Source organism: Macrotis lagotis, chromosome 5 (assembly GCF_037893015.1).
Source record: "Macrotis lagotis isolate mMagLag1 chromosome 5, bilby.v1.9.chrom.fasta, whole genome shotgun sequence".
Classification (NCBI taxonomy): domain Eukaryota; kingdom Metazoa; phylum Chordata; class Mammalia; order Peramelemorphia; family Peramelidae; genus Macrotis; species Macrotis lagotis.
In genome coordinates, this window is record NC_133662.1 from 147,085,099 (window position 1) to 147,622,432 (window position 537,334).

At 35.4% G+C, this 537,334-nt stretch overlaps 3 protein-coding genes and 1 long non-coding RNA gene across 5 annotated transcripts; 2 read left to right on the plus strand and 2 right to left on the minus strand.

Moving 5' to 3' along the window:
- Positions 1 to 1,557: 1,557 nt before the first annotated feature.
- MAP3K5 (mitogen-activated protein kinase kinase kinase 5) lies at positions 1,558 to 282,159 on the minus strand. Of its 2 annotated transcripts, XM_074187670.1 has the most exons (31): positions 281,691 to 282,159; positions 189,298 to 189,437; positions 174,224 to 174,247; positions 154,198 to 154,391; positions 152,035 to 152,203; positions 150,201 to 150,307; positions 145,647 to 145,817; positions 124,692 to 124,804; positions 121,272 to 121,431; positions 118,790 to 118,943; positions 107,450 to 107,557; positions 106,225 to 106,257; positions 96,890 to 96,939; positions 93,016 to 93,111; positions 89,519 to 89,600; positions 73,560 to 73,693; positions 68,685 to 68,812; positions 64,642 to 64,778; positions 63,074 to 63,179; positions 55,784 to 55,941; positions 51,718 to 51,895; positions 44,545 to 44,565; positions 41,618 to 41,795; positions 41,200 to 41,368; positions 33,013 to 33,198; positions 29,822 to 29,927; positions 12,286 to 12,532; positions 8,966 to 9,078; positions 6,549 to 6,661; positions 5,024 to 5,100; positions 1,558 to 3,790 (listed from the first exon to the last, which is right to left on the minus strand). In XM_074187670.1, exons 1-31 carry the CDS (start codon positions 282,142 to 282,144, stop codon positions 3,730 to 3,732), a joined length of 4,167 nt encoding a protein of 1,388 aa, XP_074043771.1. In that variant the 5' UTR covers positions 282,145 to 282,159; the 3' UTR covers positions 1,558 to 3,729. The 2 variants fall into 2 exon arrangements, with proteins under 2 accessions (XP_074043771.1, XP_074043772.1); XM_074187671.1 differs by lacking the exon at positions 106,225 to 106,257 and having other exon boundaries at positions 1,559 to 3,790.
- Positions 282,160 to 311,341: 29,182 nt separating this feature from the next.
- Positions 311,342 to 323,571, minus strand: LOC141488008 (uncharacterized). The gene is made up of 3 exons (XR_012468565.1): positions 323,518 to 323,571; positions 316,688 to 316,826; positions 311,342 to 315,249 (listed from the first exon to the last, which is right to left on the minus strand). It is a non-coding gene; the product is annotated as an uncharacterized LOC141488008 (long non-coding RNA).
- PEX7 (peroxisomal biogenesis factor 7) lies at positions 322,588 to 418,837 on the plus strand. The gene is made up of 10 exons (XM_074187673.1): positions 322,588 to 322,769; positions 326,435 to 326,492; positions 327,137 to 327,287; positions 339,164 to 339,241; positions 340,027 to 340,135; positions 363,904 to 364,010; positions 367,003 to 367,116; positions 368,914 to 368,969; positions 411,589 to 411,688; positions 418,705 to 418,837. Exons 1-10 carry the CDS (start codon positions 322,640 to 322,642, stop codon positions 418,771 to 418,773), a joined length of 972 nt encoding a protein of 323 aa, XP_074043774.1. The 5' UTR covers positions 322,588 to 322,639; the 3' UTR covers positions 418,774 to 418,837.
- A 9,297-nt stretch (positions 418,838 to 428,134) lies between these two features.
- Positions 428,135 to 433,191, plus strand: SLC35D3 (solute carrier family 35 member D3). The gene is made up of 2 exons (XM_074190271.1): positions 428,135 to 429,341; positions 431,096 to 433,191. Exons 1-2 carry the CDS (start codon positions 428,906 to 428,908, stop codon positions 431,914 to 431,916), a joined length of 1,257 nt encoding a protein of 418 aa, XP_074046372.1. The 5' UTR covers positions 428,135 to 428,905; the 3' UTR covers positions 431,917 to 433,191.
- The last annotated feature ends 104,143 nt before the right edge of the window (positions 433,192 to 537,334 follow it).

The window sequence follows — 537,334 nt, forward strand, 5'->3', positions numbered from 1 at the left end:
ATGACATATTTTTAAAGAAATTTACAAATTTTAAAGTTCTTTATAAATTTATAAATATTATTATGAAAAATTAATTATATTGGAGATTTTTGAGTAGTTGAAAAAAGAAATTATATTGGAAGTTTTGTGTGTATACAAACACACATATGTGATATTTTTGTTCAGTTGTATCTGAATCTGACTCCACTTCGAGTTTTTTTGGCAAAGATATACTGTAGTATTTTCTTCTTCAGTTCATTTTACAGATGAAGAAACTGAGGCAACCAGGGTTAAATGACTTGTCCAGGGACGCTTAACCAGTAAATGTCTGAGGCTGGATTTGAATTCTGGAAGCTGAATCTTCCTGACTTCAGGGCAGCATTTTATCAGCGCCACTTAGCTTCCCCAAAATGTTCTACACACACATCAGATGTAGCATATGCTACAGATACTAAGATTTCATATAGTACATTCTACATATTGTATACTGCTATCATATAATACATTCTTTACATTGTATACATTGCATACTGCAGGTATATAGTACATTCTATACATTGTATACTGCTGATATCATATAATACATTTGCATGGCATATATACACATATATTATATTTAAATATTATATGTGAGATTAGTATACACTCCATAGAAAATTTGTGTGTGTGTGTGTGTGTGTGTGTGTGTGTGTATATATATATATGTATATATATATTGTCATTTTGATATCATTTGGTATCAGAAGAATGAAGGCTAACCACCCACCCAACCACCCAACCAGTACATTTATAGTATGATACATAGAATAAAATATATGGAATATATCCAGTGAATACATAGAAACTAAATATCTGTATATGTCTATTGAACAGTATAAATATATTTGGTAAATAAGTGCTAAAAATGCCCATGTGCATATGACATATATAACAAACATGTACATGTCACCTAAAGTATTTGCTCTATATGTAATTTTATACAAGATTAGCCTATACTCATAATTTATATGCCACACAAGTATTATGTTTTTATATGCTCCATATAGTAAACATGCTACTGAAGTACTAGGGGATACATACATCTAAAATATTTTTTAAAAAGCATTGTAATAGGGGGCAGCTAAGTGAGGCAGTGGATAGAGCATAGGCCCTGGAGTCAGGGGACCTGAGTTCAAATTCAACCTCAGATACTTAATAACTGCCTAGCACATAATACATTCTATACATATACCTAATATATATTACCCTTCTATAAGGACTCATAGATACATTTAGCACATACACATATTAAATAAAATGTACATGTGCCATTAGAATAGAAAGATATTACTGATTATTTCATCTTAAGTCATGTTTTTGAGACAATATTCTCCATCTCTATTAGATGGAGAATTAGATGCTGGTCTGACCCTGGGCAACTCATTTTAATCTCTGTTTGCCTCAGTTTCCCCACAGATAATAACAGTTCTTACCTTACAGGATTGAAATGAAGATCAAATGAGATAATAAGGTGCCTGCTATCAGGTCTCATTCACAGTAGATGCTTAATAAATTCATTGACACTCCCTCCCACCTCCCTCATGGCATCTTATATAGCGTTAGCTGGTTGCACAATATTGTTGACTCCTTTAGACTTTGGCTTTTTAGGTTGTCCCTGTAGATTTCATTCCCTGCCTCTGTGATTTTTCTCAAGTAGTCTAGATTTTGAGTTCCTTAACATTTAGTCCTTCTGGTTTTGTCTTTATATATGCTCAATGCTTAGAAGCACAATGTAGGTCATTCCACTCTCCATGTGCTACTCTGCAAGACATTCCTCCCAGGAGAAGCAGTGGCAGCTAATGAAGTTTGGCATGATACTTGTAGGATATATTATGTCTGGTCTATGTTTACTGTAGATTAGGGCAGCTAGGAGCTAGGTGTGTTTTTTGTCTTTCATTCTGAAAGAAGAGTGTGACATCAGGGAGGTGATCTCATGACAAGCATGTGAATTGGATTTGAGTGAGGAGGTGCTGTTCTAGTCACCAGCCTCACTTTCTCCTCTGGAGTCATCTAGGTTCAGTAACCAGATATGAATCAGGATGACTGGAGATGGCCCTGGATGTGAAATAATCAGAGTTAAGTGACTGGCCCATGGTCACACAGTAGGTATGTGGTAAATTTCTGAGGTGGGATTTGAATTCCCATCCTCTAGACTCCAATGTCTGTGCCCTAGGGCAGCTTGGTGGTGCCTTGATGGATAGAGCACTGATCCTGGAATCAGAAAGACGCCTCTTCCATAGTTCAAATCTGGGCCCAGCCACTTCTAGCTATGTGATCCTGGGGAAGTCGCTTCAACCCGTTTGTCTTTGTTTCCTCATCTGTCAAATGAGTTGAAGAAGAAAATAGCAAACTAATCCAGCACTCAAGAAAACTCCAAATGGAGTCATGAAAAGTCAAACACCACTCGACAACAATAACCACACCTCATTTTCATGCTTCTAATTCAGCCTTGAATACTGGTTTCCTTCCCACCTTCCTCAGCCTCCTCTCTCCTCTGATTGGATGGCTGGAGCACTAAGTTCCTCCCAGTTTTCCTTTATAGAGACAAGTATGGAACTTCCCACTCATTCCACCTGACGTTTTCAGCTCAGCTTCACAGCCCCCCTTATTCCATATCTCACCCCATGGTCCAGCTTCCATTTGTGTGCTATCTTCCCCATTATACTGTAGACTCCCCAAGGCAAAAGACTGCTTTCTTTTTCTTATTTGTATCTCCAGCCCAGGATCTGGCACAAAGTAGCCCCCAGATAAATGTTTATTGAGTTGAAAATAAATGTTAGCCATTATTGCGGTTGTTGACTTCTGCCTCCAGATCCAGTGATCATTCTGTTAAACCACAGCTTGTCTTTATCTTTTCCTGAGGGGGGTGCTGGAGAGTCGGTCATTTTGTGATCTATGTAGAACCGAACTCTATTATTTGTTATAGGTGAGCATACTGGCTAAGAATTTTACCCAATAGTTAATCTGATGTCACAAAATGAAATAAAAACTTCAGTCAGATTTATCAAAAGCTATGTTTTGATTCTTTTTACTTTTAAGAATGTGTCACAATAGATAGCTTTAGAACAAGCTAACATTACTATGATTCAGGCATATACAACTGGTACAGTTCAGTAGTACATAAACAACTCTAAAACAAATGTACCATAGACCAGAAACTTAAGTTACAAAAAACTATACAATATTATAATTAACATAAACTAGTAAGTAAAAACAACTCCTCACAGATTTTGCACACTTAAAAATAAGCTTTACACAATAATTGAAATTATGAATTACTACTACTGATTATTAGAATATGTTACAAACGTAAACCTAAAAAAAATTATGGTCACATTTTGCTTTTGTTCCAGTGATGCACAATTATATGAAATGTTACATCTCTTTTGTGTGAATTAACATTTGCTTCTTTAAAGGTTCATAGCTGCTAGGATAAAAATACGTCCCTGTGTAAAAAATGTTTAGATTAAACATTCCTTAAAGAGAGTCCATATGAATTGTAGAAATTTAAGCAGTTAGGAAGCTGCAGTGTTGTTTTTAGCACTGGTAAACAAATACTGTATTAAAGTGCAGGGTCTTTCTTCTCCTTCACCTCTTCCAATTCTCCCTCCCTACCCCACCCTCACCACCCATCCTTCCTCAAAGCTTCAGTCCTGTGCTGGGTGAATTTTCAGAATCTCCACTGAGAAATGTTGAGTCACACATACACAGTCAAGGTTGTTTTTCTCGAAAGTCAGTGATAGCTTTCCACAGCGTACACAGCATCCCTCCCCTGGGTAAAAACACATAATAAACAGGTTGCGTATAATATTTCATTTCCACAGTGGCCTCAATTCTTTATAACATATGGGTTTCCTAACACTGATTTGTTATGATCAGAAAAGATCTGAATTTAACTTCCTAATCTACACTGTGTATCTTTTTTTGACCCTTGTAACCCCCCAAATCTATCCTCACCCTACTTCTTACCTCCTTTTCCTCCTCTAATCCACATAATCTCAAGAAAACAAAATGACTGAAAATTTGAAATATGACATCTTAAGAATCAGCCACTCTTGGGAAAGGATTTTTTACATGCTCAATCTAAATAAAGAACTATTGATCATCAACTAAATCAGATATAAACTTGAAAAATTATTTAGGAGCCATCCTCTCCAAATAGGCAACTGGGTGGTGTGGTGGATGGAGCACTTGGCCTGGAATCAGGAAGACTCATCTTCCTGAGTTCAAATCTGGCCTCAGACACTTGCCTGCTGTGTGACCTTGAGCTTATCACTAACCCCTGCTTGCCTCAGGTTCCTCATGGCAAATAAGCTGGAGAAGGAAATGGCAAATTACTCTAGTATTTTTGTTAAAAAAAAATAAACAAAACCCAAATGGGGTCATGAAAAGTCAGAATGAAATGAATGAACAACAAAAATCTTTTCCAAAGGATCCTCATTCTCATAAAGTATGGTATATCCATGAATAGAATGACTCTTGGAATTTTTAGATTGTCAATTAAACACCAAAAAGTCTAAAAGAATATTAGTTGATCTAGTGCATTTCAAGAAATTCTGCCAATTTGTCTTTGCAAAAAAATTAGAATTGTAGGACTAGTATGGAACTTGATCAACCCTCTTCTGGTACAGGTGAGGAAACTCAGGCCAAGTTCACAGGGCTTTTGATAGCAGAGGCAGCAGCACACTAGGACTTTGTGATGCCTATCATATTGTTCTTTTCTTGTTATTCAGTCATTTTTTTCAATCATATTAGTCATATCTTCATGATCCCATTTGTGGTTTTATTGACAAAGATAATGGAGTAGTTTGTCATTTCCTTCTCTATCTCATTTGACAGATGAGGCAAGCTGAAGCAATGAGGGTGAAGAGACTGGCTCAGGGTCACAGGCCAGATTTGAACTAAAGAGTATCAGTCTTCCTGACTCCAGGCCCAGCAACTCTACTTACTCAATTGAGCTTCTCCCACCGTATGTTTAAAACAACAATAAAAACAGTATAGTTACCTCAACCGCAGGCATTTCAAATCATCCCGAGTAACATAGCAGAGAATATCATCAAGAGTATAATCTTCAGCCAAAAACTAAGGGGAAAATAAAACAGAATCAAAGTAAGACTTTTAAGGCTTGTAATAAAGTCTATAATTTTAGACTTATGGCAATAATTTTAAATAAAATGAAATTTAAATAATTTCATTTCTGTGGAATCACTGAGGGAATATCTATTTTTAATTGATTAAAAGGCTGAATTATAGATTTTTTTTTTGTAAGGCAAATGGGGTTAAGTGGCTTGCCCAAGGCCACACAGCTAGGTAATTATTAAGTTTGTGAGACCGGATTTGAACCCAGGTACTCCTGACTCCAGGGCCGGTGCTTTATCCACTGTGCCACCTAGCTACCCCTGTAGAATATTTTTAATGAACTACACCATCATCTATTTCTTCTAAGTATATTCAATATAATAGGAAGTAAAGACTACCAAGGTGTGGCTGTCTAGGAGTCTCAGGGGAATTGTCTGCATACAAATGTGTGCTCTTCAGTTGATTTTAAAGTATTTACTGTGTTCTCTTTGTGCTTGAGCTAACCGGCTAACCATTATCATCATTTCAATTCTGTCAATATTGTTTGATTAGCAGACATCTTTCACATAGAGTATTATTTCATCCTTGCCTGTATCCAAGTGACTACAAACTTCACAGAAATAATGTCTAAAGTAATAATGTGTCTAATTTCCAATACAGCTTCTGCTTTAACATGGGTTTGCTGTAGATAGTCCATGATCATTGATGCTTCATTGTGAAGAGCAGTGTCAATTTGGGTCTTGATTGGGGGCATGAAAATTTTTTAAAGCATTGAAAGAAATGCTATATATCTTATAGGTGGGATATATTTTTCCAGTCATTTTTCAATAACACGAGAAATTATAGTTTTCTAGAGCTGATCTAAGTTTTATCTGGACACTGAATAATTTTCACTTGGAAGGAGTTGGGGAAGGTGCAACAACTGATCTCTGATAATTTTATCTTAAATAAAAAACTGGGATCTTGACAAGACATTCTTGTAAGAATACTGAGCCTGCACAAAAGAAGCAACAAACATATATATAAACATTTAAGCAATTACATTTATGTTAATAATTTCTAACCCAGAAAAACTGTACAGTGAGATTAGATTACACAATTAGATATACTATCTTATTTGACCATAAGGAATTGCACGTGCCTTTATTAGGGTCAACAATTCCATCAATGCAACAAATAATCATTACTCAAAAATTTCTAAAGTTACAAAGAAATGACATAATAGTCTCTTGAAATCTCTTGTGTCTATCAAAATTTTTCTGAAGTTGTGGGAATGAATTAGATAGAAAAATAAATACTTCTTGTTCTTCTCAGATCTACTTAACCATTCTGACTTTTCAATCTTTTTCTAATCTGATACTGGGAACAAGATAGAAAATTTTCTCCCCTTCAACCCTTTGGCTCCCAGAAAATGAATAATTATCTCATAGATTCCTAACAACTTTTTTTACCCTGCTTATAGTGTCCTCATCAGCTCCATTGTCTCTCAGCCAGTCGATAAGTGCAGAGTCTTCAGTTCCTATGCCAGGAGAATTTAGGTGACAAACATACAGTCCAGGAATATCTAGGGAAGATGAAGTTTGTAAATGTTTTATTACTATACCTTGTATGCTTCATATATTTCAATATTTGAGAGCCCCGACCTTCCAGTGATAAGAATTCGAATGGACATTTTCATAGGTTTTCACTCTGTCATTGAAAAATATAATTGGCAGAGTCTTTCTGGAGAGCAATTTGGGATTATGCCTAAAGGGCAACAAAAATGTACATACCCTTTGACCCAGCAATACTACTACTGCTGAATCTACACCCTGAAGAGATTATGAAAAAGGGTAAAAACATCACTTGTACAAAAATATTCATAGCAGCCCTGTTTGTGGAGGCAAAAAATTGGAAATTAAGTGAATGTCCTGCAATTGGGCAATGGCTTAACAAACTGTGGTATATGTATGTCATGGAACACTATTGTGTTCCACTATATAAACCAGGAGGAGTGGGAATTCAGGGAAGCCTGGAAATATCTGCATGAACTGATGCTGAGTGAGATAAACAGAACCAGAAAAACACTGTACACCCTAACAGCAACATGGGGCTGATGATGAACCTTGATGGCCTTGCTCATACCTTCAGTGCAACAACCAGGGACAATTTTGGGCTATACACAATGGAGAATGCCATCTGTTTCCAGAGAAAGACTTATGGACTTTGAATAAAGACCAAAGACTATTATAGTCAAATTAGGAAAAAAAAAGTGTTATATTATTATGTAATTTTACTATCTCATACTTTGTTTTTCTTCCTTAAGGATACAATTTCTCCATCATCACATTCAACTGAGATCAATGTAGAACATGGAATCAATATAAAGACTAACAGAATGCTTTCTGTGGGGGGTGGGGGGAGGGAAGCAAGAATGGGGGGAAAACTATAAAACTCAAAGTAAATAAAATCTTTCTTTAAAAAAATATAGTTGATAGAAACAAAAACTAGTTGGATAGGTGTACATATTATATATATATACACATATATATACACATATACATATACACACATATACATATACCCACATAGATATTTGCTATCTATCAATATACACAAACACATGTGTAGATATTGTATGTGTATTTGCATGTAAATAACTATGTATGTATATATAGGTATATGTTTATATATATACACACACACACACTTATGCATATCAGGGTACATATCATACAGATAAAAATCTTATGGAGTAAAAGATCAGTTTTGTAACTGACTTGAAAATGATAGAATGATCCTCACATTTTGCTTTTTTATCCATTCAACTAGCTTGTTGAACTTCCAAAATTTATGCCATCTGAATGGTGTTTATCTTTTCACTTGACATAATAAAGACATAACTTGGCTATATTCTCATATTTAATCATCTCTAGTCTTTGAAGTAACCAAACAGCTGAACACACTAAGAGTAACCTCCATGAAAGCCCTATTGTGATGCCTCACCCAAGGTTGACAAAGATGACAAGGTGAGACCAGCAAAATAATTTCCAGCTGATCTTACAGCAAACTGGGAAGAATTCTCCTATGTGGTGATGAACCATGTCTCTTGTCACTTTGTATGTCTCTTGTCCTCAAACTAGCCTGGGAAAAGTTTATCACCCAAAGTTTGCTTACCAGATGATATCTCTTAGGGGCTGAAGTAATTCATGAAAACGATTTATTAAAACACAGAGGGGTTGAATTTATGTGAATGGAGATAAACACCCACACTGTGAGAATCAATGAAGCTTCTGAAGGATGACCATTGACCTCTCTTTTTTGTCCCCTCTAAGCCAGCTAGATAATGACTTCTCTTTTCTACTCCCATAAGGCACGCGTAGGTCAACCCTGTTAGCACTAAAGTGTTGCCCTTTAATATAAGTAAGCCTTTAGCTTCTTTGGTCTTCAAATTCTAAATACAGTAGAGGAAAGCACAATGAAATCATGGCAGTGTAGTAAGATACAGACTTAAAGAGAAATGGAGAAAAAAGAAAGGGGAGTAGCCTCCTATTTCAATAACATTATCCTAGAATATAAATGTACATATTTTTTAAAAAACTACCCTACATTTTCTTGATTTACTTCTTTTTTGTATTCCTAGCATAGTACCTGATACACAGTAGGAACTTAATACATGTTTATTGATTGATTGTTTGCTACTGTTAGTGATAAACTCTCCCCATTCCCCAGAGCAATGACTGCTAATAGGTATGATTCAAGTGAACCATGGTGATTTTGTGTGCAGGAAATAAAAATATCTTTTTTACCCCTCTATTTTTGCTGTTGTTGCTGTTGTTGCTGTTGCAGCCCCTTTGAAAAACAATCCTTAAGAATGTCTATCATTTACCTATTGGTTGTGACTTAAGCTTCAGGTGTTTAATTTCTTGATCTTTTTCTTCAATTGCTTGATGAAGGAGTGCTTGGAATTCTCTCTCCTTCCGAACTAATTCTTCTAGCAATCTATAGGGAGAAAAATTCATATTGAACAATATGACTGAATTTTGTTAGAGATAAAAATCATTAAGAAATCTTCCAATCTAACCTTTCTTTGTCTTTAGAAAGGATTTGAAATGACTTACCCTAGAAATGTAATTTCTAACCAAAATCATTTTTTGGGGGGGGGCTTTAACAAACATCATACAAAATCTAGTTCTCTACCAAAAAACCCAGAGTAATATGCTTATGCAAAGAATAAAATTTCCTTTTCTCCTTTCAAGTTAATACAATTTGAGAAAGTATTCCATGACTATGATTGTGGCATGAAAATTTTTTTTTAAAAAAAGCAACATTTGAGACATAAATAATATATTTATAGACATCACTTACATATGAACTGTTCCTATACTGGTCACAAGGGGACTTTCCTCTTACTGATGCAGTTTCAGAGGAAGGAAAAAGATGACATGCTCTCAGTGATGAGGCGAATAAATGAATCTAAGCTAAGAATAACTACTGGGATGTGGGCAAGGATACCCTTCTCAATTATTAAGGATGAATCCTTTGGATTTAATGCCAGTATCAAAAAAGATTTGTTATTTATGTAACCTTCTGAGACAAAGGAATAGAAGTATTAGGACAGGGCTAACCAAGACAGCATGAAGAGTTAAGGGAAAAGGTGGAAAGGTTAATGGATATGGTGCAGTGGATAGAGCACAGGCCCTGGAGTCAGGAGGACCTGAGTTCAAATCCAGCTTCAAATACTTAATACTTAACTTAGCTGTGTGACCTTGGGCAAGTCTTATATTGCCTTGCCAAAAGAATAACTGTAAAAATTAATCTTCCCCATAATAAGAGTTATCCCTTGATGGAATGGACTGCTTGTCTCAAGAGGTTATGTATTCCTTCTAAGCAGAGCTCTTCAAGCAAAGGTTATATTATCACTTCAAGTAAATGGTACATATCATGCATGTGCTGGATTTTTACAAGTGATTGAAGAACTCAAAGAATGGTCATATAGGAGGAGGGGAGTGAAGCTGAATTCAAAAACAAGAAAGTTCTCTTACCCAGAGAGTTGTGATTTTTGGTATATAAAGAATTTGATATCAGGGTTTGAAATGACAACCCCAACCCCAGCATACTCTCCCTTCTACCATTTTATAACAAGTCTATGCAAGAGAAACTCCTCATCAAACCAAAGAAGATTGAGATTTTTTTAACTCTGAAAAACCAATATATATATATTGGTTTTTCAGAGTTATATATATATATATAAATTACTAAATATAAAATATATATAAATAAATTACTAAATATAAAATATATATAAATAAATTACTAAATATGCAATGAGTTCCACATTTTTCAGACTTGCTTTTTAAAACCTAAATGAATCACTGAAAAGTAATTTTATTGAAATATCCAGAGACTAATAGAACATTTTTCCTAAGTAGAAATAATACAGGTCTTTTTTCCTTTAATAATACACCTAGTAATGAAACTTGAGGTTTTATAAGAAGACCTTGAGCTGTTGAATTTTTTTTTTTCTGGTTCACTAAAAAACAAAAGAAACCCCATCTTATTGCACAACCACAGGTGAAAAACCAACTGCCACATTGCCAATCCTTTGTTATTTCAGGAAGCTGTAAATTATAAAGATTTAGGTTTTGTGCTATCTCAAATGTTGGGGAAAAAAAGAGGAAATACTAACAGGCAGCTTGTCACCTTCATATTAGGCAGTTTCTCTATGCTACCAATGTCTCATGAAGACAAATGAAGCTTAATAGATTTGGTATTTTTGGTCAAATGAACCCTGACTTAGTAACTATTTGCTAATGTTCACCCTTTAATTAGAACAAAAACAAACCCTTTAGCAACATTAACTTTATCCTCCCTCCCCCCGAAAGGACTCCATATTTCCATCCATGGATTTTCAAGAATGTATACTTTCTATTCTTTGTTTAACTATCTGTCAGAAGGAATATATTGCTCTGGAGTCTATTTCCTAGGCAATCTATGAGATGCTACAACCAAGTTATTCTAGAAAATCTAGAGATTAAACTCCAAAGAATGAATTGACATCTATGTAAACTGAAGCAAATAATGGTTTTCAATCAAACTAGCTAAGCTAAAGCATTCTGTTTGATAAAGAGGTCTTCCAAAGATAGCAGAAGTAAAAACAGAGGGTCTCTTTTGCCACTGAACTGATCTGCTATAGACGATCTGTAGGGAACTACAAATAAAAATTACACAGGTCAGGAAGGAACAGAAGATATGATTTTTGTTGGGGGAAAGGAGACCTAAACTGATGAAATCACGAATCCATAATATTACTTTATAAAAAAATAGGTGAAATCATGTTAAAATGAAAACTACAGTACTGAATTATAGTTGAGTTTTCATATCTATCAAAGTAGATAGAAAAAAAGAGAATTTTATAAAACTAAAAAACATCAAGTAAAGATGGCAAAATCAATATTGGAGAGGCTTGGGAAGATAGGTAGGTCCTCCTGTGAACCGGTATACCCAATTTGAAATCATTCAAGAAAAGTGAATAAATATTCATATCCTTTAATCCAGTGATCCTTCTATTGGACCTACATCTGAAGATAGTCAAAAGCACACAAAAAATTTATATATATGTATATATATATATATATATATATACATATATATAAAATACAGTATTCATAGAGGTGCTCTTTTGTGGTAGTAAAAACTTGGAAACAAAGTAGGTTCTCATAGATTGGAGAATGGCTGAAAACTGCAGTATAAGTTCATTATGGATTATTATTAATCAGCAAGAAATTACAAATACAAGGAATTCTGAGAAACATGGGAAATATATATGAACTGATGCATGGTAAAATATGTGGAACCAAAAATGGTATTCATAGTTACCATAACAATATAAATGAAAATGTCACTAAAAGGAAGTCAAACTGGCAAGTGAAAAATCAATAATGGTGCCAGAGAACAGAAAATGAAACATACCTTCTTCCTTTCAGCCAAGAGGCAGGAGATTAGTAGGATAAAAATGTTGCATATGGTATCAAATATAAATATTGTACCAATTGTTTTTAACTGTTCTTTTTTATAGGGAGGGTTAAATTCCTTGAATTATAGAAAAATGGAGATGTAAAACTTTTTTTTTTTTAAAAAAACTATTCAATAAAGCTATTTTTTTTAAAAAAAGAAGAAATACTCAGAATTCACAAAACAAACACTTACCTGTTTGTCTCTATTTTCATTCTCCCAAGCTGAACGTTCAGAGACCTGTGAGCAGCACCCTGGGAATCGTGAGATACTGTGGAACTGAGTGTGCTCACCCCAGAGGTGGCCACAGCGTCTTCAATGACTGCCTGAGGTCTTCGATTCGTTTGAGTGGGAGGCTGCTCCTCATGGTCATCTTCAACGTCCAGATCATCCTGATCAGCTGTATCACTTTCAGATGCAAGACTAAAATGTGGCCTCAGTTCTAAGAGGAATAGCATTAACAACAGCTTAGTTTGGCTGTAATGCTGAATATGTGAAAAGAGAACTATGAAATAAGATTGGAAAGCTAAGGAGGGAGCCCAATTATGGAAAGCTTTAAATGGCTAAGCTAAGATATTTGTTTTATCAAACAAGAGGCAAAGGTGGGGGGGATTATTGAAGGATTTTCAAATGGTGGACAAATAGAGTCAGAATTGGGGCTTTCAGGAATATGAACCTAGTGGCTAGGCAGAAAATGGATTAGAGTTGGGAGACTGGAAGGAAGGTGATTAAAATCATTTTTAATAATGGTTCTAGAAAGTGTAATCATTTAGAATACTATTCTCTTTGGGAAAGTACAATCTGAGGTCTAGGGAGCACTGGGAATATATCTTTCCTCTTAGCATATGAGTGGAAATATATTCTTCCATTCTGTCCATCCACTTCCACTCCCACCATACTCTGACTACCACCCTCCCCCCAAACACAAGAGAGTACTTAAAGTTCTAGACACTATGGGATGAGGGATGGAAGTGCAATGTAAAAGTTGTAGCATAAAGGAGACAGAATGTACGGGCTGGGGAGCATCCAATGGAGGAAACGATAAAGGAAAAGACTACATCAGGCTCTAGTGCCTGAAGGAGTCAGGAGTGATGATTCTCATACCAATGGTGGTGGGACGGGGGGAAGAGAAGGGAAGAAGCAGAGCATCACTGTCCATTCACAAGTCAAATGATATCTATAAGCTCGGTTCTGGCTCCTTGAATTTGGTGATGAATATGCAATGTATTGGACCCAGTTAAATAGATTCATTTATATTATCTGGTTATAACTAAAGTAACTATCATTAGTAACTAAACTAATCCCTAAACTTACACCTGGAGGTGTATCTATGGCTAATGAATGTTATTTCATGGAGAATCTTTCATTCAGCAAAGATCTTAACACCACATTAGACACTAATGAGATGCATGCAGATGAATTCATGGTCTCTGTCCTTTTGGAACATACAGTCTAGCAGTGTAGATAAGATATAAACTACAATCAACTCCAATCCAAAGTATATAGGCTTTGGTGGTTAGAGAAGTCAGAGAAATAGCTATGGAAGTTTAAATAGGAGGAATTCCAGCTTTGAGAGCAAGGTTTTGTAGAAGAGGTAACCTTTGAGCAGGACCTTCCTTCAGGAATGGGTAGGATTTAGAGGCACGATTATAGGACTGTGGTGGTGGGGAAGACATCCAGAAGAGGGAATGAACATTGTGGGCACAGGTGGGAAAGGACAGGACAGAGTAGAAAATGGTGAATAGACCAATGGGATTGGAATAAAGTAACAGGCAGAAGAGATAGCAGTGGGAGGTAAGATTTGAAGGGTAGTTTGGAGTCCACTTGTTAAGGATATAGATGTCTTGCTAGGGAGTTTGTACTTTATCCTATAAACAATGGGAAATAATAAAAGCTTTTGAGTTGGGAAGTATCCCAAGAAGTCTTTAGGAAGAATAATCAGAGAAGCTGGGATGAACAGAATAAAATAGAGAAGAATTTGGAGGTAGAGGAATCAATTAGGAAGTTGTTAAAAATAGTTTAGGCTAGTGATTTTCAAAGTGGGGTAGGCATATCCTAGGGGGTGTGTAAGATGGCATTTTGAGATAAAAGTAGAAAATACTAGAGACTTTGTTGTTGAGTTGTTTCAGTTGTGTCTGACTCTTCATGACCCCATTTGGGGTTTTCTTGGCAAAGTTACTAGAACAGTTATCCATTTCCTTCTCTAGTTCATTTTACAGATGGGAAAAATAAATAAAACAGGATTAAAAGACTTGATCAGGATCACACAGCTAGTAAATGTCTGAGGAAGGATTTGAACCCAGGTCTTCCTGACTCCAAGACCATTTTTACATCCACATGCCATACTGCCTCTTATTTTTTTATCTAACATTAGAAAGAAATGATCCCCTTATATAAACTGTATGTCATATATGATACAGGGAATATCCTGAAGTGAGAGTTCTAGTTTGGAGGAAATGACAGTGTTATCCTCACTCATTTGCTTTGATCATACTTCCATGTATTGCAGTTTATCTATGCTCAGTTAAGCAAAGTTGTGGAAATTACTTGGTTGTCACTAAACTAACTCTCATAAAATGGTCAAATATTTGAGTAAAACCAAACCAAACCAAAGAACCATTTTAAATACAATATTAACCACACAAATACAGGTGAACAACAGGAAAAAGACAGGGCTGATACTTTTCCTACTCCATGGCTAGCTGCTTTTCATTTAGCCATATGGTACAATAAAAACATATATATGAATTAATCAGATCTGACAGGACATCCTGTCAGATGGATAGTGATCATGAAAATCACTGGGACCATTCAGAAGTTCCCTGTTGAAAAGAATGGCTGAGATTCAAGATGAGTTTCATATTTATTTTTCTTTTACAAAAAAAAGATTAGTGTTCCAAGTCTGTTGACTTTTTCTATGGTAATAAAAACTGTTAGGAGTATGTTACCTGGAAGACATTTTTAAAAAAATAAAACATAAAATCTATCCTTTCAAGGTAAAGGTGATTTTCAAATAATGAGTGCTAAAGTAACTGCTTTTTAAAAAACTACTCATGCTGTGGAAAGAACATCTTGAACAAGGGAATTTGGAAATGTTTCCATTGTTGTATATTTTGTTGCCAAAAAATGATGAAAATATGACACACCTACTAAAATTCTCATATTTCTACACTTAATATCTCCCCACAAATTTCTGTTTAAAATTCTTCCAAAGAGTATTCATCCATAGATTTTGAACAATTTGTTAAACACAGAAACATGCAAAGTTTTCTGGTTTGTTTGCAAAATAAAACTTTACAGGATATGAAAATTTACTAACTGATATTCAATAAAACCATTTGTATGCTAAGATGGAGTGTGTGGAAAAGTTAAAATCATGACTAAGCCAGTAACCGTCCTCGATATGCTTCATTCACCTGAATCTATCTGTCCTTGTGATATTCTCTACCTATTCTAGCCATTAAAACTATGTGTTAAAATAAACTGAACTTAGAAGCTACTCTTTAACTCCTTATACCACTAAGCCAAGATTGTAAAATATAATGATGCATGTTCAATTACATTTCTGTCACTTTCATAAAAGCAAAAAATAAAGTTTTCTGTATGGTAATATTTTTTTAAATACCATATATTTAATCATTATCTCATTTAAAAAAAAATTCCTGTTTTTAGGAGCAGCTAGGTGGCATAGTGGATAAAGCACCGGCCCTGGAGTCAGGAGTACCTGGGTTCAAATCGGGTCTCAGACACTTAATAATTACCTAGCTGTGTGGCCTTGGGCAAGCCACTTAACCCCGTTTGCCTTGCAAAAAAACCTGAAAAAAAAATTCCTGTTTTTGTCTATCATGATTGTGCAAAAAGACTTACATATTGCTTTGCTTTATTTGGCTGTTATTTATTATAAGAAAGTGGTCTAAAGGTGGAGGAGGAAATACATATCATTAGAAAATGGCAGCAATAGAAGAAGAGCATCAATAAAATATTTTTAATAAGGAGAAAAGGAGAAGGAGAAAGAGAGAGAGAGAGAGAGAGAGAGAGGAAACCTGATTCTATGTTGCTGAGGAAGAAGAAGGTAAATAGCTAAGGAGAAGTGGTAATAAATATATATGCTATTCTTGAAAATTTCAGTGATGAAAGGAAGAAGAGATATGAGAGGATAACATAAGGGTATAGAAGGGTCTGATGCATGATTTTTTTTTAGGAGAAGGGAGGAGAGAGACAGAGATACATATACACACATGTGTATATGTGTGTGTGTGTATATATAAATATATATATATATATATATATATATATATATATATATATATATAGAGAGAGAGAGAGAGAGAGAGAGAGAAATTGATGAAGCAAGGCAGGGAAGTCATAAGTGGAGGATTTAATTTAATTTTGAAAATTTTGAAAAGGAAAAGCAACATTATTCCCTCATAGATAACCAGAAATGAAGAGAAGAGACTGAAAATACAGACAAAATAATGAAGTTGAGAACAGGACAATTGAGAAGCCCATGGCTGAGGAACCTCAGACATCACCAGCCTAGGATAAGGGAAATTGGTATAAGGTTGAGATCTCATGAAAAATGTAAAAGTTTGCAAAAATTGCTTGGAGTGTCAATCAAGGAGTCAATTTGAGATCAATTTAAAAAAAAGGATTTTTTGAGCACTTAGTTGAGAGGTGAAGATGCATTTTTAGTGAAATAAGTTGGCATACTTTTATAACCATCTCCATTCATATCTGGCAAACCTATATTGCAGTTAAGTTAATATCATTTGGTCAACCTGTGAAAGCAATTATGATCCAAATAAAAATTATTTTAAACTTAATAAACACCAAATAAAATGTACATCTCCATAACACAGAACAGAAAAGTATGGTTTAATGTTAAGGGGAAAGAAGAATCATCATGGGCCAAAGAGTCTGTATGGAGTCCAGGTTGGGAAGGAAAATAAAAAGACACAGGAAAGGGCTAATAAAACAGATGAATACAGAGGGGTCAGAAGATGACTCTATTTGGATAAGGGTAAAAGACAACTGAGGGAATGAACATAGGCAAAGAGGAAACAAAATGATCACTTCTGTATATGATACGGTAATTTATTTATTTTTTATTTTTTGCAAGGCAATGGGATTAAGTGGCTTGCCCAAGGTCACACACAGTGATATGGTAATTTATTTAGAAAACCTTTAAGAACCAAAATTAAACAGTAAATTCAGTAAAACTGAAGGACATAAAATACATCTACAATAAATCCAGTACAAATATATGGAAAGAGAAATTACAATCAAAATAGCTAGAGAAGACAAAAAATATTTGGGAGCCTACCTAGGAAGACATACCTAGGAACTATTAAAATCCAATTACAAACACTCTGTAAAGAGTAATTACTCAACATTAGGTCAATAGTACCTCAATTAACTTATTTATTCAGTGCCAAATTATCAAATGTCATTTTATAGAATCAGACTATAATAATGAAATTCACATGGGAGAGGTAAAGATCAAAACTCTCAGGGGTAATTATTAAAAAGTGAGAAAAAAGTGAGCCTATCAGTAGTAAATCTCAAACTACTATAAAGTAGCAATGATTAAAATAATTTGATACTAGTTAAAAAAATAGAAAGTAAAAAAAATAGGTATACCTCATACATAAACAAACAGTAGAACCAAAGACTCCAATTACTGGAATAAGGACTCATTATTTTTCTGTTGGGAAAACTGTAAAGCAGTTTGACAGAAATTAGGTATAGGGTAGCATTTCACACCACAAGACTGAGTAAGCTCCAAATTATTACTTTACCCACTGCTCTACCTAGGTTCCCAATAATGCTTAGAGGATGAGGCTATTACACCCTGAATTTTAGCAATTTAGTGAAAGTGACTTTTCATGTTGTACTATGTTCTGGAGGCCACTGCCCCTAGATTGATTAAGAGTAATTTGATTAGATAATATTTCAAAATTTTTTAAATTAAGACTCTAACTAAATTTGTGAGAGACAGAACCCACAGAAAGATCCAGTGAGGCAATTCTCCAGACCAAGTTAACCTGGAAAATAGTGAAAGGCTCCGCTCCACAGGATTAGAGGGGCAGCCTGCCAGAGTGAAGAAACTTCAGCCTCCAAGAGGTAGCCCCAGGGCACCTGGGAGCTGTTGATCATGGTAGCAGGGCAGTTTCCTGACCTACAGCCTGGGGAGAACTGGGCACAAATTGGAGGATCAGCTGAAGGGACCTCTGCCAGAGCAAGCACATGAAGCCCAGACCCTCAAGGCAGTTATGGCAGTCAGCATGGTCAGCTCAGCAGCCGTGGCCCCACAGCAGCCCCACGACAGCCCAGATCCAGGAAACAGAAGCAGGTGGAGCCAGTAGGCAGGATCCCCCAGGCAACTGAGCCTTGAGTGCTCAGCCCCCCAAAGGTAGGGGAGTGGAGAAGAGACTTCCAAGGTCTCTCCTCTATATCTGGAATAGGACTCTGGGGCTCTGACCACATTCAGATACCGATCACAGTCTAGGCCTCCCACAGAACAGCCCCCCCCCATCAGCCCCATAGCAGAGGGGTGCTCGTGTGGTCATTCACAGACCAGGAGGGAAGTCAGAGCTTCACACCAGAGATCCTTGTGGGGGGTGGGTGTCCCAATAATACTCAAAAGTTCAGGAAGCACCCCAAAACCAGGCACAGGCTGGGGAAATGAGTAAACAGAGAAAAAAGAGGAACACCATTGAGAAATACATTGTTTATAATCCCAAGAAGCATCAAAATACTCAATCTGAAGATGAAGAAGTACAAGCTCCTGTATCTAAAGACTCCAAGAAAAATGGAAATTGGACTCAGGCTATGATAGAGCTCAAAAAAGATTTTGAAAATCAAGTAAGGTAGATAGAAGAAAAATTGGGAAAAGAAATGAGAGAGATGAAGAAAAAACATGAAAATGAAGTCAGCAGCTCAGTCAAGGAGATTCAAAAAAATGCTAAACAAAATAACATGTTAAAAACCAGCATAGGTCAAATGGATAAAATAGTTCAAAAAGTTAACTGAGGAGAAGAATGCTTTTATTTTTAAATTTTTTGAATTTTGAATTTTTTAGATTTTTGCAAGGCAAATGGGGTTAAGTGGCTCACCCAAGGCCACACTAGGTAATTAGAAAGCATCTGAGGACAGATTTGAACTCAGGTACTCCTGATTTCAGGGCCGGCGCTCTATCCACTGCGCCACCTTGCTGCCCAAGAATGCTTTTAAAAAGCAGAATTGGCCAGATGGAAAAAGAGATAAGAAAGCTTTCTGAGGAAAACAAACCCTTCAGATCTAGAATAGAGCTGAAGGAAGCTGTTGACTTTATGAGAAGTCAAGACATAATACTTCAACACCAAAAGAATGAAAAATTAGAAGAAAATGTGAAACATCTCATTAAAAAAACAACTGATCTGGAAAACAGATTCAGGAAAGATAATTTAAAAATTATTTGGATACCTGAAAGTCATGATCAGGAAAAGAGCCTTGACCTCATTTTAAAAAAAATTCCTACAGGAAAATTGCCCAGATATCCTAGAAGCATTAAGCAAAATAGAAACTGAGAGAATCCACAGATCTTCCCCAGAAAGAGATCCAAAAAAAAATCACCCTCAGGAATATTATAGCCAAGTTCCAGAACTCCCAAGTCAAAGGGAAAATATTACAAGCAGCCAGAAGAACACAATTCAAATATTGTGGAGCTGCAGTCAGGATCACACAGGACTTAGCAGCAACTACATTGAGGGCTCATAGGGCTTGGAATATAATATCCTGGAAGGCAAAAGAGCTCGGAATGCAATCGAGAATCAACTACCCAGCAAAACTGAATATCCTCTTCTAGGGGAAAAGATGGACTTTCAATGAACCAAGGGAATTTCAATTGTTTCTGTTGAAACAACCAGAACTGAATAGAGTTTGACCTTCAGATACAGGACTCATGTGAAGCATAGAGAGTGGAGGAGAAGGGTAAAATGTGAGAGACTTAATGATGATGAACTGCATGTATTCCTGCACAGAAAAATGATACTGATAATACTTATAAGAAACTTCTCATTTAAGAGAGCTGGTAGAAGGAGCTTTTATAGATGAAGCACAGGAAAGAGCTGAATTTGAAGATATAATATATTGTAAAAATGGAGTCAGTGGCTAAAAAATGTAATGGGAATAAGAGAAAGGAGAGGTGGAATAGGCTAAGATATTTCATATAATAAGATTTTTTTTTATGACAGTGAGCTACTGCAATGATATGGAAGGGGGGGAGGTGAGGAGGAATGAGGGAAACTTATTAGCTGTGTAATCCTGGGGCAAGATGCTCTCATCAGAGGTGGCTCAGAGAGGAAACAGCATATACACTCAATGGGGTATAAACATCTAGAAGGGGGACAGGGGGAAGGGTGGGGATGTGAGTGATGGAGGAGAGGGTGGATCATGGGGGAGAGTGGTCAGATATAACACATTTTCTTTTTTACTTTTTGCAAGGGGCTGGGATTGGGTGGCCTGTCTAGGACCACAGGGACGGCTGGTTGCTGAGCCTTAGGAGTGGTATGTGGGCTTGGGGACTCTTGGCCCCAGGGCTGGTGATCAGTCACTCAGATACCCTGCTGATTTTAGAAGAGGGACAGGGTGAAAGGAGAGAGAAAATATAGTATATGGTATTGGGGAGGTATGAATGGAGGGAGCTGCAATCAACAACAGCAACAATGCAAAAATATGGAAGTAGCTTTTATGATGAACTTATCATAAAGAATGTGATCCACGCGAGACAGCCCGAGACAGAGCTGGTGGCGTTGGAACACAGACTGAAGCACATTTTTTTTCTCTTCCCTTTACTTTATTTCTCATGAGGGTCTATATTCTTTGGGGGAAGGGGTATTGTGTTTATTCTTAAACAAGAATATTTTAGTAATTATGAAAAACAACATCATCTGCACAAAAATAAAAATAAATTAAAAAAGATTGATTTGATTAACAATGTATACTATGGAAACAATGTAAAAATTGGCAAATTGCCTTCTGTGGGGGGTGGGGAGAGGGAAGTAAGATTAGGGGAAAAATTGTGAAACTAAAAAATAAATAAAATCCTTTTAATTAAAAAAAAGATTGATTTGATTAAGATTATAACGATCAAGGGGCGGCTAGGTGGTGCAGTGGATAAAGCACCGGCCCTGGAGTCAGGAGTACCTGGGTTCAAATCCGGTCTCAGACACTTAATAATTACCTAGCTGTGTGGTCTTGGGCAAGCCACTTAACCCCATTTGCCTTGCAAAAAAACTTTAAAAAAAGATTATAATGATCAGTGCTGTGGTCAGGCATCAAGGGCTAGGAGTATTAACTGATATAAAAATTTTATTATTATATTCTTACATTCCAGTCCTTCTAATTTAAAATCGATTTCTATTATTTATAGCAAAAATTATCCCCAATTTTTCCTTCTCATTTTACTTGACTAATACCTTTATGAATGTTATTTGACAGCAGCTTTTTCTGTCTTGAGTTACTTAATGTTGATTCATATATAAGAGTTCAAATCTGGCCTGGGCACCTTAGGCAAGTCAGTTAACCCTCTTTGCCTCAGATTACTTATTGGTCAAATGAGCTGGAGAAGGAAATGGTAAACCACTCCAGTATCTTTACCAAGAAAACCCCAAATTGGGTCACAAAGAGTAGGGCATGACTGAAACAACAGAGCAACAACAAAACAAAAGATATGCCTTCCATCTCATTATATCCTAAATTGTCTTATATTTAATTACAAAACAGCTTGAAAATGAAGTTGTAACACTTTAGTAGTTCCAAAACATTTGAATTTTATTTCCTAGTTGAGTGAGTACTCTCCAGAAGGAAGCATTCAATGGCTTTTTAGTTTGTTGTTGTTTCCATCAAACTTTGAATCCAATTTTATATATATAATGGGATCTTAAAGAGGTTTGTACTGTGGAATACTGGATGGAATCAAGAACTGGATTCAAATTCTGACTTCCATATTTAATACCTATATGACCCTGTGCAAGGCAAAGGCTCTCTATCCCTCAGATACTTCATCTATGAAAATGGGTTGATAATGACCACACTACCTACCTCACAAGGTTACTGTGAGATTCAAATGAGATTAAAGTGTGCGAATTGCTTTAATGCACCTTATTATTATTATTATTGCTATTAAATGAACTCTCTGTGTCTTAGTTACATGATGTTTTCATTGTAACCTTACAGAGATTTTTTCATTTGACTTTCTAGATCCAAGCTTTCTAGGCTTATATGATTTATACATTATTCATTTCAAATAATTATAACTGCTCCTATTTTAAAAAGAATCAAGAAAAACACTATTTTTTTTCAGTATAATTCTCCACATTCTTCCTCTCCAGAGGCATTGCTCTCACTCCAATATCCCCTTCCTGTTTTGAAACAGCAGCCAAAACAGTCAGCAGAGGCTGCTAGGGGATCTTAAACCACATTAGTTTTGCAGATGAAGGCAGAATGATTTCCTTACAGAACACCCTTTCCACAAAACCTCATGTGCTTTGTTTTGATTAGGTCAGCAAAAGTTTTCCTTTTTGCTTACCACCTGTAAGTAATTGGGTGCAGGGAAAATGAGGACCAGGGCTCTTTTTTCCCCCATTTTTCTCTTTCTCATCCTCTTCTATAGGTAGATGCATCAAACTCAACATTTGATTTAGAACTAGAAGGAACCCAGAAGTCATTTAGTTCAATTCTCTCATTTTTATAGTTGAGGGACATTAAGTCACACTGGGAATAAGTAGTAGAGTCAGGATCTGAACCCAGGTCTTCTGACCAGAACCAGTGCTCCTTCTTCAACTGTACAGAATGAGTTGCTCATTTTTGGATCCCTGGTCTGTGGATAAATTTCTGAGGAGCAATGAAGGTGGAAGGGAAAACAATCAGATTTTTACTTCAAAAATAACTGGCTTTCTCCTTATTCTTTGTATTTTGTTTTTAATTTTTTTTTGGGGGGGGAGTAACAATTACAGTTAAGTGACTTGCTCCAGGATTACACAGCTAATAAATATTTGAGGCTGAATGTGAACTCAAGTCCCCTGGATTTCAGGCTGGTGCACTCTAGCAAACTACTGTGCCACCTACCTGCCCTATTTAATGCATTTAAAAATATTTTGAGGGCAGCTAGGTGGCGTAGTGGATAAAGCACCGGCCCTGGAGTCAGGAGCACCTGGGTTCAAATCGGGTCTCAGACACTTAATAATTACCTAGCTGTGTGGCCTTGGGCAAGCCACTGAACCCCGTTTGCCTTGCAAAAAAAAACCTAAAAAAAATATTTTGAGACTAGGCCTACAAATATCTTTTCTTTTTTTTTTTTTGCAAGGCAATGGGGTTCAGTGGCTTGTCCAAGGCCACACAACTAGGTAATTATTAAGTGTCTGAGACCCCGCTTTGAACTCAGGTACTCCTGACTACAGGGCCGGTGCTTTATCCATTATGTCACCTAGCCACCCCTACAAATTTCAATAGATTTACAAAGGGATTCAGAATCCACAAAAAAAGGTTAGAGACCTTTGTTTTAGGAGACACTAGAGCAACAAGATCAAGAGATAGTGCCTGGCTAGTTGACCTTTCCTCTTCTCAACCAAGTACACCCTAAACTTGAAGGAAGAGTGAAAAGGAAATAGTAAATACTACCTTCACGATCAATTTTTAAATTATTCCCCTTGACTTGTAGAAGTCAAGGTGAGAGTGAATTATAGCAGTAGCTGCTTGGAGGAGAAAGAAGTCAATGAGGTAGGGAAAAAAAAATAAGAAAATGTATTAAACCATGATAGAAGCCACCTAAAATGCAGAGAGTAGCACAATTTCCCCTTTTGTATTATCAAGTTAACTGATTAATTATATGTACAAGTATGTCTAAAAGTGTAAACTGAAGATATTTTAATTTGGTATAAGATAGCAAAAAGAAGTAATTAAAATTGGGAAAGCAGTATTCCAGATGAGAAAAGCAGATACAATTGAGTAATTGTAATGACATTTTTTGACAATCATTCAGGTAGAATCAAATATATTATTAAGTCTGCCAATCCACTTCGCTTTAATTAGGCAATGTTACAGAAAATTCTTCGGACTAAAAGTATCTTCTCTAAGGCAGTATTCATCCACCCACAAAACTGTGTAAATATTAAACGCAGTAAAAAAAAATTATGAGCTAAATTGCGGCAGATGGAGACAAATAATAAAAACATTATCTTTACCAAGGTAGAAGGAAAAATCTCTTCCCTTAAGCTTTCAAGTTTCAGTGTTTTGATAGAATGGTAACTACTTATTCAAATGGTTGAAAGTGTAAATCCTCCTATGGACTCTCATCCATGTGCCCTTCTTGTCCATGCCACTGGGGTAAGGGGGTGTGTGGCATGAGGGAAAGGCAGGCATTTTAAGTGATCTTGGCTTTTTTTTTTCTTTCTGATTCCTTTTCTAGATGTCCTAAACATCCTTTTAACAATACAGTTTAGGGGCGGCTAGGTGGTGCAGTGGATAAAGCCCTGGAGTCAGGAGTACCTGGGTTCAAATCTGGTCTCAGACACCTAATAATGATTTAGCTGTGTGGCCTTGGGCAAGACACTTAACCTCATTTGCCTTGCAAAAACCTAAAAAAACAAACAAACAATACAGCTTAAAATTTTGCCAGGAGACAAAGGTTACTGACCACTAGTTTGCAGTCTCCATTGTTTTCTCTTTCTGGAAAACTGAGGCATTTCCTCTTCTCTAACTGTAAGGTTACCTTTCTTATTTTCCATAGTCAAATATCACTGCAACAATATCTATTAGTTCTTTCATTTGAATCCAGAGATTTGAAGGCATGAAGAGCATTTGGAGATTTTAAAAAGCAAAATAGGAGATCCTTAGAGAGACAATGGCATTAATTGTTTAGGGAGGAGATGAGGTTAGACCTCTATTTAAGGAATGCTTAAGGAATTCTCTAGTTGGATACCACAGGTAGGATTAATTAGAGAAGGGAGAGACTTGAGGCAGGAAGACCAAGTCGGAAGGTCATCCTATAGTTCAGAGTGATATAGACTGGTGGTTATGAGGTAGACAGAGTTGTTGTATAGGTAGACATAAAAATTTTAAGAAATTCTGTAGGTATGTGTGATTGAAGGAGAGTAAGGGTTAAGGATAACACCCAAGTTGCAAATCCAAATTACTGTAAATGGGGGGGGGGGGGTCTTTGATAGAAGTAGGAAAGTTAAGAAAAGGAGTGAATTTTGAGAGAAAGATAATGAATTCCTATTTGAGTCTGAGTTGGAGCAGTTAATTTGAGAAATACAAGAGGCACTTGGAGATGCATAATTCAAGCTCAAGAATGAGACCAGAGATAAGGATTTGGGAGTCATCTGTATTAGAGATGATAATCAAACCCATGGGAGATTATGAGGTCACTGAGAATGAAGAGTGTGATGATAGGTTCAATACAAGATGACAAAATGATCAATGAAACGGCATTTTTTGTCATTGGGGGCAAGTTAATATGAATTCAAACATTTCTTTTTGTGTTTGTCCTAGGAGAACCTGGGAGTCAATGTTTCATTAGCTACAACCACCTCCCTTTGAATCCTGAATTCATTTTGAGGGAGAATGTCAAGAATGATGCAATTCAGTTTGTTCTGCTATCTGTCCACAAGATGATCACTAGATAAGGATCTTTAGATTAAGAGTGGCAGTAGCCAAGGAAAACAGATTCTGGTATGAACCTCAGTCATCTCAACCTCCCTTTCTGCTATTCTTCCTCGGAAAGAGCAAGAGGCTACACAGGACTGAGGATCATCTTATTTTGTTTCCTTGGTTGCTTCCATCAAAGAATTCATATGCCACAGTCACTGCATTAATGATCAGGTAGAATGGTCCTTAGTAAGCAATCTGATGCCTAGATTGTGTTTTATGTCTTTTCTAAAAGACATGAATTAGCAGAGCAATGTGAAGTTAAAATAGCTAGCTAACAATCTAAACACATAAACATATATATACATATATATATATACAAATTTATATATATTTGTGCATATATTTGCATTCATACATATAAATAAAATATATATTTCAATATTTTTATTTAAATTCAAATAAGAGATGGGAATAAGGAATGGAATGATGAACTCAGAGTTAAGAATATATCTGAGTTCAAATACCATTTCAAACATTTAGTAGCTTATGTCCCTGGAGCAAGTTAATTAACTTCTCAACCTCAGTTTCTTCAACTGTAAAAATGGAGATGATGATGATGATAATAATAATAATAATAATAATACATCTTTCACTGACTTATATGAGGATTAATTGAGATAATAGAAAGAAATTGTATTCCTTAAAACATTTCATTAATGTTAGATAGCATTATTATTAGCCATTAAATGTTTCTTTTTTATTAAACATGGTCTTTTCTCTGATACTTTTACTTTCTGGGCATAACAAAAACATTTAAAGGGGCTACTTAATAGGAACAATATCATATTGTTATCCTTTCTGCTAATCCTAAATATGCCTTTTGAATTAGATGAATGTTGCCTCTTGATCTGGCAAATCCATGATTTTATTCCATCTTATAATAGTAGAACATACCAGCTCTAGAAGCATCATAGCTTCAATGGCTATGAGCAGGTGGATCTATGAATTCTTTAATAATTTGTAGGAATATATTTCTGTATTTATTTTTCTCAGTTTGAAAATTGCAAGTCATAATGTAGCTATAACTTTGTGAGCAAAAAGATGAGAAAGTGAGAGCTGGGGATGAAGGAGGTGTTGGTTATTATAACTTTGCCTCAAAATGTTTCTGGATCTCAAAAATAGAAGACATGGAGGTAGTACTCTGGAAATGCAAAATACCTAGGATTAACTTGGAAATTTTTCTCTCCCTAGCTTAAGAGAATGCTAAAGGAGGAGAAAACAGCGACAGTTGCCTAAATGGACTTTTTGAGAATCCAGTTTTCTTACAGAGAAATTGGTAATTCAAGTATCTTGGACATTTAAAAATCTTGCCCGTATTCAGTCTGATTGTAGTGGGATAGAAAGAAGGTATAAGATGCTGTCTTACAGTCCCCAAGTCACCACTACCACCTTCAGAAAAGTGACAAGTGGAATTTGCTCCAATCTTCCCTTAGCCCAGTTACTGAACACTTTCAATTCTTTATATGGACCCCAGGAGGAGAAAATAGAGACGTGTTGGGGCAGCTAGATGGTGCAGTGGATAGAGCATCAGCCCTGGAGTCAGGAGTACCTGACTTCAAATCTGACCTCAGACACTTAATAATTACCTAGCCCTGTGGCCTTGGGCAAGCCACTTAACCCCATTGCCTTGCAAAAAAAAAAAAAAAAAAAAAGAGAGAGAGACAAGTGTCTTTGATTGTTATAATTTTAGCCTGCTGAACTGTTATCAACCATCACATTTGTATAAAGCACAGAATGACTCCAAGTAACTGTAATATAGCTTAAAATCATTTGACTTTTGATTTTGTGGTCTATTTATTCTGATTCTATATACTCGTATACCCTTGACCGATGAACGGTATGCTTCTATCAGGGAAGGTTGTCCTCTTAGACCGAGCGCACTGCTTCAGGAGGGACACACATGGAGCAGTGAGGGAGGAAGGGGACACCTGCCTAGCCAGCCAGATCAGCCGAATCAACCCTGGCAATCAATGGGGTGACAGATGTCGCAGCCAGATTGCCCCCCATTCTGATTCTATATAAACTTAGATTTTAGCATATCAAGGATCTGTGTTTTCATTGGTATGGATATTCTCAACCAGGTGGGTATTTTTAAGATATTGTGGCTGAAAGAAATCATCCCCCTTTTGGTTAATCTTTGTTGACATCTATTGACTAGCTTCAAATTTTGCTTCATTCTTGAATAGAAGACACACATTCTATTATAAATGAGGGAAGGTTTAAAAAAAGGCACAGAGATGGAGGATGCAATGTTGTGAATTGTGAGTGAGAACAGCAAGTATTACATTTTGGCTACAGCAAAGAATATGCCAGCTTAGAAAGATAGGCTAGAGCCATATTATGGAGGACTTTAAATGCTAAAACGAAGAGTTAGTTTCTTTTAGAGGTAATAAGAAGACACTTGATAAACAAAATGATAACATTTGGCCCTGAAGAAGAGATGAAATGATGTACTTCCCTCCTTTCTTTGTAAGAGATTAAGAATTTGGAACACAGTGTACTTTTTGACAAATTCAGTTGATATCTTCTTTAGTTTTGCTGAATTGTTCTCCCCTTTTTATTCTTCAATAGAGATGATGGCTCTGAGTATGTGTGGGTATGGGTATGTGTGGATGTGTGTATAAGCACATGCTAAGGTAGAGTTATATATTTGGAAATTAAGATAATATTAAAAATGAATAATATAAATTTTTAATAGAGCGAAGCCACTAGAACTTTTTGAGCAGAGAAGCAACAGAATCAAAAATATTTTGATAGTTCTGGGCAAGTTGTTTTGGAGAAGGCAGAGATTTGAAGCAGGGAAACCAATTCAGAGAAAATAGTCCAGGAAAGAGATGATAAAGTCCTAGATTAGCTTGGTGGTTCTGTAAGTAAAGAGAGAGGATGGATGTAAGAATAGTTGTGGAGATAAAACTTGGTAAGTGACTGGAGGCAGAGGAATGAGGAGAGTGAAAAGTCTAAGGTAACTCTGGGACTCTGGACACAATCAGGGCAGTTAGGAAGAGGAGTGGATTTTGAGGGGAAAAGATAATTTTTGTTTATGATTTACTGAGTTTGAGATGCCTAAAGAACTTAAAAGTATGAAATTTCCAATAGGCAGGTAAGAATAGAACTTAGGAAGGATCCTATAATTAGATTTACAAATAGTGTATCCATCTGCATAAGATATTAGTGGAACCCCTTAAAGTCAGTGAGATACCCATGAGGAAAAGATGTATATAAAGAAAAAGACATCGACTAAGCTTTCTACATCATATAATTATTTACCATCCTTCAGAAGTGAAATAGATCATTTACTTTTTTTTTTAGGTTTTTGCAAGGCAATGGTGTTAAGTGACTTGCCCAAGGCCACAGTGCTAGGTAATTAAGTGTCTGAGGCCGGATTTGAACTCAGATACTCCTGACTCCAGGGCCAGTGCCGTATCCACTGTGCCACCTAGCCAACCCTGATCATTTACTTTTCATAATAAATTTCCTCCCAACTAAATCCTTTATCTTCCTCTATGATATAGTTGCATATATCCATCTATTTATATGTGTAAATAATGGTGTATTTAAATATATACTAATTTTCATCAGCACTGTATATGCCCTATCTTAAGTTTTTTGAAGGAGTGGGAGGGACCAGGTTTTCCTTATATTCTAGAAATAGACATAATGCTTGATATGTTACTAGTAAACATTTAGGCAACTATGTGACCCAGAATACTGGGTCTGGAGACAGGAAGACCACTTCTAATCCCTCTTCAGACACTTATCAGCTGAATGACCCTGGGCTGTTTGTAACATTTTTCCTTACCTGTAAATGAGGACACTAAGGGCACTTAGCTTACCATTACCATTCTCAAGTGAGATAATATATGTAAAGTGCTTAAAACAGGACCTAGCACTTATTTCTGACCCAAATGTCCCAGCTACATATTAACTGGGATGATATTGGCTTTTTTTCTACATTCTTCAATGCACCTACCTATGGGCCATTAGGAGCAATGGATCTACAGTTATAGCAATATTTTCAGAGTAATGAAATGTGCTTTACCTGGAACTAGAGTGGTAATGGCTGTTTGGACTGCTTTTCGAATGATGCTGTCTAAGGCAAACATCCAATGAGGCTTGATGTTGTGATTCCGAAGGACTTTATTGACCTAGAGAAAGAAAATGACATGAAGAAAATTTGTCATTTCATCCTCAATATGCTGAGGCAGTATGGTGGTCCATCCCCAGCACCAGACTGCCTCTTAGCCTTGGGAGATATGCCAGTGACTCTTTAGTACTTTAAATTGTTTAAAAGGTGCCCATCTGCACTGGGGGGGCGGGAATTCTTCACTGGCAATTTGTTCTACTAATGAAATCAGAGGTTTAGATAAAAAAAATACTAGTAGGTCTCTTTAAATGAAGCTTTTTCCTTGCTTCTTTTCAGTTTATAAAGGCATTTCTTCACAATAATCTATTGAGAAAAGTAATGAAAATATTATTGTTCCTTTTATGCAGATGAAAAAACTGAGGCAGAGTTTAAGTGACTTTCTAGGCACAAAATTAAGTGGCAATGCTAGGAACTTGAACTGACCAGATTTTTGAGGTATTATACTCTTTTAAAAAAAAAGTCTATTTTATTTATTTAAGGCAATGGGGCTAAGAGTAACTTGCCCAAAATCTCAAAGCTAGATAATTATTAAGTGCCTGAGGCTGGATTTGAACTCAGGTCCTCCTGACTCCAGGACCCATGTTCTATCCACTGCTCCACCTAGCTGCCCTAAGTGCTATACACTTTCCACTAAAGCAGAAATGTAAAATGCACAAGTCTGTGGTCCATAAATATCCCACCATGGTCTGAACCACATTACAATAACATTAGGAAATATTTAACAAAATAAAAAAATAAAGTACAATAAAGATGATACTACATTTAGCTAGATAGATACAGCCTGGAGTCAGGAAGACCTGAGTTCAAATTTGATCTCAGACATTTTCTAACTAAGTGATCTTGAGCAAATCATTTAACCCTGTTTGCCTCAGTTTCTTCATCTGCAAAATGAGCTGAAGAAGAAACGGCAAATCACTCCCATGTGGGATCGTGAAGAAACACAACTGAAACAACTCAACAACAACAACAACATCATTATTACATTCTAAAACTAAGTCAACATGTGGCCCTCAGGGATCTTTACATCTAGTGGCCCCCATTTCTATCTGCATTTGACAAATGCAGTATAGATAGTTAGGAGTCATGGTGAAGAGAGTCAGGGATATCTGGACCCGGAATCAGCAATATCTGAGTTTCAAATCTGGCTTCAGAGACTTAACTATAATCGTGATTCTGGTCAGGTCACTTCCCCTCTCTCAGCCTCAGTTGTCTCCTCTGTAAAATAGGGTTACCCTCCAAGGTCGTTGTGAGGATCAAATCAAATGAAATAATAATTATAAGGTGCTTATCAATGTAGCTAGTATACAGTAGGGGCTTAATAAATGCTTGCTATTATAATAATAATCCAGGTTGCCATATCAGTAAAGAATGATTTTGAGTTTGTTTTTTTTTTTTAAAGCTTGTAATAGGGATGATACGCCACTTCTTGATTCAAACAAAAGTCCTCCAGCACAGCCTAGTGGACTGAGAGGAAAGAAAAGGAACACTTCTCTACTGTTTCTATCTACTGGCTGGACATCCTGGGGTTTCGCTAACATTCTCAGCTCTAGCATTGCTCTAAGTGGGGAAATAACTAATATCTGTAAAACTGCCAAACTAGTCCTTTTTAAAAATCTATGGGGCCATAGTTAAGTGCAAAGTACATTCTGACTATTTTTTTATGTGGGGGGAAAAGGCATTAAATTATAACTGACACATTAAGAGAGAGAATGGCAGTAATGGCAAGTTTAATTCTTGAAAATTTAAAGAAAGCTTTGTAAAGACCATGGGTCTACAAACCACTTTTGCCAACACCCCAAAGCCCCCTCTTCTCCTGATCTCCTAGACAATGTAAGGGCATCTTGGATTATGGAAGCAAAACACAGAATCTGCAGTAAACAGCTAAGAAAGACTACACCATCCATCTTATTTTTGAATAATGGCTCTATCAGGACTATTAAATCAAAAGGAAAGTTATTCTGTGGCAATGTACTTTTTTCTTTTTTTAAGGTTTTTGCAAGTCAATGAGGTTAAGTGGCTTGCCCAAGGCCATAGAGCAAGGTAATTATTAAGTGTCTGAGGTCAAATTTGAACTCAGGTCCTCCTTACTCCAGGGCCAGTGCTCTATCCACTGTACCACCTAGCTGCCCCTCGGCAATGTACTTTTAGAGAGAAAAATAACAAACTCTCTTGCTGTAGCAAGTAGTATTTTTCTGACTCAGTCTTGGACAGACGCTTGGGGTATGCTACCAGCCAAGGAATCAAAGACATTCCTAAAATGGGACAGATTTAGGAAAAACAAACAAACAAACAAACAAACAAACATTAGGATAGAAGCCAAAAGAACACTGCCAGAAATTTCTGGTTTCATGGAGCAGGGACCAGCTCCATCTCCACAATTTTTGGAGTTCCTATTCCCAATGGCCGCCAGATGTCGCCCTCCTGCACAAAGAAAGCGCTGGGCAGAAGAATGTTATGTGGCTGCTAAAGACATCAAAATAAATATGATGACCTGGTGCATGATTTCATAAGCACAAAGTTCAGCTCCGGGAGATGTTTGTCAATTTAGCTGTTTTCCACGGTGATTAGATTTGATGCAAGGGAACACAAATACATAATACATGAGTAGTATTTTTAAAATTAAAAATAAAACCCACCTAGCTTTTCTTTACTTGCTTATATAACTGAAGCACTTTAAAGTTCACAAAATTATATATGTGTACATTTAAAGTCAAATATATATTTGTTCACACATATATATATATATATATATATATATATATATATATATATATACCTCAAATACTATACAAACATATATGGTATAATATTTGAGAAGAGTTATATGAGGTTTTCTTGGTTCTACAATTCCCATCCCCCTCAAAAAAAAAATCTGAAAATACAGCCTTTTATTTTTTTAGAAGTATGATTGTAAGGAGGCAGATGCTGCATCATTAAAAACTCTGTTTTTTAAAGAATAACAGGAAAATATTAAGAATATTAATAAGAAATTAAGAAAAATAAGAAAAAATTGAAGAAGACAATTCTGTTTCTATCCCAAGTTGCTAAAGGCTTTTTAAGAAGGTTGGAAGGGGGCCTGGACTTACGGCATCCTGGAACCCGAATAGAACCACTTGGACTTGACTGATGCCATGGCTGTCGAAGTCCAGCTCCAGCTTTAACTTGGACAGGGTGGTGGCTATGATCTTCCGATCTGTTGACCTCACAAATTCCCGGAGGCTCGCAACTAAAGTTGTGATGTGCTCCCATCTTAGTTTAGGTGCCTCTGCTCCCTGGTGAAGAAATCAACTTGTAAACAGTTCATCCCTGAAACTTTTTTCTTCATCCCCACTGCCCCCAGTGATTTTAATCAGTGATGGAAGCAAAGATACTTTAAATAAAGCATAAGGTTTTTTGAAAAATTTTCTCTCAACTTCATTTTCTTTGCTCTGAGTGAGAAATATTATTCCCATGAAATGTATTCCTCTCGTTTATCCTTTTGTATTTTTGACAAGCAAAAACACTAGAAAAGAAACAGCCATTCAATATCAAAAAATAAGCTGAACCTTTGGCTTAATTCATAGACTTTGAGAGTTAGATGGGACCCCCAGCTGTGTATGGTAACACACTGAAAAGACATCATTTTTTATTAAATACCTAAGTTGTTCAAAACACTATGTTAGGTTCCTAGGAGAGACAAAGATGAGAACCAATGTGTTGCCTATCTTCTATTTATTTAGGGAGAGAAAGAAAGAAGCATTTATTTATTGGGGATAATGGGGGTTAAGTGACTTGCTCTAGGTCACCTAGTTAGTGTTTGAGGTAGGATTAAAATGTAGGTCTTCCTGACTTCAGGCCAAGCCCCAGAAATCCATCCACTAAGCACCTGACTTGTATGATGCGCACAGACAAGGACATTACAAGGTAGAGAATGAGAGGTAAAGGACAAAAGCTAGACAGAATCTTCTAAGAACATTTGAAGAGGGAGAAAATACTTGTGGGGATTAGAGATGATGAGCATCTCATTTCATTCAAAGGTACACATTCATTACAATAAATCTAAAATTCATTGGTCATTTAGACATTTTCTTAAACTAGATTCTACAGTTGTTAACTTATGAGGGGTTACAGATGTATATTTGGGTCTATCCTTTGTTTTCTTTAAAATACCTAGGATACCTGCATTATATGCTTACATTTTACATGCAAAGTTTTACTCAAAGAATATTTTGAATTTGGCATTATACCCAAAGGACAATTAAACTGTGCATACCCTTTGATCCAGCAATACCACTACTAAGTCTGTATCTCAAAGAGATCATAAAAAAGGGTAAAAAAACCCCACAAAAATATACATAGCAGCTCTTTGTGTAGTGGCAAAGATTTGGAAATTGAGGGGATGTCCATCAATTGGGGAATGGCTGAATAAATTGTGGTATATGTATGTGATGGAACACTATTGTTCTAGAAGAAATCATGAGACAGACCTTGAGAATAGCCTGGAAAGACTCACATGAAACGATGCGGAGTGAAGTGTGCAGGAACAATAGAATATCTTAGACACTAACAACAACATGAGGTGATCATCAACCATGATGGACCTGCATATTTCAGCAGTCCAATAATCGAAGACAATTCTAAAGGACTGTGATGGAAAATACCATCCACATGAAGAGAAGGAAGTGTGGAGTTTAAATGAACATCAAAGCTGAACATATTCAATTTTTAAAAGTTGTCTTATATATTATGTTTTTTTCCTATTTTAATTTGATTCTTCTTTCACAAAATAATTAATATGAATCAACATTATGGATTAATATGGTTATACTTGCATATCCTATATTAGATTGCTTTCTGTCAGGGAGAAGAAAGAGGAAAAGGAGAAAAAATGTGAAACTCAAAACCTTGCAAAAAATACTGTTGAAAACTACAGTTGCATGTAGCTGGAAAAATAAATAAATGATTTTTTTTAAAAAGAATACTTGCTGTTTAGTCATGTCTAACTCTTCATGATCCCATTTGGGGTTTTCCTGACATAGTTACTTGAGAGGTCTGCCATTTCCTTCTTTTCATTCCTCATACATAAGGAAACTGAGGTCACCAGTGACTTGTCCAGGGTCATACAGCCAGTAAGCAGTTGAAGTCAGATTTGAATGAAGGAAGAAGAATTTTTCTGACTTCATGCCCAGCCTTCTATCATCCACTTCACCACCTAGCAGCCTATAAGAATACTTGTAGCTATCATTAAAATACTTTTTCTTTCTTTTGCCCAATTTGTAGACAACAAAAGCTAGAAAAACATATTTTCCTCTGAAAAATGTTTTATTGATATTTTGAGGTAATTTTGCTATATCATCTACATTTTCCAATGTATCAATTCGTTTCCCAGAGAATAAAGTTATTTTTTTCTGAATTAATACTAAATTTCAATTGGGGTAGAAAAATAAACAAAATCATAGTGATGCAAAAAAAAGCAGTAAAAGAGAAACCAGGCTAGCTATTTAGATATTTTATCTTCCCAAAAAATCTGCCTGTTTGTGTAAAAAAAGTTTAGATAGCAAACTTTTTGGCATTAGCTTTGTTTTTATAAAAGGAAAACATGTTGCTTCTTGTCCTTGTACCAATGTCCTAAGAAGGAACATTTAGTGCTTTATTTTTTCTCTATATGCTATCCTTTTAGGGTTTTTTTTTTTGCAAGGCAAATGGGGTTAAAGTGGCTTGCCCAAGGCCACACAGCTGGGTAATTATTAAGTGTCTGAGACTGGATTTGAACCCAGGTACTCCTGACTCCAGGGCTGGTGCTTTATCCACTGTGCCACCTAGCCGCCCCTATGCTATCCTTTTAGATCTCATTTATCTGGCTTATATAATATTGGCCCAATTCACCTATCTCTTTGTACATTCCTTACAGAGTCTTGAAAAGAGACCTGGCTTATACCAGAAAATAACTCTATTAAGGGGAGAACCTGATGCAATGAAAATGCTATTTCACAGAATCAATAGTTGGCATTTAATAAGAAAACACAATGTTCTTATATAATGTTCTTCATATCATTTGGCATTTTAGAACAAGAAATTACAATACTCCAAGGAGCAGAAAGAGAAAAATATAACAGAGAATTTACTAAGGATCTATTAGTCTTTCACTGTGGTAGGTGCTGGGAAAAAATAGCCAAATTCAAAGAAAAACTATATTTTAATTCTTAAAAAAGTTAAAAACTATGAGATGGCAGCATTAGCTTTTTCCTAGGTATCTACAAGGAATGAATAGGTGGTACAGTGGATAGAGGACAGGGCTCAGAGTGGGAAGATCTGAATTCAAATTCAGTGTCAGACATTTACTGCTTTTTTGACCCTGGCCAAGTCACCTAATTCTTATTTATCTCCTCTTCTCATCTGTAAAATGGGAACACATTGTAGAAGGAAATGGCAAACCACTTCAGTTATCTTTGCCAAGAAAACCCCATGGACAATGTCCATAGGATCACATAGAGTTGGATATGACTGAACAATTGAACATCAGGCATCTAGAGTCCTGGATTCTCTTTCCTGATGACTACTAAATCACTGTGTAGTAGTCACATAACTTCATCCTTCTCTATTTTATTATTTATAAAAATGCAATTTTAACAATATTTGATTTGCAGGATCACAGATTTAAAGCTGGGAGGGAACTTGAAAGACACTCAGTCCTGCCCTTCATTTCACAGATAAGGAAAGTGAGCTGAGAACGATTCAATGACTTACTCGGCATCACGCCACTACTAAGAGTGGGTTGAAGTAAAATCTGAACCTAGGATTTCCTGACTTCATGGCTAGCATTTTTTTTCCTCCTTTGCCTCTCATACCAAATCCAATAGTCAAAATTTAAACTCTTATAACTTCAAACAAAACTTGGTAAGTAAATATGCCTCCTGAATTAGAAAAGTACACTATGATTATTAATAGAGGATGCTTCAAAGGTCTTGGTACAGTTTTATTATTTGATAGCTTAAATGTTCAATGTCCTCCAAACTTTGGACCATTCAGAATACACAAAGTACCTAATTCATGTACATTCTACATGTATGTACCTCTTGCACAGGAAGAGTTGCCATAGACTTCAGATGAAGTTATAATTATAGAACAAGGAGGATCCAAGTAAGAAGACATCTATCTGCCCTCTAAGTCATTAGTTTTTCTCTCTCTTGATATGATTCTGAATACATTTAATACTTCTTTATCCATACATATTTTAATAGGATATAAGCTCCTTGAGGACTTCAGACTAGAAGAACCGCCCTTTCCTCCCTTATTTCTTTCATCTTGCTGCCACAAATCCATCATTTGTCCACTTCCTCTCCAGCCTTCCCACCCAAATTTGGTCTCCACTGCTTTATTTGACTTCAGACTCAGTAGAGGGCAGATGAAGAAAAATGGGGAAATGAACCAAAAAAAAAATTCCCCACAAACCAAACAAAATTGAGGAGAAAGGTGGATAAAGATGAATCTATGCTATGGTTCCTCCCTCCTCCCTTAAAATATATTGCCCATGGCAGGGTCCATCCTTCTAAATGACCATTCTCAGAAGCTCTAACTTGTACTTCTTACTGCCAGAGCTTCTTTCTCAGTTCTTCTGGTGACATATACAAGATGGTCTACCCTCTTTCCAAAGGAAGAACAGAGTCTGTGTTTTCCTCTGAAATGTGGATGTATATTAATTCAATTGTCTGCATGCCCCCAAAACTTCCATTAATACCTGAGAGGTATTTAGTTTTGATTATATGTGATAAAGAAAGAAGGAAAAATGAAGGAAGGAGGAAAAGAGTGGAAGGAGGGAGAAATTCTTTATTGAAGGAACTGGAAGTTAAGCTCCAGCCTTCAGATTAAAAGGGTTCTATTACATTGAAATGGACCCTCCAGAAGTAAGAGGAAGTAAAATTATAGAGCAAGGAGGATCCAAAGAAGATGATGCTCATCTTCCCTCCAACTCAGCTATTAGCTCTTTCCTCTCTTGATATAATTCTGAAAACATTTTATACTTCTTTATCTGTATACATTTCAACAAGAGGTAAGGTCCTTGAGAAGAGGAAATAATTGGTTTTTATCTTTATTGCCCCAGAGACCTGCAAAGGGTCTGCTAGACAGTAGACACCAAAAAATGCAGACTGAACAACTGAATGGAGCCTAGTTCTACTTCTATTCTGGTAAATACACCAAACACATTTCAGGGTGAGATTTTTTTTTTTTTTTTAGGTTTTTGCCAGGCAAACGGGGTTAAGTGGTTTGCCCAAGGCCACACGGCTAGGCAATTATTAAGTGTCTGAGACTGGATTTGAACCCAGGTACTCCTGACTCCAGGGCCGGTGCTTTATCCACTGCACCACCTAGCCGCCCCCAGGGTGATATTTTTAAAGATTTCCTGAAATTTTATGTCTAATTTTATTTTTGACCCTCTCATGTGCTATTATTACCAAGTCCCTAGAGAGGCTTATGAGGGTTTTTTTTAAATCTTGGCTTTAAGGACAGAAATCTACAAGAATCTGTGAGAATGGATCAGAGGAAGAGTCAAGTCCACTAACATTTTATTAAGGGTTTACTATACATCAGGTTTTAAGCTAAGCACCAAGGATACATAAAAATGGCAAAAACAAAACAAGAAATTCATAGTCTAACAAGGAAGACAGCATATTAAGGAACCATATTCAAATAAGATATTTGTAGGATAAACTGGAAATAATCTTAGAGAAAAAGCATGAAGATTTAAGAAGCTGGGAAAGAATTGTAGCTTTTTTTTAAAGGGAATAGTTGAAACTTGAGAAGGAAGCTAGGGAAGTCAAGAGATGAGAAAGGAGAGAATGACAGCCTTTGGGGTGAGATCAGAGAAAATAGCTAGAATCAGAAGATGGATTGTTATGTGTGAGGAATTTGAGATGCTATAAAGGGTTTTTGTTTTTTCTTTTTGCGAGACAATGGGATTAAGTGACTCATTCAAGGTCACACAACTAAGTAAATATTAAGTGTCTGAGGTTACATTTGAACTCAGGTCCTCCTGACTCCAGGGTCAGTACTCTGTTCACCACTGTGCCACCTAGCTACCCCTACAAAGGAATTTTTAAGGCAAATACTAGTTATTATGAAGTCAGTCAGTGTAGTTGAATCTCATAGTATGTGGAGAACAAAATGTAAGACAATGGAAAGGTATAGGCTATAAAGCTTTAAATGTCAAAACAGAAATTCATAGTGATCCTGGAGGGAAAGGGAGTCCCTGGAACTCTCTGAGAAGGGGATGACATAGTCAGACTTTTATTTTAGGAAGATCTCCTTGGTAGCTGAGTGAGGGATGGGGCTGGAGTGAAGTGGGGAGAGACCTGAGACAGGGAGACCAGTCAGAGGTGATAGTGGCAGGCCAGATAAAAGGTGACAAGGACCTGAATTAATATTGTGTCTGTATGACTGGAGGAAAGCGGACAAATACAACAGATGTTGTGAAGGGAGAAATGGCAAGATTTGTCAGTGGAAAGGAAATATATATATCTGAGGTCAGTCAGAGAGGGGGGTTGAGAATAATTATAATATCTACCATTTATATAGTATTGCTTTAAACATTTTACATGTTATTTCATTTGATCTTCCCAATAACCTTGAGAGGATGACCCTGAAGTAGGAAGCCTAGGAAGAATGAGTAACTTGGAACGTAGTGGTGTCCTATATTGTAATGGGCAAATTTCTGTTCTAGGGAAAGAAATGATGAGTTCTGTTTTGAGATGCCTCTGGGATATCCTGGATATGCCCTAGAAGCAGTTGGAAATTAGTAATTATAGCTCAAGAGAGAAACTAGGGCTGGATACATCCATCTATCTATCTATCTATCTATCTATCTATCTATCTGTCTGTCTGTCTGTCTGTCTGTCTGTCTGTCTATCTATACCTATGGGCAGCTAGGCGGCACAGTGGATACAGTGCCATGTCTGGACTCAGCAAGACATGTATTCAAATCTGGCCTCAGGCACTTACTAGCTGTGGGATCCTGGGCAAGTCATTTAACCCTGTTTGCCTCAGTTTCTTTATCTGTCAAATGAGGTGAAGGAAATGATAAGCTATTTCAATATCTCTACCAAGAAAACTCCAAATGGGCCCATGAAGAGTTGGACACATCTGAAACAACTGAACAACAACAACAACAAATATAGATCTGGGAATCAGTTGCAGAAAGAATATAGACAAACCTATGAAGACATTACCAAGTGATGTAGGTCAGAGCCAAAAAGCGAAGAGGATCTAGGGCAGATGCCCAAGCTGGGATGTTTTAGGTTTAAATTAGCTTTGTAGGTTGAGAGATGCCATTTCCATGAAGAATACTGTTTCTATGGAAGAATATTTTTGAAATTCTACAACTGACTCTTAAACACATAGAACAAAAGAACAGAGACTGGTTGATTAATACTGGGCTCAAGTGTAAGTCAGAATGATGCTGGACCTGGAATCAGGAAGGTCTGAGTTCAAGTCCTAGCTCTGAAATCCTGGGGCATGTTACTTAACACCTTTTGTCCTTACTCCTTTATATGTAAAGTGAAGATAGCCTCCAATGCTCCCTACAACTTTAAATCTATGATCCCAAAATCTTTACTTTTTTTTTTTTTTAAATATCTTGCCTAGGATCAGTTAGTAAGTATCTGAGGTGTTGAACAGATTCTAGGACCAGAGCTCCATCCACTGCACCACCTCCCACCTGCTTTAATTATTAGTAAAGCTCTATACACATATGATCTCATCTGTCTCTCAAAACAAACCTGTGAGGTAGCTACTATTATGTTAGTTATTATTATGATCCCCATTTTTAGAAAGGAGGAAACACAGCCTTCCACAATCCCAGTTCTGCCCTTTCTTCACCAGTTGTTTCTCAATCTCTGACCTCTCAAAGTAGCCTTTGAATTTGGTTCAAATCCTTGGGCTCAGGCACTTCCTAACTGGGTGACTTCTTATTACCTTGTCTCTGCTTACTCATCAGTAAAACAAGAGGGCAGCACTTGGCAGACTCTGAGCTCTCTCTTCACTTCAAATTAATGATCTTGTAATGCTATTTTTATTTATCTGAATTTGTTGTCTAACATTTCAAAATTTTTTCAAAAAGTTATTTTTAGGGGAGGCTAGGTGGCATAGTGGATAAAGCATCGGCCTTGAAGTCATGAGTACCTGGGTTCAAATCTGGTCTCAGACACTTAATAATTACCTAGATGTGTGGCCTTGGGCAAGCCACTTGACCCCATTTGCCTTGCAAAAAAAAACCCCTAAAAAAAAAAAGTGATTTTTACTTGAGCCAATGATTCCATTAGGTTTCTAGCAACTTCATCCTGGTCTTCAGTCAATATCCTATGTAGAGTGGCTCTTCGTTCACTGTCTTTTCTCAGCATAAAGAATCCAGAATCTTTTTCTTCTGGGGAAGGGGGAGCACTGTGATCTTCAAAATTTTCATCTGGAATACTATAAAAATATGTGCACTAAAATCATTATTTCATTTCATTTATGAAACAAACACAAATTTATTCTCTCTCTCCATATCTCCTCTCTCCCTTTTCTTTTTCTTCATTCCTCCCCTTTAGCTTTCTCTCTCAATCTTTCCCTGTCTCTCTCTCCTGCTTCTCCTCCCTCTTCTGTTCTCTCTCTCTCCCTCCTTTTCCCTCCCCCCCTCTCCCTCTCCCCCAATTCACTCAAACCAAGCTAGGTCTTTACCCCAAAAAGAGCGTCCGTATTCCTTTCCCATCTTTTTCTCCACAGGATTTGGCTCTTGTTTTGAAAGAGAAGGGATCTACTTTTAAATCGGTGTCAGGTGAAACGGAGCCATACTCGCTGCTGCTGCTTGTGTCTTCCACTAACACAGGGACAGGCAAGGATATGCTCCTAAGATATTCTGTTCATTAGGGAAGAGGGGGAAAACATGATAGATTTAAAAAAAAAACGATCACAGGAGGCAATAAATCTATGAAATGTTGACAATAGGAAGATTCTTTTTTAAGATTAAGAACCTTAACTTTTAATCCTGTTACATTCATCAGGCAGTTATAGATTACATGGATATATATATATATATATATATATATATATATATATATATGCATATATGTATGTATGTATATATATATGTATATATGTTACAAATCCAACTTTAAAGATATATTTTCAGTTAGTTTAAAGGTCACTAGTCCAATAGTCACCTAAATTCTATCAGCATTTGCTGAGTTTTGTTAGTTTAGTTATTTTTTAGTCAAGTCTGATTCTTCATGATCTCTTTTTGGTCTTTTCTTGGCAAAGATCCTGGAGAGCTCATTTTACAGATGAGGAAACTGAGACAATCAGGGTTAATTGATTTGCCCAGGGTCACACCTAATAAGTGTCTGAGGTAAGATTTGAACTTGGGAAGATGAGTCTTCCTGACTACAGGCCTAGTTCTCTATCTACTGCCCCACCTAGCTAGTGGACAAAATTCCAGGTCCATTCCAAAAGAAATAGCTCACAATTACACAGCACTAATTTGCTGTGAGCTCCCCAAGGGAAGAGACTATATTTTGCCTCTTTATGAAGAAAGGATGAAACTCGAAAATGGATAAATAACACACCCATGATCATACTGCTAGTGAACGGTAGGCTAGAGAGTTTAAACTGCCAAATCCAAGCCCACTTTCCAATTCAATTCACCATGCTTCATCCCTCTCCAGGCTGCATGGCTAACTCATCTTCACAATTCTTTCTCTCCTGCCTCAACTCCACATCTCCTTTCTTTCAGCTACCCTCTTTCTTCAACCTGCTTTCCAGTTTTTTTTTTGACTTCCTTCATTACAAAGCAGGATTTTTGAGGGTAGGGGTTGTCTTTCAGCTTCTATTTGTATTTGAATTATTAAGCACAGATAATAGTATTAGCTAGCATTACATAGTGTCCCCTACATTTTAGACACTGTGTTAATAAGCTCTTTATAAAAATTGTCTCATTTGAACTTCATGATAATTCCTAGAGGTAGGTGCTATGATTATTCATAGAGCCCTGGGAATCAGCAAGACTCATATGTAAAATGAATTGGATAAAGAAATGGCAAACTACTCCAGTATCTTTGTGAAGAAAACTCAAGCAGGGTCCTGAAGAATTAGACACAAATGAAATGATGGAACAATAATTATTATTCCTATTTTATAGGCTGAGTACTCTGAGGCAAACAATGACTACTTGTCCAAAGATCACACAGCTAGTTAAGTGGCTGAAGTAGAATTTGAACTGAGGCCTTCATGATTCCAAGCTCACTGCTCTAATCACTGTACCACCTTGCTGCTAAATAACAAACACTTAATAAATGAATGTCAACTGAATTATTTATCTAAATGCAACTCTTTCCCCAAATGGAATCTTTTAATACACTTGATTTTTCTTGGCATTAGGATGGCTCATCAATAGCATGGGTCTCAGTGGAGAAAGAGGTGGTTGGATATGGTGGATAAAAGACTGAGTTTGGATCCAGATGAATTGCTTTTTCATTTTCTAACACGATCTCTGGCAAGTCATATCTCTCTGGGTCTTGCTTTCTTATTAAGAAAATGAGATTAGTCGGGATAATCTCTATGGTCCATTCCTATTCTAACTCCTGTGATAATAATAATAAAAGATACATTAAGTAATGGACAACTGATACTGCTTTATGCTGATTTTATTGTGCTTTATACACAGTGCTTATATATCAAGTGAAGCATAGACTATTTAACTCAGATGTATTACTTCTGCTCACTCCTAAAATTTATAAAAATGAGAATAGCAGATTGTTTTTTTTTCTAGAAATCATTAAGAAGTTTTATTTTTTACAATTACTCTTAGATTTTTAGATCTATAAAGGAGTCTCAGGGACATTTGGTCCATTTTACAAATAAGGAAACTGAGGTAAAGTGATATACTAATGCCACTCAGACAGTTAATGGTGGAGGTGGGTCTGCATCTAACTCTTCTGACTCTCCTTTCAACCTTCAGAAATAACACTCTCAGAAATAAGAGGAAGGATATTTGATTAGGCCTCATAAAAAGTCACTTTCACCTATTTACTCACATAATATAATGATTCAGTGGATAGGAGCAAACATGGGCTAATCCAAGGCATGGATAATTTAAAAATTGTTCTCATTTGGCTGTGCACTGTCACTTTAGAGCATATTAGCCTTCCTCATAATGATTTCCTTAGGCTAATGTTGAAAATTCATTTGTACTCTCTGAGCTCCCACCAGCTGCCAGTTGTTTTCAGTCCAAGGTGACAATATAAAATTTTTAGTCTGAAAATTTGCCTCAGAAAATTTACAAAGTGGTTAGTGAATACCAAAAGAAACAAAACAAAACACACTGAGAAAGCTAACTGTATTCAAAGCCAAATTTTCAAAGAATATAGTTACCAGTTCACCACCAGGAAATAATGATCAAAGACTAGTTAAGGCAGAAAAGTTAAACAGAGTATGTAATCTGGTTTACTGTTGCTTTAGTTATTAGCACTGGCACATAACACATAATTTAAGCTAATTGATGAAGGAGTCTAGATTCAGTACATAACACACCAGGCTTTGTTTCCCTGAGGGGTGAATATTTTAAAAAATTAGTTTTATAAATGGGTAAAGGTTAAAAAAAATGGGCTCACCATTTGATCCAGCTGAAAGAGCTATGGAAGGAAATGCAAGCAGAGTTAGTATTTTCTCATAATATCAAAATCTGGGGCAAAGAATAGATTCCTCTCAAAATATTTTATATATATATATATATATATATATATATATATATTATATATGGACAAGAAATTATAGAATTTTATTTATGTGTATGAAATGTTACATATTTTAATATAGTATCTATTTTATTATGTTATTTGTTTTCAGGTAATATATGTTATATAATATAATTTTTAGATGACATATATCACCTGAAAAATACAGAATAAAATAATAAATAAATATAATATTTAATATATTAATAATAAATAAAATGAAAAACATAATGTAGCTTGAGAAGTCATTTCAGAAAAAAACTATAAAACATACACACACAAAGACATAGACATTCAAACATATATCTTTTGAAATGAGTTTTTAATATTTTTGTTAACAATTTTAAACAATTCATCTCAGGAGGAAAAAAATAGGAGAATGAACCAGATTTTTTTGTCCTGCCTCAGAGGTCCTTATGATTCATTCCTAAATGTCTCATGAAAAGACTGATGTTCCTCTCCACCCCTGCCTCAATTACCTTTTCCCAGTTCTGGAACTAAAATCGAATCAATACTGCCATTACCACTGGAAAGGTATATCAATCCAGTCTCCTATGACTCTACTCATCATCTCTATAATCTTCTAAATCAAAACAGATCCTTCCAAGATCACTCCTCCCCTATATGTTCTCTTCCCCAATAAAATCATAAGTCTCTGTTTTGTATTTGCATCCCTATTAGGTAGAGCACAGTCCTTAGAACATAATACATGCTTTTCAATTCATTTATTCATCACAGGACCTCTGTGGCCACTGAGTCCAATCTGATCATTTTTCTTATGAGGAAACTAAAGCCTAAGGGATGTTAAGTGACCTGTCTAAATTTACAAAAGTCTACTAGCCCTCAGGGTCCTCCCCTGGCCTTCTCTGAATCCCTAGCCATTCTCTTAATCTCTGGCTTTATGTTTATTCCTTTTACTCCTCCCCCACCCCACCCAACCAGTCTAGAGGGGGATTCAGAATACTCCCACATCACTTTTTTTTTCCACAGTCACTTCTCAACTCTCCTTTAACTACCAACTGATATTTAGCAATGTCTGCTCCTTTGAAGTTCTCGCTAATTAAAAATCTTTACCCAATCTGGGTTCTCCAACATCATTATGAGAGAGATTACACCCATTTTATTTACCTCCTTCTCCTCCCCAACTTTTGCCTTTGTTCTAGGGAACATCAGTATTGATGTTCCCATAACCTTCTTAACTGCTCCATTCCTCAGGCTTAAATATCCCACATCAGCTATGCACAGAAATGGTTGTCATGGATTTTACCAAGTTCCCTTCTTAATGTGACATTCTCTATCTGAAAACAACCTCCTTTGCCTCATCCCTCCTAAACTCATTCTCCCTTGTTGAGGACCTTCAATACCTTTTCCCCACAGTTCTTTTTTAGGTCAGTATTTCTGCATTTGACTTCCTTTACAACCTCGATCCTATTGCTAGCCATTTATCCACTACTCACAAATCTCTAGTCCCCTTGTCCTATCATTGCTAAATTTCAGCTCTGGCAGATTCCCATCATCTTCACTTTTTACTCCTATTCACATACACCTAAACAGACCTAGAGGAAGTACCAGAACCATACTGACTGGGTGCACTAAAAACTGCTCATCTAACCTCAAATGGACACTCACTCAGACCAACTCACTGCAATAAGGCAATCCTTTTTCATTCATTTCACATCTCACTTCACACAGAAGCTCTTCCAATCTATTCTCTCCTCAAGGCTCTTACCACTTGACCTTCCCTTCCTCCTCTCAGCTAAGGAATTAATCTCATAATAGTTCATAAGAAAATAGGGCCATTTGACATGAGCCTCCCCTTTTCAAAACTTCTTACTTATATCCCCTCTCTCCTCCTTTCTTCTAGTTTTGACAGTGAGGCGGTCCTTCTCTTTGCCAAGATCAAATCTATACATGTCCTTGATTCCAAACTCTCATTTTTCTCCTGCAGTTTGAAACCTCAATCATCTTTAGTCCTCTTAATTGTCAATATATTCTTGTTTGGTTTTTTTGTTTTTTAGGTTTTTGCAAGGCAAATGGGGTTAAGTGGCTTGCCCAAGGCCACACAGTTAGGTAATTATTAAGTGTCTGAGACTGGATTTAAACCCAGGTACTCCTGACTCCAAGGCTGGTGCTTTATCCACTATGCCACCTAGCTGCCCCAATATATTCTTAATTTACTAATTCATTCTCCACCACCGTCAAACATTCCCAAATTTCCCCCATCCTTAAAAAATATCTTGACTAGACCATATCATCTCATCAAGCTACTATCCCATCTCTCTTTTTCTCTTCTTTTTTTTTTTTTAAACAAGGCAAGGGGGTTAAGTGACTTGCCCAAGCTCAAACAGTTAAGTAAATATTAAGTGTCTGAGGCCAGATTTGAAATCATGTTCTCCTAAATCCAAGGCCAGTGTTCTATACACTGGGTCACCTGGCTGCCACTTTTTCTTTCTTTCTCAATCAAATTCCTAAAAAAAGTTCGGTGCCTTTTCTCTCTTCTCACTCATTCAACTCTTTGCAATCCAACTTTGGACATCTTCACTCACCTGAAATGTCCTCCCAAAGTTATCAACAATCAACAGATCTGAATTTTTTTCTTGATTCTCATCCTTCTCCCTTATACTAATAAGGAGCACATTCTCCTTCTGGATACTCTTTTCTCTCTTCCAGTTTACCTACATTTCCTTTTCAGTCTCTTTTGATGTCTCATCTTCATATCTCATCCCCTAACTTTGGAGACTTCCATAGGTCTATATGGAACACACCTCAGGAACCTTCTCAGCACTCCTTGGCTTTATCATCTTTCTGAAAATGACCCTAGATGTCTCTAATCCAGTTTTTATCTTTCTTTTGAGCCTCATCAACAATTACCTGTGGGGCATTTCAAAATGGATGTCCCAGAGAAATCTCAAACTCAATACATCCAGAAAAGTGTTCATTATTTTTTTCTTAACACCAATTCTTCCTCCAAACTCTCCGATTTCTATCAAAGGCATCACAAGTCTTCCAGTCAGTCTCCCAAACTTGTAATCATGGTAATATCCTGATCCCTTTACTTTTTGCTCACTCCACATAATTTCTCAGTTGTCATTCTATCCTTTTACCTCCGCCTCCAGTACATCTCTTACCCCTTCCTTCTACTTGTGACTCATCTCCTTAATTCAAGATACTTATCACCTCTTTCACAAATTAGCACAATAGCCTCCACACTGATCTTCCTGCCTAAAGTCTCTACTTAACCAGGTCTATCCTATACATTGCTGTCAAAATGAGTTTCCTTAAGTGCAGATCTATGTTATTCCTCTATTCAATAAACTCCAATGGATCCCTATTAATTCTAGTTTAAATGAAAATGTCTCTGTTTTAACATTTAAAGTCTTCCACAATTTGTTTCCAAATGATCTTTTCAGTCTCACTGTACAGTTCCCCTTTCCCACACCAAAACTGCAATGCAAAACTGGTCTTCTTGGTTTCTCACCAAAAAAAATACTCCATTTTCTCTCTTTGCAATGGCCATCTTTAGAATACATGTCCTCCTTTCCTCCTCCTAGAATCACATTCTTGCTTCAAGATTGATTCCCTAACTAATGATACCCACCTTTCCAAATTACTTGTATTTAATAACCACTTTCTATTTATTCTCCTCATATTTGGGGATATATGCTTTTATCTGTACTTGTTATTTACTCCTTTAGAATGAAACTTCCTTGGGAGTAGGAATTTTTTCATTTTTCTTTTTGTGTGTTTGTGCTTAATAAATGTTTGAAAAAAATGATTGACTAACTGAAGTGTCAAAGGAGGAACTTGAATCTCTGTTGTCTGACTCCAAGGCCAAATTAGCCAGTTGTTTAATTTATTTGAATACCACCACTGCTCAGAACTCACTTCCCTAACTAGCTTTCAGACTCCTTGGGGAATACTTAGAAATTCATTTTCTTATTTCTTAAGAATTTTAAAAACAGGGGCGGCTAGGGTTGCATGGTGGATAGAACAACTGGCCCTGGAAAGCCAAGCTCAAATCCAGCCTCAGACACTTAATAATTAACTAGCTGTGTGCCCGTGGGCAAGTCCCTTAACCCCATTACCTTGCAAAAACAACACAAAAAGAAGGGAGAATTTTAAAAATCTTTTGTTTTAACACTACTTTATTTTAAAAAAATTCTTTTTTGCATGGCACTGGTGTTAAGGAACTTGTCCAAGGTCAGACAGCTAGGTAATTATGTCTGAGAACATTGCTTTTATTTACAAAAAATTCCTTCCCTTCACTCTTAACCCAGAAAACACCTCTTAACAAAGGAGAAAACAATGATGCTGTTAACCAGCAAGTTCAATATTGTATCCAGTTTTCCATACCCATAGCCCCCCCCCCCCCACTTCCAGAAAGAAGAGAGGGAGGTGTGGAATCAAATCTTTAGAAGTTGTATTTTATTAATATTATTATCATCATCAATAGAAAAGATATACTTTCAGTTAAACTAGACTTAAAGATCATTTTAAGTTTTTTGCAAGACCTAAATTCTCTATATAAGGTGATTTTTTTTCTTCTCTAGGAGTGATAGCTTGGAATAATGATTAGATAGCTGGTTTTGGAAGCAGGGAGATTTGGCTGCAAGTCCCATCTCTGACACACACACCGGCTCTGTGACCTGGGTAAATCTCTTACTATCTTAGTGCCATGGTCACCTCTTTGAGACTCTAAGTTGTAAAGTTGTAAGGTTCTGACCTGTCCTGATAGAGGGAATGTCCTCATCCTGGAATTCCTTACTGATATAAGGAATGAAATTCAAAGTCCAATCCCTATCCTTAGCATATCTCTTTAAGCTTTAGGTATGAGAAAATACCTGCTGCACCTTCAAGAACATCGATTATTGAGGTCAAAGGATATGCAAAGGCAATTTACAGATGAGGAAATCAAAGCAATCCATAGTCATATGAAAAATTGCTCTAAATCATTACTTATTAGAGAAATGCAAATTAAAGCATCCCTGAGGTACCACCTCACACCTCTCAGACTGGCCAATATGACCAGAAAGGACAAAGATTAATGTTGGAAGGATGTGGGAAATATGGGGCACTAATACATTGTGGGTATAGTTGTGAACTCATCCAACATTTCTGGAGAGCAGTTTGAAACTATGCCCAAAGGGCAACAAAAATGTGCATACCCTTTGATCCAGCAATACCACTACTGGGTCTATACCCTGAAAAGATGATGAAAAAGGGTATAAAACATCACTTGTACAAAAATATTCATAGCAGCCCTGTTTGTGGTGGCAAAGAACTGGAAATCAAGTAAATGTCCTTCAGTTGAGGAATGGCTTAACAAACTGTGGTATATGTATGTCACGGAACAATATTGTTCTATTGGAAAACAGGAGGGATGGGAATTCAGGGAAGCCTGGAGGGATTTGCATGAACTGATGCTGAGTAAGATGAGCAGAATCAGAAAAATACTGTACACCCTAACAGCAACATGGGAGTGATGTTCAACCTTGAAGGACTTGCTTATTCCATTAGTGCAACAATCAGGGACAATTTGGGGCGGTCTGCAATGGAGAATACCATCTGTATCCAGAGAAACAACTGTGAAGTTTGAACAAAGACCAAAGACTATTACCTTTAATTTAGGAAAAAAAAACTGATATCTTATTATGTAATCTTGCTATCTCTTATACTTTATTTTTCTTCCTTAAGGATATTATTTCTCTCTCATCACATTCAATTTGGATCAATGTATACCATAGAAACAATGTAAAGAAAGGCAAATTGCCTTCTGTGGGGGGGGAAGAAGTAAGAATATGGAAAAAATTGTAAAACTCAAAATGAATAAAACATTTAAAATTAAAAAAACATCGATCACTGAATAAAAATGGATGAAAAACAGGCTTTCTGTTATACAACTTTTTTTTTAAAAAATAGTATAATGAAAGAATATTCTTTTAAAGCAGTTTTTTCCCCCAGAAGGCATCTTGCTTCCTCCATTTAAGAAGTGGCTGACCATGAAGGAGAGAGGAAAAAGGAATAAATTCCCTGAAAAAAAGACTGATTTAAAGAGATATATTTCATTTTACTTTTTAAAGAAATTGTTTATCTGAAAGCCTATTTTTCATCTATTTTTATTCAATAATAGAGTTGTTCTTGAAAACATAGCAAGCATTTTCTCATACTTAAAGAGGCATGTCATTTAGAGTACTCAACAACTGCAAGAGTATTTAAAAGTTCTTTTAGTAACTGGGTATCAGTTACAAAAATTTTCACAGTAACAATTGCAACAATAACAATTGAATCATATATTTTAACAAGACTTGTAGTGATAAGATATTCAAGACATAGTCCCATCATTTTTGAAGTTTAAAACTAGAACTCAAACTTCATACTATGACACTACAACATTTCGGTTTTAAAGAACAGACTTTCTGACTTTTTAGATGGTCATCCCTAATTTTGAGTAATAACTGGGAACCGGTGAAGGCTATTCATTTATTTTTATTCAATAGTTTTAGTCATGTTTGTTTCTTCATGACTCCATTAGAGTTGTTTTTGGGAAAATGCTAGATTAGCTTGCCACTTCCTTCTCCAACTCATCTGAAACTTAGGCAAAAAGGATTAAGTAACTTGCCCAGGGTCACATAGTAGTAAATGGCAATTCATCACAAGGATGAAGCTTCTTGATTTCAGACTCAGTACTCTAACCACTGTGCGACCTAAATTTATAATCTACCTGAAGACTTAAATTCAGCAAGGACTCAGAAATTTAGAGTCATCTCCATTTCTTTTTTCTTTTGTTATTTTTTTAAAGTCCCATTAGTCCCACTTTGATCAGATTGGGAATTCTGATCTGTTTCATTCGTATGTGGGCCTGTTCAGACATCCTTAAGCAACCTCACCATGTTCTTGCCAAACAGTACAGCTCCCCAATTAGCTTTGCCTTCTATAGCTCAGAACTCCTTATCTCAAGGGATCCATCAGTCATAGCCTTCAAGGTATTTGGGATTCAGGTATGTGCCACCATACCTACTGACTCATTCCTCTTTCAATGCAGGTACATACCTGAAAGTTTAGGTTGTGTTTTCTTCTTTTTGCAGGAAACTTTTAAGAATTCATCAACAAGCAAATCATTAGCACAGGCCCTTTTATCTGGATCTGGTTCAAAACAGTGCAATATGAAAGCCTTGGCCTCTGATGACATGGACTCAGGGATCTCTGGATGGATCTTGAACATCCCCACCTAAAAGAAATAGAAAATAAAACCAGAAGCTTTACCCCCACATGGGATGATGATTTCTTATCTACTTGCATATATCGTATTCATTAAATACCTTAACCAAAGAAAATCCTACTTTTATTTGACCAAAGATTCATAGAATATTTAGTGAAACTGGTAACAAAGAGACCAACACATTTCAGTCATAAGTCAGTGTTCTGCTCACCAGAATTTATTGTGAACATCCCTAGATTGCAGCAAGACTCACAAATGAAACAGTTAAGATGGAAGAATTTGTTAATATTGATTAAGAATTGATAAATATTTTATGAACCTCATCTATTTTAAAAGAGAAATTTGTCTATTTTATGCTAATTTGAAAATTTCATAATACTTTTATTATAAGCTTTGCTCTTTTTCATTTATTGTTTTTCTCATACGTTTGATTCAAGATAAACTATTTCTAAGGTAATATTATTTGAGTTACAAATGAATTGCACTTCTCTCCTCAATGATATATTAAAAAAACACCAAAAACAACAGTCTGGGATGCTAGGATTATGAGAACCGAATCAGAACATGGAGTTTATAAAGAAGATAATGCACTAAAACTGTATGTCAACAAATTTTATTATTAATAGCAAGAGACATTAAAAATAAACATTTGCTAGTTCCTTTATTACCTATCATTATAATTACTTAATGGCAAATTATATAGAGAATAAGTAATTTGTGAAAAGACAGGAAGGTTTTCAACAAAGGTGTGTGTATATGAATAGATAGATCTATGTATATATGTATACATCTATATTATATGTAGAGAGAGACTGAAACAAAGGCTTTATGTAATATGTATATAAAGGCATATATATATATATTATATATATATATATATATATATGTATGTATGTAAATATCTTGGTTGTCACAGGATGGTCTTACCCGTAAAATATCAATGTTTTAGGCTAAAAAACTAGATTCCAATCTTAGTTCTAATTAACTTGCTTTGTATAAATCACCATTCCTTTTGGGACTAGTTTTTTCATCTATAAAATGTGGGTATTATGATTTCAGTAATTTAAATAAAAACACTACAATACTGATATATGCAGATGAGTTGAAATGACTAATCATGGTCCCAGAAAAAAGAGGAGAAAACATTTATATCCATTTGGCTGACAAATACAAGACAATAGGTGTGGAATGATGAATATAGTGTCAGATATGGAGACTTTGTTGGTTGGGTTAAAGTTTTTTCTCTGATAAGAAGGATTCAAAGGTAAGAAGGGCAGAGGTAAGTGCATATTGGGAAATAACTGGAACAAATAAATAAAAGTTAAAGGGAGGAGGGGAATAGGAGCATTTTTAACTAAAGAATCTCTAAGATCTTTTCTAGTTCCTACTGTCTATGAATATAAATATAAATTTCCATAAGACAGCCTCTTTGTTTGGAAAATTTCAAAGATTACTAAAAGTCACCATTAGATCAGATTATGCCCCATTAATTATGAACCAGAGTTAGAAGTCATATGACATGTGGAAAAATACACATGAAGATTTTCCCAAATGGGATAAATTTCCTAGTGGGGAAAAAAAAGCACAACTATCAAAATCCCATTTCTTTGAGATGGAATAATAACACAAGTTTTTGTTTTATTTAAATATAATTATTTTCCTTTGTAATCTCATGTATTTATCTTATGCATTTAAAAACATTCTGAGAAGGGGTGTTTAGGTTCACTAGACTATCACCACAAGACAAAAAAGGTTAAGAATTACTGACATGGTGGAGGAAGTATTAGCCAGGGAGATGAGAAATCCTGGGTTGGTGTCTTGCTTCTGACTCAAGCCATTTAACAGCTCAGTGTCCCTGATAATGCTCTTGAGACTATAGAAGAATTATATAGACTATAGATGAAATACATTATAATATAGAAGAAAGTTTCCACCCTGAGAGTTCTCTCATAGTAATGAAATTACAGGTCCCATCCAAATCTACTTTTGTAAAAGAAAAGCACAGAAGACATAGTGGAACTTTAAGGCTATGGAATCCCCCACCCCTATTTATTTTAGCTGGAAAGCTGAAGAACACAGGAAGAGCTCCTCCTTTGGCACATTAATTTCCAAAAATGGGGTAGTATTTGTTAAAACTGAACTAATAAGGCCTCTTCTTTCATGGGGAGAGGGACAAAGGAAATTTTGTGGGTCCACTGTTTTGCTACTATAGTGATGAGTTCTTTCTTTATTTCCCCGTGTTACTACTGGGTCTTCTATGTGAGGTAGGATGTCAAAGTAGGGATAAAGGAACAACAATTAAGGTTTCTTGTATTACTATAATAATAATATCATGATGATGATGATGATGATGATACTTAAAACAACTCTGTGGAGACTACTGGTCAAGAAAAATGATGATTTAAGTAGGCAAGTAGGAAAATCTATTGATTTTATAATTTCCCAAAGGTGGTGAAATAGTTTTGTAGGCTAGTAAGTTCTCTAGGCTTTCAAGGTTCATATATACATATATATATGTATATATATATATGTATATATATATGTATGTATTTAATCACATTTCAGAATAACTAAGATATTATAATAATACCAAATTTATAGAGTGCTTTCAAATTTATAATGGACCTCTTTTTTACAGCAACTCCATGAAGAAGGTAATAAAATTATGATTATGCCCAGTTTACAGAAAAGGTGATTAAGGTTCATAAAATTTAAATCATTTTTCCTTTTTTCTTTTTTTTGCAAGGCAATGGGATTAAGTGGCTTGCCCAAGGCCACACAGCTAGGTAATTATTAAGTGTCTGAGGCTGGATTTGAATTCAGGTAGTCTTGATTCCAGGGCCAGTATTCTATCCACTGTGCTACCTTGCCACCCCCAAAATCATTTTTCAATGTGACATGCACAGCATGCTGTGGAGACAGGATTCAAAATCATCTTCAGATTCCAAAAAGAGCATTAAGTCTTTTGTCTCTAAGAGAGTGGTACACTTTCTAAAAATTTACACTATCTCTGAAATGCTTCATACAGAGTCTTGTTTAAGGAATATGTACTGATACCAGCAGAAGGAATTATAATTTTAAGATTTGTATTACACACACACACACACACACACACACACACACACACACCCACACCATCTATTTGCTAGGTCACAAACAACGATGATTTCAAATGAATTTTCTCCAAAATATTAATTGAATGATGAGAATGCTCTCTCCAGGTTTTAGTTTAGAACAAGTGAAAAAACTGCTTACTCCTGATATCTGAACATTCTGATTATCCAGATAATTTTATAGGAAGAGTGAAAAAGATGTTGAATTGGGATATGAATCCTGACCCTAACAGTCACTAGCATTATAATCTAGGGTAGTCATCTAATCTCTCTGAAGTTCATTGTCCCAAGATGACACAGTAAATTGTAGAGTTGTACTCAGAAGGAGGAGGATCACACCTCCCAAATGGGTACCTCTTAATTATTTGGCAGCAACCATTCTAACATTTTTTGGCAAAGTCTGGTTAATGAAATCCTAATTTAAATGAATTCCTTTTTTTTTTGTTTTTGGAAGATATGATTTATCTATACTAACATGAACTCTCATATCACACATGCTAGTAAGTTATCTACAAAAACATCCTTCCCCCAAAATGTATTAATATGTTATCATACTAAGACTGCATTATTTAAATCCAATTTTACCTCATCCAAAGAGATCTTGAAATATATAATTTCAAAACTGCAAATATTTCCAAAATAGGTCTATATAATGCTTATATACATACTCACCCACACATATATTTATACACACACACACACACACACACACACCATACATTTTTTGCATTTAATAATTTAAATAGGACATTATATGAAATATGGCATCAAAGAAAAATCTGACCTTGAACATAGCTGCTTGAGGCTCTCCCAATTCATAAAATGGTGGTTTTCCTGTGGCCATTTCAATTATTGTACAACCCAAAGACCATATGTCTGCTGCTTTTCCATATCCTCTTGGTCCTTTATCTATTATTTCTGGTGCCATATATTGAAGAGTACCTAGAAATGATTCAAATAGAATACTTATTGATTTTTTGATATTTATTGATTTTATTTTTTCATTAATTTATTTAATTTTTTTTCCCAACTACATGAAAGGATAGTTTTCAAAAATTTTTTTTGTAATATTTTGAGTTTTATAGTTTTCCCCTCTTTCCCTTCCCTCCCCCAACAGAAAGCAATCTAATATAGGCTATACATGCATAACTATGCTAATTAAAAGTCCATATTAATATATTGTGAAGTAAAATCAATCAAAAACAGGAAAAACATAATACATAAGTCAACTTTTAAAACCTAAGAGGGTAAGCTTTGGTCTACACTTAAATTCCACAGTTTCTTCTCTGAATATGAATGTTATTTTCCATTACAAGTCTTTTAGAACTGTCTTTGATTATTATATTGCTTAAGTGAACAAGTCTTTCATAATTGGCCATACCCAATACTGCTAATAGTGTTTTTCTGGTTCTGCCCACTTCACTCAGCATCAGTTCATGCAAGTCTTTTCAGGCTATTCTGAAGTCCTGTCCCTAATGATTTCTTACAGAACAATAGTGTTCTAAACACATTCATTTACCACAATTTGTTCAATCATTTCCCAATTGATGGGCATCCTCTCAATTTCCAATTCTTTTTGTACTTGTGGGCTTTTTACCCTTTTATTTTGTGTGTGATTTCTTTGGAATACAGACCTAGTAGAAATGTTGCTGGATCAAAGAGTACGCAGAGCTTTATTACTCTTTGGGCAGAATTCCAAATTGCTCTCCAAAGAGATTGGAGCACTTCACATTTACCAATAATGCATTAGTGTCCCATTTTTCCCACATCCCCTCCAACTTGATCATTTTCCTTTTTAGTCATATTGGCCAATATAATAGGTGTGAGGTGGTACCTCAGTTATTTTAGTTTGTATTTCTTAGAAAGCTCTAATTTCTTCATCTGAGAATTTCCTTTTCACATCCTTTGACATTTTATCAACTGGGGAATAACTTGTTTTCTTATTGATTTCTAATAAGTTTATTTCTATAGTGATAAAATAATTTGGAAAATGTACTTTGAGTTTTAGATTTCATCTTTGTTGGTCTCCATCTTCTACGGGGAAAGCAAGGTCTCACAAAAGTACTTTTTTAAAAAAAGTTCTATATTTAAGGGAATAAAAATGGATGATCAATATTATTTGGTGGCGATGACATGCTCTCCCATTTACTTAACAGTGCCAAGTGGAGACTAACATATTTATGGTTTTTCCCAAAGCCCAACAATTTGTCAAAAGTACAATAAAGAACAGAACTTGTTTTTTCTTTCTTTCCTCCTCCTCCTCCTCCTCCTCCTCCTCCTCTTCTTTTTAAGGTTTTTGCAAGGCAAATGGGGTTAAGTGGCTTGCCCAAGGCCACACAGTTAGGTAATTATTAAGTGTCTGAGGTCAGATTTGAACTCAGGTACTCCTGACTCCAGGGGTGGTGCTCTATCCACTGTGCCACCTAGCTACCCCCCTACTGTACCACCTAGCTGCCCCTTCTTTCTTCTTTTTGCCATGCTTAATTAACTTCAAGTTCTGAGCTTTCTGCTATGCATGCTATTTCAAAATATTCTGTTTCTTGATCAAAAATGAAAGACTTTTCCACAGTCTGAACAGCTATGATTAATATCTTTTTTGAATCATGTACTCTCACTCATTCATGTAAAAAATCAACTGCAAGGAATTAAATGTTTTAAGTTTACACTTTCAAGATCCATGAATTAAATATTAACAAAGCTAACAGCTTCATAAAACAATCAAAGCTCAATTACTACTACAAGTATCAATTAGCATTTTCAACAATACTTGTCATGAACTTGTCTTTTCTTAATTTAAATTAGCAAAAAAATTAAGGAAAGAATTTGTATGATCTTTGACCCAATGGAGAGTCCTGACTTTTCCCAAAGAGTGACATAAATTTAATAGATAACAGCCAAAATTAGTTTTTTCTTTCATTTCTAAAAAAATAAAAGAACCTGAGTGATAGCCTTATCTAGGTCTCTATATTTAACCAGGGTGTTCTGGGAGACCAGTGGTTGCTGCTTGCATCTCCCTTTCATTTTTTATGAATCCAAGACAGAATGAAACAGCTGGTTTTAAACTATATTAATGTTGAGCAATTATTGAATTTGTTAGTCAGTAAACATTTATTAATTGCTTATTAGGTTCAAAGCATTGAGTTAAGCAAGAGGGATACATACAATGATAGCTAAAACAGTTTTTGCTTTCAAGGAATGTGCAGTCTAGTGGGGGAGATAATATGTAAAAAATGTACAAATAAAATATAGACAGAATGAACTGCAGATGATCAAGAGATGGAACACGCTGGGATTAAGGGGAATTAGGAAAGGCTTCCTAGAGATGATGAAATTTTACTTGAGACTTGAAAGAAGTTAGGATAGCCAGGAGGAAGAGATAAGAGGGGAGAGCCCCATAGGACTGGGGGACAACCAGTGGAATCAAGAGATGGGAGTGTTTTTGTTTGAGGAACAACAAGGATGTCACTGGATTGGGGTTGGAAAGTAAGATACACTGGAACTGGAAGTAAAGAACACCGGAAAAATGAGGGATGGGGAGTGAGCTACAAAGGGTTTTGAACATCAGACAGAAGATTTTTATATTTGATCCTGGAAGTGATATGACTACCCAGCATGGAGATCCTGTCTCAAAGAAGGTTCTGTGCTCTATGAACAAAGCAGAATTCAGTAGTTCCAAAGAAAGGGGGATGTGCACACTTAGAGACACCTTCACCTGAAATGTTCATGTGGACTATTTATGCCTTATCTATTGTAGAGCTTTCAGAACTGATATTGGTCTGATCAGTCACAGGCAGGCACTCTGTACCTTGACTCCAACTTAGCGATTCATTTAGGTCTTCTTTGAGATTTAAAGGCAACAACCAACCAACAAGAAATAGTACGGAGATGAAGAGATGAGAGCCTGAAACAGGGTGGTGGCAATGTCAGAGAAGAGAAGGATGAATATAAAAGATATGATATGAAGAAAATTGATGGAACTTGGCAACAAATTGAATGGAAGTGGAGGGAAGTGAGAGAGTGTTAGAAATCAAGAATGCTAGGGAGGTTTCAAACTTGGGTGGATGGTGGCACCCTAAACAGTAATAAGAAGTTATGGAAGGGGAAGAATTTTTGGGAAAGATAATGAGTTCAGTTTTGAACAGTTGAGTTTAAGATACAGAAAGAGACAAAAGACAGTCCTTTTCCTACAACATGAAAATGAATATATATAAAGCACTCAGAAGATATGATTTAACTGGGTCCATCATGAAACTTTTGGTAATGTTTTTCTCTCTCTATGACTTCTTGCTCTCTTGTGATATGACTCTGTTCATAATATTCCACCATCCTTCTGTGTTAGTCATCTTATGATAACTAAAATTGTCTGCCATTTCCTGTTGAATTTAACAAGGAGAGAAAAAAAAGGCTAGTTGTCTGATGGTAGGTTAGGCCTTTGTATCTTATGGACAACCTGGACTCTGGACATCATCTTTACATTTTCAAAAATTTAGATATTTACTTAAGAGTGAGTGAGCAGACTCTAAGAAAGAAGATTCATGTCAACTATACCCAACAAGAACAGATGCCAGAAGCTAATATAGTCATTTAAAACTGACAAAAAAGTCATTGCAGTGATTAGAACACTTGTGTTCACTATTTAAGACACCCTGTTCCCTGTATCAGGATTTGGAGAACTGTTCTGAGGTTTTCTTGGAGAACATGGAAAATCTGAGCAAACTGAGTTGGATAATGTTACAAGATATGTCATTTAGGCTTTAATAGAGCCTAAAAATTTATGATTGCACCATTGTATTTTTTCCTAGGGTACAGAATGTTACTGTCAGCCTGGCACAGTGAGAATATCTCTAATTTTAACACTATATAAACTCTGGCCTATTTAAAACTCTGCTTCTTTTTCTTTTCCTCTTTAGATTTTTTCAGATTACCCTATTGCTTCTTTGTCATTCATTCAATAACCAGTGTATTGGAAAGTACTGGATTTGGATTCAGATTTGAATTTGGGTTTGAATTCTGGTTAGCATTACTTATTATCCATTTGATGTTGGATTAGTTCCCCTTTTGGGGACTAAGTTTCCTCTTCTATAATAAGAAGTTGACAAAGACTGCTTGTAGTTCTAAATCCTAGGCTTTATTAGGCACTTAATATGTATAAAGCCCTAATTTTTATGAATTCCGTTTTTGCTCACTTTCGCCCCGTCTAGCTGACTATATTAAAGTATATTTCTTGGTAGTCTTTAGCAACTAGCATGTTATCTGTGTTAGACCAGTAAGATAGCTTCTTTTTTAGAGGCTTTCTAATATTTAAAAAAAAATCATGCTCCCGGATGTGCTAGTAACAAGTGTGCTCAAGATGGTTTCTGCTCTACAAATTAGTTTACTAAGTGTTTTTAAGATTTAAAATATCTGATGCCAAGATATGGGTATATAGAAATAAAGAAGAAAGAAACTGCAAACTTTTAAAACCTTAAATTATTACCATTGAACCCTATATTACAGATGAAATCTTTCTCTTTGCTCTTGAACAAAGACTACTCTGATTTGGAAGAAGAGCATGAATAAAACTTTGAAAATAATGTTATTTTTATTGTTGGGTCACTTTTTAGTCATGTATGACTCTTTTTGATCCCATTTGGAATTTTCTTGGTAACAAGATGGAAGAGTTTACCATTTCCTTATTTAGCTCATTTTACAGATGAGGAACTAAGGCAAAGAGGGTTAAATGATTTTCTCAAGGTCACACAGCTAATTCAAGATTAGATGTGAACTCACAAAGATGAATTTTCCCAACTTCAGGTCAGACACTATATTCACTGTGCTACCTAGTTGCCCAATATTACACATTATAGTAAAATCAATTAAAGTAATAATACATTTTCTATTCTATTACTATTTTGCTATATAATATTAATTAATGCTAATTATTATATTATTATAATATCTAATATTACTTACAGGCTTTATCTTTCTCACTTCATATATACTCTATACACACATATATATATGTATATATGTTTATATTCTAATAGAATGTGGTAATGCAGTGCAGAAGAATTTGTTAGTATTTTGGTTTGGTTTGTTTATAAAATTTGGGAAAAATGTGATTTTTAAAGAAAACATACTCTTTAGCCCTGCATCACTAAATTTTATTAGTAAGAAAGTACCTTTAAAAAAAATGGAAATTCCTTTCAAGAGCCAGAAATAAGTCTCTTTCCTGACCTTCGTAATCATCCAAATCTCTGAAGGATTGGAAGTTCTGAATAACTGGGGCTAAATTTTTATAAGTTCATCTTTAAGAAAAAAATCCATCCAACATTAATGAATCACTGCTTCATTGTCTAGTGAAAGTGATTTTTTTTTTTACTGCAATGTAAGTGTAAAGATCAAGTAACTAGAAGGAATTTTTAACCAATTAACTAACCATCATATCCAGGAAGGATATCAATTTTTTATTAATCCATTTGCATTCATATCATGAGGGGAGTTTAAAGCTCTCATTGGTCTAATAAGTTATATCTGAGTATAGTACTGGTGATTTAATTGCATGCCTTTTGTCTAAGGATCAACTTAACAAAATTATAAAAGGCTCATTCTATATACATATCACATGCTAAGTCTTCCTTCCTTTTTGGTCAGAGGTACTCACAAGGACCCCTATTTTGGCAAAGAGGGGCTGCTCCCTGCATCCATGAGAGTTGTGTTCATACCAATGAAAACATGTATTTCTGATATATTGAGATAAAAATGTGTTAAGATCTATGATGTGAAAAATGAGATAATTTTCTTTTTTGGTTCTTAAAAATTACACTGTTTTAAAGGTACCTGTGCATAATTGAAACAACACCCCACCCAACCATTGTGCTTCACATAGACTATAGCAAGTTTGTTCTTAATAGCCTTGGGCTCTAGCATTCTGTCTACTATATGGTTAGCTCTCAATAAATATATGTTGAATTTTGCCCATGAGTGCAAGTTTGCATGTTAGTTAAGTTGTCTTTTAACATGAAAGACAATCTATTATTCCATGGGTGTACTTTCTCTTTCCAAATTCCATTCAAAATTGATTGTAGACCACAATTTCTCCTGTTTGTTTTTTTAAAATTTCTCACCTGTTCATTCTGCTTTTGAAGGTTTTATTCTTCTCTCCTGTCTTCTATGACTAAGTTAGAGATGGCTCCTTTCCCTGCATTGCCTCATCTCAGGAAAGCTCCCCTCCTATACCCAGCCCAATACCTTCCTCCTCTATCTCTTTTTGAACTTGTGAGTCATTTCCTCTTTTTGAATTAATGGCAGACAGAGTTATTTGTGTGGTGGGATAGAGAATGAGAGCCACAGGGAGTAAACAAAACAATGAAAAAAGGCAACCGTAATAATAAAAATGGGAAGTGATTAATGCATGAGTAAGAAGCTTAGCAGAGGGGCAGGGCTAAGGAAAAGAACCTTTTGGCAACTTTAAAAGTGGTTATAGGTGGAATGAAAGGATTTCCAGAAAAGAAATGAGATTAGCAAAGATGACAACAGGTTTTGACCTTGGGAGCACAGGGCTAAGTCACTGGAATAGAGAACAAGGAGAGAGCTTCTTTTTTCTTAGGGAATTCAATAATGGCTTGTTCAGTTTCTTTTTCTGATAGGATTACAGAGGTATTCTAGTTCCTCTTCTGTTGATCTGGGCAACTGATATTTTTGTAAATATTTAGCTATTGTACTTAGATGATCAGTCTTACTGGAATATAATTGGACAAAATAGCTCCTAATAATTGCTTTAATTTCACTCTATGAATTTCTGAAACCAGTAAATTGTTTTCTTTTTTTTTAAATCAAAATAACCAATGGTTTATCTGTTTTATTGCTCTTTTCATAATACTAGCTCCTAGTTTTATTTATTGGAAAAACTGCTTTTGATAGAAGCAACAAATTCTTTATAAATGAATATTTTACAAATCCATCTTGGAAGCTGCCAAATGTAAAACATATATATAGATTCATGAATACAATTTATGAAATCTGTAGTATGCTTATAGTCAATCTTTTCTTCCAAATATCTGTACCCTAAATTATAAAAAAACCCCCAACATACCAGTGAAAGTTTCAGTACATGGATTTATGCCAGCAAGCCTCTTTGATGTGCCGAAATCAGAGATCTTTAGAACACCGCTATACGTATTGATCAACACATTGTCACCCTGCAGAACAGAAGATTTTCATTCAACATTAGGTTATAAAGTAAAGATGCCCATATAATTCTATAGTAAGTGCTGTAAAAAATGGGGCCTTGGGTTGATAATACAGAAGTAGTCAGATACTTGCACTTTTTAAAAATGTTAAGAGGTGAAAGAGTAATGGGTAGAATACTAGATTTGTAGTTAGGAAGATATAGGACAAAATCTTGTCTCCAACACATACAAGCTCATTGATTATGAAAATATAACTTTTAACCTCTCCATGCCTGAGATAAGAATACTTATAGTACCTACTTGGTAGGATTATTATGAGAACCAAATGATACAATGTATGTAAAAGGCTATGTAGACCTTAAATTGGTACAAATATGCAGGTGTTGTTACCAAATATTAGATCTGATAGTTAATAAATCTGATTATATATATGTATATACACATACATATATATTTTTACATACATATATATGGTTTTACACACACACATATAAATAAGCAGGATTACTTCTGCTATTTTATCCTTGTATATTGTTTAATTTCTTTTCTATCTCTGGCTACCATCTGAGAGAGAAAAGGGTTTTCTTTTCTGTTAATCTGAATTCAAAGACAATCCTTTATAGTTTTAAGATCTCTGATCAATGCAATCTTAGCAATGCAATGATAAACCCCCAATCCAGAGAAATAAAGATGAAATAGACTGCTCATTTATCTTCTGCCAGAGAAGTGATGGACTTAAAATGCAGAATGAGTCAGAGACTTTTGGATGTGGGCAATACAGGGATTTGTTTTCGTGGACAATATCTATTTGTTGTGAGGATTTAAAAAACTGTTCACAGGGGATGCAGTGAGAGGGAGAGATAATAAATACTCACAAAAATAAATGGTTAGATAAGAAAAAAAGACAGCCATTCACTAAAGTTCTCTCTTAATGTCTAAATAAATACTCACAAAAATAAATGGTTAGATAAGAAAAAAAGACAGCCATTCACTAAAGTTCTCTCTTAATGTCTCCCTGTGGTGTGATGGGCAGATGGCCCTGGTTTCTCAAAGTCTATGTCACTGAAACATAAATTATAGTACTTCAAACCCAGTAGCAAATGCTTGACAATAAGACTGCATTTGGGACATTCAAGGACTAATCAAGTGAAGTTCAGGGAGATATCTCCAAGTTTGCTACAGTGTGACTAAACGTTTGGACCTGGAAACTCCTGAAGACCAAGTACTTCAGTTGTTATAATGTAGCATTCTTGAAACTACAGACACTGAAGATATTATATCTTTTGTTATATTATATGTATGTTTATTTACAATATAAATGGCAATACTATTATATATTCTATATATAATATAAAACAAATATAAATTATTATAAGTTTTATTCTTTAACTTCATACTTTAAGGTTGACCACAAAAAAGATCACAAAGAATTATCCAAACAGTTGTGGGAAATAAAACAGAAAAATCTTACCTTTATATCTCGATGAACAATCTGATTGTCATGGAGATATTTTAATCCTTCAAGAATTTGTTTTGTATAAAAGCCAATAGTTTGTTCATTATCTTTTAAGGGACCCCATTTTGACCGAAGAAGAGCAGAAAGGCTTCCTGGAGCATGAATGGGAGGAAAAGTTCATGAAAAAAATATTTAATAAGTTTCCTTCCAAGTTCAATAGGAATATCATTCAGGTCAAAAGATGGTAAATTGTCTATTGTGGATATTATCATTGTAATTTCTGCTACAAATTTAAAAAAGACATAATCCTTGCTCTCATGTAACTCATCTTTTACTAGGACCATGATTCTAAAGCTGGAAGGCACCTCAAAGAACTAAACCAATTTCTTCATTTTTAGACATGAAAAAACTGAAGCCTGGCTATTACACAGATAGCAATTATCAAAGGTGGAATTTTAACCATGATTTGTCTGATTTCATAGTCACCAAATATTCCACAGAACTAAGTATCATTGTTATCTAAGTCTTGATTGGGGGAGTAGAGGAAAAGTGGGAGACAGTGATGAGGAGGGCTGTGGTATTTTCAGATCTCAACTTTAGGAATATTAATTTCATAGTCACATAGAGGCCAAATTGGAGCTGGGAGAGAGTTAAGACAGGGAGACTAATAAAAAGTTGAATGCAATTAATACAGAAAAGATATGGTGAAGACTTGGACTTGGATGATTGCATAATGCAAATGGAGACAAGGGGATATATGCAAGAGATATTTTAAAAAGAAAATTATGATTTGGCCATGGATTGGATATGGGAAGCAAGAGAGAGTCAAGAGACCAATATGATTCTGAGGTTGCAAATCTGGTTGTTTATAAGGAAGGTGGTGCTCTCACAAATACAGGAAAGTTAGAAAGGCAGTAGCTTGGTGGAGAAAGAGAATTATTTTGGATATATAATGGTTGAGAAGTCAATAGGAATACCCAGTTGGAAATGTTGATGATGTGAGACTGTTCAAGAGAGAGAGAGAGGCATATATGAAAGAATGACAGTTATCTGAATGTTTTTAAGGTTAGGGAAGATCTAAGGATACTTGTAGGCAGTGAGAAAGTAATTAATAAATCTTGACAAGGTAAAAGTGAAAGGAATTATTCTGAAAAAAAGTCAAGCTCCCAAAGAATATGGGGAACAATGGGATCAAGTGTACACATAGAGAATATGGCCTTGGCAAGAAGGGTCACCTCTTCCTCAGAGACTAAAACAAAAGAATAGAGCAGAGATGTAGACAATATGGAGGGCCATCCAGTCCAATCCCTTTATTTTACAGTTGAAGAAAATAAAACTCTTGGCGGGAGGGGAAAGACTGTCACATTACCAAGGTCATCTAGAGTCTGAGCTAGAATTTGAACTCCAGTTTTTCTGACTCTAAATCCAGTGCTCTTTCTACTTCACTAATTTTAGGGTAAGAGGGGGTGGAGATGCAGGCATTCATGAAAGATGGATTTCATCCTTTTAGTGAAACAATAATCAGAGGTATCTTTTGAGAGAAAAAGTATAGAGGACTTCAGAGGGTTTATTGTAAGGAATATGATGGTCAAAACAGGAAAAAATTTAAAGATGGAAGTACAGCAGTGATAACCCAGCTGATGTGGGATACTTCATTTTGTGGTGAATACAGTCAACCTCTATGATATGCAACAGCTAAGAAGCTGGAATGGGACAGAGTAGGGAGACTTGGCACAAGTGGCAGTAGAACAAGGAGGAAAGGCATCCAAGGGTACAGAATGGGATATAATTAAAATCGTTAATTATAGGGTCAAGATTAAAGAGATGAGACCACAGTAGGAGTCTGAGAAAACTGGGAGAAATGGAGGGATTGGGGATCATAATAACAACAAAGAATAGGTTTGGAATGAGTGAGGCAAAGGGAGAGTTAAACGGACAATAGCTTATCATCAAATTGGGGAAATTTGGTGTACAAGATCATGGATTTAACATAGTTACAGATGATGGTGAGATTGAAAGTATGAACTTGGTTATCTTGGTTATCTGATGAAATTATTAATAATAATACTAATAACTAACTGATGAAATCACTAAAAGGTGTTTGTGTGTGTGTGTGTGTGTATAGAGTGAGGACAGGAGCAAGCTCAAAGAACAAAGCCTTGGTGAATATGCAGACAGGCATACCTGGGAACAGGACAACTCATCTTCTGGAGTTCAAGTCTGGTCTTAGACACTGACTAATTATGTAAACCTGGGCAAATCACTTAACCCCCATTTGCCTCAGTTCCTCATCTGTAAAATGGGAACACAGTGAAAAAGGAAATGGCAAACTACTCCAATATCTTTGCCAAGAAAACCCCAAATGGATTATATAACTAGATATAGCTGGATATAACTAAAAATGACTGACCACCACCACTACTACCACCACCACCAACAGATATACAGGGGTAAAAAGAGTGATGAATATGAACTAATATGATAACTGTAACAGAAATGTAGATATTTAGAGGAAGAAAGAAATTGGGGCAGGGAGGATAAGTTGCATTTTTGAGATACCAATGGGTCATCTAGATGACCATCTCCTCTTCCTGAATGCTCCCCTTTCTTGATTACCCTACTGCCTTTTAAATTTTTTAAAATTATTTTTACTTAAGGCAATGGGGTTAAGTGACTTGCCCAAGGTCACACAGCTAGGCAATTATTAAGTGCCTGAGTCCGGATTTGAACTCAGGTCCTCCTGATTCCAGAGCTGGTGCTCTATTCATTGCACCACCTAGCTTCCCCCCCCCCCATTGCCTTTCTTTTGGTTATCTTCCTATCTTCGACTGCTCTTTTTTGACCATTATCCATCTAACTTTCATACATAGGTGTGTCCTCCAAGACTATCCTGGACCTTCTTCTCTTCTTTCTAGATACTCCCTCCTACTCTCTCCAATTTCATTGTTGGTAAATTAAGTGGGGTGAAAATGAAGGGCATGGGAGTTAAGGAAGATGATTACCTATGAATCCAGGTGAAGACACATCAACATGTACAATGAAGACCTTAAGCGAGAAGGCAGGAATAGAGCAGGAGAAGAGCATTATAAGCCAGGTACCTAGTTCCTTCAGAAAAGAGACTGACCTGTAGCCTAATAGATTATAGGAATAAAGATATGGACCAAGTGATTTTGATGAATGAAGAATATTTCAAAAGAGAGGTTTCTGAATGACAGGGGTTGAGGGAAGTTCTATGGTGCCATTGTCTGCTAACTTCTCCTGGACCAATATATCAGGGAGACACAGAAGGAAGTACAGTCTGCACTATAGAAGGTAGTTAGGGATTACATTTCTTCTCAGGATGGCTAAATAAACTTCATACAATCTTCACAGTGTCATTTTTTTTTGCAAGGTCATGGGGTTAAGTGATTTGCCTCGGGTCACATAGCTAGTTAAGTATTAAGTGTCCCAGACTAGATTTGAACTTGGGTCCCCTTGACTCCAGGGTCAGTGCTTTATCCACTATGCCACCTAGATGCCCACACAGTAAAATTTGTCTCTGAATGGGAGAATATATTCCTCTATTATTCCAAGTTTTGGTGATTCTTCATATTTGTTGGCACTCTTATTTACTATGTGCTTTCCAAAGGGCTGTTTTGTATGAAATTCTATCCATCTAAAGAAGACCCAATTGTTTCTAAAATCAAGGTTAACAACAGAAATGAGTGAACACCAAAGAATAAGTGATAATTTGAGATGAAAGTATCTCTGATGACATTAATAACAGGCTTTTTTCAAAAAATTAAAATAGGGGTTCAAGATAGTCCAATGGAAAGGGTAGAGAAGAAAAGTAGACTTTTTTCTTGCAGGAATTAAAGAAAAACCTCCTTAATTTGTGATGACAATTATATTTAGAATAATTATCAAATTAAAAAGTTCAAACTTATTTTACACTATTTAATCAATCAGTTTATTTTCCCCAATCAATCAGTTTATTTTCCCCTTCAAAGTTCTAAAAACTTTTTATTACTATTCTTCTTCAAGGACATAAAATGAAGATAGGAGGAAAAAGTTCTTACCTCCTGGAACTTGTTCCATGAAAATTTTAATGAAGCCATTCTCACTGAATGAGCCCAGATATTGGACAATATTTTTGTGTTTCAGGTGTTTATGCAATGCTATTTCCTCATGTAAAGGCTGGGAATACCTGGAAGTAATCAACAGATAAACAGATAAATTCAACAAAACGAATTTACTGAGAAATCTATGGATATTTTTTTTGGGGGGGGGATTTTGCAAGAAAATAGGATTAAGTGATTTGCCCAAAATTACACAGCTACGTAACAATTGTTTGATGCTGAATTTGAACTTAGATCCTCCTGACTCCAGGACCAGTACTCTATTCACTGGGCCACCTAGTCTATGGACTTTTTAAAAAATTTTTTTTTTAGGTTTTTTTGCAAGGCAAATGGGGTTAAGTCGCTTGCCCAAGGCCACATAGCTAGGTAATTATTAAGTGTCTAAGGCCAGATTTGAACTCAGGTACTCCTAACTCCAGGGCCAGTTGTCTATCCACTGCGCCACCTAGCCACCCCCATAGTCTATGAATTTTGAATGCTAACTAAATCTATAAATCAAAGAACTAAATCCCAATATGTTCAAATGAAGCATGGGGTTCTATCCACTGTACCCCCTAGGTACCTCTTCTTCATGTGTCAGCACAATTTTTTATATTTCTCCAGAATTATCATTTAAATTAGTGATATGCAGCTGGAAATGCTGACTGGCACTATAATTCATCAAGGACAGTAGACGGTGAGAGCTTGATAAATCACTAATAACTGAAGTAGTGACCCTCAACTGCCATGCTACATTTAAGATTGAATGCTACAAATGTTGAACAAGAATGCTATTTTATATTTATATTTAGACAGTGCTTATCTCCATGGAGACACTTAACTGGGGCTATTTTATTGATTCACCTAATATCTTTTTAAGATAGCTCAGTGACAACCAAGAAGCTGAGTAGGAGATGTAGCAAATGTTGGAACAAGTACACAGGACATTTCTGATGTGATTATCTTTTTTTTTAGATTTTTTTCAAGGCAGTGGGGTTAAGTGACTTGCCCAAGGTCTCATAGCCAGGTAATTAAGTGTCTGAGGCCACATTTGCACTCAGATACTCCTGACTCCAGGGCCAGTGCTCTATTCACTGCACCACCTAGTTGTCCCCAAATTAATTCTGTTCTTTTCTTTTTTTGAGGCAAACTGGGTTAAGTGATTTGTCCAGGTTCACACTGCTAGTAAGTATCTGAGGATGAATTTGAACTCAGGTTCTCCTGACTTTGAGGCTGCTGCTCTATTCAGTGCACCTCCCATCTGCCCCATAATATATTAATTAAATTCCAAGTTCTAGAAATGATAAAAAGACAGTGTCTACTCACCATACAAAAACATTCCTGAAAGCCAGAAAAGAGTCCTGTTCTTACATAAATTTCTAAGAAATATTCAAAACATTCTGCAAACCAGGAATCCTCTCTTTTAATCATTTATCTTTATAAGAACCAATAGACCATCACTCTTCATTCTGTCTGATCAGATGTTGGGCATCAAAGTGATGGATATTTAATTTTATGATCTTGTGGACACAGATTTTTTTTAGTCATTTAAGGCAAAGAAATTGGATGTTTGTAAACAAAAGAATATTATGGACAAATGATCTTAAACTCCTTCCCACCCCTAAAAGAGGCAATAGAGCACAGACAAAAGAACTTTGTGAGTTAAGAAATCTGACTTAGTTATATCTTATTCCTGCAACTCTTGTGTGACCTTAGCTAAATTGCTTCTTCTTTCTTTACCACATTTTTCCATCTGAAAATCATGGGTTTAGATTTCCAGATTTTATTTCAGTTTGAACATTCTATGATTTTACAATGCATTAGCTACTGAACAAAAGACAAAATCAGAGTCTGTGAGCAGAGATATGAGAACACTGAATGTAATCATCTCTCAATTATACATTCAAAACAAAACTGTAGGTAATCCAGAATAGTAATTTCCATTTGGTTTTGGAATTCAGTTTAATCATTAATAATACACAATTATTTGTTGTATAATCATTATATATAATTATAATAATAATGGTTATTTGTTGTGAATTTAATGTCAACCATTCACTGCATTAGAAGCTAACTGAATGGACATTCTGTACCTTTTTAGTTTTTATTGAAGATAAAACTCAAAATAACCTTGCCTAAGAACAAAGCCCAATAAAGTACTTAAGGAGTGAATTGGGTATTCCAGGGAAGCCGACCAGCTATGAAATTGTGGTTATGGTTCATCTATGTTTATACAATGGAGGCTAGAGAACAATAGTTGTCAAGGTCTCTTTAATATAGGAAGAGAACTCAGATGGTATCTATTGTATCTATTTTCCCTCAATCATTTTTGAAAAGATAATATCTTTTGACTACCTATGCAAAGCCAAAGCATTATATTTCTTAGTAATTATAACTCTCTTTGATGGAACTATGAAGTCTGAATGTTGACCAAAGCATATTATTTTTAATTTTTAAAATTTATTTTCTTTTTTCCTCTCATGATTTTTTTCTTTTTGTTCTAATTTTTGTTTCACAACATGATTAACATGTAAATATGTTTAATATAGTTATTCATGTATAACCTATATTAGATTTCTCTTGTCTTGGGGAGGGAGAAAAATGTGGAACTCAAAACCTTACCAAAAAAATTTTTTTAAACTATTTTTTACATGTAGTTGGAAAAACAAATAAATGGATTAAAAAGTATAACTCTTTTTAAACATATGAAACCTCTTTATAGCACATAAATAAATATATTTCTGAACTATATAACATGGTAATATGATAGTAAGTTTCTCTATACTCTCCCAGAAACTATGATATAGCATGCATAGTATGGTATAGTATGGCATGATATGGTATAGTATAGTATAATATAATATATTCTCTTAGTATAATACAGAAAACGTAAGAAAGTGTAAGAAATTTCCTGCACCAATTAATTCTTCTTGCTCTTAGTTTTAATAGTGAAGTGTTGCAAACAATTCCTTTCTAGCATATTCTACTAGGAAGAATACTATTTAAGATAGGGTTAAATTATGATTTTGTTGACATTCTCTGTTTATTTTAACTAAGCAGTAGCACATTCTTGGGTAGCACTGTTGATTTAGGAAGCATTTCTTTCTACATAATTGCAAAGTTTGGGCAGTGCTGATTTCTTTAAGTATTACCTTCTAGTTATTAGCCAATGTCATGGGAAATGTAGTGATATTGTGTTTCAAGAATTTAGCACACATTTTCCCTCTTCCCTAAATATATATATACAAATGTGATGACAAATTTTTAGACATCTTTGTTCTAGACTTATTATTTCTATTGTAAAGGGAACTCAGAGAGAATTGCCTGGGGCACTGTGGTCAGTCCACCTAGTCAGTCTGTGTCAGAAAAAGAACTTTAACCTTGGTCTTCCTGACTCTAGGGCAACTTTCTATAACTATTCTAAATTATTGTTTCTCTAAGCAATCACTTTTTTTTTGGTGAGGCAATGGGGTTAAGTGACTTGCCCAAAGTCACATAACTAGCAAGAAACAAATCTAAGCCTGGATTTGAATTCAGGTCCTCTAACTCCAGAGCCAGTGTTTTATCTACTGCACTACAATAATCACTTCTTATTCAATTAAGAATTGCATCACTCACACATAATAATACTTTTTTACTTTGCCAAAAATAAACACATTATTTCATATTTAAAGAAAACAGAAAATGTGAAACATCACCATAAAAAATAAAAATAGTATAAATAATCACAATATGGCAATATCATACTGACCCAAATAGAGGCTTTACTTTTTTCCCCCCAGGTTTTTGCAAGGCAATGGGGTTAAGTGGCATGCCCAAGGCCACACAGCTAGGTAATTATTAAGTGTCTGAGGCCGGATTTGAACTCAGGTACTCCTGACTCCAGGGCCAATGCTCTATCCACTCCACTGCGCCACCTAGCTGCCCCTGAGGCTTTACTTCTAAAATGAAATTTATTTATATAGAAAAATATCATTGTTGTTCAGTCATTTCAGTTTTTTATGACTCTTCATGACCCCATTTGGAATTTTCTTGGCAAAGATACTGGAATGGTTTGTTATCTCCTTCTCCAGTTCATTTGACAGATTAAGAAACTGAGGCATAGAGGGCTAAGTGACAGGGCTAGCAAGTGTCTGAAGTCAGATTTGAACTCCAGTAGATGAGTCTTCTTTACTGCAGGCCCAATATTTTGTCAGTTGTGGCACCTAGCTAAATAGAGATAATTTTACAAAATTGCTATATATAAAGTATATTTAATGTAAAAGAATTTTTACATTTCTTTCAACTCAAGTAATGAAGGTATGTTGATTTTTATTGTCTGTTACTTTCTTTTTTTTTTTTTAGGTTTTTTTCAAGGCAATGGGGTTAAGTGGCTTGCCCCAAGGCCACACAGCTAGGTAATTATTAAGTGTCTGAGGCCAGATTTGAACTCAGGTACTCCTGACTCCAGGGCCGGTGCTCTTATCCACTGAGTCACCTACCCACCCCGTGTCTGTTATTTTCAGTTTCATAATCTTCTCAATTTCTTCAAAATATGCATACCTGTATCACACACACACACACACACACACACACACACACACACACACACACACTCTCTCTCTCTCTCTCTCTCTCTCTCACACACAGGATATATAAGACAGTTTAAGGAAGGGGTAAAAATTGGTGGGTTATATTTGTGTAAAGACAGTACATCCAAGGCAGTCAATTCAAACAGCAGAATTTTCAGAAAAACCTTTGTTAATCATACTGCCCAGCTAGTTTTTTTTTTAAAAACTTGATTAAAAGTCTCAGATTCTTTAGACAACAGAGCTGATTAACCATAATGACATTTACCTGCTATCTCGTTCAGGGATTTCTTTAATAGCAATTCTGACTTGATTGCTCAGGTCACGTCCAGCATAAACTATACCATAAGTGCCCTTCCCTAAAATGACTCTGTCACCATTTTCATCATATTCATAGTCATACTAAAAAGAGAAAAAGAGAAGATTTAGTGTAGTATTATTAAATATTTCAACATCACTTTTAAATGAACTTTCAAACGTGCATTGCAAAATAGTATTAGCAAGAGAAACAGGTCAAAGAGAGATTGTCAAGACCACTTCCAAGACAAAATCTGCGGATTCTAGTAATGGAATAACAATTGGCACACAAATACAAACACACACAGATACATTTACATACACACATATATATGCTCTCAAAAAACAGGGATATTTTAATAGAGGAGAAAAATGAGAATTAGAGAACTACATTGTGTTTCCTGACAAAAGACAATTCAATCCATTCAGAAATTTAAAAGCCTATTGTAACTGATTTCCACCCCAGAGGCTCACTTTGAATTTCCTTTTACAAATTCTCTGTTATTATGAATTCTCTTCCTAAATCTGAACTTTGGGGACTCTAAGTAACTGATTTTCTGTCAGGCTAATCTGTACTTAAAAACCTCCACAGAAAAGTTTTGCATGAATAGAGAATTCTGAAAAATAGATTTGAAAAAGAAAAAATTAGAAAATGTTCTCAAATGGAAACTTATCAACAAAGAAAATAAAAAATACAATTTGCCACTCTACTTACTCGAACATATAATGTATAATTCCACCTGATTAGGATTAGCATGGCAGTTGGGAGCACTATATTCAGATCATTTATTTCTAGGAATGTCTTGAGAAGTTAGCTACTCTTAGGATAGAATGTGATGACTCTTGTTCCTCCTAAGGGCAACTTGGGATTCTAGACTATTTGCCTCTGGGTTCCCATATATAAAAGAAATTACTTGAAAACAATTTGTATGATCTAGAAATTAAGGTATAATCTCTTGGGCAAATGTATTAGAAAATACAACTCGAGTAAGATGAAACCATTTAAAAGGGAACAAAGTTGGACAATATGATCCTCTCTCTGGTTCAGGACTATGGTATATTGTATAAAAGAAACAAATATGCTTTTCTTAAGGAAGATATGGAGAACAGAACAGAGTTAAGACCCAGGAGTAGAATAGTCAAGGGGACTCCTTTTTTGGTAGTTTAATTTAAAAGCAATGAATTTGCTGGGAGAGAGTATATAACTATCTAGGTTAGCTAAGGAAATTACAGGTCTTCCTAGAAACATCAAACAATGACAATGAAAATGGCATGTTGGAGAAGTCAGAAGCCTAACAATTTCCTCAGAATAATCAATCAACCAATAAATAAACACATTCTATCAAGATGATCACATATGCAGACATATGCACACACAGACAAAAACCAGTTATTAGATTGTTAGCTTCTTGAGAACAAGAACTGACTTTGTCTCTTTTTCAGATTTCTGGAAGTTTAATAGTGTTGGACACATAGTCAGAGCCTGATGAAAGTTGATTGATTGATTCTTCTCAGACTCTTAAATTTGTCATTTTTCTGAGCCAAAGACTTTATAACATTTAGCAAAGCTTTGTAGTCTCCTAATGTATCTATGGGAAATTGCCTCTATTATCATTATGAAGCATAAATTCTGCCTACACATGAGGTGTGGGAAGAGTCTGTTTCTAGAAAAGTAGAATGGAGAGTCCTTGTCTCCTATGTTTCAAAGCAATAAGGTAGCTTGGTCTGCTGCCAACTTACTTGGATGATTTGGTAAGTTTCCTTTTGGAAAAGTGATGATATGTAATACAGGAGGCCTTCCTTTGACAACCGGGGCTCATTGTACTTTTAAATGTACACACACACACTCCTTTTCTCATATGACATTCATTTTTCAATATGCTTGTTTTCTTTTCACAAGCCATCCAATGAATATTCCTATATGAACAAATATATATGCACATATTTTTCTCTCTATACACATGCAATTTGCACATTTATAGGTACTGCATGTGTATAGGTGTTTAGCTGTGTAGGCAAATATGTGTGTATGGAAAGGTTCACTGAATGGAGTTGGAAAGGCAGACAACCGTATTTGGAAATGAATTCAATACAAAAAATAAAGGTATCCAAAAAAGGAGCCACCTCAGTTTACCATTATAGCTTAGAGTATGTCCCCTTCCTTATACCTAACCCACCACATAAAAGTACATAGGGAGTAACTGAAGAATATACAAACTCTGAACAATGGACTGCAATTTAGTGGTCCTTAGGAACTCAAAATAACAAAAGTATAATTTTATAAGGGACAGAAACTTACTCAATCTGAATAAAATGGAGAAGAATAATTAATAAAGAATTTTTCATAAGCTAGGTAGAAATAAATCTATCAATCACCACAGATACCAGACTCTTGCTTTTGCTAGCTTCTATCTTTTCATATTATTCCCCAAAAAATCTTTATTGTAAGAGGGAGTAAAAGGAGAATAAAAAAGTTGTCCTGGCTGAAAAGGGTAGAGGGAAACTGTAGAATAACAACAACAAAAACATGGCAAAAGGCATATGAGTGAACAAACAGACAAATGAGAAGTGAGGATAAAAAGCAGGCAGTGAAAGAAGCAATAAGAGATGGAACATGGAACAAATTTTGTTTGTATAGTCGTAGGTTAGCAAATAATGTGGGTACCAAGTCTGTCTGGGATTACATATTGCAACAGAAAGTCGAAAGAGGGAAAGGAATCCATTTGTTTATTTGCCTTCTCAATATAGGTACTCTATAAATGTTATATATTATTTTTATTATTACTAGGAGTAATTGTTATATATTTAATTGATATATATCAATTATATATTATTATTAGAAGTAGGGCAGCTAGGTGGCCCAGCTAGGAAAGAGCACCATCTCTGGAGTCAGAAGAACCTGAGGAGTTCAAATCTGGTCTCAGACATTTGACATTTAAGCTCAAATCCAATTCATTGGCATATCATGCCATCACCTCTGTGATATTGCTGTCTTCTTCGAGAATGAAGGACAAACATCATCACTATGAATAGTGGCAGTGGTAGTAGTAGTAGTACCGATACTGCTAGTATTATTAATAGTGTTGGTAGTAATAGTAGGAGTTGTAGTGTTATTAGTGTTGTGATTGGTGGTGGTGGTAGTAGTGGCAATAGTAGTAGCAGTAATAGAAGTTGTAGTAGTAGTGGTGTTGGAAATTAGACAAGGATATGGAACCAGGAAAGGGTCAGAGCCAAGATTTAGACCTTGCTCCTTGGGAGTCAATATTCCTTTCACTGACTGCCCCATGCTTGGGTCAAGAGAAGTTTGTATTCCTTATTGACCAAAAAAATCCCCCAAAAAACAAGTAAGCCAGATTAACAAAAGGGCAGCACTTTTGAAATAAGTTACTGTTCTTTTGTTTTGCTTGGGCTTATGATTTCATTGGTGTAAGGAAGCCTTTGATATGAACATGAACCACTTAAAGATGGTCTCAGGTAGAATAACAAGAATTTCTATAGGACTTGGAAGGTTTGTAAAATGTTTTACAAATATAACAATAACAACAATAATAATTAACATTTATATAATCAAGTGCTAAGTGCCCTTTATAATTATTAATTAATTCCATTTGATCCTTACAACAACTTAGGAAGGTAATTTTATAAATGAAGAAGTAAGGTAACCTGGGATGAAGTGACTTTCCCAGGGTCACCCAGATGGTAAATGTCTGAGGCTGGATTTTGAAGGTCTTTTTTGGAGGTCTTTGTGAACAGTATTCTAGGCATACCACTACCCAGTTGCCTTAAAAGCTTGAAGCCAGGTCTTGGCAAGAAGGCCGGGCCTTTAGCCATTAATACAAATTGCTTAAAAAAAAAAAGAAAAGAAAGAAAGAAAACTCACAAATCTTAGTAGCAAATGGGAAAAATGACTTCCTTCTTGTCCTCTACCCTGAGCAGCAAATTCTGCTTAGAAATGTGCAGGTTGGCAGAAGGCTGTGCACAAACCTGCCCAACAGACCTTCTGTTAGCTACTAAAGCTGGCTTCCAACCAAATGCATGCTCAGTAGGAGGGGAAGCAATATATAAAAAAGGGAAGAGATTATCTCCTTCCTACATGGCAAAGAGAAATAACAACCTTTCTTGTTGGTCATACCCAGGGAGAGACTTAGACCACGAGTTGCTGTCTGCCTTCAAGATGCAATGAGAAGACAGGAAGAAACTTCTTTTCTTTCCATAGAAAAAGAATTGGCAAAAGAAAAAGTAGTTGTTTTAGGCACAGAAATGAGAAAAATTACCAACCCTTTGTGTCCATATAAGGCAAAAATTCATCAAGACAAAACTTGTGCCTGACAGGAGTAGAGAAGAAGAGAGAAGAAATGAAGATCACCAGTTATCACAGAGCTCAAGAGGAGCCCATCTGATCCCATTTAAATAATGGCATATGGGACTAGCAAGGCCTATCAAATGCTCCATAACAACAAATGGTGGTTTTACGTTCAAGTGGCAGTGGGAAATTTACATTATTGCTTTAAATGTACTCTAAAATATTTCACAGAGAAGACACTAAGAAATCTGGAGGAAGGAAGAGTAGGATAGCTGGGGGAAAGGAGATAAGGGAAAGATGGTGACAAAAATGTAAAGGATTTCCACTGAAGACCATGTTGACTCATGCAGAACCCCTGATGACATTTGCTAAAACAAGATCAGGCAAATCCCAATTCTACTATGTCCAGACAAAAAGCAATGGCTTAATAAGTGCTTTTTAATCTATTTATTTATTCATTTATGCAGTTTCAAAGTCAAATTATCTCTTATTTTCCACTGAGTAATAAAATAAAAGGACACCCTCACAATATTCCTCAAAGCAGAGATAGAAAAAAACTGGGTCCTCTCTGAAGAGAAGGTTTAAAAGGGTTATGATTAGTCTACTGTGTGGTAGTGGGACAGAATGATGTGCAAAGTGTTTACAAAGCTTAGATGCAATTTTCAGTTTTAGGTATGAAACAGATGTTTTAAAGGGCATTTATAGAAATGGGACACAAGGGAGAGTTGTTGCTAGGAGAATAGGGTGTTTGTGAAAAATAAATTATAGAGAAATTATCTGCTCTAAAGAACAACATGTCTGTGAGTTGTTCAGTTTTTGCTTTCCATTTTTTAGGACATGTGCATATACACACAACTGTGAATATGGAAACATGTGTTTCCAACTGAGGCACATGTCTGATAAGAATGCATAATTCTTCCTTGGTAGAAAAAGTCTTCACTGCCTGCTCTGATAAGGATCCATCAAGTGGAAACATAGCTTCATCTAAAAACATTCATTTAGAAGACTAGACAGTTGGAACAGTTCCCATTCTTGGAGCTAGTTCTATTCCTATAACATCTTAAAGAATCTCCTGAAAAGTCAGAAAAGAAGCCTTAAGCTATAATAGATACACCTGCTCAGGCCTTAGGAAGAAATGGTAGTGATAATCACTTAGGTCTCAAATTGTTTTCCAGATTTGCTGTTTTCACTTCACTCACAAGTAGAAAAGCAAAGACACAAAATTTAATAAAAATTAAAACTACTAGGGAACAGAAGCTTTGACTAATACCCATACTAAGAACTATATCATTTGAATAATGAAACCATACTGATCAAACCCAGTTTTAGAGTCAAAACATCATCCTCTTTTATCAGGGATTTGAATGAACTGAGTATATATTAATAAGCAGATTTCTTAGGTCATGCTCAGGTTAAATGTTAAATTCCTGGGTTAAAAAATATATCACTAATCCACAAGAAGTCTATGCCTCTTGAAGGAAGGAAACTTTTTTTGGGGGGGGGGGGTTGGATTGTATCCTAGCATAGAGTTTTATATATAGTAGGTGACAATTTTCTTGAAAATTGAAATGAATTTAAAAGGCAACTAAGTAGCACTTCCCCACCCATTCTGGAAAACCATTTGGGTAGATGCTCAAAAGGGATATAAAAACTGTGTGTATACTCGGGCCCAGAAATACCCTATTCTAGGTCTGTATCCCAAAGACATCAAAGAAAAGGGAAAAGAAACTCTCTGTACAACAATAATGATAACAGTTTTTTGGTGGAAAAGAACTGGAAATTGAGAGAATGTCTTTCGACTGGGGAATGACTGAACAAGTTGTGGTATTTTCGATTGGGATGGAATACTACTGTGCTATAGGAAATGATGAGCAGAGGGGCAGCTAGGCGGCACAGTGGATAGAGCCTTAGCTCTGGAGTCAAGAGGACCTGAGTTCAAATCTGACCTCAGACACTTAATAATAATTACCTAGCTGTTTCATCTTGGGCAAGTCACTTAGCCACATTGCCTTGCAAAAAAAAAATGATGACCAGAGTGCTTTCAGAAAAGCCTGGGAACACTTTACAAGAACTGATGCAAAGAAAAATAAGTAGAACAAGAAGAATACTATATATTGTAATAGCAACAATGTAAGGATGATCAGCTGTGAAAGAATTAACCACTCTATTCTAGAAGATTCCAAAGGAGATACGATAGAAAATGCTATCCACCTTCAAAGGGAGAGAACTTATAAATTCTGAATACAAATTAAGTATATTTGCTGTCATTTTCTTTTTTCTTTTGGTCTGTGTTTTCTTATGTAGTATGGTTAAAAGGGAAATTTTTAAAATTAGGAAAACGTTGTTAGATTTGCAGTCATAATGACCTGATGTCAAGCTCATCTCAGACACTGTGAGACCCTGGGGAAGTCACTAATCCTGTCTCAGTTTCTTCATCTATAAAATGAAAAACAGCACCTAATCCCTCCCAGGCTTGCTGTGAAGATCATATGAGATAATATTTGAAAAGTGCCTTGTAATCCTTATAGTGCTAAATAAATGGGAACAATTCTTTTAGACAAGAGGACATTGAGTTATATTAGAAATGCCCTGGTTCACTCTGTACCAATTCTTATCTATAAAACTATATGCTTTACTGCTTCAAAGAAGCCTAAAAATTAAAAGCAAGAAGAAATATAGACTTTAACCTGTGCTTTCCAATATAAATGTTTTACAAGTTGCAAACAAGCTTCAAAACATATATTTTATAGAGCTACTTTAGTTAATCTTTGCTGACGGTTGACCATATCCTAGGTGATCAAATGAAAACCGAAGACATACTTCCTGACCAACTATTCAATTCAAATCTTTTATTTGTCCTTAAAGCTCCTAAAAGGCTACAGACATCAATGCCAAAAGCCCTGGAACTTATACCATCTTCAAAAGAATTTTGTTATCATAGGTTTTTTTATCCTGTGATTTTCAAGAAAAACTGTGCAAAGAATATTCTTAAGTTAATTACGTTTATCACGTGAAGTGTGATAGGTTGGAAGTACTGTTTTGGATGAAGTATTCACAGTCTTAAGTGCCATTTCCACTTTAAAATATATGATAGTGAAAATAAAGACTGTTTAGTCTGCCAAAAAAGGGGATCAAGACAGGATCTAGGATTTCACTGATATATGGAACAATTTCCAAATGATTTCCACCAATAAAGGTTGGCTCCTCTGTGTTACAGACTTAGGAGAATTATCTAGGGAAGTTAATTCTTCTGGTTCCCACAGCCAGGATGTATCAAGAATCAGTATTTGAATCTTTACCTTTTTCATTTTGAGGATGGCTTTTTATCCACTATTTTATGCCATCTCTCATAATGTCAATATAAACTCAGGATAATTTTAAAAATTCTAGAGAGCTAAATTATAAAAATGGTGGTTACTAGAATTAAGGCAAGCAATATTTGGACAGATACACAGTCTCACAGAGTGCAAATCCCATTCCTCTCTTCTACCCCTTTTCATCATGGATTTCTTCTTCATGGTTTCCCCATGAATCCTACATAGCTGAATAATAGTCATCTTAACTTTTCTCCTAGCACCAGACTTCAATGACTCAGGAGGTTGCATACTTTGTACTATTTTGCCTTACTTAAATCCCAATGAGGTCACCAATCCATTTTGAAAATGACGGAAAAAAAAATAACGACCTGATAGTCTGCAAGTCTGAGGTTCAACTCAATTCAATATACATTTATTAAGTTGCTGCCCTCTGGATGATTATCTTCTATTGGAATAGGATAAGTTTAAGAAGACAGAAAACAAATAGAAATTATAACCTTATGGAAGAAGAAAAAAAGGACTGTTTTTCCTTCCTCTATTCTCTAGGAATCAATATGATACTTAGGTTGTTCATTAGTTATCTGTCATATGTATTAGGTATATCTTGCTTCATTTTCTGGTCATGCTTTTTCTTACTCATAAATCATCATTAATAATCTACTAAAGTCTGCATATAAAGTGTCAATGATGTGCCAGACACTACTTTAAGTGCTTTACAACAGTATAAGATAGGTACTATTATTATTCCTACTTTATAGATGAGGAAACTAAGGCACAGAAAGATTAAGTGACTTACCCAGGACCACACAGCTAGTCAGTATGTAAGGGGGGTATTTAAGTTTCGGTCTTCCTTATTCCTTATCCACTGAGATACCTAGCTGCACATTCTTGGGTAAGTCATAATTTCAGAGAGCCTTAGTTTTCTCTGTAAAATGCTAATATCTGTACAATGTCACTTGTAAAGTGAGTATAGTAATACTTAATAACTTCATAGTGTACTTGTAAGGAAAGTGCTATTTTAAACTACAAAAAGTTATATAAACAAGCTATCATTAATTAACTGTTTAAAAAATCACAATCACAATTCACATATAAGATGAGGCTGCTCAAATCTCTTTAGAATCAATAAGTCTTGGGAGAGGAACTCAATCCACCAATGAAGAAGGGAAACATTGAGTCCAATGCCATGGGAAGTTTCATAATCCTTACCATCCCTGCCATCTTTTAAAGTGTCACTTTCATTCAATACTTTTCCATAGAGTACTGAAGTAACAGAATCTAAACATGGAGATTCTACTATCATAGCCAATAAGAAAAGATAACTGTCCTTTTTTAAAAAGATAACTATAATATATATACATATATGTAAAAAACCACAATCCTAAAAGTCAATATTGATACACTCAATTAAATTTATTTTAAAATTGTTTACATTCATACTAATTTCAACATATCAGAAATCAGATAAACTTGTCAGTCACTTCTTTTAAACTTCTCTAAGATGTTTGAGTTAATTCTCATTTACTTTTTGTGTTATGCCTGCAATTAATATTTTCTCTATTCTAATTGTGCTTATTTCAATTTGCATTATTTTATAAAAGTCCTTACATATCTCTTGAATTATTCATATTTGTCTCTTAATTAGGACTTCAAACTGATACAACATAATGTGTTTAGCTATTTCCCTATTGCTGGAACACTTAGAATGTTTTCAGAATTTTTCTTATTATTAAAATAATGCTGTTGTAACAAGCTTTTAAAAATAGCTCCTTTATTTTGAATAACCTCAAGGTATAGTCCTGGATCATTGGAATTACTGAATCACAGGGATAATTATATTGCAACTTTTGTTGTTTATGGCTAGATATATTAAAGATAGAATTAAAGCTCTTTGGAGGAGACAGCTTTTATTGTCTATCCCCTATACCTAGCCACTATGCTTGTAGTACTTAATAAATGTTTATTCAACTGAATTCCAAAAAAAAGAGATTCTATTACTTTGTAAGGCCACCAGCAAAGAATATGTATCTGTTTCTCCAAAACTTCTAACACTGAGTTAACAGCATTTAAATTTTTTAAAATAATTTAATAGAAGTGAAGGGGTACCTCAATGTCATTTAAATTTACAACTCTTTTGCTATTAGTAAATTTGGGCATTTATTCAAAGAGTTATTAACAATACTTGTTTCTTCCTTTAAAAACTATTTTTTCTTCTCATAGGTCCATTTATTCATTAGGACTGGGTCTGGATGTTAACTGTAAATTTTTAACAATTTTCACATTCTTTATATGTTAAATTTTTGCTTGCATTGTAATGATCTTTTCAGGATTCTACTTGCTATAAGCAAGTGTTCCATGAAATGATTTCTTGATTATATACATGAAGTATAAAATTTCACACAATAAAACCAACTCTATCTCTCAACACCCCTCTGAGAAAAACCTAGGAGGCAGCCTTCTACTTGTCCGTGTGTGCTTTATGTCTTCTGGTTTTATTTATAGCAACACTGACCATATGGATGTAGTTTAGTTTCATCAAATTGTTGAACTAAAACATTCAGGGAAAGGATGAGTCTGTTGGGTCATAGTGTTTCAATTGTTTTACAAAGCACCTCAAAAGTCTTTTCCCATTGTAAATCTATGCTTTCTGACCATCACTTTCAATCCTTGGTGTCTACACCCTGGCCATCATCCCCACTTAACCTCTCACTCAAATCTGCCCCTGGATCTACTCTGCACTTTTAGAGATGAGCTCTTCATCTTTTCCTGCCTGTCACCAGGCAGACATATCACCTCCCAGCCATCATTCCAGAAACCACTGTGACTCCCCAGCCCTTTCTGGCTTCTCTTTATAAGCTTCTTCTCCACTTCTGGAATGTGGGCTCCTACCTACCTATATCAATAGCCATAATGTACTGTCACACAGCATGCATTATAAATAAACACACTCTTTCTTCCCCCTGCTTTTTTTCTTTTTTGTTTCCCTCTTCTTCCTTATTTTCCACTCCTTCATCTCTCTTCTCCTGCTCCTTCTCCCCTCTCGCCACATAACACTATTTGCTATTATCTGTCCTTCATTCTTGAAGAAGACCATGACATCAGGGAGGTGATGTCTGTGAAAAAGTATATAAATTGGATCTGAGTGAGGGGAAACTGGATTAATTTGCCAGCCTCACTTTCTTCTCCAGAGTCGTCTGGATCTAATAGCCAGATTTGAATCGGGACAACTGGGGATGGTCCTGGATGCAAGGCAATTGGGGTTTGGTGACTTGTACAGGGTCACGTATCTAGAAAGTGATAAGTATCTGAGGCCAGATTTGAATTCAGGGCCTTCTGATTCACTTCACCACCTAACTGCTCCATCAATGTATTATTCCCAACTGAAAATACTATAAATACAGGATATCCCTAAAATCTTTCTGTACTTCAAGCTTTAGTAAGCTTAAACCTAACATGAGTCTTTTAGAAGATCCTGTATGAGTTCATATACCATCTAATCTACCCACCTGTCTGTCTTTCAAATATTTTCTAGTTAAAGGAAAAGGCAAAAGCTTAAGAAAATCATGTTCAACTTTAAAGAGAAGATAAACATTTATAAATTTTTAGAATATAAATATAGGATAAACTAAGAGAATCAGTACACATAGAGTATAAAGATACATATAGCTATATATATATTTATATAGACACATACACTTAAGACAGATGTATATGTGTGTGTATATACATAGAGTATAAAATTTCATATTATATTTCAGCAGAAGGGAACAGAGAAAGGGTAAGCAGCATTCACAGTAGCAACATGATAAGCTAAGCCCTTTTTAAGAAAGCACTATGACCAGTACAATATTATATCCACAAGCAGTGGAAGAGAAATAGACATTCTATAGAAACCATTCTATTACATGGATTTCAAATATCCGCTAAAGAAAAATGCAAAGGTTTAAGAAAATCATATCCTTTAAAGAGAAAATGAATATCTGTAAATTTTTAGAAAACAAACAAAGGGATAAACTAGGAGGATCAGTGCAAATCTGATTCATCTATATTACAGGATTGCTTAATTAAGCAATTTTCTCTCAGTTCTTTTATTTTCCCAGAGGGTAATCTTTTAATCTTGTCAGCCTGACTAGCTTCTCTTTTAGTTTTACTAAAGTTGTCCTTTTCCAGAGCTTTCCTTCCAAATGCCATCCTACTACTTATAGTAACTTAGTAATTTCAATCAAGTTATGAGGGTCCAGAGAATTCAGGACTTGGGTGTATCTCTGCCCCAAATCTCTCCTAACATTAGGGGTAGAGAAAGAATATAGAAATGTTAATATTCAGACTCTGAAAACGCTAAAGTTTAAATTCTTTATAGAGTCTAAATGACTCAGAGCTTAAGAACTCCAACATGTCATTTACAGGTCTAAATTGGAAAAGCCAAACTAGTTATACCCAACTCGTGAAATAAAATCCATCGGTCAATCACAAAATCTACACAGGACAATTGTGGTCATGAAACCAAACCCTCCTCCCCATGGCTATTTCCAGTAAGGATTGAGAGCAGAAGGATGACTGGAATCTGTTGCAAGAATCCTCTCTCTGAAGCTTGTGAACCAACATCTTCTCCAACCTTCGGAAAATCTTAGGGTTTGTGGGGGAAAAAAAGGTAGTTTATGAGGTCCTTCCTATTGTAAAGGTGGGGGACTCAAGACATAAATTATCACGGAAATGAAATGATTTTCTTAGGAACTGTCTGATTCTTGCTAAGATATCTATGAGTTCAACATCTATTGTTTCAAGTTTTGTGCATTATCCCAAGGGTAGCCATACCAGTTCAAACAAAGACATAATCATCATAGAAGGATGGGAAAATAGTAAGTCATGAAGTTTCAGAAGAATTCTGTGACATTTTAAAGAAACTAATTTTTGAACCTGCTTATTATTCTTTGAAAAGTTTTATTATGCTGATTAAAAACTGATGACTTAGTTTGGTGGTGCTTGCCAGTTTCTATCCTAGTAGGCTTCAGGGAATCAAATACCTTGAGGAATTTGCAAATCAAGTTTAAGCAAAAAAAAAGGTCTGGCAGGTCAACTGTTCTACTATGTACAAATACTGCTGGTTCTCAGGAAAGAAATTCTTCAGTTATTGAAATATTTATTCACTTTAAGAGATTTCAAATGTAGACTGCTTATAGAACTCAAGGTAATGCATGGATGGTTGAAAAAAATTTTGTTTTGTTTTGCTTTTTTTGCCTAAACTCATCATCTTTTTGTACTTTTGCATTTGAAAAGTCTTGGATTACTTGGGGAAAGCAAAGCTATTCCATTGTTAGACATCAAATAAAATTCACCCAAGGGAATAAAACCTTCTGATGGATATTACCACTGTATAGAAGATAGAATTTCATAATGGAAAAAGTACTAGGCTTGAAGCTGGAAGACCTGATTTCAAATCCTGGCTCTGTTACTTCTTGACCCCAGGTAAACATTACTACTTCTTTTGGCCTCAATTTCTTACCGTATAAGATGAGGATAATATTACTATTTGTGGAATTACTGTAGGAGAAAAAACTTTATTGACCTTGAGGCACTAATAAATTGACTTATTATTATGGTTTTACTTGCCAGTGTTTATTGAGTCAATATATTTAGCTAGGTAATAGTCATAATAAGAAATTTCATGAGAATTGATTGGTCACGCAGGTCCTACATAAGAATTTCAACCCCATTTCACGAAAGGTGCAATTTGTCAATATTTCCAGTGCCTATAATTCTGTTCAAAGTCAAACATTAGCCTAGTATTCCGAAAATAGAAATGCTATCTTCTTCTTGACAATGTAGCAGGTATCAATTACTTTGGGACACAGTTTTCTCCTTTGCAGTATGACTTCCCTAAAATATTCCAACTCATTCTTGACATGTAAGGGGTAGTCAGGATTGTTGTGAAATTCCAATGAGTTAACTAATATAAAGCACTCTGTAAAGCTTAAACATTATATAAATCCCTATTATTCTTATTAGCCTTTAGTCATCAGGTCACCAATCTACTGATGACATTCTTTGAAACTTTCTTCCTGAGTGCAAGGCCTTGGTGGTAAATGCTTAATAATCACATTCTTCAGAAAGCAAAAAGTATGCACATGCTTTTCAGTCTACATTATGATCATCTTCTCAAGTCTAGACAATCAACAAAAAGAAATAAACTGAGGCCTGATATGTAGCCAAGATCTCTGAAGTGGAAATGTGCACACCGAAAATTTAACCATTTGGCAATAGGAAGGACTGGTCCTGTATTTCTCTGCGCGTATTCTTCCATCATACCCCATCAACAGTAAAGCAAAGACAGAAGAAACAGACAGTGTAAATTAACAAGGGAATGCCTTAGGTTCACTGCTCTCATGATGGAAGAAAAAAAAATACAACTGGGAAACTTAAAAGCCAATATAACAACAGCGAAAGCAGTTCTCTTTTTCTGGAGGGCAAGAAAATCAGTGTGGTTTAGAAAATCAAATGAGAAAAAGCTGCTTAGCCTCTGAGTCAATAATTCATCATACAGCAAAGAAACTCAGTTACTCTCCCTAGGAGATCACACAGCTGACTTGCCATTCATTCCATCTTTATGAGCAAGAAGCAAATGACCATCATCTGTAATTCTCCATCAGCTATGATGTTGTGTAAAACATTCCTTATCTGGGAAGGACTTTGATGACTCCAGAAACTCTTTCCAACTCTAAAAGGCTGGCCTCCTAGGATTCCTCTATTCCCCCTTGGCTTCCCCTACCCTCCCAAAAAAAGTTGATTTGAAGACCTTCCTCAAATGATGCAGTTCTAACATCCATTCTAGGACCAATGTCCATTTTCTCCAATATTATTTTGTATCAACAGTTCAGAAAAAAATAGGTTTAGTGATAGAAGGCACTCATTGCATAATCAAGTCCTTTCATTTAATAGATGAGGAAATTAATGGCATCCAGAATGATTACGGAATTTGCTTAAAGACATACAGCTGGTTAGTGGCATTGCCAGCCCTGAAACACAGATGACCTGATCCCAGTACAATGCTGAGGTTTAGGGGGGAAAAAATCCACTAACATTTCCACAAAATCACTAAAATTTCCACTAAACCACATTTGTGTGTGTGTGTGTGTGTGTGTATGTGTGGTAACTCTCAGGCATAATGATAAACTTGGGTCACCACCTACTCTCCTACTTTACTCTCCCTGAAAACATGGTTTTCAAAAAGGTCCAGGAACTATAATAATAATAATACATTTAAAAAATATCCACCTATAAATTGTTGAAAATTTGTAAAGTTTCATACTTATCAGTAATATTATTCTTTAATCTGAAAGACCTGCTCATTCAAAATACTTTAACCTCCCCCACCAAAAAAAATGGCAAATAATTTAAAATTCCTCATGTTAGGTTTTCAAAAGAGCTGAACTTACAGTGGGACATGGCTCCCAACACAGGGAACTCAGAAGACTTTTCAGTAGTACAATATATGTTTCCATTCACTATATATGAATTCCACTATGGAAAACTAATTGGGATAAAACTTAGAGGAGCTAAACCCTCTTCTGTGTATGTGTTTTTGTGTGTGTGTGTGTGTGTGTGTGTGTGTGTGTGTGTGTGTATGCATTTGCACATGTGGGTCACTGACAATGGATGATTACTGCTGCTATGGAAGAAGTGGGTAATAAGTATTCTCCAATGAACCATTCTCCAATTTCATATCAGATGAGAATCAATCAACAATTGTTTGTTAAACATTTACTATGAGGTAGGCACTTTCTATTTTGGGCAATTTATTATTTTGGGCAATAAGATATAAACACAATCAATGACAAAATTCTTATTTGTGAGAAGCTTACATTCAACTATAGTTCAGGAATCCAATATAAAATTAAACTAAAATAACAGAAAAGGTTGATCTAGATGGTCACCATGTTTGTCCTGTCTTTTGAATTTTCTGAAGAAGAAAGAGTAGCAAATTTTAAACTTGTAAGGGAGAAATATTTGCCAAAATCAGTTTTTTGGTTTTCTTTTTTTTCCCTTTCCATTTCCTTCTTTCTTCTTTTTTTTTTGAGGTAATCAGGGTTAAGTGATTCACCCAAGGTCATTACTGGTCTAAGACTAAATTTGAAATCTGGTCCTCCTGACCCCAGTGCCTGTGGTCTATCCACTGTTCCACCTAGCTGTCCATTTTTGTTTTTTGAAAGATTTATTTTTCCCTTCCAGTTTAATTGAGATTTAAATGATCAACTTTACAAATATAAATTTTTGAAAAGCTTCAGTTAACAACTAAATAAATTTAAATATTACCTCCAAAGAATCACTATCACATTCCCCTTCTTCTGTACTTTTCCCCTTTTCTTCAGTAATAGTATTCACCATTTCAAAAAACCTGAAGTGAAAATGAAGACATAAAAATATTTAATATTAAATTAGAAGCCAATAAAGTTTAATTTGATATCAGTACACAGAAAATACACATATTGTGCCGAACAAGGTAACAGAAAGAAAAATGTGATTTTCAAAAAGTTAACAGTTCCTTCTACATTGTAGGATTTTCCCTGAAACTTCTCATATTACTGCCTTATTTCAAAGTATTTTATAATACACTAAAGATAGGATATAACACAAATAATCATTTTCTAGGGATCTTTGCTGGTCCTTTCCTCATGCTTCAAAGAAGGCATAGACTGAGAGATGAAAAAATGAATATAGGAGAGGGCAGCTAGTTGGTGCAGCAGACAGAGCACCAGCTGGAGATAGGAGGAATTAAATTCAAATCCAATCTCAGACACTTGATTCTTATTAGCTGCGTGACCTTGGTCAAGTCACTTAGCCTCATTGTCTTGCAAAAATAAAAAAATGAATATAGGAAAATTGGTATGTAAGTAGTTCTAGATGAACAAAGAAATCATTTCTCATTCTAAAAGAAGCAAGCTTTGCTTAGTAACTTCTCTGAAAGAGACTACTGAGGACAGCATGGTCCACTATATAAAAGAAATACAATTCAGAAAAATAATGACCAATTAAGTTAAAATTAATAATTTGCTTTGAGTAGTAGATGTAGCTAGTAAGAACTATTTAATCACTTGAGCTATTAAGAAGAGAGAAAGAAGATTATCAATCTGGAAAGAGTTGTTTAAATCAGGGAGGTGGAAACCCACAGGTTTAATTACATCTGGAGCACTTGATTTGATTTCATCTGGTCATCTATATTTTTTACTGTCTGTTGCATGTCTTCATAGGCTGCTGAAATTTTCTCATTAAGAAGGAATATTTAAAGAGCTAAAGATCCAAGATCAGTTGAAAAGCTGTGAACATACTCAGAAGTTTTACCTCACAAACAGTGAATTCTAAAGATGGCAACAGATGGGCAGACTCAATGTTGGAAGACTGTTAGAAAGAGGCACAGAGATGCAATGATAGTGGAGTTGGGGATTGGTCCAATCATCATAGAAAGCTATTTAGAATTATGCTAATAAAGTGACTATAAAGCCTATATCTTTGAAACCCAAGAGTGCAAAGTTAACTAATACCTCAAGGAGAAGACAAAGACTTCCACGTAAAGAGAGATTCATATACTCCAAAAGATTTATAGTACAAACCCATGGATTAGCAATGAAGAATACAGAAGTGCAAAAAGACTTATCTGAACATATTCAAAGTGAGATAGGCAGAAGCAGGACACCAATATAGAAATTGCAGTCAGTCAAAAGATTTGACCATGCAATAGACACTGTGCCAAGTTTCAGGGATACAAAGAAAGGCAAATATATGTCCTCCCCCCCACCCAAGGAAATCAATTATAACAGCAGAACAAGAAGTAAACAAATAGGTATGGACAAAATACATAAACAGAGCAGATGGAAGGTAATTTCAGAGTCGAAGGCACTAACAACAATAGCAAGGAGGATGAACGACATCCAGAGAAGGTGGTAATGAAGGGATGTGATATGGATGATTCAGGAATGGAGACTGAAGAGTGGTCAGACAGATATGGGAACCAGGGAAGAGCGATGTCACGAAAATAAAGGGAAGAGTAGATATTCAGGAAGAGAAGGTGCTCAGCAATGTCAGATTCATTAGAGAGGTCAAGTAGTAAGATGACAGAAAAAAAGACCATTGAACTTGGAAATGAAGAGATCATTGGTACCTATGGAGTGGGTACTTTCAGTTGAATGATTCAGTTGAATCAGAAGTCAGATTGTAGAGTTCAGAAGAGGCTGAAGAAAGGAAGTAGACACATCTAGCATACATGATTTTCACAGAGTTTAGCTAAAAAGGGGAGAACTCTACCATGATAACTAGTGATATGGTCAAATCATGCAACAGACTTTTTTGTTGTTTTTTAACAAATGAGGGAGACTGGGACATTTTCATAGGCATTGGAGAGATAATGAAGATGACTACAGTTTGACTATATAGGAACAAACTACTGAAGAAGATGGGAGGGAATGAGATCAAAGGCATGTCGTTCATTTGTTTTAAGCTAACTGAAGACTGTTGTTGTCCAGTTGTTTTTCAGGTAGAGTTCCTTCCCCATAGGTCTGTTTAGGATCTGCAAACTATTATTTTATCAAAGTACTGATGTTAACAAAGTATTCTGGTAGAAGTTATATGTCAAAGAAGAAGGAAAATAGAAAAGAAAGAGCATTTAATCAAGATTAAGAAGAGAATGAACATATTAAGGCTTAACTGAGGTTGGTTTTAAAATTAATTATGTCATGGTTGTTACATGAGATAATCATGTAACATTTTACATGCGTATGGATATGTCATTCAAGCCAAATAACTTCACAGGAGTCAACAACAATCAACACATGCATTTTTACTGACCATACTGCTATTTTAAAATTGTCTAATCAAAGGGTTTCTGCCTTAATCATGACTATTAGCAAATGAAAAAGTATCTAATTTAACAAGTTTTATATTTCCCTTCTTTTGCTTTAGACATATAATTAGACTTTATAATTGAAATATAAACAGAAATATAGTTAAATTTATTGATTTCTTACAAATAAATATATTTTAATATGTTAGGAAATTTATAAAATTTCCAACAAATAAATGCTACAAATTAATAAAAATATAAGTTTGTTAAAATTTCTATAAATTCTATAGCTATATATAAGACTAAAGATAATGCTACACTTAAGAATCATGATTACATAGCATATATACTATACATACACACAAGTTAATATAATTGCAACTATACCCTGTGAAGTCAAATCTTGATAACCTAAAATATGAGTTATTCACACCCAATTTTTAAGTCAGTTGGTCTCTACTATCCAGCTTCTATTCCTAACACACTTGCAGCCACTATATATTCAGGGAAAAGATACTATTTTAATTAGCTGCTAAGCAAAACACATTTTAGGAGGGTAAATCTGCTGGGAAAAATTGTATACTGTTTTTTATACTATTAAAGAGAAATGATTTTTAAAAAAATAGCTGCATTAGTGCTCTGTCTCATTAATGTGGGAAAATGAGTGCTGATACTTACAAAGGAATTTAGGTAATTAAAAATTACAGTGTTCACATTTAAAATGAAATAAAACCTGTAAACTAACCAATGAAGCTCAAATTACTATTATCCCTTTGGGAAGAATTATGCTTGCACATAAAGTCTGATCTATTAATGAGCACCAAAAATTAAATGAGTGATTGAAAAAAGAACATAATTAGATAATAATAACTTATATGAAGAATATACACAGTTAGGAACAGAGACTTCATGTTCATTCATTAAAAGAAAATAATGATCATTTTTTCCCCCTTTCAAGATGATGACTAATACGTACTTTTTACAGTGAAGTTCTGTACAGAAATAGATTTGAAAATCATCCGAGTTGTGAAGCACATATAAAAAGCAGCATCGTTCCTCAAACTTTGAAATACTGAAATAAGAAAAGGAGTTGTTAGCTAAGGAAATACAACCTAGCAGATACCGAGAGACTCAGAATAGAAATAAATATAATTATACCAAAATGTAATACAGTGACTTTAAACAAAACTCATAGATCCTGTGGAAGTTTTTAAGGTGATATTTCCTGTGTTGCAGTAATAAAAGTGTTTCACACACGGGGTCCTATCCTAAGACTTCATGTATGGGTTGTGAAGTTGCTATAAACCGATACTTTCACTGTCTGGCAGAAGGGGAGAAATAGTGCTCAGTATTGGTGACTGCCTGGTGATGCTATCGGAGTTTTGCTAGAAAGAAGTGATCAAATGGTTTGTGGCAGCTGGCAAAATGATCTTAAAAAAACAAAACAAAACAAAGCCCTCAAGAGCTTCGCTTAGGAAAAAAACATGTGGAAATAAATGAGATGAGCTATGGGTTGATAGGGGAAGCAAAGATGATCTGGTTGAGCTCTCCAACAGGAGTTCAAGTCATATTATCTGTTTTATAGGTAAGTATATAACTATCCCAGAGTTAGAGTTGACAGAAGAACTGAAACTAAAATTCAAGTCTCCTAAGTTATCACCTAGTGCAGAGATTCAGGAAAATTCTAGTTGACATAAATCACAATGGATGCTTTGAAATTAGCAATACCTACTAAACTTGGTGTGACACAGTGGATAGAAACTGGGCCTGGAGTCAGAAAGAAATGAGTTCAAATCTGTCCTCAGAAAATTACTAGCTGTGTGATTCTGGGCAAATCACTAACCCGTTTGCCTTGGTTTTCTCCTTTGTAAAATGATCTGGGGAAGGAATTGCTAAACCACTCCTGTATCTATGCATAGAAAACCCAAATGGGGTCCTGAAGAATCAGAGACAACTGAAATGACTGAACAATAACAATTAATTAGCACCCAATGGTTGAGGAAGATTGCTAAGACTATAAATTTGAGAAAAGATGCCTATACATATTGGTAGAGGCAACTTTTTCACCTGGGAATTCCATATAACCATGAAATTGCAGATCTAATACTATCCCCATTTCTTACAGTTTTGGGACCTGTCAGAAGAGTTTTTAGTAGAACAGATATATGAATTCAACACTCATTTATTAGGCATCAGATATATGTAAGGCATACTATCTAAGAGATGATATAATATAATCTCTACCCTTGGAATTTATATTTGCTAGAGAGAGTAGGAAAATAAGGCAAATATATAAAAATGTAGACTCATGAGGATAAAAGAGAGATTGAGATAGTTTCTACATCCAAAAAGGTACCAAAATCTGTTTTTTCAGTCCTTAGAAGACGTGTGTGTGTGTGTGTGTGTATACATATATATATATAAATATATATATAAATATATATATATATATATATATGGAGAGGGGAGGCATGCATATATGCATATTACATGTGTGTGTGTATATTCACAGACACATAAATATTAAAATACTTATATTTATTTATATAATATAAACATATTATATACAAATATAAAAAAAGTTTATATATATATGATTTGTAAATTCACATTCCTTTTCAGAACAACCCAAGCCATTAAAATTGATAAAAGCTTATTGATTATAAATTTAAATAAAGTAAGAATCAATCAAACTCACAGTGGATCTTGACTCCAAACAATAATCTTGTGCTTTTCACAGAAATTTGGCCTGGATCTCTCTGGTTTCATTAGTATGGGGAATTAAACTTTTTTACATTAAATATTTTAATTCATTCAGTTCTTCCTTTTAGCTTTAATTCTAGAAGCCTAAGTCACAGTTTTTGTCAGTCTTCTTTTTTCTTCATTTCTTTTTTTCTTTTTCCAACTGTATGTAGCAGTAGTTTTCAACAATCATTTTTTTTGCAAGGCAAATGGGGTTAAGTGGCTTGCCCAAGGCCACACAGAACAATCATTTTTTAAAAAATTTTTCTCCCTCCCTTGCTTCTTTTACCCCTAACAGAAAGCAAAGTAATATAGGTTCTACATCTATAGCTATACTTAACATAGCTTCATATTATTCATGTTGTGAAAGAAGGATCACATCCAAACACAAGACAAAAAAAAATCAGAGAGAGAAAAAAGACATAATTTTTTAGACAATCCTTTTTTTTTTTTTTAAATTGAAGATAGTAAACTTTTGTCTCCTTTTAAACTCCACAGTTCTTTCTCTGGATGTCAATGGTATTTTCCATTACAAGTCTTTTAATATTATTTTTGATTATTGTACTACAGAAATGATCAAAATCCATCATAGTTGATCATCACCGGTATGGGGAATTCTGTATGGAAACTTGCTCCCTTTATGTACACTATCAATGTATATATAGTGAACAGCTGCCTGGGATGCTGAGAAGACAAATGACTACTTCACTTAACGGCACAAAGGCAGAAGTATCAGAGGCAAGGCTTGAGTCCAGATTTTCTAGACTCCAAGGTTAGGCTTTCCAATAACTACTAGATGCTACTTACACTTAAGAGGTTAGCTAACTAAAATCATTTAGTGTTCTGACTGTCTTCATTCTAACAGCATGGTTGTTGGCTATAGGATAAATGTAACCCTGAGTGGAGGGGGTGGGGCAAAGAAGAGATAAATATTGATGCATGAAAGCACCAAAAGGACTTCATAAGACCCATAGAACTAGAACTGGAAAACATCTAGTCCATCACCTACATTTCCCAGATGACCAAACTAAATTCCAGAGATTCTCACCTACCAGAGGTCAGAAATAATAACAGGGGTAAGATTTGAACCCAAACCCTAGGCCTTTAAAATTAGTGGTCATTCTACTATACCAAATTACCTCCTAAAAAGCAGGTGGTTGTATCTACAAGCAGAGATCCAAAGAGTCATCTTAATATTGATAATAAAGAACATTTTTATAGTCCTTTAAGATTTACCAGGGACTTTACAAATATCTCATTTGAGCCTTACAACAGCCCTAGGAAGTCAGTGCTCTTCTTATCTCCATTTATAGATAAATAAAGTAAAGGTCAAATGACTTGTAGAGGTCTCATACTCAATCTCTGAGGATAAATCTGAACTCAGATCTTCCTGATAGCAGGTCTAATATTCTATCCACTGTACTACTTAAGCTGTCTCTTTAAAGTCTTACATGGATGGTGCAGGGTCACACAGCTAATATGTGTTAAAAACAGAAGTTGAATTCAGGTCTTCCTGTTTTAAGGCTAGCTCTCTATTTACTACAGTTAGGCTGCTAGGTGAAAAATGTTGATAGATTTATTAAAATCAGTTTGCCATTTAATATTTTTTTATTTTCTCTCCACTCCCCATTGCCTTATTTTTGATATGTGACCCATTCTGAATAATAATGATAATTGCTAACATTTATTTATACTTATTTATTTACTTAATAACATATTGTGTGCTAGGCTATGTATTGTGCTTTATAAATATAATCTCATTTGATCCTCACAGCAACCCAGGGAGGTTAGAGCTATTACTACCCTCATTTTACAGATAAAAAAACTGAGGTAAACAGAAGTTGAGTGACTTGCCCAAGATCACATAGCTAGAAAGTAGCTTTGAACTCAGGTATTCCTGACTCCAGACAGCATTCTATCTACTTTGTCCATAAGCTGTTCCAATCATCTTCAAAATTAAGATATTAAGACTGAACAGGGATGGTCAACTTCCATGACCCAAAAACTGAGTGAAGTTCTTTGCATTTATTGTCATGACTGTCCCCCATCAAGACATGCCAGAAACACATTTCTTATTAAGTTTAACAAAACATATCAAAAGAACTTACCTCACTCCCCTGACAGAAGAAGCACTAAAATTCCACTCGTGAATACCTTTCTAAAATATATATAGAAAGATCCAAAAAAAGAAAGAAAATAGTTAAAAAAAGAAAATAACAAATCTAAAACACAAAAGAAACATAAAGCAAAACATGTTGGTTGTCTTTTGTAGGATATACACAATTATGATAAATATCAAGGTGAAATCTTTTGAGACTGGGACAAATTGATGGAGAGATGATGACAGGGCTGAGTGGGATCATGTTCTGTTTTCACCCAAATGCTAGATATTGCCATCCAAGTTGCTGCCGCCAATACTATTTAGGGTCCTCATATGCATAAATAATTCTCCAGGAATAAATTTCTGGATGGACTCTGAATGGACTATTTCAGGACACTGGAGGTATAGCTGCTGTGCTATATACAATTATTGGGTGGCCTGAGAGCTGTAGCAGTTTTAAAAGTCCTTGGGACAATCAGTTTCCTAAAATTCTAACTCAATTTTCAAATATTTAAACATAAAAAAATTTGAAGGGAAAAAGAAACCATCTAATCCTCTGGAAAATTAAAAGAAACTAAACATGAAAGGCAAGGACATTTGCTTTTGAGAAGCAAGGCTCTCATTTGAATGTTGTCTTTAATGATTTTTAAAGTACTGAGTCATCATCCTTTGAGGATGCACTTTCTCAGTCTACAAAAATGATATTTTTAACCCTTTAAAACAAAATCTCTTAAAAATAAAAACAAAAACCAAAGCAAAAATGAGAAGTCTGCCCAATGCTCTAATTAAATCAACACCCAAAGATTAAAAAGATATAAAATTAAATTTTCTAATATGATTTGAAACCTTAGGAAACAAATATATATAGGAATATATAGGAAACAAATAAGTTCCTAAGGTTTCAAATATATGAGTTAATTCCATATATACATATATATTTGATTATAAAAGAAATACAAAATCCATTCATGCCTCAATGAAATTTACTAGACTTGTTCACTTTTGTTATAATATTTAGCCTTTACATTATTTCTTTTTTGAGATACATCCATACATGCTTCAGTAAAATTTACAAAACTATTCACTTTTGTTATATATAGCCTTTATATTCTTTTTGAGAAACAAAATCCACACACATGCCTCAGTGAAATTTATAAGACTGTTCACATATGTTATAATAAAATATAGCCAGAGTGACAACAGCACTGAAAGTAGGACTGCAGTAGAAAGAGATTTAAATTGGATCCAAGAAATTAGTGTTCTAAACTTGTCTCAAGCTGGGTAAATCACTAACTTTTTCAACCTAAGTTACCTCTCCTCTGTAAAAATGGGAACAATTATATTCAATCTGCCTATGAGCTGTAAAATAGGAATAAAAATACATGCTTTGCCCATGAAACAAGGATGTTATCAGGAAAGCAATTTACAGATTTTATAGTATTATTTATGGAAATTGGTATTTTTAATATATTCTCACATACACGAACTGATTGGTGCTTATGTCAAATACAATTTAAAAGCAATTTCAATCCTAATATAACCCTGACTTAGAAACTTTAAAGTAAACAGGGAAATAAACTTGGGCTCATCCTGGATAACAAGATTCAATGACCAGGCAGGTGATTGCTTTTCTAGTCAAATAGTGGGTAGGGGAGGACTGGAGTCTAGACTGACTTAGAACTATTTTCTTTACCTCAGTAATCAAATAGTCAGAATAGTACTTCATACTATTCAGTTCAATTTTACAGCTATTTATTAAGCCCCCTGAACGAAGAGAGTATTGTGTTAAATGTTGGGGAATATAAAAATGAATAAGAACTAATGTTTTGTACATAAAATCCTCTAAAGGAGAAAAGACAGGCATACAAATTATTGAATAAAATAAGAGAATAGAAATCCCTAGATGGATAGGCCATGAAAGATTCTGAGATCTACAGAATCTTAAAGTCATAGATATACAAGTTCTCTCTCTCTCTCTCTGTATACATACATACATACACACACACACACACACACACACACATATATGGAAAAAATTAGGGGGTTTATTGTTTTTATATATGTGTGGATATATATATATATATATGTATGCAAAAAATCAACCCCCTAATTTTTCTAATGAGAATAATGATGCAGCGAAGGATTAAGGGGGGTCACAAAGTCAGTAAGCAGTAGTGGGACAGACCTGTCAATGTTCTTTCCATTTCTCTATGTGGCTTTTAAAACTCTGAATTTTAAAGTTTAGTGAGTAATTTTTTCTAATAATTATTACTATTTCTTTCATTTTTTAAATTAAAGTTCTTTTGTTTTTATTTTTTCACTTTTTTGTTACATTGTTGAAAATAAAAATATTTCCTTGCAATCTCTGACCCCAGGATTTCATAGAGAAACAAATTTAAATTTAGTTTTACAATAGCTCCATAACAACACAGTATCCATTGTACTTTCTAAAAGGAATGCCTGAATAATTCTTCAATTTCTAGGTTTATGAATCTCCCCTTAAGATTTGTGATTATACCTTACCAGCAGTATGGGGCATGGCATTCAGTAATAAATGTCTATGTTATTGAATTAAGGTGCTTTTTCACTCTTCTTCAACCATTATGTATAATCAGATAAATTTCATTAGAATCTTGACTATACAATAATGATGGGGATTGTTTGGGGGATTTTAGTGAGATCATTAGTGCTTGAGAACACCCCTTTACCAATGCAAGCTGGTACATTCCCTGCAATTTATAGTCTTAGAAAGTTGCCTAGGGCACTAAGATGTTAGGTGATTTGCCCAGGGTCACAAGGGTTATATGTCAGAAATCAGACTTGAACTTGGATTTTTCTGGCTATGGCACCAACTCCCTATTCATCATACTTGTGATAAATGATTTTAATACAATTCCTATAAAATTAATAGTGTACACACACATACACACATATGTATATATCTATCTCCTTACAAAATCAAAATAAATGTGCAATCATCTTTGAGAAAGTTTGTAGCTTTCTTTTCAAAAGGATTGAGTACATTTTCAAATGAGGAAACTGAAAATGAAGGGTAGCTAGATTTTGGCCACAGTCACATAAGTTGGGTATTCACCTGGGTGCATGGAATTCTTAATGCAGGGCATTCTCTAGTATCCCACACCTCACCCTGTTTCTTCAGGTAAGCATGAAAAAAGAATTGAGTAAAGGTGTGTAATGAAGAGACTATTTCCTTGGCTAGCCACAATACTTAGTTTTGGAAAAACCAAAGTCAAAAGACCCTCAAAAAGCCCTTCATGAAGAGCTCTTATGAAGCTTTCCCCATGATTTATTGAACCCACTATTGGTGAAATATCTCCAAGCAAGTCAAATAGAAAGGTCCAACAAATAATAAGGCATTCATAACAATGTTCTTTATTGTAGCAAATAAAAAAAGTAGGTGCTTATAAGTTAGGGAACAGCTGAAAAAAACCCCACAACTATGATGTGTATGTAATGAAGTCTTATTGTATGATAAGAAATTATAAGTATGAGAATTCTGAGAAATATGGAAAGATGTTTTATAAACTAAAACAGAACAAATTAACCAGAATCTAGAGAACAACATACTCAGAGATAACAATGTAAAGGAAAAGATCATTCTAGAGGAGTAGATATGTGAGTGAAAGAAATACTAGCGAAATATATTTGAGAACAGATAAGGTGACACATTGCCCCTTACAAGAAAAGGGAGGATGACCGGGACAGGATACTGTATACATGGTCAGTTGCCATCACTGTATTAAATGTTTTTGCTTAATTGTTTTGTTTTGGGTTTTTTTTTTGGGGGGGGAGAAAGAAAGGGTTAGAAATTATAAGTATGAGAATTCTGAGAAATATGGAAAGATGTTTTATAAACTAAAACAGAACAAATTAACCAGAATCTAGAGAACAACATACTCAGAGATAACAATGTAAAGGAAAAGATCATTCTAGAGGAGTAGATATGTGAGTGAAAGAAATACTAGCGAAATATATTTGAGAACAGATAAGGTGACACATTGCCCCTTACAAGAAAAGGGAGGATGACCGGGACAGGATACTGTATACATGGTCAGTTGCCATCACTGTATTAAATGTTTTTGCTTAATTGTTTTGTTTTGGGTTTTTTTTTTGGGGGGGGAGAAAGAAAGGGTTCAATTAGTATAGGATGTAAAGGTTTGAAATGATTGTGATACATATATAACCTTTAAATATTCTTTGTACCTTTGGGAGGGGAAAGAGGAGGAAAAAAATTTGGAATTTAAAAATTTTTCAAAAGTTGAGTATTGAAAATTGCCTTTATATGTAACTGTAAAAAACAAAATATTATTAAATGGAAAAAAGAAAAGAAAAAAGGGAAAAATGATTGTAATATACAAAGACATTAATAAGATATAAAATTAAAAAAATCATTGCACAATGTCCCTTCTTTTTCAGCTTAATTCAAACTTATTTCTTTCCATAATTCTTTTTATAGTTTTTTTCTCCATTGTTTTGAAACATTCCTTTCTCTACCTCTCTAATGAAGTAGGACTAGCAAGTTCCTTATCACTAGCTAGAGCAGTACTGAGAGAAAGCTAGTCTGATATTCACCTTTCCACCATGGTCCAAATACTTCTTATGATACCTCTTTGTAGACTTTGGTCCCTACCTACTCCCCTTAGACTGAGAACATAAAGGCCCTTGGAGCTCCAACAGAATCAATTCCCTTGGGATATGTGGTGAACTGTGTCACAATAGTTATAAGAAGAATTTTTGGACCAACAGTACTTAAATCCCAAACTCAAATTTGAAAATCCCAAATATAAACTGTTTCTTGTTTCACAGAGAGAGACATACAACTTCACTTAACGTAGTTATTCATTTTAAGCATAAGGAAATACTAAAGGAAGAAATATTTAGAGATCTGGATTTCTATTAACTTTGCCACTGACCACTGTATGTGTAACTCTGGATGGATGAGTCAATTGTTTTATAAATATAGATGAGACTCTCAAAGGCTGAAATTTCTGAGAAAAGTATTACGTTAGGACCCAAATGCTCAGATAATTTTTAATCTCATGTTTTAAAAAAAGAAAAAAGGGAGAAATGATTTAATATGTGAGTAAATATGGTATATCAAAAGTTGTACTTCTTCAGGGTTTAGTTAATTTTCAGATAAATTACAAAAAAGGAATATTCTGCCTTGATTTAGAAAAGAATGCCATTTCATTATTACCAAAAGATAAATAAAACCCAATAAAGAAATATATACTATCTTTTTACTTAAATCAGAGAGCAGTTAAAATAGTAATGAATTAGTCCAGATTTGTTTATAGTTCGATGACCATTGTTGATAGTCAGATCTTACAGCCTAAGAATAATTGATTTTCATTTTTTTAGTTTTTAGTTATGTCCAATTTTTTGTGACCTCACTTAGGATTTTCTTGGTAAAGATACTGCCATGCTCTGCCACTCCCTTTTCTAGTTCATTTTATACATGAGGAAACTGAGGTCACCGGAATGAAGTGACTTGCCCAGGGTCACACAGTGGGTAAATGCCTAAGGCCAGATTTGAACTCAGAAAGATGAGTCTTCCTGATTCCAAGCCCACTGCTTTATCCACTCTGCCACTTAGCTGCCGAATCCCTGTAACTTCTCCAAAACCTAAGAAAAATGACAGATTTCACAAATGTAGAGATAATAATTTATATAGTGTTCAAATATCATTTAATTTGGGGAGGGGAGGCTATTGGGGATAAATGGCTTGCCAGGGCCACACAGGTAGCAAAGAATCTGAAGTCAAATTTCAACTCAGATCCTCCTCAGCCCAGGGCCAATGCTCTCTCCATTGTACTATGCTGCTGTCTCTACAATATGCTTTTCACAAACTCATAGGATTTAGAACTTGAAGGGACCTTCAAAATCAAATCCAACTGGTATGACCCCATCATTTTGTAGGAAACAAGTCCAGAGAAATTAAACAATTTGCTCCCAAACACAAAGGTAGAAGGTAGCATAGGTGAAATTCAAATTCATATTCTGGACTAAATTCAATACTCTTTCCACTCTACCCCAAAGGACTACTTCTATAAGGGGAACTAGCAGCACAAATATTATTTTGCCAGTTTACTAATGAAGAAACAGGTTTAAGAGGAAGATATACCTTGTCCAAAGTCAAGAACCAGATACAAATAGAATGGATATTTTCATGAGAAGTTTTTAATATTTAAAATAAGTACAGTCACTGTAAAAAGAAGTAGCTATAAGCCTACAATTTTTTTTTTAGGTTTTTTTTGCAAGGCAAACGGGGTTAAGTGGCTTGCCCAAGGCCACACAGCTAGGTAATTATTAAGCGTCTGAGACCGGATTTCCTGACTCCAGGGCTGGTGCTCTATCTACTGCACCACCTAGCCACCCCTGCAATTCTCTTAAGAAAGAAGAATCAAGAAAATGTGAGATTCAGTCTAAATTCCTAAAACTGTTTTAGGGATTGGGACTGGAGTTGTGAGCTCCTTAATCTGGGGAACTCTGAGATAAGGAAATTTCCTCTACTAATTCAGGTGAGCAATTTTCCTGTAACTCAGAATCTTAGAAAGTTACTCAGAGCAATTAGTAGTTAAGCAACTTGCCAAAGGCCACAGAGCTAGTGTTTTTAAGAATTAGGACTAGGACCCAGGTCTTCCTCCTCCAAGGCCAGCTTTCTAGCCATGTCAGAAGGAGCTATCTATGTTTCTGAATTCTAACAATGTAACATATAATTATATCTATCTATCTATCTATCTATCTATCTATTAGCATAGACAAATACTTTTTTAAGTACAAAAAGATAAATGAATTAAAAATGTTGCAATTCTAATCCAAAGAATCTCCAGGCAAGAGAGATGAAAAAAAAAATTGCTCACAAGTAGCTGGAAATGATACTCGTTTTCCAAATACTCTGGCTTACTTTCTTTTCCTTTTCTTCCTTCCAATTATCCCTGGCTACTTTCTCTCATTCTCCTGGCTTTGCTTCATCTCCAGACTCTCTCACCCCATTTTCTGCTTCCAAGTGTCCTTGGATAACTTTTCTCTTTCCATGCAGACTTCCCGAAATCTCTTCCCTTAGCTTACAATTTTCTATTTCTATCATTTCTCTCTGTTTTTTTTTTGTTTATAGCTTAGATAAACTGTCTTTTTAGGAATGAAAGTTTTTGTGTGTATACAAACAGCATACCACTCCCTATCCTTATACTTACATGTGTAATATTTTAAAAATAAAATTATGACTATCTCATTCACATATATAAATTTACTTTTGTCACCTTAAATATTAAACATTGATGGAATTTTTCCAGCTTCCATGGTCAATTCAAAATTAACATGTCAGAAGCCAAATTCATCTTTTCTCCAAATGACATACCCTGCAATATTTCTGGGTTTTTGTCCCAACACCATCATTTTCCCAATCACTCATATTTAAAAATTTGAAGCAAATCTTTGACATCTCTGCTCATGATACAGTTAGTCTCCAAAGACTACTCAATTTTTCTTCAAAATGTCTCATGCATCCACTCATTTCCTGATTCCTACTGCCTCCATTCTGGTTCAAGCTTTTAAATCCCTCAAGTAGAAATTACTACAAGAGGTTCCTGGACTACCTTCTTGATTCCAGATTCTAACTTAGTTTACCATATAGGTTTCTGCCAGACCTTTGTTGTTACTGAGCTTTCCAACTTTCACTGACCGCCCCTTTGGGGTTTTCTTAGAAAAGATACTGAAGTAGTTTGCTATTTCCTTCTCCAGCTCAGTGACTGATCCTGGGTCACACAACTGGTAAGTGTCTGAGGCTAGATTTGAACTCAGGTCTTCCTAATTTGGGGTCTGATGATGTATCCACCTAGCTATCCAAAGTCGACCAGACTAATCTTCCTCAAATTCTACTTTCATCAATCCGCTCCCCTATTCAAACAATCTGACCCCATTAAGTTTGATCAGACTTTCAAGTCCCAACACCATCTGGGCTCACTAAACAATCCAACCTAGGTTTAGTGTATTCCCCAAATACATTCCCTCCTTTCCTGCGAGGCTAACATCCTCACTGTAGCATACACTTCTTCCTGCTTTTGAGCCTTTCCTAGAGTTCAGCATGTCTTCCTTTAGTTGCATCATCTATGCTCCCTTCTGAGAGCCTAATTAAATATTTCCTACCAGTCAAGGCTCAACTCAAGTCCCACCAGCTCTCAGATACCTTCTTTGATCCATTCAATTCTTAGACTTTCCCTTTTTCAGATATACCTGGGTACTTCAAATCTCTTCCACATAAGTTAGCACTTAATTACTTATTGAATTCGTATGCTTATTATGATCCAACGTATGTTAGCCCTTTTCTCTCCACCTTGAGAGTGAATTTTGAGGAAGTAGGGACCATGCCTTCCATTTCCTCTGGAGTCTTCACAAAACACAAGCACAATAAAATGACAGCAAACCATATATCAGGATATTATTTAATGTTCATTGTGGGACAGAGATTCTAAGTGCTTTAGGAGGACAGAGGAAAAAAGAAATTGGTAAAGATTTGGATTAGTCATGGGAAAGGTGGATCTTGAATTAAACTTTAATTTATGAGAAAGATTTGATTAGGTAAAGGGGAAAAGGAAAGGATAACTCAATTAAAGGAAGAGGCTGACAAAAACCCAGAAACCAGAAATGTGTGTATGTGTGTGTATGTATATATATATGTATGTATATATGTATGTATATGTGTGTGTATGTATGTATGTATATACACACACCCTTTGTCTCCTTTGAAAGCCCTTGGTAATCAAGCTTTATAGATCACAAAGATTTATTCTGAATAATTTAGTACAAGGAACATTTTCCCCAATTCTTTACCCATATAACAATCAACTCATGAGGAAAATATAAAGGACACCTCCTTTGAGCCTTGGGTGGCTGCCATTGTTACATGGTCTGAATGACACTGCTTTGATGTCACCAACATCATAAAGAAACACATTTAGGAGACCTAAGAATCTGGATTAAGATTCTTTCCCCATCCTTAGCAAGACTGTGATGACTTCTGTTCCACTGGGTGAGAGGGAATGGATTTGTAGCAATAGGGAAGAAATGTCAGCAGTATTTATCCTATGAATTCTGAGCTGATATAGATAGCCTTTGGCTGGTAATGGGTATTCTTTGGGTGGTATTTGGTTTTTACCCCAAGATAAGAGAAGGATGGCATCCCAAGATTTCAACTAAAACAAAACAAAAAAAAACTAATAATGAAGAAAGATTTACACCATGATTAATGGGACAAGGAAAAGCCCCCAAAATGCAATGTTTTCAAAACCCTCCTAAAAATAAAATAGGATGATCTCCTACCTCATCTTTAATGCCGTCTTTAGGATGTTCTCTCTGAAAGTAGGCAGGGAATTAATCATCTTCATAGTTCTGAAAGGCCTATTACAATGTCTTATGTTTAGTAAGTAAAGTCAAGAGCCCAGAAATGTGAAAAGAACTCTGGACTATAGATGAGAACAGTTAGATGTTGGTTCTAGCTCTGGCAACTGAGTGACACAGTGGACAGAGTGCCAAGCCTAGAGTCAAAAAATGCATCCTCCTGAGTTCAAATCTGGATTCAGTCACTTACTAGCTGTGTGACCCTGGGCAAGTCACTTCACCCTGTTTGCCTCAGTTTCCTCATCTGTCAAATAAGCTGGAAAAGGAAATAACAAACCACTCCAGTGTCTCTGACAATAAAATCCCACATGGGATCCTGGTGAGTGAAATGACTGGGCGACAACATCAACAACAATGATTTGGTCAAGTCATATTTCACTCCTCTGGGAATAGATGTTTTCATTTGTAAAATAAAAGAATTAGACTAGAAACTTTAGCTCTCTGACACTTACTACCTGGGTCACAATGAACAAATATTATTGGGTCTCAGTCTCCTCAATATAAAACAAGGATATTAGATTAGATGGTCTCTTAGATTGTTCTTAGATCTGTGGATTTAGAACTTTCCCCCAACTAAACAAGAAAATGTAATATTTTTATTATTTTTAGTACCCCTAAGGATCAATGATCATAGTGTAATGGAATTTACTATATCTACAGCTTTCTGAGGTCTCTACTGGAGATATAAAAAGGGACTGAAAGAACTCAAGGCATAAGTTAAATTGACTTTATGAAGCATAATCTTCCTGAGGATGAGACAAAATTCTTTTGTAAAGGCCTCTTTGGTCACATTGCAAATCTAGGACATGAGTTCACATAGCATCAGAGAAGCAGCAAAGGGAAATGTTAGAATTATGAGACCATTTTTTACACACTGCTAAAAAAAACAAAACAAATCAAGACCAACCCAAATACATCTGGTCTGTAATTTAGTAAATGCATATAACTCAAAATTCCAATATACTGAATATTGTACTATAGTTGATTATGCCAAAATCAACAGAGCCTCAAGCACATTTTTATCAGTTATGAACAGGATTTGGGGGGTTTTTTCTTCTGGTTTTACTTAAATGTGACAGCAGCTTAATTGTTCTGTGAGGCAAACTTCTCCACTAGCAGTCCACTTCTAGTAAATGGAACCATTTACCTTGTCATCAGGAAGCACATGCCAGATTGATATCGTCTTTTCATCAGCTTCATTGTTGATAGACAAATAGGAAGGTTGATAGATTTTTGTTGGTTCTAATATTAAAACCTTGTAAACAAGAGAGACAAAGAAATTAATATTTCAGTGGCTTATGAGAATCAAACTAGATTAAAGTCATATATAAAGCAAAAATATAAGTACATCAAATATCTACATGTTAATTTTTTAAAGTTATTTTGCTTTTAATTCAGGGAACATAATAAAACAAGAATTGAACAAGACTCCAAAATATCTATATTTATCACTGATTTAATACACTCAAACTCAAATGGTTGTTGTGAGGATCAAATGAGGCACTATATAAATACTAACTTCTATTATTATTGTTATTTACTAATACACAGACACATATATATCCAAATGTGTGAATTTGGTATGTACCTGAGATTTCATCCATGCAAGGAATTCTTGTTACAGAAGTTCCCTCTGTAACGTATAGTCTTAAGAGAATTTTCTGGAGCTTTGAGAGTTTAAGTGACTTGTCTATCACACAGATAGCATGTATGCATCACAGGAAAGAACTCAACCCAGGGAATGAAAAACTGATAAAAAGAGGAAAATTTTCTGACTCTGAGGTCTGTCAATTTTTCCAGGCTGTCTCTTTCTATATGAAATGTTAGGATGCTAGAATTCAATGATATTTCAGGGGCCCACTGTTTTAGTAAATTTATTTTAAATATCTGATTACTTCAACCTAAAAAGAACCTTCCCTTTTATATTTTTATGACATGAGATAATATACGTAAAATATTTTGCAAATATTAAATTGAGATATAAATACTAGTTATTAATAATTCTCTTTATAAAATTACACAATTACTATAAAGCTCAAATGTTAAGTGGGATCTGTACTTGACTAGCAGAACTTAACTGTCCTTCTAATCTTGGAATTTCCTTCTGTCATGTGGCCTTCTTTTCCCAAGAATGAGAATTTCTCAAAGTGCCCCTATTTGGAAGACAGGCCCAGACCAGCCAAGAAACATTCCCTTCCCAGTCGTACTTCTGACTCTCTGGACTTTATTATCATTCCCTTGAATGGGCACCTTGCCCCCCTCCCTTCCCTTTAAGCTCTGTGAAGAAAGGACTTTTTTTCTTTTTTCTTTACATGTCCAATGCTTAGCCTAGTTCCTGGCCTGCTGTAATAAATGCTTAAAAATTAAGCTTAATAAAACTTAATAAATGTGTGTTTTCTTCTTGATAAGGAATTTTATTTAAAAAAAAGACTTTGGAAAAAAAAACTATCTGTGTGTTTTTTTCAGCGATATTCTGAGGCCAAGGATCTTAATGACATTCCTATAAGAAACATGGGACAATATTTTATATCAGAAAAAATATTTAGAAATTCTGGGAAATATGGATTTGGCAGAAAAAAGGCAGAAGTAATAGAAAATAAACAAAATGAGAAATTGTCATGTATCACAAAACAAAGAAACAAAATACTCTGCAAAGAATGTCACTTATTTATTTTAGGAATTCTTGATCTCATGAACCTTACCATATAAATGCATAGTTTTTTTTTCTATTAATCCAAATGGTTTTAGAAACAAAAACAATTTATTATTGTTCGTGGGTGTTATGTATATCTCTAGCAATGATGCCATTAAAAAACACATTACTTCTCAGGAATTTCTGTCTTCAGGATAAAACTGGCATCTTCAGGGATAAAATATTTAGTCTACTTGGGAAGATGGATATGTTAACATTTCATTTTGGATTCTGAATGGGAGTTGAGATGGTCTGCTTCCTTCTGGTTGGTACTTCTTTGAAAGTATATGAGGCACTATCTAAGACAAATCTCATTTCAAAATACCATCTATGCATCCAAATGATTCATGGAGTTTTCACATAAAGACCTAATGATCACAACTGACAGCTTAAAAAAAAGAAGTCAGACCAATGTAAGACACAGGGGAAACTGGAACAGTCATCCCACACTCTTGTTCAAAATTCAGAGAAGTACTTTGAACACATTACTTCCCAGAATTGATAGTAAATCTAATGGAGCCTTTTAAATAAAAAGTGGGAGAGAAAAAAAAACAAGCTCCACATGGCTTTGAGACAACAAGGGGATCAAATCTTATGACTCACTGTGATCTGAGAGAACAGATTACAAGAGAAAAAGCCTAAATACACAAGGATATGGGCTATAAAAACTGTTCCTAACCATAAACCACAAACACAGTATAGCTGTTTATTTTACTATTACAGTACAAGGGAAGGGAACAAAGCACTTATTAAGCACCTACCATTCCTAGCACAATAACGAGTATTTTTTACAAATATTGCCTCATTTGATCTTTACAAGTTTGTGAGGAAGGTGTTCTTATTATTCTCAGTTTTACAACTGAGAAAACTGAGGCACACCTACTATTCCTAGCACAATAATGAGTGTTTTACAAATACTGTCTCATTTGATCTTTGCAAGTTTGTGAGGAGGGTGTTCTTATTATTCTCAGTTTTACAACTGAGAAAACTGAGGCAGACAGATGCTAAGTGATTTGCCCAAGGTCACAGAGTTAGTGTCTGAAGTTGGATTTGAACCCAGGCCTTCCTGTTTCCATGCCCAATACTCTACTGGGTTACCTAATTGCCCATATCAATATTATACCAATAAGATTTATCAATAAAATGGTTAAAATGGATAGATGAGTTAAAATGAGATGAATAAAGCAAAAGTTATTTTCTGTGAAGAATAACAAAGTTTCAGGGTTATTTATTTTCCATCTTCTGGGAATGAAACACAGATAAAACAAACCAATGAATAAATTTCTTATAAAGTCAGGTAAAATGCATACATAATACCAATGTCATAGCCCCAAATGGCATTTATTCATAATAAGATTGTTCATTCCTCTAAAGTGATATTAGAAACATTCAGTATCTTATGGCATTGAAAAGTAATGTACTATTATATAATTACTATTAAGACCAGAAGACCTAGATTCAAAAACTGTCTCTGACACATGTTACTAACTGTAGAGCAAGTCATTTAGCTTTTCAATGCCTCAGGTACTGCTAAGTCATGGAGAAGTTGCTGAAATAAATCATTGGAGACAGTTTCCAGGCTGAGAGTTTTCTTGCACAAGTTCCTACTAGAAATTACACATTGGGGTTAAAAAAAAAATAGAAGGAATTGATAGTACATAAGAAATTAAGATGATGACTTTATTATATATTTAAAAGGAATAGCAAGTTGTACATAATTGAAATTTCATGTGTAACATCTTTATTATTATATTTTATTAAGATTACTATATGTAAATGCTTATTTTATTCCATAAATTAAAAATAAAGTTAAACATATAAATAAAGTTGAAATTGAAAAAATTAACATCAGAGAACAGAATACCAATTTCCCTCAAATACCAAAGACTTCTCTGTTTAAATTACATAGGGGCTTGTAATTTACACTGTGCTAGAGTGGTGGTATCTGATTTTGTCATCATATATGCTGTTATTATTAATAATTCAAATATTCTAGTAGATAAAGCCCAAGGTGAGCTTTCCTGTCATTCTTTTTATTTTTTGATTGAGAGAAAGATAAAGGTTGCAGCTATCATATTGCCAATTGTGCGCCCTGCCAAGCTTCTGCCTTAGGGGACTCCCACTATCATATATGCTGTTGACTAGGGTAGAGAAAAATCACATAACCATTCCACTGCAAATTTGTTCTGTAATTGCAACTAGGCTCTTGATGCTGGTAGGCAATTCTTCTATATCTCCCTTAACAACTCATTTCCCTCTCCACAGTGGCTCTTGCAAACTTTTTCATCTCTCCTCAAACAGCTCATGGCTCCCCCTCCTTCCACTTTATCTTATGCTTTATAGAAAAACACTGAGGTCATTCACTGGGTTTTCTCATCTCTTATCTTCTGTCAATCAGATGCCTTCTACCACTATCTCCTCCTTCACCCCATCTCACATGATGAGGTAGCCTTATTCCTTAACAAGGCTAATCCCTTTATCTGCACAAGAGATTCCATTCCATCCATGTCTTCCCCTTCTGTCATCACTACTCTATCACTTATATTCAGTCTCTTCCTGCTTACTATCTCCTCTTCTACTGCCTACAAACATGCCATATCTCTCCTATTCTTAAAACCCCCTCACTTAATTCTCTCTTCCCCACTAACTACTGTCCTATATCTCTTTTGCTCTTTGTGGCTAAACTTGAGAGAAGTTTATCTTCAATAGATTGAGGGAAGGCAATCTATAATAGGTGCTTCTACTTTCTTTCCCCTCTTAGTTTCTTATCAGGTATTATAGAAATACCAACTTCATCATTCCACTGCAACTTTCCAAAGTGAACATTGTCAAATTCAGTGTTTTATCCATTCTTATGCTCCCTGACTTCTCTGCAACCTTGGATACTACTGTTCACCTTCATGATACTCCCCCCCACCCCCCCAGGTTTTCAGGATATCACTCTCTCCTGTTTTCCTCCTACTCATCTGACTTGCTGAATTTTTCTCTAGATTACAATCTCTAACCATGAATGTTCCTGGGTTCTCTTCTCTCTTATATCATTTCAACTGATAATCTTACCAATTTCCATGAATTTAATTAAGTACCTATATGGTAATTATTTCAAATCTACCCTTTCTGCCCCAATCTCTCTACTTACTTCCAAGATCACATTTCCAACTGCTGTTTGGACATCTTGAACCAGATGGCTACTGACATCTTAAAACTCAACAAGTCTTCCCACTCTAATCCACCTTTCATTCAGTCACTAAATTGATTTTCCTATAGCTCAGATCTAACTATGTAACTCTGCTACTTCACTGACTTCATATCACCTCCAGGATCAAAGACAAAATATTTGACATTCCAAATCCTTCAAAAGCACAGCCCTTCCCCCAAGTTTCCAATCTTCTTGCACCTTACTATTCTTTGATCTATAGATATTTTTTTTCTGACTGTGTCCATGCCTGGAAAGCGCTCTCTCTCTCTCTCTCTCTCTCTCTCTCTCTCTCTCTCTCTCTCTCCTGGTTTCCTTGAAGACTTTGTCAATCCTTCTGATTTTAGTGCCTTCCTTTTCTAAATTGTTTCCTATTTATCCTGTTTGTAGTTTGCTTGCACATATTTGCTTGCTTTTTTGTTTCTTCTTTTGGAATGTGAGATCCATGAGGTCAGGGATGATCTTTTTGTATCTTTTTGTATTCTTTTCACAGTGTCTGGTAAATATTGACAAACATTTAGCACCTGCCTGACTGAATTATTACTATCTAATGGTTTTTCCTTTGATACACTGTTTGAAATGACAAGGAATTTATAAGTCACCCAATAGTTGAAAAAAATAACAAAGGAGAGGACATTGTATATGCCTGGAAAAATAAATAGAACCCCCCATAGCACATTACACAGATTCTGTTTATTAACAGATCTCTGGTATTAGATTCTAGGTCAATCTAAGTTTACTCTAACTTGATATTCCTAAACAAGGGGTGAAAGGTAATATTTGACACTTTCACTGGAACAAAGACCCATTAGGGATAACATATTTAGAAGAACCCACATCGTTTCTAGAAAAAAAACAGGTTTGTTTTTTTTTAGCACGGTAACATCCTAAGGGACTATTTTTGAAAGAAGGAAAGAAAAAGAGGAGAAAGGGAAAAATCAAAACCTGGATATATCAGGTTGATCAACTCTTTCCTAATTAAGTTTACTGCTAAGAGCAGTGATGCCTTGTTCTTCCAAGCTTAAGACACTCCATACTTAGAAGAGTGACTGAGAACATGGCTGTGAGATAACTGGAAATAAATCAAACTATTTAGTAATTTTCAACATTGGCCGCTTTGGCCTACTCTATACTGAAGATAATTCAAATCATCACTATATTTCTCTTATTTGCAGTCCTCAAAAATGTTGGTTAAAAAGTGCTATTTACTATAACTAACTAAGGAACAGACTGCCCTGAGAGTAGTTAACACACAACCAAAAATCTTTGGAGTCATGTCTCTTCAAAAATCAGAAGGCCTTATGATAAACAGTTTTTCTTCTTCCCTGGGAATTTGAGCTGCCATGTAAAGTGGAACTCAGTCTCCATTAGTGCAACTAATTTCTTTTTTTTTACAAATTATTTTATTTTTACAACAATGTGCAATGATAGATCTCAACAATCTTTTTTTTGTAAGGTTCTTAATTTCACATTTTTCTCCTTCCTTCCCTCCCTTCTCCCCTCCCCCTGATAGAAAGCTATTTAATATAAGCTATACATGAATAAAACCATAGAACAACTTATTTTGCCACAAGTTGGTAATGTGGGTGGATGCAAAGGAGACAGCCACTGAATTAAATCATATGGGGAAAAGTCAGGTCATGAATACAACTGATTCTTGACATCTTACTTTTTCATTCACTCAAGGGCTAAAAAGAAATGTGAACCACATCAATACAATGCTTCAGTAGGAGGTGAGAAAAAGATGAAGTGAGGTGATGATTGTTTTAAGATAAAAAATAAGGATAAAGGTCGGTTTGTAGGCACCTAGAAAGAGGTTAAAATGTACTCAAGCTTTCCTAAAGTGGGTTCTGCTCCATGGTCCTAATATCAAATGAGTGAGAGTTCCCAGTTCACTTAAAACAACTTAATAGTGGCAGGTACTAAGGTAAGTAATGGGCATACAAATAATGAAATGATTCCTTGAGCATATAAAGGTTTATGTTCTAATGAGGATACAAGTCCATATACAAAAACAGAAGAACAACAAAGAGAATAAATATAAATAAATACAAAGTAATTATGGAGGAAGAAAGGGAACTAGCAGCTGGAGGATCAGGAAAGTATTTTCATAAAAGATGAACTATGCTTTGAGGAAGAGGTGGATTCTATGAGATGGAGTTGAAGAAGGAGCTTATGCTAGACATGGGGGATAACCCATGGAAAGGCATGGAAGATTTTAAGGAATGGAGAATGGGTTAATTTGACTTGGTATTAGACTGCAGGAGGGCAAATAATATATACTAAACTAGAAAGATGGATTGGATCCAAGCTATACAAAAAATGTTTAAAAACTAAATAGAATATCAAATATTTTATCCTAGAGGTGAGGAAATCATTGGATTTTGCTGAATAGGGAGTGACATGATAAGATATATATAGCTAAGGAAAATCATTTGGAGGATAGATTCAAATGGGGTGAGATATGTTAGGGAATTCAATTAGGAAGCTGTTGGCAAGAATCTGGATACATCAGGTTATCATGAGGATCTGGACTAAAGTAGAAACTGGGTGAGTAGAGAGGAAGGGGCAGATATGAGAGTTTGATAGAGGCATAAATGGCAAAATGTGGAAACAAAATGTAGATACATTCAGTCAGGGAGAATAAAGAAGCAGTGATGACTAGCAAGGTTACAGTCCCTTGGGAGACTGGAAAAATGGTGTGTATTTTTTTTGTAAGAAATTTTTAAGAAGGGTGGTTTTATAGGAAAGAATGATGAATCTTATTCTGGACAATTTGAGATGTCTTTAGGACATTCATTTTGAAATGTTCAATAATCAGCTAGTGATGTGAGACTGGGGCTTAAGGAAAAGTTTCTTGAAGGTGAGATTTCATCTGATGCTTGATGAAAGACATTAAAGCCAGGAGGCAGAGGTGAAGAGGGAGATCTTTCCAAGTACAGGGAGCAGCTGGCAAAAATGCATGGAGTAGGGAGATTTTCATGTGCGAAAAATAGCAAGAAAATATAGGTATCATTGGGTTGTAGAATACACAATCTAAGAAGCTTGAGAAGAAAGGGACGACAGAAAAAGACTAGGCTATGATAGGCTTTTAAAGCTAAACACAGGATTCTTTATTTGATTCTGGAGATAACAGGGATCCATTGTAGTTTACTGGGGGAGGGGAGATGGTATATGATAGTCTTACCTTTTAAGAAGAACATTTTGATGGTGTAGTGAAAGAAGGTTTGAATTTGCTTTTCTTGATTATGTATATTTCTTAAAATGTTTTTGTATTTTTTTTTTAATAAGGAAGAAGATAGAAAGAGGTAATTCTGAGGATAATTTCCTCTTCATCCAGGGGGAGGGAGAGAACAGAAAGACAGACAGAAAGAGTAAAAGATAAACAAGATAGCTTTCAAAGTTACTAAATTCTTTAAATAATGAAAAAGAAAAGCAAGCTTTACATAATGACAATTTGTAATTTCATGTACAATCTCTCTCATACTATGAAGTATGAAAATACTAATTTTTTGATGTTTGTTAAATTCAGAAGAAAATTAAAATAAAAATGTTAACTGGCACAGCTACAAGCACAGTTCACTGGCATACTTCACTGGAGTCTTCTTCTCAAGATGGCATCAGACCATAACTCTTTGGTTCTAGCCAATCCCAATTCTTTCTGACTCCACTTAATTATACTAGTACTCAACCCACATCTTTCCATCTTTCCATGTTTTACATAAAAATAGCACTAGAAATTTTGTCAAAAGCCTTACTACCATCTAAGTAAGTCATTATCTATTTATATTCCTCTGCTCTTCTATTCTTGTAACTGTGTCATAATAGAAAAAATAAGATTAGGTTAACATGACCTGTTCTTGAAAAAGTTACTTATTACCATCACTTTTTTCTTCAGATGTTTACTATGCATTCCTTTAAGAATATGTCCTCAGATTTTCCCAATAAACTATATAAAGTACACTAGCCTGGATTTAGCAGTCTATTTTTTCTTTTCTTTTTTGAAAAATTAGGGTATTTTTCTCTTTGCTAGCTCTTTGCCAATTACCTTTCCTCTTTCAAAGATCAAAGGTAGCACTTAAGTAATACTATCCACTAGTTTTTTTGTCCTTTCTTTACTTTTTGAAATCATTATGGGAAAAACAGGTAGTCTTCTAGTATCTTCCTACTTATCTTGTGCAGAAGTTCCTATTTGAGCATTTTGCTTCTTCTTACATTTCTAATCCCAAACATTATTTTTTCAAATCAAATCAGAAGAGTTGAACAGCTCTGCTTTCTCTTTCACCTCTTCTATTGTAACAAGCAGTCATACTAATCTCTTTAGTAAGCTTCCTCTTTCCCTCAATATAGAAAGACAGGTTTTCTCTTTCCCACTTCCTTTTGCAATTTAATGTTATTCTAATGAGACTTGCAAGATTCCAGGCAAGCACAGTTTTACCAGCCTTTGTTAGGTAACTCCATCCCTCAAAAGGAGCCTGCCATTCTTCCCTATATTTTAAACCAAGGGTTCAAATATATAAATTCCACTGTTAGATACCATCTTCTTAATGGAATGTTCATGTTCCAAATCTGCCTTTAATCAGTAGGAATGATGATAATTTGCCTCTGTATTCTTTATTCCCTTGTTTTGGCAATTAAAAGCTTTTTTTTCATTTTTAATCAACAGTTACATCTCTTATGTTTAGAGACAGACTTCTTTGAGCCTTCTTTCATAGGAGAGAGAGGCTTGCCTAATAACTTGGTCATGGCATAAAGATAAATGAGCTACACGCTATTGTAGGTCACTGTAAATTCTATCTCTTCTCCATACTTTCTGGAAGCAAAATCTCATTTGTTATTGTTGATATTGTTCCCAGCTTTCCTAGAGACCTAATCTTGTAACTGTAACTCTCATCTCCTTGGCTTTTTTATGGGCACTCCCAACATCTTTTCCATTGCCTTCTAACTTCCTTCCTTTCCTCTGAATTTTTTCTCCTCAGGCCCTTTTTCACTTTGATGCCTCTCACATTTTCCCTCCACGAATTTCAATCTCTGGCTTTCTTCACAAGCGCAGAGCCCTCCAAATCTGCTTTCTCACCATATCATCGCCTTCCTGGCACCTCCTGGTTCTGAAATGTGAGTCATTTGCCTTTTCTAGCTAGAAACAGACCACCATACCACTTGCTGTGTTCACCTTAACATGACTCGACTCTCTAACCATCTCTACCCTAACCAGAAACAAGGATTCCCCTTTTGGTTCCCCTTCCCTTCCATGCACTTCTGCCCATCCCCCTCATCCCAAAGTTCTTTCCAACATTTCCATTTTTGTATTATCTTTCCTTATTAATTAGAATGCAATGCCTTCAAGGCAGAGAGTAGTTGGTTTGATTTTTTTAGGTAATCTCATATTTAGCACAGTGCCCAGCAGAGAGTAAGAGCTTGATCAATGATTTTCCCCTGCCCTCTCTGTCAATCACAAATGATTTTATGAATGTCAACTGTTATTCTTTATTTCCCTTATTGCTTTGCTCTTCCCTTTTCAAATTTGGTTGAAACATGAGAGTATTAGTCTGATCAAAAAAATCTGGAAAACTTTTACAGCAATATTTTCTTCTTCACTGATTGTGCTCAATCTAGAAACTTGGACTCTTCCTAGTTTGCATCCTATCCAGGGTAAGAGAGGCAATTAAATTTCTTTTCAGCTTAAAGGGTTTTTCCTTCAAGATCCTAGAGATAATAATAAATAGAGGACATGCTAATGTCAATAATTCACTTAACCAAGCAGAGCTGAAAGAAATTTGAAAGCCACCATTTGCCAAGCTTACCATGGTTCTCTCTCTCTATAGAACATAAACAGAGTAAATAAAACTCTTTGAAAGTCACATGTATTTTAAGGAATCATCTTGGAGCTACTGCCAACAGAACTTGTACACATCCTAAACAGCCAGCAATCAGGTTTGAATAGTCCTGCAATGGCAATGATACATGGCTTTCTAAAGGATTGCTAGAAATGTTGTTTGGCTAGGAGCTGGAACTGACTAAAGCTCATATACTCTTTAGGGGGCAGGGAGAACATCAGCTCTTCTGAGCTGAAATGGGGAGAAAGATCATTTTATTTTCATTCTGAACTTCACAGAAGTCTCAACAAAAAATCTGACACATTCATAAAACATTTCATATGGGTCTTATAGCATTGTTTATAAAGTTTTTATTAAAATCCAGGCATGGACAAACTGGACTAAGTTAAGAATTAATATTTGTATTGGTGGATATTATGACTTGTGGTAAATTATAAACCCCCAATGTTGGTAGCTTATGCATATTTCTTTTTCTCCTCTCCCCTCCTGCTGCCGCCACAAGTAGAAGCCACACAAAAGAAAAAAAATTAAAACTGCATTTTCATTTAAGATTCTTCCTATTTACCAAATCTTAATTTAAATAAACATAAAATATAAGCTAAAGTATATCAGTTACAGAAATGTATAAATATATATATATTAAAAGATGCAAAAATCATTGAATTAATTTAACCATAGCAAATGAATTCTTATTAGTTTTTTTTCTTAAGGTAAAACAGACAAAATTAGAAATAAAATTTAAGTTGCATGAAGCATACTTACCGGAAACCTAACTACTGTCACATCTGTCTTTGTGGCTTCAACCAGGAAATCCATCCAGAAATCCACAAGTTCTTGCTTGGCTCCATGTGGTTCTGTACTCAGTTTCATAAAATGCTTATATATCAAGATGGTCTCTACAATAGACTTGAGGTACCTACAAGTCAGAAAATTCAAATCCAATCCAATCAGCACTTATTTTAAAAAATCTACTACGTTCCAGGAGCTGTGCTAGATAGTCCGGACCCAAAAACGAAAATTAAATCGTCTTTGTTTTTAAGGTCTATCGGGGAAAATGACATAATTAAATACCAAATACATTAAATGATTATGATATACAATCTCAGGTTTGTATAAATTCAAGGATTCCAATCTTCTCTCAGAAACAGGATGTTATCCAAGTAGAAAAGGGAGGCGTGCAAGGAAATCGAATGATTTATAGAAGGGAAATTTAGCTCATAAAAATGACTGAAGGTTGACTATAAGAGGAAAAGATTAAGTATTTACATTCTATCTACCAGGAGCTTTTTTTTGTTTGTTTTAAACAAATATTATCTCTTTTGATATTCACAACAATCCTGGGAGGCAGGTATTATTACTATCATCTTTTTTGCAGTTGAAGAAACTGAGGCAAACAGAGTTTAAGTGACTTGTCTGAAGTTACAGCTTGTAAGTTGTGTGAGTAGCACATTTGAACTCAGAACTCCAAGTCTAGTGCTCTACTCATTGGGGCTATCAGCTGTCTCTATACTATCCTGTTTTTTTTTTTATTTTGCAAGGCAATGGGTTTAAGTGACTTGTCCAAGGTCACATGGCTAGGTGTTAGAGGCTAAATTTGAACTCAGGTCCTCCTGACTCCAGGGTTGGTGCTCTATCTGCTGTGCCACCTAGCTGCCCCATATCCCAGGCTATTATTAACCAACACCTACTATCACTAGCATAAGGAAAACAAAGGTGAGCTTAGAGACTGAAATTCACCTCTGGCAGTGACTATTTGACCTTAATAAGCCATCTGGCTTTGCAGAAGCTCAGTTTCTTCCTCTAAAAAAGTGATAATAATACTTGCACATTGCACTCCCTAAAGTACTTCATTAAACTGAAAAAAAAGCTATGGATATATGAATTATTTTTATGGGATGAAAAATGTCCTAAAATTCACTTCATTACAGACAAAGTGGAATTCCAGGCCAATGGGCATTGTCTGCTAAATACAGCTATTCTTATATATCTAACACAAAGAGAGCATGGAACCTGAGGCCACAAAAAACTACTGTCAAAAATCTGCTCTGCCTGCCAGGGGCCCTGGAGGCAGCCTGGAGGCAGCAACATCTGTGTTGGAATATATGTTATTTTTTTTTTTTCATTTTACTGCTTCTCTCTCTTTGAGATGACATCTTTAATTCAGATGAGCTGAGTGGCTACTACATGCCAGGAATGCTTAAAATGAATAAGGTTTTGGATAGATTTGGAGGTTGGGGGGGTGGGAGGTGATGATGGTAATCTTTTTGACCTATAATCCTATTCTGTCCTACTAAATTAAAAAATTGATGAATGATGAAACTTAAATGGATAAATTTCACATATACGAAGATAAATAATTAGTTCAAAAGCATAGCATAAGTACTGTGAACTGTGCTGTTAAATATACAGAAAAAGGCAAAAATTCTGTCCCTGTCAAAGGAATTCACATCATATTAATGTCACCCCATATTAGGGAGACAACATGTAAATAGCTAGGTATATGTGACTTATATTTAATCAATCAATCAATTTATTAAGCACCTACTATAAGCCAGATACAAGGGAAACAAAAAGAGTTAAGACAGTCCCTGCCCTCAGGGAGCTTACAATCCAATAGATAAGAGGGTAGATGAAGGAAAGGCATTAGTAGCTGGGGAGTAGGAGAGTGGGAGTTGAGAGAAACCAGGAAAGGGCTTGGGCAGAAAGCTTTTTTAGGAAGGGGGAAGCTAATATAAATATAATATGAAAATGTGTCATTAAAAGTGTAAAGAAGACTATCTAAAAATAAACAATGAAAATTCCAGAACTGAGAATGAGTTCCCTGGAAAAATAAAGGCATGTACTGAGAGAAAGTCATAGAGACTAAGTTGGGAAGCCTATAAATAAACTGTAGCTTTCTCTTTCTGTTTATTTTTGCAATTCTAAGATTCCTATAATCATTAATGTGCTTAACAGACTTGCTGTTAGTGGTTTTATAAATGACATAAACACCTAATTAAACGTAGGATGACTTCACTTGAGTCTGAAGAAGACCTAAATGGTATTACTCAACACTTATTTTTCTTATAACCATCATAACTTTTCTCTAGTGTCTCCATTTATTCTATTAAACACAGAAACACATTCACACATGTACCCCAACTACAAGTCTTATAAATAAAAAAATACAGTAACACCTAGCTTTGAATAGTTTGTGTAGAAGAAAATGGTTGCATATAAGAACATTAACTTAGCAAAAGATTACCATGCAGGTGTCTTCAATTTAAAAAGCTTTTCAGAAGCTTGAATAACTCTCAAGTGATCATTAGCAAGTACACTGGCACCAAGGAAAAATCCGACTTCCCAGTAACTCTGGAGTTTTTCCAGGTTTCCCTTTTTACCAAGCAGACTGCTTAGTTTCACCCCTAAGAGAATAAAAAGAATGCAGATTTTACAAAATAATATAAGAGGCACAATATAGAACTTTCTTAAAGAATAATTAAGCCTTGATTTCTAACAGAAACAAAAAAATATCATTGCTGCATTTTGTCTTCATTTATGCAAATATCTGATAATTCTTCAATTACTGAAAGATTTCAAAGTGTGTACCCATTTCTCTCAATTTTATGACAACGGTCTCAATTCTGTATATTCTTGAAAACCTGGGCTTGTTCAACTCTTGAACAGTTTTAGTGGTCATAGACACATCTAAAAAAGTTTAAATGAACCAAAAAGGACTGGTCAATTCAAAGTGTGTAACATGCCAACAAATATAGTCACATCACACAATTTTGCCACAATGATAACAATAATAACATAGCTTGTATTTATTAAATGTATACTATGGACCATTAAATGTATACCATGGATACTCTGCCAAGCCCTTTACAAATATTAGCTCATTTGATCTTCATAATAACCCTGAAAGATGGGTACTTATTATCATCTTCATTTACAGATGTGGAAACTATGGAAAACAGAAGCTAAGTCTCTTAGGAGACAAAAACAGGAAATGTCTGAGGTCACATTTGAACTCAGATCTTCTTGTCTCCTGGTCTTCATAACAATACTCATATATAGCCTGCTTCTCTCTGCTAACATGGTTGCACCATAGTGCAAGGCCTCATAATCTCATCTAACAGTTTACAGGTTGGTTTCCCTGCCTCAGATCTCTACTTTGTTCTATTCTATTCTTCACTCTGGTATCAAAGTGATCTTCCTAAAGCATGGGTCTTGGCCATGTTCATCCCTTTCCTACTAAATTTCCAGAGGCTCCATATCATGTCCAAGATCAAATCGGAGAACACCTTTGTTTGATGTCCAAAGCTCTTCATTACAGCCCCATTCCCCTTCCCAGTCTTTTTATAGCTTTATCATCACAGGTAGATTGTGATTCTATGAGACTGATTTCCTTGCTTCTCCTTGAAAAAGACACTCCACTTCCCAACTCCAGATTTTTTCATTGACTTTCTCTCTCCTCATCTCTATCCTGTGTTCCTTCAAATGATTCACCTTCTACAAGAGGTCATTTACAATTTTCTTTATTGCTAGTACCTTCTCTGTATTAGTTATTTCACAATTTACCCAACATAAGTCTTCTTAGTACATAGTTGTGTACAAGTTCTCTCTTCCATAGTCTGTGAGCACCTTGAGAGCAGGGACTGTCTTTTGCCTTAGTCAGCCTTAGCTGGTACATAACATATAATACATGATTGTTGATGAATTGACACCCTATTTTCCTTGAATAGTTTCTTACTCCTTTCTTACCTAGCAAGCATAAAATTTAGCCCAGGAAAGAAGAAGCATAAATTCTGAAAAAAGCATATCCCAAATTAATGATATTTTATTTATATTAGTTGTCTTCTCTAGATATATTTTAGTGCAATGAATCTGCCTTTAAAGGCAGAAATTTTAAATCACACTTACTTTTTAAAAAACAAATTCTCTTTGGGCATAATTACTACAGTTCTTAAATAAATTATCTTTTTTTACTTTAGGAAGACATATGAAACACATTTGCCTTTAACTTCATCATGATGACTGGCTTTATCAAGATTGTCATAACTCAGATTCAGATGGAAAATGACACCTTTGAAGAAACTCTATTTTCAAACATCTAAATGTCATCAGCTATTACTAAACATGCAAGCAGAAATTCAGCTTCTTGTATAACTGGAAATAATGATCTGTCTGTGAAGAGTTTGAGTGTGTGTGATCCATTTAAAAATAAACATATATCAAAGAATGTATGATGTGAAAGACCATTTGGAGTCTGATTTTTAGCTACTATACTTTTCTTCCCCTTTATTAACTCTAGGTGCCAAATTTTCTATATTAATTGGACTTCTAAAAAGTCCAAGAAGTAATTTGTTTTTGTAATTCTGTGTTTCATTTACCAATTAATAAGTTCCTAACAATACAGAAACTCACGCCCTATGAAAGTACTTACAATCTTGCCCTGACAGGACAATTCCTTAAAGCATCTTATTACCAAACCCATTTTACCTTCAAGGATCTTCTCTGAAATTTTAATGCTTTGTATATTAGCAATCCCTGACTCATGTAGCAATTACCTAGAACTTACTATACCCTTTTCTTTGGAGGGAAAAGGGTAAGAAAAATTGTATTCTCTAGTTCAAACACCAAAGCAGAAATCAATTACACAGTTTAGAATTTTACCAGGCATCAGGAGGTTTGCTTTTCAGAAAAATGACTCAAGATATTTATTCTTCTACAACAATAGTTCCTTTAGTAGCTATAATACCACAAGAAAGGTGGGTATTTAGTACTTAAGAAGGCAAAAATTGATGAACAGTGACCTCAGTGTAGCCAGACAAATGTATCTAATATCCTGGATAATAGAAAACACCCCAGAATTGTGCATTCAGAGAACTAAATATTGGTCTCTAGCATAACAGAATGTAACACTAGTCAAAGGGAACCTTAGTCCTTCTTTCAAATTAGAAAATTCCTTGAAGAATCAAAATCCATCTGACCATAATTTCACTCATTATAACTGAATGACATAAGGTAGCTAGCTGCTGCAAAACATAGAAGACTTGGTTTGATATCAAAAAGTTGTGGTTCAATCATGTCTGACTCTTGGTGACCCCATGAACCATAGCACACCAATAATGTCCATGGGATTGCTTTTTCCCTTCTGGTAAACCAAGCTTTGCCACTTCCTTCTCCAGGGGATTAAAGCAAAGAGAAGGTAAATGCTTCGCCTAGGGTCACACAGCTAGGAAGAGAGGTTGAATTCGAACTCAGGTCTTCCCGACAGCAGATCCTAATGCTCCAACCACTGAGACACCTAGCTGCCTCCAATATCAAAAAGATCTGAGTTGAAATCCCTCCTCAAACATTTTTTTTTAAACAGTGGGACCCTGGGCAAATCATTTAACTTCTCTCAGTCTCATCTATAAAATGGGAATAATAATAGCAATTACCCCAAGAGGATCAAATAAGATAAAATATATATATATATATAAATATATATATATATGTATATACATATATAGATAGCATTTTGCAAATATTAAAATATTATATAAATGCTGGCTACATGAAGCTACCCTTTCTCAATTTACTTGTGGATCAATAAAGGGTAATCAAGCATAAATACTAGATAAAGCTCAGTTATCTCTTTTCTTGATTTCAGTGAAGAACATTAAGGGGCAATTACCAACTTTCCGTAGCTCAAAGGAAGATTCGAACTGGTGTCCAGCTGCCAGAAGGAGGACTGCATAATTAATTCCTGACTGTAGTGTTGGCTCAGATTCAAATGCCTTTTTGAACCTATGAAAACAAACACATAAAGTTTACTTTCTAAATCATGAAATCTGGGGTGTGTTTGGCTTCTATTTGCATTATTGCTACAATGTTCAACAAGCAAAAAGATTCCACTGGCTTTCACCCCAGAGTCTCAGTCCCAGCTAAGCATTCAATGGTTTAAATAACCCCTTCAGTTTCCCTTCAGCTACTACATACCACTTTTTGCATTTTATGATGGGGATTTAAAAAGAGACCCTGTGGAATGTCAAAAATGTAAACATTAAAAAAAAAAAAGGTCTGCCTCTACCAACACAAATTAGTGCAGAAGGGGAAGAACCTAGAAGAAAAATTTTATTTTCTTGGATTTGACACTCAGTTTTGTAGCAGTTATGCAAAAAAAATAAAAAATGAGAATATACAATCCACAAATGATGGAAATTAAGAAAGAAGGATTGTGTCTGTGCATAGTAATTTGGATTCAAAGACAATCAGCCTGAAATGAACCCTTTCTGTGAATATTCATGGAAGGAAATAGCAGTCCCACATCATATGCCATTCTGGCAAAGGTTGAGAATTATGCACAAGCCCTAGGATGAGAACAGCACATCTGCTGTATTTTCCTAGTGACGCTTTTCAGTGTTAGTTTTTAGACAGTTTCTTCATAATCTACATCATTATTTAGGTAACAGTGTCATCATTCAATCGCATTTCATTGAGGGTACCTAGGAAAAAGAAAGCCAATATGAACATAGATGGCTTCTCAGGCACTCAAATGGAGAAAGATAAAAGTTTGTTGGTTGTTTTTTTTAAAGGTCTACTTAGAAACAGAATGGCAATTGGGTGGCTCAGTGGATAGAGCGCTGGGATTGGAGTCAAGAAGACCTGAGTTCAAATCCAGCCTTGGATATCTCCTAACTCTTGACAAGACTCTTTTTTTTAGGTGTTTTTTTTTGCAAGGCAAATGGGGTTAAGTGGCTTGCCCAAGGCCACATGGCTAGGTAATTATTAAGTGTCTGAGACCGGATTTGAACCCAGGTACTCCTGACTCCAAGGCCGGAGCTTTATCCACTATGCTATCTAGCAGCCCCAACAGTTGCCATCTCTGCACTCTCCCCAAGTCATCTCATCTTTAGGTTAAAAATTGTTGATTCTTCCAACTGATTCTTACATAACATGATCTTAAGGAGTCTTCACAATTTTTGCAGGCCCTTCTCTGCATGCTTTCCAGCTAATGGCTGAATTTTTAAAAATTGTGGCACAAATATTAAAGCATGATCTGACCAGAGAAATGATTATCTCTGGACACAATTCTTCTCTCAAAGCATCCTAAGATAGCATTAGCATTGCTGGCCATCACATCACAAGGAAGAATCATTTTGTATTTAACTCTCAAATTGTTTTTTTTTTTCAGAAGAACTTCTATCCATTCAAACCTTATCCTTCTGGTATTTGTGAACTTGACTTTTTGAACCCAATCTTAAAAATTTACATTGATGCTTTTTAAATTTAATGGTACTAAATTTTCCCCAATGTTCCAGTCTACTGAAATCTTTTAGGATCTCAACTCTGCAACCCAACATATTAACTATCTGAAAACATGAAGAAGCTTTCTATAACTTTTTCCAAGTTCCTTTGGTGAACCTCAAATGCCTAGGACACTCCACTGGAGATTCCCTTCCAAACTGATATTATCCTATTATTAGATACTCTGGGTACAGTCATTCAAACAGTTTGGGTTCCACTCTTTTCTAGACCACATCTGTCCACTTTATTCCCATGGATAGCATGAATTGTTATTTATTACTATAAGAAAAGTCAATTATATCTATAGCATTTCTCTGAAATACTAGTCTGGCAATCCTGTCAAGGATAGGAAATTAGGTCAGTTTAACACAACCAATATTGTTAAGGAAGTCACAGGATCCTTCTGATCACCATTTTTTCAGTTGCTAACAGTTCATTTTATTGTAACCATTTATATATTCTAGAACTTTTCTAAGAATAAAAGTCAAGGTCACTGGCTTAAAATTCACATATTTCATTTCCTTGCTTTTAAACTTTCATTTTCTCCCTTTCACCAGGCCTTCCACAGAGTTCCACATTGGCTCAGAAACCCCATCTGCCAATTCTTTCAGTATCCTGGAATGTTGTTTGTGACTGATGTCCTGAACTAAACATAGACAGGTGTTCTTTTATCATCTTAACATTTAAAATATGTTACTAACTTCCTATTAGTCATTTTGGCTCCAATTTTTCTACTCTAAAGAGCAATCTACTTGGAAAAGAAAACAGAGGCAAAACAAACATTGGGAAGCTCTGTATTATATCTGTCAACCATCATCATCTGGTGGGGTAGCATAATTTTGATCTTTCTTTGCTTTCTGGATTCTTGTCTGTTCAGTCTAAGTTGGTAGCACCTGATCCTATAATTTGTAGTGTAGATTCCACTTCTTTTACTGCTCTATTACCCAGTCTGACTTTTATGTATTCCAAAATCTAAGTCTGTCCCTCTGGTTGTGAGGTGAAGACAACAGATCTCTTCTCCAAATAAATATTTTAAATTTATAAGACAAAATATATACGATTATGAAGGCAGTCAATTTCTTTCCTTCTTTCTTTCTTTCTTTCTTTCTTTCTTTCTTTCTTTCTTTCTTTCTTTCTTTCTTTCTTTTTTTAGTTTTTGCAAGGCAATGGGGTTAAGTGGCTTGCCCAAGGCCACAGGGCTAGGTAATTATTAAGTATCTGAGGCTGGATTTGAACTCAGGTACTCCTAACTCTAAGGCCAGTGCTCTATCCACTGTGCCACCTAGCCGCCCCCAAAGGCAGTCAATTTCACTGAAATGATTATCAAATTTTTTTTAAGTTCATTCATCTTGGGTTTAAAAGTCTAGGGGATTTCACATGTATTCATGCCTTTTTCTTCTTCAGAACTATTTTTCTTTGTACTTTCAAAATGTTATTCTTGATAACTTTCAATTTCACCCCTACTAAACTAATATGCATGCATGCATGCATGAATGAATGAAAGAAAGAAAAACATTTTTTAAGTGTTTATTATGTGCAAAGAAATTTGGTACTTTCATTTCAGGCCCTTACACAAAGAGACATTACACACAGTACAAGAACTGGGAAGATCCTGGTCAGGGCCTGGTTAGGAAGAGGTATGGCGGTCTGGCTCCCAACAAGATGATTCTGGTAGCAGAGGAAGATGGCCAGGGAGGCCCTGATTTGGAACTGGATAAGAACTTCCCTTATAGAACTTTAGTTAACTGACTCCTATTCCCTTACTTTGAATCTTTGGAAACCTGTTTCATAAATTCTAGGTCATCTCAAACTGTCAGATTTTTATCTTCCCTAGCACAAATTAGAAGATGAAATGTTCGTTTTTGTTCCCAGTTTTAAGCACTTTAACTTCATAAACCAGTTCCTACTTAGTGAAAAGCAAATTTGCAAGTTCAACTTTTCGTTGCTGCTTCTATAGCTTGTTCATTTTGAAGGATAAAATTAACATCATGACAAGTCAATACATTAATGGGTTTTGGCACAAAGATCACCAGATGTTCATGAATACTATATCATGCTTCTAATCTTACTGTTTCACAATTTCTTACCTAGATGGTCCTAAATAAACTCCTATGACTGTCATATCTGATTCTGCCTCCACTGAGCTTTTCCTTGTCCCTTTGCATCCTGGGATTTTCATCTATGAATATATACTTTTTTCTCAGTTATATGTACTCATGTAAATTTCCTGAGCTATATTTTCAACATTTGTTTTTTAAAAATTTGAGCTCCAAATTTTATCCCTTCCTCCACTCCCCCCTTCTTGAGAAGGCAAGCAATTTGATAAAGATTATATATGTGCAATCAATGATTATATGAGCTATGTTGCAAACCAAAGAATAAAAGAAAAGAAAAACTAAAGAAAATAAAGCATGTTTCAACCTGCACATGAAAATAAATTCTTAAGAGATAATCCTATCCTACTTGTCTTTCCTTTTCCTATCTGGTTCTTTCTGAATAAAGTATATCCTTTCATAGATACATTCCAGTCATGGGCTTCATTCCATTAGGTCTAAGTGAATGGCTGTGACATCCAATTTGCTTCTTTATATTAAGATTATTAGTTTGTCTTGATATACAAGCTTTGTAATAACTATTTCTTTAGAATTTACTTAATTCTAAAACACATCAGTCAAAAATCATGAGAAATCCCTTCTGTTATGCAGTTTTCTTCCAAAAAGTAAATTTCTTGTCTCAGAAAAATCACTGCAGATGCAAAAGAAGGCCACAAAGGACTGAATTATATTTTGCTTTGTTTCAAGGGTTGTCATAGGCAACCAAGCATTTATAATATACTTACAATGTGCCAAGTACTTGCTAAATATTGGTAGCATAAATATGAGCAAAAGGAAAGGTAGCTCTTATCCTCCAAGAGCTCACTTTTAATGGTGATAGATAACACCCAAGAGGTAGCCAAAATAGTATATGACAGTAAAGATAGGGATATGGTGGTAAAGTCCAGAGACAGAAGCACAACTGGAAGAGTTGAAGAATGGCTGCCCTTGGCTCATCCTCAAAATGGAAGAGTTTTACCAATGGGAGAAGACATTCAATGAGCATGGCAGAGGGATATTCCAAGATGAGAAGACCCTTGGATTTACAGAGTGAGAAGGCAGGTGAATCATGGTGGTCAAATCTGGAAAAAGTCAGATATAAAGCCAAGAAGGAATGAAGCATAGTCAATTTGGGACCATCTCCAAAATGGAGCTTCCAAAGGGAACATTTTACCACAGTCAAATTATTAATACCATGGCCTCTAATTAGTGATGTGTCTATCCATACTTGGACATGGATGCCAAGACTATATTTGAAACCTTGTTTCAGCAAGCTTGTTTTTATAGCACCATAGCCTTTGAGAATTCTGGGGCTAGCTACTTCCATACAACTAGTACATATCACAGTAGAATTTAAGGTGACCATTCATCATATTTAGAAATTGCCAAATATGGCACTTGGTACATAAAAACTATATGAAGATAGGAAAGAAATAAAATGTGTGGTCCATGAACTTCAGGAACTTTAAAATTTAATTAGAAGTCAAATAAATATAAAAGATTAAAAAAATAAAAATAAGCAGTTAAATATTGTACAACATACATATCCCAAGAATAAGGAAGGAAAAATTCATGAATAAAGAGGGATTTCATCATTCACATTTTAAAAGAAGAATCAATTCACTGTAGGAAGAAAAGAATGGTCTTTCAAATATCAAAGCAATGTGTAAAATTCATTTCCATTAATTCATTTCTCTTTGGTATTAAGGTTAGATTATTAATTCCTCCATGTACTTTTTTCTTATTAAAAAGATGTAAATTTTTTATCTGTGTGTTCACTATCAATATTTCAAAGCAAAGGTTTTTAAATCTAAGTACTTGTTACTTGATATCCCCAGAGATCAAGATCAATAAATGAATCTTTAAGCACAAGTGAATGAAGAAACTGTAATAGCTTACACTTTAATAAGCAGTCATTGCTTCTGTATTTAGAAATTAAACCAAACCAGGAAGGGGACACTACTAAAAGATATTCACAGTAAAGTTCACAACAGGAATTCTTACTTTGGGTTAGTATCATTTTCTGTTAAAAAAAACAAAGCAAAACAAAATATTCAATACACTTGCAACAGCCTTAAATGCCAGGTTAAGGAAGTTTGTCTCTATATTTTTAATTAAGGGGAGAAAAATCAAAATATCTTTCTAGGTATACATTTGTTACCAATGGAAAACTTTCAATTTTCCTTTCAGTTCTATCAAATGTATTGACAACCACAAAATAGTACTCATAAAATTAATTAATGTGAACCCCTGTCAATTTCAAGATTACTTTCAAACATAAGATGGACTTATGAGTTACTATATTTCTAGATATGTTATATAGAATAATATTTTATCACTAAGATGTAACATGCTATTATTAAAATAAAAAAATGAAAAGGCAAGTTTTGAATAAGAGCTAAACCCAATTATTCAGTTTGATAAACTATGGTACAAAATACTATGCTATGTTTAATTATTTACATGAACAAATTTCACAAAACATGGAAAACAGCTAGCTCATTAATGCTACAAGAAACTGGATAAAGTGACTCAAAATCAATTTTAAAAAAGGCAATTATTAATCAAGTAAATTGTGCCAGGTATTGCTTGGAATACAAGCACAAAGAATGAAACATCCTTGCTCACTAGGAGTAATATTCTAAAGGAGGAGACAAAAAAAAATCTATAATATATATATATATTTATATACTATACCAAAAATATACCTGTATATACATTTACATAATATACATTTATATCACAAGTATACAAAGCAGTTGAATAGAAGGCAGCTCAGTTAAGAGTGTCCTTCCTTTCCAAAGATGTAGTCACTGTAACATAAAATAAAAGGGTAAAGAAAAGAAAACTGCTATCCAATAAGATGAAACTGGCTAAATACCCACTTGGGAGAGTCTCATAACTCTTGAGAATTGTAACTTTATTAGAGAGAATATACATAGCCAGAGTGATGGACATTCATAATTTTTCTGTGACTCAGATAGAATGATTTAAAAACAATACCTCCTTAAAAAGGGGTACAGTAAGGAGAAGGGAGGTTGGAGGAGACTGAATAGGGTAAATCTCATCCCATCAAGAGGTACAAAACACCTATTGTAATTGAGGGGAAGAAGGGAGGGGGTGAGAACCGCCTGAATCTTCATCTCATCAGACTTGGTTCAAAGTTAACTTTGACAAACTTAATCAAGTTAAGAAATTTACCTTACTTTTCAAGCACTAAAAGGGGAAAAGGCTAGGAGGGGATGGGGAGGGTGAGGAAAAAGGGGAACTAACAGAAGGAAGGGAAGAAGGGGAAAAGGGAAAGGGGAAAGAAAGAGGAGGGGGGTTTACCTAAGAGGCAAACACACTGAAGTTGTTTATGGATATGGATATGAAGTTGAATATGGATAAAGGGAAAAACGGGGAAGAAATACAAACAGAAGGAAGATAACATGGAGGGCAATAAAGAGTTGGTAATTATAACTTTGAATATGAATGGGATGAACTCTCCCATAAAATGTAAGCAGATAGCAGAGTGGATTAAAAACCAGAATCCTACAATATGCTGCTTACAAGAAACTCATTTGAAGCAGAGAGATACATATAGAGTAAAGGTAAAAGATCGGAGCAAAACACATTTTGCTTCAGTTGAAGTGAAAAAAGCAGGGGTAGCAATCTTTATCTCAGACAAAGCAGCTACAGAAATAGATAGCGTTAAAAGGAATAAGGAAGGAAACTATATCCTCCTAAAAGTACCAAAGACAATAAAGTAATTTCAATACTAAATATGTATGCACCCAATGGTATAGCATCTGAATTCTTAGAGAAGTTGAAAGAGCTACAGGAAGACATAGACAGCAAAACTCTACTGGGGGAGACCTCAACCTCCCATTCTCAGATTTAAATAAATTGAATCATAAAATAAACAAGAAGGAAGTTAAGGAGGTAAATAGATTGTTAGAAAACCTAGATATGATAGACCTATGTAAGAAATTGAATGGGGATAGAAAGGAATATACCTTTTCTCTCTACAATACATGGCACTTACACAAAAACTGACCCATGTACTAGTGTACAAAAACCTAATGATCAACTGCAGAAAGGCAGAAATAGTGAATACATCTTTCTCAGATTATAATGCAATCAAAATCATATGCCATATTGGGCCAGGAAAATACAGACCCAGAACTAATTGAAAACTAAATAACTTCATTTTAAAGAATGAATAGATCAAGCAACAAATTACAGAAATAATTAATTATTTTATCCTAGATAATGACAATAATGAAACAACATACCAAAACCTATGGAATACACTCAAGGTGGCTGTCAGGGATACATTATTATATCTTTAAATGCTTACATGAATAAATTAGAGAAAGAAGAAATCAATTAACTAAATATGCAACTAAAAAAATTAAAGAACAAATTAAAACCTGCCAATTAAATACTAAAATTAGAAATTCTAAAAATCAAAGGAGAAATTAATAAAATCGAAAGCAAAAACCTATTTAACAAATAAAACCAAGAGCTGGTTTTATGAAAAAACCAACAAAATTGATAAACCTCTGGTCAATTTGATTAGAAAAAAGAAGAAAACCACATTGCTAGTAGCATAAATGAAAAAAAGGTGAACTCACCACCAATGAAGAGGAAATTAAAGTAATAATTTGGAATTATTTTGCCCAACTCTATGCCAATGCATTTGAAAATGTAAGGGAAATGGATGAATATTTACTAAAATACAAGTTGCCCAGATTAAATGAAGAAGAAATTAAAAACCTAAATAACCCTAACTCAGAAAAAGAAATTCAACAAGCCATTATTGGACTCCCTAAGAAAAAATCTCCAGGGCCAGATGGATTTACAAGTGAATTCTATCAAACATTTAAGGAACAATTGGTTCCAATTCTATATAAACTCTTTGGAAAAATAGCTGGAGACGGAACTCTGCCTAACTCTTTCTATGACATCAATATGGTGCTTATGCAAAACCAGGAAGAGTTAAAACAGAGAAAGAAAATTATAGACCTATCTCCCTGATGAATATAGATGCAAAAATCTTAGATAAAACCTTAGCAAAATGATTGCAACAAGTTATCACTAGGATAATAAATTATGATCAAGTAGGATTTATCCCAGGAATGCAGGGTTGGTTCAATATTAGGAAAACTGTTAGTATAATTAATTATATCAATAACATATGTATCAGAAATCATATAATCATATCAATAGATGCTGAAAAGCTTCTGACAAAATATAAATCCCATTCCTAATAAAAACACTAGAGAGTTTAGGAATAAATGGTTTGTTCCTTAGAATAATAAGCAGTATCTATCTGAAGCCATCAACAAGCATTATATACAACAGGGACAGAGTTGAGGTATTCCCAATAAGATCAGGGGTGAAACAAGAATGCCCATTATCACCACTACTATTCAATATCATATGAGAAATATTAGCCTCAGCAATAAGAGAAGAAAAAGAAATGGAAGGAATCAGAATAGGGAAGGAAGAGACAAAACTCTCACTTTTTGAAGATGAGAATCCCAAAAAGCCATTTAAAAAAACTATTAGAAATAATTAGCAATTTTAGCAAAGTAGCAGGATATAAAATAAACCCTCATAAAACCTCAGTATTTCTATATATGACTAGCAAGATACAGCAGAAAGAGCTAGAAAGAGAAATCCCATTCAAAGTAACCACAGACAAAATAAAATACCTGGGAGTCTACCTGACAAGGCAGACTCTAAAACTTTTTTGAAAACAATTACAAAACACTTCTCACACAAATAAAGTCAGATTTAAATACCTGGGCAAACATCAACTGTTCATGGATAGGGCAAGCTAATATAATAAAAATGACAATTCTACCAAAACTAAGCTACCTGTTTAGTGCCCTACCAATCAAAATTCCAAAAAATTACTTTAATGAGTTAGAAAAAGTTGTAAGTAAATTTAAATGGGAGAAATAAAAAGTCAAGAATTTCCAGGGATTCAATGAAAAAAATTGCAAAAGAAGGTGACTTAGCCTTACCAGATCTAAAATTATATTATAAAGCATAAATCATCAAAACTATCTGACACTGGCTAGGAAATAAGAGTGGTGGATCAGTGGAATAGACTAGGTACAACAGCAGGAAATGATTATAGTAATCTGCTGTTTGATAAACCCAAAGAGTCCAGCTATTGGGATAAAAACTCTCTTTTCGATAAAAAAAACTGTTGGGAAAATTGTAAACTAGTATGGAAGAAACTTAGATTAGACCAACTCCTCACACCCTAAACCAAGATAAGATCTAAATGGATACAGGATTTAGACATAAAAAACAATATTATAAGAAAATTAGACGATCAAGGAGTTGTTTATCTGTCAGATCTCTGGAAAGGGAAGCAGTTTATGACCAAGGAAGAGATGGAGAATATCATTCAAAACAAACTAGATAATTTTGATTACATTAAATTAAAAAGCTTTTGCATAGACAAAACCACTGTAACCAAGATCAAAAGAAATGTAGTAAATTGGGAAACAATTTTTTTGCAACTAATACTTCTGACAAAGGACTAATTTCTAAAATATACAGAGAACTGAGTCAAATTTTCAAAAAAACAAGTCATTCTCCAATTGACAAATGGTCAAAGGGTATGCAAAGGCAATTTACAGCTGAGGAAATCAAAGTGATCCACAGTCTTATGAAAAATTGCTCCAAATCATTACTTATCAGAGAAATGCAAATTAAAGCATCTCTGAGATACCACCTCACAACTCTCAGACTGGCCAATATAACAAGAAAAGACAATGATCAATGTTGGAAGGGATGTGGGACATCTGGGACACTAATACTTTGCAAGTGAATCTGTGAACTGATCCAACCTTTCTGGAGAGCAATCAGGAATTATGCTCAAAGGGCAATAAAAATGAGCATACCCTTTAATCAAGCAATACCACTACTGGGTCTAGACTCTGAAGGGATGATGAAAAAAGTAAAAACATCACTTGTACAAAAATATTCATAGCAGCTCTGTTTGTGGTGGCAAAGAATTGGAATTTGGATGAATGTTCATCATTTGGGGAATGGATGAACAAACTGTGGTATATGTATATCATGGAACACTGTTCTATTAGAAACCAGGAGGGATGGGAATTCAGGGAAGCCTGGAAGGATTTGCATGAACTGATGCTGAGTGTGATGAGCAGAACTAGAAAAACACTGTACACCCTAACAGCAACACGGGGGTGATGATCAAATTCGAGGGACTTGCTCATTCCATCAATGCAACAACCAGGGACAATTTTGGGCTATCTTCAATGGAGAATACCATCTGTATACAGAGAAAGAATTATAGACTTTGAACAAAGATCAAAGACTATAACCTTCAAATTAGAAATAAAATCCGTTATCTTATTATGTAATTTTACTATCTCATACTTTGTTTTTCTTCCTTAAGGATATGATTTCTCTGTCATCACATTCAGCTTAGATCAATGTATAACCATGGAAACAATGTAAAGACTTCTGGGGGGGGGGGGCGAGGGGAGGGAAGCAAGAATGGGGGGAAAATTGTAAAACTCAAATAAAATCTTCCTTAAAAAAAGAAATAACAGTACAATAAAGATATACAACTTTCTTTTCTTTTTTTTAAGGTTTTTGCAAGACAAATGCGGTTAAGTGGCTTGCCCAAGGCCACACAGCTAGAGAATTATTAAATGTCTGAGATCAGATTTGAACCCAGGTACTCCTGACTCTAGGGCTGGTGCTTTATCCACTGCACCACGTAGCCACCCCGATATACAACTTTCAAACACTGACCAGTTCTCATTCTAGAGGGTTCATGGTGAAGCATGGTATCCCATTTTCTCTTATAATGTACTCAAAATGACGATTGAGACATTTTCTCCCCTTTCTATACATAGACAAAGAATGATTTTCTTTTGCTTAATGGGTTTTATTTTGTTTTGGGGGATTAGGGGAAGAGTAGAGGAGAATGTGAACTTAAAATAAAACTGGATTTAAAAAATTGCTGTCAGAAATACAGTTCCATTCTTCCAGAAACTTTTAATCTAGTTGGAGAGAAGTAAAAGGCTCAATATGGAAGCGAGAGATACTGAGGTTTACAGATTAACTAAGATGAAGGAAAATAATTAAATCTATTAAAATAAAATAACAAGTTTTTTCATTAAAAAACCTGTAATATTCAGTTTGCCCTCTTTTTGTTTGTTATTTTTTGCATTTACTTTTATTTATCTTAGATTTTCAGAGCTTTTCTTTTGTTAATTAGAATTTATTTGACACTTTTTCAAAGCTGCATTATTAAATCAATGATCTCTTAGTTTTTGTTGCTGAAAGTACTTAGCTGAGATACAAAATTTTCCCTGAGGATTACTTTACATTCTTAAAGTTTTAGTACTTCTCTGATTGTTGTTTTTTTCTTTAATGAAATAAGCAACTGTTTCTATGATTTGTTGCTTGAGTCCCCAATTATTTAGGATTATTTTTTAATTTTTTAACTTCAAATTATTTTTTCAAAAACTATTACTTGATTAAAACATTCTTTTGCTATGATCAGTAAATGATATGCTTAATATCTGATTTTTACTTTATGTCCCAGAATATGGCCAATTTTGAAGTTTATAAATGTTTCCATTCATTAATTGGGAGAAACTGATCATGCTTAATTTTTTTTTACATGTTCTATTCAATTCCTTAATAGCTTTCTCTTTTTTCTTTTGCAAGGCAATGGGGTTAACTGGCTTGCCCAAGGCCACACAGCTAGGTAATTATTAAGTGACTGAGGCTGAATTTGAACTCAGGTTCTGCTGACTCCAGGGTCAGTGCTCTATCCACTGCGCAACCTAGCTGCCCCCCCCAAAGCTTAAATTTAAATTATTTTAAAATTAAAATTAATATTTTCCTTTAAGAATTTAAATGCTATGCTGTTCAGTTAACTTATAATAAATATTGATATTACTTCATTTTCTCTTTTGCATGAAAACATAAAATAGATTATTTTCCCCTTTTATCTATTTAAACCATATTTATTTACTGTTATGTGTAAGACCAATTCAATTTAATTCAGTAACATTTATTACATATCCACTATAATGCCAGGACTATGCTGAGCACTAGAGATACAAAAGAAGCAAAAGACAGTTCTTTACTCAAGAGGGTCTAATTACACACTAAAAAGATCAAAATTACTATCCTCACTTTTTGAAGTTTCTCTAAAGTATAAAAAATTTGGATCCAGAAACTTATTTTAATTATGTGAGAATATTTGTTTCAAATATTTTTATTCTAAACATATGATTGGATTCTGCTTTATGGGTAAATATATTTCATTCACATTCATGTTATGAATATAAATTAAAATTTATCTTCATCATAATGTCTTATAATTTTTATTCTTTTTTACTATTTTCCCTTTTGAAAAAAAAGGAAGAAAGTGGTAATGGAGAAGGGCATGCCATAACCCTAGTGAACTATAATTGGAGAGATTGCTTCCAATCTATTATGCTCTCTTCCCTCCCACCTGGATTACTTGCTTTTAACTTTCTTTCCTCTTAATACCTCTTAATGATCCATTTTCTGAAGTTGAATATTGTTTTATTTAGGATTCCCTTCCCCAAATTCTATCATCTCTCATGAAACCCTCCTTCCTCTTTCCCTGACCCAAAACTATTCTAATGAGTTTAATAAGAACTTTGTGTGTATGTTCAACCTTTCTTTCTTTGATTCAGATTAGAATGAGGGTCATGTGATACCTACTTACTGAACTCCACATTCCCATAGTTTTCTTCTTCTGCATTTCAGTTAGGAGACAGTAATGTTTTACTTACTTTTTCATTTCTTGTCTCATTTAATGCAATCTATGAACCTTGAGAGAATTAGAGTTTTCAAGGGATATTTGCCTCTTCTTCTTAGAATCTAAGCATTTCATAAGTCTTCAGCTTCTTCTAATTGTACACATATTGCTTTTCTAGTTTCTCTTGATTTTGCAACTGTATTTCAAAGTTTCTAATGAGCTCTAGTCTCTTCATCAGGAATGCTTCAATGACCTCTATTCCATTAAGGTTCTCTCTACCTACACACCACTAAAATTTTATTCAAATCATGGAGGGTAAATTATTCTTGGTTTATTTATTCCAAGATTTTCTCTTCTCCGAAGTTAGTGCTACTGTATGATTCTGACTGTGATTCCCTGATAATTTGAACTCCCTTTTTTTTCCTGGCTACATAACCTATTTTTTTTTACTTTGATCTGAAAGCTCTGAATTTTGACTAAGACATTCCTGAGTGAAAGGAGGAGGGCTTCGTTTTGAGCTTTCTTTCACGAGTTGATCAGTACATTCCTTCTATTTCAACTTTGGCCTCTAGAACAGGGCTGTCCAACCTTACTTTTAAAAGTTTTTATTAAACAATTTTTATTTGCCATTTTAGTGAGAGCTCTGTGGTAGTTGGCTTTGTTTATTAAGGCATTTAGTAAACCCACAGGGGGCTGCATAAGATCACACTCCAGGCCATGGTCCTCAGGCAACACTTTGGACAGCCCCGCTCTAGAATAGGTTAAAGCAGTTTTCATTTCAGCTAGAGGCATCTGGTGACACAGTGCAAAGAAAGAACAATGGGACTGGTTTCAGAAGTTCTAAATTCAAATTCAGTCTGGGCAAATCACTTACCTTCTGTTTTTAAGTTTTATCAACTATAAAATAAGGATAACAGCATCTACCTTGCAGTGCTATTGTGAGGATCAAATGAGATATTTGTAAAAATATGTAAAAATAATTCCTGAAAAAATAGAAAAACGCTATACAAAGGCTTGTTCATTCTCCTGTTCTAAATTTATGCTTTCATAACATGTGATATTCAGATTTTCTGTTTGGTTATATTTTTTTAGAAAGATGAAAGATTCTTAAATTACATAATTAAATTATATATTATATATATATATTCTTAAATTAAATTATATATATATATATTATATATACAATCTTCCATCCTTGGACTGACCTCAGTTGGTCATTCAGTCTTTTTTTTTTTTTTTAGGTTTTTTGCAAGGCAAATGGGGTTAAGTGGCTTGCCCAAGGCCACACAGGTAATTTTAAGTGTCTGAGACTGGATTTGAACCCAGGTACTCCTGACTCCAGGGCTGGTGCTTTATCCACTATGCCACCTAGCTGCCCCGGTCATTCAGTCTTTTGAATGATTCAGCTGAACTCACATCACCTTCCCTTTTAGGACCCTTTCAATGCCTTTGGCTTCTAGCTGTCTTTTTATATAGTCCTGGCCTAGATGAAGGACTTTATTGATATTTCTCCTTAGATTTCTTGATCCTTATTCAGTCTGTTGCCCTTTTGAGATCATTATTTAAGTACAATTTGGAGAAGTGGGTTCCTCTTTGACTTTTTGTACCATCATATTAATCAGAAGTTCAACCACCATTATCTCAACATTGTTTTTGATACACATGCACGTGCTTCAGTTGAGAGCTTTGAACTATGAAAAGTAGCCTCTGGTAGCTGTTTGTAGGGATCTGGCATTTTTTTAGACAGTTAGGAAATTTCCATAATGTTCTTAAGCCTGGACATCACAGCATATCAGACCTTCATTCAGTCCATCATCCATTAAATGTATGCTTAAGCTAATATGAAAACTCTTGGGAACATAATGTTCTGTATAGCATTATGCAAAAGGATTCTATGGGTACTCTCTGTTATGTCAGTATGCCTAGATCCATGCAAATATTTTTCTCTCCTTTTTTTTGAGTCATTAAACACCCAGGTGTTTTTGAGTTAGATGTCACACACAGTTATACAAGATTGTTCAAGAATCTCAATTCTAAAATAATTCAAGTTAGACATAAAGGTAACATATGAATATCATAAGAATATAAAGACTTATGTCATTTCTAAATTGGGTTGCCAGGGTAACAAATGTCAAAAATTAGGTCAATGGAATGGAGAAGAATTTAAAACCAGTAATTCTGTTAATATAAAGCAGCCTCCCTAATTTCTCATAGAAATCCCTAAAAATGATAATATAGTTAACCTTTGTATATATTTTCCAAAAACAAATTTTCTCTATGGTCATCCCTGTTTCTCACTGATTAATGAACCAATACTGCATTTCATTCTGGAAATAGGAGAGATTTTTATACCAACCGCTTTATTTTAATGAAAAATCTTAGTAACAAGTAATAGAAAAGAAGAAACTAGCTTTTACTTCTGTTTAAATATGGGTCTGTTATATAACTGTCCCAAGGTAAAATCAAGGTCAGTTAATAATGTGAAAACTAAATTTTTATAATTAGGCACACAAAACTGTTTGAATAACATTGCCACTGACGTAAAAGAAAATTAATTGATAAGGCAAGACTCTCTGTTCTTTACCCAAGTTACTATGGAAAAATGAACACATTAATGTGCCAAAAGCAAACTTTGTTCTTTCAGTTTCCTGGCTATGGGTCTTTTTGACATTACAACAAGAGAGGAATGATTATGTTAATATCAGAGAGGGCCCCAATTTGCCCATCCTTAAAATGATTTTCAACCTTCTATTAAAAATGAGGGAATCATCTTTTTCAGAAACAGATGTGACCTAAAGTAATATCTGTTCCTCAGTGATAATATATCAGTGTAAAAACCAAAACTATATTCATTAGAATAAGAAGGCCAACATGGTCTGAACTGCTGAGTATCCAGATATATTACTTTCTTTTCAGAGGCGTAAAGAGCTAATAAAAATGGGGGGGGGGAAGAGTAAAGAACAACATTTTGAAAAGCTTTAGGAAAAGTTATATAAAGCTAGGGTCTAGTTTTAATATGCACAAATGGGACAAATCTATAGATATTCAGAGTTTCAACATTAGCAGAGACTTCAGAGGTCATTTAAATTGAATTCATATTCACCAAAAATCATGTCCCCCCAAATCTCAGAAAAGTAGTCATTTTGCCTTTGCCCAAACACCATGAGAAAGATTAACTCCAAAAACTCAATCCACAACTTCAAGCTTAACTTCAAGCTGTGTTATTAACATTTCCTCCATTACTTTAAATCTAAATAAGCAACTAAACAAAAAAAATCAAGCCCGCATTTGCAGCATTTACTAATTTCAAGGTGTCAATATCCACACTAGTAATTTAAAAATCGGCTCTTAAGGGGTCTATCTGAATGCACTCCAGCACAACCCTGGTTGGAAGCTGGTGTCTCCCAAGGGAAGCCATTCTTTTTTTGGATAACAAAAAATGCTTTTTAAGAAGCATTTTTTGAAATCAAACCTAAATTTGCCTCTTTGTGACTTCTCCTAATCACGGTCTTTATTTCTGCCTTCTGGAGCCAGAGAACAATTTTAATCCCTCTTTTACATGATAACCCTTTGAATACTTAATTATAGATCTGTGTGCTCTTTAAAGTCTTCATTAATCTAGGCCAAATATTCTTCCCAATCACCAGCATTACCACTATCACCCCAGCACTCATTCAATATTTCTATGGAATAAATTTGAGATATTTCATTATTGTTTGTTCTCCTCTCTGGATATCCTAATCAATGTCCTTCCTAAAATGTGATGCCTAGAAAAGAATCTGAAAGTAATCTGAACAGGGCAAAGATTACAGTGGAACCACCATCCCCCTAGATTTGGGCAATACTCCTTTCTTAATGAAGTCTAAGACAGCAAAAAGCTTCTTGGGTTCCCTATCACACTGTTGATACATACTGAGTTTATTGTCTTCTAAAGTCTTTAAAGATTTTTCTTCCAATGCACTTCCCCATACTTAAGAAACTGATTTTTTTGACCCTGTATATATAAAATTTACATTTATGCCTAACTTTTTTCTTATTGTATTTAGGCAAAAGTTCGAGATATATGAACTATGAAATATAGACTACTGCATTAGGCTCCTGGTTCTAGTCTCTCTCCCCATTCTAGTCTATCTCATTCCACACCTCCACACCCTAAATGCCCCTGTAATAAAATACTTTATTACTTTATTATCTTTATTACTTCCAGGATTAAATAAAATCCTCTATTTGCCTTCTAAACATACTCATAAACTGGCTCTTATCCTACCTTTTAAAAAATATCCCCTTGCACATACTATAAGGCCCAGGAATATTAGCCTCTTTGCAGTTGCTTATACTAGTCATTCCATCTCTTGACTTCAAACACTTTCAATGGTTACACCTCATATCCAGAATTTTCTCCTATTCCAGCTAAATCCAACCCACTTGGAAGAAACCTTTCCTAAGCCCATTTAATGCTTGCACCCTCCCTGTTGGTTATCTCCGATTTGTCCTGAATATAACTTGTTTGAACATAGCTATTCACATATTGTCTCTCCACTAGACTGAGCTATTCGGGAGAAGGAACTTCTTTTTGCTCCTCTTTATATTCCCAACACGTAGCATAATGAATGACAGTGATTTGATGACATTTTTAAATTTCTAAAAAATTATAAAATGTTTTCCTCTCTTAGCAAAAAATATATTCCTACATCATAAATGTTTCTGTTTAATGTGACACCAAATATTTCATTTCTCAAAATAAGTCAATCTCTAGTTCTACATATAGAAATGTGACACATTAACTAAATGCTTTAAAAACAAATCTTCACAAGCACAGACTCCTAACTATTCTTGATTTTTCTTTTTTTAGACTGGGAATGAAAAACTCAGGGAAAAAAAATTTGTAAACCAAGTATAATACAAATACAATATTTCCTCAGATAATTTCTCAATTTCCCAATCATTCACTTCAGAAGCCTCCATAGTCTCTATCCATGGGACTGGTATCTAAAGGTCTTGGGTTAGAGAAGTTTTGAATTTTTAAATGGAAATCAAAATTTCTTTTGAAAACTGGACTTGCTCCCTTTTTCTTACCCTAGCTCTCCTCCCCGATATAAGTGAAAATGTCAGGGTCACAAGGGAAAACATACTTGTTAAATTATATAAAACTCATAAAACCAAACCAAATAATTTGGGCTAAAAATTCTAAGCAGATTTTTAAAAACCTAACAATCCAATTAAACTTTGTCATTTCCAAAGTAGGCTCTGAAAATGGAAGTGGATAGAAAAATATTTTACTTCTTAATTTTAATTATGAAAACTGAAATTATTACCCGAGTCAAAAAATAGTTTTGCCTTAATCAGGAGCCTATGTGAACAAAATAAAGAAGTGACAATGGCAAAAACCAAAGATAGATTAATTTTTATTATGTCATAAAACAAACTGCCATAATATGTCATAGAACAAAAAAGTACCAAGGTATTTTCCCCAACCTCTAAGACATTATAGTAGTTTAGCTTTAGAATCATAGATTTAGATCTGGGAGGGATTTGGATTCATCTAGCCTCCCTCCAAGTTTTACAGATAAGGAAGCTGAGTCTCAGAGAAATTAAAGACATACTGCTAGTAAAGAACAAAGCTAGTATATGAAACAAGGTTTTCCTATCCTGAATCCAACATTCCTTCTACTATACCATTCACTCAAGCTAATAATGTCCTTGAATCTGTTCCACAGATAAGTTATCTATATTTATTTATCAATAATCAAAGTCTATGGTTCTTTAGAAACATGTTTCTTTAGAGGATTTACTCTAAGTTCTTACTCCTCCAAAGGTCCAATAATATCCTCTCTATCTTTCCATCACACACAATAAGGTACTCTAAATACATTATAGTCGGTGTTATAAATTTAAATTCAGCCTTCATTCTTTCCTCCACCAAAAATGACAAGAAATCATTCCCTAAAAATCTCTAAGAATTAAAAAAAAAATAAAACTCTGATTGGTGAAAGGCCCTTTTCTCTATCTCTTTATAGTGTTTACATTTTTTAAAAACTCACATTAAAAAGCCTGAGGAACTCCCTATCACCTCACATCCTATCAAGGATACTGTATCAACAGAGGAAGAACACAGAAGATTCAGTTGATGAACCTTTCAAAGAACAAAAAGCTTTACCACTTTCTCTGAGTACCAGCTCTGGAGTCAGGAGGACCTGAGTTCAAATTCAACCTTAGACATTTGATAGTTATGTGACCTTGGGAAATAACTTACCCCCTTACCTTGCAAAAACCAAAACCAACCAACCAAACAACAACAACAACAAAACCACACATGGCTCAATGAAGTTATAAAGCTTGGTATGTCAGGGAGAACCTCAGAGTCATCCCAAATGTGAGCTTCAACACTTGGGAGTTTTTAGGTTTGTTTTTTTTAAGTTTTTTTAGGCAATGGGGTTAACGTGGCTTGCCCAAGGCCACACAGCTAGGTAATTATTAAGTGTCTGAGGCCAAATTTGACTCCTGACTCCAGGGCTGGTGCTCTATCCACTGTGCCACCTAGTCGCCCCGTTTGTTTTTTTTAGGTTTTTGCAAGGCAATAGGGTTAAGTGGCTTGCCCAAGGCCACACAGCTAGGTAATTATTAAGTGTCTGTCGTCGGATTTGAACTCAGGTACTCCTGACTCCAGGGCTGGTGCTCTATCCACTGCACCACCTAGCCTCCCCGAGTTCTTTCTTATAAATTATTCCTGATAGGAGACTTCTTTGAAATGAGGGGATTCTGACTATAGTAAAGAACAACTAGCTAAAGAAGTGGATTGATTTCAGGGCCCGGAGTTAGGAAGATTGCTCTTTCTGAGTTCAAGTCCAGTCTCAGACACTTACTAGCTATGTCATTGGGCAAGTCATTTAACTCTGTTGGCCCCAGGTTCCTCATCTGTAGAATGAGCTGGGGAGGGAAATGGCAAACCTCTAGAGAATCTTTGCCAACCCCCCCCCAAAAAAAAGGGGACACAAGGAGTTAGACATGATTGAAAAATGTCTGAACAACAAGGAAAGATGATGTTATAAAAAAGCAGTTTGACCTCTAATTAAATTTGACCTATCCTTTAAACAAAGTTGATTCAAGTTTTAGGTGAAAAATGTTGGCTTGCTGGTTTATTTGTTGGTTATTTCATCTATAGGGGAAGTATCAATATGAAAAAAATGATTAAATTGACAACTCTTGCATTCAACTAAAACTTCAGTGAGTTACTTGGGGCTCCAAGGAGTTAAATGACCTGCTTGTGATCACCAAGTGTATTTATCAGAGGAACTATCTTGAACACAGGTCTTCCCAATGACTTGCCCTCTTATCTTCTATAGCATAATACAGTATTACATGTATTTAGTGTTAAATTTGTTTACAAAATTCAAAGGGCTATTTATTTCCTCTAATAAAATAATGTCTAACTTATAGAAAACCTTTTTGAATTATAGACACTCACCAGGAAGCTCCATGATCTCTACTTTCTGTGTCTGTAAAATTGGAATCCAAAAACATATCTTTATAGATTCGACCCACGAGACAATACATATCGGAAGCGACCTGATCTTCACATTGCACCAGAGGAATCATAATATCAAGAGCTTTTGCTCTATCTCCAAGGAGATTTCTCCTGATGGTAAAAAAAAAATGGTCATTTTGACATAAATCACAATAATAATAGGCACAAGGTATCTTTTTAAAACTTCACATATCAATTACATGCAAATAAACTTTGAAAGGATTTGGGATATTCAGGTATGTCATGCCCCATCTAATTTGTTCTAGGTCTATTTTCCATCTTTTTAAATTTCAATACATCATGATCTTGTCGTCCTTTACTTATGAAAAAGAATCACAAAACTGATCTCTTGTTGAATTACAGTGCAGGCACTGGGTGTTCTTTTTCTCTCAGTGCTGATGAACTGGAACTGATTTGTCCACATTCTTGCTCAGGGTTCCTTGGGAGCAATAGCATGATTTGTTAAGATAGCTAACTCAGATTAGATTGAATGCCAATCTGTGGCATTCAAAAATAGCAAAGTTTCCTCATCCCCACTCAATCCCTGTCAGCCAGTGAGCTAACACCTAATGATGACAATTCTAGTAGAACATTTAAAATCAAAGATGCAAAATGCTACGGCTAAGAAGGCCTTTAGAATTTCCCCGTCCAATTGCCTCATCTTCCAATTTCTGCTCCTTTGCAGCTGCTCTCCTAGACTGTGCTCTCTTCTTACTCTGACCTCTTGGATTCCTTGGTTTCCTGAAAAACTCAGTTCAAATGCCATCATCTGCAAAAGGCCTTTCTTATTCCCCTTGGCTGCCTGTGTCTTTTCATCACAGGTTACCTTATGTCTGTGATTTGTGATTTGTAAGTATGTGTATCTGTATGTGATTTGTAAGAGATATACACACACACTATACATATATATATTTATATGTATATAATACAAACTTATATGCATATGTGTATTATATATATGTATAGTATGTGCATATATATATATATATATATATATATATATATAACAACTCTAACACAGGGATGCCATTTTGATCCTCTATGAAAATAAAAGACAACCAACATTCAATGTATATGTAGAAAAGTATTATAACAACATAGATGTGCTGTAGAGGATACATATATTCTATATGTAATTTATGTGTGTATTATAATAAAATAAAGACTACATGTGTAAGAACTATAGATGGTATATTTTTAATGCATATGTATGATGTTAGAAGTATATCATTTGCCTCAGTTTCCTCATCTGTAAAATTAACTAGAGAAGGAAATGAAAAAATACTCCAGTATCTTTGCTAAGAAAATCTCAAAAGGGGTTTATGAAGAGTCAGACACAAATGAAGAATGACTAAACAACAAAATGTAGTTTATATTTATGTGCATATCTTTTCCCGTGTGTGTTAATATATGCATACATATATGTACACTGTACACATGTGTGTCTGTGTTTTTTCCAGCTTAATGCCTGGAAAATAATAGATATTTAATGCTTCTTGATTGACTGACTGACTATATATGTCCATGTGATCTCATCCCAATATAACATAAGCCCTTTTGAGGACCAGGACAGACTTCTATTTTTCTTTGTCTCCTCCAGTGAAGAGCATAGGCAATGGCACAAAGCCAGCACTTAATCAAATTGTCCTGATTGATTGAAGAGGAAAATGAAAAATAGGCTTCAGGTAATTAGTATGCTAGGCTTGAAATCACAAAAGCCTGGATTCAAGAGCTTGTCTCAGATACAACCTCACACCCTAAGGAAGACATTTTTATCTCTCAGATCTTCAGTTTTTTCCTGTGAGAAGTGAAGATAATGATAAGTTTTTAATGTGATTTTCTTTATTTTTTTCTAATTACATGCAAAGATATTTTTCAACATTGATTTTTGGTAAGATTTTGAGTTCCACATTTTTCTCCTTTCCTGCCATCCCTTCACTGGACAGTGAGTAATTTGATATGTTATATATGTATAACTATATTAAACAAATTTATATATTAGTCATGTTATGAAAAACAATTCAAATAAAAGGAAAAAACACAATAACATAAGACAAATTTTAAAAAACTGAAAATACTATGCTTTGGTCTGCATTCAGACTCCATAGTTCTTTCTTTAGATGTGGATGGCATTTTCCATCATTGTATTGCTAAGAAGAACTAAGTCTATCATAGTTGATCATCACACAATATTGCAGTCAAAATGTACAGTGTTCTCTTGGATCAACTCACTTCACTTAGCATCTGTTTATGTAAGTCTTTCCAGGCTTTTCTGAAATCTGTCTGCTTATGATTTCCTTCCTTCCTTCCTTCCTTCCTTCCTTCCTTCCTTCCTTCCTTCCTTCCTCCCTTCCTCCCTTCCTCCCTCTCTCTCTCTCTCTCTCTCTCTCTCTCTCTCTCTCTCTGGTTTTTGCAAGGCAGTGGGGTTAAATGGCTCACCCAAGGTCACACAGCTAGGTAATTATTAAATGTCTGAGGTCACATTTGAACTCAGATCCTCCTGCTCTATCCACTGTGCCACCTAGCTGCCCCTATGCTCATGATTTCATGAGCAATAGTATTCCATCACATTCTTATACCACAATTTTTTGGCCTTTCCCCAGCTGATGGGCATCACCTCAATTTCCAATTCTTTGCCACTCTGAAAAGAGCTGCTATGGATATTTTTGTGGATCTGTTTCCCTTTTTAATGACCTTTGGGAGACAGACCTAGTGGTACTATTGTGGGATCAGGAGTATGCACTGTTTAACTGTCCTCTGGGTATAGTTCCAGATTACTCTCCAGAAAGGCTGGATCAGTTCACAGTTTCACCAACAATGAATTAAGGTCCCAATTTTCTCATATCCCCTTCAACATTTATCATTTTCCTTTTTTTGTCATATTGGTCAATTTGATAGATGTGAGGTAGTACCTCAGAGTTACTTTAATTTGCATTTCTCTAATCAATAATGGTTTGGAGCAGTTATGGTTCAGTCATATCTGTCTCTGTGACCCCATTTGGGGATTTCTTGACAATGATACTCGAATGGTTTGCCATTTCCTTCTTCATGTCATTTTAAAGATGAGGAAACTGAGACAAACAAGGTTAATGACTTCCTCAAAATCAGACTCTATCCACTGAGGCCACTTAGCTGCCCCAAATTTTTTACCAAACAATTATTATGTAAAGATGTGTTTAAAATTATGTAAATACATTCTTTATGGGTTCTTGAATAGACTGTACATATGAAATTCTTAGACTGGAATGGGTGATAATATAATAAAGATATCATATTTCCATTTTTCAGTCTGATTTTAGGTTCCAAAGATAGGCTACTGGCCAATGAACTGAACAGCAAGTATTCAGAACCCTGCTTTAAGCCACAATTATTTATCCTTTCTTCACAATTTATTTCAGAGGAAAGCAACTTTCAAAGACTGATGAGAGCCAAAAGACAATGCAGATTAGACTTGTATGAACTTTGGCTTCCCCTTCGGACAAATGAAAGTAATATAGTACAGTCTATTTTTCTGATATGTTTTAGGTAATCTCTGCCTAGAGGTAGAAGTACAAAATCAACCATCTTTGGAGGTTTCTTTAAGTCTGAAGATTCAAAGTAAGCAAACATTAAAAAAATGGATGGACCAACAATATAGGGACTGATTTCACTGGTCACATTAGGGAGTTATATGATAAGTGAATACTAGGGAGGTAGAGATTTGGGGGGTGAAAGGTATGCTATATTTTTAGGATCTTTTTTCTTTCATTTTTTATCATCTTCTTCCCTGAAAAAGAAATGATTGAGCCAATTCTCTCACAACTTAGATAAACAGCAGAAAATAGTTTACTCTCCATTCCTCTTCATCAAAGAGAGGAAGGGGTGGGGAGAAAGTGGGGAATGTGATGTGGAGGAAAGTGGGGAAATTTATCTCTCCAGGACCATTCCAGAGACAAATTAGGAAGTGGAATTGGCATATGTAGTAGAGCACAGAAAAGGCCCCTGGGCCTCAAATGAGCAGAAGGAGAGAAGGGAAAGTAGATAATATTAGTGCCAGTTAAATTCATGAAAATAATCTAAAATATGAGTAATGAAGATCTGAGCTTAATCAAGAGTGCTCAGAGCAGTACTTTGTGAGTATTACCAATGATTATCAGGACCCAAGAGTGGGCAACCATCAGCTATCACTATTCCTGCTCAGCTTGAGAATGTAATTCTGGGAATAGCTGTGGGTAGCTTGTTTTTCATTTGTTAAAGATACTTTTGTAATTACATAATTTTAAAATGTCAAACCATATAAAATAAAAGAAGTAGAATTACAAGAATTAAGATCCAGAAAAGATAAGAGGGACTTCTCAACATACACCTGGGTGGTTTAATAATTTGTTCACTGATAACAGTATTAAATTCTACTAGGGAATGGTTTCTCTGCTGCAATAAACAATCTCCATGAACAGCCAGTGAGTTAAACAATAATGAACTCCTGAGTCATAGCAGCAAAAATATTCTTCTTACCTGTTCAATGCAAATGCATAATGGAACTTCACATGATGATGGGAGGCCAAATCAAAGGTTGGCAGCTTTTCTAAAGTTTCTACAAGCTTCACAATAGAATCATAGTCCTTTTAAGCAAGAAAACGATACAGAATTAAATTATTAAAGTAGTACATCCAACCATGAAAATGTTATTGGCAGTCAGGAAACTGAGAGCTAATTCTGAGAATGGTATTATCAAAGGGAGAATTGAACAATTGGTGAACCTTTAAAGAAACTGAAATCTAGAGGGATGTTACCCCCCCCCAAAGAAATTAGTTTCTTTATAAAGAAACCCTATTGTGTAGGAAATAATAAGTATCTAAAAAGTTATAGTTCTTGAGTCAATAAAGAGCACAGACAATTATTTCTTTCCATGAACCTGGATTCATTGAATTCTTTCTCATGTCAACTACCTGCAGTCTGTCAAACAGCTTTTATTCCATGCTCTGAGGACTATTTAGTTGCCAGTACTGATAGATTTCTGATGCAATGACACTGCTTCATCCCATGAGGACTCTGTTGTTTGAGGTACAATATTCTTCCTTAAGGTTACAGGTTACATAGTTTTCAGTTTCTCTCTCTCTCTCTCTCTCTCTCTCTCTCTGATGTCTCTAACTCTCTGTCTCTGTCTCTCTCTCACATCCTTTCCTCTGCCCCATACTAGAAAAAGAACACTAATTTGAAAGGTTGGGCTAGAAACAGGAGACAAGAAGCCACTGAGGGAAAACTTTACTAAAACATTGACTTTTAGAGTCTAGATTCATAACATGGAAACAAATTATTTTTCAGAATAATCATCACTTTAGAACTAGAAGGGACCTGAAAGGGCATTTAATTTCTAATTCTCTCATTTTATAGAGGAGGAGAGTGAAGGCCAAAGAGGTAAAAAGCCCATGCTCACATGAATAGTCCAATTTGGTCTATAAACTAAGATACTGACTCCAGAGCCCAGGTTCATTCCATGTGAAATTTTCTGCCATTTAATTTTTCTTAATTTTTAATTTTCTTAGTATTGTATTCAATTCTTTTGACCTCATTTGGGTTTTTTTGGAAAACACAGTGTAGTGGTTTTCCATTTCCTTCTACAGATCATTTGATAGATGAGAAAACTGAGGCAAACAGGATTAAACGACAGATGAGGAAACTGAGGCAGACAGGGTTAAGTAGCTTGCCAAGTGACACAGTGAGGAAGTGGCTGAAGCTGGATTTGAACTCAAGAAGAAGAATCTTTTTAACTCCAGACCCAACATTCTATCTACTGCACCTCCTACTTGCCCATTAAATTTTAAAACATAATTAATAAATGCTGAAATAAAATGAATTGTTATAGTTTAATACTGTTAATCTATGTGTGTTATAAAAACTATTTGAATAACTAACCAGATTGTTGGCAATTGGATTTGCTGCATAATTATCACTTACAAATTAAAAGGTAATGATTTGCTATGTAACTTAACTGGCTATGAGATAACTTGAGTAATTCCAAAAATCAAGATTTTTTTTTATAGCCTTTAATAAAAATCTTCAATTTAGCAAGTAGCAGCTGTGTGTCCAGAGAAATATATGGAAGGTAGCTAGGCTAACAGATTCTTTTTTTCTTTTTTGCTTTTTCTACTCTTTCACAAAATGTAAGATCACTGCCATGCAGGAATTTCATAATTAGCATGTTTCTCAAAGGCAAGGCAAACTCCACTATTAGGAGAGGAAAAACTAGAGAAGCCAATAAGAAAAAATGAAGGCAAAATGATATGAAATAACTATCACTGAGTTATATTCTGAATAACCAACACATTTCACCTCAGTGTATTCTTACCTGAATATCTCTGTAGGACAGGAGTAGATTTATGACAATATCTGCTGACAAGACTTCAATATTATCCACCCGCTGTCGAATTCTTTCCAGCTCAGTTGCCAATTCTTTCCCTGTATAGAGGTTACGGGCTTTCCTGATGTCACTAAGTATAGACTCCCGGAAATACTGGCTAAAAGGGAAGCATAAATTCCAACAAGTTATCATTTTACTTCTTCAGGAATCTTCATAGAAAGTGCTGATCAAATGAGGAAAGGAAGCAGAGTTCTCAAAATATTAAGAAATATAAAGGAAATGTCTCATTCTATCTGACATCTGTCATCCCTGGAAATTGAGATATTCTACATCAATGAATTTTTCAGATAATTGTCAAAACTTTTTAACCATTTGGGAATAATGTGTTTCTAAAATAAATTATATACCCTTCTGCCATCTGAAGCAGAACAAAATGTAACCATAAGGATTTCAGTTCACAATTAGAAAGAACAAATTCTACACTATGAAGCAGTGATATACTCAGGTTGTGGAAGTGATAATGTGTGTTTTAAGTTCTCACCTCTTCTTTGCATTACATTTGCTTGGCAAACATACATTTAAGAACACATTTAAGAATCAGAAGAGATCTTAAATATGAACTAATCTAATCTCTTAATTTTATAGTTGAAAAATTTTAATCCTAGAGAGCAGAAGTTACCTTTCAAAGTCATGACAGAAGGTGGCAAGGCCAGAAAATCCAAGTCTAAGTCTACTTTGGTCCATCAAAATAAGTGATGGTGACAACACTAACTTTGGTAACAGATATATCTATTGGGCATACCATACTTTATCAAGGATTTCAAAAATACATATTTTCATTAGATCCTTATCAAAACTCTTAGAAATAAAAAGGGCAGGTATGATCAATGTAATTTTATTAAAGGAAGAAACTTTAGCTCAGAGAAATTCTGTGGCTTAGTTAAAGGCTAAGTCCTTGGAGGTCCTACCAAAAGTGGATCCATATCTGGAGTCAGTAAGATTTAAATACAAATATGGTCTTAGATGTTACTAGTTGTGTGACCCTAGACAAGTAATTTGACTTTTGTCTGTCTCAGTTTCCACAACTGTAAAAATGAAGATAATAGTAACCCCCCTCCCAGAATGGCTGTGAAGATAAAATGAAATATTTACAAAGCAGTCTGTATACTTCAGAGCACTACATAAATGTTAGCTGATGGTAGTATTCCAGACTTAGATTTCTATAAAACTCTCTCTTATAATCAATTGTAGCAGCCTTGTAATCAGTCTTATAGATTCTGAAAGGCAGATCTCCTATAAATAAAGCACATGATATTTAGTGTATGGATTTTATGTAAACCATTTTTGGCTACTGAGAAGTTGTTTTCATTTATTTCTTCATTTTAGTTGTTACGGATCACTGAAGTTGTCAGATAAGTGATCTACATATAAATTAAGTTATAGTATATATTTTAGTTTTTGCAAGGCAGTGGAGTTAAGTGGCTTGCCCAAGGCCACACAGCTAGGTAATTATTAAGTGTCTGAGGCCGGATTTGAACTCAGGTACTCCTGACTCCAAGGCCAGTGCTCTATCCACTGTGACACCTAGCCGCCCCATTGTACATATATTTTCACTAAACTTTATATCATGGTGATATAGTCTAGTTAGACAAGAGCTTGGAAGGGGGAGAGGAAGAAATGGAAAGAGGGATGATGATGAAATAATAAATCTGTAAATGCAGCTTTGATCTAAAAAAATGATCAAATTCTTTTCTTATCCTTATTTGGATTATTCAAATGTAGCTAGATCAACTAGAACTATAAAAATTATTTGTATTAGCGTATTTTTGAGAGACTTAAGCTCCCTAGGTCTTGATGAATAAAAGAATCTTCCTCCTCCTCCTCTTCCTCCTCCTAATAATAATTGCTCTAGCCCACCTAAGTCCAGTCTACTCATTCAGGGCAGGGTCATGCAAGATTATCTTTAGGAACCAGCTCAAACATCATCCCAAAGTGACATTAAAGACAGTTGGAGCTGGGACCCTCACTAGCCTCTGTCTACCAGATCAGTTTGTATCTAGCACCTAACTCTATGGTCAAATCAAAATTAATGTGAGCTCTGTCTCTCTGTACCTTAAGAATGATTGTTGGATTTGTTCTCAGAAGTTTTACCTTGAATTAGCTTGTGCCACCTTCAAAAGTTGAATAAAACGATCCACTAAAGGTAAGCAAATAGGTCCAAGAAGTAGTTCAAAATTAGGCTGCATTAGCTCTGTCAATCCCTTCATAAAGCTGCTATCACAGCAGTAGACCTTGTTATGGGGGGTTATCATGTATGGAACAAATGTATAATTCCCAGTGCACATCTGTGGAGATAGAAAAGCATCAGCATGGGGTTAGCAGGTATAGAGGCTCAACAACATTTTGGCTTTTAAAACTTTCTATTTGCTAAAAGAGTAAAAAAAAGAAGAAAAGAATTGTTGAGATCTCTTTCTACTCCAGATCTTTTTCATTAGCCTTACCACTGGCATCTTCTCAATCAAAACAGTTTTATTCAAAGATTGAAATTACTAAAGTAGAAAACTAAGCGCCCACCTTCATCTCAAAGCTCTTCAGGCTACTGACCAACAGTTTTCATCTCCCCATTCCTCTCAACTAAAGAGACTCCATCTAAACAAGGTCTCCTTCATATAAAGATCCTTCTGGCCACCAGATCTCTCATGAATTAGGACCTAAATAAGTTCTACCTAGAAATGCAAAGTGCTGAGGTCTCCTTCACTTGATCATGCCATCCCTTAAGCTATCATCCTGAATCTTTTCTTCCTTTGTACCCACTCTTTTTTACTGCCTTATCTCCTCACAATCTAAGCTTCAAACCTACTATTAAAATAAAATGGCAATTAAGAGGATAGAGTGATGGAATTAGAGTAAGGAAGACCTAAATCTAGCTCATATACTTAATAGTTGTGCATGACTCTAAACATGTCACTTCATCATTATCACTCTCAATTTCCTCATCTGTAAAATGAGGTATATAGGCTTTACCTTACAGGGGGGCAGCTAGGTCACTCTGTGGATAGAACATGGGGCTGGGAACTGGGAAGACATCTTCCTGAGTTCAAATCTGACCTCAAATACTTACGAACTGTGACCCTGGCTAAGTCACCTAACCCCATTTGCCTCAGTACCCTCATCTGTAAAAGGAGTTGAAGAAGGATATGGAAAATCACTCCAATATCTTTTCAATGAAAACTCCAAATAGGGTCATGAAAAATCTGAGACAACTTAATAACCTCATAGGGTTGTTTTAAGGATTAAATGTGATACTATATACATAAATTAAAGTTATACATATATATAAAATAAAGTTAAGGGTTTGAAGTACCTTCAAATTCTAAAACTGAAGGTTCTATACTATACTGGCTAGTTATTAGATTTATCATTATGGCATCTTAATTGCAAAACAATAATTTTTTTCTTGGGCAATATCTTTCTTGATATTTTTCTTATATCACTAAAGCATCCTTGAATCCAGAATGCCCTACCTAGAAGCCAATCTATATGACAAATAGTATTTTTTAGAGAAAAAAATCATCACAATTAATCACTACATTGAAAAAAGTCTGAAGGCATGTGTAATGTATAACACTTGGGAACCTCCCACTTCCACAAAGGGTAATCTATGGGTATCTTCTCATATCTTTTCATTCAGGTTCCACTTAATCTTTATAGTTTTGCTACATTTTTTTTTATTCCAGTTATTATGCTTTCTGGCCTCTGCTTACTTCACTCTAAATCAATTCATATAGATCTTCCCATGTTCCTCTGTATACATCACACACATCGTTTCTTATGGCATAATAGAATTCTATTATATTCATGTACCATGATTTGCTTAATCATTGCCAATTGGGGCAATATCTTTTGACCCATCTACATTTTTTACCCTTGTCTCTCTTGATTTCCAAGATACTAAAGTCCTCCTGATTTTCCTACCTTTCCACTACTTTGTTGGTTCATAGTCAGTACTTTTACTTTATTTCAGACTTACACTGGATAGACAATCATGTTTGGCCCCAGAGGGAAAAACCGATAGGTAGTGAAATTACCAGGATGCAAATTTAAACTTCATGTAAGAAAAAACAAACCTACTTGAAAGAGCAAATGAAAAGTGGAATGAGGTGCTTCCCTTCATTGGAGGTCTTTATGCATAGGCTACTTATCAGATTTTGTTTAATGGGAAGTCTATTTTTTAGCTAGGGTTTTGAAGTATCTTCAAATTCTAAAATTTTGTGCTTCTCTCCAGAATTCTATTCTCTTCTCTCTACACTCCTTTCTTTTTCTTTCTCATCTGCTCTCATTAGCTCAATTTGCAAATAATTCACAAATATTTATATCCAATCCTAATCTCTTGAATTTCTATCTTGGATCACCAGCTATTTATCTCTAATTAGATTACTGATTGCACCTCAAGATCAACATGTTCAAACTCAGTGGATAAAGTACTGGGCCTAGAGTTAGGAGGATCAGAGTTCAAACACAAGCTCAGATTCTTACTAGCTAGGTGGCTTTGAATAAGTCACTTAGCCTCTGTTTGTCTCAGTCTTCTCTCTCTCTCTCTCTCTCTCTCTGTATATATATATATATATATATATATATATATATATATATATATATATGTATATGTATGTATATATGGGATAATAATAATAATAGGACCTATTTCCCAGGATGGTTCTGAGGATCATAGGAGATGATATTTGTAAATTTCTTAGTCCAGTACTTACTGGAGACAATAAATACATTATTCTTTGCTTCATTCCCTCTGACAAACTTCTTTAAGTCTTTTCCTACTTTATTGATGGCAACATCACTTCTATGCTCATCTAAGTTTGAAATCATGGATTAGTTCTTAACTCTTCCATCTCTTTCCATATCCAATGAGAGTTTCACAACCCACACAGTTGTACCTTTATTCAAGCCCTTATTAATGCATTTTGGAGTATTTCAATGGCCTTGAAATTAGTATTTCTGTTTCTTAACTCTTCCCTCTCCAATCCATCTTCTACCTATAAAAAGGGTCTTTCTAGGGCATAGAGTTGACCTACAATGTAACACCCCTGCTCAAGACTTTCACTGACTTCTTATTGCCTTTCAAAAAAAAATACAAATTCTTTAGCTGGCAAGTGAAATCCTCCATAAAATGGCTGTAATCTCCCTTTTGACACATTACACTTCTTCAGATATTTTATATTTCAGTCAAATTGAAATGTGTTAACAATTTAATATACCACCACCTATTTCTGTGTATTTGTCCGAGATGGTCCCCTTCTACAAGATATGCTTTCCTCTTCATTTCTGCATTTCAGAATCCTTCACTTCTTTCAAAGCTGAAGCCAAAGTGCCATACCTCCAACATTTAGCTTCCCCTAAAACTCTGAGCTAAAAGAGAACTCTCCTTTCTCAAATTTCTCTAGAGCACTTAATGTGGATATGTCCTTCGTCCCATCATTCACTACCTAGTATTATATTATAAATATCCTCTCATTTCCATATTATAGAATGGAAGCTTCTTTGTATTCCCCAGTACCTAGCATAATAGTCTTTCAGAATAGCAGACACCTAATAAATGTTTCTCAATAAGTCAATGAAAACCTTAGTTTTTATTAGTTTCCATTAAAAACAAAATTCTATTTAATTCACTTTGATTTTAAAAATTATGAATTATCACAACATATGGAGCATGGAACAAATTCCAGCAACTCAACAATTACTGGGTACTAAATATTGTGTGCAAAGCTCTTTCCTATGTATGGTAGAGACTAAAAAGAAATGTAAGAAGATGTGACCCTGGTCCTTAAGTGGATTACAATCTAGTTGGAAAGAAAGAATTAAACTATTAAGCAAGAATTAAATAATACAAGAATTAAACATAATAATGGCTAAAAGGCAAGACATGAAAATCAAATAACTGGCATGAATAGTAAATGTTTTGAATTCAGAATTTGTTGTGGGATGGAATATCATAAGAAGCCTTCAAAGAAGGGAGCATTTGAACTTTCTCTGTAGACAATGGATAGCTAATAAGATTTCTGAATAACGAGAAAACATTTTCACAATAGTATTTTCCAAAAACAAGTGCTTGGCAATGTTATGCAGAATGGGAAAGACTAAAAACTACTCAATCAGTTGGAAGATATGATGATGTATACAATGCAGGATCAGCTGAATCTGAGTTGCAATGGAACAAAAAATCCTCCAAGAGTTCCTTGCTGATGGAGTCAAGCTAAACCCCTTCTACTGAAGAGAAATATCCAGAAAACTCTTGAATGAGATAAGGGATGAGAATGCAAAAAAGAGGTTGAAGATGAAGATTTAGGACGCAGCTTTCTAAACAAGTTTCAACTATAGCAATAAGTGAGATAAGTATTTAATTGAGTTCCATTAGAACATTACTTTGTAAATAAAACAACTCCTTCAACAGTGGCATTTTTGGCTTTTTAGAAACTTTTTTAGTTTTCTAAAAAAAAAAATCCTATCTTTTGTGTGCATTTCACATTCATATTTAAATATATTTCTCCCGTCTCCCTAACCAGTGACAAAGATTTTAAATGAACATTATAACAAAGATTTCAAAAGACTGAATGAAAACAGAATTTATAACATTTATAAATTTTTTAGAAGATGAAAAAAATAAAGCAAAAATCAAACAACCCACAGACCATATCTAAAAATATGTGCAATATTTTCTTTTCAAAGAAAGAAAGACAGTGCATTTTCTCAACTTTGGTCATAATGAATTTAAAACAACACGAGATTCAGCTTTATTTTATTGTTCATTCCAGTTACATCATGTGTATTGTTTTCTGTTTACTCTATATTACATCACACAGATCCTTTCCATATTTCTCTAAATTTATCATCCATTATTTTTTATTATATAGTAATATTATGCCTTATTCATCAATGTAGCACTGAATTTAGATGTTTAGCAGGAGAGAATAATTATGTCTTGAATGAGGCTTGGGGGAAAGGGAATCTAAATTTAGCCAGAAAGTAAAACTCAAACTAGGTTCAAATCATTGAGTTTCTGCTCTTCAAACACTCTTCCTCTCTATTCTCTGAAGTCTCTTTGGTAAGTTATATCTTCAAAGATTTAACAGAACTCTAGAGCACTAAATTTACATGTCTAAAAAGATAGGCAATTTTAGGGATTTTTGGAGCTTTTGCTAGTGAGGGATTTATAGAGTAGGTTTATTCTAAATATTATTAAGTAAGTAATATTATTCAGAAACTGGAGATAAATAGCTAGATAGATGTGTGTGTATACATATATGATAGGATAATAGGACTGAAAGGGACTTTTTAGTCCAACTCCTTCATTTTACATATAAGGAAACTGAGGCTCCTATATGATTAAATAACTTGCCTATGGTTGATCAGACAACAAATAGCAGAGCTTGAATTTGACTCATCCTATATTCAGTGCTATATGCATAGTAGATCCTTTCATATATCCAACAGGGATGAATATATGCGTTTATATGTTGACTTGGATATTGTTAAGTAAATTCCTAGCTTCAATTACCAAACTCTCTTCAAAAGTTCTTCTTATACTGCAGACCAAGACAAATTATTGGGACAAATCAGTTTCTAAATCACAGTTCCAGCAATAGTTCTTAGAGAAATGTCTTAACTCTGAAGAAAACAATGACCTAGACTTTCCCTTTCCCGTCTCACATTAGTGTACTTGTTCTCTAAGCCAGACCTTCCATATGAGGTCGGCACAACAGGAACACTTCATGTAGGATATTATCTTTTCTGAGGCTCTGCCAGAAAATGACTTTAGAATGATATAATCCTTAAGCAAGCCAGATGTACTATACTGCCAGGGAAAGGAGAAGTACCTGGCTGCCTTGGTTAGACAGACAGGTTTAAATGACTTTGATCTTAGATATATACTGAGGCATCTTTCAAAGTTACAAGAAGAATACAGACTGAATTCCAATTATAAGTGTTATAAGTCCCTCAAGATGGTGAGATTCAATTGGCAAATTGCTTCAATAAAACTGTTCTTTTCTATGATTTATTCCTCCTTCCTGGAACAAGGATCAGAACACTAACCTAGAAGAGGGAAAATAAACAGGTTCTGGTCTGAAACCAAGCTTTTCAAATCTTATTCCATGATTCCCTCCTAATCTTGATCCCCAAAGCATTTCCTAGTAAAGGCAATCACATCAAATAGTCTGCTTTCCTCAATTGGCAGTTTTCTATAGATGACTATAAAAGAAAAAATACTTTTTGGTTTTGATATATAGTATTATTCAAAACTATAAAACAGTGCTATTCATAGAAATCATACAAAAACATATGAACTAGAACATGATAATAATAGTTTAAGAATATTATTTCTCTGCCGGATAGACATTGTACACATACACTCTATAGTATATAAAATATGTACATCATATATAATAAATATAATACCACATATCAAAATTGGAAACTGCCAACTAAAAATATTTAAAATCTACAAGTGCATTAACAGTAATACATCATTAATTATTTAGTCTATCAGGAAAGCATGAATATTGGATAGAACTGGTTCAATTTCAAAAATTAGGAAGAACAATTAATTTAATTGAACTAAAATCATTGTGTGCCTACTACATGCAAATCATCAAACAAGTCACTACATAAAATAGAAAAGATGAATAAGACAATATTCCTATCCCGAAAGGATTCATAAATTTGTGGAATTCATGCAGACTTTTTCTCCTTGGTTTCATGGGATATAGAACTAGGCCAAGGGGCTAGAACTTACAAAGAATTAGATATTGTTCCCACATATAAAAAGACTTCCTAAGCTATAGAGCTAACCAGAAATGAAAGGGGAAGGTGGTCACAAAAGAGTGGCTTCAAGCAGAAGTCCTATAACTACTTATTGTTGATATAGATAGGGGGTTTCACGGCTGAGGAAAGATTTGGGTTAGAACCCCCTTTGAACTGTGCTCTAGCTCTGGGATTCTAAGTTTCTTATCTAGTGAATGAGTGAGTCCCTCTGGTACCAAATGTACCTTCTACATTTTATTGTCACTGGCACCAGATAGTGGAAGTCCTTGAATGCCAGATCGAATTTTGAACTTTACACAGTAAGAAGAGGGGAATTGTTAAAGACTTTTGACTATATCTTTGTAGGACATAAGAAATTGAATTTGAAAATATTGTGAAGGTTGAATGAGAAAAAAAAGAGAGTATGAACTGGTTACAGCCTTGTAGAAGCTGGAAGGAAAACATTAAGACCGGAATAAAAATGCGTATTTTACCAAGAATAACCGTAAGAATCCAAACAAAAGTAAAACCAAAATAATATAAAAACTATTGGTCCATCCAAACTTTCATTCTCACATCCCCCCAAAAACACATTAAATAGCTATGGGACCTGAAGATACTGAGGTTCTCACAAGCACAAAGAGATAAATGCAATGCCCAGTTGTTCCATACTAACATAACAGAAAGTTCATTTGCACTTTACTCTTCTTCATCTTTTTTGGTTAGGAATTATGATTTTATCAGGGAAATTAGACTTACATAAGGCATCACCTTCTCACAATGCAGAGCAGAAAGTATTCTGTCACTTATAGTCTCAGAAAGTTGATAGTCAAAAAAAGATAAGTTACCTCTATGGACGTCTTACCTCATTCTCCAAACTCTTCCACATTTTTCCTTTCTTTTTCATCTGCCAACCCTCACATTAGCCCCAATCTCCTACTTCATTTATTAAGGAGTTCCTTCTACAAATATTGATCCCAAAAGTCATCAATGACCCCCTAATGGCCAAAGCCATTCTCTTAGGCTTCAATGTTCTTGAACTCTCTCTAGCATTCCCCATTATTTACCTTTTTCATCCCTCTAACAACTCTCAACTCTCTTCATTTTTTCAAAGCAAAACACTGTTCTCTTGTCTGTCTAACATTTCTTCTCTATATCCTTTGCTGTCTCCCATCATAATCTCAAAAGTCCTATCTTCAATGCTCATGTGTTCCTTCTCTATACCAACCCACCTTGGCAATATTCACACACAGATTCAACTACCACATCTAAATAAATGATTTCAAAACCTTTATCTTCAGCAACAACCTTCCTTCAATCTCTCTCTCTCTCTCTCTCTCTCTCTCTCTCTCTCTCTCTCTCTCTATCACTGGCAGCATTAATCTCTCAATCTTCCTTCTTCCATGTTCAAACCCTGGTGTTATCTTTGATTTTTTCTTCTCCCTCACTTCTCATATCCAATTAGTTTCTAGTGACTTTCCCCCCTCTATCCTTCATATTCTAACATCAACTTGCCTGGGCTCCTACAAGACCTTATCAGTTCATACTCTCTTCTTTCCTATTCAACCTTCACAATATTTTCAAATTCAATTTCTTGTGTCCTATAAAGGTATGGTCAAAAGTCTTTAACAACTCCCCTCCTTCTTATTGTGCAAAGTTCAAATTCAATTTGGCATTCAAGCACCTCCACCATCTGGTGCCAGTGGCAACAAAATGTAGTGGGTACATTTGGTACCAGAGGGACCTTATATAAGTCACTTAATACATAGGGTTTTAAGTTTTTCTGAGAGATCTAGGAAGGATAAATTGGAAATAACAGAGAGAAAAGCACTAAAATAAGGGAGATTGGGAAAGATTTCTTGCAGAAGGTCTAATTTCACCTGGGACTTGAAAAAAAAAACAAGATGAAATGAGGAGAGAGAGCGAGCATGCATCAGAGGATGGAGTATCTATCTCCTTTAAGAATAGCAAGAAAAGGCACGGCTAGTTGGCATAGTGGATAAAGCACCAGCCTTGGAGTCAAGAGTACCTGGGTTCAAATCCGGTCTCAGACACTTAATAATTACCTAGCTGTGTGGCCTTGGGCAAGCCACTTAACCCCATTTGCCTTGCAAAAACCTAAAAAAAAAAAGAGACATGTACATGATAGTTCTGAACAGACCAAGAATTTCCCAGGGAAAACTATTTTAGTAATTATAAAAAATAAAATAAAACTAAAAGAGGACTCAAAGGTTTCTTTAATTTCTAACCAAAGTCTTTTAAAATTTCCAAATTGAGGAAGATGAATGCTAAGGAAAGATAAGTTTCCTACATTAATTTCTACACTGTCTACTGGATAATGCCATAGTTTTCTATTAAAAATGATTCAAGAAAAATAAATAAATAGTAAATTGCACAAAATCAATTACTGGTAGGTAAATTTCAGCACCAATATCATCTTTAAATGATTAATCATTCTCAAATATTGTACCATGTTCCTTTGATTTAAAAAATGTGTAGTTCATTTCATTTTTCACAGAAACTAATAGTTCATTCTATTTTATTTTTCAAATTCAATTTTATTTTCTGGTATGAATTCTCTTCCTTCCCTCCCCCTCCATTGAGAAAGCAAGAAAAACAAAATTCCAATATGGTCTGAACCTCTCCCCATAAAACAAACAAAAAACTGATAAGCCTCAATCAGTATACTGAGATCATGCCTACCTCTCTGAAGGGGAGGAGCCTATCAGTCATCATGAGTCCTTAGAATTGTGAATGGTCAGAATGTTGATCAGAGTTCCTGAGACTTTCAGAGTTGTTTATCTTTACAATATTGTTCTTATTGTATAAATCATTTTCCTGCTTCTGCTCAATTCAATCTGAGAAATCTTTCTAGATTTCTCTGAAACTATCCCTTTCTTCACTTCTAATAATATGATAGCATTCCATTAAAACATATACCATACTTTGTTCAGTCATTCCCCATTTTAGTGGGCATCCTCTCAGTTTCCAATTCTTTGCCACCACAAAAAGCTACTATAAACATTTTTATATATATCTGTCCCTTTTCTCTTTCTTTGATTTCAAGGGAACAACTCTGCAGCAATATCACAGGGCATTATATGTTCCTTTTTTATTTGTTTTTATTGGTTTAGGGATTTTTTTTTGCAAGGCAATAGGGTTAAATGACTTGCCCAAGGTCACACAGCTAAGCAATTATTAAGTATCTGAGGCCGGATTTATACTCTGTTCCTCTTAACTCTCAGATCGGTGCTCTACATAATGTGCCACCTAGCTGCCCCTGCATTATATGTTTCTTTTTTTTTCTTTTTTGCAAAACTGTGGTGTTGAATGACTTGCCCAGGGTCTAGGTAATTAAGTATCTGAGGCTGGATTTGAACTCAGATTGTCCTGATTCCAGGGCCAATGCTCTATCCACTGCACCACTGAGCTGAAAACCTCCACATAATTTCTCCTCCAATATCTCATAATGGGATGGAAGTAATTCTGGATTTTATAAGCTAATATCAATGAAGCACAAGCTCTGGTAAAAATAATTCTAGATATAGCCTGAGTCTGTTGGCTATAGACTAGCCAAGCTAACTATGGAGTCTAGCACTAAGTGAGTTATCTGTTCATGGTAATTCATGAAAAGAAAAAAAAATGCAAAATAGTCTTCTACCTGTGCCTCTTTTCACTTCCGCAGTGCAACGGTAGAAGAAAGTGAGGCAGACAGTTTGAAGAATCACACTTCTACAAACCTTAATTTTAGTTCTGGTACTCTTTTGTAGGAGTCTTAGGTCATGACCAGGGAGTTAACTAACAGCTTGCAAAACAATTCCCATATTAGCACATTGCCTATGCCCAATAACATGAAACCACATATCTCTACTTCCACCTCTAAGAGATGTTCTCAGTGTCCTCTTTCAATTGTGAAGTTCTTCCCTAGAACCTTCATTTAAGGAAGTACCCAATCATCCATGCTCACTTCCTACCAGACTCAGTCCCAAAGTAACCCCCTTCCAACTCTTTAAGGGTTGTGTTGCACCATTAGAATGCAAACTCCTTGAGGGCAGGAACGATCTTTCTTTTTACTTGTATTTGTGCTAAGCCACCACTTAGCATAGCACTTTATAAAAGTGATATTTTATCTTTATCTAATCTGAAAACATGGATCACAGATTAATGGTCAGAAAGTCAAGGTAATAAAATTACATAATTGATTCATTTTATAATCAAAAGCTACAAGAAATATAATCTCATGAATACCAATTTGCTTTTCTCATAGCACTCTTGATGAGCAAAAGAAAATGCAGCATTCTGAATTTTCAACAGCATTCACAACAGAGAATAAAAAGAGACATTCAATGAAGAATGTGTCAAGACCTTATAAAGTCAAACTATAACCTGATATTTATGTCTTCAATATGAACATGGGCAGAGAAAACCCCCAAAACCAGATTGAAAAATATAGTTTAGTCCTAATAATTAAAAAATTATACAAAAGAAAACATGATTTGTAACTTAAAGATGACATCAAAGAAAGGCCTTGAACAAGTTACTGAACATACACGAGTCTCAGCTTCCTCAATGTGAAATATGATGGGATTTATAGCTCCAAATCTATGATTCTTTGGTCAGTCATGATCATTTCCTTAAAGGGAAGCAAAATGAATGTACTCAACAGAATCAATTTCAGTTTTTAAAAAATTTAACAGAAAAAGATTGGTCATCAGTGTTGGAGTCACTTCAGAAAGAATTCTCTATTTACAGTCCAATTATTAGCCAAGGAGAAAAACAAATACCAAAGAAAAGATAAAACCAAGATGACTATAGCATCTTCCACCTACCTACCTGTTTTAACAAGCTGTCAACACTAAAAAATGGTAAATACACAGATGTAAAGGCATTTATTTTTTAATTAAACTTTATTTTATTTTTATTTTTATTTTTTTAATTTTATTTTTAGTTCTAAAATCTCTCCCTTCCTCACCAATTAAAAACATGACGTAAAACTCACACAAATTTGTGTAGTCAAATAAAACAAATTTCAAATTGGTCATGTCAAGAAAGGGAGAGAAAGAAAGAAAAGAAAAGAAGAAAGGGAACAAAGAAAGATGCTTCAGTTCTGAGTTAATCACTTTTCTATTTAAAATGAATAGCATGTTAAGTAATTGTGTTGGTCAGAGTTCATAAGACTTTCAATGTTGTTTTCTTTACAATACTGTTGTTACTGTATTCTATTCATTTCATTGATCAACAGTCCATGAAACCTTTCCAGGTTACTTCAAAACCATCCCCTTCTTCATCACTTCTTACAATGCAAGAGTATTCTGTCACATTCAAATACCATAACTTGCTCTTACATTTCCCAATTGATGGGTATGCTCTCAGTTTCTAATTCTTGTTAGCACAAAAAAAGAGATATTATACATATTTTTTCACATATGGGTTCTTTTCCTTTTTTGTTGATCTCTTCTGGGCGAAGAACAGTAGTGACACTGCTGGCTCAGAGAGTATGCACATTTTAATAGTTTTTTCCCCCCACAGTTCCAAATTGCTAGTAAAGGCATTTCTTAAATAACTCAAAATAGAAACCATAAAGAAGAGACCAAAAAAGCACAGAAACTGCCTAAGGATAGAAAAAACTTGATCTCCTTGCCAAGTAGAAAGACACAGCAGTAGGAATAACATCAATTTAAACTACAAACATTTCATTTGGAAAACCTTGGAGGAGGGTAGCCAAAGATCATGTAAAGTATTGTTTCAAAACACAAGGAAAGGCAGGTAAGAAAGAAGAGTCAGGATAGTTTAATCAGGCAATGACTAAAAGGATGACAAATAGATGTAAAATGAAGCAGATTTGCTAGCATTTTTATAGAGATCTATTCTCAGCATTGATAGCACTGGAGTTTACTATATCTAATTCAATGTACCAGATGAGAATCTGGCAGAGATACTGGTGAAAAAGCTTAAGCAAATGAATTCAGCTGAAAATGTTCAAGTGTCACCTGGTCTCTCAACTCCTTTCTCTTTGTTTGTAAATTAATGTGTGTGTCCTAGATAGAAGAGATAATTTCTGTGGATTGTCTTCCCCCTCAATCATCTATAATGGGCAGCATGTGGTGCATTGGATGGAGTGTCAAATCTGGAGTCAGGAAGACTCCTTTTCCTGGTTTCCAATTTGGTTAATACTAGCTGTGTCACCCTGGCAAGTCACTTAATCCTGTTTGCCTCAGTTTCCTTATCTATCAAATGATCTGGAAAGAAAATGACAAACCACTCCAGTAATATCTGCCAAAAAGGCAAAAATTGGGTCATGAAGAGTCAGATATGACTGAAACAAGTGAACAACATCAATTGCTTTTATGTTCTTTGTAGGTAGAAACAGCTTTTCTTACTTTTGTACTTACTTTTGTACCTGGTACAATGAATGTCTATTGACTGACTGATGACTGTTTTTGCTTCCAGAGGATTGAAGATGAAACGTGTCCTTCTCTATGGGGAGGAGGTAGATTTAGGGTACAAAATGACATGCATATATACACATATGTAAGTATGTATACATAAAATTTTGTATACAAGTAAATGTACACATATACATATGTATAATTTGTATACAGCCATTAAGGGAATTCATTTTGGTAGAATATGCATATTTCTTATTAGACATTTTTTTTTCCAATAGGGTGAGAATGGGAGAGATTTTCTACTAATTAAAAAAAAAGTAGGAAAGTGGCAAAATATGGAGAATTTTCATTTTCAGATAAGATCATTGTGCTTTTAGTTTTTGCTTAATGTTTTACTTTGTTATAAGGGATCTCTCATGGAGTAGAACAATCTGTAAATATTTATAATAAAATGCAAAAAATATTAATAAAACATTTTTAAAAGTTTGTAGTTTAACTTGATGTTATTCCTACTGCTGTGTCTTTCTGTTTGGCAAGGAGATCAAGTTTTTACTATCCTCAGGCAGTTTCTGTGCTTTTTTTTGGTCTCTTCTTTATGGTTTTCACTTAAAGTATATCACTTACAGATGATCATTACAGTTACTGTGTATTCTGTTCTCCTCCCTTTACTTTGCATCAGTTCTTGTAAGTCTTCCCAGGTTTTTCTGAAAATATTCTGCTCATCATTTCCTTTAACCCAATAGTACTCCTTAAAAGATACAATCCATAACTTGTTCAGCCATTTCTCAATTATTGGGTATTCTCTCAATTTCCTGTTCTTTGTCACCACAAAAAACTGCTACAAATACTTTTGTACATTTCTGTCTTTTTTCTTTTAAAAATTAACAACTCTATCCTCTAAACCACCCAGCAGTTAGAGATGATCATATGGTTGTTACTGTTGTTCAGTCATTCAGTCATGACCAACTCTTTGTGACCCCATGGACCAGAACATACCAGGTCCTTTTACCCTCCATTATCTCCTGAAGTCCATTAAGGCTCATGTTTATTACTTCCATGACACTATTTCCTGATCTCATCTTCCAATTCTCCTCTTGCCTTCAATCTTCTCCAACATTAGGGTATTGTGTATTCTCATTATTATTTTAGCTGATCATGGAAGATTTAATTGCTGGTCTGGGTTTTAGGTGGCATGATAGAAAAGATATCTAGGAATCAGAAAAAATGGACCACACCAATATTTTGCTAGATGACTGACCTTGGCCAAATTACTCTTTGTGTCTCTCCATAATTGTGAGAAGGCTATAATAATAATTACCCTATTTACCTCTCACAGAGATATAAGAAAAGTACTTTGGCATTTTGTAATATACCTGAGAAGACAAAAAGGAGTTTATAGTTAAGTTCTAATTATGCAGTACAGACTGAACACTTTTAAGAATTCTGATAGGAAAGGGCCATTGTGTGCTAGAATGGTGAGAAATGTTTCATAAAAGAGGTGGCTCTGAACCAAAGGACAAGAAAAACAATGAACAAAGAGCACAGGCAGGGAACATTAATATCAATCCCACTGGTGCAGAGGCTGAAGGTGGAGAATGGTACACTCTCAAAAAAGCATACCGTATTTAGAGTCAGAAGATATCAGTTCAAATCACATCTCCACCATTAAATTCTTTTTGTTTGTTTGTTTTTTGTTTTTGCAAGGCAATGGGTTAAGTGACTTGCCCAAGGTCACACAGCTAGGTAATGACTTAGTGTTTGATACCATATTTGAACTTAGGTCCTCCTGACTTCAGGGCCGGTGCTCTATCCACTTCATAACATAGCTGTCCCCCCATTAATTTCTTCTGTGACCTTGAGCAAATGACCATCTCTCTGGCTTCAATTTCTAAATGTGTAAAATGAGATTGAACCACATGATCTCTAATGTCCTTTCCAGTTCTAAATCTACACTCTCCTACAAATAAGTAATTGGGGAAAAGGTTATACAGATTCCATAGGTTCATTTAAAGCTAAGCAAAAGACTTTGCACTTGGTGTAGGAGTGATAAAAGGAATTCTATAGTTTATGGAGCAGGGATCAATTATGAAAATGGTGTCTGATTCTACAATTATCTCACTTTATACAAACCAAAGATCAACTGTAAATATGTCTATGTCAATATTATAATATTAGCATATATATATGTGTATATAGATAAATATATATGAAATATATGTATGTATATGAATAATTGTTTTCAGAACTCAGAGAAATAACAAACAGATTGAAACTGAATACTTATATGAAGAGACACAGAGACCAACTAAAAAAAAGAGCAATTTTTTTTTTTTGTAAATGTAGGGATTTGAGGAAGCATTACATAGCACGGATTCAGTCCATTGTTCTTCTCCTACTGAGTTCTTTCAGGGAGATTTGACTCATCTTTATGTGCTTTAGGGGAGGAAAAAAGATGGACTGTTATTTCACCTCAGTCTTTATTTGAGTGAATTACAACTACTTTTGTCATTTGAAACTGTCCCCATTAATCACGGTAGTATAAAATAGATGCAAGGATTTCTCCACAGGAGATAGATAGGACTAAACTCCTGAGTAAGAAGTAGCTTCTGCCCTACAGAAGGGTAAAGAGGTCACAAATACCCTCATAACAGGGATTCTTAACCTTTTGGAATCACGGAGATCTTTGACAGTTTGTGATTTTAAATAGGATTATAACAGAAACCACTTATATTATAAAAATGTATTTTAAAAAATAGTTCATGGACCTCTACTTAAGAACTGTGGTCCTGGGGATGAGAGTCCTGGGCAAGAAAACTGAAGAATTTAAGGGCACAAATAATAGTTTCATCATTACCACAAGTGGAAAGAAAGGATCTTAACAAGGAATGGCAGGATATGAGAAGAGAACAGCTGGATAAGTAGACCATGTCAGGAAATGAAATACATCTCAAAAAGAGACTAAAAGACTAAAAGGCAGATCTGAAAAGGAGTTAAGACCCTGTATAGAGATAGATTTTTGTTATTCAATGGGAACAATACTATCAAAATCATATCAAGTAGTATACTTTAGATGAGGAAAGAGAGAATTCTGAAGCAATATTTAAGCAAATAGTTTCTTCACCATCTTAATACTAAACAGGAGGAGAGAAATGAAGTAAAGGCTTGAATAACAAGTGTTTCTACATAAATATTTGTACACTTTGACAACACATGTATAGATATTATCTTAAATTATTTTTATGTTTAAAAAACTGATCTGAACAAGCTTTGGTTAGATTAGAAATACATTAAAATTGCTTCTTTTTGCCTCATTAAAATGAATGAATACAGAAAGCAATAAATAAATACTGTCCATGGGCCAGACATTTTGCTAATAGCTGGAAAAGCAAATATAAAGAAAAAGAGACCCTGCCCTCAAGGAAGCTCAATTCTAACAAGGCAAGAAAACACATATAGGGGATAGATAATATTTCTCAAACTTAAGCAAACACCTCTAAATGAAGATGGTGGAACACATACTACCAAAGGTGGTCAAGATTTCAGAAATCACCTAGTCTAAACAATAGCCTAAACAATTATTTCATGCACAACATTCCTGATAAGTGATTCAGACTCTATTTTACTTGCAGTCTCAAGTAAAAGAGAATTTTCTGTTATCTCAAGGCATCTCATGTGAACAGTTCAAATTATTGGAAAGTTTTCTTTCCACTGAGTTGAAATCTGCCTCTTGGCAGCTTCTGTCCATTGCTCCTAGTTCTACCCTACTGGTACCATGGAGAATAACCTGGGTCTCTCTTCTACATGAATACCTTTTGAATTCTAGAAGAAAAATATCATACTCCTGAAATATTTAACCCCTCTACCACCTAGCTTCTGCTAGTCTCATTGCTTTCCTTCCTACTATGAAACATTGCTTTCTTATAGGACAACTCCAATCATACAATATACCTGCTCAAAAATCTTTCAATGGCTCCTGTCAACAGAATTAAGTCTAGTAAGTATATTTCCTAGCTATTATTCATGTACTGGTCCTAACCTGGTTTTTTTAGACTAAGTTCCCACTACTTCCACATATGCATCCTATTCTGTGGACCAATTTGTGCTTTATCAAATATGTCCTACTTTTTTGGCCTGGATCCTATCATTCTCTCTTCCTGGAATGGACCCACTGCCATCTCTATCTGTCTAAGCCCTGCCAATCCTTCAAGGTTCAGCTCAAATATCTCCTCTTTTCCTCTTAATGGAGAGTGATTTCTCATTCCTGTGAATCTCCAACATTACATCACCCATACTTCTCTTGTGGTCCTTAAGAGACTTACAGAATTTTAAGAGTTGGAAAGGACCTCAGAAGTTAACTTACTGCCAAAAAAAAAAATCAAAAGAATAAGCAAAACATAGTGTCTTCTATGTATCAGATATTACACTAATGACCATGTTTGTCTTTCATTCTCGAAGAAGAACATGACATCAGGGAAGTGACGCCATGACAAACATGTGAACTGGATTTGAGTGTGTATGTGGGGGGGGTTGGGCTAAGTCACCAGCCTCACTTTCTCCTCCAGAGTCATATGAATTAGGATGATCGGCAATCAGGGTTAAGTGACTTACTCAAGGTCACACAGACAGTAAGTGGTAAGGCTGGATTCAAACTTTGGTCCTCCTGAAGCCAAGGCCAGTATTCCCTATCCACTATATCACCTAGCCCTTAGGCATTACACTAAGCACTTTACAAATATTATCTCGCTTTTTCCTCACACCAACTTGTAGTCTAGGTGTTACTTCTCCATGAAGGGAATATATCTTACCACCTAAGACAGCCCATCAAACTCTTTTAGAACATCAAGCAAACATTAGACCCTGCAACTCCCATTTACTGCTTCAGGTTCTGCCTCTGGGTCCAAGCAGAGGAAGTCTAATCACTTCTCCACATGACAGCCTTTCAAATACTTAAGTAGATTTATCATGTTTTCCCCAGACTCCCAATTGCTATATAACATGCCCAGTTCTCCTTCTGATATTCTCTGCTCCTGTTCAATTGTTTCAGTTGTGTCTGATATTTTTATGACACTTACTTAAAGTTTTCTTGGGAAAATATATTGGAATAGTTTGCCATTTCCTTCTCCAGTTCATTTTACAGATGAGGAAACTGAGGCAAAGAGGGTCAAGGGACTAACCCAGAGTCACAGAGCTAGTAAGTGTCCAAGGTCATATTTGAACTCAGGAAGAGTAGTCTTTCAACTTCATGTCTGGTGGTTTATCCACTGCACTACCTAGCTGACCATTTGGACCCTCTAGCTGATCAGTATCTTTAAATTATGCTCCTTCCTCCCAGAACTGAACACAGATTTGGTGTGGTCTCCAGTGGAGAAAAGAGATACTGTTCATTTCTTATTCCTGGAAGCTGTGTATCTTTTAACACCATCTTAGATTAAATTAATTTTGGGTGCCCTGACAAATTTTGCCTTGTTTTATAACTAGGTTGCACATTCCTTGACTAGGTTGTCTTCACTCTTCCATTTTTGACAGTGATCTCTCTGGGTTGTGGTTTTCTCATCTGTAAGAATAGGGTGGAACTAGTTGATCACTAAAGTCTTTTCTAGTTCTAAAACCAAGAAAACAGAGATTGAAGTTAATATTCAATTAAGTGCTACAAATGCATTTCTCGTGTATTTGCTTTTTTCTTGACCTCCTTGACAATTATTTCAAGCAGGATCAGAATTAATCCTCTATCGTGGCCAAATACAGACGGTATTAACTACAAATAGTTTTTTCATTTGGCAGCTTAATTCAAAACTTACTCCTTTCTATTCACAGAATCTCTATTGCTCTTTATTTCTCCATAAGAAACTACCTCTTTAGATTTTTGATGATCAGGGTAATTCTTTTTTAGGTTTCTGCAAGGCAAACAGGGTTAAGTGGCTTGCCCAAGGCCACACAGCTAGGTAATTATTAAGTGTCTGAGACCGGATTTGAACCCAGGTACTCCTGACTCCAGGGCCAGTGCTTTATCCACTACGCCACCTGGCTGCCGCGATCAGGGTAATTCTTTATGAAAAAAGTCTTCCATTTGGTAACATTAAAAAGTTTCTGTATCTCTAAAAGACAATGTCATTTCACAGTATCAACACATAAGACAAACCAGTACCTTCTAAATGAATTAGTCCAGTAAAATTTTTTTTTACATTTAAATACACTGATTGAATCCATAAATATCAGTCCAGGGGAATTTAAGATAATTACTGGAAAGGGAAGGGAGGAATGGAAAAAAGATAAAAGCATATTTTCATAAAAAAGGACAAATTAATGAGAAAATAAAGCATATTTCATGAAAATGCTACATGTAACAATGAACTTTATAATGATATTTAAAAAAGCCCTTAAAAAAGGGGGCAGCCAGGTGGCATAGTGGATAAAGCACTGGCCCTGGAGTCAGGAGTACCTGGGTTCAAATCCGGTCTCAGACACTTAATAATTACCTAGCTGTGTGGCCTTGGGCAAGCGACTTAACCCCGTTTGCCTTGCAAAAAAAACCCACCTAAAAATAAAAATAATGATATTAATAGCTTAATGGAAATAATATGCTAGCATCAAAGTCTTCCCATAGCACCTTAATTCACATGGCAGCAAATGTGTTTCATAGATGCCAATTTGGGAAGCACTGCATTAAGATAAATCTGACTACTTATGTTATCAGAAAAACTGAGGCAATAAAGGCAATAATGCAATAAAGAATATTATGTCATTGCTTATAGTCACATAAATTCAAGATCAAATAAAGCTTCTGAAACACAACTGCTATACTCAGAAAAAAACTTACAAAAAACTTTTTTAAACTCTTACTCTAAGGGAGAAGAGAGTTGAGAAAACATAGTAATTAAATGTTTATGAAAAAAGAAAAGTTCATTTTCTCCCCAGAATCAAAGAGAGGAATTGCAATTTTGAAATATATGTATATTATATAAAATTAAAATACTCACAGTATTCTTCTGACAAATGATTTCCTGCAAAATAAGAATAATATACATTAATAATATTCATTAAAAACAAAAATAAAGTCAAATATATTAACATTTAGTACAGAGAATATCACACTAAAATGAAATTCCAAAGAAATCAAAATCTGAAAGATAGAACATAAATACAATCAAAGGTTCTTTTAGTATACAAGATATTCAAGAGAGCAAAATTGTTAAAACACACAAAACACACATATAGTGTTCTGTGGATTAGGAATGTATTCTGTGTCTAATGTTGCAGGAATAATGCTCTCCTGAGCTCCTGTTCTGCACCACTAATTTCCTATTACATGTTTCCAACTGGATGTCCTATAGGCATGTTAAAGTCGACATGTTCAAAACAGAATTAATTATCCGTCCTATCCCCTCCTCCAATCTACAGCTTTACTAACTCCCCTGTTTGTATTGCTTTTCCACCATGCAGTCAACAAGGTTCATAACCTTAGAGTCATCTTCATTGAATCGTCCATATCCTTCACTTGCATATCCAATTAGCTGAAAGTATTGACAATTCCACATCAGGGACATATTTTACATCTATCTCCTTCTTTACCAGCTTTTATCATCTCTCACCTGGATACCTGCAATAGCCTCCTAGTCAATCTTCCATCCAGCCTCTTGAATTCTTCCTGCACAGAATTGCTGAACTGATATTTCTGATTATGTCACTTCGTAGTTCAAAAAGATCCAGTGGGTTCCCTCCATAATAAAATACAAATTCTTTTTGTCATTGAAAATCTTTTACAAATTGACTCTGGACTACCTTTTCTAAACTTTATGCACATTTTTCATTCTACTTTTCGATTAAAATGACCTTTTTTTTTTGCTATTCCATACAAACAATATCCTATATCTCCAGATTTCCATGATTTTATATTGGTTGATCTTTCTGATGCCTAGATATTACCACCACCTTACTCCTACTAGTTATCATTCCTAGTTTCATCATCAAGGAATAGACATTTAGGATTTCAGAATTTTGAAATGTTTATATTGTTTATTATATTTATTATTTATTAATAATTTGAACAGACCCCAAATACAAAGTCTATTCTGATTCCCACAGTTGCTATTAACCTCGCCTCTCACCCTGCTTCTTCCACCCAGAAGTTACTTGGTAATTACCTTGTCTCTAGAGGCAGTATAGAATAATGATTAGAAAGCCAATCTAAAAGAGCGAGGTTCAAATACCCTCCTTTGACAAATATTGGCTTTGAGAACCTCTGTAAAACATACAAGCTCTTGGGGCTCTAGCCAGCTCTCCAAGTTCTGCATCCCAAATGCCTAGCATATGATGCATAACAGGTGTTTAAATAAATGTTTCCTGAACGTAAGGAAAAAAGAAGCTTCCAGTCCCACTCCAACTCTAGGTGAAATCCTACTTAAGACATTGAGACAGGCTCAACTAAATTACAACTGCCTTACTGAAGCCTGACTCTGATCCTTTCCCATATTTAAGGTTATTTTTCTCTTCTCTGAACCCCCACAGCACTCTGTTTTCAGCTCTTTTCATCTTCTACTTTATATTATAATTATTAGTAGAAATTTTTTATTCAACTTCTCTCACTCTAGACTGTGATTATATGCACATAATATAAAATTAAGACTTGAAATAGGCACACAGTAATTAAATTTAAGTTCTACCTTCTGCAGAAAACCTTTTTTTCAGTACCACTTCTCGCAATGCCTTATGTCTATTTTATGGATTTTGTTGGTTGCTGTCCTTCATGCTCAAAGGCCAAAATGGCATCACTACGTTGGAGTCAAGATAGAGTGTATCTCATTCCGAAGAACTTCAAAGAAAAATGGATCTTATATGTCACTGAAAGACCATCTCCTCCAGTAGAATGTCATCTGTTTTGGGGCAGAGGTGTGTCTCTACTTTCTCTGTAGCACCAGCCCTTATCAAAGTATCTGGTGCATAATAACCACTTAGTAAAGGCCCATCAAGTGGGAAGGATGTAGAATAAAAGGAAATAGCACTATACTGACCAAAGTGACTATAACCAAGAAGAAATTTAAGAAGATTTTGTAGAGGTTGGGAAGAAGTATGAGTGGTTCATGGCCATTACATTCATCTAGTTAAAAAAAAGAATGTGACAGACAATATCAAGTTAGGAAGAAGGTGGGAAGGAGGTCATATAGTCTAATTTCCTCACTCTATGAGGAAACTGAAATACCTTGCCAAGGTCATGAAGGACCACATGTCTAAACTCAGGTTTTCTGATTTCAAGGTCAACATTCTTTCCATTGGGCTCTAGCACTCAACAGAAAGCTCTAAAAGTGTGTGAAAATATTTATATTTCTATATTTCATAGATTTAACTTATATGGATGCTCCTTCTAAGTTTTGATAGATAGTTTTAATGAAGAACTCTAGATGAAAAAATCCATCACCAAATAGCTAATCTTCTATTGATAAACTTTGCCAAATTTAATTAAGCTGGCTCTCAGATGATCAATATCATGGAACCCATGCTTGAAACCCTTCCAAGTTGGTAGGTTTATGTTTGGTTGGAACAACCCTTACCCACAGTTACCTCCAGACCACAATAAGGCAGCAGTGCAGGACTTTTAGATGAAACCAAAAGACATTTGTTCATGAATATGGCATCAGAATTAATTAGAAATCCTCTGGGTTTTAGAGCCCTTTATTACCTGGTCTATTCCTACATCTCCAAGTTTTCTTAGACCTTCATATCCTCCATGTATGCTGAAATCGAATTATCTTCCCTCCTTGATGTTCCTTGAACAAGTCATATTCCCTACCATTATGTTTTTGAATTAGCTGTCTCCCATTCCCCTTCTTCTCCATCACCTGGCATCCTATCTTGGCTTACTTCTAGTCTAACCTAGAACCCCACTGTTTACAAAATTCTTTCTAATCTTCATGCCTCCCTTCTTTGATTGTACATAATTGTCTCTCCCATTAGACCACAAGCTTCTGAGAATAAGAACTTCCTTTTTTGCTTTTTTTCCCTGAGTTTAGTATAGCTAAAGTACAGTGGGTGCTTTATATATGCCTGTTAATCTAAGGTAGCACCTCCCACCTATCAGAGTGACCAACATGACAAAAAAAGAAAATGTTGGATGTTGAAGGGGCCGTGGAAAAACAGGACACTAATACACTGTGGGTAGAGTTGTGAACTGATGCAACCATTCTGGAAAGTAATTTGGATCTATGCCCAAAGAACTATAAAATTGTGTATATCCTTTGATCCAGCAATACCACTATTAGATCTATATTCCCAAAACATCCCACCCCCAAAAGGAAAGTGACCTATTTGAACAAAAACATTTACTTTAGCAGCTCTTTTTAGAATGGCTGAGAATTAAAAAATCAAAGGAATACCTACTAATTGGGAAATGGGCTAAACAAGTTGTGGTGTATTATTGTAATGGCATATTTATTGCGCCACAAGAAATGACAAGCAGGATGATTTCAGAAAAACCTAGAAAGATTTACATGAACTGAAGTATAGTGAAGTGAAAAGAACCAGGAGATCATTGTACACAGTAACAGCAGTATTGTATGTTAAAGAATTGAGAATGACTTGGCTATTTTCAGCAATACAACGATTCAAGACAATCCCAAAGGAGTAATGACAAAGAATACTGTCCACCTCCAGAGAAAGAACTGATAGACTGAGAGACTTTCACTTTTTTCTTTCATTTTTTCTCTTATTTAAATCTTTGTATACAAAATGACTAATATGGAAATTTTTTTTACATTGGATTGTACAATTTACATTGTATTGTTTTCTGTCTCAGGGAGGGGGAGGGGAGGGAGGCAGGAAGGGATAGATTTTGAAACTTAAAACTTCAAATAAAAATGTTTTTAAAAATTTTACATGTCTGTTGACTTAATTATAGGTGCATGTATGTGTAAGCACGCATGTGTGTCAGTCATATACATATGTAGGTGTATGATATCACTACTGCTTTTCTTGCCCCCTGCTATGGTTTAACCATAGAGACCATCTCTAGGAGAGAGCTTTACAGTGGAAGGTAAGAGCTTCCCAGGCTTCCCCAGCACTCCACTTATTCTGCTCCCACCTCCTACTATGGCAGGAACATTGATGAGAGACACAGTAGCTTTGGTGATAAACAGGTGGGCTGAAACTAAACTTCCAACCTACACATGAATTCAAATTACTGATCCACCCTGGCAGGAGAAAAAAACACAATCCCTGCTGTAGATGATTAAATTTTAACATTTTTCCTAAAAAATTACTAGGCCAATATAATCGTCTTAGATCTTTCATTTGTCTTCTTCCTGCCATCTCATGTATGAAATGGAAAAAAAAAGTATATTTAGACAATTCCTATAATAATAATATACCAAATCAGATTCAAATCAAAGTTATGTTGTCTTATATTCTGAAGTCATTAAAGAGAAACAAATTGTTCTCCTTGAGGCACAAATCAGTTATCAGCAGCTTGTGGCAGTACCTAAGAACGTGGATAGTTAGCAGCTCTTCTACTTACTGTGACATAATTAAAAACAGATAACATTCTGGGTATTTTAACTCAGAATGAAAAAAGTGGTCCGTGCTACAGAGCATGTCAGCAAGACCTTAGAAGGAAAGTATACAAACTGCCCAGGTAGGAAAACAGGGTGAAGTTAATTTGTGCTAAATAGCCAAAAAGAAAAGGAAGAGAAATAAATTAGAAGCATTAATGCTAGACTTTCCAAAACTAAATTGTATAAATAATCTAGAATTGAATAAAAGATCTCATAAAACCTGTCATCCAATAAGCCTATAAGTAAAAAGATAAAAATGGCATTTAGAGGTCACTTCCAAAATTACATTTGAGTGGCAATGAATGATAATTCATGGACTGCTATAAAACCTGATTCAATCTCAAAGCATTCTTCCAAGTCCCCCCTCCATCAAAGGGATTAGAGTGAGAAACTACATCTGGTATAGTCAAGGACAGGCTTTTATTTATCAACCAACTACTAAGAGCTAGGCACCATAGAATTAAAAACAGAGCATACAAAGAAAGAAATTCTTTCGCAAATCCCTCTTATTCAGTGCCTTTCTCCTGTTACTATTTCCTATTTATCCTATATATATTGTGGTTGCTATTGTTCAGTTATTTAGGAGTGAACAACTCTTAATGAGCTTGTGGAACAGTTTTATTGGCAAAAATATTGGAATGGTCTGCTATTTCCTTCTCCAGTAGATAAGGAAAACAGAGGTTAAGTGACTTGCCCAGTATCATATATTGCTAGCAAGTGTCTGAAGTCGATTTGGACTCAGGTAATCTTGATTCACCTTGTTGTCTCCATCCTAGAGTGTGTGTGTGTGTGTGTGTGTGTGTGTGTGTGTGTGTGAGAGAGAGAGAGAGAGAGAGAGAGAGAGAGAGAGAGAGAGAGAGAGAGAGAGTCTGCTACCTCCCATTTGACTGTCAGTTCCTTGAGGGCTTTTGATTTTTTTTTTTTACAGCTTAGTATAGTCCTTTTCACTTATTTATTAAACACTTAATAAATGATAAATAGAAAACAATCTCTTCCCTACTCTCAAGAAGTTCACAGTCTAATGGGGAAACAACTGCAAACTACTACATACAAACAAGCTAAATGCAGGACACAATGGAAGAAACCAACAGAGGGAAGTACTAGAAATTAAGAGCCCATGGAAAAGGTTTCCTGTAGAAGGTAGAATTTTAAGGGTTTAAGGAAGCCAGGAATACCAGGAGCTGGAGATGAAGGTGTACATGCCAGGCCTGGAGGGCCTTCTTGGGCAGAAAATGGTGTCTTGGGTCAGGTAGGTAAGGAAAGATTGAAAAGGCAGGAGGAGGCCAGGTTGCATGGAGATGTGGACACTAAATAGGATTTTATATTTGTTTATTTGTTTCTTTTTTAGTTTTTGCAAGGCAACAGGGTTAAGTGGCTTGCCTAAGGGCACACAGGTAATTATAAAATGTCTGAGACCAGATTTGAACTCAGGTACTTCTGACTCCCGGGCTGGTGCTCTATCTACTGTACCACCTAGCCATCCCGGATTTTATATTTGATCCTATTAATTATAGAGAGTTCCTAATTGACTGAAAAGTGGAGGAGAATGATGGGGAAAAAAATTGAGGCAGGGAGACCAACTAAGTAGCATGAAGCAATGAGGACTAGCATCATGGAAGTGGCAGTCAGAAAAAGGGGCATGGGTGGGAGAGCTGTTAAAAAGGAAAAAATGACAGGACTTAGCAATTAATTGGATAATGGAGTGATAAAGAGGGAGGTGTCAGAGATGAGTCCTGGGTTGCCAGCCTGAGAGGATTCTGGTACTGACAGTAATTGGGAAATTAGGAAGAAGGGAGGGCTTGGGGCAAGAAAGATAATGAGCTCAGTTTTGGGGATGTTAGGTTTAAGAGGTCTACAGGATATCCAATTTGAGATGTCCAATAAACAGCAGAACATGCATGACTGCATCTAGGAGAGGTTAGAGCTAAATAAGTAATCTGAGAAGTGTCAACATCAAGATAATAACTGAATCCATGGGAACTGATAAGATCACTGGGGAAAACAGTATCAAGGAAGAAGAACTAGGAGTTTCATGGCTGCTGAAATGACAGGTTGTCAGATGTAGATACATTTCACAGTTACCACAATCAAGGATCAAGAACTGATCCATGAAAAAAGTAATGGTTCAAGGGAGAGAATCTGGAAAATGAATGTTGAAACTTGTTTTTTTGCATGTAACTGGGGGAAAATAAAACAAATAAAAAAGAGAAAAGCAATGGTTTATTAACATCAAGTATAAAAATCAAACAAATGAGGAAACAAAGCCAGGAAAGTAGCTTTCAAAGTATCTAAACACACAATACATTTCATTCTTAATCCTTTTCCCTCGGTTTTGATGGTATAGTTATATCTTTACATGCATATAGCACTTTTCAAATTGGGCTTAGGACAAAAGAATGAAGTAGTTCTAAGAGGGGTGTCTAGGGGACTCAACTCCATAGATCTGGAATCAAATGGCTTATTAATGGAACAACTTTCTCACCATGACTGTGACAAAAATCAACAGTATTCACTTCTATCTCACAAAAAGCATACTGTCTTCAATGTTCCGTATTATTATCCCCCTACTATTACACAGGAGAGGGAACATTTCAGGTGTAGGGGACAACCAGTGAAAATGCCCAGAGTCAGAAGAAAGGGTATCTTGTTAAAGAATCAACAAGGAGGACAGTGTACTTGGATTGTCATAAAGTGTAAGAATATTGAATTTATTTATTTGCTTCATATTTGGTTATTTCTTTGGTACCATAATGCTCTATTACATTAATACATCATTTTTATTCAGACATTTTTCTAGCCACTGGATATATAGCTTTTTATAATTTACTGCAATTACAAATTAAATACTGGAAATATTTTTATGTTAAAAATACTAGAAAGGCAAAGAGGAGAAGTTATGAAGCTGCTTTTAATGCAAAACATGGGATTTTAATATCTGATACTAAAATTGATAGGGAGTCATTGGAGTTTATTGAGAAGGTGAAATGACATGGACAGACCCCAACTTTTAGGAAATACAATGTTGTGGATATATGCAGATTGTCTGATGCCAAATACATTAACTTCTTATCTACAAAGGGTAAGTCTATGTACTGGGATATTCTTTACCTCCCCTTCTCTGTAAATTATCTCTTTTCTACAAGCAGCTCATAAAGCAATTAAAAATCTGATCACTTTTCTAATAAATATAATAAAGGAAAGCCTGGAGGATAAATATTTGTCAAGTGCTATGCTATAGTAATAACTATTAATACTACTATAATAACTCAACTGGTACGGTAGTGATATTGAGAAAGGAAGGCAAAATCTTGAAAGCTGTGGGAGTGTAATGCAACATGTTGAAAGGTGTGGTCCTAGTGATTATGTAAAGGACCAAATGATTCTGGGATGCCATATGTAAAACCACCAACAAGAAATGAGTGAAATCATCATTTTTTAAGCTAAAACCTCTAGAGATTCAAAGATCAAAACAAACTAGAAAGTTAGAAAGTATTTCTGTATAAAAGAACTCTCCAGAAGTTGGTTTCTTTCATCAAAGAACAGGCTGAAAATTCAAACAAAAAATGAAGCTGATACTTAAAATTGCTCTTCCTGAGGCCACTACTCTTCTAGTAAAGGAAGGGCATGATCTTTCAGTTTCCTCATTTGTAAAGCAGAAAGTGGTGTTGAATTCAATGTTTTTCTAAGATCACTTCTAGCTCTAAATCTATGATCCTTTAAGTATCACAAGCTAGAATTGAACCTAGTATTCTAAAATAGTCAGGGGCTAGGTGGTGCAGTGGATAGAGCAACAGGCCTGGAGTTAGAAAGATCTGAGTTCAAATCCAGTCTCAGATAATTATTAGCTGTGGGAACCTAAGCAAATCACTTAACCTTTATTTGCCTCAGTTCCTAGTCTTTAAAATAGGAACACATTAGAGAAGAAAATGGCAAATGACTCTAGCATCTTTGCCAAGAAAACCCCAAATGGGGTCATGAGGAGTTGGACATGGCTGAAATGATTGAGCAAAAAACACATTCTAATAGTGTCAAACTCAATAGAAACTAGGTCACTAATCTATACATAGGGTTCTTTGTGGCCACATTGACTTAGTTTTAAAACGTAATGTCATCTATGTTTTACTGCATTTTTATTTATTTTGTTAAATATTTCCTAATTACATATTAATATGATTTAGATCACACTCTGTCTTAAACAACTACAAGCTCATCACCCTATCATTAACTACACTACCTCAATATCAGACTTTTTCAACCTAAAGGTTCATGAACTTGATTTTTAAAAATCATTTGATAACTATTTCAATAAACTTGTTTATTTTGTAATCTTATGTAGTTTACTTGATGCATTTAAAACATTATTCCGAGAAGGGGTCCATAGGCTTGGATCAGATTCCATAATATATACACATATACACATTCACACTCACACCAAGTCAAGAACTACTCTCTCTATGTATACAACAAATGTTAAATATTTTTATTTTAATATAGTTCAATATTATAAAGTAACACTATTTGCTATTTTGAATATAACATAATGAGAAATACGTGTCTTCAATTAATCTCTAGTGACAGGACATTGGACTTAAGTTCTCAATAAGGGATAATAATTGAAAAAAGAAAAAAATCATAAATAATAATAGCTAGATAAAGAAAGTTAAATTTTACAGGCATCTCAAAGCCCAGTTAAATTGCTAAGAACTGCTGGTCTTTAAGGATATTAAAAGTAATGCTGCACATTTAGGGTTATTCTTCCAATTTTTAACAAAAGTCTGACCCAATGATCAAAGCAGTCAGTTACAAAAGGCCATTAGTCATGGTATAGATAATTCAGTTGATTAGTCAAGGAGTAATAATTAGCACAAACAACTGCAGAGAAACTCCACGAAATCCTTTCTGTTTGTTTTAATGAAGTGACTTTTCATGCAATGTTTGAAAAAAAATTAGTTTGATTTTTGAGTGAAGAACAATCTAAACTAATTATTGTATTTCAGCTCAAATTCAGTCACCACAGCACCACCACAAACCACCACACAATATTGATCCCCCCTTGCAGAAAAAGTAATTTGAGTTACATTTACACTGTAATGGATAAAATGAACATGGAATCTATTTAAATGTGGCAAGAAGGAGATTTAAATGTACTTTTTTATGTTCATCTATACTGCTCTCTCTGACCACTATGACAGCCAATTAAGAAAAAAGAGACAAAAAATATCTTGTGGTTTGCAGTTAATAATGTTATATATACCTTCCTCACTGACAGAAGAGATACAAAGGTATGTCTCAGTTTATGGTGTCTGATTATAGAAAGAGAAGGGAAATTCAGAGAGACAGCAAATCTTTCCTTTAATACCCAAAGAAGGTCAAATGAAGAATCATAAAGGGTTTGAAGTTAAACTTAAACTGTTTAGTGTGGCAAAAAAATGACTTATCTCACTCCTATGGAAGCCACTAGATTACAATCTTTCTTATAATTGCCTACACCCATTCTTTCTTATTATCAAATGCTCTTTTTGCACTTCATTCCATTAACATCTAGTTTCTAGGGTAGCTAGGTGGTGCAGTGGATAGAGCACCAGCCCTGGAATCAGGAATACCTAAGTTCAAATCTGACCTCAGACACTTAATAATTACCTAGCTGTGTGGCCTTGGGCAAGCCACTTAACCCCATTGCCTTGCAAAAACCATCTAGTTTCTAGCCTTCCTTTCCAACTTTTGACCTAATTTACACACTGGGTAAAAGAGAGGGGAAAAAAATTCTGTCACTTTTCCCTTCCTAATAAAGTAAAAATCCTGATTAGTCTTCAGACCAATCTGTCCTTTTCCCCTCTTTCCTACAATGGCTCCCCCACTCTTTTTGGTAGAAGGCAAATAATGTAAGAGAGAACTCAGGTAGTTTGTATGATGAATAATTTAAAAAACTATCATAACAGTACAATGAAAATGATTCTCCCATTATCACTGTCTTCACACCAGTTAACAAATCTGTTCTTGGAGTTAAAAAAAAAATGACATGACTCAAACAACCATTTATGAAATCCTGCACTTTGTGGCAGACACTGTGATGATAAAAACTTTTTAAAACTCTTACCCCCACCCCATAAAATAGGATATAAAATTGCATTTCTGGCTTTAAAAAAGATGAATGGGTTGGGGGGAGCAGCTAGGTGGTGCAGTGGACAGAATACTGGCCCTGCAGCCAGGAGTAACTGAATTTAAATATGGCCTCAGACACTTAAAAAATATTTAGCTGTGTGACCTCAGGCAAGTCACTTAACCCCTTTGCCTTGCAAAAAAAGAGATGAATTTAAAACTATCTCTTAAAAGCATTAAATCCCGAATTCAAAACTGATGAGATGCAATTATTATTTATAGCAACCAAACTAATTTTAAATATATTTCAGATGTGTACTTTAGACATGCTCGTATACATCTCTTTGTGGTTGTTGTTCCTCAAAAACTTGCAAACATTTTCCTTTTTTAAAAAATGCACACTCTTCTGTGCACTCCCTCAGGAATTTTGCTGACACTGAGAATCCTTTTCTTCTTTAGCACCAACCAGTAGGTCAAATGAAAGCAACCCAGTCTGGATATATATCCAGACTGGACATATAATACAGTAACTTTGGAGGTGGGTCTAATTATGTTCTTATTCTCTTGAGGAGAGAGAGACAAAGATATTTTGGTCTGTGTTTTTCATATTTTTAGTTAACCATATCCTGTCAATAAAAAGCTGGCCCTCTTCTTCAGATCTACCTGTAATTCTCGAATCTACCACTAGATGGAAAAAAAACAAAAAGCTAGTCTATACTTAAATATAGTAAAAATAAAAGTAAGATCTTTTTCTCAGAAGGTGAGAACCCTAGGGGTTGGGGTGGTTGCAGGTGTTGGGGTGGGGAACTCTTCTAAATATCAGCATATCACCATCACTCTCTCTAGTCAGGAGCTTTAAAAGGTTAGAGTTGATACCTTTTCAATGACTAATTACACCTAATCAATATTGAACTGAATCACTGAGAAATCCAGCTGATGAGAAAGTGAATATAAAGTAGGAAGAAGAAAATGGGAGAGTGAAATTAAGATATAGGAAAGAGTAGAAAAAGGAATACACGGGTGACCAGGTTCACACAGCTACCAAGTCTCTGAGGCCAAATTTGAGTTCAGATCCTCCTGATGCACTAGGCAATTGACTACCTAGACAAAAATAATGTGGAAAGTCTTTCCTAATCCCTCTCAATTTCAGTGCCTTCCATGTGTTAATTATTTCCTACCTGTATGTATATATGACTTATCTGTACATATTTGTTGACTCCCCATTATTTTGTCCCCATTCTTGAGGACCAAAACTGTCTTTTGAATTTTTTGTGTTCCCATTGCTTAACCCAACAAATTGAGAAAAATGAGGCAAACAATGCTAAGCGAGTTGCCCAGGGTCACAGAGCTAGTAAGAGTCTGAAATTAGATTTGAGGTCTAGAATTAACCTTTGCATAGGCATTTACTAAAGAGACAAGGTTAGCGAGCTGTGAAAACATTAAGTTCTATGAGGGTCAGCTCAAATTTGCTCAGAAGAAAAGGTAATGGTCTTGCCAAACCAATGGCTACTTTTTGAGGAATTGCCAAGGCAAATTAGGTAATACAGTGAATAGAGAACTGCCAGACTTGGAAACAGGAAAACTTAAATTCAAATCCAACCTCAGACATCTATTAGCTGTGAGTCCCTGGGCAAGTCATTTAATCTCTGTCTGCTTTGGGTTTCATCATTTATCAAATGGGACTTAAAATGGGATAATACTTGTAAAGCACCTTGCAAACCTTAAAATATTAGTTGTTTGTCCTTCATTTTTAAAGGGGATCAATGACATCATGGTAGATCTGTATTCTACCTTTTTTTTCGCAGTTGCTCTTGTTGTTTAGTGTATCTTTCCAGAGAATTTGATGTTCAATAAAGCCATAAACATTTTCAGGCCAGATGACACTCATTTTGTTTTGGGAACCAATAGGTCGGATTCTGTCAATGGAGGTAGATATTTTTGGGGGTGTCGCTGAGACAATTTACAAAGTATATTAGCTATGCCCTTTATTAGAAGATCAAAAGAACAAACTTCCCAAATTCCCAAATCACCTAAAAGGGGCTTTTATTCACTCAATTAAAAAGTAAGAAAGTTCTTCTATTTTATTTTCTCCCCAGTTTTTTTCTATTTAGTTTTTAACTTTAATATGAATGAGGCAACATTATATACTTGAAAAAAAGGCTGGATTTGAAACTAAAAGATTATTCCAATCTATACTCTACAACTTCCTCTTTGGGTGTTGAGAAAGTTATTTTTCCTTTTTGGTTCTCAATGTCCTTATATATAAAATGAGGAGTTGAACTATGTGATTTCTAAACTTCCAACCTGAGATACTGGCCCAGGTCTGGGGTGGGGTAAATTCTTCACTTGTGTCAAGATTTAACTATAGCAGTTGCACAAAGTTGTTAGCCTTATTTTCTCTTCCAGAGACATCAAATTTCTATGGCAGGGCAAAATTCAAGATAAGTAGTAATGGCCGGGGACTCAGTGGATGACCTCGGAATCTTCATTACTTAACTAAGTTATTAATATTATTATCATTATTATTGGGAGTAGTTAAGTGGCATAGTGGATACAGAGCCTGACTTGAAGTCAGGAAGACTCATTTTCATGAGTTCAAATCTAGTTTCAGACTCTTACTAGCTCTGTGACCCTGGGCAAATCACTTAGCATTGTTTGCTTTGGTTTCTCATCTGTCAGATGAGCTGGAGAAGGAAATGACAAATCACTCCTCTCTGCCAAGAAAACCCCAAATAGGGTGTAGAGCAGGACATAATTCAATGAACATCAACAATAACAACAATATTGTGTTAAGTGCTGGGAATATAAAGAAATCAAACAAGAACATTCTCTACCCGCAAAGAGCTCACTTTGTAATGGAGACTGGGGTAAACAATGCACACACACACACACACACACACACACACACACACACACACACACACACACACGACAGTCTAAGATATATGTATATGTATCTAAATACACATAAAAACCCATATGGAAAAGTAGACCTAATCTTGGTGGGAATACACATTAATATGGATGATTTAGCTCTCAAAGAGTTGATTATAGATGCAAAATGACCCAACAACAATATAGTATTATTACTAATCAATAAGTTTTTATAAAGCATTTGCTATGTAACAGGAACTGTGCTAAAGAGTAGAGACATAAAGAAAGGCAAAAATAATCCCTGTCCTGCTTTCAAAGAGCTCAAAGTCTAATGGGAGATGAAACATATAAATAATTATGTCAAAGTAAAGGAGAGGTAATCTCAGAAGGGATGGCACTAGCAAATGAAGGATTCAGAAAAGTCTTTTGCAGAGGTGGAATTAAGAAAACTAAGAGGAGGAATGAAGCAGGAGAGCCTTCTAGGTATCCAGATGGAAGATGAAACCCTGGGTCTGAAAACATCAAGGAGGTCAGTATAACCAGACTGTAGAGCATATGGAGAATAGTAAAGTGTTCAAAGATCTTTAATTGCCACCAGACGATTTTATATTTGATTCTCGAAGTAATAAGGAGACAGTGGAGTTTATTGTGGGAGGTTTAGGGAGAGGAAGACTTTCACTTCGGGAAAGTCACATTGGCAGCTGAGTGCAGGAAGGTCAAGAGAGAGGAGAGATTTCAGACAAGGATCCAATTAGAAGGTTATTTATTGCTATCTCCAGGATCAAAGTGAGGTGTTGGCTGGGTGAGTACAGATAAAAGGACACATATGAGAGATGTTGTAAAGATAAAAACAAGAAGACAATGATAGACAAGATATTTAAGGTGAATGACAAATCTTGGCAAAACCATAGGAGAGTGTGCAGGGAAAAAGGGACTGGATTTCTATTAATCAACTTCCTTTACTGGGTTGTAGAAACATAAGTGTTGGCCAATGTCTAGATCAATAGAAGGGAGTGAATAATTCAGCATCTGTAAAAGTCTAAGGTACACAAGCTGGACCATATCCACCTGTAAGCAGCAATGGCAAATTCATCATATTTCACACATTATCCAATTGTTGATAACTATTTCCATTCAAATGAAAATAAGTCTTTCAGTAGAAAATATTACTCGTTAATGTCAGATAGGCCAAATGAAGACCTCTTTAGTGATCTCATATTTGGACTGAAACTTTCTCTATCCACCCAGTTTTTCTCTTTCATTAAATCTCTTAATGAGTTCCTCTGAGCAAAAACTTTTTTTTAGGTCATATCATTAATTGGTCCTAAGGACGCCATTCCAGATTTTTGTTCTTCTCACTATCAAATTTGTCTACTGGATATCTGTATGAAACTCAAACAAACAACTAATGGTGTTTGCATTAATGTCACAGTAACAAAAGTTTTGGTTTTAACAATACATCAAAAAACTGCTGACATTTGGTGGAAAAGACCAGTACCAGTGAAATGTAAGGTATAAAGATTGAAACAGGGATATACCTTCAATGACTGAAGAGAATCTGAATTGGTATCACAGTAGAGGATGATATTGTTGGCCATGCTGAAGCTCTCCCTCACCCCAAGATGGTAAAACAAGGAAGGCTGGCGGAAAGCATCACTCATCTCGACCACAGCGATATCTGAAAACAAAAAACAGATGAGCCAAACAGTCTTGTCAAGGGGGGGAGGGAGGTATTAAATCATGCCTCACTGGCAGTTTCAACAACTCAGTATTTCAAAGAGGAAATGAAGAAAAGATAGGGATTTCCCCCTTTCCTTTATCTCTGAACTTTGAATGCATAATTTTATCAGGAAGTGGTTACCCATTTCTTAAACATGCCTACATTTCTGAAACAAGAAAATGGTCACATCCATGAAAAAACAAAGAACAGATAGTGGTAGAAAATGAGTACAAATCATCTTTTAGGGACAACACAATGAAAATAATCAAACATTACATGGTGAAAGGCAAATCCAAAGCACTTCATAGAGAAATTACTGTAAAGTAGAAGATGGTTGACTTGGGAAGCCGTTTCATGGATGCAATGATGAAATTAAAGCTCCAGAGATTAAGAAACAAATGTGTAAAATAGAAGTTTCAAACAGACAAGAAAGACTGCAAGTTTATAAAAGAAAAAGAACTGATTAAAAAGGTTAATTGAATTTTCCCAATTAGAATTTAGAGGGGTTTTCTTTTTAAAGTGTTTTCTACTGGGGTCTGCAACATTCCTGTATTGAAAACTAACACTAGAGAAATGACTCATTTTAGTTTTAACCCCACTCACCATCTGTCTATTTCTTCTTCCCACTGATATCAACCTCTCAGAGTCCATCAAAATGTTTAAAAGTAAGAGACAACACAAAACCTAAATGGATATTAGTCAAAACAGTGACTTAAAAAAAAACAAACTAGTAAAATACTAGCTGATGAAAAATAAGTGACAAATGTAAAGAAGAACACCAATAATAAAAACAGGAATTTTTAAAAATCAATTAGAGGGTTATTTCCCAAGAAGTAAAACTTAGAATTTTATGCAAAACTGAGGCTTAAAAACAGGGCTTCTGATGAATCAGGGTGATTGGACCCTTAAAATAATCTGACAAAAAATGACAGAAAGGTCATTAGCTTGGTAACTCCAAAGTCATCTGGTTTTAAAAAATGATAGGAAAGCGTCTCCTTTGTTCATTACTTTCAAATTGTGAAACAAATTTTTTTTCCTAAATACTATGTAGAATCTACAGCACCAGTGAAACTCACCTCCTTATCTTTATAATGGAATTAACAACCCAGAGAGACACAGTAACTCAATAATCAATTCTATCTCAGGTACAACTCAAAAAAAGTCTAAGTTCTAATCAATTCTTTTGGGGGGAAAAAAGGTATTTTACTGACTTTTTTAAAGGAATGTCATGGCATTAGCCATATGGTTGGTTACTGCCACCTTTTCCTTTACATTTTAAGAAGTCATAGAATGAAATAAATTGCCGCATATGACACAAGTTTTTCTAAAAAAGCTAGAATGAAGCTCAGCAAGCATTTATCAAAATATTTGCTCACTTTAAATAGAATTGCATAGTAAAGAAAATTGTATGTTCAGAGGCTCTTTGACAAATAATGTTGACTAATACCTGCTTAAGGTAAAAATCCGTGATGGGCATTAATCCCCAAATTTCCTATTCTCTAACATTATTGCCTTCCTTTTATTGGAGGGCAGAGTAGCTAGACAGTATAGAGAATAGAGAGTTGGGCGTAGAATCAGGAAGACAGTTCAATTCTGGCTTTAGATACTAGTTAAGTGACTCTGGGTTATCACTTCACCTCTATTTGTCTGTTTCCCCAGGATTGTTGTGAGGATCAAATGAGATAATAAATTCTAGAGGACTGAGCCCAATACTTTGTACATAATGTAGCTATATAATGTTAGCTATTATTAGCTGCCATTATTATTTAAAGACAGCTAGCTGGCACTGTGCACAGCTTCCTGAACCGGGAGTCAAGAAGATCTGAATCAAATTTGACCTCATAAACTTACTGGCCATGTGAACCTGGGCAAACCACTTAACTGTCCTTGCCTCAGTTTCCTCATCTGTCAAATGAGCTGAAAAGGAAATAATGAATCACTCCAGTATCTCTGCCAAGGAAATTCCAAATGTGTTCATGAAAAGTTGGACACAACTGAAATAACTGAACAACAACAAATTATTTAAATGACACAATCTTCTAGAATAAAAGTACTGATGAAACCTATGAAGATACTGCCCTCAATTTTAAATAGCACAAATAAATAAGAATCCTATCTTCTGAAGCCTTAAATAGTTAGTGAAGTTCCTTAATTTAATTTTCTACCTTGGAGCTATTTTGTTAAATTCCAATGCAATTTCTTCCATTGGTTTGCTTTTTGGTCTTGGAAAAGTAAATGCCATTTCCCTATGCCCACCTCAATGCCTCTAATTTTATATCTGAGTTTAATGAAGTAAGCTGTATCACAAGTCTACCATGAAATTTGATCCTAAGGCATGTTAAAATGCAAAGAGGTGAAATAAAAATAACATTAAAAAAAAGAATGCAAAGTGGTAGACAATCTTATTGTATAAGATCTATTTAAAGCACTTTGCAAACTTTAAAGAACTATATAAAATATCAGTTATTATTATATTTAGTCATCTCATTTTAACCTAATCCAAACTCTCCATTTATTTCCAATATAGTTTAAGGTTGGATTTTCTATATTCCTAAAACTTAGTAGTAGACTTCTTTATGATCCTTATCTTGTTTTCTATTTAAAATTTTATAGAGTTCTTTCATTAATCAACCATTAAGAGTACTCCTTTATGCAACTGTTTGCTCCACTTAACTTCAGCCTCATTACCTCTCAGTGTTTCATATCTCACTGGAGAAGAGATTTTTCTCAATTTTACTTCCCATTTTACTTCTCTTTTAAGAACACCTTGAAGGACCAAGTTGCATCAACTGATGCAGTGGATTCTTTTTTTTTTAATTCATAAGGCAAAGAAAACAGAGATAGGCTAAAAATTTTAATTTCAAAGTAAAATTACATTTTTGGTGTCTATGTTCCTAATTATTTAGATATCTGGAAGAAAAAGGCAATATATCAGTAAATTCCACTGCACTAATAGAAAGGTGAGGTTTGCAATCAATACATTTGTTTTTCAAACATCATGGTACCCTTTTTTGTGTATGGAATGGAAAAGATACTCATAAAAGTTACCTTTACACAAAACCCGAAATATTTTCTGTGGTTAGTACATAAATTTTAACTTTTCAGATATCATTATTGGCAAAACTGATCTTTTCAGCTTAGAGCTGTCCAAATAGTATGGTAGTATCTACTGAGACTTGTACATGAGGACAAGTCTAGAAACAATCCTAATTGCTATAACTGATACTCTTAAGCAAAGTTATCAAACACTAGCCTTGGGCAACAGCACATGGCCTAGACAACCCAAACATGGTCTTAATCAGATAAAAAAAATGTAATTGGAAAAGAGGTAAACATAATAAATCAGATATATTTTAAAAACTAAATTAATTATGCCATTATGTGAAGATTAGTAAACCCTGTTTGTATTTGAGTTTAACACTACTGTCTTAGAGAGCTTGCTAGGGCAAGGAGAGGTTATATACAAGATTACACAGACCATAAGAGCCAACATTTGAACACTGTGTTCCTGTATTCCTAATTTCTGATTCCAAGGCTAATCTATCTACCACACTACTACCATGCCTTTCACTTGTATATCATCTTTGATTTTGACCTTGGCAATGCTACTGTTTCCCTTATCCCAGGGTTTAGTAAATGATCAATGAAACATAAAATTGGATTCTCTAGATAAGCAATTAGGGCAAAATAAACCCTTAAAAACCAATCATGGAAAACTGTAGTGACTAATTGCAACTCAGTCATAAAATGTCAGCAACAGAGACCCTTGACACTTCTCTGCTTCATTTTTTTTTTTCATTTCACAGTACACATCTGTTAGCAGGTAAATATTTCTAACCAGTTACAGGTGACTTCCACTCCCTTTTCATTAATGGAATCCTTTCTCCATGATCATATGCAGTGATTTATAATATCAAGAGTCACAATGTCTGGATCAAGGGTTACAATTAGTGTGACTCAGGACAATTTTGTATAACATGATGTAATGAAAAACTTGCAGGATCTACTGTCAACACAATTAGATTTGAATCCTAGTTCTACCAGCTACAATCCTACTGCAGATATCTCCAAAATACTACAAAATGCTGAAAATGATATCCAGAACCCTCAACACTACCAAGCAAAGAGCTACTTGTGTGTAGCTCAGTAGATACCCATGTCATATATGAATCCCCCTCCAATGCCTAATGTCTTTTCCCATACAGGAAAATTACATAGAGCAGTTGCTTCAGTAAAAGAGAAACTCCCAAGAATATGATCTCCCTACACCAAGCAAATAGTTCCTGCCTTTATATGTTTACTATAAACCTGCTTGTGAAGCACACAAAAGTTAAGTGACTTAACCAAATTACACAGCTAATGTCACAAGTAGTCTATTAACCTTTTTACTCAGGTACATTTAATGAGTGTTGGATTGGATTCTTTTGATCACAGGATGGACCAAGCAGAAGTGTGTGAATGGACAAAGGATAAACAAATGTTAAAAATCTTAGAGTTGGCCTCTATTTGCTAATGTGTATTTAATCAATCACCAAAGGATTTAATAGAGATGCACAGGGGCAACTACCCTAAAATGTATCTTAACTGAAACTTTTAATTCAAATAGAAAAGAAATATGTGTGGCAAGATAGAAACATGCATACTTGGTAATCAGGTCTCCTGATATCTTACATTTGTATATAGCTTTATGCTTTTCAAAAAGCACTTAGCCAGTCAGTCAATAAACATTTATGAAGTACCTTCTATGTTCTATAGGCACTGTGAGAAGTGCTGAGGAACATTCATATCCATTATACCTCATCCTAGTCCTTGCACCAACTCTGTAATTATCAAAAGTCATATAGATGACAAGCAGTAGATATGGACCTGGGTGTCTAAAGATCTTTGATTTCCCAAAGCCTTTGACTTCACCCATGGAATCAAATACAAACAGAAATAGGAGTCACAAAACTGTTCATAAGGACTCAAGTGAATACTTAGAAATACTTAGAAAATAAGATATTAAAATTATCCCTGTTTTACTATATTTTCATTTATTTTGTTATATATTTCTGAATTAATTTCTGAATTAAATTTGCTTGGGGACACATGCTTTACTCTTATTACATTATACATACTAAAATGTGTCACACATTATATAAAATCTTTACTAGAAAAGCTAAATAAAGGACATGTTTTCAAAGCAGCAAATAGATTACTAGCAGCATTTTTATATTGAAGGGATAGTAGGAAATATATGAGGTGCTGTAGAAAAACTGATGAAATTGGAATCAGAAGACCAGTGCTAAAATCTAAACTCTATCACTTTTTTCATGACCCTGGGAAAAATCAATTAACATTAGACTTAGTTTCTTCACTTGTAAAATTAGAGGTGTCTGGCCTAGAAACCTCTAAGCTTCCTCCCATCTCTCAATATATGACCCTTTGCCAAAACCATAACTCAACTCTTTTTTAGGGTTTTTTTTTGCAAGGCAAATGAGGTTAAGTGGCTTGTCCAAGGCCACACAGCTAGGAAATTATTAAGTGTTTGAGGCCAGATTTGAACCCAGGTACTCCTGACTCCAGGGCTGGTGCGCTATCCACTGCACCACCTAGCCGCCCCTATAACTCAATTCTTAAAGATTTTTTTCGAATTAAGATTTTATTTGAATTTTACAATCCCCCCCCCATTCTTGCTTCCCTCCCCCCACAGAAGGTATTCTGTTAACCTTTTCATTGTTTCCATAGTATATATTAATCTAAGTTGAATGTAATGAGAAATCATATCCCTTATGATTTCTCTCTCATCACTCTCAATTTGGCTCAATGTACAACATGGAAACAATGTAAAGACTGACAAACTGCTTTCTGTGGGGGTGGGGGTAGGGGAGGGAAGTAGGATTGGGGGGAAAATTGTAAACCTCAAAATAAAATCTTTAATTAAAAAACAAAAAAGAAAATATTTTCATCCATTGTATACAAAAGGGGAGGCTAGGTGGCGCAGTGGATAGAGGACCGGCCCTGGAGTCAGAAGTACCTGAGTTCAAATCTGGACTCAAACACTTAATAATTACCTAGCTGTGTGGCCTTAGGCAAGCCACTTAACCCCATTTGCTTTGCAAAAAAAACCCTAAAAAAATGAAACATCATATACAAAAAAAAATCATATCCTTAAGGAAGAGAAATAAAGTATAAGAGATAGCAAAATTACATAATAAGATGTTTTTTTCCCCTAAATTGAAGATAATAGTCTTAGGTCTTTGTTCAAACTTAACAATTATTTCTCTAGATACAGATAGTATTCTCCATTGCAGACAGCCCAAAATTGTCCCTGGTTGTTGCACTGATGGAATGAGAAGGTCCATCAATATTGATCATCGCTCCCCTGTTGCTGTTAGGGTGTGTACAGTGTTTTTCTGGTTCTGCTCATCTCACTCAGCATCAGTTCATGCAAATCCTTCCAGGCTTCCCTGAATTCCCATCCCTTCTGGTTTCTAATAGAACAATAATGTTCCATGACTTACATATACCACAGTTAAAGAGTTTTTTTCAAGTGAACTTTTATTAGCGATAATCATCTGATTAGAAAAACACCATAGGGGCAAGCTAGAAGTCCTGAAGTCAGGAGGACCTAAATTCAAATGTGGTCTCAGATATTTATTAATTGTGCGACCTTGGTCATGTCATTTACCCTGGTATCAGGGATATCAGGATCATTTTCAGTTGTCCTGATTCATATCTGGCCATTGGAATGGTTGAACAAGTTGAGGTATATACTCTTGGTGGAATATTATTGTGCTGTAAGAAATTATAAGCTTGATGATCTTAGAAAAACATGAATAGACTTGCATAAAATAATGAAAAGCAAAATAAGAAAAGCTAAGAGAATGCTGTATACAGTAACAGCAATATTGTTTTAAAAACAACTCTAAGTTGACTCTCATTTTGACTATTATCTATACCCAAATTAATGATAAAGGACCTCTGAATCAAGTGGTTTTTCAATTTCATGTACAATCATCTTCCCCCCCCCATTTTACAATGTTATAAAAATGCTTGTTTTATTTCTAAATGTCAGAATAAAATACATTTTTTAAAAAAGATTCCACTTTTAAGATTGAGGAAAGGTGGGAGTAAATCATATCAACAAAGATTTCATGGAATGACTTCTTGCAAGACTGGTATTTGTATGACCTTGAAGAAAAGGAAGTACACAGCACCTATTCTAAATCTTTTTTGTTCCTTTTATAAGCTTCAAACCCTAATTTTTTCTTCTTGATTTTAGCTGTTTGCCTTCCCTTCTACTTAACTAAAACAAAACAAGACTTTTCAACATGTGCTATTTCAATTCCCATCTTTCCACAACTGAAATCTCCTGGGCATGTTCATACATGTTCTCTTTTCTTCAATATATTGAAGTCTTTTCCCTTTTAATGTTAAACTCCTGCAAAGTCTAGTCTGTCTTTAGTTCCTCTCCCCTCCCCCCCCCCATTTAAGTACCTATTACCTTTCTTACAATATGGTTTTTGCCCCCACCACTCTGCAGAAAATCTGTCAGGTCATTACTGGTTTCCTAATGACTAAATACAATGACCTTTGCTCAGTCTTCCTCTCTCCTTGTCATGTGACACTGTTGATTAAGTTTTTTTGTTTCTTTCTTTGGCTTTTGTGCCAATGCATTCCTCATGTACCATTCTTTGTCTCCTCTTTGTTATTATTTTGAAACTTTTATTAGGATGTTTTATATTTATATTATAAACCTTTACCCCTTCCCTACTAAATGTTACCAAGTAAAACAACTGATAAAAATTAAAAATATGGACTTAAAGTATGTACAATATTCCCCATCTGGAGTACACAAACCACACCTAACTTAAATTTTTAATAAAAAAATCAAATCTGTTTTTCTCCTTCCTACCTTTTCCCCACACTAAAAAAAAAGAAAAATTAATTGCTTGTCTCAAATATGCAAAGTCAAGCAAAATACATGCCATCTATATATATATATATATATATATACACACACACACACACACACACACGTATATGTATGTATGTATATGCACAAATGCATACTTTTATTCATTTGTTTCAACTGTGTCTGACTCACATGCATGTGTGAACACAGTGCACTGAATGTTACATCTGAATTCAGGAAGATGAGTCTTCCTGAGTTCAAATTCAGGCTCAGGTACTTATTAGTTATGTGGCTGTGGGCAAATCATAACCCTGTTTGCCTCTGTTTCCTCCTCTGTAAAATGAGCTGGAAAAGGAAATGGCAAACCTCTTTAGTTTCTTTGCCAAGAAAACCTCAAACAGGTCATCAAGAGTTAGACATGATTAAAATGAATGAACAACATTAAGTATATACTTATGTCTCATTTTGCATCCAAATTTATCACCTGTGGGAGATGGATAATATGTTCCATCATCAATTCTCTGGAATTATAGAGGGTTACTGTAGCAAGTATAACTCTAACAGCTTTCAAAGCTATTTGTTTTAGCAGTGTTGTTATTGGACACATTATTTTTCTTGGTTCTCATTTCATTCTTTACCAGCTTATAAAAGTTTTAAAATTGTTCATTTATATATATGTATATGTATGTATACATATATATATATACACACATTATATATCTTAATTCTTTATATATATATATATATATATATATATATATATATAAATATATCTTATTTCTTTTTTTTAAGGTTTTTGCAAGGCAAATGGGGTTAAGTGGCTTGCCCAAGGCCACACAGCTAGGTAATTATTAAGTGTCTGAGACCAGATTTGAACCCAGGGCAGGTGCTTTATCCACTGCGCTACCTAGCCACCCCTGTATCTTATTTCTTATGCCACAGTAGTGCTTCATCACAATCACATTGCAATTTTTTTCAGCCATTCCTCAATTAATGAGCATCCTTTGATTTCTAGTTGGGGTTTTTTTTTGCTATCATAAAATAAGTTGCTATAAATATATTTTCATACAAGGGACTTTTTTCCTATTTATCTGATCTTTTGGGATTATACACTGAGTCATAGGTATTCTTGGGTCAAAGGGCATGTACTGGGCAGCAATTTTTTATTAATAATTCTACAATGTTTTCCAGAATGGGTATGATTGTTCAGAGATCCACTGAGAGTGCCTATTTTCCTACAGTCCCTCCAATATTATAAATCTCCTATCATATCATCTTTGCAAATATGATGGAAAATGAACATGACAATTTCTCTGAGGTTCTTTTCTTCCCATTTTCTAAATTTAAGACTCACTAACTTAACCAAACTCAAGTTCACTAAAGAGTCCTGGCATCTCTTCTCTTCTCTCTCTATTCTATCAACCTCATCTAATCTCACAATTTCAATAGTCTTCTCTACAAAAAGGACTTCAAAAATTTTTACACTAACACAATGTTTGCTCTGAATTTCAGGCTCCCATTCCCCACTGCCTTCTACAACTACTTCTAACTGGATACTTAAAAATCGGAGGATATTAGAAATCACATCTAGTTTTACATATGAATCTACACATAATAGAACCATTCCTTTTAATAAGAAGAAACAGGGCAAATCAAGAATTAACTATATCTGTCAGTATATGCAACATTTAGCATCCTCATCCATAATCCACCTTTCTACCAAGAGAAGATAAGTATATTTCATCATCAATCCTCTAGAATCAAAACTGATCATTAAATTAAACTGGTTTTTTTTCGGTATGTCCCTATACATTTTATTATTAGGTCATTATATATAGTCCTCTAGGTCATGCTTTCTTTGTTCTGGATCAGTTCATACATGTCTTCACAAGATTCTCTGAATTACTTATATTCACAATTTCATATGGTATAATAATTCTCTGTTACATTCACTAAATCACAACTTGTTCAGCTATTTTCCAATTAATGAGAATCCATTTAGTTTATCATTTAGCTGCTGCTATTGCTATTTTTAATGCCACAAAAAGTGCTGCTTCACAATTTCATATGGTATAATAATTCTGTTACATTCAATAAATCACAACTTGTTCAGCTATTTTCCAATTAATGAGAACCCATTTAGTTTATCATTTAGTTGCTGTTATTGCTATTTTTAATGCCACAAAAAGTGTTGCTTTAAGTATTCTAATACATTTGGGAACATTTCCAGTTCTCCTTGCAATCAATTTAAATAGAATGAAAGATGGGTCAAAAATTATGAATATTTTAGTCACTTTTCGTGAATAATTTCAAATTGTTTACCACAGTGGTAGATTTATCACCAATTCACAGGTCCACCAACACATAGGAGTATGCCAGTCTTCCCATAGTCGCTCTAATATTATTTCTTTCTTCTATCATCTATCGAGTTAATTTTCCTTGGTCTATCTGCCACATCCTCCTGAGGATTTATGGGAAATCATAGATAAACTGCAACTAAGGTACAGTAAAGAGAGAGCCAACCCTAGAATCAGGAGGACCCAAGTTCAAATCTGGCCTCAGAAATTCATTAAGCTATGTGACCCTAAGCAAATCACCTTAGCCCAGTTTCCTCATCTGTCTAAAGATTTAGAGAAAGTAATGGCAAAACATTCCAATATTTTTACCAAGAAAAAAATTACATAGGATAAAAAGATATGGACAATTTGTGATCTGAACCAAAGGGGATACCCACATTGGGGAAATCAAACACCTGTTGAACTATATAGCTCATTATGTTGCTCTACTATTCAAAAATCAAACTAAGTAAGTTTAAAGCTCTAGCCTGTTAATAAAAACCTGTGACTGTCTTTTCCAATCCACTAGTAAACCTTTATTAAATACTTACTATGTGGCAGACACTGTATTAAGTACTGAAAATAAAAAAACAAAAATGAAAAAGTCCCTACCTTCAAGAAGCTTCTCTCACACTTATCTCCATGTACCACATTTTCTAACTCAAAGTGAGAAGTTCTACTTTATCTTCTGGTACTTATACATACTCACAGCATTCCCCCTCCCTAAAAAGATATGATTATGAAAATGAAATTATACTGTGTGGGTATGATCCTTTGTAACAGGACCATAAATTTAGAACTAGGAGAGGTCATAAAGGTAGCCTAATCTAGGCCCAACATTTTACAGATTAGGAAAATGAACACCAAATGGATTAAGTGACTTCCCTGAGGCTACACAATTACTAAGTGGCAGTGGAGTCTCCAAAGGGGGAGAGGAAGGAAGAGAGGGAGGTGGGGGGTGGGGAGAGAGAGAGAGAGAGAGAGAGAGAGAGAGAGAGAGAGAGAGAGAGATCTAGATCAAACTTCCACCTGAAAGAATAAGGAAAAAAGTATAAATTCTTCCTAATATATAATCACACATACTCAATAACTTTAATGATTCTTATTTCTATCATCAAATTATGATCAATAGTTTTTATTGAATTTAGCATTTAAATTCAAATGTGAGAAAAATTTCAAATAAATAGATTAGAAAATACAAAAAGCCTACATCCACTTCACTTTCATATTTCAGAGTTTCAATACTTGAAAAAGTGTTTTCCACAAAGTGCACAAATAGTGAATGTTTTCTGGAAGAATTTTAGAGAGAGAGATATGAGGTCCTGAAAATATTCATAAATGGAAAAGATCATATAATATTGTTATGACTGAAAACTCATTTTAAAAATCATTTTCTTTCAAGAATTAATAACTGATTTGCTAATTTGCAAAGGGGGTTTGGTTTAAGCATTGAGTTTAAAAGTAAAGGTACTATCAGGTATCAATACGAAAATATATGAATTAAAGAGTAACAAAATGATAACAAAATGAATTACAAAATTTCATTTATTCCTTTATTCAAAAACATCTATTGGAAATTTACTATTTGACAGACACTACAACACTAGGTATTATTGTTGTTCAGTTGTTTTCAGAGAGAGGTCCTATTCCTCATGACCCCATTTGGTGTTTTCTTGGCAAAGATACTGAACTGGCTTGCCATTTCCTTCTCCAGCTCATTGATGAGGATACTGAGGTCAACTGGGTTAAGTGACTTGCCTTGGGTCTCACAGCTAGTAAATGTCTGAGGCCGGTTTTGAACTCAGGAAGAAGATGAGTCTTTCTGACTTTTGGTTCAGCTCTCAATCCACTGTGTCATCTAGCTGTCCCTAGAACGAAGTACTTTCTTGTTATTATTGTTTTTCAGGCATGACTGATTCTTTGTATATTTGGGGTTTTCTTGGCAATATTAGAATGATTTGCCATTTCCTTCTCCAGCTCATTTCACAAATAAGGAAACTGAGGCAGAGAAAGTTCAATGACTTGACCAGGATCATGTAGTTATTAGATACCTGAATCAGGTATACATAAACTTAAGGGGGGAAAAAAGCTTTCTGTTGCCTTCAGTTTAATGGTCTGACAAGCTGCCAATACCATTCACTCAGTGAATACTGCTTAATGTCTTCTGTGAGCAATACAATGAACTATCTCCTCCAAATAATGAGAAGATAAAAGAAATCAGATTCTTCTTTTCAAGAGTTTCAAGCATGTTCCTCAATGAAGACAATGCTTCTGTGTTTGTATTCCCTAGAACTTAGCTCTCCTGATGCATCATAAATGTGTGTTGATTTTGTTGAGATGAGATATGCATTTTTGAAAGTAAAAAAAATTAATCAAAATTAATATTACTTCTATTTTAAAGTTGAAAGGCAAAATGAAATCTATACATCTAGAGCTGACTTGAATCAGAGAGACTTGGTCCTGCTTCTGACAGTTAGGGGCAGTGCAACTCTGGACAAGTCATCTGCATGTCCTAGAAAATCTCTAAGATTAAACGGTTGTCCATCTGCATAAGTAAAAGAGACTTCCCTCACCACAGATTCTCTTCACAGAGGAAGTCACAGTACAGACCCCCCCCAAAATTATTTTTAGTTAATAGACACAGGATTTAAGAGTTTATAATAATCTATTTGTAAATTTCTTTTAAATAACTGCTCTCAGTCAGATTTCTAAGTCTATTTTTCATTTAGACTAAAAGACTGTAAGATCTATTCATGAAAGTTTGGCTCTGGTTGCTTTTTCCAAAGTTTATTGTTTTCACTGTGTTTGAGGAACATGTTGAAAACAAAAACAAAATCCACTTCGTGTCCTCCACAGTTTCTTGTTTAATTAAACTGCCAATGTGCTTGCCTTCATTTAGGTTTCAGGGAAGAATATGAACAACAACGGACAGAAGAGTTCTTTGTAAGCAAAGAGGTTTTACACATTTCTCTTTCTATAATTCCATGGTCTGCCTTATTCAATTGGCACTTATATAATTGGAAGGAGAGTGCCAAAAATTGATTTGTGCCAGCTTTCTTTAGGAAAAAAGCTCTGATAGTTTCTCACAGCTCTGGACGGGTAAGGAAAAGACTATTTGTTAAAACTGCCATTCAATTTTCACACCTAACTTCACATAGGTATAATCAGGAAGTTCTTAGGGTACCGTATAACATTATTTTACAGAGTTCAATTTCAGATGTAGCTGTACTGCCTTTATACATTGCCCTGGAAAAATTGTTCTCTCTTTTGGGGAGTGGTTACTGTACTACTCTTGCTTCCTCAGTGGATAGAGCTATCTTAGTTTCTATTTTCAGTAGAGGCAAAGTCCTCTTGTAATTATTTTGAGGAATCATTTTAATCCAATTCTTATTTTGAAATATGTGAAACTGATCATTATTGGTATGCCAAAGAATGTTCTACTTAACATGAGAAGAGGGGAAGGATCTGTAATTAAAATTCTACCTGTGTGATATTGGACAAGGTAATAACTATTTCTGAGGATCGGGTTTTTTTAATCTGTAAAATGGGGAGGGGAGGTGGATGAGATAAGCCAAGATTCTTTCCAGATCTAAATACATGCTCCTGTGCATCTAGAGAGCAGCTAGATGGTACAGTGGATAGAGAACTGAGCTTGGTATCAGGAAGACCTAAGTTCAAATCTAGCTTCAAACATTAGCTATGTAACCCTGGGCAAGTCACTTAACTATTTACCTCAGTTTCCTCATCTATAAAATGAGCTAGAGGAGGAAATAACAAACACTCAATTATCTTTGCCAAGAAAACCCCAAATGAAGAGTCAGACACAACAGAAACAAATGAACAACAACAAAAAAATGAAGTAAATGCAACAGATACAAGTAAGAAATGAATCAGTCCAGAAGAATTTTTTACTACAGTGTCACCATAGTTCTTTAATTTGATCATAGAAAACTTCTGTTTTCAAACACATGGACAAGCTGCATAAATATAGAACTCTTTGCAATTCAATTTAACATGAATTAAGAAAGCATTGAATATAATATATACAGTATATACTGTACTAGGCAGTGGATATATATAGATAAAAATGAAACATCCCTGGACACAAGGAGATGACAATACTGGGGGGAAAGAACTGTGATCAAGGCCATGGGCCATCCAGGGGAAAGAGATACTTTAGTATAGGTCAGAATTAACCAGTGGAAAAGGAATACGGGGTTTGTGAAAACAAATCCCAAAGGGTCAAGACTTTGGTTCTCTCTAATTCAGATCATCTTTTTTGTATTTGAGGGGAGCAGAACTGGGTATGAGAATGGTATCTCCATCTCTTGCAGAGGAGTTGCCAACTTCAGAAATGGGTCATGTCTCATTCCAAGCTGGACTTTCCCTCATCAGATACTCTAAACCTTTTTGGCTGCAACTTAAGTATGTCTGGCATAGATGTACCCCTCCTCAGATCAGAAGACAGTACTTATGAATTGGAAGGAAGAAGCAAGTCTTTCAATTAGTTCAGGGTTTTCTCAAGGAATCACCATTCCTCACTGGTGGAACACCAGGTTTCTAAGGAACAGAGCTAACAAATAAGATCAGCATTGTTTAGTATTTTTTCTGGTACAGATAGGTGAGATCAGTTTGGAATCTGAATTTAAAAAAAAACACTTGCATTTTAGACTGTACTCTCCATGTCATACAAACTTTAAATCAAATGGAAATTTCTAAAGCAAGGAATGTACTTTGGGCCAATCCAAAGTATTTGCGAGTATCTGCTTGTGATTTAGCATCATGGTTCAGTTATTCAGTTATTTTTCAGTTATATTTGACTCTTTGTGACCCCATTTGAGAGTTTCTTGGCAGAGGGGCTGGAGTGGTTTGTCATTTCCTTCTCTAGCTCATTTGACAAATGAGGCAAAACAGGGTTAAGTGACTTGCCCAGAGTCATACACCTACTAAGTGTCTGAAGTCAGATATGAACTCAAAGACAAGAAGGCCTGACTTCAGGCCGAAGCACCAGGGACCATTAACTTTATTAGAAGAATTCCTGTGGGCTGCATATTGACTTTAAAAAAAAACCACAAATTAATATTATGCTCCATTGCATTTTTATTTATTTATTTAATATTTTATTTATTTTGCTAAATTTTTCCCAATTCCATTTTAATTTGGTTGCGGTACTCTGAAGTATTGAAGACTAAGTGTTTTGACACCTCTCTGATTTAGTGAGTGGAAACTTTTCATCAGAGCCAATATTTAACCACTCCTCCAGCACTGTGCCCTGCCACTCTTTTCACTATCAATATGTGGCAAATAATGAAAAGGCCACCAAATGAAATAGGCTGTCTTTAAAATGTCATGCATCTCCCAATAAGGCTATCAGTATTCTGTGGATATGATGGATGTGAAGATGATCCTGCTGGTAAGGATTTCATTTCACTAGTTCATTTAGCATTCCCTTTGAGTTCAAGAATTTATTTTTCTAGAGCCTCAGGATCATCTTCTGGGCTTTGTTTCTGAAGATAAGGCACATTTGGAGAAAATAGGTGAGTTTGGAGCTCTCTGAACAAACATTTTGACTGCCGGCTGACAGACAGGTCTAGTTCCTGACCTTGCCTAGCAGTGTAATGAAATTCTATACTGCTTTTCTTTTTCCCCATTCTTCAAAATACCATTAAATCTGTCAGTCTTGAAGTCTCCCACTGGTTTTCTAGGAAGGCTCTTTTGCTATTATTACTTTTAAATCCTCCAGCATAAGGGTATATAGCAATTTCTGTGTCTTTGGAGAGTGAGCATGACAGAAAAATGCCAGAAATTGATTGTAACTTTGGGCCCTTTGGATGGAAACCAAAACAGATGTGGAAAGATGTCAACATCTACAAACAAGATTACTTATTAAAGCAAAGGCTTGTTACTGATATTAATATTTCAAGGGAGGTTTGACTATTCTTGGTCTCAAAAATTCAACTCCTGCTGCAGAGAAGAGTACTACTAAAATGGTGTTATCCTTATTCATAGTTGATTCCAGAGTTATATCATCTGAACATTGAGGTGACTTAAATGGGTGATTTTATTCCATTTTCAATACCCAGATGATGCCATCTTAAAGTCCTGGATACTAAAAAGACACATTTCCTCCTGACTTCTCTGTTCTTTGAAATGAGTTTTCTGAGCCAACTCACTAGCTGCCAGTTGGGTTTTATTCTGCCCAGTATTAAATGAGGTTTTTGGTTTGAGGATTAATACATATGCAAGATTATCATTAAATTATCTTTAAGCAGATTATCCAGGACCTCCTCTATTACCTAGTAAGTTCCCAGGTCACCAAAAGAAGAGCTATAGTAAGAAGAGGCCAAAGACTCTTATGTGCACACAAGTATATATTTAATTGTATTGTAATTACAAGTGTTTTAAAATGATTGTTTGTTAGTAGTATTCCTTTCCTTCTATCCTTCTTTTTATATATTCAGCCCTAGGCTATGGCTATAATTTTAGATATCAAGAAACCACCATTTGAATATCTTTTTATATACATATGCATATATATATACACACATAATTTTTATCTAATCACATGTTAAAATAAGTTTTTATATCTTTTTTTGAAAGTTTTGAATTCCAAATTCTTTTTTCCCCTCCTTCCCTCTTCTGCCCCTTCCCTGAGACAGCAAACAATCAGATATAGGTTATACATGTGCATTCAGGTAAATTATTTCCGTATTAGTCATTTTGTATAAGAAGACTCAAGTAAAAGAAAAAAATGAAAGTGAAATATAGCATGCTGCAGGCTGTATTCAAACAATAACAGTACTATTTCTGGAGGCGGACAGTATGCTTCATCATTAGTCCTTTGGGATTGTCTCTTGGATCATTGTATTACTGAGAATAGCTAAGTCATACTCTGACTTTCTTTTTGCAGGTGTCTGTACATTTTAGCATGAGGAGAGAGGCAGGGTAGATTGAACTAGGGAAGGGGAAAGATATGTCCTTTTAACTCCTCCTCAATACTTTATATTCTTCTGACCAGGGAAATCAGCTAGCTGTCACAGTCCTCCTGGTGTTTTTTTCACTACTATGGTAGTTTCAAAATCTACCCCTTCCTTTCAAATCTGCTAGTCTAAGCCATAGTTATCTCTCATCTAGCGTGCGACTTTGCTTTTTTCTTTCTAGGAACTTCATTCTCCTATCATTTCTTTCTACCATGGACCAAATGTCTTTCACATTAACTAAGAACCATTTCTTTTCTGGGTTCTATAATGTTTCCTATCAATTTCTAAGCAGAATTCTTAGTACCTGCTTCAAATCCCTTCATAAGAACAATCTGGAATAGTTTCTCCCTTTTGCCTTGTCTCCTTCATAAGAGGCAGACATAAAAAGTAAGTTACTCCTAGCTCTGAAGAAGCAAAATGTGTTTTGTGTCAAAGATTTTCATTGACTAAGAGAGATGCCTTTTCTCTTTACCTACCTCTTCTATCTCCTCCACCACAGCACCAGGTAGATGGTTCATATCTCACAGCTAAAAAACCTCCACAGGAGAAATGCTATATAGTCCAAAGTCACCTCACTGACTTGCCTTAAATACTTCTAGATATCCCACAGCATCTCTACAGCGTGGTGTGCACAATAAAAAGGTACTGATTGACTAATTGACAATATTTTGAGAAATAACAGAGAAAGGATTTTTAAAAATCTCTTCTACTCCTTAAATCCCATGGAAGTCTTAGTGTCTTTCTCTTTCTTACAGAAGCAAACTGCTGGTCAAGAACAAACCCAAAAGACAAGGAGTAAGTCACACCTTTTCCTAAGTCTCCCCTGTCTCTAATAAAACATTTCTAAAACATTTTTTAAGTTTGGGTATTTTTCTCCATCCACAAACCCCAGGGCCATTACAATGAATACAGTTGGCATGCATTGGGGACAAAAGAATTTGCAATGTGTGACTGACAAAAGTGGCTTCCCCACTCCACCTCTCAAATTATAATAATTACAATAACTGTCATTTATAGAATGATTTGAGATCTTCAAAGCACTTCAGATACATTATCTGGTTTGATTCTCAAATTGGCCCAGTAAGATTGGTACTATAAGTATTGTTATCATTAGTTAAAGGATGAGGAAATGGAAGCTTAGACAGATTACATGACTTGATCTTTTACTATCCCAGAACCCAGGGCTCTTTCCTTTACATCACTCTGACAACTTTTTTCTGAAGTTGGATTGAGTAAATCATATAGAAAACAAGTTTAACACTTCACCGTTGCTTCTTAGCTTGTTTCTCCCATCTCCACTAACAGGTCTTTCTGAGCCACCTCCCCTGCTCTCCCCAAATGGTTAGTTCCTTCCCCTTTCAAACTGTTGTTCAGTTGTGTCCCAGTCTTCGTGACCCCATTTGAGGTTTTCTTGGTAAGTATACTGGAGTGACTTGTCGTTTCCTCTTCTAGCTCATTTTTACAGTGGAGAAAACCAAGACTTGCCCAAGGTCAGACAACTAGGAAGTGTCTGAGGCCGCTTCAGTCTGGCCCTCTATCCACTTGGCTACTAGTGGGTTCCATTTACTCTATCCTTTTTTTGCATATACTTAACTATTGGTATGCTATCTCCCCTATCAGAATGTATGTTTCTTGAGGACAGAGACTGTGTTTGCCTTTCTTTTATCCACAGTACTCTCCTAATTGTAAATGCTTTTGGACTAACTATGACAGCATGGAATGGAAGCTGTTTACTATTTCTAAATGCTTTTAAGAATATGAACTATTTCTCTCAGTTTTTCAGAGGCCAAGATGATGAAAACAATTTTATCACAAGCGATTAGCATAGTGCCTAGGTACTGAATAAATGTTTATCGATTAATTGACTGGGAAACTTATTCTCTATCAGGTGAGACAATATATTCACAAACATATTATAGAAAATAAATTTGGGTTGGTTTTTTTTAGCAAAACAATGACGTTAAGTGACTTGCCCAAGGTGACACTGATAGGTATTTATTAAGTGTCTGAGGCTGACTATGCACTCAGGTCCTCCTGAGTCCAGGGCTAGTTTTCTATCCACTGCACCAACCTCAACCCAATGGATAGAGCACTGGCCTGGAAGTCAGGAGGACAGAAATTCAAATCCAGCCTCAGACACTTGCCACTTACTAGCTGTGTGACCTTGGGCAAGTCACGTAACCATGATGACCTTGCATCCAGGGCTATCTCTAGTCATATTTGGCCATTGTTCCCAGAAGGCTTTGAAGAAGAAAGTGAGGCTGGTGACTTAGCACAGCACCCCCTCACTCAAATCCAAATCATGTGCTTGTCATGACATCACCTCCCTGATGTCATGGTCTTCTTCAAAAATGAAGGACAAACATTATTATTAAAATAAATTCGCTGTGTGGCCTTGGGCAAGCCACTTAACCCCACTGCCTTGCCAAAAAAACATTAATTCAAGGTCTTCAAATGTGAAGACAGGATACTAGTCATTTTAAGGGTCAGGAAAGGCAACTTAGAGGAACTGTAGACAGAGCACTAGGCTTGGAATCAGAAGACCTGAAGTCAAATTCAGCCTCAGACACTTGCTAGCTGTGTGACCTTGGGCAGGTCATTTCTCAGTTTCCTTATCCATAAAATGGGAATAATGGAGCCCTAACTCTCAAGATTGTTGTGAGAATTAAATAAGAAAAGAATTATAAAACGTTTAGCACAGTGTTTAAGTGCTGGCTAATATTGTTAGTTCCTGTAGAGAGTGGGTATTGAAGAAAATTAACGATTCCAAAAAACAGAAGGTAAGACAGTGTGAATTCTAAGCATGAGGGTAGGAAGGAGGTCAAATGCTATGAGGAGTAACAATAAAATGGCCAGATTGAAAGTCAGTTGGACCAGATGGTAGAGTCTGTCAAGAAAAATAATGTATAGGGTTAGAAAGGTAGATTGGGGCCAGGCTGTGATAGGTTTTAAATACCAAACAAAATTTCTGTTTGTTCCTAAAGTTAACAGGAAATCCCTAGTGTTTCTTGAGTAAGGGAATGACACAAATAGACTTGCACTTTTGGAAAATCTCTTTGGAAATTCTGGAGGGATGGATTGAAGTGGGCAGAAATTTGAGGCAAGGGAAAGAATTTGGAAGCTACTGAGGAGAAGGGAAGATGGTATGAACTAGGGTGGGAACTGTGTAAATGGAAAGAGGGGGGCATTTGCAAGAGACATTGCAGTGGAAGAAAGAAGATTTGGAAATGAAATGAAGAGAAGGACATTTGAGCAACTTTCCCAAAGTCTGAGTCCAAGTAAGTCAACAACAGGGCTTAAATCTCATAAGAATTTTTAATATAGTTCATTCTACTGAGAAGAAAGTAAAGGGGGATGATGAGGGAGCAAAAAGGTGAAAACAAAGGCACTCATTAAAACAAATATTTTTAATGCCAGAAAATCCTTTTTTCTAATGCATGGGGGTAGTATTTACTTTTGAAAAGTCACATGTTCTACTGGCACGTTTCCAGTGGACAGTTAACATAAACATACTCTCTTGTCTAAAACAAACCGATGCTTTCTTCCTCTTTCTGTTGTCATTCTTTTACTATTTGCTTCCTTTCCTCTCTTGATTCCCTTTCTCTCACTTTGGAAACTGGTTTCCCCTTTCCCCCAAAATCTGTATCTATCCCAAAGGGATGTGATCTTTGATCAAGTTTCTGTTGTTTACTTACAACATCTTGCTGAAAATATTCACAGCAAAGGTCACTCACATTCTTTTAAATTTCAACAAGCCTGTACTAATGTTATACTCATGAGTAAGTGTCTCTTGAGTACTTGAACAAAAAGTTCCCAAATGATGCCACTTGGTAATTCTACAGGATTAATTCAGGCCTCCAAAATGAAAAAGAGAATTACATTTTGTTGAACTTTATATATCCCCAAATTATTTGTTATACTGAGCTCTGAATAATGTCTACTACTGACTTCATCTTAGAAAAGGTGGTTGTCTAAATTTTCCCCCTATTTCTTTCATCTTCTGGTTCCCATTTCCTGCAATCATCCCCTCCAACACCACCACTATGATACTGTCTCTCTGACCTCCCTCTCCAGCAATAGTTACACTTTCCCTTTGATTCTCTAGTAGTGGTAGGGGGCTTGGAATACTCTTTGCTCCCCATTACCATTTCCAGGTTCTCTCTATCTCCAATATTCGGTAATCTCTCCTCTTTTGAGTTCACTCAGTATCTTCCCCCCAATCAAGATTCAAATATTTCTCACCTACCGACCTTTTTCCCCTTATTTCCTGAATGAGTTCAGTGTTTGGCTGAAAGTCTTTCTCTCATCTTCATTTCCTTCCCTCATAATTAGGTGTGATCTATCTATCTAGATAGACATATATAGGTATATATCTATATATATCTATATCTATCTATCTATCTATCTATCTATATATATATACACACACACACACACACATACATATAGATATATAGATACTCTCCCAAGTTGTCTTCAACTTATTCATTTCCCATGACCTACATTCATCCCACCGCAGCTACATACAGAGATGGTCAATCTTGATCTTGCCATAACCCACCACTGTACCACTTCTTCTATGTTTATGAACTCTGACATTCCCTTATCTGATTGATCACAATCTGTTCTTTGTCCTCAATATGCCCTTTGAATAATTTAACACCTCAGTTCTCTCCTAGGCCATCACCCCTGCAATGGCAACACTCCTTCCTTCCCCACATTGACCCCTTAATATACCAGTTCCACTTTACACTGATATCTTCTCCTGAATCTCTTGTCCAGTTATCCGTATCACCAATATATCATCCACTGCCTTCTTCCTACTAATCTGCTGCTGAGAATCTGGAGAAAAATCATCAAATTGTCTTGATGTGTCAGATCAGACAAAAGGGTTCAATTAAAAGATCCCTTGCCACCGGCCTTAATGGGATTAGCCAAATCTAATCTTCAAATTTTTGAAAAAAAACTCATCAAATCTGGGAGGTAGATATTGATTGAATCTTTAAAGAGGAGAGATTATTGAATATTGGAGTTAGAGAGAACCTGGAAGTGATAAGGTAGGGCAAGGAGTATGCCAAGCCCCCCACCACTACCAGAGAATCAAAGGGAAAGTGTAGCCATTGCTGGAGAGGGTGGTCAGAGAGACTGTATCATGGTGGGGAGGAAAGAGGAAACCAGAAGATGAAAGAAAATAGGGAAAAAATATTTAAGATATCCAACTAGATCCATAACAAATGATCAGTCAGTCATCCAGCCTTTGTCTGAAGACTTCCAGGAACAAGAGGACAACCCACCACCTCTCAGCATAATCCATCCCATTTCTGAAGAGCGGCAATTATGAAACTTCTACTATATCAACATATAAACATATAAACATATATATATATATATATATATATATATATATATATATCCCCCCAATTTCTCGGAGATGGAGAGGACAGTGTTAGATAGTCAGCTGTCTGTCACTTTTGTGTTTTCTTTCTTAGAAATCTTATTCCTACCTTCAAGGAAAAAAACCTGCTATGACTTCTCCACACTATATAATCCCTACCCCAGGGAGAGAAAGGAGCAGAGTCTATCCTCTGGCAAACATCTGCCTCCGTTGAAGTTTTAAGTTCCAAATTCTGAAACTGAAAGGAAAGAAACTCCTAAAAGTAAATAACACCTCCCAATCACCCTGACAATGTCTTCACCTTCTTTTTCCCTCCCTCAATCACACAAACAAAAATAGAGGTTTGCTTAAAAAGCAGCCTTTCACACTAAGCAGAGAAGAACTGCTAAAGGGAAAGCTGGTAAGAGTTCGAGGATCTAATTACCTCTCACCAGCTTTCATTAATAGCAGCAGCTGATCTCTGTGTAAGTCCTGGATGAATCACAGTGTTCAGTAAGCCAGGGTGAGAATTTCAAAGATAAATAACAAAGCTGCCCAGGGTGGTAAAGGACTAAGAAAGGGAGGTTCACACAATACTCTTCACACTCCACCCCCAAGCTAACATTCAGTTCAGCCAAAAGAAAAAAAAGGGGGGGGGTGCCTCAGACAAACAAAATCATGCCAGTAAATGCAGTAAATTTCTTTTATTGATTTTGTGTCTTCACAAAGGGCACACTGCATCTTCATCGACAATTCCACAGCAGCCTTCACATTACATGGATTGTTCCTTTCCATGGGGAAATATATTTTTAAATAGTCATCTCTCATTAAGCTCAAGTGGCACAACTTCAGGTTTGTGAGATTTAGTAAAATTGTGTTTTTTCTTCCTCATCTTCAAGAAAAAGTTGTCTTTGATATATATATATATATATATATATACACACACACACACACACACACACACACACACACACACACATATATACATATATATGTTCTAATATATAAGCATATAATTATACAACCATGAGTACTGTCCAAAAGATTGTGGAGATACATACTTAGTAAAAAAATACTTAAATGAGTGCAATCATGAGAAAGGATGCTTTTCTATTCATATCTTGGGCTTTTCCTGAGCAATTCCTAAGCAGGAGGAAGGACATAAAGGATGTCACCAAAAAGATATATGATTGGGAAAAGAGAAAAATAACTGGGTCAATTGCAGAAGAAAGGGTAATGGATAGGTTGCTTGTGTGCTCTATTAGTATCAATCAAATATCCTAGAATAAAATCCCTAGTACACTAGATGGACCCCTTGTTACAGTCTTAAGATGGCAGGCATGAATGGATTGCCATCTTATTATTGGAGAAATACCCATAATGATGAGATCACAGATTCATCAAAGTATTAGTTTTCTGTCTGCATCCTTGGGTCCAAGAACAATGTACTACATTGACTAGAGAATGCATTTTTCAATTTTGATTTATATAGACATGAGTTTGGATCCTGCCTTTGTCTTTTCCATTTTTTTCCTCCAAGATTTTTCACATCTGCTTTCCTTTTTTTTTGTTCAATGCAGTGAAGAATAATAGATACATTTGAGAGTTTTATTTATAGAAGGGTGGTCAGGATGGTAAGAAACTTCAGGAGAACATGCCATACTGGAACCAACTGAAGAAACTACAGAGATGCCTTAGGGGATGGTTTGATCACTATTTTTAAGTATTTGAAAAACTATTATATAGAATGGGACCTAGGCTTGTCCTGCTTAGGCTTAGAAAGTGTTAACTAAGGGCAATTTAATTCAAATAACAAAGAAATATACTATAAATAAGATACCATGCTAGGTGTTAGCAATTTGTTGTTTGGTAGTTTCAGTTATATATAACCCTGTGATCCCATTTGGGGTTTTCTTGGCAAAGATACTGGGGTAGTTTGTCATTTCTTTCCTCATTTGACAGATGAAGAAACTGAGGTAAACAGGGTTAAATGACTTATCCAGGGTCACTCAGGAAGGGTCTGAGGATGAGTTTGAACTCATAAAGCTGAGTCTTTCCTGATTCCAAGTCAAGAGCTCTATCTACTACTTTATAAAAAATTATCTTTTATGTATCTCTTTCTTTTAATTCTAATTCCTCATACCAAAAATTACTAATTTATAAATATGTTTAACAAAATAAGTATGTAAAATGCTAACCTGACTGTTCCTTGCTGAGGGACGGGGAGTGGGAAGGGAAGGTGGAGAGAAATTTTGTAACTTGGAAATAAATCAATAATTTTTAAAAAGACAGGGATATGACTATATGGACATAAGAATAATAGAAGGTTAAGAGAGGTGAGAAGTTTTCTTGTATGTGTGTTCTTTTGTAACATAGTTAATATGGAAATATGTTTTTCATGACTTCACATGCATGATTGATATATTGCTTCCTTTCTCAATGGGTGGGAGGGTAGGAATTTGGAACTCAAAATTTTTGAAAATATATTAAAAATGTAATTGGAAAATAAAATTTAACATTTTAAAATAGAATTTAAAAAAATGATTAAAACAATTCTGTTTAGTTCAGAGGGTGTAAGTAGAGCCAATGGATGTAAGTTGCAAAGAAGTATATTTAAACTTGATAAGAAAAAGTCCCCAGCTCTAATTATTAGTCAGAAGTGGAATAGGATGCCTTAAGAAGTAGTAAGTTCCTTCATGAATGGAATTCTATAAGCAAAGGCTTTTATCAATCACTTTTCAGAGATGTCAGAAAAGGAATTCTGGTATAGGTTGAACTAAACAGTCTTTAGGCTCCTTTCCAACTCTGAAATCATATGCTGCTTCTGTGACCACCTCATGTTTGTCGATCTGTAGGTACAAATCTTGTGAACAAATAATTTATCCTTTTTACATTCTTGAATAAATGTTTGCCTCATTGTCTTTATCTTATTTGCTTGACATCTTTCCATAGCAATATTATCTTTCTGAGCTAGTAAAATTCCCAGGGGGTAAATCTTTTCGAATCTTACCTGGCTCAGGAGTCAAGTCCTGGGAAGGCACATTTTAAAAGGCTTCCATGCTGATTGTTGTATTCACGTTACTTACATACATACATACATATATGTGTGTGTATGTGAATTTTTTTCACTATATGTGCCCAGTATAGAAGAGTGAGCTGATAAAGTTTTCATTTTTTCCATCATATCCACACATGGATGTTAGTCACCATGAGTAATGTTATCTTTATGTATTTAAACACAAATATTTCTTTATAGAGGAATAATCATTGTATGAGGAACTTCTCATATTTAGAAAAAAATCCCCCTGGCCCATTTATGCAAAGAAGAAGAGACGCACTTAAAGGCATCATGAAGTTAGACCATTTAACATATACTATTTGAATACCTGGGCAAATTACTTAACCACTGTGCCAGTGTCCTCATTTGTAAAATAAGAGAGTTGGATTAAGTGACCACTGTGATCCATTACACCTTGAAATATATTTTGTCATTCAGTCATTTTCAGTAATGTTCAACACTTCATGATCCCATTTGGGGTTTTCATGATAAAGATACTAGGGTAGTTTGCCATTTCCTTCTACAATTCATTTTACAGATGAGGGAACTGAGGCAAATAGAGTTAAGGGACCTACCCATGGTCACAATATGTTAGGTGTCTGATTTCAATGCTGGAAGAAGAGTTTTATTAACTCCAGGTCTGGCACTCTATCCACTAGGCCATGTAGCTGCCATGAAACAAATAAGTAGTATAGAATGGAGCTGGAAAGATAGGATGGTGCCAGTTTGGGATGGGCCTTGAATGTTAAAATAGAGAATTTTAATTTTACCCTTTAAAAATATGAAGACACTGAAGATCGTGAACACTAGCCTGAGGAAATTTGAAAGGTACACAGACAGCAGTAACAAGCCTCTAATGGTTTTTTTTTTTTTTTTTTTAGGATTTTGCAAGGCAAGTGGTAATGGCTTGCCCAAGGCCACACAGCTAGGTAATTATTAAGTGTCTAAGGCTGGATTTGAACTCAGGTACTCCTGACTCCAGGGCTGGTGCTCGATCCAATGTGCCACCCAGCCACCCCTCCCTAATGGGTTTTGGGCAGGAAAACCATGACTTTCCTAAGCCTAAAGAAAATTAATCTGCATTCTGAGAGTAATGGAGAGGATGGGAGGGATGCTAGAGAGGTAGGATCAGCAAGACTTAGTAATTAACTAGATATCAAATAGAAGAGAAAAAAAAGGGTAAAATTTTTTTTTTAACATTTGAGAACAGAATGAATATTGGTGCCATTGGGAGAAAAAGAACAATACAAAAAGGACCAGATTTTAAAGAAAAGAATAAAATCCTGATGTTAGCCACAGTGAGTTTAAGATGCTGTGGAAATACTTAGGTAGAAAGATTACTAGAAAAAAAGGCCTGGAGCTTGAGAGAGGATTCAGGATTAGAGATAGATTTGGTACTCTGATGACAAATCTCTATCTCTGTCTCTTCGCACTGGCTGTCTCCTTCTCCTAGAATGCATTCCCTCCTCATCCCTGCCTCCTGGCAAAAATCCTGATTTCTTTCAAGTTTCAGCTCAAGCATCATTTCCTATAAGAGGCCTTTCTGGATAGCCCCAGTAGGTAAAACCTCCCTCTCCCCCCAATTATCCACACCTTTATGTGTCTATTCACACACATATGGTTTAAGAACTAAATGTGTGTGCACGCACACACATGCACATTACACACGTGTGGTTATACAAGTTCATATCACATGTGTGTGATGACTGCACATGGTCAATGTGCTATAACAAGCACAACACACATACATTCATATACTGTGTAGTCACATATAGGTGCTATGCAGATATGTACTTATATGTATTTATACTAAGTGGTACAAATGTAGGCACACGTATATATGCATACATATAGCCATAAAGAGGCATATAACTGTACACATAAATATACACAAATTCTATGTATTAGAATGCATATACTCACACAAAGCATGACAAACATGGATGCATGTAAATAAACATAACCATACACGGGTATGTGTGCATAGCTTCTGAATATAACATACATGTGCACAAACACCTATATATGTATGATGTGATGCATATAGGTATATGTAGTGTATACAGAGAAAAAAGAGTAGCTTCACAGTCCTTTTTCTGCTCATTTGACAATTAAGAAAACCAAGGCAAACAGAATTAAGTAAGTGATTTGCCCAAGGCCACAGTAAGTGTCTGAGTTCAGATTTCAAGTCTAGTATTTTATCCACTGTAGCATCCAGCTTCCCTTACATATTAATAGGTATTTAATAAATACTTTTTAAATTTAAGTAAAAGCTATAGTTTATTAACATGTGTTATCAGTATGCCTTGAGAAAACAGAAAATTTGCAGAATGATCTGCAAAAATCATAATGAAGTTCATGCTGAAACTACTTCACTATATGCTCTTCTATCTCTTTAAGTAGTCAACAAAGCCACATATTTGACATATACCGTGAAAAGAAAATTTAGGCCACAATACTTTTTCTCTAGGAATTTACAAACTATAAACTTTAAAAAAAATAAAGTTGATTATCATAAAATTTTTAGTCGTTTTGCCTTTTTACAATAGTAGCAAGCAATTATGGGTATTAAAAGGGGGGGGGTAAGAAATAATCCTTGCTCTCAAGAAACTCATATTCTAATGGGAAAAATAATTCATGAACAGCTAAATAGTTCAGTAGGTAAGACACTAGTCTGGTAATCAGGAAGCACTGAGTTAAAATCCAGACTCAGACATTTGTTAGCTGTGTGACCTGAGTAAGTCACTTAACTTCTCTGCCTAGGAGACAGCTAGGTGATTCAGTGGATAGAGTCTGGAGTTTGAAATATTTCTTCATTACAGCTATACTTCATTTGATAGAGAGTATATCCTATTTTGTTTTACACAGTTTTATATATTATCTCTTCCCACAGCAAAAAAATAAACAAAAAACTAAAACTAAAAACCCTGTTATGAATTTAGTCAAGGAAAACAAATAGCATTTATCATTTCTGAAAATGTATATCTCCTTCTATACTCTTATTCTACCACTTCTTTTCCAAGAAGAAAGAAGTATGTGTCATGACCAGCCCTCTAAAATTAAGATTGGATATTACATTGATAATCTTTTTTTTAGGTTTTTGCAAGGCAAATGGGGTTAAGTGGCTTACCCAAGGCCACACAGCTAGGTAATTATTAAGTGTTTGAGACCAGATTTGAACCCAGGTCCTCCTGACTCTAGGGATGGTGCTTTACCCACTGCACCACCTAGCTGCCCCTACACTGATAATCTTAAGTCTTCCACAGCAAAATTCTTTTTCATGGCTGTAGTCAGTATATAAATTGTTCTCTGGGTTTTGCTTACTCCAGTCTATGATAGTTCTTCTAAGTTGTTCCAAGTTTCTCTGAGTTCTTCATATTCAGCATTTCTTATGGCTTGCCAATGTTCCATTTTATTTATCATCATTTGTTCAGTTATTCTCTATTCACTGGAATCCAATTTCTTTCCAGTTCTTTGCACAAAATGCTACTATAAATATTTTTGTATATGAAGGACTTTTCCCTCTGTAGGTTATATGCCTCCATACTAATGCTGAGTCAAAAGGTATGTACTCTTCCAGAAATTAAGAGGTAGCTTCACTAAAGAAAAATGAATTCTATTTTCTGCAGGGCACTGCAGACAATTCAGCTTACAAGTAAACCATCCCCTAAAGTTCTACTGCCTGAAGCCCCTCGTTATGCAACCGTACTTTAGGGTAACACTGTCAACATCACCTTCCCTCTACCCAAATTTACATGTTCCTAAAGTGCTTACTATCCTTCTCTATAATCAACATTGCCCTTGACTCAGAACAGCTACTTCAGCTGGCTAAATGAAGGAATGACCATATTTAGTAAGCATTGTGCTGAGCAAGGGGGATATGCATACTGAAGGCAGAAATAGTCCCTCCTCTCAAGGAGCTCAAATTCTAATGGGAAAAATATTCAGGGCAGCTAAATGACACAGTGGATGGAGCACTAGGCTTAGAGTCAGAAAGGTGTGAGTTCAAATCTGGCCTCAAACATTTACTAGCTGTGTGATCCTGGACAAGTCACTTAACTTCTGTTTGACTAAATTACTTCCCACTCCAATATGTTTTCCAAGAAAACCCCATGGTCAGCAATGATCCTGGGTCACAATTGGACATGACAAGAAGTTTCAGCTGCAAGTCAGATAAGTCCCACAGTCTAGATTGCAGCAGCAAAGCAGATGGTCACATTACCACCTTTAATTACAACTGAAAAAAGCACCTTGTTTCTGAAGCTGAACCATTTTCTAATGCCAGAGTCTTTGGGGATGAGAACCTTCTTTTCTAACTGCAGCACCAGCAGAAGCATTTTCCAAGTTGCAATTCCACAGGGTTGCTTCCCAAGTTGATGTTTATAGGACTTAGGTTGAAACTTAGGACGAGTGGTCTAATGAGTGATGGAACACTGCCATTTCTGCAGGTCTTCGGTTTATATGCCTGCCCTTATGGGAATGAGTGTGGGTGGCAAGGAAGGTGGGTCAGTTCTTTGCTGTAACTGCTCCCCTTAGGCTGCAGGAATAGGGTAGAACAGAGTCAATAATGGGCAGGGGCCTGGGGGAAGCAGCTCTTGGATTGAAGACCTTGAGCTAATCCCAACTGGCATCTGGGGGAGGTGGTGGTTGAGGTGATGATAGTTGTGGTTTGATTTGTTTGGCACATACTGCTTCCCATCTTTCCCTTGGGAATTGTGCAGAGGTAAACAAACTAATCAAATTAGTTCAATTATTTGTATGATTTAAGAAGCCTTAGCTTTCCTAGAGATCAGAGACAGAGAAAATGGGGGGGGGGGAAGAAAGAGTGAGAGAGCTGTTCTCTAAATCTAGAAGGCCTGGGTTCAAGTTACACTTCTTTTTTTTTTAAAGTTGCTTTTTTTTTTACAAGGCAATGGGGTTAAGTGGCTTGCCCAAGGCCACACAGCTAGGTAATTATTAAGTGTCTGAGACCAGATTTGAACCCAGGTACTCCTGACTCCAGGGCGGGTGTTCTATCCACTGAGCAACCTAGCTGCCCCTCAAGTTACACTTCTGGCTCTATTGGATAAGTCACTTAATTATTCAGTGCCCCAAAGGACATCTCTAAGATTATAAATTGTAAAGTAGGTGATGATCAGCATTACCAGCAGAAGTCTTTCACCAGGAACTCTTTGCTTGGATAAAAATCAGCCATCTGGTTTAAAACAAAATAAAACGAACAACATCCCACCCCCAACCACATTACTTAAATCAATCACTATTTGGTAGAATTTATGGCAGCATTACAGAATGAAATGGAACAACTTTGGGGAGTCTAGGGACATAGGCGGTTCAGTGAATGCCTTCACAGTTCTGACAAATTACATTCAATTAATGCATTATTCTTAAAATAATAATTCAACTAAAGTCAATTCAACAGGTATTTATGAAGCACTCAGCCTTGTTTGCTTCAGTTTCCTCATCTGTAAAATGAGCTACAAAAGGAACTAACAAACCTTTCTTGTACCTTTGTCATGAAAACCCAAAATGGAGTCATGAATTGTCAGACATGACTGACCAACAACAATAATCAGATGTTTGGAATGGGACCTGGAAGGCACAAATGGGCAAGGCCTACCTACCTGACTGAGAGTTTAGCTTGGATACCTTTCTATTTAAGTTCTTTTTGTTCTTTTGATTCACTTCCAGACTTAGAGAGTTCTAAAAGTCTCAAGTCTTTTCCCAAATAGCCTGCCATTGATGATGGGACTGACTTGTGGGAGAGGAGCAGGTGGTTTTTTTGAATAGTGGAGATAGAGTTCTAATGGATCCCAAGTTATTATAAAAACATGAATTATCTCCAAGTATTGAAGACATTATAAGTCAAGGGCCATTCAACTTCTGTCTCTTATCGTTTAAGTACTGATCTATTTAACCAAGGATTTGCAATTAATCAAGGGTTATTAACTGTCACTACTTAAAGGGTATTTACTATCTGATCTGTTTGAAAAAAAATATTTGTTTTCATTTCTGCTCTCTCTCTGTAGATTCAGCCCTCTCCTGGCATGGCAAAAAATTAATTTTTTTAGTTTTTTTTTCAAAGCAATGGGGTTAAGTGACTTGTCCAAGGTCACACAGCTAGGTAATTATTAAGTGTCTGAGGCCAGATTTGAACTCAAGTACTCCTGACTCCAGGGCCGGTGCTCTATCCACTGTGCCACCTAGCTGGCCCCCCCCCCCCAACTAATTTTAAATAAGGATTCTTAACTTTCTTGTGTCATGGACCCTTTTGGCAGCCTGGTGAAACCCATAGACCCTTTCTTAGAATAATTTCACATGAAATATATAAAGGAATACAAAGGGAATTAAACACATTGAAATAAAGCTGATGAGTGTTTTTTTCCCCCTTTCCAGATTCATTGACTCCTCTGAAATCTAACCAAAGACCTAACGGAGCTCTATGGATATAAGATTAAGAACCATTTAAATAAATGATAATAATAAGCAGAATGGGGAAGCCCCAAGTACCATGATTGCTTTCAATTTTTCACCCCTTAAAGTAATACTCTTCTCTAAATTTAAGAAGCAATTTGGGGGCAGCTAGGTGGCGCAGTGGATAGAGCTCTGTACCTGGAATTAGGAGAACCTGAGTTCAAATGCAACCTCAGACGCTTAATAATTACCTAGATGTGTGACCTTGGGCAAGTCCCTTAACTCCATTGCCTTAAATAAAAAAGAATTTAAAAAATTAAAAAAAACCCAAGCAATCTGATCCCATTCCCTAACCTCCACCTAATAGTAAAGTGTAAGCTCAGGAGGGAGAGATTGGGGGGGGGGGGAAAGCTGGTTAGTACTCACACAACACTATTTTATAGACTTTTGAATTGTTAAAGTTCTTAAGTTCTTTTTTAGCATCTTTTCCCACAGATTATATATATATATATAATATTCTTTCATCTTCTCATTTTGCAAATCTTCAGGTATTTTGATTATTCTTCTCCAGATATTATAACAAATCTCCTAAACTAAATACATTACTGTAATGAAGATCCAGCCAATACAGACAGAGACTAGTTTTCAAAATTATACTAAGAGGGGAGCAGGACAGAGCTAAGAGATGCAATCTGGAAACAACTCAAGTCTCCCCTCAGGTGTAGGTGCCCATTGTAGTCCATATAGTGACCCAAGAAGGAATGAATGTAGATAAACAAATCTATCAGTTCTTAATCTTCTGGACTTTATGCTCGTAACTCTACAGTGTCTTATCTTGAAATATGCCTTCTCACGGGAACCCTGCCCACCATGAAACAGGTCTCACCATATACCCTTCCTATTGTAGAGTTCCATCTGGAGTCTTCATTGTGGGAACTGGCCAGCTTGTCTTCCTGTCTTGTACCTGTTGCTATTCTTCTAGATTTTAAAATTGTGCCCCTGTACATATCCTTTCCTCCTCTCTCCCCTTCTCAGCATCGCTTGGTGTCAGAATGTCAGCTCCTTGAGGAACTAGACTGTCTTCCCTTTTGCATATATTTGTAATCTCAGGGTTCAGCACACTATCTAACACAAAGAAAGCACTTAATGATTGTTTCCTTCCTTCCTACCTATCTTCTTTCTTTCCTCTTCCAAAGCAAACAAAAAAAAAAATGGAAGATTTTTTCAAAGTTCTGATACATTCCATTCAAATAAATCCATCACTCTTATGATTGTGTTTTATACAATAATAGGTCAAATTAAGTCAATAGGCATTTATTTACTATCTGATTTTGGCATCTATTATAAATAACATGACAGGTATTATAAATAGCAATTGTTTTTGTTCTGGCTAGAAACTCTGAGGGTCTTCCCCTCCCAGACTGATTCTTTTATGTGAAAGCAAACTAGGCCATTTTTACCTTGATTTTAATCACCGAATGGGTGTTGCCTCAGACAACTGGAGACCTAGGAAAGACCTTAAAAAGGTCAAGGTCTCCCAGTGCATCCAATAGTTCTGACCCACTCTATTGCCAGTAATTCTGACCTATGTCTTGCCACTGGACTCTGATGACTATGGAGGAGGGAGTGAGGCTGATGACTTTGCACATTCTGCCTCACTTAAATCCAATCACAAATCAAGATATCCCCTCCTTAAGTCATTGGTCCTCTTCCAGAAGGAAGGACAAATAACAATAAAGGGCAGCTAGGAGGTGCATTTGGATAGAACGATGGTGCCTGGAATCAGAAAGACTCATCTTCAAAAGTTCAAATCTGGCCTGATACATTTATTAGCTGTGTTATCCTAGCAAGTCACTTCAACCTTTTACCTTGGTTTTCTTATCTGTAAAATGAACCAGAGAAAGAAATGGAAAATCACTCCAGTGTCTTTGTGAAGAAAACCCCAAATGGGTCATGAAGAAATGACGAAATAACAATAATAAATAAGAACAACTACATTATACTAAATATTGGAAATATAAAGAACACAAGCAAAAACAGCCTCTTCTCTCAGAGAGCTCACTATTAATGGAGACTGGGATAAATAATTCACAAACAAAATAGAAATGGATATCAGTGTCTTTATATACTATCTATGTGTACACAGATATTATACACACACACACAGACACACAGAGGAAAATGAAAATAATCTAAGCAAGATTATCTATACCTATATTTATACCTCTTCAATTTTATGGATAAGAAGACTAAAGTTCAGAAATGCTGCAACTTTCCCATCAAGTAACAGAGCTATGAATCAAACCTCAGGCTTTTGATTCCAAATCCCAATGCTCTTTCCATTATATTAATACTATGTTTAACAAAAATTGTAGTACAGAATTTATTTAGGTTGAGACATCCAGATTTTCAGCCACAATTGTAAATTCATTCTATATCCCTTCTTAAACTTAAAATAGTTGGATTTTCCTTCCTCAGTGAATTTGTCTTTATTGAATTTCATTTTGCTTGCATTACACCCCCTGCTCCAATTTACTGAAGGTCATTTTGACATTTATTCAAGTGGCACTAACAGATTTAATGAGTTCTTTCCCTTCTTTCTAAATCATTAATAAAAAGGTTGCATGAATTGGGATCTAAGTCTAATCACTAAGGAAATTCTCTCACTCTAGCCACCTCTCCCCACATCTTACAAAATGATAATAAGTGGTTTATTTCTCTTCTCTGGAAATGACTGCCAGATAACTATTAAATGTTAAATCACTTCTAAGGTTCATGTGTCCTTAAGACACTTCATGGAACCACTGTGGAAGGAAATCTCCACCACTGGAGATTAAAACCTTTCTATGACTCAGGGAATCACCTATGGCCATCAGTTTTTAACCTCTTTGCAGCTAACCTGAAGATGAAGCTGCCCCAAACTTACTAGAGCTGTCTCTTTGCACAAAAGACAAAGGAAGTTGTGGTTTCCATCCTTGAAGTATTTCTACTTCTTGGCAAAGTCTACCATACTTTAGGTTTCAGGAAACTTCAGGAAAGCAGGGTCATCTAAAGAGTATATAAGGGGAAGACTACACTGAGACACATCAAAGAAAGAGTCAGTGGAGATACATGCTGTTTATTCAACTATGCTTGTTCTTTTACCAACAGGACTTCCTCTCCACAGTAAAATTATTTAGAGTTAATTAGGTTCTGACTTATGTCTTTCAACTCAGTGACAGAAGATGATAAAAGAAGTACAAAATTCATAGAGTCAACACCAAGGGAAAGGACTGGTTAAGTACCTACCAGACTGGTACTAGTCAGTATTTTGGGGTTAAATTCCTCTTCCTCTGTGCAAGTTGCTTTATGTAGTCTGTCAGAGATAATTTTTTTTTAGGTTTTTGCAAGGCAAATGGGGTTAAGTGGCTTGCCCAAGGCCACACAGCTGGCTAATTATTAAGTGTCTGAGACCGGATTTGAACTCAGGTACTCCTGACTCCAGGGCTGGTGCTTTATTCACTGCGCCACCTAGCCACCCCTAGAGATAATTATTTAGAAATAAAATAACTCACAAAAATGTTGATGGTAGACTGAACTAGTTATCATTACCCTCCTTTTTTTTTAATTAAATAAAACAGACTTAGTGAGATTAAGGCTGAGTGGAATATTCCCAATAAAACCATTTCAGGGTTAATATTCCTAGTGAAATCCTCTCAGGGTTAAGAATCAATAAAACAAAGACAGACTATTACTCTTAGAAGAAAGAGGGAGAGAGATTTTGCATTCCAAGCCAGGCACCCTCCCTTTGGGGATGGGGTAGAACAGTGAACTATTTCTAGAGAGATCTTACATTTTTAGTTAGTCACCTATTTGATGATAACACTATCTTTACTGGGAGAACAGTAGACTGTTCTCGGGAAAACCTTGCATTCCAAAGGAGCTCATAAACCTCCTCTTGTTTAATAAGTGCTAAAATAAGAAGATAGTAGATTTTCTTAGAGGACCTTGCATACTCAAGATATTAATTCATTTAAATTAACAAAAAGAGGGTCTTTAGAAATCTTCTGATATCCTCACCATCTGGATGGTGAGGTAATATTCTATGAAAACATTTTATTCTTCTCTTTGTTACCAGGTAGATTTTTCACATTAAGATTGTAATTATGTGCCTTAACCAATCAGGTTGGGAGGGAGGGGGCTAGGGAAGGGGGGAAAATCACATTAGGCCATATAATCTTGCTTGATTGTCAATTTGGGGCAGCTCCTAGATCTTCACTACCTTTGTGAGACTTGGAGTGTGCCCTTTTCTCGAGAAGTCAAATTTTTTTTTTTTTTTTTTGCTCAGAGGAGTCTATATTTTTCTAAGTGGATTTTTATCCCACAAAAGCCATTTACCCAGAACCAGGGAGGACTAAATTAAGGGATTTGCCCAAAGCTGGACCTCAAACCCAGATCATCTGACTATGGGTCTAGAGCTCTTTCCCATAACTTGTGGATGTATTTACATTCCGTGCTCTGTTTCATAAGGAAAATAATATTATTCATTAGTAAAGTCATTCCCTGAGAGCTGATATATAATAACACATTTATTATTTGAAAATGACTCCTCTATAAGTGTTTTTGACAGAGAACTATGAAAGAAACCCAGTTTCAGACAAGATATACTATTAAGGTTCTTTGGGGAAGTATGTAGAAAATTGGTCTGGGAGACAGGAAGAACTAGATTTATTCCCACCTTTTATTCATAAAGGTTGTATGATTTGAGCAAGTCTTTAAGTTTCAGAGAAGGCACCGACCTCCAGAGACAGGGGAGTTTCTTTTTATGGGAGATCCCTCTATCAATGAAATCAAACCTTAAGGAGCTACATAAAAGCTATTGCTAATAATACTATTTTATAAAAGAGAATAGAAGACTTCATAATTAAATTCCAACAAAACAAAAAAGTGGCACCTGCTTAGGGTTAAGTGCATTATTCCAGACTATCATTCTAGATGATACAATCTGGGATATGGTTAGAATATATAAAGGTATTCAAGTCTCCAATATGTTACATTAATAAAGAACATGAGATTTTTTTTTGTTTATTTTTGGCACAAGAAGGCACGTGAAGATAATCAACATAAATGCCTATGTTGTAAGATGATGACTTTTTAATCACTGTTTGGAAAAGATCTAAATTTACACTGCTGTATATTAGGATTGGCAGGCAATGGTGGAATTATTTAAATGAGCTTGACCAGATACTGCTTGTACAGTAAATAGGCTCTCAGAGAATGTCAAAGCTAAAAAACCCCCTAGGGGTCGGCTATTCTACATCATTAAACAAATGGAGGAAATGGAGGATCATTTACTCCTCTTAATATATAAGTAAATCCTTCCTTTTTCCTCCAAAAGAGGAAGGAAAAAAAATTAATGATTTGAGAACATTTAGGATCAATTATCCCTTCTTGTAAATTTACATTCCATGTTGTGTCTGAAAAGTACAGTAATGTAGTATTATGGATGAGGCAGCTTCTTAGGAAAAAACCTCGTGAATAATGATATAGATTTTATATGTGAAAGAACCTCCTGCAGTCTAGGTCAATGCTACAGAATATAATTAGTGGCTTCAACAAGAAGCTAAATCAGGTATTCCATTTCTTTGTAAAAATTAGTCAAATTGCTTGATCCCCAGGGTTATTTATTATTGGTATAATCAGAAAATGCCCTTTTTAAAATGCCAATCTAAGTTTGTCTCACTGTGAAAGGTTTTCTAACCTTTACATGTCTGGCATGCATCCGGAATTCCTTTACCTCAAGAACTCATTTTCCAATATGTTAAGTGATGGGGTGGACTAAAGATCTCCAGTTCTATATTCTAGTATTCTCTGATTTAACTTAAATCAAACAGTTTTCAGCAACTAGCACAGTGTTTTACATGAGAGATGGGGGTAGAGGTGTAAGTAGAGCTGGATTTGTGATTTTCCTGGTGTAAGAACCCATCAATGAAGGCCTACAATTGCTCTGCAAATCTTAGAAAGTTTTGGGGGTCCCAGAGAGGTAGGATGATTTGCTCAAGGATACGCAGCCAACAAAGCAGAGGAAGGACTTTACCTTTCATGTTCCTATCTCCAAGCCAGTCCACCTCAGTTCACTATGTCACAGTGTCTTCTGTCTTGTCATGCTTAATAAGCATATGGTGAATTGAATTAACATTCTAATACCTTCATAACAGTAGATATCTCATATTGTAGAGCAAATAAGTCTAGCTAAATCAACAGGTAAATTAGTTTCCACCCAAAAGTCTTCACTATACTATATATGATATATGTATACAATAGTGTGTGTGTGTATGTGTGTGTGTGTGTGTGTGTGTGTGTGTGTGTGTGTATGAAATGCATTTCTATGGGAAGATGCCTCCTCCAGGAAAAAAAAAAAGCTTAAAATCCTAAAGTAAGGCATCCTGATACATGGATGGGGAGAGAAAGTGGGCAGGGGGTAAGATTTGGTTTTGTAATGATAAGCCCTTGGTCTGAGTAGTCCTATTAATTTTTGTTTATTATCATTGCATTATTATTACTATTATAGTATTATTGTTTATGCCCTTGCACAAATCACTAAATCTCTTAACTTCCTCAACTGAAAAATTCAGAGGATGGTCTAGATGATCCAAAAGCTCCTTCTAGCTATAAATCTTATTCTCCTATAAATATCCTACATCAGACACTGAAAATATCAATAGCCCAACTTCTTCTAAGAAACCTGTAACATCTTCATAGACTAGAGAATAGATGAGTATTACAGAAAATTTTGTGATGCCCTCCTCCATCACTGCTGTTACCCTGGTTTCTCCAAGTCCTACTTTTTCTCATCATTGGGGATGCCTTAATGCTGCAGTGTCCAAGTTTAGAATCCTCATTTTATCCTAATAGTAATCACATGATATAGTGGATAATGTCCGGCCTTAAGTCCTGGATGCAAGTCCTACTTCTGACCTATACTATCAAGTCATGGACAAATCACTTAACCCCTCAAACCTCAGTCAACTCTTGAAGATGAGGAGTAGCAAATCTGCATTGGTTGGATGAAGCTTCCAACTCCACTAAGATGGGAGATTCCTACCTAGGGACCTCCATTGAAACAACCTACCTACACCTTCTCATTTAATATAATAATCCATGTCCACATTCCCCTGAAAAGTGGGGTGGTCATATTTAATCGATATATGGAGGAAGAGGGCATGCTTCCTTTAAGACTTTTAGCATTATGTGCTAAGAATCAATGCAGGCTATCATTTTTCACTATCATTACAGGACTGGTCCACATCATCTCTCTACCCCTTCTGCTCATTTTATCACTACTGCAACCTACACGTGTCCAACATTATCACCAAGTGCCTTTCCAGTATCCCTTGGTAACCTTAAATTTTGAATCTTCAGAGATTGTGATATTCTTTGATTTGCAGTCATAGACATCACCAGAAAAATACTAATACTCTAAAGATGGGCTTTATTTCAGGGAGAAGATTGGGGTCCTTGAAACCCAACTGAGCATATTCTCTTCCTGGGCCTGCTCTATTTTAGGGAGCCTGGTGGCGCAGTGGATAGAGCACTAGCCTAGGAGTCAGGAGGACAGGAGTTCTAATCCAGCCTCAGACACTTGACTCTCACTAACGGTGTCACTTAACCCCAACTGCCTCACATAAAGGACCATCTCCAGTCATCCTGATTTATATCTGGCCACTGGACCCAGATGGCTCTAGAGGAAAAAGGGAGGCTGGTGACTTAGTACAGTACCCCCTCACTCAAATCCAATTCAAGGATTGTCATGTATCATGGCTTGTCTTGTCATGGCATCACCTTCCTAATGCCATGGTCTTCTTTAAAATGAAGTATAAACTTCTCTATCTAATATTAAATGTGTGTCTTTTTTATGACATACATTCCAAAAATAAGCATATACATATACAGATCCAAATTATAAATATATACAGATGAAGCAATCCTCTAAGTCACCTGTACTTCATAGTCTGAGTAATAGGCATTCTGTGGTTTGTTAGGTCAAATTGTTTTGAGTGCTTATGGATCTCACTAAGGAACTTTTTACATTAATCTAAGACTTGATGGACTCAGCATGGTATCATCCAGAAAATATATCATTTATAGAGAATCTCTCTTCCATTTGAACTAGACATCCTCCATGTCGGTGGTCCAGCTGTTTGACCACAGTACATTTCCCCTGCTTTATGTCTTACTTTTTGGGAGTAATTACAGGGTGATCCAGGTAATTTATCTCTATTATCAAGATTGTGTTATGATGACCAGAAATATGTAGCAAAAGCATGGGATATACTTCACTAGAAAACAACTTTTAAGGTAATATACAATAAAAAACAACATAAGCCTAGAGTCTTTACACCTTTAAATCAACTGTGTAACTTTAAAGCTATGGTCTACTGAAAAAATATCTTTGTAAAAGACATGCTGTTCACTTCTCAGACCTCAATTAAAAATGAACTCAATATATGTGTAAATTAATCTTGTAAACTTTGTAGAGCTATTGTTAGCTGCTACTTGCTATAAATTCTGCTATAAATATGGCAGTTGTATACCTTATCAAGCATAATTAAATCTAAAACCACAGAAGAGAGAAATTCCAACAAAGTAAGTTCCTTATGAATTGATACCAAAGAACTGAATATTCAGTGTGTTTATTCAGTCAGAGCCTTCCTCCATGTGCCCACAATACACCTGGTATCTGTGGTCCATGTCTCGATTTAAATAAGATTATTTTAAAGTCAGAAGAAATCACAGGAGGGAATCAAATTTGTTCTAGAAAGAAAGGAGCTCAAGCTGCAGTCAAAAATGACATACCCTACAAATATGAATTTAAATATTAATATAAAAGATGATTACTTAACTAAAGAGAATGAATTAATACACTGGGGGTGGGGGCGGGGTCAGGAGATGAAGAATACCAGACAACAGCTGTAAAGGAGTACAAGAAAAGTAAAGTACAACTGAAAAAAATCAATTATCTAACTTATTTTTACTTTTAATCAAAATTTTAAAATTTATTTATATAATTTACTTACATGATGTATTAAAATAAATCTGAATTTAAATTTATTTAAAAAGAGACTACTGATTTATGGGGAAAAGAAAAAAAAAGAGACCAATAAAGGAACTTTTTAAAATAAAAGACATAAGGGGATGTGAATGAATTTAAAACCTCAGGAGACCTCAAAGCATCAAACTGTGATAAAGCATAATGAATTAAATTCCCTGACCCCTCTATAAGTGAATCAATGTCTTTCTGTGGGAAATTGTTCCAAGATCAGAGGCTGAATAAATGAGAGGATGGTGAACAGAGCAGAACGGAAAGGAGATGGCAGAGAGAATGATTAAGAGTAGATGACTGAAAAGGGGGCAGGGTCTCACACCAGAAGCTGATAGTAGGGTTTCACTGAGGCACATTCCCAGGAGAAAAGTGTGTTGGCCATAGAATCTAGACCATGGCATACCTAAACTTATCCAAACTGCTTCAATTTACCCTAGCAACCAGCAGAGTGTTATATACTCAGCAGGTACCCAATAAATGTTTGGGGAAGTCTGCTTTTGTATTCCTTTAAAGTGCAGATATGACATGTTGTTTGGTTAAAAAACAAGTTGTATTCTTTGGATACCATATATAAACCATTGGATTTATAAGAATTAGAGATTTCCACCCCCCTCACTTTGCAAATGAAGAAAATAGGTCAAAAAAGTAAAATGATTTACCCAAGTAAATGTTATCAACATTTTCAAGTCTATGTTTTCTAATTTTATATCTACTATCTTCCCACTTCATTATGCTGCTATCATTTTGAAGGCATTTATTATTCTGTTATGAAAGCCAATAAATCACATTCATATTCCCCCCAACCCAAACAGAAGGCTAACTCCCTTCATGGAGGGCACAGACCATGGAGAAGAAGCCTGCAGGCATAGAAACATTTTTCTTAGAAAATCAATTTAAATTGTCTCAAGCTCTGAAAGGAACATTTGCTGAGAACTTGGAACTTTGAACCATATGCCACTGAAAAGCCAACTTCTGAGTAAATTACTTTCAGGGCCCACTGGGATATTACCTGTAAAATATACTTCCAAATAGCTGAGTAAATTGCCTGGATAAATCAGATTGGTCATATCTATCCTTTAAAATGCTGATGATTTTCTACCAAGTACAACAATTTTAGTTTTGATTTAACTGATACTCCTTTTTACAGTGATTCACCAATAAGCACAGCTGCTTCTTAAAGCTACATCTAGAGAGAGAGAATCAAATTATATCATCAATTTAGACAGTGTTTGAATTCATGTCGGCCACAACATGACAGCCAATTCCCTTAATAGCTATGCTATTTTGTTATGTGTCTATTAAAAGGAAAGAATTATTGTTATTCAGTCATGTCCAACTCTTCATGATCTCATTTGAGTATTTCTTGGCAAACCACTTCTATGCTTTGCTATTTCATTTTCCAGTTTTTTTTCAGATAAGACAACTGAGGCAAACAGGGTTAAGTGATTTGTCCAAGGTCACACAGCTAGGAAGGGTTTGAGGCTGGATTTCAAATCTTCCTGACTCCAGGTCAGATGCTCTTTCCATTGTGCCACCTAGGTACACAAAAAAATAAGGAAGCTATAACTTAATTTTTAACAATCTTTCAAAATTGAGAATAAATCTGAAAGGACTACTTTTTGAAAGATTGTGTCTTTCAAGAGGTTCAAAACTCTACTCAAGGACCTGCTCTCTTCCTAATGTGACCCAGGTCACACCTACATGCTCACAATTACAATATTCTGATACAGCCACTTGATCTCTAAGGTGACTAAAGCTCAGAACCTTCAGGTTCAGGAGACCCATCACTTCATCTTCTCCAGGAATAGGGATTATAGTAGTGTACCACCACTTCTGGTCATAACACTATGCAACTGATTTCTACAGCTTTATTATGATATAAATACCTAAGAAGTATTAATAGCCAAGGTTCTTTTATCAAAGTGGATCATTCTGGAGCATCAAGAGCCTTCAAGTCCAGCTCACATACTTCAGGAAGATCATAAACTTTCTCCTCTCTCAGATGGATGAACTCCAAAAGATGAAAACAAATATCTTCCAACTTTTCTGCCACACCTGCCCATTATACCTACTTGTATAAGGCAGAAAGAGGAGACTAGAGCTTTTTGGAAAAGTTTAAAGGGTGGGAGCAGCTAAGTGGTGCAGTGGATAGAGCACCAACCCTGAGTCAGGAGGACCTGAGTTCAAATCCAGCCTCAGACACTTATTAATAATTGCCTAGCTATGTGACTTTGGGTGTCACTCAACTCCAGTGCCTTAAATAAAAAAAAAAATTAAAAATAATTTAGAGGGTGAGGAAATGAAAGTAAGATTTGAAACTTAAAGAATCGTAGGATTTAATGTTGTATGGAACCTTAAAGATCATCTCACTTAGTCAACAACTTGAGAAGACAGGATAAAGGGAAAATATTTTACTTTCCCTATAAGATAGACTTAGTCATGTTTGTTGACTGAAGGAACCAGTAGAAAGCCAAAAAATAAACATTTATGAAAGAAATGACTAATGAACTTGGTTCTCCTCCTTGACACTGGATATGGAATGGAAGCATAGAAAGGATAAACATGAGCAAGTAAGAGATGAAACCAGAGGAAAGCAGGAAAGAAAAGACATTTTATCTGTTGCAATATATCAACATTTATTAAGTTCTTGATATACTGAAACACTGTACTAGACATCAGATATAAAGAGAAAAATAAAATAAAAAAGATCAGCCCTCAAGGAGCTTACATCCTACTGAGGAATAGGTAGTACATGGAAAAATAAACATAAGATAATATGATAAGGAACCTGAAGTGGGGGTGAGAAAAGGGCAGTTGTGGGCGAGGCTTCTCAGATGAACTAGTACCTGCAATAAAACTTGAAGATAAGGACTATGCACTTCAGGTATAGGAGGGTTGCTGGCATGAACACAAAAATAGGAAATGGGAATGCTGAGTTCAGGGAACAACCAGCAGTCCGGTGGGCCTGGAATGTGGAATAAAAGTGGAAGAGGTAACACTGACTAGCCTAATGACAAAGAAGAGAAGGAGGCTCAAGGACACGTGGTTTGGGATAGGAAGAGGTCTGGGATAACATCATAGAGCTCTCTCCATAGGAAAGAAAGTGAATATGGATTCAATAAATGAATTGCTATGCTACAGTAAGGACCAAGCTGAATTCAGACTTGTTGAATTTGTGGTAGCCCACGTAGATATAATTTCAAGCAGTGTCGGACAGCATTGGAATAGGAGCAAAGAAAAAACAAGATTAAGAATTATCTAGGTTCACAGTGCAAGAAAAAAGATATCAAAGAAGGTATCATTAATTCAAGTGACTGACTTTAGAGTCAAAAACTAATTAAGGAAGAAAATGAGGTCAAAACAGAGCTGAGAAACAAAAAAAAGGTGACATAATAGCTGGAATATTGAACTCAGAATCTGTTAAGTTCTGAGTTCAAATTCAATCTCAGATATTACTGGCTTTGTGATCCTGAGCAAATCACTTAATCTCCATTTGCCAGTTTCTTTAAAATAAGCATAATAATAACACCAGGGTTTGTGTGTGGATAAAAATGAGATGAGATATGTAAAGTGCTTTGCGAATCTTAAAGTGTTTTATAAATTCTAGGTAATATAATGGTTTTGCCAAATACAGCATTTGGATAGTCTATGGGGGAGGGGAGAAAGCATGGTGAAAAAATAGAAGGAGCAATGCAAATCTAAGGGTTTTATATGTAACAAAATTATTAAGGAAAAAAAGGTATTGTCTTACCAGTAAATTTCAATTGAGGACTTGGGTCTCTTTAAGGGAGACAATGACACCTGTTAAGAGAACCAGGGTAGAATGACAAAACCTAGTTTATACTACTTTGGGGCAAGTTCCTTAATGGAGTATGCTTTTTTTATTAATATCTATCTGTCCCCTGCCTACTGGAGAGAATGTGTGTGTGTATATATATACACACACACACACACACACACACATATATATATATATATATATATATATATATATATATATCTTTTTAAAAAACATAATTATGTTGAGAAAGCTAAGATCTCTTGTGACACCCACAAAAATACAACTTGCATAATTGTGGCAATTTAGTTTTTATAGTTTCATATGCCTCACAAAGTTCCTATAACAATGGAAATCAGGCCTTCTTTAAAAAAAAATTTAGTCAATCTCCCATAGGAAAGGCAATATTCTTATTTTTTTTTAGATTTTTCAAGGCAATGGGGTTAAGTGGCTTGCCCAAGGCCACACAGCTAGGTAATTATTAAGTGTCTGAGACCAGATTTGAACCCAGGTACTCCTGACTCCAAGGCCGGTGCTCTATTCACTGTGCCACCTAGCTGCCCCTGAAAGGCAATATTCTTAAAAACATCATCCTAACATGAAATATTCTATCTTCTCTACCAGAAATAGTTTATACAAATTTATTAAAAAATTAATACATGTCCCTTTTACCGAGTTCACAGTTTATAGCATTATTCAAATTTATTTAAAATTTCAGTTCAAAAAACAAAACAAAAAGGGAGCAATTAAGTGGCACAGTGGATAGAGCACTGGTCCTGGAGTGGGGAGGACCTAAGTTCAAATCTGGCCTCAGACACTTAATAAATACCTAGCTTTGTGACCCTGGGCAAGTCACTTAATCACACTGCCTTACCAAAAAAAAGACCTTTAAAAAAAAAAGCAAGTTCTTTGCCTTTGAGGAGGTCACTTTCTTTTTCTTTTCTTTTCTTTTTTTTTTAGCAAGGCAAACGGGGTTAAGTGGCTTGCCCAAGGCCACACAGCTAGGTAATTATTAAGTGTCTGAGACTGGATTTAAACCCAGGTATTCCTGACTCCAAGGCCGGTGCTTTATCCACTACGCCACCTAGCCGCCCCGATGAGGAGGTCACTTTCTAATGGGGGTAACAATACCCAAAATGTGGTGTACCTTCAAGAGATATAGAATGTATGGAAGGCAATCTCAGAGGGAACACTTCAGGAAGGGAAGAGGAAAGGGAATAACAGGAAAGATCAGGAAAGGCAGCTTACAGAAAGTAGACTTTTAGCTGCATCTTAAAAGAAGCCAGGGAAGCCATGAGGTTCAGAGGAAAGGAGGAAGAACATTCCAAGGCATGGGGGGGGGGGGAGTGAATCACTAAAAAGGCATGGAATAGTAAAATGGAGTAATATAACTGAGGTACGATGATATTGAAGGTGTTACTGGTGAGTTGTCTCAGTCATGTCTGACTCTTTATGACCCTATTCAGAATTTTCTCAACAAAGTTAATAGGGTGGCTTGCCATTTTCTTCTCCAGCTCACTTGACAGTAGCAAGTGGCTTGCCCAGGGTCACATAGCTAGTATCTGAAGATCACTATTCTTAAATTAGTAAGTTGAGTCTTCCCGACTATGCACTGGGCCACCTAGCTGCCCATATAGAAGGTGTTACTTTCATATTAAACATGAAAGGAAGTCAAGGGGTAAGAAAACTGGGGGGAAAAAGGGACAAGATTGGGGTTTTTTTAGGTTTTTTTAAGGCAAATGGGGTTAAGTGGCTTGCCCAAGGCCACACAGCTAGGTAATTATTAAGTGTCTGAAGTCGGATTTGAACTCAGGTACTCCTGACTCCAGGGCCAGTGCTCTATCCACTGTGCCACCTAGCTGCCCCGAGGGACAAGATTGTTAAGGGCTTTATTTGCCAACAAAGCATTTGTATTTGCTCCTGGAAGCAATAAGAAAACCATTGGAGTTTCTACTCAATTAAGTAGGGAGAGAATACCATCAATCCTTATTTTAGAAAAATTATCATTCAGGCAACTGAGTGAACGATGGATTAGTGTAGGGAGACACTTGGGACAGGGCAACCAATCAAAAGGCTATTGCAAAAGTCTAGCTGTGAAGTGATGAGGGCCTGTGTCAAGATGGTGGTAGAGGAGAGAAGGCACTTATAGGAGATGCTATGAAAGTGGTAATGACAAGACTTAGCAAAAGACTGGATATATGGAAAGTATATGAGAGAGGAACTAAGGATGACACTGAAGTTGTGAGCATAGGTGATTGGGAGGATGGAAGTGAACTTGATAGCTGAGAGGTGATGAGGGTTTGGGGAGAAGATATTAAGCTTGTTTTGGACATGTTGAACTTGAGATGCCTACAGAACATTGATCAAAAAGCAGCTGGTGAACTGAATCTATACAGCTGGTTATCATCTGCATGGAAATGACAAATGAATTGATGGGTGCTGATGATATCACTAATTGAAACTGTATAGATTCAAAATGGAGACCAAAAGAAAGCTTTAGAAGATCTTCACTCAACACTCAATTAAGGTTTCTATGTTCTATTTATGACTATTTTAAAACTGAAAGCTGTGTCACAGAAACATAAATAAGAGAGAAAGACAAGGAGAAGAGTGATCAAGAGTTATCAAAGGCTGCAAAGAGATTTGATTTGACAATTAAAAAATTAGTTTCTTCTGAATAAAGCCAGAAACCAAATGACAAAGAGTTTACAATCAAATGAGAGGAGAGGTAAAGGCACCAATTGTGGATGATCTACACAAAACTTTACCAAGAAGAAGAGGAGAGAAACAGGACAAAAGTTATCAGAGTTTTTAATAGGGTAAATGAGAGTATATTTGTAAAAAGTAGAGTTGCAACTAGCAAAGAGGGAGAGAATGATGATCAGAAAACGTGGGGGTAGATGATGGGGGGGGATCTGATGGAGAGAACAGAAGGAGATGGAATCAAGGGTACATGTGCAGAGGTTTGCATTGGTTAGAGTCAGCTATTAAAGATGTCAGAATTATGTGAAATGAGGAGGGAAGGAAAAAGGAGCTTTAAGTAAATGGCCTCAACTTTTTGTGAAGTATGATGTAAAGTTCTCAATTAAGAGAATAGGGGCAGTTGTTGTCATAGAGATTTGAGAAGAGATGAAAAGGTTTAGGATAGCAGCAGTGGCCAGTAGGAAAATAAGTCAATGACAGAAGTGTTAAAGGATTGGCTTGCTGTAGAGAGAGCCCAGGTGAGAGGAACATAAATTTCTAGCAGAATTGGTCAGCATGGTTCCATGATTTTCTCCAGCTCTAGTTAGAGGCCCATAAACAAGAATGAAGGCAGCAGATGGTGAGTGTAATACAACATTGGGGTTTGGCAAGGTATGAGCTACAATTGAAGCAAGTATGCCATTTAGCTGTCCAAGGAACACACAGTAATATATCAGAATTGTCCACTGCTGGGTGATGCAGTAGAGCAATTACCAATTGCTATATAACTTTATCAATTAAGTTCTCAAGTAGTTTTCTGATCAATATGAATGATAAGCAAACTATTTTTACGTCTTTTTTTAAAAAAGATTCACTTTTGCTGCTGTGAAATAATTCTAAATCTAAATTTAATACTAGTATTAATGAAAAAATCAATCTTAAATTTTTCATACATTTCTCTTTAAGTTTACTTTATAGGTTAAAAAATAGAATATAATAATGCAGCTATAAAGGAAGTATTTCTAGTATTATGTAAGCATCGTAGGCTTGAACAAATAGTACAGCTATAAAATGAGGAGGTTTGAATTAGAACTCTAAGTCCCTTTCAGATCCTAACAGTCTAGGTTTATATGTTATATTTATGACTATTTTAATATTCTTTAAAGTATGAAAGACTTTGAAAATATAACAACTTAATTCACAAGATCATTTTTTGTTTGTTTTTTTGTTGTTATTTTTGCAAGGCAATGGGGTTAAGTGAATTGCCCAAGGTCACACAGCTAGGGAATTATTAAGTGTCTGAGGCTGGATTTGAACCAGGTCCTTCTGACTCCAGGGCTGACACTCTATCCACTTACACCCCACTAGCTGCCCAAATTCATAGGATACTTCAGCAAATCAAGCATCCTAATCTATTTCACCACCAAAAAATTATGAATTTTTTCCATTCCATACATTCCAAAATTTCACAAACATTGAGAAACTAAATATTTTAATGTTTCTTTTCCCGACTAAAGGTTCTTCCCATGATATTTCAGAGCACCACAAAAAAATACTAATACTTTTCCAAATTTTGATTAATTTTTAGTATAGTCATGATGGCATAAATTAGTTAATAGCATTGTTCTCATTTACTTGTGAGGAAATTGGAAATTGAGTCCAATAATTACATACCAAGCTGGCAGAAGTCAGCTTTTGTATTTTGTGTTTCTTAGATCAATCACAATTAACCCAAATCTTTGGTTTGATAGAAAATCATTTCCAACCTATCATTTTGAACCGAACTTACAAAGATTATACAAAACAAAGATGAAATAAAAAGGCAAAACATTGAGCAAATTCAGATTGAGATTCTACTTATGCTTTTTTATAAATTAAGCTAATAAACACTTATCTGCTTGCTTTAACATATGCTCTACCTTAAAGTTACTGGTCATTGATTAAGACATATTCATTTCATAACAGTGCACAGGTCCAGCTAATTTTTTTCAGAATTACTGAAAAATATAATCATTTTTTTCTTAGAGCATTCTGTAAATGATAGAGTAAAAATAAAAGTATTCAAAATGCCTGATTCATGAATTTGCTAACATTTATCCTATTGACGTCAGTTGGTTGCCATAACAAATACACATCACTCTTGCATCACAACCAACATGGTCACAAGGCACAAAGTTTTGAATGGTTAAAGTTTTTAAAACAAGCTTCTTGCTGGATATAAAGCAAAGGCCAATTTCTGGAAGAAGATTATCCTTACAACAATTACTGCTATTTTCCAAAATATTCTTCCTAGCATCTCTCCATTATCATTATTTTTAAGGTGTAAACATTTAGAAAGAAAAAAATTAAAAGAAAACAAATAATGCTTTCATATGAATTCTATACAAAGTCTAGTTCTAAAGACAAAAACAGTTGATATAAATCTTTATTTAATTAAATTTTATTTTGGAGAATCACGTTTTTTGTCTTCAAATACTGTAGGTGGGGAAAGGAAAGTAAAATCAACATGTAGCTTCTATAATCCTGTTGCTCCTATGGAAACCAGAGGCAACAGATGGAAAACATAACAGATTGTTCTATTACTACTATACAGTCTCATGGAAGGATAAAAAAAAACATTATTTTTAATTTAACACTAACAAGGCTTTGCCTATGGCAATAACATAACATGATCAATGGCTTTGTAATCATTGCCTGCACAACAATAAACAAACTGCATAATATCAACAGTCATTAAGGAAGGAGTTTCCTTATAGGCCTGGGAGAATAATACGAAGGCACAACAAAGAGAATTTAAAATTTAAAAATGAAAATATTTTTGTTACTCTAGACCTAGACCATTAACTAACTTTCCTGCCTAACTATGTATTTGATTTAGATCCATGATTGTCAAGGAACAGAAACTAAAAAAACAACTTTTTATCTCAGTTATAAAATATTTTTAAGAATATCTAAAGTTTATTTAGTTCCAATCTTCTTAAATAATTTTTTCAGGTAAGCATTTTTCTCCCTTCAACCTCCACTCACATGCTGAAAGGAAGAAAGGAAGGAGAAAGAAAGAAAAAGGAAAGCAAGAAATGAAGATTCTTGTATCCTATAGTGAATGAAAACAAATTTTTTCATTGACCACATCCAAAATATGTTCCATCTTCTACCTGTTAGTCTATCATCTCTTTATCATTAAGTGAGCAGCATTCTACATCAGTTCTAGATCAGGAGTCATGGGTGATTATATTTTAGTATTTGCTTTATAGTATCAATTGTTGTCTTGGTTCAACTTACTTCATTTACATCAGTTCATATAAGTCTTCCCAGGTCTCTCTGAAACCATCTCTTTCTTAATTTCTTACAACATAGCAATAGCCCACCACATTCATGTACCATACTTTATCTAGTCATTGCCCAACTAATGGGCAAATTTAGCTCTTTTGAGCTAAAAACCTTTAGATGTCATATAATTCATTTCTTATTTCTTAAAGACTACTATGACGTGTATTTATATGTACACATATAAATAAATGTGTGTGTATATACCCCTACATTGACAGTCATTGAATCATGTGTTTTTGCTTAACTGTTTATCTTTAGGATAAGAAAAGGTTCAATTCCAAGGAAGTGGAGGAGATAGAAGAGAAGGAGAGTGTTTCCAGAAATTACAATGATGCCAAAACAAACGGCATCCATAAGACCTATTATAAACAAAACTATAGCTTTCTCTTGAAAACTAAAGAATGTTATAATGTTTCACATTTACAAACTTAGGAAAGAACATGTTTTCAAAATAAATTATGCTGCCTTGCCAATTTAAAAACAACAATTGACCTTATATAAAATTATACGATTGACTTTTCTTTCTAATTTTTAGCAAAACAAGCTAACTTGCTAAAATGAGAAGGGAAGTATGTTCCTCTGATATTTCAATGGGAATTTAATAATATGAAAGACGGATAAAAAGGTAGGAAGGAAAAAAGAATGAACAAAAAAAGAAAGAAAGAAAAAAGAAGGAAAAGTGTAGTTGTCCATGTTAGCCCTGAGGTTCCTTAGGCCAACTGCCATTCCAAAGAAAAGTTGGTTTTCTAGAGCTAGATTGATTACCTCTTCCCCTCAGGGTTCTCAATGATATTCCTAAGGGAGTTCTATTCTCTAATATCTGAGTGAGTCCCCAATGATATGCTTTCCATCCAAGACTATCAGTTAAGAATCATTCATTCTATATTAAGTAGTTTTTAGGAAAGAGGTATTTACAAAGATGATAAAGTAATAATAATGTTGGTACAAAATACCTCTCCCTCTGATCTCATAATGTGAGATAAACTCTCTCACAAGCAGATACAGAGTCTAGAGGCAACTGGTTCAATCTTAGAAAATACATGTGGGAATAGGGGAGGGGTAACAGCTCCATGTTCCTTTTCTCCCATTTGTGGGGTACTTAAGAAAGTCTCCTTAAGATGGTGGAAGTATCCATCTATCCTTGACTTCCAATACAGACATTGTCACTGACTGACTCAATGACATCCTTAGAACCCCAGTCAAAAAGTGTAATATCCTCCATACCATTTGAATCTAGACAGTTCCCTTACAATCAAAGGGTAAGGGTAAGCAAAGAAGATATGTCAGTGGCATCTCCTTATTCCCCCCCCCTCCCTAGGGGCTTTCTTCTCAAGAGATTCAACTATAATTTCATATTGTTCCAATTTCTGGCATTTGAACCATTCAAACTAATACAAAACCAGCATAATGAAATCCCAATGCTTGAAACAAATTTATTCTCTGGGGTCATTTCACTTCATAAAATAGCTTCTTTGCAAGCTTCCTTCCCTTAGTCCAAAACCGGTGAGTTATTTATGGATCAAAAGATGCTCTTGGCATCTAATTAAAAGTATGAAAGCTAAAATTAAGTACAATGGGTTTAAATTCACCATTACAAAAGGAAGAGGGGTGGGGAAGTGAAAGAAAGAGTAGGAAAACTAAGTTGCAGCAAATACTGTAAAATAGAGATATTTTGTTCAGATCACTGAAGAATAAACTACAACATGCTATGATTTCATTGGAACAAAGACCTCTCAGTGTGGAATACCACTCTACAATCATAGAGCTATGATGCCAGGAGCCTTGAGAGCTGAAGTGACCTCACCAGGGACAATGAAAAGGCAGGACTTCAATCTCTTATTCTTCCTCTGAGGTCAGTTTTTTTTTTTTTAACAATTAGGCTATATCCTATTACACTGAGTTCCCCTCGGCAAATATAAATGTAATTATAAATAGGCCATTTGATAGTATATACAGTCAACCTCAGAAATCTCCATGACTCCCAGGCATTCTATTTGAAAAGAATGAGGTTAGATTTTGTCCCATTTGCTTTAAATTTTTTAGTCAGTCTATAAATAGGATTATGAGTAGAACTATGAAAGTGGGATCCCACAGCATGGAAAAGTCTTATAAAACAGAAGGCTAAATAAGGAGACTCGAATGGAGTCAGATCATTGTGGTTCAGTAAATAAAGAACTAGATTTGGAGTTGGAGGACTTTTTAGCTGACCTATATGACATTGAGTAAGTCACTTCACCTCTAAGAGGCCTGATTTCCTCATCAATAAGTTGGAATAGATGATTTCTAAGTGTCCTTCTAGGTCTAAGTTGATAATTCCCCTCCCCCCCCCCCCCCATGCTAGTTAGGAACCTTGGAATTTATAATTACCCAAGAACTCTTATCTCTATAAATGACTATTGTGGGAAACTTTCTTCCTTTTACCCACTAGTGTCCAATGGTTTTTTGCAGTTCTACTGGATTGCCTAGTCATCTTGGTAAGCCTCTGCCTAAACAATCAAGATAGCTACTTCTACTGCAAAATCTGCCTTTTCAAAAAAAATTATTATCTAGCTCAGAAAACATGAGAAGTATCCAGGTATGCTCTGAATTCCTTCCATCTTGTTTAGCTGTCCAAAAATCTCCTACTTTGTGCTTTACTAGTTATCTAAGGTAAAGAGAAGAAAAACATCTTTGAAATATAAAGAGGATATTTGCCAGATTTATCCATTCTTCCTCCCCAAATATTACCAAATTTGGGGCATTTGTTCAGTGTGGGTCTGGCTTCCTATTTACAATGTGCCTGATTATTCTCAATGAAGAGAAAAATAATCAAGTTCAGGCAGACTAGATCTTGTTTGGCTGAGGTGCTCTGACAGTGGAAGTCAAACAAATTCTAAATCCTACTCCAATGACTGTTAAGATTCAGTCCTGTAACAGTACATTTCTTCCTTTATCTGCCTGTAAAACTAAAGCTGGAGGGAACAATTATATCCTGATTTTAAAACTCTGTTTTGCTGAATCTATTCAGTCAATTTCAGATATGCATCTCTATGGATGCCAGATGGAAAAGACACGGACCAGATAGCAACTGGACAGCTAATTAACTGTATCATGCCTAGGGTGTATGCATGTAGCCTGTAGCCTGTCATATACTTATATCTAAGTAAAATCAGATACTTAAATTTATTTGACAACACAATGGGATAATTGTATTACACACATAGTCTATTCTCCTTTATCATGCAAAAGATAAAGCTACTCTATCTCTCTCTCCATGTCTAACTGTGGAAGGCAACCTTGTTTTATTTCCACTCTGGAAAGCTCACTATCAGCACACTAGAAGTTAATTTTACAATCAATGACCAATCATCCATGAGAGATGGATGGTCTCTCCCAAAGGGTTGGATCACAGGGCTCCTAGATGTCAGAGCATCTGGTACAGAAAGATGCTAGAAGCCCTGGTTAATCAGGTTCACGATACCCTCACTCAATGGGAACAGCAATATTGCAGATTTATAGTCTTCAATTGGTCACCCTGCTTGATAAGTCTAAGCTTGAGTTTCCCTTTTTGAAAAAAAAGGCCATTAAGTAACCTAGTAATGGAATGTATCACATGGTCAAACCCTTGGATTGCTTTTAAATTAAAAAGGGAAACAGCTGCTTGATACCCATCAGTCCTATTAGGCAAGTAGGTCAGCGACATAACCTCTCCCCACTGCACTGTCCTCTACACCTGCCTTTCCTCAACTGACCCATGACATTGTGATTTCTTAGTAGACTGAAGTTTTACTTATTACTTCTGAATAACAAGCATAACAAAAAAATTTGGGCCCGTGGACAACTTAGCTTAATGAATCAAGGAATGCTATTTTTTTCTTATTACTTTTGGCCAAAGGCCACTGCAAGTTTTACTGGGAAGGAGAAAAAAGTCAGACAGTATGATCCTAAGAATAGTTACAGAGTTAGCACAAGTTTCTGAACATATATATATGTATATATATATGACATCACAGGGGCACCTCCACAATATGAAGAATCAGATCAATATATCACACACACTGAAGACTTCAAAGCTATTACTGCAGCTATCCAGAAAGCCTCTTAAACAACTCCCAGATCTCTGGCTGATATGATAACGACTTCTGCAGAAGCAGACTAGCAAAGCCATTGCTGTGGGGAAATACTGAAAACATTCCTACAGGGAAACCATAAAACAAGTTCCTATCTCAAAAGGGTTATTTCAGATGCTATATGAAAACCTGTGAGATACTTTTGGGGACTGTGACAGTGCCTTCAAGCAGTATTCCAAACACCATCCACCATTTGAGATGTGGAGAAGATTATGAATATGAACTGACATATACAATTTGTTTTCATGGGAACTTCAGGAAGGGAAAGCAAATTTTGTGATGAAGGTTTTTTTCAATCTTCTTGAAAAAATTGAACGCTCTATATTTTCCAATAAACCTGATTTCCAAAGACATTTCTTGAAAGCTCCTTGCTTATTTTATTTCTCCAAAGTTAGTAAAGAAGGAAAGTGATCAAGAAATTATTTTTCATGACAATTAATCCAGAGATTAATATCCAAATACTGAAAATGCTCCCCCACTAATTTATCTATCTCATTTTATTCTATGACTTATAAACAACCAATATATTAAAAAATCTATACATAAAAAATTCTGAAACTTTGGATACTGATGAGAAAATACCACTACCTCTGTAGTGGATTATTGAAAATCAGTTTCTCAATAGTCTGTTTTGGAGTGGTTAGGACAAAATTAGAGATGATCTTATTAGTATCTACAGGAAACAACCAAATTTTCACAGAACATCAAACTTTTTATCAACTGGATTGAATATTCTAACCAGCTTTAACCTTTCTTAAGTCTCTATATTAATTGTCCCGTATCTTTTGGAACATATTTCTTAACTGTCAGTACTGATATTATCCATAGGCTGTGCCATTTTCTCCTTAATTTATGACTCAAAATAAAATGACCTGAATTTGGCAATGAGACTATTGATTTTAATGCAGAAACCTTGACATATCTTTCATCTCTTCCCCCTAATATATGGTTACTGGAATCCAGCTTGTAAAAAAGTAGTGGATAGCTAAACTATCCACTGCCTTCCAGAATCAAGACTTTTCATTTATTATTAAGGAGCTTTGTTCATTGGCAGTGGCAGTATAAAAAATTACCAATCCTGTTGTGATTAAATTTTGTGATTTGAGGAAACTCACTACCTCTGTTCTTCTGCTTAATTAGGGCACTGGGTTAGATGATCTCCAAGCTTCCTTCCAACACCCTATGATGACTACCTACCTAGCATTCTTGGCCCTTATCAGCATCTACTATGCCTTTATTAAAGTACTGTTTGATGAAGAATGTAGTCAAAGGGAAAAAATCTGAGGAACTGTACACAACACATTTATGGTTAACAGAGAAGGGGGAGTAATTGAAAATCTATTCTATCCAGAACTGGAGTTCTGGCAACAGCAGAATGGGTTAACCTTGGGTTAAGCTGCCATAGTCAAGGAGAAATTAAGGAAAGGAATCATAGGGCTCACGATCCAATATGAGGTTCAAAAGTAGATCAGTAAATGCCAAGTGAGACATGTAACACTATTTAGATAAACAGGGTATGAAGGAAACCCAGATAACTCATTCAAAAAGCCTTTTGGATGGTACTTTTAAAGTAAATATAATCTCCCTAGAAGACTGGGAGATTATATATTAAGGAGTTTATGGTCAGAGAGCACATAGAGCCCTCTCTTCCTGCACTACAGGTACAGCTTAAGAATTTGGACTTCCTACATTTCAACAATCAAGCTCCAGATAACATAAAAGTGACTGTGTATATAGTATTACTTCACTCACACAGTGATAACTTCAAAAGGAAGGGAGGAAAGGGGGGAAGGTTAGACAAGAGTAAGGTTCTAAGAAAGTAAACAAAGACCAAAGACGTGGAAGACCTGAAAGTTACACATGACCTGATATGACTTGTTTTTGTTTACCAAAAAAGAAAGGCACTAGGTAATGGCTATAAAAAGGGTAAGTCCTGCCAGGATACAGGTTAAGAAGTACAAGGGAAGTGGTGAGAGAGGACAGAAAAAGGTGAAAGAAAAACGAAAGAAAAAAATGAGAAAGAAGTGGTTGAAGGAGGAGGACAAATAAGAAAGAGAAGCAGAATGCAGTGATAAGAATAGTGAACTTTAGAGATGGCTACAATTAGACACAAATAGGTATATATGGGGAAGGGGAGAAGGAACAAATGGAGAAAAATATATTCTCATGATAACATAAATATATTATATTATATTTAAAAGGAATAGCAAGTTGTTCACAGATTTGCAATGTCATGTGCAATCATCTTTTTTATTATATTATAAAATAGAAAGTATTGTTTTATTCCATAAAATAAAGAAAAGTGAGAAAAAAGAAAATGGACTTTGAACTAGGTTTCTTTCAGTCATGGGTCGAAAAGGTCTGAAAATCCCAGTTGTGTAATCAAGTCATTTACCCTGTGTGAGTCTCTTTTCCTGCAAAATGAAAATGATAATCCTTATTCTAGAACAACTCATAGGAGGAGTTAGTGTGAGGGAAAGTACTTGGCAAACCATTAAAGAGATCCTCATATGAAGATGAGGGTTTTTTTTTTAATTAACAAAGCAGAATCAACTGGAAATTGAACAAGTACACAAGGAGATATTCTGATTTTGGTACGAATTTATGGCAAAGAAGCTAGTTGGCCAGAAAAAAAAGACAGAATATATTCAATGGAGCAGTCCTGCAGGATGGGGGGATACACATTCCTAGCTGCTTCAGCAGCACTGCTCTACACTAAAAACATCCTACCTATAAAGTATCACTGCATTCAGATCTAAGTTCCTGATGTTTAATAGGTACTTATTGAATGTTTACTGACATTAAGCATTAAGCACTGACATAAAGCATTCAAATTCAGTACTATTTATTAAGCACTTAATAAATGTTTATTGCCTGAGTCCCACATCCTTGAATAAATCCACAAAATAACATATTCATCTTTAAGCTCAAGGCATGAAGAAGAGGAAAAATCATGCTGAATATAATTTCTTCAAATCAGAGTACCAATTTATAAATATATTGAATAGTAAAGAAGCAATTTCATCATCTGACAGAAAGTATTTTTTTTAATTTAAGGCAATGGGGTCAAGTGACTTGCCCAAGGTCACACACCTAGGCAATACTTAGGTGTCTGAGGCTGGATCTGAACTCAGGTCCTTCTATTCCAGGGCCAGTGCTATGTCTACTGCACTACCTAGCTGCCCCCAACAGAAAGTATTATGTTAGTAAAGTTGATGTTTCACTTATTTTTCTCACTTTTCCCACAAAATGTTTACTTCTGGCAAATGTGTCCAGTACAAAAGTTCTACAGAAGTGGACAGAAAAGTCAGATTCAAATTATTTTTGTCATTTTTTAATTTTGCTTTTTCTCAATTACATGTAAACAAAAATTTTTAACATTTTTTTTTTAAATTTTGAGTTCTAAATTTTCTCCCTCTCTCAGGAGAGAAGGTAAACAATTTCTCTCCTAAAGTAAACAATTTGATATAGATTATAGAAGTGCAATCATGCAAAACATTTTCCTATTAGCCATGTTGCAAAAGAAAGTACAAACTTCCCCCTCCCACCCCATACTTCCTCCACAAAAAAACCAAAACCCATGAATAATTAAGAAAGTAAAAAAAGTATGCTTCAATCTGCATTCAGACCCCATTAATTCTTTCTCTGGAGGTGGATAGCATTTTTCATCATAAGCTCTTCAGAATTGTCTTGGATCATTATATTGCTGAGAATAGTTAAATCATTCATTCAAGAGTTATTTTTCCAGAAACTCTATTCCTGACAGAATTAATGAAGAGGAAGAACAATGTAGGGCACAGGCTGATGGATTTTGGATGGAACACTTAGGCTACAAATTATCTTCAGACATTACTAACTATGGAATCATGGGAAATCACTTAACTTTTCTAACTTGTGTTTTCTCATTTATCACACAAGAACAATAATACCTGCAGTACATATCTATAAGGGTCCATGTAAGGCCCACATGGAGCATTTTGCAAACATTAAATGACTGTAAATGTCTTCATTATTATTAGTGGGATGGTTAGCAATTCTTTAACCCTCATTAAAATAGATTATTTCCCTTTAATATACAAAACCTGTCACCCATGAAGTTTGTGGAGTTGTAAAATGTAAAGTCACTCTATAAATATAAGATTATTTCCAATAGTCAAAGGACAAGAACAGTTTTCAAAAGAGGCATAGATTATTAACAATCTTAACAGTAACTAACATTTATGTAGTGCTTATTATGTGAGAATGGCATTGTGAACGATTCTGTCAATTAATGAGAAATGAAAATTAAAACACTTCCAGAATTTTCAATGCAGCAAATTGGATAACAAAAGAAGAAAAAAATATTAGAAGGGCTATTGAAAGACAGGCAACAAAAATTCATTGCTGGTAGAGTTGCAAATTAACCATTCTAGAAAACAATTTGGAAAATGTGAGAAAAGTTACCAAACTCTTCATACTTTTTTGAACTAGAGATCTTATTGCTGGGTGTACTTCCAAAGTGGTCCTAAATGTAATAAAATATGTACAGTGGTGGGGTGTTTATTTTGGTAGCAGAAAACTGGAAACAAACTTGGTGCCCATCAGTTGGAAATAATCTAATAATGGAAAATGTGGTCTAATAATTTGGAGAGGCAGCACAGTATAATATGTTGAGAGAAATATCTAGGTTTGTGTTCCTCTTTGGACAGGCAATATTATACTGAAAAACATATTCTCTTTATTGTTGTATCATTCTTCAGTTTGTATCTGACTCTTCATGACCCCAATTGAGGTTTTCTTGACAAAGATATTGGAGTGGCTTGCCATTTCCTTCTCCAGTTAATTTGATAGATGAATAAATAGTGGTAAACAGAGTTAAATGACTTGCCTGGGGTCACACAGCTTGTTAAGTGTCTGAAGTCAGATTTGAACTCAGATAGATGAGTCTTGACTCCAGACCCAGTGTTTTATCGACTGTGCTATCTCACTGGCTTGCTGAAGTAATGAAGAATAAAATAAGAAAAAGTAGGAAAACAATATGAGCAATGATTATATGGCAAAATGAAATGTAAGTTTTAAAAAATGTGGTTTTAAAAATCAACCAATGGGGGGAGGGGAGGTTGGAGCCAAGATGGTGGCATGAGAACAGCCTTTCCCAGGATCTCTCTCCAAAATATTTCAAAAAGCCTTAAAATTATGGCTCCAACTAAATTTTCAAGAGACAGAACCCACAGAAAGATCCAGTGAGGCAATTCTCCAGCCCAAGGTAACCTGGAAGATTCGTGGGAAGGCTCTGTTCCACGGGGTTGGAGGGGCAGCAGTGCAGCCAGAATCATGCACTTGAACAAAGATGCTCCAGCCTTCCAGGAACAGCCTATGAGGTGTCTGGGTCCCTGGGAGTCCCAGCTCCTGACAATAGAAGAAGTTTCCTGACCTGCCAACCCAGGCAGCACCAAGCACAACTTGGAAGATCAGTGGGGAAACCTCTGCCAAAGAGAGCACAAAGCCCAGGCCAGCCTGGTGGCCCTCAGCACAGCCCAGAGCACAGGAAACAGAAACAGAAACAGGCCCACAGAGCTGCCCAGCAAGAAGCTGCCTGAAAGCTGCTCCCAGAGCCCTCAGGCCACAGAAGGTAAGTAGTGGGGGAGACTGTCGAGGTCTCTCCTCTGTCCCTGGGACAGGGCCCTTGTGCTTTGTCCATATCCAGACCATGGTCACAGTTTAGGTCCCCACACTGTCATAGAACAGGTACCCTCCTCACAGCCTGGAGCAGAGGGGTGTGCTTGTGGTTATCCACAGACCAGAGCAAAGGCAGGAGAGCAGACAGAGCTTCTCATAAGATCTTGAAGGAACTGAGGTCCTTGCAGGGGTGTCCCAATAATACTCAAAAACTCGGAAGCACCCCAAAACCAGGGCACATGTTGAGGACATTAGTAAACAAAAAAAAAAAAGGAACTTGACTATAGACGATTACTTTAGTCCCATGGAATACCAAAAAACACATTCAGAAGAGGACAAAATCCAAGCTTCTGTATCCAAAGCCTCCAAGAAATACAGAAGTTGGGCTCAGGCTATGACATAGGTCAAAAAAGATTTTGAAAATCAAGTAAGGGAGGTAGAGAAAAAATCGAGAAGAGCAATGTGAGAGAGATGACCTAAAAATATGAAAACCAAATTAGCGGATTGGTGAAGGAGATCCAAAAAAAATGCTAAAGAAAACAACCTATTAAAAACCAATTTGGGTCAAATGGGAAAAGCAGTCCAAAAAGTTAATGAGGAGAAGAATACCTTAAAGAGCAGAACTGACCAGATGGAAAAGGAGATGACAACTCTGAAGGAAACAACTCCTACAAATGTAGAATGGAGCTAAGGGAAGCTGAAGACTTTGTGAGAAATCAAGAAACAATAAAACAAAAAAGAGTGAAAAACTAGAAGAAAACATGAAATATCTCATTATAAAAACAACTGACCTGGAAAAGAGATCAGAAGAGACAATTTAAAAATTATTGAGCTATCTGAAAGTCATGATCAGGAAAAGTCTTGACTTCATTTTTCTTTCTTTCTTTTGTTTTTAGGTTTTTGGGTTTTTTTGGGGTTTTTTTGCAAAACAAATGGGGTTAAGTGGCTTATCCAAGGCCACACAGCTAGGTAATTATTAAGTATCTGAGGCTGGATTTGAACTCAGGTACTCCTGACTCCAGGGCCAGTGCTCTATCTACTGCACCACCTTGCTGCCCCTATTTTTTAAAGAATTTCTACAGGAAAATTGCCCTGATAACCTTAGAAGCAGAGGGCAAAATATAAATTGAGAGAATCCACCAATCTCCTCCTGAAAGAGATAAAAAAAAATAACCCCAAGGAATATTAGAGCCAAGTTCCAGAACTCCCAAGTCAAAGAGAAAATATTACAAACAGCCAGAAAGAAACAATTCAAATATTGTGGAGCTACTGTCAGGATCACATAGGACTTATCAGCATCCACATTACGGGCTCATAGGGCTTGGAATATAATATTTTGGAAGGTAAAAGAGCTTGGAATACAACTGAGAATCAAAACTTATCATTCTCTTCTAGGGGAAAAGATAGACTTTCAATGAAATGGAAATTTCAAATGTTCCTGTTGAAATGACCAGAACTGAACAGAAAGTTTGATCTTCAAATACAGGACTTGGGTAAAGAATAGAGAGGGTGGACAGGAAGGATAAATTATGAGGGATTTAATGATGATAAACTCTGTGTATTCCTACATGGAAAGATGATACTGATAATACTCATATGAACCTTTTAATTTATCAGAGCAGTCAGAAGGAGCTTTTTATAGATGAGGCACAAGAAAGAGCCTAATTTGAAGGTATATTTTTTTTTAAATGGAATCAAATGGGTGAAAAATAAATGTACTGGGAGAAAGGGAAAGAAGAGAGAGAATAGACTAATATATTTCATGTAAAAGAATCAAGAAATAATTTTTGCAATGGTATGCATGGGGGGAAGATGAGGGGGAATGAGAGAGCCTTCATTCTCATTGGAAATGGCTCAGAAAGGAAACAACATATATACTTAATATGGTATAGAAATCTAGAAAAAAGGGGAGGAAGAGGAAGGGAGAAAGGGGGTGGGGGAAGGGAGGGAGGATGTGGGGATAGAGGAGAAGGTATATCATGGGAGAGAATAGTAAGATATAACATATTTTCTTTTTTACTTTTTCAAGGTGGTGGGATTGGGTGGACTGTCTGGGCTCATGGGGCCAGGTGGTTGCTGGGTCTCTGGCATGGGATGTAGGCTTGGGGTCTCTTGGCCCCAGGGTTGGTACTCTGTCCGCTGTGCCACTTGGCTACCCCACAGCATACTTTTGAAGAGGGACAGAGTGAAAGGAGAGAGATAATTTAATAAATAGTAGTGGAGAGGACTGCATGGAGGGAATTAAAATCAGCAATGGCAACTGTGGAAAATTATGGAAGTAACTTATCTGATGGACTTATGATAAAAAAAAATTCAATCCACCCTAGAGACAGAGCTGGAACACTGACTGAAGCACATTTTTTCCCTCTTTCTTTCACTTTATTTCTCATAAGGTTTTTTTATTTTGGGGGGAGGAAGGGAGATTATTTTACTTTTACAACAAGACTATTTTAGGAATATGTTAAATAAAAATGTAAATCAAACAATGTATGCAATCAATTTTGGACTAAGAGGAAAAAGGTAAGGAAATGTATTTCCTCCTTAAAGAAAAAGCTAGGTAGTATGATGGATAGCTGGATTCTGGAAGACTTGAATTCAAAACTTGAGTGCCTGTGTGACCTTGGGCAACTCACTTAAACCCTCTGGGCTTTGGTTTTTTTCATCTGAAAAATGAGGGCAATGGACTCAGTGATCTCAAAGATTCTTTCCAGCTCTAAATCTTATGAGATGAAGGGATTAGGCATGCATAAAAATGATTACTGTGACAGATACACTCTGCATCAGCTGATTTTGTGTAACTGTTTTCCTTTGTTAAATATAAATAGGATTAGAAGCTAAACATGTCAGGAAGCAAGTATAAACTGCTGAATCTTGAAAGCAATGCCTAAGGTGTACCTCCCATTTAAATTAACACTTAATGAAAAATCTACATTAGGAGTCCTCAGCCAACAGAATCATTTGTACAAGTGAATCTTGATACCTGTCTTAGCAATTCCACAAAATATTTGCAAATAATTCTCCTGTTACTCAGCCTATCCCCTACACACACAACATAAAAGTATCAGCCTCTTTTTTGTAGCTACCCAGTATGTTCAAGGGAAAGGAAAGTGAGGAGAGTAAAGGAAAATAAAGGAAGGAGGGATGGAAAAAGCTAATACGGGCATTATCTGCTTTATTCTGTTTAAGGTCATTCCAGACAACAATACCCTAGCAGCTGCTTGCATGGGTGGGTTATTCTAAGACTTCAGGGATACAAAGAGCAGTTCCTCTTCCCGAAAGGACTGGGAATGGTACCTTTGACCACAATTTCTCAATAAATCCATGAACTAGGTCAGAGCAGATCAAAACCCATCCATTCCCTTCTCATCTTGAATAATTTTTGTCCATATTCTCTCAAAAGTCCTACGGGATCTACCCAACAGGTTAAAGAAAACACAGAAACCCAGTTCTTGGTCTTTTAACACTGGCTTGAGCCCAGACCAGGGTGTGAAGCTGTCCATTTGTGAATCATCCTCTCAATATATCACTAACTCACTGTCTTTTCTGAAAATGAATTTCAAGGATAATGTTCCTTTCCCTATTTCCTGGGCACAGAGTTATCAATGATTATATGTTATACCCTACTTATATTTTGATTTACTTTGCAATTTCAGTTTTTTGAAGATGGTATTGTTCCAAAATCTACAACCATTGCCAAGATAACATTTTGTTACAGAGATGGAGCTATTATTCCAGGGTTAAATATCTCACAGGAGCTTTAGAGATCAAAAAGGACCTCTGAGGCCATCTAATCTAACCCCATCATTTTACAAATTAGGAAACAAGACTCAGGAAGTGACTTACCCAAAATTACATGAGTGGTAAGCACTAGAGACAGGATTTTAACCTGAATCACTGACCTTAGAAACAGTGCTCATTTTCCCTTGTACACTTTCTCATTGTTCAAATTTAAAATATCCATTTTCTTTTTTTTTCCTTCTATTCAATTCTAGGTCTATCTATAGTATCTTACCCAGATACTTAGGGCTAAGTCAATAAACTGGCCCTCTAAATGTATTTTAAAGTAAACATTTTTCATCTTTTTGGCTTTTCCTTTAGGATTTTTAGGTTGAACTCTTGAGAAATGATGGATTTCATTGAGTAGTGAGCTAGAAATGGATGAAACTAGCACACTCAGAAACTGAAGCATCTAAGGATTTCACCATCTATAGAAAATCCCTTTTCCAAATGAACCCTATTTCACAGAACATTTTTCTTGATAGTGGCAAACATATCTTCTTCATGTCTTGATTGAAAATATCAGAGGGTCAATGCACCAAAACATTTACACAGAAATCTTGCATGAACTTAATAAATGCATGAGATACTTACTGAAGTTTTTAAGCCTTTTGCTCAATTAAGTCAACTATTTGATGTGATTTTTTTTCATCAACAAATAGCACATTGAGTTCTTGTATTCTCTGCACAATCAAGTCAATCACAAGATGGCAAAGATCTGTTCTGCCACTAAGAATTATACACAAAAGTGTGCTTACTTTTCTCATATTTTCATCAAGAATACTCTAGATTATTTTTGTAAAAATGACAAAGTAACCATTGATATCTTTTCAACAATTTCCTTTCAGAAGTAATACCATCCTTTATTTTTTTCCATTTGTTTGATGTCTCCTTCCTCATTACTTTCCCCTCCCCACACTCAGATCCAAGGAGGACATTTTGAAAAATTATCCCTAAATACTTTCAAGATCTTATCTACAGTTTAAGTAGATTTCTACTGTGTATTCTTAGTTAACCCAATCATTCTTTTCAACCTCATGCCATTTCTACTTCCTTTTAAGGTACATCAGGGACTGAAGTATACAATAATACAGGATTATATTAACAATGACAAATTTGTTCTTTTTAGCATTTCTTGTAGACCTCTTGCCACTTTTATCTATTAATGCTCTTATAATGACAAGGTTTAAATGCATCTTGGGCCAAGTTTTCCATAGACTGGTTTTCACTTCCACTTCTTTTTGATGTTTAATGAGGTAACAATGATATATTTTTCCACTATACTTCTCCATGATGTCTTATAAATAACTGTTTTATTCTAAAATGGTGTCATGTTTCTCCACTTGGCAAAGTTACTGTTTGTTGCACAAGGCTGATTCTTGACAGTCTATTCATTGTAAAAATTGTTTTAAATTAGCTAAAATTCTCTTAAGAGATGATCGTAATTAATCAAGGTCAATAATTTTGCTTATTTCTATTTCTCATGTTTTATGTTAATGGCTCATTTTTAAAAAATAGTTTAGATTGAAGTTATTAGAATGGTATATGGTGTCATCTACTAGTATTCAACTTATGTTCTAATTTCATGCTAATTTTGACCTCTGCTCAATCTAGTCAGTGGTTAGACTGCACAAACGGTTGATTTTTACCAGATTCCTATATCAACAACAAGTTACTGGAGAGCAATAAGAAACTATATCCAAAAAGCAATAAAAATGTTCATTCCCTTTGACCCAGACACTCCAATTCTAGGCCTATATCAAGAACATAAAAATGGGGAAAGTCCAACTGTTTCAAAATATTCATAGCACCTCTTTTTTAGTAATGGTAAAGGATTGGAAATTGAGGGCTGCCCATCAAATGGGGAATGACTAAACAAGTTATGATACATAAATACTATGGAATATTATTATTCTATAAGAAACCATAAATTGTTGGACTCTACAGAAGCATGGAATGACTTAAAGGATCTGATGCTGGGTGAAGGTAGCAGAACCAAGAACAATGTACACGTGAACAACAACACTGTAAGATGAACAATTTTAATGGAAGCATCACCTCCCAGCAGTTTAGAGAGCTAAAACAACTGTATTAGACCAACCAGGGACAATGTTATCTCCATACAGGGGAAGAAAATCAAAACAAAACAAAAAAACTCTTCAAAATCAGAGGAACACTTTATGAAAATTATCTCTTTCTCTTTCCCTTAATCCTAATTCCTCATACCGAAAATGACTAATCTGAAAACATGTTTATCAAAAATACGTATGCACAATGTTAACCTGATTGCTGCTGAGGGGAGGAGGGGTGGGAAGGATTTTTGTAACTTAAAAATATACATATGCAAATGAATGAATGTTAAAAAATAAAATAGATGAACTTTTGGGAAAAATAACAAGTTCTTGTTACTGATTTCCTTTATGTGATATTCCCTGCATTCCTTCTGGCTATTATGCTGATCATGAACACTACATGATGAAATTACCAAGTGCCCTATGCAATGATATTGATTGTTTTCTTTGACCACCAACTACACTCCCTTTATATTCAAGGAGAACCTGGGAGTCATCATTTGATTACTGATTTCTTTTATCATGAGAACTATCAATAATGATGCTTCAATTCTTCCAATATTATATCAATTTATTAATCATTTGACAGTGCTTTCATATTTGCAGTACCAACAGCTAAGGGAATAGGTATCCTTAGCACTCTTAGAACTCTGCAGCTCCCACTGCTATCACCATAGAAGCTGCAGGAAACTATAAACTATATGTTTTCTTTTTTCTTATGGTTTGCCATGAACTTAAGATTGATCACACAGTAACTACCATACTGGTGTAAAATCTATCTGTACTTAATAGTTCCTTCCTTGAACTTAGATTCAAAATGACACTAAAACTATTCTTGAGGCCTCTAAAGCATGAGTTTCCAAACTTTTAGCAGTTCTGGGCTGCGTCACTCAACAAAAACTTGTCAAGGGGTCACATATAGAATTTAATTTTTATTTGTGACTACACTGTAACCCATATTACTAAGGAGTATAATAATAAAATGTAATAATGCTACCCGAATAGGCTTTGAGGGTAGCAAGTGGGCTGGACATGCCTGCTTTACAGTTTGGTAAAACCTGCCAAAATATCCCTAAGTCTCAAGAGAACCTAAGTTCATCCTCATACCATAATAAAGCCTTAGATTAGGACTTTCTTTTATCTCCTTCACTAATTGATATATTTCATAGTTTTCATATAATTTGTTCAACTTTTCTAGAAATTGTTAGTCTCATAACATTGTCTATATTTCTTAGCAATTAACTTAGAAGTTTCCCCTAAGATAATTATTTCTCACAAGACACTATTTATATCTTTCGAGAAAACGGTGTCAAAAGTCTGGGAAATGTAGTTCTCAGGTTTTATAAAGGGAAAGTTTAACATGAGTTTTTGGTTTGGACCTATGATTTCATCTGTGTGGGGAATTTCCGGTTTGGAGACTCTATCCACTGACACGATGATCAACAACAACTCTAACTTAAGAGTTTTGGAGAGTTGCCTTGGGGTACTGAGAGGTTAAGTAATTTTCCCATAGTCATGCAGCCAATGCATTACAGAAGAAGGAAATGAATCCAGGTACTAAACTTTCTGGCAACAAGGTCAGACTTCTATCCAGTATGCCATTCTATAAAGAAAGAGGTACCTTCTGGGCAAATTTAGGATTAATTTCTTTCCATGTTTCTTAAATGTGCACAAATGAATATGGTATTACTGAAGCCTTTCCCTTAATATATTATTGTACACAGGTAACAAGCAGCTCTAACCAGAGTCAACTGTTTTCAGTTTGAGCATTTATGCCTCAAAAATAGGCAATAAATATCAATAAGGGCTTAGTTTACTGCTTTGTTTATATTTATACTTTAAAAAACATTAATAATGCAGATCAAACTTAAGAGCATGCGTGCAATCATTTTTCTTTTTGGACAACTGGTTGTTAAACATTTACCAGCTCACCCTTGTACTGCTCTGTAAACACAGCATGAGATCAGTAAGAGTACAGAGAAGACTCAGAGAATGAAGACATCACCAGACTGGAGACATGGTTACTGGAGACCAATAATAATAATAGTAACTTTATTATATAGTGCTTTAACGGTTTTAAAAAAGTCATTTTCATCCCCTGTCCTACTGAGTCTTACAATAACTCTGCAAAGAGAGATCATATGCAAGCAAATTGAGGATAACATCTCAAAGAGACTAATCGGATATAGATTCATTACAGAATAACAACTGGAAGGAAAATGATAAATTGAGGTATAAACTATGGAGAGTTATTAGTGATAATATAAATTTAAAAAAGGAAAATTCAGTTTGAATGAATAACACTCTTCAAAAGAACCTTCATAAAGTAAATAGAGAATAAAACAAAATCTCTCTACTCAAAACTATCTTTGTTGGTGATTTCAAATATTCCTTTTTTTTTTTTAAGGTTTTTGCAAGGCAATGGGGTTAAGTGGTTTACCCAAGGTCACACATCTAGGTAATTATTAAGTGTCTGAGGCCGCCCCCAAATATTCCCTTTTTTAGGATTTTCTTTCTCTCCTAGTAATATTATATATTTATGACGCTGAACCACAGAACACCAAGATCTCAAAAGCCTTACAACTAACTACAGGTAACAACAGAAAGATGCTTGGTGGGCATATGTATGCTCCAGCAGATTGCTAACAATCACCCAACAATAAAAAGAGACATAACAGAGGCACAGATAAGTGTGACAAGAGAGAAAAACCTGGTTAGTGGTGCCTTCACCTTAAAAAAAGACAGAGACAAAGAAAAACATACTTATGGAATGAGAAAGGATATAGAAGTCACAACCCTATAGTGACTGGTGTGCTCATGTGGAGGATTGCAGATCCACTGTAGTTGCTATGGTAGTGAAACTTGGCTTTTAAACATTATACAAAATAGCCAACACACACACACACACAAATATTTTTCCAAATGTTTGTCACCTTTACCAGCCACAAGAGTCATTTAATATTGTATAACATAGCTAAAAATCCACAGTAGGAGTTAACACATTTTTTAGCATGTCATGGATCCCTACTGGCCATCCATTCAGTGAAGTCTTTTCAAAGTAATGAATTTTTTTAAATTTATAACTTGAAGACAATTCTAAATTTGCAGTAAGAATTGAATGAAAATAAAGATGCAATTTTATCCCACTAAGAGTTCAACATATGGGTAGACCCCCTTGAGCATCTATGGTTAAGAAACCTTGATCTAGAAGTTTTCTTTTCAGATTTTTCTAAATACCCCCATTCCTTCATTTAACAAAATGCTATTAAGCTTCATACTAAGGGCCAGGTACTGTGTTAGGTACTGGGGATAAAAGGAAAAAAATGAAAGTTCCTGTCCTCAAGGAGCCTACATTCTATTGTGGGAGGGAGATAACATGAACAGAGATACATAAAGGCATAATATAAATAGTGTAATTTCCATGGCAATAGACATTATAAGTTGGGAAATCAGGTAAGCAGGAGGTGGCATCTGAACTGAGTTTATTAAGACGAAATTCTAGGGGTGGCTAGGTGACACAGTGGATAGAGCACCAGCCCTAGAGTCAGGAGTACCCGAGTTCAAATCCGGCTTCAGTCACTTCATAATTACCTAGCTGTGTGACCTTGGGCAAGCCACTTAACCCCACTGCCTTGCAAAAAAAAAAAAAAAGTAGCAGTTTGTGCAGTGTCCCAGAGATGGGCATTGAAGGATCATGGGTGAGGGACGTAAAAAAAGGCAAGTTTGGCTTGACTATAAAATGCATGAAGGAAAAGAATGTTCAGAAAGCTTTGGGATAATAATTCATTGTAGACTTTAAATGCTCATATGAAAAGCTTCTATCTCATGTTACTGGTTCAGTCATTTTTCAGTTGTGTCCAATTCTTCAATACACCATTTGGAATAGTCTTGACAAAGATACTGGAATGGTTTGTCATTTCTTTCTCCAGTTCATTTGACAGATGAGGAAACTGAGGCAAACAAGGTCAAATGACTTGCCCTGGGGTCACACAGATAGTGCCTGAAGCTGGGGTTTAAAAACTCAGATACAGGAATCTTTCTGACTTCAGATCCAGCACTCTATCCACTCCACCACTTAAACCATGAGTTCCATTTTGAGCATGTTGAGATTAAGATGCCTATCAGATATCTATATGGAAATGTCCAAATGAGTTTGGTGATTGGAGCTCAGAAGAAAGACTAGGGGTCAGAGAATTATCTACATAAAAGATGATAGTTGAACTAAGAAACCTGATCAATCAATCAATCAACCACTGAGAATTTATTTAATACCTACTCTAGGTGCTGGAGATACAAACATAGGAAACAAAATAATCTCTACTCACAACGAGTTTATATCCTAACAGGGAAAGGGATAAAAATACATACATGGACATTTATGAAACAAATATCAAATAAATGCAAAATAAAAGTAGTTAAAACACAAAATAAATGAAATATTGTTTGTGAAGGAAAGTAGTAGCAGTTTCAGGGAGTATCAGAAAATGGTTCATGTAGGGGCTATTACTTCATATGTGCCTTGAAGGAAAAGAGAGATACTAAGAAATTGAGGGAATATAGATTTGAAAGAGGGCTTGGAATAAAGAAGACTCATCTTTGCAAGTTCAAATCCAGTCTCAGATACATACTAACTGTGTGACCCTGTGAAAGGCATTTAACCTTGTTTGCCTAAGTTTTCTCATTTGTAAAATGAAATGGCTAAGGAAATGGCAAACCACTCCAGTGTCTTTGCCAAGAAGAATTAAAAAACAATTGGAATGATTGAACAACAACAAATATTAAGAGAAAAGGACTCAAGAAAGAAAGACAAACACACAGAGAGAGGGGATATAGACGGTAATCCAGCAAAGGACACAGAAGAAGGACTGAACAGATAAGAGGAAAACCAAGAAAGAATACTAACATAAAAATCCAAAAAACGAATATCCTGTAGAAGTGGGTGATCAACAGTGTTAATTGCTACAAAAAAGTGTAAAGGACGAGAACAGCAAAGTGGTCTTTGGATCTGACAAAGAACACTGAAAATTTTGAAAAACAGAAATTGTTTCCTAGAGATGAGGTCAGAAACCAGATTTCAAGAGATTAAAAATTGAGAAGAGAGGGTGGCTAGGTGGCTTAGTGGATAAAGCACCAGCCTTGGAGTCAGGAGTACCTGGGTTCAAATCTGGTCTCAGACACTTAATCATTACCTAGCTGTGTGGCCTTGGGCAAGCCACTTAACCCCATCTGCCTTGCAAAAAAAAAGACCCTAAAAAAAAAAGAATTGAGAAAAGAGTAAATGAAGGCAACAGTGGAGAGCTTTTTCCTAGAAGTCTGGACAGTGCCTGCCACTTAATAAATAAATGTCTTTTGACTTATCAGGACTATAATATAGTATTGTAAGGTTAAGTGAGGGATGTTTAAGGATGAAGGATGCTATTTAAGTATGGTTTAGTTATATATAAGGAAGGAGATGGATGAGGAGAAATTGTAAATGAGAAAGAAAAAATAATTGTGGGAGAAAAGCTGCTAGAAAAGACGGAAGGGGAAGGGATCAAGAACACAGGTAAAGGGGCAGAGATTGGTGAGGAAAGAGGCTTTCTGTTGATTAGAGAGAGGAAAAAAGGAAGAGATGATGGAAGAAAATAGCAAGTGACTTCAAGGTATAGAAGGAGATAAGAAAGCTCATGGCAAAAGAGCCTCTATTTTCTCAGTAAAGTACAAAGTGAAACTTGCAGTGAGGAGGTTGAGGATTAGTGTGCAAGGTTGGAGGCAAGAAGAAAATGACTGGGGCAGCTACTCTAGGTGATGGGATGCCTTCAGTTAGTGAAGAATTAAAGGACTGCCTCCAGCAGTTAAAATTCAGTTGAATAAATGAATGAAAAAGCATTTATTAAACACTATGTACCAAATACTGTGCATGTGAGGATACAAAGACAAAAGATAAGATAGTCTCTGTTTTCAAGCATCTTGTGTTCCAATGAAGGAAAAAATACACACACACACACACACACACACACACACACACACACACACACAGTGGTCATGAAATTTATAGGCATAGTGAGTAAGGAGATGGGATAGTAAATTGGCACATCTTATATAGGAGCAATGGTCAAGTTCATAGGATCGTAATTATGGTCCCAGAACTCCAGAACAGGAAGGAAGGTTATTTGAATAGGAGAAGTTTGTAGAAGGGATAAATGGTGAGGTTCAGAATGAAGTGAGGTATAACTGGGCTTTCCTGAAATAGTGGTCCTAGATTAGAAGTTCCTCCAGGGCACATATATTATTTAATATAAATGTGGAGTGAAACCTATCAATATTTAGAGAGATTATATTTATCAGGACTATATCCACAACATTTCATAGTAAATGTGAAAATTTCATCAGAAAAAAAAGTAATGAGAATTCCATTTCTAAGATCATTATAAGTAAAGACTGTACCTCTTAATACCAAATAGATAATAAATATCTAATTGGTTGATATAAGAGATGGTGAGAAGTAATCTAATTGATCCATCTTTCCCTCCACCTCAACCATCATTTCAAGAAAGAGCCATACTTAAATCCTCCCTTATCCTGTACTTTTTACAAGAAAAAAAAAGGACCAAGATAGCCAGATTCATCTTTATTACTTTGAATTAGTACAAAACTTGAGTTGAAGATGATTTGAAGCTAGCTGATTGTTTTAAAGAACAGAATCACAGAATTTGAGGACTTGGGAAAGGCCTTCATCAACCATCTAGTTCTACCTGTACATAAAAGAATTTCCACTATAACATCACTGACAAGTGTTCATACAGTCTCTGTTTAAAGACCTCTCTGGAAGGGAGGACCCATTACTGTTAAGGCAGATTATTCACTACACTTTGGGATAGCAACTAGGAAGTTTTTTCCTGACTTCAAACTTAAATGTGCCTACTCCTTTAGATTATAAACTCTTTGAGAGCAGGGGCTGTCTTTCACCTTTCTTTGTATCCCCTAGGACTTAGCACAGTGGCTAACAGTTGGCTCTTAATAAATAAATGCTTACTGACTGACCACTCCTTTTTCTTTCCTCTAACCCTCTTCCACGTGACAGATCTTCAAATCCTTGATATCTATTACATCCTTTCCTTCTCAAGGTCAAACCCCTCCAGTTCCTTCAGCCAGACTCAAGGTCCTTCATCATTGTTGGCTGCCCTCTGGACATATTTAGTTCATCAATGTCATTCTAGAATCATGATATTCAGATCTAAAAGCCATATTTCAAGTCATATCTAAAAAGCAAAGACTATGGAACAGCCACCTCCCTATTCCTTGAAGTTATTTCCCCCTCCTAATTTCCTTCCCAAACCACATCAGCTTCCTTTAGCTGCTACATCCTGCCCACCACTGACACATGGAACTTGGAGTTCCCTAAAGCTTCTGGACCTCTTCCAGACTCTTTCATCTTTTATTTGTGGGACTCTATGTAGTCAAGTGCTTGCAAGACTTTTACATTAGTCCCTAGGGAATGTCATCTTCTTCAGTTCAGCCCAATGTGCTAGCTAGTTGAGGTCTTTTTGGATCCATACTGTCAGTTACCCTTTCCCCATTCCGTGCCATCTGAAAATTTGATAAGCTTGCTATCTCTGTCTATATCCAACTCAATGATAAAGAGATTACAAGACCAAGCACAGATCCCTGGATTACGCCACTGTAGACTTAATGCTCACACATCACTAACAGGATGTGATTGATTTAGCAACAATTTAATGAGAGAATACAGACCTTCAAAGGAGAAGCGAAAATGGACTGGAATTTCCATGATAGTGAGGGATCTTAACTAAATTTTGAATCATACCCAACACACTAGCTTCTGCTCATGGGGTGCTAATTGTGCAAAACATTTCTATCATGACTTGGATCTAATGATAAAGCATATTAATCTCAAGTTTACATTCTAAGTGCACAATCTAAGGGAGTCAGGAAGGAGTTTCCATGATGACAACATATTAGGTACAGCATATGGCTCAAGAATTGATTATACTTTTCTCTGAGGCTAATGGGGAAAGTATCTGCTTTGCAAAGGCAATTATAGTAGATTCGCTGTGTGGTAAATAAAAGTTTGATGCCTAACATGAGTCAAAAACTGAAATTTTTAACTTTGAGAGCAGACAGAGGAGAATAAATCACAGACTGGAGCCTAGAGATTCTATGAAAGACTGTGTGACTGTCTTGCCTTATCCATTCAATCCTTCTCAAGGTTGAAACATAAAGGACAAGATTCCAACAATTTACACACTGGTCCTGAACTGAACTCTTGGTAACACCTCTCAGTTCTAACCCTCTTCTTCATAATGTATATAATTAATATATATTGTAAATAAGTAATAATGATAATAAAAACAAAAATAAACTAAAGGCTTTTGAGGTAACAGGAAATACTGCTTTCTAAATGAAATTATCTCCACAAAATAATTCTACTCTTGATATCTAACTTCAGAGAAAGGATAACAATGGCAAATTGTAATAATGGCAATATGGTGCCTTAAGATTTGTAAAGTGCTTTACAAATATTATATGATTTGATCTTCACAACAACACTGGAGAACCAGTGCTAGTGTCAGAAGACAAGATATGAACTTGGTCTTCCTGGCTCCAGGCCCAGTACTCTATTCAGTGGGCCACTTTGCATTCTCTATATTGACCTGGTAACTGAAAGATCTGAGTTCAAATTATACTTCAGATACTATGTGATCATGGATAAGTCACTTAATCTCTGCCTACCCCAGTTTCTGTTAAATGGAGAGAAATAATAGCACCAACTTCCTGGGGTGGTTGTTAGAATAAAAAGAGGCAATGTTTATAAAGTACTTTGAAAACTTTAAAAGACTACATATATGACAGCCATTATTATTCATAACATTATTTATAGAATAATAAAGATGGGGTTATAAAGGATTTGCTTCAGGATTTAGAATTAAAGAATACTAGAGGTAAATGGGTACATTAGATGAGAAAATGGGGGGCTAGCAAGGTGAAATGATCTGCCTTAAGACTGTTGCTTCAGTAATGTCCAACTCTTCATGACCCCATTTGGGGTTTTCTTGGCAAAGATCCTGGAATGGTTTGCCATTTTCTTCTACAGCTCATTTGAGATGAGGAAACTGAGGCAAAAAGGATTAAGTGACTTGCCTAGGGTTATACAACTAGGAAATATATGCAGCTGAACTTGAACTCAGATTTCCCTGGCCATTATCTGTCTTCTGCATCCTAGACTCAAGCCCTTTCCACTAAACAGTTCTACCTCTATCACAACCTGAAACAATCATCTGAGTGAAAAACTGATGTGTTTCTGAGACTGCCATGCCTCTGGTCATCCAGGTCAAAATTGTGGGTGAGGCCTGGAACTGAAATCTTCAAGAGTTCTAGAATTCAAATCAGATTCAGGTGTTGATAAGAGAAGGAAATCAGATCATAAAATTTCTGTATAAAACCTGGTTAGAACAGAAGGCTTTAACCATGGAGTAGAGTGACCAGAACAAACAAATCTGAAAGGATAAAGTTTTTATGTAATAAAAGAGGAAGACAGGTAGTTAGGGCCTTTATTACCATTAAGGTAATAAAACCCATATTAAATAAAATGAAAGATAAGATAAAAAGTGACCAAAAAATGTACTTTAGAATAGAAATCGAAGAAAAATCAGTCTACAGAAGAGGTAAGAGCTTCAAAATACAACATATAATCAATTCTCAAATACTTTTATCTCCTTGGTGCATTATCCAAGACCAAAATTTTAATCTACAGACTGGCTGTTCCCCATTGACTGTCGCCATATTCCTGTGTGCTTCCCCTCTAGTAAAGCAGTGCCGTGTAGCAAAAAGAACTCTGTGAGTCAGAAAATTGAGTTCCAGTCCCAGATCCAATTTGCATTTTCTGCGTGAATTCAGAAAAGGTGCTTACAAGCTCTCATGGATCTTCTCCTGCAAAAAAAGTGTAGAATATTCCTACTGCCTATTTCAAAGGTCTGTTGTAAAAAAAAAGCAGTTTTCTAAGTATTGAAATACTATAAAGATGAGTTTTTATTATTAATATTCACTTAGGGACTGCATTAATTTTAATATTGTAATGAGAAAAAAGCAATTATTAAAATAAACTGAGTAAGAATTCAATATAATATATTACAAAATCAAACAGAAGTCTTAGGGAAATTGTTTTAGGTTATATAGTGTAATTGTTGTTCAAGTCATGTCTGATTTTTCATGTCTTGGCAAAGGTACTGGAGTGGTTACCATTCCCTTCTCCAGCTCACTGATTGATGAGGAAACTGAGGCAAACAGGATTAAAGGATATGCCTGGAATTACACAACTAGTAGGTATCTGAGGCACATTTGAATTCAAGTCTTCCCAGCTCTAGCCTTATCTATCCCATGTGCCATCAGCTGCTCATATACATATAATTGGTAGTTAGCAAAACTCCCAGGTCAGTAATGTTCACTTCCAGATCAGATTCATTTTATCCACAAGTCCCTGGATACCTGGCACCTGGACACATCTTTCTGGACAGCCAGAAAGCATAGATTCTGGTTGGATGAAGTCTCCTGAGATATACTGGAGGTGAAAAGTTTGGAGCTGTGATACTTAAGTCAAAGAAATAGAAGAAAGTGAGAGAGACAGAGAAAGAAGCATTGACAGGGAACTAGTGATCTATTCATGGTCATCACCTCACTTCTATCTACTGGGGAATATCAACTGTGGATACTGTGATATGAAATACATTTTCATTTCCACTAATCATTGACATAGACCATGCCTCCATAGTTATATCTTTGAACTACTCATACAATATATCAGATAATATATCAGATAATCATTAACAAAGAACATGCCTCCATAGTTGTATACCTGATTTTCTCAAGCTAGTGGATATTCAGCATTTTTTCCTTCATGATAATGATGGTGACTCATAATAACTGACATGAGACTGTGGTAACCCAGAAACTTTATGGGGAACTTCCTCACTCAGCAATTGCTAGTCTTTGCTCTATTAATCCCCCTTCAAGAAGCTCAAAAGAACTCAGAAATTCAAGAACAGATCAAGGCATCAGGGATAAGGGAAGAGAGATGCCTGGAACCCCTACATAACTCTGGTATTGTAGGGGCAGGTCTCAAAATTGGATGGTAATCTATGATCCTACAAGTTATTCAATTAATTGAACAGTCGGGGGGGGGGATTCTAACATTTTTCCATTATTAGTTTCCTTCGCAAAATGCTATGTGTAGGATATGTGATCAAAGTGAGTAGAACTATGTTAGCAGTACTCAGTTCTGTCAAAGATATCATAGCCAAGTTTTAAAAACTCGTAGGGGAAGACAGGTATCTGTGAAGCTGGATTGTTTATAAGTATAACTAATACTCAGACATATACAAAGTCTCTACATAAAATGATACATTTTCACCATGTTAAAAAGAAGATTATGAATCAAAGAACTAAATATTTTGTGACCTCTCTGTACTTTGCTTAAGCCCTGATTTTGTCACTGATTAACATTTTTTTCTTAGAAAATATTTATAAATGTTAAAAGGTTGAAATTTTTCATCATTCGCCTAACTATAATAACTTTGCTTCTAAACTCTTCAGAATTTCTGAAAACAAAAATTTTATTATTACCTTTTGGGCCCACTCCTATACACAATGTAATGATACAACCAAAATGAATATGTATAATTGATAAGATGTCACAGTTGGAGAAACGTTGGTCTAACTATAATCCCTACCTCCTAGTTTGCCCAGATGAAGTATCCTTCAGAGACTGGGAGTGGTAATTATACAGAAAGTCTAAAATATGCAAAGAGCCATAATCTGAATTTTCAGATCTTAGAAAAAGTGTCAACAAGCAGGATGACTTATGACTTGATCCCCTAAAATCCAGCATATTCAATCCTTGCATGGTTTTCATTGAATGTCAATGAATTTCCCACAAACCTGAAAAGAGAAGCTTCTAGAATAAGATTATGATAGTAAGCAAGAATTTCCTGCCCATTTCTGTTTTGGGTTTACCAATAATTAAATGCATTTTAGTTAGTTGAACAAGATACTGGCAGTGCTGAGTTGCTTGGCAAGAAATTCAAGTCAAACAGGTGTGTCCCAACTCACGTGCAAGCTAGAACAATGTTTTCGAACTTCTATGGGGTCTTGCCAAGGAAATTGGACCCCAAGTCTCCCAAACAAATATTTACTGTGGGCACTGAAAAACTACATTTCATTGCAATGCAAATGTTATTACATTTGCTGCATTTCACTACACAGATAAAAAAGATAAATGTGAAAAAGATAAAAATTTTAAAAACCAGTTTCCCATTTCACATACTCAGATTCCTACCTCTCCCAATTTTTCATAGAGAGTAAATATTAGGCTGTGGTATCAGGAAGCGAACTAAGATATAGAATTGTGACCATAAAATTCCACCATCTGAAGGTTTCAGTTATTACAAACTCAATGGAGCTCTTTATTTTTCTTGAAATAACTTCATGCAACAATATTAATAATTCATACTGACAGGGTACTCTAAACTTTCTAAAATAATTTACATTTATCATGTCACTGATCCTCAAAACAACCTCATGCAATAAATACAAGTGTCATACCCATTTTAAAGTTGAGGAAACAACTCACAAAGAGAAAATGACTTGCCTAAGATCACATAGTAAATTTCAAAAGCAGCACTGAAATCCAGGTCTTTCTGGCACCAAGTTTAGAAATATTTTATCCACTATCCCATACTATCTCTCCATGTAAAAACTCTTACAAGTTGGGAGACACAAAACTAGTTCTAAGTAATCTAAATTATTGGGGGGGGGAAGATAATGATTTATATAGAAATACAGTATTTATATTGACTTAAAAACTTTGGTTATAACAAAAAAATTTATAAAATTATGGCTCCAGGATCTTTTATCAGTTTTAGGTCAAATAAATTCTGCAATAGCTTGTTCCTTCAAAGATCTGGTACATAACTCAGATTCTGACTATTTAATTTTCCCACATTTTTCAGATATCACCAATACAAGAAGCACTGGAGTTTAATGATCAAATGTATGATATAATAAATACTAAATCAGAAAAATAATAACATACTCTGCAAAACTAAGAAAAAAATAAAAGACTGCAATAACCACTTCTAACATTGGAATCTACAGTAGGAAGAAAAAAGGAATAGGCTTGAGATTTTAGAGCTTATTTAGATTTCATATTGTATAGAGGTCATCTATTCCAAACCCTTGTCGAGGTTCACACAGTCAGTATGTGATGGAACCCAGGTCTTCCTGACTACAAGATAGGCTTTCCATTTACTATGCCATATTGTCCTATACAATACTTTTTATATCATATATCATATAGAGGTCATCTATTCCAAACCCTCCCTTTTACAAATGAGGAAACTGAGGATCAGAGAGGTTAAGTGATTTGGCTAAGATCATACAGGTAGGAAGTAGCAAAACAGAGATTCAAATTCAGGTCTTCTACTAAAATTCAGTGATTCTTATATTACACCATACCAACTGAAGTAACAGTTTATCAGTCTACTGAAAAGAAATACTGGTCAAATTCCATTACAAGAAAAATAACTGCATAAGAAAGAATTCCAAATATTAGGCCATCACCCAACTTTTTTCAAATAACATTCAATAGCACAAAATTCTATACAAGATAAAATCTGGGGACAGCTAGGTGGCATAGTGGATAGAGCACCGACCTTGGAGTCAGAGAAGTCCCTGAGTTCAAATTCGGCCTCAGACACTTAATAATTACGTAGCTGTGTGGCCTTGGGCAATGGGGTTCCATTTTTCTTGTAAAAAAACCCTAAATAAAAAAGGATAAAATCTGAAAACCTCTTTAAAGTTCAAAGCATCTGACCTAGAATCATATACCTTAATAAAGGTCCATGTATATAATAGAAAATGATTTTGCTTTGAATTGTAAATGTCTGAATCATTACTTTCATATGTCAAATTAAATGGGAACAGAGGATCTCCTAACTTTCATCTGGCACTTTACATTTAAAGTCCTCTCACAACTGTATTCTCCATCATAAGCATCATCTCTTTTTCAAAAAAGCATCATCAATAATTACCTAGCTGTGTGACCTTGGGCAAGTCACTTAACCCCCTTGCCTTGCAAAAAACCTTAAAAAAATCATCAACGAAAAAAATATCATTCTTACTAGGAACTCATCTTTCCAATGGTGTGCTGAAGATAGCTCAGAGTAGCCCTTGAAAGAGCAGATTGTTAAATTTTGGGGGTATTTACACCTCAGATATCAGCAAATGCTACTTCTTTTACTGTTTTTTTTTTTTGCTTGTCTAGATGTAAGAAAATAAGATAGAAAATGCCAATAATGCAGATTAATCCCAAAATATGTTGTGGTACATTCTTTGATTGTTAAATCCATGTACCCTTGATTATATTTTATTGTAAATTCTTTGTGGGGAGGGAATAATGTTTTATTTAGTTAATCTATAACTCAATTTAAGGGAAAGGAAGGCAGGAATTTCATTCTTTAACCATAATTCTGTTCAGGTTCTATCAGGGAGACTTATAGAATGTAAATACTCAATAAATGTTAATTTGGCTTAGTCTCTGTTCCCTAATTAGTGTTGTCAAAGATAGGCTGCTGTTTTGTTTTTAATTTAAAATTTCAAATAAAATTTTAGTCTGCTAGGCAACAGAAGTCACGAGTTAAGTCTCATTACTACTAATGCTAGCTTTTTGCTTTTAAAGATGTTACCAAGCTTCCAGAAACAGAGCACTTTTGAGGCAAGACAAGGTCTATGCTGTCAAAGGCAAGACTTAAAAATTGCATTGCCTGAATGTTACTGTCCACTAGAGAGTCTGAGTTTTGGATTAAAATGTGACCTGGCCTGATCCATCAAAATATAAATACTTGTACTCCATGGAGATCAGTATATTCTGCTATTAATAAGGACAGACCTCAAGAATAAGAATTAAAAGAGGAGCAGTATGTCATAATGGATGGAAAGTCTATCTCGTAGTCAAGAAGACCTAGGTTCGGGGCGGCTAGGTGGCGCAGTGGATAAAGCACTGGCCCTGGAGTCAGGAGTACCTGGGTTCAAATCCGGTCTTAGACACTTAATGATTACCTAACTGTGTGGCCTTGGGCAAGCCACTTAACCCCATTTGCCTTCCAAAAACCTAAAAAATAAAAAAAGAAGACCTAGGTTCTATCACATATTGACTGTGTGAACTTGGCCAAGTCACATAACCTCTTAGTATCCCCAGGTGCCACTAAACTACAAAGTATCGGTATGATAGAGTACCAATAAGTACTGGCAGAAGAAGTTTCCTTACTGTGAATGAAATCAGAAATCTGGACCAAAAACAAGTCTTTCATAACCCTAATGATGAGATGTTTAACTAAAAATAGATTCCTTTATAAGGTCCCATGAGGGCAGATAGGAAACCACACCATAAGATTAGGAACAACAGGCTACACTTCCACAGATGACCTATAAAAATCAGGACAGTGTTTTTAAGAGAGACTCAAAAGGGGAATTCAATTCCTGATAAGACTTGCAGAAGCTGAAAGACACATGGAGCTGGGACTGTCAAAATATGAGCAGAGGCAACCTCCGCAAAGAAAGGAACCAGAACTCTAAGACTAAAGCTGCTTGGGCATATCAGCTGGCAGCTAGGTGACAAAGTGGAGGGAGTGCCAGACCTAGAGTCAGGAAGAATTATCTTCTTGACTTCAAATCTAGTCTCAGACACTTACCAGGCAAGTCAAGGAGTTCCCTCCTATACCTTTGCACCTTCCTTTTTTTGTCTCTATATACTATATATACACTTAGTATAGAGAGAAATTAACTATGCTGAAATATACAGATATGCACATTTGCTATATTTTTACATATATATATATATGTATACACACATATACACACACACTTAGCCTTTGATAGTTTGTGAGTTTACTATAAAGTTGTAACATAATGACTGAATGAAGAAGGTACATTTCCAAAGAAAGATAGTTCATTCCCTTCATTTTACAGAAGAAACTAAGGGAGAGAGAGGTTAAGGAATTTCTCTAAGATCACACAATAAGTTGTTGCCAGAATACTGTCTCTAGCTTAAGTTTAAGACTAGAAAATAGAGAGAAAAATGATAGTATTAAATTCTTTAATACTAGCTCCCAGAACAGAGAAAGAATATTTATACCAGGAAATCTTTTGGAGCAATGAGGGAGACTTATTTTAACAACAAATCAGAAATGGGGTGAGGAAGGGGCAAATAAAAATGAATGAACAGCCCTGCAATTATAGAAATAATTCCATATCAATGCACTCCTTATTTTCCACCCCACATCTTTATCTAATCAGGCTGCCTATCTTACTCCTATTCTCAACTCTGGCAGGACAGTGCTTAAAGCTGGTGTGTTGACCCATCTACTCTCATTTTTTCCCCTTGGTTAATTAACAAGTTGTGAATCTGGGAACCAGTCGGCTAGAACTATATAGTCTAGACCACTATAGCAGAGATTTGCTAAAAGGGTGACAGGAGGGAATCAAAACTCTGATCCTGGCCTCAGTAGCTTTATCTACTCTTTCCTGGCCAGCATTTTTTGGCTTATCACTTTATCACAACACTTGGGTTTCCTGTTTTTTACCAATTTTTTTTTAACTAAGAGAAGGTGAAGAATGAAGGTGGTGATTATCCAGAAACATCCTTGGGAAGCCAAAGATCACTTCTACAGATGAGCCCCCAAACCCTCTTCCCAAAAGATTTCTTCTTTCTCTTTCTCAATATTCATACCAGTCTACCATAGGCACCAGTTGAAATGGGAAACTGGTTGGGCTGAATTCTGGGCTGAATATCATCAAACTCCTCTCCTTTTAATTCAATAGGGAAAGAACTAAAGCTAAAAAACCTATACCAAGAATTATGGGATCTCTCGCCTCTCTGCAGAGGTAAAAAAAGGAAGAAGAGGGAGGGAGGATTGATGGGGGGGATGGAGTGATGTATTCACTGTCAGACACAGTGACTGTATCAATTCTTAACTGCTGCTGTGATTGTAGTTGTTATTATAAAGGAATGGCTCAATTCCAAAGGGACCACATGGGGCAGGGAGTAATTGGAGAAATCAGTCAGTCAGCAAGCATTTATTAAGTTTTTGTTAGATGCTATATCCTGTGCTAAGTGATGGGGATAGAAAGAAAGACCAAAACAGATCCCACTCTCAAAGAGTTTTGTGTATAAGTACATATATGGGTGTGTGTGTGTGTGTTCGTGTGTGTGCCTGTATACATATGTATTACATATGTATATACAACTTATATAGGACATATCTACCTTTGCAGAAGATCCATTGGGGTAGACAGGAAGTAATTTCAGAGAGGGATAGCATTCCAAGGATAGCAATAGCCAACACAAAGGTATGACAACAGGAAACGGAGTTTCTAGTGGTCCAGGAACTACAAATAGTCACCTAACTGAATGACAGTATATAAAGGAATGAAGTATAGAAAGACTGGAAAGTAGGTTATGAAGAGCTTTAAATGGTGGGGGATTTTATATATAACTCTGTTGATAACAGGAAGCCACTGGAGCTCACGAAGAACAAGGCTGATACAGCCAAATCCACTATTTAGAAAAATTAGTCAAGCCATTAAAGTGAAAAATAAATTGGAATGGGAAGAAATGAGATAGGGAGACTACTTAGAAAGCTGGAAAAGATACCTTAGTTCATCTAGTTCAGCCCCCTAATTTTTAGGAGAAATTGAAGCCCAGGGAGGTTAAAGTGACTGGAAAATACTACAAATAATAATAATTTTATCCTCGCTTTATAGTCAAGGAAACTGGGACAGAGGTGAAGTGATTTTTCCTGAAGTCATATAGGGGAAGGAGGGGAATGGAGGGGAGGGGAGGTAACAGAAAAGTGTTTCTTCAACTACTATGTGCCAACACAGTACTAAGCATTTTGCTAATATTATCTCATTTAATCCACACAAAACCTCTGGGATTTCGGTGCTACTATTACTCCCATTTTACAGTTTAGAAAACTAAGGCAGACTTGCCCAGGGTCTGAGACAAAATTTCATATTAGGTCTTCCTGTCTTCAGCTCCAATGGTCTACCCAAAGGCCTCTAATGGCAGAATTGAGATCTGAACCTATAAATCTGACACTCTTTCAATTGTTCTCTGTAGCTTTCACAGATATACAAGATAATTTTAGGAGGAAGATAGCATAAAGAACTAAGAGGAAAAGAATGAAACCTAAGCAGAGAATAGTATCCAAGTTGAGTCATGAAACAAACTGAGGTTTCTAAGGAGTAAAGGTAATAGAACGCTTAGCATAGTATCTAGTCTCTAGTAAATGCTTAATAAAATCTATTGATTGATGATTGATTGAAGAAGAAATTCCAAGTCTGGGAAACATGATGCGAGATGGAAGGATCAGTCCACAGAATAGAAAGTAGGTCAATCTGGCTTTGAATATAGGAAGGGAAATAGTTAATTCTATTCTTGCCCCTCAGAGAAGGAAATGGCAAACCATTCTAGTATCTATGCCAAGTCCATGGGGTCATGTTGAGTTGGGCAAAATTGGACCACAACAATTCTTGTCCTTTCCTGAACCTCTATTTAGGCCAGAAGCTTGGTTTACAGACAGGTAACTATCTTGACCTTTAAGATTAAGCATTTTAAATTTTGTGAGTATGTCACAGACCCATCTGACATTCTTACAGGGTCTTTAGAAACTTTCTCTGAATCATGGTGTTTTTTAAAATTCATAATTGAAGGAAACACTAAATTTCAGTTAGAGATTAAGAAAAATAACTCATTTTTTCACATCACAATTTCACAGAGCAATGATAACTGCCCCCCAGATCACTAAGGGGTCCAAGAACTCCAGCTTCAAGTGAAGTTCAGCTCCTTCACCTCTAATTAAACCTACTCCTTATAGCTCTAAATGGCTGCATATTTCACATCCCTCCATCAACCTATCACTGGTAGTGTTTTCCCCCACTGCTAGGAACTGACTGCCTTTTCCAGTTTCAGAGCTCACACTCCAACTCCTGGCAGGCTTTCCTTCTCCCCATTGGAAGAGCTGGAAAGACTAACGTTGCATGTGCCTAATTACCATCTCACACCTGCTACTGACCCAGCTGCCAATTATTCACTTCCTAATGTTCACAAGTTAATGAATCAATCACTTGGCCTTTGGGTCTCAATCCCCCTTGGCAGCAACTGTCCAAAGATCTAGTTTATAACATTCCAGTATTTTAAATGTACCCAGTACAGAACAATGTTACTTCCACTCATGGTAGAGAAGGGGCTTGGTATCATTGGAGTGGGCCAAGGTAGAGAAAAAAGGGAGGAGAGCTGTGTGCAGACATGAGAATAATGCAGTGAGAGACAGGTATTCTCTCTCTCTCTCTTTTTTTCGCAAGGAAAAAGGGGTTAAGTGGCTTGCCCAAGGCCACACAGCTAGGTAATGATTAAGTGTCTGAGACTGGATCTGAACCCAGGTACTCCTGACTCCAGGGACAGTGCTTTATCCACTATGTCACCTAGCTGCCCCGAGACAGGAATTCTCAAGCCATCTGGACATCCTTTATACATTCTACCCCCTTTTCAGGTTCTAAACAGGTCATAGACTGAAAAAGGTTGGGAAACACCAAACTAATTGACCCCAGGGCCTTTTAAAAACACTTGTAGCAAGGAATATAATTTCCTTCCTGCATGCATCATTGTGGTGATTTTTGTTTTTACAATATGATTAATTACCAAGGTAGAAAAATTTACTTTTTTTTAACATGAATGTTTGCTATTGTGAAATGTTTATATCATGCTTTTATGTTATACAGTGCTTAATTCTGCCAAGTAATGACTTTACTATGTTAAATATTCTCTTGACACTCATGCTCTCTATTACTATCCTTATCTTCCAAGGAACTGGCCACACACTGGTTTGAATGGATCTTTGGATGTTGTTGTTAACTAAAAATAAAGTTTAAAAGATATAAATATTCATCTTTTCCCATTAAAAAAGGGTAACTAGAATAATTAAACATGACCCTGTAAACCAGTTTCTGTTCTTTCCCTTCCTCCTCCTATAATAATCCAGCAGACATAATAAATTAGTTTTACAACTCAACATCTCCAGAAAAGGGAGGAAACTAGTAAGTCTGAGCAATTGAGGAGGGAGAATAATGTGTTAGTATCATAACAGGAGATTTCCCTTACAAATTTATGACTCATGATTTTTTTTTTCTTTTCTCTCCCTATACCCTTAATAGAAGCTTAAAATTCACTTATAATTCCAGAGCATAGAAACTCCAATTTGGAAAGGCCCTGAAAGTTATCATCTTAGTCTAACCTGTATCTGAAAAGAAATTCTTAATTATCCTTCAAAAGTGGTCATGCAGTTTCTATTTTGAGAACTTTAGTAATGGGAAACTCACTACTTCTCAAGGCCTCCCAGACCCAATCTCCAGTAAGTCCCTCCAAAACAATACTGACATTTTAAAAGTAATAACAAAAACAACTTCTACCACAGTAGAGAGACACATCTTTTTTATCACAGTCATAACAAATGAAGGTTTTTCTCTCATCAAGCTACAACTGGTCCATAGTTCTAGTGATGCTAAACAAATTTAATTCACAACACAGTCCTTCAGATACCTGAGGGACAGGCCCCCAAACTCCTCCTCTCCAGGATAAAATCTTCATTGTTCCTTCAAGATAAGTGCTCCTTCTCAAACAGAGGTAGTATATTCCCTTTATAAGAATGGGTTAATTGATGAAATATCATAGGTCCTTAGATTTAGGTCCAGGAGGGAACTTAAAGACTATCCGGTCTTACTTTATCATTTTACAGATGAGAAAACTGAAGCCGAGGGAAGTTATGTGACTTCCACAAGATTACAGAGGTAGTAAGTAGCAAGCAGAACTTGGAACTGAACTGAAGTTGTCTGATTCCAAATTTCAGTGGGTTTTCCGCCCCAAGACAAGAGTCATTAAAAGAGTAGGAAACCAGTTAAAAATCTCCTATAATAATTTATATAAAACTTTATTTCAGGGCAGCTATGTGGCACAGTGCTGGACCTGGAGTCAAATAGTTGCATTTTCCTGAATTCAGATTTGGCCTCAGATACTTACAAGCTGTATGACCTGGACAAGTCACTTAATTTTATTGCTTTGGTTTCTTTATCTGTAAAATGAGCTGACGAAGGAAATGGTAAACCACTCCAGGATTTTTGATAAGAAAAACCCAAACGGAGCCATGAAAAGTCAGATATAATCAAACAATAGCAACAAATATATTTAAAAATGCACAAATAAAATTTACTAACTTTACATCCCTGAATCTTCTGGGAATTCTTTTTCCCTTTCTTCCCAAACCAGCAGAATTCTCATTACAGTCTGAGCCTCTAAGATTTCTTCATTTTATACCACCTCTCCAGCCATGATCCCTTTTCCTATTCCTATTCCCTCTATTTCCTATCTATGGCTTCAGGTTAGATGGCAGGTGGCTGAGGTAGGGGCAGGAGAGAAGAGGAAAGGAGGGAAAAAAAAGAAAATGTTTTGCTGGGATAATGAGAAAACTCTGGATATAAAGTCCCCCAGGTTCATATTCCACCTCTGTCATTTAACTGTGTGTTCGTGGACAAGTCTTTTAACCTTTCTGGATCCCAGTTTCCTCATATGCAAAATGAACCAGGCCAAAATTCACGTTTCATAAATTCATAAAATTCAAAATTTCATATAATTCATTAAATACCATGTAGCTATTTTCCTGTATGAAGAGACCAATAGAGAAAGCTTGGTCTGTGCAATGCCAATGATTTTTCCTTAAGCTTTTGGACAGTTTGACTATTGGGCTCCTTTGAGAATCTGATTACCATTGGGTATTTCTTTCTATTGTAGATGTTTAAAAAAATTGTAGAGGCGGGGGCAAAGGATTCAAAAACATAGAATTCTAAAATAGTCTGGATCTAAATCTCCTTCTACAGAAATGTTAGAAATATCCTAGAAAGTCAAGGGCTAACGGGGAATAAAGCCTAGCTTCTCTGATGTTTTTATTAGGAGATTTATATTAAAATATTAAACTCTGAATTTATGGAAAATGAGGACAGGAATTCCTCAGGAGGAGGTGGCACGGATGGCTTGTGACCTGAGTGACAGAAGGAACATATAGATGGATGGATGACAGTATGGATCAAATAAAGTCTAAAGTGTGGGTCCCAGTAAAAGAAGAACAAAAAAAAAGGGTCATGGGCTTGCTTCAGGGACTAGAAGATAGAGGGTTCCCATTTTTCAGAGGGCCAGGGGAAGAGAGAGACCTTGGCTGAAAGCATTTAGCTAATGTTAATAGAAATGAGGGCAGCTAAGTAGCACAGTAGATAAAGTGCAGGGCATGAAGTAAAGAAGAAACACCTTCATGAATTCCAACACAGCCTCAAACACTTAGCTGTATGATCCTATTTGCCTCAGTTTCCTCATCTGTCTAATGAGCTGGATAAAGAAATGGCAAACCACTCCAGTATCTTTGCCAGGAAAACACAAATGGTAGGACATGATTGAACAACAATAATAAATGAAAACAGGTGATTGAATCCTTGAGACTCAATGCAGAAAAAAAAACACAGAGGGTACAGGGTAAAAAATATGCTAAGGAGTTTATATATATTGGATGATTCTTCAAGAGTATCTTGGGAGAAGGCAATGAGGGGGGAAAGAGGGATACTTCTCTCCATTTATGGACACTACTCCAACCTTCCTACCTCTCCCATCCCAGGTCCCATTCCCCAAGAATCACTACTCTGGGGGGGGGGGGGTCCAAGATAGCCAAGAACTGTAGCACAGAACTAGGGAAATCTTGCTTAGGGCTAGGGTACATTGGAGGTGGGATAGGGAATGATATGTTTCTGGCCTCACAAGTTAAAACAATTTCCCACAGAAATGTTTTGTACTTCAAACACATTATAGGTTAAATAGTCTTCTTTAGATATGTGTTCATTTATAACATTCTTTCAATGGGCAAATGAATTCAAAATTCTTAAAAAAAGAACATTCTAAAAAAATTCTAGAAACAAATTATAAATACTTATGAAAGCAAGGTGGTCTCAGCTAAACATTTAATTTCCTCAGGACAAAAACGCTGTACTCTTCATATAGCAGGCTAGGCCCTAGATAAATCTCTGTTGAATAATTTAGAACACAGCCCATTTGTAAATTGTACATCATGCATATGGAGAAAGTATGGTGTTTCTAACTATTCACTGAATTCTACTGAATAAAATGTTTGTTACCATGGCATTTCCTGTCTCTATAATGATATTTTCTTAAACATGTAAATATGGAAAATTTCCTTGAAACCAATAATATAGCAGGAGTTTCAACATAAAAGCTAAAAAAAATAATGATGAAATAACTTTGAATTCTGGCAGGAAAGATGTTGGAAAAGAAAACAGATGACACTGTAAAATGATACTTGTTCCAAAAAGAATGAAAGTTGCACCTCTTAAAAATTACAAGTTTGATAATAGTTTTAAAAAATTACAAAAATTGAACTAAAATGACAGAAAAATTAGAATGGTAGTTAAATAATATTCACATAGGGGAAAAACAACTATTTTTAAAAATAGTCCCTTATATTTAAAGAATGTACTTATGCAAGTAAATAAAAGGCAATCCATTAATTTTTTCTCCAATTTTGCAAAACAGGAAATATAGCTAGTCTTCCTCTAAGAGTAATACAAGGCATGTCTGCACTTCCATAAAATACTTCTAAATTATAATTAGCATTATATTAAGAATGACTGTAATTTAAATTCTAGCCGTCATACTGCCTTTGCTGGACTTCTTTAGAACTGCAGATTCAACTTTCAAGTTCAAGAGAGCTGATGTTTTCAAAAAAAGCATTAAAGTGGGTTATTTATTATCTCAATTCCACCATTCTGTCTTCACCATGGGTAAATCACTTCACCCTCAGTTTTTTCATCTGACAAATGAGACAGAACTAGGGAAAGGCCCCCTTCCAGCTTTAACCTAACCATTTAATAATACATTCCTGTAATACATCCCAAGTTGGAACAAAGAAAACCATTTCCCATAGAAATACTGTAGGATTCTACACTTCAAACATATTAAGGCTGAATAATGAGTCTATGATGCTAATGGATACAGTCTCTTTGCGCTTAGCAATAACTATCAATCAGTATTTGGTAGAATATTAGTAATAAAAATAATCTCATTAAGATTAGTTTAGGAGTTAAGTTTAAGGAGAATATAAAGTAGAAACTGATTTTTAAATCACCTAATACTAAATATAGCAAAAAATGTCCTTTCCTGTTCTGCAGTACTTTAGTTACTTCTTCACTATTTTCCAAATTGTTCCAAATAAAAGTTAGAATTTTTTTTTCTTTTTAAGGTTTGTGTAACTTAGCTAACCAGTTATAATGCATGTATATTCAGTTCTGCAGGCTGGTTCTCTAACAAATACTAGAACCAGAAAGACCTAGTTTTATTCAGTCTGTCTTTTCTAGGATGAAGTTTTTTTTCCCCTTATTTTTGAACTATTGAGACATCAGAGGTGGCTGAATTCCAAGACTGACATAAGCACCCTTCAGGTGTTTTTGAAGAGGCTGAATGGAAAGACAGGCCTGAAAACAAGACAAGAATCTAAAGCCTTTTATGTAAGCACAGAGACTAGGTACTTACAATACTGAAATTGCCTTAATCAGATTTTAACTCACAGATACATTAATGTAAACATAGGGGTTGACACGCTGGACAATGTAATGATGTTCAAAGGTTCACAGGAGGCAAATTCCATGTACACTTTCCTGAAATACTCCGAATATTTCAGTTTATCAAGAGGTGGCAAATAGCTTCAGTCATTAAACAAATCCCCCAACTCTCAAACTGCTGTAGCAGGTGTTAGAATAGCAAATAAAATTATTTTTGTAAGGGTTTATGGTAGCAACTGTTTAGGGCTCAATTTTATCTCATCTGGGTCCTCATGATAGTCATCAACGTTTTAAACAAAGTGTAAATTGATACCTGTTCCAAAATGCAGTACACACTGTTTGGCCCAACACCAGGTTCTCTCCCCCGACCCCAACAATGTAACAAAGACAATAGAAAACTTCAGCGTTTGTTACAATGTCATAACTGCCCTAGAGAGCAAACTTGGAAAACTCAAGTAAGTGGGGTGGCTAAAATGTAATCAAAACTCAAGGTAAAATGAGACGGGAAGGAAAAAAAAGTCTTCAATACAAGCATCCAGGTGGGTGCTGTCAGTGAAGTCAAGTCTATGTGGGTCGGATGGAGATACCCCAAATTTAGAGGAAAGGGCGTCGAGAGGAGGAAACGTCTATTGAAACCCAAAGAAATAGTGAGATCAACGGCAAAGATGGGGATAGAAGTGAGGGGAGAAAACTCAATTAGGAATCCCAGGGCGAAAACAGGTTGGTAGAGAGCAAAAGCTCACCTCAACTTCAGGATCCTAGGGTCGCCCGGGAGGAGAAAATGAGAGCTCCCTCTCTGACATTCCCAAGGAAGGGAGAAACGCCCCCCTCCCCTCAGGCGCTACGTTAACACCCCAGGGGGGCACCTCTCTGTAGAGGGACCAGAAGCCGCTCAAGCCAAAGGGGGAAAAAAATAAAGTGGGGGCGGGGAGGCGAGGGGCAGCTACCTGCGTTGTAGAAGCGGTCCAGCACGGCGGTCTCCCCGAAGTCCAGCTTGCCGAAATGCAGGGTCTCCAGCGCAGCGCCCACCGCCTCGCACGCCTCCCGCAGGCACTGCAGGGCCTCGCTCTCCGCCGCCACCAGCTGCCCCTGGCTCGCTTCGTTGATCACATAGGCGACGGTGGTTCTGCGGCCGCCGCCCGCGTTGCCCCGACTTCGGGGGGCGCTCGGGGCGCCGGGGGCAAGCGCGGCGGCCGAGATGCCCCCCGGGCAGGGGGCAGAGGCGCCGCCGCTCTCCACGTTCCAGAAGCTGCCGGCGGGCGGCGGCGGCGGCGGACCCCCCTCGGCCGCCGCTGCCCCTCCGGCCCTCCGGCCGCCGCCGCCCTCCGGGGAGGCGCACAAGCCCGGGGGGCTGAACGGGGGCACGGGGAACGTGATGCCCTGGCCGTCCTCCGCGCTCATCTCCGGCAGGGGCTGGGCGGCGGCGTCCCCCGCCCAGCCGCCCCGTCCGGCGGGCCGCAGCTCGGGGCTGCTCCGCGCCCGCCGGGCTAGGCTGCTCCCATCTCGCGCGGCGCCCTCCCCGCCGCCGCGGCGCCGCCGCCTCTCGGCTCTCTCCCCCGCGGGGCCGCCGCTGGCCGGCGGCGCGTCTGCCCGCCCGGGCGCCTCCGTGGCCGCGTTTCTCGCTCGGAGCGGAGGGGAAGGCAGGCAGCGGGGCGCTAAGCTCCGGGGGCTCGGCGCGGCCGCCTCGGCATAACGCCGCCCCGCCGTGCGCTCCCGCCCCGCCGCCGCGCTGCCCGGGGCCGCGGGGGGCTCGGCGTCCTCCGGAGAGCCACCTGGCCGGCACCCGCCCCGGCCCAGCACACCGCGCCAGCCGCTGCGGCCCGCAGGACCCGCCTCCCTAGTCAGCTGCGCCTTCCTCCTCCTCCCCTCCGCTCTTCCGATCGCGGCGGCCGCCTCGTCCGGGCGCGGGGCCGGCAGCGGGGGCCGCCTTCCAGCCGCCGGTCCCCTGCGCTCGCCCCTGGGCAGGAGCGCCGAGAGTCGGGGCCGGCCCCGGGGGGCGGGCGCTGCCGGGCAGCCCGACACCCCGAGGTGAAAGCCGCGGCTCCGCGCAGCGCCGGCGGGGCTCGGGGTGGCCCCTTCCTGGGCTCAGTAAACAAGTCACTTCGCCCAGCGGGGGGGCGGAAGCGCCCGCAAAAAACTCTCTTTTGCGTTACTAAAGTCGTTTTTTGGTTTTGCTTTCTTGCTACCTTGGTCCCCGCGGCCCGCGGCGCCCTCCTCCGGCTCCTGGGGAGCTCTGCGCCCCGCTTGTGGCTGGGACGCCCTGGCCCGAGACCTCGTTCGGAGGGGGCTGAGCTCCGGGGAGGGCCTGGGCCGGCCCGAGGCTCCTGCGCAATGGAGCTGAGCCTGGGGTCCTGGGCCCAGCGTGCGGACCGGCTGGGAACCTGGGGAGGGGAAGGTTGGGAATCAACGTTCCTGGCCGTCCACAAAGGACCCTCGCGACAATCCTGCAAAACAAATCCTATTATCCCCATTTCACAGTAGAGGAAACTGAGGCAGAGAGGTTAAGGGATTTAGTCAGGTTGGAGTAACTAATAAGTGCTTAAACCTGGATTTGGCCCGGAGCTGTGGGTGCCTCTAGGTGGACCCCTTCTCGGATTGTTTTAAGGTAAATAAAATAAAAGCAGGAGCAGCTAGCTGACTCAGTGGATAGAGCACCAGAGTTCAAATCCGACCTCAGACACTTAATAATGACCTAGCTGTGTGGCCTTGGGCAAGACACTTAACCCCATTTGCCTTGCAAAAAAAAAAAACAACCCTAAAATAAAATAAAAGCATACAAGGAATTCAATTGAATTAAAAGTATTAATGCATCCATATGTGTGTGTGTAGAGTTCAGAGACTCACAGACATCATGAATTCCAAAGTCCTTTCTAACTTTTTAATTGCCTTCAGTTGTTGTGGCTTTCCATAAAGACCAGGCACTCCTTGGTCTGAAGATTCCCTAGTTAATCCTAAATTAGGAAATGCTGTCAGCACTCAAGCTAAGACTGAACATGTGCCTGTTGATACTCTAGTTCCAACAATGGAGGGGAATACCTGCTATTAGGTTGTAATTTATTCAGGAGGCTAGCATAGGAACAGAGCTAATTCCCTCTTAGAATATTTATAATGTATCATTGACCCTGGGAAAAGCATTGGAGTGCACCTACACATACACCTCATCGTCTACTTGTGATCTGAAGTCAGAGGTTCTGGCTTCAAAAACCATCTCTGCTTCCTTGTAATCTTGATTCAGTTACTTCCCCTCTCTCTATCTCATTAATAAAATGGGGGGGTATATAATTGATTGATAAATTCCCCTGCTACATCTAGACCCTAAGGGTGGGGGCATGTCTTTCTAGAAAAATAGCTCACAAGCTCCCACCACTTCCTCCATGATTGTTTCTGTTGTTTTTCAGTTGTATCTGACTCTTCAGTCATCCCATCTGGGTTTGGGTTTTTTTTTTTTGCACAGATATTGGAGTGCTTTGCCATTTCATTCTTAGCTTATCTGACAGATGAGGAAACTGAGGCACATAATAGTGACAAGGTCACACAATTAGTAAGTGTCTAAGGTCAGATTTGAACTCATGAAGATGAGTCTTCCTGACTTCAGGACCAGCACTCTATCCACCGAGTCACCCACTAATATAAAATAAATTAGTCAGACTTTTAGAACCGTAGATTGGCAAGTTTCAGTATGCCAGGCCTGGAATCAAAAAAATATGATTTCAAATTCATCCTCAGATATTTACTAGTTGTGTGACCCTGGGCAAGTCCCTTAACCCTGTTTAATAAAATGTCCAGAAAAGGACTCCAATGGAAAACCTCAAATGTATCACAGAGTTGGAAATAGTCAAGAACAATTTACTAAAGCAGTATTCCCCCAAAAGATCTGGGATAAAGACTTCTGCCAGTTAAAGAGAGACAGAGACAGAGAGAGAGAGAGAGAGCTCAGAGAAAGCTACCTAGCTGTGAAAAGTCCTTGTCTCCTGTCTCTTGTATGTAAGTCTCCATGAAGTTTCCATCCCATTAAGTATGGAATAGTAATAGCTTTCTCTGGACTCCTTGTAGTCTTGAAACAGCATTTCCTCCCTTTTAGTGTGTCTGTGGCTTTTGATGCAGACTGCAGCCAGCTGTTACAAGGAACTTGCTAGGATGCTCATGGAAGTTCCAAATCCTCTGGATTCTTTTAAGCGCTCAAGGTCCTTCTTCGTCCAGAGAGATGCGAGGAAGGAATCTTGGACTGAACCTAAAAAGCTCTTCTCAGTGGGTGTGGTCAGAAGCACTCTCTCCACTAAGCCTGTCTGAGTTCCAGATCTGGCTTTTCTATACAAAACCCACAGGACATGTCCAGATCTTTTTTCAACCAATCTAAATTTCTTTTGGAAGCCATTCCAATTTCTTACAATGAATTTCAAGGGCTTAAAAACTGATCAAGGCCTTTTCAGTGACTGTTTGATCCACCAAAAAAAAAAAAAAAAAAGACAAAGCTTTCCTTGTCCACACCTAATTCAGACCTCTGACTCATTGGTTCAGTGAAAGTTTTATCATATGGGGGAAATGGCAACTTGTCTATAACTTAAAGGTACATAGATTGACTGATCTAGTTTGATACTTGCATAGTCTATTGGCTCCAGGTTGGGGCTGGAATGATAGGGGGCCCTTATGGGGCCCCTCTACACTGTGTTCAGTTGGGTACCAAGTGATTTATAACACTGGCACTAGGTGAGAGGAGGGTCTGGACTTCTTTCCCACTAAAGAGTTCTTATACTATGAACCTTCAGTCTATGATTTATAAAATCTGTTAGCCTCATGCCATTATAAAGCAAGCATTCTAAGCCTGCTTTAAAAAGTTAAAAAAAAAAGAAAAAGAAAAATTATGAACAATTATGTGCTATATTCTGGGCAAACTACTAGCCTATAATATTTTAGGGTTGTAAAAATCTCATAATTCCCAGCCTCACTATATGTAATGGATATAGTACTATAAAAGATATTGCTAAGTAAGTATTCAAACAAGCAAAAGTATTTCATAAAAACTAATCTCACTTATAAAGACATATTGACTACAGTATAATTTCAGAAAAGGGAAAAAAAATCCTGAAAACTAGGGTATCCAGGAGAAGAAGCCCTTGGTGTAGAATCTTTACACTGGGTCTTATGTTTCTGCTTTCTTCCCTTCTTTATTTTTTCCCAATTCCATGCAAAGATAGTTTTCAACATTCATCCTTTGGCAAGCTTTTGAATCCCACATTTTTCTATCACTGTCTATTAGGTCTTAGCAAACATGAAAAAATTTTGTCCTCAATGAAACCCTACCTGTAGTACAGGTTCTGGGACAACTATCCCAATTATCTGCTCTATAGCAAATTAGAGTGTTACTACCATGCCTGCCCTCAGGGTTCTAGGATTGCCTTGAGGATTTGGGGGAGGGGAGGTTAATCATGAACCTCCTTCATGTTCTACTCTCCAAGATCATCAGTTGATGTCAGTTAGCCAGACTTAGATTTTAGAAAGGAGTATTTTATTAAGATGGTATAATAACTTTCCCCCCCCCCCAAAAGAACTGTAACTTACTCCCACATAGTCAGACCCCTGACTGATTATGTCAAGGTATGGCAGGCGAAGGTATTAAGGTGGGTGTAATATGGTGTTACTTTAAGTAGGGTAAGGTGATTTCACCACCACCCTGATCCTTACACATTTATTACCAAAAAATAATACATAAACACAAGGAAAAAGTTTCCTCCCTTCCTCAATCTAGTTACATTGCTTCACTATGAAATGTTTCTCTGTCTCTCTCTGTCTCTGTCTCTCTCTCTCTCTCTCTCTCTCTCTCTCTCTCTCTCTCTCTCTGTCTGTCTCCTCTCTACCCTCTATCAACCTAGAATACTTGCTTTTCACTGCTTCATCAGCAACCTGCATATAAATCTCAGAATGGGAGAATGGTACAGTCTTAGGGAAAGGGGGCAGAGTATGGAGGTTTCCATGGAGAGAAAGGCAAGCCCTGTGCAGTTGTCTCTGATTGCAGAAGATACCTGCCTGGAGCAAGCTGGAAAGGCACATTGTCATTAGTGTAGTAATAATAATAAAACTTCTCCAAGGTCTATCCCACCATGTTATATACTCCTTTTACAAAGGGTCCGTACATGTCTCCTCTAGGGAGGAGAGCTTCACATGAAGAACCATGGAGTCCCTTAAGTCCAGGGCTGTATTTCTTGAACTCCAAATTGCAGGTCTCTTGATGAGGCAGAATAGCTATTTGTTCGTGGATCATTCTTTGCAGATCATGTTTATACTGGGCACCTTTAGCATATGCTCCTGAATTTTCTTTCTCACATTTTTTTTCTCCCCAGTGAAGTACATGACAAGCTTGCATGCTTTTCTGTCAGTTTAGTTGGCATACAACATCTTCTTTAGAGGCCTTTTCCTTCCTCTTTCTTGTCTCAACCACCCAGCAATGCTAAGAGTCATTCTAATAAATACCCTTGATTCTCACTCCTACTCCAAAATCTAGTCACTGCTATTGAGACATCAACTTAAAATATTCTTCTCAAATATCAACTTGTCTTTATCCTATGTATTAAGAATCTTAAGATGACCAGCACCTTGAACTAATCAACTTGACTCTCATCCCAAATCTCCCTTAGACCCTAGGACTTACTATATGTTCTTCCCAGGTTTCCCTGGAGCTTGTCCATGAATGCATCAGCAGAATCTATTTTTTTTTCTTTTTGGAGGGGTGGGTTGAGTTGGAAATGGAGGGAAAAAATTAAGGCTCTTCAGAGGGAACAAAGATTCAATTCTTTGTGCTCTGGAGAAGCTGAATAAATCTAATTCCAATCTAAGCAAAGTTTGTTCTGTTAGTTTGCCTTCTGCAGCCTGGCTAATACAATTGTCATGACCACATAGGCCACAAGTTAATAGAACCTTTTTCTGATACACTAACCTCTCTTCTTTGTTACTGCCTTTTGCTGCACTCACCTGTTTTTGTACAAATTGCCCTTGAAGTGTCACTGACAACCACAGAGGGAAATCTATAGATAATGTTGTTTATTGAGGCTCCTGAATATATCAAGACCAGGGACCCCCTACTAGACTGTGCATGGAGGAGCCAGAGAGTCCTCATTGGGGGGGTGGAGATGGAGGGTGGTGGTAGAGGGGGCTTGGTGAAAGGTGAAAACAAGTTAGCTGCACGAAACTAGAAAGTTCCCAGAACTTTTCTGGATGAATGAATGAATGAATGAAACCTCTTAACAGATCCTCAAGTCACAGAATCTAAAAAACAAACTGAAAAAACTTTTCAGTGAGTTATCTTGTAGGAACTTTAGGCACTTATTTACTGTGTGACCTTGGGTAAGTCACTTAACCCTTATTGCCTCACCAAAAGAAGAAGGGAAGAAGAAGAAGAAAAAACTTCAAAGGGATTTATGAATTGGTCTCAAATACAAAAGGTATAAGCCAGTATAGGCAGGAGAGCTGGGAAACAGTGTGAGGCTCTTCATGGGTCACACCTGGCCCTCTCCCTCAGCACAATTCAGATCCCAGCTCAGCAGGTCAGAAGTGAGAGTCTAAAGTATAGTTTGGAGAGCCAAGACTCAAGCCCCAGAACACTAGTGGTCTTGGGCTATGCTAGCACATTAGAAAAACCATAGACCTCTTGTCCATGGCACAAAAAAATTGGGGTTTATATACCCCTATATCACAGGAACAGAGCTCAACTCTCAAAATGAACAAAAAATCCCCCAAACAAAAAAAAAACCCAAACAAACAAAACCAGATAACCATTGACAGCTGTATTCTGATAGGGGATGATAAAAATGCCAGCTCAGAAGAGGAAAGCATAATGGTCCTGGAATCAGGAGGACCTGAGTTCAAATGAGGACTTAGGCATTTGCTATTTACTGTGTGACTTTGGGTAAGTCACTTAACCCTTATTGCCTCACCAAAAGAAGGGAAGAAAAAGAAGCAGCTTCAAAGTGATTTATGAATTGGTCTCAAATACAAAAAGAATTCTTGAAGGAGATCAAAAAGGATTTAAAAAAAAACAAAGAAGACAGGAAGAAGAAAAATGGAGAAAAGAAATGAGTCATGCTGGGAAAATTATGAAAAATTGATTGAAGAAAACAATTTTAAAAGTAAAATTGACCAACTGGAAAGGGAAGTACAAGAAAATAAAACTCCAATTACTTAATACATAGCTCTAACCTCCTGGGCATCAGAAATTTTCTTTAGTTAAATAAAATAGAAGCACATTTAAAAAAAATACATAAAGACCTCAGCTTTGACTAGCATGCCCTTGACTAGTCCTTTCCTCCAAAACAATGTAACAATGTGAATGTAATGGATCCCCTCTTTAGATATTTATATGCTTTGTTATAAATGAGGAAACTAGAGATTTAAATGGTTTGTCCAAAGTCAGTTGCTATAGTTTAGAAGACTTAACTTTCAATTAGTCCCTAATTGATGTATTCATAACTTTCATGTTGTTCTAGTTATTTCAAATCATGTCCTTGAATCCACCCTGTTTCCTATCAGGTTGGTGAAAAGATCATAGATTTTAGAGCAGAAAAGAATTTAGAGGTCAGTAGTCCAACTTCTTCATTTTACAGATGAGAAATCTTATTAGAATTTAAACAAGTTGCCAGGCAGGGCCATAAGAGAGAAAGAAGAAGGGGGGGAAGGAAAGAAGGAAGGAAGGAAGGAAGGAAGGAAGGAAGGAAGGAAGGAAGGTAGGTAGGTCCTGGATAAAGTTGTATGTGAGGGAGAGGGCCAGGTGTGACCCATGAAGTCAAACAAACACACACAGACACATACACACAAGCTTATACACATGAACATATCTACATAATATACACACATATAAACACACATAGACATATATAAACACACCAAAAGACATAGAGATATACACAGATACATACACATAAGCATATAGACATGTATACATATACATATAAACACACACACACACACATATATATATGCATACATGTAAGGGAATAGAGAAGGGCACAGATGTTGGTCTTTTGTCTCTCTTTGGACCCCCACTACTTAGCCCATGCCTACCACATGGAAGATAGTTCATAAATGTTACCTGACTCACTGAGGGCCTTACATAGGGTGTTGAAAGAGGGAATCAGAAGAAAGAGAAACAGAAATATTCTAAATTAAGAATGAATTGGATTTATCAATTGATTGAATTTGGAAGATAAATAAGAAGGAAGAATCAAAGATGATGCTAGGAATTTGAGGTCAGGGTACCTTAGCAGATAATGCCATAAACTGAGGAGAAGTCAGAAGGAAACTTGAGGGCTTTAAGGGAAAGGGGAGAGGGACAGTTAGTAGTTTTAGAACTAACGGACTGTACCCATGAATATCTGAGTGGAATGGTAAAGCAGGAAGCTGGAAATGTTACTCTAGAACTCTGGAGAGAAGTCAAGACTGAGGATTACATATATATATATATATATATATATATATATATATACATATGTATATGTTAGTGATCATGGGTAAAGGGAAACCCAGATGAGTGGAATGTTCCCTCTTAAGAGTTAGTATTGGGGGTGGCTAGGTGGCATAGTGGATAAAGCACCGGCCCTGAAGTCAGGAGTACCTGGGTTCAAATCCAGTCTCAGACACTAATTACCTAGCTGTGTGGCCTTGGGCCAGCCACTTAACCCTGTTTGCCTTGCAAAAACCTAAAAAAAAAAAAGAGTTAGTATTCCTAGTGAAGTCCTCTTAGGGTTAAAAATCATTAAAACAAAGACTATTACTCTTAGACTATTCTTAGAAGAAAGAGGGAGAGAGACCTTGCATTCCAAGCCAGCCACCCTCACGATTCTGTTAGGGGGAGGAAAACAGTGGACTATTTCCAGAGAGACCTTGCATTTTTAGTTAGTCACCTATTTGATGATAAAAACTATCTTAACTTGGAGAACAATAGACTGTTTCCAGGAGAAAAACCTTGCATTCCAACGAAGCTCATAAGACTCCTCTTGTTTGATGATAAGTAGACTGTTCCTAGACCTTGCAAGTTACATTACTTCAATAAGATAGTTATAATCTTGAAGGTTATTCTCACCATCTGGATGGTGAGGTAATATTTTATGAAAACCTTTCAATCTTTTCTTTGTTGCTGGGGTAGATTTTCACAAGTAGAATGTAACTCTTAAGATTAACCAATGAGTCAACAGAGAAGGAGGATAGGAAGGAGGAGGGGATTGCGTTAGGCCATATGATCTTGCTTGACTGTCAATTCAGGGCACTCCTTGATCTTCACTACCTTTGCGAGACTTGGAGTGTACCCTTTTCTTGAGAAAAGCCAAAATAAACTTTTCTTTTTTTTCTTTTTTGCTCAGAAGAGTCTCTATTTTTTAAGTGGATTTTTATCCCACACATACACACACATACACACACACAGGTGAGGAAATTTCCTCTACTTATGTAGTCTTGCACCTTCTTGGCAACTTATATGGTCTTGGAGAAGTGCCTAGACTCCCTAGATACAGAGAAATTAAGGGACTGTTCCTGAGTCTCACAGTCAGTATGGAGAGATTTCTTCCTGTTTTCAAAACTAACTCTCTATCCATTTCAACATTACATACATATCTGTGCTTGTCATGGCATCATTTACCTGATGTCATGGTCTTTTTTGAATATAAAGGACAAACTTCAACATCATCTCACACACACATACACATATATATACTATGATATAAATATTTTTAAATGATAAACTTAATCACCACAAAGCATACAAAATAGTGAATGCTATCTTATATAAAGCCCTCAGCATTTAACTGTTTTTATTATTGTTTAGTCATTTTCAGTCATGTCTAACTCTTCATGACTCCATTTGGGGTTTGCTTGGCAAAGATACTGGAGTGGTTTGCCTTTTCTTTCTCCAGTGTGTCCCCATTTTACAGATGAGGAACTGAGGTAAATAGGAGTTAAATGACTTGCCCAAGGTCTCCCAACTAATAAATATCTGAGGCTACTCTTGAACCACCAAACTGCCCCCCCCATTACTATACCCTATTTTATTGTGCCATTCTCCAATTAGGAAAATAAATGGATTATTTGAAGATATTTTTGATATTACAATTTAAGCAACTATGACTATATTTGTACCAATAGGTCCTTCCCCCCCCCTTTTTAAGGCAATAGATGAAATTGTGAAGGTTCATCACAAATGGGACTTAGAGATTAATTACATTTACCTGAAAAGAGACCCATTTAGAAAGACTCTTTCTTGGGTAAAATGGTTTACTTTGAAGTTCTTGTTACAGTGGAACAAAATTGGTGTCATGATGAGTTTGAACCCATATTCTCATATTTACTATCTGTGGGACCTTGGACAAGTTTAATTTCCCCAGGTCTAAGTTTCTCATCTGTATGATAAAAGGATTTAGAATAAATTACATCTGAAGTCCCTTCCAGTTAAAAATCTCTGCTCCTATGAAGGCAACAGATGATTTTTCTCCTGCCAACTGCTTTTATAGTGGAGATCTGTTACTTTAAGGGTCTCAGTAGAATTTTGACAATGTAGATTAATTACATTAATAATCAGTTTTCATGAGTTACAGTTTCCAAAAATTATCATCATCCAAAAAGTATCCATTCAATCATCATGTCCTCTGAGTTTCACTAAGTTGGGCCCCTGATGTCAACTCACAGGCCTTCCTAGGGTCTACATTTTAAGCCTTTCCAGCTCAGAGGGACCTGTCAAAGTTTACAATCGTTTGTCTGTTTTCTAGGAGCACCAATGTCATCGCAGGGTGATGTCTTGACTTCCACAAGGATTAGATTTCAGTGAGGCAAAGTTGCACAAAATTGTCCACCTCATACTGTCTTCCAGAGTCATAAAAGTTTAGTAAGACAAAAGTCAGGATAAATGGTAATGGCCTGGAATGCAGTGAATGACCTTGGTATCTTCAATATCTGAACAAGCTTTAAGCAGCTTCATAATTGTTGGAACAAATTGTTCTCAAGCACCCATTCTACCAGGGAAATTCTTCACATGCTTTGGGTAGACATCCCCCCCTAATTCACCAATGGGCTTAATGCCTGGTAGCTACCCTCAACCTGATTTAACCTGCCTGCTGATATAGTTTTACTGGGTTGCTGCACATGCTAAAGTTGTAGTCACAGTGAGAGTTGACATCAGTGACTCTAGATGGACACCAAAGGTGGATTTTTTTTTTTTGCAAGGCAAATAGGCACAAGTGGCTTGCCCAAGGCCATGCAGCTAGGGGTGCCCTATCCACTGCACCACCTAGCCGCCCTCAAAGGTGGATTCTTAAAAGAACTAGCCAATCCCTCATACCAGAGGTGCTAGTCCTTGAACACCCCGTACAACCATATAGAGTTTACAATTATCCTGGTATTGAAAGTCTACAAGAACCAGGCTCAACCTTGATCTGAGGTATTGTAGGGAAACTTTAGCAGAGGACTCTATGTTCGACAGTGTGCTTGAACTTTCTGCCTAAACTTGACTTCTTTCCTACTTTCTGTATTATAAGTGATCATGCCTCTTCTGAAACCCTACTTTACATTGACTCTGGTACAATTATATATCACCACCCTAGTTTATTCTTCTTAAGCATTAGCTGAAATAAAATAAATCAAACAAGGTGGGAGTTCTTTTGCAGTGTGTGAATACTTTTGGGGCCTCAAGACAATTCACCTATATCAATACTGAAATAAAATGAAATATTGGGCTTCAAATTCCTCTATAGTAGGCTTCAGATTCCAGATCTGTAAAATGGCTTTAGAGATAATCTATTCCAATTCTTTCATCTTACAAATGAGGAAAAGGATGCTCACACGGCTAAATAATTTGATGTAGTAGAACCCAGTTGAAAAACCTAGGTCTTTAAATTTCCAGTCCAGTATTTTTCTCTCCCACAAATGGACTTTCTACTTACATATTTAAATGGAATTTTCCCATGTAGCAGCCATGCTTTGTTATTAAAAAGAGAGCTAGCCTTGAAGTCAATTGGACTTTGGCTTCATATTCTGCTTCTGACATATACTGACTCTGTGACTTTGAATAAATCACTTAACCTCTCAGTGTCCCAGACAACTCTCTAAGATTCTACAACACAGATGAGCTGTAAATCTGCATTAGTGGAAGGATTTTCAATATTAAGAGTTTTCCCTTCAAATAAACTCACAGGTCTAGACCAAAAAAAAAAAAATCACAAGTTAAGCTTTTCTTTCATACAACCTGAGAACTACATTTCCCAGGCTTTTGAAACAAATAATGAGAAAAAAGAATATGAGAGCCAATTAAATAATTAAGAAATTGCCTACTCTCTTTTAAAGGTTGACCTTGACCATTCTCACTTGGAGGGAAGGGGACAATCTAAGAAGATAAGAAGTAGACTGTTTCTTCTATGCTTGCCCTCAATACACATAAAATAAACATGATCTCTCTCTCTCTCTCTCTCTCTCTCTCTCTCTCTCTCTCTCTCTCTCTATATATATATATATATATATATATATATATATATTTGGTGGAGGGGGAGGTGGTCATTCTTTATACTTTAGGAAAAAATATACATGAGAGTGAAATATTGTTGCATTCAATAGAATATGGTGTCAATATCAATAATGCTTTGGGAAAAGTTTTTAATGCTTTACTAAATGTTTATGCTAGCTATCTGAGAATTATTTAAGCCCTTGTCCCTGAGAATTTCTGCTGTGAACAGGTTTCTTATAAGCAGCTTACCCTTGGCTCAGTCTCTTGCCTTTTCCATATAGAGAACATTATTTTTAGCTTAGGCTGAATTAACCCACAATAAACACTGTTTGCCAGGCCCCTAGCTACCTCATGGTTGTTAACCTCAAAAAGTTATTAACCTTTTTTTACATTTTAAACAACTTGAACTTTCCAAGGCTACTTTCTAAACTATACAAACTACAAAATAACCAGAGTGGTTGACACATTGGTTTAAGTTTCAGGATCTCCCATCTGGTATAATTTTAGTGGACAGAAATAGAAAAGTTAGGAAAATATTTAGTTGGAGGGCAATCCTTAATCATTAAAACCTTGACTAGAAGCACTATAGATCTACTTACTTTATGTGCTTTAGAATGCCTGTTACCCCACTATCCAGGTACTTATTGTTTAAGGCGTGTGGGTGGTCTGTGGGGGCTTTAAGTGGAGCTCATTATTCTTGGTTCCCAAGATAGTCTGTAAACTGTCTAGGGAGCATGCAATCTCAATTAGATTGGGAAAGGAGAAATCAAAACACAGATAATGGAGAAATACCTAGCATAGCTCACCAGTTCTCTCAGGCTCAGACAAGACAGTGTCTGTATGGTACTGGCCTCCTCCTGATGACTGTGACTGGAAAGAGAGATATTCTGATACAGCACCCCCACCAAAAGTTCTAATGCTATCTTCTGCAGGAAACCCTTTATGTTCCCCCAACCACAGAACTAACCCTTCCAAGATAATCTTGTATAAACTTTGTGGGTATTCTACATGTATCAATTTATATACATATTGTCTTCCCCTATTAATAAATATATAAGCTCCTTGAGGGCAATAAGAATTTTTGCATTTCTTTGTATCCTGAGTACTTAGCTAAGTTCTTAATACATAGAAAATGCTTTATAATTGCTTTTTATTGATGTTGTTTCTGTTACTTCATCATCTTGTGTCTTTAGAAATCCCCTGAGCTCAAGATTCACTGAGGAAGGTTGGTATAGCCATTTCTGAGATTTCTTCTGGGAGGGCTGGGAGAAGAATGTTCTGTTTACTCCCTCTCTCTGGATCTGGATAATTCAAACAGGAGTCACATGAAATTAAGCAGCAGTGAATCAATAACATGGAACTCCTATTAACTTCAAGTAGCAGTGATTAATTGGAGTGCAATACTCCTATAGGCAACAAGCAAAATACATTAATATTCAGTGATATTCAGCCTCACAATGTGTTAGAAAGTCAATGAGATCATTGGTTCAATCAGGAAACCATGAGAGTGGTTCCCAAGATGGGATATACACACATTCACACACACATAGGTATATATATACCTATGTGTGTGTGTATGTGTGTGTGTGTATGTATATAGATAGATGATATATAGATATCGATATCTATCTCTATATATCTATGTATCTATATATATGGATGGATATATATATATATATATATATTTGTGTGCACATATATACATCATTTCTATATTTATTGTGTATATACACATATAGTACATATAAATACATGCTGGATTAAAATTGCATCTTGTTCCGGGTCCCTTTGACCACCAAGATCCTGCCTAGTTAATATAATGTGTAATTTTATATGTAGCCAATATAAAGTAATAAGAACAAGAAGAAAAATTGCAAAGATGAACCTAAAAGTCACATATGAAGAGCATAATTTGCAAACTGAATTATGTACTAACCAAAAATGACATCCTGGTAATATGTACTAAATCAGAGGAAACCATCTAAGACTTTTGGTCCTATGATATATGTAAACCCCAGTTAAGTTCCAGACATGCACAATAAGATCAGTAGAACACCAAATGTTGATAACTTTGAGATGATGTATATCTTAGTTCTAAAGTTTTATTGACAACTTTGAGATCATTTGGATGTATTAATGAACTAACCCCAAGGGGACACAGATAAGAGTAAATCTGTTTCCCACTAAAATCCTATAAAAGACTCCAAACTCCTATCTCCTTAGCCTTCTTTCTTGATAAGAGTAAGTCCCACCAAAATTCTATAATAATAAGACCTCAAAATCCTGTCTCCTTAGCCTTCTTTCATGCCCATCTTGGTCTAGGCTGCCAAGTGTTCTCAATTCTAATCTTGTCATAGTTTTTCACTTGTTTCAGTCATGCCTGACTCTTCAAAAAACGCTATTTGGGGTTTTCCTGGCAAAGATACTGGAGTGGCTTATCATTTCCTTCTCCAGCTCATTTTGCAGATGAAGAAACTGAACACTGCATGACTTAGCCAGGGCCATACAGCTAGTATCTGAGGCCAGATTTGAATTCAGGAAGATGTGTCAACTTGACCCCAGTTCAAACGTTCTATCTCCTAGCTATTCTAATCCATGGTTTACAAAAGCTATTCTCTCTCCCTCTCCTCTTTCCCAACATAGCCTGCCTTCCTTCATACTCTGTGCCCAGTCTGCAACCTCCTGCCTCTCTACCCCTTTCAATATTTATCTCTGTACATTCTGTTCTATTTGTCCTTACACCTTCTGTACTTTATTAAAGTCTGCTGTCATCCTGGTCTTTTTGGTGTTTGATTGATTTCATAATTTCATAAATTAATTATCAATTCACACAAAATATGCTCATACACATATAATACACACATGCATATATCTCATCATGATTTTTATATATGCATACATATATATGCACATATATATGAGACACAGAGAAAGAGAGAGTAAATCCATCAATGAACAGAAAAATATTTCAAATGGGAATAAGAATTGGACATCATGGTACATACCTCTCTAGACCTGCTTCAAGAAGGATAAGACTGGTAAACAGCTTGAGTTTACTTCTGAGCTAAAAATATAGTTCAGCTAAAGCTGATCAAACCGACATGATGAATCTATGGGAATGGATAGCTACCTAAGGAGGAAGTGACCTGGCTCAGATCAGAAAAATGAAGCAGGTTAAAGCTTCTGTGTTCAATATTTTGATTGGTCCATGAATTGCTGATACACTTCTGATCTGAGAGAAATAGGGAGACCTTTTATTTCACACAGTCCTGGAGTTTGATTTTTCTCTGTTTTGGGAGTAGAGAGGAGTCAGATATGAGAGATAACATAAAGGTAGAAATAGATTTAACAACTAACTAGATATTTGAGGTGAAGATGAATAAGGGATAGAGGGTAATACTGAGGTTATATACCCAGAAGTGACACTTGACAGGAATAGGGAGGATCAGAACAGGAGCAGGTTTGGGGGGGAAAGATGAGCTGTTTTAGACATGTTAAATTTGACATGTCCATGAAATACCCAGTGCAATGTATTCAATAGACTCTGGTAATGGAGGCCTGGAGCTCAGAAAAGAGACTAAAGCTGGACAAGCTTTAGACAACCCTTTAGACAAGGGTTCTAGCACTGTTTTTGATATTCATATTATGTATCACCTTGAATAAGTCACATAACTACTCCAGGCTTCAATTTCTTCATCTCTAAAATTAGGAGATTAGACTAAGTATATCTAAGACCTCTTGTGGATCTAAAAGTCTAGAACTTTGAATTTTTTTTCCCAGTCAAAATAATTAACACATCATTAGGTACACTATATCCTTACTTCTTGAAAAGCTTCCATTTATCATTTAGTGCCTATGTCTGATTTTGCCTTGGCAACAAGTCTGATTCAAGGCAAGGCTTTTGTCTCACAAACAAAGAAACTATCACATTTACTGGTTGCTTGGCTTGTTGAGGGTCATCCTCCCACATGGTAGCAATGAGACTAGGCTGACACAATAAATTATCTGATCAGCTTGCTCACTGTAAGCTGATAATATTCAAACCATAAACATGTTTAATTTCTGAAATAGCTACCCCTCCTTTTTGATCTAAATTATTCTTGTCAGTTATCCTAGGGTAACCAGGTTTGGGGAAAACTGAGTTCATTCAGGCAGTGAGGAGGCTTTCAGTCAATCTGCAAGGATATCTGGAAATTATAATTCTAGAGTAAGTCCCTATCACTTGTAAGGAAAGAATATTGAGAACTCTGAAGTAAAGAGAGAGACTTAGTTTGGGAAGCCTGGTTTCAGTTTCGAGGATATGTTTGGTTTCACATGTGAAGAAAATGGACATAATGTCAAGGGTAGAATTGGGAGAGAGACAAAGAGAGACAGAGACAGAGACAGACTGAGGAAAGAGACAGAGAGACAGAGACACACAGAAAGACAGACAGAGACAAAGAAAGACAGAGACAGAGAAAAGGAGAGAGATGGGAGAGAGAGAGAGAGAGAGAGAGAGAGAGAGAGAGAGAGAGAGAGAGAGAGAGAGAGAGAGAGAATCTCAGTATTTTCTAGGTTCATGCTTACATAGATTAGATTGACTTTTGACTTTTTGTACTCTCAAAGTTAGGTTTTTGTTTTTCCTTAAAAGGCATTGAAACTGCCCTCACAATTTAATTGGATAAGAGTACTAGAGCTTAGGATGCTGGCACAGCTTTCCTAGTCCCCTTAGTATAGGGACATGAGGAATACTAGCAGCTTTTCTCAAATTTCTGATCTTGTACCCTCTTCTCAAGGTCAACACAGAAACAGAGAAGCTGTGTTAAACCGAATCAAGTTTATGAGTATTCCTTCCTTCCAAGCAGCTTATTCTATTCCGATTTTGAACCATCAATACCAGACCAGCCTTGATAGACCTGGCCTACTACAGATACTTTAGCAGTAATTAGAGATCAGGGAGATTTGAAATTGTGGTACTGAGGTTACTTGAGCTTTCTCCCAGCTTCCTATGTCTACCTAATTCAAATCTTTGAGAAAGGAATATCAAATCTGTGAAAGATGGGGAAATGTTTTTAATACCTTCTCTCTCTCTGTATATGGTAGGTATTTGATTTAAAATTTCTCTATTTTTTAATAAGATCGTTAATAATTAAAAATTTTCAAACTGTCTTACTTCATACTGCCTTAACCTTAAGAAATTAAGACCTGTTATAGCTTGTATGATTTTGTGGGTTTGTTCTTATTGTGAATAGTGGGACTACAAGAGATAATTATTTCTGAGAGACAGAGAGAAAAAACAGACTCAGAGAGAGAGAGAGAGAGAGAGAGAGAGACAGAGAGACAGAGAGACAGAGAGACAGAGAGACAGAGAGACAGAGACAGAGAGAGAGAGACAGAGAGACAGAGAACAGACATGATGTATGTAATAGGACAGTAAGAAAAGACTTCTTTCATACGAAGGGCTTGAGCCATATGAAACAGTTCTTTGTAGGTTTTGATATTTTTTATTAATAATTTCTTATAAACTCAACAGCTTCAAAACTATCCCCCAAGGTTCGTGGTTCTCCAGGTTGGTCTGTGTGACCCCTGAAAACCTTTTAGGATCAAGGTAAAAACTTTTTGCATAATATTACTGACATTATTTGACTTCTAATATATTCCTCCCTTTTCCAATTACATATATGTGAGGTCAGATTTACTCTTCAACCAAACCAACATTCACAGCAGACTGAATGCAGATTTCTCTATAAAGTAACACATTAAAGAGACTTGAAAAAATATGCAATATATTAAAAATTAAAGCAATACCACTTTTTACTACTCATTTTTTATTTTGGAAAATATGGTTATTTTTTCTTTAAAATATTACTCATATTAGCATTCAATGAGTTTATAATTGTTGTTCAGTCATTATTCAGTCATGTTGTTATTCAGTTGTGTCTGATTATTCATGACCCCATTTGGAGATGAATCTTCATGACTCCAGACCTGACACTTTCCACTGTCCCTAATTAATAGAGAAATACTTTAAAATTTTATCAGTTTTAATTTCTATTATGGTAAATATAAATATCTATATATATACATATATATGTATATGTATATATATATATATATATATATATATATATATATATATATATATATTTACACACACACACATACAAAACCCACCTAAACAAAAGCTCTTAGGTATTCTCAATTATTTTTAAGGATGTGAAATGGTCCTACAACAAAAAGTCTGAGAACCCTCACTGCATGCTATTGAATTATAAAGGAACAGACTTAGGTATTAGTAATTTTTTTTCCTAAAGCAAGTAGTCTCAGATCCATTCACTTCCCCTTTCCTATTTCCTTATCCCTTTCCTTTGAAGGAGTCCATTTTTTTGATGAGAAGTGAGGTAGAGCACTTGACTAAAGAAAAATAAGCTCCTTTACTACCCCTTACAGATATAATCATTCTTATTAAATTAACAATTTAACAATTTAATCTATCATTTCACTTTACTTTGGTTGTATCAATGATGTCTAAGAATGGGAAATGAAATTAAAGACTGTAGTCTTCCTTTACACAACCTAACTCATGTAGGCTTCCTTGAGAAGCAGAGTGGCCAAAACTTGGAAGGTTTTAAATTTTGTTGTACTCTGAGTATTGTGATTATTTTTAGAATATCACATTTTATTTTATATTTAGTTTTTAAATGTTATTTTATTTTTTCCAAATATATGCAAAGAAAGTTTTCAACATTCGTCTTTTTTGTAAGATTTTGAGCTCTACATTTTCTACCCCTTTTCCTTTCCTCCCCCCATGACAGCAAGTAATCTGATATAGTTTACACAAGTACAATCATGTTAACATATTTTTATATTAGTCATGTTGTGAAAGAAGAATCAGAAGTAAAGGTTAAAAAAACACAAGAAAGAAAAAACATAAAACAAATTTCAAAACGTGAAAATATGCTTTGGTTTGCATTCAAGCTCCACAGTTTTTTTCCCCTCTGGATGTAGATAGCATTTTCTGTCAGTCTTTTAGAAATGTCCTTGATCACTGTACTGCTGAGAGAGAAACTAATGTTCTATTTCTGTTCGTTTCATTCAGCATCATTTCTTTTTTTTAATTGAAATTTTATTTTATTTTTTCAATTACATGCCATGGTAGTTTTTTTACATTTATCCATTTGAAAATTTATGAATTTCACATTTTTCTAATATCCTCCCTTCCCTCCCCACCTCCAATTGGCAGCAAACCCACTTTGTGATTTAAATCTATATTTTATTTCTACTTATTAGAATTATTAACTATAAGCTTGTAGGAGTCCTCTGCCTCTCCCTATAATATTCCTCACATTCTCCAGTGGAGAAGAAATAAAATGAAAGCATTATTAATAGGAATTTGTTGAATCATTATGACTATTAACTATATGTGTAGCAAGTTTATCATAAAGTTTCAATAAATATTATGCAAAAATTATATGAAGCAATGAAAATACAATTATATTCTCTTCAGTGAAAATGAGAATTACATAAAAGTTTGTATTTCATGGATTACTTTATATTTATGAGCTAATTATACAGAATATTTTATCACTTGTCAGGCTGTTCCTGAAGATGTACAAAAGATTTCTGCCAATAAAATAAAAAGAAAACAGTATTGCCTAAAAACAGTGCAATTTCAAATCTTGAGATTTAGAGATTCAGAACAGCATTTATCCAATGCTCTCATAGACATGGTAGTATAGTCCAAAAAGTACTAAATTTAAGATCATAGTATATAAGATTGAATCCTGACTCTATTGCTTACAATCTGTATATGACCTGACAAGTCATATCACTTTTCTAAGTCTTAATTTCCTCATAGGTAAAATGAGGGGATGAGACAGATGACCACTGTGGTGCCTTCTACTCTAAATCCTGTGATGCTATTATTCTATGATTTACTCTATCAAGAAACTTCAAATTAGTCCAAAAGAAAGGGAATGAATAATGAAATGAATTGGAGTCAAAAGATCTCAATTTACAGCTCAGTTTTGCTATTGTGGGGCTACTCTCTATAAGGCTTAGACCTTCCTCAACCATAAAATGGAAATAATATGAAAGATCATGACCTAGATTATAGAATATCTGTGAAAATCAAATGAAGTTATAAACACAAAACATTTGAAAATTCTAACTCACTATATGAAAGTTAGCTATAATTAGTAATAATTAGAGGTTTTTTCCTCCCCTTTTGGAACTACTTTTTTTTTTAGAGTTTATTTGAGTTTTACAATTTTTCCCCTAATCTTACTTCCCTCCCTCCCACAGAAGGCAATTTGTCAGTCTTTACATTGTTTCCATGTTATATTTGAATGTGATGAGAGAAAAATCAAATCCTTTTTTATACATTAATAAAATATTCTTGTTTAAGAGTAAACAAAATACCCCTCCAAAAAATATAGACTTACTTGAGAGATAAAGGGGAGAAATAAAAAATTAAAATCAAAATAAAAAAAATAATAGTAATAATTGCAGGTATGGCCAGGTGGTACAGTGGACGGAGCACTAGCCCTGCAGCCAGGAGCACCCAAGCCCAAATCCAGCCCTGTACACCCAACAATCACCTAGCTGTGTGACATGCAAGCCACCCCAACCCCACTGCCCTGCGTAAACCAATAAAAGGGGGGGAGACCTAAAATAAAATAAAAATAGTAATAATAGTAAGGGTGGCTGGGTGGCAGACAGAGATCATAGTATATAAGATTGAATCCTGACTCTATTGCTTACAATCTGTATATGACCTGACAAGTCATATCACTTTTCTAAGTCTTAATTTCCTCATGGCCCTTGAGCCAGGAGCACCAGGGTCCAAATCCGGCCTCAGACATCCAACGATCACCTTGCTATGCGGCCCCAGGCAGGCCACCCAGCCCCATTTGGCCTGCACCCCCCCACACCAAAATAATAATAATAATAAATGTGCTTCAGTCTGTGTTCCAACACCACCAAATCTGTCACGTGTCACATTCTTTATGATAAGTCCATCACAAAAGTTACTTCCATATTTTTCCACTGTTGCCGTTGCTGATTGCAACTCCCTCCTTTCGTATTTCTCCACTACCATGTACTATATTTTCTCTCTCCTTTCACTGACTCTGCTGTAGGGTAGCTGAGTGGCACAGCAGACAGATCCCTGGCTCTGGAGCCAAGAGGCCCTGAGCCCCCCTACCACCCCTTAAGCACAGCGTCCACCTGGCCTTATGGTGCCAGAGAGGCCATCCAATTCCAGCCCATTGCAAGAAGTAAAAAAGAAAATGTGTTATATCTAACCACTCTCCCTCCATGGTCCATCCTCTCCTCCATCACTCACATCCCCCCCTTCCCCCTGTCCCCCCCTCCTTCTTACTTCAGATGCCTATTACTCCATTGAGTATATATGCTGTTTCCTCTCCTAACCACCTTTGATGAGAGCAAAGATTCCCTCATTCCCCCTTGCCTTCCCCCCCTTCCATATCATTTCAATAGCTCACTGTAATAAAGAAAAATCTTATTATATGAAATACTTGGCCTATTGCCCCTCTCCTTTTTCTTTCTCCCATTACATTTCCCTTTTTTCTATTGACTCCATTTTTACACCATATTTTATCTTCAGATTCAGCTTTCTCCTGTGCTTCATCTATAAAAGCTCCTTCTACCTGCTCTGTTAATTGAGAATGTTCATAGGAGTATTAGTGTCATTTTTCTATACAGGAATATGTGCAGTTCATCATCATTAAGCCCCTCATATTTTCCCCCTCTCTTCCAATCTCTATGCTTCACCTGAGTCCTGTATTTGAAGATCAAACCTTCTGTTCAGCTCTGGCCATTCCAACAGGAACATTTGAAATTCCCCTGGTTCATTGAAAGTCCATCTTTTTCCCTGGAAGAGGACATTCATTTTTTCTGGGTAGTTGATTCTCGGTTGCATTCCAAGGTCTTTTACCTTCTGGTATATTATATTACAAGCTTTTAATGTAGTTGCTGCTAAGTCCTGTGAGATCCTGACTGCAGCTCCACAGTATTTGAATTGTGTCCTTCTGGCTGCTTGTAATATTTTCTCTTTGACTTGGGAGTTCTGGAACTTGGCTATAATATTCCTGGAGGTTGTTTTTTTGGCATCTCTTTCTCAGGGGATCGGTGTATTCTCTCCATTTCTATTTTGCCCTCTGCTTTAAATTATCTTTCTTAAATCTGTTTTCCATATCGGTTGTTTTTTCAATGAGATGTTTCATATTTTCTTCTAATTTTTCATTCTTTTGGTTTTGAAGTATTGAGTCCTGATTTCTCATAAATTCGGCAATCTCCCTGAGTTCTATTCTTTGTCTGAAGGATTTGTTTTCCTCAGAGAGCTTTCTTATCTCTATTTCCATCTGGCCAGTTCTTCTTTTTAAAGCATTCTTCTCCTCAATAACTTTTTGAACTGTTGTATCCATTTGACCTAAGCTGGTTTTTAGCATGCTATTTTCTTCAGCATTTTTTTGGATTTCCTTGACTAAGCTGCTGACTTCATTTTCATGTTTTTCCTGCATCTCTCTCATTTCTTTTCCCAGTTTTTCTTCTAACTCCCTCATTTGATTTTCAAAGTCTTTTTTGAGCTCTGTCTTAGCCTGAGCCCAATTTCTGTTTTTCTTGGAGTCTTTAGATACAGGAGCTTGTGCTTCCTCATCTTCAGACTGAGTGTTTTGATCCTTCTTGGGCTCACAGGCAAAATATTTCTCAATGGTCTTCCTCTTGTTTCTCTGCTTGCTCATTTTCCCAGCCTTAGCCTGTTTTAGGGGTGCTTCCTGAGCTTTTGGGACACTCCCACAAGGATCTCAGTGTGTGAAGCTCTGTCCTCCCTCCTGCTCTATGAAGGACCATAAGCACCCCCTCTGCCATGGGGCTGAGGTGGGGGGGGGCTTGCTGTTCTATGGGGGGCCTAGACTGGAATCAGGATCTGAATGTGGTCAGAACCCCACCATCCTGTTCCAGGGGCAGAGGACAGAGTTCGGCAGTCTCTCTCCACTCCCCTCCCTAGGTTCAATGGGCTCATGCCCTGGGGGTTCCTGCTTACCAGCTCTATCTGCTTCTGTTTCCCGGATCTGGACTGCCTTGGCCACACCTCTCGCTGTGTGCCCTGAGGGCTGGGCTTCACCTGCTTGCTCTGGCAGAGGTCCCCCTGCTGTTCCTCCAATTTGTGCCTGGTGTTCCCTGGGCATAGGTCAGGAAACTCTCCCGCTGCTGTGAGCCATGGCTCCTAGCGCCCTGGGAATGCCTCCAGGAGGCTGAAGTTCTTTTGCTCTGGTGGGCCACCCCTCTGGCAGGCCGCTCCTCCGACCCGAGGAGCAGAGCCTTTCTGCTCTTTTCCAGGTTACCTTGAGTAGGAGAACTGCCTCACTGGGTCCCTCTGTGGGTTCTGTCTCTCGAAAATTTAGTTAGAGTCCTTAGTTTATAAGTTTTATGAGAGAGTGCCTAAGACATGATCTGCTCTTGTCCTCAGCATCATTTCTTGCAAGTCTTTCCAGATGTTTCTGAAGTCTGCCCACTTGTTATTTCTTACAGAACAAACTGAACACAGATTTTACATCTATTCATAATTATATGATTTAGGGGTGGGTGCTTTTATTTTATTTTTGTCTATGGTCACATAGATAGCAAGTGTTAAGTGCCTGAGGTCAAATTTGAACTCAGGTCCTCCTGACTCCAGGGCTGGTGCTCTAAATCCACTGTACTATCCTGAATATCACATTTTAGGAAAAAAAATTGATAAACTATATTCTTTAGAAAATGGTAGTCGAGATGTAGAAGAGAGTTGGGATCATGTCATATTCAGACTTAGTTGAAGAAATAGGGGTCTACAGAACAAAATACTTAGGAGGGGACATGATAGCTGTCCTTGTGTTTTGTAAAGCATTAGACTCATTCTATTTAACCTGGGCCCCCTTGGTACTCTTCTGGTTATATCTTACCCACCTCTCCCCTCTGTCAACATGTACTTTGTAATATAGTGAAACTGGCCTCTTTGTTGTTCCTTGAACAAGGCTTCCCATCAGCAGACTGGGAGTTTTCACTGGGTTCACTATTTTTAAAACTTGCTCCCTCCTCATTTCCATCTCTCATCTTCCTCCAAGTCTCAGCTAAAATCCCACCTCCCACAAGAAACCTTTCCAGAATTCCCTTAATGCTAGGATGTGTGTGTGTGTGTGTGTGTGTGTGTGTGTGTGTGTGTGTGTGTGTGTGTGTGTGTGTGATGATAACTTTTGTCCATTCTTTTTTTAGAAAGATTTTATTTATTTTGAATTTTACAATTTTTCCCCTAATCTTGCTTCCTTCTCCCCCAACAGAAGGCAATCTATTAGTCTTTACATTGTTTCCATGATATACATTTATCTAAGTTGAATGTGATGAGAGAGAGAAATAATATCCTTAAGGAAGAACTCTTCCCATCAACCTAGGGCACATGTAGCACCAATGGAATAAGGAATGCACACACAAAAAGGATATTTATAGTGATAGAAATACTATTTGTACATAGTTTGCATGTTGTCTCTCCCATCAGCCTGTGGGTTGATGAAGAGGAGAGATTATCTTCTGTCTTTATTTCCCCTGTGCTTAGTATAGGGCTTGATAAATGTTTCTGGACTGACTAACTTGACTCTGTAAGACATCAATGAATAGAAGTTACAGAGAAGCAAATTTAAGCTCGATAGAGGAAAAACTGGAATAGACTATTTTTGGGGTAGTGGGTTACTGTTTAGGGAGCTCTTCAAGTAAAAACTCGATGTATACTTTTAGAGTACATTGCAGAGAAAATTCTCATTCATGCTAGTTGGACAAAACAACCTCTAAGGTCCTTTCTAACTCTGAGATTCTGTAATTCAATAAGTTCCTTTTTTTCTGAGGCTAATTATACCAGATCTCTCACATTACTAACAGGCCAATTGCCAAGAATTTTTTGAAGAAAATTCAAGTGGAAACTAATTCATATTTAAAGGACTTAAGATGTTAGTTACTGCCCAATTTAACATATCATTTTCTTCTGGTAAAGAATAAGGGAACAGCTAGGTGGCATAGTGGATAGACACTGGCTCTGGAGTCAGGAGGACCTGAGTTCAAATGTGACTTCAGACATTTAATAATTGCCTAACTGTGTGACCTTGGGCAAGTCACTTAACCCCATTTCCTTTAACAAATAAAGTTTTTTTTAAAAAAAGCATGAATAATCCCTCCAAAGAGTGAGTCAGTCAAGAAATTAATGTCTGGTACTTGGGAAAAGAGTCAGCTATGAAAGAGCTCAATACTTGGGAAATGATTCTGTGTTTTGCATTGTACCTCTTCCAGAGGGTTGTGGATCAGGATAGGGGAAGGGATTTAGCTGTCCTCCATCCAACATAGGCAATGGCATCTTGCAGCAAAGCAACTGATCCAGTAGAAGATGCTGTGCCTAGCAGAGAGTAAGCCCAGAGAGGACAACTGAGGAATCATGTTGGACTGCCAAAAAGCCCAGCAGACTAGCTTGAGAAAAGAAAAATCACTGGGGTATTGCAGTAATGAAAGTCAGAATACTCTCTACTGGAATCATTTTTTAATGTATTCTCTTATCCTATTGATGCTACATGTGTTTATGGGAGAATATGCTCTAGGTTTATCGGGAGAGTACTTTGTTACTACTGTTTAATTTTTGATTTGGGTAATGACCCAATCCACAAATTTCCTGAAAATTCTCTTTTTAAAAAAATTTTATTGATATTTTATTTTAGTTTTTCTATTACATGATAAGAAATCATTTCAACATTCATCCATATTCATATTTATATTACACAATTTTCTTCCAACCCCCCCCCTTCCTACCCCTCTCCCCCTCAGTGGTGGACAGTCTAGTGAACATTGTATGTATATTGATATTTAACATGTTATATGTTAGTCATTTTCTGTATAAGGAATTAGGACTAAAGGGTTAGAGTTAGGAAAGAAAAAATTTAAGAGAAATTTTAAAAAAGTGAACCTAGTTTCATTCAGATTCTGTAATTTGTTTTGTTCATCTGGATATGGTTGGCGTTGTCATAACAGTTTTCCCAGGGTTGTCCTAGCTGAGAAACGCTGCATCCATCAAAGTTTATCAACTCACAGTTATACATAATTTGTATAACACATTGGTTCTGCTCCTTTTGCTCAGTGTCAGTTCATGTAATTTGTTCCAAGCTTCTCTTGAGTCCAACCATTCATGGTTTAATAGAAAACAGTACTCCATAATATTCATATACCATAACTTGTTCAGCCATTCCCCAACTAATGGCCATCCCTTTAATTTCCAATTATTTGCCCCTATAAGAAAGAACTACTATGAATATTTTGGAACATGAAGTACTTTTACCATATTTTTATAATTTCTTCTGGATATAGGCCTAGTATTGGAATTGCTGGGTCAAAGGGTAGGATTGGTTTTATTTCTCTTTGAGTATAGTTACATATTGCTCTCCACAATAGTTGGATTAGTTCACAACTCCACCAATAGTGTGTATTAATGAACCAATTTTCCCAGAACCTCTCCAACATTGATCGTTTTCCCTTAGCCAATCTGATAGGTGAGGTGGTACTTCATAAATGCTTTAATTTGCATTTCTCTAATCATTAATGATTTGGCTCATTTTTTCATATGATTATATATAGCTTTCATTTCTGCATTTGAAAAGTGCCTGTTCATATCCTTTGACCATTTTTCAATTGAGGAATGACTTGTAATCTTATAAATTTGATTCAATTTTGCATATATTTTAGAAATGAGACCTTTATCAGAACCTAACTATGAAAATTGTTTCCAGGATTTCTGTTTCCTTTTAATCTTGGAAGTATTTATTTTATTAATGCAAAATTTTTTTATTTAATATAGTCAAAATCATCCAATTTGAAATTTTTAATGTACTCTATATCTTGTTTGGTAATAAATTTCTCCCCTTTCCATAGGTCTGACAGATAGAGTATTTCTTGATCTGTTAATTGGTCTATGATATCACCCTTTGTGTCTAAATCCTTTATTCATTTTGACCTTATTTTGGTATAGGGTGTGAGATGTGGATCTATGCCTAGTTTTTGTCATAGTATTTTCCAATTTCCCCAACAATTTTTGTGGGGTAGTGAGTTCTTATCCCAGAAACCAATGTCTTTGGGGTTTGTCAAACAATAGATTACTATAGTCATTTACTGCTGTTTCTTTTGCACTCTATCTTATTCCACTGGTCCATTATTCTATTTCTTAAGCAGTACCAGGTAGTTTTAATGACGGCTATTTTATAGTATATTTTAGATTTGGTAGAGCTAGGCCACTTTCCTTTACATTCTTTTCATCAGTTCCCTTGATATTCTAGATGTTTTGTTGCTCCAGATGAATTTTATTACTTATTTTTTTCTAGTTTGGTAAAATAGTTATTTAATAGTATAATTGATATGACATTATATATATAATTTAATTTGGATATGATTGTCATTTTTATTATATTAACTTGACCTAACCATGAGCAATTGACATTTTTCCAATTGTCTAGATCTGACTTTGTGTGAAAAGTGCTTTGTAATTGTGTTCTGGGTTTGTCTTGGGAGGTAGTATTTTATTATTTATTTACTTTTATGTTATCTGCAGTTACATTAAATGGAATTTCTCTTTCTATCTCTTCCTTTAGACTTTGTTGTTCATATATAAAGATGTCAGCAATTTATGTGGGTCTTTTTACTGAATTTGTCAATTGTTTCAAGTAGTTTTTTAGATGATTTTCTAAGTATACCATCACATCATCTGCAAAGAATGGAAGTTTTGCATCTTCATTACCAATTCTAATTCCTTCAATTTCTTTTTCTTCTCTTAGTGCTAAAGTTAACATTTCTAATACTATATTGAATAGTAATGGTGATAGTGGGTAACCTTGTTTCATCCTTGATCTTATCAGAAATGTTCCTAATTTATCCTCACCACATATCATATTTGTTGATGGTTTTATATAGATACTTATTATTTTAAGAGAATATATTCCTATACCCTCTATTGTTTTTTAATAGGAATGGAGGCTTTTGCAGCATCTATTAACATAATCATATGATTTCTGTTGGTTTTGTTATTGATATATTCAATTATGTTGAATGTTTTCCAATTCTACCCGATCATGATGTATTATCCTAGTAATAACTTGCTGTAATCTCATTGCTAAAATTTAAGATTTTTGCATCAATGTTCAATAGGGAGATTGGTCTATAATTTTCTTTGTTTTGACTCTTCCTGATTTAGGTATCAGTATCATATTAATGTCATAAGAAGAATTTGGCAGAACTCCTATTTTTAATAATAGTTTCTATAGAATTGGAATTAATTGTTCCTTAAATAATTTGTAGAATTCAATTTGTAAATTCATCTGGACTTGGAGACTTTTTCTTGGGGAGTTTATAAATGGCTTCTTCAATTTCTTTTTCTGAATTGGGATTATTCAAATATTTTATTCCCTCTTCTGTTTATTTGAGTAGTTTGTGTTTTTGCAAATAATCATCCATTTCACTCAGGTTATCAAATTTATTGACATACAATTGAGCAAAATAGCTCTGAATTATTTCTTTAATTTCTTCCTCTTTGGTGGTGAGTTTACCCATTTCATTTTTGATACTGGTAATTTGGTTTTATTTTTTCTTTTTTTTTTTAAGTAGATGAACTAAAGCTTTATATATTTTATTGCTTTTCTTCCATAAAACCAACTCTTAGTTTTATTGAATAGATCAATAGTTTTTTTGTTTGCAAATTTATTAATCTCTCCTTTGATTTTCAGAATTTGTTATTTAATTGGAGATTTTTAATGTGTTCTTTTTCTAGCTTATTTAGTTGCATATCCAATTCATTGATGTACTTTTTCTATTTTACTCATATAAGCATTAGAGTTATGAAATTTCACCTAAAACCTGCTTTGGCTGCATCCTAGAAATTTTGTATGATGTCTCATTGCTATCATTTTCTTGGATGATATTGACTATTTCTATGATTTGTTGATTGATACACTCATTCTTTAAAATTAAGTTATTTAGATTAATTAAGTTTTAGTTTATCTTTCCATGGTCTTTTATTACATATAATTTTTATTCCATCATGATCTGAAAAGTACACATTTATTATTTCTGCCTTTCTATATTTGATTGTAAGATTTGTATGCCCTAGTGCATGGTCAATTTTGGTATAGGTGCCATGTAATGCAGAGAAAAAGGTATATGATTTTCTATCCCCATTCTATTTTCCCCAAAGCTCTATCATAACTAAGTTTTCTAAGATCTCATTTACTTTCTTAACTTCCTTTTTGTTTATTTTGTGGTTAGATTTATCTAGTTCTGAGAGAGGGAGGGTGAAGCCCCCCACTATTATTGTTCTGCTGTCTATGTCTCCTTGTAATTTATTCAGCTTCTTCTCTAAGAATTTGGATGCTTTAACACTTGTTGCATGTATGTTTAATAATGATATAACATCATTATCTATGGTGCCTTTTAAGAAGATGTAGTTTCATCCCTTATCCCTTTTAAAGAGATCTATTTTTGCTTTTATTTTATCCAAGATCAGGCTCACTACCTCTGATTTTTTTTTTTACTTTCACTGAAGTATAATATATTTTATACCAGCCTTTACCCTATGTGTATCTCTCTGCTTCAATGTGCTTCTTATAAACAACATGAGATTGAATTCTGGTTTTTTAATTCATTCAGCTATCAACTTCCATTTTATGGAAGAGTTCATCCCATTCACATTTACAGTTAAGATAACTAATTCTGTATTTTCCTCATTTGTCCTTTTCATGTCTCTTTCCTCATTCTTTCTCACCAATATTTTGCTCCTTTTCCACCTTTAACTTGTCTTTTAAATTTTAACTTTGAGCTTATTTTCACTTTGCCTTTCCTTTATCAGTCCCTTCTTTCCTTTTTTCCCCTTTCCCCTTCTACTTCCTTATAGGATAGGACAGATTTTTGAAACCAAATGGGAATGTATGTTATTCCCTCTATAGGCCAAATCTATTGAGTAGGATTTACTTAGTGTTCACACCCTCCCTTCCTTCCCTCTACTATAATAGGTCTTTGTTCTTCTTCATCTGGTTTTATTTATTTACTAAACTAATGCCTAGTCTTCTTTTAGTAAAGTTCTTTTTTATTTTTTTTGTTTTAAACCTGTCTTGTACTTGTCCCTTTGTCAAAATATATCCCTTTTATCTGACCTGATAGAAGTTCTAGTCTCAAAAGTTGATTGCTTGTTTGCTTGATAAGCGATATTGCTTCATAGTCATTAATTATCCTCCTCTCTTCTGTCTCAGAAATACACTTCTCAAGAGGCATGATTCACATCAAATTATAATCACTTTATACCTTATCCCTTTTTCAAGTACCCTCCATGCACACACAATCCTCATGAGCCAAAGCATCATGCAAAGCCAAATCATTTCATGAACCATTTGTACCACCCCCCATCCCAAGCATATTCCCTCCAATTGTAGCCAAAGCAAGTGAAGCAAAATCTCTTCATGTTGTTTTCATGTCCAGTCTCTCTAAATATACTCTCTCCCTCTGTCTTTATGGTACTCCAACCATAGCCCTACAGCTCTCCCCAAAGTATCAGGTATACTCTTTCCTGCTGTCCCTTTAGCACTCCGACCTGGTTAACTAAACTAGGGATTAAGGCAAGATCACTTCCTTATCTCTTCATGTCCAACCCTTCTAAGTAAGATCCCACCCTCTGTCCCTAATGAATTACAAACCTCTAGGTATCTAGCAAAGTCACTTCTGTTTTAATTATGTATAGAACCTCTAAGTACTCTAAGTACTGAGATAGCCTGAAGGTCTCTCTTAAGAATTAGAATTGAGGGGAAGCTAGGTGGCACAGTGGATAAAGCAGAAAGCTCTGGAGTCAGGAGTCCCTGGGTTCAAATCTGGTCTCAGACACTTAATAATTACCTAGCTGTGTGGCCTTGGGCAAGCCACTTAACCCCATTTGCCTTGAAAAAAAAACCTAAAAAAAAAAGAATTAGAATTGATTGTAAGGCATGGGAGCAGAGGATCACCATCACAGGATGCTCTCATGGGAGAAAGTTTTGAGTTTGATAAGCAAGTCAGAATTAAAGTAGACCAAAGGAAATGTAATATATAAGTTTAGAGTAAATCCAGATATTTATCTGGACTATTTGTGCCAGACTTACAATAAAGCAGTCTGAGGTCATATTGGGTCTGATCAGTCATAATCTGAAGTCCTGTAATTTGTTTCAAAGGGAATGATGTCTGTCTTCTTCAATAACAGAGGACATAAACTAACCATACCCATATCCTCTTAGAACAATCTGTTCAACTATATTCAATTCTTAAACTATCCTAAGAAAAATACAATTCTTAAGAGTTGCAAGTGCTATCTTTCCTTGTAGGGTTGTTTACAGTTTAACGTTCTTGACTAACATTTGTATTTTCCCCCCTTTCTCTTTACCTTTTGATGTATCTCTTGATTCTTGTATTTGAAGATCAAATTCTCTGTTCAGTTCTGATCTTTTTATCAGGAAAATTTGGAAGTCCTTTATTTCATTGAAAATCCATCTTTTCCCCTGTCAGAATATGTTGAATTTTGCAGGGTAGTAAATTCTTGGTTGTAATCAAAAGTCCTTTGCTCTTTGAAAAATCATATTCCAAGCCCACCAGTCCTTTAATGTTGAAGTTGATAAGTTCTATTAATTCTGTTTGTGCTTCCTTTCCATTTAAATTGCTTCTTTTTGGCTGCTGCTTGCAAAATTTTCTCCTTTTTGAGAATTCTGGAATTTGGCTATGATAGTCCTTGGAGTTTTTATTCTGGGGTCTCTTTCTAGAGGTTTCCTGTGTATTCTTTCAAGGACTATTTTGTCTTCTTTTCCCTGATAATTTCCTGAAAAAATATTTTCCAGGCTATTTTTTTTGATTTAGGTTTTTCTAGTAGACTAATAATTTATAAATCATCTCTCCTGAATCTATTTTCCAGTTGTTTTACATTTTCTTTAATTTTTTCAGCCTTTTGATTCTGTCTGATGGAATCTTAATGCCTCATAGATTCATTGGTTTCTATTTATACAATTCGAACTTTTAGGGTTTTAGTTAGCTTTTGTGTTTCCTTTTCCAGTTGGTTAATTTTACTTTTTGATGAGATGCATTTTCTTTCCAATTGGTTGATTTGAGTTTTTGAAGAGTTACATTATTTTTCTAGTTGGTTATTTTTACTTTTAAAGGAGTTGATTTCTTTAGCCAATTTTTCATAATTTTCCTGCATGTTTTTTTCCTGTTTTTATTCTTCCTCTCTTCTTCATTTTTTAAATTCCTTTTTTAAGTTGTTCTATGAAGTTCTAGATTTGAGCCCAATTCTTAGACTCCTTTGAGACTTCCCATGTAGGTAATTTGTCACTGCTTTTTTTCTTCTGAGATAGAATTTTTACCATCTCTATCTGAATAGTAGCTTTCTATCGTTAGTGTTCTTTAAGTTTTTTACTCATTTTGATTGGTGAGCTCTGATCCTGGTGTATAGGGAATATAGACCCAAATTATTTTGTTTTGTTTTGTTTTGTTTTTGCTGGAATTGGGCTCTGATTTCTGGCTTATCACTGACAAAGACATTGCCTATGTAACCCAGGCATTACCAGTGCAAAGGTTTGTTTCCTCCTTTCTTTCCAGGCTCTGCTACGCAGTGGTTTGGTCCCAATTCAATCCAATCTTTTGCCCCAGTGTTCCCAGGGGTAAGGACCTTTCCTGCTGGATTGCTATTTAGCTGCCAGGACCTGGGCTACACTTGGCTAAACGCCTCCCACTGATTTTTCTGCTGTCCTGCCTAGCTGGACTTTACTTTCTCTTTTCTCCCAAGGAGAAAGACCTTCACTGAAGTTCCTCCATGATGTCTATAGTTTAAAACTTGTTTCAGTTTCTTTTGTGGGATCTGTAGCTTTAATGTCTGTGCAGAGGCTTCATTTAATGTTGTATAGGGAAAAACTCCAGGAGCAGGCTAGCTTCATGCTGCCATCTTGGTCCCTCCACCATCTTGGCTCCTGAAAATTCTAATGGACCAAATAGAAACCAACACTTCCATAAGGCCACAAGAAACATTAAAACAAAGCCAAAAGTTTGAAAAAACATTAAAAAGAAGATATTTCACAGCAAAATCAACTTGAAAAACACATGGAAGAGAAAAAATTAAGAATCATTGGACTATTTGAATACCATGACCAAAAAAACCCAAATGCCTAGACATCAAACTTGTTGATGGGGCTAGAGGAGCAAGAGAGATAGAAATATTCTCTTCTCCTCAAAAGGGATTTTCCTCTTAGGAGTCTGGCTCTAACTCGGGAATCTTCAAATCCAGCATCTGGATTCCTTGATCACAATATTAGACAAATACACTAATGTATTGGCTATTGCTGAAATGAATGCTAATTTTTATGCATGGTACCTCTTTTTATTCATCAAGTTGTTTCTTTTAGCATATCAAAAGACATTTGCATGTGGTATTACTCATCTTCTTCCAATATACAGAACCCAATAATCCTTTCAAATTGAATTATAACTTGTACACTTTTATTAGGGTTCCTAGAAAATTCCTTAACATCTAATTTGCACAGTTGATTGATAGATTGATTTCAACAATTGAGGTCTCTGGAGTTTTTTATGATCACATTAACTGAGGGGGCAGAACTTCTACCTTTGCAAAGCTTTACCTATGACACATATGAAGATATGACCCTGGTTAAATCACTTAACCACTAAGTGCCACAGGCAATTATTGAAGATTATAAATTGCAGAGTAGTTGCTAACCTGCAGTAATAGAGAGGATTTACTTATTGGGTATTCCCTACACCATTGTTATCAAGGTCTGGTCATCTCAACCTTTCAATTTTATTTTTTTATTTTTTATATTTTTAGGTTTTTGCAAGGCAAATGGGTTAAGTGGCTTGCCCAAGGCCACACAGCTAGGTAATTAAGTGTCTGAGACTGGATTTTGAACCCAGGTACTCCTGACTCCAGGGCTGGTGCTTTATCCACTGCGCCACCTAGCTGCCCCTATTTAATTTTATTAAAATTAAAAGAGGTCTTTACTTCAGTCAATCAATGTTTTTTTATTAAGCACCTATTATCTATCTGGTATTATACTAAGTGCATGGGAAACAAAAAAGGCAAAAAAAGTCTCTGTCCTCAAGGAACTTACAATCCAATTGAAGGAAACAAAATGCAAACAAAAATACATAGAACAATATATATATATATATATATATGCATATTTATATTTATGTGTGTACAGCTATATATATACATGTATTATATATGTATATATACATATATGTATATATATGTATGTATATATATGCAAACATGCATAACTATGACAAATAGGAAGTAATTAACAGAGGAAAGACCCCGGAATTAAGAGGGGTGGGGGAAGGTTTCTAGTAAGTGAAAGGATTTTAGTTAGGCCATGCTTTGCCTTATTGCTCACCTACCTTTAATCACTGAATGTGTGTTGCCTCCATCAAACTAAGGCCTAGGAAAGGCCTTAGATTAAAAAGCCAGATCTTCCACTGAAACCTGGACCATTTCCATTCATCCTGATTTATATCTTGCTACTAGACTCAATTGGCTCTGAAGGAAAAGAAAATGAGACTGGTGATTTTGCCCTCAAGCCCTAAACACACACACACACACACACACACACACACAGACACAAATACTCCATTCACTTTAATCCAATTCACTTGCATGTTGCAGTAGGTGGAGTGGAGGAGGTAGAGCATTCTAGGCATGATTCATAGCCAAGAAAAATACTGGGAGCAAAGAAAAGGAATGTCTTGCTCTTGGAATGACAAGGAAGTCACTTAAAGACATAGAATATGAAGAAAAATAGAAAAAATGGGTAAAAATTGGGTTTGAGATTTAGGTTTAGCTCATAGTAAACCTTTGGTTCAATGTTTATATCTCATCAGATTATACCAATTGAAAGATTGTAGAAAGACAGCAAATTGTTGATGTTGCAATTATTTTTTTGAGTAGAGAAATTGAAAGAAAAACTGAAAAAAATAATTTTAATAAATTTAATAGAATAATAATAATAATAATAATAATAATAAAAAGAGCTCACTTTTAAGACATGCAAAGTGTTCTATAAATATTATCTCATTTAATTCTCACAACAATCCTTTAATGTATGTGCTGCTCCTAAACCCATTTTAAGGAAACTAGGCTGAGGAACATTAAGTGATTTGCCCAAGATGACACAACTAGTAACTGGATTTGAATCCAGGTCTATCTAAAGTCCTTTAGCCATTCTGCCAGGTTGCTTACCAGAAATTTAAACTGTGATCTCTTTCTCTCTTTTTCTGTTTCTCTCTACCTCTGTATTTCTCAGTTCTACTATCTGTTTTTCCATGGGAAATAATACCAAAGAGGAACACTGTTATTATACAAAGAAACATGGATGTTGTTAAGTTCCCTAAAATCAACTCAGGATTTTATCAATTAGAAAGAATTAGTCTGTTGTCCTTAAAAAAGCAAAAAAGCAAAAACAAAAAAAAACACAACGTAATTCCAGTTTTTAAATGGTCCTTGGCTACCACCTGGTGGTTTTAGTTTGAACACATTTTTATTAGGAATTATTTTCAGCTACAACAAATTTGTTCCAGAATAGAAGGTCAAATTTGCTTTAACAAAAGATAAAATGTGTACCAATCTGTAGGACACTAGGAAAAACACGAGAAAGACATGTATTTTGTACACACTGTTTTATACATATATATGTCCATTTTGATATCACCTTCTTTTAAGGAAAGATAGATGACTAAATAACAATTAAGAATTAGGAAGAGTGTTTCAGAAAGGATAAGGTGGAGACTTTCTTTTGCGTAGGGGAACATCATTAAAGAACATTCAGAAATGGCAGTGGGAGAAGGAAACAAAAGGATCAGTCAGAAGAAACTTGAGGCAAATGCTGGAGGGGGGTGAAGAGGGGAGTAGGAGGAAATCTAATGTAATTTTCAGCTTCTTAAAAGATTTTGCTCTGAAAGGAGGTAGGGAACAATAGACAAACTTGACATAAAAAAATAAATCAACAACACAATTGTATTTTTGTCATTCTCAAACTTCTCAATTTACTTTAGAACATTAACTGACATTGTTATAACATTAAAAAAATAAAATGCACCTAAATTACTGGTAATCAAATTCATATCTAGGCTTATGATGAATATGTTCACCACCAAGCAAAATTTAACATCAAATAAGCAAGTCATACTTGATACCTATTCCCATCTCCCTATGCCATGGCATTTTATAGCTAATGATTAGTGCCAACATTGAAAGTTTTACTAGCTTCTTTTCATTTGCAAGTGCAAACAGGCACAGTTCTGCTGGTTTCTGTTTTCTATTTGTTATAATGAGTTTCAGAAGTCTTGTTCACTGCTTTTAATTGTTGATAATAATATAGTTACTAACCCCATGTCTACAAAATGCTCCTCATAATGACTTTGGTCCAATTGCATGTAGGACATTACAAAAAAAAAGACATTAAATAAATTAAATACAGTGAGTAAAATTAGTGTGAAAAGAGAGTGAAAACTTTTGAAGATTAAAATTACACAATCCATCATACACAGGATTGTAAACTAGGCTAAAATGCTGCAAAGGTGATATTTTCCCTATTATCATACAACTGTGAGAGATGTATAATTAATAACCCTGGCTCATGTAGGAAGTAAAGAAGACTATATCCTTGGTGATTTTATGATAATAACGATAACTAGCATTTGTATAAGGCTTTAAGGTTTACAGAGCACTTAAAAATATTATCTCATTTTATCCTGTGAACAACACAAAGAGATGGGTGGTATCCCCATTTAATAGATGAGAAAACTAAGAAGTGAATTGCCCAGGGTCACACAGCTGGTTAGCATTGGAAATTAGATTTAAACAAGATCTTCCCGACTGCAGGTCTTGTGCTCTGTCAGTTGTACCACTTAGCTATCTATATATTTTATACTTTTTGTATAGATTCATAGAGGAGAGACAGTGAGGTTTGTGACTTTGCATAGCCTTGCTTCACTTAAAGCCAATTTACTTGCAAAAGTTGATATCACCTTCCTGAAGTCATTGGTTCTCTTTGGAACAAAGACCACCACCACCACCACGACCAACAGCAACAATAACAAGTTATCTTTGGTAATATTTTACAATTAATGAATATTTATTAAGAACTTTCTATAAGTTAGCCACTGTGTCTGTCTGTCTATATCTATCTATCTATCTATCTATCTATCTATCTATCTATCTATCTATCTATCTATCTCTATCTCTCTACATGATAGCCTATTTATACCCACCATATTTCTATAACACCCCACTCCAGACTCACTCCCCCTATTTGTAGTGATAACACAGATTTAGGTCCCCATAAGGATTACTACTTCTTCAATGATTTAGGGGGTAACCTTATGGATGGCAATCTTCCTATCACTAGCTCCAACCAGTGTTCTTTCTGGCATTAGCCAGGAGAGTTTGCACTTCAAAGAGATAAAAAAAAAGAATGGGATCTATATGCACAAAAAATATTTATGCTAGTCCTTTTTGTTATGGTGAAGAATTGGAATCCAAGGATTCATTAATTAAGAAATTGTGGAACAAATTATGGAGTACTATTGCACTGTAATAAATGATGAAAGGAATGATTTCAGAGCAACCTGGGAAGATATGTACAAATTGATGTATACTGAAGTGAGTAGAATCAAGAAAACAATATATACAATAACAATGATATAGTAAAGAGAACTTTTAAAAATTAAGGAACTCTGACCAACTACAAATCCAGAGGACTCATGATGAAATGTCACCTGCTTCTTGATAAAGTGATGGATTTAGAGGGAAAAATTGAAGCAAATTGTCTTGTATGATTATGCATATTTGAAATGGAGATTTTGTTTTTTGTTTTCTTGCAGTGAAGTTATATGAAGGCATGACAGCAGATCTTCATGTGAAAAAATTAATAAAACAAATTAGGGAGTAGACTCAATTCAAGGGCAAGAATATTTTTCAGTCCACATAACGTGAATAGTAAGAACTTCTCACTGTCTCATAAACACATAGTCTATGGGGGGGGGGGGAGGGAAGAGTAAACACAATTTAAAAAATTTTTATTTTAAGTTTTTATTTTTGTTGTAAGGCAAACGGGGTTAAGTGGCTTGCCCAAGGCCACACAGCTAGGTAATTATTAAGTGTCTGAGGTTGAATTTGAACTCAGGTACTCCTGACTCCAGGGCCGGTGCTCTATCCACTGTGCCACCTAGCTGCCCCTGGTTCTTGTATTTCAAATGGAAGTAAGAACTTAAAGTAATAGTAAATAGATAAATAGATATTCTAATTTCTATTAATAATAGTCTATTAATTCATTCAATTAATCTATTAGGTAATCTAATAATTAATAGAAATAAAAGTGACAGATTCTTTAAAAGGTCACTGTTCACCTCAACTCCTCTAGCATCTAGCCATGATGGAAGGGGAGCAGTCACTTCTGATACTAGAGGAGCTAGGGCATGAGTGTGGAATAAACTGGAAAAGAGGGAAGACAAAATTTCAAAATAAAAGCAAACTTCGTCAAAAAAAAATAAAACAACCCCATTTTTTTTTTAAATGGAGGAGACAAGGAAAGTATAGAATTTCCTGTGGTTTAGCTTGAGCTTCTGCTCTAGCTTCGGTGTAAAGTTACTAGAAAAATCCACAAAACTGTAAACAGTCTGTCCAAATAGTCCCTATTAATTTACCAGGTGACATCCCTGCCGGAGAATCTGAGGAACAAAAAGTTAAAATAATCCAGTGCCCTCCCTCTGGAAGGCTGGCCCTCCTCTGCTCCCACCACTGACCTCCCCAACCTTCCAGTTCCAGAGCCGTCCCCCTGTTAATTATTCCCTGATTATCCCCAAAATATCTTGCTTTGTCTACCTGTGTTTGCAAGTTGTCTCCCTCATTAGATCTCAGGACCCTCATATCAGCAGCACCCTGGACAGCAACCGCCTCACAGTAGGTGCTTAATTAACCTTTATCTAATAGAATTGATGCAGAAAGAGGAGAGAGGGGAGCAACAAGGTTTGAATACTTAATCTATCACAAACGATTCTGTGCGCCTTAATCATTTTGCTCTGTTTGTGCATGAATGTGTACAATATATATGAAATATATTTATATATACAATTATATATTCTGTATATATCAATCCATCATAGATGACATAATCTGCACAATAAATGCATTATTTTCTGCTCAACAAATACTGACCGAAAATATATAAGGCAGGGGCGGTTAGGTGGCGCAGTGGATAGAGCACCAGCCCTGGATTCGAGTACCTGAGTTCAAATCCAGCCTCAGACACTTAATAATTACCTAGCTGTGTGGCCTTGGGCAAGTCACTTAACTCCATTGCCTTGCAAAACCCTTAATATATATATATATAATACATATATATGCATTATATGGATTATATATTATATTATATAATTATAATAATATGTTATATATTATAACATATTGTATATTATAATGCACATATATGTGCATTATAGGAATCATATATAATACACAAATATGTGCATTATATGAATCATGTATAATGCACATAATGAATATGAATTATATAATGCAATATATGAATTATATATAATGTACACATATGCATAGTATGAATTATATATAATGTATTATATGAATTATATACATATATAATGCATATATATCAGGCATTATATGAATTATATATAATGTACATATATGCATTATATGAATTATATATAATGCATTCATATATATGCATTATATGAATTATATATAGAATGCACATATATGCATTATATGAATTATATATAATGCATCTATATGAATTAAATACAATGCATTCATATATATGCATTATATGAACTATATTTACAATGCACATATATATGCATTATATGAATTATATATGGCATATATGAAATTATACATAGGCAATTACATATGAATTATATATAATGCACATATGCATGCATGTATATATGTATACATGTGTGTATATTATATATAATATATATTATATTTAATATATATACGCAATGCAACCAAAAGGCAGTAGTTTCAACAATCCCACATGGCTCTTATAAATATGACACGACTCCTTTAAGAACCACCTGGAAACCGAAGCGCAGAGCGCCCGGCCTCTGACTAACATGGCCCCCGGAGGCTTCCGTCCGCCGCTCTCTCCGGACCAATCGGAGCCCAGACATCCGAGCCGGGCTCCCGCTATTTCCGCTCTGTTACTTCCGCATGCTCCGGCGAGGGCCTATGAAGCGGGGCCACTTCCGCCTCTCTCCGGAAGTGGAGCCGGCGCCGCTGCGGCTGCCTCGGGCGAGGGGGCGGAGTGCGGGAGGGCGGTTGAGCCGGGGATGAGCGCGGCGCTTGGCAGGGGCGCGCAGACGCTGCGGACCCCGGGTCGCCATGGTTACGCCGTGGAGTTTTCCCCCTACCTGCCCGGGCGCCTGGCATGCGCCGCCTCCCAGTACTACGGGATCGCGGGTGAGGCCCCGCCCCTCGCCGCGGGCCGCTCGGGAGCGCTCGGGGGGCCTGTGGGCGGGGGGCGTCTGGGCCAGGATGGAGACCCACGGGGGTGGGGTGGCGGGGGGCGTAGTCTTTTTTAATTTTAATTTTATTTATTTAAGGCAATGGGGTTAAATGACTTGCCCAAGGCCACACAGCTGGACTTGAACTCGGGTCCTCCTGACCCCAGGACCACCTAGCGCCCCTGGGTGCGTATTCTGAGGACGCCCTAAATCTCACTGTGTGGCCTGGGCTTGCACTTGACCTCTGGGACATGCAGTTTGTTCCCCTGCCCCTCACGTCCCGCCTCTGCTCATTGGCGGGAGGATGGGGCTTTAAACCCGTCCCCATAAAGGCGAATTATTGGTGTTTTCGTGACAAAAACGGAACCTCCCAAGCCCCGGACCAAAGTTACTTAACGTGGAGGATCCCAGCGCTTGTCCCGGCCTCTTCGCCTTTCCCGCTCGGGGAATTTCCTATAGATTCAGTCTTTGCTTTCCCGCTGTCACTGCTCTCTAGCTCTGGCCCCCGCCCGCCTGGACAGATGCTGCAGATGCCTCCGCTCCACCAGCTTCTACTGCAAATCATTTTTTTGTTTTTGTTTTACTGCAATCCATTCTAATCCAGATTTCATTTTTTTTTTTACTGAAATCCATTGTAATCCAGATTTCATTTTTTTTTTAACTGCAATCCATTGTAATCCAGATTTTATCTCCCCTGGACTCACCATCTGGGGCTTCTGAGGACACAATGCAATCCGTGTTGAAATTCAGGAAGTTTCACAATCCCAAATAACAAATAACCTTCTCAGCCTCTTCTTAGAGTTTCTCCTCTCACTTCCCACCCCTTTGGCAACCTCAACCCCCTTTGGCAAATTAAATATTTTTCTGTTCTCCTAACACACTATTTCCTTCTGTGCCTGACAGCCACTCCCCTCCTTCACCGCCCCCCCCCCAGGAAAAAAATCTGGAGTGCTTTCACCTCTCCTCTGCTTTGTGATTTTCTAATATGCATGGATTGAATTATAAAAATTGAGTTATAAATTGAATCATATATTGAATGACATATATTGAATTCCATATTGAGTGATATATATTATCAATTATATATTGAATGATATGTTATCAATTATATATTGAATGATATATTATCAATTATATATTGAATTCTATATTGAATGATATATATTATCAATTACATATTGAATGATATATATTATCAATTACATATTGAATTCTATATTGAATGATATATTATCAATTCTATATTGAATTCTATATTGAATGATATATATTATCAATTATACATTGGATTCTATATTGATGATATATATTATCAATTACATATTGAATTCTATATTGAATGATATATTATCAATTATATTGAATTCTATATTGAATGATATATATTATCAATTATATGTTGAATTCTATATTGAATGATATATATTATCAATTATATATTGAATTCTATATTGAATATATATTATCAGTTCTATGTTGAATTCTATATTGAATGATATATATTATCAATTATATATTGAATTCTATATTGAATATATATATTATCAGTTCTATATTGAATTCTATATTGAATGATATATATTATCAATTATATACTGAATTCTATATTGAATGATATATATTATCAATTATATATTGAATTATAAAATACTTTTTTTTTTAAAGTTTTTTGCAAGGCAAATGGGGTTAAGTGGCTTGCCCATTTTGGATTATTGTAATATTTGTAACACTCCCATTAGATTCTTCCCCCCACCCCCTTTGATTTTAAACTACTTAATCATTGTATTTCTTCTGGAACTTGGAATCATGCTTTATACTTGGTAGATGACTTGGTAGATGTTTAATAAATACAGAATTCAAGTTTTGATTTTGATCTTGGCTGTTTCCTTAACTAAATTGAAAATTTAGAGAAGCCACCTTCATCCCTCTGAGATTGAGTAAAATGGGCATGATAGTCCGCTCTGTCAATGTCAGAGATATAAGCTTCAAGTTAATGTATGGAAAATGTACATTCTTTGAAAAGTAATAATAATAGCTAACTTTATAATTCACTCTGTGCCAAGCTGGGGTTGGACACTTTAGCAGGTAATATAGCTATTATTATTAAATTATTATCTTATTTGATCTTTAAAACAAACCCCAGGAGATAGGTACTATTATTATACTGTTGTACAGAAGAGGAGACTGAGGCTGACTGGTTAAATTACTAGCCCAAGATTACATAGCTAGAAAGTGTTTGAGGTCAAATTTGAAGTGAAATCTTACACCTAGATCCCATACAAATATTTTTCCCCCTAGCTTAGTTAATATTTATGGACTTGGGGGCAATTATTTTATCATGTTTTAGACTTACAGGAAGACCTTTCTCCCTTCCTCCCCAGTGTGCCTGAACAAAAGCACAACTTCTTTTGATTAGGAGAAAATAAACAAAACTATTCTGTAGTCATTTGACTACCATTTTTTAGACTTCATCCAATTATTCTCCAAGAGGTTGAAACAAAAATTTATCCTAGTGATCAAACCTCCTGCTTCCTAATTGCCATTTAGAATGAGGGACTGCTTTTTTTGTGAGGATATACTACTGACTGATCAACAACTGAAGCGTGTCTTTGTTTATCAGAAGTGGTGATATATCTGCCAAGGTCTTTCTGTTCTTTTGCCTTTGCTCCACATGGCCAACCTCACAGATTTATAGTATAGTTGTCCAGGTACTTAAGTTGTAATTTGTAGTTATAGTAGTTCAAATAATCATTATCATCTTTAAGAGAAAATTTTTTTATGCAAAATCCCCAAGCTAGGCACTGGGGAAGTGAGGACAAAAACCGAAACCATCTTTGCCCTCAAGAAGTCTGTACCATGCCATGACTATAAGTCTTCTTTTATTGGCAACATGTTTTAACACGGTAAACCAGCTGGCATAGAGCAGAACTAGAAGAACAAGTCAGTATACAGATTTCATTGTGAAATACCCCCCCCCCCCCAAGTAGAATAGCTCCTATGGCAAAGAATGCCCTATCTTGAAATTAAGGGAAACTATTTTTGAGAAGATTTCTTTTATGGTTTTCAAAATTATAATTAAAATTGACCAATACATATATGTGTATATATATATATATGTATGTGTATATATATATATATATATATATGTATGTATGTATATATAATTTAACCTTGCCCTAGAATCATTGTTTATATATTGACTTTTTAATGGGTCAAGTAATAAACATTAAGATCTTGCCCCTGGGAATAAAAAAAAGACAGGTCCAGCCCTCAAGAAGCTCACTCTCTGCTCATCTATTTAATGGGCTGATATTTGTTTAAAAACCTCACATTTTATCATGGTACAGACAGAGAAATATTTTTGGACTTGACCAGTTCAGTACTTCGTTTTGCTTAGCATTATAGTTATTACTACAGTTTGTATTTCTTTCTTGGGGGGAGGGGGGTGGCAGAGAAGAGGGAAAAAAATAGATGTTTTTATTAATTAAGAGCACTATTAAAAACATAGAAAATCCTCTCACATTTTAAAGATAGCTTAAAATAACTCAGGCTGGCTATGGTATTACTATTTAACGTAAGCTTGAATTGTCCCCTTTCCCCTTCCTCCTCCCTGCCTTTTAGGCTGTGGAACACTCATTGTAGTAGAACAAAATGAAGCTGGGATTGGACACTTTAGAAGGTAATATAACTATAATTATTAACATATTTAATGTTCTTATCACTGCCAGTTGAACACCATTTGAGTGTTTTCCATAGTCAAATTTAGGTTTGTTTTGAATTTGTTCAATAAAATAGTCTTATTGTCAATATTTCACAAAATTGTATGATATGTAGCATAATCTTGCTTTTGAATTTTATTATGCTATGTTCTTTCAAAACTAGTCTTAGCAGTCATTAATTATAATTTTTAAATTAAAAAACATAAGAAATTTAATATGGAATATGCAATAATCTTGTCCATTTCTCCATTGTTTTCAGTATTGTCCACTCTTAATTATCTTACCTAGTTTTGAATGGTTTTATGTATTTATGTATTTTTACTTCTTTTTCTCTAAAGAATTTTTCATTAGCAAAAAAAAAATACTTCAGCCAGGAAAGATAAGGATAGAAATGAGAAAAATGTTGAATCTGCTATTAAATAATTGCCATATTAAAAAAAATCGATAGGGAAGTTAAAACTATTGATCTAAATGAGTATTGTAAATATTTGCTATTCTGATGTCCCAGAAAAAATTGAGAGTAAAATGTAGAATTCTGAAGCTAATGTTTCAGTATCCTTTGTTCTTACTAAAAAAAATGGTTGTCTTGGTTACTTTGCTATAGTTTTGATTGGAATGATGGCTTGTTTGATGTGACATGGAGTGAGAACAATGAACATGTATTAATCACATGCAGTGGAGATGGGTCTCTGCAGCTATGGGATACTGCTGAAGCCACAGGCCCTTTGCAGGTGTTTAAAGAACATACACAGGAGGTAAGAAGGACTTTTGGCTGGACTTGTTCTTGATGCTTATGCTTTGGACAAGATACTCTTCTGTGAAGACACATGTCCATATACAAGATCTTAGATTGTGGAAAATATTCCCAGGGGGCAGTTTTATAATTGATGGGCATCCTTTCAGTATTCAATTCTTTGCCACCACAAAGAGAGCTGCTATAAATATTTTTGTACAAATAGGTCCTTTGCCCCTTTTAAAAAAAATTTCTTTGGGATACAAACCTGGTAGTAGCAGCAGCAGCAGCAGCAGCAGCAGTAGCAGCAGCAGCAGCAGCAGCAGCAGCAGCAGCAGCAGCAGTAGTAGTAGTAGTAGTAGTAGTAGTTTGATCAAAGGGTAAGCATATTTTAGAACCCTTTGGGCATAGTTCCAAATTGCTTTACAGAATGGATTAATTTACAACTTTACCAGCAGTGTATCAAGTGTCCCAGTTTTCCCACATCCCCTCCAGTATTTATCATTTTTCTTTTCTGGAATATTAGCCAATCTATTAAATGTAAAGTAGTATCTCAAGAGGGTTTTTTTTTTTTTTTTTTTGCAAGGCAAACGGGGTTAAGTGGCTTGCCCAAGGCCACACAGCTAGGTAATTATTAAGTGTCTGAGACCAGATTTGAACCCAGGTACTCCTGACTCCAAGGCCGGTGCTTTATCCACTACGCCACCTAGCTGCCCCTCAAGAGTTGTTTTAACTTGCATTTTTCCACAGTCATTTCTGGAATAGGCATTGAGGAGCAAATAGTATCCTGTGGTTATTACCTGTCACCAGTAGGAGAAATTCTTGTATTTCTAAGGCAGAATTTCTAATGCTGATACATCAGAGTTTGACAAATGAGTTGTTACTATTTTGAAAAAGTAAAAAGATAGGTGAGATGCAGAAATTTGGAAGAAGGGTACTTCCTCTATATACAAGTGCCCATTTTGTATGGTTTGTAAACTTGAATATTCCAGTGAATAGCACAGATTGCCCTGTTACATTTTTTTCTGTTGTCTTTACAGGTCATCATGGTTTTTGAGCATCATGAATAATTTTCTTTACAAATTTAAAAAAGTAAAGATCTTATGAACTTTCTTCATACTGCTCTTAAAAATTTCTTTATCTCTGGCTTATTGACTTACTTCAGGGTTTTGCAATCAAAATTAGTTGCCATTTTTAAAACATTAGATAAAACTGAGCTATGTAACAATTTTCATTCCTAAATTTCTCATGTATGTGTCATAATTTATAAATAGAATTTTAAAGATTATTTATTGTAATTGTGTGGGATGATTGTAACCACTTAAATAAGTTTTGGAGATTTCTCAAGGTATGAAGTGAAAAAGCTTATTTTGATTGTTGAGAAGTGAACCTCGTTTCAGCCTTAAATATGGAGAATGAGGCAAAGGATCAAAAAACCCCAAAGGTCATATACCCTTAACATGATCTCCCCCCCCCCCCCACTGATCTATCCTCATTAGTGAGGAATGTGATTTTCACAATCTAATCTAAAGAAAAAAAGCATATAATTCAGAGACAGGATTGCTCCTCCAGCCCCAGGATTGTCCAGACTTCAACAGATAAGACAGGGTCAGTTGACTCTCTTTACATTTCGCTCATGATACCCCAGAAGTTGCTTGTCAGGGGAGGAGGGGCAGAAGAGATGTAACACACAGTTCAACTATTTCTAATCTATAATATTCTGATGAAGAAATCTCAAGCCTTATCCTACTTATCATGAATGCCGAGACTTATCAACTCCAATCATCTCTCGAAATATTGAGTTTTAAATGATTTGTCACCTCTGAAACCCTTTAAAAGTATTTTACTGATATCTTTTGTCTTTGTAGACAATATAGTAAACATTTATTAAGTGCCTGCTACTTGCCAGGTACCTTCGTTTTCAAATATATCCTTTCCTCCTCTCTAGAGAACCATCCTGTGTGTCAATGAACAAAAAAAAAAATAGTAAGGAATAAAAGTAGTTCAACAAAACAGACTTATCGATAGGGTCTGATAACATACATTCCCCAACCTTAGCAAAGAAGGGAGGGAGATATATTTTCTTTGCTGTTCTCCAGGGCCAAGCTTCTTAGTCAAAAATATTTCTTTCTTTTTTTTTTTTTTGGCAAGGCAAGTGGGGTTAAGTGGCTTGCCCAAGGCCACACAGCTAGGTAATTATTTAGTGTCTGAGACTGGATTTGAACCCAGGTACTCCTGACTCCATGGCCGGTGCTTTATTCATTGCACCACCTAGCCGCCCCAAAATATTTCAATAGCATTGTTTCTTATTTTCTTTCAATTTGCATTTTTGTAGTCATTCTATATAAATTTCCTGGTCGTGCTTTTGAAATGCTTTTTCTTGAATTAAATAACTGAGTTGAAGAAATGAATTTTTCTGCTCTCCAAAATTAGACAAATGATATTTAAATTTGTAATCAAAAATATATTTTGAATAAATTAAATGTTATTCTTTTACCTACAAATTTCTGAGTAGTTAAAATATTACTTCCTTAAAATTAGTTTATTTTTTTTGTACCTTTTGATTATGATAGAAATCTGACAGGTCTATATTGGTAATTGACAGCCAAAAATAATTTAGAAATGCAAAGTGACAACCAATTAAATACTAATACTAATTTAGTCTTTTCAGAGATGCCTTGATAGATTTTATACAATATAATTGTTTATGTTTTAAAAAAAGATATTTTTTATCTTTTTATAAAGAAATGATTACAGCTGATATATATTAACTGTAGGAAAACTTCTATTTGCCTAAGGCATTGAGAGATTGTGACTTGCCCAAAGCCACCTGTGTTTATTATTATTCTGATGTGATATAGTTAGAAATTATTATTCAATTAATTTTTTTTCAATTTCAGTTTTTTTAAGTAAAAATTTGTTGTAACTGAGTCAGTTTAATAATTTATCTTCTAGAATCCATGCTCATTAGGACTTATGGTTTGTGAAAATAAAAATAACATTAGAATTATAGATCTAGAGGCACAAAGGACCTCAGAGTCCATTTACAGAAGAGATATCTAGAGGCTGAATGAAGGAAGGTGATGGAATTTGCATAAGCTTATAACCTTTCATAATGTCAGAGTTGCTATTGAACATAAGTTCTCTTGATTCCAGATCCTGCTGTCTTCAGATCGTAGCCAATATAGAGGAATGATAATAAAATTCATTCCTCACCTTTCCGTAGAAAGGACAGAGATGGTTTTTGTATACTGTAGGTTCTCAGATATATTGGCTATAATTGTATGGTTTTACTTAGTTATTTCCCATCCTTGCCCAAGGTATAAGAATTCTATTAGAAAAGAGAATGAGGAATTGGAAGGGCAATGGTGGTGATGTAAAAAGCCTCAATGTGTTTGGAAGGATATTGAAACCTTTTCTGTGTGCTGTCTCTCCCATTGTGAATTCCTTGAAAGCAAAGACTGTTGATTTTCTAACTGTATGCCCAGCCCTTAGTACTGAATATTGCTCATAACAGGACTGCCTGATAAATTCTTTTCCTTCCATGTAATAGATAAGAACCACTGATGGGCCTGAGAGACAGCTGTTGCAACCTCCCCTTTTTTTTTTACCAGGGTGACCTTCTGCTCTGGACTCATGCAAACAGCACAGACCTAGTTTTGTCCTGGGAAGGCTGTTCTGCCCATGACCTCCATCACCCATCTTTGGGAGAAAAGTAGACTAAAAGTAGACTTAAAATTTGTGGGGTTTTTTTTTTTTTTGCTTCATGTGATTCACATGGACCTGACTCAGGATTAAAGCTCTTAGCCCTTTAAGATGACAAGAGAGTTTTCTCATTGGGCACTAAGCATAAAGATGATTTAATGGATGTTTCAAAAGAAGTGACCCCACCTTTGGTGCTCTCTTCCCTACCAGTTTTGGATCTTGTTAGGGCTTTTTTATTCCTTCCCAAGAAGAGTAAGGGATTGGTAGTTTACCCTGTCTGTCTTCCACCCTGAAACTGAGGTTGGAGGCTGGTATTTGCCCAAGGTCACATAGCTAGTATAAACATTAGGTCTTTTGATTCGTAGTATAGTGCTCGTTTCACAAAACCATATCTTTTATTTAATTTGAGATGACCATGATTGCACTAAGGCTTTATTTTTAATTTTTTAATTTTTAAAATTTATTTATTTATTTATTGGGTTAAGTGACTTGTCCAAGGTCACACAACTAGGCAATTATTAAGTGTCTGATGCCAAATTTGAACTGAGGTCCTCCTGACTCCAGTGCTGGTGCTCTATCTACTATGCCACCTAACTGCCCCTCTCAGTGACTTTATAAGAAGAGGAATAATTAAACTTTTTGCATTTATTTCCCAAAGTACTTTTCTTACAACAACCATATGAAATAGGTAAAAGAAGTATTATTATCTTCATTTTATATATAAGGAAATTAATATTTAGATATAAGTGGCTTATTCTCCCCTCTCCACATATTAAGTAACTAACCCTGGGATTAAAACCCAAGAACTCTCACTCAAAATCAAAAATTTCTTGTGATACTTAAGTCCATTACTTTTTCCATCCTGCCATATTTGTGTCTAGCTAAGTAGACAGAAAACAGAACCATTAATAGAATGTAGAAATATAAAATGTTTTCTATTTATTTTTAGGCTGAGACTTAATGCCCTATTTGTTTAGGGAGACCTGAAGTTTATATGTTGGAAATTCAAATATTTGATATGAAAGTGGGTGGCTAAGCCCCATTTTTTTCTGGCTAAACATATATTTTTAATGATTTTGATGTGTTCATTTTACATTCAATTTAATTAAATGAGGTGAATTGAGAGAGAGAGAGGTCAGATTGAGAAAGAACTGTGAATTGTTTCTATAATTCACATTGTTATCATATGCATCTGTGGAAAGGGTTTCCCCATTGACCATTTCTAGAATAGATGAAATTATTGACTCAGATTTTTAGAAAAACATAAATTTATCTGTTTAAAATGCTCATTTGATGAACTTCATATATTTACCAAAATTATTATAGAACCCAGTACTGAAAAAATACCCAGATACTGAGTCAGACTTTGTGATATGTCCTTGTGATTCCTCAATTAGTTGCTCCAAGACTAAAAAATCACATGTATTACTCATAAGTAAAGTTAAATTAATACTAATTGAAGCAAAAATCTAAGAAGACTGAAATAAGTTCATTATTTCAGTTATCTTTTCCAATATATTTTGCTAATTTCAATAAATGTATTAATGTTTCTATATATATTGCTCCTTAAGTATTTGTTCACTTAGTCATAGTTTAGATAAGTATTTGATTTGAACTCTTAGACCTAACAGATTTTTTTTAGTTAACAGTGAGTTAAGCTTAGCAGATCAACTTTGGGGCCTGCCAGTTTTCAGTTAGAGGGTCAAGCTGACCCACACTGGAAATGAATAATCCTTGCTCTTTTACCATGGGCTAAAGAGGGAGATCTAGTATTAAAAACAATAACAAAAATAAAACATTTATATTCCTTTGGATTAACTATATTTTTTAATACTTAAATTCCTTTTCATTCCAAGTTTATCTCTTTTAGAACTCTTATCTTTTTTAACTTGTTAAGTTTTTTTAATGACATAATTATATTTAGGGTTTATGTATAATCTTTTTTTTTTGCAAGGCAAATGGGGTTAAGTGGCTTGCCCAAGGTCACATAGCTAGGTAATTATTAAGTGTCTGAGGCAGGATTTGAACTCAGGTACTCCTGACTCCAGGGCTGGTGCTCTATTTACTGCACAACCTAGCTGCCCCTCTATGTATAATCTTATTAGGCATCAGAATTTCTTTAATTTTTATCTTGTTATTATTTAGTTATACTTAAACCAGAAACAGACATTGGAGAGAATTTTCTTTGCAAACTGTTAGATTTTAGTAAATAGAAGAATGAGGGAAAGGAAAGTAGAAAAAAGTATAAAATCCTTTTCATTTGAATTAACTCAGAATGCTTTTCACAAAGTATTACTTGAACTTATATGTGAACAACATATCCTTAGGATCTAGCTTATATTACCCTAGATTTGTTTGGTGCCAACTGACTTTCTTGCTGATCCTTGCTTATCTCCTGTATTACTTTTGTATTACATCTCCCTGATGTCTAGAATGTACCCTTTTCTTACCTCCACTGATTAGAATCCCTAGCTTCCTTCCAGACAAAGCTCAAATATAGTCTTCCTCAAGAAACCTCTCTTAGCTCCATACTTCTCCCAGGTTCCCCAAACTTCCAGCTCTTCAATTTGCTTTGTAAAAAGCAAGCTGTTTACATGTTATCTACTGTATTGGAATGTAGGAACTTTTTGCCTTTGTTTCCCTACTGCTTAGCATAATGCCCAGCAGGTAGTAAACACTTAATGTTAGCCAACTGAATTCTTTGGAATTTGGATTTCCTTGGCTTTGATTGGGAACTAGTCTTGGGGGATAGTTTCTGAGGAAAAGATGTCCAGAAAGGATTCTTGTAGAAGATGGATCTTTAGCTGAGACTTGAGGGAAGCCAAGAAAAGTGAGAGAACCCTAGGTATGGAGGACGGCTAGGGATAATTAATAAGTCTGTTTTGTCTTCCTTTCCTCTTGTCTTCCCAACCCATCCTTCATACTGCTGTCCAACTTATGTAATGATAGCATCTTCCTCAGAGAGTCATTATAAATAAATTATAAATAAATAAATAAAATAAAATAACATATGATGAATATCTGACGTGGAGGGAGTTTGTTTCAAGTAAGGGGAGCTAACATGATAGCCTCTATATGGGGCTAAACTATAAGATCCTAAGAAGAAATATCAGAAGCAATTTAGTATTCCCCTGCATCTCACTGAAATTCACAAGCTGAAGTTGAGACAGTCCTAAAAGTTTTAGCATAATAAGAATAAAGAAGATTCTTTACCTTTTTCCTTGATAAACTGTGTATATGTTTAGGCTTTTTTTAAGGGCTTGCCTCTGTCCCTAGATAATTGAGAAGTATGTTTGTAGTTGATTTAAGTTCAGATCTATTAGATGATTTATATTTGGTTTTTGATTATGCTTTGGTTTTTGATTATGCTTTACCACTCTTAAGAAACATAGCAGTTAAGAAATTAATATGGTTAACCAGTTTTAAAATATTTTATCAGTGATGAAAATGCTATATATGACAATTACTTAGTAAATCGAATTCTTAGTTCTTTGTACAACATCTATATACAAAATATGTATTTTTCATGTTACTTGTTTACCTTTTTAAAGGAAATTTAAAAATAAAATCTAATTTACTATGCAAAATTTAGGCCTGAAAAATCTTTAAAGAATGAAACCTAGGGGTGGCTAGGTGGCAGTAGATAGAGCAGCGGCCCTATTGTCAGGAGTACCTGAGTTCAAATCCAGCCACAGACACTTATTAATTACCTAGCTTTGTGGCCTTGGGCAAGCCACTTAACCCCATTTGCCTTGCAAAAACCTATAAAAAAAAAGAATGAAACTTAGTTTTCTAGTATAACAGTTTTATGTATGGATATATATTCAGGCGATTTTGTAGTTTGTAGATTTTTCTCTCTCTTTTTAAACTCTTGTTGTTTAGTATTAAGTTAGATGCTAAGGGGCTTCTTTGAAAGAAGGTAATAAGGGGGAGGGAAGAAAAGAAGCAGTTCTACAAATACCTACAATGTACCAGGCCCTGTACTAAGTGCTTTTTTTCCATTTATATTTTATTTTATTTTATTTTTCCAATTAAATGTTAGGAAGTTTTTCAACATTCATCCATATGCATATACATATTTTTAAGTTACATAATTTCCTTCCATTCTTCCTTCCCCCCCCCCAGTGTTGAACATTCAGGTGAATATTTGTACTAAGTGCTTTTACAAATAGTATCTAAGTATTAGATTCTCCTTTGTTTCTCACAGCAACTCTGGGAGGTAGGTGCTATCATTCCTATTTTATGGTTGAGCAAACTTGAGACAAATAGAGTTTAAGTGACTTGCCAAGGTATTACATTTGAACTCAAGTCTTTCTAACCTCCAGTTTGGTGCTCTGTCCACCTCATGACACTCTAATAGAACCTCTGCTGCGTTTTTATTTACAGAATAAGGTCTCAAAGAAAATAGACATCAACTAGTTAAATCTTGAGGAGCTTATCTTCCCAGCTTAAAGGTTTTTTTTTTTGGAAGTGGTCATTCTTAGCCTCTCTCTCTCTCTCTCTCTCTTCCTAACCTTAATCACTAAATTGACATTGCCTCAAATAAACTATGACCTGGGAAAGATCTAGCTCTAAAAGACCAATGTTTCCTGGTGTATCCAGGGCCATCTTAAGTTGCTCTGATCCATAACTGGCCACTGGTCCCAGATGACTCTGGAGGAGAAAGCCAATTTACATGTGTGTCACGGTATCACTTTCCTGTTGTTATGGTCTTCAAGAACAAAGGACAGACATCATCAATCAGTGTCAGTGGACACTGATAGGAAATCTCCAGATGAAGCTATGTAATAAACTATATAATAACTTTTCAATGAATTCGAAATGGTTTTAAGTGGTGATAAGAGGGATATGTAGTTCATTTGCAAAAGTAAATCATTGCACCTAATACAAGTAATTGCTGTTGTTTTATGAGAGCTCTCTCAGAATTGTAGCTTATGGGCACAAACTTTATCATCAAAGCTAATTACCAAAGAGTTAATTTTGAATCTTTTTAAGGTTTGCCCATTTCAATTTAGGACCATTAAATTAAACAGTTTCCAGATTTTTTTCTAATTCCAGATACCAAGCACACTGGTAAGAGATTTGAATCATTCATTTATTTATGCTTGGAAAGAATTTTGAAAATAAATCTTAAGTGCTTTTATGAGTTTTTTTCAGTTATTTTACTACATAAAATATCAGATTGTATTTAAATATGAAAAGCATCTTTAGTCCTAAAAAACATTAATGGGGTAATTAATTTACTTGGACTGTTTTCTGATAAACTATTAGTAGACTAGGAATTCTTTTTTTTAAATTAATTTTTAAAGAATATTTAATTTTTAATTTTTTTCAGTTTTTAATTTTTAATTTAAGGTAATGGGGTTAAGTGACTTGCCCTAGGTCACACAGCTTAGACTAGGAATTCTAATCTGAAACCTTTTTCAGATTCACTGAATTATATTTGAGATTGACAAAATTATTGATGACTATTTAAAGCACTTGAGAGAAAACCTTGAAACATCAGGGCCAAAACTGAAGTAACTTTTTTTTTTGCAGTATATGTATTTATACATGTGAATATAACTATAACTATAACTATAACTATAACTATAACTATAACTATAACTATATATATTATATATATAATATATATATGTATATAATTTTGTGAGTGATTTCAATGGTAGAGGAGATTTCTTTGTATGCTTCTGAGCAAACTACAGAACTCATCTGTAAAATGAGGGGACTAGACTTCTAAAGGCTCTTCTGCTCTAAGTCTGTTATCCTTTGTTTATTGATGCCAGTCTTTTAAGGCCAAGGTCATATTTCACGTTTCCTACCCCAAAGTAAGCCGTTCTTTCTTTGAACTCCTATAGTACTTCTTGTTTATACTGTTCATTTAGCACTTAACATGTATTGCCTTTTATTGTTAATTGTCTTTTCACATTTATGCCAGGCTCAATAGCATCTGAACTTTCTCAAGGTAGGAACTGGACTGGCTTCTACTTTTTTATCTCTTATAACACTTTAAGAAAGTAATGGGATCCAAGATCTAGAATTGGAAAGAACTTCATAGAGGTCACCTAGTCTAACCCCTTCATTTTATAGATGAGGAAACTTTAACCCAGAGAGATTAAAGTGATTTTTCCAAGGTCATACATGTAAGAAGGTCAGGATTCGAATCCAAATTTTCTGCCTGTGAAATAGATGTATTCTTTTTCAGTGTATATGTTTCTTCCTTTTCATTTGTTTTTCATCTTTAGTTATTATTTTATTTAGCTTAAATTTGGGGAAACGAATGCAATACTTCTTATGGTTCATGTAATTACTGTTCTTGAAACTAAACATTAGCAGTGCTAAAAGTAGTACTTTCTCTTTTTGTTTTGCAAACTCATCACCAGAAGTTTTGCCACAGTTCAGTTTAGGAGGACTTCTAGTCTGGTTTAATAATCTTCATCAGTGAGCGTACACCTTGTGAATACTAGGCACTCAGTAATGATTGATTTGACAGTCATTTGTTCCTTTCCTTGTTTTTCAATAAAATAGCCTTTTATCCCACCATAATATCTGTTTTGTGCTTAGCTCTGTTCTATGTCTTCAGTATTCATCTTTTTTGTTGCTTGACAGCAAAACTTTTTTAAAATTGTGATATGCACTAATTTTAGCAAGGTTTAAAAAGAAGACTGCAACAGTGTTGTTTTCTTTGCCATACGTCTTTGCTTTGATTGATGATCATTACCTCTGATCTCTTGGAGTCACATTGTAATTTTTAAAGGAAAAGACAAGAGTGTTTAATCAGCCTGGAATTGTATTGGCCCTGACAGTCTGATTTCTTCTGTGTTATATGATACAAGTTTTGAAAATTTGTTGCCATTTCTTAGTAACTCTCCTGCCCCACCAGAATTCTCTTTTGTAATAATGAGTACGGTTAAAGAAACAAAACCAGCTTATTGATTATATCTGCCAATATATGCCTCAGGGAGACTTTGCAGCTGTATTTAGGTCATTTTAGTACTTAAGGTTTTGTGATTTTTGTCAGTTCTTTGCTAATGCAAATTCTAACCCTTCCTTGACTTTTTTAATGAATGGTCTTTAAAAGTGACTAGAATTGAAAAATTCATCAGCCTGCAACTACATACACATTGATGATCAGCTTTTTTGAATTTAGTTAGACTGGTTCTGACTCAACAGATATTCATTATCATAGCATTTTGTTGGGCCCTTGCCAGAGCTAGTGCTCTGGTTCAGATCTTTTGAGAACCCTGACTTACTCCTTACTCCTCATTACAATGAGATGTGAGGTATCAGGGTGGGACTTGAAGGGAAATTATTTTGAAAATGAAAACTATACCCTTTTTTCCCCTACTTTTTAAGTTTATGAAGTTAATCATGTTAAGTGTTTAAGCATTTTAGGCATTGATGTTTTATGTACAGCAGGTAGTATTTATATTTATTATAACCAAAAGTTTAGCAATATGTATCTTCTTAGTAACAGAAATCATACTGGCATATGAAAGTTAAAAAGGTGACCTGCTGGCTAATTATATTACTTGTATCTTTATTAAACTCAATAATGTGCCTTGGTGATATTTCTATACATTATGATTATTTTAAATGTTTTGTTAAATTCAACATATGGTATTGATCTATAGAATCTAGTAGAAAATGAGATTTCTAGTGATTTTTTTTTCATGTTAACTGACCAGGGGACTAAAAGCAGTAAGAAACAGATGAGAAAGTCAGTGCAGGATAACTAAGCTATTTACCATGAGATTGGAAAGCTCATACCCATTCCTATAAGTATCCTCTAAGAAAGGCCAGATATGGATATTAATTTAATTTTAATACCATCTGATAAACATTGACTAAGCATGCTTTTAAAATGACTAACTTTCTAATCTGCCTTGACATTTCTTTGGGGTGCTGCAAACACTGATATATTGGTAGGTATAAAAAATATAATTTTTTTTTTAGTGAAGAAGATTTTAGATTATACTGTTGAAAAAATTTAAAGTAGAATAGATTCTCATTTTCCTTATGGTTTAAAATGGTACAATAAATTGAATGAGTGACCATATTGTTTCCTTTTACTTAGTGTAGTTTCTAAGATATCCTTATTTTTCTTCTAAAAGCATAAGACTTGGGTTCCTTTAATTTCATATAATTAAAATATTAATTCATAATATATTGTAACTTTTTAAATATTTTTAGGTTTATAGTGTTGACTGGAGTCAAACCAGAGGTGAGCAACTAGTGGTGTCTGGCTCATGGGATCAAACAGCCAAACTGGTAAGTTATAGCATTCAGGATACACAAGTCATATTCATTCAATGTATTAAAACTACTTATATTGAATACCTGTTGAATATGGAGCTCTGAACCAGGGGCACACTTTAAATAAGATATACCCCCGTCTACATAGAGTTTTCAAATCTATCATATACTTCTTTTCCTTTTCCCAAATAAGTTTTACTTCTTTTATTTTGTTTTTTGGACTAATTATAATTTCTCTATACTTTCTTTTCAGGTAAATTATTTTAAAAAGGAATTTCATTGATGGTTTTTTTTTAATATCACCTTCATTTACAAATGTATCTTTTCCTTCTCCTTTCCCCCAAAGTTAACCCTTGTAAGAAAGAGTAAAGGAAAAAAGAGAAAGAGAAAAACCAGTTCAGCAAAATTATCCATTTCAAACAAATGGGTTAGAATATTTGATATTCCTATATCCATAATCTAACTCTGCAAAAAAAGATGAAGGTGTATGTTGTTTCCCATTCTTCTGGTGAGATGGAATTTAATACCATAATAATGGTAGTAGTAGTAGTAGTTAAGATTTGCAAAGTTCTTTTCAGATATTTCCATTTGAGCTGCGAAATAATCCTGGAAAACAGGTGCTGTTATTATTCTGATTTTACAGATGAGGAAAGGCTAAGTGACTTACTTACCCAGGATCATATAGCTAGTAATAAATTGCTGAAATCAAATTTGAACTCAAGCTTTGGGCTCTGTCTACTGTGTAAAGTTCTTTATCAAATATATATCATTCAGATTCTAATTCATTCATTTATTTGTAGTGGGATCCAGCTGTTGGAAAATCACTATGTACTTTCAGAGGCCATGAAGGTGTCATTTATAGCACAATCTGGTCACCCCACATCCCTGGTTGTTTTGCATCAACCTCAGGTAAATATAGTGATACTTGTTCAAAAATTCATTAATATTCATCACGGTAGTGAATGGCTTGCCTTGTTTTCTCCAGTAGATGGCATCCTGTATCTTGCCATCAGGGAGAAAACAGATTTATAAAGATTTGTAATTACTGTGAGCTGATGCTTTATATTGTAGATTCTTTTCTAGTACTTTGCAGTAATCATTGTTCCCTGCAATTTATTTCTCTTTTCACAATCTTGCTTACTATTGATTTTAGTCAACTTGATTGTTTGACCTAATTTCTGCTTCTGTTACTATTTTCTTTTTTTCTTTTTGTTACCACACTTAATGTATTTGTTCTTTTACTTTGTTTCTTTTGCTCTTGCTTATGATCATAGTGTTTTATTTGAATGCTTAGTGTGAAACAATTACTTAAATAAATATGAGAAAGACCTCTAGTTAATTTTTTAAAAAATCTGTTTTTATACATATGTCCAAAATGTCTGTTATTTTAAGAAGAAATTATAATTGGACTTGAAAACAGTACTTGTATGGTTATATGGCATATAGATTAAACCCAAAAGTAAGGATGGTGGATATTTTTACTTTTCACCTTTAATTAGGGAAATATAAATGGGATAGATAACATTTTAATCATACATATATGTATGAAAATATAATGTATAAAATTATTTATGTTAGGTTAAAACAAAAATTTTAATGCAAATTCAACATAGTTCTTTTTCTTGGATATATCACTGATTTATAAAAACAACTACCATTACAGTCTAAGGTTTAAAAGGTATTTTTGTCACAGTAGGTTTTGAAGTAGGTTTTGTAAATATAATCATAATTTCTATTTCATAAGAAGAAAGAAACTGAGTTTCCCGAAAGGTTAAGCATCATGCCCAATCTTAGCCAGCTGCTAGGTGGCAGTTTTCACTTCAGTTTTCAGGATTCCAAATCCAGCTTGCTTTCTCCTAGGCTGTGTACCTAAACCAGGGTCAATTGACCAGGTAATGGGAATTTTCATTTTTATTCATTTATTTTTAAAATGGATTTTATTTATTTTGAGTTTTATAATTTTTCCCCAAATCTTACTTCCCTCCCCCACTCCCCACAGAATTTGTCCATCTTTACATTGTTTCCATGTTGTACATTGATCCAAATTGAGTGTGATGAGAGAGAAATCATATCCTTAAGGAAGAAACTGAAAGTGTAAGAGATAGCAAGATCAGACAATAAGATATCAGGTTTTTTTCCAAATTTAAGGTAATAGTCCTTGATCTTTGTTCAAATGTCACAGTTGTTTCTCTGGATATAGATGGTAATCTCCATTGCAGAGAGCCCCAAACTGACCTTGATTGTTGCACTGATAGAATGAGTGAGTCCATCAAGGTTGATCATCACCCCTATATTGCTGTTAGGGTGTAGAGTGTTTTTCTGGTTCAGTTCATACAAATCCCTCCAGGCTTCCCTTGAATTCCCATCCTTCTTGGTTTCTAATAGAACAATAGTGTTCCATGACATACATATACCACACTTTGCTAAGCCATTCCCCAATTGAAGGACATTTACTTAATTTCCAGTTCTTAATGGCAATTGTTATCGATCCCTCAAACTTTACTTTTTAAAACTTTGAACACTGACTGTCCCTTCTCCCTGTGTCCTGCTACTTTTCTATCTCAGTTCACAGTCCAATTTGTTATACTGAGATTGTAGATTTTTTTTTGACTAGGCAGTGGGGTTAAGTGACTTGCTCAATGTCGCACAGCTAGGTAATTAAGTGTCTGAGGTCAAATTTGAACTCAGTTCCTCCTGACTCCAGGGCCTGTGCTTTATCCACTACACCACCTAGTGGCCTGAGCCTATAGATATTTTACTGCCCTCTTTGTCATTTGGATTGAGAAACACTAGCCTAAATAATTTATCAGATTTCAGGATTGGGGGCAGCTAGGTGGCATGGTGGATAGAGCACCGGTGCTGTAGTCTGGAAGAACCTGAGGTCAAATTTGGCCTCAGTCACTTAATACTTACTAGTTGTGAGACTGGGCAAGTCACTTAATCCCATTGCCAGCTCCCCCCCCCCCCAAACAAATTAAAAACAAATTGCAGAATTTGGTACTTAAAAGTACCTTAGGAATGGTGATAAGAAATTTTAGAGTGCTATTATTCAACTATCTTGTTTTTTACATGCTATATTTAGAGGTGTATATTTCCTTAGATAATAAAAGCCTTCTGAAAATTTTGAACCTTTTTTCATTATCTAATTTTTCTTTGAAATATGCTTAATATATTAGTTAGTATTATTCCTGTTTTACAGGTATAGAAATGAGAGTTAAGATTGAATTATTTAGTTATGTAGCCAAAGGTATGGTTACACATAACGAAGATAAAACTGATATTTATACAGTGCATTCCAAATAAAAGGTATTCATATATTTTCTTATTTTTGATTTAAAAAAGTAATAGTTTCTACTTTAATTTTCATCTTTATTTCAAGGCAGCAATGCTATTGCATTCCATTTTGATAGCTTTAACTTAAAATGTTTAAATGGTCATATACAATCAGAATAACTAAACTCATTAGATACTTATATAACTTTTAAAAAGCCTTTAAGTCCAAGCTTTTGTAAATGAGCCCTGGTTGTAAATCTGAAATATTTTCAAATAAATTATTTCAAGGTAATCTTTTTCTATACTTCATTCTATTTTTGGGCATCAAATCTTATCTAAGATTTTCTCATTCCCCTCTTTTTATTTGTTTTCAAAGTCTATACTTAAGCAGTGAGCAGAATAAGAGTTATTATATTATTAACTCAGTGTTAAATTAATTCAAGTAGTGAGAGTCTCAGTACCCCTGGTTGTTAGATTACTTTAGCCTGGTAATAAGTTTTGTTTGCCTTAACTTTTGTTTTTGTCTAAAATCTCATCTTCTTCATTATTGAATTTCTTTTTCTTCTTCACTGACAAAAATAATAAATGACCCATGATTTCTTTTTTTTCTTTTTTGCAAGGCAAGTGGGGTCAAGTGGCTTGCCCAAGGCCACACAGCTAAGTAATTATTAAGTGTCTGAGACTGGATTTGAACCCAGGTACTCCTGACTCCAGGGCTGGTGCTTTATCCACTGTGCCACCTAGCTGCCCCTTTGACCCATGATTTCTAAAGGTGGGCAGAAGGCTTTCAGATATGGAAAACTGTAGGTCAATTATAGACATACATATACTGAAGTTTAACTAATTCTGCTTCTCAAAAGCCAATATCATTGAGTGATTTAAAAAAAAAATCTTAACTATGATACAGAGACTTATCTTAAGAAATATGTCTTCTCATTATGAAAATGAGCAATATTACTTTCTTTTTTAACTTTTTTTTTTTTGCAAGGCAATGGGGTTAAAAGACTTGCCCAAGGTCACCCAGCTAGGTAACTATTATGCTTAAAATGCTTGCATGTTGAATCCACTAATAGAATAGAATTTTGAGGTGGGGAGGTACTCAAAACTGGAGAGATCATAAAAGGGTCCCTTTGAGAAAATGATATTTAACATGAATTTTGAAGGAAACTGGCAATTCTAAGGCAGAGGCAAGAAGGTAGTAAATTCTGGAAATGGAAGGCTGCTTAAACAAAGGCACAAAAATGGGAGACAGTATCATGTTTGAGGAATAGCAAGGCCAGTGTTTGTGTGACTGGATCATAGAGTACATGAAGAAGAGTAGTAATTTGTAATAAGACTGGAAAAGTAGTTTGAGGCCAAATTGTGTAAGGGAAAATGTCAAGTGGAGAAGTATTTATTTGAATTTGTATTTGATCTGAAAGGGAATTGCTGGATTTTATTGAGCAAGGAATGATATGGTCAGATCGCTGCTTTAAGAATGTTAATAAAAGTTCTATTTTTTTGCTCCTTATAATGGAAGCAATTTTAGTATTATTTTCAAATTCAAAAACTGCACTAATTATAGGTGCATTGTACCTAATCTCTCCTTCCCCTTGAACCTTACATCTTGTTTTGGGATTGACCAAATAATGCATTTTTGCTGTCCCTTTTCTTTCCACCCTTTGTTTTCTTTCAAATCTTTTGTCCTTCTGTAACATAGCACCAAACCAGGCAATAGGATCATAAGATTTAGAACTTAAAGTGACCTTGTAAGTCTATATTAGAATTATAATTATGTTCATATTAATTCATGGAATTTTGAAATGAATTAACCTTCTGCTCTCATACACACACAGATAGATATATAGACAGATAAATTTGACATTAAGCAATTTTTTAAAATTAAATTTCAATGAACAAATCAGTTTTGGTATTATTTTCAGGCAGGTTTTTGCATTTGTTGAGTGATGAATGTTTCTGTGAGGTCCACAATTTAATTCTGTATCTAAACATTACTTGATTGACTCTCATTTCCAAAGAGGCATAGTTATCTTCAGGATCTAGTAAAATATCTAGTAATTCAAACAGGGGGATGCTAATAGCTCTCAGTTATTTGGAATAATCTGATTTTAAAATTATTTCATCAATATAGAACTGTCCTTTAGCTCTAAAGCCACTAAATCAGATGAGTAGTTTTAGGAGCCTACAGTTAATACTTGCTAATGCCACAATTGTTATTTTGATGTCATCTAGAATCAAGGTATTAAAAGCTCTTTATTTGAGTTGAGTCATAGGCACCTTGTTTTTTATCATGTATCTTTTGTATAGCATGACATATGTAATGTTGACATTGGATTTGGAAAATAGAATATTCAGCTGTGACTGAAGAACAAAATCTCAGCAGAGTTTAATGACTTTCATGTTATGAGTTTCCAAGATGTGTCAAAAATTAGTTTTTTAGATCACCTGTGCATTATAAAAGAACTTAAGTACAATAATTTTTAGTGAATAGATTTCTTTGGTATTAAATAAAAATAGAAAAATCCTTCACAGCATTACTCTGATGGCATCTATTTGATAATGTAGATACTGACTTTAATACTCTAAAATTAAAGGAAAAAAACTAGTTTTTTGATGGCAATCAAAAATTGGTTCTATAGAGACTTGTGGTTTAGAGCCACATTAATGCTGAGAAACTAGGAAACTTCCAAAACTTTTCCTAAAACAACTTTAAATGAAGCCTCTACATAGACCTTAATGACACAGATCCCATCAGAAAAGATCTCAATTCAAGATATTATAGAGGAACTTCAGTAAAGGTCTATCTCTTCTGGGTAAAGGGGAAGTATAGCCCAGCATAACTAGGAGAGCAGGAAAATCAGCCCAAGAGTCTTAGCCTCAGCTCAAGTCTTGGCTCAGCAAGCCAGAATGGCAGCAGACCAGTAGTGAGGATTCCCACCCCAGCTCAAAGGACAAAGAAAGTCCAAGTCTTGGGAATACTGGTGTAACAGACAGGTTGGATTGGGAAGAAGTCCCTGCATAGGCCACACCTTGGCATAAAGGAGGAAACAAAACTTTGCATAGACAACACCTTGGCAAAGGATAAACCAGGGACCAGATCCTGACTCAAGAACAAAAAACTTGGGACAATATTTCCTGTACCACAGGAGCAGAGCCCTACTATCAAAATGAGCAAAACCCCCCCCAAAACACTCTAACCATAGAGAAAGCTGCTTATAGGCGTGATAAAAATGCCATCTCAGAAGAGGAAAGTAACAGATTGCCTACATGTAAAGCCTCAACAGTGTTTATGAATTTTCTTCAAGTAGAAAACCTCAGAAAGGATTTTAAAAACCAAAGAGAGAAAGAAGAAAACTGGAGAAAAGAAATGAGAGTCATGCAGGAGAATTATCAAATTGACTGAAGAAATCAACTCCTTTAAAAGTTAAAAATGACCAACTGGATAAAAAATAAAAAAACTCATCAAAAAATAACATTGACCAATTGAAAAAGAATGAAACTCATCAAAAAGTAAAATCATTCACTTGGAAAAGCAATACATTTCATCAAAAAAGTCAAATTAAGGGGCTGCTAGGTGGCACAGTGAATAGAGCGCTGGCCTTGGAGTCAGGAGTACCTGGGTTCAAGTCCGACCTCAGACACTTAATAATTACCTAGCTGTGTGGCCTTGGGCAAGCCACTTAACCCCATTGCCTTGAAAAATCTAAAAGAAAAAAAAAGTAAAATTAACTAACTGGAAAAAGAAAACAATTCTTTTAAAAGTAAAATTGGCTAACCTAAAAATTGGAATTGAACAAATGGAAGCTAATGACTCTATGAGTCACCAAGATTCCATCAAACAAAACCAAAAGACTAAAAGAATAGAAGAAAAATGTTTTTTAGAAAAAACAAATAGCATGGAAAATAGATCCAGGAACAGAGGGAGGGAGTGTACTTAGAGGGTCTGGACATAAATGTATCATGAAGTGATTTTACTTTACTTGATACTTTAACTACAATTAGCAGTAGTGTTCTTAGAGGGGGAAGGGTTTAAATGGATCATGAAGTGATTTTACTTTATATGATACTTTAGCTCATGAGGACTGCATTCCATAGAGGGTATTTGGAAAGAGGATATAGTATAAAATGATTTTAATTTGATGTTGTTTATGGCTTTTGAGATGTGTATTTATAATAGGACAGATGAGGGGAGTATACTTAAACAGACTGTGGTTTTGAAGTAACTATGAGGTATTATTGCTTATAAATCAGTCAATTAATCAATTAACCTTGAGAATAGAACAGATAGGAGTTTTATTTTGACAAAGGGGCTCTGGATACAAAATATGATTAAAGTAATCAGACATGAAAGAAGGATTATACTAGGAGAAAGCTAGGCATTGGAGGATAAATAGGTAAAAGGCTAAAACAATATATTAGCTTCAGTGGAAGTAAAAAAAAGCAATCTTGATCTCAGACAAAGCAAAAACTAAAATAGATCTTATTAAAAGGGATAAGGATGGAAACTGCATCTTAAAAGGCATCATTGGCAATGAAGTAATATCATTATTAAACATAATATGCATCACATGGTATAGAATTCTTAGAGGAAAATTTAAACAAATTACAGGGGGATATAAACAGCAAAACTATAATAGTGGGGGACCTCAACTTCCCTCCCAAAGTTAGGTAGGTCTAACCGCAAAATAAAGAAGGAAGTTAAGAAGTGAATAGAAAGTTAGAAAAGTTAGATATGATAGACTTCTGGAGAAAAGTGGGAATGGATGGGAATATACCTTTTTCTCTGTAGTACATGGTACCCTCAGAAAAGCTGACTATGTACTGTGGCATCAAAACCTCACAATCACATGCAGAAAGGCAGAAATATTAAATACCTCCTTTTAAGATCTGATGCAATAAAAATTACATAATAATAAAGGACCATGGAAAGATAAACTAAAATTTAATTGGAAACTAAATAGCCTAATTTTAAAGAATGAGTATGTCAAGTAGTAAATCATAGAAATAATTCACAATTTCACAATTAACAAAGACAATGGTGAGATATCATTTCAAAACTTGTGGGATGCAACCAAAGACGTTTTTAGGGAAAATTTTAAATCTCTAAATGTTATATGAATAAAATAGAGAAAGAAGAAATTAGTGAATTGGGCATGTAATTAAAAATGCTAGAAAAGGACAAATTAAAATTCTCCAATTATATACCAAATTAGAAATTCTGAAAATCAAAGGAGAAATTAATAAAGTTAAAAGAAAGAAAGCAGTTGAATTAAAAAATAAAACTGAGTTGGTTTCATGAAAAAAAACAATAAAATATCTAAATATTTAGTGAATCTGATTTAAAAAAAGGAAGAATACCAAGTTACCAGTATCAAAAATGAAAAAGGTGAACTCGCCACCAGTTAAGAAATTAAAATAATAATTTGGAGCTATATTGACCAACTGTATGCCAACATATTTGACAATATAAATGAAATGAATGAGTATTTACGCAAATATTAACTATCCAGATTAACAGGAGAAGAAATAAAATAATTAAATAAACCTATTTCAGAAAAGAAATTGAAAAAAACCTCAAATATGTTCCCTAAGAAAATATCTCCAGGGCCAGATGGATTCACAGGTGAATTCTGCCTTCTATGACACCAATATGGTGCTGATACCTAAACCAGGAAGAACCAAAACAGACAAAGCAAATTATAAACCAATCTCCCTCATAGATATAGATGTAAAAATTTTAAATAAAATTTTAGAAGAAATTACAGCAAGTTATTACTAGGACAATATACTATGATCAGGTAGGATTTATATTAGGTATGCAGAGATGGTTTAATATTAGGAAAACAGTCAACATAATTGACCATGTAATAATAAAAAAAATAACAAAACTATGGTTCAGTAGATGATGAAAAAGTCTTTGACAAATTATAGTACCCATTCCTATTTTAAGCATCAGCAAGTACAAGAATAACTGGAGTTTTTCTTAAAATGATAAACAGTAGCTATCTAAAGCCATCAGCAAGTATTATATGTAATGGAGATAAATTTATGGCATTTCCAAGAAGATTGGGGTGAAACAAGGATGCTCATCATCACCATTTCTATTCATTATTGTATTAGAAATTTTAGCTTTAACAATAAGAGAAGAAAAAGAAATTGAAAGACCTAGAATAGGCAATGAGGAAACAAAACTTTTACTCTTTCAGACAGTTAGAGATCCCTAGGAAATCCACTTAAAAACTACTTGAAACAATGAACAGGCTTTAGCAAAGTGGCAGGTTATAAAATAAACTCAGATAAATCCTCAACATTTCTATAGATGATCAGTAAAGCCCAAGAGCAACAAATAGAGAAATTCCATTTAAGGTAACTATAGACAACATAAAATACTTGAGAATCTTTCAAGACGAATCCAGAAAGTATATGAACATAGTTACAAAATACTTTTCATACAAATAAAGTAAGATCTAAACAATTAGAAAAATGTTAATTACTCATGATTAGGTTGAGCTAATAAAATAAAAATGACAATTCTCCCCAAATTAATTTACTTATTCAGTGCCATACCAATCAACCTACCAAAAATTATTTTACAGAACTAGAAAAAATAATAACAAAATCAATCTGGAGCAACAAAAGGTCAAAGAAACTAATAAATGGAAAGGAAGGTGGCCTAGCTATACCAAATCTAATTATAATATAAAGTGTCAGTCATCAAAATTCTCTGGTACTGGCTAAGAAATAGAGTAATGGATCAGAGGATTAGACTAAGTACAGAAGAAACAGTAGGAAATGACTACAGTACTCTATTGTTTGATAAACCCCAAACCATAATTTCTGGAATAAGAACTCGCTATATGACAAAAACTGCTGGGAGAAAAGGAAAATAAATGGCAAAAACTGGCATAGACTCATGTCTCACACCCTATACCAAAATAAGTTCCAAATGGGTACAGGATTTAAGCAAAAGAGAACAAGAAATATTTTTATTTGTGAGATCTATGGAAAGGAGAGAAGTTTATGACCAAACAAGAATTAGAGGATATTGTAAATTGCAAAGTGAATGATTTTGTACTATATTAAATTAAAAAATTTTGCACAAATAGCCAGTGTGGCCAAGATTAGAAGGAATGAAGAAAGCTGGGAAACCATTTTCAGTTAATCAAGGACTCATTTCTGAAATATATAGAAAATTGAATCAAGTTTATAAGATTTATTCCCTAATTGATAAATGGTCAAAGGATATGAATAGGCAGTTAAGAAATGAAAGCTTCTTATAGTCATATGAAAAATTTCTCCAAATCACTATTGATAAGAGAAATGCAAATTAAAACAACTCTGAGATGCCACCTCACAGATTGGCTAAGATGACAAAAAAGAAAAATGATCAATGTTGAAGAGGATGTGTGAAGATTGAGACACTAATACATTGTTGGTGGAGTTGTGAACTGATTCAGTCATTTTGAAAAGCAATTTGGAACTGAACCCAAAGGACAATTAAATACCAATACTAAATCTGTATCCCAAAGAGATCATAAAAACTGAAAAAAGTCTTACATGTTTAAAAATATTTATGGCAGCTTTTTTTATAAATGGCAAAAGAATTGGAAATTGAGGGGATGCCCAGCAGTTGAGAAATGACTAAACAAGTTATTACATATTAATGTTATGAAATGTTAGTGCTCTGTAAGAAATTATGAGAGGCTGAACTTAACAGAAGCATGGGAAGACTTACATGAACTGATGCCGAGTGAAGTGAGCAGACCCCAGAGAACATTGTGTATGTTTGCTACAACACTATTTGACACAAACTGCTGGGAAATCTGGAAAATATATGGCAAAAACTAGGCATACACTTACATTTCACACCCTATACCAAAATAAGTTCAAAATGGGTACAGGTTTTAAACTTATAGAGTAATGAAGAGAACTTTCAACTATGATGGATGCAGCTCTTCTCAATAGTTCAGTGATCAAGGATGATTCTGAGAATCCTACTAAGAAAATGCCATCCACATCCAGAGAATAAACTGGATTCTGAATGCAGAGCAAGGCATACTTTGTACACTTAAAAAAAATAAATTCTCTTATATTTTCCTTTTTTTCTCATGATTCCCCCCCCTTAATTCTAATTCCTCTTTCACAGTTTGACTAATATGAAAATTCTCTTAATTTTTTCTTTTTTTCTCATAGTTTTTCCTCTTAATCAAATTTCTTTTTTACAGCATGACTAATAATATGAAATATGAAATAATATGAAACACGAGAGTAGTGTACAAATTTACCGGCTTATTCACTGTCATGGGGAGGGGACAGGGAAGAGAGGATGGTAGGAAAATGTGGACCTCTTAAACTTATAAATGGACAAATGCTGAAAACTAACCTCTGCATGTGATTGGAAAAATTAAATAAAATTATAATAAGGTTAAAAAATAAAGAGTTCTATCATAGTTGATTCTGTTTTTTTTTTTTTGGTCATAATCTGACTTGGAGTGTGTAAGAAATTATCACTGGCTATATGATTTTTAAAAAAATCATTAGAAAATTTGTTTATATAATGATTGCCTTGAAGTAATGATATTCTTTATGTGGTTAACAAATATTGAAATATTTGATAAAATCTAAAACTTTTCTTTTTTAACATAACTAATGGCATCTGTCCCTTAACCACTATCCTTTTCTGTACTTTCTTTTTGCAACTCCTTCATTAAAATAGTGACAGAAGAAAAAGTGTATGTTTTGATTGAAGTAAAAGAATTGAGAGAATTAGAGATTGTCAGAATTAAAAGAGATCTGAAAATATATTTTTATACATCTTTATTTTTATGGCATTTAAGGCCTTCATTTTTTATTTTCTCTACTGTAGCAATTTTCCTTAGACATATAATGGCAGGGTGGATAACTGGAAGGTATGGGATTGAAAATGTGTTCTGCTTTAGGGAAGAGAAATTTATCTTCAAGATAGCTGATCCCTTGATAATTTACTTTAGTTTGATAAAATAGTTGCTTCATTATCCTCAGGAAACAACAATTATTATTACTCCTCTCAGCTTCCTCTGACACCTATTGGATAACAGCTAGATAGTGAATATCAGTGATAGAGGATTGGCCCTTAAGTCAAGAGGAGCTGAATTCAAATCCAACCTCAGATTCTTACTGTGTGAGCTTGGGCAAGTCACTTAATCCTGATTGCCTCATATCCAGGGCCATCCCCATTCATCCTGATTCCCATCTGGCCACTGAATTCAGGTGACTCCAGAGGAGAAGGTGGGCTAATGACTTAACACAGTATTCTCTCACTTAAATCCAATTCATGTACTTGTCATGGCATCACCTCCCTGATGTCTCATGGTTTTCTTTGGAAATGAAGGGCAAACATCATCAGCATCTTCATCTTTTGACCCCTACTGGAGTCTGTTTTATAAAAAGGTTCTTAGAATGTTTACCTTAGGCAAATGCTGGAAAAACCTTATACTTATTACTTAACTTAAATTTTGCTTTTTTGCTTTCTCTTCACTTTCATATTCTTTTACTCTTTAATCTTTTGATGTAGACCAGAAATATCTTTTGCTTCTTGAGATGGTTATTCTTCCTTTCATTTACCTTAAGCCTATGCTTGTTCTTTCAAGGAACACTTCCTTCTCTTTGATAAAAAGATTTTTTAAGGGGATCTTATCATTTCACTTTTCTTTGCATTTTTTAATATGTGTAACAGTTCTTTGGCAGCAGCAAAAAGACAAACATTATGTACTCTGCACAGATTACTGCAAAATTCCCTTGCTGTCTATGAATCCTAGAATGAATCTTCTCTCATTCTTGTGGCCAATTCTCTTGACAAACTGCTGAGCATACTACCTGCTTGTTAAGTCTTTTTTTTTAAACTTTCTCAGGGCTTTGTTGCTAGGTTTTCCTGAGTAGATGAACTTGCTCAATAGGTTTTAGTAATTAGAAGTTCCCTGCCCTCTTCCTAAATACACTTCTATACCAGGTAGTCATCTAGATTATGCTCAATTACTTCTAGTAATGTGAAACTCGGTAATTCTAAAAATATACATTCCAATTTGACAGCTCTAGCTTGTTGCAAAGTTCTTTTTAATTTTTTTTATCCTGAAACTTGGTAAACATAAACAAACATGGACATGAAAACCAGCATTGATATTTACATAAATTTTGTATTTCTTTTCAAAATTATTATAGTAAATTCAAAAATTTCAAAACCACCCTGCTTACCTTTGTCTTCTTCTCATTCTCTAATTCAGTTATTATTACAACGAATTTCTCCACAATTTGGGGGGAGCTTGTGTTTAATAGCATTGTTATTTTCTCTACCCCAGGTCTCCTCTCTTCCCCTTAAAAAAACCAACAACAAAAAAAACCAAACCTTATAACACATATAACACCAAAACAAGTTAACACTTTGGCTATGTTCAAAAATACATGTCTTAATCAGTGTAAAGTCTTCCTACCTCTTTGTTAAATGATTGTTAGCAAGCTTCATTATTGTTCTCAGGAGTTATGATTAGTTATTGTATTATTTGAAGTTCTTAAGGGTTACAAAGTTGTTTTGTCTTTACAATGTTGGGAAGGAGTTAATTCTTTATTATTTTTTAAAATATCCCATTAGTTTTGATAAATTCACTCTTCAACAGTTTGTCTCCCTCGATTTCTCTGATTTTTTTTGTCAGTTCTTATGATGTAATAATATTCCATTTTATTCACACAGGATAGAGTTAAGGGACTGGAGTATAATTTATTATGCTTTAGCTGAAGGAAAGAAAGCAGGGGCATCATTCATAATCTCAGACAAAGCAAAGACAAAAACGGATTTAATTAAAAGAGATAAGGGGGGTGGCGACGAAGTCATATCAGTATTAAACATATGCTCCAAATGGTTTGACATCTACATTTTTTGAAGAAGTTGTATAAGTTACTGGAGGAAATAAACAGTAAAACTATGCTAGTGGGAGACCTCAATTTTCCTTTCTTAGAACTAGATATAAATATAACAAAAATAAATAAGAAATAAATTACGGAGTTAAATAGAATTCTGGAAAAGATAGTTATTATAGATCTCTGGAGAAAATTGAATGATGATAGAAAGGAATTAGAATAGGCAGTGAGAAAACAAAACTATTACTCCTTGCAGTTGGAAAATGCCTAGAGAATCAACTGAAAGACTACTTGAAATTATTGGCAATTTTAACAAAGTTGCAGGATGCACAAAACCCACATAAATCACCAGCTTTTCTATATTTTACCAGTAAAGTCCAGCAATGGAAGATAGAGAAAATCCATTTAAAATAATTGTAGACAACATGAAATGCTTGGGATTCTACCTGCCAAAACAAACCAAGAACTATATGAAGACAACTATAAAATGCTTTTCATATTAAAAAAGACAAATCTACACAATTGGGAGAATATTGTTTACTTGTACATCAAGCAATATAATAAAACTGACTATTCTACCTAAATTCATCTATTTATTATCAAAAATATTTTATACAAGAAAAACTAATAAAATTAATCTAGAAAAACAAAAGCTCAAGAATATCAAGGGAATTAATGGAAAAAAATTACAAAATGGCATACCAGATTTCAAATTATATTATAAAGTGGTAATCATCAAAACAGTCTTCTACTGTGATGTAACAATGAAATATACTAGGTACAAATTACATTGTATTTGCATTGTAATGAATGACCATAGTTATTTAGTATATAAGTTCAAATATCTAAGTTTTTGGAACAAAAACTCAATATTTGACAGAAACTGCTGGGAAAACAAAAAAAAAAAATACAGTAGAAACCAGGTATAGACCAACATCTCATAGTTTATACCAAGATAAGGTCAAAATGAGTCCATGATTTACACATAAAATGTGATACCATAAATTAATCAAGAGAACCTGGAATAGTTTATACATCAGATTTAAGCATAAGGGAAGAATTTAGGACCAAAGAAAATACAGAGAGCATTACAAAATGTAAAATAGATAATTTCAATTATATAAAATTTAAAAGTTTTTTACAAACAAAACCAATACAACCAAATTTAAAAGGAAAGTAGAAAACTGGGGGGTGGATTTTGCAACAGTGATATCTGATAAAGATATCATATCTCAAATATATAAAGAATTGAAGCAAATTCATAAAAATACAAGTCACTCCCCAATTGATAAACGGTCAGAGATCATCAACAGATAGGTTTCAGACAGAGAAATTAAAGTTATCTATAATCATATGAAAAATGCTCTAAATCACTATTGATAAGAAAAATGCAAAAAAACCTCTTAAGATAATACCTCACACCTATATGACAAAATAAATAATGCTAGATATTGGAGGGGATGTGGGAAGACTGGGACACTGACCTGGTTGGGGAGTTGTGAACTGATTCAACCATGCTGAAGGGCAATTTGAAACTGTGTCCAAAGGACAATAAAACTATGCACACCTTTTGATCCAGAAATACTATTACTAGTATCCTAAAAACATCCACAAAAAGGAAAAAAAGGAGACCTATTTGTAAAAAATTGTAACAGTTCTTTTTGTGGTGGCTAAGAATTGGGAAAAAAGAGATCCATCAATTGGGGAGTGACTAAACAAGCTGTGGTACATGTATTGGAATTTTATTCTATAAAAACAAGATAAGATGATTTCAGAAAAATCTGAAAAGTCTTACCTTTGCTTAGTGGATACAAAAGCAAATATTCAATAGCAAATGTTCACACAATAGCAAATGTTCATTCAATCAAATAGTGAATGACTTAGCTATTCTCAGCAATAAACTGACAATACTGAAGGACTAATGATGAAGCATACTATCCGCTTTCAGAAAAAGAACTGATAGTATTTGAATATAGACTTAAGCATACTATTTTCCACTTTTTTCATTTTCCTTTATTTGAGTTGTACAAAATGACTAATATATAAATGTTTAATGTAATTGCACATGTATGACTTAAATCTTATTGCTTACTATCTTGGGAAAGGGTAAGGAATAGAGGGAGAGACAGAATTTGGAAGTCAGTGCTTTAATTTCTCAAATATCACAATTGTCAATATCTCAAATGATATATTGTCAGTATCTTAAAATGAAACATAATACTTAAGATATCTGACCAGTAGAGAAACTGGAAAAAATATATTTTTATTAATTCATTTATTGAGAAAAGTAGCAGCTTTATTATGAAATGTCCATCTCTTGACCAGTAAGCTACCCTAATTCAGGTCTAACCCAAAGAAAAGAGTCCTGTATTTTTATTCAAATGATACATCCTTGGTTTTTGTAATTTGGAAAGTCATAGACAGTAAGTTGTAGAGTACATAACAACGTTTGGAGATGAGAAGTATAGAGATGAAGTCAGATACTTTCTTGGGCACTTTGAAGATATATAAAAAGGATAGCATTTTTTTATCTCCTCATGGGACTTGTTCTCCTTAGTTCAAGAGACCAGAACTGGGAGAAAATGGTGAAAATTGCAAAGTGACAAATTTAGACTTGATATTTGGAAAATGTAACAAGTAAAACTCTCCAAGAGGGAAATGGATTCCTTTGGTAGGGAGGGGTCTATTCCTTTTCACTTGAGGACTTAAGACAAAAACCTGGATATACTTGTCAGTTATATTATAGAGAGGAATTATTTTTAGGTATAGTTTGACTAGGTGGCCACTAAAGTTATTTTCTATCTCTGAACTTAAATGGTTCTGTGAAATATTCAAAGGGAAGAAGTCCTGTCATGAAAAAATAAAGGAATGAAAGATCATGAATATCACATCTTGAAAACTGACAGCAAAGGAAAGTTGTTGCTGAAAAGTGGAGTAATTTGGAAAACATCTTGCATTCAAATTTTTGGTGATTAGTTATTGACTAAGAGACCAAGACCAAACTGGAATATTTTGTTGTTCTTGAGTATGTCTTTGTGATACTATATTATAAAATAGAACTCAAATATTACTTAACTCTAGACACTAGCATCAGTGCAGAATTCATATTCTTTAAAAAATGAAAAAGAAAATATATTGAATAAAAATAAATGATAAATATAAACAATCTTTTGAGTCATGAAACTATATCGTTTTATAAACTATATAGTTTTATAAAGACTATATAAAGACTATATAATTTCACATATAAAATGCCTACAATTTCAGATGCTATTAGTTAAAGCTTATTCTGTTACAGGAAAAAAGTCAACAGTATATTTATTACTGGCATTTCAATTAAATTAACTTATTTGGGGTCCAATAGACTTCTTCTTTTTAGATCATTTCACAGTATAACTGTAATGGTTCCTGATTGTACTCAATCTTCTTTTATTTACCTTTTACCTATCATTGTTATATCAATGGGGGTGTTTTTTTTAACAGCCTTCCTTTTAAATTTTTGGTTTACTGTGTATTTTAATACATTTAGTTTTGCTGTCTAGGGAGGCTGTGGTACTGATAAGATGGGAATTTGGGTGGGCACTGCATCATCACAAAAGTTTAATAAATAACTGGCAGACTATGACAGACCAGACATCTGGAAAATATGATTAAAGAAATGGCATAAATAAAAATGTCCTGTTGGCTAAATGGGTCTAGTGAGTCATTGAACCCATTTGGCCAGAAGGTCTTTTTCCTACCTGGAGAACTGAGATGATAATTAAGGTGCCAAATATGCTGAACAGAACCTACTGTAAAATAAATGTAAATCTTTTCATCCCACAGTCACCATTAGCCCTCCGCAGAACAAAAAGGTATCTTTTGCAGCTTCACTATGGGAAATGTTTCTTTTTGGATAATCACATACTTTTTATGTTTTTAAATTAATTAGAAGAAAGAAACTAAGGAATGGCTTATTTTTAAAATGTGCAATATAACATTAATAGAACAATATCAGTTCCATTATGATGTCACTAAAGAGAAATAATAAACCGTTTTTGCATTGTGGTTGAATCAGGGAAGTTTAGGAGAGCAATCACTTTTCAGATTCTAAAATATAATAGATGTAAAATTGTGTTATGATATGATCCTTTAAATCATTAAAGCACTCATTATATTTAATGTTGAGAGTGGATATAAGCTCACTGTACACTAACCATAGTTAATTGGAGTATGTTAAATTTTTCTTAATTGATAAGGAGAGGTAGCATAGCATATTGAATAAAAGGCTGAACTTTTAGTGAGGAAGACTTGGGTTCAGATCCTCTCCTCCAGACACTTGTGTGACATAGGACAAGTTAGTGAAACTTTCTTGGTCCTAGCTTTCCTACTTTTAAAATGGACAAAAAATACACTTAGCCATAGTATTATTGTGAAGATCAAGTGAGATGATGTAAATAAAGTGCTTTGCATATTTTAAAGAGGTTTATATAAATTAAGAACTTTTTCTTATTATCGTGGAAAAAATAAATTTCTAATGCATTGATCATCTTTTATTTAACATACTAATGCTATATCTAGTTTATATCATTATTTTGAATGCTGGCACTCTAGGAAGACATTTTAACTAAGGATGGATCTATTAACAATAAAGATACTAACTATTAATTGTCCTCTTTCTAATAGCTTTATTCACAATGGACATACTTTCGGCCTTGAATTTCAGTTCTATAACTGCTAGAACATTTTTGTGGTTTTGCCCCAGCATAACTCATGTAGGAAGCCTGAAACGGATGTCTAATTTTACAAGCTGTCAGATTACATGAAGAATGAAAAGAGTTCTCAATTTCTTTGTATGCTTGCCAGATCTGTAGAGGATTTGTATTGCATTTGCTGATTTCAACTCATTTTATGACCTTTGTACTACATAGTCTTCACTAATAAAATAGTTTAAAATTTTTACTTATAAAATATTAAAAAATAGAGGAAAACTTCATATGAAAGATGACTTTTTCAGCTGCATAACATTGGTAATTTATTTTTTCAAATATAGCAATGTCATTCCACAGTAAAAAGTTAAATTGTGGATGTTACAAATCTGAACTTAGTACTGAAAATAAAATCCAAATTGAATATATTACCAAACATGAGAAATAGAATTGTTTCCACATTTCATATTTCATCAAAAGGAATGCCAAATAGTTATTTGTACTTTAGTATTTTGCAGAATTTTGTCCAGTGCTTTGGAAATTGTGCCAGCATTATCATTGCTTTTGTCATTGAGAACTGTCAAAGCTGCCAATAAGCCAAAGATGCATATGGGCCTAGTTAACTCCAGTAAGACGAAGTTAGATAATGTATGATGAATTAACTCAAGCTAAGGTCCTTTGATGTTCTAAAGTGTTTTGGCAACAACATTAATAACCTTAAACATGATACAAATGTCATTTATTGTTATTAATATTACTTTCACTAATAACAAACATTTATTATTGTAGACTTGTGTAGGCCAAAAGGAAGAAGTCTGCATATCAGATAAAAATTACACTCAAATTATAGAATATCTACTATCTTGCAACAATTTATACTTTAATAATTTTTAGAGAAATTATTTGCTGGAGGGTGGGATTTAGTAATGACATACTTGCTGAAATTTTCATCATCATTTTATGCCTAGATTACTACAGTTGTCTTCAAGATGATTGATCTTCCCATCTATCTTCTATTGATCTTGTCTACTTTTACTAGACTGTTTGTTCAGAGACCACCATCATAATCAAAAGCTTACTTAGTGCTTGCTGTGTATGTGGAAACTGCTACACTTTGAATATAAAAGGTATATAAGAAAAAGTATAAAAGGAGACATAAGATATGATTCCGGTCTTCAAGGAAAAATAATGACATAAGCTAGGATATAATAAAGTCAAATAACCAGAACAAATATCAAGTTATAGATGATTTCTGAAGAAGTGACCAGCAGAGTATCTCATGGTTTCCCACTACATTCCCTTAACTTACATCCCCTAAGAATTTCCAAACCAAAATGTCTTTCTCCCTGGCCATTGTACTTCTATCCATGTCCTATTACACTATAAGCTCCCTAAGGTTAGGGACTGTCTTCATTCTGGACCTACATAACAGAATATTTCATTTATAATAAAAATTTTTTTTTCATTTATTTACTCACTCATTAAACAGTGTTCCAAAAGTCTTTTGGCAGTTTTAAGTTTCAATAACTTAATACTGCACAAAGACTTTTGGGACACTTTACCTATTTTGCATCTATCTCTTTTCCTTGAAAAAGCTAGTTCATTGCCTTATTAACTCTCATCTTAATTGGTCTCTCGCCTTCATCTGAATAACCATGTCAGTTTTCTGCTTTAGGAGCTTTGCCTCTCTACTGAAATACAAATTCCCTTGTTTGACTTTGTAAAGCTTTCACCAGTCTTATTCCTACACTCCCCAGTTTATTGCAGTATCTTATTTTTCATATAGCCCTTTATAGCCAAACTTATTTACTTGCTATTACCCACATATAACACTTGATTTTCTATGTCACTGCTTTTGAATAGAGTCTGCCCATGCCTAGAATGTACTTCCTCCTTACCTTTGCCTCAGAATCCCCAGCTTCATTCAGAGTTCAGCTCAAGCACCACCTCTTCCTCAAAGACTATTCTCATTTCCTTAGTTACTAATGAAATTACTTCAGGAATTAGGACTACAGGAAATTAGACTACATATATTATGTATATAGTTCATTATACTTCTTCCTCTCTATGTATCCCACCCCCCCAGTAGAGTATAACACCTTCAGTATAGGTACTATCACACTTAATAAGTGCTTGCTAAATTGAACTATTGAATTATATACTGGAGATACTGGTATTCAAAAATACTTGATGAATTTACCTTGATATATATATATATATATATATATATTGCTCTATTCATTAGCATTTTCCTCTTGTTAGAGAAATGTAAAATGTATACTATGCTTTGTGTTAATTTATGCAATTCAAAGTTTTTTCTTGCAAAGTTTTGTTTCAAAATTTCTTTGGATCTGTGATTTTTATAGACCCTTCATCATTACAGATTGAATTCTAAGTCTTTCATCTCGTGTGATTAATCCATTTCACTCCTTAAAGAATACACCTAGTGTATTTGAGGCCTTCTTTCCCTTTACGTTTCATGACTATTAGTGTATCATTTGAGCTATCTGTCTATCACTTTTGATATATTATGTTCCTTTTATGATGTCTCTTATATGTATTTGCACCTACTATATATAACTTGCTCCCTTTATAATATTTAATTACAGACCTACATAGCTAATGCATATAACATGTTATAGATATGAAGAGCTGTGCCTATTTGCAGCTGAACAGGAGGCTTCTTTTATCAACATTTAAGTGTTTTGGAGAAAAACTAATATTTGCTTACTTTATGTGAGATTTGAGAGGTTTCCAATATTTTTTAAAATTTTTTTATTTAAGGCAATGGGGGTCAAGTGACTTGCCCAGGGCCACATAGCTAGAGAATTATTAAGTGTCTGAGACTGGATTTGAACTCCTGACTCCAGGGTTGGTGCTTTATCTGCTGTGCTGCCTAGCTGCCCCAAGAGGTCCGATATTTTGTAAAAGTTGAATATTTCAGTGTTTGAGGTTGGTCTTCTCTTTACTGAGAAGTTTTTTGAGAAAAGGTAGCAGGTAGAAGTTATTTTAGTGAAATTCGGAGTGCAGTGTTGTTAAGTGAAGTTAATTTTTTTTCCTTTTTATGTATCTTATGAGATGTAAAAATTTCATGGTAAGAAAAGATAGTACACGCTACTGCTTGTAGTGGCTCAGTCAGATGAACTGTAGCTTTGAAAACTGTTTTGTTTTGATTTTTTTAATTTTTGCAAGGCAATGGGGTTAAGTGACTTGCCCAAGGTCACACAGCTAGGTAATTATTAAGTGTCTGAGACTGGATTTGAACTGAAGTCCTGATTCCAGGGCTGGTGCTCTATTCACTGTGTCACCTTGCTGCCCCCGAAAACTCAAGATTTTCTTTTTGAATTCTGTATTGGGGAATGGTTACAATCCCTTTCATGTTTACTAATAAAAATTGTTATCAAATTGAAATTGTTTTCGTTAAATCATACATTCTATTTGCTAAATGCTAACTCAGATTATATATGAGGATCAGAATAACCTCCAAGATACAGAGGTGTTAACAAGAGAGAAAAATCTTACTTATTTAGATATGCATTAAATGTGTGATGCTTATAAATATTTTGCATCAAGTTCTTCCATTTAATTTGCGCTCCTTGTGAAAAAGACTAGCATTTGCAGTTATAAAATGCTAAGGAGCAAAATCATATCCTATATACATAATAAGAAAGGAATACAGAAGACCAGACTTTGAGAAAAGTATTGAACAAGTTAAAGTTTGGTTGACTGGACCACAAATTCTGTTTTCTTTTTAAGTAAACACTATACTGATTTTTAAAATGAGTCCCTAAAAGGCAATCCAAATTGGACATTTCAGTGCTTTGAATAATTATTTTGATTTCATTACTTTAATATCTAGATTTGAAGATAAACCATGAAGCATTCTATAACTGTCAGCTAAAATAAGCTAAGTTCCTTCATTCTGTCTTGGTGACTTCTTTCTAAAGTCTTTTCCTTATCGCAAATGGTATATGTTCCATTGAGACTTGGTCCTTGATCAAATGCTTTTCAATTGAATTCTTTCTTGTGATATACTTATTACATGGTATTTATAGTGATTTGCTGAACTATTGTTTAAAAGCCATACGATTGAAAAAATATAAATGGAAAAATTTTCAAGTTTTTTAGTGATTGCTGAAACAACTCCATTTTATTTTATTTTATTATTTTATTTTATTTTATTTTATTATTTTATTTTATTTTTTGGCAAAGCATTTAGGGTTAAGTTGCCCAGGATCATTCCAAACCAATAAGTGTCAAGTTCTGAGGCTAGATTTGAACTCAAGTTCTTTGACTCCAAGCTTATACTCTACCTAATTGCCCCAACAACTATGTTTTAAAAGCATCTCTTTGTCATTTTTTTCTTTTAATATACTGACAGCATTGAGATTGTATCTTCAGCTAGTTCAGAACAGATAATTTTTTAGTTGGAAATTTTAAACCCTCTAAACCACACAATTACTAGACTTAAGTTAAAGCTGTACCAATGTTAAGTATTCTGCCTTTAGCCATGCTGCTTCTCATTTATCTTTTCAAATGATTAGTACTGCAATTTTTAATGTTGTTACTGAAAGCTTTGTCTAGCATTGATTGTAAAGTTCTTGAATCACATTATTTATGGGGATGAGGATAACTTTTAATCATTTGGAGTTTATTGCCTTGAATTGAGAATTGTAGTGGAAAAAATATTAGGGTGTGTATTTTATTATATCTTTAATGTGACAGTTTTCAAGTTTGAATCCAGTGCAATCTACAATTAAATTTTTCTTGTGTGACTAGCTCAGCAATCAGCAAGAATACAATACTTAATTATGTTCTCATTAAATATTAAATATATTAGTGTTGGGAACTTAAGTAATACCCATGGTGAGTATTTGGTATATGGTATCTCCTCCAAGTTACTGTTATATTTGAGACAGAATGTCTGTGGTAGGGAAGGATTTGTTGTGAATGAATGAATGAAACCTTCATTAAGCACTTACTCTAGGCAAAGCATTGTGGTGAAAGACCCAAAACTTTATCTTCCTATCTGTGTAACTGTTAACTTTTCTGAATTTCAGTTTCCTCTTCTGTAATTCTATCTCTATACTGCCTACCTCAAAGAGTTATTGTAAGAATCAAGTGAGGTAATCGATATGATGTTTTATAAACTCTGAGGCATTCTATAACTGTCAGCTAATGGAATAAGCCAAATTCCTTCATTCTGTCTTGGTGACTTCCTTTTGAAGTTAGTTAGCATTTTGTCTTCCCACTGTTGAGCAGAATAAAAAAATCTTTGTAGGAATATTGAATCATTGCTTTAAAACTGTGTAATCTTACATTTTATAAGAAAAAAATGTTGCATTGCCAAACATCATTTGCTTGTACTAGCACTTAAAAAGATGTTCAGGATACATATTTTAGATGAATGGATCAGGAAGGTCATAACCAAGATTTTATTTCTCAGAAAAATATCATCTTTTGGGGCTCAAAAATTTGCACAGTCCAGACTTGGGAGGCAGAGTTTGGAGATTCTCAATGCCTTTTGTATTTCCCTAGGGGAAAAACTTCTCTTATAGATTCAATCATTATCATTATTCAGTTTGACTTAATTCTGGTTCTATTTTCTTGACCATAATAGATCTAAAACCATTTAGGTGCATTTGTTTTTATATATTAAGGAGATAATTCACTGAAGAGGAAAAAAACAATTATAGTAAATCAAGACAGATTTGAAATGATTATCATTGACAAATGTTGATGAGTATCTATTGAGTCCGTAATACTTAACTGAGTGGTGAACCCTTTATTGTAATGAAAAGTAATTAATTCTCTATTGTTTTCCAGGGGATCAGACTCTAAGAGTTTGGGATATGAGGACATCAGGAGTCAAAATTGTGATTCCAGCTCATCAAGCAGAAATTTTGACATGTGATTGGTGCAAATACAATGAGGTACAATATGCTAAACCATGTGAACTTTTCCTAATAGAGCAACCTTTATTTTTTAAAAATAATTTTTATCTGTATCTTTTGCATTTTTAATGCCTTCATTTACAAATTTCTCTCTCCCCCTCACCTACCCAAAATGTCATCTCCCTTTTCAAAGAATAACTGGAGAGTGAGTTTTTAAAAAGCCAGTTTGGTAAAATTAACATATCAACTGAATCTGACAGTATATGCAACATTTTGCTCCCACAGTCTCCCCACCTCTGCAAAGAAGAGAGGATAGCACATTTTATCATCTCTTTGAGGATAACCTTAGTTGTTATAATTATACAGCATTCTGAGTTTTGTTGTTCTTGGTGGTGGTGTAGATGCTATTTCCATTTTCATTGTTATTTACCTTACATATTTTTATTTCCAGTTCTTTGTTACTACAAGAATGCTACTATAAATATTTTGGAGGCTGTGGGACCTTTGTTTGAATCTTTAACCTTCTTGGTGTATATATGTGTCTTCTAATTCCAAATTTCTTTCCAGAATTTTTTAAATTATGAAATAGCATAGCTCTTTTAAGAATGTATTTTTGTACCTGATTTTCCTCAGCCCTAGAACAAATTTTCTTAAGCAGTAAAAGTTATTTGTATTCCAGATCAATTTTATTTCATCTCTGTTATGGAAACTCCTGGGTATTTAGGTTAAATTTAATCACTCTGGTTTCTAATTAATGCTTATGTGTGACCTGAATTAGGATTAATAGGATTTAAGTGCACGCAGCAATAAATAAATAAATTGAGAAATAGAAAAATGCTCAAAAGTTTAACAGTGTAGAATTATTTTGGTTGAATGGCATTTTGATTTCTGTAGTGTCCTTTTACTCTCCTGTCTGCAAATAACTTTTCTCCTTTTGGATCTTAGTTAGCTGTACTCTGTTATGCAACTAATATATATTATTTCTGTGTTGTAATTATTTGTAAAACTGTCATGTCTTCATACTAGATTGTAACCTCTATTAGGATCTAGATCTTGTATCTTTCCTTCTCCTATTCCCCTGTGCCTAGCATAGTGCTTTGCACAAAGTAGGTATTTAAAAAATATCTGTTTAATTGAATTACATTTATTGTACTTTCTCCCACCTTCTTCTAGACCTTCAGATTTATATTACTTACTGCTTTGATTCTTTCCTACTTTGTCATTTAGACTACTGTTTCATTTGTAATTTGTCTTAGGTTCTTATTTTTAGTTTTATAACCCATTTATTTAAAAATTTTCTCTTTGTTTCATTGCTGTAACTAATTTCTACTCTTTTTAAAGGGGGGGAAAACTATATTTTTTAGCCAAAACAATTTATGGTCAAATGGATAATTAATTAGAAAAATGCAAATTAAAACAACCTTGAGATATCATTTTTCACCTAATAGATTGACTAAAATGATTGAAGAGGAAAAACAACAAATATTGGAAGAGATGTGGAAAAATTGGGACATTGTCATTATTGTTAGAATTGCAAATGGATCCAACCATTTTGAAGAGCACTCTGGAATTAGGACCAAGGAGTTATTAAACTTGCCTATATCCTTTAACTCAGTAATACTGCTACTACTAGGTCTTTTTCCAAAGATGATTAAGGGAAAAGGAAAAGAACTTTCATGTTCTAGGATATTTATAGCAACGCTCTTTTTTTTTTTTGGCAAGATAATGGGTTAAGTGACTTACTCAGGGTCACACAGCTAGGTAATTATTAAGTGTTTGAGGCTGGATTTGAACTCAGGTCCTCCTGACTTCAGGGCTGGTGTTCTATTCGTTGTGCTAATTGCTACAGCAGCACTCTTTGTAGTGGAAAAGAACTGGAAATTGCAGGATATCCATCTATTGGAGAATGACTGTGAACTATTTGTGATAGACTATGATTGTGATGGAATTCTACTGTGCTATAAGAAAAAAAAATGACCTTGATGACCTTAAAAAAATGCATAGACTTGCACAAAATAATGAAGAGTGAAATAAGCAGAACCAAGAGAATACTGTATATGATGACAGGGATCCTGTTTTAAGAATGACTTTAAGGAAATACGTCATTTTGACTGTTATAAATACCCAAATTAATTACAAGAGACATATCTGCATCCAGAGAAAGAAATGATGAATAAAAGTATGTACAGAATGATTTAACATATACACATACTTATATATACATATACACACATATTTATGTCTAGTGGTAGCCATCTCTAAGACTAAACTCGGAAGGAAGAAAGGATAAAAATGGAAAAAAGAAATTTATATGATAAGTTTATTTTATATTTAAAGGGAACAACAAGTTGTACATAGTAGACTTGCAGTTTCCTGTGCACTCATATTTATTATACTGTTATTGAAATGTTTTTTATACATAAATAAAATATTTTAAAAAACACTACCCACACACCTATACACATATATTCTTGTGTAATTCACGTGAAAGCAGATTATTTCATGAATCAAAACCAAGAATACTAAATTGCAAATCTATGTAGATTTGTGATGGAGAAAATGCATGCATATACTATTTATGCAATTTGCATATTTTATTTAGAACATTGAAATGACATATTTTCCCACTCCCTTTTAAATTTATCATTGTTAATCAAAGGAATAAGAACATTGTTTTTCATAATCTCCTAAATGAATAAAAAAAAAGTGGGTTAAAAAATGAAGTTTTGGTTGAATAGAAAACTTTAACTGAGTAAAGATATTGACTTTTCAGATTACAACAAAAACATCTATCACTGTAGATAAATTTTCATAATACTATAATCAAACTGGAAAGGATTATTGCTCCTCTGAGTACTATAATAGATAGTTATTGTTAGATTGCTAATGAATTAAGTGAATGTGCCTTATTTTTCCATCCCTTGTGGCAAATTATATACTTTATTATCAGCAATAACAATAGGAAATATTTAATGATTTTCATGTTGAAGTTAAATTAACTTTTATTGTGTTTTTTCCTAATTATTTTTAGAATTTGTTGGTAACAGGTGCAGTTGACTGTAGTTTAAGAGGCTGGGACTTAAGAAACATACGTCAACCAGTATTTGAACTTCTTGGTCATGCCTATGCTATTAGAAGGGTGAAAGTAAGTCATTGTGACTTTTAAATCTCTTTCCTTAATTCATATTTTAAATTAAAATATTTTGTAAATGCCTGACTAAATATTTATATTCAAGTATTGGCTGCCTTTAATTTTTCTTATTATTTAAAAATTATATTTACAGTTAATTGGAAGGCTATTCACAAAGTTATCCTATGAAAAAGAAGTTAAATATGTTCATTATACTCAAAAGGGGAGATGAATATGTGTTACAAATTAGATAAGCAAAATAATGAAAATTTTTTTTAAAAGTTCTGATGCTTAAAAGGGTAAACTGTATATAGTCTGAACAAAATCATCTCATTCTTTAAGGCTTTACATAGTCTAGATTTTAATATTCTTACTGTATATAATTTTTTGGAAAGTGCTGAGGATTTAAAAGAGATGTTATACACAAGCTATCTGTGACTGAATTATATGAGGCTCCTTCACTGCTCCTAAGAAATTTGTCTGTTTTTGGATTACTCCTTACTGTTATTAGTAGCACTTTGGAAAAAAAAATCTGCCATATGATTTTATGAATTATATTCAATTTCTAGATATTTTGATATTTTTAGTTATAAGAATAAAAGTATAATGGTCATATTTCAGATAGATAATTATGCTTTACATATTTGAAAGTCCTAATAATTTCAAATATGTTAATAATTGTGAGATTTTCCAGGGTACAGAGTCTTACTCTATTTATAATGGCATCTAATTTTTTTCTCTCATTTATGTTTTAAACATCTTTCTTGTCCTATACATGTCACTTATATTTGAGAGAAATCTCATGCTATTTAAATTGTTGGTTAGAAATGTTCTTTTACTTGAAGAAGTGTACCAGTGGATCAGAGGATACAACTGATCTGTTGAATTAATTTAGTTATATTTTTAAAATTGCTACTTGGAGATATTGGATGATATGGATAGAAGAAGCCCATCTCCAAGTGAGGAAGAATTCAGATACTGTTTCTGACACAGACAGATTGTGTGACCCTGGGCAAGTGCTGTGGGCAGTTCTCTAAACTATAAATTGCCCCAGCTCTTGAATACCAACCTGCATTTGATAAAGGGAGTTATTTCACCTGAGAGATTCCTGGACCAGTGAGATTGCAAATCTTTTTTTTCCTAGCCTTGTACCATTTTGTGAATAGTTATTTTGAATTTGCATCTTTCACCATTGAGATAAAATTAATAATTTTTCATAATTTAATGCAAAAAATAAAAAAATACTTTAATGAAATGTGTAATCATATATCTAATGGGTTAGGGTCATTGAAAAGTTAAATAGAACTAGTTGTACCATGTATTTTAAAGTCATTTATGATTCTAAGAGACTGTTGTCAGTTGAAATTCAATGACATTAGGTTGAATTTGTACAGATTGTAATTTTAGCTGTTAGAATAATAGATATTTGGGAGGATCTTTCTTTAGCAAAATAGTTAATAGCAGACCACATGACTTTTTTTATGAGACTTCTTCACAAGAAAATTTGACTATCAATAGAAAATTTGTAGGTCAGAATTGTTCTTTCTCTCAAAATAAAGCTTATAGGTTCAATTAAAGATAAAGAAAGTGGAATTTTAATTATCAAAGTTGAAAAACTTCAGTTTGCAATAGTACTTATGAACATTACTAAAAAATGAAATTCTGTCATGCAGTTAATCTCAAATATAGATACCAGTTTCAGTAAGGATTCGCTTTGTTACAAAATTGTTTTATGAGACTACTGTTATTTCTATATATTTTATAAGTGTTTATTCAAGATTTTATTGTTCAAAATTTTTTTTCCTCTTGCAGTTTTCACCATTTCATGCTTCTTTGTTAGCCTCTTGCTCCTATGATTTTACAGTGAGGTACAGTAGTTTTTATTATATTGTACTGTGAAATATGTTTTAAATGTTATTCTATGTGAAAAAATGCTACATATATTTAATATTTTCTATTTTAAACTATTTTAATGTTTTAGCCCTAAGGGTAAATAAATGCAATAGACCCAAAAGGTACTGCCCCAGAGAAGAAAATATATTGAGATGTTTTTCCTCTGTAATCAAAAAACTTAAATTAAATCAAATTATCTTTTGAGATTTCTTTAATATGCCAAGTGTACTGCCACATTAGAAAGACAGATTTTCTTGAAATTTTAAAGCTGGGGGATAGGAACTTTTTTGCTTGAAGGAAAACTCAGAATTTGGGGAACACTGAATAGAAACTGATCATTATATTTTTAACCCATTTTTACAGATCTAAACGTTGTATTTTTAGAATAATAAACATGTATTATATATAACTTTCTGATAGAATTACTTTAGGTATTCTACACTTTATAGTATAGACATAGTTATGAATTTACCTATTGAATTTATTTTGAATGAAACCTAAGAAGGTTGTTTTTTTTCAAATTGTGTTTTCTGTGATTCCAAGGAAATCCAGAAAAATACTCATTCTTTTGAAAAAAATTATTGATATCTTTTGTTTTCACATTACCTCTATTTTCAAATTTTGTGTTCCTGCCTTTAATCCTCTCAGAGATCCATCCTTTATAACAAAGTATTTTTTAAAAAAGAGGAGGAAAACTAATTGACACATCAACCAACTCTAACAGAATATTTAATGTTCATACCCATAGTCTTTCTTTTCTGCACTTAAGAGAGGGAAGTGTATTTTCTTATTTCTTCTCTGAGTCTAAGCTTGATAATTATAATATGTCAGCATTCAGATTTGATTTTTTTTGTTGTTACTGTTCTTTCCTTTCATACTGTCAATAGCAATTTGGTATTGTTTCCCTGGTTCTGCTTATTTTCTAATGTATTATCTATCCAAGAGATTGCAGTAGAAATTTTAATCCTTCTAAAGTAGTGATCTATGTTCTATAATTTAAATTTTTTTTCCAGTTTGGCAAATAAACAATTCCAGAAAAAGGTCTTAAGGGAAAAATAAAACAAAAGAGAGCAAGAGTAAGTCTTGTACTGCAAAATTATTTATTTCCCCACTGATCCTTCTCCTGTCATTTGTCAGCTTTAGTAGGTAAGACTTTGGAGCGTAGTGCACATAGTCTTTCTAGAGGAATGAAAGAAAAAAATTGGTTCTGATAATTTTTTCCCCCTAAGCTAAACAGGAATGGTTTCACACAGTCTTACAATTGAGCTCCTCCTCCACCTTCCTTTTTTAAAATTTTATTTATTTAAGGCAATATGGTTAAGTGACTTGCTCAAGGTCACACAGCTAGGCAATTATTAAATCTTTGAGGCTGGATTTGAGCTCAGGTCCTCCTAACTCCAGGGCCAGTACTCTATCCACTGCACCACCTAGCTGCCCCTCTGCCACCTTCTTAATCTAGATTTGGGCATTCATTTTGATCTTAGGTAGGCAGCTAGTGGCTTGGTGAAAAAGAGAGGGCCTTGAATCAGGAGACATGAGTTCAAATCCAGCCTCGGATGCTTACTAACCCTGTGACCCCAGACAAGTCACCCTCTGAAATGGTAAATTTTCATGCCACCTACCATACAGACTTCTGAGATAATATTTATAAAATTCTTAGCCCTTAAAAATGCTTGCTCCCTTCAGTCCTTCCCTCCTTCCTTTAGAATCCTCTTTTTTTCCAATCTATGTTTGTAGCATGCAAATGTTTTACTTCAAGAACAGTCCCTCTAGAAATCACAGATCCTTCCAGGGCCAGACAAAGTGGACACCAACAAAACTTAAATGATTATATCTGGATTGTTGATCTGTCTGTCTAATTGGTTGTTGATGATGAAGAGTACCTCCAGATTCTTGATGGATATTAACTTTACATCCAATTAGTCAAGGTTCATCATCCTGCCTTTTCAGTTTTCCAACTCACCCTGCAAAGGAAATATGTTGTTTATAAGAAAATTAAAAAGTGGTATTCATCTTTCCCTGTCATGCTTTAGACTTCTTCATGTTATGTTTGAGCAGGATTTGAACCTGGAGAGTAGCCTTTGTGAAGTTCATTTTTTCATGATCATTTTAAATAATGATGACTGAATAACAATATCTGACAAAACAAGAAATCCTGTGTAACTTTTTGGAAGGCAGATGCTAGCAGAATGCACAGTAAAGTGCTTGTTAAATGAGAAGAGATGAGTGAATGGTGAGAGATACCAACTTCTAGTAACAATACACTTGCAGGAATTGTGTGTGAAGAATTTGGGTATATTTCAAATACACATCAGAGGCAGAGTACATAGGGTATTGCACTTGTATTTAGTAAATATCTTTAAATCCTACTTCAGATATCATTCTGTGTGATTATGGGCAAATTAATGTTTTTTCTTAGAGTCTTGGTTTCCTCCAAAAAGTGCTTGTGCTGTCTACTCATATGGTGGTAAAGAAAGTGCTTTGGGAACCTTAAAGATTTATGTACTTCTAAATTTTTTTCTCAGAATTAAATTTTGCAGCATTTAAATTTTGATTTAACCTAACATAAAGATTCTTGGGACATTCTAGTAATGAGTAGTATTTCTGGAAAATTATTTGTGAGCTAAATACTGTTTTGCAAGTGATGGCTTTCACTTTGGTAACATTTTTATACTAGAATTACAGAGAATTTTACCATTACTGATTTACCTTTGCAAAGGAGGTAAATATTTGTCTGAATTGAAACTTGATAAGAAAACTTGTCTTCATTAAATCATAGCAGGACATAGAGATAAAACTGGCTTTTTTCCTTCAGAAGTGAGCTTTTAACATTGACATATTGCTACTAAGCTTCAGTTTCTTCTTGGAAGCTGGATATAAAATGAGAAGACCATTTTAAAGAGTAACTTTTAAAATGGTCTTCTCATTTTATATAGTAGACAATAGTAGACAATCAGATTCCTTTGTAAAGAGAAATGAATGGAAAATAAATATCAGTGTTATAGGTGAATTTTCATTTATTCAAAATAATTAAAAGAGAAGTCATTTTAAGTTTTCCCTTGCAGGGTGGCTAGGTGGCACAATGAATCGAGCATCAGCCTTGGAGTCAGGAATACCTGAGTTCAAATTGGGCTTTAGACACTTAATAATTACTTAGCTATGTTGTGGTCTTGGGCAAGCCACTTAACCCCATTGCCCTAAGGGAAAAAAAAAAGTTTTCCCTTGGGCTTCTAAGCCATTCCATTCCTTAGAACTTCTACAGAATATGATTTTACTAGTACTTAACAGTTTCATGTGAACCCCTTGGTATAGTTGTGTGGTAATTACTGAAGGGAAAAGTCAAAAAAGATGACTTCTCTTTATATTTTAAAGCAACATGATGTGAAATCCCTGGATTAAATATTACATGATTAGAGTTATGTTTATTAATACCACAAAAGTGAAAAGTAAATATCTAAAATCAAAGACCTTAAATAACTATTTTTAATGCTAAAAATAATGCAGATATCAGTGCCAGATTCTAAGTCCTGTTAGGTCCTCCATAATATATTCACTTTAAATATAAGTATTCTATAGCCTGGTTTAATGTAATGTTTAATCGTAGTTTCATAATGATACAGTTAAATGCTTTAACATTAACATGAAAGTATTAAAATTGATTATCTAAAATAAAAAGGAAACTAAGGACAAAGTTACTGAACCATCTGTGACTTAATTTGTGGTTAGTATTTGCATATTAAGCCAGGTCACCTGACTCCTCAGAGGTCAGAGATAAAGAGTGTTTTACAGAGATGATTTTTATAATTAAAAAAAACAGGATTTGGAAAACTTATAGAAACTTGTTTTAAACGTAATTCATTTGGACAAACCAGGTGACCTGACTAGTTAACTTCTCCCAGAATTTTTTAATCTTATGCCAGACATCCTTTCCTCCAGGTGGTTCCTTTTGTAACCAGAAAGTATACTAGGGAGAGAGGAACTTGTGATCAGTGGTTTGGACTCTAGCTAAAGAAAAAGAAAAGAGGCTTAAACTAACTTCTGGTAAGACTTTCTCCAGCTGCCAGAAAAAAGGACTGGCCTCTGATCAGCCCTACTTCCTGCTAGAAAGGTAAATTTAGCCTTTTGAAAAACCTTATAATTTTGTGATTATTTAATCTTCTAAATTATCTGCTACTAAATAGTAATCTAATTCTAAATAATTTCTTCACATATACACACATATATAAACTTAAGAAACTATCTGTGTTAGTCTGTCTTAGTTTAAAACTAACTTTTCCCAAAGAAGGGCTAAAGGTGTAATCAAACTAAAAATAAATCAAAATAATCTAAAAGAGAAACTTATAATAAAGCAAAATAATCTAAAAGAGCTGATTTCTTTTTCAAAATATATCAAGGCTTTCTTTATTAATGTCAAACAAAGTTCTAAATTTTCTTTTAAAAATTTAGCTTAAGGGGAGACTCGGTGGCCAGTGGAAAAAGCACTGGCAGGGTTGGCTAGGTGGCGTAGTGAATAAAGCACAGGCCCTGGAGTTAGGAGTACCTGGGTTCAAATATGGTCTCAGACACTTAATAATTACCTAGCTGTGTGGCCTTGGGCAAGCCACTTAACCCCGTTTGCCTTGCAAAAACCTAAAAAGAAAGAAAGAAAGAAAGAAGGAAGGAAGGAAGGAAGGAAGGAAGGAAGGAAGGAAGGAAGGAAAGAGCACTGGCCCTGGAGTCAGGAGGATCAGAGTTCAAATCTGGACTCAGATGCTTAATAATTACTTAACTATGTGACCTTGGGCAAGTCACCTAATTCCTCTGCCTTGCAAAAAAACAAACAAAAAGAATTAAAATATAAATAGTTAAAAATAGAATTTAGCTTTATATATTTAATGGAAAATATACTTTAAATTTATATATTTATAGAGTATGTCATTGAATAAATAGTAGAAAAACTAAATAATAGTAAAGCATAAGACTGCATTTGCATCAGAGGCAAATAAAAATTCTAAATTTAATGGAAAATTTTGAGACCTCTTCCTGATTAATGAGTTGTGGACTCTTTTGCTAAACTTAATTCACTGAAATTATAATATCTTATGCTGATATACAAAGATATGTGTCATTTCTGTTCTGTGATCACTTCTGTGTTGCCCTTCTAGATTTGCTTTGCAAACTATACTTAAAGAATCATTAGAAAGACCATACATACATTATTTGAGTTTTAAAAAATTCTTTTTTATTTAACATGTCTCCATTTACTTAAGAAGCAAAAGAAGTAAGCAAGCTAATTATTTCTAATTAAATATATAAAGAGAATTCTGGGAAGTTAGTGGAGTTGGTCAGAAAAATTTCAACTTTCCAAACTTCTTCCTTAAAGAAAGCTAGAGCATTTACCTCAGAGCAACAGAAATAAACTCGAGTTAAAGCAGTTGTCTTTCTAAGACAATTTGAGAAGACCCCAGGAAAGGCCTGACCCCTAGGGATAGAGATTCCTCTGAGGGAAGTGCTAATACCTCCAGACCAACTGCAGAATCAACTAAAAAACTATTAAAAAACAAACAAACCAAAAAAACCCAACCCAAAACCCAAGCCCTGGGAATAGCTGAGTAGAGAAGCAGCCTTAGAAACTTTGACTTTATAGATAACCTTCTACTTTTGAGGAACACCAAGCACAACTGTGCTGACCAGACTCATCTAGGTCTAAGGTTGTAGGAAGGAGTTAGCACACACTAGTGACTGCAGTATCGAGAGTCAAGGACCCTGTTGGTTGTGGCCAGTTGTGGGAGAACCAAATCCCTGGTTTCAGTTCCAAGGCAGAGAGGACAACTGTAGTTTGCAGCCACCTGTGGGACTGCGAAAGCAAGATCATTTGTGGGACATTATGACAGGGGCACTAGCTGTGGCTTCCGAGTGAAGAGGAGAATTGGGCCCAGAGAGAGATCCCATAAAATAATAGTAAGAAGGAACTGAAACTTGGGACATCATTCCTCATATCTCTGAATTACAACTTGATTATACTAATAGCTACCAGAAACAAAATAAAACATTTATAAATAAATAAACATGAGTAATTAAAGAAGAAAGAAACCAAACATAGGTAATTACTATGGAGATAGAGAAGATCTGGGTTTATATTAAGAGGAAGATAATGGAGCTAAAAAAAACACTCTTTTTTTCAATGAGAAGCATCAAATAGACCCAAGCATAAAAAAGAGTTCTTGGAAGAACTTAGAAGGGACCTTAAAAATTACATTAGAAAGATCAAGAAAAAAATTAAAAAAAAAAAGAACAATCTTCATCTATATTATAAGGGAGAGCATTGTTGAAATGTAAAAAAGATAATTTCAATTATTTTAAATTAATTTTTCTTGTATAAATAAAGCCTATGAAGCTAAGAATAGAAGGAATGAAGAAAACCAGGGGGTAAACTTTCATAGACAGTCTCTCAGATAGGAAGTGATTAGGTTGGAATATTGCTATGGTGTACAAAATGATGAACTGTTTGATTGAGAAAAACATGGAAAGATGAACCTATGGAGGAAGATGCCATCTACATTCAGGGAAGTAGATGATGAAAGGTGGAAATAAACAGAGTATATATATATATATATATATATATATATATATGGCATTTGTCTTTCAGTTTCTAAGAAGGTGGTGACATCAGGAATGTAATGCCATAATATGTACGTAAATTACATTTCAATGAGGAAGGTGCTGTGCTAAGTTACCTCCAGAGTTATCTGGGTCCAGTGGCCAGATATCAATCAGGATGACTAGAGATGGTCCTGGATATGAGTCAATGAGGGTTAAGTGACTTGGCCAAGGGCACACAGCTAATTGGCTGAGGCTGAATTTGAATTCGGGTCCTCCTGACTTTCCGTCTGGCACTTTACCCACTAGCTGCCCTATCTATCTCCACAATTAATTGTAGCCTTCTTTAGAATGTAGGGAGGGGGAGAGGGCAAAATAACAAAAAGTGCACAACAAGGAATAAAAGAAAACCAAGAAGAAATTAAGAAAAGCTGGGCAGCTATGGAAAAAAGTCATAGTAGTGGTATTCATTATATAGGTTTTTCTTGAAATGGAAATTTATCATTTTATATTGAATCCTTTCTGTTGTATACATGGCAATTTTTTTCCTTTTCTTATTTTTGTATTTGTTTAAATTTTTAAAAATTCCAAAAAAATTGAATTATAAAACAAGATGGCACAGTGGATGCAGTGCTTGCTGGCCTTGGAATCAGAAAAACCCAAATGCAAATCCAACCTCATTACTAGAAATGTGAACCTGGACAATCCTGTTTGCCTCAGTTTTGTCATCTGTAAAATGAGCTGAGGAAGGAAATGATAAAATACTCCAGCATCTCTTCCAGACCTAAAATGGGGTCATGAAGAGTTATTTATTACTGGAAATGATATAAGAATAATAACTTTTTATACCTTTTCCACATTATTTTAATTATATTTATTTTCTTTCTAAATATTCAAAAGACACAATTTTAACATCTTAGAAAATTTAAAATTTTAAACCAGAAGTTAAAGGAGCACACGTAAATTTACAGTTGAATGGATTTTAAGAGTCTGATCTGATTTAATAGTCTGATCTCTCTTTTTTTTTTGGATGAGGAAGTGGAATTCCAGAGATTTAAGTGACTTGCCCAATATCAAATAGGTAATAAGAGGCAAGACCAGAATTGGAATCCAGGTCCTTTAACTTCAAATCCAGCACTATTTCTATTACACTTATTTGCTATGATGAAGCATTCAGTGTCTACTAATCCAGAGTTAACCGACCCAAATGATGTAGTAAATGTTATTTCTAATGTTTAAAAAAAAACCCCACCACCTTTGACTTTTTTATCTTTTAGTATTTGTAGAGAGGCCAAGGATAAGCAGGTTTAGATGAGTTGTGATTTGCTGGGCAAGGTTGGAGGAAATATTCACATTGTTCCATTTGAGTGATTTGTTTTCTTATTCGTATTAGCAGTATTATTTTCAAATTAGCTCAAATTATTGAGATGGAAATTAGAAGAGAAAGGGCATGCCTACTCTATCTTTCTATCAAGAAATATTCTAAGTTAAAACATTGTTATATAAAATATATACATACATAAATGTAACATAAACCAATGTAACTGAGTATCCAAAACTAAGCCCACTTTTCTTCGAATTTATTATTTAGGAATGTTTGTTCTTTTAGGACTTTAATGGACTTTTAATTCTGTATGATTGCTGCTCATATTCCTTCATAAATCCTCCTTCAGGGATCTAAACACTGAACTAAAGCCCTTCTCAGTCTAAAAAAAAATATTTTGTGGACATCAATGCACCACTCAGGCATGACATCTCTTATATTTCACTTTTGATATATGACATAGTCAACCCCCTTTTAGTGCATACAGGTTTGTTTTTCTTTTAGGTTTTTGCAAGGCAAATGGGGTTAAGTGGTTTGCCTAAGGCCACACAGCTAGGTAATCATTAAATGTCTGAGGTTCAATTTGAACCTGGGTACTCCTGACTCCAGGGCTGGTGCTCTATCCACTGCACCACCTAGCCGCCCCTATACAGGTTTTCTTTTTTTGTTGTTGTTGTTTGTACTATTGTTAATTAATTAATTAAATTTTATTTTTTAGATTTTTCAAGGCAATGGGGTTAAGTGGCTTGCCCAAGGCCACACAGCTAGGTAATTATTAAGTGTCTGAGGTCGGATTTGAACCCAAGTACTCCTGACTTCAAGGCCGGTGCTCTATCCACTGCGCGACCCAGCCTCCCCTACTATTGTTAATTTATTTTTTTTAATTTAATATTTATTTATTCTCATTTTGTATAGTGTTTTTTTATACATTAATAAAATATTCTTGTTTAAGAGTAAACAAAATACCCTCTCCCCCCAAAATATACACTCACTTGGACGATAAAGTAAAGGGGAGAGAAAAAAATTAAAATTTAAATTTAAAAAAGAGTAATAATTGTAGGTATGGCCAGGTGGTGCAGTGGACAGAGCACCAGCCCTGGAGCCAGGAGCACCCGAGCCCATATCCGGCCCCACACACCCAACAATCACCCAGCCATGTGACCATGTGACATGTAAGCCACCCCAACCCCACTGTCCTGCATAAACCAAAAATGAAAAAAAAAGATATAAAATAAAATAGTAATAATAGTAGGGGTGGCTGAGTGGCAGACAGAGCACTGGCCCTTGAGCCAGGAGCACCTGGGTCTGAATCCGGCCTCAGACACCCAACGATCACCCTGCTATATGGCCCCAGGTAGGCCACCCAGCCCCATTTGCCCTGCACCCCCAAAATAATAATAATAATAAATAATAATAATTATAATAAATGTGCTTCAGTCTGTGTTCCAACATCACCAACTCTGTGGCAGGTGGATCACATTCTTTATAAGTCCATCACAAAGGTTACTTCTGTATTTTTCCACTATTGCCATTGCTGATCACAGCTCCCTCCTTTTGTATTTCTCCACTAACATGTACTATATTTTCTCTCTCCTTTCACTCTGACTCTGCTGTAGGTTAGCTGAGTGGTGCAGCAGAAAGATCCCTGGCCCTGGGGCCAAGAGGCCCCAAGCCCCCTACCACCCCTTAGGCCCAGCATCCACCTAGCCCTATGGTCCCAGACAGGCCATCCAATCCCAGCCCCTTGCAAGAAGTAAAAAAGAAAATGTTTTATATCTGACCACTCTCCCCCCCATGGTCCATCCTCTCCTCCGTCACTCACATCCCTCCCTTCCCCCTGTCCCCTCCCTCCTTCTTACTCCAGATGCCTATACCCCATTGAGTATATATGCTGTTTCCTCTCCTAACCACCTCTGATGAGAGCAAAGATTCCCTCATTCCCCCTTGCCTTCCCCCCCTTCCATATCATTGCAATAGCTCATTGTAATAAAGAAAAATCTTATTATATGAAATATCTTGGTCTATTCCCCCCTCTCCTTTTTATTTCTCCCATTACATTTCCCTTTTTTCTATTGACTCCATTTTTACACCATATTTTATCTTCAAATTCATCTTTCTTCTGTGCTTCATCTATAAAAGCTCCTTCTACCTTCTCTGTTAATTAAGAAGGTTCATAGGAGTATTATCAGTGTCATTTTTCTATACAGAATTATATGCAGTTCATCATCATTAAGTCCCTCATATTTTCCCCTTCTCCTCCACTCTCTATGCTTCACCTGAGTCCTGTATTTGAAGATCAAACCTTCTGTTCAGCTTTGGCCATTCCAACAGGAACATTTGAAATTCCCCTCGTTCATTGAAAGTCCATCTTTTTCCCTGGAAGAAGACCTTCAGCCTTGCTGGGTAGTTGATTCTTGGTTGCATTCTGAGCTCTTTTGCCTTCCAGAATATTATATTCCAACCCCACAAGCTTTTAATGTAGTTGCTGCTAAGTCCTGTGAGATCCTGATTGCAGCTGCATGGTATTTGAATTGTGTCCTTCTGGCTGCTTGTAATATTTTCTCTTTGACTTGGGAGTTCTGGAACTTGGGTATAATATTCCTGGGGATTGTATTTTTTGGGTCTCTTTCTCGGGGTTATCTGTGGATTCTCTCCATTTCTATTTTGCCCTCTGCTTCTAGGATATCAAGGGCAATTTTCCTGTAGTAATTCTTTGAAAATGATGTCAAGGCTCCTATCCTGATCATGACTTTCAGGTATTCTGATAATTTTTAAATTATCTTTCCTAAATCTGTTTTCCATGTCAGTTTTTTTTTCAATGAGATGTTTCACATTTTCTTCTAATTTTTCATTCTTTTGGTTTTGAAATATTGAGTCCTGATTTCTTGTAAATTCATCAATCTCCCTGAGTTCTATTCTTTGCCTGAAGGATTTGTTTTCCTCAGAGAGCTTTCTCATCTCCCTTTCCATCTGGCCCATTCTGCTTTTTAAAGCATTCTTCTCCTCAATAACTTTTTGAACTGTTGTATCCATTTGACCTAAGCTGGTTTTTAGCATGCTATTTTCTTCATCATTTTTTTTTTGGATTTCCTTGACTAAGCTGATGACTTCATTTTCATTTTCATGTTTTTTCTGCCTCTCTCACATTTCTTTTCCCAGTTTTTCTTTTTTTTTCTTTTTTCTTTTTCCAAGCTCTGTCATAGCCTTAGCCAAATTTCTGTTTTTCTTGGAGTCCTTAGATGCAGGAGCTTGTGCTTCTTCATCATCAGACTGAGTGTTTTGATCCTTCTTGGGCTCACAGGCAAAATATTTCTCAATGGTCTTCCTCTTGTTTCTCTGCTTGTTCATTTCCCCAGCCTTAGCCTGTTTTGGGGGTCCTTCCTGAGCTTTTGGGATATTCCCACAAGGGTCTCAGTGTGTGAGGCTCTGTCCTCCCTCCTGGTCTGTGAGTAACCATAAGTGTCCCTCTCTGCCACGGGGCTGAGGTGGGGAGGGGCTGCTGTTCTATAGGAGGGGGGCCTAGACTGGGGTCAGGATCTGAATGTGGTCAGAACCCCAGAGTCCTCTTCCAGGGGCAGAGCTCTGCAGTCTCTCTCTTCACTCCCCTCCCTAGGTTCAATGGGCTTCAATGGGCTCATGCCCTGGGGTCTCCTGCTTACAGGCTCCACCTGCTTCTGTTTCCTGGATCTGGACTGCCTTGGCCAATCTGCTGGCTGTGTGCCCTGAGGGCTAGGCTTCACGTGCTCGCTCTGGCAGAAGTCCCCCTGCTTTTCCCCCCAATTTTTGCCTGGTGCTTCCTGGGGCATAGGTCAAGAAACTCCCCTGCTGCTGTGAGCTGTGGCTCCCAGCACCCTGGGGCTGCCTCCAGGAGGCTGAAGTTCTTTTGCTCTGGCAGGCCATCCCTTTGGTGGGGTGCCCCTCCAACCCTGGGGAGCAGAGCCTTTCTGCTCTTTTCCAGGTTACCTTGAGTAGGTGAACTGTCTCACTGGGTCCCTCTGTGGGTTCTGTCTCTCGAAAATTTAGTTAGATCCCTTAGTTTAGAAGTTTTTTTGAGAAAGTGCCCAAGACACAGTCCGCTCTTGTTGCTATCTTGGCGCTGCCCCCTACAGGTTTTTCTTAATGTCTTTTATGGCATTACTTGTGTTATTGGAAATACACAATACCTTTTATGCATCATGCTCTCTTAGAACACTTCTGTTTTTGATTTTTCTGACATTTTTTATTTTGTGAATTTAAAGAGCCTTTTAGCTCTTCTATGCTGCATCATCCAACAAAAAAAATCTTGTTAAGGACTGCACAAAGAATTTAAAATTTATTTATAACTATGATGTAACCCATAATACCTATCTGTATCATAATAAAATGTAATAATAATGCATGAATGATCTTTGAGGGCTACATGTAAGGCCATGGGTTGGACACACCTGCTATATGAAATAACTAGGATAACCTTGTTGTTAAATAGGTTTTTTTCCTATTTTCTCAAATTTTATTAATTCTGTGTCATATTTTACTCTTACTTCTGTCTTTTATTTTTTTAATATCTTCACTGTTTTGCACATTACCTGGATCAGAATAGATATTTTAAAATACTTGTTGATTTTACTTATACTATATTCTTATATATTCATTAAATTTTTATTTAGTGCCATCTTTTCACATTGTAGTTTCATGGTTCCTTGATCAACACAGAGGCAAATAATGCTAACACAAAAAAGCCCCAAAAGGTGCTTCTTAATATTTAAAATATATCAGATGTTTAATTGTATCTTTTTAATTAGGAAATAACATACATAGCTTAAAGATGGTTTATGCAATGCCAAACCAGAGAAATACCTTTATCTTTGTCACATTTACTGCTTCAAGATTTGCCTTTGCAATGTAAGTGTCTTAACTCTTAAATGGTCAATGAGCTTTTTTTTAATTGGCACAGAGATTTTCATGGGCAGATATTTCTCTTTTCTCCCCTTCCCCACAAAAAAGGTCAGTAAAAGTAAACAGACAGAAAGTATAGGTGAATATGTATTCTTGTCTCACAAACCTTATATTTCCTTTACCTACCCCCCCTTCCCTTCACCACTAAAAGGTCAACCAAAGTAAATATAACAAATAGCAGGTGAATTTATATTCTCATCCATTTTGTAATTATGACTTTACTTAATCTTTTAAGTTAATATTTTTAAATTCATCTATACTTAATTTAAAAAATGAAACCTTAAAAGACCTTTCTGTGACTTATGAATATCATTTTAGAAGCTATTTTGGATTTGCAAAATCACAGAAGGTCTAGATTTAAAATTTTATTCCTGTTCAGATAGTTTTAGTAAAAACTTCAGTATCAAATTATTTGCCTTATGACAAATAAAGAGTTGAATTCTTACCCCTGATATTGGGAAAGACTCCTAATTCATAATTCATTTTTAAATAAATTTAACATTTTTCAATTACTCAGTATGCAAGATAAGTTCAACCTTTGAGAATGCAAAAATGAGTAAGAGAGATCTAGTCCTTAAGGATCTGATAATTAGATGGTTTGGCAGGAGGTAGGGACTTGCAGGAAAGGAATGATTTGTAGAGTACATAAAAATCAATGGAAATAGAGACCTTTGTAGCACACTGAAAAATTGTTTACATTTACCTACTTTCCTAACTTTTTTAAGAATATTGTTGTACAACCATTTTACAAATGAATCTAGTATCTTGATATGGTAATGCTTTATTAGGTAATATTGTAATATACTGCACTCTGATAATTAAGTCTAGTCAGCAATTAGTTCCATTTTAAATATGGAATTTGTTTAAATTTTCCTGAGGCAGATATTAATTGTCATATAAAAGTAATTGATTTGGGGTGGGAATTTACAGGTAGCTAAGAAATTATAATACCAGTACATTTTTTTCAGTAGAAATGAGCTTGGTAAACCTATGCAAATCAGGATTGGTTTGATGGTTGTTCTTTGGTTGGTCTCTCTTATGATGGTCTTTACAAAGTCTCACCTTTACACCACATCGTAGTGTGAGAGGAGACTTTGGACAGCAAAGTTTAGGCCCTGGCCAGTTCTATCATGTACCTGTTATGGACACTGAATATAAGTAAAATTGTGGTGGTGCTTGTATGCATGTGTATGCATACATATATCTCTGTGAGTATGTGTTTCTCTCCCACTCCCTTTCTTCGCCCATTTCCCTTCCTTGTTTCTTCCTTCTTCCCAGTGTAACATATGTTTCTACCATTTGTCAGATTCTGGAAAACTAATAGTTCCATTCCTATTAAGTTCTACTTTCATTTTGTTTTTCTTCATACACTATTCATAGTGTTTATATGTCTAAAGAAATTACTTGGAGTTATGTGACATGCTGTTCTTAATTTTATATGTCACAAAAGTTTTCCAAAATGCATATAGGTTGTTTTTATTCATCCTTCATTTTCAAAGAGGACTATGAGGGTCCTTATGAATGAAAGTATTTATTGTCAAATTGTTTGGAACTTTGCATGGAAATCAATGGAGATTAATTTTATGATTTATAATTTAAATGTTAACTGATATATGAAAATAATTTTTTGTAGAATGAAAGAAGATATTAATTAGGAAAAAGTATGTGAAAGTTTAGTCTTTTAATCACTGAGTCATTTAGTACCATTTAGTTCTTTAATAATCAGCTAAATTACTTGTCTTAATTCATAACCTAAAACAAATGTGAGGAGAGTAGATATTTAAAGGGTTTGAGAAATTCTTAACCATGTCTTTATTAGCACAAATCACTGCTTTGAATTCTCAAGTATGCCAATTAGTTTCATCTCCGGATTTATAGGTCTTGTCAGTTAATTAATAGCAAAACTTTGAAAAAATATTATTTGTTCAATTGCAGTAAGGAAAACTGTAAATTATATAGCATTAATTCATATCTAGAAATTCTTATGTGTTTTGACTATTTTTTCAAGTATTCCAGATACAGGCTAATTATTACTTTACTTGTGGTTCTAAAAAATAGCTTGCAGTATACTCAAAGAGGAGGCAAATGCTTTATGAGTTGTCAGTGTAAAGCTTTAAATTAATTTTATAAAATCATGGTGTAAAATTATGTAATATAAGGAAGAAGAAATATGAAACTCATTTTTTAGGTTTACCAGATAAAAATCATTCTGCCTCTATATACTATTCAAGAAGTTTATGCTTTTAAAAAAACATATACATATACATAATATATATATATACACACACCCACATACATCTACATATTATCTAAATCTGAGATTTCATCCTGTAGGGACCATTAATTGAGAACTACCACCCCCATACTAAGGCAGATGAACTATTCTGCACCTTCCAATAGTCATAGAGTTGCCTGGAGTAGTAAGAAACTAAGTGATTTCCCTAGGGTTACACAATCTGTATATGTCAGAGACAAACTGTGAACTCATAAGGTACCCAATAGGTTTTATATTTTTCCCATTGATGACTTGCTTGTATCTATTTTGTTTTGGGTTTTTTTTTTTTTTTTTTGTAAGGTAATTGGGTTAAGTGATTTGCCCAAGGTCACACAGCTAGGTGTCTGAGACTGCATTTGAACTCAGGTCCTCCTGACTCCAGACTGTTGCTTTATCCACTGTACCATCTAGCTGTGCCCCCACCCTGCCTCACTTGTATTTATTAAAGAGTAGTCTCTCATTAGGAACAATTTCAAGAAAACCATCCAGAAAAACAAATTCAAATATTTGCCATGTCCAAAAAAAAAAAAAGAAACAGTATGCTTTAATCTGAATTCTGAGTCCATCAGTCTGTTCTATCTGAATATAGATGTGAATAGGTAGATTCATCATGAATCCTTTGGAATTGTGTTGATCAGAGTATCTAAGTCTTTCAAAGTTGATTATAACATTGTAGTAATTGTATAAATTGGTTCTGCTCACTTCATTTTGCATCAGTTCATCCAAGTCTTCTCAGGTTTTTCTGAAATCATTTCTATCATTTCTTAATTGTATTCTATCATGCTTTTATACCATAACTTTTTTAGTCATTCTTCAATTGATAGACATTTCCAATTCTTTGTTACCACAAGAGGAGCTACTATGAATATTTTTGTGCATGTGTATCCTTTCCCTTCCTTTGATCTATTTGAGATATATAGACTTAGTATCAGTATTGTAGGGTCAAAGGGTATGAACAGTTTAATAGCTTTTTGGACCTAGTTCCAAATTGTTTTCCAGAATCATTGAACCAGTTTACTGCCCTGCTTCTGGTGCTTTAATTTTCCCATGGCCTCTCTAATACTTGTCATTTTACCTTTTTGTCAACTTAGTCAATCTTAGTATATGAGGTGATACTTCAGAACTGTTTTAAGTCTATTTCTCTTAATTGTTGGTGATTTAAAGTATTTTTATATGGATATTGATAACTTAAATTTCTTCCTCTGAAAATTGCCCATTCATATCCTTTGACCACTTCTCAATTGAAGAGTGGCTTTAATTTTTATAAATTTGACTCAGAATATTTTATATTTTAGAATTGAGACCTTTAACAGAGAAAATTGCCATAAAGGTTTTTCTCCTTCAGTTTCCTGCTTCTCTTCTAAATTATCTGCATTGGTTTTATTTATGTAAACATTTTTTATGTAAGCAAAATTTTCCAGTTTGCCTCCTGTGAGGCAATTTTCCAGTTTTGCCTCTCTTGTTTGGTTATGAATTCTTCCCTTATTTATAGATGTAATAAGTAACTTTTTCCACTCCTCTGATTTGTTTATAATGTAATAGAATACTGAAAGAAATGAGAGAAAAGACAATTTGAAGGAGGCATGGAAGTATTTGTAGGAAGTGATGCACAGTGAAATGAGCAAACTCAAAGAACAATTTATATAGTAATATCAGTGTAAAGAAAAATAACTTTGAAAAACTTAAAATAATTCTCATCAATGTACAAATTCCACAGTTCCAAAGTATCAACAATGAAATACATTGCCGTCTTTTGACCAAGAGAATATAGACTCAGGATGAAAGGTGAAAAATGGAAATTTATTATGATTGGTTGTGAACATTTCATTTTGGAAACTTTATTGTTCTTTTATTTGTTGGTTTGATTTGGGGTGAATTGGAAGAGAAATAAAGTATGCCCTCCAACTCCCTAAATGATAGCAAAGAAAGGCCAGAAAGAATCACAGGTAATCAGGACATCTTTGAAAATTACATATTGAAGTTATTATCTACCTTAAAAGATAATAAGGATTCTTCCTGGACAATGTGTATTTTACTGGTTTTATTTGTTTTGTTAAGTTCAGAATTTAAAAATAATTTTTTTAATGTTTCACTTAACCCTTCCAACCCTACAACCTAATATTCTATATTTCTTTTCTTCCTAACAAACATAGCTCCAGAAGAAGCTGTTTACTATTGTTAACTTTTACTTCCTTTTCTCTCACTACTGATCAAGCTCTTGCAGTCTTGTTTCTGATCATCTCATCTGGCTATTTTTCTTCTTTCCAAAGTTATTATTGATTTCTTAGTTGACAAATCTGTTGACTTTTCTAAGTATTCATTCTTCATGACTTCTCAGTAGTGTTTGACATCATTGTCCATCCTCTCTTCCTAATTACATTTTACTTACTGAGTTTTTATATTGCCTTCTCTTGGTTCTTTTCTTACCTGTTTGACACAACTCTTTCTCAGTCCCATTTGTTTGATCATCCTTCATATTGCACACTCACCTGGAAGTTTATCCCAAAACTATTTGGAGTACTCTTATCTTTTCTTCTCCCAGCTCTATGAGAAGCAACCATCCATAGTTTGCCAAGTGTACTGTCCCTGGCCTGATTAGGTACAGATTTCCATCCAGCAGGAGTCCTGAGTTATCCTTAAACTACCCATCCCCATTCTACCACCCATCCCAGATCTCCAGTGCATCCATCCAGCAGGAAGTAGGTCTTACCGATGGTCCCCCCGCCCCGTTGTGAGCTAATCCAAGTCTGACCTTGTTACCCTGTCTGCCCAGTAAACTTAAGTGGCTCCTAAACATGTTTAGGATCAAACAAAAACTCTTCTGTTTGGCATTGAAAGCCCTCATAGCTTCCCTGCCTTTCAGTCTTACACCTTCTTAACTACCTCCTCAGCACTCTGCACCGGAATGCTGGTTTTCTTGCTATTCTTTTTTTTTTTTTTAAGGTTTTTGCAAGGCAAATGGGGTTAAATGGCTTGCCCAAGGCCACACATCTGGGTAATTGTTAAGTGTCTGAGACTGGATTTGAACCCAGGTACTCCTGACTCCATGGCTGATGCTTTATCCACTATGCCACCTAGCCGCGCCTTTTCTTGCTATTCTTAAAGGAGACAGATATTTCATCCCCTGATGCATGCTCGCTCTCTCTCCTCTCACTTCATCTTCTTGTTTTTTTTTCAAATCCCAGGTGAAATTAGACCTTCTGCAAGAAATCTTTCCCAATCTCCCTTATTTTACTGCTTTTCTCTCTGTTATTTCCAGTTTATCCTTCCTAGATCTCTTTAGTACAGTTTTCTTGCATGTTGTCTGTTCTGTCACTCTGAGCTCCTTGAAAACATAGTCCATCTTGAGTACTGGAAACACCGGATTTCATAAATCTTTATGAACTGACTGACTAGATTCTGTCCCAGAGACTTCCTCCCAGTCATCATATGAAAGGACTGCTCTGCTGCTATGCTCTAGACCTGGACAGTGTGTATTTTACTGGTTTTATTTGGTTTGTTAAGTCCAGATTGTCATCTGATCCACCAGAGCTCTCAGAGGAATCCTTGGCCTCGCCATCTGCTTTCTGGCAAGACCCTTCCATGCATTACAGCTGAGCTCTCCTAGAGGCATTGTCTTCCTCACCTAGAAGGATAGCTCAAGAGGAATGACAACTATGTTATTTTCTTATTGTGTCCTCAATTTTAGCACAATACTTGTTACAGAGTTAACATTTAAAAGTTTTTTCATTCATTCATTCATTCATTCATTCATTCATTCATTGGTTCATTTGGTGATCTGAATCCCTATGGGTTCAATTTCATCATTAGGCAGATGTCCCTCCACTCTGTGGGTCTTTCCTAGTCATTCTGCTAAGTTTTCCATTACCAACTCTCTACCAAAGGATATTTCAAAGTGGGTTTCCTATAGACAACTCAGTGTATGCAAAACAACTCTTTTTCACAAAACCTACCTCTCCTTCCATTCTCCCTATTTCTGTCCAAATAATGATGGAGCTATCATTATTTTGGTCATCTATATTTGCAACCGTAGAGTCAGCCTCAGCTTGTCCTGTTTTGTTATTTTTACTTCCATAATATCTCTAATGTCTATCCTGTTTTCATCTCTTTCAGACCACTTATTGTGGTCTCTCCTCACCTCTTTTTTCTAGCTAGTTTTCTTATTTCACATCATCCCTTCTCCATAGTATCTCCAGTGTGCTATCAATTTGATTTTTCCAAAATAACATCTGAATGTGTCATCCTCTTGCTCAAAACTTCCTGTAGCTCTTTGTTATCTCATACACACCTCTCTTTAAAACTGTCAGTGATTTTTCTCCAACCCACATTTCTAAACTTATTGTACATTATTTTATCCACTCTAGAATTGAACCCTATTTCTCTTCCTTTGAAACAACATATCATATCCTATCTCTGCCTTTTCTTTTAAATTTTTTAAAATTCAATTTATTTTATTTTCAGATGGAAATCTGCCTTGTCTCCTTACTGCCTCCACTTCTCCAACTCCCATGAGAATTGGAAGAAAAGCAAAAGCCTTTTATACAATTTGTAATTAAGGAAAACAAATTTTTGCATTGACAATGTCCAGAAAATTCTTTCTTAGTCTGTGCTTTAAGTCCATCCCCTCTCTAGCAGAAGGTAGACATTATCTTTCATCTGTCTTCTGGAATTGTGGTTGATCATTGTATTGATCAGAGCTCTCAAATTTTTCAAAGTGGTTTTTCTTTAGTGTACATCACTACTTTTTTACAGACTGATCCCTTTGCTTGGAACTTCCTCCCATCCCACCTAAACCTTAGAATCCCTAGTTTCCTTCAACAAGGCTTAGCTCAAATGTCACTTCCAGTATAATGCCTTCTTATCCTGATCTCTATACTTTCCCTGACACCTGAAATTTCTTTGCTTGTAATGTTACTTTAGATATTTTATATTTACTTATATATATGCACATATTTCTTCCCCTTTAGAATACAAGTTCCTTGAGTGTAGGAACAGTTTTGTTTTGATCTCCATATCTGTAGCACCTTGAAAAATGCTTAGTAATTCTAAGCTTTTAATAAATACCTAGATTAGATTGTCCAATTTTTAATTAATCCTAGTAGAGTTTGAACCTGGAGTCAGAAAGATTCGTTTTTTCTGACATTAAATCTGACCTCAGATTCTTATTATATTTATGAAAAAATTTTGGGCAAATCACTTAACCCTTATCTGTCAAATGAGCTGGAGAAGGAAATGGCAAACCACTTCCTAATATCTTTGTCAACAAAAACTCTAAATGGCTTGGAAATTACTGAAAAAAAATGAACAACAAAAAATTATTTAGATTTCTAGTTGCAAAGGACCAGTACTTCAATTTTGTTTGGAAGTGTGTAGCTAAAAACATCATCCTTTACTTTTACTTTAGATACTAGTACTAGGTATTAGTGCTGGATTAATTATATACATATATGTAAAATATATACATTTGTATTATAAAATATATTGTATGTGTTAAAGATGTGAAAATGGTATATGTATTATAAAATAGATCATACCCAGAAATACTCCTCTGTATATTTTCTTGGGGGATGGTGGGAGATCTATACCTAGGATTTCATAAATGTAGGGAATTTGTTATATAGAAATTTCCTTTTGATTCAGATTAACAATTCTCCATAACATACAGTCTTTGTGAGTTGCCAGGGATCACTGAGAAGTTAAGTAACCACACAGTCATAGTATACAAAAAAACAGAACTTGAATTTTAGTCTTCAGACCAAGACAAAGCCTTTTTCTCCTGTTACTTCTTCATGTATACATGTTGCTACTTCTGTATATAGTGTATTCTCTTTTGTTACTCTCTAACCAAGTATCTGATTGCAATTTCTTATATCCTTATCTGACCCTTGAACTTATACCAATATATGGTAAACAAATTATATTTCTTCTTACCACCATCAACCGTTGTCCTGTTTTTTCTTCCACACTCCCTCTAACTCATACATTTCTATCAGAGAAGATGAGTTCTACAAAAATCTTTCAGCAAGTCATAATTTATCCTTTGCTGCAGAGACTGCATCCATAAAAACTGCAATCTAATAGTTTTCTTTGATTTATTAATGTACTGTTTGGATTTTGTGGTATGGTTGTTGACTTAATGGTTATGATAATGGAGCAAAGCCAAAATCTCAAAAATTGATCTAGTGAAAGATTCACTTAAAGAAAATTAACTAGTACATTTTGACTGAAATGTTTAGATATATAGGTTCTAAATATTTATGAATGAGAATATTTTATACTGTAGTTTTTGAATTTTCATAATAACAGTGGTGTTTTATGTAGCATTTTAATGTTTTCAAAGTGTTTTACAATTCTTATCTGATCTTTACAATGATTTTGTGAACTAAGCAATGCAGATATTATTAGCTCCATTTTATAGATAAGGAAACTGAGACTCAGATCTAGGGACTTGGCCAAGGTCATATAGGTGTTAAAGTTTGGATTGAATCAAATCTCTGATTATAGATTAAACACTTTCTACATTGTGCCATGCTATAAATTGTGAATTATTCCATTGTCCACAAAATTAATTTTTATATTCTATGTTAACAAGTAGCTATTTTGTGATTTCTTATTTTTAAAACCAATTTAGCAAGATTTCCTCAGTGTTTTGTCATATAAATAAACACATTGTATTTTTGAGCCCAGAAGATTGCTTTACCATTTTGCTGATCTTCTTCCTTTTACTTACAGAAAGAAGTTTTCTTCAATTTAGAAATTTTATTCATATAGCCAATATTTAGAAAAAACAGGACTTTCATGCAGGTGATCTGTTATGCCATATGTTACACCTCTTAAGTAATGAAATAATAATCATAAATGTGTGTGGGGGGAGGCAGAGTTGTGACAAGTATAGATTTTTATTACAAAGAAGCCAAAATTAGATGAATTGAGAAAGGGCTTAGCAGTATAATGTCAATTAAAACAGTTGTTAGAACCCTAGAACAATCTACCCACTAGAGATCTTCCAAATTCTTTAGGGTGTCTTCAGACCAGCAACCCAATGGAAATAATTATAAATATGAGAAGCTCCGTGGGACAGTCCTGGTTAATCACTAGGATCCGGAAATGACCTTTAATTCAGAATGGCATTAGAAGAAAATGGCCCTATTTGATGCCTTTCTAACCCAGTAGGTATCAGGTAGTAAAGGATATAATATGACAGAATACAAGCAACTCAGTTTCTTGTTTTGAGCATCTGTCAAATATAAAGTTTACCTGGAGTTTTTAGGCACATTGATATACCTTTCTTTCCTGAGTGAAAGTAAAAATAATAATATAGTAAAAGTAAAGTAAAAATAAGTGAAATAAGTAAAAATAAAATCCAGGAAAGTAGAATAAGTCTAGGCTATATAAAAGTAACCCTAGTGTTATGCTTAACTATTAGAGGGGAAAAGCACACATTTTCTTTATATACAACATGTCTTATAATTTTATCTCTGAAATTAATACAATCACCATGTTCTAATCTGATAGTTTAAAGTAACTGTTTACACAAAACCTTTTTGAAAGTTTGACAAATTAACATCTTTTGAATTTCAACATAGTTAAGATATTTAATTAGAATGTTTTCAACCTATACTAATATTTGTTCCTTCTTCAAGTTAATAACCTGGTTAAGATCATAAATTTATACCTGGAAGGAATCTTAGAAGTCAAGAAATGAAATTCATTTTTTTACAGATGTGGAAACTGAGGCCCAGAAAGGTTAAGTGAATTGCCCAAGGCCACAAAAATAACGTGCCAGGGCTGGAATTAAAACTCAAGTCGTCTGATTTATACTCAGTGCTCCTTCAGTTGCACCACTCACCTATCTAGTGAGTTAGCAAGTAGTTTATCTAGTGAGTTTTCATCCTTTGATTTGAGAGAAGAATGATACTGTCATGAAAATTTTGTCCTTCATCCATTCAAACTATCATGTTCAAACAATGCAAATTCTGATTGTTATTATAATAGCAATATTATCCATCTTATTTTTGTTTAGTTTTGGTTTTGGAAGCAATTGAGGTTAAGTCATATGCTTAGGGTAACACTCCCAGTAAATTCTGGAGGTCAAATTTGAATTCAGGTCCTCCTGACTCAGGACCAGTGCTGTATTTACTATGCTACCTAGCTAACCCCTTTATTTCATGATATATAAAAAGCCAAAAAATTTGTTATGGCATCTAATTTTTGCCAACATTAGGTAAGATCCAAGAGAAGCAACGTATATAGCCCTTAGAAAGAATGGAAGGATATGGATGAAAACAGATGGTGTCTCAAATAGATTACATTTTTCAACCGATTAACTGTTTTCATCTTTTGGCATAGTCTCAATGGCAATGGTGTAGTCTATTACTATTGCATTGCAGTGAAGTACAAAATAACTTTAGCATTACTTTTGAAAGTGCATTTTTATTTTTTAGTAAAAATGTTTATTCACTTGGTAAATCACTAACCCATAGAGACAGAATGAAAAAAGCAATGCAATCAAGATATCTTCCTCTGATTACATTGTCTCTCTGCAATTGCTATTTGAATGAGATATCTTGGCCTAAAGAGTTCTGTAATGTTTTTAAGTAGACAGAGGTCTGTTCAGTACATTTATTTGCTATGACAGATCTTAAATGTTGAATTATTTTATCAGAGAGACAAAAAGGCGCCATGTTAATATATTCATGGTCAAAAAATTCAACAACTAAACATACCATTCCATTTAGAAATGAAGTATTTTATTTGATCCCTTAATAATTTCAGACTCAGCCTATTTTCTTCCTATAAAAAACATAAATTAAGTGCTTGACTTGTGATCAGTGATGCTTGAGGACCCTTGTGTGAATAGCACTGAAGTAATTCTTGGGTCACTAAAGGTGAAACCAGAAGAAAGTGAATATCTTAAAAGCATATGGCTATAATGTTCAGCTCTTGATTTACTTACTATTCTTGGTTCTGTTGTTTAAGTTGCATTTAACTTGAAAATTTTAGAAAGATGTTTATCTTTAGACAAAATTTAATGTTATAACTTTAAATTACTAACAATGATCCATAATATTGCAATTCTTCTATAATTTGATGGCATCAAATACTTATGGACAGTAGTAGTTAACCTTGACATTTTCTCATGCAGAACTGGTCTCTGCTGTAGAATCTTAAAAGAACATTTCTGAAAAGGAAGATGAGATAAAAAAGAAGAGTTACTGTCTGTTACTTACATGTATTGAAACCTTTGTCCAAAAAATATCTTAGAGTTTTTTGCCTGAGGTTTTTCTATTTTGTTAGTTACAAATGACCTACCCAATGTGAAATTCTGTTAAAGTAGATAAACTACCCAAAAATTCTGTTAAAGATAAAGATATTTCTGGGAAGGTTAAGGAACAATTAATTATTCCCCCTCTTGTCCCCTTCTTGAAGCTCATGGCCTTTTGCTCCTAAGTCATAGAAAGTTCACAATCACAAATAATGCTGATATTGTGGTTCATTTTTATAATATATCTAATTGATTTCATGGACTAAACTGAGAACCTTTCATTTATAACATTTCTGTGGGAAATATGTTGTAATTTTTTTTTAGCAAACAACTTCATTTTTTTATTCTTCTTTTCCAACCTTGTAGAACTATGTCTTTTTAATAAAAATATTTCATTTATTTTCCAATTATATACAATAGGAGTTTCTACCATCTTTTTTTTGCAAGGTTTTGAATTTTATAATTTCCTCCTTCCCTCCTTTCCCTCCCCCTCTCAACAACAGAAGTTAGTCTGAGATAGTATTTACATTTGTTTCTATGATATACATATATCCAAATTGAATGTGCTGAGAGAAAAAAACCATCCTTAAGGAAGAGAGAAAATATTAGAGATAGCAAAATTATGTAATTCATAAGACAACTTTTGAAAAAATTGAAGATAATAATCTTTGGTCTTCATTTAAACTCCACAGTTCTTTCTCTGTATACAGATGATATTCTCCATCACAGAAACCCCTAAAATTGTCCCTGATGTCACTAATGGAGTAAGTAAATCCATCAAGGTTGATCATCACCCTATGCTGTTGTTAGCATGTACAATGCTCTTTTGGTTCTGCTCATCTCACTCACCATCAATTCATGCAAATCTTTCCTTTTCCTGAAGTCCCACCCCTCATGATTTTTTTTTGTTTGTTTTTAGTTTTTGCAAGGCAATGGGGTTAAGTGGCTTGCCCAAGACCACACAGCTAGGTAATTATTAAGTGTCTGAGGCCGGATTTTAACTCAGGTATTCCTGACTCCAGGGCTGGTGCTCTATCCACTGCACCACCTAGCCGCCCTCGTGATTTCTTATAGAACAATAGTGTTCCATTACATAACATATACCAAAATTTGTGTAGCCATTCCCCAACTGATGAACATTTGCTTGATTTCCAATTCTTTGCCACTGCAAACAGAACTTCTATGAATATTTTTGTACATGTGGGGTTTTTTTAAACCCTTTTTCATGATCTCTTCAGGATATAGACCCAGTAATGGTAATGCTGGATCAAAGGGAATGCATATTTTTATTGTTCTTTGGGCATAATTCCAAATTGCTCTCCAGTAAGGTTGGATCAGTTCACAGCTCCACCACCAATGTATTAGTGTCCCAGATTTCCCACATCCCTTACAACATTGATCACTGTCCTTTCTATCATATTGGACAATCTGAGAGTTTTAAGATGGTACCTCAGAGATGTTTTAATTTGCATTTTGCTAATTAGTAATAATTTAGAGCAGTTTTTCATATGACTATAAATGGCTTTGATTTCCTTGTCTGAAAATTGCCTTTGCATATCCTTTGACCATTTGTCAATTGGGGAATGACTTTTTTTTTATAAATTTGACTCAGATCTTTATATATTTTAGAAATGAGTCATTTGTCATAAACACTAGTTGTAAAATTTGTTTCCCAATTTACTACATTTCTTTTAATCTTGATTGGAGTGGTTTTTGTTTGTACAAAAACTTTTTTTAATTTAATGTAATCAAAATCATCCAGCTTGTTTTTTATAATGTTCTGTATCTCTTCTTTGGTCATAAACTGCTCTCCTTTCCATAGATCTAAATGGTGAGCTATTCATTGTTCTCCTAATTTGTTCATAATTTTGTCTTTTATGTCTAAATGATGCATCCATTTTGATCTTATCTTGGTATAGGGTGTGAAAAGTTGGTCTAATCCTACTTTCTGCCATACTTTCCAGTTTTCCAAGCACTTTTTTTTTTATCGAAGAGTGAATTCTTAGCCCAGAAGCTAGACTTTGGGTTTATCAAATAGCAGATTACTGTAATCATTTCCTGCTGTCTCTTTTGCACCAATCTATTCCATTGATCCACCAATCTATTTCTTATCTAGCACCAGTCAGTTTTTGATGACTGATGCTTTATAATATCATTTTAGATCTGGTAAGGCTAAGCTGTCTTCTTTTGCATTTTTTTTCATTAAATCAGTTTCTATTCTTGGTTCTTTGTCCAAATTAATTTAGTCAAAGATTTTTTCTAACTCACTAAAATAATTTTTTTGGAAGTTTGATTGGTATGGTACTAAATAAGTAGTTTAATTTTGGTAGAATTGTCATTTTTATTATATTAACTCGGGCCTATCCATTAACAATTGATTTTTGCCCAGTTTGTTAGATCTCATTTTATTTGTGTGAAAAATTTTTTATAGTTGTTTTCATAGAGTTTCTGAGTCTGCCTTGGCAGGTAGACTTCCAGGTAGTCTATGTTATGTTGTTTTTATTTATTTAGTTTTTTGTTTGTTTGTTTGGTTTTTTGTAAGGCAGTGAGGTTAAGTGGCTTGCCCAAGGCCACACAGTTAGGTAATTATTGAGTGTCTGAGGCTGTATTTGAACTCAGGTACTCCTGACTCCAGGGCCAAAGCTCTATCCACTGCACCACCCAGCTGTCCCCAAAGTGTATGTTATTTTAAATAGTTTGTAACTCTTGCTGCTGTATCTTGTTGGTAATATATAGAAATGTTTATGATTTATGTGGGTTTATTTTATATCCTGCGACTTTGCTACAGTTGCTAATCTAGTAGTTTCTGGTAGTTTTTTAAGATGATTTTTTAAGGGTTCTCTAGGCATACCATCATGTCATTTGCAAAGAGTAAGAGTTTGTTTCTTCCTTCCTAATTCTAAATCCTTCAATTTCTTTTTCTTCTCTTATGCTGAAGCTAACATTCTAATACAATATTGAATGGTAGTGGAGATAATGGGCATCCTTGTTTCACCCCATCTTATTAGGAATGCTTCTAGTTTATCCCCCATTGCATATAATGCTTGTTGATGGTTTCAAATAGATACTGCTTACTATTTTAAAGAGTAATCCATTTATTCCTACATTCTCCAGCGTTTTTATTAGGAATAGGTATTGTATTTTGTCAAAGGCTTTTTCCAGCATCTATTGAGATAATCATATGATTTCTTTATGCTTATTATTGAAAACTGACAGTTTTCCTAATATTGAACCAACCCTGCATTCCTAGAATAAATCCTGCTTGGTCATAATGTATTATCCTAGTGATAACCTGCTGTAATTCCTTTGCTAGTATTTTATTTAAGATTTTTGCATCCATATTCATTAGAGAAATTGATCTATAATTTTGTTTCTCTGTTTTGAATCTTCCTGGTTTATGTATATGCACCATATGGGTGTCATAGAAGGAATTAGGCAGAGTTTTGTCTACACCTATTTTTCCAAATAGTTTATATAGAATTGGAACCAATTGTTCTTTGAATGTTTGCTAAAATTACTTGTGAAACCATCTGGCCCTGGAGATTTTTTCTTAGGAATTTCACTGATGGCTTGTTGTATCTCTTTTTTTTCTGAATAGGGTTATTTAGGTATTTAATTTCCTCTTCATTTAACCTGGACAGTTAAATATTCATCCATTTTACTTAGATTATCAAATTTATTGGCATACAGTTGGGCAAAATAGTTCTAAATTATTACTTTAATTTCCTCCTCATTTTTCATACTAGTAATTTTTCTTTCTTTTTTTTAATCCAATTAACCAAAGGTTTATCTATTTCATTGTTTTTTTCCATAAACCAACTCTTGGTTTTATTTATTAATTTGTTAGGTTTTTGCCTTCAATTTTATTAATTTCTCTTTTAATTTTTAGAGTTTCTAAGGTATTTAATTGGGTGTTTTTAATTTGTTCTTTCTCAGAACTGCATGCTCAGTTCATTGACTTTCTGTTTCTTTGTTTTATTCATGTAAGCATTTAGAGATATAATATATGCCCTAAATATATCCCCAAAGTGCTTTGACTGTATCCCATAAATGTTGTCTTGTTACTGTCATTGTCTTGGATGAAATCATTAATTCTTTCTATAATTTGTTATTTTGATTCACTCATTTTTTTAAATGAGATTATTTAGTTTCCAGTTAGTTTTAGGTTTATCTCTCCATGGCCCATTATTGCAAGTGATTTTTATTGCACCATGGTCAGAAAAGGATGCATTCAATATTTCTGCCTTTCTGCATTTGATTATGAAGTTTTTATGCCCTAGTACATGCTCAATTTTTGTGTAAGTGCCATGTACTGCAGAAAAAAAGATATATTCCTTTCTCTCCCTGTTCAGTTTTCTCCAAAGGTCTATCATGTCTAAGTTTTCTAACATTCTATTTGCCTCTTTAACTTCTTTCTTATTTTATGTTTAGATTTATGTAAATCTGAGAGCAGGAGGTTGAGGTTTCCCACCAGTAGAGTTTCGTTGCCTATGTCTTCCTATAACTCATTCTGTTTCTTCTCTAAGAATTTGGATGCCATGCCACTTGGTGCATACATATTTAGTATTGAAATTGCTTCTTTGTCTATGGTACCTTTTAGGATGATATAGTTTCCTTCCTTATCTGTTTTAATGAGATCTATTTTTGTAGCTGCTTTGTCTGAGATAAGGATTGCTACCCCTGCCTTTTTCACTTCAGCTGAAGCATAATATATTTTGCTCCAACCTTTTACCTTTACCTTTATGTATCTCTCTGCTTCAAATGAGTTTCTTGTAAGCAGCATATTGTAGGATTCTGGTTTTTAATCCACTCTGCTATTCACTTACATTTTGGGGGGAGAGTTCATCCAATTCACATTCAAAATTGTAATTACTAATGTTTTATTGCTCTCCATGCTATCTTCTCTCCATTTGTATTTCCCCCCTCCTTTTTTTTACTTATCCCTATTCCCTGGTATTTTGCTTCTAAATACTACCTCCTTTGGTGTGTTTGTCCACTTCTGTCCAACCCCCCCTCCTCTTTTCCCTTTCCCTTTGCCCCTTCTTCTTTCCTTTCTGTCTGTCAGTTCCTCTTTTCCTACCCCCTCCCCCTTTCCCCTCTTAATACTTGAAAGGTAAGATAAGTTTCTAAACTCAACTGAGTGTGTGTGTGTGTGTGTGTGTGTGTGTGTGTGTGTGTGTGTGTGTGTTAATCTGTTAATCCTTCTTTGAGCCAAATTTGAAGAGAGTAAGGTTCAGGCAGTTCTCACCTTCTCCCTTCTTCTCCTATATTGCAATAGGTCCTTTGCACCTCTTCATGTGATGTAATTTACCCCATTCACTCTCCCCCTTCCTCCCATCTTTTTACTGTCCCTCTTTTTAAGGAGATAGTAATTTTAAATCATTCCATCAGAGTCATGAACAAATCTTGAGTGTCCGTTACTTCTAGCTAAGTATATTCCCTCTAATAGAGTTAGAATTCTTAAGAGATGTGAGAATCTTTCTCCCAGGTGGGGACATATCCAGTTTCATCTTATTGTATAACAACTTTTTTCCTTTCTCCTTTTTATCTTTTCATGTATCTCTTGAGTCTCCTGTTTGAAATCAAATTTTCTGTTTAACTGATTTTTTCATCAGGAAAAGTTGTTTTTGTTAAATGTCCATCTATTTTGTTAAATGTCCATCTTTTCCCCTGGAAGAGAAGGCTCAGTTTTGCTGGATAGTGCATGCTTGGCTGCATACTAAGCTCCTTTGCTCTCTGGAATATCATATTCCAGGCCCTTTGATCTCTTAATGTTGATGTATCCAGGTCCTGTGTAATCCTTACTGTGGCTCGTTGGTATTTAAATTATTTTTCTCTGGCTGCATGCAGGATTTTTTCCTGATCTGATAGTTCTGGAGTTTGACTACAGTATTTCTTGGTGTTTTCATTTTGGGATTCCTTTCAGGAGGGAATTGATGTATTCTTTCAATGACTATTTTGTTCCCTGGTTTCAAGATATCAGGGCAATTCTCCTTCACTATATCCTGAATTATGGAGTCCAGGGGTTTTTCCTCTGTTTTGCCAATGAGATATTTACATTTTTCTTCTATTTTTTCATTTTTTTTAAATGTTGTTTGTCAGATTCTTGGTGTCTCATAAAGTTATTAGTTTCCACAGATTCCAATTTTTTTAGAGAAGAGTTTACTTCATTTACCTTTTGCATCTCCTTTTCCAATTGGCCAGTTCTGTTTTTGAAAGAGTTGTTGTCTTTTTCCATTTGCCCAATGGTATTTTTGAGAGAATTATTTTTCTTTTTTGCACTTCTATTTTCGAAGGATTTGTTTTCTTGTTGTAAGATGTTAATTTTCTCTTGCATAATGTTTATTTTCTCTTGTGCTTCTTTTCCCAGGTTTTCCATTTGATTTTAAAACTCCTTTCTGATCTCTTCTAATAAGTCTATCTGGACTGGAGACCAATTCATATTCTCCTCTGAAGCTCTAGTCCTCCCAGAGTTAGAATCCTTACCTTCAAGGTAGCATTCAGTGCCCCCCCCCCATTTACATTGGCTTTTCTTCATTTTGGGCCCTTTCCCTAGCATCTTGTGTTGGGGAGGGGCTGTTTCACAGACATTTGGTATTGAGATCCCTAGAGGTCTTGCCCACTTCAGGGGGTTACTGAGTGAGTCAACCTGTAGGGAATGTCAGAAGCTTTCTCTAGATTGGTCTGTGATGTTGATTAGTGGCCCACTCCCTAGGTCTGGGGACGGGGGCGGGGGTGACAGTATCTGGGCTGAATTATATGAGCTGGGGCCTCAGACTACATAATTAAGCTACTTAGTCCTCAGTCAGAGCAATCAGTGCTGGGGGAAGTCTGCTGCCCACTCCTGAGCCTTGCAGCAAGGTGCAAACATTTTCTTCTGGAGAAAGTCACCATGTTCTCTCATAGGAATGGGGGAGAGGGGATTCCACTGGAATCATGGGGACTTTGCTGAAAACACGGGGGTTTGTGGCCAGGGTCTTCCAGACCAGCCACGCTAATGGATTAGATGTCTGGACCACAACTCTAGAGCTCTCCTGCCTGCCACACACATAGCAAATGCTTCCACTGCTGGCCTCACCCCACCATTCCTGTGCAGAGTCTCTGCTCTCTATCCCCAGGGTTTGTCCACATTCCCCTGTGATAGTCCTTGTTGATAGATGTTCTCCTAGGTTCCTCTTGGGTTCTGTAGATCTAAAATCTGTTAAGAGGCTTGGTTCATGTTAGTTCTAAGGGAAAACCAGGAGAACTTAAAACAGTGCCTGGCTTCTCTCTGTCATCTTGGCTGGAACAATATGTCATAAATCTTAAACAATCTACTAAAAATGAATATTTCTTATGTATTTCAAAGACTAAGACTACTTGTGTTGAAAATTTCTGTATATTTGTGAAATGAATTTCTTCTTAGTAAGAAGTCTTTTCAGGAAAATGTGATATAAGATAGTGTTGAACTGAAAACTGACTGAGAGAACTTTTAAACATATAATTGTTAATGAATTTAATTTATTATTCAAATTCCAAACTCAATGTGACCAAAGCATAACTCATTAACTTTCCCTCCAATGTTTGCCTCTTGTGAAGGTCCCTCTTACTATTGAGAGTACCAATTTCCTTTCAGTCTACAGACATAATTCCTTCCAGGCCCACTGCTTGACTCTTCACTTAACAGTCATCCTCTGTATCTAATCAAATTTTGTCATTTTATCTTTATAACATCCTTTATATAAAATCTTCTCTATTTGCATAGCCACCACAGTTCTGGACTATTGGAGCAACCTTCTGATTGATCTATGTTGTTTAAGTTTCTCTCCTCTCCAGTCCATCATACATTCAACTACCAAAATGATTTTTATAATCTGAGTTCTGATCATGTCACACATCCCCCATCAATAAAATGACTCTCATTACTTCTAGGATCAAATATAAAATCCACCTCTCCTCTTCCTATAGTCTTTCTTTTTTTTATAGTCTTTCAAAGTATCTTATACTTAGCTCTATTCCTCCTGTGAGCCAGTTAAATACCCAACAGTTTCCTGTCCCTTACCCCTGACATACCAATTCTCTCCCTCTTTCCTGCCTATCCCTGTACCTTGGAATCACCTCTACTATCCTAGCTTCACTGGCTCCTTTCAAGACTGAGCTCAAATCTCACTTAGAGTTACTTCCTTGTCCCCCACCTCCACCCCAGTCCCTTCCCTCTGAGATTATTTTCCATTTATACTGCACATATCTTGTGTCTGTTTTATATGGGTTGGTGGACATGTGTATGTATATGGTCATTTGCATATTATCTCTTCATTAGAATATGAGCTCTGTGAGAAGGGATTGTAGTTTTGCCTTTTTCATATCTACAGTACTTAATACTCCTCATTAGGCATGTAATAAGCACTTGTTGATTGAGAAAAAATCTGTTGCAAAATGAATTTATGCATTTTGACTCTCATAAATCTATTCAAATATGAGAATAGATTGTAGTTTTTCTTAGAAGTAATAGTGAAAAATATTGAATAAATATTGTAAATATTTTAAAAAAGTTTTACTGTTATTTTTATACAATGAATATAAGTAGAAGGAGATAGAAAGCAACAAGCCTTTGGTGAGTTTGTCAACTCAGGAAACCAAAAGGTCCAACAGATATGGTTGCTGAGCCACTTTCAGTCATCTTTGAAAGATTATAGAGTATAGGAAAGGTACCTTAGAATGAAATAAGGTGAATGTATCAGTTTTGAAAAAAAGAGAAGAGAATGTATTTTACAAAGATAGGAAAAGGAGCTTAACTTTAAGGTTCTAGAACATATTGTTAAAGAGAAGGCTAGAAATTAGGGTATTAAAGATTTGAGTTGAATGAGACTTCAAGGGCCATCTAGTCCATCTCCCTCATTTTAAACATACCTGGAGCTCAGAAAGGTTGCAACTTAAACTAGAATCACTTAGATACTAAGTGTCAGAGTAGGAATTCAGATTTAGGTATTCTCTCTCAAAATCTACTGTTCTTTTCACTGCACCATGTTATTTTACCTAATAAAGCCTTCTTCCCAAGAGACTTTTCTACAAACATCTTGTCAAGAGACAAAGTAACTTGCCAGGGTTCAGGTTTGTAGCAAGACTAGCACAGATTAAGAGGGCTGGTAGATTTTAGAAGAGGATGGTTTCAAGATATAATGTAGATTTAGGATCAATCAAATTTGATGACGGGATTATGGAGTAAGTAAGAATGAAGCATCAAGGTTCCACATCTGTAGAACCAGAACAATAGGTGCCTTTGATAGAAATGGAAAGTTTGGGGTAGTAGGTAGGAGTAGAAGTAAGGGGTTAGGGAGAAAGATTCTTTTTGGGACATATTGAATTTGAAATGTCTGTGTTTAAAGAAGTTGGAAATGTATGACTAGAGCTTAAGAGAAGCTAAAGTTGTATATGTAGACATTTATATTATTTACATAGAATTAATTGAACTTATGAGAACTGATGAAATTGCCAAGTGAGGGTTTGAGAGAGAAGATAAGGGAACCCAGGATAGAATTTTGAGAAACATTCCAGTTAAAGGGCAAAAATGAGATGAAGAATAAGTAAAGTAGAATGAGCAAAGGGTAGTTATATCAGTAAGAGAGTCAAGAAAGATCAGAGTCACAAAAATACAAAAGAGGAAAGAGTAGCCAAGGAGAGTTGGGTTACATAGTGAAAAAAAAGAGATTTTTTTAAAAAAGATAAGTATTAAGGAAAATGCAATTGTTTTTGGTAATAAAAATGTCATTTATGCAAATTGAATGCATTTTTTACATGGCAGAAGAGCGTCCTTGTTTATTCCTGTGATCAAAGATCTGAGCCAAGGCCATTCATCTCCCTAAGACCTTTAGAATTTACAAATACCAAAGTCATTTGCATCTTGGGCAAGAGATTTCTACTATTTGTTTCTTTTGCCTTTATGGCTATGTATATGTGTATGTAACATATGCTCATATGTAGAGTTGTGAGAAGTCTTCCATAATTGCTCCCTCCTTCTACTTCCCATTCTGAAGGAAAGGAATTCTGGACTCATTGGATTTCTCCAATTGCCTACTCATTCCTTCCCTGCTATTACCTTCAAACATTTTTAGGCTCCCAATCTTTTAATAAAAGAAAACCTTCACTAAACCTGTTTTCTCTATTATTCTTAGTTTCTATTTTCGTTCTCAGCTAAATTTTAGACAAACTATCTCCTCCGAAAAAAAGGAGGGGGGGGCAAGAGCCTATCAGTCCAAAAATATTTATTTATAATCTTTTTATGGAACCTAAGAATGGGAAATTTAAGGGATGTTCATTAATTGGGGAAGGAAAGGAAAATACTGGTTCATTTCTTCTGGTCTAGTACTATTCCATTCCAGTTTAGATCTTAGAGCAGTGAAGATTCATCATGTGGTTTCAGGAAAATAATACAATAGCATAGCAAATGAACCAGACTAGTCTGCTTTAAATAAATCCAATCTCTAACTTAAACTGGGGAAAAGATCATTGTTAACTTTGGAGAAAACAGTTTTTTTTTTTTGGTTCAGTGATGATATCAGAAGCCAAATTACAGAGTTAGGAATAGAGAAAAAAATGAAATTGAAATATTAAATGAAGGTAGCTTTTATTTTTTAAGTAGTTTGTTTTTCCCCCAATTACATATAAAAACAATATCCCATCCTCTCTTCCCTTGCCTTTCCCTGAGACAGTAGGCACTCTGATATAGTTTATACCTATGCAATCATGTAAAATATTTCCATATTAGTCAGTTGGGGGGGAATCCCAAGAAGGAAGGAAGGAAGAAAGAGAGAAAAAGAAAAATAGTATGTTTTATTCTGTATTCAGATACCATCAGTTCTTTCTCTGAAAGCAGTTAGTATTTTTCATAATGAGTCCTTTGAAATTGTCTTAGATCATTGTAATCCTGAGATTAGCATCATTCGTAGTTGTATGTATACAGTATTCTGCTTTTCCTCACTCTTTGTATCAATTTATGAAAATCTTTCCAGGTTTTTCTGAAATCATCCTACTTGTCATATTTTATAGCACAGGAGTAATAGCCTGTTACAATAATATAGCACAGCTTGTTCAGTCATTCCCCAATTCATGAACATCCCTTAAATTTCCCATTCTTAGATACCATAAGAAGATCAGCTATAAATATTTTTGGACTGATAGGCTCTTATCCCTCCCCCCCTTTTTTGGAGGAGATATCTTGTCTAAAGTTTAGCTGACAATTGGAATAGAAATTAAGAATGATAGAGAAAATAGTAGGTTTAGTGAAGGTTTTCTTTTTTTTTTTAGGATTTTTTTTGCAAGGCAGTGTGGTTAAGTGGCTTGCCCAAGGCCACACAGTTAGGTAATTATTAAGTGTCTGAAGCTGGATTTGAACTCAGGTACTCCTGACTCCAGGGCTGGTGCTCTATCCACTGTGCCAGCTAGTCACCCTGAAGGTTTTCTTTTTTTAAAAAAGATTGGGAGCCTGAAAATGTGTGAGAGTAGTAGCAAGGAAGGAATGAGTAGGCAAGGAGAGATTGAAGATTAGTTAGATATAGGGGGAGATGATTTCGACTGGTGAAAATGGGAAGGGAATTATGTGATTGATATTGACTAGAAGGATGACTGCATCATAGATTAAAGTGAGAAAGATTTTTGGAGAAATATGTCAGGGAATGTGAGATGAGAGGGAGGAAGAGGGAGGTCAAAGAGAGTAGCCTCAAATTTGGGGGAAGCCTCTGTGTTGAGAGGGCAGAGAAGGGTGATGCAAAAAAGAACTTCAGAGTAACTATAAACTCTGAAATTTTTGACAATACAGTTTTACTTTGCCTAGGACTAGCAATGACTTACTAGTTAATATTTCACTAAGGCAAACCAATACTAAGGGGTTTAACCTCAAAATAACTAATAACATTCCTTATTGTTGAAGAAAACCAAAGTATAATGTAATAAACTAATAATCCAGTTACACAATGCTTGAAGTTCTTTTAGATTTTATTTAAGAATCTAAGGAAGGGGTGGCTGGCTGGCGCAGTGGATAGAGCACAGCCCTGGTGTCAGGAGGACCTCAGTTCAAATCCGGACTCAGACACTTATAAGTACCTAGCTATGTGACTTAGGGCAAATCACTTAACCCCATTGTCTTGCAAAAAAAGCCAAAAAATAAAAAAGAATCTAAGGGATAGAAATTATATAAGATATAAAGTTTAAAATAGGTTTTACAAGTTTAGTCAATAACAAAGCTCAAACAAAAATTTATTAAACTATAAACTTTGGAGTATTTTTTAAAACATTAATTTTAATAGTTCTTTTTTACCTTATGCAATATTGAATTCTTTTGGTATTCTTTAATCACTGTATGCATGTGGGGAAGTGTATGTATACACACACACATATATTTTCTATTTTTGTATTTTCTTATTTATCAAAAAGCTCAAAGTTCTTAGCATTTAGTAGAAACCTGATAAACTGTTTGCAAAAAATTCTTCTATTATGCCCATAAGGCAATAAAAAATGTACATACCCTTTGATCCAGCAATACCACTACTGGGTCTGTATCCTGAAGAGATCATGAAAATGGATAAAAATTCTACATGTACAAAAATATTCATAGCAGCCCCTTCAGTAGTGACAGAGAATTGGAAATTGAAGGAATGTCCATCAATTGGGGAATCAATGAATAAATTGTGTTATATGTATGAGATGAAACACTATTTTTCCATTAGAAATAATAGGGACGGGAATTCAGAAAATCCTGGAAAGACTTGCATGAATTGATGCTGAGTGAAAGGAGCAGAACCAGAAGAACATTATACATACTAACAACAGCATCAGAGTGATGATCAACTGTGAAGGACTTATTCATTTCAGCAGTACAATAATCAAAGATAATTTTAAGGGACTTGTGATAGGAAATATCATCCATAGTCAGAGAACGAACTGTGGAGTTTAAATGAACATCAAAGCTTATTATCTTCAGTTTTTAAAAGTTGTCATATATTATGTAATTTTTTTCCTCTCTAAAGTTTTCTTCCATTTGGATTTGAATCTTATCTCACATATTCAATATTGATCTATGTTTAGCATGGTTATTAATATAGAGCTTATATCAGATTTCTTTCTGTTGTGTGTGGGGGAATGGAAGGGAGGGAGAAAAATTGTAAAACTCAAAAACCTTGCAAAAAAATGATTAGTGAAAAACTACCATTGCATGTAATTAGAAAAACAAATAAATATTTAAGTAAAAAAATTCTTCTATAAAATTTTGATACTTTTCTACTGCAGTAATAATTTTGGTTTTAGAAAATCAGTAAGACATACTCAAAATTCATAACAGTGTTTGGGAAATCAAATTTGTGTCTTATCTAGAGAATATATTCACAAAACAGAGGAGGCCACTATTATAATTTCTGAGAAAGGCTACAACTTGTTCTTTTATCTATACAGAAAGGTTTCCAACTGTGAAATCACTCTTTCTAAATGTTCTATAAATCTTAGTGATCTGGTAAATGACCTCCTTATTAATTGCCTTTCTGGTAACAATAACAATAAATAATCTATGGCAACAATCCTTTTACAACTTAATAGGAATATTTTATGCATTTATTGAGGGGGGGAAATGCCATCAGGTTAAATAAATTCAGGCTGTTGGTTCTGTATATTTACTCTGTTCCCAGACATATCTGCTGAACTTTTAGTGTTTTCCTTGTTCCAAGTAATAGGGTGGCTTTGGATTTTTCTTTTAGGTGGGGGGGTATGTCTTGGTAAGTTAGAATGTTGCATTTTTATACATTTTAGAGTCAGTTTTTTAAAAAATGCTAAGTAAAGCTTTTCATTTAGAAATAAATTTTCGAATACAGACTGAAGCATGCTATTTTTTTTCTTTTATTTGAGTCATCTTGCATAGAATGACTTATATTGAAATGTTTTACATAATTTCCCTTGTGTGTCCATATTTTATGTTTTACCATTTCAGAGGAGTGAAGGGAAGGGGTGAATTTAGAATTCAGACAATTAAATAAAAATGTTCAAAAATTGAGGAAAATGTTAATAAACTTATAAATTTTTCTACATTAAAAAGAAATAAGCTTTCATTTTGTGCATAGCAAAAAGTTTAATTCTTTATAAAATAAAGGTGTTAAATATTCTTGGGCTTCAAATAATAGATACAATTTTTTTTATTGTGTGCCTATAATAATAAATATTCTTGGCTGGTCTCTTACATTGAAGGGAATAGAAGTTTAAAAGAAAGTTATTGTCTCAAAAAAGTAATTTCATGATTAAACATATTCACAGAGAAAACATTTTTGGAAAATGTTCATATCTGGTGAAATAAAAATTAAATGAGACTTTTTATGCCAATCTTTAAGAAATTTATTTATTAGATATTATTTTAAATATGCATTTTGAATATTTCCTATATGCTCAGTGTTATGGGCATTAGAGTGAATGAGTGATGGTCCTTATCCCCAAGGAAGTTGTAGTTTAATATAAATGCATTAATGATTTATTTAGAATAATAAATTTAAAATTTTTATTAATCTATTTAATATTCAAATACATTAAACTGACAAGAACATTATCAATAGTTCTGAGTTTCAAATTTTTCCTATTCTTCTTGTCCTCCCTCCTTCCTAAGACAGCAAATAAACTGATATAGGTTATACATGTACAATCATGTTATACATATTTCTGTATTAATCATGTTGTGAAAGCAGAATCAGAACAAAAGAGAAAAAATCATGAGAAACAAGAAGCAAATTAAAAATGAAAATAGTATTTAGACTCTATATTTCTCTGGATGTGGATGACATTCGTCATCATAAGTCTTTTGGAATTGTCTTTGATTACTGTATTTCTGAGAAGAGCAAAATCTATCATAGTTGATTATCACACATTGTTGCTATTAATGTGTACAATATTCTCCTGGTTCTGCTCACTTCACTAAGCATCACCTCATGTAAGTCTTTCCAGATTTTTTTGAAATCTACCTGCTCATGGTTTCATAAAGAGCAATAGTTAGTAGTTAACAGTTAGAACTGGTTATTAACCATTAACTTTCCAGTTAGATTGAAGTTCTTGAATATGAAAAAAATTTTGCTCAGCTCCCAAAATGTTAACACAGAATCCATCTCATCTCACAGACATATTCTTGTATATTCATATCCTATTCAAACCCCTTCAAAACAAAAATATAGCTATTTTTAAAGGGAAAAGGTATTTATATCTTTTGAGGTATAAATAAAAGTAAAAAAAGAATATCTATGTCTTCCAGACTAATACTTTGGATAGGCATTAGTGTATAATTTAGAGAACTGTAGACTTTGAGTCTACTCTCAACTCTGCAACAAATTGTTACCTTAAACTAGTCACTTAATCTCTCTATGCTTCCTAATTTGTAAAATGAGAGTTCTGTTTTGGACATTATTGAATATGAAAATCATAGTAAAAATTACATTTTAAACTTCAAATGATAAATAATAAAACTCATTTAAAACTTTTAGGTTGACAGTTGTTTAGGAATCTGTAGTGGGAAGGGATTCTTTAAAACTTAGCTGGATTTATGATCATATCCATATATGAATTCTTTAAAATCAGATTACAGTCCATCCATGCCTATTCATCTTCTTTGGATGCCAGACGGAATGTATCCAAAGTTCTAGAAATTAACTTTCTTTGGTTCTTTTGATTTCTTATGGCTACCAGTGGTGAATGTAGACTATCCATGTGTGATTCTCAGGGATGTGTAGGAGCCAAATTTTATCATTCATAAATGTCCAGACTGACCATTTATACTTTGGGAATCAGTGGACACTACACATTAGATCTTGATTTATTATTCATTACCACAACTTGACAAAATGATGGGAAAATGTGAATAATGCAGATTTAATTTAAAAGTGTGTCATATGCATATTTTTAAGAGAGTCAGTTTAACGTTAAAGATTTACCAGCACACTAAAGTTCTACCTCAGCCTCTCTTTCTAGTTACACATTCTGCTTATGTTATTCTTTATGATTGTTCTACATGTTTCATTATTTTGAAATATATCAAAACTGACTCACACCCAACATGTATCATCCATTGCCTTTTTTTAAATTTTAATTTAGTGGTGCACTATTCACTGTGCCACCTAGCTGCCTCTTGATGAGCTTTTCTATAAATTAAATGAGACTTGCCCAAGGTCCCACAGCTAGGCAATTAAGTGTCTGAGGTCAGATTTGAACTCAGGTACTCCTAACTCCAGGGCTGGTGCCCTATCCACTGCACTACCTAGCTGCCCCTCACCCATTGACTTTTCAGTGATTCTTCACTTAAGCTCTTCAGAGATAGTGGTGTTCCATTGCTTAGAATCATACACTATATTGATGCTCTCCCCTCTCCCCCTTTTTTCATATGTACTATGCCTAGCATACAGTAGGGACTTAATAAAGGCTTGTTGACTGACTAGATGATCTCTCTACATTCAAAGGTCAGAAATTCTGTTTTATGATTTCATCTCAGTTAACATAATAATATAGTCTTTTATTTTTCTTGATGAGCTTTTCTGTTTGTTTTTTTTTTTTTAATTTGGGTTTTTGCAAGGCAATGGGGTCAAGTGGCTCGCCCAAGGCCATGCAGCTAGGTAATTATTAAGTGTTTGAGGCTAGATTTGAACTCAGGTACTCCTGACTCCAGGGCTGGTGCTCTATTCACTGCACCACCTAGCCGCCCCTTGATGAGCTTTTCAATAAATCAAATGAGATTTATCAATTTCAAAGACAGAAAGGAAGGAAAGAAAATATTTGCTAACAGAAATAGACATTTTCTTTTTTTCTTTTTAATTCATATTACTTCATTTGATCTTTACAACAATCTTATAAGATAAGGGATAATAGCAGCCCCTACCTTATAAAATTGTTGTAAGGATCAAATTTTTGCAGATGGCGAAAGAGACTGAGAAATATTAAGTGATTTGTTAATAAGAGTCTGAAGCAGAAATTGAACTCTGGTTATCCTCATTACAAGTCTAGCACTGTATTCTTTTTAAAAGTGTTTTCTTGATAATTTTTGTTTTCACCATCATTGTTCCTTTCTAATAGTCCTTTCTTCCTTACCACACCCCAAATCCTCTTTTATAGTTAAAACATTAAATGCCTACTATGTACTAGACACTATTTATAAATTTAAAAAGCAGTGTTAAGTAAAACAAACCAACACAGCTCCTGTGTCTGACAGCATATGTATCTACAGCCCTCCCCACCTGCCTGTAGAAAGAAGGAAATGGTATTTCATTATCACATCTTTGGAGTAAAAATTAGACCTTTTATATACTCTGAATTTTATTGTCTTTTAGTGTTTTTTTTATTTCTTTGTAGTTACTGTGTATGTTGTTCTATTTCTGCTTTCTTGTTCTGCTGCATAAGTTCATTTGAATCTTCTCTTTTCTGAATTTCTTGCATTTACCATTTGTTACAGCTGAGTAATATTCCATTATATTCTTGTATCACAATTCATATAGCCATTCATCAGTCAGTTTAATACCTAGTTTGTTTCTAGTTTTTTGCTGCTTTAAAATTTTTGATGAATAGGGAACTGTTCTTTCTGATTTTTATTCTTATGCTGTATTACCGTTATAGAGGGCTCTTGGGTCAAATAATATGAGTATTTGATTACTTTTTTTGTTTTGTTTTGTTTTTGAGACAAGTCTTCATCTCTTGCCCAGGCTGGAAATGTACTCCAAGGACTCATCTGTTTTATTCCACTCAGATTTGCATGGGAGTTTTGACCTACTCCATTTCTGACCTGGGCTACTTTGCCCCCTTTATCATGGTAGCCCTCCCTCTCAGGCATCACTATATGAATGCTGAACGTAGCATGGACACCCAGTTGGCTAGGTCCACTGTAGCTTAAGGGATCCATGAACCTCAGCCTCCCTGTCAATAGCAATTACAGAACTGTTCCAGCACAACCAGTCAAGTTACTTTTCTGGGGAAACCTCAAGTTGATAACCAGAGTATTTGAAATTTTTCACAGCTATACCAATAGTATCTTCACAGTCAAACTAACTTTGACTTGCCCCCCCACTCCGTCATCATTGACAATTTAATGAGTATAACTCAAAATTGTCCTAATTTGTACTTCTCTTCATATTAGAAATTTGAAACATTTATCCTTATTGCTAATAATCCATATTCCCCAGAGTAATTTTTAAAAGATGAATTTATCTAACTTTAATCATTTTATGTTTATGTCAACAGATTCTGGAATTTTTCAAAGCCTAATCCTCTCCTAGAAACAGTAGAGCATCATACAGAGTTTACATGCGGGCTAGATTTAAGTCTACATAGCCCTACTCAGGTAATGGATTTTCCTGTTTTCCTTGAGGTAATGAATCATCTTAACAAGGTACAGTCTGTGGTGTCTGCCATTATTGACAACTGTCAGGTAGTTGTCATGCCTCCAGGAAGATTCTAGTAGAACAATAAACAGTTTGATATATTCATGAATAAAAAATAGGTGTCACTCATCATCTGGGAAAAAAAGTTTGAATTAGTGGGAAAAAATGAAATTTGACATCAACATAGTATAAAGAAGCTATAGTTTCATCAATTTGGTTACCCAGTCAACTACTGTCAATCATAATCTTTCCACAACTAGCTAAATAAGCTCATAAGTTCTTATAGTTGAAACAGTTCATCAGCTGGTAACTAACTCCCCAGTGATAAGTCACTCTGAAATTAGCTAATATAAGCCTCAAATAAGAAGCTTGTAAAACTTTCCAGGTGTGTAAGCTATACAAGAGCTTTCATTCCTCTTGGCATACTCTTTGGGAATTATATCACAATGTGGCATCAGAAGAAAATTTTAGGAGTCAGAACCAAGATGGCAGAGGAACAGGAATAAGTACAGTTGAGTCCTCTACAAAGGTCCCAAAAATATATCAAACTGAGTTCTTATTGTGAAATCAAAGGGGAAGGGTGGCTAGGTGGCCCAGTAGATAAAGCACCGGCCCTGGAGTCAGGAGTACTTGGGTTCAAATCCGGTCTCAGACACTTAATAATTACCTAGCTTTGTGGCCTTGGGTAAGCCACTTAACCCCATTTGCCTTACAAAAAACAAACAAACAAAAAGAAATCAAAGGGGGAAAAAATCATAGCAGGTCATATTTCCAGCCTAGTCAGCATTCAGAGATATAGATAAAGGTCTGTGAATATTGGGAATGGCAACTGGATAGTAATATGAAACTCTGCACCAGGGCTAGAAAAGACTACAGATTTATTCTAGGGATCCCCAGGCTTGTGGAAGATTCAGGAACAGGTGTGAGCTAGTAGTTCTATTGTTCACTAACCATTCCTGGGTCAGGCATCTAAGACAAAGAGGCAAAAACAGCATGGACAAGAGTTGTTTGTTTGTTAAAGAGTCAAAGTTGATTTATATTTATTTATTGGTTTGTTTGTTTATTTATTTATTGCAAGGCAATGGAGTTAAGTGACTTGCCCAAGGTCACAAAGCTAGGTAATTATTAAATATCCGAGGCCGGATTTGAACTCAGGTCCTCCTGACTCCAGGGCCAGTGCTCTATGCACTGCTCCTCCTAGCTGCCCTGAAAATTGATTTTTAAAAGCAAGTCAGATCACTAGAGGAAAAAGTGGTAAAAAGAACTGAGACATAAAGAAGAAAGAACTGTAAAGAGAATTAACAACTTGGAACAAGAGGCAAAAATTAACCCTAAAACCCCTTTACTCAAACTTTACAACTCCCTGAAAATTAGAATTACCTAAAGACTTTATGAAATAAAATAATTATAAAAATAGATAAAAGATTGAAAAAATAGAAGAAAATATAGGTATACCATAGAAAAAACAACTGGCTTAGAAAATAGAGAGGAGAGCAAAAATCTAAGAATCTTTGAACTGCTAGAAAGTCATGACCCCAAAATATAAAGTCTACACATAAAATTTCATATAATAATAAAACAAAACTGCCCAATTGTTTTAAAATCAGAGAGCAAAAATAATAATAGAATCCACTGGTCACTTCTTTAAACAAATCCAAAAGTAAAGACTTCCATTAATGTTATAGCCAAAATCCAGACCTTCTAGGTCAAAGAAAAAAAGTGTTTTCAAGCAGCCAAAAATAAAGAATTCAAATACTTATAAACCACAGTCAAGATCATGCAAAACTTTGAAACCACCACTCTTAAGCAGTTGTAGTGGTTGAAGTATAGTATTACAGAATGTAAAGCCTATAAGCTTATAAAGAAGATAACTTGCCAAAGAAAACTGAGCTTAAATCCTATAGGTGGGAAAGTGAAACTTTAGTGAAACAGGTTCAGTGTATAATAGGTAAGTGGTCAAAAAAGTGTGAATAAACAGTTGTCAAGAGAAGAATTGGAAGGTATTTGCAACCATGTGAAAGAATGCTATGATCACTAATAATAAGAGAAATGCAAGTCAAAAGTGGTTTCACCTCATACCCTGCAAATTTGCCAAAAATTTCGATATTGGAGGGGTTGTGGAATGATAAACACACAATACATTGTTGGTGGAGCTGTGAAATGGTACAACAATTTTGGAAAGCAATTTGGACTTTTGCAAATAAAGTAAAATGTCGATATCCTTTGAACCAGAGACTCCTTTACTAGAATTATGCCCCAAGGAAACCATCAATAAGAAGACAGTCCCCATATACTCCAAAATATTTATAGTAACACTTTTTTGGGGATGATTAAGAATTGAAAACAAAATAGATGTGCATTAGAGAAGAGCTAAACAAGTAGTAAATGAATGTAATAGAATATTACTGTGCTGTCAGAAAAGCTTTTCTGTATAGAAAGCTGTATATGAACTGAAGCAGAATGAAGTAAGCAGAGCCAAGAATATAATATATATAGTAACTACAAGCCTGTAAATGAAAAGAGCAACTATATATCAAAAAATTGAAAAAGTAAATGTAACAAAATTATAAAGATACAGCAGGACTCAAATAGATATGAAAGGGTACCCCCCCCCACCCCTTTGTGGAGGTGAGTTCACTGGGATTGTACATTGCATATATCTTAAGAATTTTTCAATGTGTTAGTCAGTTATACTGATTTTTTTTCTTTAAAAAAATAAATTGTTAGGGCGGCTAGGTGGCACAGTGGATAGAGCACCAGCCCTGTCCTCAGACACTTAATAATTACCGAGTTGTGTGATTTTGGGTAAGTCACTTAACCCCATTGCTTTGCAAAAAAAAAAAGAAAGAAAGAAAACCAAAAAATAGATTGTTGTATGAGATGGCCCTTGGGGAAAGGGAATGATATATCATAAATATTTTGGAGTATATGAGGACTTTCTTCTTATTAATGATTTCCTTGGAGCTTAAGCCTAGTAAGGAAGTCTCTGATTCAAAGGATAGTAATAAAAACATATTTTAAACATTTTTAAAGGTAATTGGAGACTATCTAAAGAGTGAGTGCATTAAAGAAAAAATCATCGATATAATCAATAATTTCATTAAAGTTAATAACAACTGATGATATATATCAAAATCCTTGGGATAGAGCTGAAATAATCCTTAGATGGAATGTATATGTCAAAAGAGAAAAAGAGCAGATTAATACATTTTGAATAGAATTTTAAAATAAAAAGGTAGAAAACCAACAAATTTGTAACTGCCAATTAAACCCGAAAATAGAAATTCTGAAAAATCAAAGAAGAGATTAGCAAAATTGAAAATAAAACAAAACTAAAATCCCCACCCCTGAAATAATAAATCTGTGTTTTTTAAGGTGACAAAATAAGATGAAACATTATGTAACTTGATTTAAAGTCAAGAAAGAAGAAAACCAAATTACAGGTATCAAAAATGAAAATGGTGAATTCACAATGGAATAAAAGAAATTATTAACAACTGTATTACCCAATTATATACAATAAAGCTGACAATCCAAATGAAAATGATAAATATTTACAAAAATTGTAAATGCTCAGCTTATTTGAACAAGAATTAAAGAATTTCACTGAATCACTGAAAAAGAAATTAAACATATCATAAATGAACTCTGAAAAACAAAAGCCCCATATAAACTGCTTGGGGAAAAAAAGAGAAGAGAATCCTGCCAAAGTCTTTCTATGATACAAATATTATCTTTACACTAAAACAAGAAGACTCAGAATAGAGAAAGAAAATTATGGTTTTCTTTATTTTATGATTTTTCACTATCCCTTATGAATACTAATAAAATATTTAACAAAATATTATCAAAGAGACTACAGCATTAAATGACAATTATACACCATGATGAGGCCAATTAGAAACCAGGAATGCAGTATTTATTTGATATCCAGAAAATCTATTAAATAGATGTGTTGATAACAAGAATAACAGATCATAGGATTATATCAGTAAGTGCAGAAACAACTTGATAAAACACAACTCTATTCCTTTTTTGCAAAGTTTTTATAAAACATAGAAATCAATAATTTTTTCTTAATATAAGTGCTGTCTAAAACCAAGAGTAAGCATCATCTGTAAAAATAAATAAAATTAGAGAACTTTTTAATCAAAAAGATGGGAATAATCGTTTCTTAAGTGCCTGATATGTGCCAGACATTGTGCTGTGTTTTACAGATATCTCATTTGATCTTCACAGCTATTTTGATTCCATTTTATAGTTGAGAAATTTGAGGCAGAGAGAAGTTGTGACTTGCCCAGGGGCACAGAGCTAATAAGTGTCTGAGGTAGGACTGGAACTAAGGTGTTTTCTGACTCCAGACCCAGTGCTCTGTCCTCTGTGCCACTTAGTTACCTCTAGTGAACTTGAGAGTGATTTAGTTAAATGGTATTTCTGTATCTCTTATTAAAAATAAGAGCTTGACCTGGTCACAAATTAAAATATATAGGAAAATAAGACTACTTCCTTTGTTTATAGAAATCAGGGGATTGTAGGTATAGAATATTGCAAATACTGTCTATCTCAGTTGTGTGGTTAGTTTGAACTTTCAAAGAAATTAGTTGTTTTTCCTTATTTTTAAAAAATAGATCTTGTGATATTGTTCACTGAAGTCACTCAAAGCCCTTACACAGGTGCATATAATAAATTGCCACTTTCATTCACTTGAAAGAAAAATAATGGTCACTGAAAATAGCTATTTATATTTTCTTTCAGCAGGGAACAGCCAGTGTGTAATCTAGTGTTCTTCCCTTTTCACATCAGATACCAGAAAACTTGGAGTGATGTTTATCATTCAGTTGCTTTAATATGTTCAGTTCAGGTACTGATATGAAGCATTCTCTCAGACCTGTGTTATGTAGGAAAAATTGGTTTGTTTAGAGAGAGAGATCTTTCTTTTTTAGAGGAGTCATTTAGCTCCTTTCTTCCCTTCCCACTTGTCTAGATGTGATCTGCTAAAATATAGGATCATTGGGATTAAAAGTAACTTCTTTTTTCATGAGAAAGTTGTAGCACTTTTCTCATGAGAAAATAGTAGTAGAGGTGGCTAGGTGGCGTAGTGGATAAAGCACTGGCCTTGGAGTCAGGAATACCTGGGTTCAAATCCGGTCTCAGACATTTAATAATTACCTAGCTGTGTGGCCTTGGGCAAGCTACTTAGCCCCATTTGCCTAGCAAAAAAAAAAAAAAAGAAAGAAAGAAAGAAAAATAAAATAGTAGTAGAATCCTACTAAATTTTGTTTCTTTTGCATTTGTTTTGGATGATCCATGTTAACAAATTTTCCTAATTATTGATTTTTTTTGCATTTAAGAAGCTAGAAGGTGAACTCGAATTCATTCAGCAAACAAATATTTGCTTTGTACAAAGGCACTGAAATAGGAATCAGAGACTTGAATTTATAAGTATCCTGGATGATTAATTTATATTATGCCTCAGTTTCTCATCATCTTAGTAATATAGTAATAATGAATACCATACATACAGGGAAAAGACAAGAAAATGTGCATAAAGCACAAAGTACTTTTGATTTCTGTGGCTTATGGCTAGGAAAATAGGTTATGTTGAAACTGTCTAAATGGCAGGTGTCAATTTGACTTTTTTTTTCAAAAGACCCTCTTTTTTTTAAAAAGAATAAAAGTCAACTATTAATAGAATTTAAGAGAACAGAGTTCTAGTCTTGCTTCTGAGGCTGTTTTATATTTTATTGACAATTTAACTCACTTGAGCCTTCATTTCCTTTATCAAATGAGAATATTGACATAGATGGTTATCTGGTCTAGATTTTGTAATCAGCAGAAACTACTGGTTTAATACCATATTCCTCTTAACTTAATGTATTTTGATTAAATTAAATGGGCTTTTGATTTCTGAAACTGTAAGAAGGAAATGATAAAATTTGTCACAGCTGGGAGATCTCGCATGTAACTTTCATCTTTAATGACATCACTTCTTGTTGAAGATAAAATACTCCAGATTTAGAAAACAGCCCATATTTTTGCATATAGTAAAATATAGCATTTTATTTAATACTTGTAATATATAAACACATGTATTTTATGTAACACATTAAGTATGCTCATAAACTTTATATTGTGAATGCAAGGAGATATAGTAGAAGAGAGAGGAGATAAAATTTTTATTTTGTAAAGTATAAAGCACAGATGATATAGTTCTAAGAACGCAAGGGGGAAAAATGGGCATATAATATGAATCAATAGGAGATACCTTTGTTCAAATATGGTGTTCCAGAAATGAATGTTATCCTAACTACAATGTAGAATGTATATTTTCCACCAAAGCCATGGAACCAAAAATACAGAAGCATATTCTAAAGGTATTTATTTGGCTTTGTGAATAGACAACAGAAAGGTGAATAATGAGAGCCATCTGGCTTTTATAACATTCCTGCCCAACAGACTGCATAGGAAACAAGACATGCTTTATTTCTTTATTTGTCATCTGAGTAAGATTAGACACATGAAAAGGAATACTAGATTTCACCAAAATTGAAATAAAGTTAAATCATTAATTTAGCCACTGAATTATGCTTTCATAGCTGTCTGGGGAAGTACAGTTTCATGGGTCATTTCTTCATTAGGGTTCCTCATTATTTGTTCTTGTATCCCTGGTGCTTAATATAGTGCCTGGCACTCAGAAGGTGTTTTAGAAGTGCTGTTTATTAATCAGTTGTTTGAACTCTAATAGATTAGACTAGCTATCTGTGTGGCCACCTGCACCTTGTGAATTTGAAATTTATAGGGGGAGAGAAAATCTTTTTTAATGAAAAATATTTCTTTGTTCTTTATATTCAGAGACAATGCTGTTGAAAAAAAGATAGGTACCTGAAATGGTTTCTGTTTTGTTGCCATTTCAAAATATGTAAATAAATTTATCTACATAAATATTTCTCTTAACTCAAATGTTTGTGTTTTCTAGGTAGCAGACTGTGCTTGGGATGAAACTGTGAAGACCTATAACCCAACTTGTCTTATGATCCCACCTTAGGAAGCACTCTACTGCAGGAAGCTAAGAAACTGTTCAATGCAAAATAAATTAACTATTGATAACATTTTGACATGATTCTTTATATTTTAAGGATTTTAAACTTTATAAGTGATTAGTAATTAATTGATAATTGCAAAGAGAAACTTTGGTTATTTGAACCCATTGTGCTTATTAAATTTCCTACATTTATGAATTTCATGTATTTCTTACATGATCATGGTATTTCTTAGAATATCTGATAAAGTCTAATCTCTCTATATTGTAAAATACATGAATCAAAAGGAACAACTTAATTGAATTGAAAGTGAAGCATTTTATTTTTGTGTGTTACATTTTTCATGTAAAATGGCTTAATGCTATTGATAATAAATATCACAATAGATTTATTCTCTTAACTATTATTATGATAGAAAAAACAATGTTTTTAATTTTACATATATAGAATGTATATGTATTGTATATACATATTATAGTAACATGGAAGTTCACTATAAGTTAAAACCAAAAGAACCGTGGGTTACTCTGAAAACATGAAATGCAGGCAATCTTATCTATTCAATTCAATATTCATTTTACCCCTACTACTTTAAGACTAGAGAGACAAATATGAGAAAGAAAAAGTTGTAGAAAGAAAAAAGTTTTCATCCTCAAGAAGTTTGCAGTTTATTAATGACATACACAACTATAATACAACTTAGAATGAGACTTCATTCTCCACAGCACTATTCTAAAGCTCCCTTCTCTTTTTACTCTTCCTAAACAATAACCCTGTGCCAAACTGAAAGCAGACAGCTGCTTGTTCTCTCTCATTATTATTTCTACCTTATTCCCTCTTTTGAAGTTGCTTCTTTAGGTTACCAGCTTTTGATAACAGCGGTTCCTATCTTCCACTGAGATATTTCTTTCCTCCTCCAAGGCTTCAGATATTCAATACTATTGTCCTAAATTTATAAGTTATCTGCTTAGCCTCTTCTCCATCTTTGAAGGTGGTGAGTGGAAAGTTTGCTAGAATTGACCTTGCATATACTTTCTCCTGTGGTAAAGTTATTTTATTCCCAAAGTTTTCACCAAATCTTTATTTTTTGTACTTGGATCTCTCTCTCTCTCTTTCTGTAGTTTAAGATCAGAATCTCCAGCTAGCTACAAGAAATTGTCATCCAAACACACTACTACCATTCCAAATCCAACATGTTCAAACCAAACATATTCTCCTTTTCCCCTAAAGGTGCCTCTCCTCTCAATTTCACTATTTTTTTTTGGTCTGTGTCTACCACATTTCCCCCATCACTTATGTTCAGAACCTTGGGGTTATTTTTCTCTTGCCTCACCCACACCTCTTATAAACATTTATCAAGTGTTGACAGTTGTAATTCAGCAGTATCATCTAGCAGCAGCTAGGTGGTCCAATGGATAGACAAAATTCTAACTTTAGGCATGGAGTCAGGATGACTTGAGTTCAAATGTGATCTAAAATACCTAGTAGCTATATATGACTTTGACAAGTAATTTAACCCTGATTGCCTCAGTTTCCTCATCTGTTAAATGAACTGAAGAAAGATGACAAACCAGTCTGCCCAGAAAACCCAAAATGGTGTCATGAAATAACTGAAGTGAAATGCCTCACTTGCATGTTTCCTCTATTCCCACTGCTGCCACTCTAATACAGGTCCTCAATACTAATTCACCTAGACTATTAGCTTGTAATAGTGTTTCTCATTTGAGTTTTATCCTTCAATATATCCTTTATACTGCTCTCTATACATAAATACATCTGGTCATGCTGCCCTTGTGCTTAAAAATCTTCAGTGGTTCCCATTTTTGCCTATTGTCATTTGCCTGATACTCAAAATATCCAAAGTGTGGTTCTGGTCCACTGTCACTTTAATTTCCTTCTGTATATATCCTTTGTCATCCAGGCAAACTAACCCAGTGTATTCTCCCTCCCTCATTCTATTATGCCTTTGCTCATTTTACTCCCAGAGCCTTCTTTCCCTTTCGAATGCTAACTTGCCCTTAATGTCTGACTCAGATCCTTCATGAAGACTTTACAAATCCTCATATAACACTTTTTTCAATTTTTCTCATGTATTTTGTGAATGTGATTTATCTCTTCACTCTGTCAGTTCAACAAAGTGGTTGAGGCACAGCACTTCTTGCTAGAGATGTAAAGACAAAAAAAAAACAAAAAACCAAAAACAACCTGTCTCAGTTCTCAAAAAGCTTACTATCAGCAGATTAATAAAAGGAACACATGCACTGTATTTAAACTTTATATAGTCTTTCAATGCTCAGCACAATAAAACAGTTATCACTTGATGTTAAATGGTGGAATAAGACAAACACAAAGCAAAGACATAGCAGAGAGGCATGGGAGATGTGGCAGAAGGGGTCTTTTGATTAAAAAGAAGGAATTGGAAAGTTTCATGAAAGAAGAAACTGAGTCCTAAAAGAAGGAAAATATTTTAACAGACATAGATTTGGAGAATATCTATTTCAGAGCCAGGGGAATTGTATGTATAAATGCATGGAGACAGAAAAGAACAAGGCAAGACTAAAGAATAGCAGATACTTCAGTTTGGTTGCAGTGTAGAGTATGCAAAGTGAAATAGTGAGAAATTAGGCATGAAAAGCAGAAAACAGAACAAAGAGTAGAAAAAAATAGAAATCATGATGAAGAGAAAACACATGGAGTAGAAAATGGAACATGGAGGGCTATGAATATTGAAAGTAAAATATTCATATTGTATTCTGTAGGCAAAGGAAAGTCACTAGAAATTTTGAAGCAGAGACTTCTAACATTTGGAAAGTTACATTGGCAACAATATGAAACCTAATAACTTGGATCTTCCTGATTAACAAAACACCTTAAAATTCTGTTGCACCAGTAGGTGTTCTTTTTTTATTTTTAATAGAATCCCTTCTTTGATCTTTTCTTTCCCCCTTCCTATTATTTTTTTCTATGTTGGTTTTTTTTTTTAATGATGGTCTAATCTGAACAATGCCCCTCAAAGTTTTCTATTTCACCAGTTCCCTTTAGCTGCCTACTCCCAGGAATGGAACTTTAGTGTTTAATGGTTAGGAAGGGAAGATCCAATCAGTACTCTATAGCTGAAAAAAATTAGTGTGATTACTAAATAAGCATAATATTAACTTTTATTTAAAATTATATAAAACAGCTTTTCTTCTGTTACACAGATTTCTCATAATTATAACTGCCTAAAAAAACATAGAGCATATTATACACATTCTTTTCAAGCATAAATTATTTTTAGGAAGCAAAATACTCCTAATTGCATTCAGCTCAGGTCATATTTATAACTGGTCCAAGATCACGATTCATTAGTAAGGGAAGCTCCCATACTTTTATCAAGACAGATAAGACACCTACTCTACAAATAGTCTTAGACTTGCCTGTAGCTTTGAAAGACTTAGTGATTTGACCAGTCACATAGCCAGTGTGTGTCACAGGTGACATTTGATCCCCACACAGGTGACTTGGAAGCTAGTTTTGTAAGTTGTCCAGTTCTAGCTAATTCAAATTATTTTGCTATTTTGCACTTATTAGCTTATGACTATTAGTTAATCTTTTACATTACTGATGAAGCTAACGTTTTTTTTAGTTGTATATGCATGTTTTTTTCATTTATTCTCTAGATCTCTTTATGGTATTAGGGAAGGGAGTGGTGCCTATGGGAATTTTGAAACTTTCAAACCATTTCTTAATATTTACTTTCATATTAGTGGTAAATATTATATATATATTTTATATATATATATATATATATATATATATATATATATATATACACTCATACAATAGACTTCCTATATGTTAATAGAGATCAGAAGTAGAATGCTGGAAGAGAAGGAACTATGATATCTTCCAAGGGAAAATCCATGGGCATTCTGATTGTTTGATAGAATAATTATAAAGAGCAGCAATATAAATCTCAATGGCCAAGACAAGGTTAGATCAGGACTCCTAGTATAACTCAGCATTTAATTTTTATTAGCTTCCCAATCTCTTTTTATTTTTTTTCCCCTTTTGCTCTATGAGTTGCTATCTCCAAATGACCAGCCTTATGGACTTATTTAATTAGCCTGGTCCTTGGATGCAGACATAGTCTGCTGCCAGGACTATACCAACTTTCCAGCATGGTCAAACCATTGGGACCTTATGCTTTGCTAAGTAGATTATAATTAAGGAAGAATGCCAAATATGTACCCACCTAGGAATAATAGGGATTTGAGAGAGGGCTGACTGAGGGGGGGGGAGGTAGAGAAAACAGCTGTATAACCAGTAGAAAAGCTTGAAAATATGGTTTTGTCACTGAAATGTAAAATCCTTATCTAGATTGTGAAATGTTTTACCATATTCACTAAAATATAACTGGGGATTTACCTAGTACTGTAGAACTGCTATTTGTTTATGGTTCTTTTTGCTTCGAATGCTGTAATTATAGTTAAGATAAGATTGGTCCAAGTGAGGGATGGCTAAATGAATCAGTGGATGGCATACAGTGCTAGAGCAAGGAAGGCTTATCTTTGTGAGTTCAAACCCAGCCTTAGAAACTAATTGTATAACCCTGGACAAGCCATTTAACCTTATTTTCCTTAGTTTTCTCATCTGTAAAATGAGCAGGAGAAGGAAATGACAAACCTCCATGGGCAAAACCCTAAATGGGGTTACAAAGAAGAATTGGACATAATACAAAAGCTATCCATTTCCAATGAAGCAATTGTTCTGGGAGTATCAAAACCATGTTAGAAATTAAAATGGTACTTCTAAATAATTTGGAGAACCTAAATCTTGAATAATTGTTTTCCATTGTACTCCTAACAAAAGGTTGTTTTATTTAAGGGTGAATGTATTACAACATCTTTTTAAATATTATAGTTTAGGGGCAGCTTGGTGGCACAGTGGATAGAGCACCAGCCTTGGAGTCAGGAGTACCTGGATTCAAATCTCAGACACTTAATAATTACCTAGCTGTGTGGCCTTAGGCAAGCCACTTAACCCCATTTGCCTTAAAAAAAAAAAAACAACTAAAGAAAACATTTAATAAATATTATAGTTTAATCACTAATATTTACATAGTGAATTAAGGTTTGTGACACATTTTGCATATATTATCTCACCTTATGAGGTGTTATAATTCCTGTTTTAGAGATGAGAAAACAGATTCAGAGAAGTGAAATGAGGCAATGTGGTATGATGGCTGTAGGTCTGACTGGGAGGCAGGAAGATGGATTCAAATCCTATCTCAGATTCTAGGTATGTGGCATTGAACAAATTATCTATCTCAGTTTCCCCATCTGTAAAATGAACTAGACTTAATGACCTCTGAAGTCCTTTCCAGCTCTTAATCTACAATCTGATGGTTTGTTTTGATTGCAATGTTTATAAATCCTAGAGCTAGGATTTCAACTTTAGTAGTTATGATTTTATTTCCAATGTTATTTCTTTTAATCAAGGATTCAGGTGACTTTGATCTCTCTTTGATGAAGTTACCTTAGTTCCCTATCTCAATAACTTTTTCCTATCCATTTTTGTTTTTACCCCTATAGTGAGCTAATGTGGTGTCATGGAAAAGAACACCAGATATAGCAACAGAGACCCTGATTTTGAATTCTATCTCTGTATTTCCTACCTGTCTGAGCTAATCAGTAAGCCCCTCTGGCCATTCATTTGCTCATTTGTAGATGAAATGAAGGTACTAGCTAATAAATAAGTTCCTTGGCAGCTTTCATAGGGCTCTATGATTTATAGTGATAAAATCCTCATCTTTTCATGCTTTTTCTTCTTTCCTGATGTCCATAAAATAAACATATCATAAAGTAGGATAAAACTGTAGCAAAAGATGCTATAATGGCTATTATGTTTTATTTTGCTAACCAAAGAATCGAATCCCTCCTCAGAGCAATGCTTTATAGCCATAATTAAAGGCAGTCTAAAAAATACCAATAATTTAAATCATATCAAGAAATATTCATTGTAAGGTTTTCAAGTCATGTGGGAATCTTTGTTATTGACATCAAGTTGAAGGTGGAGAACAGCAACAGAGACTATTAAAAGTTGATTTCAGAATCTTCCTATTTATTTTTACATTGGCTCTACCCTAGGAGATTCAATTTGAAGTTCCTGCTGTCAAGGAGGTTATAATCTAAGTAGTAAATAAGACAAGTTGTGCATCACTGTATGATATTCTTAGAGATACAAAAAATTGAGAAGGGGGGAAAGCACTCAGTTGAAGGATAATAAAAGACTTCATTGAAGAAGTGATGTTTGAAGTATGGGGAAAATTTTGGCAGGAGGACATTGTGAGATGTGTTCAAGAAAAGACTAATACAGTTTGATTAATGTGAAGAACTTGAATGAAATGAAGACCACTATAACATAAGGCTTGATCCCAGTTGGCACAGTGACCTATGAACTTGAGGGTTTTTTTTTTTTACCATCTGGACATAGGTAATGAACTGGATTTAATCCTGGAAGGTAGATGCTATTATTTCCATTTTACAGTTGAGAAAAGTGAGGTAGAAAGAGGTTACATGTTTTGCCTAGGATTACATAGCAAGTAAGTCTCAGGTAGAATTTGAACTCAGGTCTTTTTAACTATACCCAGTGCTCTATTCACTGTACTGCTTAGCTGCTGAAGCTGTAGCTGGAAGTTATCTAGAAAAGAAGTTGCACCAATTTCAGTTTATCACTCTCTGTACTCCACAGGACCATACTCAAAGCTGACAAGAACTCTTAAAGCTTAGTCCCACACCTGTGATGGGGCCCTAGCATACACAGCAGCAATACTGGGAGTTGCTCTAGGTAGAGATCTCATTCTGTTCTTTCTATATTATTAAAAACACAAATGTCACTGTTGTGGGGGTGGGTAACTCACTTCTGATCCATGGCCAGCCCAGCTTTTGGCAGAATGATGGGGCTTTGCAAAACAGGTACAATCTCATCCTCTCCAGTTGAAAGACTAGAATGTTTCCATTCCAGACAATAGTAAAAACTTGTAGCAATATGGAAAGGGTTAAGAATCTTTTTTTTATTCTCTCTCTAGTTTTCTTGTCCCCCCAAATTTTGCCACTTATATATAATTTCTATGAGAAGGCCAAGAGCATAAGTAAAAGAGAGTTCACTGGGAGATAAAATTATAAAGATAGATTTGGATGTTTTTTCTAAGGAATGTGGATTTAATTGTGAGTTTGGGGTTCTGGTGGCTGAAACAACAATGATAGATTTGCTGTTAGAAAGTTGTACAGGTTAAATTAGTTGACTGGTAAAGTTCAGCATTGGTAGTATTAGAGACAAGTTTTCTCTTAGATTATCTGGAGTTGGAAGTCAGATTACAAAAGATTAGAGAATAAAGCAGGGTAAGAACTAGATTGAAGGGATAGAGAAAGTGGGTTTGTGTTTTCAGACACACATCTACACATGTCTGTATATCTTCATGTTAGTCATGTGGATGTGTTTGTTTTGGATGAAGGGGTAGAGTAGGGAAAACTTGATATTTTTAAGCAGAGTAAGAAACTGATAGGGAGAGCCTGAAGTTTCAAAAGAAGTCTATAGTGGAGCAATATGACCCTCCTTAGCTACTAAGATAAAGTAAGAATCACTGGTCTGGAGTTAATGTTTTCTATACCCCACTACCTTCCAATTACTTATAGATGCTGTCCCTTAACTAAGAGGCCCTAGAAATGCCAACTATTTACATGTATTTATCTTTAAAGGACTTGTCAGAGAGGGATTCAGAATAGAACAAGTTATCTGTTGCTGAAAATAAATCTTGTAGATCCTATGTTAATTGAAGACAATTCCATGCCTCATTACCCTCTAAAGCCAGAAACACCCATCAGCACTTGACAACAGGAGGCTAGAAATGGCCAACTAGTTTAGAACCATCACTATTTGCAGCAAAACAGAAGTTCACACAAAGCAAAAGACAAGAATCAGAAAACAAAGTGTTTTTCTTTCAGTGTAATTATGTCTAGGGTTATTCTTCCCTACAAATGGTTCTTTGAGACTTTTTTTTCTCAACATGTGATTTCATTGGAAGCCTTGTTATAGAAATCTTCTCCATTTGCAGATTGGTAATTTATAGATTTGCCCAGAACAAATATCTTCCTCCTGGGAGAGGCCAAGTGACTTGCATAGGGGCACATGGTTTGTCAGTGGCAGGACAATCCTGGTGTTTAAACCGAGGTCTTATTAATTTCAAGTCAAGTTAATCTCCTGCAATTCAAGACCTCTCTTTTCCCATTTTCCTCCTGGAAAATAGGCCTAAGAATATAAAAGATCGAATTCTTGTTTGAGATGCAGACAAAGATGGAAAAATTCAACAGGCCTTCTACTAATAATAAAGATGTGGCAGGAGTCCATTTACTCCCTGAAGCTCTTGCCCTTGCCTTTGCCTTTCAGGGCCAGCTTTGGGGACAGCCCAAGTGGTTTGTCTCCTAGGGTGGGAATCCCGAGGATTGCCTCTGCAAGGATCCCTAGTCTCCCCAGGCTGCTCTTTTCGGGTGTGCTCTTTCCATTGTCATCTACTGCCACCCGATCCACCCTCCCCTAGGAACTAAAGCTCCCCCCACACACACACACACTTTGAGAGAGATTGGGATGAAAATAACCTCACTCCCTCTCCAGTCTCCTTGTGCCGGTTGAGCTGCCCCCACATGCTTCCATCTCTTCACTTTAATAATGACGATACCACGACCTTACAGCATTTTAAGGTTCACCGAGCACTTCCTTCACAACTGTAAAGCGTTTCTCTTTAGTCAAGCATAAGCTCTTGGAAAGTCAAGTCAAGTCTATTTTTGGTTTGTCTTTGTATCATTTATTATAGTGCCTGGTATCTAAGTCGTTTAATACAAATTGGAATTAGGGATCACAAGTCTCCTACAGCTGAGGCCACTGACTCTCCCATGGGTTCAGAGTCACCCAGCTTCCTAAATGCGAAATCCGAATTCGATCCCTCCCTCTTGTCCCTGCTCGCATCTTCTGACTCCAAGGGCAGCTCCTTAAACCATCATGTTTCTATCCTCAAGGGGATCGTTATTATTCAAATTATTTTTTCTCGTTTTAAACCGACTCCCTTTCATGACTCCAGTGGTCCCCTGGGGCTGAGGGTCCATTCCCGTCCCCAGGACTCGGGGGAAAAAGGCAAACCCCCCGTTTCTCCCCTACTACCCCTTTCTAGGATTTCAGATCTCTAGTAGCACAAGTTCTTTCACGCCTGGGAGGGGAGGGAGGGAGTAGGAACCCGATTATTTCTCCCGATGGGAGTGTCGAGGCAGGAGGCACAAAGTTAGGAGCCGCCCCTTGAACGTTCAGCTTCGCTTGGTCCGGATGGAGGGACAGAGGTGGAAGAAAGTTTCCTCGCAGCCTTTGGGTGGGGATGGGTGACGGAGTCGGAGCTCCAGGCGATCGGTGTGGCCGAAGGGCTCGGGGCGCCCAAGCACCTGTTGCGGCCAGTCCTTGCTGAGGAGCACGGGCATCTGGCTGGTCTTGCCAGTCCTGGGGAGCTGTAGCCCTTCCAAGCCAATCCACCGAGCCGGGAAGGAGAGCATCGGGGTCGAAGCAGCCGAAGAGAGAAGAGGGGAAAGCATGGCTGAGTCCAGGGACTCCGGGTGGACACCGTTAAGTAAATGAAGAGAATTGACTCGGTTCCCACGCTGCGCCAGGGGACTGGCCTCTCCTAGGGGTTTCCAAGCACTGCAAAGGCGTTAACCCTGACTCCCCACTGGAGTAGACACAGCCGCATCTCCGCCAGAGTCCCGGAGGGTTCCAGCCACTGGCCACAAGCCGGTCTCTCCCTTCCCCTCTTCTTTCTTGACTACTTTTCAGTGTCCCCCGCCCGCCCCTCTTCCATTCCCTGGTGACGCCCGCCGACTCGTTGCTGTCCAACAGTCCGACCTGAACCCGGGGGCCTGAGAGGACTGTCCTCTTGGGAAAGCTCGCTCCTCTCCAAGGCAGCCTGGGGGCAGGGAAAGTGGCCATCTCTCTCTCTCTCTCTCTCTCTCTCTCTCTCTCTCTCTCTCTCTCCTCCCTCTTTCTTCTCGTCTCTCCCCTCTTTCCTTGCTCCCCACAGATCTCTGATCCCCGGCTCTCGAGAAGTGACCAAGCGCCAGGATGCAGCTGTGCAAGGGCCGGATGCTGGGCATCTCGGTGGCCATCGCTCATGGGGTCTTCTCGGGCTCCCTCAACATCTTGCTCAAGTTCCTGATCAGCCGCTACCAGTTCGCCTTCCTGACCCTGGTGCAGTGCCTGACCAGCTCCACCGCTGCCATCAGCCTCGAGCTGCTGCGGCGCCTGGGGCTCGTCTCGGTGCCCCCGTTCAGCCTGAGCCTGGCGCGCCCCTTCGCCGGGGTCACGGTGCTATCCACGCTGCAGTCCAGCCTCACCCTCTGGTCCCTACGGGGGCTTAGTCTGCCCATGTATGTGGTCTTCAAGCGTTGCCTGCCCCTGGTCACTATGCTCATCGGCGTCCTGGTGCTCAAGAACGGGGCGCCCTCCGTCGGGGTCCTAGTGGCCGTACTCATCACCACCTGCGGGGCAGCTCTAGCAGGTGAGCGGCTCCAACTCTACCTCCTCCCCCTTCATATTCCTTCTCCACTTTACACACTCCCCTTCCCCAGAGCCCCCACTCCCTCCCAGGCCTTTCTTGGCTGCTTTCTACCATTTCCACCTTCTTGCTTCGTTTCCCCGTTGGTGTTCCACGTTTGGTCGGCAGTCTCCTTCCTAGCTCTCTTTATCCGTCCGGGGCCCAGCTCCCGGAGCTTTATTAACAACAGATCAGATCACAACAAAGGCTGTTGTGGATAGAATCCTAGACTTATTTGATTCAAGCCTGAGTTCAAGTCCCAGCGATGTCCTTTATTTGCTGTGCAAGTCACTTTCCCTCTTTGGGACTCAATTTCCTCTTCTGTGGTAAGGGAGAGAACACTCACTGGTTTAACAATCCCAAATTCAAATCCCGCTCTGCCACTTACTACCTGTGTAAACCTCGGCAGGTTGGACAAGTCATTTTTCTCTCCTACGTGTTTAGTTTCCTCATCACCTTAACCTGGAGTCTGTGAACTATTTTTTAAGAAAATATTTTGTTAATTATATTTCAACACGATTGCTTCCCTTTGTAGTCCCCGATATTTTATTTGATGCATTTAGAAACATTTTCCTGAGAAGAGATCCATAGGCTTCACTACAGTGCCAAAGGGGATCGATGACACAGAACCCCAGGATCAGATGATCTTGGCTGTGCTCTAACATCCCCTGAGAGGAGGATTATTTCAATTGCTGAACCCTTTAGAGAGGCACCTATAAAACTGGGACTAAGATTGGGATGAGAGAGGGAGGAAGCATAATGGGGGGGAGAAAATCACAGAGACTGGTGGGACCAGATCGGGGGTCTGCGCTGGGAGGTGAAGTTCCTGAAGTGCAGCCTTCCGGAAGGGGAGAAGAGTGGAGCAGAGGGATGAAGGATGAAGATAATCCTTTGTCGGAGTCCATGGCTAGATTTTATTAATAGATGTACACTAATTAGAGCCAGCATAAAGGAAACCCAGGGAAGGATAGTCATCTCCAGGGTTGGAAGATATCAGTCACTTTTAAGCAACTACGAACTTGTGAATGGGGTTCTAGGAGCAAAAATTCCTCACTTCCTTTGGATGCAGTTTTCCAACGAGGACTCTTCCAGATTATCCCGAAAATATAACGGAAGTTTGAAAGGAGGTCTATGGTTTCCCGGGCCAATGAAAACCAAGGGGCTCTTCCCACATTGCAGGGAAACAGTTGTCCCTAGGTTCAATGTGGCTTGGTAATTTGGGGGTATCAGGAAACTCAATATTCATTTATGTACTCCAAGGACAGCTCTATCAGGTTTTTTATGAAGTGGGACAGAAGGAAGAGAGAACCCAGTTTGAATGAATCTTTGAAGGAATCTTGGCTGGTTCCTCACTGAACAAAACCTTGGATAAGTCACTTCCTGCTTTGGATCTCAGTTTCCATATGTGTAAAATAGGGAATGCAGAAGGGTTGGCTAAATGGCCTCCAAAATTATTTGGGTATTTAAATCTAACACCCTTCGCTATGTTTAGTTCTCCATCTTTCCTAAAAGCTCAAAGCACTTAAATACTCTTGAAGGAGGGGATGAAGATCAGTCCCAAGTTCTCATTTAACAAATGATAGAAATTTTAGCAAAGCAAAACAAAGTGATAAAACAATTCACTTGACAAAGCTAGGGAGCCTGATTTCTCTACTTCTGGTCCTGTATTATAAATACATTTCAAACTGGTGCCAAAAAAGTCTTTTTTTTTCTTTCAGGAGCTGGTGATCTAACTGGGGACCCCATTGGGTATGTGACAGGTGTCCTAGCAGTATTAGTTCATGCTGGTTATCTTGTGCTTATTCAGAAGACCAGTGCAGATTCGGAGCATGGAGCTCTCACAGCCCAGTATGCCATTGCCATCTCTGCCACACCTCTTCTCATCATTTGTTCCTTTGCCAGCATGGATTCTATCAATGCTTGGACATTCCCGGGATGGAAAGATCCAACCATGGTCTGCATCTTTGTGGCTTGCATTTTGATTGGCTGTGCCATGAACTTCACTACACTCCACTGTACCTATATTAACTCTGCTGTGACCACTAGTTTTGTTGGAGTGGTGAAAAGTATAGCCACCATCACAGTGGGCATGGTGGCCTTCAATGATGTGGAGCCTACTTCTTTGTTCATAGCAGGTGTGGTGGTGAACACCTTTGGTTCTCTAATTTATTGTGTGGCCAAATTCATTGAGACCAGAAAACAAAGCAGTTATGAGGACCTGGAGAAAGACCACAGAGAAGATGTGCAAGAGACAAATGGAGCTCAGCCACCATTTGTTATGGAGGCCTTGTCCTTGGAGAAAGGAAATGGTGAAATGGAAGGAGAGGAGACAGCCACTGGGATCAGTCAGCTCTGCACAGAAAAACCTAAATGTCGTGCCGTGGAAGCAACACTGGTCTCTAGCATCAGCCAGGAGGCAGAAGGAGTTAATAAGAATTTATTAAAGGATGCTTATCTTGGAGTGTGGAGATTGGTTAGGGGGACTAAATATATGAAGAAAGATTATTTGCTAGAAAATGAGGAACTATCCAGCCCCTGAAAAGAAAATGTATGTATATTAAAATAACAATTATTATATATGTATAAAATGTACATATATACATACATCTGAACATTTTATATATTTATGTATATGTTTTAATAAGGAAGACCATATATTTTATTCCTAGTAGGGTACATATAGAAGAGGTTGGAAGAGGTTTATTCAGTGCGAGAAAATTAACCCCATCTATATTATCTTCACTGAGATTAAAGGATATGAAACTGATTAACAAAATAAAGCAGTTGCATTGCTTTTAAATTCTTAATAATATTTTTATTCCTTGTTCCCTCCTACCCCAGGTGTGTGTGTGTGTGTGTGTGTGTGTGTGTGTGTGTGTGTGTATTCTATGAGGAGTCCAGAAATGATACATTTCATAGACTTTCATAGGAGAATCAGGGCTAACAGTTTTGTTAAAGTGGGAACTACAATCTTGCTGACCTGTAATAAAAGAGGGAAATGGTAAAAATAAATAAATAAAAATGCATTTGCTCTATAAAGACAGTGATTTGATAGACTCTATTTATAGATATCTTAATCTCATGTTTACTTTTTTATCTAATTTTTCTTCACTCCTTTTAAAAATAAATGATCATATTGGATCTCTGGAGAGGAAGTAAGAGTCTTTTTGAAAATACTGGTCCCAGATCTTTAAATGTCGAGTTTACAATTCATGGTCATTAAATACAAAATTATTTTTATTAACAGAAACATATTTATGACCTTTACCTTGTAATGCTGAACCACCAAACACCAAATCCATTTCATATTGTTTTCACAGTGTTTGATATTCTGTAGAGTGAATACACTGGCTGGACTACAATTCAACAGTGACTGAATCTCAGCCAGGCAGAATAAAAGACAACCTGAAGTATAGTTCTTTTACTCATTTAAAACCAAGCTCGGCAGCATCTTCAACTGTATTTATATTAGAATTATGTTTCTTTTAGATATTCATTTTGAAATAAAATCAAACAACACAAGTACTGGTTTGTTGCTGTTACATTATTAGAAACTCACATTTTCAGTGTTTGCTGTTCAATGCTGTTATATTAGTTTTGTATTTTTGCCATATATATATATATATATGTATACATATATATATATGTATAGGCTGTCTAGTATGTAGGAGTCATGTTTGATAATTCCTCAAAGGAAAATAAGAATTTGGTCAAAGAAGTCTGATTTTCCAGTGAAGGAGAATGTTGTAAATTAACATGAAACTGTGCCTCCTCCTGAGGCATATTGTACTGTTAATGAGATTCAAAGAACATAATAAACAGTGTCATGCTTTACAGAAATCTGTTTGGATTTTTTTTCATTGTGTTGTCAAAACTTTCAACCAGTCAAAAAGCATTTATTAATCCTTTACTAATCCAAGGGAATTCAATTCAACAAGCATATAGTAATTGCCTACTATATGCCAGTCATTGTTCTAGAAGTTCAAAGATAAAAAGGAAAACAAGTCCTACCCTCAAGGAGCTTATGTTCTATTTGAGGAAAGGACCATTTCTTAGAATATGAAATAGACACAAAGTTATTTGGGGGGAGGATGTATAACAAGGGAGATTAGAAAAGAATTTTGGGGTAAAGAGACAATAAAGCTGAGTCAGAGATCCTGGGAAGCTTAAGTAAGGAGGGAGAATATTATAAGCATCCATTCTATATCCTAAGGTACAGTTGGACTGCCATGACTGGGGAACAGCTAGTGGTCTGGTTTGGCTGGAATGTAAAATCAGTCTGGAAAGATAGGATGGAACCAGATTGTAAAGGGTTTTAACAGTAGTCTGTGCATTTTTAATTTTATCCTAGAGGCAACAGGACGGATGAAGCTTTTGGATCAGTGGAGTGATATGGTCAGAACTGTGCTTAGGGAATATTAATTTGGCAGCTCTGGTGAGGTTGAATTGCAGAGGAGGGAGACATGGGTCTACCTCCCTAGTGGGTCTTAGAGCCTAACAGGTGGTTATAATGGAGACACACAGGTATCTATAACACAAAACATTACTTCTCTGCTAACAAGGGGATATGGGAGGTCTGATTGGGTGTCTCTCCTGAAAGAACTGATCATAAAAAACTTGTGTTAGATTACTATTTAAGATATAACTGCTTCTATGTTGTTCACTGAATTATAGAATCATGGAACATGAGAGGTCATCTAGTTCAAGTCCGTTTTAATTTATTTTAGTAAATTTTATATCACAGTCATTTCTGGATATACTTCAATGCTCATTGAACTTTCTCTAATGCAAAGAAAAACAGCACAGCATAACTAATAAATCGATGAATGCATGCAAAGCATCTGTTAAATACTTAGTGCAAACACTCCTTTAAGTCTTGTGGATGAAATACAGTTGTGAGACAGTCCCTGGCTTCAAGGAGTTTCCATTTAAAGGTCAATAGAATACATGGTCCAGGACTGAATCTCAGCCAAACAGAATAAAAGACAACCTGAAGTATAGTCCTTTTACTCATTTAAAAACAAGCCCTTGCAGCTTCTTCAAATGGGGTTTATATTACAATGATATTTTTTCTGGTATCCAATTTGAATTAAAATCTGAAAAGGAAAGAGTATTTTGATCTGGAAGTCATAAAGATGGTGAATGGAGAGAAAGAACAGTCAAATTAATCCACTTTCCCCAGAAGCAGTGGTAGAATTGAATTAATTATGCTTCCAAGAGCAAGAGGTAGAAAAAAAAAAGACAGGCTAAGTTCATAATACAGGTTGTTTGACAAGATGACCAGAATGGATGACTGGATGAACTGTCAAACATGGTATGTATAGAATGGTCTGGGACTGGCTAGAGATATGGTGGATTCTATGAGTTTATGTCATTCATTGATTAGTGAGTGCTAATCAGGACATGGTATATTAATCATTTCATATCTTTTGACCCTTTCATCATTACTGAAAAGAGAAAGCTGTGTTCCATACCTATACTTTCCTGTCAAGCTTTGCCTTTGTGATTTCTCAGAATGTGACTTTCTTTTAATGTTTTCTATTTATTAACTGATTTTTATTTAGTACTGTATATTATCCTGGCAGCTAAGGTGGTATAGTAGATGGAACAATAGACTTGGAGTTGGGAAAACTTGAATTTAAATCTTACTTCAATAACAAACTGGGTGACCCTTGTCAAGTCACTTAACCTCTTTTAGTCTCAGTTTTCTCATCTGTAAAATAGGAGTAATAAGAAGCACTTAACTGATAGGCTTGTTGTATCAAATGACATAAAACCTATAAAATGTTTTATAAGCTTTCAAGTGCCATACATAAGTTAGTTATAATAATTATTATTATTTTTAATTATGGAATGCAGTGATGATGATAATAAAAAATAATAGCTAATATATAAATCACACTTTTAAGGATTTCAAAGTGTTCCATACAAAATTTTATCCTCAAAATAACTGTTAAGTACATTTTATTGTTAGCCTTAATTTACAAATAAGAATATTAAGGCTAGGAAAAGTTTACTGACTTATCCAGTGTCACATAGTTAATAAGTATCAGAGGAGAGATTTGTTCTCTTGGTTCCTCTTAGTTGATTCTGCATCAGTCCATTTAAATATTCCCCTGTTTTTTTGAGTTCTTTAGATTTTAATTTTTTTATGATGCCCATTAGACAATTAGTCCATTAGAGTTATCATAATTTATTCAGTCACCACTATGAGTAGGGACTCATGTGATTTAGTCAAATGCTATCCCTAGAAATATTGCTACGAATATTTCGTCATCGGTGAAGCATTCTTTCTTTGACCTCCTTGGGGTATGTGCCAGATAATAGAATTGCTGGATCAAAGGGGTATGAAAAGTTAAGTGACTTTTCTTATATAATCCAAGGCTCTGTGCTAAACTGGAGATATAAAGAAAAATGAATAATATTTATCTTCAAGAAGATCACAATCTAGCAGGAGAGACAACATGGAAACAACTATGTATAAATACATTATAAATAAATAAGGCACAAGAATTAAGAGGGATTGGGAAAGGCTTCCTGGAGAAGGCGAGATTTTAGCTAGAACCAACATAAACCAGAGAAGCCAGAAGGCGGAGATTAACTTCTTGCCAATCTGATGCAATATCTTCATTTCATAGATGAAACAATTGAAGCACATAGAGATTGTGTGATTGCAGCTTTTGAAGCCCAATTGATGGGTCATTTGATTTCTTCTTCAATAGGACCAATAGTATGGTTCTAGGCATTTTTTGCTGCTTCTCTGGATCTGAAAATAGTTCTGACCTGCATCATCAGCAGTTCAACAGTCAATAATTGATAACATGAGGAAAGCAAATGTTTTCAAGGAGTTTAGTTCAGAGCTCTTGAAAGACTGTTGTTTGTTCTGCTGGAGAATAATGTTGATTATAAGTTTTTAATATTGATCACAAATGTCAGCATGATGTGGAAATTTTAAAACTATGACAATAAGCCCTGTATTTAAATTTTATTTTTAAAAAACAAATATAGCAGAGATAATATTATATTTCAATCCAATAATTTTAGTCTAGGATGACAAGAAATTCTCATTCTGACTATTTATAATGGAATTGCTTAGAAGAATCTCTTTTCCAAAGTGTGTGTGTGTGTGTGTGTGTGTGTGTGTGTTTACTCTTCTGTACTGAAGTCAGAATAGAATATTAAAGCCAGAGGGGACTTTAGGGATCATCTAGTCTACTTCTCTCATTTACAGAAAGGGAAACTAAGGCCCAGAGACAAGAAGACTTGCCTAAAGATATTCAAATAATTGGTGAGTCAGAACTTAAGCTCCAGTCTCCTCAAGCTTCAGGCATTTTGCTTTTTTTTCCCCAATTATATAAGTAGGAAGGAGCACTTATGAAACTATAGCTTGAAATGGCTGACAATAGCCTATAATGACTTCTTTTAAAATAAGCATTAATTTTAATGTTAATATGCCATAGGGCAACACCTGCTCTATGTCTATGAAACAAAGAAAGAATAGAAAAAAGGAAAAGTTGAATCAGAATGATATATTTGTTTAATTCTGTTGGCAATTATATAAAAATAGTACTAAGCAGATAAAGTGATAATCTTTTTAAAAAAGAAAACAAAATCCTCTGATTTGAAATCTGATGATTTTTTCACATTTTAGGGAGAAATTAACCTCATTTTTGGAAATAAATCCACAATAATTAGGTCTTGGGTGTCAACGGAATAGTCTAAAATCAGGAAGACAGAAGCTTAGGCCAGATGGTCCTCTGGGGCAGATCAGGAATCATTATTCTACAAATAAACACACAGGGATGTGTCTGAAAGCAGGTGAGGAAACAGAATGGGTGAATCATGAATACCATTGTCCAAGATCCATATTGAAGCTAAAGTCTAGATTATTCAGCCAAATGCTATTGTTGTTCGGTTGAGTCTAACTCTTCTTACGGTTTTCTTGACAAAGATACTGGGAGAAGTTCTCTTTTCCTTCTCCAGCTCATTTTATAGCTGAGAAAACTGAGATAAACAGTGTGAAGTGACTTTCCCAGGGTCACATAGTTTGTGTCTAGGGCAAGATTTGAAAGCAGGAAAGTGAATCTATCCATGCACTACCTAGCTTCCCCATTTTGTTAAATAGGGATCCCAATAATAGACAATGAGAGGAGGTCTAGGTGGGCAGCAAGTAGTAAGTAGCTGAAAGGTCATATCAAGACCCTTTGAGATTGAAGGAAAAAGAACTCAAACTAGATGACAATCTTGGGTGACTGGATTCAGAATATACTCTGTCACTATCCACATAATATTTTGCAAATAATGTCTCAAAAGCTTGCTTTTTAGAGGACTGAGATTTGGACTTTCCAGGTAACTCTTCATTCTGCTTCAATAACTCTGCTTGACTTCAATTCCATGGGACACCATATCTACCTTGGGTTTCCCTTTGTGCTACCTCACTTCCAGCTGCCTTCCTCTTTTAGATTATAAACTTCTTAAGAGCAAGAACTGTCTCTTTCCTTCTTATCTGTATCCCCCCAGCATTTAAAATAGTACCAGATACATAGTAGGTGCTTAATTAATTGAATTGTTGAACTGAGGATCATTTTTTATCTGTAAAGGGGGAAGAGTAATATTTATAATATCTCTTTCCAAGATGTCATGATAATTAAATTAAGGATTATATGTAAAACTCTTTGCAGTCATAATTTGGATATATGACCTATAATCATCATTATTCTATATTAATACTTTGTGTTAAATCATATTATCTATCATTGGAATATACAATATATGACTATATATTACATGGCATATGATATATTTGGAATATGTGTATTATTAGAATATATATAGTATTCCAATATATAATATATACATATAAATTATTATTACAGAGAAAACTTACCATTGCCAAGACATAACATAGAACTACCAAAATTTTAGAACATATTAAATTTTGCACAACTGAACACTAATAACATAAACATAAAGAAAGTAAATGTCTTGGAATATAGAGGTCTGATGGAAAAAATTAAAACCTATCTTTCTAACGTCCTTATTCTGTCTGCTCTTGAAAAGCATCCTGATGTGTTTAGTGAATCTACAGAAAATAAGCTTTCATTTCAACACTTTCATTCAATTATGAAAATTATTTTATCCAAGTAGACAATAGTTAACCAAACATTAAACATGAAAAAATAATTGTTGAAGAATGATGTGTCCTGAGTCAATTTCTATCTGAATTACACTGAGTACAATAATAAAAACATATTAATAATAGTAATTTCCAAATGCTGGTAAACTGGAGTACAAGGCAGGTCGTTAATTACTGTGAAAATAAAGTACAATGTCAGACTTGCAGAAAGATTGATAAAATTGAGTTAGTGTATTATATCATAGAGCTTCTCACATCTCTTTGGCATAGAATTCATTTTGCATTCATTATTTTTTTTTTACCTACCAACCCTCCTCTCTTTTAACTTAGTTATTACTGTCAAGGATACCCCAATCCTCTCATTCATTCAGACTCACAGCCTAGTTGTCACTCTCAACTCCTCACTGTTTTCTTACCCCTCACATCCAATCAATGACCAAATCTTGTTGTTTCTATCTTTGTAATATCTCTCAAATATGCCCCTTTCATCTGACACTGCATCCTCATTACTTCATTTTGCCTGGGTTATTGCAGTAACCTGATGATTGATCTCCCATTCTATTCTCTACTTAGTTATCAAATTGATCTTCCCAAAGTGCAAATCTGACCACATCATCTGCCCATCCAATAAACTCTAGCTGCTCCATTTTATCTCTAGAATCAAATTTAAAATTCTCTGTTTAGATTTTAAAGTTCCTTATTGCCTAGCTTTATAACCTGGTCTCTTCCTACCTTTCCAGTTTTTTCACACCTTACTTCTTTCCATCCAGTGATCCTAATTTCCTTGCTGTTCCTTGTATCAAACACTCCATCTCTCCCATTCCAAGCATTTTCACCGGATATTCCTCCTGCCTAGAACATTATCCCCTCTTCTGGCTTCACTGACATTTTTTTTTTTATTTCTACTGAAGTCATTGGATTATGAGCTTCTTGAGAATAAGGATTTTATTTTTTTGTTTATTTGTTTTTGCCCTTCTTTCCATCCCTAGCACTCAGCATGGCATAATAAATGCTTAATAACAATAATAATAAATAATAATAAATTATGGAGATAATGACAGTGATGATAATGATGAGGAAATACTTTTTTTGACTGAGTGGCTGCATAAGACCAGAATTGCTTCCAAAATTGAGGGTAAGGGTCAAAACAAGTTACCATCTTGTCTTAGATTCTCATCATCTCTCACTTGAACTGTTCTCCTAATTGATCTCTCTACCTCAAGTCTTTCCCCACCTCAGTCTATCTCTAGACCTTTGCACTGGTATCTCTTAGTCCTGTAATGCTTCACCTGTAATGTTTTTCTCTTCTCAAATCAGCTCAAACACTTTGCTGTTGCTGTTCAGTCATTTCAGTCATATCTGATTCTTTGTGATCCCTTTGGTGTTTTTTAGGCAAAGATACTGGAGGGGTTTGTCATTTTCTTTTCTCCCTCATTTTACAGATAGGGTTTGGTGAAATGCCCAGGGTCACACAGCTAGTTAGTGTTTAAGGCCGGATCTGAATTTGTCTTCTTTATTTCCTCCTCAGGAAGGACCAAGTTCAAATCCAGCCTCAAAAGTATTCTAATAATAGTATCTGCTTTCCAGAATTAATGTGAGGATTAAATGAGATATTTGTTTAGTACCTAGAATAATATCCTCCGCATAGTAAGTAAGCACTCAAAAAGTGTTGGTTCCTTTTTCTCCCCTATGCTAGAGGTATCCACTGTGAAGCCAAATGGCTCCATGTAACTGAAACAACTCCTGAGTATAGCCCAGATAAAAGAGTATTTGGGAAATATGCAACAAAATAAATAAAAATATAGTAAAACAAGATAATGCTAACATGAGATTTTCTAAGTCAATGTGGATTTGCAGGATCCTTCTGATTAGTTTTGTGATCCTTGTTTCTATTTGAGTTTGATACCACTGTACTGTAATTTTGTTGTTTAAGTCATGTCTGACTTTTCATGACCCCATAATAACTAGGGCTTGGGGGACAAAGGAACAAACTAAAATCAGGAAGACAGGGACTTAGTCCAGATAGTCCACAAGGTCAGAACCTAAGATCTAAATTATTTGGTCAAATGTTGTTGTTCAGTCATATCTAACTCTTCATGTCCTATTTGGGGTTTTCTTGGCAAAGATACTGGAGTAGTTTGTCATTTTCTTCTAAAGCTCATTTTATAGATGAGAAAACTGAAGCAAATACAGTGAAGGGACTTGCATGGGATCACATAGCTAGTAAGTGTCTGGTTCGTAATTCTTCATTTCAGGTTGGGTGCTCTATCCTCTGTAACACCTAGCTGCCCCATTGGGCTATAATACCTTACATTTATTTTGTTTTTACCTTAAATTTCCTGACCTCAAATCTTTATTTGAGCAAATATTTCCTCTACTCATCAACCAGGATAATTTCTGAAAATCATATATTGGCCATGCCATTACCTTTTCCAACAAGTTCCAGGAGTAACTTATTATCTCCAGAATCAAATATACACTCCTGCATTAAGGCTTTTCATAAACTAGTCCCTTTCTATCTTTCCAGTCTTCTTATGCTTAACTCTCCTCCATGCATTCTCCATATCTTGCTTTATTGCCTTTGTACTGATTGTCCTTCCTGCTTGGAAAGTTCAATGCCTCTTGTGTTCATCTCTGCCTCTTAGCTTACCTGACCTACTTCAAAATTCAACTCAGATCTCACCTACTGCAAAAAGCCTTTCCTAGAGTTTCTCTAGCTGCTAATGACTTCCCTTCTCAGATTGCCTTCCATCTGTATTTATCTTGTGTCTCAAAAGAAATGCAAGATGCACAAATTTAAAGAATCCATTCTATTTGTACCTGAGCTATGGTAGAGCATTCTGAACTCAAATTGTTTGATTAGCCACAGTCACACACTATAACCTAACTCTAACATAAGGATGTCATTTTGGTCCTCTTTGAGAATGAAGGACAACAACCATATATTTCATGTGTATCTAGTTGTTCACAGGTTGACTCTCCCACCATTCTTTAAGGTTAGGGTCAGTGTTTTAGCCCCACCCCCTTTTCCCCCATCCCCAACTTTTAGTACAATGGCTTAATATCTTTTCCAAGTCACTCCACAATTTGTACCCCCACTCACACTTTGGGGACCCCAGAGAATGATGGAATATTAGATTTTTAGTACTGTGGCTCATGAGCCCTCACCATTGTTTTTTTCCATTAACAGTCAGGCAGGCTACTTTTTAGGCAAAATTATTTATTTAGGTTATATAATATAACAACTGGCAGAAACATACTCCAAAGCCTGGGACATATTCTCCCATAAATAGATCTAGATTCATGGGAATATTGGGGTCAAAATAAGATTAGAATGGTAATGAGACTTGCATAGGACACATATGTGGCAAAGATATAAGTAACAATTCCTTGTATTTTCTGACCTAGAAGTTCTTTCTTGACCATTTCTGACATTCTTCTCTGGCAATGGGGGTTATATCCTTGAAATTGCTTCTTTCTTTAGATAACTGTTTTTTTCCTATCCATTTATCCTTGGTGTGTCACTCTGCTCTAAGATAAAAGTCTCTCATTGGTAAAGTACCTATGAGTCTCTCTGATCCTGATTGAACACACTGTCTGATACAGGTTCAGCCTCTTTAATTACATAGTCATGGGACAGAAGAAAAGTGAGAGAAAGGGAATTAGGGAATAAGACACAGACAGCTAGACTCTCTTCCTTCCCAAAAGTGATTTCCTTTCAGGGACCTGACTGCTGTGAAATTTTCAACCCTCAAATTTGGAGATCTCCACTACTTGACTGCCTACTGTTTTTATACATAAATCCAGGAGTGTATCTGATTTTTTTGGTCCATCATTTAGCTTAGCCCAAATATTTCCTATAGGGGAATTATCTGTGTTCATTCAAAGACCAAAATCCTGTAATCTATGATATTCCTCTGAATTCACATATTATGATTGGATTATTGGAAAAAATTCATAATACCTTGTTTAAATTATTGATTGATTGATTGATTCAATTGTGTCGTCTCGTCTGGGTCTTCTGTGGTTATGTCACTTAAAATAGGGATGTATTCTCTCCCCCACCACACATATAACACACTTATTTATGTAAAGCTGTCTTCCTCAATAGAATATAATCTCCTTGAGGGTAGGAATTTTTTCATTTGTTGTTTTTGTATATAATATACCTAACATAGTTCCTTGCATCTAGTAAGTATATAATGAATGTACATTAATTGATTGAAGTGAACAGGGTTAAAATAAGAAAAATTATTATGATTATTATTATTTTAATATCTGACATTTTATAGCAATTTTGGTGAGCAAGGTTCTCTCCATATAATGTGATATTGATTGTAATAACAATCCTTTGATAGTATTTATTACTGGCATTTTTCAGATGAGGAAATGAAGGGAGAGATTTTAATTGATTTGCCCATGGTTCCACAGTAAGTGGCAGAGGCAGGATTTAAAGCTTGTTTTTCTCCCTTGATCTTGAGTTCAATATCCTTTCTACCATATTATTTTGCCCTTCATTAGAAGAGTGTGTGTGTGTGTGTGTGTGTGTGTGTGTGTGTGTGTGTGTGTGTGTGTGTGTCTGTGGGGGAATTAGTAACCAGGTTTTTTCCATTACAAAATTAACAACATGAATTTTTTGTCATCTATTATCTAATGTCTTGGAACCCTTAGAAAGGGAAGTGATTAGAAAGCTTAACATGAGTTCATCAGCAACAAATCATAGACAGGTATGGTGACATACACTTGTAATCCCTGCTTCAAGGAAAACTAATGGATCATTTTTGCTTGGAAATTCTGAGGTGCAAGAGTGCAAATGGATAGGTGTGGCCACAACATGCTGTCTCTTTAGGAACAAAAGTTCACCAAACTGCCTAAGGAAGGGTAGATCTAAGCAGGTTGGAAATAGAACAGGTCAAAGCCTCCATGTCATAACAATTAATAGAGGTATTGAACCTGTGGAAAAACTAAACTGAACCTGAGGAATTCAGAGAAAAGCAGGAAGACTAATATCAACATAAAGTGAAGTAGGTGAAACAGGTGAACATTATATATGTCTACAACAATGTAAAAGAAAAAGAACATAAAATGAAGCCAAATGTAATTTTAACAACCAATTTTTACCCAGGGAAGAGAAGAGGAGGAAATACAATTCCTTGGTGGATTATAAGCATAAATAGAGGGTAGTAATTACATTGCTTGAGAGTTAAAATAGAAGTTATCAATAAAAAGTTTAACTTTGCTTTATTTATGTAAAAAAGGATTGATTAAGCAAATTGATAATATAAGCAAGACTAGAAGAGGAATATATATTTATCCAATACATTATCAAGAACTTTTGAAACTCCTATGTATATACAATACAATTGCAATATAATCATGCTTAGGTGGAAATCTTATGTAGAATTATATAAATAATTCTTCTCTGGGTATTTAAAAGAGACCTCTACTAGACACGTGACCAGCTAGCTTCGTAGTTGAAATGAATAAAATTTCATTTCTATAATTTAAAAAAATAATTCAAAGAGAACATCATTCTGATCTTAACTTCCGAGGCCCTCCTCAAAATACTTTCTCTGCTCTTAACTTTCTTTTCTGTCTCTTTCTAGTTCTCATTCTCTCCTTTCTCTTTCTCTTTGATTCTCTCTCTCTCTCTCTCTCTCTCTCTCTCTCTCTCTCTCTCTCTATATATATATATATATATATATATGTATATACATATATATATATATACACATATACACACACACAATATGTATATATGTGTTTTAGGGTATGTATACATATATATATATATATATATATATATATATATATATATATATATATATATATCTTAGATAATAGCCTATGACTTTGTCTCTCAATTTCTATTCATGTCCCTTATCCATTTCGAGATTTATCTCACCAATCTAGCAGACTCACAAGATGTAGATAGACCTGACTTTTTCCTTAATAGAAACTCAACTTTATCACTTCTAGCTTGAGTCTCCTAAGTTCATTTATAAGTTTTCTGGCTAGCTTTTCCCATGATTCCCATCCTCTCCTCTCTTATACTCCCTATCAATTTCTAGCCTCCTGCAGAGCTAAAAATGGTAGTATCTGGTAGAGAACCCTAATTTAAAGGTTGGAAGAGACTTCCTTGTCCAATGAACTCTTGAGCTAGCTCACCCCTTTCATTTCCCTTTGTTTTCAAAGTCCCAATGTGGTGAATAATAACTTAATTTTTCAAATCATGGAAGTAAGATCAGATACTGGGGGGATGGCTAGGTGACACAGTGGATACAGCACCGGCCCTAGATTCAGGAGCACCTGAGTTCAAATCTGACCTCAGACACTTAACAATTACCTTGCTGTGAGACCCCATTGCCTTGCAAAAACCTAAAAAAAAGATATTAGGGCCATTCTTGATGTTTGGTTGGCTAAGGGGTCCAAAAGCTCAGATAGTTGACATTATAAAATAGTTGATTCCAGGCCCACGCTGATGCTTGTTTGCTCAGCTGAATCGACTGGAGGTGTTCTCAATACCTATTCTTGTTAAATATACTTCTGTTATGTCTAAGCAAATTTCCTTTTGTTCACTGTTAAATGATGGATGAATGCTTCAATCTGTTCCAAAATCAAATCTAAACTTCCAAGAGGGGATTGACCTGAGTCAGGCTCAATGTAGATCAGATGGTAACACTTGGCAACCCACGTATTCATTTCTCCTCCTTCCTCAACCACCAAAAATTGTTGTTCCTTCTAATGTAAAATTTTATATCATTCTAATTGACACATAAAATATTTTTCTATCTACTAAATTTTTATTAGAAGAATTATTTGACTTCATACAGTCTTAGAAATGCACAAATCAAATTGTATATTTTGATATATTTCATAAACTAGGCAAATTTGCTATTTTGAAAGATTGTCAGTACTTTTGTGAAAAGAAAAGCAAACCCTTATTCTATATTTTGTTTTTTCACAAAATGAATTGTTTTTTCTATACTGATTTGTTTAAACTAAAGTGCACCTAACTTAGGTATGGAAATAATGCCTCTGAATTAGAAGTTTTGTTCTATTTTTAAAAATATTTTTATTCTTTTAACTTCTATTGATTATCTTAAATGTTCTTTGAATTCAGAGTTTTTAACTTAAAAATGCTGAAATGTTTTATATATATATATATGCACACATGCGTATACATATATTTTACATAGACATGTATATATATATATATATAATACATTGGAAAGATTGAGTTTTTGTTTCAGTTTTTTCCTCACATCTGCCCCATCTGACCTACATATATACATGTGTGTGTGTGTATGTACACACTTCATTAGTTTTTAAAGTCCTGAATCCACTATAAAGATGGGTAATACAATATTAAGTTTTACTTATAGTAGGTTTACAGACTGATGGTGTGAAGACCATTTTAGAAAAAGAAATCCAGAGTTAGAAAAAGATAATAAGATTTCATTAACAAAAGAGAACTACTAAGTATATTTACAACTTCTGTCTCCACTAACCTCTCTGTCGATCACAAAGCATTGCCTCTTATTTGTCTAACCTCATTACTATTAAAGAATATGTTTAACCTATGTTTATTTCTCCCAAATTTCCCTTTTCTGTTGTCCAATTATGTTCAATCTCATTTTGGCATTTTCTTGGCAAAGATAATAGAGTGCTTTGCCATTTTCTTCTCCAGCACTTTTTACAAATGAGAAAACTGAGGCCAAAAGGGTTAAATGACTCATCCAAGGTCACAGCTGGTGAGGGTCTGAGATCAGTTTTGAACTCATATCTTCCTGACTCTATGCCCAGCACTCTATCCACAGAGCAACCAAATTGCTCTTTTCTGTGGCTTCTTGGAAATAAGGCAACACCAGAGAATAGAATGAGGGCTGGGATTTGCATTGAGAAGAAGGAAGTTAAGATCCTGGCTCTGCTCTTTATATTTACATGACCCTGGGAAAATTATACTCTCTGAGTCTCAGTGTTTTCATTTGTAAAATGAGGGAGTTGGATGAGATGCTCTTCAAGTCTCTTCTAACTTTATCCATTCTATGACTTGTTTAGCATTCTGTCAGTCTGCTAAAGTCTGAAGGGTTACTTCTATGCTTTTTGGGGGTTGTGGAAGCAAAAGATGCAGTTTAAATTCACAGAGAATAGGGAGAGGTTTAGTTATGTACTCTATAAAATGACATTCAGAACCATGGGAAATTAAATCTTTTCTTCTAAGCATTTTGAATTGGTTTTTATAATTCATTGAATAGTCTTTACCATTCATTCCCTTTGTTTAAAGAGAAATGAACCAGGGAACCAAAGAATAGTATCTTTTTTCTCATATTTTTCATTTATCTTAAATTAATTCTGTTCATTGGGGAGGTTTATAGAAGATTATAATTAATTAGTATCAGAGGAAGGGTCTAAAAGCTATCAGGTAAGTTAGATGATGGGGGGATAGAGGCAGATAGGTAGCCCAGTGGATGAACACATTCCAACTCACATGCTCCAAACAGGATGATCTGAATTCAAATTTGGTCTTAGATGCAGTGTTACCATGGACAAATCACTTAACTTCTGTCTGCCTCAATTTCCTCAATGATAAGAAGGTTGCTAATAAAAGCACCTCCTCAGAGATGTTGAGAGGATCAAATGAGACCATAATTGTAAAGTGCTTAGTACAGTGCCTAGCAAGCATAATAGAGCATGTTTCCTTGCTTCCTTCTATAAGCCTTACTGTACATCTAGTCACTGACTAATCTCTTTGTTTCTTTTGATATATGGTACAGTGGAAATCTCTCTCCCTACTACGTTTGGCATCATGGAGTTTTAATACCAACTCTGTTACTTCTCACCTGGGTGACCCAGAGTAAGTCGTTGAAATGCCCTGCATCTCAGTTTCCTCATCTGTAAAAGAAAGGGGAGTTAGATGGCTTTTGAGATCTTTTTCTGTTTGGTCTTATGATTTTAGGACTGAATAGCCTTAGTTCTCCTCTAGGTGTATGAGTCACTTATAGTCATTCACTTTCCATTGTCTCAACCTTCAGAGGAAAGAGATAGTGTTAGATCTCTGTAATATGCCAAAGCATCTGAATAAAAAAGTTAAAATCCCAGTCTTCTAGGTGCCTTGAGTTATTTTTTTTTGGTACCAAACCATCAATTAATCATTTTTCCTCTTTTTTTTAATATTTTGTTTTCTGTAAGACACAGCCTGAGAATATGTGGGTGTGCATAAGTCTGCATCCCTCTCTGTACCAAAGAGCTAATGAAACTGCTATGAGACCGTGTGTGACCGATGGCTGTGGAGCCTGTCTATACATATAATTATGCTTCGTCTAGGACACTAATCTATTGTGCGATTTAATATAAAATAGACAGGTTGTAAATTGATGATGAGTCAAATAGTAGGGCCTGGATTTGTGGGGGTTACATAGGTCATGACTGAAGTTCCTAGGGGCACATATGCATGTGGAAAGCTTTTATTCCAATTGGTGAACTCTCTAAGGGGCTATCACTCAATCTCATTAATAATGTGTGCCTATCTACATTTAAACAATCCATTATTAGCAAGCTAGCCCAAGTCATCAGTTTACTCTCTTCTCAAGCCTTCTCTGAAAGGAGCAATATTAAATTTTCAAATGTTAAATCAGGAGTCAGATGCATGAATTTGAAGAAGTTTATACATTTTCAGATTTTTATAAGAGTCATTCTCCAGGGCCTGAAGTATATTTTTCCAGAGTTATCTTCAGCTTTGTAAAACAATTCTTTATGTTGGCAGATGCTACCAAACCTAAGATATAAGTCAGGGAGAGGGAAGAGAACAATGAAAACAATGTGACCTGTTTAATACTGCTTAACTGGAGTCTGTCACAGAATGAATCTGTAGTCACAAGATTACACTCTTTCATAAGGCAGGAGAATTACTATGGAAGTAGAAGTTATTCTTTACTTCCATAGCTATATTGGAGTCTGAAGAGGTGATTGTTAAGAAGTAATGGAAATGATGCTGTAGGATTATCTTTTACATTCAGCTTGAAATCACTATGTTTCAAAAATTCTGGCTATGTTGACTTGACAGATAAAATTGCCTTTCTTTTTTTTTTAACTGTAGTCGACTTAGAAAATAAAATGCTACAAATTGAGTTGCCTTGATAAAAAGTAACCAGTTCAGTCTAACACACAAAAGATGAACAGACTGCCTTGGCGCAGTCTGCAGAGAGGCCCAGCTCATTTGGATAAGTGCTCTTCCAGCACTTTCTTGGCACATCCAGAATCCCCATGATCCACTTCCTAGAAGCTTGCATTTGATTAATTTAGTAGAAATGTTCATATGGAAGCAAATTTATTTTGGCTCTAGGGCTCATTTTGGGCAATAAGGTAGATTATTAACCTAAGCAACAAGAGTACAAAAGGGTCACTCCCTAAAATGGTAGGGACAGCTATATTGGTGCCTCTCTCTTTCACCTGCTAAGCTCTGGCTTTACTTTGAAGAGTGCAGGCAAGTGAATTAATTTGTACTTTGCTACTACTGTCATGGATACCATACCTGGGCCTATTTCTAGCCTAAATGGGATTTGACACAGAGTATGCCATTTTAGGGGCAGATACATGGTGTAGTAGATAGTGTGGGGCTGGAGTCAGGAAGACACCTTTCTGAGCTCAAATCTAGCCTCAGATACTTGCTAACTGTGTGACCCCGGATAGGTTACTTAACTCTGTCTCAATTTCCTCATCTGTCAGATTCTGCATCTTTGCCAGGACAAATCTCAAATGAGGTCATGAAGAGTTGGATACAATTAAAAAAAACAACTGAATGAAAGTCATTTTAAGAAAAAAAAAGAGATTAGTGCCAGCGTAAGCTTAATGAATAAAAATGTTCTGCTTCAAGGGAATCCATAGAGAAGGGTTCTCTACACAGAGGTGTCAAATATATTGCCCATAGTCTGACTCTGACTGTTTAAATAAAATAATATAATTGGGAAATATTTAACAAAGTAAACAAAAATACAATAAAACATAGATAATATTAATATGCCTGAGGGATCCTTAGGAATGATTTAGTGCCATCAGCTTCTATTTGAGTTTGTTGCAGCTGCTTTAGAAGATGCAATGCTAGTCTCCAACTGAAAGAAATTTTCAGACTAATTCAAAAGTCAGTATTGAAGGCAATCTAACTTTAAAAGCACTAAGGGACTGATTTTCAAGATATTCCCAAAAGGGTATGATGCCAAAAGAATGATAAAAATCATGGATAGCACTTTCATAAAAATGGGCAATCGAGAAAACATCAATCCCATTTTGACCCCAATAGATTTTTTTTAGGAATAAAATCTCTATGACAGTAGTCTCTGCATCCTTAATGAATAAAACTAGAATCTGGGTGTGATTGTGTGGATGATTTTTTAGCTATAGAATGCTACACAAATTACTAAGAAGTTTGGAAAGGGAAGAAAACAAGCATTTATTAAGTGCCTACTCTTTATAATTATTATCTCATTTGGTCCTTGTAACAACTCTGAGAGGTAGATGACACTATTTCCTCCACATAGCAGTAGAGGAAATAGAGGAAGACTAGTAAGAATCATAGGCCAGATGTGAACTTGGGTCCTCTTTCACTATTGCTTCAACTCTTGGGAATATAAGATTCCACTGGGCCTACTGTTTTATTTGTTTCAGTCAGGCAAAATGCAGTTTTGAAAGCTATCCTCAGAAAAGGCCTCTTTCCTACATACATCAAAATCATAGAAGGCTCAATTACAATGTCCAATAAACTGTACCATATGAGGATTTAAATGGAAAGATTTGTTCCTGCTACCATGATGAAGTTGGACTAGATGTTCTAAAATCCTAGTCTTGCTTGAGTTACAAAAGATGGATTTTTTTTATTGATGGTGAGGTTTCCTAGATATGACTTCATAAATAACATTGTCCTAAATTTTTTGTTTCTTAGACACTGAAAAACATCTTCAGAGAAAGCCAAAGTGTGAAAGAAATCACTCTAATCATGCACAGCAGGAAAAGTAAAACGAATGAAAAACATATTTTGCCTAGAACATATGGCATGTAGCTGATGTTAGTTTATCAGGTTAATTTATCAAATAAATATCATGGATGAGCACTGTGGTTGGATAATAATAGCTAATAGCTAGCATTTATTTATAATAGGGTGTTTAGATGGCTCAGTGAATAGAAGGCCAGGCCTGAAGTTAGGAAGACTCAACTTCACAAGTTCAAATCTGACCTCAGAGATTTATTAGCTATGTGACTCCCAGACAAAGTTATTTAACCTTATTTGCCTCAGTTTCTTCATCTTTAAAATGAGCTGGAGAAGGAAATCACAAATCACTCTATCAACTTTCTCATGAATGAATGGACACAACTATAAAAATGATGTACCAACAAATAATTCCTGTCTTAGCGATGAGGAAACTAAGGCTGATACCAGTTAAATAAGCTGCCCATCTTATAGATGGCTGGGGTAGAATTTGAATGCGGATCTTCCTCACTCCAAGAGCAGTGCTCTTTCAGGCATTAGATTTAAGCCACAGAACCTAACTTGTAAAACAACAACAATGACAGCAAAAGAGATACAACGAACATGCCACTCAGGATTTAAAATTTAAACCATTATGATTCAAAATTGTTGAATAGAAATCTAATTAACAAATAGGTCTAATCATATTTTGCATTTTCATTATTAAAGTTACTGCTATTCAAAATGCATTAAATATCCTGCATCTGAGAAGGTCAAAGTGGTTCCCTTATCTTCTCAAAAACTCATCCTCAGATGCTCATCACTTTCATTTCTCTCCTATTCACATAGCCCTCATGGGTTTTAAGTAGGGTTTTGCACTCTGCTGAGAATAATTTTCAATTGTCAAATATGCAAAACATCTTTTCTTAAGAGTATTAACAGTGGCTGAGAAAAGAAATAGATTAAATTTCAAGAAAATTAACAGAACTGAAAAAAGAAATATATTAAATTTCAAAATGTTCTTCTGAAAAATAGCATTTACTTGAGCTTTGGGTGTGATTGCTTACTCATTGTTAGAAACATTCTTCTTTTGTTTCTTTTTTATTTTACTTTTCCCATCAAATTGGTTTATTGATGCTTTTTGAATTTAAAAACCAGTCACTTCTCAATAATCACTTATCCATTCCCCTCTATACACCCACAAAATACAGCCCTCCTTTATTACAAAGAATTATTGAATAAAACCAGCCAACCTAGTACCCATAACTGGCTAAGAATATAACATTCTGCATGGATATCTAAATCGAGAAAAGTATTTCATCATAGGACCTTTAAAAACAGGATTAGTCGTTGCATTGAATCTGATTTCTGATATATTTTATTGTTAATTTTAATCTACATTGCTGAAGTTATCTATTGCACTGAAATTTTATCTTGTTATAGTTCCCTCTCTTCCCTACCAACTAGTGTAGTAAGTAATAGACAAGTAGCCAGGGTGAAGTAACAATAAATAGGAATTGATTGGAAAGAAAATATAGCAGCTACTCGCCCCAAACTACTTCCTTAATTAATTAAGGTCACATTTAGAGAAGGTGTGCTAAATTAGGAGAAACCAGTTAGGTTCCAATAATTATCCCTCATACTGTAAACTGCAGATAATGAACTCCACATAGGGGTAGTAAAACCAGAGAAAGATTATATTAATCAAGAAAACCTAAAGTAGTATTGATAACTTTCAAATGATATTGATATATTAATGAGTTAAAGTCCCAAGGGGTCCAGGGAAGAGTTAGCCTCCCCAAAACCTTTAGTATTCAGCTGCTTGCCATTGATCCTCGCTGTCCAATCCTGATCTGCAGTTACATAAATGACTCTCCCTCCTCCATCTCTTCCCCAAGCCATCTGCTTCCCTTTCTCATCCCATTCCCTACTCCATCCTCAGGCTGTCTGCCTCTGTACTCTCTGTATCTTATTAAAATATAATTGATGCCCTGTTCCCTCCTTGCTGACAGTATGATCTTTCTCAATTAATATTCAAAGAATAGGGTTTGTTTACCCTGACCCAACTGGGGAACCCCTTTCTGGTTACCTTCCTTGTGCATAAATGGGGTTACCTGACCTGGAGCATAATTTGTGTGCAGTAGTAGTACCCCACAGTGGACAAACAGAGCACCATGAACCTACTGGGAAAAAAGAAGGGTTGACAAAGAAACTTTGCCTCCCTTCCTTTTCCCACTCAAAGTCCTAACCTCCTTTGTTGGGTCATAATGGAATATCTATTCCATTCTCCTATTCTTTATCAATGTTCTTTTGTATTGATGAATTCCACATATTTGCAGTTTCTTATGACATAATTGTATTCTATTGTATTTATACAACAGAATTTACTCAAACACTACCCAGTGAAGGACACCTACTTCATTAATTCTAGTCATGTGTTACTATAAAAGTATCTTATAATTATTTTGATATATGTGAAATTTTTCTATTATTGATAGCTTTGACTTCGTCTATTTGTGGGTCCCTGGCCAAAGGGGATGAATAGTTAACTTTTCTTGCATCATTCCAAATTGTTTTCTAGCATGGTTTTACCATTTAATAGTTCTGCCAAGTATATTAATGTGTCTGACTTCCCACAGTCTTTTTAATATTATTTCAATCTCTTCATTTTTGCCAAATTTCCTTTACATCTGAGAAAGAAATTTGTCTTTGGTCATGTAGCTTATTTAATTTCTTTTCTTAAAAAAATTTAAGGGGCAATGGGGTTAAGTGACTTGCCCAATGTCATACAGCTAGGCAATTGTCAAGTGTCTGGGGTCACATTTGAACTCAGGTTCTCCTGACTCCAGGACCAGTGCTCTATCCACTTCGCCACCTAGCTGCCCCCTGTCAAGTAACTCATGACTATAATGTTTTTGTCTTTCATTTTAGAAGACCATGACATCAGGGGAGGTGGTGCCATGCCAAGCACATGAATTGTATTTGAGTGAGGGGGGATGTACTAAGTCATCAGCCTCACTTTCTCCTCCAGAGCCATCTGAGTTTTATGGCCAGAAATGAATCAGTACAACTGGAGATGACCCTAGATATGAGGCAATCAGGGTTAAGTGACTTGCCCAGGGACACACAGCTACAGTTAAGTGTCTGAGGCTGAATTCAAGCTCCTGTCCTCCTGACTCCAAGGTCAGTACACTATCTACTGAGCCACCTAAGCTGCCCTTAATGACCAAAGTTACAGGAGGTAAGAATAAGACTTTGTTACTGGAAGTGTGGACAAAAATATGTTCAACTCTTTGTATTGTATTGAATGAACTTCAAGTATGATCCTGGAAAAGTATCTGAACTTATCAGATGGAATATTCTTAAATCATTTTTAAAAATCAGGGACTGGAGATGGAAATTGCTGATCACACATTCATCATTTCATTTTTTTATCAATTATGTATTTGAAACATTTTCTATGTGTGAGATATTGTGCAAGGCACTATGTATTCTTTGGGGGCAAGGGAGAGATATCTAAAAGCTGGAGCAAATATACTGAGGACTAAATGTATTTCTTCCTAAATCTCTAAGAAGAAATTACAAGAAATAATTTTTAAGAACCTAGATATTTCTTCATCTGTATTCAGTACACATTGAAGTGTGTGTGTGTGTGTGTGTGGGGTGGGGAACCTTCCTTAAAACTGGCAGCTTAAGGGGGCAGCTAGGTGGTGCAGTGGATAGAGCACTGGCCCTGGAGTCAGGAGGACCTGAGTTCAAATCCAACCTCAGACATGGCCTTGGGCAAGCCACTTAACCCCATTGCCTTGCAAAAAAACCTAAAAACAAAACAAAAAAACTGGCAGCTTATAGATTATAGACTAGTAATATCTAAGTAATACTGTCCTGAGCATATACAAGACCACTAGCTTAGTCACAGTAATCAGTGAATGACTAGCCAGGCATGTTGAACCAGTTAGTACTCAAGCTATATTTCCCCTGGTTCAGTACCTTCTCTGAGTGAGATTGACTCACAATTAGTAAATCTATGGTCAAGGGTCTATTGAACTGCTCCCTTGTTGGGAAACTATTTCAGGGACTTCTGAAGTCTCCAAAATATTTCCATCGCTACCAAAAAAGAACTGAAGATAGTTAATAGTGAGGTGGAGGTTCTGACTCAGAGAGCTTAAGAAGAAATATTCTAGCTATAAATATGACTGGTATTAGGAACCTGAGAGTTGAAATGAATTCAGCAGCCTCCATGAAGCTGACTTTTAAACACATCTCCTATGTGATCTTATAATGAGGATGGTTTGACATTCTCCCAGGTGAAATAATTTAATTAGAAACCGTGTGCCATTAAATTCCTTTTAAGCTGCACTCTACCTACTTTAAGTTTGTCGTCGTGTTTTACAGTTGAAGCTATAATTAACTGGCTCTCCAAGCATCTCAAGGATATAGGAATTTGCATGATCAATTGGGGTCTATAGCTGAGGAAGCAAATGAGGGGAGTGGGAAAGAAAGATACTGACTACTAGATTACAAAGTAACTTGAGGATAAAAATAACATCTTATTATCTTGTATTATTTATTATGTATTATTATGTAATGTTTACATATCTTATCTCATTCAATCTTCATGAGCATGAGAGGTAGACTTTTAAGTTATTGTTGTGATTTAATCATTTTTTAGTTGGGTCTGACTCTTTGTTACCTCCATTTGGGGTTGTCTTGGCTAGGCTAAGGGTACCAGAGTGATTTGACATTTCCTTCTCCTACTCATTTTACAGATAAGGAAACTGAGGCAAACAGTTAAGTAACTTGCTGGGGGGGGCAAATTTGAACTTGTTCTTCCTGACTTCCTACCCACCATCTGAAGCCCTTTTACAGAGAATGAAACAGAGATCAGAGAAATAGAATGGAATCTCCTTGAAGTAATGACTTTTATTTTGTCTTTGTAACCCCAGTGCCTACTTTGTGCCTTTAAAGAAGGTTTGCTGAATTTTATTTGATTTGATGACTTACCCAAGGTCACATATCCAATAAGTGATACTAAGTCAGCACCTGAACTCAGTTCTTTTCTCTTCTGATGTTTCCTCTACAACACGCCTTCCTTGTCATAGCTGGATGGAATGCTCATAAATCAGTTTATTCTGAAGCACTTAGTTAAGGCAATTGAATTCTCTAATCAACCCTGTGCATGCTGTGAAGCTCTTTTAGGTGAATGAATCCTGATTAACTTGATTCTTCTTATCCCTAAAGGAGAACTTGAAAGTAATAGAATTATGAACTCAAGTGAGATAATTGGAATAAAGGTGGCAAATAAATAGAGGGTTTTTTTTAGAAAGGTTGTTTCCTTCACAGATAGTGTGGTATAGTGAGAAGTCTCTATATTAGGAACCAGAAGAACTGCATTCAGTTTCCAAACCTGCCACTAATTAGCTATGTGATTACAGGGCTATATAATTAGCTAGGTAATAAATGCTATGGACCTCAGTTTCTTTGACTGTAAAATGAGAGGGTTGGATACAGCAATGTGCTGGTAAATGTTTTTTATATCTGATTCTCTGAGAAAAAAACAGCATGTGTAGTCACACATTTTAAAGTTTAAGTTGCATGGTTAACATTTTCTGTATCACTTTCCTAGGTCTAGGCAAGCAGCAGAATAATCAAGTCCCACTTCTATAGTCTGCTTATTTCTGAAGTGTTAAGTGTTCTCCTTGAAAATTTAACAATTGGCACTAGTCCTGAAGTTAGGAGAACCTGAATTCAAATCTAGCCTTAATTGATACCTACCAGCAGTATGACCCTTGAACAAGTCACTTAAGCCTGATTGCCTTCCCTGCCACCCCAAAAAAGAAAATTAACAATGACTTCTCAGAGCCCAGAGAATTGGTTGCTGTACAAGCTTGGCTGGTTTAGATAGTCTCCAAAATGAATTCAGCTCTAACAACCTCTGTGGGATATTGTTCCTGATTGCATGATGAGAGCTGGGATCAGTAAATGTCTCTGAATCATGGAATCTTAGAACAAAAAGCAACATTAACTGGATAGCTATTTCAATCCCTTCATCTTTACCATGAGAAAAAAATGAGGGATGTGGAGTTTAAGCTTTTGCAAGGGTGAATAGATAGCAGCAGAGTTAAAAGAGAATTAGGATTTCCTAACCCCAGATCCAGTCATCATTACACTCTAGTATATGGCCCACTCCCCCAGGTAAAAATAATCATTTCCATCAGGAGAGATGTTTTCTGGATTCCACTCAATTGTAGAGGTTATTACAACTCTTTGAATTGTCTACCAATGGTGAAAGGGATTAGGGGAAACTTTCAAAGGTCTCAAAAATCCTTGCTCTGATGGTTTTTCCATTTTTCCTTTTCTACTTTCCTCATACAAATCAGAGCCAACCATGATAATAATATTATTATCAGATCACTTTTTAGTTTTTAGAGTTGAAAGAGAATCCAGGGGTCATTTAATCCTGCCCTCCCCCAAGTTTTACAGATGAGGAAACCAAAGTTCTGAAAGGTTATGGGCTGCCTAGGGCTATGTTGTTGTTATTCAATACTGACTTTGACCAATGGATCCTACTGTCCATGATGTTTTTTTGACAAAGATACTGGCATAGGGTTTGTCATTTCCTTCTTTAGTGGATTAAGACAAACAGAGGTTAAGTGACTTGCTTAGGGTCATTCAGCTAGTAATCCTCTGAGGCCAAATTTTCTCAGTTCTTGATTCTAGGCTCAGTTCTCTATTCACTGAGCCACTCAGTGATCAACTAGTTATAGGAATTATACTCCTGTAGTTATAAAGCTAGTAAATGCTCGATGATTAGTTGAAGGATTGATTGAGTGATCTCTGGTGCTTGTTATGAGTAGTTTGTGATTTTAGAGGATTTAATTGATGTGAATGTTAAGTTATAAATTTAATAAGTTATGGAGCCTGAAAATTTCTGAAAATACTAATTATTTCTCATTGAGTTAAGAGCTTCAAGTGAGTCAGATATGATTACTGTGATTTCCAGATTGCCACCTCTTAATTTATTTCCTCATCTATCAAATGGGTATGATAATACCTGATCTTTCTCTCAAAATATGACTACTTTGAGAATAAAATGAGATAATAATGTGTCAGTGTTTTGTAAAGCACACTACAGTTTTATCAATAGAATTTGTCATTAAGAGTTTCTTTTCCAATATTTTGGTTTAGGACATTTAGATTTAAACCACTGCTTCTTCAGAGTAGAGGAGGGGAGTAGGAAATCATGGCCAAGAAAGATTAAATGTTTTTAATTCCCAATGATAGTCGCAGAGGACATAGGAGGCCAGGAGCTGCTGATAAATATTCAATAACTTACTCTCTAGGAGGACACACTTTTAATCTGCACCATTAACATGTTTCTTACTACTTTTTAAAGCCTAGACAATCAACAAATCAATAAACCAATTCTTGATTTGGCTCATTTGCTTATTTTCAAATTGTAAATGATCATATTAAAAATTTAACTATGAGCTTGGGAGCTAGAGTACCCTAAGGCGGGGGTATGAGTGAGCTGAACTGGGTGATAGATAAAACCTTCCAACATCTAGAGTGACCTCTTCCATTTTCCAAAGTGGGTTAGGAAGAGAAATAAACAGATAGACAGAGACACACACACACATACATACACATTCATATACAGAGAGAGGGAGAGAGAGAGAGAGAGAGAGAGAGAGAGAGGAGGAGGGGAGGGGAGAAAGAGTGAGAAGCACAAATTGGCTTTCTCTCCAAACCACCCACACTATCATTTCCCTGATGCTTAGTAGAGTGAAAAGCATATAACTTTTCTACTGACTGTATGACTGTGTTAAATGATCTGATATATGACATGCAAGAGCACTTTCTTTAGTGAATTTGACATTCCTGGGAATATTTTCCTCTCATCCTCTGCTTTTCCCACTTTGTTCCTCTGAAATGTATTATGTATTCCGGCAAAATTTTTCTTTTCCAGTAATTTTGGAGGAAACAATTTCACAAAACATGAACACGAGGAAAAAAAACAAAGTTCAATCATTTTCTTAAAAAGGACATAAATGAGTGACAGAGAGATTACATTTTTAATACTACACTTAAAAGCAAAAAGAGACAATTTGTCTGAGAACATACTCACTTTGGACAAGAACCAAAGTGGTGTATTTGGAACACAAATATAAATTATAAACCAGACAGGACAATGCCCAGTTGAATGAGAATGACACTGAACAGCCCCACCAGGACATTTCCTGAGCAACAATTCTTTCTCCTTCTTTTGAAGCAAGCTATTCGCTAGCTACAAAGTGCCTTTGATTTCTCTTCCCCTCCCTTAGAAATACTGGCTAATATAATGTGAAAGATAAAAAGAATAGACTGCATCATTAGTACAAATGATTGAATTTGATCTGCTCATCTGGAAATCACCTGGTTATTTATTTACATCAAAGGCTCTAGGACTTTCTGATGAGGATGAGTGGTAGAGGGGAAAGGGGGGGAGAAGTAAAATAATAGACCCTTAAGAGAGTTTCAAAATCTTTGAAAAAACAAAAACTGGGGACCCCTGTACCTGAAAAACTAGGATTTTAAAAAATTGTTCAATTAATTGTTTGTTTTCACATTAGCTGTTTCAGGACTTTTTTCATTCCCTAACCCACCCTTCATCTCTATCTGCTCATGAGTAGAATTTAGAGGAGGAAAAGGCAATAGTCCAGGGGGAAGGTAGAGAAAACAACCTTCATCCACCAGGTCAACACCATGTAGCTGCCAGAGTAATCTCTTTGAATCAATTAAAATAGAAAGGATGATTTTAGGCCAAAGATCTAACAATCCGAGAAGAGTTAAATAGCTTACCAAGATGGAGGGGACAGTCAGAAACTTAGTAGGTTTCTACAGTAGAATAGTGAAGAGTGTAGGCAAATATTCTATAAACAGCTTTTATCTCAGCGTACCAAAGCTTATATTTTCTTTTTTTAAAAATTTTATTCTGAATGAAAGAAATAAAATAACATAATAGAATAGGAAAAAAGATGAATTGTACATAAAACTGCAAATCTATAATATAATTTGCTATCTTTTAAAATATACATTAAAATTATCATGCAACTTTCATTTATTTTTTCCCTTTCCTCCCAAGATGGCTATCATTAGACACAAATATATGTGTCTATATGTAAAATCATTCTATATATACTTCTATTTATAAGTTTTTTTTCTGGATGCAGATAAAGTTTTCTTTCATATATCCTTTGTAGTTAGCTTGGGAATTTATAATATTCCAAATGACTTAATCACTTAAAGTTGTTAATAAAACAATATTGCTATTATTGAATACAATATTCTCCTGTACTTATTTTGTGTAAATTTATCCATGTTTTTTCTAAAATCAGCCTCATCATTTCTTGCAGCACATATGCCATAACTTATTTAGCCATTTCCCAATTGATGAGCATATCCCCCCCCCAAATCCAGTTCTTTGTCACCACAAAGAGAGCTACAATAAATAATTTAGAATATATATATATATATATATATATATATATATATAGGTTCTTTTCCATTTTTTTCTAATAATCTTTGGGGAAAAAATCTAGTAGTAATATTGTTGAGTCCAATAGCAGTTTAATGTTTAAATTTTCAAAGTGAGCATTTTGCTAAAAATTAGGGCTTAATTTATTCTTTTGTTCATGGTATAGATTTAAGGAAGTGATGGAGAAAATTTTAATAATACAGATTAAACTTAAAAGTGTGTCATGTACTTTTTTCACCCAGAAAGTTAATTGTTAAACATTCATCAGCAAAGCTCTCATTAAGACCATAGATTTAGAGCCGGAACAGATTTTAGGGGTGATCTATCCTAATTTTCTAATTTTGAAAATCAAGAAACTAAAGTCAAGAGAGACTGAATGATCTTTCTAAGTCATGCAAATAAAGACAAATGGCAGAGCTTGGACTTGAACCCAGAAACTTTGGCTCCAGACTCAATATTATTTCTACTATACTATAGTTCTTAGAAGCAGAATTTGTAGATATTTGTCAAAGGATTGTTATTTCCATTTGATCAGGGATTTCAATCTACATATTAATGTCTTCTCAAATGCTCTGGTCTTTCTGTTTATCAACCTTTTCACTCCCCATGACAAATATTTTCACTTTGACTTCACCAATTACTTACCTTCTTTATTTGTTTATTTATTTATTCATTTATTCATTCATTTATTTGTTTGTTTGTTTGTTTGTTTGTTTATCTTACCTTTTTATTCACCATCATCACCATCCTTCCTCCATGATCCTGAATTCTGAAACTCCCCTCTCTGATCATAACTTTCAGTTCATCCTTTTTTTCTTCTGCCTCATTCTTAAATTTAGTCTTTTGACATCCAGTTTTTTTCTATCCCTCATTGTTCTCCTATTTTATCACCCAGTCTATGATTTAAATTGTACACTGTGATTTCACCTTTTCATATTTGCCATCTTGTTCTATTGTCCTTCAGTTAATCTCCTTATCCTCAAACCTATCTTCTCTGATCATTATGAATCTTCTATTGAATGTTGATGTAGTAAATCTCATAATTCTGCTCACTGGGCCTTTTACAAATTTGTGCTAACTTCATCTACACTTTTCAATACGGTATCATTTTTTTTTTTTAAATTACTTTTTCATTGACTGTCTCTCTTCCTTCCCAAAGTGGCTGCTCCAAACTTTCTTTCATTTTAAGTTTCTTATAATCACTCCCATACACTTCAAAAAGGGATTCTGCCTCTTATTTTATTAAGGAAACAGAGGCCATTAATTGTGAGTTCCCTTTTCTCTCTGACTCCTCATTTCAAAATACTTTATTCCACAATAATGAAAAGACTAACAGACTGGTGGGGGTAAGGAAGCAGGAATGGGGGGGAGGAATTGTGAAACTCAAAATAAATAAAATCTTTCTTTAAAAAATAAAAAATTACTGTATTTCATTTTTTTTCCTTTTTATTTGTTCTAGTCAAAGAGGAAGAGTTTCACTGGCAAAAGCAGTCCCCTTCCTTTTGCCCTTGATCCCATTTCTTCTTTGACTCAATGAATTTGCCTTTAAATCATCCCTTTTCTCTTCATCTTCAAATTCTCTTTATACACCATCTCCTTGCTTGGTACCTAAAAAACATTTCCTGAACTCTCCTGCCTAAAAAAAAAATTGGCTTTCACTTGACTCTATCATATTCTCAATCTCATCTCCTTGGCACAGTCTAACTCCTAGAAGGGTTACTTACACTCAGGGGTGGCTAGGTGGTGTGGATAAAGCACCGGCCCTGGAGTCGGGAGTCCCTGGGTTCAAATCAGGTCTCAGGCACTTAATAATTACCTAGCTGTGTGGCCTCGGGCAAGCCACTTAACCTCATTTGCCTTACAAAAAACCTAAAAAAAAAGAGTTACCTACACCCTTTGTTCCCAATTCTTTACCTACCCTGCAATTCTCAATCGCTTTCCCTTTTACTTCTGGTCCCATCATCAGACTGAAATGAGTCTCTCCAAACTTCCTAATGTTTTCTTAACTATTCTATCCAATTCCTTTTTTCAATCAGTCTTCATTCTCCTTGGTCACTCTCTATTGGTCATTCTTCTTGCCATATGCAATCAATTTGAAAATCTTGTCTATCCTATCTCCAAAAATTGCCTTTTCTCCACGTTTGGTTGTTTTCCTGGCTCAGTGTCTAGGCCATCTCACTTGGTCCTAGACATCTTAGTTAATCTTCCTTCTTCTGGCATTCTCTTTTCCAATCCATATACTCCCCAGATGCAGAAATCATCTTCCTAAGATGCAGATCTGGCCATTGTCAATCCTCTTACTCAAAGATCTGCAGTGATTCACTTTGCCTCTAAGATAAAACACAAACTCATCATTTACAATTTGGCTTCAATTCCTTTCCAGCTTTCTTTCTTATGGGGGCAGCTAGGTGGAGTCAGGAGGACCTGAGTTCAAATCCAATCTCAGATACGTAATGATTTCCTAGCTGTGTGACCTTGAACAAGTCACTCAACCCCATTGCCTTAAAATAAATTTAAAAAAAAGAATCAAATTTCTTTCTCAATGTTCACCATCACTTGCTCTGTGTTCCAGATAAACTAGATTTGGTATTTTATCTCACATATGTGATTTCCCATAGGCTATCTCCTAAATATGAACTATAATTTCTCCTCATCTCCACTTGGAATCTTTGTGAACCTTCAAAGCTTAACAGAAGTGTCTCCTCCTCTATGATGCCTTTCCTAGTTCCCTTAGATATTTGTTTTCTATTCTGAATTTCAGTCTCCACTCTAGGACTTCAAAAAGAGGCTAGAAGGGCTGATACAAGATATATTAATGACAAACTGAATATCTTACCTAAAGATTAAGTTATATAATATATAGAACTAATAATAATTATAGGAACATTTCAGAGAGTTGAATGAGAGACTTAGAAAGAGCCAGACCTAGTTCCCTAAGAGTGTGCTGAGAAGACTAGAGTTTTCTCAACATACCTTATCTAATTGTTCCTGTTTCCCTTTTCCTCCATACCACTAAACTCAAGGCACTTTGTTTTTATATTGCAGACATTCATTGTGCTTACTTTTATATTATGAAAGACCAGGATGATAGCTAGAAAGTCTTTCAGAGTCAGGAAGATAAGACTTCAAATCCTACTTCAGACATGTACTAGGTGAGTGACCTAAGGAAAGTCATTTCACCTCTTAGTATTCCAAACTTTTTATTTTTTCCCCAGACATGAACTATTATTAAATACTTTGGCCACATTATGACAGGACAGGATTTTCTGTGAAAGATCCTTATGTTGGGAAAGACTTAAGGCAAAAGGAAAAGGGGACAGCACAGAATGAGATAGATACTGTAATGGAATATAGGAATATGAGCTTGGACAGATTTCAGGAGATAGTGGAGAACAGAAGTACCTGAGATGCTTCATGGGGTCACGAATATAAATGACTCAACAGGCAATCCTTTAAAACTATTATAGAAAGATTGTAATGGTGATGATGCTGCTGCTGATGCTTATAAGTTGCATTTATGTAGCTCTTTAAGATTTGCAAAGTACAAATATTGTCTTATTTGATCCTCACTACAGCTCTTGCTTTCACTCTATGACCAGTCAAGTCATGTATGTCTTTGATGAGGGTGATCCTCATACAGACACTCCATCTGAGTCTCAGACCTTTGTAGTAGTTGTCCCCCATTCTCAGAATGTACTTTCTTCTCACCTCTGCCTAACAGAGTAACTCTCTGTCTTCAAGACAGCATAAGCACCACTTTGTACATGAAACTTTATCTGATCTCCTCAGTAATTAAGGTTCTTCTCAAACCACCCCTTATTTTAATCTTCTTTGTGTTTATTTGTATTTATTCTCTTTATATTTATTCATTACATTGCCAAAGGGATAATCATTGCAACACCCCATCCTTGACACCATTCCTAGAATTAATTAACCCAAAACTTTCATTTTAGAACCATTTGAAAATGCAAAACAAAATTCTGGATTCTAAAAATTAAACTAGCTCCATTTCTATCCTTAAATAGACGATTTGCTTTCCAGAAATACCCAGAAGAGTGCTTGTTGTTTTCTGACAAATGGATAACAATGAGAGCTGCAAAGTCACAAAGGAAGCATAATTAAAAGGAAGTTTGGTAATGGATTGTGGTTTGGGAGGAATAGAGAAAAGTTATTAAATTAACAGATGACAAAAAGAAGAAATAGAACTTTTTTGATCTAATATGCCTTATTTTTTAATTTGATATTTGGTTACAAATACAATTTAATAATTTAGTTATTGGTTTCAAAATTAATTACAAAGAGAAAAAAGTAAGCAATCCTTGAATTTGGGGGACTTACATTCTTCTAGGCGGATAAAACAGGTATCACTGGCCCCCAAGAGATAAAATTTGCTCTTACTAAAGTTGTTTTTGCTTTTTGCTTAAAAACTTGGATAATTTTCTTAACATTTTTAATGTTGACACTTATCCTGGCTTTTAGGAGAAAGTAACTATTTAAGGCAACACTGATAAACAAATGGTAGGGGTTCCTTCTCCTCTAATCATTGAAGAGTAGAAAAAGTTTATCTGTCCCTTTCTCCTGCTTTGGTCTCCATATTTAGCCTCTTTCCTCTTCCCCCCACCCCCTCTCTCCCCAGTCTAATCATTCTCCCTCCTCTAATTCCACCAAACTGGTTAAGATAGCCAGCCCCCCAAAAAGACAAGCTCCTTTTGCATGGTTACATAGAATACTCCAAGTCCAATTTCATTTCATTAGAAGAGTGGATGGAGACAGGACCTGTTATTTCATTGGTATAAGGAACCCTCAATTTGAACAAACTCCTTGTTCCATAACTAATGACCTGACATATTGTAAATTGAGTGTCTTTCTAATTCTCCTTTGGGGAAGACCCCTAGACCCTAGAAAAGGTTAAATAGACTTACTTACTGACAAAAACATAATAGATCCTCAGTGTCTTTGAATGAATTCATGAATCCCTTTGGTCCTTAATTTCCAAATCCATGAAATGAAGATATTAGACTTGGTGATTTCTCAGGACAAGTCCTCCTGTTTTTTTCTTTTTTAGCAGACATGCTATCTCTCTTCATCTCTGTAGAGAAATTCTTCGTCTTAAAAGTCATTAGACAGCTGGGTGGCCAGAGCACTGGCCCTGGAGGACCTGAATTCAAATCTAGCCTCAGATATTTACTAGCTGTATGAACACAGACAAGTCAACTCTAACTGAGCCTCAGAAAAAAATTATTGGGATATTCTTAGACTATGAGAACTACTCTGATCTAGAGGCCCATGACAGCTTCCTACTATTTTCAGAAATCATATTCAGGGAAATTTAGATTTCCACAATTTTAAGATTTTCCTGTATATATTTTCTTCTGTCCCAACCCTCTTTGTGATGCTGACAATGAATTTTTTCAAAGGAAAAGACCAAACATAGCATCATAGAGATTTTGAATTGAAAGGAACCTTAGAGGTCAACTGGTCCAGAACCCTCATTTAACAGAAGAGGAAATTGAGATCCATTTAATTATCTTTGACAGGTTAAATGATTTGCTCAAATTCATGGTTAATTATTGGCAGAACTGGCACTGGAATCAAGTACTACGGGCTCCAAATTCTATTTAAAAGAGCTGATTTTGCACTTGTGGAGGAACAAAATTTTTCTCCTATTCCAATTTACTTATAACCAATGGCTTAAAAAGTTTCCTTAAGAGGTACTGCAGATGATATTCAGTCTCTCTTATTGGAAGGCAGAGGCACATGGAAAATCTGGAAAGTTCTTACTCCATTCTTTAGTTCTTGTCCAGTATTAGTTCTTTATCTCACTTAATATAGTTTCCCAAAGCCCAAATTTGAACCACATTGGTACCCAATTGGAAACATTTGAAAATACACTCCCAAACTTTTGAGATTGCTATTGAGGAGGGTTATTACTTATTACCTACAATAAACCTTATATTTGTAATCAAATATCAAATTAAAAAATAAGGCATATTAGAGCAAAAATGTTCTATTTTGACTCAGTCAAATCTTCTATTTTTTCTTTTAATTTAGATTTTTAACTCAGGAAGATGAATCTTCCTCTCTCCAGTCCAGCACTTCATCTATTGTATCACCTAGGTTTCTACATAAATATTAGTTGCTTTTATTAGATACTTTCTGAAATTTTGTGTTCTGAGATCATCTACTCAGGGTTTCCCCCCTTCCTCATTATTCTAACAGGACCTGCAGATTGTGACAGAATAAATTAGATGACCCCAGCAGTTATGACTATGTAGAATTTGATACCATTCCTAGAATTAATTAACCAAAAACTATGCAGAATTTGTAATGTAAACACTTTCCAAATGAAGGGATTTGCCATGTAGGAATCTGTGGGAAGTTGCTTTAGGCTTGGAAGATCAGAACAGAGGAGCTTTTAGCACATGGTCCAAGAGTAGGTGGTTAATGATCATTTTAGCTATCATTTCTTTTGTTTTGGCTTGGACCTGAATAGTCAATAGTAGAGTAGAAAGAATAATAGGCAGCATTTATGTATCATTCTAAGCGAGTTTGCAAACTATTTACATTTTGTTTCATTGGATACTCATCATAGCAGAGGGTTTATTTAAAATTGCTGTTTAGTCTTTTTTCAGTTTTCTCCAACTCTTCTGACCCCCATTTGATATTTTCTTGACAAAGATACTAGAATGGTCATGTCCTTCTCCAGCTCAGTTGACAGATGAGGAAATTGAGGCAAATGGGATTAAGTGACTTGCCCAGGGTCACACAGTTAGTAAGTGACTGAGGCCAAATTTGAACCCCAGATGATGGCTCCTACTGACTCTAGGCCTAGTATTCTATCCACTGCACCACCTAATTATGCATCTATGAGTTAGGCATTATTATTATTATTCTCATTTGATGGAGGAAACTGAGGTTAAAGGGAGACTGTGATGTGCCCAGAGTTACAAAGCTGTTAATAAGTGTCTAAAGCAATACCCTTCTTGATTCTAAGTCCTTTCAGCTTTTTACCACATGACCTAACTGCCTCTAAACAAAAGAGGACTGTGAACTACTGAGCTGAGCAGGGCTCCTTAAAAAGACAGATAAGACAACCAAATTAAAAGGTACCATCATTTACATTTCCATGGTAGAGGATTTCTTACTTCTTGGACATGGGGGCGACACAAGTGGGAAGGGAGAAAGAGTGGGTGGAGGATTTGACTGACCAGGTCATTTGGAGACATGAATCAGACCCACTGGATCTCTTCTTGTGAAGAGCAGACTTTATGACTGATTACTGAATAGAGATTCTGGGAGAGAAGGTACAGACAGTTCCTGATCCCAATTCTTTGGTCTACTAGTTTATAGATCAAACAAAGTTTAATAAGACAGTGTATTCCACATTCTATGATTGTGATTCTATAAATTAAGAAGAAATGGGAGCACTTCTCTGCCAATGGGTTCTTGGGGTATTGGTTCCCTCCTGAGAATAAATTTGTGAACATAGACATTGACACAATTGGGCCCAGATAGTTGATCTTTTATTTATGTTGCTCACAGTCAATGGAGAAATCTCAATCCTGTTGTAGGGAATACTCTTGTTTGAGCTATTTAGGGTTCTAAAAACTTCAAGAAAGTAAGGGACTGCCTCATCTCTAATTTCACCTTGAGACTTTGCCACTTATATTCCCCTCATGGTTAGGTCCCAGTGACTAGCACCCTAGTTTCACTTAGCTATTGAGCATCAATTAGATTTCATCAAAGGACATTTAATATGAAGATATAACAAGAACAAAATGACAAACATTTCTCCCCAACACTTTATTTTTTAATTTATTTTTATTAAAGATATTATTTGAGTTTTACAATTTTCCCCTCAATCTTACTCCCCCACCATGGAAAGCAATCTGTCAGTCTTTACTTTGTTTCCATGTTGTACCTTGATCCAAATTGGGTGTGATGAGAGAGAAATCATATCCTTAAAGAAGGGAAGAGAAGTCTCAGAGGTCACAAGATCAGACAATAAGATATCTGTTTTTCCCTAAATTAAAGGGAAGAGTCCTTGCGCTTTGTTCAAACTCCACAGCTCCTTATCTGGATACAGATGGCACTCTCCTTTGCAGACAGCCCAAAATTGTTCCCACTTGTTGCACTGATGGAATGAATAAGTCCCTCAAGCTTAAACATCACTCCCATGTTGCTGTTAGGGTATAGTGTTTTGCTGCTTCTGCTCATCTCACTCAGCATCAGTTCATGCAAATCCCTCCAGGCTTCCCTGAAATTCCATCTCTCCTGGTTTCTAATAGAACAATAGTGTTCCATGACATACATATACCACAGTTTGCCAAGCCATTCCCCAATTGAAGGACATTTATTTGATTTCCAATTCTTTGCCACCACAAACAGGGCTGCTATAAATATTTTTGTACAAGTAATGTTTTTACCCTTTTTCCTCATCTCTTCAGGGTATAGACCCAGTAGTGGTATTGCTGGGTCAAAGGGTATGCACATTTTTGTTGCCCTTTGGGCTTAGTTCCAAATAGCTCTCCAGAAGGGTTGGATGAGTTCACAGCTCCACCAACAGTGTAATAGTGTCCCAGATTTCCCACAACCCTTCCAACAATGATCATTATCCTTTCAGGTCATATTGGCCAATCTGAGAGGTGTGAGGTGGTACCTTAGAGGAAACTTTAATTTTCACTTCTCTAATAATTAATGACTTAGAGCATTTTTTATATGGCTATGGATTGCTTTGATCTCCTCATCTGTAAGTTGCCTTTGCATATCCTTTGACCATTTGTCAATTGGGGAATGGCTTTTTGTTTTAAAAATATGACTCAGTTCTCTGTATATTTTAGAAATGAGTCCTTTGTCAGAATCATTAGTTGTAAAGATTGTTTCCCAATTTACTACATTTCTTTTGATCCTGGTTACAGTGGTTTTATCGGTGCAAAAGCTTTTTAATTTAATGTAATCAAAATCATCTAATTGGTTTTTGGTGATGTTCTCCAACTCTTCCTTGGTGATAAACTACTCCTCTTTCCATAGATCTGACAGGTAAACTAGTCCTTCATCTTCTAATTTGCTTATAGTATTGTTTTTTATGTCTAAGTCCTGTAACCACTTGGATCTTATTTTGGTAACAGGTGTTGTTCTAATCTAAGTTTCTTCCATACTAACTTCCAATTATCCCAGCAGTTTTATCAAAGAGGGAGGTTTTATCCCAATGGCTGGACTCTTTGGGTTTATCAAACAGCATCATCTCCTGCTTTTATACCTAGTCTATTTCACTGGTCCGCCACTCTATTTCTTGGCCAATACCAAAAAGTTTTGATGACTGATGCTTTATAATATAATTTTAGATCAGGTAGGGCTAAGCCACCTTCTTTTGCACTTTTTTTTCCATTAAGCTCCTAGCAATTCTTGACTTTTTATTTCTCCATATGAATTTACTTACAATTTTTTCTAACTCATTAAAGTAATTTTTTGGAATTTTGATTGGTAGGGCACTAAACAGATAGTTTAGTTTTGGTATAATTGTAATTTTTTTATATTAGCTCTACCTATCCATGAGCAGTTGATATTTGCCCAGTTATTTAAATCTGATTTAATTTTTGTGAGAAGTGTTTTATAATTGTTTTCAAAAAGATTATGAGTTTGTCTTGGCAGGTAGACTCCCAAGTATTTTATATTGTCTGAGGTTACTTTGAATGGGATTTCTCTTTCTAGCTCTTCCTGCTGTATCTTGCTAGACATATGTAGAAAAGTTGAGGATTTATGAGGGTTTATTTTATAACCTGCAATTTTGCTAAAATTGCTAATTGTTTCCATTGTTTTTTGGATGATTTCTTGGGATTCTCTAGGTAGACCATCATGTCACCTGCAAAGAGTGAGAGTTTTGTCTCTTCCTTCCCAATTCTATTTCCTTTAATTTCTTTTTTCTTCTCTAATTGCTGATGCTAACATTTCTAATACAATATTGAATAGTAGTGGTGATAATGGGCACCCTTGTTTCACCCCTGATCTTACTGGGAATGCCTCTAGCCTCTCCCCATTGAATATAATGCTTGTTGATGGTTTCAGATAGATGCTGCTAATTATTTTAAGGAACAGTCCATTTATTCCTACACTCTCTAGTGTTTTAAATAGGAATGGATGCTGTATTTTGTCAAAAGCTTTTTCAGCATTTATTGATATGATCATATGATTTCTGATAGATATGTTGTTGATATAATTGAGTATACTAACAGTTTTCCTAATATTGAACCAACCCTGCATTCCTGGAATAAATCTTACTTGATCATAAATTATTTTCCTAGTGATAACTTGTTGTAATCGTTTTGCTAAGATTTTATTTAAGATTTTTGCATTTATATTCATCAGGGAAATAGGTCTATAATTTTCTTTCTCTGTTTTTGACTCTTCCTGGTTTAGGTAACAACACCATATTGGTTTCATAGAAAGAGTTAGGCAGGGGTGACTAGGTGGCATAGTGGATAAAGCACCGGCCTTGGAGTCAGGAGTACCTGAGTTCAAATCCAGTCTCAGACACTTAATAATTACCTATCTATGTGGCCTTGGGCAAGCCACCTAACCCCATTTGCCTTGCAAAAACCTAAAAAAAAGAGTTAGGCAGAGTTCCATCTTTCCCTATTTTTTCCAAAGAGTTTATATAGAATTGGAATCAATTGTTCCTTAAATGTTTGGTAGAATTCACTTGTGAATCCATCAGGCCCTGGAGATTTTTTCTTAGGGAGTTCAATGATGGCTTGTTGAATTTCTTTTTCTGAGATAGGGTTGTTTAGGTATTTAATCTCTTCTTCATTTAACCTGGGCAACTTATATTTTTGTAAATATTCATCCATTTCACTTAGAATATCAAATTTATTGGCATAGAGTTGGGCAAAATAATTTCGAATTATTACTTTAATTTCCTCCTCATTGGTGGTAAGTTCACCTTTTTCATTTATGATACTAGCAATTTGGTTTTCTTCTTTCTTTTTTTTAATCAAATTGGCCAGAGGTTTATCAATTTTATTGTTTTTTTCCACAATACCAACTTTTGGTTTTATTTATTAATTCAATAGTTTTTTTTGCTTTTGATTTTATTAATTTCTCCTTTAATTTTTAGAATTTCTAATTTGGTATTTAATTGGGGATTTTTGATTTGTTCTTTCTCTAATTTTTTTAGTTGCATGTTTAGTTCATTGATTTCCTCTTTCTCCAATTTATTCATGTAAGCATTTAGAGCTATAATATATCCCCTGAGAGTTGCTTTGAATGAATCCCATAGGTTTTGTTATGTTGTTTCATTATTATCATTATCTAGGATAAAATGGTTAATTCTTCCTATAATTTGTTTTTTGGTCTACTCATTTTTTAAAATGAGGTTACAGTTTCCAATTTGTTCTGGGTCTATATTGCCTTGGCTTAATCTTGCATATGATTTTTTTTGCATTGTGATCTGAGAAAGATGTATTCACTATTTCTGTCTTTCTGCAGTTGATCATTAGGTTTTTATGTCCTAGTACATGGTCAGTTTTTGTATAAGTTCCATGTACTGCAGAGAAAAAGGTATATTCCTTTCTATCCCCATTCAGTTTCCTCTATAAGTCTACCATATCTAATTTTTCTAACAATCTATTTACCTCCTTAACTTCTTTCTTGTTTATTTTATGATTCGATTTATCTAGATCTGAGAGCAGGAGGTTGAGGTCTCCCACTAGTAGAGTTTTGAAGTCTATGTCTTCCTGTAGTTCTTTTAGCTTCTGCTCTAAGAATTTGGGTGCTGTCCCACTGGGTGCATATATATTCAGTATTGAAATAACTTGTCTATGGTACCTTTTAGGAGGATAAAGTTTCCTTCCTTATCTCTTTTAATGCTATCTATTTTTGCTGCTGCTTTGTCTGAGATAAGGATTGCTACCCCTGCTTTTGTTACTTCAGCTGAAGCAAAATATATTTTGCTCCAACCTTTTACCTTTATATGTATCTCTCTCTGCTTCAAATGAGTTTCTTGTAAGCAGCATATTGTAGGATTCTGGTTTTTAATCCTTTCTGCTATTTGCTTACATTTTAAGGGAGAGTTCATCCCATTCACATTCAAAGTTATAATTACTAATTCTTTATTTCCCTCCGAGCTATCTTCCCTCTGTTTGTATTTCCCCCCTCCCCCCTTATCCATATTCCCCAGTATTTTGTTTCTGAATACCACCCCTTTCAGTGTATTTACCCTCCTATATCACCCCTCCCCTTTCTTTCCCCTTTCCCTTTTTCCCTTTTTCCTTCCCTTCCTTTTGTTATTTCCCCCTTTTCCCCCATTCCCTTCCCTTTCTCCATCCCCCTCCCCTTTTCCCCTTGTAATACTTGAAAGGTTAGATGTTCTATAAGTTAACTGAGTATGTGCAGGTTGACTTTAATCCAAGTCTGATGAGAAGAAGATTCAGGTGTTTCTCATCTGCTCCCTTCTTCCCCTCTATTACCATAGGTTTTTTTGTACCTCTTAGTGTAATGATATTTACCCCATTCAATTCCCTCCCTCCTCCCATCTCTTTCCTGTCCCCCCTTTTTAAGGAGGTAGTGTTTTTTAGATCATTCTATCTAAGTCATAGAAAATTCTGAGTGTCTGTCACTTCTAGTTCAGTATATTCTATCAAATAGAGTTAAAATTCTTGAGAGTTATTAGCATCTCCCAAATGGGGTTAAAGCCAGTTACATCTCTTTAGATAGCAGTCTCATGGATAAATCAGGAATGTCCATCATTTCTGGCTAGGTATATTCTCTCTCTTAGAGTTACAATTCTCAAGATTTAAGAGAGTCTTTTTCCCTATGCTGGGATAAAACTTACTGGATAGCAGTTTTTTTTCCTTTTACTGCCCCCTTTTTCTTTTTTGGTTCTTTTTTTACCTTTTCATGTATCTTTCGAACCTCCTGTTTGGTGTCCAAATTTTCTATTTAGCTCTGGTCTTTTCATCAGGAATTTTTGGAATTATTCAATTTTGTTAAATGTCCACCTTTTTTCCCTGGAAGAGAAGGCTCAGCTTTGCAAGAAAGTAGATTCTTGGTTGCATTCCAAGCTCCCTTGCTCTTCGAAATATCTTGTTCCAGGCCCTTCAATCCCTTAATGTTGATGCAGCCAGGTCCTGCGTAATCCTTACTGTGGCTCCTCGATATTGAAAATGTTTCTTTCTGGCTGCTTGCAGGATTTTCTCTTTTATCTGATAGTTCTGGAATTTGGCTATAACATTCCTTGGTGTTTTCATTTTAGGATCTTTTTCTGGAGGGGATCGATGTATTCTTTCAACTACTTTGCCCTCTGTTTCCATGATATCAGGGCAGTTTTCCATCACTAGATCCTGTAATATTAAGTCCAGGCTTTTTTTCTCTTCAATGTTTTCAGGAAGTCCTATAATTTTCAGGTTGCCCCTCCTCGATCTGTTCTCGAGGACAGTGGTTTTGTTGATGAGGTATTTTATATTTTCTTTTATTTTTTTCTATTTTTTGATTTTGTTTAACTGACTCTTGCTGTCTCATGGAGTCATTAGTTTCTGTAGACTCCATTCTTTTTTTGGGGGAGGACTTTTCTTCATTAACCTTTTGCAACTCCTTTTCCAGTTGGTCAATTCTACTTTTGAAAGAGCTTTCCATTTGACCAACTGAGGTTTTGAAAGAATTATTTTCTTTTTGCATTTGCCCAATTGAGGGTCTGAGAAAATTATTCTCATTTTGTATTTGTCCAATTGATGATGTGAGAGATTTATTCTCATTTTGTAATTGTCCAATTGATGATCTGAGAAATTTATTTTCATTTTGTATTTGTCCAGTTGAGCATCTGAGAGATTTATTCTCCTTTTGTATTTGTCCAATTGTACTTTCTAAGGATTTGTTTTCTTGTTGCAAGGTATTAATTGTCTCTCCCAAAATTTTAAGCTCCTTCCTTATTTCTTCAAGGAAGTCTTTCTGTGCTGAAGACCAGATCGTATTCTCCTCAGAGGTTCTAGGTCTTTCTCAGTTAGGGTCTTTCCCTTCCAAGAATTTTTCTATGGATCCACCTTTCCGCTGACCCTTCCTCATTTTGCTAAGACCTTGAGTTGGGGAGGGGCTGGTTCAAAGGGGCTTGGGATCGCTAAAGGCTTTACTCACTGAGTACAATTTCTCTGGCTGGCCAGTAGGAGGTGTTGGTTGCTTACTCTGGAGTGTCTTGACCTTGGCTGAGGCCTTCTCCCTTTGCTTGAAGGGAGGAGTTAGAGCTATTGAATTCTTTTGCCTTCAATCAATGGTGGGCTTTACTCTAGACTGATTGTCAGCTGGGCTAGTTCTTCTGCTCACACACTTGGGCCTGAGGCAGAAGTAGTCTTCAATTGTTTGTTCGAGGAAGAGGCCTCAGCTGTAATGAAGGCCATGGGCTCAGAGTTCCTCAGACCAGAGGAGCCCAGGGATGGTGTCCACAGCTCTCCTGCACTGGAACTCTCCCCCCCCCAGCCCTGTCAGCAAGCACCAACACCAGTGCCTCTACTCCCTAGTTGACTCAAGCCCCTGCCGTGGAGCCCCACCACTGATCCAGCAGGTTCTGCCCTTGGGCCCTCAGACTCCCAGCTCCAATTCAGCTGTTAATCTGGTTGATCTGGGGCTGATCCTCCCTCTGAGCTCAGACCTGCCCGAATTTTTTTAACATTTGAGTTTTTTTAAACATTTTAAGTTCCACATTCTATTCCTTCTTCCCTCTTCCATTCCACTTTCCCATGTCTAAGATGCTAAGCAACCAGATATAGATTATGCATGTGCAATCATGTAAAACATTTCATTATTAGTCATTTTATACAAGAAGACTCAAATAAAAGAAAAAGAATGAAAGATAAAAAATGAAAACAGCATGCTTCAGTCTTCTTTCCCTGAAGGTGGATAATATGTTTCATCATTAGTCCTTTGGGAATGTCTTAGATCATTGTATTACTGAAAATAGCCAAGTCTTTCACCATTCTTCATTGTACAATATTGCTATTATTGAGTAATACATTTATTGGTCCTGCTCACTTTATCTCCAGTAAAGTCTTTCCAGATTTTTCCAAAATCACCCTGCTTTTCATTTCTTATAGCACAATAATATTCCAACACAATCATGTACTATTGCTTGCTTAGCCATTTCCCAATTGATGGGCATCCCCTTAGGATCATTGTTAAATGTCATTCTTTGCCTCTTAGGCCATCAATGTTGCACTGACTTCCAAACCGAGAATGAACTCTGCCTCCTAAACTCCCAGTATCTTGGTCTTCTCATTCATCTCAAAATCAGAAGTACAACTACTGAGTGAGGCAAAGGACCTCATTCTCACAGAGTCACATGTTGACTTTGGAGGGAGATACCCAAGGTTTTCCTCTTATACCACTGTTCCTCACCAGACACTATTAGCAAAGAAGCCACATTAAGAGCAAAGATACATCAAACAAGAAGGTTCATATCATGAGGCTTTTAAAAGGTGCCTCCAGTCTCAATTCTACATGCAGCCTATCAAGGAAGCTGCTCTTCAACACATGGTTAATAATCTTGTTCTGTGTCTTGCCACTGGACTGCAGTGATTCTGGAAGAGAGAGACTGGTGACTTTACACAGTTCTGCCTTATTTAAATCAAATTCATTTTCAAGTCAAGACCCTCTTGATGTTATCAATTCTCTTAGATAATGAAGGGCAAACAGCAATTTAATGGAGAGAACCAGTTACACAATGACTCCAAGTCACTTAAGTGGCATCACTGCCTGAAACAACTTGTATATGAGAGCTCTCTGAGAGGTGGAGGGAAAGGATAATGGGAAAAAACTTAGATGATGTTAAAAACAAAAACATCATTAAAAACAAAGAAAAGAATTGGTAGGAGACTTACCAATTCTTTTCTTTGTTTTTAATGATGTTTTTGTTTTTAACAAATTATTCTATGAGAATGAATCTTAAATATTTTAATCTTAAATCTTAAATATTTTAAAATTCTAGACTAACCTTAGAAGAGCCTGAGCCAAAAGAAGGTAAACAATTGCATGCTAGAGAAAGGACAACTTCTAAAGATAGTTGCAACTTCAGCATTGACCACCTGAGGAAGATATCTAATCATTCTACCTACCTGACAGGTGGGGCATAGTCACTACTCTCCTTGCCCACCTTTACACATAAAGACCTAAATTCTGATTTCAGTCATGTGTTTTGTGGTTGCTGAGCCAGAACTAATCTAACAAATTAATGAAGAAGGGGGAGGAAGGGGATATCATGGAGGAAATGAACCGTAGGAATAGTTTTTGATTGGGTGTTGAAAAGCAATAGAGGAACCATGTAATTTGCAGAATGGATCATATGGTACCATGAGTGGCTAGAAAACTAAAAACTTAGGGTTGTAAGCCTTGGATCAGTTGACTGGACATACACACATACACACACACACACACACACACACACACACACACACACACATACATATATAGTTATATAGGAATAGAGAAAAAGATAGTTAATTCAATACAAATGGATCTGTGTTGACTGAAAAATAAAAGAATGAAACAGCTGAATATGTTTATATTATGTTAATTCATCATGAAGAAAAAATAGAAAATTATACTTCTTTTAATGCTTTTTTGACAATTCACCAATTCTTTCTGAACTTCCTTCTTTCTGAATAGTTTCTGGTCTTAATAACCTAAACATTTCTTGACAATGCTATGGAGTAAACATTTTTGTATTGTTTTATTCATTGAATAGACAAAAGAAATGTGTAGAAGATGATCTGAAAAATAGTCTCTTCATTAGAAAGCTACATTTGATGGTCTTTGAATAGTGTGTTCCATTTCCCATCTCCATCACCAACATTCCTTTGCACAGATTGTCTCCAAAGTCTTTGAAGGAATATCTTCATTACCTCTGTGTCTTAGAGTCCCCATCTTCATTCAAAGTTTAAGTGCCTTCTTTTCAATAAGTCCTTTTGGTGAAGCCCTTAACTGTTAGTCTTTCTCCAAATTAACTTGTTTTTCCACATTGATACCTACACTTTAATATGCGTATCATGCTATTCCAACAGAAACAATATAAATTTCTCAAGGAGCAGGGACTGCCTCATTTGGGTCTTTGTATCCCCAATGCCTGATATACAGACAGTGTGTAATAGATTCTTGTTGATTGACTGATGAGGATCTCAGGAATGTGGGCAAAAGTTTTCATTGTTAATATGGACTTGAAACCCATCATTGAACAATCTTACAAGCCAGCACATAGTTCAGTGATGAACTGAAAGAGTAGCAGGAAGTCAAATTTTAAATGTCCGTAGATCATATGAGGATCTGACAGATAGACTGAGCCACTAAATAGGTCATTGAGTTTCATATTAAACTAAAGGTTTATTATGAAGCTCTGCTGAAAGACATACACCTGCCTTCTCTATTTCCTCCATGTCGACAGTGAGTCATAACTAACACCAACAGCAGAGATGTTAGCTAACAATAAAACCTTGAAACATAACTAGTTTATTTGTTAATTCATTCTCTCAATAAATGAAAGGGATGTATGGATTAAAAGGAAAAATTATACAGGTGGTTTCCTTCTTGTTGCTCTAAAAATGTTCTTGGAAATCATGACCTAAAGCAGATTATCAGGAATATTGTATTTCCCCTAAAGAAACATTATATTGTGGAGAGACAGGCAGTATGATGATAAGCTGGAGAGTATTCAGAGGAAGGCAACTTAGGATAATGGAGGACTTTGAGTTCATGTCATATGAGAATTGGTCGAAAGAACTAGAGATACTGGACCTGGAGAAATGAAGATTTAGTGGAAGTTCTCTTCAAATATTTGAAGGACTTTCACATGGAAGAAATGTTAGACTTGGTCTGTCCAAAGAATAGAACTAGGAACAATGGATGGAAGTAGCAAAGAAGAAATTTAGTCTTGATACAAACTTCGAAATGGAGCTATCTCAAAATGCAAAAGGCTACCTCAGGAGAGGATAGGTCCCTTTCATACTTAAAGTCTTCAAGTAGATACTGAATGACCACTTGTCACGTAGGTGGAAGAGAGCATTCTTTTTCAAATAATTGATTGGTACTGAAGTAATCAGATTGAATGTTATGGATGGTCTCTGATTTCTCTTCCAGTACTGGGGTTGGTGATCCTCTGATTCTGAGGTAGAGTGAAAAGGGAATAACTCCATATGGAGTTGTCTCTGCTATTGGCTACCTTTGTCTAAGAACAAGACACTTCTCCTTGGGTCTCTGTTAAAAAAAGGGGCATTGGTATAGATGATTTCAAAGATCACTTCTTCTCATCTATGACTAGTATTTATGACTTAATATCAAAGAAATTTATTTGATTAAAATGATATTTAAAAAATAAATCCAGACTCCAAAATAATTTTAAATTGTAAAGTTATGTTTTAAGGCACAGAATTTTAAAACTGGAAATAACCTCAGTGTTCATCTTGTCTAGCCTTCTCATTTTATAGATTAGCAAACTGAAAGGTTAAATGAGTAATCCAGAGTCAAATTGCTATCTAATGACTGGGCCTGACATTAGACTCTATTTCTTCTTATTTCTAATTTAGCACTTCATCACTCTGCCTCCACCTACAAAAATCTCAATAAAATGGACAGGAAAAAATGTTCTGTACACATTAATTAAATGAGAGGCTCCACTGAATTACTCAAAACACAGAAAAATGAAAACTTTAAATTGTCAGAATCACATTTATCTAAAAGTAGTATGTGAGCTGTAATTAAAATTTAGTATTTCATTACCAGCAATTATTATTGTCTTCTTAGAATTTAGGATAGTTTGGAGAATGATTAGGATGGTTCAGTTCACTTATAAAAGCTGTAGATAGACTTAGAAAGAACATGGTTTTGAAAACAGAGAAACAAAATTCTGAATGCTATTTATTGCCTGTGCAGAATTGGACAAATCAAATAATCTCTCTGGGACTTGGTTTCTTCCTCTGTAAACTAGAAGGGTTAGACTTATCCTTCCTTATATCATGTATTCCTTTGGCAATCTGGTAAGGCCTAAAGAATCCTCAGAATGTTTAAATGCAAAATGCAAAAAATAAAATACATAGGATTATATTGTAATATATTTAGTTATATATAAAAATATATGCACACACATATACATACACATACACACAAATATATATATATATATATATATATATATGTATTTAAATTTTCAGTTACCATTACTAGATGATCTTTGAGGTTTCTTCCAGCTTTAAAATTCTACAGTTTCTTGATCATGATTACTATTTGGTAGTAAGACTCTGGGAAAGCAGGGGTTCTGGGACAAGGAGGTTAAAAATAAAATGTTAGGAGGAGGTGTGATGGCAGCACAGTTACACTCTGCAGGTTTGTTTACAGTCCAAGCTGGCATAAGACATTAGACAGGACAATAACCCATGCTCATTCATTTAACACTGGGCTTTCAAGGGATTCATATAGTCTGATGGAGTCAGATTGCCTCCATTGACAACAAAACAAAGGTCTGAGGTCCAAATAACATCTCTGTGACAGATGCTTCACACCCACAGTATGACTCCCAGGGGGACTGTGAATGAGTTTCACTTTGTCAATACCTTTATCTAAGATACCTCTCTCAATGCTCAGATATAGGATTAGCAGCTGCCAAACCATTTCTGTTTTGGCTAACCAACAAGCATTTGGTGTTTTCACTTTGTTTCAGCTTCTAATTTTTTGAATTCTTTCATATAGCCCTCTTAACAGCCCTTTGTCTAAAATGACCATTATTCTTGTTCTATAGATCTATCTATCTATCTATCTATCTATCTATCTATCTATATATATATGCTACATATCTGTATAAACACATATATGCTATATATCTGCAAGAAAGATTAATTCTGAGTAGATTTTGGAATGTCTGTTCCTCCTAATCAAGGTGGAAATGGAATTTCACAGCAGTGAAGTAAAGTCTTGACATAAGATACCTGTCATGGGAACCCATTGTTCCTGGTGTTAGATAATCCTATAATATTTTTCTGCTGTTTCTGTTCATTTGCTGTTCTTTTTTTTAATTAATTTTTTTGCCTTCTCTGGTTGGTAGTGCCTGTAAATCTAGTGATGGGGAAAATGAGACCTTTCAAGGCTGAATAATTTTGAAACCTATCCAGGGATATTTTAAACAGATCCAGTGTACACAGTCATCATTGCTAATGCAGAGTCAGTTCTCCTAGCTCTTCCCTTGGGACTGCAAACCCTAGGGTAAAATGGCCACATCTATGAGTATAGAATCTGACACTGCTGAAATGAAAATTGAGATTGAACTTAATTTCTTCTGTAGAGCTATAGAACTGACATGGTCACACGAAACCAGACCAGATTGCTTGAAGAAGGATATACCACTTTCAGTAATCTCTTCAACTATGGTTTCTCCTAGAAGATTTTCCCCTCTGGTGGTCATTAAGTGATGATTTTGCAATTAATTGCATGTCTCAAAGATCCCAGACTTGTTTTTAAGTCAGTGATTTTCTGATGACTGAGCTCATTCCTAGAACAGAATCTTTATATTTGATTCCCAGGATAAGGTAAGATTAGATACCTCATATCTTCTCAGGATGACTCAAAGTCATTCTACTTTCCTGCATTTTCCTCTTTTAATACTTCGTTACTGTCATTGACCCATATACTTTTCCTCATTGGCAGGGAAAAGAACATTCAACTTGAGGTTGGAAGATTTAGGTTCAAATCCTGCCTTTGTCAATTATTGCCTGTGTAACATCAGAAAAATCACTTGACCCTTTATTGGTTTTAGTTTCTTCAACTGTAAAAATAGATGGATTCAATGATCTCAGAGATCTCTTCCATTTGCTAAACTATGTTTTTATGACAAAACCTCTGCAGTATCAATTAATAAACATGTATTAATTCACAGGTATCTGAACTGACTCACCAAAGAGGTTACTATATTTGGCAAAGAGGGATCTTACTGCCTCAATCAGAAATGCTGTGGAAAAATAGAGAAGCAGCCTCAAACATTATGGAAAACTTAAAGGTAGAGAATGAAAAAACTCTGTACTTGAATAGGGAGAATGGAGGAATAATGAGAAATTCCAGAGACTAGGGCCTGGAGAGAAAGGGCAGCCAACTGAGGGGTTGAGATATTGTGTTTTCAGGAGAAAGCTATATTTCAGTGAATAAGTTAGTCATTCAATGAATGTGTATTAAGGGCTACTATGTGGTTGATACTATGCTAAGGTTTGGGGAGACAAAGAAAGTTAAAAGACAATCCCTGTCTCAAGGAGTTTACAATCTAATGGGAAAGACAATAGGTCAACAACTATATATAGAAACCCATAAACAGGATAGTCTGGAACTAATCAAAAGGGAAGGCATTAGAGAGAAGAGGGATTGGGAAAGTCTTCTTGTAGAATGGGTCTAAGAACCTCCCTGGTGTCTATTGATCTGGAGTTGCCAAATGAATTGCAGGCAGGACTCAAATATCAATAAATTCAATCAATAAATTCAAATTAAATGTTTGGAAAAATATAGCCTTGAATGATGTTATTAATATCCAAATGGTCCTTGGTAGAAAAAAGGTTCCCCACTTTTGCTGTAGATGGTGGGAACTGAAGGAAGCAATTTAATAATTAATGACATAGGGGCAGAGCACCAGTTCCGGAGTCAGGAGGACCTTAGTTCAAATTCAGCTTCAGACACTTACTAACTTTGTGATCCTAGACAAGTCACTTAACTCAAATTGTCTTCCCAAGAAAATAAATAAATAATGGCATCCCAGAAAATTTAGAAACAATGAATAATTTCAAGAAATAAATAATTTGATAAACATATAAATTTGGAATTAAAGAAACTATATTCCATTTCTGGTTCTACCACAGGGCAAAAAATTGCTTAATCTCTTTGAGACTCAGTTTCCTAAACTGTAAAATGAATTTTGACTACATGAAAATAAAGGAATTCAGAGCTGGAAGGGATATTCAAGGACAACTAGTCCATTACTTGTGTATTATAGATGAAGAAACTGAGATCAAGGACTTACCCAAGGCTAAGGAGCTACTAAATGTCAGAGTCCCCATTTGGAATTCATGTCCTCTGGTTTTCCTATAAATTCTTTGGCCTTTCCACTTCATTGAAGTAACAGTGGAATTAAAGGGTGGAGGACTATAGATTTAGAAATGGAAGGGACTTGATAATTAATGAATTTTTTTGTTTTAGCAGCTCAGCATTGTATTTAATTCCATTTTTGTTTCTGAGAGTTTTTAAAAGACCTTTCTTATAGCAATTTTCTTTATTATTTCTTCTTAATGTTTTGATTCTCACCTGAAGATGTGAACTATGGAGAAGGAAAGGAAAATGACTGCCAATTCCACTAACAAGCTTTTCCCTTCCTTACTGTAATCCTGGATATCCTGCATGGTTGCCAGATCAGGTCATGAGTCCAGAGGGCTGGGACATCCTGCTTTATTTCACTGGAAAGGCAACAGAAATGTGTGAGGTACATGTATTTAATTCTGGTACACATGCTCTGAGGGAGAGGCTTCCCCCCCCCCCCCGGCCTCCCACCTTTCACTCCCTCCCTGAAATGATGATATCTGTAGTAGAGCTCTTGCAACTCCTTGCCCCTTCTAGTTTTAATTCAAAGGATCCAAGCTCTGGTCCTGGTTCTACCACTCACTTACTGTGATTCTAGACAAGTCTCTTAATTTATTTTCCTCATCTATAAAAGGAGAAGGCTGGACAAAATGATTCCTAAATCTATTTTCTTTGGACCTCAGTTTCATTAACTACAAAATGAGGGGGCTGAAATTCATTTGAGGAACAAAAGGTCAAGAATCTCAAGGGAAATTATGAAAAACAGTTGAAATGAAGGAGGCATAGTACTTTCAGATTTCAAACTATATTAGAGAGCAATAATAATTGAACACACTTGGGTACTGATTAAATTTTTTTTTCTATTTAAATAAACCAGTAGACTAGATTGGATAAGTAAAAATCTAAAGCAACTGAATATAATAACCCAGAATTCAATAACCCAAGAACATACATTACTAGGGGAAAAGTGTCCCTTCCCAGGGAACTGATAAGAAAACTGGAAAACATGTCAGCAGAAAATGTGTTTTTAGAGTCATATACTAAATATCAAAGTGATTTGTAACTGACGCATAAAAGATAACAGCACAAAAAACAAAATATGAGAGTAGACATATATTACAACTACGACTTGAGGAAGAATTATTATCTGAACAAGGGATAAAAGTGATTTAAAAAGAGACAACAGACACTTGATTACATAAAATTAAAAAAAAACTTTTGTAAAACAAAATCAAATCAAATTGTGCCCTTAAATGTCAATTAGGAAAAAATTTGCATAAATATCTTTGAAGAAAATCTAAGATTCATATTATATAGGGAATTAGCAGAAATGCATAAGATCCAAAGCCATTTTTCCTCAATAGATAAGTGGCTAAAGATTGTGAATAATTATCAGGTATGAACTACAAACAATCAGCAACCACATGAAAGAATGATCCAAATCATTCAGAATAAGAAAAATGTAAATTGGGGTGGCTAGGTGGTGCAGTGGATAGAGCACTGGTTCTGGAGTCAGGAGTACTTCATTTCAAATCTGGCCTCAGACACTTAATGATTACCTAGCTGTGTGGTCTTGGGCAAGCCACTTAACGCCATTGCCTTGCAAAAAAAAAAAAAAGAAAAGAAAAATGTAAATTAACTGTTTCACTTACACATAGAAAGTTGGCAAGGATGATAAAAGTCAGAAACTGTTAAGGCTGAACTATGGTAAGATAGATGCACCAGTAAACAGTTGTGGCTGTGAAGGGGTTCAAACATTCTGGAAATAAATTTGGAATTATAAGAAATAGTCACTAAACTGTTCAAAATTATTGCCAGCCCTGGACATAGTTCCCAAGGAGACTGATACCACGATGAAAGATTGTATCTATATATATATATATATATATATATATATGAATGCACATATACTTAATATTCTTAGCAACAGCTGTATTGGAGGTCAGAGGAATTGGATTTAAATCTTTGGTTTTCCAATACTATCCATGTGACTTAGACATGTGACTTATCCTCTCTGGGGTTTAGTTGTAAAAGGAAAGTGAGGGACCAGATGATATCTTTCTAGTTTTAAATTTATGATTCTATGATAATGGAATATTATTGCACTATAAGAACAAATGCACATGAAGAATTAAAAAATTAGTACAGAGAACTGATGCAGAGTGAAATGAGCTCAACAGTTTAGAATCTAAACTGTTAACAATAAAGCAAATGAGAAGAGTGCTAAATTAAAACTGAATGTGTAATTGTAATAATAAAAATGACTTTGACTCTGAAGAAATAATGAGGAATAACACCTTTGAATACCATCATTTCTATATATCAATTACTTGCTGTATAAATTGCTTTTCTAATTTGGGCATACTGTTGAGTGAATAAATAATATAATATAGAAATATTCTGGCCTCAAGATAATTAGAAAATGGATTTTGGATGAATGGGGACAATGAAGCCAAATTGGTATAATTTTACCTAGTAAGCAATTTTCTTTTTTCCTCTAAGAAAAGTACTAACATCAACAATGCTTATAGGTTTTTTCTTTTTGTTTTTTAATCCTATCAAATGCAATTATCAACTTTGAATGTTATATTTTATTTTTGGTATTATTTATTCCAATATCTCAAGCATATACGATATCATCAATCTAGGTAGTCCTTCTGACATTGAAGACCATACTTCAAATGAGTTTCATGAATCATTCTGATAGGAAAAGAAATAATCAGCTGGTGGCCAACCTTTTGTTGATGAACCTTTCTAAGTTTGGCTAGGTTGGGTTTTGGATGATTGGACCCATGGACACAAAGTCTTTCTGGATTGCTAATGCCTGTCACCTCATATATTGTGCAGGCATAGTTTTTGAAACTCCACGGCTATGTCCAGGATGTAATGTCAGCATCTAGGTAGCCCAGTGGATAAAGCAATATTCTTAGCAGCACTTTTTTTATAGTAATAAAAAATAAGAAACAAAGTAGGTACTCCTCATTTGAAGGATGGATCAGCAAATTGTGACAGGAAAACTTGAATTCGAATCTGTCCTCAGATAATTACTAGCTGTCTGATACTGGACAATTCACTCAACTTTTGTTAGCATCAATTTCCTCATCTGTAAAATTAGGAAAAAGTAGCATCTCCTTCGCAGGGTTGTTGTGAGGATAAAATAAGACAATATTTTAAGTGCTTTACAAACCTTAAATACTACATAAATACTAGCTATTGTCACTAACAATAATAAGTGAAAGTTGTAATCTTTGCAATGCAGTGGCGCAAGTTTACATAGTTGTTGGTTCTTTGTTTTCCAATGACATAATGGGCAATGTTTTGACTTGTGAGTGCATTGGATGAAAGTAGGGCAGAATCAGCAATCTCACTTTCTTTTCCAGTCATTGAAGTTCAGTTTATAAATGTTAAGTCATTTGAGGCTTAAAGTAACCTTATATTTAATAGGCAAGGATTAGTTCAGTTTTGCAGTTTTTGAAAATTGAGCCTTAGGGAGATTAAATGACTTGAACCAACAGAACACATTGCCTTGTAAATGGAGTAAAAATGGGAATCTGAATTCTAAATCCAGTACTATCTTCTATATCTTGCTGCCTCCCTAGCATGACAAAGAAAACTTATCTTTGGCCTTACATAATACTGTCCTTAATACTTTAATTGGAGATGGGAGGAGGTGCATAATGAAATGTAAAGGAGTTGTGATAGATTAGGAGTCACATTTTAGCTCCATCTCTTGCCACCTGTACAGGTCACCTCTTTGGGTTTCTTCATTTGTAAAATGAAATGGTTGAGTCAAATAATGTCTAAACTAGTTCAAGTCAAAACCTATCATTCTCTTATCTACTTTGGTAGAAAGATGGGGACTATGTATGTGGAAGGTTGCATGTATCAATGATACCAAAATCAACTAGAAATGGGGGCCACTAATCCATATGTAAGGACCTCTATGGGCTATTTAGTGACTTGTTTTAAAATTTAATATTATTTGTATTTTTATTTGTTTTGTTAAATGTTTCCCAATTACATTTTAATCTAGTTCAAGCAGTGTTTGGAACTATTGCTGGTCTCTGCCTAAGGCCCATGTATCTGACACATTTTCTATATGATCTCTAGGTTGCTTGGTTTCATTGAAATGGTTTTCTTTATACAAGGGAGGACTCGAATGGTGTGGAGGGAGATATCTAAAAGTGATTGTAACATCAAAAACAAAAGGCATCAAAAATTTAACAAAAATAAAAATAAAATCTTGAGGTTGGATTAGGCAATCTTTAAAACTCCATTTCCAAATCCTATAAGTTTATGCTTCTTTTAACAACATTAATCATGATCATTAATGTCTAATGAATAAGAAGGGAAGGCAATGAGAGCTAAACAGGAGTAAGCCCCTTAATTCACTGCTGGAATGTGAAAGTCAGCAGATTTCTATTCTTGCTGGCCTGAACATTCCAAATTAACACTAATTAATACAACTATTGAACTGTCAAGGAACAATTCATCTAGATGTGGCCCATACCAAAGGTCAAGGAATGACCTTCTAGGAGTGACTGGGTGTTGACATCATGATGGACTTCTCTTAGGAGAGCACCCTAATCTCTGGTACTAACAAACAATGGAGGAACGTTCTCAGAAGTAGCAGGGAGTCAGGGATTCTGTCAGACTGCTGCCTCCTTGTTATATAGCACTGAGTAAAATACTCTTTAAATAATGAATGCTTTATTGGCAAACTGATTTCCTAGCCACACTGATCGATGGGAAGAACTTTGAAATCAAAGAGCTATATGCACCAAAATCTATTCTTTACACCTCTAAATTCATAATTCCTGACCAGAGGACTACTCAGAGAAATCTTCTCTGAGACATACAAAGTTAAGAAGCATGTGTATACTAGTGGTGGGAAGATGGGTCTGTGTAGCTTAAGTCACCACCCAAAACCTGAAGTGAGGAACCCTCCTAGGACACTGATGAAGGGTGATAATGATTTTCTTTTTTGTTAATTTTTCACACACAAAAACTGTATTTTGATGTTTTAAATTAAACTGCAAATCTTTTCCCCATGAACTCTGATCTATCACTTTCTCATATTACATAAAGATTTTATATTAGAAATGAAAAAAAATATTTCAGCATTAATACTTCAAATATGACAATGGCACAATTTTAAATTCCTCTAGCTATCAATTTTTTGAAAAATAATCTTGCTCACAAAACTTTTTTATTTATTTATTTTTTCAACTAATGAAACAGTAGCTTTCTCTAAGGCTTTGACTTACATTTTTTTTTCCTCCTTCATTTCCTCCCCTGCCCCAGACAGAAAGCAATACAACATAGGCCTTACATGTATATTCATGCTAAAGATAGATCCATGTTAATTTTATTGTCAGAGAAGAATCAAATTAAAATGGAGAAAAACAATAGAGAGAAAAACATTTTTCATAAAACGACTTTTAAAAATTAAAGATAGTTAGTTTTGGTCTGCATTTAAACTCCACAGTTCCTTCTCTGGATACGGGTGTTTTCCAACATAAGTCTTTCAGAATTGTCTTTGGTTATTCTATGGTTGAAGTGAACAAGTTCATCATAGTTGATCATCACCCTTTATTATTGTTGTTATGAGCCTCCCCTCTTTTGGTTCTGCTTACTTTACTCATCATTTGTTTATGTGAGACTTTCCAGGTTATTCTAAAGGCCTGTCCCTCATGATTTCTTAAAGACAATAGCATTCCATCATATTCATATACCACACTTTATTCGACCATTCCCCAATTTCCAATTCTTTGCCACTACAAAAAGAACTGATATAAATATTGTTGAACATGTGGGTTTTTATCCTTTTTTTGTGATCTCTTTGGGATACTAGTAGTGATATTGCAGCATTAAAAGGTATGCACAAATATGTTTTATTTTCCTTTGTGCATAATTCCAAATTGCTCTCCAGAAAGGTTGGATCAGTGATGATGACTTATACGTTGGGTACCAACAAAAATTTGACAATTTGAACGTTGTTTACTTTTGCCTTAGAATGACCACTTGTTGGAATACATACATATATACATACATACATACATCTATGTGTATGCATATATCTATTTATATATATAAAATATATATAATATATTAAACATTGAAAAAGAGTGAATACACTTTCTTATAATTAGAAAATCACTAGGTAGCATAAAGAAAATAGAGACTCAACTTTTAATTAAATTCTATCTCTGACTGTAGTAGTTGTTTGACCTAGGAAAAATGATAGTAAATGATAGTAAAATACTGGGACTAACTCAGCCAGCTCACATCATTCGAGAATATAACTGTAACTGTAGCTACTCTGAGGGCTCTAAGAAAAACCATGGGGGTAGTTAGCCCCTTAAAATTCATAAGCCCCCATAAATATCCTTCTCTTTAATCAGACAGTTGCCTTTTTTAAAACATAAATGAGACTTAGTTTCCCTAACTGATCTGGATTAGAAAGGTATAATGGTAATTCGTAGACCTGATTCCATTATTGATCAGCAGGTCCTCCACTTTTCTGACCTGATCTAGAAGGTTCCCCCTTAGATAGCCTGGTGGTCCTGCACTCCCAAAGGCTTACCATTCTGTTGCTAGTCTTGGTATTGATACCTGATTGACTTTAGCCCTTCTTCAGCTCAGAACTCCTGAACTTAGTGATCTTTTAACCTCAGTCTCCCCTTCAACATGAGACACATTGGCATGTCACAACTGTTAGTTCCATTCAGTTCTTCAACAAAGGCATTTACTCTAATGACATACTCAAAGGACATTTTCCTTAATATCAAGGGTACATTTTCCCACAAATACATCTAGGAGAGAAGAAGAGTGTGTATGAACTTAAAATACAAGAGTGGTTAGGCACATGACCACGTTTGTGATGATCAAGACAAGTCCGAGTTTGGAAACTGCAGGTTTTCAATACTCTTTCTTTCTCCAGTGGATTTTTACAAAGTTTGCTATCTATGAATGACTTTGCTGAAATGTCTCCTTGTTGGGCACTGTTTTCACTGGACCAGATGGTCACTTTAGCTTTTCCTGCTAGGGGTGTAGTGTCTCAGATGGTAGGGTTAAATGGGTCATTCAGTAGCTTCTCATCAAGTTACACTGCTGCTGCTGCACTAGGATGGGTAGCTTCTTGATGCTGACCACTCTTCCTGTGGACAGTATCACAATTGCTATTAGACTGGCATGAGTAGGTTGCTTGACCATTAAGCTCTTCTAAGGGCATAGCATCTCTGTGGTATCAATCTATTGGGCTCCTAGGCTTGTTTTTAATGAGCAACTGCAATCTTTTGTTCCATTTTCAGCCACTCACAGGGTTAGAGGAGATGGGGTACTATTCAATTATAGCCTCAACCCTTAATTTAGGATTAGAAGAAGCGTCTTCTCTATGATTTCCTAAAATACTAAACTGAGGTTTTGGGAAACTCCATGTAGTAGAGATGGAGACTTGTTGTTCCTTTTGAAAATTCTTCCCATCCCCCCTCATAATCCATTCTATGTTGCCTTAAAGAAGAGGTTCTTGACCTTTTTTTTTTTATCACAAACCCCTTTGATAGTTTGGTGAAGCCTTGAGGCTGCTCATAATAATTTTTCAAAAAATTTTTAGTGAAGAAAATACTAAATTTCCATTAAACTAGTAAAAATAGTTTATTTTCCCATTCAAATTAACAGTCCCTCCCTAAACTCTGTTCATGGACACTTTGGGAGTCTGGGGACCCCAGTTAAAAATCCCTGCCTTATGATGATTAGTTTCAGTTCAAGTCATTCATCTCCCATAATCCTTTGGGATCATAGATGAATGGAAAGGGACAAAGCTATTGATAATGGTTTATGACCTGCAGCCACATTCACTCTCTTGGGTGAATTACACATACACAATTAAAATATTCAGGTTTCTTACCCTTTCTAGGCTGGGGAAAAAATGTCTTTTTACTGAAGTTATTCTGCTTTGCATTTCAGTGACTGTCTTTTTGCCTAGAGGTATGAAATAGATCCCTGTGCAACAGATTGACTTAGAGAACCACAAATCAATAGTATCTATGTTGTATTGTATTTTTATTTATTTTGCTAAACATTTTCCAATTAATCTGCACTGGAGTGTTTACAGGCTGAATACCTCCTTTAGGCCACATGTTTTGACACATGCTTTAGACTCTACAGACCTTGAACTCTTGTTGAGTTCTCCCTTTAAAAAGGGTCTCTCTGTTTAAAATAAACTAGAAAACTTGTAGGCTTTGCATTCCAAATTCTCATTTTACAATTTTACAAAAGAAGCAACTGAGGACTGTATAGGTTAAATGGCTTATTCCAGGTCACATAGGCAGTATGGAGCAGAGTCAATATTCAAACCTGGTAACCTGACTCTAAGATCCAGTACTCATTGCCTGATTCCAAATCACTTAAATTTTTAATCCCTCAGTTTTTTCACTAGTGGATGACCATAAAAATGCTAGAACTGAGATTTACAAAGCACTTAACATATATCTTCTCATTTGAGCCTCATGACATCCCCTAGAGATAAGAACTATGAGTATTTTAGCATTTCTATTCTTCCACAGATCAGGTGTTTTGGTGTTGATAGGGCAGCTTGGTAGGGCAGCTAGGTGGAACATTGGATAGAGTGCCAGGCTGGAGTCAGAAAAGTCTGAGTCCATATCTGGACTCAGACACTTACTAGCTGTGTGATCCTGGTTAAGTCACTTATTTTTTTTTTTTTACCTCAGTTTTGTTATCTGCAAAATGAGTTGGAGAAGAAAATGGCAAACCACTATAGTGTCTTTGACCAAAAAATCCCAAACCCTTAAAGGGATCACAAGGAGTCAGATGCAATAACAACAACAAAATTCCTCATCTATAGGATGAGGATAAAAATGTTAAAATATTCATAATACTTACCTACTGGAAATATTATGACTCAAATAATATATGTATAAAATGCTTTGCAAACCTCAAAGTGCTATATAGTGTATATAATTGTCAATTATCATGACTACTTTTATAATAATACTATTTTATTATAGTAATAATAACAAATAATTCCTTGGGTGGAATAGCTATTCTGACAGAATGGGCAGCTGCACAGGAATAGTTTGAGAGACCTGAATTATCATCATTGCTGGTTTCTCTCAAGATAGTAGTAAGGTCAGATAGGGGGCTATGGTTGCCCTTGCTCCTACCACTTTCAGGGACTACAATGGATAAAAGGACTGATGAAAGAAGAGTTATCTGTCTGTCTCCAAGGCTATCAGATAATTGTAGAGTGATATAGAAACTAGTCAGGATTCAGGGGCTGCTATTAGGCTCATAGAGGAAACAGAATAAAGAAGAGACTTGTGGCATAGAGAGGTGGGGTGGGTAGATAAGAACATGATGAAAAGAGGGCATGATTGAGCTACTGCCATTGACAAAGAAATGAGGGTTAGATGTGGGGATCCTACATACTTGGTGATCAAGACGTAGCGGTCTAGGGAGGTAACCAAAAGAAAGAAGGGAGGGGAAAGAATCATCCATTCAGTGAATATTTGTTGAATGTTTACTATATGGAAAGTCCTTGGAGAAAATTTCAAGTGTGATTTTTCTCTTCAATCTTTTATCTCAAAACTTTCCAAGCAACAAATGATCAATAATCTAGAATGGCTTCGTGGATAGAACCCTGAAGCTGTAATCAACAAGGCCTGGATCCTAATCTTGGAGAAGTAGAATTGAAAGTAGAAAGAATGGTTCACTGATTTTGGAATCAAAGGTCTTGAGATTAAATTCCACCTCTAATGGTTTTTCTCTCTATGAACTTGGGCAAATAACTTAAGTCTTCTGAGCCTCAGTTTCCTCAGCTATTCCAAGAAGATTTGAACTAGATAGTCTCTTCTAGCATTAGCTTTCAGATCCAGGTTCTAGGAACTTCAACCCTGAGGCTATCTTTTTATTCTGATATATTGAGGAGGGCCACAAGATGGCAGCAATGTCTTCTTGATTGTGGACCTCTTGGGCCATTTTACCTTGCGAAGAGTTTCCTCCTGACTTACATGTGAATTTCCTAATTACTTCAAAAAGATTTTTTTTTCCCCTGGTGATGAATTTTGAAAGGGGGGTAGTCTTGTTTTTGCATTAAAATTCAATTCAATTAAATAAACATTTATTAAGTATCCACTGGGGCAAAGCTAAGTCAAGCCATGTATTATTAAAAAAAAATAAAATATGATCAAAGAGCCTGAGAGCTGAATAGGAGCTCAGAGGCCCCTGAGAGCAACCTGTTCTTGAGCAGGAATCATAAATACTCCCAAAGTGATCATCTAGCATTTGCTTGAATATTTTCTGTAAAGGAACCTATTCTTTCCCAAGGCAGCCTATTTCATTTTGGGGTAGTTTGGTAATGCGCTGATAAATGGTTGATAGTCATCTCTCCCCATGCTCTACCCCCTCAAAAAAAGGACACAGCATACATACTTTCATGTTTGACCTCCGTTATTCACATTTTCTTCATCACGTTTTAAAGTATGGATAATCAAGGAAACAATAAATGTAACCTTTCTCTGTAGCATTTGCTAATTTCCAACAGGCAAATGCTCACACTAAAAATTTAATAATCATATCTCTAGCTGTTTACATCTGGCTCCAGCACACACCTCCTTCTAGTTATTAGGAAAATTATTCTGACACCTAGCCTAAATTTGTTCCTTTGTAACTCCCCCTTGTAGCCTCCAGTTCAGCCTTCTGGGGTCAATTCCTTTAATTAGTCCCCAGATAGTCTGTGCCAATCTTGGTCATCTACATATGGAGACTCTGGTTCTTATCAAAGCCCTTCCTAAAATGAGGTATCTAGAACTGAACATGATATTTTGAGCAGGGGGTTGATCCATAGTATAGAATGGTATAGAGGAAGGAGCATTGATTGTGGAAGCTTTTGATGCTTACTATCTGTGAAGTCTTGGATAAATCATTTAGTCTCCATGAAATTTAGTTTCCTTATATGTAAAACACAAGAATTGGATGATAGCACCTTAAGTAGTTCCTTCCAGTTGCCAGATGAATATAAGCCTATGACTCTCCTCATCTAAGAACCTGTGATTTTCTCAAAGCAGCCTAAGATCAAATTAGTTTTTGGCTGCCAGAATCACTTTTTTCTATGAAAAGTTTTCTATTTAGTGGCATTGCCCTTCTTGACTTTATGAAGCTGAGTTTTTGGAAACAGTATAAGACATTTATCCAGATTAAGTTTCATTTCATTCAATTTTTACTCATGAGCTAGCCTGACAAGATCTTTTTGAAACCAGACTCTATCATCCAGTATGTTATACACCCATCTTAGCTTTAAATTAGCTGCAAAAGTGATAAATAGACCATCTATTATTTCAGTTATTTTTCAGTCATGTTTGACTTCTCAAGACCCCATTTGATTCTTCCTTAGCAAAGATACTGAGTGATTTTGCCTTTTCTTTTTTCAACTCATTTGACAGATGAAGAAACTGAGGCAAATAACCATAAGTGACTTGCCCAGGGCCACATAAGTACTAAGTGCCTGAGAACATATTTGAACTCAGGAAGATGGCTCTTCCTGACCCTAGACCTGACTCTCCATCTACTGCACCATCTAGATGTCCGTAAATGTACCATTTGTATCTATCCAAATCAGTGATAATAGCTAGCATATACATAGTGCTTTGAGGCCTACAAAGTTTTATAGATAGGTAATAAGGAAAGTATTATGGATCAAGTGGTGGGCTTAGACTGAGAAATCCCTGAGTTTAAATGTTGTCTCAGATACTTAGTGTGTGATCTAAACAAGTCCCTTAACAGCTGATTGCCTCAGTTTCCTCATATGTAAAATGAGGAATGTTGAGAGATCGATACACCTCTGTTGAACAATACAAAGCCAAAACCAGAACATTACAGCAGCCCTGTGGCACTCTACTAGAGACTTTACCACATATTATCGTTGACCTATTAATCACAACTCTTTGAATGTGCTCATTCTATGAGCTCTGAGTGCAACCAATTCCATCAACAATTAGGATCCAATTCCATCTAGCTCATAAGCAGAATATAAGACAACTTTGACAAAAATTTTGCTGAAATTTAGGTAAACTCACTCATTAGCATTTTCTAGGCATCTGTCAAAAAAAATGAAATGAGATTAATATGGTATGACCAGTTCTTGGTGAAGCCAAACTCCTGATCGTTGCTCCCATTTCGAGATTTTCATTCATGATTCTTTAAATAAAACATTCTAGAATTTTGCCAGAATCAAAATCAAATTCAGTGACCAGCAGTTTGCAGACTGAATTCCTTTTCCTTATTTGAAAATCAGGACACTTGACCTTCTTCTGTCTCTCATTCTCCAAGTTCCATTAAAGCTCACTTATAGTGGTTCAGCCACACTTTTTCCATGAAGCCTTAGTTATAGCTTGCCTGAGGTTAGGTGGTTTGATTTTACTGAGGTCAGCTAGATACTTTCTCATCTCTTTAATTATCTTCTATTTGATTTGTCTTTTCCAGTCCAAAGTTCATTCTCTTTAGCAGAGAAACAGAAAAATGTGTTAACTAGTTCTTCCTTATCTCCATCATCCTTTATCACTATACTATTTACTTAAAACAAGAACCCTATCCTTTTTTTTTACTTTTTAAAATCTTTCTCTTTACCCTAATGTAGGTAAGACCTCCTTAGTTATTGTCATTAGTTTTCTTTGACGTTACAAATTCTGTGCTTTTGTGCTGGTGACAGTTTTATTACATGTATCATGTTTTTGTATTATTCATGCTTCATTTTTTGTTCCCCTTTCTATTTAAAGGCTACATTGTCTTTTCAGTTATTTTTGCTTAATCTAATCTATGACAACCTTAGTTCTACCAGTCTCACATACTCTCAACCATTACCTACTTTAAAAAGTTTTGCTTAACTTATCAATTCATTTTTCTTTCTTCCTATTACCTGATTCTTCCCTACTTTTTTCCACTCAAGGAGTTAGTTAAAATATTTTTTACTTGTTAATTTTTTTCATTTCTGCATTTTTTCCAAAAATAATGTCTTTATCTCATAGTTTCATCAATTTTCTTCCTTTTCTGTCTGTTCTGAGCTTTTGCTATTGATTTTTGATCTTTATTCTTATTTGTTTCTTCTTTGGTCTCTTTGTTTCTTATGGAATTAAAGCTTCTAAGGATCTATTTTGTTCCCATTTCTTCTTTTTTTTCTTCAAGACAATGAGGTTGGGCCGCTAGGTGGCATAGTGGAGAAAGCACCGGCTTTGGAGTCAGGAGTACCTGGGTTCAAATCGGGTCTCAAACACTTCATAATTACCTAGTTGTGTGGCCTTGGGCAAGCTACTTTAACCCCATTTGCTTTGCAAATACCTAAAAAAAAAAAGACAATGAGGCTGAGTGACTTCTGTAATTATCAAGTGTCTGAGGCTGGATTTGAACTCAGGTCCTCCTGACTCTAGGGCTGGTGCCCTATTCATTGCACCATCTACCTGCCCCATTTAGTTCCCGTTTCCAGATTGCCCTGTGGCAATTGTCACCTTGTCCCCCCTTTATTTTTTCCTGTTGTACCTTACTTTTACAGGTATTGATTCCTGCAGAAGATAGGAAAAAATAGAATTGTGACCCTCATGGTTTAGCTTTTCCTGCATCCCTGATCATGTCGTCCATTTTTACCCTTTACCTCTGTGATCATTTTCTTTCTCATTTGTCAAGAAATGTTCTCTTGGGTGGAGCCAAGATGGTGGCAGGAAGGTAAGATTTCCCAGAAACTTACTTCCAAGAAACTCCAAAGGCCTTAAAATTGTGACTTTAACTAATTTTTGGAGAGGCAGAACCCACAGAAAGTCTCAGTGATGCTATTTTCTAACCCAAAGTAACTTTGGAAGATCCATGGTAAGACTGTTCCATTGGGCTTAGAGGGCCAGCATCTCAGTCAGAATCACACAGTACAAGAGCAAACGAGCTCCAGCCTTCTAGGAATAGCCCATGGGTCAGCTGGGTCTCTAGGGGTGCCTGGGTTCATGGTAGCAGAATCTTATCCAGACCTCCTTGCCAAGCACAACTTGGAAGATCAGCAGAAAAACTCTAACAGAGTGAGCAGGGCCCAGGCCAGTGCAGCCCTGTCCAGGCAATGGAAGCAGGTTTGTGGAGCCACCTAGCAGGGAGCTGTCAGGTTACTTCCAGTAGTTACTTCCAGAATGCTCAGCCCTTGAAAGGTAAAGGAATGGGGGGAGACTCTGTCAAAGTTTCTCCGCTGTCCTTGGGACAGGAATCTTGTTCTTCGTCCACATTCAGACTCTGGTTCCAGTTTGTGTCCCTCCCCCTATTGCTACAGAGCAAGGACTGTCCTCACAACTCCAGGGTAGAGGGGATGTGCTTGTGGTCATCCAAGACCAGAACACAGGCCAGGAGAGCAGTCAAAGCCTCTCATAAGACATTGAAGGAACTGAAGTCCTTGAAGGGGTGTCCCAATTATATTCAAAACCAGGGCAACAGGCTGGGGAAATGAGCAAGCAGAAAAAAAAATAGGAACTTGACCACAGACTTTGGTCCCTTGGAGGATCAGAATACACACTCAGAAGAGGACAAAGTTAAGGGTGGCTAGGTGGTGCAGTGAATAGAGCACTGGCCCTGGAGTCAGGAGTACCTGAGTTCAAATCCGGCCTCAAACACTTAATAATTACCTAGCTGTGTGGCCTTGGGCAAGCCACTTAACCCCATTTGCCTTGCAAAAAACTTAAAAAAAAAAGAAGAGGACAAAGTCAAAGCTTCTGTATCCAAAGCCTCCAAGAAAAATAGGAATTGGGCTCAGGCTATGGAAGAACCCAAAAAAGATTTTGAAAATCAAGTAAGGGAGGTAGAGGAAGATTGGGAAGAGAAATAAGAACGATGCAGGAAAATTATGAAAGCCAAGTCAGCAGCTTAGTCAAAGAGATCCAAAAAAATGCCAAAGAAAGTAACATGTTAAAAATCAGTTTAAGTTAAATGGAAAAAGCAGTCCAAAAATGAGAAGAATGACTTAAAAAGTAGAATTGGCCAGATGGAAAAGGAGGTAAGAAAGCTCTCTGAAGAAAACAACTCCTTCAAAAGTAGAATGGAACTAAGAGAAGCTGATGACTTTGTGAGAAATCAAGAAACAATAAGACAAAACCAAAAGAATGAAAAAACTAAAAGAAACTGTGTAATATCTCATTGGAAAACAGATCCATGAAAGATAATTAAAAATTATTGAGGGGCTGCTAGGTGGCGCATGGGTGCCTGGAGTCAGGAGAACCTGAGTTCAAATCCGGTCTCAGACACTTAATGATTACCCAGCTGTGTGGCCTTGGGCAAGCCACTTAACCCCATTGCCTTGCAAAAAACATTTTATATATATATATATAGTCTATATCTTCCCCATGAGATTGCTTTTTACTAGAACTACTTTCCATTGAATCAAGATTTCTCTCATTCTTTTCTCCTACTTCAGTCTTTCATTAGTCCACCTCACCATTTTCTCATATTCCTTCTTCTTCCTGAGAGACTATAGTTACTTCAGTTACTTCATGATTCATTCATAAAACTCCAGAAATAAGCACCATCCAGAAATAAGTAGATGAGAGGTAATTGATAATATTAAGGAGGTCCTTAGATTTGATTAGCTCTGCTACTTGTTAGCTCTGTGATTTTGTGTAAATGGTTTCACTTCTTTGGGTCTCAATTTCATTTTAAAATGAGGTGATTGATTTGCTGATCTTTGACATTCTTTTAGCAGACTATGAGCATGACCTCATTTGTTCTTAATAACAATCTTATAAATTTCCTATGGGGGGATTCTGAGGCACAGAGAAGTTCTTAGAATCACAGATTTAGAGAAGGAAGGAAGCCTCAAGGTTAATCAGCACAACTCTTTAACAGATGAGGAAACTGAGGTCAAGAGAGATTAAGTAATTTGTTCAAGATTATATGAATAACGGGATGTCTAGGTGGCACAATGGATAGAGCGCCAGCCCTGGAGTCAGGAGTACCTGAGTTCAAATCCAGCCTCAGACACTTAATAATTACCTAGCTGTGTGGCCTTAGGCAAGCCACTTAACCCCACTGCCTTGCAAAAACCTAAAAAAATAAAAAGATTATATGAATAACATATCTAATAATCACCAAAACAGATGAGAGGCAACCTCAGTCCTACCTAATATCTTCATTACAAAGTTTGGGTTTTTCCCTTCTTAAAGATAGTCTGGATGAGGTCTCATCAAGTAAAGCCACAAGTTTCATTACTATATCTTGGAATAAAAGATTCAGAAAGAGATGAAATTCAGCCAATCTGATCCCCCCCACAATTCTTAGTACACAATGTAACCATAAATGCTGCCAAAATTAGTGCACAGGTGTTAATAAATCCTGTCTTAAAACAGTTTAGGTGACAGGGCTGGCAAGTCTCTTGAATATGACTTAAGATAATTTGCCATTTGCTTACAAAATTTGTCTAACATCTGTAGTTTTTATTTCAAGAATTATTTTTCTTTAGGGGTAATTTTCAGAGCTACACCCAGTATTTTTAATACCAGCTCATCTATGATTAAGTTTTGAAATAGTGTTTATTTAACAGACACTTAGGAAGGCACAAAAATGAATGAATGAATCAATTGACATATCATTCATTTTAGTGTATTCATTCAAATAGCTTTTCTTTCCATGGCTTTACTTTTTGGCATAAAGATGATATTGGAATATTTAGGGTGCTATTTCCAGTTGGATATGAACTAGGGTATGGTGTGGTACTTTTTGAGAGTTAAAAGACCTTAGAAATATAGGTGTCTTTGGTCCTCAAATACATTTTTTTTTAAAAGTAAGGCTCAAATTCACTGAAAAGGAATCAGTAGTTTTCTGAACACTACCTGGAAAGTACTTGACTGAAACTGCCTTTTAAGGGACCCTCCTTGATTCTGGAATATTCTCATGCTTCATTCTCTACTTACAGATATTTCATGAATTCACATGAATCACAAGAGGTGTGCTTGAATGTCTAACCTAATCCAACTCAACAGGTAGTTATTAAGCATCTAGTGCAATACATTGTGATGGGCTCAGCAGATATAAAGATAAAACAAAGAATAATCCTTTTTTTTTCTCAAGGAGCTTACACAACAAGAATTATTCTACAAACATTTATTGAGTGCCTGCCTTGAGCAAAGAGTTATGTTGTATAATAGGAGAACTACCAGCAAGAAATGTAGACCTGCTTCAGTAAAGTCAGTAATCAGTTAAGCATGACTATGTGCTTCACAGTGTCCTAAGAGCTGGGGGTCCAAATAAAGGAGAAATACAGCCTCTCCTCTCAAGGAGCTCATATACCTATGAATAACCAAAGAATACAAAGGAGTGTGTGACATGTCCAAAGAATGACAGTGTGAGGAAAACTCAGAGGAAAGAGAGGGTCTAGTGTTCTGTATTCCCGTAAGATTTCCAGGATCTTAAAAAAAAGATTCCAGTATCTGTGATTTGTTGGAGGCATAATCCTCTGTACAGAATGCCATAGCTCTTCACTTTTAGAAGGCAGGATTTTTGTTTGCTTGGAGTTGCTATGGCTAAAAAGAATTTATTAGGTGTGGCCAACTCTCTATAAATGTGCCTCAAAAAAATTAGTCTTACTGGTCAATGACGGTGAAAAAAAAATCTTTATGTGGGCCCATACTTGAATATTTTGCAGCTTGGTAGGAGCTACAATTGTTTGCATTCTAAGCTTATATAGAGAACCCAGGGTCACCAGGACAACAGCATCAGTGTGGGATGTCAATGGAAGTTCTTAATATAAAAAGACAGCTAGTTAGAGTAGATGAAGGCAATATTTGTAAGGGGTTTATTCCTAAGAAAACCCCATATAAATAAATATTTGCATTTTTGGAGGCTGTCTTGCCCAAAATCTCTTGCAGTAGAATATGCAAAGCTCCCCCAAACAAAGGGTTCAACATGATACTGAAGAAAGAGGATGGGGAGTTCCAAATTGAATATATAAGTAGTTTAATAATCAAAGTAGGATACTCACATTGGAGTAGTCTGGGGTGGTCACTAGACAACATATTTGGATCCCCATGAACTCCCCCATCCAAGACTCCCGAGATAATTATAGAAATCAGGGAAAGGAAGAAGTTATAGAGAATGTTAGTATGGATTGGCTGAAATTTTTTATTTTGCTTTGCTCAATGCTGGACTTGAGTCCCAGACATCTGGTGCCATATCTGTGTCATTTGGCTAGAGTCTGGGACATGGAAGGCTATGGACTGGTCAGTGTGCTTTCTTTTGGCTTATATTAATCTTGGTTTACAAATTCATGGCTTTCACTGATAGAGACTTTATATTGATAAAGACCACATTATTTATGGCTTTCCTTACTTAAGGAGTCCACGTGATTATGACTTTCATCAATAGGGATTCCACAGAGGCAAACCAGGTTAAGTGATTTGTCCAGTCACATAGATAGTAATCTCTGAAGTTAGATTTGAACTCAAGTCTTTCTGACTATAGCATCAATGTTCTAGTTATTATTTAGATTGGTGAAAGAAGAGAGAAAGGGTAATAGCACAGAAGTGAAGATACTCTATGAGTGTTTGAGAATATTGAGTAGATTTGTTTGACTGGGGTAAAAAGTCCTGTCTGGAATTAATGTGATATAAGTGTAAACCAGGGGATCTGGGGATGCATAATATTGGATGTTTGATGAATGATACAATAGCTTTAAGTCTAAATAGCCAAGGATGCTAATTTTGGGTTTATCAGTATTCTACCTGATATGATAGAGTTTAGTTTTTTTGGAGGGGAAGCTATAGAAATGAAAGATTTTTATATATCCATTAACAACAATAGGGGACAGCTATGTTGTGCAGTGGCTTGAGCACTGGACTTGAAGTTAGTAAGACATCTTCATGAGTTCAAATATAGCCTTCAGATACTAGCTGTGTGACTCTGGGCACTAAACCTCAATTTTCTTATCTATCAAATGAGTTGGAAAAGGAAATGGCAAAACATTCCAGTATCTTTGCTAAGAAAACCCCAAGTGAAGAGACAGACACTACCAAAACAATTGAACAATAATGAAAATAAGATACAGTGTTTACTTCCATTCTAGGCAGTATGGAAATTTTTGATTATCCTGAAGACCCCCAAATAGCTGTCAAGTATATTGGCCTCATTCTGTGAAACAGTTGACCATAAGTCATATTTTTATAAATCAAAGTGCATTGTAAATGTACTAGAGGAGATTTCCATAAAAAAGATACTCCTGTACACAAAAATACCCCACCTCTATTTTATTTTGGGAGTAAAAGCTAGACTTTTATAAATGAATTTGCTTCAAGATGTGAGAGGAATAAATCTGCATTTTGATAAACTGATTTTTAAAAAATACATTTTGTCATTTAAATCCAAAATCACAACCAAAATAAGGGGATTCTTTTTCCATTTTGAGAGATGCCCATCATGCAATTGATTAGATTTCACTTAAGACTTCAGTTTCTTTTCATAATTAAGAATAACGATTACATAATGCCATCTGGGATATCTTTTAAACTGATAAAAATGCAAGAAGTTGCTCATTTCCATCTAGAGAACTTGATTATTTGATATGGAAAAGTCAATTCAACAAGCATTTATTAGACACTTACTATGAGTCAGATAAGATTCTAAGCTACTGCAATACAAAGAAAGACAAAAACAACTCCTGGCCTCAAGAAATTCACATTCTTAAGGAGGAGTCAATATGCAAATAACTAAATAAATACAGGGTTAGTTGGAAAGGGTAATTAGAGGGGAGGTATATTTAAATTGGCAGAAAGTGATAGGTTACTGATGTGGGAATTATATATCAGAATCATCCGTTCCTAAGTGTGTGTGTGTATAATCAGATCATTGGCTGATTAAACAAAAGGTCAAAATAAGTATCAGATTAGGGAAAAAACTAAGTAACTGAAAGTTTTAGCCTTCCTTTTTTTTTTTTTTTTGGTTTTTACAAGGCAATGGGGTTAAGTGGCTTGCCCAAGGCCACATAGCTAGGTAACTATTAAGTGTCTGAGACCAGATTTGAAGGTACTCCTGACTCCAGGGCCAGTGCTCTATTCACTGTGTCACCTAACCAGGCCACCTTCCTTTTTTCAAATAAGTCAAAGCATAGAAAAGCATAAAAAGAACAAAATGACCATGATTATCAATATTTCCTGCAAAAGTTAAAATCAGAGGAAATTAAAAGAGTCTCAAAGCCACTTTAGCCAGTGAATAATTGACTTCCTTGCTGTGTAGAGAGAGAGAGATATATAATGGCCAAAAGAATTACCAGCTAAGAGTATAAACTCATTTGTAAAATAATTACATAGGGGAATGACAGAAGATTATGATCAGTGTTGCTTTTTAAAACAATAAAAAGTAATGAGAATGAAGACAATCATGTAGAAAATTTGTCATGAAACACAGAAGAAATACATCATTCCAATGGCATTCATGGGTGAAATGCTCATTTTCTAATTTAAAAAATTCACATCCAGCTCATTAAACTTTCTTTTCTATTTTGTTCATCTAAATTCTCAGAGATAAGATTTTTTTCTGAGGACTGCTTTAGCTATATCCCAGCTCTTTGGGTATGTTGTCTCCTTATTACATATTTCCCTTTGTATGTGAACATTTTGTTTGCTTAAAAGTGAAGAAAAATTATATTTTTATAAGGAAAAATTGAGTTTGTGAAGTAACAGTCACTCAGATAAAATGTTGAAGATTCTTTCCATTCTTTTCCTTCACCCCAGAAGAACTGCACAGCATGAGAAGGCAAGGATGGGTTTCAGGATATCCTGAAGGTTGGGGTAACTTCTACAATGAATTCCCAATTCCTTACTGAATTATGCTCATAGAGGGACTGAGTCTTCCTGTCCTATGTTAGTAAAATCTAATAAGGAATCTAATATTTTTGACTTGGTAAACCAATATCAAAGGTTTTCCTCCTTTGAGAATTGGAAAAAAGACCAAGATCTATTTTTGTTTCTTACAGAACTTTATATAAAACTTTGAAAGTGCCACCTTTTCCATAGAAGATGCTTGATTTATTATCTCTAGCAAACCTGTAATTTTTTTTTTTTGTGAATCATGTCTAAAATTTCTCTACGTGATGCTTTAGATCCAGTTTACCTTCATTTACTATTCATCATTTGCATTTCAGCAAAATAAGAAAGGACTTCTGGAGTCCACTAGGAGGAAACCAATTTATATATTGTATATATATATATATATATATATATATGAAAATGTGTGTGTGTGTGTGTGTGTGTGTGTGTGTGTGCCACATGCGCACTCATTCCTGGCTTCACTTTCTCTTTAACTTCTAGTATCTGATTGGAAATAAATGATCTGGAAGGTTTTTAAATTTACATGCAAAAAGTCCTACTTGAGATTTCATTTCATTCATTTCATATCCATATGGATAGTTGCCCAGTCTCTGTTTGACAATGTCAACTGAGAAGGAACCCTTGACATCCTAAGATTGACCTTCCTACTTTTCAATATCCTGAAATTTTCACAAGTTTGTCTTGTGCTCCCATCCAACCAAAGGCTACCTCTATACAATTCTTAACCATTGCTCCTAATTCTGCCCTCTGAACTAGCTTCCCCTTCCACATGACAGCCCTTGGATATTTGGCAATAGCTACCATGTTCCCCCTATATCTTTTTTCCCCCTAGATAAATTATCTTTAATTTGTTTAACCAGTTTTCATATGTCATGATCTGCAGGTCTTTAACTATCTCAGAATGGAATTCAGAACACCAAATAAGATGGGGAGCAGGGTAGATTATAGCAAAACTGTGACCTTTCTCATTCTAGACATCATGCCTCTCTATTCTACTTGGGCTAGTAATAATTTTTTTTTTCATTGATGCCTAGTCATTCCCTCACACTGACCTTGCAATTCATTAAAACCTTAATTCATTAAAACCTTCCCAACTTTTTCACAAGGACTGTTTTCCAGTCAGGTCTCCCTTATCTTATATTTGTGAAACTGATTTTTTTGAATCAAAGTGTAAAATTTTGCATGGGTCCTTATTAAATAAGTACAATCTTATTTGATTCATCTCATAATTCTAACTTATTGGAAAAATAGAAAAAAGGGATCAACTAAGCCAGATTTGTTTATACTCAACATTTGCAGTCTGATTCTTACTCATGTCTTCAAATTTGTCTTCTACTACTCCTTTATCTGAACTCTTTCCTTCAGTCAAATCGATCTGTATTTAATAGACATTCTCTATGTATATCTGCCTCTAGATTTCATTGCTTAATTGACTGGAATGCCCTCCACCCTCCTCTTCATTTATCTAAGTTCTCCGATCCCTTCAAGGATGGGTCAGATTTTACCTCTTTCATTGGCACCTTCCCTGACTAGTTTTTCTCTCTGATTACTCCCTTCCCTCTACTGCTACAGTATCCAGTGACTGAATCAATCACTTGTCTTTTAGCCTTACCTATCTTGCATTGTTTGTTTTTTCTCTTTCTACCTATAGTTCCTTCTGTTCAAATGCATTATAAACCCTTGAGGGCAGTATTCATTTCTTATACTTCTATATGCCAGTATCTAGGACAGCTGTCTAACTAGAGGGAGACATAATAATATAATTCACACACAACAAATAATATATTAAACTGTTCATTTTCTTATTTTAATTTATACTATCTAGAGTTTAAAAAAAATTATTATGCATACATGCCAAAAAGTCTGAAGTGAATTCTGATCTATATTTTGAAGGAAATTAGCCATCCATTCACCTATTCATTTAGTAGACATTTAAGGATAGAGAGCATCCTTTGAAATCAGGAAGTCTTGCCTCTGACACATGCTAGTTCTATCATTCTGAGCAAGTCCCCCAATCTTTCAGTGCTCTATGTTAGAATTGCAAGAAGAGGAGACTAGGGAAATTTGCATTGTAAAAGGAATTTCATCATCCAGAGGTTCCTTATATCCAGGAAATCATAGGTCTAGTACTTATCTCTATGAATAATATACTATGCACATATAAGACTCTGACCTTGCTTTCATAGAGTTTACAATCTAATAATGAAATGTTTGTTGAGGAAAAAAGGAAATTCTTTAGAGAATGCTGGGACCAAAGCTTGAAGCATATTTCATAAAATACTAAGAGAGAATGCCAAGTAGTCAAATGGCTCAACTATGTATGCAAGCACATGTATATAATAAGAAGAATGGGTCAATTGATGGGACAGGGAGAGGTGCAATCAGCATGCCTCAGAGAAAAGGGGAGGAATTTAATGAATATAATTGACTCTGATGAGGTCTCCTAGACTTGAATTGTTCATGCATGCAAGTCCATTCCCTAGACCCAGTTATGTTGGCTTGATCTCTATTAAGCTTAGATCCATAGATAACTCCAGGTATCTCTGACATTACTTAACTACCCTAGCCCCTGCAATGTAAAGGAGTGTCACAGTGCAGTTGGCAAGAATCCTCACCAACACTTGGGAAAACTGTAGTTTCTAGGGAATGACCCAATATCTCTATGAATGGAACTTGTTGCTGGCAAGTTATCTATGCTCTTTAATGGAAAAATGATTAATTTAAATTCACTTCAATTCATCAAGTGCATATTGAGTTCCTAAGAAGTATCAGACACTATGGCAGTCTATGGAAACACAAAGATAAGTCATTTCAGGAATTTGCATTCCACTGGTGGAAAACAGCATGTACAAAGAGAACTATATGCAAAATGGAAAGAGTAGAGACTGGATTTATGGGTCCATTGGTAAAGAGAACTTCCAGGTAAGCAAGCTCCCTCTACCTCTGCAGGGACCTTCTCTACAACTTATAGCCTTAAGATACTGAGAAGTTAAGGCATGTGGTGTTTAAAAAGTATGAGAGACATAGTTTCTGAGTAGTTTAAATAATTTTATTAATAAGGCTTGCATTTATTAATAAAAGAGATCAGTGATACTCTTCCATGGGCCCCTCATGATTGTGGACCCATAGTTTATATGCCCTTGGAAAAACAGGTGTTCCTGAGGACCGCAGTCAACTCAGATTGGTTAACAATTAGTGAGAAAATAAATGTTATAATGAGAGGTGGGCTCATTCTAATGAGGGTCTTGGTGCTATACTTGGTTCATTCCAGTCTTGGTCAAAGAGATATATTAACATCTATATAGTTATATCTCTAACTACATCTCTGTCTTTGTCTATCTATCTATCATCTATCTATCTATCTATCTATCTTTCTATCTAAGAATCCATTTCTATTCCAGATCTGTCTTGAACACAATGAACAAGAACTCACTAATTTCTCTCAGACTGGTTGGGTAAGTTTTTGCCCAAGATTTTCCATACTAATTGATTTCTGGATAAAGAAATAGAAAAGGGGGAAAGTCTTTGGTCCTTATTTCAATAATAAGTTATAAAATACAAAAGAGAAATAATCATTTCCCTCAGAGACTTGCCCAGGGTTATAATTAGTAAGTGGCAGAAAGGAGATCTGAACCTATGCTTTCTTTGCTCTCTATGCCTGTCAGGGAGGAATGGATGAGGTATATGGGATATCTAGGAAGGAGTAGAACTCTGGTGTAGACTTCCTGAGCCCTTTTCTGAGCTGTTCATCTACCTTTGGAGTGCACCTGGGCCACCCAACTTTCACCTGTGTTTCCAAGAATCTGTAGCATGTGCAATATCCAGGAAAAATCATCTCAACCAGTGGTTGGGGGTAACCACAGGCCTTAAATAAATTGGTGAACTAGAATGAAGTTGACCTCAAGCATGTGAAGACTTTTCCTGGCAGAATGGGAGGATAAGAACAATTGATTCCAATAGTCATGAAGGTAGCTAAAGTAGGAAGTATGGAGCTCTTAAAGCATGGTTAGACATTGAAGATGCCAAGTCAGACAGTGTATCCCAGGACATTGCTAGTCATCTTGACTTTTGTCTTGCCACTAGACAACTTGGTGCAACTTGACCTTTCCTGAATCCAAATCATGAACAAGTGAAGACATCACCCTATGCTACCATTGGTCCTTTTTGAAAATGAAGGATGAACAACACAATGAATACAAGATAATTTCTGCTTGTCTTCTGGTGAAGCTAACTTGTTTGCTCTTGAGAGGCATGATCCTGCACATAACCTCTCATGATCCTATAACTTTCTTTTTGTTGTTGTTTTTTAGGGGTTTTTTTTTTTTGCAAGGTAAATGGGGCTAAGTGGCTTGCCCAAGGCCACACAGCTAGGTAATTATTAAGCGTCTGAGACCGGATTTGAACCCAGGTACTCCTGACTCCAGGGCCAGTGCTTTATCCACTGCATCACCTAGCTGCCCCAATCCTATAACTTTCCTTACTGCTTATCCTTTCATGGCAACTTATGTCATTGATGTGGCTGCTGCTGCTGCTCCTAATCCCCACTTCCCCTGGCAGGGGATCAGCAGCTTCCAATTGCCTTTATTCTTTCTTTTCTTTAGCTTCTGCTTTATTTAAGCAATACTTAAACTTTTTGTCCCTAAAATTTCTTCTGGGTTGGAGTTAATATTTTACATGAATTCTTTCTTGTTCCACCCAAAACTGGCATCATTTCTACTGAGCTTTAAGTTCACATCTCAAATTATCTGCTGAGAAAAATCTGGAAGGACTTACATGAACTAATGTTGAGTGAAGTCAGCAGAACCTGGACATCACTGTGGATCTTAATAGCAACAACATGTGTTGATCAGCTATGATACACTTAGCTCTTCTCAGCAAAACAGAGATCAAAGACTATTGGAAAAGACTTGTGATAGAAAAATGCCATTCACATCCAGAGAAAGATCTATGAATACACACTAAAGCTGACAATATTCACTTTTTAAAATATTTTTTTCTTTCTCATGATTTCTGATTCTTCTTATACAACATTATTAATATGAAAATATGTTAAACATGATTGTGCATGCACAACCTATATCAAATTACTCATTGTCATGGGAAGGGGGAAGGAAGGGAAGAGAAAAATGTGGGACTAAAAATCTTACCAAAAATGAATGTTGAAAACTATGTTTACATTTAATTGGAAAAAAATAAAATAGATTATAATCGGGCAAAAAAAGTTTGGTCATGGAGTTGAGTACTTACAATTGGGAAATGAGAAAAGGTCTTCTGGAAATGAGACTTGAACTATTATTTGAAGGAAAATCAAGGTTCTGTGGGTGGACATGAGGTGGTAGAGTATTCTAGGCATTGTAGGAAATATGAAAGTACAAGAGCAGAAATAGCAAGGGGATCATTTGGCTGGAACACAGAGTATATATAAGAGAATTAATAAGAGATCATTATGGAAAGAAAGATTGGAGCCAAATTATGAAGGACTTCAAATGCCAGACAGCGGAGCTTGCATTTTTCCCTAAAGGCAATAGGGATTGGGCAGTAGTTGTCTCCATTTTAATGAAGAAATCCCATAGGGACCTGGAAAAGAAACCTTGCAGATACTGTTAAATGTGTTTGCTTTAGATTAGACCTTTGGAAGAGGAATATTTGTGGTCCTAAGTCCAAATCCTCCCTCTCAAAATATGAAGTTAATTTCACAGGTTCTGGATTGGGGGTGGGAATGGTGTGGGAGCATGATGTTCATAGTTTGAAAATATAAATTGGTCAATCATAGCTAGAATCCTACTTAGACTGAAGGGAAGAAATATGAAAGGTAAATTATTATAAGTGCCCCACCCATATATCTTTCAAAAGGAAGAGGCCTTTCTGAATACACATTAATTCTATTTTGCCAGCACAGGGAGATTGGTATAGATTTAGAAAAATAGATATATTTGGTCCTCATGTTGGAAAACTTTTACTCTTCAATCTGCATTATCATTTGGAGCATGGAGTCTAGGGGAAGGTCCAGACTTATTCTCTTTTTTCTTTTTCTCTTTGACTGCCTATTTCATCCTTCTTCTTCCTCTCCCATTCACAGTCTGTCTCTCTCACTGTCTTTCTATGTTTCTGTTTCTGTGTGTCTTCCCCTCTGTTTCTCTCACACAGATCACAGATCAGAGTCAAAAGCTATGTGCTTTCAGGTCTTTTTTTATTTCTTTTTTTAAAAACTTCTCTTTTACTAAGTAATTGCTGGGAAAAGACAAGAGTACTTTATCTAAAGGAACACACATTTAAAGAGTAGGAGTGTGAGAGGTTAATTGCTTTTGGGCAAATTGCTGGTTCTTCCTCCAGCTCTTGCTAAGTGCAAAAGAACTAATAACCCATATAGCTTCTGACTCCAAATGTGTGAATAAATACTGACAGCTGCAACAAAGATAATTAAGTTTTCAGAAAACTTTAGGCAATTCTAGTAGTTCGAGAGTGGAAAGGAATTGAATTCACTTCCTTATGTCTGGTCAATGTTTGGTCAGGACCTGTCATTTCATGGGTATAAAGTTTTCTATGAGGAAATACCCTTTGTTAAGGCAGACCAGTATTTGCTTATTTAGAATCACATAGCTATTAAGTAGCTGGATTTGAACATGAGTCTTCTTGACTCTAGGTCTAGTTCTATCCACTGAGCAATCTAGCAGCAGTGCTAATTAGAAGGACTGGACTAACACTTGGAATTTCCTGGATGGAACCACATAAATATTTGGAGGAGAGAAGGTTAGGTTCATATGCACAGATATGTCTCCTTTCTTAGGTCCAAGTGAGAGAGTCTCTATGTGGTCATATGTCAGCTAAGGGCAGGCCCTTAGGGTTGACAAAGGCCTTTTGGGGAACTTGATTTGCACATATGCCCCAAAGAATAACCTCTACCCTGTAGGGAAGTCAGATGATTCACTGTTTTTTCCCCTGCCTGCTATGCAGCTCAGGTACTAGGTCCAACAGTTGGAGACTTCTTTGATAGAGCCGCACTTGCCATTAGGAAGACAAGTTTGGATCTTGCCTCAGAGACTTGCAAGCTAGATAACCCTGGGCAAATCACCTAACCTCCCTCATCCACAGGTTCCTTATCCATAAAATGGGAATAATAATAATAGTATCTATTTCCCAGGATTATTGTGAGGATCAAGTGAAATATATGTAAATATTATATAAAGTTAGTTATTCTTATTCTTCTTATTATAATATTGATCATGGTATGACTTAACTACTTTAAAACTAAGAGAAAGAGAGCCACACCCTGGGATTCACTTTAGCCAAATTAGATGAGTAGATAGATAATCGTTTATTTAAGTATGCCAGGCAATGTATTATAAGTACTGGGAATACAAATGCAATGAAAAAGAAAGAGAGTACATACTCATATTCTATTCTAGTAGAGGAAGAAAAAATGAAAAAAAAAAGGGAAATTGAAAAATGGGGGAAAGCTGAGCAAAGTGGCAAGGTAGGGAGATGGTCTGAGACATCATTGACTGGTCTTAGTTTGAAGAGAGCATGATGGATGGTATAGGTTCTTCCTCTAGAGGTTCAGATAAGAGCTATTCAATTGGAGGAAGAGTCTACAGGGAAGGAAGAAGGGGTTATCCTAGTGCCAATTCACAAGAAGCTTGGGAGTCAATTGGTAGATTTTCAGTGTGAATATTTACTTCAGAGAAATCAGCAGTGCTGCAAATCAGTTCGATTTATTATTTGCTGATTATCTAGTAGTGGTGTCAAATAGATCAAGATGCATATTTACCAAGAAAAACCACAAATTAACATTTATCTATACTGTATTATATTTTAAAAATATATTTTGTAAAACTTTTCCCAACTATATTTTAATTTGGTTTGAGCACACTTGAAAGTTTTGTAGGCAGAATTCAGGAGTGAAACAAATTTTTTTTTTCATTTAAGATTTTTGTATTTTACTAAGCATTAACTAAAGCATTTAACTAATAGAAATGGTATTCTTTTAAGAATTGTTTAACACTCAGTTTTGTAAGGTTTTCTCACTCTCACATTTCCCTCTCCCACTCAAGGATAGCAAGTAATCTGAAGCAGTTTATACATGTAATCATGTCACCTTCCATATTAGTAATATTATAAAAGAGGAATAAGAACAAAAAGGGAAAAACCTTGAGAAAAGAAAAAGCAAAAAACAAAATTAAAAAGGTGAAATTAGTATGCTTTGGACTACTTTCAGATTCCATAGTTCTTTCTCTGGGTGTGGATAACATTTTCCATCTCAAGTGTTTTGTCTTTGATTGTTGTATTGCTGAGAAGACCTAAGTCCATCATAGTTGATCACTAAGGTGTACAATGTTCTCCTGGTTCTGTTCACTTTACTTAACATCAGTTCATCTAAGTTTTCTAGGGTTTTCTGGAATCTACCTGCTCAATATTTCTTACAGAACAATAATATTCCATTTATTCATATGCTACAACGTTCAGCTATTCAGAGTGATACATATTTTACATCACTGGTCTAGACTTAAGAAATGAAAAATAATGTGGATTAAAGTTTAAAATTGTGTCCTCCAATTCCAAAAGACTCAAGATGGAAAATGCTAACTACATCCAGAGAAAGAACTATGGAGTTTGAATGTAGATCAAAACATATTATTTTCACTTTTTTTTGTTTTTTGTTTTTCTTTATTGTGGCTTTCCCCTTTTGTTCTTATTCTTCTTTCACAATATGTCTAATGTAGAAATAATTTTAATATTATTAGACATGTATATTCTATATCAGATTGTTTGCTATCTTGGGGAGTGGAAAGAAAAGGAAGGAATGGAGAAAAGTTTGAAATCCAAAATCTTACAAGATTACAAAAATGAATGTTGAAAACTATCTTTACAAGAAAGTGGAAAAGAAATAAAATACTATTAAGAAAAAAAGTGTATCCTACACACATTTTTTAGATATCCGGTTGTTAAATATTTACATGCACATCCAAGTGGAATTGTTGCTAGCATGAGAAGAATGCCACTTGGGCAGAGGCAGTGAGGTCATTTGTTGTGTCAAAAGCTGATCTGGGCTTGAAGAAAACAGTCTATGAACCTCCTCCCATGCTAAGCATGAGAAGTTCTGCATTGATTCTTATTAACTAACAGCTTTGTTATGAGAGAATTAAGCTACTCAAGGGACTATGGACCCTTGACCTCCCAGTCACTCTGTGATCCAAATCCTGAGAGGTCATGATCACTGGATTTCTATTGCTTTGGGGTTTTTTATCAGGGATAAGGAAAAGGATGAGAAGTGGAATAATGTACATGAAGATCTTTACATGACCCAATGACCAAGGACCATCCATGATCTTGGGCAGCTAACTGCATGTCTCATTTGTTGTATTTATTCTCATTTTCTGTTTTTGTTATCAAAAAATAAGAATGAATAGTTAGGAAGGTTTCACATGGAACCAGGCCCTGAGGAACTTTTCACAAGATTTCAATAAAAGATTTTGTTATAGCCAAACAGGGAGAGGAACTCAGGCTTAGATGGATACCCAATAATGCATATCAGAACCTAATTATGGATAGAGGAGAAAGACACTTCGAAGAATGGGTAAAGTGATGTCTCCATAATTCAGGGTGGAATTTGAAAATAATAGCCTGAAACCAAGATACCAGCAGACTGGGCATGTATAGCAGGTCCAATGGCTTTTGGCAGGAATTCTTAAGGGCCAATCAAATATTTAGGTATTGCCAGGTTTTATCAAAATCATAATAGTTCATGACTCTGGCAGCTCAGAGAGAAGAAAAGGTCCAGGAGCAAAAACCATTGCACTTATCTTTGGAATTAAAAGTGTAACTGATACATAAATAATGAATTTAGACAGCTGAAGTTATTTACTATGAGTGTGTGTATAAATGTGTATTTACAAATATATATATGTATGTGTGTGTGTGTGTGTGTGTGTGTGTGTGTGTGTGTGTGTTCCCACTGCAGGACTTGGAAGACTTGAGTTCAAATATGATCTCAGCTACTCACTAGTTGTATGACTCCAGGTAAGTTATTTAACCTCTCCCAGTCTCAGTTTTGTTATCTATAAAATGGGAATAATAATAATAATAACACCTACCTTCCAGGGTTGTTGTGAAGATAAAATTGGGTAAAAATAGTTATAATAACTAACATTTATATGGGCAGTTAGGTGATCATTACACCAGGCCTAGAGTCAGGAAAACCTGAATACAAATCCTACCTTAGACACTAACTATATGACTTTAGGCAAGTCACTTAACCCCCTCTGCATCAGTTTCCTCATCTGTAAAATGAATTGAGGAAGGAAATGGCAAAATCACTACAATATCTTTGCCAAGAAAAGCCCAAATAAGGGTCTGACACTACTGAACAATGACAAACAGTTATTCCTTCCATGTTGCAACTTTTCCCATCAGAGTTTCACAGAATGGACTTTAAAGTCATCAAATCCAAACCCATCATTTTATCATAGATAGGAATAAGAAATTAGGCGGGAATTTGGTGGGAGTTTTGTGGAAGCTGTAGACAACACATATAAAGGCCAGAATAAAAAGTTTAGAAGCTCAGAAATGCATAAAATATATACATTGAATAATATTAACCCAAATTTTACATCCCATAAAGGAAAATGAAAAAAAAATCAGATTTCTTTTCTGGTCTGAAGAGGGGGACCTAAAAATTTTATGAGAATTTTCCAGATCTGGGGGTGGGTTCAGGGCCACTGTACCCTCATCCTTATTCTAGAAAAGATAACTCTCCTACTTAAAATGTGTAAGGCACTGTGCTAAGTGACTTACAATTACTTTTTCATTTGATCACAACAGCTATGGGAGGTAGACATCATTATTATCCCCATTTTATAGATGAAGAAACTGAGCCAAAGAAAAGTTAAATAAATTGCCTATCTAGCAAGTGTCTGAGAATGGATTTGAACTTAGGTCTTTCTCACTTACAAGCCCAGCACTCTGAACCCTATCCATCATTCTGCCTAGCTGCATATATATAGCATTTTGCAAATATTTAAAAAAACACACATACACAAAAACTATATAAATACTGGATATCACCATTAGTTAATTATAAGGTAACTAATTAGTTAGTAATGATATTTAATTAACTAATTAATAATGATGATTCATATTCTGAAATTTTTTTATGAGTTTGAAGGAATAGTCCTTGGTTAGACTGGCAGAAGGAAGGATCAGTGTTGCCTTTTAAAAAAAGAAATCAAATGAAAAGATCCCTGCATAAATGGTTAATAATATCACCTTAAATATGTGTCCCAAACCCTCTGGCACCCATCTACATTCTTACATTTATATAATGCTTTTGTATTTCAAAGCACATTCATATTTTTTTTAGGTTTTTGCAAGGCAATGGGGTTAAGTAGCTTGCCCAAGGCCACACAGCTAGGTAATTATTAAGTGTCTGAGACTGGATTTGAACTCAGGTACTCCTGACTCCATGGCCAGTGCTCTATCCACTGTGCTATCTAGCCACCCCCATATTTATTTTTGTTTAATTTTGATAACAGTTTTGTAGGATGGTTATTGCTATCCCTATTTTGACAGGTGGTTAAATAAGGCAAAAAGAAAAAATGATTTTGTTAATTGCCATGGAAAAATAGAAAGAGTTCTGGATGCCATATATAGAAGGCTTGGGTTCAAATTCTGCCTTAGTTATTGGTTGTGTGACCCAGGACAAGTCACTTAGTCTCTCTGTGTCTCAGTTTCTCCATCTGCAAAATGAGGGGTTTGTACTTGATGACTTTAAAGTCCCTTCTAGCTTTAAATCTATGATCCTCTGACTCTGTATATATCCCTAGTTCACAGATCTTTGGCATCTAGTACATTCCTCTTTCTAATACATTGTGCTGCTTTTCTTATATTCTATATGATAATTTTTCTGGGCAATGAGTAGTAAAAAGGAAATAGTGAGTCATAAGTTATTTTTTGGAACTTAGTTTGTTCACTAAATCAAATGAGATAATGTGCAGAAAGAACTTTATAAAATCTGAACTTCTCCAGAAATATTCTCTATTGTCATTCTCTTTTTTCATAAGATCATTTCAAATTCTCAAATTTTATGGTTTTGTTCAATTAATGGAGCTTTCATAGGGTCATCTCTGAGTCTCAGAATTAGCCACCAGCTTATCAGAATCTAGACTTATGAAGGACTCCCTTAAGAAATAATAATAAGAAGAAGCTATTTCTTAACCAAATGCCTCCAAATATATCTCTAGACTATAAGAAATATTGAATTAGCAGAAGTATTTTTTTGAAACTGGAAGATTTTGCCTTATTGGTCCCTGAAGACTAATCATCCTCAAAGAGAGTTGATGGAAAGAATGCTGGATTAGGAGTCAGAGGACTTTAGTTAGCAATGTGACAAGTCACTTAACTTGTCTGGGTCTCAGTCTCCTCATTTGTGAGGTGAATATGGGGAAAGGTCCAAGTCTTTGATCCTAAGAAGTGCTTCTGTTGACTAGACTTAGTTTTCACTTCTGTTTGTCTACACTGATTCTCATGTACACCAACGTAGGGCATCCTGAAATGGCAAATAATCCAATCATGGATAATAGAGTTGAGCCATGTGCCTCCTACTTATGTTACTTACTTATCAGAAGTTAAATATTGGAGACGGCTCTGGCTTTTTATCTTTAGCTAACAAGTCAATCTTGTCAAATTTGGTGTCAATGAGATTGCTCACTTGGTTCTTTTGAAAAGATAGCCAGGAATGCTGATGCCAAAGTAATGAGAGACAGTTTCAAGATTAAGGATAAGTGCATCATGGAAAAACAGGTCTATGCACAGCCCTGAAATGCAAATTTTAATTTTTGATAAAAGATTAAGGCATGGCAACTACCGTGGCCATCTTCACCCAGTGCTTGGCATCAGTTCTTAGTAGGATTTTCTTGAGAGATTGACTGTCCCTGAACAGACAGATGAATCGAATTCCCAATGAAGAAGGTGCTTCTAGAGAAAGTCCTCCAATTGCCCATAGAACTTTAGTATAACATCTGGATTGTAGGACTTTAGAGTTTGACCTTTGGGATTGTCTTTTTCAAGTTGAGTATTTTATTTGACAAAGAGTCTTTGGGATCACACCACCACCACTTAGTGATAATAGAACCTGAAAGAAGTTTTACTGATGCTTTTTGTTTTAATATTAGCCATTTGGATTATTCTTGGTTCCTCTTTTTACAGTGAGCTTTTGTAGTAACAGAAGAAAACAAATAAAGAGAAAACAACTAAGATTTCTGGCTGGTTATAATGTGTTCTTTTTTGACTATTGTCTTTCTGTTTGTTCAATCATTTCAGACTCTCTGTGACCCCATTTTGGGATTTTCTTGGTAGAAATACTGGAGGTGCTTTGCCATTTCCGTCTATAGTTCATTTTACAGATGAGGAAACTGAGGCAAAAAGGGTGAAGTGACTAGCCCAGGATCACATAGCTAGTAAGTGTCTGAGACTGGCTTTGAATTCATAAGATGACTTCTTGATTACAAGCCAGGTGTTCCATTCACTGTGCCACTGGCTGCCCCAGAACAAAAGGTTGATATCTGAGAGAATCTCCTATCTGTCTTAGGGGCTTGACATAAAGTACAGAGGAAAGAGCATTGGATTTTGAATAAGGAGAGACTTGGACTCCAGTCTTCTCTCTATATAACAATTCTCTGTATAACAATGGGATGTATATTATTTTTTTCTCTGTGTCTCAGTTTCTTCAAAGAATGGGTATATTATTACCCATAGCATTGACTTCACAGTATTATAAAGATTAAGTGAGCTATAAATTTAAAGTATCTCACATATTTCAAAGTAGAATATAAAATGTTTGTTATCATGATCATCATTATTATCATCTTCAAAGTGACTGAAAGGGAGAACAATTTTTAAGTTATATATATATATATATATATAAATCTTAGTAATTTAATTATATTACTTATCACACAGAAAACCTATGAATTAATAAGCAGTTTCCAGTCTGGACTTGTTTTGATCATGTGTTTCATTCAAAAATCAAGGAATGAACATAATTAATGTTCATATTTAAGATTACATTAAAAGATTAAAGTTGAAGCATTGATTTTAGTCTGCATAATTATTTTGAATTTTTCAGTTCATGTTTTTTTCACCCAGAATCCCACTCCTTTAGGTTCAGCAAGAGGTAGGACTGAGATAAAGTTAAGGAGAAATATCAACAAATAGAATAAATCAAAAGTTTTTACTGAGGTCACCCCAAATCTATTGAAACATGTTTTCATGATATTTCTTCTTTCTTAGTATTTTACAAAACACAATATTGTGTAATATATGTAGTAATAAAATACAAAAATACAAAAAAATTCATATTTTTACAATATTACTGAACTTAAACAAAAAATTCAAGTTTATTATGGTAACAAACTGTCAATCTGAGACCACTGCACCACAATTTGTTTTTTAGGTTTTTGCAAGGCAAATGGGGTTAAGTGTCTGAGACCAGATTTGAACCCAGGTACTCCTGACTCCAAGGCTGGTGCTTTATCCACTACGCCACCTAGCCAACCCTCTACCATACTTTCAAAAAGATATTTTAAAGTAGAAAATCTTCCTGATGTTACAGTATATTTTAAATCACTGATGATCAAAACATAACCTACTAAATCTGGATGATCATCTCTTGTAAAAGTTTCATTTTTTACAAATGAAAAAACTAAGCCCCAAAGAATTGGGTATCTTATCCAAGGTTGCATAAGTTAGTGCCAAAGCTGAAATAAGGATCTAGTTCTCATGTATCCAGAATTGTCTTCTTATGACTACAATGTCTTTTATGAAAAAAAAAAACTTTAGTGTGGTGACACTTTACTTGTCCAGATATTAGATTCCTATTGATTTTATCCATCTAGAACAAAGGGTTAAATGGAGAGATAACTAGAGGGGGAAAACTTTGAATTTTTAAAGTAGCAATCTCTTAACCTGTCTATTTTTACTCCTCAGGGGATCACAGAATCACAGATGGAGAATTAGAAAGGACTTGACAGTTGCTCTAGAACAAGTCTCCAACTCTTGCTTAAGACATTAATTTCATTAATTTAGTACTTTTATTTCAAATATAGTTCAAACAGGGTTGGGTATCTGGTTTTCCTGCCCACAGCAGATTAGAAGCAATAAATTTGATAGGGGAGGGATGCTCAACCTCAGTAGGGGGGAGGTGACAGCTGACAAGGGGGTAGGAGGCAGAAGAAAAATATCCATAAAATGGAGTCATTAAGTCTCAGATGGTTATCACTTTTCAGAAACTGCCTAAGGATGGCTAGGAATCCTTCAGGAAAAATCATGTTATATTTTAGAAAGATTAACATCAACAATAACTTAAATAACAAAACAAATGTATTTAATTGTGGTTGTTGTTTCAGTCATGTCTGATTTTCTGTGTCATTTTGGGGGTTTTCTTGGCAGAGATACTGAAATAGTTTGCCATTTCTTTTTCCATTTCATTTTGCAGAGGAGAAAACTGAGGCAAACAGATTAAAGTGACTTGCCTAGGGTTATACAGTTAGTAAGTGTATGTGGTTAGATTTGAATTCAAGTCCTCCTGGCTCCAGTGCTGGCACTCTGTTCATAGTGCTACCTTGCAGTCCTAATGTGTTAAGAGGAGAAAGCTATAGCTATCTGGGAAGATTCCACAGGGATTCAGTTAGAGAAGGCAGTGTGTGTGTATGATGCTGTGGAAAGAGAATCAGATATTCATCACTGATTCTGCCTGTGTGACCCTGGATTGTAAATCCCTTAATCTCTTGTGAGATCACTTTCTTTATTGGTTAAAGTGAGGGAACTGAACTGGAGAGACCCTTTCTAGATCTATGATTATAAGCTCTTGATGGTAGGCAATATGTCCTATACTCCTGAATCCATTTATTTCATATAGAATAGTATCTACCTTTATTTGGTTTTTAGGAGCTATATTGGTCTTTTTTTAATTTGGTCAACACACATAGCATCTAAAGATTTCACATACATCATCTATCTTAAGATCTCTGTTTATTAAAGGCTTTGCCTCTTCTTAAAGGACTCCAGGGCTGTTCTATCCATTGCCACCTAGCTACCCTAGATATTTTCCCTTCCTGTGTTGTGTCCCTGGCAGGTACTCAGCCTGAAGCTCCAGGACAAGGCTGCTAGCTGTTTTTGTAGTCATCAGATAGAAATCAGCTTCCTCAGAGACAGAAGATAAGAGCAAGGCAGAACTTGACTAACCCAGAGGACAAAATAGCCCTTTATTTGGCCTGCAGCTTGTTCTGTCCTCTGTCTTTTTTGGCTCTCATTCCCCAAACGGCCCTCAGGGAGCCTGGCACCCAGGAAAACAAAATGTCATATGTAAATCTCTCTAAGAGAAGACCATGAGGGCTTCCACTTAAAAGGGGAATATGAATCAGTGAAAGTAATAGAAATATCACAAATATACAAAATAGATTTAATATACTTGCAATTTTCCTTGTATGGACAATACTTTTACTCTCAGATCACAACTTCTTGGCATCTCAATAGTTATCAGGAACCCAAGAAAATCCATCATTTGCTGACTAGCTTTCTTTTTTTTTTTTTAGGTTTTTTTTTTTTGTTGTTGTTGCAAGGCAAATGGGGTTAAGTGGCTTGCCTAAGGACACAGCTAGGTAATTATTAAGTGTCTGAGGCCGGATTTGAACTCAGGTACTCCTGACTCCAGGGCCGGTGCTCTATTCATTGCGCCACCTAGCCACCCTGACTAGCTTTCTGATGTATTTTTCCATACATCACTAGTTTGAATCCTCAGGTAACAAATAAACACAGAGTCTCTTTAGAGACCATCATGGAGAAGGAAATTGCAAACCACTCCAATATCCTTGCCAAGAAAACCCCAAGAGTCAGATAGAATTGAAAAACAACTAAACAATAAATTAATAAAATCCATCTAGGCCAACTTCCTCATTTTGCATATAAGGAAACTTAGGTGGGGAGAGGTTAAATAACTTGCTTGAAAGAGCACAGGTAATAAGTGATGGAGATGGGATTTGAACCCAGTTCTTCTGACTCAAAATCCAGTATTCTTTCCATTATATCATGTTGTTTTAATGCTGTTCTATGTTTATCCCAGATTTAAAAGTTTATTCTAAAATTCCTTTTAAATCTTTTATTCAATTTTTTTCTGTGGTCCCTTCCATGTAGAAATTTCTGTGCATTTTATGAAAATCTCAAGGAGGAGGTTTAGGGTATCTTGAACATATAAACTTGGGAGCAAACATTGGTGCTTAAGACCAAATGTTATTTTTTGTTATTAATATTTAAGAGGGAAAGATAAAACTTTCTCTAAGTGCTATATTCAAACAACTGGAAACTGAAAAATGACACACTAATCCTCATTCTCCATTATACTGTGCCTTCTCCTCTGCCCCATTCAATTCCTTTTATATTAATTTTGAAGTATTAGCATCTCTATTCCATTTACCAAGGACAGAGCCATCCCAATGAACTCATGGCATATTGCATTCTCATGGTCAGTGTCACTAACCTTTATTAAAGTTTACATTCAAAATCAGTTCATCAAAAAGCACTTACTCTATATCAGATTAAAGATACTAAAATAGCTAAAAACAGATCTTATCCTCAAGGAGCATCCTTGAGGAAAGCATTTAAATACTAGTTATGTTTATAGATACACACACATATATATATTCATATATATATATATATATATGCATATTGGCTATATATCAGAGTTGAAGAGACTCTAGTGGAAGAGTAGGAGAGGGGAGGTTCTAGCACTGGAGGTACTAATAAAGGCCTCTAACAGAAGATAAGATGAGTTGAGTCTTGCAGGAAACCAGGAGAACCAAAAGGCAGAAAATTTCGGAAATCGGGGACATCAGCTGGTGTAAAACCTCAATGATGGGAGAAAGGTGAAACAATCGACACTCTCCATTCTTTAGGAGTATAAGCCTAGCTGAAGAGACAGGGCAGAGAAATAAGGTGATTTTTGTTCCTCATTCTCGAAGAAGTCTGTGACATCAGGGAAGTGATGTCATGATATGCAATTGAATTGGAATTGAGTGAGGGATTGCTGTGCAAAGTTACCAGACTCACTTCCTCCTCCAGAGCCCAGTGACCAGATATGGACCTGGAAGACTGGAGATGACCCTGGATGTGAGGCAATCAGGGTTAAATGACTTTCCCACTGTCAAGTTTCTGAGGCCCGATTTGAACTCAGTCTTCCTGACTTCAGGGCTGGTGTTCTATCCACTGCAAACCTAGCTACCCCAGTATAATGTGATAAATAATATTAGATGGTAAGTGTTTTTGAAAGTGGCCAGAGAGATTTGTTGAGAAAATCAACAGTAATAATAATAATGATAGAAGAAGCAACATATATTGTTACTTTAGTATTATAGAGTTTACAATGTTTTCCATAAAAGTATCTATGAGGCAGGTAGTTTGAGATTAAAAACTTAGACTGTAAGCTCCCTGAGGGCAAGGTTTAATTCATTTTTTATCATCCATTATGTGCTTAGTAGTGTTTGGATTTTTGTTGACTTAAGTTTTATGGTTGGTCAAATTGCTTAATATCTCAGGGAGGTGGTAAGAGAGGGAAGGATAGAATTTGGAACTCAAAACTTAAAAAAAAGAACTGAATGTTAAAAATTGCTTTCATGTGTAATTGGGGAAATTAATTTTTTTAATTTAAATTTTTATGTATTTGTTTTTCCAACTACATGCAACAGAAGTTTTTACTAATCTTTTTTGGCAAGGTTTTGAGTTTTATAATTTTTATCTGTCCCCTCTTCCCCTGAAAGAAAGCAATCTAAATTCAATATTTATAAACATACTATAAGCATAGATTGATATTTAATATGTTGTGAGAGAATAATCAGATCCAAATGGAAGAAAGAAAATATTAGAGAAAAAACACATAATACACAAGACAACTTTTAAAAACTGAAAGTAATAAGCTTTGATCTTCATTTAAACTCCACAATTCCTTCTCTGGATATGGATGGTATTTTCTATTAAAGTCTTTTAAAATTGTCTTTGATTATTATGCTGCTGAAATGAACAAGACCATCCTGACTGATCATCAACCCATGTTGTAACCCATGTTGTTGTTAATGTGCATAATGTTCTTCTAGTTCTGCTCACTTCACCTTGCATCAATTCATGTAAGTCTTTGCAGACTTTTCTGAAATCCTGTCCCTCATGATTTCTTATAGAACAATAGTGTTCCATCACATACATATGTCACAATTTGTTTAGTCATTCCCCAATTGATTGTCATCCCTTCAATTTTCAATTCTTTGCCACTACAAAAAAAGAGCTGGTAAGAATATATTTGTACATGTAGGATTTTTGCTCTTGGAAAATAGTATTTTTTAAAACAATTAATTAACATTGGTGTGGATATCAGGACATTGCAGAGAGGGGCTTCTCAACTGGACTTTTCTCAAAACCTTTTTTATTTGGTATTACCTACTGTACCCTGACTCTGCCAGTTAGAGAGCCATTGAGACCCAAATCTCCCTTCCTCTTGGTTTTAAGCTTCATATAAAAGCTGATTTCTAAATTAAAGGCAATAAAAGATGTGCTAAAGAAAAGAGCTCAGCCTCTCTGTCAGCAGTCAGGGAAAGGAGTAATGATCTCTTCACAATGTCTAACCACACTGGAAAGGGAGCCCTGAATTACTTTCAATCACCTGCTAATTATCTCCACTTGGCACTCTCTGACAGTTACTTGACTCCTGTGAGCTTTTTATATGAATGTTTAATTTTTAAAAAAGGAAGACTTAAAAACAGAGCATTTGATCTATTATGAAAAAGGTGGAAGTTAATAGTTGCTCTTTGCAAAAACTGAATTGCAAAGCCCTAGGCTGCTCTGAACAAGGGATCTGGGCTGGTTAGAATCATCCCTCCTTACTTCATCTCCCTAGAGGCCATTAATTATTCCCCATCTCCATAAATATTTACCCTTAAATATTTTTTTTGCAAGGAAGTGGGGGTTAAGTGGCTTGCCCAAGGCCACACAGCTAGGTAATTATTAAGTGTCTGAGACCAGACTTGAACTCAGGTACTCCTGACTCCAGGGCTGGTGCTCTATCCACTGCACTGCCTAGCCGCCCCCACCCTTAAATATTTTGAAAAATATTTTAAATTGATTTAATTGATAAGTATACTTCGTGTTTAAGGATCAAAACTATTTGGAGTTTGAGTAGGGATATTGTGAGGTTCAAATGAGATAATACTATAAAACACTATGCAAAGCTTAAAGGCTATATAAATACCTATTATTATTATTGTTATTCTACAGGCACCAGGTCTTGAGTCTGGTAATATCATTTCTTGATCCTTCTGCTACACATTCCTATTGGGCTCATGTACTGCTTATAGAGCAATACAGGGGAGTGTTGGTAAATGTTTTTTGACTATTAGACTCTCCTCTCCCCAAATGTATACTTGCACTTCTGAGACTTGTAAGTCAAATATGCATTATTAACATTTTCTTGAAGCCAGACAATCAACAAAACAACAAATAAAATACTGATTTGTAATAACTGCTGGCTTCTGAAGTATAAATTCTTATATTGAAAATTTAGTAATTGATTGTCACAAGCTGATTTAGAACTGGTTCCAGTACATCCTTGTGTTTGGGTAGCATTTCCTTGGTAGAATAAATCTGAAGTTTTCAAAGTTGGTTTTAAAATCAGAATCTGGGCTAGGTTGGGTACAGCTTTAAATTTGTTGCTAGGACACTTGGTGCTAAACCACAATACCCTACAAATGGACTGACTGATCAGGGCCCAGTATAGCAGAATCATAGTCTCCTGTGTTCTTCCAATGGGTCTGGATTCAAATCCTAACTCTGAAAGATATTATCTATGTGACTTTGGACAAGTATTTTTTCTCTCTCTCTGGGCCTCAAATGAGAACAATTAGGACTGTAAGGTTCCATTTATGAACTATGATACTTTGTCCTCTGACTTATTTGGGTAAGATAAGAATTTTGTTCAGTGTTGCTGGAGGAGAGATCAGGATTAAATGATTTGCCTAGGGTCATACCACTAGTAAGAGTCTGAAACTGGATTTGAACTTCTTCCTCCAGGACTGGGGCTTTAATATAACCCATTGTCTAGCTAACCCAAATTTGGGCTAGGTTTTGATCAAAGTTTAGTAAATATTTCAGAACAAATCCAGGTGGTAAATGTGTTGTTATGAATCACTCTGGTCATTATCTCCCCTTTTTTTTCCCAGTCAGGTTACAGCTTGGGCTGGGGAGATGGAGGTGGGGCTGGCATCAAGGAAAAATGAATAATCTTATTCTATTTCCAACTTTAGGGGCTGGTACTGATTTGAGGCTTTTTAAAAAAAGGAAATAGTTGCCAGTGACCCTCTGGAAAGAGATGATACAGAAATAATAGTACAGTCTTTTCTCTAACTACAGGAAGGTTAGAGGTTAGGAAGAATAATTTGGGAGAATAAATGTTTTTGGTTTTGAGTGCCACAGTTCAAGGAAAAATTAATTGCTGTCTGCTTTCTCCATTTCTTTCCTCACTTCTTAGCCACCCACCTCCTTTGAAGCAAATCTATACACATCAAAAAGACGAAAGACTTCACAAAAGCACAAAAGTTTTCTTTTCTACCCTTCTAGAAGATTTCTCTAACTTTTCCAATCCACCAAAATCAAATCTAGTCTTAGATAGCAGTAGCAGATAAAAACTGCTATTTGTTAGAATAGAATATTCCAACGGGGAAAAAATTCTGTATTATTTTCAATCATGTCTAACGTTTTGGTACTTAATTTGGATTTCCTTCTTCAGATCATTTTACAAATGAGGGAAACTGAGGCAACCAGGATTGGATAATGGAGTAATTTGCCATTTCCTTCTACAACTCATTTGACAGACAAGGAACTGATGCAAATAGGATTAAGTGACTTGCCTAAAGCACAGTAAGTATACGAGGTCAGATTTGAACTCAGGAAAAGGAGTCTTCCTGATTCAAGGACAGATCCTATCCTTCTAGTTGCCTCTATGTTATATGCATAGTTGTGGATAGGATCTCATCAGCTCTAGTCCAGAAACATAAGACCAAGATGGGGAAGAAGCCTCTGGTAAGCAAGGTAGAAAGCAATTAAGAGAAACACAGGATAAAAGATAGGTTTGTTTTATTTGGTACAGAGAGTTTTAGTTTGTGCATTAAAAAAATACATTCTAGAATTTAAAAAAAAAAGTCTTCTTTGGGAACACAGAATGTTATCTAAATGCCATCAAACATAGTCATCTATACTTCCATAAGGAAATACAGAGAAGCTAGTGTTTGCTTTGACAATACACACACTCAAATTGGAAAGACACAGAAATTAGCACGGCCCTGTACAAGGTCGGCAAAACATTCAGAGAAGATACAAAGACCTGCATTTATTTGATTGCCTTCAGGCAGATAGGCTACATAAAGTCTTTATAAAGACATAGGATTGGGGCACCTAGGTGACACAGTGGATAGAACACCGGCCCTGGAGTCAGGAGGACTTAAGTTCAAATCCGGCTTCAAATACTTAATAATTACTTAGCTGTGTCACTTTGGGCGAGTCACTTAACCCCATTGCCTTGCCAAAAGAACCATAGAATTGAAGATTTAGAAATCAAGGAGATGTTAGAAATCACATGGTCTAGTTTCTTCATTTTATGGTTGAAACTCCTGAAACTTAGAGAGAGAATTTTGTCCATAACGGTCAGATCACTGAAATCCAAGTCAGGATAGATTTGGAGATCAGATCCTGCTTCAAACACATATTAGCTGTATGACTTTGGGCAAATCATTTCACTTTTCTCTGCCTCAATTTCCTTATCTGTAAAATGAGACAAATAATCATATAGGATTGTTTTGAGGAAAAAATGATTTTGTATATCTTAAAAATAATCTATCATTATCATCATCACCATCACCATCATCTTCATCATCATCATCATTCCTACTACTACTAATACTAGTGCTTCTACTACACTATGACTAGTACTAGTCTTGTTGTTTGTTCTTTGTTTTTCAAAAGGACCTATGACATCCTAGGTAATGTCTTGACTTGAGGGTGAACTGGATTTATATGAGGCTGAGTTGCACAAAGTCATCAGCCTGACTCTTTCTTCCAGAGTCATCAAAGTCCAGTGACAGGTCAACATTCAGAATGACTGGTGATGACTTGAGATATTACAGATAATTTTGGTATTTCATTATCTGATCAAACTTTAAGTACTCCATGTTCATGGCTAATGGAACAAAATGTTCTTATCCGCCTATTCCATCAGGAGAAGTCTTCACATGGTTGCAGTAGACACCCCTCTAATCACCAACCAGGAGTTGTTACCCTTAATCTAGTATTGCCTGTCTGCAAAGATAATTTTACTGATCTCTGTACTTGCAATAACTTCTCTTGGAGACACAAATGGCAGATGGACATCAAAGGTGGAAGAGCTGCCTTGTAAAAGAATTGGCAAGTCCTGATATCAGAGATGCCAGTCCTCCCTAAACAACTTACCCAAGCTCATACAGAAATATAAAATTAAAGTAAGTTTTATCTTTTTTTTATAGAAGAGTCAACATTCAAAGCAAAGTCCTCGGATTATAAATTGAGTGGCCACTTCTTTTCTTTCCCTCTTTGCCTTCATAGTAGATGGTTTTTGAAAATTGCAGGGTGGCCAAATTATCCCATTATTGCTTGGTAATCAACCATCTTCTGGTGATAATGACCTTCTTCATACATAGGTAGGCTGGTATACGGGCAACTAATTTGATCTATCCTTGGCTTATGCTTGATGATTTTCCAGTTTGGCTGTTTGACACAACTTGTGATCCATTGGTACCCCATTAAAGAGGTTCCACAGCAAGATTTAAAATTTCATTGACTTGAGGTATCCATTACATTTTACTGTAGCAAGTTATAGATAGAAAAATACCTAAAATACCACTTACGAAGAGTACTTAAACCAAAATTTAGGTAGAACCAAGACGCTGGAGCAGTAAGAAGCAGTTCCTTCAAACATAATTAGAAATATATCTAATCAAAGCCTGATGGATAAATTTAGAAAAGTCACAGTGAGTCATTTGTTGAGTCCAGTTCACCATAGGGAGATAACCAAAGAAGTGTGCAGAAACTGGGGACAGAATTAGATAGGAGCTTGTGTTCAGAGCTCCCCAAATCTTTTTGGAGATTACCTAAAAATGGAATCCTAAGGGATATCCTAAAATATCTCCATAAATTAGGGAATGGATAAACAAATTATTATATATAAATGTAAGAGATACAACTTAGCCATAAGAAATACTGAAGGAGATGATTTCAAGGAAAACCTGGGAAGACTTGTATGAATTGATACTGAATTAAATAAACAGGTTTTTTTTTGTTGTTGTTCAGTCATTCTTCAGAGTTGTTCAATTCTTCATGAGCCTGGTTGAGTTTTCTTGTCAAAATTACTGGAGAGTTTTGTCATTTTCTTTTCCAGTTCATTGTAACAATGAGACAACTGAGACAAACAAGGTTAAGTGACTTGCCTAGGGTGACACAGCTAGTGGGTATCTGAGACTGGATTTCTACTATTGAAGAGAAGTCTTCTTGACTTCAGATCCAATGCTGTATCCACTTTGCCACTCCACTGCTCTGAAGTGGATAGAACCAGAACAATAATAAATTATCACTATGATAAAGGCAAGCAAACTTTAAAAGAATTAGAAACCCTGTTCAGCATTAGGATTTATCTTATTCCAGAGAACTAATGATAAAACATGCTACCCACCTCTTTATAGATAGGTGAAGGACTCAGTGCAGACTGGGACAAATAATTTTTGGATACAGCCAATTTGGACCTTTTTTTTTTGAGGGAGAGGGAGCATGGGCTATATATATATTTTATAACTGGTTTTGTTTTATGTTAGTTCTCAATTGGTGGAGGTGTGGGGTACAACTTGAGGAGATGAATTTTTTCTGCTTGAAAATAATAAAATATAATTTCAGAAACCAGATATATTAATATTCAGGACAATAACGGTATGCAAGTTATTATTATTGATCTCTAGATAATTAAATTGGTTTTATATAACATCAAAATTGATCACAGAATGGCTTGAAAAAGTTTACTAGTTGATTATTAGGCGTATTTTTTAGTTCTGCCTAAGCTGTTGAAAAATTTAAAGTCAGAAAATTTTACAAGGACTCCATAACTACTCTGTACTAATAAGATTTCTTCCACCAGACTAAAAGCAGAGATGCTGTTTCTCTGAGAAATTCACTACCTAATTTCAAATAGATTAGTATTTCAACACTGAATGTTATTCTGAGGAAATTTAGCATGAAACCCAATTAACACCAATGCCCTTTTATTTTCTTTCATCAAACCTATTTTAATCGGAATTGAGAAACAGAGTACAGTTACTGCTCAAATTTTTCTAATTCCATGCACTTCTTCACTAATTCCATTGAAGTGCCATCAACTTTTATTTGAAATTTAATTTTATTATTTTTACAATTAAAATGCATTTATTTTCTCTGTCCTCTAGCACCCACCCAACAGAACAAGAAGGAAAGAAAGAAAAAAACAAAGAGAACACTCATATAATAAATGTATATAGTCAAATGAAGCAAATTCTCTTTGGCCATGTCTAAAAACATATGTCTCATTCTGTATTTTTAATCTATCGCCTCTGTGTCAGGAGGTGGATGGTATAATTCATCTTTTTTGTTCAATTGTTTCCTACTTTTTGTGACCCCGTTGGGGGATGTATTAGAAAAGATACTGGAGTAGTTTGACATTTTCTTCTCCAGCTCATTTTAAAGATGAGAAAACTGAGGCAAACAGGGTTAAGCGTCTTGATCAGGATCACTCAGTGTCTAAGGCTGGATTTGAACTCAAGTCCTCTTAACTCGGAGTTGGATTCTATCACTCATACCACCTAGTTGACTCGCCAATTACCTGTATCTATTTTATATTAGCTATTATTTTTCTAAAATTACCTATATCTATCTTGTAAGAACTTATTTATATGTTGTCTCCCTCATTAAAATGTAGTTTCATATAGACAGGGACAGTGTTTTTTGCCTTTCTTAATACTCCCATATCTTATGTCTAGCATACAGTAAAAACAATAAATATTTATTTCTCAACTGACAATTGGAGGAATTTCCAGTAGGGGTCCAGACACTGCCCACTCATGTAATGTTCCCACATACTCTAGAATAATTATGGTTATAATTGCTGCTGGTATTTCTCACTCATTTATCTTAAACCCTTGCTCCATAGGACTTTTGGAATCTTGTCAGGGTTTCCAGTGGTTCTCTTATTTCCCTCTCTCCTTTCCCTTTACTAGCTACAATCTGGGACCTGAGTGAGAAAGAAGAGAGAGATGGTAAACAATCACATCACCAACTTTGAGAATAACAGTAATAAACTTTTAAGTTGAAATTTATCTGAGAAAAGACTACAGAGGACTAGGTAATCAAATGCAAACATATGCAAGTTCATACACTCTAATGAAGCCCACTGCCTTAGAACACTATAAAAGACTAATATGAATGGCAGTCAATCCTTAAGTGATAATTATGCAATGAAAATACTAAAATGGAGTTTTCGGTTTCAAGCAAGCATGTTCTTGAGTTCGGATTAATCATCAGGTGTTGTGACTCAACTGTGTTTAATAAAATACTTTAAGGTAAAGAACCATCCAACCTAATTTAACTGGCATTGGGATTACTTGGATCATTTTGATGAAAATTATGGGTAATCAGTGGGCTCAAGGATGAGAGAAGCAAGTCTTCCAAAGTGTCATATTCTCTTTGATATGTTGCTGTAGCAACTCCATTTTTCACTGACTAATAATATGTTGTCTTGGATTGAGGATCTATAGTTCTTTAAATAAAAAAGAACATGGTAATTCATATACCAGTCGACTTCTCTATTGAGCTCTGGATTCTCCTTTTGTAGCTCCTACTATATGTCTCTCTTTCATTGTCCCAATAGCACTCAAAAACTCAAAATCAAACTTACCTTGTACTCTATCAATGGTACTATTATCCTCCTAGTCACCCAGGTTTGAAATTTTAGAGCCATCTTTGACTGTTCTCTTTTTTCATTCTAAACTAAATACTGTGGAATGATTATATTTCCTTAATATTTCTTGGATTCTTTCCTCCTTGTCATTTTCATTTTCTTTTTTTAGAAAGATTTTATTTATTTTGAGTTTTACAATTCCCCCCCCATTCTTGCTTCCCTCCCCCCACCCTCCACAGAAGACATTCTGTTAGTCTTTACATTGTTTTCATGCTATGCATTGATCTCAGCTGAATGTGATGATAGAGAAATCATATCCTTAAGGAAGAAAAGAAAGTTATCATTTCCATTTTCACCACTCTAATTCAGATTTTTCCCCTAGACTTTTGCAGTAGATTCCAAACTAGTCTTCTTGCCTCTAGCATTTCTCTGCTCCAATTCATTATATCATTTCCAGATTCATCTTTCTACTTAGCAGGTTTAATCATGTCAGTTCAGGGCTTAAAAACCTTCAGTGACTCTCCATTGTCTACGAAATAAGTCCAAATTTCTTAGCTTAGCATTAAAAGTCCTTCATCACCAAACTCCAACCTTATTTTCCAATCTTTCCTTACATATGAGTAAAAATATCTGGAATCAAATTCTACCTCTGTCACATACTGGCTGTGTAATACTAAGTAAATCATTTAACTTTTCAGCCATTTCTAAGCCTCTAAATTACACTGGCAGTTTCCTCAATTGGAACAGCCTAAATCCCTGAAATCATAGGTTCTGATCCAAAAAGACCAAGTTTTTTAAGTTTACCTTTGATTTTTCTGTTGTTTAGTCATTTCTGCCATGTCTGTCTCTTTGTGAGCCCATCTGGGGTTTTCTTGGCAAAGATACTAGACTGGTTTGCCATTTCCTTCTCCAGCTCATTTGACAGATGAGGAAACTGAGGCAAACAGGGTAAAGTGACTTGCCCAAAATCCCACAGCTAGTAAGTGTCTGAGGTTGGATTTGAACTCAGAACTTCCTGAGTCCAAGCCTAGTACTGGACTCCCTGGCTGCCTTTATTTTTGATATGCTAGGCTATAAAATTGTGATAAGCAATACATGCACAAACTGAGTTGTAAAGATATAATGGGGTAATGTGTCTAAAATGCTTTATGCAAGTTTCAGTGGGGCCCATAATAGGAAGGGTCACTGGTGCCTTGAGGGCACCAGGGTGTCAATTCTTGACTCCTCATTTTTCATTATCTCACATAACAAGCAATGACAAATCTCATTGTTTCTCCATTTATAACATCTCTCACATCTCTCTTTTCTCAATTCAAATGGGAACTGCTGCCTTACTTCACACCTTCATAGCCTCTAGTCTAGACTATTTCTATTAGATTCTAATTGCTTTATTTAAATTTTGAATGTTGGATGTTCATTTTCCCTTTCTCTTTTAAAAAATTCTCCACATAGCTGTTAAAGTCCAATTCCTATTCTCTATTCTAAAGCATTCCAATGGCTCCCTATTGTCTCTTCTATTTAGCCTTTTTAAGTTCCTCACAGTTTGGCTTCAACCTTCTTTCCAGTATTTGATATTTTTTATCTTATGTGCTCTAGGGTTCAGCCAGAATGGCTTTTTTCCTGTTCCTCACACAATGACATTCTGTCTCCCTTCTTTGTACCTTCACTCAGGTTGTTCCTAATGTCTGAAATGTTCTCCATCACCCCCTCTTCACTCTTAGAATTCCTAGTTTCCTTCAAGCTCACTCAGTTTAAGCACTGACTTCTTCAGGAAGCTTCTCCTGATGCCCCTAGCCATTATTTTCTAATTTCTTTTTTCCTTTCTTCTTCTTTTTTCTTGTATGTTTTATTTTTACTTATTTGTGTTCATGTTTCTAGATATAGACTCCTTTATTTATTCATTCATTTACTTATTTATTTATTTAGATTTTTGCAAGGCAAACAGAGTTAAGTGGCTTGCCCAAGGCTAAGTAATTATCAAGTGTCTGAGGTTGGATTTGAACTCAGGTACTCCTGATTCCAGGGCCGGTGCTCTATCCACTGCACCACCTAGCCGCCCCTGGATATAGACTCCTTGAGGGCAGGGACTGTTTGATCATCTTTTGACTTTGTATTCTCCCTTCCTAGCACATAATTGTACCTAATAAATGTTGATTGATTGAATCATGTCTAACTCTAGTGAACAGAGGATGGTAACCTAAATTCAGAAAAGCTTATTGCCAGCTGATCACAAGGCGATGATTTTTTTTTTTTCAGTCAAGGATGAGCAGAGCTAGAACTAATATGGAGAACCCAAGGTTTTCTTTTAGATAGTGACATTTGAAGGGCATGTCTCCCCCTCACACTGCCATCCCTAAACCTGACCTCTTGGATTGCCAACCTACCACCTCTTCCCTAGATCCTTGGCATTTACATTGCTTTCCCTATTTGCTTAATAAATAATTATTTAATGTCTGACTGACACAAGATCATACTCATTGACAACAACACTCTAGTCAGCTCTGGGATACCAAGGTTATACAGGAGAAGAATGGAGTCCAGAATCCTGAAAATAAAAACTATTTTGGAAAAAAAATTATAGCTCATAAACTATAATTTTATGAACATATTGATCCTATCCTCAAAAGCAACATTCCTTCATTCATATCTATCCCCTCATTCATATATTTCCCTCCAAATATTAATGTAATACTCACATAATCCCAGTCTTTTTCTTCAGGCTAACATTTATACTTCTTTCAACCATGTTTCAAATGACATAGTTTCTAGAATCCTTCTCTTTCTATTCATCATTCTGCATGTACTCCAGGTTCAAGTAAACTTCTGGCTATGGTATGGAAAAATGATCAGTAAATGACTGTTTTCTCTTCATATTTAAATTTTGAATGTTGGATGTTACTTTGAATCCTGCTTCATGTCTTGATCAGAGATTGTTTTGGTCTGAAAATAGTGACAATACTAAATTTCACTAGTGTTTCATTCCAGAAGAGGAAAGCAATGACATGGTAACAAAATACAAGATGTGTGAAATCTAAATATAATTTTTAAAATTATGACCAGTACTTTGTAATAGAGATCCAAACTTAATAGGATAAAAACCAGACAATTGATTCATTTGAAGCATAAATTCTAAGGTGATTCTTTTTCAGTATGGGATATAGAACCAGAGATTAGAGCTGAAAGGGACATTAGAGTTCACCTAATCTAAACCCCTCATTTCATAGATTGGGAAAGTGAGACTTCAATGACCTAGTTTTTCATGTAAAATTTGTCTGATCTGGGAATTTATTCCTCTTGGATTGTAAAAAGAAACTAAAGAGATACAGAATGTTTATGTTTCTTCAATGACATTTCATTTTAGACATTTTAGACTATTTTTAGCTGATTCCTTACTGCCCATCACTGAGAGAAAAGGTGATAATGAGGATGTTTGTCCTTCCTTCTTGAAAAATACCATGACATCAGGGAGATGATGCTATGATATGCATGTGCATTGGATTTGAATGAGGTGGGTGCTGTGCTGAGTCACCAGCCTCACTTTCTCCTCCAGAATCATTTGGGTCCAGTGGTTAAATATGAATCAGGATGATTGGAGATAGTTCTAGATTTGAGGCAATCAGAGTTAAGTGACTTGCCCAAAGTAACATAGTTAATAAGTGTCTGAGGTCAAATTTGAACTTAGGTCCTCTAGCCTTAGGAGCTCTATCCACTTCGCCTGGTGCTTAAGTATTAGAAGTCAGTACCCATCAACTGGGGAATGGTTGAAGAAATTATAATTTATGAATATAAAGATATTATTGATTTGTAAGAAATGATGAAAGTAACTGATTCAGAGAAGCCTGGGAAAAATTTTATGAATGGATGCAGAGTGAACTAAAAGGAACTTCACTGCTGTATAATCACGTCCAACTATTCATGACACCATTTGGGATTTTCTTGGCAAAGATACTTGAATAAGTTACCATTTTCTTCTCCAGCTCATGTTACAGGTGATAAAAATGAAGTTAAAAAGTGCTAGTGAATTAACCAGGGAAACATGGCTAATAAATGTCTGAGACTTGATTTGAACTCAAGAAGATGAGTCTTTCTGATTCCAAGCCCAGGGTTAGATCTATTGTGCTGCCTAGCTGCCCTTGAAGAGAATTAGAACAATTTGTACAATGATTCCCATAATGCAAAGGTAAACAACTTGAGAATTATCATCATTTCAATGTGCAATCATGTGTCCAGAAGACTGATGATGACTCTCACATCCCAACTTTTGACAGAAAGCAATAAGCTGTAGCTACAGAATGAACCACACATTTTCAGACATAAAAAATTAAGGAACTTGACCTTCATAAGTATGTGGTATCCTCCCATACCTTGGAAAGTACTCAACCTCTAAATACTTTAACACAAGTACATCTCTCATTAAAGAATTGGACATTAACAAGTTATTCATCTTCATGATAAGGCCTTCATTAAATAATCTACTAATCACTCTTTTTTTTGTTTATAGGCAATTCAAACATCTTGTCTTGACTCAGACAAACAAAGATGAAGCTCAGAGGAATCCTGGTTCTCTTTAAAGATCTGTTAAAATGTTTTCTCTCCCAAGAGGCCCTTCCTGAGTCCTTCAATTATTAGTATTACTCTATTCCTGAAATTATTTTGTGTTTACTCATCTGTATTCACAATCTTTCTTCCAGTAGAATGTAATATCTTTATGAACGGTTTCCTTTTTTGTTTGTTTTTAATCTTTAGGAGCCATCATGACATCTGGCATGTAATATATACATATATATATATATATATATATATATATATATGTTTATTGAATGGAATTATAAATTGACCCTAATTTACCAAGGGGGAAAATACTAAAGTGTCACCTCAGTTGAGATAAATGTGCCTTTTGGGTGACAAGAGTGTTTATTGATGATTTGAAATTAGTAGAAATTAGCCTATCTCAATTTTAGTAGACAAATAGTCTTATTTTATAAATGAATTAAATGTCACTTCTGAGATTTGTATGAAGTCATTGCTAGGCTAAATAGATTTTCTGTAGCTAAATGCTGCCAAATTCTTTTTAAAATCAGAAGTACAGTAATTCTGAGAACTACTCAACAAACTCTTGCTGGTTCATCTAAAAATAGCCTAAGTTCTCATGTCATCATTTCTGGTTCCAGAGGAAATGCGTAAGGAAGATAGATATACAGGAGATGAAAGAAGGATATATGTCAGATACCTTTATATTTCAAACCTTCAAAAAGAATTATAATTCATCTGTTTCCTGCGAATCAGCTTGGTTCCAGTTTGTATTTATCTCAATCAATGTTCAGCCATCCTTTTAAGCAGCATCTGTAATAAAGACAACAGCAACCAAAACCATGAACCATATGCCCATCTTCTGGGGTCTGAGGAAGGGCTCCAAGTAGTCTGTAGTCCAGAAAATGACAGACTGAAAAATAAAAATAAATCTGCAAGGGAGGGATAAGCAAACTAGGCTGGCTAATAATTCAAAGGGATCCAGATTCAGGGACAACATATCAGTTGACTGCCTAATCTGGGGAAGGAAAGGAATGAAGAAAACTACGGAGAGCCTTGAACACATGAGTTTCATTGTAGCTGGGTTGATACCACTGAAAGCTTAGCAGCTTCAATGGAATGAATGCCAGAAAAATCAGTAGGAGAGGAGAAGCCTTGCCAGACTGCAGCAGAACAGGAAACAAGAGTCTGTTGGAGGATGCTTCTGAAGGCTTAAACTAAAATAGAGACATGCCCAAATGACTTCATTATAATTGAACCTCTCCTTAATACATAAAATTCTGCTGGTACAAATCAATTCAACAACAAGCTGGCATGCAAACTGGCACTGTAGGGAACTCCAGTCAAGTTGACTTGCTTACTGTCTATACCATTTTTATTTCTTTTATGGAACTAATTACTTACCATAACATACTTTTTAAAACATCCTGTTTTTGTGAAACTTCTTTACATTGGGGCTACTTCAAGAGAAGGAAGAGAAATGTCAAGGTCTTACAAATGGGAAGGAGAGAAGGATCTTACACATTTGAAAAACTTCCACCCAATGCTGACCTTGAGATTTGAGACCCTTTCATATATGCATATATACATATATGTACATATATATATATGTATGTATGTGTGTGTATCTTTCCCAAAGTCTTAAAGTGGTTTAAATATCACTTTCAATATGTTTCAGGTTCACTAGGTAACTGCAAAAAAATTTTTAAAAAGACCTGGCCAATAAGGAAAAATTCTCCGTGCAATAAATATCCATATCATTCAAGCTAAATCTGGATTTTTGGATCATTAAATTGATTTAAGTAGAGTTGGACCAAATAACACAGGAAGATTTATTGTGCCTTTAGGGTAAAGCTCTATATGACCCCACAGTTTTTGTCTCTCTGAAGAGACAAAATTTGGGATAGAAACCTCAAAGGAAATGGTGAAATCCAACTCTTCCAAAAGTATTGTGCAAAAAGTATCTGCACCTGAAGTGATAATGTGGGTGGAAAAGGTAAGTTTGATTTACAACACAGGTGTGCCCAATCAGGGCAATCAAATATTCTATTTAATGCTCTCATCAGAGTTAAACATTTGGGCCTGGCTGCCACTGACTGTAGGCTGTGCAACATTTGCTTTCTGCATTTATTTTAATTTCATATGAATCTGCAGATCCCTACATCCTGTTCACTGTACCAGACTGAATTTAGAAATGCCCCTTTATTAAATAATCATACATTTACTTTGCTTGTGGCACTGGGCTATGTTGACAATAACCTTTTATCTATACCATTGCCTTCTAATTATTCCCTTCTGTGTTGTCACTTTAAAAAAAATTAATTATCAGTTTGATGGCTATTTTTATGTATCAAAATCACCCAGTAAAGGTACTGTCAAACAATTGCCAGTAGAGTAGTGAGAATTTGTCTCTGAGGAATTTATGAGAGACGGAACTCATTAAGAGATTTACTTTTTTAAAATGATAAATTGAGTCACTGTCAACAATAGCAATCAAATTACAAATATAAAACAGTCTCAAACACATAAAATCCTTTACTTTTAATATGGTAGAAGCAAATGAATTAGCAAAACACAAGCAGGAAATGAAAATATTTTTCTATGTCACCTTGTAAGCCTGCCTGAAGTTCTGCCACCTTGGGCTATGTTTTACTTCCATGTTTCTTTCCATTTATAGATATACTCCAGTACATACATGCACACAGAGAGGCAATCCAATTTATACACATGCATGTGAATATTTTTAGTTCTGATTCTGTTGACTTCACTTTGTTTCATCTCATGTAGGCATATCAATATTTCCTTGACAACTTCACATTTATGATTATTTTTCTAGCATCATGATGTTTCACTGAAAG

What these genes read in the sequence shown, in the direction of transcription:
- SLC35D3 (XM_074190271.1), top strand. Translation starts at nt 428,906, where the DNA reads ATGCAGCTGTGCAAGGGCCGGATGCTGGGCATCTCGGTGGCCATCGCT. An exon ending in CTGCGGGGCAGCTCTAGCAG is followed by an intron (nt 429,342 to 431,095) that starts GTGAGCGGCTCC and finishes TTTTTCTTTCAG; the next exon opens with GAGCTGGTGATCTAACTGGG.
- MAP3K5 (XM_074187670.1), bottom strand. Translation starts at nt 282,144, where the DNA reads ATGAGCGCGGAGGACGGCCAGGGCATCACGTTCCCCGTGCCCCCGTTC. An exon ending in GGACCGCTTCTACAACGCAG is followed by an intron (nt 189,438 to 281,690) that starts GTAGCTGCCCCT and finishes TTTTGTTTTCAG; the next exon opens with ATATCGCTGTGGTCGAGATG. An exon ending in CTTTGAGCTACGGAAAGTTG is followed by an intron (nt 121,432 to 124,691) that starts GTAATTGCCCCT and finishes TTATTCTCTTAG; the next exon opens with GGGTGAAACTAAGCAGTCTG.
- PEX7 (XM_074187673.1), top strand. Translation starts at nt 322,640, where the DNA reads ATGAGCGCGGCGCTTGGCAGGGGCGCGCAGACGCTGCGGACCCCGGGT. An exon ending in GGGATCAAACAGCCAAACTG is followed by an intron (nt 339,242 to 340,026) that starts GTAAGTTATAGC and finishes ATTTATTTGTAG; the next exon opens with TGGGATCCAGCTGTTGGAAA. An exon ending in GTCTACATAGCCCTACTCAG is followed by an intron (nt 411,689 to 418,704) that starts GTAATGGATTTT and finishes TGTGTTTTCTAG; the next exon opens with GTAGCAGACTGTGCTTGGGA.